Source organism: Scyliorhinus torazame, chromosome 12 (assembly GCF_047496885.1).
Source record: "Scyliorhinus torazame isolate Kashiwa2021f chromosome 12, sScyTor2.1, whole genome shotgun sequence".
In the NCBI taxonomy this organism is placed as follows: Eukaryota; Metazoa; Chordata; class Chondrichthyes; order Carcharhiniformes; family Scyliorhinidae; genus Scyliorhinus; species Scyliorhinus torazame.
In genome coordinates, this window is record NC_092718.1 from 136,607,654 (window position 1) to 137,067,811 (window position 460,158).

Consider the following 460,158-nt stretch of genomic DNA (forward strand, 5'->3'; position numbering starts at 1 on the left):
CCGACCGGCGCAGTACGATTCCCGCCCCCGCCGAATGTCTGGTGGTGGAGAATTCGGGACACGGCGGGGGCGGGATTCACGCCAGCCCCCAGCGATTCTCCGACCCGGTGGGGGGTCGGAGAATCGCGCCCTGTGTGTTTGAGATAGTGGGCGAGGTTCTCCAACCCCCCCGGCCAATGAATGGTAGAATCCTCAAGAGTACTGACAGTCAGAGAGATCTAGGTGTACAGGTCCACAGGTCACTGAAAGGGGCAACACAGGTGGAGAAGGTAGTCAAGAAGGCATACGGCATGCTTGCCTTCATTGGCCGGGGCATTGAGTATAAGAATCGGCAAGTCATGTTGCAGCTGTATAGAACCTTAGTTAGGCCACACTTGGAGTATAGTGTTCAATTCTGGTCGCCACACTACCAGAAGGATATGGAGGCTTTAGAGAGGGTGCAGAAGAGATTTACCAGAATGTTGCCTGGTATGGAGGGCATTAGCTATGAGGAGCGGTTGAATAAACTCGGTTTGTTCTCACTGGAACGAAGGAGGTTGAGGGGCGACCTGATAGAGGTATACAAAATTATGAGGGGCATAGACAGAGTGGATAGTCAGAGGCTTTTCCCCAGGGTAGGGTGGTCAATTACTAGGGGGCATAGGTTTAAGGTGCGAAGGGCAAGGTTTAGAGGAGATGTACGAGGCAAGGGCAGCACGGTAGCACTGTGGATAGCACAATTGCTGCACAGCTCCAGGGTCCCAGGTTCGATTCCGGCTTGGGTCACTGTCTGTGCGGAGTCTGCACATCCTCCCTGTGTATGCGTGGGTTTCCTCCGGGTGCTCCGGTTTCCTCCCACAGTCCAAAGATGTGCAGGTTAGGTGGATTGGCCATGATAAATTGCCCTTAGTGTCCAAAATTGCCCTTAGTGTTGGGTATGGTTACTGGATTATGGGGTTACTGGGTTATGGGGATAGGGTGGAGGGGTTGACCTTGGGTAGGGTGCTCTTTCTAAGAGCTGGTGCAGACTCGATGGGCCGAATGGCCTCCTTCTGCACTGTAAATTCAATGATAAGTTTTTTTACGCAGAGGGTAGTGGGTGCCTGGAACTCGCTACCGGAGGAGGTGGTGGAAGCAGGGACGATAGTGACATTTAAGGGGCATCTTGACAAATACATGAATAGGATGGGAATAGAGGGATACGGACCCAGGAAGTGTAGAAGATTTCGGGCTTGGGGGGCCGAAGGGCCTGTTCCTGTGCTGTACTTTTTTTTGTTCTTTGTTCACACGCTGGCGCTCCCGCGCATGCGCCAACTCGCGCCGGCTGGCGGAGGCCCTTCAGAGCCTTCAACCACTCTGGCGCAGGCCTAGCCCCTGAAGGTGCGGAGGATTGATGGTGTGTGTGAGGGTGTGTGTGAGGGTGTGTTAGGGTGTGTGTGAGTGTGTGGGTGTGTGTGAGGGTGTGGTGTGTGTGTGTGTGTGTGAGGGTGTGTGTGTGTGTGAGTGTGTGTGTGTGTGTGTGAGGGTGTGTGTGTGTGGGTGTGTTAGGGTGTGTGTGAGTGTGTGGGTGTGTGTGAGGGTGTGTGTGTGTGTGTGTGTGTGAGGGTGTGTGTGTGTGTGAGGGTGTGTGTGTGCGTGTGTGCGTGTGTGTGTGAGGGTGTGTGTGTGTGTGTGGGTGTGTGAGAGGGCGTGTGTGTGGGTGTGTGTGAGGGTGTGTGTGTGTGTGAGGGTGTGTGTGTGTGTGTGTGAGGGTGTGGGGGTGTGTGAGAGGGCGTGTGTGTGGGTGTGTGTGAGGGTGTGTGTGTGTATGAGGGTGTGTGTGTGTCGGTGTGTGTGTGTGTGTGTGTGTGTGTGAGGGTGTGTGTGTGAGGGTGTGTGTTTGTGTGAGGGTGTGTGTGAGGATGAGTGTGTGGGTGTGTGTGAGGATGTGTGTGTGTGAGGGTGTGTGTGAGGGTATGTGTGTGGGTGTGTGTGCGAGGGTGTGTGTGAGGGTGTGTGTGAGGACGTGTGTGAGTGTGAGGGTGTGTGTGTGAGGGAGTGTGAGTAAGTGTGTGGGTGTGTGAGAGGGAGTGTGTGTGTAAGTGTGTGGGTCTGTGAGGGTGTGTGTGAGGATGTGTGTGAGGGAGTGTGTGTGTGTGAGTGTGAGGGTGTGTGTGTGAGGGTGTGTGTGTGAGGGAGTGTGTGTGAGTGTGTGGGCGTGTGTGAGGATGTGTGTGAGGGAGTGTGTGTAAGTGTGTGTGTGTGTGTGAGGGTGTGTGTATGTGTGTAAGTGTGTGGGTGTGTGAGAGGGCGTGTGTGTGGGTGTGTTAGGGTGTGTGTGAGTGTGTGGGTGTGTGTGAGGGTGTGTGTGTGTGTGTGTGTGAGGGCGTGTGTGTGTGTGTGGGTGTGTTAGGGTGTGTGTGAGGGTGTGTGTGTGTGTGTGTGAGGGTGTGTGTGTGTGTGAGGGTGTGTGTGTGCGTGTGTGTGTGAGGGTGTGTGTGTGTGTGGGTGTGTGAGAGGGCGTGTGTGTGGGTGTGTTAGGGTGTGTGTGAGTGTGTGTGAGGGTGTGTGTGAGGGTGTGTGTGTGTGTGTGTGTGAGGGTGTGTGTGTGTGTGTGGGTGTGTGAGAGGGCATGTGTGTGGGTGTGTGTGAGGGTGTGTGTGTGTGTGAGGGTGTGTGTGTGTGTGTGGGTGTGTGTGTGTGTGTGTGTGTGAGGGTGTGTGTTTGTGTGAGGGTGTGTGTGTGTGTGTGAGGGTGTGTAAGTGTGTGGGAGTGTGAGGGTGTGTGTGAGGATGAGTGTGTGGGTGTGTGTGAGGATGTGTGTGTGGGTGTGTGTGAGGGTGTGTGTGAGGACGTGTGTGAGTGTGAGGGTGTGTGTGTGAGGGAGTGTGAGTAAGTGTGTGGGTGTGTGAGAGGGAGTGTGTGTGTAAGTGTGTGGGTCTGTGAGGGTGTGTGTGAGGATGTGTGTGAGGGAGTGTGTGTGAGTGTGTGGTGTGTGTGAGGACGTGTGTGAGTGTGAGGACGTGTGTGTGAGGGTGTGTGTGTGAGGGAGTGTGTGTGAGTGTGTGGGTGTGTGTGAGGATGTGTGTGAGGGAGTGTGTGTAAGTGTGTGGGTGTGTGTGAGGGAGTGTGTATGAGTGTGTGGGCGTGTGTGAGGATGTGTGTGAGGGAGTGTGGGTGGGTGTGAGGGTGTGTGTGAGGTGTGTGTGATGGAGTGTGTGTAAGTGTGTGGGTGTGTGTGAGGGTATGTGTGTGGGTGTGTGTGAGGGTGTGTGTGTGTGTGTGAGGGTGTGTGTGTGTGTGTGTGTGAGGGTGTGTGTGTGTGTGAGGGTGTGTGTGTGTGTGTGGGTGTGTGAGAGGGCGTGTGTGTGGGTGTGTTAGGGTGTGTGTGAGTGTGTGGGTGTGTGTGTGTGTGTGTGTGTGTGTGAGGGTGTGTGTGTGTGTGTGGGTGTGTGAGAGGGTGTGTGTGTGGGTGTGTGTGAGGGTGTGTGTGTGTGTGTGAGGGTGTGTGTGTGTGTGGGTGTGTGTGTGTGTGAGGGTGTGTGTTTGTGTGAGGGTGTGTGAGGGTGTGTAAGTGTGTGGGAGTGTGAGGGTGTGTGTGAGGATGAGTGTGTGGGTGTGTGTGAGGATGTGTGTGTGGGTGTGTGTGAGGGTGTGTGTGAGGGTGTGTGTGAGGGTATGTGTGTGGGTGTGTGTGCGAGGGCGTGTGTGAGGGTGTGTGTGAGGACGTGTGTGAGTGTGAGGGTGTGTGTGTGAGGGAGTGTGAGTAAGTGTGTGGGTGTGTGAGAGGGAGTGTGTGTGTAAGTGTGGGTCTGTGAGGGTGTGTGTGAGGATGTGTGTGAGGGAGTGTGTGTGAGTGTGTGGGTGTGTGTGAGGATGTGTGTGAGGGAGTGTGTGTAAGTGTGTGGGTGTGTGTGAGGGAGTGTGTGTGTGAGTGTGTGGGCGTGTGTGAGGATGTTTGTGAGGGAGTGTGGGTGGGTGTGAGGGTGTGTGTGAGGATGTGTGTGAGGATGTGTGTGATGGAGTGTGTGTAAGTGTGTGGGTGTGTGTGAGGGTATGTGTGTGGGTGTGTGTGAGGATGTGTGTGAGGGAGTGTGTGTAAGTGTGTGGGTGTGTGTGAGGGAGTGTGTGTGAGTGTGTGGGCGTGTGTGAGGATGTGTGTGAGGGAGTGTGTGTGAGTGTGAGGGTCTGTGTGAGGGAGTGTGTGTGAGTGTGTGGGCGTGTGTGAGGATGTGTGTGAGAGAGTGTGTGTAAGTGTGTGGGTGTGTGTGAGGGAGTGTGTGTGAGTGTGTGGGCGTGTGTGAGGATGTGTGTGAGGGAGTGTGGGTGGGTGTGAGGGTGTGTGTGAGGATGTGTGTGATGGAGTGTGTGTAAGTGTGTGGGTGTGTGTGAGGGTATGTGTGTGGGTGTGTGTGAGGATGTGTGTGAGGGAGTGTGTGTAAGTGTGTGGGTGTGTGTGAGTGAGTGTGTGTGAGTGTGTGTAAGTGTGTGAGGATGTGTGTGAGGGAGTGTGTGTGGGTGTGAGGGTGTGTGTGAGGGAGTGTGTGTGAGTGTGTGGGCGTGTGTGAGGGTGTGTGTGAGGGAGTGTGTGTGAGTGTGTGGGCGTGTGTGAGGGTGTGTGTGAGGGAGTGTGTGTGGGTGTGGGTGTGTGTGAGGGAGTGTGTGTGAGTGTTTGGGTGTGTGTGAGGGAGTGTGTGTGAGTGTGTGGGTGTGTGTGGGTGTGTGTGGGCGTGTGTGAGGGTGTGTGTGAGTGAGTGTGTGTGGGTGTGAGGGTGTGTGTGAGGGAGTGTGTGTGAGTGTGTGGGTGTGTGTGAGGGAGTGTGTGTGAGTGTGTGGGCGTGTGTGAGGGTGTGTGTGAGGGAGTGTGTGTGGGTGTGTGTGGGGATGTGTGAGGGGGAGTGTGTGTGAGTGTGTGTTGGTGTGTGTGAGGGAGTGTTTGTGAGTGTGTGTTGGTGTGTGTGAGGGAGTGTGTGTGAGTGTGTGTTAGTGTGTGTGAGGGAGTGTGTGTGAGTGTGTGGGCGTGTGTGAGGGTGTGTGTGAGGGAGTGTGTGGGGGTGTGTGAGGGTGTGTGTGAGGGAGTGTGTGTGAGTGTGTGGGCGTGTGTGAGGATGTGTGTGAGGGAGTGTGTGTGGGTGTGTGTGAGGGAGTGTGTGTGAGTGTTTGGGTGTGTGTGAGGGAGTGTGTGTGAGTGTGTGGGCGTGTGTGAGGATGTGTGTGAGTGAGTGTGTGTGGGTGTGAGGGTGTGTGTGAGGGAGTGTGTGGGTGTGTGGGCATGTGTGAGGGTGTGTGTGAGGGAGTGTGTGTGGGTGTGAGGATGTGTGTGAGGGAGTGTGTGTAAGTGTGTGGGTGTGTGTGTGAGTGTGTGGGCGTCTGTGAGGGTGTGTGTGAGGGAGTGTGTGTGAGTGTGTGTGAGTGTGTGGGCATGTGTGAGGGTGTGTGTGAGGGAGTGTGTGTGAGTGTGTGGGTGTGTGTGAGGATGTGTGTGAGGGAGTGTGTGTGAGTGTGTGGGTGTGTGCGAGGGAGTGTGTATGAGTGTGTGGGCGTGTGTGAGGTTGTGTGTGAGGGTGTGGGTGTGTGTGAGGGAGTGTGTGTGAGTGTGAGGGTGTGTGTGAGGGAGTGTGTGTCAGTGTGTGGGCGTGTGTGAGGGAGTGTGTGTGAGTGTGTGGGCGTGTGTGAGGGTGTGTGTGAGGGAGTGTGTGTGAGTGTGTGGGCGTGTGTGAGGGTGTGTGTGAGGGAGTGTGTGTGGGCGTGGGTGTGTGTGAGGGAGTGTGTGTGAGTGTGTGGGTGTGTGTGGGTGTGTGTGGGCGTGTGTGAGGGTGTGTGTGAGTGAGTGTGTGTGGGTGTGAGGGTGTGTGTGAGGGTGTGTGTGAGGGAGTGTGTGTAAGTGTGTGGGTGTGTGTGAGGGAGTGTGTGTGAGTGTGTGGGTGTGCGTGAGGGTGTGTGTGAGGGAGTGTGTGTGAGTGTGTGGGTGTGTGTGGGGATGTGTGAGGGGGAGTGTGTGTGAGTGTGTGTTGGTGTGTGTGAGGGAGTGTGTGTGAGTGTGTGTTGGTGTGTGTGAGGGAGTGTGTGTGAGTGTGTGTTAGTGTGTGTGAGGGAGTGTGTGTGAGTGTGTGGGCGTGTGTGAGGGTGTGTGTGAGGGAGTGTGTGGGTGTGTGTGAGGGTGTGTGTGAGGGAGTGTGTGTGAGTGTGTGGGCGTGTGTGAGGATGTGTGTGAGGGAGTGTGTGTGGGTGTGGGTGTGTGTGAGGGAGTGTGTGTGAGTGTTTGGGTGTGTGTGAGGGAGTGTGTGTGTGTGTGGGCGTGTGTGAGGGTGTGTGTGAGTGAGTGTGTGTGGGTGTGAGGGTGTGTGTGAGGGAGTGTGTGGGCATGTGTGAGGGTGTGTGTGAGGGAGTGTGTGTGGGTGTGAGGATGTGTGTGAGGGAGTGTGTGTAAGTGTGTGGGTGTGTGTGTGAGTGTGTGGGCGTGTGTGAGGGTGTGTGTGAGGGAGTCTGTGTGAGTGTGTGTGAGTGTGTGGGCATGTGTGAGGGTGTGTGTGAGGGAGTGTGTGTGAGTGTGTGGGTGTGTGTGAGGATGTGTGTGAGGGAGTGTGTGTGAGTGTGTGGGTGTGTGCGAGGGAGTGTGTGTGAGTGTGTGGGCGTGTGTGAGGGTGTGTGTGAGGGAGTGTGTGTGAGTGTGTGGGTGTGTGTGAGGGAGTGTGTGTGAGTGTGAGGGTGTGTGTGAGGGAGTGTGTGTCAGTGTGTGGGCGTGTGTGAGGGTGTGTGTGAGGGAGTGTGTGTGGGTGTGAGGGTGTGTGTGAGGGAGTGTGTGCGAGTGTGAGGATGTGTGTGAGGGAGTGTGTGTGAGTGTGTGGGTGTGTGTGAGGGAGTGTGCGTGAGTGTGTTGGCGTGAGTGAGGGAGTGTGTGTAAGTGTGTGGGTGTGTGTGAGGGTGTGTGTAAGGGAGTGTGTGTGAGTGTGTGGGTGTGTGTGAGGGAGTGTGTGTGAGTGTGTGGGTGTGTGTGAGGATGTGTGTGAGGGATGTGTAAGGGAGTGTGTGTAAGTGTGTGGGTGTGTGTGAGGGAGTGTGTGTGAGTGTGTGAGGGAGTGGGTGTGAGTGTGTGTGAGGGTGTGTGTGAGGGAGTGTGTGTAAGTGTGTGGGTGTGTGTGAGGGAGTGTGTGTGAGTGTGTGGGTGTGTGTGAGGGAGTGTGTGTGAGTGTGTGGGTGTGTGTGAGGGAGTGTGTGTGAGTGTGTGAGTGTGTGGGTGTGAGTGAGGGTGTGTGTGAGGGAGTGTGTGAGGGAGTGTGTGAGGGAGTGTGTGTAAGTGTGTGGGTGTGTGTGAGGATGTGTGTGAGGGAGTGTGTGAGGGAGTGTGTGAGGGAGTGTGTGGGTGTGTGTGAGGGAGTGTGTGTGAGTTTGTCGGTGTGTGTGAGGGAGTGTGTGAGGGAGTGTGTGTAAGTGTGTGGGTGTGAGAGAGGGAGTGTGTGTGGGTGTGTTAGGGTGTGTGTGAGTGTATGTGTGTGAGGGTGTGTGTTTGTGTGAGGGTGTGTGTGTGTGTGAGGGTGTGTAAGTGTGTGGGTGTGTGAGGGTGTGTGTGAGGATGTGTGTGTGGGTGTGTGTGAGGATGTGTGTGTGGGTGTGTGAGGGTGTGTGTGAGGGTGTGTGTGTGTGTGTGTGCGAGGGTGTGTGTGAGGGTGTGTGTGAGGACGTGTGTGAGTGTGAGGGTGTGTGTGTGAGGGTGTGTGTGTGAGGGAGTGTGTGTGAGTGTGTGGGCGTGTGTGAGGATGTGTGTGAGGGAGTGTGTGTAAGTGTGTGGGCGTGTGTGAGGGAGTGTGTGTGAGTGTGTGGGCGTGTGTGAGGATGTGTGTGAGGGAGTATGGGTGGGTGTGAGGGTGTGTGTGAGGATGTGTGTGATGGAGTGTGTGTAAGTGTGTGGGTGTGTGTGAGGGTATGTGTGTGGGTGTGTGTGAGGATGTGTGTGAGGGAGTGTGTGTAAGTGTGTGGGTGTGTGTGAGTGAGTGTGTGTGAGTGTGTGTGAGGATGTGTGTGAGGGAGTGTGTGTGGGTGTGAGGGTGTGTGTGAGGGAGTGTGTGTGAGTGTGTGGGTGTGTGTGAGGGAGTGTGTGTGAGTGTGTGGCCGTGTGTGAGGGTGTGTGTGAGGGAGTGTGTGTGAGTGTGTGGGTGTGTGTGAGGGAGTGTGTGTGAGTGTGTGGGCGTGTGTGAGGGTGTGTGTGAGGGAGTGTGTCTGGGTGTGGGTGTGTGTGAGGGAGTGTGTGTGAGTGTGTGGGTGTGTGTGGGTGTGTGTGGGCGTGTGTGAGGGTGTGTGTGAGTGAGTGTGTGTGGGTGTGAGGGTGTGTGTGAGGGAGTGTGTGTGAGTGTGTGGGCATGTGTGAGGGTGTGTGTGAGGGAGTGTGTGTAAGTGTGTGGGTGTGTGTGAGGGAGTGTGTGTGAGTGTGTGGGCGTGTGTGAGGGTGTGTGTGAGGGAGTGTGTGTGAGTGTGTGGGTGTGTGTGGGGATGTGTGAGGGGGAGTGTGTGTGAGTGTGTGTTGGTGTGTGTGAGGGAGTGTGAGTGTGTGTTGGTGTGTGTGAGGGAGTGTGTGTGAGTGTGTGTTAGTGTGTGTGAGGGAGTGTGTGAGAGTGTGTGGGCGTGTGTGAGGGTGTGTGTGAGGGAGTGTGTGGGCGTGTGTGAGGGTGTGTGTGAGGGAGTGTGTGTGAGTGTGTGGGCGTGTGTGAGGATGTGTGTGAGGGAGTGTGTGTGGGTGTGGGTGTGTGTGAGGGAGTGTGTGTGAGTGTTTGGGTGTGTGTGAGGGAGTGTGTGTGAGTGTGTGGGCGTGTGTGAGGGTGTGTGTGAGTGAGTGTGTGTGGGTGTGAGGGTGTGTGTGAGGGAGTGTGTGTGAGTGTGTGGGCATGTGTGAGGGTGTGTGTGAGGGAGTGTGTGTGGGTGTGAGGATGTGTGTGAGGGAGTGTGTGTAAGTGTGTGGGTGTGTGTGTGAGTGTGTGGGCGTGTGTGAGGGTGTGTGTGAGGGAGTGTGTGTGAGTGTGTGTGAGTGTGTGGGCATGTGTGAGGGTGTGTGTGAGGGAGTGTGTGTGAGTGTGTGGGTGTGTGTGAGGATGTGTGTGAGGGAGTGTGTGTGAGTGTGTGGGTGTGTGCGAGGGAGTGTGTGTGAGTGTGTGGGCGTGTGTGAGGGTGTGTGTGAGGGTGTGGGTGTGTGTGAGGGAGTGTGTGTGAGTGTGAGGGTGTGTGTGAGGGAGTGTGTGTCAGTGTGTGGGCGTGTGTGAGGGAGTGTGTGTGAGTGTGTGGGCGTGTGTGAGGGTGTGTGTGAGGGAGTGTGTGTGAGTGTGTGGGCGTGTGTGAGGGTGTGTGTGAGGGAGTGGGTGTGGGTGTGTGTGAGGGAGTGTGTGTGAGTGTGTGGGTGTGTGTGGGTGTGTGTGGGCGTGTGTGAGGGTGTGTGTGAGTGAGTGTGTGTGGGTGTGAGGGTGTGTGTGAGGGTGTGTGTGAGGGAGTGTGTGTAAGTGTGTGGGTGTGTGTGAGGGAGTGTGTGTGAGTGTGTGGGTGTGCGTGAGGGTGTGTGTGAGGGAGTGTGTGTGAGTGTGTGGGTGTGTGTGGGGATGTGTGAGGGGGAGTGTGTGTGAGTGTGTGTTGGTGTGTGTGAGGGAGTGTGTGTGAGTGTGTGTTGGTGTGTGTGAGGGAGTGTGTGTGAGTGTGTGTTAGTGTGTGTGAGGGAGTGTGTGTGAGTGTGTGGGCGTGTGTGAGGGTGTGTGTGAGGGAGTGTGTGGGCGTGTGTGAGGGTGTGTGTGAGGGAGTGTGTGTGAGTGTGTGGGCGTGTGTGAGGATGTGTGTGAGGGAGTGTGTGTGGGTGTGGGTGTGTGTGAGGGAGTGTGTGTGAGTGTTTGGGTGTGTGTGAGGGAGTGTGTGAGAGTGTGTGGGCGTGTGTGAGGGTGTGTGTGAGTGAGTGTGTGTGGGTGTGAGGGTGTGTGTGAGGGAGTGTGTGAGTGTGTGGGCATGTGTGAGGGTGTGTGTGAGGGAGTGTGTGTGGGTGTGAGGATGTGTGTGAGGGAGTGTGTGTAAGTGTGTGGGTGTGTGTGTGAGTGTGTGGGCGTGTGTGAGGGTGTGTGTGAGGGAGTGTGTGTGAGTGTGTGTGAGTGTGTGGGCATGTGTGAGGGTGTGTGTGAGGGAGTGTGTGTGAGTGTGTGGGTGTGTGTGAGGATGTGTGTGAGGGAGTGTGTGTGAGTGTGTGGGTGTGTGCGAGGGAGTGTGTGTGAGTGTGTGGGCGTGTGTGAGTGTGTGTGTGAGGGAGTGTGTGTGAGTGTGTGGGTGTGTGTGAGGGAGTGTGTGTGAGTGTGAGGGTGTGTGTGAGGGAGTGTGTGTCAGTGTGTGGGCGTGTGTGAGGGTGTGTGTGCGAGTGTGAGGATGTGTGTGAGGGAGTGTGTGTGAGTGTGGGTGTGTGTGAGGGAGTGTGCGTGAGTGTGTTGGCGTGTGTGAGGGAGTGTGTGTAAGTGTGTGGGTGTGTGTGAGGGTGTGTGTAAGGGAGTGTGTGTGAGTGTGTGGGTGTGTGTGAGGGAGTGTGTGTGAGTGTGTGGGTGTGTGTGAGGATGTGTGTGAGGGATGTGTGAGGGAGTGTGTGTAAGTGTGTGGGTGTGTGTGAGGGAGTGTGTGAGGGAGTGGGTGTGAGTGTGTGGGTGTGTGAGGGTGTGTGTGAGGGAGTGTGTGTAAGTGTGTGGGTGTGCGTGAGGGAGTGTGTGTGAGTGTGTGGGTGTGTGTGAGGGAGTGTGTGTGAGTGTGTGGGTGTGTGTGAGGGAGTGTGTGTGAGTGTGTGAGTGTGTGGGTGTGAGTGAGGGTGTGTGTGAGGGAGTGTGTGAGGGAGTGTGTGAGGGAGTGTGTGTGAGTGTGTGGGTGTGTGTGGGGATGTGTGAGGGGGAGTGTGTGTGAGTGTGTGTTGGTGTGTGTGAGGGAGTGTGTGTGAGTGTGTGTTGGTGTGTGTGAGGGAGTGTGTGTGAGTGTGTGTTAGTGTGTGTGAGGGAGTGTGTGTGAGTGTGTGGGCGTGTGTGAGGGTGTGTGTGAGGGAGTGTGTGGGCGTGTGTGAGGGTGTGTGTGAGGGAGTGTGTGTGAGTGTGTGGGCGTGTGTGAGGATGTGTGTGAGGGAGTGTGTGTGGGTGTGGGTGTGTGTGAGGGAGTGTGTGTGAGTGTTTGGGTGTGTGTGAGGGAGTGTGTGAGAGTGTGTGGGCGTGTGTGAGGGTGTGTGTGAGTGAGTGTGTGTGGGTGTGAGGGTGTGTGTGAGGGAGTGTGTGAGTGTGTGGGCATGTGTGAGGGTGTGTGTGAGGGAGTGTGTGTGGGTGTGAGGATGTGTGTGAGGGAGTGTGTGTAAGTGTGTGGGTGTGTGTGTGAGTGTGTGGGCGTGTGTGAGGGTGTGTGTGAGGGAGTGTGTGTGAGTGTGTGTGAGTGTGTGGGCATGTGTGAGGGTGTGTGTGAGGGAGTGTGTGTGAGTGTGTGGGTGTGTGTGAGGATGTGTGTGAGGGAGTGTGTGTGAGTGTGTGGGTGTGTGCGAGGGAGTGTGTGTGAGTGTGTGGGCGTGTGTGAGTGTGTGTGTGAGGGAGTGTGTGTGAGTGTGTGGGTGTGTGTGAGGGAGTGTGTGTGAGTGTGAGGGTGTGTGTGAGGGAGTGTGTGTCAGTGTGTGGGCGTGTGTGAGGGTGTGTGTGCGAGTGTGAGGATGTGTGTGAGGGAGTGTGTGTGAGTGTGGGTGTGTGTGAGGGAGTGTGCGTGAGTGTGTTGGCGTGTGTGAGGGAGTGTGTGTAAGTGTGTGGGTGTGTGTGAGGGTGTGTGTAAGGGAGTGTGTGTGAGTGTGTGGGTGTGTGTGAGGGAGTGTGTGTGAGTGTGTGGGTGTGTGTGAGGATGTGTGTGAGGGATGTGTGAGGGAGTGTGTGTAAGTGTGTGGGTGTGTGTGAGGGAGTGTGTGAGGGAGTGGGTGTGAGTGTGTGGGTGTGTGAGGGTGTGTGTGAGGGAGTGTGTGTAAGTGTGTGGGTGTGCGTGAGGGAGTGTGTGTGAGTGTGTGGGTGTGTGTGAGGGAGTGTGTGTGAGTGTGTGGGTGTGTGTGAGGGAGTGTGTGTGAGTGTGTGAGTGTGTGGGTGTGAGTGAGGGTGTGTGTGAGGGAGTGTGTGAGGGAGTGTGTGAGGGAGTGTGTGTAAGTGTGTGGGTGTGTGTGAGGATGTGTGTGAGGGAGTGTGTGGGTGTGTGTGAGGGAGTGTGTGTGAGTTTGTGGGTGTGTGTGAGGGAGTGTGTGAGGGAGTGTGTGTAAGTGTGTGGGTGTGAGAGAGGGAGTGTGTGTGGGTGTGTTAGGGTGTGTGTGAGTGTGTGTGTGTGTGAGGGTGTGAGGGTGTGTGTTTGTGTGAGGGTGTGTGTGTGTGTGAGGGTGTGTAAGTGTGTGGGTGTGTGAGGGTGTGTGTGAGGATGTGTGTGTGGGTGTGTGTGAGGATGTGTGTGTGGGTGTGTGTGAGGGTGTGTGTGAGGGTGTGTGTGTGTGTGTGTGTGCGAGGGTGTGTGTGAGGGTGTGTGTGAGGACGTGTGTGAGTGTGAGGGTGTGTGTGTGAGGGAGTGTGTGTGAGTGTGTGGGTGTGTGTGAGGATGTGTGTGAGGGAGTGTGTGTAAGTGTGTGGGTGTATGTGAGGGAGTGTGTGTGAGTGTGTGGGCGTGTGTGAGGATGTGTGTGAGGGAGTGTGGGTGGGTGTGAGGGTGTGTGTGAGGATGTGTGTGATGGAGTGTGTGTAAGTGTGTGGGTGTGTGTGAGGGTATGTGTGTGGGTGTGTGTGAGGATGTGTGTGAGGGAGTGTGTGTAAGTGTGTGGGTGTGTGTGAGTGAGTGTGTGTGAGTGTGTGTGAGGATGTGTGTGAGGGAGTGTGTGTGGGTGTGAGGGTGTGTGTGAGGGAGTGTGTGTGAGTGTGTGGGTGTGTGTGAGGGAGTGTGTGTGAGTGTGAGGGCGTGTGTGAGGGTGTGTGTGAGGGAGTGTGTGTGAGTGTGTGGGCGTGTGTGAGGATGTGTGTGAGGGAGTGTGTGTGGGTGAAGGTGTGTGTGAGGGAGTGTGTGTGAGTGTGTGGGTGTGTGTGGGCGTGTGTGGGCGTGTGTGAGGGTGTGTGTGAGTGAGTGTGTGTGGGTGTGAGGGTGTGTGTGAGGGAGTGTGTGTGAGTGTGAGGGCATGTGTGAGGGTGTGTGTGAGGGAGTGTGTGTAAGTGTGGGGGCGTGTGTGAGGGTGTGTGTGAGGGAGTGTGTGTGAGTGTGTGGGTGTGTGTGAGGATGTGTGTGAGGGAGTGTGTGTGAGTGTGTGTTGGTGTGTGTGAGGGAGTGTGTGTGAGTGTGTGTTGGTGTGTGTGAGGGAGTGTGTGTGAGTGTGTGGGCGTGTGTGAGGATGTGTGTGAGGGAGTGTGTGTGGGTGTGGGTGTGTGTGAGGGAGTGTGTGTGAGTGTGTGGGTGTGTGTGAGGGAGTGTGTGTGTGTGTGGGCGTGTGTGAGGGTGTGTGTGAGTGAGTGTGTGAGTGAGTGTGTGTGGGTGTGAGGGAGTGTGTGAGTGTGTGGGCATGTGTGAGGGTGTGTGTGAGGGAGTGTGTGTGGGTGTGAGGATGTGTGTGAGGGAGTGTGTGTAAGTGTGTGGGTGTGTGTGTGAGTGTGTGGGCGTGTGTGAGGGTGTGTGTGAGGGAGTGTGTGAGTGTGTGTGGGTGTGTGTGAGGATGTGTGTGAGGGAGTGTGTGTGAGTGTGTGAGTGTGTGTGAGGGAGTGTGTGTGAGTGTGTGGGCGTGTGTGAGGGTGTGTGTGAGGGAGTGTGTGAGGGAGTGTGTGGGTGTGTGTGAGGGAGTGTGTGTGAGTGTGAGGGTGTGTGTGAGGGAGTGTGTGTCAGTGTGTGGGCGTGTGTGAGGGTGTGTGTGAGGGAGTGCGTGTGGGTGTGAGGGTGTGTGTGAGGGAGTGTGTGCGAGTGTGAGGATGTGTGTGAGGGAGTGTGTGTGAGTGTGTGGGTGTGTGGGTGTGTGGGTGTGTGTGAGGGAGTGTGCGTGAGTGTGTGGGCGTGTGTGAGGGAGTGTGTGTGAGTGTGTGGGTGTGTGTGTGAGTGTGTGGGTGTGTGTGAGGGTGTGTGTGAGGGAGTGTGTGAGGGAGTGTGTGAGGGAGTGTGTGTAAGTGTGTGGGTGTGTGTGAGGATGTGTGTGAGGGAGTGTGTGAGGGAGTGTGTGGGTGTGTGTGAGGGAGTGTGTGTGAGTGTGTGGGTGTGTGTGAGGGAGTGTGTGTGAGTGTGTGGGTGTGTGTGACGGTGTGTGTGAGGGAGTGTGTGAGGGAGTGTGTGTAAGTGTGTGGGTGTGTGTGAGGATGTGTGTGAGGGAGTGTGTGAGGGAGTGTGTGAGGGAGTGTGTGAGGGAGTGTGTGGGTGTGTGTGAGGGAGTGTGTGTGAGTGTGTGGGTGTGTGTGAGGGAGTGTGTGAGGGAGTGTGTGTAAATGTGTGGGTGTGAGAGAGGGTGTGTGTGTGTGAGTGTGTGGGTGTGTGTGAGGGAGTGTGTGTGTGAGTGTGTGGGTGTGTGTGAGGGAGTGTGTGAGGGAGTGTGTGAGGGAGTGTGTGAGGGAGTGTGTGTAAGTGTGTGGGTGTGTGTGAGGATGTGTGTGAGGGAGTGTGTGAGGGAGTGTGTGTAAAGTAAGTGTGTGGGTGTGTGTGAGGGTGTGTGTGAGGGTGTGTGTGAGGGAGTGTGTGTGGGTGGGCGTGTGTGGGCGTGTGTGAGGGTGTGTGTGAGTGAGTGTGTGTGGGTGTGAGGGTGTGGGTGTGAGGGTGTGTGTGAGGGAGTGTGTGTGAGTGTGAGGGCATGTGTGAGGGTGTGTGTGAGGGAGTGTGTGTAAGTGTGTGGGTGTGTGTGAGGGAGTGTGTGTGAGTGTGTGGGCGTGTGTGAGGGTGTGTGTGAGGGAGTGTGTGTGAGTGTGTGGGTGTGTGTGAGGATGTGTGTGAGGGAGTGTGTGTGAGTGTGTGTTGGTGTGTGTGAGGGAGTGTGTGTGAGTGTGTGTTGGTGTGTGTGAGGGAGTGTGTGTGAGTGTGTGGGCGTGTGTGAGGATGTGTGTGAGGGAGTGTGTGTGGGTGTGGGTGTGTGTGAGGGAGTGTGTGTGAGTGTGTGGGTGTGTGTGAGGGAGTGTGTGTGTGTGTGGGCGTGTGTGAGGGTGTGTGTTAGTGAGTGTGTGAGTGAGTGTGTGTGGGTGTGAGGGAGTGTGTGAGTGTGTGGGCATGTGTGAGGGTGTGTGTGAGGGAGTGTGTGTGGGTGTGAGGATGTGTGTGAGGGAGTGTGTGTAAGTGTGTGTGTGTGTGTGTGAGTGTGTGGGCGTGTGTGAGGGTGTGTGTGAGGGAGTGTGTGTGAGTGTGTGGGTGTGTGTGAGGATGTGTGTGAGGGAGTGTGTGTGAGTGTGTGAGTGTGTGTGAGGGAGTGTGTGTGAGTGTGTGGGCGTGTGTGAGGGTGTGTGTGAGGGAGTGTGTGTGAGTGTGTGGGTGTGTGTGAGGGAGTGTGTGAGGGAGTGTGTGTCAGTGTGTGGGCGTGTGTGAGGGTGTGTGTGAGGGAGTGTGTGTGGGTGTGAGGGTGTGTGTGAGGGAGTGTGTGCGAGTGTGAGGATGTGTGTGAGGGAGTGTGTGTGTGTGTGGGTGTGTGTGAGGGAGTGTGCGTGAGTGTGTGGGCGTGTGTGAGGGAGTGTGTGTGAGTGTGTGGGTGTGTGTGAGGGAGTGTGTGTGAGTGTGTGGGTGTGTGTGAGGGTGTGTGTGAGGGAGTGTGTGAGGGAGTGTGTGAGGGAGTGTGTGTAAGTGTGTGGGTGTGTGTGAGGATGTGTGTGAGGGAGTGTGTGAGGGAGTGTGTGAGGGAGTGTGTGGGTGTGTGTGAGGGAGTGTGTGTGAGTGTGTGGGTGTGTGTGAGGGAGTGTGTGTGAGTGTGTGGGTGTGTGTGAGGGAGTGTGTGAGGGAGTGTGTGTAAGTGTGTGGGTGTGTGTGAGGATGTGTGTGAGGGAGTGTGTGAGGGAGTGTGTGAGGGAGTGTGTGGGTGTGTGTGAGGGAGTGTGTGTGAGTGTGTGGGTGTGTGTGAGGAGTGTGTGAGGGAGTGTGTGTAAGTGTGTGGGTGTGAGAGAGGGAGTGTGTGTGTGAGTGTGTGTGAGGGAGTGTGTGTGTGAGTGTGTGGGTGTGTGTGAGGGTGTGTGTGAGGATGTGTGTGAGGGAGTGTGTGAGGGAGTGTGTGTAAGTGTGTGGGTGTGTGTGAGGGTGTGTGTGAGGGTGTGTGTGAGGGAGTGTGTGAGGGAGTGTGTGTGAGTGTGTGTGTGAGTGTGTGTGTGTGTGTGAGGGAGTGTGTGGGTGTGTGTGAGGGAGTGTGTGTGAGTGTGTGGGTGTGTGTGTGTGGGTGTGTGTGAGGGAGTGTGTGTAAGTGTGTGGGTGTGTGTGAGGGAGTGTGTGTGGGTGTGTGTGAGGGAGTGTGAGAGGGAGTGTGTGTAAGTGTGTGTGTGAGTGTGTGGGTGTGTGTGAGGGAGTGTGTGTGAGTGTGAGGGAGTGTGTGTGAGTGTGAGGGAGTGTGTGTGAGTGTGTGGGTGTGTGTGAGGGAGTGTGTGTGAGTGTGTGGGTGTGTGTGAGGGAGTGTGTGAGGGAGTGTGTGTGAGTGTGTGTGTGTGTGTGTGTGTGAGGGAGTGTGTGAGGGAGTGTGTGTCGGTGTGTGGGTGTGTGTGAGGGAGTGTGTGTGTGTGGGGTGTGTGTGAGGGAGTGTGTGTGAGTGTGTGGGTGTGTGTGAGGGAGTGTGTGAGGGAGTGTGTGTGAGTGTGTGGGTGTGTGTGAGGGAGTGTGTGTGAGTGTGTGGGTGTGTGTGAGGGAGTGTGTGTGAGTGTGTGTGGGTGTGTGTGAGGGAGTGTGTGTGAGTGTGTGGGTGTGTGTGAGGGAGTGTGTGTGTGTGAGTGTGTGGGTGTGTGTGAGGGAGTGTGTGTGAGTGTGTGGGTGTGTGTGTGAGGGAGTGTGTGTGAGTGTGTGGGTGTGTGTGAGGGAGTGTGTGTGAGTGTGTGAGGGAGTGTGTGAGGGAGTGTGTGTGAGTGTGTGGGTGTGTGTGAGGGAGTGTGTGTGTGTGTGAGGGTGTGTGTGAGGGAGTGTGTGTGAGGGAGTGTGAGTGTGTGGGTGTGTGTGAGGGAGTGTGTGAGTGTGTGGGTGTGTGTGAGGGAGTGTGTGTGTGTGTGTGTGTGAGTGTGTGGGTGTGTGTGAGGGAGTGTGTGTGAGTGTGGGTGTGTGTGAGGGAGTGTGGGTGTGTGTGAGGGTGTGTGTGAGGGAGTGTGTGTGAGAGGGAGTGTGTGTGTGTGTGAGGGAGTGTGTGTGTGTGTGAGGGAGTGTGTGTGTGTGTGAGGGAGTGTGTGTGAGGGAGTGTGTGAGTGTGTGGGTGTGTGTGAGGGAGTGTGTGAGTGTGTGGGTGTGTGTGAGGGAGTGTGTGAGTGTGTGGGTGTTTGTGAGGGAGTGTGTGAGTGTGTGGGTGTGTGTGAGGGAGTGTGTGTGTGTGGGTGTGTGTGAGGGAGTGTGTGAGGGAGTGTGTGAGTGTGTGGGTGTGTGTGAGGGAGTGTGTGAGTGTGTGTGTGAGTGTGTGGGTGTGTGTGAGGGAGTGTGTGAGTGTGTGGGTGTGTGTGAGGGAGTGTGTGGGTGTGTGTGAGGGAGTGTGTGAGTGTGTGGGTGTGTGTGAGGGAGTGTGTGAGTGTGTGGGTGTGTGTGAGGGAGTGTGTGAGTGTGTGGGTGTGTGTGAGGGAGTGTGTGAGTGTGTGGGTGTGTGTGAGGGAGTGTGTGAGTGTGTGGGTGTGTGTGAGGGAGTGTGTGAGTGTGTGGGTGTGTGTGAGGGAGTGTGTGAGTGTGTGGGTGTGTGGGTGTGTGTGAGGGAGTGTGTGAGTGTGTGGGTGTGTGTGAGGGAGTGTGTGAGTGTGTGGGTGTGTGTGAGGGAGTGTGTGAGTGTGTGTGAGGGAGTGTGTGAGTGTGTGGGTGTGTGTGAGGGAGTGTGTGAGTGTGTGGGTGTGTGTGAGGGAGTGTGTGAGTGTGTGGGTGTGTGTGAGGGAGTGTGTGAGTGTGTGGGTGTGTGTGAGGGAGTGTGTGAGTGTGTGTGTGTGTGTGAGGGAGTGTGTGAGTGTGTGGGTGTGTGTGAGGGAGTGTGTGGGTGTGTGTGAGGGAGTGTGTGAGTGTGTGGGTGTGTGTGAGGGAGTGTGTGAGTGTGTGGGCGTGTGTGAGGGAGTGTGTGAGTGTGTGGGCTGGGGAGGTCAGTGATAGTTTGAAGATCGATTGTTGCTCCCAGCCTTGCTCCCGGTTCTCAGCAATGCCCAGACCATGCAGTCGCCCCTCTCCCTCCCGCGGGTCTGCCACTCACACACACACGCTCCCTGTCAACGCTCAGCAGCTCCAGAAAGACCAATAAACATCTGGCATGAACAGAACTCTCACCTTTCACAGAAAGAGTCCGCAATAGCCAGCAAACCACAGCTGTGACAGACTGGCAGCAGTACCTTTCTGAGAAATGTGAGGTGTTACTACTGCCAGCTAGTCTGGGCTGAGAGGAACAGGGCGTCCGCTTGGCTTCACATCCACTCCATGTGTGGCGAGATGGGAGCCGAGGGCAGGCCGGGTGCTGCTGGTGGGTAGGGGCGGGGGCGCCACTCATGTTAACAGCAACCCCTGGCAGGTTACTGAGAGGCTGATTTCCCCACACACACACACACTTCCCCAACCCCACCCCACACACTTCCCCCAGCCCCCCCCCCCACACACACACACTTCCCCAACCCCACCCCACACACTTCCCCAACCCCACCCCACACACTTCCCCCAGCCCCCCCCCCACACACACACACTTCCCCAACCCCACCCCACACACTTCCCCCAGCCCCCCCCCACACACACACACTTCCCCAACCCCACCCCACACACTTCCCCCAGCCCTCCCCCCACACACACACACTTCCCCCACCCCGCACACTTCCCCCAGCCCCCCCCCACACACACACTTCCCCAACCCCACCCCACACACTTCCCCCAGCCCCCCCCCCACACACACACACTTCCCCAACCCCACCCCACACACTTCCCCAACCCCACCCCACACACTTCCCCCAGCCCCCCCCCCCACACACACACACTTCCCCAACCCCACCCCACACACTTCCCCCAGCCCCCCCCCCACACACACACACTTCCCCAACCCCACCCCACACACTTCCCCCAGCCCTCCCCCCACACACACACACTTCCCCCACCCCGCACACTTCCCCCAGCCCCCCCCCCACACACACACTTCCCCAACCCCACCCCACACACTTCCCCCAGCCCCCCCCCCACACACACACACTTCCCCAACCCCACCCCACACACTTCCCCCAGCCCCCCCCCCACACACACACACTTCCCCAACCCCACCCCACACACTTCCCCAACCCCACCCCCCCCACACACACACTTCCCCAACCCCACCCCACACACTTCCCCCAGCACCCCCCCCACACACACACACTTCCCCAACCCCACCCCACACACTTCCCCCAGCCCCCCCCCCACACACACACACTTCCCCAACCCCACCCCACACACTTCCCCAACCCCACCCCACACACTTCCCCCAGCCCCCCCCCCACACACACACACTTCCCCAACTCCACCCCACACTTCCCCCAGCCCCCCCCCACACACACACACTTCCCCAACCCCACCCCACACACTTCCCCCAGCCCCCCCCCACACACACACACTTCCCCAACCCCACCCCACACACTTCCCCCAGCCCCCCCCCCACACACACACACTTCCCCAACCCCACCCCACACACTTCCCCCAGCCCCCCCCCACACACACACCCTTCCCCCAGCCCCCCCCACACACACACTTCCCCCACACACACACTTCCCCCAGCCCCCCCCACACACACACACTTCCCCCAGCCCCCCCCCCCACACACACACACTTCCCCCAGCCCCTCCCACACACACACATTTCCCACCCCCACCCCCCACACTTCCCCCAGCCCCCCCCACACACACACCCTTCCCCCAGCCCCCCCCACACACACACACACTTCCCCCACACACACTTCCCCCAGCCCCCCCCCACACACACACACACTTCCCCCAGCCCCCCCCACACACACACACACTTCCCCCAGCCCCCCCCGCACACACACACTTCCCCCGCCCCCCCCACACACACACACTTCCCTCAGCCCCCCCCCCCCCACACACACTTCCCCCAGCTCCCCCCACACACACTTCCCCCAGCCGCCCACACACACACTTCCCCCAGCCCCCCCCACACACACACACACTTCCCCCAGCTCTCCCCACACACACTTCCCCCAGCTCCCCCCACACACACTTCCCCCAGCCGCCCACACACACACTTCCCCCAACCCCCCCCACACACACACACACTTCCCCCAGCTCCCCCCACACACACTTCCCCCAGCTCCCCCCCACACACACTGATTCCCCCAGCCCCCCCCACACACACAGACTCCCCCAAGTCCCCCCCACACACTCCCCCAGCTCCCCCCACACACACACACTTTCCCCAGCCCCCCCCTCACACACACACACTTCCCTCAGCCCCCCCCCCCACACACACTTCCCCCAGCTCCCCCCACACACACTTCCCCCAGCCGCCCACACACACACTTCCCCCAGCCGCCCACACACACACACACTTCCCCCAGCTCCCCCCACACACACTTCCCCCAGCTCCCCCCACACACACTTCCCCCAGCTCCCCCCACACACACTTCCCCCAGCTCCCCCCACACACACTGATTCCCCCAGTCCCCCGTCACACACTTCCCCCAGCCCCCCCCCACACACACAGACTCCCCCAAGTCCCCCCCCCACACACTCCCCCAGCTCCCCCCACACACACACACTTCCCCCAGCCCCCCCACACACACACTTCCCTCAGCCCCCCCCCACACACACACTCCCCCCCCACACACACTTCCCCCTGCCCCCCCCACACACACACTTCCCCCAGCCCTCCCCACACACACACTTCCCCCAGCCCTCCCCACACACACACTCTCCCCAGCCCCCCCCACACACACTTCCCCCAGTCCCCTCACACACACACTTCCCCCAGCCCCCCCCCCTCACACACACACTTCCCCCAGTCCCCCCACACACACACACTACCCCCAGCCCCCTCCCCCCCCACACACACACTTCCCCCAGTCCCCCCATACACACACTTCACCCAGCCCCCCCCCCCCCCCCACACACCCACAGACTCCCCCAGTCCCCCCACACACACAGACTCCCCCAGTCCCCCCACATACCAGGGGCCAGGAGTATACAAAATAAGGTAGGGGAACTGGCAGCATGGGTTGGTACCTGGGACTTCGATGTTGTGGCCATTTCGGAGACATGGATAGAGCAGGGACAGGAGTGGATGTTGCAGGTTCCGGGGTTTAGGTGTTTTAGTAAGCTCAGAGAAGGAAGCAAAAGAGGGGGAGGTGTGGCGCTGCTAGTCAAGAGCAGTATTACGGTGGCGGAGAGGATGCTAGATGGGAACTCTTCTTCCGAGGTAGTATGGGCTGAGGTTAGAAACAGGAAAGGAGAGGTCACCCTGTTGGGAGTTTTCTATAGGCCTCCAAATAGTTCTTGGGATGTAGAGGAAAGGATGGCGAGGATGATCCTGGATAAGAGCGAAAGTAACAGAGTAGTTATTATGGGAGACTTTAACTTTCCAAATATTGACTGGAAAAGATATAGTTCGAGTACATTAGATGGGTCGTTTTTTTGTACAGTGTGTGTAGGAGGGTTTCCTGACACAATATGACAGGCCAACAAGAGGCGAGGCCACGTTGGATTTGGTTTTGGGTAATGAACCAGGCCAGGTGTTGGATTTGGAGGTAGGAGAGCACTTTGGGGACCGTGACCACAATTCGGTGATGTTTACGTTAATGATGGAAAGGGATAAGTATACACCGCAGGGCAAGAGTTATAGCTGGGGGAAGGGCAATTATGATGCCATTAGACGTGACTTAGGGGGGATAGGTTAGAGAAGTAGGCTGCAAGTGTTGGGCACACTGGATAAGTGGAGCTTGTTCAAGGATCAGCAACTGTGTGTTCTTGATAAGTATGTACCGGTCAGGCAGGGAGGAAGGCGTAGAGCGAGGGAACCGTGGTTTACCAAAGAAGTGGAATCTCTTGTTAAGAGGAAGAAGGAGGCCTATGTGAAGATGAGGTGTGAAGTTTCAGTTGAGGCGATGGATAGTTACAAGATAGCGAGGAAGGATCTAAAGAGAGAGCTAAGACGAGCAAGGAGGGGACATGAGAAGTATTTGGCAGGTAGGATCAAGGAAAACCCAAAAGCTTTCTATAGGTATGTCAGGAATAAGCGAATGACTAGGGTAAGAGTAGGACCAGTCAAGGACAGGGATGGGAAGTTGTGTGTGGAGTCTGAAGAGATAGGCGAGATACTAAATGAATATTTTTCATCAGTATTCACTCAGGAAAAAGATAATGTTGTGGAGGAGAATGCTGAGCCCCAGGCTATTAGAATAGATGGCATGGAGGTACGTAGGGAAGAGGTGTTGGCAATTCTGGACAGGCTGAAAATAGATAAGTCCCCGGGGCCTGATGGGATTTATCCTAGGATTCTCTGGGAGGCCAGGGAAGAGATTGCTGGACCTTTGGCTTTGATTTTTATGTCATCATTGGCTACAGGAATAGTGCCAGAGGGCTGGAGGATAGCAAATGTGGTCCCTTTGTTCAAAAAGGGGAGCAGAGACAACCCCGGCAACTATAGACCGGTGAGCCTCACGTCTGTAGTGGGTAAAGTCTTGGAGGGGATTATAAGAGACAAGATTTATAATCATCTAGATAGGAATAATATGATCAGGGATAGTCAGCATGGCTTTGTGAAGGGTAGGTCATGCCTCACAAAACTTATCGAGTTCTTTGAGAAGGTGACTGAACAGGTAGACGAGGGTAGAGTAGTTGATGTGGTGTATATGGATTTCAGTAAAGCGTTTGATAAGGTTCCCCACGGTAGGCTATTGCAGAAAATACGGAGGCTGGAGATTGAGGGTGAGTTAGAGATGTGGATCAGAAATTGGCTAGCTGAAAGAAGACAGAGGGTGGTGGATGATGGGAAATGTTCAGAATGGAGTTCAGTTACAAGTGGCGTACCACAAGGATCTGTTCTGGGGCCGTTGCTGTTTGTCATTTTTATCAATGACCTAGAGGAAGGCGCAGAAGGGTGGGTGAGTAAATTTGCAGACGACACTAAAGTCGGTGGTGTTGTTGACAGTGTGGAAGGATGTAGCAGGTTACAGAGGGATATAGATAAGCTGCTGAGCTGGGCTGAGAGGTGGCAAATGGAGTTTAATGTCGAGAAGTGTGAGGTGATTAACTTTGGAAGGAATAACAGGAATGCGGAATATTTGGCTAATGGTAAAGTTCTTGGAAGTGTGGATGAGCAGAGGGATCTAGGCGTCCATGTACATAGATCCCTGAAAGTTGCCACCCAGGTTGATAGGGTTGTGAAGAAGGCCTATGGAGTGTTGGCCTTTATTGGTAGAGGGATTGAGTTCCGGAGTCAGGAGGTCATGTTGCAGCTGTACAAAACTCTGGTACGGCCACATTTGGAGTATTGCGTACAGTTCTGGTCACCGCATTATAGGAAGGACGTGGAGGCTTTGGAGCGGGTGCAGAGGAGATTTACCAGGATGTTGCCTGGTATGGAGGGAAAATCTTATGAGGAAAGACTGATGGACTTGAGGTTGTTTTCGTTGGCGAGAAGAAGGTTAAGAGGAGACTTAATAGAGGCATACAAAATGATCAGGGGGTTAGATAGGGTGGACAGTGAGGGCCTTCTCCCGCGGATGGAAATGGCTGGCACGAGGGGACATAGCTTTAAACTGAGGGGTAATAGATATAGGACAGAGGTCAGAGGTAGGTTCTTTAAAAGCACTTGTCTTTGCAGGGGCAGGCCAGTCGATTTCGGCGGGGGAACAGCTGGTGAGTCAGTTTCAGCGGGAGCAGTGCGGAAGTGGTTGCTGGGAGGTAAGTCTGTCCTTTAAAAAGCACTTGTCTTTGCAGGGGCAGGCCAGTCGATTTTGGCGGGAGTGGAGCTGGCTGGTTAGTCAATTTCAGCAGGAGCTGAGAATTTTTTGTTTTTGTTTTGAAATTAGTGTTTTAGGCGGGAACAGGAAGTCGACCCACAGACGTCTGGGAAGACCCTCACCAATAAATTCTGGTGGAGAGGAAACCCGAGACACTACACGTGTAGTGTCTCCCACCCGCCCTCCTCCTCTAACCTAATAATAAAACCCATTGGTCTGAGGTAAGTACCATATTTTATTATATTATTATTATTTTCTATAAAAAATTTGATTTAGTTGTTAGCCAGATCTTGGTAGAAAGTTAGAGGAATGGCAGGGAAGGGAGTGCAATGTTCCTCCTGCAGGATGTTTGAGGTGAGGGATGCAGTTAGTGTCCCTGCTGATTTTACCTGCAGGAAATGCTGCCATCTCCAGCTCCTCCAAGACCGAGTTAGGGAACTGGAGCTGGAGTTGGAAGAACTTCGGATCATTCGGGAGGCAGAAGGGGTCATAGATAGCAGCTTCAGGGAATTAGTTATACCAAAGATTGGAGATAGGTGGGTAACTGTAAGAGGGACTGGGAAAAAGCAGTCAGTGCAGGGATCCCCTGCGGTCGTTCCCCTGAGAAACAAGTATACCGCTTTGGATACTTGTGGGGGGGACGACTTACCAGGGGTAAGCCATGGGGTACGGGCCTCTGGCACGGAGTCTGTCTCTGTTGCTCAGAAGGGAAGGGGGGAGAGGAGCAGAGCATTAGTAATTGGGGACTCGATAGTCAGGGGCACAGATAGGAGATTTTGTGGGAGCGTGAGAGACTCACGTTTGGTATGTTGCCTCCCAGGTGCAAGAGTACGTGATGTCTCGGATCGTGTTTTCCGGGTCCTTAGGGGGGAGGGGGAGCAGCCCCAAGTCGTGGTCCACATTGGCACTAACGACATAGGTAGGAAAGGGGACAAGGATGTCAGGCAGGCTTTCAGGGAGCTAGGATGGAAGCTCAGAACTAGAACAAACAGAGTTGTTATCTCTGGGTTGTTGCCCGTGCCACGTGATAGTGAGATGAGGAATAGGGAGAGAGAGCATTTAAACACGTGGCTACAGGGATGGTGCAGGCGGGAGGGATTCAGATTTCTGGATAACTGGGGCTCTTTCTGGGGAAGGTGGGACCTCTACAGACAGGATGGTCTACATCTGAACCTGAGGGGCACAAATATCCTGGGGGGGGAGATTTGTTAGTGCTCTTTGGGGGGGTTTAAACTAATGCAGCAGGGGCATGGGAACCTGGATTGTAGTTTTAGGGTAAGGGAGAATGAGAGTATAGAGGTCAGGAGCACAGATTTGACGTCGCAGGAGGGGGCCAGTGTTCAGGTAGGTGGTTTGAAGTGTGTCTACTTCAATGCCAGGAGTATACGAAACAAGGTAGGGGAGCTGGCAGCATGGGTTGGTACCTGGGACTTCGATGTTGTGGCCATTTCGGAGACATGGATAGAGCAGGGACAGGAATGGATGTTGCAGGTTCCGGGGTTTAGGTGTTTTAGTAAGCTCAGAGAAGGAGGCAAAAGAGGGGGAGGTGTGGCGCTGCTAGTCAAGAGCAGTATTACGGTGGCGGAGAGGATGCTAGATGGGGACTCTTCTTCCGAGGTAGTATGGGCTGAAGTTAGAAACAGGAAAGGAGAGGTCACCCTGTTGGGAGTTTTTTATAGGCCTCCTAATAGTTCCAGGGATGTAGAGGAAAGGATGGCGAAGATGATTCTGGATAAGAGCGAAAGTAACAGGGTAGTTATTATGGGAGACTTTAACTTTCCAAATATTGACTGGAAAAGATATAGTTCGAGTACAATAGATGGGTCGTTTTTTTGTACAGTGTGTGCAGGAGGGTTTCCTGAAACAATATGTTGACAGGCCAACAAGAGGCGAGGCCACGTTGGATTTGGTTTTGGATAATGAACCAGGCCAGGTGTTGGATTTGGAGGTAGGAGAGCACTTTGGGGACAGTGACCACAATTCGGTGACGTTTACGTTAATGATGGAAAGGGATAAGTATACACCGCAGGGCAAGAGTTATAGCTGGGGGAAGGGCAACTATGATGCCATTAGACGTGACTTGGGGGGGATAAGGTGGAGAAGTAGGCTGCAAGTGTTGGGCACACTGGATAAGTGGGGCTTGTTCAAGGATCAGCTACTGCGTGTTCTTGATAAGTATGTACCGGTCAGACAGGGAGGAAGGCGTCGAGCGAGGGAACCGTGGTTTACCAAGGAAGTGGAATCTCTTGTTAAGAGGAAGAAGGAGGCCTATGTGAAGATGAGGTGTGAAGTTTCGGTTGGGGCGATGGATAGTTACAAGGTAGCGAGGAAGGATCTAAAGAGAGAGCTAAGACGAGCAAGGAGGGGACATGAGAAGTATTTGGCAGGAAGGATCAAGGAAAACCCAAAAGCTTCCTATAGGTATGTCAGGAATAAGCGAATGACTAGGGAAAGAGTAGGACCAGTCAAGGACAGGGATGGGAAATTGTGTGTGGAGTCTGAAGAGATAGGCGAGATACTAAATGAATATTTTTCGTCAGTATTCACTCAGGAAAAAGATAATGTTGTGGAGGAGAATGCTGAGCCCCAGGCTAATAGAATAGATGGCATTGAGGTACGTAGGGAAGAGGTGTTGGCAATTCTGGACAGGCTGAAAATAGATAAGTCCCCGGGACCTGATGGGATTTATCCTAGGATTCTCTGGGAGGCCAGGGAAGAGATTGCTGGACCTTTGGCTTTGATTTTTATGTCATCATTGGCGACAGGAATAGTGCCAAAGGACTGGAGGACAGCAAATGTGGTCCCTTTGTTCAAAAAGGGGAGCAGAGACAACCCCAGCAACTATAGACCAGTGAGCCTCACGTCTGTAGTGGGTAAAGTCTTGGAGGGGATTATAAGAGACAAGATTTATAATCATCTAGATAGGAATAATATGATCAGGGATAGTCAGCATGGCTTTGTGAAGGGTAGGTCATGCCTCACAAACCTTATTGAGTTCTTTGAGAAGGTGACTGAACAGGTAGATGAGGGTAGAGCAGTTGATGTGGTGTATATGGATTTCAGCAAAGCGTTTGATAAGGTTCCCCACGGTAGGCTATTGCAAAAAATACGGAGGCTGGGGATTGAGGGTGATTTAGAGATGTGGATCAGAAATTGGCTAGCTGAAAGAAGACAGAGGGTGGTGGTTGATGGGAAATGTTCAGAATGGAGTACAGTCACAAGTGGAGTACCACAAGGATCTGTTCTGTGGCCATTGCTGTTTGTCATTTTTATCAATGACCTCGAGGAAGGCGCAGAAGGGTGGGTGAGTAAATTTGCAGACGATACTAAAGTCGGTGGTGTTGTCGATAGAATGGAAGGATGTAGCAGGTTACAGAGGGATATAGATAAGCTGCAGAGCTGGGCTGAGAGGTGGCAAATGGAGTTTAATGTAGAGAAGTGTGAGGTGATTCACTTTGGAATGAATAACAGGAATGCGGAATATTTGGCTAATGGTAAAGTTCTTGAAAGTGTGGATGAGCAGAGGGATCTAGGTGTCCATGTACATAGATCCCTGAAAGTTGCCAACCAGGTTGATAGGGTTGTGAAGGCCTATGGAGTGTTGGCCTTTATTGGTAGAGGGATTGAGTTCCGGAGTCGGGAGGTCATGTTGCAGCTGTACAGAACTCTGGTACGGCCGCATTTGGAGTATTGCGTACAGTTATGGTCACCGCATTATAGGAAGGACATGGAGGCTTTGGAGCGGGTGCAGAGGAGATTTACCAGGATGTTGCCTGGTATGGAGGGAAAATCTTATGAGGAAAGGCTGATGGACTTGAGGTTGTTTTCGTTGGCGAGAAGAAGGTTAAGAGGAGACTTAATAGAGGCATACAAAATGATCAGGGGGTTGGATAGGGTGGACAGTGAGAGCCTTTTCCCGCGGATGGAAATGGCTGGCACGAGGGGACATAACTTTAAACTGAGGGGTAATAGATATAGGACAGAGGTCAGAGGTAGGTTCTTTACGCAAAGAGTAGTGAGGCCGTGGAATGCCCTACCTGCTACAGTAGTGAACTCGCCAACATTGAGGGCATTTAAAAGTTTATTGGATAAACATATGGATGATAATGGCATAGTGTAGCTTCGATGGCTTTTGTTTCGGTGCAACATCGTGGGCCGAAGGGCCTGTACTGCGCTGTATTGTTCTCTGTTAGCTCTCTCTCTCTTTACGCAAAGAGTGGTGAGGCCGTGGAATGCCCTACTGCAACAGTAGTACATTGAGGGCATTTAAAAGTTTATTGGATAAGCATATGGATGATAATGGCATAGTGTAGGTTAGATGGCTTTTTTTTTGGTGCAACATTGTGGGCCGAAGGGCCTGTACTGTATCGTTCTGTTCTATACACTCCCCCAGCCCCCCCCCCACACACACAGACTCCCCCAGACCCCCCACACACACTCCCCCAGCCCCCCCCACACACAAAGACTCCCCCAGCACGCCCCCCACACAATCCCCCAGCCCCCACACAGACTCCCCCAGCCCCCCCACACACACTCCCCCAGCCCCCCCCACACACACTCCCCCAGCCCCCCCACACACAGACTCCCCAAGCCCCCCCCCCCAACACACACTCCCCCAGCCCCCCCCACCACACACTCCCCCAGCTCCCCACACACACACTCCCCCAGCCCCCCCCCCCACCACACACACACACATTCCCCCGGCCCACCCCAACCACACACTCTTCCCCCAGCCCCCCCACCCCCACACACACACACTTCCACCAGCCCCCCCCCCCCACACACACACACACACTCCCCCCAGCGCCCCCCCACACTCTCACTTCCCCCAGCCACCCCCCCCTCCACACACACACACACACTTCCCCCAGGGACCCCCCCCCCACACACACACACACACACACTTCCCCAGGGACCCCCCCTCCCCAGGGACCCCCCTCCCCACACACACACACACTCCCCCCAGCAGCCCCCCCCAACACACACACTTCCCCCAGGGACCCCCCCCCACACACACACTCCCCCCGCCCCCCCCCCCCACACACTCATTTCCCCCAGCCACGCCCCCACACACACACTTACCCCAGGGATCCCCCCTAAAGACACACACACTCCCCCCAGCCCCCACACACACACACTTCCCCCAGCCCCCCCACATACACACTACCCCCAGCCCCCCCGACACACACTTCCCCCGTCCCCCACACACAGACTCCCCCAGACCCCTCACACACTCCCCCAGCCCACCCCACACACACAGACTCCCCCCCCACACACACTCCCCTAGCCCCCCCACACTCCCCCAGCCCTCCCACACACACTCCACCCAGCCCCCCCCACATACACACACTCCCCCCAGCCCCCCCACACACACACTCCACCCAGCCCCCCCCACACACACACACTCCCCCCACCCCGCCCACACACACACACACACTCCCCCCACCCCGCCCACAAACACACACACTCCCCCCGCGCCCCCCCCCCACACACACACACTCCCCCCCAGCCCCCCACACACACACTTCCCCCAGCCCCCCCCACACACACACACACACTCCCCCCACCCCGCCCACACACACACACACTCCCCCCGCGCCCCCCCCACACACACACACTCCCCCCCGCCCCCCCCACACACACACACACACTCCCCCCAACCCCCCCCTCCACACACAGACACTCCCCTCAGACCCCCCGACACACACACTTTCCCCAGGTCCCACCACACACAGACTCCCCCAGCCACCCCCACACACAGACAATACCCCCAGTCCCTCACACACACAGAGACTTGTCACAGTCCCCACCCACACATACACACTGCCCCCCAGCCCTCCCCACACACAAACCTCCCCCCACCCACACACACTACCCCCAGCCCCACAACACACGCACTTCCCCCCCACCCACACACAATCCCCCAGCGCCCCCCACGCACTCCCCCAGCCCCACACACACATCCCACCAGCCCCCCACACACACACACATCCCCCAGCCCCCCCACACACTCACTCCCCTCAGCCCTCCCCACACACACACTCCCCCCAGCCCCCACACACACACACTTCCCCCACCCGCCCCACACACATTCCCCAGCCCCCCCCACACACACACCCCCTCAGCCCCTCCCCCCACACACAGACTCCCCCAGACTCCCCACACACACTCCCCCAGAACCCTCACACACACATTCCCCCAGCCCCCCCACACACACTCCCCCAGCCCCCCCACACACAGATTTCCCCCAGCACCCCCCCACACACACTCCCCCAGCCACACACACACACACTTCCACCAGCACCCCCCCACACACGCACTCTTCCCCCAGCCCCCCCACACACACTTCCCCCAGCCCCGCCCCCCCACACACACTCCCCCCCAGCCCCCCCGACACACACTTCCCCCGCCCCCCCACACACAGACTCCCCCAGACCCCCTCCACACACTCCCCCAGCCCCCCCCCACAGACTCCCCCAACCCCCCCCACACACTCCCCCAGCTCCCCCACACACACTCCCCGAGCCCACACACACACAGATTCCCCCAGCCACCACACACACAGATTCCCCCAGCCACCACACACAGATTCTCCAGCTCCCCACACACACTCCCCCAGCCCACACACACACAGATTCCCCAGCCCACACACACACAGATTCCCCCAGCCACCACACACACAGATTCTCCCAGCTCCCCCACACACACTCCCCCAGCCCACCCCCCCACACACACTTCCCCCAGCCCCCCCCCCACACACACACACACTCTTCCCCCAGCCCCCCCACACACACACACACACACACACTCTTCCCCCAGCCCCCCCACACACACACACACTTCCACCAGCACCCCTAAACACACACACTCTTCCCCCAGCCCCTCCACACACACACTCCCCCCAGTCCCCCCACACACACACTTACTCCAGCCCCCCCCACACACACACTTCCCCCGCCCCCCCCCCCACACACACACCCCCCCCCCACACACTCCCCTCAGACCCCCCTACGCACACTTCCCCCGCCCCCCACACACACTCCCCCGGCCTCCCCACACACACACTCCCCCAGCCCCCCCACACACACACTTACCCCAGCCCCCCACACAAACACACTTCCCCCGCCCCCCTCCACACACCATCCCCCCCCACACACTCCCCTCAGACTCCCCTACGCACACTTCCCCCGCCCCCCACACACACTCCCCCGGCCCCCCAACACACACGCCCCCCGGCCCCCCAACACACATGCCCCCCAGCCCCCCCACACACACTCCCCCCAGCCCCCCCACACACACACTCCCCTCAGCCCTCCCACACACACACGCCACCCAGCCCCCCCACACACACACATCCCCCCAGACCCCCCACACACACTCCCCTCAGCCCCCCCACACACACACGCCCCCCAGCCTCCCCCACACACACACTCCCCCCAGCCCTCCCACACACACACACTTCCCCGCCCCCCCCACACACACATCCCCCCAGCTCCCCCCCCACACACATTTCCCTCGCCCACCCCACACACACTCCTCCCAACTCCCCCCCACACACACAGACTCCCCAGCCCCCCCACACACACTCCCCCAGCCCCCCCACACACACTCCCCCAGCCCACCCCAACCACACATTCTTCCCCCAGCCCCCCACCCCCCTCTTCCCCCCCCACCCACCCCCTCTTCCCCCCGCCCACCCTCTTCCCCCCCACCCACCCTCTTTCCGCCCCACCCTCTTTCCCCCTCTTCTCCCTCCCAACCCTCTTTCCCCCACACCCTCTTCCCCACCCCCACCCTCTTACCCCAACCCCACCCTCTTCCCCCCCACCCTCTTACCCCCCACCCTCTTACCCCCCCACCCCCACCCTCTTTCCCCACCCTCTTTCCCCCCACCCACCACCCTCTTTCCCCCCCACCCTCTCCCCCCCCCCCTCTTTCCCCACCCCCACCCTCTTCGCCCACCACCCTCTTTCGCCCACCACCCTCTTCCCCCCACCCACCTCTACCTTCCCCCCACCCTCCTCTTCCCCTCCACCCTCCTCTTCCCCCACCCTCTTCCCCCCCACCCTCATTCCCCCCCACCCTCTTTCCCCCCAACCTCTTCCCTCCCACCCTCTTTCCCCCACCACCCTCTTCCCCCCTCTTCTCCCCCCCACCCTCTTCTCCCCCCACCCTCTTTCACCCCCCCCAACCCTCTTCTCCCCCCCAACCCTCTTTCTCCCCCAACCCCTCTCTCTCCCCCCAACCCTCTCTCTCCCCCCAACCCTCTTTCCCCCCACCCTCTCTTTCCCCCCACACTCTCCCCCCTCTTCTCCCCCCCCACTCCACATACCCCCCACTCCACACTCCCCCCTCCCCCACTCCACACTCCTCCCCCCACACTCCACCCCCACCCCCTCTCCACACTCCCCCCCCTCCACTCCACACTCCCACCCCCCACTCCACACTCCCATCCCCCACTCCACACTCCCCCCCACTCCACACTCCCCCCCCCACTCCACACTCCCCCCCCCACTCCACACTCCCCCCCCCACCCACACTCCCCCCCACTCCACACTCACCCCCCCCCACTCCACACTCACCCCCCCACTCCACACTCACCCCCCACTCCACACTTCCCCCCCCACTCCACACTCCCACCCCCACTCCACACTCCCCCCCCCCCACTCCACACTTCCCCCCCCACACTCCACACTTCCCCCCCCCACACTCCACACTTCCCCCCCCCACACTCCACACTTCCCCCCCCCCACTCCACACTTCCCCCCCCCACACTCCACACTTCCCCCCCCCACACTCCACACTTCCCCCCCCCACTCCACCCCCCCCACACTCCTCCCCCACACTCCACACTCCTCCCCCACACTCCACCCCCACACTCCACACTCCCACCCCCAACTCCACACCCCCCACCACACTCTCCCCCGCCACAACACTGCCTCCCCCTCCCCCACACCACACTCAGCCCAACACTCCCCCCACACCCCCCACACTTCCCCCCCCTCTCCACACTCTCCCCCCCACTCCACACTCCCGCCCCCACTCCACACTCCCCCCCCCACTCCACACTCTCTCCCCCCCCACTCCACACTCTCTCCCCCCCACTCCACACTCTCTCCCCCCCACTCCACACTCTCTCCCCCCCACTCCACTCTCTCTCCCCCCCACCCACACTCTCTCTCCCCCCCCACTCCACACTCTCTCTCCCCCCCACTCCACACACTCTCTCCCCCCTCACACTCCACACTCTCTCCCCCCACCACACTCCCCCCCCCACCACACTCCCCCCCCACCACACTCACCCCCACCACACTCACCCCCCACCACACTCACCCCCACCACACTCACCCCCCACCACACTCCCCCCACGCCACATTCCCCCCCAACCCTCTGTCCCCCGCACCCTCTTTCCCCCTCCGCCACCCTCTTTCCCCTCCGCCACCCTCTGTCCCCCTCTTCTCCCCCCCACTCCACACTCCCCCCCCCCCACTCCACACTCCCCCCCCACTCCACACTTCCCCCCACTCCACACTCCCCCCTCACTCCACACTTCCCCCCCCACACTCCACACTTCCCCCCCCCACACTCCACACTTCCCCCCCCACTCCACACTTCCCCCCCCACACTCCACACTTCCCCCCCCCCACACTCCACACTTCCCCCCCCCCCCCCCCACCCCCCCCACACCCTCCCACCACACCTCCCCCCACACTCCACCCCCACACCCCACACTCCCACCCCCCAACTCCACACCCCCACCCCCCCACCCACACTCCCCCCCCCCCACACCACACTCCCCCCCCCCACCCACACTCCCCCACTCCCCCCCCCACACTCCCCCCTCCCCACACTCCCCCCCCCACCTCCACACTCCCCCCCACTCCACACTCCCCCCCACTCCACTCCCCCACACTCCCCCCCACTCCACACTCCCCCCCCCACTCCACACTCCCCCCCCACTCCACACTCCCCCCCCTCCACCTCCCCACTCCCCCCCCCCCACACTCCCCCCCACTCCACACTCCCCCCCCCCACTCCACACTCCTCCCCCCACTCCACACTCCTCCCCCCACCCACACTCCTCCCCCCACACCTCCCCCCCACTCCACCCCCCCCCCCACTCCACCCTCCCCCCCCCCACTCCACACTCCCCCCCCACCACACTCCTCCCCCCCACTCCACACTCCCCCCCCCCCCACTCCACACTCCCCCCCCCCCACTCCACACTCCCCCCCCCACTCCACACTCCCCCCCCCACCCACACTCCCCCCCACTCCACACTCCCCCCCCCCACTCCACACTCCCACACCACCTCCCCCAACACTCCACTCTCCCCCCCACCACACCACATCCCCCCCCCACACTCCACACTCCTCCCCAACACTCCACACTCCCCCCCCACCACACTCTTCCCCCCCAACACACTCTTCCCCCCCCACCACACTCTTTCCCCCCCCCACCACACTCTTTCCCCCCCCACCACACTCTTCCCCCCCCACTCCACACTCCCCCCCCACACTCCTCCCCAACACTCCACACTCTTCCCCCCCCCCCACTCAACACTCCCCCCCCCCCCACCACACTCTTCCCCCCCACCACACTCTTCCCCCCCACCACACTCTTCCCCCCCCACCACACTCTTTCCCCCCTCCACACTCCTCCCCCCTCCACACTCCTCCCCCCCTCCACACTCCTCCCCCCTCCACACTCCCCACCCCCCCCACCCACCCACACTCCCCCTCACACCCACCCACACTCCCCCCCCACCCACACACCCCCTCACACCCCCCCACACTCCCCCCCCCACCCCCACACACTCCCTCTCCACACTCTCCCCCCCACTCCACACTCTCTCCCCCCCACTCCACACTCTCTCCCCCCCACTCCACACTCTCTCCCCCCCACTCCACACTCTCTCCCCCCACTCCACACTCTCTCCCCCCCACTCCACACTCTCTCCCCCCCACTCCACACTCTCTCCCCCCCACTCCACACTCTCCCCCCCACTCCACACTCTCTCCCCCCCCACTCCACACTCTCTCTCCCCCCCACTCAACACTCTCTCTCCCCCCCACTCCACACTCTCTCTCCCCCCCACTCCACACACTCTCTCCCCCCTCACTCCACACTCTCTCCCCCCTCACTCCACACTCTCTCCCCCACCACACTCCCCCCCCACCACACTCACCCCCCCCCACCACACTCACCCCCCACCACACTCACCCCCCACCACACTCACCCCCCACCACACTCACCCCCCACCACACTCACCCCCCACCACACTCCTCCCCCCCCCCACCCCACTCCCCCCCCAACCCTCTGTCCCCCGCCACCCTCTTTCCCCCTCCGCCACCCTCTTTCCCCTCCGCCACCCTCTGTCCCCCTCTTCTCCCCCCCACTCCACACTCCCCCCCCCCACTCCACACTCCCCCCCCCCCCACTCCACACTTCCCCCCCCACTCCACACTCCCCCCCCACTCCACACTTCCCCCCCCCCACACTCCACACTTCCCCCCCCCCCCACACTCCACACTTCCCCCCCCCACTCCACACTTCCCCCCCCCACACTCCACACTTCCCCCCCCCACACTCCACACTTCCCCCCCCCACTACACCCCCCACACTCCTCCCCCACACTCCACACTCCTCCCCCACACTCCACACTCCCAACCCCAACTCCACACCCCCCACCCCCCACCCCCCACACTCCCCCCCCACTCCACACTCCCCCCCCCCACTCCACACTCCCCCCCCCACTCCACACTCCCCCCCCCCCCACCACACTCCTACCCCCCACTCCACACTCCACACTCCCCCCCCCACACTCCACACTCCTCCCCCAACACTCCACACTCCCCCCCCACCACACTCTTCCCCCCCAACACACTCTTCCCCCCCACCACACTCTTTCCCCCCCCACCACACTCTTCCCCCCCCACTCCACACTCCCCCCCCCACTCCACACTCCCCCCCCCACACTCCTCCCCAACGCTCCACACTCTTCCCCCCCCACTCAACACTCCCCCCCCCACCACACTCTTCCCCCCACCACACTCTTCCCCCCCACCACACTCTTCCCCCCCCACCACACTCTTTCCCCCCCCTCCACACTCCCCCCCTCCACACTCCTCCCCCCTCCACACTCCTCCCCCCCTCCACACTCCCCACCCCCCCACCCACCCACACTCCCCCTCACACACACCCACACTCCCCCCCCCCACCCCACACACCCCCTCAGACTCCCCCCCCCCACCCCCACACACTCCCTCTCAACACTCTCCCCCCCACTCCACACTCTCTCCCCCCCACTCCACACTCTCTCCTCCCCCACTCCACACTCTCTCCCCCCCACTCCACACTCTCTCCCCCCCACTCCACACTCTCTCCCCCCCATTCCACACTCTCTCTCCCCCCCACTCCACACTCTCTCTCCCCCCCACTCCACACTCTCTCTCCCCCCCACTCCACACTCTCTCTCCCCCCCACTCCACACACTCTCTCCCCCCTCACTCCACACACTCTCTCCCCCTCACTCCACACTCTCTCCCCCCTCACTCCACACTCTCTCCCCCCACCACACTCCCCCCCCCACCACACTCCCCCCCCACCACACTCACCCCCCCCACCACACTCACCCCCCCCACCACACTCACCCCCCACCACACTCCCCCCCCCCCACCCCACTCCCCCACGCCACATTCCCCCCCCAACCCTCTGTCCCCCGCCACCCTCTTTCCCCCTCCGCCACCCTCTTTCCCCTCCGCCACCCTCTGTCCCCCTCTTCTCCCCCCCACTCCACACTCCCCCCCCCCCACTCCACACTCCCCCCCCCACTCCACACTCCCCCCCCCCCCACTCCACACTCCCCCCCCCCCCACTCCACACTCCCCCCCCCCCACTCCACACTCCCCCCCCACTCCACACTTCCCCCCCCCACACTCCACACTTCCCCCCCCCCCACTCCACACTTCCCCCCCCACACTCCACACTTCCCCCCCCCACTCCACCCCCCCACACTCCTCCCCCACACTCCACACTCCTCCCCCACACTCCACACTCCTCCCCACACTCCACCCCCACACTCCACACTCTCAACCCCAACTCCACATCCCCACCCCCCACCCCCCACACTTCCCCCCCCTCTCAACACTCCCCCCCCCCCACTCCACACTCCCCCCCCACTCCACACTCCCCCCCCACTCCACACTCCCCCCCACTCCACACTCCCCCCCCCACTCCACACTCCCCCCCCACTCCACACTCCCCCCCCAACACACTCCTCCCCCCCACTCCACACTCCTCCCCCACACTCCACACTCCCCCCCCTCCACACTCCCCCCCACTCCACACTCCCCCCCCACTCCACCCTCCCCCCCCACTCCACACTCCCCCCAACACACTCCTCCCCCCCACTCGACACTCCCCCCCCCCCACTCCACACTCCCCCCCCCCCCCCCCCACACTCCACACTCCTCCCCACCACACTCTTCCCCCCCAACACACTCTTCCCCCCCCACCACACTCTTTCCCCCCCCACCACACTCTTTCCCCCCCCACCACACTCTCCCCCCCCCACTCCACACTCCCCCCCCACACTCCTCCCCAACACTCCACACTCTTCCCCCCCCACTCAACACTCCCCCCCCCACCACACTCTTCCCCCCCACCACACTCTTCCCCCCCACCACACTCTTCCCCCCCCACCACACTCTTCCCCCCCACCACACTCTTTCCCCCCACCACACTCTTTCCCCCCCACCACACTCTTTCCCTGCCCACCACACTCTTTCCCCCCCCACCACACTCTTTCCCCCCCCACCACACTCTTTCCCCCCCCACCACACTCTTTCCCCCCCACCACACTCTTCCCCCCCCCCACCACACTCTTTCCCCCCACCCACTCCCACCCCACTCCACCCCCCCACTCCACACACTCCCCCCCACTCCCCACTCCCACCCCACTCCCCACTCCCCCCCCACTCCCCACTCCCCCCCCCACTCCCCACCCCCCACACCACCCTCCACTCCCCACCCCCACTCCCCCCCACTCCACCCCCCCACTCCACACTCCCCCCCCCACTCCACACACTCCCCCACTCCCCACTCCCCCCCACTCCCCACTCCCCCCCCACTCCCCACTCCCCCCCCACTCCCACTCCCCCCACTCCCCACTCCCCACTCCCCCACTCCCCACTCCCCCCCCCACTCCCCACTCCCCCCCCCACTCCCCACTCCCCCCACTCCACACTCCCCCCCCACTCCAGCCACTCCCCCCCCACTCCACCCAGCCCACTCCACACTCCCCCGCCCCCACTCCACACTCCCCCACCCCCACTCCACACTCCCCCCCCCACTCCCCACTCCCCCCCACTCCCCCCCCACACTCCCCCCCCCACTCCCCACTCCCCCCCCCCACTCCCCCCCCACTCCCCCGCCCTACTCCACACTCCCCCACCCCCCACTCCAGCCACTCCCCCCCCCACCCACACTCCCCCCCCCACCACCCACCCACACTCCCCCCCCACAACCCACACTCCCCCCCCTCCACACTCCCCCCTCCACACTCCTCCCCCCTCCACACTCCTCCCCCCTCCACACTCCCCACCCCCCCACACTCCCCCTCACACCCACCCACACTCCCCCCCCCACCCACACACCCCCCCCCCACCCACACACCCCCCACCCACACTCACTCCCCACCCCCCACCCACACTCCCCACCCGCCCCCCCTCCACACTCCCCCCCACATTCCCCCCCCCACCCACACTCCCCCCCCCCCACCCACACTCCCCCCCCCCACCCACACTCTCCCTCCCCCCACCCACACTCTCCCTCCCCCACCCACACTCCCCCCCCCCACACTCTCCCCCCCACCCACACTCACCCTCCCCCACCCACACTCCCCCCCCACCCACACTCCTCCCTCCCCACCAACACCTCCCCCCCCCACCCACACTCCCCCCCCACCCACACTCCCCCCCCACCCACACTCCCCCCCACTCCACACTCCCCCCCCACTCCACACTCCCCCCCCACTCCACACTCCCCCCCCACTCCACACTCCCACTCCCCCCACCTCCACACACCCCCCACCTCCACACACCCCCCCACTCCACACATCCCCCCCCACTCCACACTCCCCCCCCACCCACACTCCCCCCCACCCACACTCCCCCCCCCACCCACACTCCCCCCCCCCATTCCACACTCCCCCCCCCCCGCCACCACACTCCCCCCCCCGCCACCACACTCCCCCTCCCCCCCACGCCACCACACTCCCCCTCCCCCCCACGCCACCACACTCCCCCTCCCCCCCACAACACTCACCCCCCCCACTCCACACTCACCCCCCCCCACTCCACACTCACCCCCCCCACTCCACACTCACCCCCCCCACTCCACACTCACCCCCCCACTCCACACTCACCCCCCCACTCCACACTCACCCCCCCCACTCCACACTCCACGCTCCCCCCCACTCCACAATCCCCCCCACACCCCCCCCCACCCCCCCCCCACACTCCCCCCCCACACTCCCCCCCCACACTCCCCCCCCACACTCCCCCCCACACTCCCCCTCCCACACTCCCCCTCCCACACTCTCCCCCCCCACTCCCCCTCCCACACTCACCCCCCCCACTCCCCCTCCCACACTCTCCCCCCTCCCACACTCTCCCCCCCCCCACACTCTCCCCCCCCCCCCACACTCTCCCCCCCCCACACTCTCCCCCCCCCCCCACACTCTCCCCCCCCCACACTCTCCCCCCCCCCACACTCTCCCCCCCCCCCACACTCTCCCCCCCCCCCACACTCTCCCCCCCCCCACACTCTCCCCCCCCACACCCCACACTCCCCCCACGCCACATTCTCCCCCAACCCTCTGTCCCCGCCACCCTCTTTCCCCCTCCGCCACCCCCTTTCCCCTCCGCCACCCCCTTTCCCCCTCCGCCACCCCCCTTTCCCCCTCCGCCACCCTCTTTCCCCCCACCCTCTCTTTCCCCACCCTCTGTCCCCCTCTTCTCCCCCCCACTCCACACTCCCCCCCCACACACACACTCCCCCCCCACACACACACTCCCCCCCCACACACACACTCCCCCCCCACACACACACTCCCCCCCCACACACACACTCCCCCCCCACACACACACTCCCCCCCCACACACACACTCCCCCCCCACACACACACTCCCCCCCCACACACACACTCCCCCCCCACACACACACTCCCCCCCCACACACACACTCCCCCCCCACACACACACTCCCCCCCCACACACACACTCCCCCCCCACACACACACTCCCCCCCCACACACACACTCCCCCCCCACACACACACTCCCCCCCCACACACACACTCCCCCCCCACACACACACTCCCCCCCCACACACACACTCCCCCCCCCACACACACACTCCCCCCCCACACACACACTCCCCCCCCCACACACACACTCCCCCCCCCCCACACACTCCCCCCCCCACACACTCCCTCCCCACACACACTCCCCCCCCACACACACTCCCCCCCCACACACACTCCCCCCCCACACACACTCCCCCCCCACACACACTCCCCCCCCCCACACACTCCCCCCCCACACACTCCCCCCCCCACACACTCCCCCCCCCACACACTCCCCCCCCCCACACACTCCCCCCCCCACACACTCCCCCCCCCACACACTCCTCCCCCCCCACACACTCCCCCCCACACACACTCCCCCCCCACACACTCCCCCCCCCACACACAACCCTCCACACACAACCCCCCACACCCCCACACCCCCCACACTCCCACCCACACTCCCCCCACCCACACTCCCCCCCCACCACTCACACTGCTCCCCCCCCCACCACCCACACTCCCCCCCCACCACCCACACTCCCCCCCCCACCACCCACACTCCCCCCCCCCACCACCCACACTCCCCCCCCCCACCACCCACACTCCCCCCCCCCCACCACCCACACTCCCCCCCCCCACCACCCACACTCCCCCCCCCCCCCACCACCCTCACTCCGCCCCCACCACCCACACTCCCCCCCCACCAACCACACACCACCACCCACACTCCCCCCCACCACCCACACTCCCCCCCCCCCCACCACCCACACTCCCCCCCCACCACCCACACTCCCCCCCCCCACCACCCACCACCCACACTCCCCCCCCCCCACCACCACCCACCACCCACACTCCCCCCCCACCACCCACCACCCACACTCCCCCCCCCCACCACCCACACTCTCCCCCCCCCACCACCCACACTCCCCCCCCACCACCCACACTCCCCCCCCACCACCCACACTCCCCCCCCCCACCACCCACCACCCACACTCCCCCCCCCACCACCACCCACCACCCACACTCCCCCCCCACCACCCACCACCCACACTCCCCCCCCCCACCACCCACACTCTCCCCCCCCAACCACCCACACTCTCCCCCACACCACCCACACTCTCCCCCACACCACCCACACAACCACCCACACTCTCCCCCACACCACCCACACAACCCCCCACACCCTCCCCCACACCACCCACACAACCACCCACACTCTCCCCCACACCACCCACACAACCCCCCACACCCCCACCCACACTCCCCCCCCCCACCCACACTCCCCCCCCACACCACCCACACTCCCCCCCACACCACCCACACTCCCCCCCCCACACCACCCACACTCCCCCCCCACACCACCCACACTCCCCCCCCCACCACCCACACTCCCCCCCCCCACCACCCACACTCCCCCCCCCCCCCACCACTCACACTCCCCCCCCCCCCACCACCCACACTCCCCCCCCCCCACCACCCACACTCCCCCCCCCCCCACCACCCACCACCCACACTCCCCCCCCCACCACCCACCACCCACACTCCCCCCCCCACCACCCACACTCTCCCCCCCCCACCACCCACACTCCCCCCCCACCACCCACACTCCCCCCCCACCACCCACACTCCCCCCCCCACCACCCACCACCCACACTCCCCCCCCCACCACCACCCACCACCCACACTCCCCCCCCCACCACCCACCACCCACACTCCCCCCCCCACCACCCACACTCTCCCCCCCCAACCACCCACACTCTCCCCCACACCACCCACACTCTCCCCCACACCACCCACACAACCACCCACACTCTCCCCCACACCACCCACACAACCCCCCACACCCTCCCCCACACCACCCACACAACCACCCACACTCTCCCCCACACCACCCACACAACCCCCCACACCCCCCACCCACACTCCCCCCCCCCCACCCACACTCCCCCCCCCACACCACCCACACTCCCCCCCACACCACCCACACTCCCCCCCCCCACACCACCCACACTCCCCCCCCACCACCCACACTCCCCCCCCCCCCCACCACCCACACTCCCCCCCCCCCCCACCACCCACACTCCCCCCCCCCCCACCACCCACACTCCCCCCCCCCCCACCACCCACACTCCCCCCCCCCCCACCACCCACACTCCCCCCCCCCCCCACCACCCACACTCCCCCCCCCCCCACCACCCACACTCCCCCCCCCCCCACCACCCACACTCCCCCCCCCCCCCCACCACCCACTCCCCCCCCCCCCACCACCCACACTCCCCCCCCCACCACCCACACTCTCCCCCCCCACCCACACTCCCCCCCCCACCCACACTCCCCCCCCCACCCACACTCCCCCCCCCACCCACACCACCCACACTCCCCCCCACACCACCCACACTCCCCCCCCCACCACCCACACTCCCCCCCCCCTCCCCCCACACTCCCCCCCCTCCCCCCCCACCACCCACACTCCCCCCCCTCCCCCCCCACCACCCACACTCCCCCCCCACCACCCCCACTCCCCCCCCCCCACCACCCCCACTCCCCCCCCCCCACCACCCCCACTCCCCCCCCCCCCACCACCCCCACTCCCCCCCCCCCCACCACCCCCACTCCCCCCCCCCCCCCCACCACCCCCCCCCCCCCCCCCCCCCACCACCCCCACTCCCCCCCCCCCCCCCCACCACCCCCACTCCCCCCCCCCCCCACCACCCCCACTCCCCCCCCCCCCCACCACCCCCACTCCCCCCCCCCCCACCACCCCCACTCCCCCCCCACCACCCCCACTCCCCCCCCCACCACCCCCACTCCCCCCCCCCACCACCCCCCCCTCCCCCCCCCCCACCACCCCCACTCCCCCCCCCCCCCACCACCCCCACTCCCCCCCCCCCCCACCACCCCCACTCCCCCCCCCCCCCACACTCCTCCTCCCCCCCCCACACTCCTCCTCCCCCCCCCCACACTCCTCCTCCTCCCCCCCCCACACTCCTCCTCCCCCCCCCCCACACTCCTCCTCCCCCCCCCCCACACTCCTCCTCCCCCCCCCCCACACTCCTCCTCCCCCCCCCACACTCCTCCTCCCCCCCCCCCACACTCCTCCTCCCCCCCCCCACACTCCTCCTCCCCCCCCCCCCACACTCCTCCTCCCCCCCCCCCCACACTCCTCCTCCCCCCCCCACACTCCTCCTCCCCCCCCCCACACTCCTCCTCCCCCCCCCCCACACTCCTCCTCCCCCCCCCCCACACTCCTCCTCCCCCCCCCACACTCCTCCTCCCCCCCCCCCACACTCCTCCTCCCCCCCCCCACACTCCTCCTCCCCCCCCCCCACACTCCTCCTCCCCCCCCACACTCCTCCTCCCCCCCCCCACACTCCTCCTCCCCCCCCCCACACTCCTCCTCCCCCCCCCCCACACTCCTCCTCCCCCCCCCCCACACTCCTCCTCCCCCCCCCCCCACACTCCTCCTCCCCCCCCCCCCCACACTCCTCCTCCCCCCCCCCACACTCCTCCTCCCCCCCCCCACACTCCTCCTCCCCCCCCCCCACACTCCCCCCCCCCCCCACACTCCCCCCCCCCCCACACTCCCCCCCCCCCCACACTTCCCCCCCCCCCACACTTCCCCCCCCCACACACTTCCCCCCCACACACTTCCCCCCCACACACTTCCCCCCCACACACCCCACCACCCACACACCCCCCCCACCACCCCCCCCACCCACACACTCCCCCCCCCCACCCACACTCCCCCCCCCCACCCACACTCCCCCCCACCACCCACACTCCCCCCACCACCCACACACCTCCCCCCCACCACCCACACACCTCCCCCCCACCACCCACACACTCCACCCCCCACCACCCACACACTCCACCCCCCCACCACCCACACCCCCCCCACCACCCACACTCCCCCCCCCACAATCCCCCCCACACTTCCCCCCCACCCTTCCCAACACACCACCCACACCCCCCCCCACCACCCACACCCCCCCCCCCACCACCCACACACTCCCCCCCACCACCCACACACTCCCCCCCACCACCCACACACTCCCCCCCACCACCCACACACTCCCCCCCACCACCCACACACCTCCCCCCCCCCACCACCCACACACTCCCCCCCACCACCCACACACCTCCCCCCCCCCACCACCCACACACTCCACCCCCCCCACCACCCACCCCCCCCCCCACCACCCACACTCCCCCCACCACCCACACTCCCCCCCCCACAATCCACCCCACACTTCCCCCCCACCCTTCCCAACACACCACCCACACCCCCCCCCACCACCCACACCCCCCCCCACCACCCACACCCCCCCCCACCACCCACACACTCCCCCCCACCACCCACACACTCCCCCCCCACCACCCACACTCTCCCCCCCCACCACCCACACTCCCCCCCCACCCTTCCCAACACACCACCCACACCCCTCCCACCACCCACACCCCTCCCACCACCCACACCCCTCCCCACCACCCACACCCCCCCCCACCACCCACACCCGCCCCCACCACCCACACCCCCCCCACCACCCACACCCCCCCCCACCACCCACACACTCCCCCCCCCACCACCCACACTCCCCCCCCCCACAATCCCCCCCACCACCCACACCCCCCCCCACCCCCACCCCACCCCCCACACCCCCCACACCCCCCCCACCACCCACACCCCCCCCCCACCCCCACCCCACCCCCCACACCCCCCACACCCCCCCCACCACCCACACCCCCCCCACCACCCACACACTCCCCCCCCCCCACCACCCACACTCCCCCCCCCACAATCCCCCCCACCACCCACACCCCCCCCCCACCACCCCCACCCCACCCACCCCACCCCCACCCCCCACACACCTCCCCCCACCCCCCACACACTCCCCCCCCCCCCACCACCCACACTCCCCCCCCCACAATCCCCCCCACCACCCACACCCCCCCCCACCACCCCCACCCCACCCCCCACACCCCCCACAGCCCCCCACCCCACCCCCACCCCCCACACACCTCCCCCCCACCCCCCACACACTCCACCCCCCCACCACCCACACCCCCCACCACCCACACCCCCCCCACCACCCACACCCCCCCCACCACCCACACTTCCCCCCCACAATCCCCCCCACACTTCCCAACACACCACCCACACCCCCCCCACCTCCCACACACTCCCCCCCACCACCCACACACTCCCCCCCCACCCCCCACACTCCCCCCCCCACACCCACACCCCCCCCACCACCCACACCCCCCCCACCACCCACACACTCCCCCCCCCACCACCCACACTCCCCCCCCCCACCACCCACACTCCCCCCCGCAATCCCCCCCACACCCCCCCCCACTTCTCCCCCCCCCCCACCACCCACACACTCCCCCCCCACCACCCACACTCCCCCCCCGCAATCCCCCCCACACCCCCCCCCCGCAATCCCCCCCACACCCCCCCCCCACTTCTCCCCCCCACACCCCCCCCCCCCCGCCCCCAGCCAAGGCCTTCACCCCGCTGCCCAGGACGCGGAAGGCGGCGGCAGTGGTAGATGAGCAGCACTTACTGAATGAATGAAGCTGTGCCCAGCAGTGCGGCCTGATGCCTCGAATGGTGCGGACGCTCCCAGGCTTGTCAACGCAGACCGTCTCCCTCCTGCTCAACATAAAGCTGCAGATTGTACAATCCCGGACACAGGCCACAGAGCTGTGAGCGGGGGCGAGGGGGACGCTGGCCGTGCAAGGAGCAATCCTCTTCAAAAAGCCGGCACAACCCAGGAGCCGGGCAGAGACACACAGCACACACGAAAATCCAATTCCAATGGTTCCTTGGCAGCCACCGAGAGAATCATTAATCACACACACAGAATGTAACAGGCTTTGCTTTTCAGCACCAGCTCCTTGGTTTTGCTGGTTGGTGGAGGGGGGGCGCGCGGTGGGAGGGGGTTTGCTGCTCTCTCCCCCTGTCTCTGTGTCTCCCCCTCTCCCTCTCTCCCTCTGTCAGTCCAGCCCTGGTTGAAGCAGCAGCATCTCAGCAGCAACATTCACCTTCCATCGGCAGTCTCCGCTTCATACATCCCAACTCCGGAGGGATAAGGACGGATTGCAGCAGGGGAGAGGGCGATGCAATTCCCACTCCCTCCCCGCCAAAAAGCCCTCCCCGACAATGTCATGGCTTTGCGGAGAACGGAAGAGGGTAGCAGAAAGCAGCGGCCAGCAGCCGAGTGTGTGTGAGGGAATGAGGTGAGGTGAGGTAGGGTAGGGGGGGGGGGGGTGGCCTGTCTCACATATTGCTTGGTGTCGGAGCCTGGTGTGCAGCAGCCGAATACACCGAGCCGCGGGGAATGGGCTTGGAAACCCCTTCCACAGCACTGCTTAAAATGGCAGTCGGACCCACACACACACACACACTGACACACACACACACACATACACTGACACACACACAAACACACACACTGACACAAACACACTGACACACACACTGACACAAACACACACACTGACATACATACACACACACACTGACATACATACACACACAGGCACTGAATCATGCACAAAGACACTGACACACACACACACACTGACACATAGGCACGGACACACATACACATTGACACACAAACTGACACTCACACTGACACGCACACTGACACACACATTGAGACACACAAACGCTGACACACACACTGACACTCACACTGACACACACATTGACACACTCACAGTGACACTGGCACACACACTGACACACTCACACTGACACACATTGACACACTCACAGTGACACTGGCACCCACACTGACACACATTGACACACATACACTGACACACACTCACTGACACACACTCACTGACACACACACAGGCTCATGCACACTGACACACACTCACAGACACACACACACTGACATGGACACACACTGGCACACACACACAAACTCTCACAGGCACACACACACACACACGCACTGACGCACTCATTCACTGACACACACACACTGACACAAAAACACACACTGACACACACAATGACACACTGACATACATACACACACACACTGACTCACACACACGCTGACACACTACACACACACGTTAACACACATACACTGACACACACACTGAATCATGCACAAAGACACTGACACACACAGTCACTGACACACACTCAATGACACACACACACACACTGACACACACACACACTGACATACTGACACACACACTGGCACACACACACTGACACACACACATTAATGCACTGACACACACACACACTCTGACACAGGCATTTACACACTGACACACACACACACTGACACACAAACACACTGACATACACACACACATACACACTGGCACACACACACTGACACACACATACACTGACACACAGGCACGGACACACATACACACACAAGCACACACACACTGACCCACACACAAACTAACACACACTGACACACTCACACTGACATTGACACGCACACTGACACACTCACACTGACATTGACACGCACACTGACACACTCACAGTGACACTGACACATTCACACTGACACACATACTGACACACATACTGACACACACACACTCACAGGCTCATGCACACTGACACACACACATACTGACACACACACACTGACACACACACACATTGATACACTGATACACACACTGACACAAACACACACTGACACAGGCATTCACACACACACTGACACACACGCACACTGACATACACACACACTTACACACACACACATTGACGCACACTGGCACTCTGACACACACTGACAAACACACAGACACACCCGCACACACACTGACACACACACAGACACACACACACATTGATAGACTGGCACACACTCACTGACACACACTCACTGGCACACTCACACGGACATGGCCACACACACACTGACACACACACGCTGAGACACACACTGACAGACTGACATACATACACACACACACACACTGACACACGCACACTGTCATGCACACTGACACACACACATTGATAGACTGACACACGCACTGACACACACACACACACAATGACACAGGCATTCACACACACATACACTGACACACTAGCACACACTGTCACACACACTGATTCACTGACACACTGACACACACAAACTGACACACACACAGACACACACACTCACACAGGCTGACACACACAGATACTCACACACCGATACACTGACACACACCACACTCACAAACAAATGGACACACACACACTGACACACACGCACACTGACACACACACACACACATACTGACACACTCACACACAGACTCACTGACATTCTGACACGCACACTGACACACTCACACCCTGACACACACACTGACATACTGACACACACTCACGCTGACACAGACACTGACACACATACACACACACAGTCACTCACACTGACATGCACACACACTGACACACTCACACGTTGACACACACACTGACACACACTGAGACACACACAGTGACACACACACTGACACACACACACACTGACACACACACACACATTGATAGACTGGCACACACTCACTGACACACTCACACGGACATGGCCACACACACGCTGAGACACACACTGACAGACTGACATACATACACACACACACTGACACACACACACACTGACACACGCACACTGTCATGCACACATTGATAGACTGACACACGCACTGACACACACACACTCTGACACAGGCATTCACACACACACATACACTGACACACTAGCACACACTGTCACACACACTGATTCACTGACATACTGACACACACAAACACTGACACACACACACAGGCTGACACACACAGATACTCACACACCGATACACTGACACACACCACTGTCACACACACTGATTCACTGACATGCTGACACACACACAGGCTGACACACACAGATACTCACACACCGATACACTGACACACACCACACTCACAAACAAATGGACACACACACACTGACACACACGCACACTGACACGCTCACTGACACACACACACACTGACACACACACACTGGCACACACACACTGACTCACTGACATTCTGACACATGCACACTGACACACTCACACCCTGACACACATACTGACACACACTCGCGCTGACACACACACAGACACTGACACACATACACACACTGACACACACAATGACACACACACTGACATGCACACACTGACACACTCACACGCTGACACACACACTGAGACACACACACACACACACTGACACACACACACACTGGCAGACACACACACACTGACACACACACACACTGACACACACATACTGACACATACACACTGACACACACATACACTGACACACAGGCACGGACACACATATACACACACTGACACACAAGAACACTCACACTGACCCACACACACAGGAACACGCACACTGAGACACACACTGACACACGCACACTGCCACACTCACAGTGACACTGGCACACAAACTGACACACAAACACTGACACACAAACATTGACACACACACTGCCACACACTCACTGACACACTGACATGGCCACACACACACTGGCACACACACTGACACACACACACACATTGATAGACAGACACACACTGACTGACACACACAGACTGACTCATGCACACTGACACTGTCACCCACACCCAATGACACACACTCACTGACACAGTCACTCGGACATGGCCACACACAAACTGACACACTGGCACACACATTGACACACACACACACTGACACACTCACACTGACACACACATTGACACACACACACACTGACACACAGTCACTGACGCACACAGACTGACTCATGCACACTGACACTGACACACACACACATTGACACACACACACTGACACGGATACACACACACACTGACACACAGTCACATACACTGACACACACCCAAACTGACACACTCACATGCTGACACACACAGACGCACACACACTAACATACACACACACTCACACACACACTGACACACACACATTGACACACACACATTGACAAACACACGGATGGACACACACACTGACACACACATACTCACACAAACACACTGACACACAATCACACTGACACACAAGCACACACACACTAACACATACTTTGGGACACACGCACTGACACACTCGCACTGCCACTGACACAAAGAACAAAGAACAAAGAAATGTACAGCACAGGAACAGGCCCTCCAAGCCCGTGCCGACCATGCTGCCCGACTAAACTACAATCTTCTACACTTCCTGGGTCCGTATCCCTCTATTCCCATCCTATTCATGTCTTTGTCAAGATGCCCCTTAAATGTCACTATCGTCCCTGCTTCCACCACCTCCTCCGGTAGCGAGTTCCAGGCACCCACTACCCTCTGCGTAAAAAACTTGCCTCGTACATCTACTCTAAACCTTGCCCCTCTCACCTTAAACCTATGCCCCCTAGTAATTGACCCCTCTACCCTGGGGAAAAGCCTCTGACTATCCACTCTGTCTATGCCCCTCATAATTTTGTATACCTCTATCAGGTCGCCCCTCAACCTCCTTCGTTCCAGTGAGAACAAACCGAGTTCATTCAACCGCTCCTCATAGCTAATGCCCTCCATACCAGGCAACATTCTGGTAAATCTCTTCTGCACCCTCTCTAAAGCCTCCACATCCTTCTGGTAGTGTGGCGACCAGAATTGAACACTATACGCCAAGTGTGGCCTAACTAAGTTTCTATACAGCTGCAACATGACTTGCCAATTCTTATACTCAATGCCCCGGCCAATGAAGGCAAGCATGCCGTATGCCTTCTTGACTACCTTCTCCACCTGTGTTGCCCCTTTCAGTGACATGTGGACCTGTACTCCTAGATCTCTTTGACTTTCAATACTCTTGAGGGTTCTACCATTCACTGTATATTCCCTACCTGCATTAGACCTTCCAAAGTGCATTACCTCACATTTGTCCGGATTAAACTCCATCTGCCATCTCTCCGCCAAGTCTCCAAACAATCTAAATCCTGCTGTATCCTCTGACAGTCCTCATCGCTATCCGCAATTCCACCAACCTTTGTGTCGTCTGCAAACTTACTAATCAGACCAGTTACATTTTCTTCCAAATCATTTATATATACTACAAACAGCAAAGATCCCAGCACTGATCCCTGTGGAACACCCTCCAATTAGAAAAGCATCCTTCCATTGCTACTCTCTGCCTTCTATGACCTAGCCAGTTCTGTATCCACCTTGCCAGCTCACCCCTGATCCCGTGTGACTTCACCTTTTGTACTAGTCTACCATGAGGGACCTTGTCAAAGGCCTTACTGAAGTCTATATAGACAACATCCACTGCCCTACCTGCATCAATCATCTTAGTGACCTCCTCGAAAAACTCTATCAAGTTAGTGAGACACGACCTCCCCTTCACAAAACCATGCTGCCTCTCACTAATACGTCCATTTGCTTCCAAATGGGAGTAGATCCTGTCTCAAAGAATTCTCTCCAGTAATTTCCCTACCATTGAAGTAAGGCTCACCGGCCTGTAGTTCCCTGGATTATCCTTGCTACCCTTCTTAAACAGAGGAACAACATTGGCTATTCTCCAGTCCTCCGGGACATCCCCTGAAGACAGTGAGGATCCAAAGATTTCTGTCAAGGCCTCAACAATTTCCTCTCCAGCCTCCTTCAGTATTCTGGGGTAGTTCCCATCAGGCCCTGGGGACTTATCTACCTTAATATTTTTTAAGACACCCAACACCTCGTCTTTTTGGATCTCAATGTGACCCAGGCTATCTACACACCCTTCTCCAGACTCAACATCTACCAATTTCTTCTCTTTGGTGAATACTGATGCAAAGTATTCATTTAGTACCTCGCCCATTTCCTCTGGCTCCACACATAGATTCCCTTGCCTATCCTTCAGTGGGCCAACCCTTTCCCTGGCTACCCTCTTGCTTTTTATGTACGTGTAAAAAGCCTTGGGATTTTCCTTAACCCTATTTGCCAATGACTTTTCGTGACCCCTTCTAGCCCTCCTGACTCCTTGCTTAAGTTCCTTCCTACTTTCCTTATATTCCACACAGGCTTCGTCTGTTCCCAGTCTTTTAGCCCTGACAAATGCCTCCTTTTTCTTTTTGACGAGGCCTACAATATCTCTCGTTATCCAAGGTTCCCGAAAATTGCCGTATTTATCCTTCTTCCTGACAGGAACATGCCGGTCCTGAATTCCTTTCAACTGACACTTGAAAGCCTCCCACATGTCAGATGTTGATTTGCCCTCAAACATCCGCCCCCAATCTATGTTCTTCAGTTCCCACCTAATATTGTTATAATTAGCCTTCCCCCAATTTAGCACATTCATGCTAGGACCACTCTTATCCTTGTCCACCAGCACTTTAAAACTTAGTGAATTGTGGTCACTGTTCCCGAAATGCTCTCCTACTGAAACATCTACCACCTGGCCGGGCCTATTCCCCAATACCAGGTCCAGTACCGCCCCTTCCCTAGTTGGACTGTCCACATATTGTTTTAAGAAGCCCTCCTGGATGCTCCTTACAAACTCTGCCCCGTCTAAGCCCCTGGCACTAAGTGAGTCCCAGTCAATATTGGGGAAGTTGAAGTCTCCCATCACCACAACCCTGTTGTTTTTACTCTTTTCCAAAATCTGTCTACCTTTCTGCTCCTCTATCTCCCGCTGGCTGTTGGGAGGCCTGTAGTAAACCCCCAACATTGTGACTGCATCCTTCTTATTCCTGATCTCTACCCATATAGCCTCACTGCCCTCTGAGGTGTCCTCCCGCAGTACAGCTGTGATATTCTCCCTAACCAGTAGCGCAACTCCGCCTCCCCTTTTACATCCCCCTCTATCCCGCCTGAAACATTTAAATCCTGGAACGTTCAGCTGCCAATCCTGCCCTTCCCTCAACCAGGTCTCTGTAATGGCAACAACATCATAGTTCCAAGTACTAATCCAAGCTCTAAGTTCATCTGCCTTACCCGTAATACTCCTTGCATTAAAACATATGCACTTCAGGCCACCAGACCCGCTGTGTTCAGCAACTTCTCCCTGTTTGCTCTGCCTCAGAGCCCCACTGTCCCTATTCCCTAGTTCTCCCTCAATGCTCTCACCTTCTGACCTATTGCTCCCGTGCCCACCCCCCTGCCATACTAGTTTAAACCCTCCCGTGTGACACTAGCAAACCTCGCGGCCAGAATATTTATGCCTCTCCAGTTTAGATGCAACCCGTCCTTCTTATACAGGTCACACCTGCCCCGGAAGAGCTCCCAGTGGTCCAGATAACGGAAACCCTCCCTCCTACACCAGCTGTTTAGCCACGTGTTTAGCTGCTCTATCTTCCTATTTCTAGCCTCACTGGCACGTGGCACAGGGAGTAATCCCGAGATTACAACCCTAGAGGTCCTGTCTTTTAACTTTCTGCCGAACTCCCTGAACTCCTGCTGCAGGACCTCATGCCCCTTCCTGCCTATGTCGTTAGTACCAATATGTACAACGACCTCTGCCTGTTTGCCCTCCCCCTTCAGGATTCCCTCTACCCGTTCGGAGACATCCTGGACCCTGGCACCAGGGAGGCAACATACCATCCTGGAGTCTCTTTCACGTCCACAGAAGCGCCTATCTGTGCCCCTGACTATAGAGTCCCCTATTACTATTGCTCTTCTGCGCTTTGACCCTCCCTTATGAACATCAGAGCCAGCCGTGGTGCCACTGCTCTGGCTGCTGCTGTTTTCCCCTGATAGGCAATCCCCCCCGACAGTATCCAAAGGGGTATACCTGTTCGAGAGGGGGACAACCACAGGGGATTCCTGCACTGACTGCCTGCCCTTTCTGGTGGTCACCCATTTCTCTGCCTGCACCTTGGGTGTGACCACATTTATATAACTGCGATCTGTGATGCTTTCCGCCACCTGTATGCTCCTAAGTGCATCCAATTGCTGCTCCAACCGAACCATGCGGTCTGTGAGGAGCTCAAGTTGGGTGTACTTTCTGCAGATGAAGCCATCCGGGACGCTGGAAGCCTCCCGGACCTGCCACATCTCACAGTCAGAGCACAGCACCCCTCTAACTGACATTGCGTCAATTAATTAAAATTAAAAGTTTTTAAAACATTTTTAATATAAATTTTATATATATATATTTTATATATATTTTTCTTTTTCTTTTTTAAAGTTACTGTTAACTATCTGTTTCCTAGGACTAGATTTCTACTATAAATGCGAAAGCTAAATATAGTACTCTCCGATCTCTGGCTTAGATACCCCTCTAAATTATAATTAAGACACGCACACTGACACACTCACACTGACACACATACTGACACACACTCACTGACACACACAGACTGACTCATGCACACTGACACTGACACACACACTCACTGACACACACACTCACTGACACACACACTCACTGACACACACACTCACTGACACACACTCATTGACACACACACTGACACAGACACACACACACACTGGCACACACACTGACACACAGAAACAAAGAACAAAGAAATGTACAGCACAGGAACAGGCCCTTTGGCCCTCCAAGCCCGTGCCGACCATGCTGCCCGACTAAACTACAATCTTCTACACTTCCTGGGTCTGTATCCCTCTATTTCCATCCTATTCATGTATTTGTCAAGATGCCCCTTAAATGTCACTATCATCCCTGCTTCCACCACCTCCTCCGGTAGTGAGTTCCAGGCACCCACTACCCTCTGTGTAAAAAAAACTTGCCTCGTACATCTACTCTAAACCTTGCCCCTCTCACATTAAACCTATGCCCCCTAGTAATTGACCCCTCTACCCTGGGGAAAAGCCTCTGACTATCCACTCTGTCTATGTCCCTCATAATTATGTAGACCTCTATCAGGTCGCCCCTCAACCTCCTTCGTTCCAGTGAGAACAAACCGAGTTTATTCAACCGCTCCTCATAGCTAATGCCCTCCATACCAGGCAACATTCTGGTAAATCTCTTCTGTACCCTCTCTAAAGCCTCCACATCCTTCTGGTAGTGTGGCGACCAGAATTGAACACTATACTCCAAGTGTGGCCTAACTAAGGTTCTATACAGCTGCAACATGACTTGCCAACTCTTTTCCTCAATGCCCCGGCCAATGAAGGCAAGCATGCCGTATGCCTTCTTGACTACCTTCTCCACCTGTGTTGCCCCTTTCAGTGACCTGTGGACCTGTATTCCTAGATCTCTCTGACTTTCAATACTCTTGAGGGTTCTACCATTCACTGTATATTCCCTACCTGCATTAGACCTTCCAAAATGCATTACCTCACATTTGTCCGGATTAAACTCCATCTGCCATCTCTCCGCCCAAGCCTCCAAACAATCTAAATCTAAAAGTGAGTTCTCCCAGTGAGCCAGAGAAGACACAGCCAGAGTGAGACAGAACCAAGAGTGAGTTTGGGAATTTGAATCAAGGTGAGAATTCGAAGCTGAGTGGGGAGGAAATGCTTTTTATCCCTGGTAAGTAGTGTTTCTGTTTTTCTGTTTCTTTTCATTGGTATATTTATTTATTTTTTTCTTTGTTGTTTATTTATTTATTTAATTTGGGGGGGGGGGGGAAATTGTAATTGTTGAAGTTAACCAAAGGTTTATGACATGGCAGGAGAGCTCAGACTCGTGTCATGCTCCTCGTGTGCGATGTGGGAGCTCAGGGACACGTCCACTGTCCCTGGCTCCTTCACGTGCAAGAAATGTGTCCAGTTGCAGCTCCTGGTAGACTGCTTGACGGCTCTGGAGCTGCGGATGGACTCACTTTGGAGCATCCACGATGCTGAGAGCGTCGTGGATAGCACGTTTAGCGAGTTGGTCACACCGCAGGTGAAAGGTACTGAGGGAGATAGAAAGTGAGTGACCAAAAGAGAGAGCAAGAGTAGGAAGGCAGTGCAGGTGTCCCCTGCGGTCATCTCCCTGCTAAACAGATATACCGCTTTGGATATTGTTGAGGGAGATGGCTCACCAGGGGAAGGCGGCAGCAGCCAGGTTCATGGCACCGTGGCTGGCTCTGCTGCGCAGCTGGGCAGGAAGAAGAATGGCAGGGCTATAGTGATAGGGGACTCAATTGTAAGGGGAATAGACAGGCGGTTCTGCGGACGCAATCGAGACTGCAGGATGGTATGTTGCCTCCCTGGTGCAAGGGTCAAGGATGTCTCGGAGCGGCTGCAGGACATTCTGGGGAGGGGAGGGTGAACAGCCAGCTGTCATGGTGCACATAGTCACCAATGATATAGGTAAAAAACGGGACGAGGTCCTACAATCTGATTTTAGGGAGTTAGGAGTTAAACTAAAAAGTAGGACCTCAAAGGTAGTAATCTCAGGATTGCTACCAGTGCCACGAGCTAGTCAGAGTAGGAATGTCAGGATAGAGAGGATGAATGCGTGGCTCGAGAGATGGTGCAAGAAGGAGGGATTCAAATTCCTGGGATATTGGAACCGGTTCTGGGGAGGTGGGACCAGTACAAACCGGATGGTCTGCACCTGGGCAGGACTGGAACCGATGTTTGCTAGAGCTGTGGGAAGAGTTTAAACTAATGTGGCAGGGGGGTGGGAACCGATGCAAGAAATTGGAAGGTAATAAAACGGACAGAAACAAAAGGCAGTAAGGGGGAAAGTGTAAGGCAGAGAAGCCATAGTCAAAAATCAAAAAGGGCGACAATACAAGGTACAGTGACTGAGGGGAGCTCAGTGAATAGGACCAGGAATACTAAAAGAAAGAAAACGGGAAGTGAAAACATTAATGGTAAGCGACGCGGCAGGTTGTTACATGAAGATATGGGTTCAACGACAAGGAAAATTAGGAGAAAGGTTAAGAGGAAATATAACTTCAGAGAGGTTACTGATCGAGGTGTTAAGATTCAGACCAGAGGTAAAAAAAGCCAACATAAGTGTACTTTACCTGAATGCTCGTAGTATTCGGAATAAGGTAAATGAGTTGATGGCGCAAATCATCGTGAATGACTATGATTTAGTGGCCATTACTGAAACATGGTTAAAGGATGGTCACGACTGGGAGTTAAATATCCGAGGGTATCAAACTATTCGGAAGGACAGAGTGGATGGTAAGGGAGGTGGTGTAGCTCTGCGACCTGATAGAGGTCTACAAAATTATGAGGGGCATAGACAGAGTGGATAGTCAGAGGCTTTTCCCCGGGGTAGAGGGGTCAATTACTAGGGGGCATAGGTTTAAGGTGAGAGGGGCAAGGTTTAGAGTAGATGTACGAGGCAAGTTTTTTACGCAGAGAGTAGTGGGTGCCTGGAACTCGCTACCGGAGGAGGTGGTGGAAGCAGGGACGATAGTGACATTTAAGGGGCATCTTGACAAATACACGAATTGGATGGGAATAGAGGGATACGGACCCAGGAAGTGTAGAAGATTGTTTAGTCGGGCAGCATGGTCGGCACGGGCTTGGCGGGCCGAAGGGCCTGTTCCTGTGCTGTACATTTCTTTGTTCTTTGTTCTTGTTATTTGAGGGCAACAGTAAGGGATGACATCGGTGCTATGGAGGATAAGGTTGAATCTATTTGGGTGGAAATCAAGAATAGTAAGGTGAAAAAGTCATTGATAGGAGTAGTCTATAGGCCACCAAATAGTAACATTATGGTGGGGCAGGCAATAAACAAAGAAATAACTGATGCATGTAGAAATGCTACAGCAGTTATCATGGGGGATTTTTAATCTACATGTCGATTGGTTTAACCAGGTCGGTCAAGGCAGCCTTGAGGAGGAGTTTATAGAATGTATCCGCGATAGTTTCCTAGAACAGTATGTAATGGAACCTACGAGGGAACAAGCGGTCCTAGATCTGGTCCTGTGTAATGAGACAGGATTGATTCAGGATCTCATAGTTAGGGATCCTCTCGGAAGGAGCGATCACAATATGGTGGAATTTAAAATACAGATGGAGGGTGAGAAGGTAAAATCAAGCACTCGTGTTTTGTGCTTAAACAAAGGAGATTACAATGGGATGAGAGAAGAACTAGCTAAGGTAGACTGGGAGCAAAGACTTTATGGTGAAACAGTTGAGGAACAGTGGAGAACCTTCCAAGTGATTTTTCACAGTGCTCAGCAAAAGTTTATACCAACAAAAAGCAAGGACGGTAAAAAGAGGGAAAATCGACCCTGGATATCTAAGGAAATAAGGGAGAGTATTAAATTGAAGGAAAAAACATACAAAGTAGCAAAGATCAGTGGGAGGCTAGAGGACTGGGAAATCTTTAGGGGGCAACAGAAATCTACTAAAAAAGCTATAAAGAAGAGTAAGATAGATTATGAGAGTAAACTTGCTCAGAATATAAAAACAGATAATAAAACTTTCTACAAATATATAAAACAAAAAAGAGTGGCTAAGGTAAATATTGGTCCTTTAGAGGATAAGAAGGGAGATTTAATAATGGGAGATGAGGAAATGGCTGAGGAACTGAACAGGTTTTTTGGGTCGGTCTTCACAGTGGAAGACACAAATAACATGCCAGTGACTGATGGAAATGAGGCTATGACAGGTGAGGACCTTGAGAGGATTGTTATCACCAAGGAGGTAGTGATGGGCAAGCTAATGGGGCGAAAGGTAGACAAGTCTCCTGGCCCTGATGGAATGCATCCCAGAGTGCTAAAAGAGATGGCGAGAGAAATTGCAAATGCACTAGTGATAATTTACCAAAATTCACTAGACTCTGGGGTGGTCCCGGCGGATTGGAAATTAGCAAACGTGACACCACTGTTTAAAAAAGGAGGTAGGCAGAAAGCGGGTAATTATAGGCCAGTGAGCTTAACTTCGGTAGTAGGGAATATGCTGGAATCTATCACCAAGGAAGAAATAGCGAGGCATCTGGATGGAAACTGTCCCATTGGGCAGACACAGCATCGGTTCATAAAGGGCAGGTCATGCCTAACTAATTTAGTGGAATTTTTTGAGGACATTAACAGTGCGGTAGATAACGGGGAGCCAATGGATGTGGTATATCTGGATTTCCAGAAAGCCTTTGACAAGGTGCCACACAAAAGGTTACTGCACAAGATAAAGATGCATGGCATTAAGGGGAAAGTAGTAGCATGGATAGAGGATTGGTTAATTATTAGAAAGCAAAGAGTGGGGATTAATGGGTGTTTCTCTGGTTGGCAATCAGTAGCTAGTGGTGTCTCTCAGGGATCAGTGTTGGGCCCACAACTGTTCACAATTTACATAGATGATTTGGAGTTGGGGACCAAGGGCAATGTGTCCAAGTTTGCAGACGACACTAAGATAAGTGGTAAAGCAAAAAGTGCAGAGGATACTGGAAGTCTGCAGAGGGATTTGGATAGGCTAAGTGAATGGGCTAGGGTCTGGCAGATGGAATACAATGTTGACAAATGTGAGATTATCCATTTTGGTAGGAATAACAGCAAAAGGGATTATTATTTAAATGATAAAATATTAAAACATGCTGAAGTGCAGAGAAACCTGGGTGTGCTAGTGCATGAGTCGCAAAAAGTTGGTTTGCAGGTGATTAAGAAGGCAAATGGAATTTTGTCCTTCATTGCTAGAGGGATGGAGTTTAAGACTAGGGAGGTTATGCTGCAATTGTATAAGGTGTTAGTGAGGCCACACCTGGAGTATTGTGTTCAGTTTTGGTCTCCTTACTTGAGAAAGGACGTACTGGCACTGGAGGGTGTGCAGAGGAGATTCACTAGGTTAATCCCAGAGCTGAAGGGGTTGGATTACGAGGAGAGGTTGAGTAGACTGGCACTGTACTCGTTGGAATTTAGAAGGATGAGGGGGGATCTTATAGAAACATATAAGATTATGAAGGGAATAGATAGGATAGATGCGAGCAGGTTGTTTCCACTGGCGGGTGAAAGCAGAACTAGGGGGCATAGCCTCAAAATAAGGGGAGTAGATTTAGGACTGAGTTTAGGAGGAACTTCTTCACCCAAAGGGTTGTGAATCTATGGAATTCCTTGCCCAGTGAAGCAGTTGAGGTTCCTTCATTAAATGTTTTTAAGATAAAGATAGTTTTTTGAAGAATAAAGGGATTAAGGGTTATGGTGTTCGAGTCGGAAAGTGGAGCTGAGTCCACAAAAGATCAGCCATGATCTCAGGAATGGTGGAGCAGGCTCGAGGGGCCAGATGGCCTACTCCTGTTCCTAGTTCTTATGTTCTAAATCCTGCTGTATCCTCTGACAGTCCTCATCGCTATCCGCAATTCCACTAACCTTTGTGTCATCTGCAAACTTACTAATCAGACCAGTTACATTTTCCTCCAAATCATTTATATATACGACAAACAGCAAAGGTCCCAGCACTGATCCCTGTGGAACACCACTGGTCACAGCCCTCCAATTAGAAAACCATCCTTCCATTGCTACTCTCTGCCTTCTATGACCTAGCCAGTTCTGTATCCATCTTGCCAGCTCACCCCTGATCCCGTGTGACTTCACCTTTTGTACTAGTCTACCATGAGGGACCTTGTCAAAGGCCTTACTGAAGTCCATATAGACAACATCCACTGCCCTACCTGCATCAATTATCTTAGTGACCTCCTCGAAAAACTCTATCAAGTTAGTGAGACACGACCTCCCCTTCACAAAACCATGCTGCCTCTCACTAATACGTCCATTTGTGTGTCAGTGTGCATGTCAGTGTCAGTGTGTATGTCTCAGTGTGTGTGTTAGTGTGTGTGTGGGTCAGTGTGTGTGTTCTTGTGTGTCAGTGTGTGTATCTGTGCCTGTGTGTCAGTGTATGTGTGTGTCAGTGTGTGTGTGTGTGTCAGTATGTGTGTCTCAGTGTGTGTGTGTGGCAGTGTGTGTCAATTTGTGTGTCAGTGTGTGTGTGAGTCAATGTGTTTGTGTGTCAGTGTGTTTGTGTGTCAGTGTGTTTGTGTGTCAGTGTGTTTGTGTGAAAGTGTGTGTCAGTGTGTTTGTGTCAGTGTGTGTGTGTGTTTGTCAATGTGTGTGTCACTGTGTCAGTGTGTGTGTCAGTGTGTGTCAGTGTGTGCCAGCATGTGTGTGTGTCAGTGTGTGTCATTGTGTGTGTGTGTGTGCCAGTGTGTGTGTGTGTCAGCGTGAGTGTGTGTCAGTATGTCAGTGTGTGTGTCAGTATGTGTGTGTCGGCGTGTCAGTGTGCGTGTGTCAGTGTGTGTGTGTGTGTGTTCGTGTGTCAGCGTGTGTGTGTCAGTGTGCCTGTCAGTGTGTGTGTGTGTGTGTCAGTGTGTGTGTGTGTGTCAGTGTTTGTGTGTGTCAGTGAATCAGTGTGTGTCTCAGTGTGCCAGTGTATGTGTGTGTCAGTGTGTGTGTGTGTATGAATGCCTGTGTCAGTGTGTGCGTGTGTGTCAGTGTGTGTGTCACTGGGTGTGCCAGTGTGTGTGTGTGTCAGTGTGTCTGTGTGTGGCAGTGTGTGTGTGGCAGTGTGTGTGTGGCAGTGTGTGTCAGCGTGTGTGTGTGTGTCAGTGTGTGTGTGTGTCAGTGTGTGTGTGTGTGTCAGTGTGTGTGTGTGTCAGCGTGTGTGTGTGTCAGCGTGTGTGACAGTGTGTGTCAGTGTGTGTGTGTGTGTCTGTATGTTTGTCAATGTGTGCGTGTCACTGTGTCAGTGTGTGTGTCAGCATGTGAGTGTGTCAGTGCGTGTGTGTCAGTGTGTGTGTGTGTGTGTCAGTGTTTGTGTGTGTCAGTGAATCAGTGTGTGTGTCAGTGTGCCAGTGTGTGTGTGCCAGTGTATGTGTGTGTCAGTGTGTGTGTGTGTATGAATGCCTGTGTCAGTGTGTGCGTGTGTCACTGGGTGTGCCAGTGTGTGTGTGTGTCAGTGTGTCTGTCTGTGTCAGTGTGTCTGTCTGTGTCAGTGTGTGGCAGTGTGTGTGTGGTAGTGTGTGTGTGTGTCAGCGTGTGTGTGTGTCAGTGTGTGTGTGTGTGTGTCAGCGTGTGTGTCCGCGTGTGTGTGTGTGTCAGTGTGTGTGTGTCACTGTGTCAGTGTGTGTGTCAGCATGTGAGTGTGTCAGTGTGAGTGTGTCAGTGTGTGTGTGACAGTGTGTGTGTGTCAGTGTGTGTGTCTGTGTGTGTGTGTCAGCGTGTGTCAGTATGTCAGTGTGTGTGTGTGTCAGTGTGTGTGTCAGAATGTCAGTGAGTCAGTGTGTGTCAGTATGTGTGTGTCAGTGTGTGTGTGTGTCAATGTGCGTATCAGTGTGTGTGTGTCAGTGTATGTGTGTGTGTTAGTGTGTCAGCGTGTGAATGTGTCAGTGTGTGCGTCAGTGTGCCTGTCAGTGTGTGTCAGTGCGTGTGTGTGTGTGTGTTAGTGTGTCAGCGTGTGTGTGTCAGTGTGCCTGTCAGTGTGTGTCAGTGTGTGTGTGTGTGTGTCAGTGTGTGTGTCAGTGTGTGTGTGTGTGTCAGTGTTTGTGTGTGTGTGTCAGTGTTTGTGTGTGTCAGTGTGTCAGTGAATCCGTGTGTGCGTGTGTGTCAGTGTGTGTGTCACTGGGTGTGCCAGTGTGTGTGTGTGTCAGTGTGTCTGTGTGTGGCAGTGTGTGTCAGCGTGTGTGTGTGTCAGCGTGTGTGTGTGTCAGCGTGTGTGTCAGTGTGTGTGTCAGTGTGTGTGTGTGTGTCAGTGTGTGTGTGTCAGTGTGTGTGTGTGTCAGCGTGTGTGTGTCAGCGTGTGTGTGTCAGCGTGTGTGTGTCAGTGTGTGTGACAGTGTGTGTGGCAGTGTGTGTGTGTGTCTGTATGTTTGTCAATGTGTGTGTGTCACTGTGTCAGTGTGTGTGTCAGCATGAGTGTGTCAGTGCGTGTGTCAGTGCGTGTGTGTGTCAGTGTTTGTGTGTGTCAGTGAATCAGTGTGTGTGTCAGTGTGCCAGTGTGTGTGTGTGTCAGTGTGTGTGTGTGTATGAATGCCTGTGTCAGTGTGTGCGTGTGTGTCACTGGGTGTGCCAGTGTGTGTGTGTGTCAGTGTGTCTGTCTGTGTCAGTGTGTGGCAGTGTGTGTGCGGCAGTGTGTGTGTGTCAGCGTGTGTGTCAGCGTGTGTGTGTGTCAGTGTGTGTGTGTGTGTGTCAGCGTGTGTGTGTGTCAGTGTGTGTGTGTCACTGTGTCAGTGTGTGTCAGCATGTGAGTGTGTCAGTGTGTGTGTGACAGTGTGTGTGTGTCAGTGTGTGTGTCTGTGTGTGTGTGTCAGCGTGTGTCAGTATGTCAGTGTGTGTGTGTGTCAGTGTGTGTGTGTCAGAATGTCAGTGAGTCAGTGTGTGTCAGTATGTGTGTGTCAGTGTGTGTGTGTGTGTGTTAGTGTGTCAGCGTGTGAATGTGTCAGTGTGTGCGTCAGTGTGCCTGTCAGTGTGTGTCAGTGCGTGTGTGTCTGTGTGTATCAGTGTTTGTGTGTGTCAGTGAATCAGTGTGTGTGTCAGTGTGTGTGTGTGTGAATGCCTGTGTCAGTGTGTTCGTGTGTGTCAGTGTGTGTGTCAGTCTATCAATGTGTGTGTGTGTGTGTCACTGTGTGTGCCAGTGTGTGTGTCAGTATGTGTGTGTCTGTGTCAGTGTGTGTGTGTCAGGCAGTGTGTGTGTGTGTCAGTGTGTGTGTCAGTATGTCAGTGTGTGTGTGTGCCAGTGTGTGTGTCAGTATGTGTGTGTGTCCGTGCGTGTGTGTGTGTGGCAGTGTGTGTGTGTGTGTGTCAATGTGTGTGTATGTCCGTGTGTTTGTCAATGTGCCAGTGTGTGTGTGTCAGTGTGTGTGTCAGTGCGTGTGTGTCAGCGTGTGAGTGTGTCAGTGTGTGCCAGTTCCAATAATTCTGACTGTGTCTCAGGCAAGTTCTAATGCTCAGCTACTGCCGCAATTACACCTTCTTTCCGTACTTTGTCAGGCAATGTTAACTGCAATGTTTTTGTCAATTCTAAATGCCTAGTTTTAGTCTATATTTGTACGGTACCGCACGTGACCTTCTCCACCTCCAAAAACTTCTGAGCCTCTGAAAGAGACATTATCCTATTTAAACTTGACTACAACACCTGAAAAGCAATCACAAATATGCTCACATCTCACTGTCTGTAAATTAACTAAGCCAACCCAATCACGAAAGATAGACTTTTATCCTGGAAAAAAAAACAATTTTGTTATGCGCCAGGGCTTAGAAACTCCAAAGTGTATTATGGAGTTCACGTGACCTTCAACCTTTATGTTGAATTTGGCTAGGATGAGCACAAAAACATTCACCTCAGGTGTGATTCATCAGACTCCCTAGATACTTTAATCAAAGGTTTATTCTAAGAATATAGTTAACATATATATGTATATATATATATATCTATATATATATGTGCCCTACCCACACCCTAGCCAGACCAGCCAGTGTCCGGCCCGGCAGCCCACAGTCGTGCCTCTGTGTCCTACCTCCTCTCTCTCCCTCATCAGCCACGATGCCGGTTTCACGATTTTTAAAAAGACAAGTGAACCGTGCCGTTGGGAACTCAGCCCATTGGAGGCGGAGAATCGCAGAGGCCCTGGTGTTTACTGTCCGTGCATTCCGGACCGCATTGACGTCGCTGTTGAGGTGACGGAGAATTGCGATAGGAGCCCGCTGCAGTTTTGGCATCAGAACCTAAGCTTCGCCCAATCACGTTTCACGATTTTTCTGTCAGCCAACGGAGAATGCCGCCCAGGAACTACCGAATGGACAGGGACTCCGACATCTGCAAGTCAAAATCTTTCTCCGCAAGGAGACGACTATGTACCCAAGGGCCCCGAGAGACACAATTTTGGAGCAGTTACTGGACGCAGAACAGTCTGGGAAAGGGGAACTGCGGGGACATATAAGGGCGACTTTTAGAAAGGGCACGCTCCCCACTGGACGAAACTGAGGAAGAGCTCGGGAAGGAAATGTGGTGGGGACTCTGGAGCAAAGCACTGAACAGGGTCAACTCCACCTCCTCCAGTGCAAGGCTGTTTCTCATGCAGCTAAACGTAGTGCACAGAGCACATCTGAGCAGGTTCTTCCCGGAGGTGCAGGGCAAACGTGAACAGTGCCAAGGTGGCCTGACAAAGTTTCAGTTGGGGCGATGGATAGTTACAAGGTAGCGAGGAAGGATCTAAAGAGAGAGCTAAGACGAGCAAGGAGGGGACATGAGAAGTATTTGGCAGGTAGGATCAAGGAAAACCCAAAAGCTTTGTATAGGTATGTCAGGAATAAAAGAATGACTAGGGTAAGAGTAGGGCCGGTCAAGGACAGGGATGGGAAATTGTGTGTGGAGTCTGAAGAGATAGGCAAGATACTAAATGAATATTTTTCGTCAGTATTCACTCAGGAAAAAGATAATGTTGTGAAGGAGAATGCTGAGGCCCAGGCTATTAGAATAGATGGCATTGAGGTACATAGGGAAGAGGTGTTGCCAATTCTGGACAGGCTGAAAATAGTTAAGTCCCCGGGGCCTGATGAGATTTATCCTAGGATTCTCTGAGAAGCCAGGGAAGAGATTGCTGGGCCTTTGGCTTTGATTTTTATGTCATCATTGGCTACAGGAATAGTGCCAGAGGACTGGAGGATAGCAAATGTGGTCCCTTTGTTCAAGAAGGGGAGCAGAGACAACCCCGGCAACCATAGACACCCGGTGAGCCTCACATCTGTTGTGGGTAAAGTCTTGGAGGGGATTATAAGAGACAAGATTTATAATCATCTAGATAGGAATAATATGATTAGGGATAGTCAGCATGGCTTTGTGAAGGATAGGTCATGCCTCACAAACCTTATCGAGTTCTTTGAGAAGGTGACTGAACAGGTAGACGAGGGTAGAGCAGTTGATGTGGTGTATATAGATTTCAGTAAAGCGTTTGATAAGGTTCCCCATGGTAGGCCATTGCAGAAAATACGGAGTCTGGGGATTGAGGGTGATTTAGAGATGTGGATCAGAAATTGGCTAGCTGAAAGAAGACAGAGGGTGGTGGTTGATGGGAAATGTTCAGAATGGAGTTCAGTTACAAGTGGCGTACCACAAGGATCTGTTCTGGGGCCGTTGCTGTTTGTCATTTTTATAAATGACCTAGAGGAGGGCGCAGAAGGGTGGGTGAGTAAATTTGCAGACGACACTAAAGTCGGTGGTGTTGTCGACAGTGCGGAAGGATGTAGCAGGTTACAGAGGGACATAGATAAGCTGCAGAGCTGGGCTGAGAGGTGGCAAATGGAGTTTAATGTAGAGAAGTGTGAGGTGATTCACTTTGGAAGGAATAACAGGAATGCGGAATATTTGGCTAATGGTAAAGTTCTTGGAAGTGTGGATGAGCAGAGGGATCTAGGTGTCCATGTACATAGATCCCTGAAAGTTGCCACCCAGGTTGATAGGGTTGTGAAGAAGGCCTATGGAGTGTTGGCCTTTATTGGTAGAGGGATTGAGTTCCGGAGTCATGAGGTCATGTTGCAGCTGTACAAAACTCTGGTACGGCCGCATTTGGAGTATTGCGTACAGTTCTGGTCACCGCATTATAGGAAGGACGTGGAAGCTTTGGAGCGGGTGCAGAGGAGATTTACCAGGATGTTGCCTGGTATGGAGGGAAAACCTTATGAGGAAAGGCTGATGGACTTGAGGTTGTTTTCGTTAGAGAGAAGAAGGTTAAGAGGAGACTTAATAGAGGCATACAAAATGATCAGGGGGTTAAATAGGGTGGACAGTGAGAGCCTTCTCCCGCGGATGGAAATGGCTAGGACGAGGGTATAGCCTTAAACTGAGGTGTAATAGATATAGGACAGAGGTCAGAGGTAGGTTCTTTACGTAAAGAGTGGTGAGGCCGTGGAATGCCCTACCTGCAACAGTAGTGAACTCGCCAACATTGAGGGCATTTAAAAGTTTATTGGATAAGCATATGGATGAGAATGGCATAGTGTAGGTTAGATGGCTTTTGTTTTGGTGCAACATCGTGGGCCGAAGGGCCTGTACTGCGCTGTATCATTCTATGTTCTATGTTAAACAACAGGGAGAAGGAAGGGAGAAGGAGGGCACTGCCCACAGACAAACACTGAACAACGATCCACGAATGTGTCTATGTTCTATGGGAATAGTGTAGATGGGCTTTAGAGTGGTTTCACAGGTCGGCGCAACATCGAGGGCCGAAGGGCCTGTACTGCGCTGTAATGTTCTATGTTCTATGAAGGGTGGTGTTTTTTGTGTTGCTTATTCAGGATGGATTGCGTAGTGTTCCACAAAGACCACGGTATAGTTTTACTTAAACAAAGCAATGATTTTATTTACACTACTGAACTGGGTTTCGACACTTAGTCTTTATTAGAATACAGAATTGATCAATAACATCTAACTATACTCACCTACTACTAATCTCACTCACTGGTATAACTTTAATCTAACCTTCTCATACTAATTGCTCTTCTAACTTTCACTTGCTGTCTCCTAGTGGTCCTCCCAGGCCACCCCCCTAGTGACCCTCTCGCCCCAGCTGACCCATCCGTGCTCCAGCACAACCAGTGCAATCTTGTTGGCTGGCATGGTGTGTGTGTGGGGAGTGAAGTGTGTATGTGCGGCTGTCAGCCTCCCGAGTGTCAATCATGGACTCGGCGAATCCCGCACCATTTTTCATTGTATTCCATGAAAGGGGAGTTAGGGTATTAAAGGATGTGTTTCTGGGAGGCCAGTTTACAAAGTCTCCAACCAGGAGGGGTGGGGGGGCTAGATTTGGCAGTACCACTCTTATTCTTGAGGGGTCATGTGTACTTTGTACATTGAGGATCTCCTTTTAGTGCTTCTCACTGGTTTCCACAGATTTCTCCTCTAGCAGGGTGGGTCTGTCCTCCTCAGCCAAGTCCTTTCTCATTTCGACATACTTTGCCTCCCCCACTTCAAAATCTTTACTCCTGCTTTATCTCTGTCCTTTCCCATGGTAATACTGAATCTAACCGAATTGTGATCACTATCCCCGATATGGCCACCAATTGTCACTTCACCCACTTGCCCTTCTTCCTTCCCCAAGACTAGGTCTAGAATTGCATCTCCTTTCATTGATTTGGCACTAATTGGGTGAAATTAATTTCCTGTACACTGCATGAATTTTTCTCCCTCAGTGCCCCTTATATCATTTGATTCCCAGTTGATATTAGGATAGTTAACGTCTCCTATTATTATTGCCCTCGTGTTCTTACAGACAGAGATTTGCTGACATATTTGCTCTTCTATCGCCCTTTTGTTATCCAGGGGTCTGGTGTATACTCCCAGTGGTGTGACTGCTCCTTCTTTATTTCTAAGTTAAACCCATAAAGCCTCGTTTGTTGACCCGTTTAATATATATCATCCCTTGATGTCGTCATGCATCAGTCACAGAAAGTAAGCACGCAGGTGCAACAGACGGTAAAGAAGGCAAATAGTATGTTGGCCTTCATTGCAAAAGGATTTTAGTACAGGAATAGGGATGTTTTACTGCAATTGTATAGGGCCCTGGTGACGCCACACCTCGAGTATTGTGTGCGGTTTTGGTGTCCTTATCTGATGAAGGATAGAATAGAACCGTAGGATCCTATAGTGCAGAAGGATGCCATTCAGCCCATCAAGTCTGCACCGACCCTCTGAAAGGGCACCCTACCTTTGGACACTAAGGGCAATTTAGCATGGCCAATCCACCTAACCTGCACATCTTTGGACTGTGGGAGGAAACCGGAGCACCCGGAGAAAATCCACGCAGACGGGGAGAACGTGCAAACTCCACAGTCACTCAAATCTGGAACAAAACTCTCACTTTGAGGCAGCAGCGCTAACCATTGAGTCAATGTGCCGCTCATATGTTCTTGCTACGGAGGGATGCAGCAAATGTTTACCAGTCTAATTCCTGCGATGGCGGGACTGCCATATGAGGATGATCTAAGTCACTTAGGATTATATTAAATGGAGTTTAGAAGAGTGAGAGGGATCTCAGAGAAACTTATAAAATTCTAATAGCAATAATAGGATAGATCCAGAAAGTATGTTCCCACTGGAGGGGAAGTCCAGAAGTAGGGGTCATAGTTTGAGGGTAAGGGGTAAACCTTTTAGGACTGAGGTAAGGAGCAATTGCTTCATCCACAGAGTGATGAATCTGTGGAATTTGCTACCACACAAAGTAGTTGAGGCCAAATGTGTGATTTCAAGGAGGAATTAGATATAACTCTTGGGGCTAAACGGACCAAGGGATATGGGGGAAGGCGGGATCAGAGGATTGAATTTGATGATCAGCCATGATCCTAATGAATGGCAGAGCAGGTTCGAAGGGCTGAATGGTCCACTCCTGCTTCTATTTTCTATGTACGAGGTCACATGCTGGGAATGCTGCGACGAGCAACTCACCTCCTGATTCCCCAAAGGCTGTCTGCCATCTAGAAGGCACAAGTCAGGAGTGCAATGGAATATTCCCCACTTGCCTGGGTGAGTGCCGCTCCAACAACACTTAAGAAGCTCGACACCATCCAGGACAAAGCAGCCGCTTGATCGTCATCCCTCCACCACCAACACACAGTGGCAGTCATGTGTACCATCTCCAAGATGCATAGCAGGAACTCACCAGCACCTTCCAAATCCACGACCACTACCATCCAGAAGGACAAGGGTAGCAGATACTTGGGAACCCCACCACCTGGAGGTTCCCCATCAAGTCACTCACCACCCTGACTTAGAGTCATAGCTGTTGACAGCATGGAAACAGGCTCTTCGGCCAAGCTTGTCCATGCCGCCCAGTTTCTATCACTAAGCTAGTCCCAGTAGCCCGCATTTGGCATATATCCCTCTATACCCACCCTGCCTTGTGCAGGTTAGGTAGATTGGCTATGCTAAACTGCCCTTAGTGTCCAAAAATGGTTAGATGGGGTTACGGGGATAGGGTGGACGTGTGGCGATAGGGTAGAGGTAGGGGCTTAGGTCGGGTGCTCTTTCCAAGTGCAGGTGCAGACTTGGTGGGCTGAATGGCCTTTTTCTGCACTGTAAATTCTATGATCTATGCCTATGTAACTGTAACTATTTTTTAAAGGAAAAAAATCATACCCGCCTCCATCACTGCCTCTGGCAGCTCGTTCCAGATGCTCACCACCCTCTGTGTGATAACATTTCCCCTCTGGTCTCTTTTGTATCTCTCCCCTCTCACCTTAAACCTCTTCCCTACCTTTGGGAAAAGATGTTGACTATCTACCTTGTCTATGCCATTCATTATTTTATAGACCTCTATAAGATCACCCCTAAGCCTCCTACGCTCCAGGGAATAAAGTCCCAGCCTCTCCAACCTCTCCTTATAACTCAGACCATCAAGTACTGGTAGCATCTTCATAAATCTCTTCTGCACTCTTTCTAGTTTAACAATATCCCCCGTAATCCCGTCCGCCCCGTAATCCCGTCCGCCCCGTAAACCCGTCCGCCCCGTAATCCCGTCCGCCCCGTAATCCCGTCCGCCCCGTAATCCCGTCCGCCCCGTAATCCCGTCCGCCCCGTAATCCCGTCCGCCCCGTAAACCCGTCCGCCCCGTAATCCCGTCCGCCCCGTAATCCCGTCCGCCCCGTAATCCCGTCCGCCCCGTAATCCCGTCCGCCCCAGAATCCCGTCCGCCCCAGAATCCCGTCCGCCCCGTAAACCCGTCCGTCCTGTAAACCCATCCCCCCCGTAAACCCATCCACCCCACAAACCATCAACCCTGTGATCCAAGAATGAGAAATGTCAGGGAGCCTTGAATTGGAAGTGCCCACACACCCCAAAATCCGTCAAACGCACTGCACATGACCGGTGTGACCAGGAAACTAGAAACTGGGGGCAGCATGGTGATCCAGTGGTTAGCACTGGTGCCTCACAGCGGCAGGAACCTGGGTTCAATTCTGGCCATGGGTGACTCTGTGGAGTTTGCATATCCCCGTGTCTGCATGGGTTTCCTCCGGGTGCTCCGGTTTCCTCCCACAGTCCAAAGATGTGCAGGTTAGGTGGATTGAACATGATAAATTTTCCCATTGTGTTTAAATGTTAGGTGGGTTACGGGGTGTGGGTGGGGGAGTACAAATGATCAACTGAGGTTGCTCCCCACGAACCACACAAAATGTGAAGATGGCACAGTTCCTCCTCTGCGACCCAGAACCTCGAGGCTCATGAACAACATGCCTCCATAGCCCAAGACTGCCTGCGTACCCATGGACCGTGCATTCTGCGATCTACGACCCAAACCCAAGACCCTCAAAACCAGAACCTTGTTTTCAACCCAGCTTGGGCAACCGAGATCAGGGCAACTTGCCATGGATTTGCGGCAGAGGATTAGAGGATTATCACAATCCGAATATCCAGATTCCAGAATGCAAATATGGTATGGTAGAGGGGAACGTGTCACCTGTGACCGTGATGTACACCGCCATCTCCCCACCCCTTGTTCCCTTAGCCTCCCAAAGAGGACCTGGGTTGTGTCGCAAGTACACCATCACAACAAGTTTTTAAAAAAAAACCTCCATTTTGATTTATTTAAAATGTTAGACAAATAAAACAACAGCTGTGCAGGGAGTCTGACCAGCAATGAAACCCAGCAAAACCCTGTGTGAAGCCCCAGACACCAAGAGAGACAGGACTGCAATTCCAGAGACACAGGGCCAGGTACCCTCACGCAGCCCAGGCAGAATCACATTGTCATTTCAAGCTCTGTAGGACTCTGTTAGTGCCGCACAGCTCTCCAACTGGGGGGAAAGGGAGGGACGGAGATGGGGAGCGAGGGGAGGTACGGAGGTGGGGAGAGGGAGGGACGGAAGAGGGGAGACGGAGGAACGGAAGAAGGGAGAGGGAGGGACGGAGGAGGGGAGAAGGAGGGACGGTGATGCGGAGAGGGAGAGACACAGAGGGAGGGGCGAGGGAAGATCAGAGACGGAGATGGGGGGGGGACGAGGGGAGGAGGTGGGGAGAGGGTGGGACGGAAGAGGGGAGAGGGAAGGACGGAGGAGGGGAGAGGGAAGGACGGAGGAGGGGAGAAGAAGGGACGGAGGAGGGGAGAAGAAGGGACGGAGATGGGGAGATGGAGGGACGTGATGGGGAGAGGGAGGGATGGGGAGAGGGAAGGATGGAGATGGGGAGGGATGGAGATGGGGAGTGGGAGGGATGGAGATAGAAAGGGAGAGACGCAGATGGAGAGAGGGAGGGCGAGGGAATGTCAGTGATGAGGAGAGGGTCGGAATGACAAGAGGGATGAAGGGGAGGTGTGAGTGGGAGGAAGGGATGGAAGAGGGAAGGGAAAGAGAGTCGAAGCGGTGAAGGACACGAAGAAGGGAGGAGGGCAGAGAATGAGACGGAGGGAGCCAGGGCTGGTGTGAAGAGAGGTGCGAGGGGGAGATGAGGTTGCGAGTTGGATAGGAGGAGGGGCTGGTGCTAAAAGAGGAGGGTGCGGGAAGGGAGTGTAGGGTACGAGGGGTTGGTCTGAATAGGGGAGGGAATAATGCAAGAGTGGGAGGGTTCGTGAGGGGCTGAGGGTGGGGCCAAGAGAGGGGAGAGGAGGAAAGAGGGAGCCGGGGTCGAGGGGGGGGGGGGGGGGGGGAAGAGAAGGACAGGAAGCAGCACGAGGTGGGGGGGGGAAAGCTTTCTGGTGGGGGGCTGATGGGCGGGTGCACGAAGGAAAGTGAAGGGTGCAGGAGGGGGAGCGCGCGAGAGGGGGAGAAGGAAGGGGAGGGAGGGAGAGGAGAGGGCATGGGCGAGGTAAGGTGAGGATGCAGGGAATCGAGGGAAGGGGAGGTTTTAGGCAGTGGGTCAGAGGAGAGGTGGGATGTCACTGTGCGGTGGAATCTCTTGTTTCATGACGAGTTGGTTCCTGAGGCGCCACTTGTTGAAGCCTTGTTATTCTCTGCAGCAGCTCCCTCTTCTACAATGAGAAAAAGAAAATGGTAATAAAATTCCATAATCTGTTGGGGAGGCAGGTTAGCGACAGAGCGAGAGCGGGACGGACAGAGCGAGAGCGGGAGGGACAGAGCGAGAGGGGGAGGGACAGAGCGAGAGCGGGAGGGACAGAGCGAGAGCGGGAGGGACAGAGCGAGAGCGGGAGGGAGAGAGCGAGAGCGGGAGGGACAGAGCGAGAGCGTGAGGGACAGAGGGAGAGCGTGAGGGACAGAGCGAGAGCGGGAGGGACAGAGCGAGAGCGGGACGGAGAGAGCAGGAGGGACAGAGCGAGAGCGGGAGGGACAGAGCGAGAGCGGGAGGGAGAGAGCGAGAGCGGGAGGGACAGAGCGAGAGCGGGAGGGACAGAGCGAGAGCGGGAGGGACAGAGCGAGAGCGGGAGGGACAGAGCGAGAGCGGGAGGGACAGAGCGAGAGCGGGAGGGACAGAGGGAGTGCGGGAGGGACAGAGCGAGAGCGGGAGGGACAGAGCGAGAGCGGGAGGGACAGAGCGAGAGCGGGAGGGACAGAGCGAGAGCGGGAGGGACAGAGCGAGAGCGGGACGGACAGAGCGAGAGCGGGACGGACAGAGCGAGAGCGGGACGGACAGAGCGAGAGCGGGACGGACAGAGCGGGAGGGACAGAGGGAGAGCGGGAGGGACAGAGCGAGAGCGGGAGGGACAGAGCGAGAGCGGGAGGGACAGAGCGAGAGCGGGAGGGACAGAGCGAGAGCGGGAGGGACAGAGCGAGAGCGGGACGGACAGAGCGAGAGCGGGACGGACAGAGCGAGAGCGGGACGGACAGAACGAGAGCGGGACGGACAGAGCGGGAGGGACAGAGCGAGAGCGGGAGGGACAGAGGGAGAGCGGGAGGGACAGAGGGACAGCGGGAGGGACAGAGGGAGAGGGACAGAGCGAGGGCGGGAGGGACAGAGCGAGAGCGGGAGGGACAGAGCGAGAGCGGGAGGGACAGAGCGAGGGCGGGAGGGACAGAGGGAGAGCGGGAGGGACAGAGGGAGGGCGGGAGGGACAGAGCGAGGGCGGGAGGGACAGAGCGAGAGCGGGAGGGACAGAGCGAGAGCAGGTGGAAAAGAGGGAGAGCTCGAAGGACAGATGGAGAGCGGGAGGGACAGAGCGGGAGCGGGAGGGACAGAGGGAGAGCGGGAGGGACAGAGGGAGAGCGGGACGGACAGAGCGGGAGGGACAGAGGGAGAGCGGGAGGGACAGAGGGAGAGCGGGAGGGACAGAGGGACAGCGGGAGGGACAGAGGGACAGAGGGAGGGACAGAGGGAGAGGGACAGAGCGAGGGCGGGAGGGACAGAGCGAGAGCGGGAGGGACAGAGCGAGAGCGGGAGGGACAGAGCGAGGGCGGGAGGGACAGAGCGAGGGCGGGAGGGACAGAGCGAGAGCGGGAGGGACAGAGGGAGGGCGGGAGGGACAGAGCGAGGGCGGGAGGGACAGAGCGAGAGCGGGAGGGACAGAGCGAGAGCAGGTGGAAAAGAGGGAGAGCTCGAAGGACAGATGGAGAGCGGGAGGGACAGAGTGGGAGCGACAGAGGGAGAGCGGGAGGGACAGAGGGAGAGCGGGACGGACAGAGCGGGAGGGACAGAGGGAGAGCGGGAGGGACAGAGGGAGAGAGGGAGGGACTGAGCGAGAGCGGAAGGGGCAGAGGGAGAGCGGGAAGGACAGAGACAGAGCATGAAGGACAGAGCGAGAGCGTGAGGGGCAGAGCGAGAGCGGGAGGGACAAAGCGAGAGCCAGAGGGACAGAGGGACAGAGGGAGAGCTGGTGGAAAAGAGGGAGAGCTCGAAGGACAGAGGGAGAGCGGGAGGGACAGAGCGGGAGGGACAGAGCGGGAGCGGGAGGGGCAGAGGGGGAGCGGGAGGGGGCAGAGGGGGAGTGGGGAGGGATAGAGGGGGAGTGGGAGGGATAGAGGGGGAGTGGGAGGGATAGAGGGGGAGTGGGAGGGATAGAGGGAGAGCGGGAGGACAGAGCGGGAGCAGGAGGGACAGAGGGAGAGGGACAGAGCGATGAGCGGGAGGGACAGAGGGGGAGCAGGAAGGACAGAGGGAGAGCAGGAGGGACAGAGCGAGAGAGGGAGGGACAGAGCGAGAGCGGGAGGGTCAGAGCGAGAGCGGGAGGGACAGAGCGAGAGCGGGAGGGACAGAGCGAGAGCGGGAGGGACAGAGCGAGAGCGGGAGGGAGAGTGGAGGGCAGAGCGACAGCGGGAGGGACAGAGCGAGAGCGGGACGGACAGAGCGGGAGGGACAGAGGGAGAGCGGGAGGGACAGAGCGAGAGCGGGAGGGACAGAGCGAGAGCGGGAGGGACAGAGCGAGAGCGGGAGGGACAGAGCGAGAGCGGGACGGACAGAGCGAGAGCGGGACGGACAGAGCGAGAGCGGGACGGACAGAGCGAGAGCGGGACGGACAGAGCGGGAGGGACAGAGCGAGAGCGGGAGGGACAGAGGGAGAGCGGGAGGGACAGGGCGAGAGCGGGAGGGACAGAGCGAGAGCGGGAGGGACAGAGCGAGAGCGGGAGGGGACAGAGCGAGAGCGGGAGGGACAGAGCGAGAGCGGGAGGGACAGAGCGAGAGCGGGAGGGACAGAGCGAGAGCGGGAGGGACAGAGCGAGAGCGGGAGGGACAGAGCGAGAGCGGGAGGGACAGAGCGAGAGCGGGAGGGACAGAGCGAGAGCGGGAGGGACAGAGCGAGAGCGGGAGGGACAGAGGGAGAGCGGGAGGGACAGAGGGAGAGCGGGAGGGACAGAGGGACAGCGGGAGGGACAGAGGGACAGCGGGAGGGACAGAGGGAGAGGGACAGAGCGAGGGCGGGAGGGACAGAGCGAGAGCGGGAGGGACAGAGCGAGAGCGGGAGGGACAGAGCGAGGGCGGGAGGGACAGAGGGGAGAGCGGGAGGGACAGAGGGAGGGCGGGGAGGGACAGAGCGAGGGCGGGAGGGACAGAGCGAGAGCGGGAGGGGACAGAGCGAGAGCAGGTGGAAAAGAGGGAGAGCTCGAAGGACAGATGGAGAGCGGGAGGGACAGAGCGGGAGCGGGAGGGACAGAGGGAGAGCGGGAGGGACAGAGGGAGAGCGGGACGGACAGAGCGGGAGGGACAGAGGGAGAGCGGGAGGGACAGAGGGAGAGCGGGAGGGACAGAGGGACAGCGGGAGGGACAGAGGGACAGAGGGAGGGACAGAGGGAGAGGGGACAGAGCGAGGGCGGGAGGGACAGAGCGAGAGCGGGAGGGACAGAGCGAGAGCGGGAGGGACAGAGCGAGGGCGGGAGGGACAGAGCGAGAGCGGGAGGGACAGAGGGAGGGCGGGAGGGACAGAGCGAGGGCGGGAGGGACAGAGCGAGAGCGGGAGGGACAGAGCGAGAGCAGGTGGAAAAGAGGGAGAGCTCGAAGGACAGATGGAGAGCGGGAGGGACAGAGTGGGAGCGACAGAGGGAGAGCGGGAGGGACAGAGGGAGAGCGGGACGGACAGAGCGGGAGGGACAGAGGGAGAGCGGGAGGGACAGAGGGAGAGAGGGAGGGACTGAGCGAGAGCGGAAGGGGCAGAGGGAGAGCGGGAAGGACAGAGACAGAGCATGAAGGACAGAGCGAGAGCGTGAGGGGCAGAGCGAGAGCGGGAGGGACAAAGCGAGAGCCAGAGGGACAGAGGGACAGAGGGAGAGCTGGTGGAAAAGAGGGAGAGCTCGAAGGACAGAGGGAGAGCGGGAGGGACAGAGCGGGAGGGACAGAGCGGGAGCGGGAGGGGCAGAGGGGGAGCGGGAGGGGGCAGAGGGGGAGTGGGAGGGATAGAGGGGGAGTGGGAGGGATAGAGGGGGAGTGGGAGGGATAGAGGGGGAGTGGGAGGGATAGAGGGAGAGCGGGAGGGACAGAGCGGGAGCAGGAGGGACAGAGGGAGAGGGACAGAGCGAGAGCGGGAGGGACAGAGGGGGAGCAGGAAGGACAGAGGGAGAGCAGGAGGGACAGAGCGAGAGAGGGAGGGACAGAGCGAGAGCGGGAGGGTCAGAGCGAGAGCGGGAGGGACAGAGCGAGAGCGGGAGGGACAGAGCGAGAGCGGGAGGGACAGAGCGAGAGCGGGAGGGAGAGTGGGAGGGCAGAGCGACAGCGGGAGGGACAGAGGGAGAGTGGGAGGGACAGAGGGAAAGCGGGAGGGACAGAGGGAGAGCGGGAGGGACAGAAGGAGAGTGGGAGGGACAGAGGGAGAGCAGGAGGGTCAGAGCGAGAGCGGGACGGACAGAGCGAGAGCGGGACGGACAGAGCGAGAGCGGGACGGACAGAGCGGGAGGGACAGAGGGAGAGCGGGAGGGACAGAGCGAGAGCGGGACGGACAGAGCGAGAGCGGGAGGGACAGAGCGAGAGCGGGAGGGACAGAGCGAGAGCGGGAGGGACAGAGGGAGAGCGGGAGGGACAGAGCGAGAGCGGGAGGGACAGAGCGAGAGCGGGACGGACAGAGCGAGAGCGGGACGGACAGAGCGAGAGCGGGACGGACAGAGCGGGAGGGACAGAGCGAGAGCGGGAGGGACAGAGGGAGAGCGGGAGGGACTGAGGGAGAGCGGGAGGGACAGAGGGAGAGCGGGAGGGACAGAGCGAGAGCGGGAGGGACAGAGCGAGAGCGGGAGGGACAGAGCGACAGCGGGAGGGACAGAGCGACAGCGGGAGGGACAGAGCGAGAGCGGGAGGGACAGAGCGAGAGCGGGAGGGACAGAGCGAGAGCGGGAGGGACAGAGCGAGAGCGGGAGGGACAGAGCGAGAGCGGGAGGGACAGAGCGAGAGCGGGAGGGACAGAGGGACAGCGGGAGGGACAGAGGGACAGCGGGAGGGACAGAGGGAGAGGGACAGAGCGAGGGCGGGAGGGACAGAGCGAGAGCGGGAGGGACAGAGCGAGGGCGGGAGGGACAGAGCGAGAGCGGGAGGAACAGAGGGAGAGCGGGAGGGACAGAGGGAGGGCGGGAGGGGGCAGAGGGGGAGTGGGAGGGATAGAGGGGGAGTGGGAGGGATAGAGGGGGAGTGGGAGGGATAGAGGGGGAGTGGGAGGGATAGAGGGAGAGCGGGAGGGACAGAGCGGGAGCAGGAGGGACAGAGGGAGAGGGACAGAGCGAGAGCGGGAGGGACAGAGGGGGAGCAGGAGGGACAGAGCGAGAGAGGGAGGGACAGAGCGAGAGCGGGAGGGACAGAGCGAGGACGGGGGGGACAGAGCGAGAGCGGGAGGGACAGAGCGAGAGCGGGAGGGACAGAGCGAGAGCGGGAGGGAGAGTGGGAGGGACAGAGGGAAAGCGGGAGGGACAGAGGGAGAGCGGGAGGGACAGAGGGAGAGTGGGAGGGACAGAGGGAGAGCAGGAGGGACAGAGGGAGAGCTCGAATGACAGAGGGACAGAGGGAGCGCAGGTGGGAAAGAGGGAGAGCTCGAAGGACAGAGGGAGAGCGGGAGAGACAGAGCGGGAGCGGGACGGACAGAGGGAGAGGGGGAGGGACAGAGGGAGAGCGGGACGGACAGAGGGAGAGGGTGAGGGACAGAAGGAGAGGGGGTGGGACAGAGGGAGAGCGGGAGGGACAGAGGGAGAGGGGGAGGGACAGAGGGAGAGCGGGAGGGACAGAGGGAGAGCGGGACGGACAGAGGGAGAGCGGGACGGACAGAGGGAGAGCGGGACGGACAGAGGGAGAGCGGGACGGACAGAGCGGGAGGGACAGACGCACAGCGGGAGGGACAGAGTGAGAGCGGGAGGACAGATCGAGAGCGGGAGGGACAGAGGGAGAGCGGGAGGGACAGAGGGAGAGCGGGAGGGAGAGCGGATGGGACAGAGGGAGAGCGGATGGGACAGAGGGAGAGCGGATGGGATAGAGGGAGAGCGGGAGGGACAGAGGGAGAGCGGGAGGGACAGAGCGAGAGCGGGAGGGACAGAGGGAGAGCGGGAGGGACAGAGGGAGAGCGGGAGGGAGAGCGGGAGGGACAGAGGGAGAGCGGAAGGGACAGAGCGAGGGCGGGAGGGACAGAGCGAGAGCGGGAGGGACAGAGCGACAGCAGGTGGAAAAGAGGGAGAGCTCGAAGGACAGATGGAGAGCGGGAGGGACAGAGCGGGAGCGGGAGGGACAGAGGGAGAGCGGGAGGGAGAGCGGGACAGACAGAGCGGGAGGGACAGAGGGAGAGCGGGAGGGACAGAGGGAGAGCGGGAGGGAGAGCGGGAGGGACAGAGGGAGAGCGGGAGGGACAGAGGGAGAGCGGGAGGGACAGAGGGAGAGCGGGAGGGACAGAGGGAGAGAGGGAGGGACTGAGCGAGAGCGGAAGGGGCAGAGGGAGAGCGGGAAGGACAGAGACAGAGCATGAAGGACAGAGCGAGAGCGTGAGGGACAGAGCGAGAGCGTGAGGGACAGAGCGAGAGCGGGAGGGACAGAGCGAGAGCGGGAGGTACAGAGCGAGAGCGGGAGGGACAGAGCGAGAGCGGGAGGGACAGAGCGAGAGCGGGAGGGACAGAGCGAGAGCGGGAGGGACAGAGCGAGAGCGGGAGGGACAGAGGGACAGCGGGAGGGACAGAGGGAGAGGGACAGAGCGAGGGCGGGAGGGACAGAGCGAGAGCGGGAGGGACAGAGCGAGGGCGGGAGGGACAGGGCGAGAGCGTGAGGGACAGAGCGAGAGCGGGAGGGACAAAGCGAGAGCCAGAGGGACAGAGGGAGAGCTGGTGGAAAAGAGGGAGAGCTCGAAGGACAGAGGGAGAGCGGGAGGGACAGAGCGGGAGGGACAGAGGGAGAGCGGGAGGGACAAAGGGAGAGCGGGAGGGGGCAGAGGGGGAGTGGGAGGGATAGAGGGGGAGTGGGAGGGATAGAGGGGGAGTGGGAGGGATAGAGGGGGAGTGGGAGGGATAGAGGGAGAGCGGGAGGGACAGAGCGGGAGCAGGAGGGACAGAGGGAGAGGGACAGAGCGAGAGCGGGAGGGACAGAGGGGGAGCAGGAGGGACAGAGCGAGAGAGGGAGGGACAGAGCGAGAGCGGGAGGGACAGAGCGAGGACGGGGGGGACAGAGCTAGAGCGGGAGGGACAGAGCGAGAGCGGGAGGGACAGAGCGAGAGCGGGAGGGAGAGTGGGAGGGACAGAGGGAAAGCGGGAGGGACAGAGGGAGAGCGGGAGGGACAGAGGGAGAGTGGGAGGGACAGAGGGAGAGCAGGAGGGACAGAGGGAGAGCTCGAATGACAGAGGGACAGAGGGAGCGCAGGTGGGAAAGAGGGAGAGCTCGAAGGACAGAGGGAGAGCGGGAGGGATAGAGCGAGAGCGGGAGGGACAGAGCGAGAGCGGGAGGGACAGAGGGAGAGCGGGACGGACAGAGCGGGAGGACAGATCGAGAGCGGGAGGGACAGAGGGAGAGCGGGAGGGACAGAGGGAGAGCGGATGCGACAGAGGGAGAGCAGGAGGGACAGAGGGAGAGCGGGAGGGACAGAGCGAAAGCGGGAGGGACAGAGCGAGAGCGGGAGGGACAGAGCGAGAGCGGGAGTGACAGAGGGAGAGCGGGAGGGACAGAGCGAGAGCGGGAGGGACAGAGCGAGAGCGGAAGGGACAGAGCGAGAGCGGGAGGGACAGAGCGAGAGCGGGAGGGACAGAGCGAGAGCGGGAGGGACAGAGCGAGAGCGGGAGGGACAGAGGGAGTGCGGGAGGGACAGAGCGAGAGCGGGAGGTACAGAGCGAGAGCGGGAGGGACAGAGCGAGAGCGGGAGGGACAGAGCGAGAGCGGGAGGGACAGAGCGAGAGCGGGAGGGACAGAGCGAGAGCGGGAGGGACAGAGCGAGAGCGGGACGGACAGAGCGAGAGCGGGACGGACAGAGCGAGAGCGGGACGGACAGAGCGAGAGCGGGACGGACAGAGCGAGAGCGGGACGGACAGAGCGAGAGCGGGACGGACAGAGCGAGAGCGGGAGGGACAGAGCGAGAGCGGGAGGGACAGAGCGAGAGCGGGAGGGACAGAGCGAGAGCGGGAGGGACAGAGCGAGAGCGGGACGGACAGAGCGAGAGCGGGACGGACAGAGCGAGAGCGGGACGGACAGAGCGAGAGCGGGACGGACAGAGCGAGAGCGGGACGGACAGAGCGAGAGCGGGACGGACAGAGCGAGAGCGGGACGGACAGAGCGAGAGCGGGACGGACAGAGCGGGAGGGACAGAGGGAGAGCGGGAGGGACAGAGCGAGAGCGGGACGGACAGAGCGAGAGCGGGAGGGACAGAGCGAGAGCGGGAGGGACAGAGCGAGAGCGGGAGGGACAGAGGGAGAGTGGGAGGGACAGAGCGAGAGCGGGAGGGACAGAGCGAGAGCGGGACGGACAGAGCGAGAGCGGGACGGACAGAGCGAGAGCGGGACGGACAGAGCGGGAGGGACAGAGCGAGAGCGGGAGGGACAGAGGGAGAGCGGGAGGGACAGAGGGAGAGCGGGAGGGACAGAGCGAGAGCGGGAGGGACAGAGCGAGAGCGGGAGGGACAGAGCGACAGCGGGAGGGACAGAGCGAGAGCGGGAGGGACAGAGCGAGAGCGGGAGGGACAGAGCGAGAGCGGGAGGGACAGAGCGAGAGCGGGAGGGACAGAGGGAGAGCGGGAGGGACAGAGCGAGAGCGGGAGGGACAGAGCGAGAGCGGGAGGGACAGAGCGACAGCGGGAGGGACAGAGCGAGAGCGGGAGGGACAGAGCGAGAGCGGGAGGGACAGAGCGAGAGCGGGAGGGACAGAGCGAGAGCGGGAGGTACAGAGCGAGAGCGGGAGGGACAGAGCGAGAGCGGGAGGGACAGAGCGAGAGCGGGAGGGACAGAGCGAGAGCGGGAGGGACAGAGGGACAGCGGGAGGGACAGAGGGACAGCGGGAGGGACAGAGGGAGAGGGACAGAGCGAGGGCGGGAGGGACAGAGCGAGAGCGGGAGGGACAGAGCGAGGGCGGGAGGGACAGAGCGAGAGCGGGAGGAACAGAGGGAGAGCGGGAGGGACAGAGGGAGGGCGGGAGGGACAGAGCGAGGGCGGGAGGGACAGAGCGAGAGCGGGAGGGACAGAGCGAGAGCAGGTGGAAAAGAGGGACAGCTCGAAGGACAGATGGAGAGCGGGAGGGACAGAGCGGGAGCGGGAGGGACAGAGGGAGAGCGGGAGGGACAGAGGGAGAGCGGGACGGACAGAGCGGGAGGGACAGAGGGAGAGCGGGAGGGACAGAGGGAGAGCGCGAGGGACAGCGGGAGGGACAGAGGGAGAGGGACAGAGCGAGGGCGGGAGGGACAGAGCGAGAGCGGGAGGGACAGAGCGAGAGCGGGAGGGACAGAGCGAGAGCGGGAGGGACAGAGCGAGGGCGGGAGGGACAGAGGGAGAGCGGGAGGGACAGAGGGAGGGCGGGAGGGACAGAGCGAGGGCGGGAGGGACAGAGCGAGAGCGGGAGGGACAGAGCGACAGCAGGTGGAAAAGAGGGAGAGCTCGAAGGACAGATGGAGAGCGGGAGGGACAGAGCGGGAGCGGGAGGGACAGACGCACAGCGGGAGGGAGAGCGGGACAGACAGAGCGGGAGGGACAGAGGGAGAGCGGGAGGGACAGAGGGAGAGAGGGAGGGACTGAGCGAGAGCGGAAGGGGCAGAGGGAGAGCGGGAAGGACAGAGACAGAGCATGAAGGACAGAGCGAGAGCGTGAGGGACAGAGCGAGAGCGTGAGGGACAGAGCGAGAGCGGGAGGGACAGAGCGAGAGCGGGAGGTACAGAGCGAGAGCGGGAGGGACAGAGCGAGAGCGGGAGGGACAGAGCGAGAGCGGGAGGGACAGAGCGAGAGCGGGAGGGACAGAGGGACAGCGGGAGGGACAGAGGGACAGCGGGAGGGACAGAGGGAGAGGGACAGAGCGAGGGCGGGAGGGACAGAGCGAGAGCTGGAGGGACAGAGCGAGGGCGGGAGGGACAGAGCGAGAGCGTGAGGGACAGAGCGAGAGCGGGAGGGACAAAGCGAGAGCCAGAGGGACAGAGGGAGAGCTGGTGGAAAAGAGGGAGAGCTCGAAGGACAGAGGGAGAGCGGGAGGGACAGAGCGGGAGGGACAGAGGGAGAGCGGGAGGGACAAAGGGAGAGCGGGAGGGGGCAGAGGGGGAGTGGGAGGGATAGAGGGGGAGTGGGAGGGATAGAGGGGGAGTGGGAGGGATAGAGGGGGAGTGGGAGGGATAGAGGGAGAGCGGGAGGGACAGAGCGGGAGCAGGAGGGACAGAGGGAGAGGGACAGAGCGAGAGCGGGAGGGACAGAGGGGGAGCAGGAGGGACAGAGCGAGAGAGGGAGGGACAGAGCGAGAGCGGGAGGGACAGAGCGAGGACGGGGGGGACAGAGCGAGAGCGGGAGGGACAGAGCGAGGACGGGGGGGACAGAGCGAGAGCGGGAGGGACAGAGCGAGAGCGGGAGGGACAGAGCGAGAGCGGGAGGGAGAGTGGGAGGGACAGAGGGAAAGCGGGAGGGACAGACGGAGAGCGGGAGGGACAGAGGGAGAGTGGGAGGGACAGAGGGAGAGCAGGAGGGACAGAGGGAGAGCTCGAATGACAGAGGGACAGAGGGAGCGCAGGTGGGAAAGAGGGAGAGCGGGAGGGACAGAGCGAGAGCGGGAGGGACAGAGCGAGAGCGGGAGGGACAGAGCGACAGCGGGAGGGACAGAGCGAGAGCGGGAGGGACAGAGCGAGAGCGGGAGGGACAGAGCGAGGGCGGGAGGGACAGAGCGAGAGCGGGAGGAACAGAGGGAGAGCGGGAGGGACAGAGGGAGGGCGGGAGGGACAGAGCGAGGGCGGGAGGGACAGAGCGAGAGCGGGAGGGACAGAGCGAGAGCAGGTGGAAAAGAGGGACAGCTCGAAGGACAGATGGAGAGCGGGAGGGACAGAGCGGGAGCGGGAGGGACAGAGGGAGAGCGGGAGGGACAGAGGGAGAGCGGGACGGACAGAGCGGGAGGGACAGAGGGAGAGCGGGAGGGACAGATGGAGAGCGCGAGGGACAGCGGGAGGGACAGAGGGAGAGGGACAGAGCGAGGGCGGGAGGGACAGAGCGAGAGCGGGAGGGACAGAGCGAGAGCGGGAGGGACAGAGCGAGAGCGGGAGGGACAGAGCGAGGGCGGGAGGGACAGAGGGAGGGCGGGAGGGACAGAGGGAGGGCGGGAGGGACAGAGCGAGGGCGGGAGGGACAGAGCGAGAGCGGGAGGGACAGAGCGACAGCAGGTGGAAAAGAGGGAGAGCTCGAAGGACAGATGGAGAGCGGGAGGGACAGAGCGGGAGCGGGAGGGACAGAGGGAGAGCGGGAGGGAGAGCGGGACAGACAGAGCGGGAGGGACAGAGGGAGAGCGGGAGGGACAGAGGGAGAGCGGGAGGGACAGAGGGAGAGAGGGAGGGACTGAGCGAGAGCGGAAGGGGCAGAGGGAGAGCGGGAAGGACAGAGACAGAGCATGAAGGACAGAGCGAGAGCGTGAGGGACAGAGCGAGAGCGTGAGGGACAGAGCGAGAGCGGGAGGGACAGAGCGAGAGCGGGAGGTACAGAGCGAGAGCGGGAGGGACAGAGCGAGAGCGGGAGGGACAGAGCGAGAGCGGGAGGGACAGAGCGAGAGCGGGAGGGACAGAGCGAGAGCGGGAGGGACAGAGGGACAGCGGGAGGGACAGAGGGACAGCGGGAGGGACAGAGGGAGAGGGACAGAGCGAGGGCGGGAGGGACAGAGCGAGAGCGGGAGGGACAGAGCGAGGGCGGGAGGGACAGAGCGAGAGCGTGAGGGACAGAGCGAGAGCGGGAGGGACAAAGCGAGAGCCAGAGGGACAGAGGGAGAGCTGGTGGAAAAGAGGGAGAGCTCGAAGGACAGAGGGAGAGCGGGAGGGACAGAGCGGGAGGGACAGAGGGAGAGCGGGAGGGACAAAGGGAGAGCGGGAGGGGGCAGAGGGGGAGTGGGAGGGATAGAGGGGGAGTGGGAGGATAGAGGGGGAGTGGGAGGGATAGAGGGGGAGTGGGAGGGATAGAGGGAGAGCGGGAGGGACAGAGCGGGAGCAGGAGGGACAGAGGGAGAGGGACAGAGCGAGAGCGGGAGGGACAGAGGGGGAGCAGGAGGGACAGAGCGAGAGAGGGAGGGACAGAGCGAGAGCGGGAGGGACAGAGCGAGGACGGGGGGGACAGAGCGAGAGCGGGAGGGACAGAGCGAGAGCGGGAGGGACAGAGCGAGAGCGGGAGGGACAGAGCGAGAGCGGGAGGGAGAGTGGGAGGGACAGAGGGAAAGCGGGAGGGACAGAGGGAGAGCGGGAGGGACAGAGGGAGAGTGGGAGGGACAGAGGGAGAGCAGGAGGGACAGAGGGAGAGCTCGAATGACAGAGGGACAGAGGGAGCGCAGGTGGGAAAGAGGGAGAGCTCGAAGGACAGAGGGAGAGCGGGAGAGACAGAGCGGGAGCGGGACGGACAGAGGGAGAGGGGGAGGGACAGAGGGAGAGCGGGACGGACAGAGGGAGAGGGTGAGGGACAGAAGGAGAGGGGGTGGGACAGAGGGAGAGCGGGAGGGACAGAGGGAGAGGGGGAGGGACAGAGGGAGAGCGGGAGGGACAGAGGGAGAGCGGGACGGACAGAGGGAGAGCGGGACGGACAGAGCGGGAGGGACAGACGCACAGCGGGAGGGACAGAGTGAGAGCGGGACGGACAGAGCGGGAGGACAGATCGAGAGCGGGAGGGACAGAGGGAGAGCGGGAGGGAGAGCGGATGGGACAGAGGGAGAGCGGATGGGATAGAGGGAGAGCGGGAGGGACAGAGGGAGAGCGGGAGGGACAGAGCGAGAGCGGGAGGGACAGAGCGAGAGCGGGAGGGACAGAGGGAGAGCGGGAGGGACAGAGGGAGAGCGGGAGGGACAGAGGGAGAGCGGGACGGACAGAGCGGGAGGACAGATCGAGAGCGGGAGGGACAGAGGCAGAGCAGGAGGGACAGAGAGAGAGCGGATGGGACAGAGGGAGAGCGGGAGGGACAGAGGGAGAGTGGGAGGGACAGAGCGAGAGCGGGAGGGACAGAGCGAGAGCGGGAGGGATGAAGGAGAGCCGGAGGGACAGAGCGACAGCAGGAGGGACAGAGGGAGAGCGTGAGGGACAGGGGGAGAGCGGGAGGGACGGGGAGAGCGGGAGGGACAGAGGGTTCATAGAATTTACAGTGCAGAAGGAGGCCATTCGGCCCATCGAGTCTGCACCGGCTCTTAGAAAGAGCACCCTACCCAAGGTCAACACCGCCACCCTATCCCCATAACCAAGTAACCCCATAATCCAGTAACCCCACCCAACACTAAGGGCAATTTTGGACACTAAGGACACAATTTACCATGGCCAATCCACCTAACCTGCACATCTTTGGACTGTGGGAGGAAACCGGAGCACCCGGAGGAAACCCACGCACACACGGGGAGGATGTGCAGACTCCGCACAGACAGTGACCCAAGCTGGAATCGAACCTGGGACCCTGGAGCTGTGAAGCAATTGTGCTATCCACAAGGCTACTGTGCTGCCCGTGAGCGGGAGGGACAGAGGGAGAGCGGGAGGGACAGAGGGAGGGACAGAGGGAGAGCGGGAGGGACAGAGCGAGGGCGGGAGGGAGAGAGCCGGAGGGACAGAGCAACAGCGGGAGGGACAGAGGGAGAGTGGGAGGGACAGAGGGAGAGCTCGAAGGACAGGGGGAGTACGGGAGGGCCAGAGCGGGAGCGGAACGGACAGAGGGAGAGCGGGAGGGACAGAGCAAGAGCGGGAGGGACAGAGGAAGAGTGGCAGGGACAGAGGGAGAGCGGACCGGACAGAGGTAGAGCGGGACGGACAGAGGGAGAGCGGGACGGACAGAGGGAGAGCGGGAGGGACAGAGGGAGTGCGGGAGGGAGAGCGGGAGGGACAGAGCGAGAGTGGGAGGGACAGAGGGAGAGCGGGAGGGACAGAGCGGGAGGGACAGAGCGAGAGCGGGAGGGACAGAGGGAGAGCGGAAGGGGCAGAGGGAGAACGGGACGGACAGAGCATGAGGGACAGAGCGAGACCGTGAGGGACAGGGGGAGAGCGGGAGGGACAGAGGGTGAGCGGGAGGGACAGAGGGAGAGCTTGAGGGACAGAGGGAGAGCTTGAGGGACAGAGGGAGAGCTTGAAGGACAGAGGGACAGAGCGAGAGCAGGTGGAAAAGAGGGAGAGCTCGAAGGACAGATGGAGAGCGGGAGGGACAGAGGGCGAGCGGGAGGGACAGAGGGAGAGAGGGAGGGACAGAGGGAGAGAGGGAGGGACTGAGCGAGAGCGGAAGGGGCAGAGTGAGAGCGGGAAGGACAGAGACAGAGCGGGAGGGACAGAGGGAGAGCGGGAGGGACAGAGCAAGAGCGGGAGGGACAGAGCGAGGGCGGGAGGGAGAGGGAGAGCCGGAGGGACAGAGCGACAGCGGGAGGGACAGAGGGAGAGTGGGAGGGACAGAGGGAGAGTGGGAGGGACAGAGGGAGAGTGGGAGGGACAGAGGGAGAGCTCGAAGGACAGAGGGACAGAGGGAGAGCAGGTGGGAAAGAGGGAGAACTCGAAGGACAGGGGGAGTACGGGAGGGCCAGAGCGGGAGCGGGAGGGACAGAGGGAGGGACAGAGCAAGAGCGGGAGGGACAGAGGGAGAGCGGGACGGACAGAGGGAGAGCGGGACGGACAGAGGGAGAGCGGGAGGCACAGAGGGAGTGCGGTAGGGAGAGCGGGAGGGACAGAGCGAGAGTGGGAGGGACAGAGGGAGAACGGGAGGGACAGAGGGAGAGCGGGAGGGACAGAGGGAGAGCGGGAGGGACAGAGGGAGAGCGGGAGGGACAGAGGGAGAGAGGGAGGGACAGAGAGAGAGGGAGGGACAGAGCGAGAGCGGGAGGGACAGAGGGAGAGCGGGAGGGGCAGAGGGAGAATGGGACGGACAGAGCATGAGGGACAGAGCGAGAGCGTGAGGGACAGGGGGAGAGCGGGAGGGACAGGGGGAGAGCGGGAGGGACAGAGGGAGAGCTTGAAGGACAGAGGGAGAGCTCGAAGGACAGAGGGACAGAGGGAGAGCAGGTGGAAAAGAGGGAGAGCTCGAAGGACAGATGGAGAGCGGGAGGGACAGAGCGGGAGGGACAGAGGGAGAGCGGGAGGGACAGAGGGAGAGAGGGAGGGACAGAGGGAGAGAGGGAGGGACTGAGCGAGAGCGGAAGGGGCAGAGGGAGAGTGGGAAGGACAGAGACAGAGCGGGAGGGACAGAGGGAGAGCGGGAGGGACAGAGCAAGAGCGGGAGGGACAGAGCGAGGGCGTGAGGGACAGAGGGAGAGCGGGAGGAACAGAGGGAGAGCGGGACGGACAGAGGGAGAGAGGGAGGGACTGAGCGAGAGCGGAAAGGGGCAGAGGGAGAGCGGGAAGGACAGAGACAGAGCGGGAGGGACAGAGGGAGAGCGGGAGGGACAGAGCAAGAGCGGGAGGGACAGAGCGAGGGCGTGAGGGACAGAGGGAGAGTGGGAGGGACAGAGGGATAGCAGGAGGGTCAGAGGGAGAGCTCGAAGGACAGAGGGACAGAGGGAACGCAGGTAGGAAAGAGGGAGAGCTCGAAGGACAGAGGGAGAGCGGGAGAGACAGAGCGGGTGCGGGACGGAGAGAGGAGGAGGGACAGAGGGAGAGCGGGACGGACAGAGGGAGAGGGGGAGGGACAGAGGGAGAGCGGGAGGGACAGAGGGAGAGCGGGAGGGACAGAGGGAGAGCTCGTAGGACAGAGGGACAGAGGGAGAGCAGGTGGAAAAGAGGGAGAGCTCGAAGGACAGAGCGGGAGCGGGAGGGACAGAGGGAGAGCGGGAGGGGGCAGAGGGGGAGTGGGAGGGATAGAGGGGGAGTGGGAGGGATAGAGGGGGAGTGGGAGGGATAGAGGGGGAGTGGGAGGGATAGAGGGAGAGCGGGAGGGACAGAGCGGGAGCAGGAGGGACAGAGGGAGAGGGACAGAGCGAGAGCGGGAGGGACAGAGGGGGAGCGGGAGGGACAGAGGGGGAGCGGGAGGGACAGAGGGGGAGCAGGAGGGACAGAGGGAGAGCAGGAGGGACAGAGCGAGAGAGGGAGGGACAGAGCGAGAGCGGGAGGGTCAGAGCGAGAGCGGGAGGGACAGAGCGAGAGCGGGAGGGACAGAGGGAGAGCGGGAGGGACTGAGCGAGAGCGGGAGGGACAGAGCGAGAGCGGGAGGTAGAGTGGGAGGGCAGAGCGACAGCGGGAGGGACAGAGGGAGAGTGGGAGGGACAGAGGGAAAGCGGGAGGGACAGAGGGAGAGCGGGAGGGACAGAGGGAGAGTTGGAGGGACAGAGGGAGAGTGGGAGGGACAGAGGGAGAGCAGGAGGGTCAGAGGGAGAGCTCGAAGGACAGAGGGACAGAGGGAGCGCAGGTAGGAAAGAGGGAGAGCTCGAAGGACAGAGGGAGAGTGGGAGAGACAGAGCGGGACGGACAGAGGGGGAGGGACAGAGGGAGAGCGGGACGGACAGAGGGAGAGGGGGAGGGACAGAGGGAGAGCGGGAGGGACAGAGGGAGAGCGGGAGGGACAGAGGGAGAGCGGGACGGACAGAGCGGGAGGGACAGAGGCAGAGCGGGAGGGACAGAGTGAGAGCGGGACGGACAGAGCGGGAGGACAGATCGAGAGCGGGAGGGACAGAGGGAGAGCGGGAGGGAGAGCGGATGGGACAGAGGGAGAGCGGATGGGACAGAGGGAGAGCGGGAGGGACAGAGGGAGAGTGGGAGGGATAGAGCGAGAGCGGGAGGGACAGAGCGAGAGCGGGAGGGACAGAGGGAGAGCGGGACGGACAGAGCGGGAGGACAGATCGAGAGCGGGAGGGACAGAGGGAGAGCGGGAGGGACAGAGGGAGAGCGGGAGGGACAGAGGGAGAGCGGATGGGACAGAGGGAGAGCGGATGGGACAGAGGGAGAGCGGGAGGGAGAGAGGGAGAGTGGGAGGGACAGAGCGAGAGCGGGAGGGACAGAGCGAGAGCGGGAGGGACAGAGGGAGAGCCGGAGGGACAGAGCGACAGCAGGAGGGACAGAGGGAGAGTGGGAGGGACAGGGCGAGAGCGGGAACGACAGAGGGAGAGCGGGAGGGAGAGCAGGACGGACAGAGCGGCAGCGGGAAGGACAGAGGGAGAGTCGGAGGGACAGAGGGAGAGCTCGAAGGACAGAGGGACAGAGGGAGAGCAGGTGGGAAAGAGGGAGAACTCGAAGGACAGGGGGAGTACGGGAGGGCCAGAGCGGGAGCGGGAGGGACAGAGGGAGAGCGGGAGGGACAGAGCAAGAGCGGGAGGGACAGAGCAAGAGCGGGAGGGACAGAGGAAGAGTGGGAGGGACAGAGGGAGAGCGGGACGGACAGAGGGAGAGCGGGAGGGATAGAGGGAGTGCGGGAGGGAGAGCGGGAGGGACAGAGCGAGAGTGGGAGGGACAGAGGGAGAGCGGGAGGGACAGGGGGACAGCGGGAGGGCCAGAGGGAGAGAGGGAGGGACAGAGGGAGAGAGGGAGGGACAGAGCGAGAGCGGGAGGGACAGAGGGAGAGCGGGAGGGGCAGAGGGAGAGCGGGACGGACAGAGCAGGAGGGACAGAGGGAGAGCGGGAGGGACAGCGCGAGAGCAGAGGGAGAGCGGGAGGGACAGATGGAGAGCGGGAGGGACAGAGGGAGAGCGGGAGGGACAGAGGGAGAGCGGGAGGGACAGAGGGAGAGCGGGAGGGACAGAGGGAGAGCGGAAGGGACAGAGCGAGTGCGGGAGGGACAGAGCAGGAGGGACAGAGGGAGAGCGGGAGGGACAGCGGGAGAGCGGGAGGACAGAGCAGGAGGGACAGAGGGAGAGCAGGAGGGACAGAGGGAGAGCGGGAGGGACAGCAGGAGAGCGGGAGGACAGAGCGAGAGCGGGAGGGACAGAGGTAGAGTGGGAGGGACAGAGGGAGAGCGGGAGGGACAGAGCGAGAGCGGGAGGGACAGAGCGAGAGCGGGAGGGAGAGGGAGAGCCGGAGGGACAGAGCGACAGCGGGAGGGACAGAGGGAGAGTGGGAGGGACAGAGGGAGAGCGGGACGGACAGAGGGAGAGCGGGACGGACAGAGGGAGAGCGGGAGGGACAGAGGGAGTGCGGGAGCGAGAGCGGGAGGGACAGAGCGAGATCGGGAGGGACAGAGGGAGAGAGGGAGGGACAGAGCGAGAGCGGGAGGGACAGAGGGAGAACGGGAGGGGCAGAGGGAGAACGGGACGGACAGAGCATGAGGGACAGAGCGAGAGCGTGAGGGACAGGGGGAGAGCGGGAGGGACAGAGGGTGAGCGGGAGGGACAGAGGGAGAGCTCGAGGGACAGAGGGAGAGCAGGTGGAAAAGAGGGAGAGCTCGAAGGACAGATGGAGAGCGGGAGGGACAGAGCGGGAGCGGGAGGGACAGAGGGAGAGCGGGAGGGACAGAGGGAGAGCGGGAGGGACAGAGGGAGAGCGGGAGGGACAGAGGGAGAGCGGGACGGACAGAGCGGGAGGGACAGAGGGAGAGCGGGAGGGACAGACGGAGAGCGGGAGGGACAGCGGGAGAGAGGGAGGGACTGAGCGAGAGCGGAAGGGGCAGAGGGAGAGCGGGAAGGACAGAGACAGAGCATGAAGGACAGAGCGAGAGCGTGAGGGACAGAGCGAGAGCGGGAGGGACAAAGCGAGAGTGAGAGGGACAGAGGGAGAGCTCGAAGGACAGAGGGAGAGCTGGTGGAAAAGAGGGAGTGCTCGAAGGACAGAGGGAGAGCGGGAGGGACAGAGCGGGAGGGACAGAGGGAGAGCGGGAGGGACAAAGGGAGAGTGGGAGGGGGCAGAGGGGGAGTGGGTGGGATAGAGGGGGAGTGGGAGGGATAGAGGGGGAGTGTGAGGGAGAGAGGGGGAGTGGGAGGGATAGAGGGAGAGCGGGAGGGACAGAGCGGGAGCAGGAGGGACAGAGGGAGAGGGACAGAGCGAGAGCGGGAGGGACAGAGGGGGAGCAGGAGGGACAGAGGGAGAGCGGGAGGGACAGAGGGAGAGTGGAAGGGACAGAGGGAGAGCAGGAGGGACAGAGGGAGAGCTCGAATGACAGAGGGACAGAGGGAGCGCAGGTGGGAAAGAGGGAGAGCTCGAAGGACAGAGGGAGAGCGGGAGAGACAGAGCGGGAGCGGGACGGACAGAGGGAGAGGGGGAGGGACAGAGGGAGAGCGGGACGGACAGAGGGAGAGGGGGAGGGACAGAGGGAGAGCGGGAGGGACAGACGCACAGCGGGAGGGACAGAGTGAGAGCGGGACGGACAGAGCGGGAGGACAGATCGAGAGCGGGAGGGACAGAGGGAGAGCGGGAGGGAGAGCGGATGGGACAGAGGGAGAGCGGATGGGACAGAGGGAGAGCGGGAGGGACAGAGGGAGAGCGGGAGGGACAGAGGGAGAGCGGGAGGGACAGAGGGAGAGCGGGAGGGACAGAGCGAGAGCGGGAGGGACAGAGCGAGAGCGGGAGGGACAGAGCGAGAGCGGGAGGGACAGAGCGAGAGCGGGAGGGACAGAGGGAGAGCGGGACAGACAGAGCGGGAGGACAGATCGAGAGCGGGAGGGACAGAGGCAGAGCGGGAGGGACAGAGGGAGAGCGGATGGGACAGAGGGAGAGCGGGAGGGACAGAGGGAGAGTGGGAGGGACAGAGCGAGAGCGGGAGGGACAGAGGGAGAGCGGGACGGACAGAGCAGGAGGGACAGAGGGAGAGCGGGAGGGAGAGAGGGAGGGACAGAGGGAGAGAGGGAGGGACTGAGCGTGAGCGGAAGGGGCAGAGGGAGAGTGGGAAGGACAGAGACAGAGCGGGAGGGACAGAGGGAGAGCGGGAGGGACAGAGGGAGAGCGGGAGGGACAGAGCGAGGGCGGGAGGGAGAGAGAGCCGGAGGGACAGAGCGACAGCGGGAGGGACAGAGGGAGAGTGGGAGGGACAGAGGGAGAGCTCGAAGGACAGGGGGAGTACGGGAGGGCCAGAGCGGGAGCGGGACGGACAGAGGGAGAGCGGGAGGGGCGAGAGGTAGGAAAGGGGACAAGGATGTCAGGCAGGCTTTCAGGGAGCTAGGATAAAGCTCAGAACTAGAACAAACAGAGTTGTTATCTCTGGGTTGTTGCCCGTGCCACGTGATAGTGAGATGAGGAATAAGGAGAGAGAGCATTTAAACACGTGGCTACAGGGATGGTGCAGGCGGGAGGGATTCAGATTTTTGGATAACTGGGGCTCTTTCTGGGGAAGGTGGGACCTCTACAGACAGGATGGTCTACATCTGAACCTGAGGGGCACAAATATCCTGGGGGGGAGATTTGTTAGTGCTCTTTGGGGGGGTTTAAACTAATGCAGCAGGGGCATGGGAACCTGGATTGTAGTTTTAGGGTAAGGGAGAATGTGAGTATAGAGGTCAGGAGCACAGATTTGACATCGCAGGAGGGGGCCAGTGTTCAGGTAGGTGGTTTGAAGTGTGTCTACTTCAATGCCAGGAGTATACGAAACAAGGTAGGGGAACTGGCAGCGTGGGTTGGTACCTGGGACTTCGATGTTGTGGCCATTTCGGAGACATGGATAGAGCAGGGACAGGAATGGATGTTGCAGGTTCCGGGATTTAGGTGTTTTAGTAAGCTCAGAGAAGGAGGCAAAAGAGGGGGAGGTGTGGCGCTGCTAGTCAAGAGCAGTATTACGGTGGCGGAGAGGATGCTAGATGGGGACTCTTCTGCCGAGGTAGTATGGGCGGAAGTTAGAAACAGGAAAGGAGAGGTCACCCTGTTGGGAGTTTTTTATAGGCCTCCTAATAGTTCTAGGGATGTAGAGGAAAGGATGGCGAAGATGATTCTGGATATGAGCGAAAGTAACAGGGTAGTTATTATGGGAGATTTTAACTTTCCAAATATTGACTGGAAAAGATATAGTTCGAGTACAATAGATGGGTCGTTTTTTGTACAGTGTGTGCAGGAGGGTTTCCTGAAACAATATGTTGACAGGCCAACAAGAGGCGAGGCCACGTTGGATTTGGTTTTGGGTCATGAACCAGGCCAGGTGTTGGATTTGGAGGTAGGAGAGCACTTTGGGGACAGTGACCACAATTCGGTGACGTTTACGTTAATGATGGAAAGGGATAAGTATACACCGCAGGGCAAGAGTTATAGCTGGGGGAAGGGCAATTATGATGCCATTAGACGTGACTTGGGGGGGATAAGGTGGAGAAGTAGGCTGCAAGTGTTGGGCACACTGGATAAGTGGGGCTTGTTCAAGGATCAGCTACTGCGTGTTCTTGATAAGTATGTACCGGTCAGACAGGGAGGAAGGCGTCGAGCGAGGGAACCGTGGTTTACCAAGGAAGTGGAATCTCTTGTTAAGAGGAAGAAGGAGGCCTATGTGAAGATGAAGTGTGAAGTTTCGGTTGGGGCGATGGATAGTTACAAGGTAGCGAGGAAGGATCTAAAGAGAGAGCTAAGACGAGCAAGGAGGGGACATGAGAAGTATTTGGCAGGAAGGATCAAGGAAAACCCAAAAGCTTTCTATAGGTATGTCAGGAATAAGCGAATGACTAGGGAAAGAGTAGGACCAGTCAAGGACAGGGATGGGAAATTGTGTGTGGAGTCTGAAGAGATAGGCGAGATACTAAATGAATATTTTTCGTCAGTATTCACTCAGGAAAAAGATAATGTTGTGGAGGAGAATGCTGAGCCCCAGGCTAATAGAATAGATGGCATTGAGGTACGTAGGGAAGAGGTGTTGGCAATTCTGGACAGGCTGAAAATAGATAAGTCCCCGGGACCTGATGGGATTTATCCTAGGATTCTATGGGAGGCCAGGGAAGAGATTGCTGGACCTTTGGCTTTGATTTTTATGTCATCATTGGCTACAGGAATAGTGCCAGAGGACTGGAGGACAGCAAATGTGGTCCCTTTGTTCAAAAAGGGGAGCAGAGACAACCCCGGCAACTATAGGCCGGTGAGCCTCACGTCTGTAGTGGGTAAAGTCTTGGAGGGGATTATAAGAGACAAGATTTATAATCATCTAGATAGGAATAATATGATCAGGGATAGTCAGCATGGCTTTGTGAAAGGTAGGTCATGCCTCACAAACCTTATTGAGTTCTTTGAGAAGGTGACTGAACAGGTAGACGAGGGTAGAGCAGTTGATGTGGTGTATATGGATTTCAGCAAAGCGTTTGATAAGGTTCCCCACGGTAGGCTATTGCAAAAAATACGGAGGCTGGGGATTGAGGGTGATTTAGAGATGTGGATCAGAAATTGGCTAGCTGAAAGAAGACAGAGGGTGGTGGTTGATGGGAAATGTTCAGAATGGAGTACAGTCACAAGTGGAGTACCACAAGGATCTGTTCTGGGGCCGTTGCTGTTTGTTATTTTTATCAATGACCTAGAGGAAGGCGCAGAAGGGTGGGTGAGTAAATTTGCAGACGATACTAAAGTCGGTGGTGTTGTCGATAGTGTGGAAGGATGTAGCAGATTGCAGAGGCATATAGATAAGCTGCAGAGCTGGGCCGAGAGGTGGCAAATGGAGTTTAATGTAGAGAAGTGTGAGGTGATTCACTTTGGAAGGAATAACAGGAATGCGGAATATTTGGCTAATGGTAAAGTTCTTGAAAGTGTGGATGAGCAGAGGGATCTAGGTGTCCATGTACATAGATCCCTGAAAGTTGCCACCCAGGTTGATAGGGTTGTGAAGAAGGCCTATGGAGTGTTGGCCTTTATTGGTAGAGGGATTGAGTTCCGGAGTCGGGAGGTCATGTTGCAGCTGTACAGAACTCTGGTACGGCCGCATTTGGAGTCTTGCGTATTGTTCTGGTCACCGCATTATAGGAAGGACGTGGAGGCTTTGGAGCGGGTGCAGAGGAGATTTACCAGGATGTTGCCTGGTATGGAGGGAAAATCTTATGAGGAAAGGCTGACGGACTTGAGGTTGTTTTCGTTGGAGAGAAGAAGGTTAAGAGGAGACTTAATAGAGGCATACAAAATGATCAGGGGGTTGGATAGGGTGGACAGTGAGAGCCTTCTCCCGCGGATGGATATGGCTGGCACGAGGGGACATAACTTTAAACTGAGGGGTAATAGATATAGGACAGAGGTCAGAGGTAGGTTCTTTACGCAAAGAGTAGTGAGGCCGTGGAATGCCCTACCTGCTACAGTGGTGAACTCGCCAACATTGAGGGCATTTAAAAGTTTATTGGATAAACATATGGATGATAATGGCATAGTGTAGGTTGGATGGCTTTTGTTTTGGTGCAACATCGTGGGCCGAAGGGCCTGTACTGCGCTGTATTGTTCTATGTTCTATGTCCTAGAGCAAGAGCGGGAGGGACAGAGGAAGAGTGGCAGGGACAGAGGGAGAGCGGACCGGACAGAGGTAGAGCGGGACGGACAGAGGGAGAGCGGGACGGACAGAGGGAGAGCGGGAGGGACAGAGGGAGTGCGGGAGGGAGAGCGGGAGGGACAGAGCGAGAGTGGGAGGGACAGAGGGAGAGCGGGAGGGACAGAGGGAGAGCGGGAGGGACAGAGCGAGAGCGGGAGGGACAGAGCGAGAGCGGGAGGGACAGAGGGAGAGCGGAAGGGGCAGAGGGAGAACGGGACGGACAGAGCATGAGGGACAGAGCGAGAGCGTGAGGGACAGGGGGAGAGCGGCAGGGACAGAGGGTGAGCGGGAGGGACAGAGGGTGAGCGGGAGGGACAGAGGGAGAGCTTGAAGGACAGAGGGACAGAGGGAGAGCAGGTGGAAAAGAGGGAGAGCTCGAAGGACAGATGGAGAGCGGGAGGGACAGAGCGGGATCGGGAGGGACAGAGGGCGAGCGGGAGGGACAGAGGGAGAGAGGGAGGGACAGAGGGAGAGAGGGAGGGACTGAGCGAGAGCAGAAGGGGCAGAGTGAGAGCGGGAAGGACAGAGACAGAGCGGGAGGGACAGAGGGAGAGCGGGAGGGACAGAGCAAGAGCGGGAGGGACAGAGCGAGGGCGGGAGGGACAGGGGGAGAGCGGGAGGGACAGAGGGTGAGCGGGAGGGACAGAGGGAGAGTGGGAGGGACAGAGGGAGTGCTCGAAGGACAGAGGGACAGTGGGAGAGCAGGTGGGAAAGAGGGACAACTCGAAGACAGGGGGAGTACGGGAGGGCCAGAGCGGGAGCGGGAGGGACACAGGGAGAGCGGGAGGGACAGAGCAAGAGTGGGAGGGACAGAGGGAGAGCGGGACGGACAGAGGGAGAGCGGGAGGGACAGAGGGAGAGCGGGAGGGACAGAGGGAGAGCGGGAGGGACAGAGGGAGAGAGGGAGGGACAGAGGGAGAGAGGGAGGGACAGAGCGAGAGCGGGAGGGACACAGGGAGAGCGGGAGGGACAGCGGGACAGCGGGACGACAAAGCGGGAGGGACAGAGCGAGAGGGACAGTGTGAGAGCGGGAGGGACAGAGGGAGAGCGGGAGGGACAGATCGAGAGCGGGAGGGACAGAGGGAGAGCTCGAAGGACAGAGGGACAGAGGGAGGGCAGGTGGGAAAGAGGGAGAGCTCAAAGGAGAGAGGGAGAGTGGGAGGGACAGAGCGGGAGCGGGAGGGACAGAGGGAGAGCGGGAGTGACAGAGGGAGAGCGGGACGGACAGAGCGAGAGGGGGAGGGACAGAGGGAGAGCGGGAGGGTCAGAGGGAGAGCGGGAGGGACAGAGGGAGAGCGGGAGGGACAGAGGGAGAGCGGGAGGGACAGAGGGAGAGCGGGAGGGACAGAGGGAGAGCGGGAGGGACAGAGGGAGAGCGGGAGGGACAGAGGGAGAGCGGGAAGGACAGAGGGAGAGCGGGACGGACAGAGCAGGAGGGACAGAGGGAGAGCGGGAGGGACAGAGGGAGAGCGGGAGGGACAGAGGGAGAGCGGGAGGGACAACGGGAGAGCGGGAGGACAGAGCGAGAGCGTAAGGGACAGAGGGAGAGCGTGAGGGACAGAGGGGGAGGGACAGAGGGGGAGCCGGAGGGACAGAGCGACAGCGGGAGGGACAGAGGGAGAGTGGGAGGGACAGAGGGAGAGCTCGAAGGACAGAAGGACAGAGGGAGAGCAGGTGGGAAAGAGGGAGAACTCGAAGGACAGGGGGAGTACGGGAGGGCCAGAGCGGGAGCGGGAGGGACAGAGGGAGAGCGGGAGGGACAGAGGAAGAGCGGGAGGGACAGAGGGAGAGCGGGACGGACTGAGCGGGAGGGACAGAGCGAGAGCGGGAGGGACAGAGCGAGAGCGGGAGGGACAGAGCGAGAGCGGGAGGGACAGAGCGAGAGCGGGAGGGACAGAGGGCGAGCCGGAGGGACAGAGCGACAGCGGGAGGGACAGAAGGAGAGTGGGAGGGACAGGGCGAGAGCGGGAACGACAGAGGGAGAGCGGGACGGACAGAGCGGGAGGGACAGAGGGAGAACGGGACGGACAGAGCATGAGGGACAGAGTGAGAGCGTGAGGGACAGAGTGAGAGCGTGAGGGACAGAGGGAGAGCGGGAGGGAGGGAGGGTGAGCGGGAGGGACAGAGGGTATGCGGGACGGACAGAGCGGGAGGGACAGAGGGAGAGCGGGAGGGACAGAGGGAGTGCGGGAGGGACAGCGGGAGAGCGGGACGACAAAGCGGGAGGGACAGAGCGAGAGCGGGAGGGACAGTGCGAGAGCGGGAGGGACAGAGGGAGAGTGGGAGGGACAGAGCGGGAGCGGGAGGGACAGAGGGAGAGCGGGAGGGACAGAGGGAGAGCGGGAGGGACAGAGGGAGAGCGGGAGGGACAGAGGGAGAGCGGAAGGGACAGAGGGAGAGCGGAAGGGACAGAGTGAGAGCGGGAGGGACAGAGTGAGAGCGGGAGGGACAGAGGGAGAGCGGGAGGTACAGAGGGAGAGCGGGACGGACAGAGCAGGAGGGACAGAGGGAGAGCGGGAGGGACAGCAGGAGAGCGGGCGGACAGAGCGAGAGCGGGAGGGACAGAGGGAGAGCGGGAGGGACAGAGGGAGAGCGGCAGGGACCGAGGGAGAGCGGGAGGGACAGAGGGAGAGCGGGAGGGACAGAGGGAGAGCGGGAGGGACAGAGGGAGAGCGGGAGGGACAGAGGGAGAGCGGGAGGGACAGAGGGAGAGCGGGAGGGACAGAGGGAGAGCGGGACGGACAGAGCAGGAGGGACAGAGGGAGAGCGGGAGGGACAGCGGGAGCACAGCGGGAGAGCGGGAGGGCAGAAGGAGAGCGGGAGGGACAGATTGAGAGCGGGAGGGACAGAGGGAGAGCGCGAGGGACAGAGGGAGAGCGGGAGGGACAGAAGGAGAGCGGGAGGGACAGAGGGAGAGCGGGAGAGACAGAGGGAGAGCGGAAGGGACAGAGCGAGAGCGGGAGGGACAGAGCGAGAGCGGGAGGGACAGAGGGAGAGCGGGACGGACAGAGCAGGAGGGACAGAGGGAGAGCGGGAGGGACAGAGGGAGAGCGGGAGGGACAGAGGGAGAGCGGGAGGGACAGAGGGAGAGCGGGAGGACAGAGCGAGAGCGGGAGGGACAGAGGGAGAGCGTGAGGGACAGAGGGGGAGGGACAGAGGGGGAGGGATAGAGGGAGAGCCGGAAGGACAGAGCGACAGCGGGAGGGACAGAGGGAGAGTGGGAGGGACAGAGGGAGAGCTCGAAGGACAGAGGGACAGAGGGACAGAGGGAGAGCAGGTGGGAAAGAGGGAGAACTCGAAGGACAGGGGGAGTACGGGAGGGCCAGAGCGGGAGCGGGAGGGACAGAGGGAGAGCGGGAGGGACAGAGGAAGAGCGGGAGGGACAGAGGGAGAGCGGGACGGACAGAGGGAGAGCGGGACGGACCGAGCGGGAGGGACAGAGGGAGAGCGGGAGGGGCAGAGGGAGAGCGGGAGGGGCAGAGGGAGAGAGGGAGGAACAGAGCGAGCGGGAGGGACAGAGGGAGAGCGAGAGGGGCAGAGGGAGAACGGGACGGACAGGGCATGAGGGACAGAGCGAGAGCGTGAGGGACAGGGGGAGAGCGGGAGGGACAGAGGGAGAGCGGAAGGGACAGAGCGAGAGCGGGAGGGACAGAGCGAGAGCGGGAGGGACAGAGCGAGAGAGGGAGGGACAGAGCGAGAGCGGGACGGACAGAGCAGGAGGGACAGAGGGAGAGCGGGAGGGACAGAGGGAGAGCGGGCGGGACAGAGGGAGAGCGGGAGGGACAGACGGAGAGCAGGACGGACAGAGCAGGAGGGACAGAGGGAGAGCGGGAGGGACAGCGGGAGAGCAGAGGGAGAGCGGGAGGGACAGATGGAAAGCGGGTGGGACAGAGGGAGAGCGGGAGGGACAGAGGGAGAGCGGGTGGGACAGAGGGAGAGAGGGAGGGACAGAGCGAGAGCGGGAGGGACAGAGCGGGAGGGACAGAGCGAGAACGGGAGGGACAGAGGGAGAGCGGGAGGTACAGAGGGAAAGCGGGACGGACAGAGCAGGAGGGACACAGGGAGAGCGGGAGGGACAGCGGGAGAGCGGGAGGGACAGAGGGAGAGCGGGAGGGACAGAGGGAGAGCGGGACGGTCAGAGCAGGAGGGACAGAGGGAGAGCGGGAGGGACAGCGCGAGAGCAGAGGGAGAGCGGGAGGGACAGATGGAGAGCGGGAGGGACAGAGGGAGAGCGGGAGGGACAGAGGGAGAGCGGGAGGGACAGAGGGAGAGCGGGAGGGACAGAGGGAGAGCGGGAGGGACAGAGGGAGAGCGGGAGGGACAGAGGGAGAGCGGGAGGGACAGAGCGAGAGCGGGAGGGACAGAGGGCGAGCCGGAGGGACAGAGCGACAGCGGGAGGGACAGAAGGAGAGTGGGAGGGACAGGGCGAGAGCGGGAACGACAGAGGGAGAGCGGGACGGACAGAGCGGGAGGGACAGAGGGAGAACGGGACGGACAGAGCATGAGGGACAGAGTGAGAGCGTGAGGGACAGAGTGAGAGCGTGAGGGACAGAGGGAGAGCGGGAGGGAGGGAGGGTGTGCGGGAGGGACAGAGGGTATGCGGGACGGAAAGAGCGGGAGGGACAGAGGGAGAGCGGGAGGGACAGAGGGAGTGCGGGAGGGACAGCGGGAGAGCGGGACGACAAAGCGGGAGGGACAGAGCGAGAGCGGGAGGGACAGTGTGAGAGCGGGAGGGACAGAGGGAGAGTGGGAGGGACAGAGCGGGAGCGGGAGGGACAGAGGGAGAGCGGGAGGGACAGAGGGAGAGCGGGAGGGACAGAGGGAGAGCGGGAGGGATAGAGGGAGAGCGGGAGGGACAGAGGGAGAGCGGAAGGGACAGAGGGAGAGCGGAAGGGACAGAGTGAGAGCGGGAGGGACAGAGTGAGAGCGGGAGGGACAGAGGGAGAGCGGGAGGTACAGAGGGAGAGCGGGACGGACAGAGCAGGAGGGACAGAGGGAGAGCGGGAGGGACAGCAGGAGAGCGGGCGGACAGAGCGAGAGCGGGAGGGACAGAGGGAGAGCGGGAGGGACAGAGGGAGAGCGGCAGGGACCGAGGGAGAGCGGGAGGGACAGAGGGAGAGCGGGAGGGACAGAGGGAGAGCGGGAGGGACAGAGGGAGAGCGGGAGGGACAGAGGGAGAGCGGGAAGGACAGAGGGAGAGCGGGACGGACAGAGCAGGAGGGACAGAGGGAGAGCGGGAGGGACAGCGGGAGCACAGCGGGAGAGCGGGAGGGCAGAAGGAGAGCGGGAGGGACAGATTGAGAGCGGGAGGGACAGAGGGAGAGCGCGAGGGACAGAGGGAGAGCGGGAGGGACAGAGGGAGAGCGGGAGGGACAGAGGGAGAGCGGGAGAGACAGAGGGAGAGCGGAAGGGACAGAGCGAGAGCGGGAGGGACAGAGGGAGAGCGGGAAGGACAGAGGGAGAGCGGGACGGACAGAGCAGGAGGGACAGAGGGAGAGCGGGAGGGACAGATGGAGAGCGGGAGGGACAGAGGGAGAGCGGGAGGGACAGAGGGAGAGCGGGAGGACAGAGCGAGAGCGGGAGGGACAGAGGGAGAGCGTGAGGGACAGAGGGGGAGGGACAGAGGGGGAGGGATAGAGGGAGAGCCGGAAGGACAGAGCGACAGCGGGAGGGACAGAGGGAGAGTGGGAGGGACAGAGGGAGAGCTCGAAGGACAGAGGGACAGAGGGAGAGCAGGTGGGAAAGAGGGAGAACTCGAAGGACAGGGGGAGTACGGGAGGGCCAGAGCGGGAGGGACAGAGGGAGAGCGGGAGGGACAGAGGAAGAGCGGGAGGGACAGAGGGAGAGCGGGACGGACAGAGGGAGAGCGGGACGGACCGAGCGGGAGGGACAGAGGGAGAGCGGGAGGGGCAGAGGGAGAGCGGGAGGGACAGAGGGAGAGAGGGAGGAACAGAGCGAGAGCGGGAGGGACAGAGGGAGAGCGAGAGGGGCAGAGGGAGAACGGGACGGACAGGGCATGAGGGACAGAGCGAGAGCGTGAGGGACAGGGGGAGAGCGGGAGGGACAGAGGGAGAGCGGAAGGGACAGAGCGAGAGCGGGAGGGACAGAGCGAGAGCGGGAGGGACAGAGCGAGAGCGGGAGGGACAGAGCGAGAGCGGGACGGACAGAGCAGGAGGGACAGAGGGAGAGCGGGAGGGACAGAGGGAGAGCGGGCGGGACAGAGGGAGAGCGGGAGGGACAGACGGAGAGCAGGACGGACAGAGCAGGAGGGACAGAGGGAGAGCGGGAGGGACAGCGGGAGAGCGGGAGGGACAGATGGAGAGCGGGTGGGACAGAGGGAGAGCGGGAGGGACAGAGGGAGAGCGGGTGGGACAGAGGGAGAGAGGGAGGGACAGAGCGAGAGCGGGAGGGACAGAGCGGGAGGGACAGAGCGAGAACGGTAGGGACAGAGGGAGAGCGGGAGGTACAGAGGGAAAGCGGGACGGACAGAGCAGGAGGGACACAGGGAGAGCGGGAGGGACAGCGGGAGAGCGGGAGGGACAGAGGGAGAGCGGGAGGGACAGAGGGAGAGCGGGAGGGACAGAGGGAGAGCGGGACGGTCAGAGCAGGAGGGACAGAGGGAGAGCGGGAGGGACAGATGGAGAGCGGGAGGGACAGAGGGAGAGCGGGAGGGACAGAGGGAGAGCGGGAGGGACAGAGGGAGAGCGGGAGGGACAGAGGGAGAGCGGGAGGGACAGAGCCAGTGCGGGAGGGACAGAGCAGGAGGGACAGAGGGAGAGCGGGAGGGACAGCGGGAGAGCGGGAGGACAGAGCAGGAGGGACAGAGGGAGAGCGGGAGGGACAGCGGGAGAGCGGGAGGACAGAGCGAGAGCGGGAGGGACAGAGGGAGAGCGGGAGGGACAGAGGGAGAGCGGGAGGGACAGAGCGAGAGCGGGAGGGACAGAGCGAGAGCGGGATGGAGAGGGAGAGCCCGAGGGACAGAGCGACAGCGGGAGGGACAGAGGGAGAGTGGGAGGGACAGAGGGAGAGCTCGAAGGACAGAGGGACAGAGGGAGAGCAGGTGGGAAAGAGGGAGAACTCGAAGGACAGGGGGAGTACGGGAGGGCCAGAGCGGGAGGGACAGAGCAAGAGTGGGAGGGACAGAGGGAGAGCGGGACGGACAGAGGGAGAGCGGGACGGACAGAGGGAGAGCGGGACGGACAGAGGGAGAGCGGGAGGGACAGAGGGAGTGCGGGAGCGAGAGCGGGAGGGACAGAGCGAGATCGGGAGGGACAGAGGGAGAGAGGGAGGGACAGAGCGAGAGCGGGAGGGACAGAGGGAGAACGGGAGGGGCAGAGGGAGAACGGGACGGACAGAGCATGAGGGACAGAGCGAGAGCGTGAGGGACAGGGGGAGAGCGGGAGGGACAGAGGGTGAGCGGGAGGGACAGAGGGAGAGCTCGAAGGACAGAGGGACAGAGGGAGAGCAGGTGGAAAAGAGGGAGAGCTCGAAGGACAGATGGAGAGCGGGAGGGACAGAGGGAGAGCGGGAGGGACAGAGGGAGAGCGGGAGGGACAGAGGGAGAGAGGGAGGGACTGAGCGAGAGCGGAAGGGGCAGAGGGAGAGCGGGAAGGACAGAGACAGAGCATGAAGGACAGAGCGAGAGCGTGAGGGACAGAGCGAGAGCGGGAGGGACAAAGCGAGAGCGAGAGGGACAGAGGGAGAGCTCGAAGGACAGAGGGAGAGCTGGTGGAAAAGAGTCAGAGCTCGAAGGACAGAGGGAGAGCGGGAGGGACAGAGCGGGAGGGACAGAGGGAGAGCGGAAGGGACAAAGGGAGAGCGGGAGGGGGCAGAGGGGGAGTGGGAGGGATAGAGGGGGAGTGGGAGGGATAGAGGGGGAGTGGGAGGGATAGAGGGGGAGTGGGAGGGATAGAGGGAGAGCGGGAGGGACAGAGCGGGAGCAGGAGGGACAGAGGGAGAGGGACAGAGCGAGAGCGGGAGGGACAGAGGGGGAGCAGGAGGGACAGAGGGAGAGCAGGAGGGACAGAGCGAGAGCGGGAGGGACAGAGCGAGGACGGGGGGGACAGAGCGAGGACGGGGGGGACAGAGCGAGGACGGGGGGGACAGAGCGAGCACGGGAGGGACAGAGCGAGAGCGGGAGGGACAGAGCGAGAGCGGGAGGGAGAGTGGGAGGGACAGAGGGAAAGCGGGAGGGACAGAGGGAGAGCGGGAGGGACAGAGGGAGAGCTCGAATGACAGAGGGACAGAGGGAGCGCAGGTGGGAAAGAGGGAGAGCTCGAAGGACAGAGGGAGAGCGGGAGAGGGAGAGCGGGAGCGGGACGGACAGAGGGAGAGGGGGAGGGACAGAGGGAGAGCGGGACGGACAGAGGGAGAGGGGGAGGGACAGAGGGAGAGGGGGAGGGACAGAGGGAGAGCGGGAGGGACAGATGGAGAGCGGGACAGACAGAGCGGCAGGACAGATCGAGAGCGGGAGGGACAGAGGGAGAGCGGGAGGGAGAGCGGATGGGACAGAGGGAGAGCGGATGGGACAGAGGGAGAGCGGGAGGGACAGAGGGAGAGCGGGAGGGACAGAGCGAGAGTGGGAGGGACAGAGCGAGAGCGGGAGGGACAGAGGGAGAGCGGGACGGACAGAGCGGGAGGACAGATCGAGAGCGGGAGGGACAGAGGCAGAGCAGGAGGGACAGAGGGAGAGCGGATGGGACAGAGGGAGAGCGGGAGGGACAGAGGGAGAGTGGGAGGGACAGAGCGAGAGCGGGAGGGACAGAGCGAGAGCGGGAGGGATGAAGGAGAGCCGGAGGGACAGAGCGACAGCAGGAGGGACAGAGGGAGAGCGTGAGGGACCGGGGGAGAGCGCGAGGGACGGGGAGAGCGGGAGGGACAGAGGGTTCATAGAATTTACAGTGCAGAAGGAGGCCATTCGGCCCATCGAGTCTGCACCGGCTCTTAGAAAGAGCACCCTACCCAAGGTCAACACCGCCACCCTATCCCCATAACCAAGGAACCCCATAATCCAGTAACCCCACCCAACACTAAGGGCAATTTTGGACACTAAGGACACAATTTACCATGGCCAATCCACCTAACCTGCACATCTTTGGACTGTGGGAGGAAACCGGAGCACCCGGAGGAAACCCACGCACACACGGGGAGGATGCGCAGACTCCGCACAGCCAGTGACCCAAGCTGGAATCGAACCTGGGACCCTGGAGCTGTGAAGCAATTGTGCTATCCACAAGGCTACTGTGCTGCCCGTGAGCGGGAGGGACAGACGGACAGCGGGAGGGACAGAGGGAGAGCGGGACGGACAGAGGGAGAGAGGGACGGACAGAGCAGGAGGGACAGAGGGAGAGCGGGAGGGAGAGAGGGAGGGACAGAGGGAGAGAGGGAGGGACTGAGCGAGAGCGGAAGGGGCAGAGGGAGAGCGGGAAGGACAGAGACAGAGCGGGAGGGACAGAGGGAGAGCGGGAGGGACAGAGGGAGAGCGGGAGGGACAGAGCGAGGGCGGGAGGGAGAGAGAGCCGGAGGGACAGAGCGACAGCGGGAGGGACAGAGGGAGAGTGGGAGGGGCAGAGGGAGAGCTCGAAGGACACGGGGAGTACGGGAAGGCCAGAGCGGGAGCGGGACGGACAGAGGGAGAGCGGGAGGGACAGAGCAAGAGCGGGAGGGACAGAGGAAGAGTGGCAGGGACAGAGGGAGAGCGGACCGGACAGAGGTAGAGCGGGACGGACAGAGGGAGAGCGGGACGGACAGAGGGAGAGCGGGAGGGACAGAGGGAGTGCGGGAGGGAGAGCGGGAGGGACAGAGCGAGAGTGGGAGGGACAGAGGGAGAGCGGGAGGGACAGAGCGAGAGCGGGAGGGACAGAGCGATAGCGGGAGGGACAGAGGGAGAGCTTGAAGGACAGAGGGACAGAGGGAGAGCAGGTGGAAAAGAGGGAGAGCTCGAAGGACAGAGGGAGAGCGGGAGGGAAAGAGGGAGTGCGGGAAGGACAGAGCGAGAGTGGGAGGGACAGAGGGAGAGCGGGAGGGACAGAGGGAGAGCGGGAGGGACAGAGGGAGAGCGGGAGGGACAGAGGGAGAGCGGGAGGGACAGAGGGAGAGCGGGAGGGACAGAGGGAGAGAGGGAGGGACAGAGGGAGAGAGGGAGGGACAGAGCGAGAGCGGGAGGGACAGAGGGAGAGAGGGAGGGAGAGAGGGAGGGACTGAGCGAGAGCGGAAGGGGCAGAGGGAGAGCGGGAAGGAGAGAGACAGAGCGGGAGGGACAGAGGGAGAGCGGGAGGGACAGAGCAAGAGCGGGAGGGACAGAGCGAGGGCGTGAGGGACAGAGGGAGAGCAGGAGGAACAGAGGGAGAGTGGGACGGACAGAGGGAGAGAGGGAGGGACTGAGCGAGAGCGGAAGGGGCAGAGGAAGAGCGGGAAGGACAGAGACAGAGCGGGAGGGACAGAGGGAGAGCGGAGGGACAGAGCAAGAGCGGGAGGGACAGAGCGAGGGCGTGAGGGACAGAGCGTGAGCGGGAGGGACAAAGCGAGAGCGAGAGGGACAGAGGGAGAGCTCGTCGGACAGAGGGACAGAGGGAGAGCAGGTGGAAAAGAGGGAGAGCTCGAAGGACAGAGCTGGAGCGGGAGGGACAGAGGGAGAGCGGGAGGGGGCAGAGGGGGAGTGGGAGGGATAGAGGGGGAGTGGGAGGGATAGAGGGGGAGTGGGAGGGATAGAGGGGGAGTGGGAGGGATAGAGGGAGAGCGGGAGGGACAGAGGGAGAGCGGGAGGGACAGAGCGGGAGCAGGAGGGACAGAGGGAGAGGGACAGAGCGAGAGCGGGAGGGACAGAGGGGGAGCGGGAGGGACAGTGGGGGAGCAGGAGGGACAGAGGGAGAGCAGGAGGGACAGAGCGAGAGAGGGAGGGACAGAGCGAGAGCGGGAGGGTCAGAGCGAGAGCGGGAGGGACAGAGCGAGAGCGGGAGGGACAGAGCGAGAGCGGGAGGGACAGAGCGAGAGCGGGAGGGAGAGTGGGAGGGCAGAGCGACAGGGGGAGGGACAGAGGGAGAGTGGGAGGGACAGAGGGAAAGCGGGATGGACAGAGGGAGGAGGGGGAGGGACAGAGGGAGAGCGGGAGGGACAGAGGGAGAGCGGGACGGACAGAGCGGGAGGGACAGAGGCAGAGCGGGAGGGACAGAGTGAGAGCGGGACGGACAGAGCGGGAGGACAGATCGAGAGCGGGAGGGACAGAGGGAGAGCGGGAGGGAGAGCGGATGGGACAGAGGGAGAGCGGATGGGACAGAGGGAGAGCGGGAGGGACAGAGGGAGAGTGGGAGGGACAGAGTGAGAGCGGGAGGGATAGAGCAAGAGCGGGAGGGACAGAGCGAGAGCGGGAGGGACAGAGGGAGAGCGGGACGGACAGAGCGGGAGGACAGATCGAGAGCGGGAGGGACAGAGGGAGAGCGGGAGGGACAGAGGGAGAGCGGATGGGACAGAGGGAGAGCGGGAGGGACAGAGGGAGAGTGGGAGGGACAGAGCGAGAGCGGGAGGGACAGAGCGAGAGCGGGAGGGACAGAGGGAGAGCCGGAGGGACAGAGCGACAGCAGGAGGGACAGAGGGAGAGTGGGAGGGACAGGGCGAGAGCGGGAACGACAGAGGGAGAGCGGGAGGGAGAGCGGATGGGACAGAGGGAGAGCGGATGGGACAGAGGGAGAGCGGGAGGGACAGAGGGAGAGTGGGAGGGACAGAGCGAGAGCGGGAGGGATTGAGCAAGAGCGGGAGGGACAGAGCGAGAGCGGAAGGGACAGAGGGAGAGCGGGAGGGACAGAGCGGGAGGACAGATCGAGAGTGGGAGCGACAGAGGGAGAGCTCGAAGGACAGAGGGACAGAGGGAGAGCAGGTGGGAAAGAGGGAGAACTCGAAGGACAGGGGGAGTACGGGAGGGCCAGAGCGGGAGCGGGAGGGACAGAGGGAGAGCGGGAGGGACAGAGCAAGAGCGGGAGGGACAGAGGAAGAGCGGGAGGGACAGAGGGAGAGCGGGACGGACAGAGGGAGAGCGGGACGGACAGAGGGAGAGCGGGACGGACAGAGGGAGAGCGGGAGGGACAGAGGGAGAGCGGGAGGGACAGAGGGAGTGCGGGAGGGAGAGCGGGAGGGACAGAGCGAGAGTGGGAGGGACAGAGGGAGAGCGGGAGGGACAGAGGGAGAGCGGGAGGGACAGAGGGAGAGAGGGAGGGACAGAGGGAGAGAGGGAGGGACAGAGCGAGAGCGGGAGGGACAGAGGGAGAGCGGGAGGGGCAGAGGGAGAGCGGGACGGACAGAGCAGGAGGGACAGAGGGAGAGCGGGAGGGACAGCGCGAGAGCAGAGGGAGAGCGGGAGGGACAGATGGAGAGCGGGAGGGACAGAGGGAGAGCGGGAGGGACAGAGGGAGAGCGGGAGGGACAGAGGGAGAGCGGGAGGGACAGAGGGAGAGCGGGAGGGACAGAGGGAGAGCGGAAGGGACAGAGCGATTGCGGGAGGGACAGAGCAGGAGGGACAGAGGGAGAGCGGGAGGGACAGCGGGAGAGCGGGAGGACAGAGCAGGAGGGACAGAGGGAGAGCGGGAGGGACAGCGGGAGAGCGGGAGGACAGAGCGAGAGCGGGAGGGACAGAGCGAGGGCGTGAGGGACAGAGGGAGAGCAGGAGGAACAGAGGGAGAGTGGGACGGACAGAGGGAGAGAGGGAGGGACTGAGCGAGAGCGGAAGGGGCAGAGGAAGAGCGGGAAGGACAGAGACAGAGCGGGAGGGACAGAGCAAGAGCGGGAGGGACAGAGCGAGGGCGTGAGGGACAGAGCGTGAGCGGGAGGGACAAAGCGAGAGCGAGAGGGACAGAGGGAGAGCTCGTCGGACAGAGGGACAGAGGGAGAGCAGGTGGAAAAGAGGGAGAGCTCGAAGGACAGAGCTGGAGCGGGAGGGACAGAGGGAGAGCGGGAGGGGGCAGAGGGGGAGTGGGAGGGATAGAGGGGGAGTGGGAGGGATAGAGGGGGAGTGGGAGGGATAGAGGGGGAGTGGGAGGGATAGAGGGAGAGCGGGAGGGACAGAGGGAGAGCGGGAGGGACAGAGCGGGAGCAGGAGGGACAGAGGGAGAGGGACAGAGCGAGAGCGGGAGGGACAGAGGGGGAGCGGGAGGGACAGTGGGGGAGCAGGAGGGACAGAGGGAGAGCAGGAGGGACAGAGCGAGAGAGGGAGGGACAGAGCGAGAGCGGGAGGGTCAGAGCGAGAGCGGGAGGGACAGAGCGAGAGCGGGAGGGACAGAGCGAGAGCGGGAGGGACAGAGCGAGAGCGGGAGGGACAGAGCGAGAGCGGGAGGGACAGAGCGAGAGCGGGAGGGAGAGTGGGAGGGCAGAGCGACAGGGGGAGGGACAGAGGGAGAGTGGGAGGGACAGAGGGAAAGCGGGATGGACAGAGGGAGGAGGGGGAGGGACAGAGGGAGAGCGGGAGGGACAGAGGGAGAGCGGGACGGACAGAGCGGGAGGGACAGAGGCAGAGCGGGAGGGACAGAGTGAGAGCGGGACGGACAGAGCGGGAGGACAGATCGAGAGCGGGAGGGACAGAGGGAGAGCGGGAGGGAGAGCGGATGGGACAGAGGGAGAGCGGATGGGACAGAGGGAGAGCGGGAGGGACAGAGGGAGAGTGGGAGGGACAGAGTGAGAGCGGGAGGGATAGAGCAAGAGCGGGAGGGACAGAGCGAGAGCGGGAGGGACAGAGGGAGAGCGGGACGGACAGAGCGGGAGGACAGATCGAGAGCGGGAGGGACAGAGGGAGAGCGGGAGGGACAGAGGGAGAGCGGATGGGACAGAGGGAGAGCGGGAGGGACAGAGGGAGAGTGGGAGGGACAGAGCGAGAGCGGGAGGGACAGAGCGAGAGCGGGAGGGACAGAGGGAGAGCCGGAGGGACAGAGCGACAGCAGGAGGGACAGAGGGAGAGTGGGAGGGACAGGGCGAGAGCGGGAACGACAGAGGGAGAGCGGGAGGGAGAGCGGATGGGACAGAGGGAGAGCGGATGGGACAGAGGGAGAGCGGGAGGGACAGAGGGAGAGTGGGAGGGACAGAGCGAGAGCGGGAGGGATTGAGCAAGAGCGGGAGGGACAGAGCGAGAGCGGAAGGGACAGAGGGAGAGCGGGAGGGACAGAGCGGGAGGACAGATCGAGAGTGGGAGCGACAGAGGGAGAGCTCGAAGGACAGAGGGACAGAGGGAGAGCAGGTGGGAAAGAGGGAGAACTCGAAGGACAGGGGGAGTACGGGAGGGCCAGAGCGGGAGCGGGAGGGACAGAGGGAGAGCGGGAGGGACAGAGCAAGAGCGGGAGGGACAGAGGAAGAGCGGGAGGGACAGAGGGAGAGCGGGACGGGCAGAGGGAGAGCGGGACGGACAGAGGGAGAGCGGGACGGACAGAGGGAGAGCGGGAGGGACAGAGGGAGAGCGGGAGGGACAGAGGGAGTGCGGGAGGGAGAGCGGGAGGGACAGAGCGAGAGTGGGAGGGACAGAGGGAGAGCGGGAGGGACAGAGGGAGAGCGGGAGGGACAGAGGGAGAGAGGGAGGGACAGAGGGAGAGAGGGAGGGACAGAGCGAGAGCGGGAGGGACAGAGGGAGAGCGGGAGGGGCAGAGGGAGAGCGGGACGGACAGAGCAGGAGGGACAGAGGGAGAGCGGGAGGGACAGCGCGAGAGCAGAGGGAGAGCGGGAGGGACAGATGGAGAGCGGGAGGGACAGAGGGAGAGCGGGAGGGACAGAGGGAGAGCGGGAGGGACAGAGGGAGAGCGGGAGGGACAGAGGGAGAGCGGGAGGGACAGAGGGAGAGCGGGAGGGACAGAGGGAGAGCGGAAGGGACAGAGCGATTGCGGGAGGGACAGAGCAGGAGGGACAGAGGGAGAGCGGGAGGGACAGCGGGAGAGCGGGAGGACAGAGCAGGAGGGACAGAGGGAGAGCGGGAGGGACAGCGGGAGAGCGGGAGGACAGAGCGAGAGCAGGAGGGACAGAGGGAGAGCGGGAGGGACAGAGGGAGAGCGGGAGGGAGAGGGAGAGCCGGAGGGACAGAGCGACAGCGGGAGGGACAGAGGGAGAGTGGGAGGGACAGAGGGAGAGCGGGACAGACAGAGGGAGAGCGGGACGGACAGAGGGAGAGCGGGAGGGACAGAGGGAGTGCGGGAGCGAGAGCGGGAGGGACAGAGCGAGATCGGGAGGGACAGAGGGAGAGAGGGAGGGACAGAGCGAGAGCGGGAGGGACAGAGGGAGAACGGGAGGGGCAGAGGGAGAACGGGACGGACAGAGCATGAGGGACAGAGCGAGAGCGTGAGGGACAGGGGGAGTGCGGGAGGGACAGAGGGTGAGCGGGAGGGACAGAGGGAGAGCTCAAAGGACAGAGGGAGAGCAGGTGGAAAAGAGGGAGAGCTCGAAGGACAGATGGAGAGCGGGAGTGACAGAGCGGGAGCGGGCGGGACAGAGGGAGAGCGGGAGGGACAGAGGGAGAGTGGGAGGGACAGAGGGAGAGCGGGAGGGACAGAGGGAGAGCGGGACGGACAGAGCGGGAGGGACAGAGGGAGAGCGGCAGGGACAGAGGGAGAGCGGCAGGGACAGAGGGAGAGCGGGAGGGACAGAGGGAGAGAGGGAGGGACTGAGCGAGAGCGGAAGGGGCAGAAGGAGAGCGGGAAGGACAGAGAGAGAGCATGAAGGACAGAGCGAGAGCGTGAGGGACAGAGCGAGAGCGGGAGGGACAAAGCGAGAGCGAGAGGGACAGAGGGAGAGCTCGAAGGACAGAGGGACAGAGGGAGAGCTGGTGGAAGAAAGGGTGTGCTCGAAGGACAGAGGGTGAGCGGGAGGGACAGAGGGAGAGCGGGAGGGACAGAGGGTGAGCGGGAGGGACAGAGGGAGAGCTCGAAGGACAGAGGGACAGAGGGAGAGCAGGTGGAAAAGAGGGAGAGCTCGAAGGACAGATGGAGAGCGGGAGGGACAGAGCGGGAGCGGGAGGGACAGAGGGAGAGCGGGAGGGACAGAGGGAGAGCGGGAGGGACAGAGGGAGAGCGAGAGGGACAGAGCAAGAGCGGGAGGGACAGAGGAAGAGTGGGAGGGACAGAGGGAGAGCGGGACAGACAGAGGGAGAGCGGGACGGACAGAGGGAGAGCGGGACGGACAGAGGGAGAGCGGGAGGGACAGAGGGAGAGCGGGAGGGACAGAGGGAGTGCGGGAGGGAGAGCGGGAGGGACAGAGCGAGAGTGGGAGGGACAGAGGGAGAGCGGGAGGGACAGAGGGAGAGAGGGAGGGACAGAGCGAGAGCGGGAGGGACAGAGGGAGAGCGGGAGGGGCAGAGGGAGAGCGGGACGGACAGAGCAGGAGGGACAGAGGGAGAGCGGGAGGGACAGCGCGAGAGCAGAGGGAGAGCGGGAGGGACAGATGGAGAGCGGGAGGGACAGAGGGAGAGCGGGAGGGACAGAGGGAGAGCGGGAGGGACAGAGGGAGAGCGGGAGGGACAGAGGGAGAGCGGGAGGGACAGAGCGAGAGCGGGAGGGACAGAGCGAGAGCGGGAGGGACAGAGCGAGAGCGGGAGGGAGAGGGAGAGCCGGAGGGACAGAGCGACAGCGGGAGGGACAGAGGGAGAGTGGGAGGGACAGAGGGAGAGCGGGACAGACAGAGGGAGAGCGGGACGGACAGAGGGAGAGCGGGAGGGACAGAGGGAGTGCGGGAGCGAGAGCGGGAGGGACAGAGCGAGATCGGGAGGGACAGAGGGAGAGAGGGAGGGACAGAGCGAGAGCGGGTGGGACAGAGGGAGAACGGGAGGGGCAGAGGGAGAACGGGACGGACAGAGCATGAGGGACAGAGCGAGAGCGTGAGGGACAGGGGGAGTGCGGGAGGGACAGAGGGTGAGCGGGAGGGACAGAGGGAGAGCTCGAAGGACAGAGGGACAGAGGGAGAGCAGGTGGAAAAGAGGGAGAGCTCGAAGGACAGATGGAGAGCGGGAGTGACAGAGCGGGAGGGACAGAGGGAGAGCGGGAGGGACAGAGGGAGAGCGGGAGGGACAGAGGGAGAGCGGGACGGACAGAGCGGGAGGGACAGAGGGAGTGCGGCAGGGACAGAGGGAGAGCGGGAGGGACAGAGGGAGAGAGGGAGGGACTGAGCGAGAGCGGAAGGGGCAGAAGGAGAGCGGGAAGGACAGAGAGAGAGCATGAAGGACAGAGCGAGAGCGTGAGGGACAGAGCGAGAGCGGGAGGGACAAAGCGAGAGCGAGAGGGACAGAGGGAGAGCTCGAAGGACAGAGGGACAGAGGGAGAGCTGGTGGAAGAAAGGGTGTGCTCGAAGGACAGAGGGAGAGCGGGAGGGACAGAGGGAGAGCGGGAGGGACAGAGGGTGAGCGGGAGGGACAGAGGGAGAGCTCGAAGGACAGAGGGACAGAGGGAGAGCAGGTGGAAAAGAGGGAGAGCTCGAAGGACAGATGGAGAGCGGGAGGGACAGGGCGGGAGCGGGAGGGACAGAGGGAGAGCGGGAGGGACAGAGGGAGAGCGGGAGGGACAGAGGGAGAGCGGGAGGGACAGAGCAAGAGCGGGAGGGACAGAGGAAGAGTGGGAGGGACAGAGGGAGAGCGGGACAGACAGAGGGAGAGCGGGACGGACAGAGGGAGAGCGGGACGGACAGAGGGAGAGCGGGAGGGACAGAGGGAGAGCGGGAGGGACAGAGGGAGTGCGGGAGGGAGAGCGGGAGGGACAGAGCGAGAGTGGGAGGGACAGAGGGAGAGCGGGAGGGACAGAGGGAGAGCGGGAGGGACAGAGGGAGAGAGGGAGGGACAGAGGGAGAGAGGGAGGGACAGAGCGAGAGCGGGAGGGACAGAGGGAGAGCGGGAGGGGCAGAGGGAGAGCGGGACGGACAGAGCAGGAGGGACAGAGGGAGAGCGGGAGGGACAGCGCGAGAGCAGAGGGAGAGCGGGAGGGACAGATGGAGAGCGGGAGGGACAGAGGGAGAGCGGGAGGGACAGAGGGAGAGCGGGAGGGACAGAGGGAGAGCGGAAGGGACAGAGCGATTGCGGGAGGGACAGAGCAGGAGGGACAGAGGGAGAGCGGGAGGGACAGCGGGAGAGCGGGAGGACAGAGCAGGAGGGACAGAGGGAGAGCGGGAGGGACAGCGGGAGAGCGGGAGGACAGAGCGAGAGCGGGAGGGACAGAGCGAGAGCGGGAGGGAGAGGGAGAGCCGGAGGGACAGAGCGACAGCGGGAGGGACAGAGGGAGAGTGGGAGGGACAGAGGGAGAGCGGGACAGACAGAGGGAGAGCGGGACGGACAGAGGGAGAGCGGGAGGGACAGAGGGAGTGCGGGAGCGAGAGCGGAAGGGACAGAGCGAGATCGGGAGGGACAGAGGGAGAGAGGGAGGGACAGAGCGAGAGCGGGAGGGACAGAGGGAGAGCTCGAAGGACAGAGGGACAGAGGGAGAGCAGGTGGAAAAGAGGGAGAGCTCGAAGGACAGATGGAGAGCGGGAGTGACAGAGCGGGAGCGGGAGGGAGAGCGGGAGGGACAGAGGGAGAGCGGGAGGGACAGAGGGAGAGCGGGACGGACAGAGCGGGAGGGACAGAGGGAGAGCGGCAGGGACAGAGGGAGAGCGGGAGGGACAGAGGGAGAGAGGGAGGGACTGAGCGAGAGTGGAAGGGGCAGAAGGAGAGCGGGAAGGACAGAGAGAGAGCATGAAGGACAGAGCGAGAGCGTGAGGGACAGAGCGAGAGCGGGAGGGACAAAGCGAGAGCGAGAGGGACAGAGGGAGAGCTCGAAGGACAGAGGGACAGAGGGAGAGCTGGTGGAAGAAAGGGTGTGCTCGAAGGACAGAGGGAGAGCGGGAGGGACAGAGGGAGAGCGGGAGGGACAGAGGGTGAGCGGGAGGGACAGAGGGAGAGCTCGAAGGACAGAGGGACAGAGGGAGAGCAGGTGGAAAAGAGGGAGAGCTCGAAGGACAGATGGAGAGCGGGAGGGACAGAGCGGGAGCGGGAGGGACAGAGGGAGAGCGGGAGGGACAGAGGGAGAGCGGGAGGGACAGAGGGAGAGCGGGACGGACAGAGCGGGAGGGACAGAGGGAGAGCGGGAGGGACAGAGGGAGGGACTGAGCGAGAGCGGAAGGGGCAGAGGGAGAGCGGGAAGGACAGAGACAGAGCATGAAGGACAGAGCGAGAGCGTGAGGGACAGAGCGAGAGCGGGAGGGACAAAGCGAGAGCGAGAGGGACAGAGGGAGAGCTCGAAGGACAGAGGGACAGAGGGGGAGCTGGTGGAAAAAAGGGAGTGCTCGAAGGACAGAGGGAGAGCGGGAGGGACAGAGCGGGAGGGACAGAGGGAGAGCGGGAGGGACAAAGGGAGAGCGGGAGGGGGCAGAGGGGGAGTGGGAGGGATAGAGGGGGAGTGGGAGGGATAGAGGGGGAGTGGGAGGGATAGAGGGGGAGTGGGAGGGATAGAGGGAGAGCGGGAGGGACAGAGCGGGAGCAGGACGGACAGAGGGAGAGGGACAGAGCGAGAGCGGGAGGGACAGAGGGGGAGCAGGAGGGACAGAGGGAGAGCAGGAGGGACAGAGCGAGAGAGGGAGGGACAGAGCGAGAGCGGGAGGGACAGAGCGAGGACGGGGGGGACAGAGCGAGAGCGGGAGGGACAGAGCGAGAGCGGGAGGGACAGAGCGAGAGCGGGAGGGAGAGTGGGAGGGACAGAGGGAGAGCGGGAGGGACAGAGGGAGAGTGGGAGGGACAGAGGGAGAGCAGGAGGGACAGAGGGAGAGCTCGAATGACAGAGGGACAGAGGGAGCACAGGTGGGAAAGAGGGAGAGCTCGAAGGACAGAGGGAGAGCGGGAGAGACAGAGCGGGAGCGGGACGGACAGAGGGAGAGGGGGAGGGACAGAGGGAGAGCGGGACGGACAGAGGGAGAGGGGGAGGGACAGAGGGAGAGGGGGAGGGACAGAGGGAGAGCGGGAGGGACAGAGAGAGAGCGGGACGGACAGAGCGGGACGGACAGAGCGGGAGGGACAGACGCACAGCGGGAGGGACAGAGTGAGAGCGGGACGGACAGAGCGGGAGGACAGATCGAGAGCGGGAGGGACAGAGGGAGAGCGGGAGGGAGAGCGGATGGGACAGAGGGAGAGCGGATGGGACAGAGGGAGAGCGAGAGGGACAGAGGGAGAGCGGGAGGGACAGAGGGAGAGTGGGAGGGACAGAGGGAGAGCGGCAGGGACAGAGGGAGAGCGGGAGGGACAGAGGGAGAGAGGAAGGGACTGAGCGAGAGTGGAAGGGGCAGAAGGAGAGCGGGAAGGACAGAGAGAGAGCATGAAGGACAGAGCGAGAGCGTGAGGGACAGAGCGAGAGCGGGAGGGACAAAGCGAGAGCGAGAGGGACAAAGCGAGAGCGAGAGGGACAGGGGGAGAGCTCGAAGGACAGAGGGACAGAGGGAGAGCTGGTGGAAGAAAGGGTGTGCTCGAAGGACAGAGGGAGAGCGGGAGGGACAGAGGGAGAGCGGGAGGGACAGAGGGTGAGCGGGAGGGACAGAGGGAGAGCTCAAAGGACAGAGGGACAGAGGGAGAGCAGGTGGAAAAGAGGGAGAGCTCGAAGGACAGATGGAGAGCGGGAGGGACAGAGCGGGAGCGGGAGGGACAGAGGGAGAGCGGGAGGGACAGAGGGAGAGCGGGAGGGACAGAGGGAGAGCGGGAGGGACAGAGGGAGGGACTGAGCGAGAGCGGAAGGGGCAGAGGGAGAGCGGTAAGGACAGAGACAGAGCATGAAGGACAGAGCGAGAGCGTGAGGGACAGAGCGAGAGCGGGAGGGACAAAGCGAGAGCGAGAGGGACAGAGGGAGAGCTCGAAGGACAGAGGGACAGAGGGAGAGCTGGTGGAAAAAAGGGAGTGCTCGAAGGACAGAGGGAGAGCGGGAGGGACAGAGCGGGAGGGACAGAGGGAGAGCGGGAGGGACAAAGGGAGAGCGGGAGGGGGCAGAGGGGGAGTGGGAGGGATAGAGGGGGAGTGGGAGGGATAGAGGGGGAGTGGGAGGGATAGAGGGGGAGTGGGAGGGATAGAGGGAGAGCGGGAGGGACAGAGCGGGAGCAGGACGGACAGAGGGAGAGGGACAGAGCGAGAGCGGGAGGGACAGAGGGGGAGCAGGAGGGACAGAGGGAGAGCAGGAGGGACAGAGCGAGAGAGGGACAGAGCGAGGACGGGGGGGGACAGAGCGAGAGCGGGAGGGACAGAGCGAGAGCGGGAGGGACAGAGCGAGAGCGGGAGGGAGAGTGGGAGGGACAGAGGGAAAGCGGGAGGGACAGAGGGAGAGCGGGAGGGACAGAGGGAGAGTGGGAGGGACAGAGGGAGAGCAGGAGGGACAGAGGGAGAGCTAGAATGACAGAGGGAGCGCAGGTGGGAAAGAGGGAGAGCTCGAAGGACAGAGGGAGAGGGGAGAGACAGAGCGGGAGCGGGACGGGGAGAGGGAGAGGGGGAGGGACAGAGGGAGAGCGGGACGGACAGAGCGGGAGGGACAGACGCACAGCGGGAGGGACAGAGTGAGAGCGGGACGGACAGAGCGGGAGGACAGATCGAGAGCGGGAGGGACAGAGGGAGAGCGGGAGGGAGAGCGGATGGGACAGAGGGAGAGCGGATGGGACAGAGGGAGAGCGAGAGGGACAGAGGGAGAGCGGGAGGGACAGAGGGAGAGCGGGAGGGACAGAGCGAGAGCGGGAGGGACAGAGCGAGAGCGGGAGGGACAGAGCGAGAGCGGGAGGGACAGAGGGAGAGCGGGACGGACAGAGGGAGAGAGGGACGGACAGAGGGAGAGAGGGACGGACAGAGCGGGAGGACAGATCGAGAGCGGGAGGGACAGAGGGAGAGCTCGAAGGACAGAGGGACAGAGGGAGAGCAGGTGGAAAAGAGGGAGAGCTCGAAGAACAGATGGAGAGCGGGAGGGACAGAGCGGGAGCGGGAGGGACAGAGGGAGAGCGGGAGGGACAGAGGGAGAGCGGGAGGGACAGAGGGAGAGCGGGACGGACAGAGCGGGAGGGACAGAGGGAGAGCGGGAGGGACAGAGGGAGGGACTGAGCGAGAGCGGAAGGGGCAGAGGGAGAGCGGGAAGGACAGAGACAGAGCATGAAGGACAGAGCGAGAGCGTGAGGGACAGAGCGAGAGCGGGAGGGACAAAGCGAGAGCGAGAGGGACAGAGGGAGAGCTCGAAGGACAGAGGGACAGAGGGAGAGCTGGTGGAAAAAAGGGAGTGCTCGAAGGACAGAGGGAGAGCGGGAGGGACAGAGCGGGAGGGACAGAGGGAGAGCGGGAGGGACAAAGGGAGAGCGGGAGGGGGCAGAGGGGAGTGGGAGGGATAGAGGGGGAGTGGGAGGGATAGAGGGGGAGTGGGAGGGATAGAGGGGGAGTGGGAGGGATAGAGGGAGAGCGGGAGGGACAGAGCGGGAGCAGGACGGACAGAGGGAGAGGCACAGAGCGAGAGCGGGAGGGACAGAGGGGGAGCAGGAGGGACAGAGGGAGAGCAGGAGGGACAGAGCGAGAGAGGGAGGGACAGAGCGAGAGCGGGAGGGACAGAGCGAGGACGGGGGGGACAGAGCGAGAGCGGGAGGGACAGAGCGAGAGCGGGAGGGACAGAGCGAGAGCGGGAGGGAGAGTGGGAGGGACAGAGGGAAAGCGGGAGGGACAGAGGGAGAGCGGGAGGGACAGAGGGAGAGTGGGAGGGACAGAGGGAGAGCAGGAGGGACAGAGGGAGAGCTCGAATGACAGAGGGACAGAGGGAGCGCAGGTGGGAAAGAGGGAGAGCTCGAAGGACAGAGGGAGAGCGGGAGAGACAGAGCGGGAGCGGGACGGACAGAGGGAGACGGGGAGGGACAGAGGGAGAGCGGGACGGACAGAGGGAGAGGGGGAGGGACAGAGGGAGAGGGGGAGGGACAGAGGGAGAGCGGGAGGGACAGAGGGAGAGCGGGACGGACAGAGGGAGAGCGGGACGGACAGAGGGAGAGCGGGACGGACAGAGCGGGAGGGACAGACGCACAGCGGGAGGGACAGAGTGAGAGCGGGACGGACAGAGCGGGAGGACAGATCGAGAGCGGGAGGGACAGAGGGAGAGCGGGAGGGAGAGCGGATGGGACAGAGGGAGAGCGGATGGGACAGAGGGAGAGCTGGAGGGACAGAGGGAGAGCGGGAGGGACAGAGGGAGAGCGGGAGGGACAGAGCGAAAGGGGGAGGGACAGAGGGAGAGCGGGACGGACAGAGGGAGAGAGGGACGGACAGAGCGGGAGGACAGATCGAGAGCAGGAGGGACAGAGGCAGAGCGGGAGGGACAGAGGGAGAGCGGATGGGACAGAGGGAGAGCGGGAGGGACAGAGGGGGAGTGGGAGGGACAGAGCGAGAGCGGGAGGGACAGAGCGAGAGCGGGAGGGATGAAGGAGAGCCGGAGGGACAGAGCGACAGCAGGAGGGACAGAGGGAGAGCGTGAGGGACAGGGGGAGAGCGGGAGGGACGGGGAGAGCGGGAGGGACAGAGGGTTCATAGAATTTACAGTGCAGAAGGAGGCCATTCGGCCCATCGAGTCTGCACCGGCTCTTAGAAAGAGCACCCTACCCAAGGTCAACACCGCCACCCTATCCCCATAACCAAGTAACCCCATAATCCAGTAACCCCACCCAACACTAAGGGCAATTTTGGACACTAAGGACACAATTTACCATGGCCAATCCACCTAACCTGCACATCTTTGGACTGTGGGAGGAAACCGGAGCACCCGGAGGAAACCCACGCACACACGGGGAGGATGTGCAGACTCCGCACAGACAGTGACCCAAGCTGGAATCGAACCTGGGACCCTGGAGCTGTGAAGCAATTGTGCTATCCACAAGGCTACTGTGCTGCCCGTGAGCGGGAGGGACAGAGGGAGAGCGGGAGGGACAGAGGGAGAGCGGGACGGACAGAGGGAGAGAGGGACGGACAGAGCAGGAGGGACAGAGTGAGAGCGGGAGGGAGAGAGGGAGGGACAGAGGGAGAGAGGGAGGGACTGAGCGAGAGCGGAAGGGGCAGAGGGAGAGCGGGAAGGACAGAGACAGAGCGGGAGGGACAGAGGGAGAGCGGGAGGGACAGAGGGAGAGCGGGAGGGACAGAGCGAGGGCGGTAGTGAGAGAGAGCCGGAGGGACAGAGCGACAGCGGGAGGGACAGAGGGAGTGTGGGAGGGACAGAGGGAGAGCTCGAAGGACAGGGGGAGTACGGGAGGGCCAGAGCGGGAGCGGGACGGACAGAGGGAGAGCGGGAGGGACAGAGCAAGAGCGGGAGGGACAGAGGAAGAGTGGCAGGGACAGAGGGAGAGCGGACCGGACAGAGGTAGAGCGGGACGGACAGAGGGAGAGCGGGACGGACAGAGGGAGAGCGGGACGGACAGAGGGAGAGCGGGAGGGACAGAGGGAGTGCGGGAGGGAGAGCGGGAGGGACAGAGCGAGAGTGGGAGGGACAGAGGGAGAGCGGGAGGGACAGAGGGAGAGCGGGAGGGACAGAGCGAGAGCGGGAGGGACAGAGCGAGAGCGGGAGGGACAGAGCGAGAGCGGGAGGGACAGAGGGAGAGCGGAAGGGGCAGAGGGAGAACGGGACGGACAGAGCATGAGGGACAGAGCGAGAGCGTGAGGGACAGGGGGAGAGCGGGAGGGACAGAGGGTGAGCGGGAGGGACAGAGGGAGAGCTTGAAGGACAGAGGGAAAGAGGGAGAGCAGGTGGAAAAGAGGGAGAGCTCGAAGGACAGATGGAGAGCGGGAGGGACAGAGCGGGATCGGGAGGGACAGAGGGCGAGCGGGAGGGACAGAGGGAGAGAGGGAGGGACAGAGGGAGAGCAGGAGGGACAGAGCGAGAGAGGGAGGGACAGAGCGAGAGCGGGAGGGACAGAGCGAGGACGGGGGGGACAGAGCGAGAGCGGGAGGGACAGAGCGAGAGCGGGAGGGACAGAGCGAGAGCGGGAGGGAGAGTGGGAGGGACAGAGGGAAAGCGGGGGGGACAGAGGGAGAGCGGGAGGGACAGAGGGAGAGTGGGAGGGACAGAGGGAGAGCAGGAGGGACAGAGGGAGAGCTCGAATGACAGAGGGACAGAGGGAGCGCAGGTGGGAAAGAGGGAGAGCTCGAAGGACAGAGGGAGAGCGGGAGAGACAGAGCGGGAGCGGGACGGACAGAGGGAGAGGGGGAGGGACAGAGGGAGAGCGGGACGGACAGAGGGAGAGGGGGAGGGACAGAGGGAGAGGGGGAGGGACAGAGGGAGAGCGGGAGGGACAGAGGGAGAGCGGGACGGACAGACGCACAGCGGGAGGGACAGAGTGAGAGCGGGACGGACAGAGCGGGAGGACAGATCGAGAGCGGGAGGTACAGAGGGAGAGCGGGGAGGGAGAGCGGATGGGACAGAGGGAGAGCGGATGGGACAGAGGGAGAGCGGGAGGGACAGAGGGAGAGCGGGAGGGACAGAGGGAGAGCGGGAGGGACAGAGCGAGAGCGGGAGGGACAGAGCGAGAGCGGGAGGGAGAGTGGGTGGGAAAGAGGGAGAGCTCGAAGGACAGAGGGAGAGCGGGAGAGACAGAGCGGGAGCGGGACGGACAGAGGGAGGGACAGAGGGAGAGCGGGACGGACAGAGGGAGAGGGGGAGGGACAGAGGGAGAGGGGGAGGGACAGAGGGAGAGCGGGAGGGACAGAGGGAGAGCGGGACGGACAGAGCGGGAGGGACAGACGCACAGCGGGAGGGACAGAGTGAGAGCGGGACGGACAGAGCGGGAGGACAGATCGAGAGCGGGAGGGACAGAGGGAGAGCGGGAGGGAGAGCGGATGGGACAGAGGGAGAGCGGATGGGACAGAGGGAGAGCGGGAGGGACAGAGGGAGAGCGGGAGGGACAGAGGGAGAGCGGGAGGGACAGAGCGAGAGCGGGAGGGACAGAGCGAGAGCGGGAGGGACAGAGCGAGAGCGGGAGGGACAGAGGGAGAGCGGGACGGACAGAGGGAGAGAGGGACGGACAGAGCGGGAGGACAGATCGAGAGCAGGAGGGACAGAGGCAGAGCGGGAGGGACAGAGGGAGAGCGGATGGGACAGAGGGAGAGCGGGAGGGACAGAGGGAGAGTGGGAGGGACAGAGCGAGAGCGGGAGGGACAGAGCGAGAGCGGGAGGGATGAAGGAGAGCCGGAGGGACAGAGCGACAGCAGGAGGGACAGAGGGAGAGCGTGAGGGACATGGGGAGAGCGGGAGGGACGGGGAGAGCGTGAGGGAAAGAGGGTTCATAGAATTTACAGTGCAGAACGAGGCCATTCGGCCCATCGAGTCTGCACCGGCTCTTAGAAAGAGCACCCTACCCAAGGTCAACACCGCCACCCTATCCCATAACCAAGTAACCCCATAATCCAGTAACCCCACCCAACACTAAGGGCAATTTTGGACACTAAGGTCACAATTTACCATGGCCAATCCACCTAACCTGCACATCTTTGGACTGTGGGAGGAAACCGGAGCACCCGGAGGAAACCCACGCACACACGGGGAGGATGTGCAGACTCCGCACAGACAGTGACCCAAGCTGGAATCGAACCTGGGACCCTGGAGCTGTGAAGCAATTGTGCTATCCACAAGGCTACTGTGCTGCCCGTGAGCAGGAGGGACAGAGGGAGAGCGGGAGGGACAGAGGGAGAGCGGGACGGACAGAGGGAGAGAGGGACGGACAGAGCAGGAGGGACAGAGTGAGAGCGGGAGGGAGAGAGGGAGGGACAGAGGGAGAGAGGGAGGGACTGAGCGAGAGCGGAAGGGGCAGAGGGAGAGCGGGAAGGACAGAGACAGAGCGGGAGGAACAGAGGGAGAGCGGGAGGGACAGAGGGAGAGCGGGAGGGACAGAGCGAGGGCGGTAGTGAGAGAGAGCCGGAGGGACAGAGCGACAGCGGGAGGGACAGAGGGAGTGTGGGAGGGACAGAGGGAGAGCTCGAAGGACAGGGGGAGTACGGGAGGGCCAGAGCGGGAGCGGGACGGACAGAGGGAGAGCGGGAGGGACAGAGCAAGAGCGGGAGGGACAGAGGAAGAGTGGCAGGGACAGAGGGAGAGCGGACCGGACAGAGGTAGAGCGGGATGGACAGAGGGAGAGCGGGACGGACAGAGGGAGAGCGGGACGGACAGAGGGAGAGCGGGAGGGACAGAGGGAGTGCGGGAGGGAGAGCGGGAGGGACAGAGCGAGAGTGGGAGGGACAGAGGGAGAGCGGGAGGGACAGAGGGAGAGAGGGAGGGACAGAGCGAGAGCGGGAGGGACAGAGCGAGAGCGGGAGGGACAGTGCGAGAGCGGTAGGGACAGAGCGAGAGCGGGAGGGACAGAGGGAGAGCGGAAGGGGCAGAGGGAGAACGGAACGGACAGAGCATGAGGGACAGAGCGAGAGCGTGAGGGACAGGGGGAGAGCGGGAGGGACAGAGGGTGAGCGGGAGGGACAGAGGGAGAGAGGGAGGGACTGAGGGCGAGCGGGAGGGACAGAGGGAGAGAGGGAGGGACAGAGGGAGAGAGGGAGGGACTGAGCTGGACCGGAAGGGGCCGAGTGAGAGCGGGAAGGACAGAGACAGAGCGGGAGGGACAGAGGGAGAGCGGGAGGGACAGAGCAAGAGCGGGAGGGACAGAGCGAGGGCGAGAGGGAGAGGGAGAGCCGGAGGGACAGAGGGAGAGCGGGAGGGACAGAGGGAGTGCGGGAGGGAGAGCGGGAGGGACAGAGCGAGAGTGGGAGGGACAGAGGGAGAGCGGGAGGGACAGAGGGAGAGCGGGAGGGACAGTGGGAGAGCGGGAGGGACAGAGGGAGAGCGGGAGGGACAGAGGGAGAGAGGGAGGGAGAGAGGGAGGTACAGAGCGAGAGCGGGAGGGACAGAGGGAGAGCGGGAGGGGCAGAGGGAGAACGGGACGGACAGAGCATGAGGGACAGAGCGAGAGCGTGAGGGACAGAGCGAGAGCGTGAGGGACAGGGGGAGAGCGGGAGGGACAGGGGGAGAGCGGGAGGGACAGAGGGTGAGCGGGAGGGACAGAGGGAGAGCTCGAAGGACAGAGGGACAGAGGGAGAGCAGGTGGAAAAGAGGGAGAGCTCGAAGGACAGATGGAGAGCGGGAGGGACAGAGCGGGAGGGACAGAGGGAGAGCGGGAGGGACAGAGGGAGAGAGGGAGGGACAGAGGGAGAGAGGGAGGGACTGAGCGAGAGCGGAAGGGGCAGAGGGAGAGCGGGAAGGACAGAGACAGAGCGGGAGGGACAGAGGGAGAGCGGGAGGGACAGAGCAAGAGCGGGAGGGACAGAGCGAGGGCGTGAGGGACAGAGGGAGAGCGGGAGGAACAGAGGGAGAGCGGGACGGACAGAGGGAGAGAGGGAGGGACTGAGCGAGAGCGGAAGGGGCAGAGGGAGAGCGGGAAGGACAGAGACAGAGCGGGAGGGACAGAGGGAGAAAGGGAGGGACAGAGCAAGAGCGGGAGGGACAGAGCGAGGGCGTGAGGGACAGAGCGTGAGCGGGAGGGACAAAGCGAGAGCGAGAGGGACAGAGGGAGAGCTCGTAGGACAGAGGGACAGAGGGAGAGCAGCTGGAAAAGAGGGAGAGCTCGAAGGACAGAGCGGGAGCGGGAGGGACAGAGGGAGAGCGGGAGGGGGCAGAGGGGGAGTGGGAGGGATAGAGGGGGAGTGGGAGGGATAGAGGGGGAGTGGGAGGGATAGAGGGGGAGTGGGAGGGATAGAGGGGGAGTGGGAGGGATAGAGGGAGAGCGGGAGGGATAGAGGGAGAGCGGGAGGGACAGAGCAGGAGCAGGAGGGACAGAGGGAGAGGGACAGAGCGAGAGCGGGAGGGACAGAGGGGGAGCAGGAGGGACAGAGGGAGAGCAGGAGGGACAGAGCGAGAGAGGGAGGGACAGAGCGAGAGCGGGAGGGTCAGAGCGAGAGCGGGAGGGACAGAGCGAGAGCGGGAGGGACAGAGCGAGAGCAGGAGGGACAGAGCGAGAGCGGGAGGGAGAGTGGGAGGGCAGAGCGACAGCGGTAGGGACAGAGGGAGAGTGGGAGGGACAGAGGAAAAGCAGGAGGGACAGAGGGAGAGCGGGAGGGACAGAGGGAGAGTGGGAGGGACAGAGGGAGAGTGGGAGGGACAGAGGGAGAGCAGGAGGGTCAGAGGGAGAGCTCGAAGAACAGAGGGACAGAGGGAGCGCAGGTAGGAAAGAGGGAGAGCTCGAAGGACAGAGGGAGAGCGGGAGAGACAGAGCGGGAGCGGGACGGACAGAGGGGGAGGGATAGAGGGAGAGCGGGACGGACAGAGGGAGAGGGGGAGGGACAGAGGGAGAGCGGGAGGGACAGAGGGAGAGCGGGACGGACAGAGCGGGAGGGACAGAGGCAGAGCGGGAGGGACAGAGTGAGAGCGGGACGGACAGAGCGTGAGGACAGATCGAGAGCGGGAGGGACAGAGGGAGAGCGGGAGGGAGAGCGGATGGGACAGAGGGAGAGCGGATGGGACAAAGGGAGAGCGGGAGGGACAGAGGGAGAGTGGGAGGGACAGAGCGAGAGCGGAGGGATAGAGCGAGAACGGGAGGGACAGAGCGAGAGCGGGAGGGACAGAGGGAGAGCGGGACGGACAGAGTGGGAGGACAGATCGAGAGCGGGAGGGACAGAGGGAGAGAGGGAGGGACTGAGCGAGTGCGGGAGGGACAGAGCAGGAGGGACAGAGGGAGAGCGGGAGGGACAGCGGGAGAGCGGGAGGACAGAGCAGGAGGGACAGAGGGAGAGCGGGAGGGACAGAGGGAGAGAGGGAGGGACAGAGCGAAGTGCGCGAGGGGACAGAGCAGGAGGGACAGAGGGAGAGCGGGAGGGGCAGAGGGAGAGCGGGACGGACAGAGCAGGAGGGACAGAGGGAGAGCGGGAGGGACAGCGCGAGAGCAGAGGGAGAGCGGGAGGGACAGATGGAGAGCGGGAGGGACAGAGGGAGAGCGGGAGGGACAGAGGGAGAGCGGGAGGGACAGAGGGAGAGCGGGAGGGACAGAGGGAGTGCGGGAGGGACAGAGCAGGAGAGACAGAGGGAGAGCGGGAGGGACAGCGGGAGAGCGGGAGTACAGAGCAGGAGGGACAGAGGGAGAGCGGGAGGGACAGCGGGAGAGCGGGAGGACAGAGCGAGAGCGGGAGGGACAGAGGGAGAGCGGGAGTGACAGAGGGAAAGCGGGAGGGACAGAGCGAGAGCGGGAGGGACAGAGCGAGAGCGGGAGGGAGAGGAAGAGCCGGAGGGACAGAGCGACAGCGGGAGGGACAGAGGGAGAGCGGGACGGACAGCGGGAGAGCGGGAGGACAGAGCAGGAGGGACAGAGGGAGAGCGGGAGGGACAGAGGGAGAGAGGGAGGGACAGAGCGAGTGCGGGAGGGACAGAGCAGGAGGGACAGAGGGAGAGCGGGAGGGGCAGAGGGAGAGCGGGACGGACAGAGCAGGAGGGACAGAGGGAGAGCGGGAGGGACAGCGCGAGAGCAGAGGGAGAGCGGGAGGGACAGATGGAGAGCGGGAGGGACAGAGGGAGAGCGGGAGGGACAGAGGGAGAGCGGGAGGGACAGAGGGAGAGCGGAAGGGACAGAGCGAGTGCGGGAGGGACAGAGCAGGAGAGACAGAGGGAGAGCGGGAGGGACAGCGGGAGAGCGGGAGTACAGAGCAGGAGGGACAGAGGGAGAGCGGGAGGGACAGCGGGAGAGCGGGAGGACAGAGCGAGAGCGGGAGGGACAGAGGGAGAGCGGGAGGGACAGAGGGAGAGCGGGAGGGACAGAGGGAGAGCGGGAGGGACAGAGCGAGAGCGGGAGGGACAGAGCGAGAGCGGGAGGGAGAGGGAGAGCCGGAGGGACAGAGCGACAGCGGGAGGGACAGAGGGAGAGCGGGACGGACAGAGGGAGAGCGGGAGGGACAGAGGGAGTGCGGGAGCGAGAGCGGGAGGGACAGAGCGAGATCGGGAGGGACAGAGGGAGAGAGGGAGGGACAGAGCGAGAGCGGGAGGGACAGAGGGAGAACGGGAGGGGCAGAGGGAGAACGGGACGGACAGAGCATAAGGGACAGAGCGAGAGCCTGAGGGACAGGGGGAGAGCGGGAGGGACAGAGGGTGAGCGGGAGGGACAGAGGGTGAGCGGGAGGGACAGAGGGAGAGCTCGAAGGACAGAGGGACAGAGGGAGAGCAGGTGGAAAAGAGGGAGAGCTCGAAGGACAGAGCGGGGAGCGGGAGGGACAGAGGGAGAGTGGGAGGGACAGAGGGAGAGCGGGAGGGACAGAGGGAGAGCGGGACGGACAGAGCGTGAGGGACAGAGGGAGAGCGGGGGGGAGGGAGGGTGAGCGGGAGGGACAGAGGGTATGCGGGACGGACAGAGCGGGAGGGACAGAGCGAGAGCGGGAGGAACAGAGCGAGAGCGGGAGGGACAGAGCGAGAGCGGGAGGGACAGCGGGAGAGCTCGTAGGACAGAGGGAGAGCAGGTGGAAAAGAGGGAGAGCTCGAAGGACAGATGGAGAGCGGGAGGGACAGAGCGGGAGCGACAGAGGGAGAGCGGGAGGGAGAGCGGGAGGGACAGAGCGAGAGCGGTAGGGACAGAGCGAGAGCGGGAGGGACAGAGCGAGAGCGGGAGGGACAGCGGGAGAGCTCGTAGGACAGAGGGAGAGCAGGTGGAAAAGAGGGAGTGCTCGAAGTACAGAGGGAGAGCGGGAGGGACAGAGCGGGAGGGACAGAGGGAGAGCGGGAGGGACAAAGGGAGAGCGGGAGGGGGCAGAGGGGGAGTGGGAGGGATAGAGGGGGAGTGGGAGGGATAGAGGGGGAGTGGGAGGGATAGAGGGAGAGCGGGAGGGACAGAGCGGGAGCAGGAGGGACAGAGGGAGAGGGACAGAGCGAGAGCGGGAGGGAGAGAGGGGGAGCAGGAGGGACAGAGGGAGAGCGGGAGGGAGAGTGGGAGGGCAGAGCGCCAGCGGTAGGGACAGAGGGAGAGTGGGAGGGACAGAGGAAAAGCAGGAGGGACAGAGGGAGAGCGGGAGGGACAGAGGGAGAGTGGGAGGGACAGAGGGAGAGCAGGAGGGTCAGAGGGAGAGCTCGAAGAACAGAGGGACAGAGGGAGCGCAGGTAGGAAAGAGGGAGAGCTCGAAGGACAGAGGGAGAGCGGGAGAGACAGAGCGGGAGCGGGACGGACAGAGGGGGAGGGATAGAGGGAGAGCGGGACGGACAGAGGGAGAGGGGGAGGGACAGAGGGAGAGCGGGAGGTACAGAGGGAGAGCGGGACGGACAGAGCGGGAGGGACAGAGGCAGAGCGGGAGGGACAGAGTGAGAGCGGGACGGACAGAGCGTGAGGACAGATCGAGAGCGGGAGGGACAGAGGGAGAGCGGGAGGGAGAGCGGATGGGACAGAGGGAGAGCGGATGGGACAAAGGGAGAGCGGGAGGGACAGAGGGAGAGTGGGAGGGACAGAGCGAGAGCGGAGGGATAGAGCGAGAACGGGAGGGACAGAGCGAGAGCGGGAGGGACAGAGGGAGAGCGGGACGGACAGAGTGGGAGGACAGATCGAGAGCGGGAGGGACAGAGGGAGAGAGGGAGGGACTGAGCGAGTGCGGGAGGGACAGAGCAGGAGGGACAGAGGGAGAGCGGGAGGGACAGCGGGAGAGCGGGAGGACAGAGCAGGAGGGACAGAGGGAGAGCGGGAGGGACAGAGGGAGAGAGGGAGGGACAGAGCGAGTGCGGGAGGGACAGAGCAGGAGGGACAGAGGGAGAGCGGGAGGGGCAGAGGGAGAGCGGGACGGACAGAGCAGGAGGGACAGAGGGAGAGCGGGAGGGACAGCGCGAGAGCAGAGGGAGAGCGGGAGGGACAGATGGAGAGCGGGAGGGACAGAGGGAGAGCGGGAGGGACAGAGGGAGAGCGGGAGGGACAGAGGGAGAGCGGAAGGGACAGAGCGAGTGCGGGAGGGACAGAGCAGGAGAGACAGAGGGAGAGCGGGAGGGACAGCGGGAGAGCGGGAGTACAGAGCAGGAGGGACAGAGGGAGAGCGGGAGGGACAGCGGGAGAGCGGGAGGACAGAGCGAGAGCGGGAGGGACAGAGGGAGAGCGGGAGGGACAGAGGGAGAGCGGGAGGGACAGAGCGAGAGCGGGAGGGACAGAGCGAGAGCGGGAGGGAGAGGGAGAGCCGGAGGGACAGAGCGACAGCGGGAGGGACAGAGGGAGAGCGGGACGGACAGCGGGAGAGCGGGAGGACAGAGCAGGAGGGACAGAGGGAGAGCGGGAGGGACAGAGGGAGAGAGGGAGGGACAGAGCGAGTGCGGGAGGGACAGAGCAGGAGGGACAGAGGGAGAGCGGGAGGGGCAGAGGGAGAGCGGGACGGACAGAGCAGGAGGGACAGAGGGAGAGCGGGAGGGACAGCGCGAGAGCAGAGGGAGAGCGGGAGGGACAGATGGAGAGCGGGAGGGACAGAGGGAGAGCGGGAGGGACAGAGGGAGAGCGGGAGGGACAGAGGGAGAGCGGAAGGGACAGAGCGAGTGCGGGAGGGACAGAGCAGGAGAGACAGAGGGAGAGCGGGAGGGACAGCGGGAGAGCGGGAGTACAGAGCAGGAGGGACAGAGGGAGAGCGGGAGGGACAGCGGGAGAGCGGGAGGACAGAGCGAGAGCGGGAGGGACAGAGGGAGAGCGGGAGGGACAGAGGGAGAGCGGGAGGGACAGAGCGAGAGCGGGAGGGGACAGAGCGAGAGCGGGAGGGAGAGGGAGAGCCGGAGGGACAGAGCGACAGCGGGAGGGACAGAGGGAGAGCGGGACGGACAGAGGGAGAGCGGGAGGGACAGAGGGAGTGCGGGAGCGAGAGCGGGAGGGACAGAGCGAGATCGGGAGGGACAGAGGGAGAGAGGGAGGGACAGAGCGAGAGCGGGAGGGACAGAGGGAGAACGGGAGGGGCAGAGGGAGAACGGGACGGACAGAGCATGAGGGACAGAGCGAGAGCGTGAGGGACAGGGGGAGAGCGGGAGGGACAGAGGGTGAGCGGGAGGGACAGAGGGTGAGCGGGAGGGACAGAGGGAGAGCTCGAAGGACAGAGGGACAGAGGGAGAGCAGGTGGAAAAGAGGGAGAGCTCGAAGGACAGAGCGGGAGCGGGAGGGACAGAGGGAGAGTGGGAGGGACAGAGGGAGAGCGGGAGGGACAGAGGGAGAGCGGGACGGACAGAGCGTGAGGGACAGAGGGAGAGCGGGGGGGAGGGAGGGTGAGCGGGAGGGACAGAGGGTATGCGGGACGGACAGAGCGGGAGGGACAGAGCGAGAGCGGGAGGAACAGAGCGAGAGCGGGAGGGACAGAGCGAGAGCGGGAGGGACAGCGGGAGAGCTCGTAGGACAGAGGGAGAGCAGGTGGAAAAGAGGGAGAGCTCGAAGGACAGATGGAGAGCGGGAGGGACAGAGCGGGAGCGACAGAGGGAGAGCGGGAGGGAGAGCGGGAGGGACAGAGCGAGAGCGGTAGGGACAGAGCGAGAGCGGGAGGGACAGAGCGAGAGCGGGAGGGACAGCGGGAGAGCTCGTAGGACAGAGGGAGAGCAGGTGGAAAAGAGGGAGTGCTCGAAGGACAGAGGGAGAGCGGGAGGGACAGAGCGGGAGGGACAGCGGGAGAGCGGGAGGGACAAAGGGAGAGCGGGAGGGGGCAGAGGGGGAGTGGGAGGGATAGAGGGGGAGTGGGAGGGATAGAGGGGGAGTGGGAGGGATAGAGGGAGAGCGGGAGGGACAGAGCGGGAGCAGGAGGGACAGAGGGAGAGGGACAGAGCGAGAGCGGGAGGGAGAGAGGGGGAGCAGGAGGGACAGAGGGAGAGCAGGAGGGACAGAGCGAGAGAGGGAGGGACAGAGCGAGAGCGGGAGGGACAGAGCGAGGACGGGGGGGACAGAGCAGGAGGGACAGAGGGAGAGCGGGAGGGACAGCGGGAGAGCGGGAGGACAGAGCAGGAGGGACAGAGGGAGAGCGGGAGGGACAGAGGGAGAGAGGGAGGGACAGAGCGAGTGCGGGAGGGACAGAGCAGGAGGGACAGAGGGAGAGCGGGAGGGGCAGAGGGAGAGCGGGACGGACAGAGCAGGAGGGACAGAGGGAGAGCGGGAGGGACAGCGCGAGAGCAGAGGGAGAGCGGGAGGGACAGATGGAGAGCGGGAGGGACAGAGGGAGAGCGGGAGGGACAGAGGGAGAGCGGGAGGGACAGAGGGAGAGCGGAAGGGACAGAGCGAGTGCGGGAGAGACAGAGCAGGAGGGACAGAGGGAGAGCGGGAGGGACAGCGGGAGAGCGGGAGGACAGAGCAGGAGGGACAGAGGGAGAGCGGGAGGGACAGCGGGAGAGCGGGAGGACAGAGCGAGAGCGGGAGGGACAGAGGGAGAGCGGGAGGGACAGAGGGAGAGCGGGAGGGACAGAGCGAGAGCGGGAGGGACAGAGCGAGAGCGGGAGGGAGAGGGAGAGCCGGAGGGACAGAGCGACAGCGGGAGGGACAGAGGGAGAGTGGGAGGGACAGAGGGAGAGCGGGAGGGACAGAGGGAGAGCGGGAGGGACAGAGGGAGAGCGGGACGGACAGAGGGAGAGCGGGAGGGACAGAGGGAGTGCGGGAGCGAGAGCGGGAGGGACAGAGCGAGATCGGGAGGGACAGAGGGAGAGAGGGTGGGACAGAGCGAGAGCGGGAGGGACAGAGGGAGAACGGGAGGGGCAGAGGGAGAACGGGACGGACAGAGCATGAGGGACAGAGCGAGAGCGTGAGGGACAGGGGGAGAGCGGGAGGGACAGAGGGTGAGCGGGAGGGACAGAGGGAGAGCTCGAAGGACAGAGGGACAGAGGGAGAGCAGGTGGAAAAGAGGGAGAGCTCGAAGGACAGATGGAGAGCGGGAGGGACAGAGCGGGAGCGGGAGGGACAGAGGGAGAGTGGGAGGGACAGAGGGAGAGCGGGAGGGACAGAGGGAGAGCTTGAAGGACAGAGGGAAAGAGGGAGAGCAGGTGGAAAAGAGGGAGAGCTCGAAGGACAGATGGAGAGCGGGAGGGACAGAGCGGGATCGGGAGGGACAGAGGGCGAGCGGGAGGGACAGAGGGAGAGAGGGAGGGACAGAGGGAGAGAGGGAGGGACTGAGCTAGAGCGGAAGGGGCAGAGTGAGAGCGGGAAGGACAGAGACAGAGCGGGAGGGACAGAGGGAGAGCGGGAGGGAGAGAGCAAGAGCGGGAGGGACAGAGCGAGGGCGAGAGGGAGAGGGAGAGCCGGAGGGAAAGAGGGAGAGCGGGAGGGACAGAGGGAGTGCGGGAGGGAGAGCGGGAGGGACAGAGCGAGAGTGGGAGGGACAGAGGGAGAGCGGGAGGGACAGAGGGAGAGCGGGAGGGACAGTGGGAGAGCGGGAGGGACAGAGGGAGAGCGGGAGGGACAGAGGGAGAGAGGGAGGGAGAGAGGGAGGGACAGAGCGAGAGCGGCAGGGACAGAGGGAGAGCGGGAGGGGCAGAGGGAGAACGGGACGGACAGAGCATGAGGGACAGAGCGAGAGCGTGAGGGACAGAGCGAGAGCGTGAGGGACAGAGCGAGAGCGTGAGGGACAGGGGGAGAGCGTGAGGGACAGGGGGAGAGCGGGAGGGACAGGGGGAGAGCGGGAGGGACAGAGGGTGAGCGGGAGGGACAGAGGGAGAGCTCGAAGGACAGAGGGACAGAGGGAGAGCAGGTGGAAAAGAGGGAGAGCTCGAAGGACAGATGGAGAGCGGGAGGGACAGAGCGGGAGGGACAGAGGGAGAGCGGGAGGGACAGAGGGAGAGAGGGAGGGACAGAGGGAGAGAGGGAGGGACTGAGCGAGAGCGGAAGGGGCAGAGGGAGAGCGGGAAGGACAGAGACAGAGCGGGAGGGACAGAGGGAGAGCGGGAGGGACAGAGCAAGAGCGGGAGGGACAGAGCAAGGGCGTGAGGGACAGAGGGAGAGCGGGAGGAACAGAGGGAGAGCGGGACGGACAGAGGGAGAGAGGGAGGGACTGAGCGAGAGCGGAAGGGGCAGAGGGAGAGCGGGAAGGACAGAGACAGAGCGGGAGGGACAGAGGGAGAAAGGGAGGGACAGAGCAAGAGCGGGAGGGACAGAGCGAGGTGGTGAGGGACAGAGCGTGAGCGGGAGGGACAAAGCGAGAGCGAGAGGGACAGAGGGAGAGCTCGTAGGACAGAGGAACAGAGGGAGAGCAGGTGGAAAAGAGGGAGAGCTCGAAGGACAGAGCGGGAGCGGGAGGGACAGAGGGAGAGCGGGAGGGGGCAGAGGGGGAGTGGGAGGGATAGAGGGGGAGTGGGAGGGATAGAGGGGGAGTGGGAGGGATAGAGGGGGAGTGGGAGGGATAGAGGGAGAGCGGGAGGGACAGAGGGAGAGCGGGAGGGACAGAGCGAGGGCGGTAGTGAGAGAGAGCCGGAGGGACAGAGCGACAGCGGGAGGGACAGAGGGAGTGTGGGAGGGACAGAGGGAGAGCTCGAAGGACAGGGGGAGCACGGGAGGGCCAGAGCGGGAGCGGGACGGACAGAGGGAGAGCGGGAGGGACAGAGCAAGAGCGGGAGGGACAGAGGAAGAGTGGCAGGGACAGAGGGAGAGCGGACCGGACAGAGGTAGAGCGGGATGGACAGAGGGAGAGCGGGACGGACAGAGGGAGAGCGGGACGGACAGAGGGAGAGCGGGAGGGACAGAGGGAGTGCGGGAGGGAGAGCGGGAGGGACAGAGCGAGAGTGGGAGGGACAGAGGGAGAGCGGGAGGGACAGAGGGAGAGAGGGAGGGACAGAGCGAGAGCGGGAGGGACAGAGCGAGAGCGGGAGGGACAGTGCGAGAGCGGTAGGGACAGAGCGAGAGCGGGAGGGACAGAGGGAGAGCGGAAGGGGCAGAGGGAGAACGGAACGGACAGAGCATGAGGGACAGAGCGAGAGCGTGAGGGACAGGGGGAGAGCGGGAGGGACAGAGGGTGAGCGGGAGGGACAGAGGGAGAGCTTGAAGGACAGAGGGAAAGAGGGAGAGCAGGTGGAAAAGAGGGAGAGCTCGAAGGACAGATGGAGAGCGGGAGGGACAGAGGGGGATCGGGAGGGACAGAGGGCGAGCGGGAGGGACAGAGGGAGAGAGGGAGGGACAGAGGGAGAGAGGGAGGGACTGAGCTGGACCGGAAGGGGCCGAGTGAGAGCGGGAAGGACAGAGACAGAGCGGGAGGGACAGAGGGAGAGCGGGAGGGACAGAGCAAGAGCGGGAGGGACAGAGCGAGGGCGAGAGGGAGAGGGAGAGCCGGAGGGACAGAGGGAGAGCGGGAGGGACAGAGGGAGTGCGGGAGGGAGAGCGGGAGGGACAGAGCGAGAGTGGGAGGGACAGAGGGAGAGCGGGAGGGACAGAGGGAGAGCGGGAGGGACAGTGGGAGAGCGGGAGGGACAGAGGGAGAGCGGGAGGGACAGAGGGAGAGAGGGAGGGAGAGAGGGAGGGACAGAGCGAGAGCGGGAGGGACAGAGGGAGAGCGGGAGGGGCAGAGGGAGAACGGGACGGACAGAGCATGAGGGACAGAGCGAGAGCGTGAGGGACAGAGCGAGAGCGTGAGGGACAGGGGGAGAGCGGGAGGGACAGGGGGAGAGCGGGAGGGACAGAGGGTGAGCGGGAGGGACAGAGGGAGAGCTCGAAGGACAGAGGGACAGAGGGAGAGCAGGTGGAAAAGAGGGAGAGCTCGAAGGACAGATGGAGAGCGGGAGGGACAGAGCGGGAGGGACAGAGGGAGAGCGGGAGGGACAGAGGGAGAGAGGGAGGGACAGAGGGAGAGAGGGAGGGACTGAGCGAGAGCGGAAGGGGCAGAGGGAGAGCGGGAAGGACAGAGACAGAGCGGGAGGGACAGAGGGAGAGCGGGAGGGACAGAGCAAGAGCGGGAGGGACAGAGCGAGGGCGTGAGGGACAGAGGGAGAGCGGGAGGAACAGAGGGAGAGCGGGACGGACAGAGGGAGAGAGGGAGGGACTGAGCGAGAGCGGAAGGGGCAGAGGGAGAGCGGGAAGGACAGAGACAGAGCGGGAGGGACAGAGGGAGAAAGGGAGGGACAGAGCAAGAGCGGGAGGGACAGAGCGAGGGCGTGAGGGACAGAGCGTGAGCGGGAGGGACAAAGCGAGAGCGAGAGGGACAGAGGGAGAGCTCGTAGGACAGAGGGACAGAGGGAGAGCAGGTGGAAAAGAGGGAGAGCTCGAAGGACAGAGCGGGAGCGGGAGGGACAGAGGGAGAGCGGGAGGGGGCAGAGGGGGAGTGGGAGGGATAGAGGGGGAGTGGGAGGGATAGAGGGGGAGTGGGAGGGATAGAGGGGGAGTGGGAGGGATAGAGGGGGAGTGGGAGGGATAGAGGGAGAGCGGGAGGGATAGAGGGAGAGCGGGAGGGACAGAGCAGGAGCAGGAGGGACAGAGGGAGAGGGACAGAGCGAGAGCGGGAGGGACAGAGGGGGAGCAGGAGGGACAGAGGGAGAGCAGGAGGGACAGAGCGAGAGAGGGAGGGACAGAGCGAGAGCGGGAGGGTCAGAGCGAGAGCGGGAGGGACAGAGCGAGAGCGGGAGGGACAGAGCGAGAGCGGGAGGGACAGAGCGAGAGCGGGAGGGAGAGTGGGAGGGCAGAGCGACAGCAGTAGGGACAGAGGGAGAGTGGGAGGGACAGAGGAAAAGCAGGAGGGACAGAGGGAGAGCGGGAGGGACAGAGGGAGAGTGGGAGGGACAGAGGGAGAGTGGGAGGGACAGAGGGAGAGCAGGAGGGTCAGAGGGAGAGCTCGAAGAACAGAGGGACAGAGGGAGCGCAGGTAGGAAAGAGGGAGAGCTCGAAGGACAGAGGGAGAGCGGGAGAGACAGAGCGGGAGCGGGACGGACAGAGGGGGAGGGATAGAGGGAGAGCGGGACGGACAGAGGGAGAGGGGGAGGGACAGAGGGAGAGCGGGAGGGACAGAGGGAGAGCGGGACGGACAGAGCGGGAGGGACAGAGGCAGAGCGGGAGGGACAGAGTGAGAGCGGGACGGACAGAGCGTGAGGACAGATCGAGAGCGGGAGGGACAGAGGGAGAGCGGGAGGGAGAGCGGATGGGACAGAGGGAGAGCGGATGGGACAATGGGAGAGCGGGAGGGACAGAGGGAGAGTGGGAGGGACAGAGCGAGAGCGGAGGGATAGAGCGAGAACGGGAGGGACAGAGCGAGAGCGGGAGGGACAGAGGGAGAGCGGGACGGACAGAGTGGGAGGACAGATCGAGAGCGGGAGGGACAGAGGGAGAGAGGGAGGGACTGAGCGAGTGCGGGAGGGACAGAGCAGGAGGGACAGAGGGAGAGCGGGAGGGACAGCGGGAGAGCGGGAGGACAGAGCAGGAGGGACAGAGGGAGAGCGGGAGGGACAGAGGGAGAGAGGGAGGGACAGAGCGAGTGCGCGAGGGACAGAGCAGGAGGGACAGAGGGAGAGCGGGAGGGGCAGAGGGAGAGCGGGACGGACAGAGCAGGAGGGACAGAGGGAGAGCGGGAGGGACAGCGCGAGAGCAGAGGGAGAGCGGGAGGGACAGATGGAGAGCGGGAGGGACAGAGGGAGAGCGGGAGGGACAGAGGGAGAGCGGGAGGGACAGAGGGAGAGCGGAAGGGACAGAGCGAGTGCGGGAGGGACAGAGCAGGATAGACAGAGGGAGAGCGGGAGGGACAGCGGGAGAGCGGGAGTACAGAGCAGGAGGGACAGAGGGAGAGCGGGAGGGACAGCGGGAGAGCGGGAGGACAGAGCGAGAGCGGGAGGGACAGAGGGAGAGCGGGAGGGACAGAGGGAGAGCGGGAGGGACAGAGCGAGAGCGGGAGGGACAGAGCGAGAGCGGGAGGGAGAGGGAGAGCCGGAGGGACAGAGCGACAGCGGGAGGGACATAGGGAGAGCGGGACGGACAGAGGGAGAGCGGGAGGGACAGAGGGAGTGCGGGAGCGAGAGCGGGAGGGACAGAGCGAGATCGGGAGGGACAGAGGGAGAGAGGGAGGGACAGAGCGAGAGCGGGAGGGACAGAGGGAGAACGGGAGGGGCAGAGGGAGAACGGGACGGACAGAGCATGAGGGACAGAGCGAGAGCGTGAGGGACAGGGGGAGAGCGGGAGGGACAGAGGGTGAGCGGGAGGGACAGAGGGTGAGCGGGAGGGACAGAGGGAGAGCTCGAAGGACAGAGGGACAGAGGGAGAGCAGGTGGAAAAGAGGGAGAGCTCGAAGGACAGAGCGGGAGCGGGAGGGACAGAGGGAGAGTGGGAGGGACAGAGGGAGAGCGGGAGGGACAGAGGGAGAGCGGGACGGACAGAGCGTGAGGGACAGAGGGAGAGCGGGGGGGAGGGAGGGTGAGCGGGAGGGACAGAGGGTATGCGGGACGGACAGAGCGGGAGGGACAGAGCGAGAGCGGGAGGAACAGAGCGAGAGCGGGAGGGACAGAGCGAGAGCGGGAGGGACAGCGGGAGAGCTCGTAGGACAGAGGGAGAGCAGGTGGAAAAGAGGGAGAGCTCGAAGGACAGATGGAGAGCGGGAGGGACAGAGCGGGAGCGACAGAGGGAGAGCGGGAGGGAGAGCGGGAGGGACAGAGCGAGAGCGGTAGGGACAGAGCGAGAGCGGGAGGGACAGAGCGAGAGCGGGAGGGACAGCGGGAGAGCTCGTAGGACAGAGGGAGAGCAGGTGGAAAAGAGGGAGTGCTCGAAGGACAGAGGGAGAGCGGGAGGGACAGAGCGGGAGGGACAGAGGGAGAGCGGGAGGGACAAAGGGAGAGCGGGAGGGGGCAGAGGGGGAGTGGGAGGGATAGAGGGGGAGTGGGAGGGATAGAGGGGGAGTGGGAGGGATAGAGGGAGAGCGGGAGGGACAGAGCGGGAGCAGGAGGGACAGAGGGAGAGGGACAGAGCGAGAGCGGGAGGGAGAGAGGGGGAGCAGGAGGGACAGAGGGAGAGCAGGAGGGACAGAGCGAGAGAGGGAGGGACAGAGCGAGAGCGGGAGGGACAGAGCGAGGACGGGGGGGACAGAGCAGGAGGGACAGAGGGAGAGCGGGAGGGACAGCGGGAGGGCGGGAGGACAGAGCAGGAGGGACAGAGGGAGAGCGGGAGGGACAGAGGGAGAGAGGGAGGGACAGAGCGAGTGCGGGAGGGACAGAGCAGGAGGGACAGAGGGAGAGCGGGAGGGGCAGAGGGAGAGCGGGACGGACAGAGCAGGAGGGACAGAGGGAGAGCGGGAGGGACAGCGCGAGAGCAGAGGGAGAGCGGGAGGGACAGATGGAGAGCGGGAGGGACAGAGGGAGAGCGGGAGGGACAGAGGGAGAGCGGGAGGGACAGAGGGAGAGCGGAAGGGACAGAGCGAGTGCGGGAGAGACAGAGCAGGAGGGACAGAGGGAGAGCGGGAGGGACAGCGGGAGAGCGGGAGGACAGAGCAGGAGGGACAGAGGGAGAGCGGGAGGGACAGCGGGAGAGCGGGAGGACAGAGCGAGAGCGGGAGGGACAGAGGGAGAGCGGGAGGGACAGAGGGAGAGCGGGAGGGACAGAGCGAGAGCGGGAGGGACAGAGCGAGAGCGGGAGGGAGAGGGAGAGCCGGAGGGACAGAGCGACAGCGGGAGGGACAGAGGGAGAGTGGGAGGGACAGAGGGAGAGCGGGAGGGACAGAGGGAGAGCGGGAGGGACAGAGGGAGAGCGGGACGGACAGAGGGAGAGCGGGAGGGACAGAGGGAGTGCGGGAGCGAGAGCGGGAGGGACAGAGCGAGATCGGGAGGGACAGAGGGAGAGAGGGTGGGACAGAGCGAGAGCGGGAGGGACAGAGGGAGAACGGGAGGGGCAGAGGGAGAACGGGACGGACAGAGCATGAGGGACAGAGCGAGAGCGTGAGGGACAGGGGGAGAGCGGGAGGGACAGAGGGTGAGCGGGAGGGACAGAGGGAGAGCTCGAAGGACAGAGGGACAGAGGGAGAGCAGGTGGAAAAGAGGGAGAGCTCGAAGGACAGATGGAGAGCGGGAGGGACAGAGCGGGAGCGGGAGGGACAGAGGGAGAGTGGGAGGGACAGAGGGAGAGCGGGAGGGACAGAGGGAGAGCTTGAAGGACAGAGGGAAAGAGGGAGAGCAGGTGGAAAAGAGGGAGAGCTCGAAGGACAGATGGAGAGCGGGAGGGACAGAGCGGGATCGGGAGGGACAGAGGGCGAGCGGGAGGGACAGAGGGAGAGAGGGAGGGAGAGAGGGAGGGACTGAGCTAGAGCGGAAGGGGCAGAGTGAGAGCGGGAAGGACAGAGACAGAGCGGGAGGGACAGAGGGAGAGCGGGAGGGAGAGAGCAAGAGCGGGAGGGACAGAGCGAGGGCGAGAGGGAGAGGGAGAGCCGGAGGGAAAGAGGGAGAGCGGGAGGGACAGAGGGAGTGCGGGAGGGAGAGCGGGAGGGACAGAGCGAGAGTGGGAGGGACAGAGGGAGAGCGGGAGGGACAGAGGGAGAGCGGGAGGGACAGTGGGAGAGCGGGAGGGACAGAGGGAGAGCGGGAGGGACAGAGGGAGAGAGGGAGGGAGAGAGGGAGGGACAGAGCGAGAGCGGGAGGGACAGAGGGAGAGCGGGAGGGGCAGAGGGAGAACGGGACGGACAGAGCATGAGGGACAGAGCGAGAGCGTGAGGGACAGAGCGAGAGCGTGAGGGACAGAGCGAGAGCGTGAGGGACAGAGCGAGAGCGTGAGGGACAGGGGGAGAGCGTGAGGGACAGGGGGAGAGCGGGAGGGACAGGGGGAGAGCGGGAGGGACAGAGGGTGAGCGGGAGGGACAGAGGGAGAGCTCGAAGGACAGAGGGACAGAGGGAGAGCAGGTGGAAAAGAGGGAGAGCTCGAAGGACAGATGGAGAGCGGGAGGGACAGAGCGGGAGGGACAGAGGGAGAGCGGGAGGGACAGAGGGAGAGAGGGAGGGACAGAGGGAGAGAGGGAGGGACTGAGCGAGAGCGGAAGGGGCAGAGGGAGAGCGGGAAGGACAGAGACAGAGCGGGAGGGACAGAGGGAGAGCGGGAGGGACAGAGCAAGAGCGGGAGGGACAGAGCAAGGGCGTGAGGGACAGAGGGAGAGCGGGAGGAACAGAGGGAGAGCGGGACGGACAGAGGGAGAGAGGGAGGGACTGAGCGAGAGCGGAAGGGGCAGAGGGAGAGCGGGAAGGACAGAGACAGAGCGGGAGGGACAGAGGGAGAAAGGGAGGGACAGAGCAAGAGCGGGAGGGACAGAGCGAGGTGGTGAGGGACAGAGCGTGAGCGGGAGGGACAAAGCGAGAGCGAGAGGGACAGAGGGAGAGCTCGTAGGACAGAGGAACAGAGGGAGAGCAGGTGGAAAAGAGGGAGAGCTCGAAGGACAGAGCGGGAGCGGGAGGGACAGAGGGAGAGCGGGAGGGGGCAGAGGGGGAGTGGGAGGGATAGAGGGGGAGTGGGAGGGATAGAGGGGGAGTGGGAGGGATAGAGGGGGAGTGGGAGGGATAGAGGGAGAGCGGGAGGGATAGAGGGAGAGCGGGAGGGACAGAGCAGGAGCAGGAGGGACAGAGAGAGAGGGACAGAGCGAGAGCGGGAGGGACAGAGGGGGAGCAGGAGGGACAGAGGGAGAGCAGGAGGGACAGAGCGAGAGAGGGAGGGACAGAGCGAGAGCGGGAGGGTCAGAGCGAGAGCGGGAGGGACAGAGCGAGAGCGGGAGGGACAGAGCGAGAGCGGGAGGGACAGAGCGAGAGCGGGAGGGAGAGTGGGAGGGCAGAGCGACAGCGGTAGGGACAGAGGGAGAGTGGGAGGGACAGAGGAAAAGCAGGAGGGACAGAGGGAGAGCGGGAGGGACAGAGGGAGAGTGGGAGGGACAGAGGGAGAGTGGGAGGGACAGAGGGAGAGCAGGAGGGTCAGAGGGAGAGCTCGAAGAACAGAGGGACAGAGGGAGCGCAGGTAGGAAAGAGGGAGAGCTCGAAGGACAGAGGGAGAGCGGGAGAGACAGAGCGGGAGCGGGACGGACAGAGGGGGAGGGATAGAGGGAGAGCGGGACGGACAGAGGGAGAGGGGGAGGGACAGAGGGAGAGCGGGAGGGACAGAGGGAGAGCGGGACGGACAGAGCGGGAGGGACAGAGGCAGAGCGGGAGGGACAGAGTGAGAGCGGGACGGACAGAGCGGGAGGACAGATCGAGAGCGGGAGGGACAGAGGGAGAGCGGGAGGGAGAGCGGATGGGACAGAGGGAGAGCGGATGGGACAGAGGGAGAGCGGGAGGGACAGAGGGAGAGTGGGAGGGACAGAGCGAGAGCGGAGGGATAGAGCGAGAGCGGGAGGGACAGAGCGAGAGCGGGAGGGACAGAGGGAGAGCGGGACGGACAGAGTGGGAGGACAGATCGAGAGCGGGAGGGACAGAGGGAGAGGGAGGGACTGAGCGAGTGCGGGAGGGACAGAGAAGGAGGGACAGAGGGAGAGCGGGAGGGACAGCGGGAGAGCGGGAGGACAGAGCAGGAGGAACAGAGGGAGAGCGGGAGGGACAGAGGGAGAGAGGGAGGGACAGAGCGAGTGCGGGAGGGACAGAGCAGGAGGGACAGAGGGAGAGCGGGAGGGGCAGAGGGAGAGCGGGACGGACAGAGCAGGAGGGACAGAGGGAGAGCGGGAGGGACAGCGCGAGAGCAGAGGGAGAGCGGGAGGGACAGATGGAGAGCGGGAGGGACAGAGGGAGAGCGGGAGGGACAGAGGGAGAGCGGCAGGGACAGAGGGAGAGCGGAAGGGACAGAGCGAGTGCGGGAGGGACAGAGCAGGAGGGACAGAGGGAGAGCGGGAGGGACAGCGGGAGAGCGGGAGTACAGAGCAGGAGGGACAGAGGGAGAGCGGGAGGGACAGCGGGAGAGCGGGAGGACAGAGCGAGAGCGGGAGGGACAGAGGGAGAGCGGGAGGGACAGAGGGAGAGCGGGAGGGACAGAGCGAGAGCGGGAGGGACAGAGCGAGAGCGGGAGGGAGAGGGAGAGCCGGAGGGACAGAGCGACAGCGTGAGGGACAGAGGGAGAGTGGGAGGGACAGAGGGAGAGCGGGAGGGACAGAGGGAGAGCGGGACGGACAGAGGGAGAGCGGGAGGGACAGAGGGAGTGCGGGAGCGAGAGCGGGAGGGACAGAGCGAGATCGGGAGGGACAGAGGGAGAGAGGGAGGGACAGAGCGAGAGCGGGAGGGACAGAGGGAGAACGGGAGGGGCAGAGGGAGAACGGGACGGACAGAGCATGAGGGACAGAGCGAGAGCGTGAGGGACAGGGGGAGAGCGGGAGGGACAGAGGGTGAGCGGGAGGGACAGAGGGAGAGCTCGAAGGACAGAGGGACAGGGGGAGAGCAGGTGGAAAAGAGGGAGAGCTCGAAGGACAGAGCGGGAGCGGGAGGGACAGAGGGAGAGCGGGAGGGACAGAGGGAGAGCGGGACGGACAGAGCGTGAGGGACAGAGGGAGAGCGGGGGGGAGGGAGGGTGAGCGGGAGGGACAGAGGGTATGCGGGACGGACAGAGCGGGAGGGACAGAGCGAGAGCGGGAGGGACAGAGCGAGAGCGGGAGGGACAGAGCGAGAGCGGGAGGGACAGCGGGAGAGCTCGTAGGACAGAAGGAGAGCAGGTGGAAAAGAGGGAGAGCTCGAAGGACAGATGGAGAGCGGGAGGGACAGAGCGGGAGCGACAGAGGGAGAGCGGGAGGGACCGAGGGAGAGCGGGAGGGACAGAGCGAGAGCGGGAGGGACAGAGCGAGAGCGGGAGGGACAGAGCGAGAGCGGGAGGGACAAAGCGAGAGCGAGAGGGACAAAGCGAGAGCGAGAGGGACAGAGGGAGAGCTGGTGGAAAAGAGGGAGTGCTCGAAGGACAGCGGGAGAGCGGGAGGGACAGAGCGGGAGGGACAGAGGGAGAGCGGAGGGACAAAGGGAGAGCGGGAGGGGGCAGAGGGGGAGTGGGAGGGATAGAGGGGGAGTGGGAGGGATAGAGGGGGAGTGGGAGGGATAGAGGGAGAGCGGGAGGGACAGAGCGGGAGCAGGAGGGACAGAGGGAGAGGGACAGAGCGAGAGCGGGAGGGAGAGAGGGGGAGCAGGAGGGACAGAGGGAGAGCAGGAGGGACAGAGCGAGAGAGGGAGGGACAGAGCGAGAGCGGGAGGGACAGAGCGAGGACGGGGGGGACAGAGCAGGAGGGACAGAGGGAGAGCGGGAGGACAGAGCAGGAGGGACAGAGGGAGAGCGGGAGGGACAGAGGGAGAGAGGGAGGGACAGAGCGAGTGCGGGAGGGACAGAGCAGGAGGGACAGAGGTTGAGCGGGAGGGGCAGAGGGAGAGCTGGACGGACAGAGCGGGAGGGACAGAGGGAGAGCGGGAGGGACAGCGCGAGAGCAGAGGGAGAGCGGGAGGGACAGATGGAGAGCGGGAGGGACAGAGGGAGAGCGGGAGGGACAGAGGGAGAGCGGGAGGGACAGAGGGAGAGCGGAAGGGACAGAGCGAGTGCGGGAGAGACAGAGCAGGAGGGACAGAGGGAGAGCGGGAGGGACAGCGGGAGAGCGGGAGGACAGAGCAGGAGGGACAGAGGGAGAGCGGGAGGGACAGCGGGAGAGCGGGAGGACAGAGCGAGAGCGGGAGGGACAGAGGGAGAGCGGGAGGGACAGAGGGAGAGCGGGAGGGACAGAGCGAGAGCGGGAGGGACAGAGCGAGAGCGGGAGGGAGAGGGAGAGCCGGAGGGACAGAGCGACAGCGGGAGGGACAGAGGGAGAGTGGGAGGGACAGAGGGAGAGCGGGAGGGACAGAGGGAGAGCGGGACGGACAGAGGGAGAGCGGGAGGGACAGAGGGAGTGCGGGAGCGAGAGCGGGAGGGACAGAGCGAGATCGGGAGGGACAGAGGGAGAGAGGGTGGGACAGAGCGAGAGCGGGAGGGACAGAGGGAGAACGGGAGGGGCAGAGGGAGAACGGGACGGACAGAGCATGAGGGACAGAGCGAGAGCGTGAGGGACAGGGGGAGAGCGGGAGGGACAGAGGGTGAGCGGGAGGGACAGAGGGAGAGCTCGAAGGACAGAGGGACAGAGGGAGAGCAGGTGGAAAAGAGGGAGAGCTCGAAGGACAGATGGAGAGCGGGAGGGACAGAGCGGGAGCGGGAGGGACAGAGGGAGAGTGGGAGGGACAGAGGGAGAGCGGGACGGACAGAGCGTGAGGGACAGAGGGAGAGCGGGAGGGAGGGAGGGTGAGCGGGAGGGACAGAGGGTATGCGGGACGGACAGAGCGGGAGGGACAGAGCGGGAGGGACAGAGCGAGAGCGGGAGGGACAGAGCGAGAGCGGGAGGGACAGAGCGAGAGCGGGAGGGACAGCGGGAGAGCTCGTAGGACAGAGGGAGAGCAGGTGGAAAAGAGGGAGAGCTCGAAGGACAGATGGAGAGCGGGAGGGACAGAGCGGGAGCGACAGAGGGAGAGCGGGAGGGAGAGCGGGAGGGACAGAGCGAGAGCGGGAGGGACAGAGCGAGAGCGTGAGGGACAGAGCGAGAGCGGGAGGGACAAAGCGAGAGCGAGAGGGACAGAGGGAGAGCTCGAAGGACAGAGGGACAGAGGGAGAGCTGGTGGAAAAGAGGGAGTGCTCGAAGGACAGAGGGAGAGCGCGAGGGACAGAGCGGGAGGGACAGAGGGAGAGCGGGAGGGACAAAGGGAGAGCGGGACGGGGCAGAGGGGGAGTGGGAGGGATAGAGGGGGAGTGGGAGGGATAGAGGGGGAGTGGGAGGGATAGAGGGGGAGTGGGAGGGATAGAGGGAGAGCGGGAGGGACAGAGCGGGAGCAGGAGGGACAGAGGGAGAGGGACAGAGCGAGAGCGGGAGGGAGAGAGGAGGAGCAGGAGGGACAGAGGGAGAGCAGGAGGGACAGAGCGAGAGAGGGAGGGACAGAGCGAGAGCGGGAGGGACAGAGCGAGGACGGGGGGGGACAGAGCGAGAGCGGGAGGGACAGAGCGAGAGCGGGAGGGACAGAGCGAGAGCGGGAGGGAGAGTGGGAGGGACAGAGGGAAAGCGGGAGGGACAGAGGGAGAGCGGGAGGGACAGAGGGAGAGTGGGAGGGACAGAGGGAGAGCAGGAGGGACAGAGGGAGAGCTCGAATGACAGAGGGACAGAGGGAGCGCAGGTGGGAAAGAGGGAGAGCTCGAAGGACAGAGGGAGAGCGGGAGAGACAGAGCGGGAGCGGGACGGACAGAGGGAGAGGGGGAGGGACAGAGGGAGAGCGGGACGGACAGAGGGAGAGGGGGAGGGACAGAGGGAGAGGGGGAGGGACAGAGGGAGAGGGGGAGGGACAGAGGGAGAGGGGGAGGGACAGAGGGAGAGCGGGAGGGACAGAGGGAGAGCGGGACGGACAGAGGGAGAGCGGGAGGGACAGAGGGAGTGCGGGAGCGAGAGCGGGAGGGACAGAGCGAGATCGGGAGGGACAGAGGGAGAGAGGGTGGGACAGAGCGAGAGCGGGAGGGACAGAGGGAGAACGGGAGGGGCAGAGGGAGAACGGGACGGACAGAGCATGAGGGACAGAGCGAGAGCGTGAGGGACAGGGGGAGAGCGGGAGGGACAGAGGGTGAGCGGGAGGGACAGAGGGAGAGCTCGAAGGACAGAGGGACAGAGGGAGAGCAGGTGGAAAAGAGGGAGAGCTCGAAGGACAGATGGAGAGCGGGAGGGACAGAGCGGGAGCGGGAGGGACAGAGGGAGAGTGGGAGGGACAGAGGGAGAGCGAGAGGGACAGAGGGAGAGCGGGACGGACAGAGCGTGAGGGACAGAGGGAGAGCGGGAGGGAGGGAGGGTGAGCGGGAGGGACAGAGGGTATGCGGGACGGACAGAGCGGGAGGGACAGAGCGGGAGGGACAGAGCGAGAGCGGGAGGGACAGAGCGAGAGCGGGAGGGACAGCGGGAGAGCTCGTAGGACAGAGGGAGAGCAGGTGGAAAAGAGGGAGAGCTCGAAGGACAGATGGAGAGCGGGAGGGACAGAGCGGGAGCGACAGAGGGAGAGCGGGAGGGAGAGCGGGAGGGACAGAGGGAGAGCGGGAGGGACAGAGCGAGAGCGGGAGGGACAGAGCGAGAGCGTGAGGGACAGAGCGAGAGCGTGAGGGACAGAGCGAGAGCGGGAGGGACAAAGCGAGAGCGAGAGGGACAGAGGGAGAGCTCGAAGGACAGAGGGACAGAGGGAGAGCTGGTGGAAAAGAGGGAGTGCTCGAAGGACAGAGGGAGAGCGCGAGGGACAGAGCGGGAGGGACAGAGGGAGAGCGGGAGGGACAAAGGGAGAGCGGGACGGGGCAGAGGGGGAGTGGGAGGGATAGAGGGGGAGTGGGAGGGATAGAGGGGGAGTGGGAGGGATAGAGGGAGAGCGGGAGGGACAGAGCGGGAGCAGGAGGGACAGAGGGAGAGGGACAGAGCGAGAGCGGGAGGGAGAGAGGGGGAGCAGGAGGGACAGAGGGAGAGCAGGAGGGACAGAGCGAGAGAGGGAGGGACAGAGCGAGAGCGGGAGGGACAGAGCGAGGACGGGGGGGACAGAGCGAGAGCGGGAGGGACAGAGCGAGAGCGGGAGGGACAGAGCGAGAGCGGGAGGGAGAGTGCGAGGGACAGAGGGAAAGCGGGAGGGACAGAGGGAGAGCGGGAGGGACAGAGGGAGAGTGGGAGGGACAGAGGGAGAGCAGGAGGGACAGAGGGAGAGCTCGAATGACAGAGGGACAGAGGGAGCGCAGGTGGGAAAGAGGGAGAGCTCGAAGGACAGAGGGAGAGCTGGAGAGACAGAGCGGGAGCGGGACGGACAGAGGGAGAGGGGGAGGGACAGAGGGAGAGCGGGACGGACAGAGGGAGAGGGGGAGGGACAGAGGGAGAGGGGGAGGGACAGAGGGAGAGGGGGAGGGTCAGAGGGAGAGGGGGAGGGACAGAGGGAGAGGGGGAGGGACAGAGGGAGAGCGGGAGGGACAGAGGGAGTGCGGGACGGACAGAGCGGGAGGGACAGAGTGAGAGCGGGACGAACAGAGCGGGAGGACAGATCGAGAGCGGGAGGGACAGAGGGAGAGCGGGAGGGAGAGCGGATGGGACAGAGGGAGAGCGGATGGGACAGAGGGAGAGCGGGAGGGACAGAGGGAGAGCGGGAGGGACAGAGGGAGAGCGGGAGGGACAGAGGGAGAGGGGGAGGGACAGAGGGAGAGGGGGAGGGACAGAGGGAGAGCGGGAGGGACAGAGGGAGTGCGGGACGGACAGAGCGGGAGGGACAGACGCACAGCGGGAGGGACAGAGTGAGAGCGGGATGGACAGAGCGGGAGGACAGATCGAGAGCGGGAGGGACAGAGGGAGAGCGGGAGGGAGAGCGGATGGGACAGAGGGAGAGCGGATGGGACAGAGGGAGAGCGGGAGGGACAGAGGGAGTGTGGGACAGAGGGAGAGCGGGACGGACAGAGCGGGAGGGACAGAGCGAGAGCGGGAGGGACAGAGGGAGAGCGGGAGGGACAGAGCGGGAGGACAGATCGAGAGCGGGAGGGACAGAGGCAGAGCGGGAGGGACAGAGGGAGAGAGGATGGGACAGAGGGAGAGCGGGAGGGACAGAGCGAGAGCGGGAGGGATGAAGGAGAGCCGGAGGGACAGAGCGACAGCAGGAGGGACAGAGGGAGAGCGTGAGGGACAGGGGGAGAGCGGGAGGGACGGGGAGAGCGGGAGGGACAGAGGGTTCATAGAATTTACAGTGCAGAAGGAGGCCATTCGGCCCATCGAGTCTTCACCGGCTCTTAGAAAGAGCACCCTACCCAAGGTCAACACCGCCACCCTATCCCCATAACCAAGTAACCCCATAATCCAGTAACCCCACCCAACACTAAGGCCAATTTTGGACACTAAGGACACAATTTACCATGGCCAATCTACCTAACCTGCACATCTTTGGACTGTTGGAGGAAACCGGAGCACCCGGAGGAAACCCACGCACACACGGGGAGGATGTGCAGACTCCGCACAGACAGTGACCCAAGCTGGAATCGAACCTGGGACCCTGGAGCTGTGAAGCAATTGTGCTATCCACAAGGCTACTGTGCTGTCCGTGAGCGGGAGGGACAGAGGGAGAGCGGGAGGGACAGAGGGGGAGCGGGACGGACAGAGGGAGAGAGGGACGGACAGAGGGAGAGAGGGACGGACAGAGCAGGAGGGACAGAGGGAGAGCGGGAGGGACAGAGGGAGAGAGGGAGGGACAGAGGGAGAGAGGGAGGGACTGAGCGAGAGCGGAAGGGGCAGAGGGAGAGCGGGAAGGACAGAGACAGAGCGGGAGGGACAGAGGGAGAGCGGAAGGGACAGAGGGAGAGCGGGAGGGACAGAGCGAGGGCGGGAGTGAGAGAGAGCCGGAGGGACAGAGCGACAGCGGGAGGGACAGAGGGAGAGTGGGAGGGACAGAGGGAGAGCTCGAAGGACAGGGGGAGTACGGGAGGGCCAGAGCGGGAGCGGGACGGACAGAGGGAGAGCGGGAGGGACAGAGCAAGAGCGGGAGGGACAGAGGGAGAGTGGGAGGGACAGAGGGAGAGCGGACCGGACAGAGGTAGAGCGGGACGGACAGAGGGAGAGCGGGACGGACAGAGGGAGAGCGGGAGGGACAGAGGGAGAGCGGGAGGGAGAGCGGGAGGGACAGAGCGAGAGTGGGAGGGACAGAGGGAGAGCGGGAGGGACAGAGGGAGAGCGGGAGGGACAGAGCGAGAGCGGGAGGGACAGAGCGAGAGCGGGAGGGACAGAGGGAGAGCGGAAGGGGCAGAGGGAGAACGGGACGGACAGAGCATGAGGGACAGAGCGAGAGCGTGAGGGACAGGGGGAGAGCGGGAGGGAAAGAGGGTGAGCGGGAGGGACAGAGGGAGAGCTTGAAGGACAGAGGGAGAGCAGGTGGAAAAGAGGGAGAGCTCGAAGGACAGATGGAGAGCGGGAGGGACAGAGCGGGATCGGGAGGGACAGAGGGCGAGCGGGAGGGACAGAGGGAGAGAGGGAGGGACTGAGCGAGAGCGGAAGGGGCAGAGTGAGAGCGGGAAGGACAGAGACAGAGCGGGAGGGACAGAGGGAGAGCGGGAGGGGCAGAGCGAGGGCGGGAGGGAGAGGGAGAGCCGGAGGGACAGAGAGACAGAGGGAGAGCAGGTGGGAAAGAGGGAGAACTCGAAGGACAGGGGGAGTACGGGAGGGCCAGAGCGGGAGCGGGAGGGACAGAGGGAGAGCGGGAGGGACAGAGCAAGAGTGGGAGGGACAGAGGGAGAGCGGGACAGACAGAGGGAGAGCGGGACGGACAGAGGGAGAGCGGGACGGACAGAGGGAGAGCGGGACGGACAGAGGGAGAGCGGGAGGGACAGAGGGAGTGCGGGAGGGGCAGAGGGAGAACGGGACGGACAGAGCATGAGGGACAGAGCGAGAGCGTGTGGGACAGGGGGAGAGCGGGAGGGACAGGGGGAGAGTGGGAGGGACAGAGGGTGAGCGGGAGGGACAGAGGGAGAGCTCGAAGGACAGAGGGACAGAGGGAGAGCAGGTGGAAAAGAGGGAGAGCTCGAAGGACAGATGGAGAGCGGGAGGGACAGAGCGGGTGGGACAGAGGGAGAGCGGGAGGGACAGAGGGAGAGAGGGAGGGACTGAGCGCGAGCGGAAGGGGCAGAGGGAGAGCGGGAAGGACAGAGACAGAGCGGGAGGGACAGAGGGAGAGCGGGAGGGACAGAGGGAGAGCGGGAGGGACAGAGCAAGAGCGGGAGGGACAGAGCAAGGGCGTGAGGGACAGACGGAGAGCGGGAGGAACAGAGGGAGAGCGGGACGGACAGAGGGAGAGAGGGAGGGACTGAGCGAGAGCGGAAGGGGCAGAGGGAGAGCGGGAAGGACAGAGACAGAGCGGGAGGGACAGAGGGAGAGCAGGAGGGACAGAGCGGAAGCGGGAGGGACAGAGGGAGAGCGGGAGGGACAGAGGGAGAGCGGGACGGACAGAGCGGGAGGGACAGAGGCAGAGCGGGAGGGACAGAGGGAGAGCGGGAGGGACAGTGGGAGAGCGGGAGGGACAGGCGGAGAGCGGGAGGGACAGAGGGAGAGCGGGACGGACAGAGCGGGAGGGACAGAGGCAGAGCGGGAGGGACAGAGGCAGAGCGGGAGGGACAAAGGGAGAGCGGGAGGGACAGAGGGAGAGCGGGAGGGACAGTGGGAGAGCGGGAGGGACAGTGGGAGAGCGGGAGGGACAGTGGGAGAGCGGATGGGACAGAGGGAGAGCGGGAGGGACAGAGGGAGAGCGGGAGGGACAGAGCGAGAGCGGGAGGGACAGAGCGAGAGCGGGAGGGACAGAGCGAGAGCGGGAGGGACAGAGCGAGAGCGGGAGGGACAGAGCGAGAGCGGGAGGGACAGAGGGCGAGCCGGAGGGACAGAGCGACAGCGGGAGGGACAGAGGGAGAGTGGGAGGGACAGGGCGAGAGCGGGAACGACAGAGGGAGAGCGGGACGGACAGAGCGGGAGGGACAGAGGGAGAGCGGGAGGGACAGCGGGAGAGCGGACGACAAAGCGGGAGGGACAGAGCGAGAGCGGGAGGGACAGAGCGAGAGCGGGAGGGACAGCGGGAGAGCTCGTAGGACAGAGGGAGAGCAGGTGGAAAAGAGGGAGAGCTCGAAGGACAGATGGAGAGCGGGAGGGACAGAGCGGGAGCGACAGAGGGAGAGCGGGAGGGACAGAGCGAGAGCGGGAGGGACAGAGCGAGAGCGGGAGGGACAGAGGGAGAGCACGAGGGACAGAGGGAGAGCCCGAAGGACAGAGGGACAGGGGGAGGGCAGGTGGGAAAGAGGGAGAGCTCGAAGGACAGAGGGAGAGTGGGATGGACAGAGCGGGAGCGGGAGGGACAGAGGGAGAGCGGGAGGGACAGAGGGAGAGCGGGACGGACAGAGCGAGAGGGGGAGGGACAGACGGAGAGCGGGAGGGACAGAGGGAGAGCGGGAGGGACAGAGGGAGAGCGGGACGGACAGACTGGGAGGGACAGAGGCAGAGCGGGAGGGACAGAGCGAGAGCGGGAGGGACAGAGCGAGAGCGGGAGGGACAGTGGGAGAGCGGATGGGACAGAGGGAGAGCGGGAAGGACAGAGGGAGAGCGGGAGGGACAGAGCGAGAGCGGGAGGGACAGAGCGAGAGCGACAGAGCGAGAGCGGGAGGGACAGAGCGAGAGCGGGAGGGACAGAGGGAGAACGGGAGGGACAGAGGGAGAACGGGACGTACAGAAGGAGAACGGGACGGACAGAGCATGAGGGTCAGAGCGAGAGCGTGAGGTACAGAGGGAGAGCGGGAGGGAGGGAGGGTGAGCGGGAGGGACAGAGGGACAGAGTGAGAGCGGGAGGGACAGAGGGAGAGCGGGACGGACAGAGCGGGAGGGACAGAGGGAGAGCGGGAGGGACAGAGGGAGAGCGGGAGGGACAGAGGGAGAGAGGGAGGGACAGAGGGAGAGCGGGAGGGACAGAGGGAGAGCGGAAGGGGCAGAGGGAGAGCGGAAGGGGCAGAGGGAGAGCGGGAAGGACAGAGACAGAGCGGGAGGACAGAGGGAGAGCGGGAGGGACGGAGCAAGAGCGGGAGGGACAGAGCGTGGGCGGGAGGGACAGAGCGAGGGCGGGAGGGACAGAGCGAGGGCGGGAGGGACAGAGCGAGGGCGGGAGGGACAGAGCGAGGGCGGGAGGGACAGAGCGAGAGCGGGAGGGACAGAGCGAGAGCGGGAGGGACAGAGCGAGAGCGGGAGGGACAGAGGGAGAGCTCGTAGGACAGAGGGAGAGCAGGTGGAAAAGAGGGAGAGCTCGAAGGACAGATGGAGAGCGGGAGGGACAGAGCGGGAGCGGGAGGGACAGAGGGAGAGTGGGAGGGACAGAGGGAGAGCGGGAGGGACAGAGCGGGAGGACAGATCGAGAGCGGGAGGGACAGAGGGAGAGCGGATGGGACAGAGGGAGAGCGGATGGGACAGAGGGAGAGCGGATGGGACAGAGGGAGAGCGGGAGGGACAGAGGGAGAGTGGGAGGGACAGAGGGAGAGTGGGAGGGACAGAGGGAGAGTGGGAGGGACAGAGCGAGAGCGGGAGGGACAGAGCGAGAGCGGGAGGGACAGAGCGAGAGCGGGAGGGACAGAGCGAGAGCGGGACGGACAGAGCGGGAGGACAGATCGAGATCGGGAGGGACAGAGGGAGAGCGGGAGGGACAGGGGGAGAGCGGATGGGACAGAGGGAGAGCGGATGGGACAGAGGGAGAGTGGAAGGGACAGAGCGAGAGCGGGAGGGACAGAGGGAGAGCCGGAGGGACAGAGCGACAGCAGGAGGGACAGAGGGAGAGTGGGAGGGACAGGGCGAGAGCGGGAACGACAGAGGGAGAGCGGGAGGGAGAGCGGGACGGACAGAGCGGGAGGGACAGAGGGAGAGGGGGAGGGACAGAGGGAGTGCGGGGGGGACAGCGGGAGAGCGGGACGTCAAAGCGGGAGGGACAGAGCGAGAGCGGGAGGGATAGCGGGAGGGACAGAGGGAGAGCGGGAGGGACAGAGGAAGAACGGGAGGGACAGAGGGAGAACGGGACGGACAGAGCATGAGGGACAGAGCGGGAGCGTGAGGGACAGAGGGAGAGCGGGAGGGTGGGCGGGAGGGACAGAGGGAGTGCGGGAGGGACAGCGGGAGAGCGGGACGACAAAGCGGTAGGGTCAGAGCGAGAGCGGGAGGGACAGACGGAGAGCGGGAGGGGCAGAGGGAGAACGGGATGGACAGAGCATGAGGGACAGAGCAAGAGCGTGAGGGACAGGGGGAGAGCGGGAGCGACAGGGGGAGAGCGGGAGGGACAGGGGGAGAGCGGGAGGGACAGAGGGAGAGAGGGAGGGACAGAGGGAGAGAGGGAGGGACTGAGCGAGAGCGGAAGGGGCAGAGGGAGAGAGGGAGGGACAGAGGGAGAGAGGGAGGGACTGAGCGAGAGCGGAAGGGGCAGAGGGAGAGCGGGAAGGACAGAGACAGAGCGGGAGGGACAGAGGGAGAGCGGAAGGGACAGAGGGAGAGCGGGAGGGACAGAGCGAGGGCGGGAGTGAGAGAGAGCCGGAGGGACAGAGCGACAGCGGGAGGGACAGAGGGAGTGTGGGAGGGACAGAGGGAGAGCTCGAAGGACAGGGGGAGTACGGGAGGGCCAGAGCGGGAGCGGGACGGACAGAGGGAGAGCGGGAGGGACAGAGCAAGAGCGGGAGGGACAGAGGGAGAGTGGGAGGGACAGAGGGAGAGCGGACCGGACAGAGGTAGAGCGGGACGGACAGAGGGAGAGCGGGACGGACAGAGGGAGAGCGGGAGGGACAGAGGGAGTGCAGGAGGGAGAGCGGGAGGGACAGAGCGAGAGTGGGAGGGACAGAGGGAGAGCGGGAGGGACAGAGGGAGAGCGGGAGGGACAGAGGGAGAGCGGGAGGGACAGAGCGAGAGCGGGAGGGACAGAGCGAGAGCGGGAGGGACAGAGGGAGAGCGGAAGGGGCAGAGGGAGAACGGGACGGACAGAGCATGAGGGACAGAGCGAGAGCGTGAGCGACAGGGGGAGAGCGGGAGGGAAAGAGGGTGAGCGGGAGGGACAGAGGGAGAGCTTGAAGGACAGAGGGACAGAGGGAGAGCAGGTGGAAAAGAGGGAGAGCTCGAAGGACAGATGGAGAGCGGGAGGGACAGAGCGGGATCGGGAGGGACAAAGGGCGAGCGGGAGGGACAGAGGGAGAGAGGGAGGGACTGAGCGAGAGCGGAAGGGGCAGAGTGAGAGCGGGAAGGACAGAGACAGAGCGGGAGGGACAGAGGGAGAGCGGGAGGGGCAGAGCGAGGGCGGGAGGGAGAGGGAGAGCCGGAGGGACAGAGAGACAGAGGGAGAGCAGGTGGGAAAGAGGGAGAACTCGAAGGACAGGGGGAGTACGGGAGGGCCAGAGCGGGAGCGGGAGGGACAGAGGGAGAGCGGGAGGGACAGAGCAAGAGTGGGAGGGACAGAGGGAGAGCGGGACAGACAGAGGGAGAGCGGGACGGACAGAGGGAGAGCGGGACGGACAGAGGGAGAGCGGGAGGGACAGAGGGAGAGCGGGAGGGACAGAGGGAGTGCGGGAGGGAGAGCGGGAGGGACAGAGCGAGAGTGGGAGGGACAGAGGGAGAGCGGGAGGGACAGAGGGAGAGCGGGAGGGACAGAGGGAGAGCGGGAGGGGCAGAGGGAGAGCGGGAGGGGCAGAGGGAGAGCGGGAGGGACAGAGGGAGAGAGGGAGGGACAGAGCGAGAGCGGGAGGGACAGAGGGAGAGCGGGAGGGGCAGAGGGAGAACGGGACGGACAGAGCATGAGGGACAGAGCGAGAGCGTGTGGGACAGGGGGAGAGCGGGAGGGACAGGGGGAGAGTGGGAGGGACAGAGGGTGAGCGGGAGGGACAGAGGGAGAGCTCGAAGGACAGAGGGACAGAGGGAGAGCAGGTGGAAAAGAGGGAGAGCTCGAAGGACAGATGGAGAGCGGGAGGGACAGAGCGGGTGGGACAGAGGGAGAGCGGGAGGGACAGAGGGAGAGACAGAGGGAGAGAGGGAGGGACTGAGCGCGAGCGGAAGGGGCAGAGGGAGAGCGGGAAGGACAGAGACAGAGCGGGAGGGACAGAGGGAGAGCGGGAGGGACAGAGGGAGAGCGGGAGGGACAGAGCAAGAGCGGGAGGGACAGAGCGAGGGCGTGAGGGACAGACGGAGAGCGGGAGGAACAGAGGGAGAGCGGGACGGACAGAGGGAGAGAGGGAGGGACTGAGCGAGAGCGGAAGGGGCAGAGGGAGAGCGGGAAGGACAGAGACAGAGCGGGAGGGACAGAGGGAGAGCAGGAGGGACAGAGCGGAAGCGGGAGGGACAGAGGGAGAGCGGGAGGGACAGAGGGAGTGCGGGACGGACAGAGCGGGAGGGACAGAGGCAGAGCGGGAGGGACAGAGGGAGAGCGGGAGGGACAGAGGGAGAGCGGGAGGGACAGGCGGAGAGCGGGAGGGACAGAGGGAGAGCGGGACGGACAGAGCGGGAGGGACAGAGGCAGAGCGGGAGGGACAGAGGCAGAGCGGGAGGGACAAAGGGAGAGCGGGAGGGACAGAGGGAGAGCGGGAGGGACAGTGGGAGAGCGGGAGGGACAGTGGGAGAGCGGATGGGACAGAGGGAGAGCGGGAGGGACAGAGGGAGAGCGGGAGGGACAGAGCGAGAGCGGGAGGGACAGAGCGAGAGCGGGAGGGACAGAGCGAGAGCGGGAGGGACAGAGCGAGAGCGGGAGGGACAGAGCGAGAGCGGGAGGGACAGAGGGGGAGCCGGAGGGACAGAGCGACAGCGGGAGGGACAGAGGGAGAGTGGGAGGGACAGGGCGAGAGCGGGAACGACAGAGGGAGAGCGGGACGGACAGAGCGGGAGGGACAGAGGGAGAGCGGGAGGGACAGCGGGAGAGAGGGAGGGACTGAGCGAGAGCGGAAGGGGCAGAGGGAGAGCGGGAAGGACAGAGACAGAGCGGGAGGGACAGAGGGAGAGCGGAAGGGACAGAGGGAGAGCGGGAGGGACAGAGCGAGGGCGGGAGTGAGAGAGAGCCGGAGGGACAGAGCGACAGCGGGAGGGACAGAGGGAGAGTGGGAGGGACAGAGGGAGAGCTCGAAGGACAGGGGGAGTACGGGAGGGCCAGAGCGGGAGCGGGACGGACAGAGGGAGAGCGGGAGGGACAGAGCAAGAGCGGGAGGGACAGAGGGAGAGTGGGAGGGACAGAGGGAGAGCGGACCGGACAGAGGTAGAGCGGGACGGACAGAGGGAGAGCGGGACGGACAGAGGGAGAGCGGGAGGGACAGAGGGAGTGCGGGAGGGAGAGCGGGAGGGACAGAGCGAGAGTGGGAGGGACAGAGGGAGAGCGGGAGGGACAGAGGGAGAGCGGGAGGGACAGAGCGAGAGCGGGAGGGACAGAGCGAGAGCGGGAGGGACAGAGGGAGAGCGGAAGGGGCAGAGGGAGAACGGGACGGACAGAGCATGAGGGACAGAGCGAGAGCGTGAGGGACAGGGGGAGAGCGGGAGGGAAAGAGGGTGAGCGGGAGGGACAGAGGGAGAGCTTGAAGGACAGAGGGACAGAGGGAGAGCAGGTGGAAAAGAGGGAGAGCTCGAAGGACAGATGGAGAGCGGGAGGGACAGAGCGGGATCGGGAGGGACAGAGGGCGAGCGGGAGGGACAGAGGGAGAGCGGGAGGGGCTGAGCGAGGGCGGGAGGGAGAGGGAGAGCCGGAGGGACAGAGAGACAGAGGGAGAGCAGGTGGGAAAGAGGGAGAACTCGAAGGACAGGGGGAGTACGGGAGGGCCAGAGCGGGAGCGGGAGGGACAGAGGGAGAGCGGGAGGGACAGAGCAAGAGTGGGAGGGACAGAGGGAGAGCGGGACAGACAGAGGGAGAGCGGGACGGACAGAGGGAGAGCGGGACGGACAGAGGGAGAGCGGGACGGACAGAGGGAGAGCGGGAGGGACAGAGGGAGTGCGGGAGGGAGAGCGGGAGGTACAGAGCGAGTGTGGGAGGGACAGAGGGAGAGCGGGAGGGACAGAGGGAGAGCGGGAGGGACAGAGGGAGAGCGGGAGGGGCAGAGGGAGAGCGGGAGGGACAGAGGGAGAGAGGGAGGGACAGAGGGAGAGAGGGAGGGACAGAGCGAGAGCAGGAGGGACAGAGGGAGAGCGGGAGGGGCAGAGGGAGAACGGGACGGACAGAGCATGAGGGACAGAGCGAGAGCGTGTGGGACAGGGGGAGAGCGGGAGGGACAGGGGGAGAGTGGGAGGGACAGAGGGTGAGCTCGAAGGACAGAGGGACAGAGGGAGAGCAGGTGGAAAAGAGGGAGAGCTCGAAGGACAGATGGAGAGCGGGAGGGACAGAGCGGGTGGGACAGAGGGAGAGCGGGAGGGACAGAGGGAGAGAGGGAGGGACTGAGCGCGAGCGGAAGGGGCAGAGGGAGAGCGGGAAGGACAGAGACAGAGCGGGAGGGACAGAGGGAGAGCGGGAGGGACAGAGGGAGAGCGGGAGGGACAGAGCAAGAGCGGGAGGGACAGAGCAAGGGCGTGAGGGACAGACGGAGAGCGGGAGGAACAGAGGGAGAGCGGGACGGACAGAGGGAGAGAGGGAGGGACTGAGCGAGAGCGGAAGGGGCAGAGGGAGAGCGGGAAGGACAGAGACAGAGCGGGAGGGACAGAGACAGAGCGGGAGGGACAGAGGGAGAGCAGGAGGGACAGAGCGGAAGCGGGAGGGACAGAGGGAGAGCGGGAGGGACAGAGGGAGAGCGGGACGGACAGAGCGGGAGGGACAGAGGCAGAGCGGGAGGGACAGAGGGAGAGCGGGAGGGACAGTGGGAGAGCGGGAGGGACAGGCGGAGAGCGGGAGGGACAGAGGGAGAGCGGGACGGACAGAGCGGGAGGGACAGAGGCAGAGCGGGAGGGACAGAGGCAGAGCGGGAGGGACAAAGGGACAGCGGGAGGGACAGAGGGAGAGCGGGAGGGACAGTGGGAGAGCGGGAGGGACAGTGGGAGAGCGGGAGGGACAGTGGGAGAGCGGATGGGACAGAGGGAGAGCGGGAGGGACAGAGGGAGAGCGGGAGGGACAGAGCGAGAGCGGGAGGGACAGAGCGAGAGCGGGAGGGACAGAGCGAGAGCGGGAGGGACAGAGCGAGAGCGGGAGGGACAGAGCGAGAGCGGGAGGGACAGAGCGAGAGCGGGAGGGACAGAGGGCGAGCCGGAGGGACAGAGCGACAGCGGGAGGGACAGAGGGAGAGTGGGAGGGACAGGGCGAGAGCGGGAACGACAGAGGGAGAGCGGGACGGACAGAGCGGGAGGGACAGAGGGAGAGCGGGAGGGACAGCGGGAGAGCGGACGACAAAGCGGGAGGGACAGAGCGAGAGCGGGAGGGACAGAGCGAGAGCGGGAGGGACAGCGGGAGAGCTCGTAGGACAGAGGGAGAGCAGGTGGAAAAGAGGGAGAGCTCGAAGGACAGATGGAGAGCGGGAGGGACAGAGCGGGAGCGACAGAGGGAGAGCGGGAGGGAGAGCGGGAGGGACAGAGCGAGAGCGGGAGGGACAGAGCGAGAGCGGGAGGGACAGAGGGAGAGCACGAGGGACAGAGGGAGAGCCCGAAGGACAGAGGGACAGGGGGAGGGCAGGTGGGAAAGAGGGAGAGCTCGAAGGACAGAGGGAGAGTGGGATGGACAGAGCGGGAGCGGGAGGGACAGAGGGAGAGCGGGAGGGACAGAGGGAGAGCGGGACGGACAGAGCGAGAGGGGGAGGGACAGACGGAGAGCGGGAGGGACAGAGGGAGAGCGGGAGGGACAGAGGGAGAGCGGGACGGACAGACTGGGAGGGACAGAGGCAGAGCGGGAGGGACAGAGCGAGAGCGGGAGGGACAGAGCGAGAGCGGGAGGGACAGTGGGAGAGCGGATGGGACAGAGGGAGAGCGGGAAGGACAGAGGGAGAGCGGGAGGGACAGAGCGAGAGCGGGAGGGACAGAGCGAGAGCGACAGAGCGAGAGCGGGAGGGACAGAGCGAGAGCGGGAGGGACAGAGGGAGAACGGGAGGGACAGAGGGAGAACGGGACGTACAGAAGGAGAACGGGACGGACAGAGCATGAGGGTCAGAGCGAGAGCGTGAGGTACAGAGGGAGAGCGGGAGGGAGGGAGGGTGAGCGGGAGGGACAGAGGGACAGAGTGAGAGCGGGAGGGACAGAGGGAGAGCGGGACGGACAGAGCGGGAGGGACAGAGGGAGAGCGGGAGGGACAGAGGGAGAGCGGGAGGGACAGAGGGAGAGAGGGAGGGACAGAGGGAGAGAGGGAGGGACTGAGCGAGAGCGGAAGGGGCAGAGGGAGAGCGGGAAGGACAGAGACAGAGCGGGAGGACAGAGGGAGAGCGGGAGGGACGGAGCAAGAGCGGGAGGGACAGAGCGTGGGCGGGAGGGACAGAGCGAGGGCGGGAGGGACAGAGCGAGGGCGGGAGGGACAGAGCGAGGGCGGGAGGGACAGAGCGAGGGCGGGAGGGACAGAGCGAGAGCGGGAGGGACAGAGCGAGAGCGGGAGGGACAGAGCGAGAGCGGGAGGGACAGAGGGAGAGCTCGTAGGACAGAGGGAGAGCAGGTGGAAAAGAGGGAGAGCTCGAAGGACAGATGGAGAGCGGGAGGGACAGAGCGGGAGCGGGAGGGACAGAGGGAGAGTGGGAGGGACAGAGGGAGAGCGGGAGGGACAGAGCGGGAGGACAGATCGAGAGCGGGAGGGACAGAGGGAGAGCGGATGGGACAGAGGGAGAGCGGATGGGACAGAGGGAGAGCGGGAGGGACAGAGGGAGAGCGGGAGGGACAGAGGGAGAGTGGGAGGGACAGAGGGAGAGTGGGAGGGACAGAGGGAGAGTGGGAGGGACAGAGCGAGAGCGGGAGGGACAGAGCGAGAGCGGGAGGGACAGAGCGAGAGCGGGAGGGACAGAGCGAGAGCGGGACGGACAGAGCGGGAGGACAGATCGAGATCGGGAGGGACAGAGGGAGAGCGGGAGGGACAGGGGGAGAGCGGATGGGACAGAGGGAGAGCGGATGGGACAGAGGGAGAGTGGAAGGGACAGAGCGAGAGCGGGAGGGACAGAGGGAGAGCCGGAGGGACAGAGCGACAGCAGGAGGGACAGAGGGAGAGTGGGAGGGACAGGGCGAGAGCGGGAACGACAGAGGGAGAGCGGGAGGGAGAGCGGGACGGACAGAGCGGGAGGGACAGAGGGAGAGGGGGAGGGACAGAGGGAGTGCGGGGGGGACAGCGGGAGAGCGGGACGTCAAAGCGGGAGGGACAGAGCGAGAGCGGGAGGGATAGCGGGAGGGACAGAGGGAGAGCGGGAGGGACAGAGGAAGAACGGGAGGGACAGAGGGAGAACGGGACGGACAGAGCATGAGGGACAGAGCGGGAGCGTGAGGGACAGAGCGGGAGCGTGAGGGACAGAGGGAGAGCGGGAGGGTGGGAGGGTGAGCGGGAGGGACAGAGGGAGTGCGGGAGGGACAGCGGGAGAGCGGGACGACAAAGCGGTAGGGTCAGAGCGAGAGCGGGAGGGACAGACGGAGAGCGGGAGGGGCAGAGGGAGAACGGGATGGACAGAGCATGAGGGACAGAGCAAGAGCGTGAGGGACAGGGGGAGAGCGGGAGCGACAGGGGGAGAGCGGGAGGGACAGGGGGAGAGCGGGAGGGACAGGGGGAGAGCGGGAGGGACAGAGGGAGAGAGGGAGGGACAGAGGGAGAGAGGGAGGGACTGAGCGAGAGCGGAAGGGGCAGAGGGAGAGAGGGAGGGACAGAGGGAGAGAGGGAGGGACTGAGCGAGAGCGGAAGGGGCAGAGGGAGAGCGGGAAGGACAGAGACAGAGCGGGAGGGACAGAGGGAGAGCGGAAGGGACAGAGGGAGAGCGGGAGGGACAGAGCGAGGGTGGGAGTGAGAGAGAGCCGGAGGGACAGAGCGACAGCGGGAGGGACAGAGGGAGTGTGGGAGGGACAGAGGGAGAGCTCGAAGGACAGGGGGAGTACGGGAGGGCCAGAGCGGGAGCGGGACGGACAGAGGGAGAGCGGGAGGGACAGAGCAAGAGCGGGAGGGACAGAGGGAGAGTGGGAGGGACAGAGGGAGAGCGGACCGGACAGAGGTAGAGCGGGACGGACAGAGGGAGAGCGGGACGGACAGAGGGAGAGCGGGAGGGACAGAGGGAGTGCAGGAGGGAGAGCGGGAGGGACAGAGCGAGAGTGGGAGGGACAGAGGGAGAGCGGGAGGGACAGAGGGAGAGCGGGAGGGACAGAGCGAGAGCGGGAGGGACAGAGCGAGAGCGGGAGGGACAGAGGGAGAGCGGAAGGGGCAGAGGGAGAACGGGACGGACAGAGCATGAGGGACAGAGCGAGAGCGTGAGGGACAGGGGGAGAGCGGGAGGGAAAGAGGGTGAGCGGGAGGACAGAGGGAGAGCTTGAAGGACAGAGGGACAGAGGGAGAGCAGGTGGAAAAGAGGGAGAGCTCGAAGGACAGATGGAGAGCGGGAGGGACAGAGCGGGATCGGGAGGGACAAAGGGCGAGCGGGAGGGACAGAGGGAGAGAGGGAGGGACTGAGCGAGAGCGGAAGGGGCAGAGTGAGAGCGGGAAGGACAGAGACAGAGCGGGAGGGACAGAGGGAGAGCGGGAGGGGCAGAGCGAGGGCGGGAGGGAGAGGGAGAGCCGGAGGGACAGAGAGAGAGCAGGTGGGAAAGAGGGAGAACTCGAAGGACAGGGGGAGTACGGGAGGGCCAGAGCGGGAGCGGGAGGGACAGAGGGAGAGCGGGAGGGACAGAGCAAGAGTGGGAGGGACAGAGGGAGAGCGGGACAGACAGAGGGAGAGCGGGACGGACAGAGGGAGAGCGGGACGGACAGAGGGAGAGCGGGAGGGACAGAGGGAGAGCGGGAGGGACAGAGGGAGTGCGGGAGGGAGAGCGGGAGGGACAGAGCGAGAGTGGGAGGGACAGAGGGAGAGCGGGAGGGACAGAGGGAGAGCGGGAGGGACAGAGGGAGAGCGGGAGGGGCAGAGGGAGAGCGGGAGGGGCAGAGGGAGAGCGGGAGGGACAGAGGGAGAGAGGGAGGGACAGAGCGAGAGCGGGAGGGACAGAGGGAGAGCGGGAGGGGCAGAGGGAGAACGGGACGGACAGAGCATGAGGGACAGAGCGAGAGCGTGTGGGACAGGGGGAGAGCGGGAGGGACAGGGGGAGAGTGGGAGGGACAGAGGGTGAGCGGGAGGGACAGAGGGAGAGCTCGAAGGACAGAGGGACAGAGGGAGAGCAGGTGGAAAAGAGGGAGAGCTCGAAGGACAGATGGAGAGCGGGAGGGACAGAGCGGGTGGGACAGAGGGAGAGCGGGAGGGACAGAGGGAGAGACAGAGGGAGAGAGGGAGGGACTGAGCGCGAGCGGAAGGGGCAGAGGGAGAGCGGGAAGGACAGAGACAGAGCGGGAGGGACAGAGGGAGAGCGGGAGGGACAGAGGGAGAGCGGGAGGGACAGAGCAAGAGCGGGAGGGACAGAGCGAGGGCGTGAGGGACAGACGGAGAGCGGGAGGAACAGAGGGAGAGCGGGACGGACAGAGGGAGAGAGGGAGGGACTGAGCGAGAGCGGAAGGGGCAGAGGGAGAGCGGGAAGGACAGAGACAGAGCGGGAGGGGCAGAGGGAGAGCAGGAGGGACAGAGCGGAAGCGGGAGGGACAGAGGGAGAGCGGGAGGGACAGAGGGAGTGCGGGACGGACAGAGCGGGAGGGACAGAGGCAGAGCGGGAGGGACAGAGGGAGAGCGGGAGGGACAGAGGGAGAGCGGGAGGGACAGGCGGAGAGCGGGAGGGACAGAGGGAGAGCGGGACGGACAGAGCGGGAGGGACAGAGGCAGAGCGGGAGGGACAGAGGCAGAGCGGGAGGGACAAAGGGAGAGCGGGAGGGACAGAGGGAGAGCGGGAGGGACAGTGGGAGAGCGGGAGGGACAGTGGGAGAGCGGGAGGGACAGTGGGAGAGCGGATGGGACAGCGGGAGAGCTCGTAGGACAGAGGGAGAGCAGGTGGAAAAGAGGGAGAGCTCGAAGGACAGATGGAGAGCGGGAGGGCCAGAGCGGGAGCGGGACGGACAGAGGGAGAGCGGGAGGGACAGAGCAAGAGCGGGAGGGACAGAGGGAGAGTGGGAGGGACAGAGGGAGAGCGGACCGGACAGAGGTAGAGCGGGACGGACAGAGGGAGAGCGGGACGGACAGAGGGAGAGCGGGAGGGACAGAGGGAGTGCAGGAGGGAGAGCGGGAGGGACAGAGCGAGAGTGGGAGGGACAGAGGGAGAGCGGGAGGGACAGAGGGAGAGCGGGAGGGACAGAGCGAGAGCGGGAGGGACAGAGCGAGAGCGGGAGGGACAGAGGGAGAGCGGAAGGGGCAGAGGGAGAACGGGACGGACAGAGCATGAGGGACAGAGCGAGAGCGTGAGGGACAGGGGGAGAGCGGGAGGGAAAGAGGGTGAGCGGGAGGACAGAGGGAGAGCTTGAAGGACAGAGGGACAGAGGGAGAGCAGGTGGAAAAGAGGGAGAGCTCGAAGGACAGATGGAGAGCGGGAGGGACAGAGCGGGATCGGGAGGGACAAAGGGCGAGCGGGAGGGACAGAGGGAGAGAGGGAGGGACTGAGCGAGAGCGGAAGGGGCAGAGTGAGAGCGGGAAGGACAGAGACAGAGCGGGAGGGACAGAGGGAGAGCGGGAGGGGCAGAGCGAGGGCGGGAGGGAGAGGGAGAGCCGGAGGGACAGAGAGACAGAGGGAGAGCAGGTGGGAAAGAGGGAGAACTCGAAGGACAGGGGGAGTACGGGAGGGCCAGAGCGGGAGCGGGAGGGACAGAGGGAGAGCGGGAGGGACAGAGCAAGAGTGGGAGGGACAGAGGGAGAGCGGGACAGACAGAGGGAGAGCGGGACGGACAGAGGGAGAGCGGGACGGACAGAGGGAGAGCGGGAGGGACAGAGGGAGAGCGGGAGGGACAGAGGGAGTGCGGGAGGGAGAGCGGGAGGGACAGAGCGAGAGTGGGAGGGACAGAGGGAGAGCGGGAGGGACAGAGGGAGAGCGGGAGGGACAGAGGGAGAGCGGGAGGGGCAGAGGGAGAGCGGGAGGGGCAGAGGGAGAGCGGGAGGGACAGAGGGAGAGAGGGAGGGACAGAGCGAGAGCGGGAGGGACAGAGGGAGAGCGGGAGGGGCAGAGGGAGAACGGGACGGACAGAGCATGAGGGACAGAGCGAGAGCGTGTGGGACAGGGGGAGAGCGGGAGGGACAGGGGGAGAGTGGGAGGGACAGAGGGTGAGCGGGAGGGACAGAGGGAGAGCTCGAAGGACAGAGGGACAGAGGGAGAGCAGGTGGAAAAGAGGGAGAGCTCGAAGGACAGATGGAGAGCGGGAGGGACAGAGCGGGTGGGACAGAGGGAGAGCGGGAGGGACAGAGGGAGAGACAGAGGGAGAGAGGGAGGGACTGAGCGCGAGCGGAAGGGGCAGAGGGAGAGCGGGAAGGACAGAGACAGAGCGGGAGGGACAGAGGGAGAGCGGGAGGGACAGAGGGAGAGCGGGAGGGACAGAGCAAGAGCGGGAGGGACAGAGCGAGGGCGTGAGGGACAGACGGAGAGCGGGAGGAACAGAGGGAGAGCGGGACGGACAGAGGGAGAGAGGGAGGGACTGAGCGAGAGCGGAAGGGGCAGAGGGAGAGCGGGAAGGACAGAGACAGAGCGGGAGGGGCAGAGGGAGAGCAGGAGGGACAGAGCGGAAGCGGGAGGGACAGAGGGAGAGCGGGAGGGACAGAGGGAGTGCGGGACGGACAGAGCGGGAGGGACAGAGGCAGAGCGGGAGGGACAGAGGGAGAGCGGGAGGGACAGAGGGAGAGCGGGAGGGACAGGCGGAGAGCGGGAGGGACAGAGGGAGAGCGGGACGGACAGAGCGGGAGGGACAGAGGCAGAGCGGGAGGGACAGAGGCAGAGCGGGAGGGACAAAGGGAGAGCGGGAGGGACAGAGGGAGAGCGGGAGGGACAGTGGGAGAGCGGGAGGGACAGTGGGAGAGCGGGAGGGACAGTGGGAGAGCGGATGGGACAGAGGGAGAGCGGGAGGGACAGAGGGAGAGCGGGAGGGACAGAGCGAGAGCGGGAGGGACAGAGCGAGAGCGGGAGGGACAGAGCGAGAGCGGGAGGGACAGAGCGAGAGCGGGAGGGACAGAGCGAGAGCGGGAGGGACAGAGGGCGAGCCGGAGGGACAGAGCGACAGCGGGAGGGACAGAGGGAGAGTGGGAGGGACAGGGCGAGAGCGGGAACGACAGAGGGAGAGCGGGACGGACAGAGCGGGAGGGACAGAGGGAGAGCGGGAGGGACAGCGGGAGAGCGGACGACAAAGCGGGAGGGACAGAGCGAGAGCGGGAGGGACAGAGCGAGAGCGGGAGGGACAGCGGGAGAGCTCGTAGGACAGAGGGAGAGCAGGTGGAAAAGAGGGAGAGCTCGAAGGACAGATGGAGAGCGGGAGGGACAGAGCGGGAGCGACAGAGGGAGAGCGGGAGGGAGAGCGGGAGGGACAGAGCGAGAGCGGGAGGGACAGAGCGAGAGCGGGAGGGACAGAGGGAGAGCGGGAGGGACAGAGGGAGAGCACGAGGGACAGAGGGAGAGCCCGAAGGACAGAGGGACAGGGGGAGGGCAGGTGGGAAAGAGGGAGAGCTCGAAGGACAGAGGGAGAGTGGGATGGACAGAGCGGGAGCGGGAGGGACAGAGGGAGAGCGGGAGGGACAGAGGGAGAGCGGGACGGACAGAGCGAGAGGGGGAGGGACAGACGGAGAGCGGGAGGGACAGAGGGAGAGAGGGAGGGACAGAGGGAGAGCGGGACGGACAGACTGGGAGGGACAGAGGCAGAGCGGGAGGGACAGAGCGAGAGCGGGAGGGACAGAGCGAGAGCGGGAGGGACAGTGGGAGAGCGGATGGGACAGAGGGAGAGCGGGAAGGACAGAGGGAGAGCGGGAGGGACAGAGCGAGAGCGGGAGGGACAGAGCGAGAGCGACAGAGCGAGAGCGGGAGGGACAGAGCGAGAGCGGGAGGGACAGAGGGAGAACTGGAGGGACAGAGGGAGAACGGGACGTACAGAAGGAGAACGGGACGGACAGAGCATGAGGGTCAGAGCGAGAGCGTGAGGTACAGAGGGAGAGCGGGAGGGAGGGAGGGTGAGCGGGAGGGACAGAGGGACAGAGTGAGAGCGGGAGGGACAGAGGGAGAGCGGGACGGACAGAGCGGGAGGGACAGAGGGAGAGCGGGAGGGACAGAGGGAGAGCGGGAGGGACAGAGGGAGAGCGGGAGGGACAGAGGGAGAGAGGGAGGGACAGGGGGAGAGAGGGAGGGACTGAGCGAGAGCGGAAGGGGCAGAGGGAGAGCGGGAAGGACAGAGACAGAGCGGGAGGACAGAGGGAGAGCGGGAGGGACGGAGCAAGAGCGGGAGGGACAGAGCGTGGACGGGAGGGACAGAGCGAGGGCGGGAGGGACAGAGCGAGGGCGGGAGGGACAGAGCGAGGGCGGGAGGGACAGAGCGAGGGCGGGAGGGACAGAGCGAGAGCGGGAGGGACAGAGCGAGAGCGGGAGGGACAGAGGGAGAGCTCGTAGGACAGAGGGAGAGCAGGTGGAAAAGAGGGAGAGCTCGAAGGACAGATGGAGAGCGGGAGGGACAGAGCGGGAGCGGGAGGGACATAGGGAGAGCGGGAGGGAGAGCGGCAGGGACAGAGGGAGAGCTGGAGGGACAGAGGGAGAGCGGGAGGGACAGAGGGAGAGCGGGAGGGACAGAGCGAGAGCGGGAGGGACAGAGGGAGAGCACGAGGGACAGAGGGAGAGCCCGAAGGACAGAGGGAGGGCAGGTGGGAAAGAGGGAGAGCTCGAAGGACAGAGGGAGAGCGGGATGGACAGAGCGGGAGCGGGAGGGACAGAGGGATAGCGGGAGGGACAGAGGGAGAGCGGGACGGACAGAGCGAGAGGGGGAGGGAGAGACGGAGAGCGGGAGGGACAGAGGGAGAGCGGGACGGACAGAGTGGGAGGGACAGAGGCAGAGCGGGAGGGACAGAGCGAGAGCGGGAGGGACAGTGGGAGAGCGGATGGGACAGAGGGAGAGCGGGAAGGACAGAGGGAGAGCAGGAGGGACAGAGCGAGAGCGGGAGGGACAGAGAGAGAGCGGGAGGGACAGAGCGAGAGCGGGAGAGACAGAGCGAGAGCGGGAGGGACAGAGGGAGAGCCGGAGGGACAGAGCAACAGCGGGAGGGACAGAGGGAGAGCGGGAGGGACAAAGGGAGAGCGGGAGGGACAGAGGGAGAGCTGGAGGGACAGAGGGAGAGCGGGAGGGACAGAGGGTATGCGGGAGGGACAGAGGGAGAGCGGGAGGGACAGAGGGTGTGCGGGAGGGACAGCGGGAGAGCGGGACGACAAAGCGGGAGGGACAGAGCGAGAGCGGGAGGGGCAGAGGGAGAACGGGACGGACAGAGCATGAGGGATAGAGCAAGAGCGTGAGGGACAGGGGGAGAGCGGGAGGGACAGAGGGTTCATAGAATTTACAGTGCATAAGGAGGCCATTCGGCCCATCGAGTCTGCACCGGCTCTTAGAAAGAGCACCCTACCCAAGGTCAACACCGCCACCCTATCCCCATAACCCAGTAACCCCATAATCCAGTAACCCCACCCAACCCCACCCTGTATAGTACCTTAGTTAGGCCACACTTGGAGTATACTGTTCAATTCTGGTCGCCACACTACCAGAAGGATGTGGAGGCTTTAGAGAGGGTGCAGAAGAGATTTACCAGAATGTTGCCTGGTATGGAGGGCATTAGCTATGAGGAGCGATTGAATAAACTCGGTTTATTCTCACTGGAACGAAGGAGGTTGAGGGGAGACCTGATAGAGGTATACAAAATTATGAGGGGCATAGACAGAGTGGATAGTCAGAGGCTTTTCCCCAGGGTAGAGGGGTCAATTACTAGGGGGCATAGGTTTAAGGTGAGAGGGGCAAGGTTTACAGTAGATGTACGAGGCAAGTTTTTTACGCAGAGGGTAGTGGGTGCCTGGAACTCGCTACCGGAGGAGGTAGTGGAAGCAGGGACGATAGGGACATTTAAGGGGCATCTTGACAAATATATGAATAGGATGGGAATAGAAGGATACGGACCCAGGAAGTGTAGAAGATTGTAGTTTCGTCGGGCAGCATGGTCGGCACGGGCTTGGAGGGCCGAAGGGCCTGTTCCTGTGCTGTACATTTCTTTGTTCTTTGTTCTAACACTAAGGGCAATTTTGGACACTAAGGTCACAATTTACCATGGCCAATCCACCTAACCTGCACATCTTTGGACTGTGGGAGGAAACCGGAGCACCCGGAGGAAACCCACGCACACACGGTGAGGATGTGCAGACTCCGCACAGACAGTGACCCAAGCTGGAATCGAACCTGGGACCCTGGAGCTGTGAAGCAATGGTGCTATCCACAAGGCTACTGTGCTGCCCGTGAGCGGGAGGGACAGACGGAGAGCGGGAGGGACAGAGGGAGAGCGGGACGGACAGACGGAGAGAGGGAGAGCGAGAGGGACAGAGGGAGAGTGGGAGGGACAGAGGGACAGAGGGAGGGACTGAGCGAGAGCGGAAGGGGCAGAGGGAGAGCGGGAAGGACAGAGACAGAGCGGGAGGGACAGAGGGAGAGCGGGAGGGACAGAGCAAGAGCGGGAGGGACAGAGCGAGAGCGGGAGGGACAGAGGCAGAGCGGGAGGGACAGAGTGAGAGCGGGACGGACAGAGCGAGAGGACAGATCGAGAGCGGGAGGGACAGAGGGAGAGCGGATGGGACAGAGGGAGAGCGGATGGGACAGAGGGAGAGCGGGAGGGACAGAGGGAGAGTGGGAGGGACAGAGGGAGAGTGGGAGGGACAGAGCGAGAGCGGGAGGGACAGAGCGAGAGCGGGAGGGACAGAGCGAGAGCGGGAGGGACAGAGCGAGAGCGGGACGGACAGAGCGGGAGGACAGATCGAGAGCGGGAGGGACAGAGGGAGAGCGGGAGTGACAGGGGGAGAGCGGATGGGACAGAGGGAGAGCGGATGGGACAGAGGGAGAGTGGAAGGGACAGAGCGAGAGCGGGAGGGACAGAGGGAGAGCCGGAGGGACAGAGCGACAGCAGGAGGGACAGAGGGAGAGTGGGAGGGACAGGGCGAGAGCGGGAACGACAGAGGGAGAGCGGGAGGGAGAGCGGGACGGACAGAGCGGGAGGGACAGAGGAAGTGCGGGGGGGACAGCGGGAGAGCGGGACGTCAAAGCGGGAGGGACAGAGCGAGAGCGGGAGGGATAGCGGGAGGGACAGAGGGAGAGCGGGAGGGACAGAGGAAGAACGGGAGGGACAGAGGGAGAACGGGACGGACAGAGCATGAGGGACAGAGCGGGAGCGTGAGGGACAGAGGGAGAGCGGGAGGGTGGGAGGGTGAGCGGGAGGGACAGAGGGAGTGCGGGAGGGACAGCGGGAGAGCGGGACGACAAAGCGGGAGGGACAGAGCGAGAGCGGGAGGGACAGAGGGAGAGCGGGAGGGGCAGAGGGAGAACGGGATGGACAGAGCATGAGGGACAGAGCAAGAGCGTGAGGGACAGGGGGAGAGCGGGAGCGACAGGGGGAGAGCGGGAGGGACAGGGGGAGAGCGGGAGGGACAGAGGGAGAGAGGGAGGGACAGAGGGAGAGAGGGAGGGACTGAGCGAGAGCGGAAGGGGCAGAGGGAGAGCGGGAAGGACAGAGACAGAGCGGGAGGGACAGAGGGAGAGCGGAAGGGACAGAGGGAGAGCGGGAGGGACAGAGCGAGGGCGGGAGTGAGAGAGAGCCGGAGGGACAGAGCGACAGCGGGAGGGACAGAGGGAGTGTGGGAGGGACAGAGGGAGAGCTCGAAGGACAGGGGGAGTACGGGAGGGCCAGAGCGGGAGCGGGACGGACAGAGGGAGAGCGGGAGGGACAGAGCAAGAGCGGGAGGGACAGAGGGAGAGTGGGAGGGACAGAGGGAGAGCGGACCGGACAGAGGTAGAGCGGGACGGACAGAGGGAGAGCGGGACGGACAGAGGGAGAGCGGGAGGGACAGAGGGAGTGCGGGAGGGAGAGCGAGAGGGACAGAGCGAGAGTGGGAGGGACAGAGGGAGAGCGGGAGGGACAGAGGGAGAGCGGGAGGGACAGAGCGAGAGCGGGAGGGACAGAGCGAGAGCGGGAGGGACAGAGGGAGAGCGGAAGGGGCAGAGGGAGAACGGGACGGACAGAGCATGAGGGACAGAGCGAGAGCGTGAGGGACAGGGGGAGGGCGGGAGGGAAAGAGGGTGAGCGGGAGGGACAGAGGGAGAGCTTGAAGGACAGAGGGACAGAGGGAGAGCAGGTGGAAAAGAGGGAGAGCTCGAAGGACAGATGGAGAGCGGGAGGGACAGAGCGGGATCGGGAGGGACAGAGGGCGAGCGGGAGGGACAGAGGGAGAGAGGGAGGGACTGAGCGAGAGCGGAAGGGGCAGAGTGAGAGCGGGAAGGACAGAGAGAGAGCGGGAGGGACAGAGGGAGAGCGGGAGGGGCAGAGCGAGGGCGGGAGGGAGAGGGAGAGCCGGAGGGACAGAGAGACAGAGGGAGAGCAGGTGGGAAAGAGGGAGAATTCGAAGGACAGGGGGAGTACGGGAGGGCCAGAGCGGGAGCGGGAGGGACAGAGGGAGAGCGGGAGGGACAGAGCAAGAGTGGGAGGGACAGAGGGAGAGCGGGACAGAAAGAGGGAGAGCGGGACGGACAGAGGGAGAGCGGGACGGACAGAGGGAGAGCGGGAGGGACAGAGGGAGAGCGGGAGGGACAGAGGGAGTGCGGGAGGGAGAGCGGGAGGGACAGAGCAAGAGTGGGAGGGACAGAGGGAGAGCGGGAGGGACAGAGGGAGAGCGGGAGGGACAGAGGGAGAGCTCGAAGGACGGGGGAGTACGGGAGGGCCAGAGCGGGAGCGGGACGGACAGAGGGAGAGCGGGAGGGACAGAGCAAGAGCGGGAGGGACAGAGGGAGAGTGGGAGGGACAGAGGGAGAGCGGACCGGACAGAGGTAGAGCGGGACGGACAGAGGGAGAGCGGGACGGACAGAGGGAGAGCGGGAGGGACAGAGGGAGTGCGGGAGGGAGAGCGGGAGGGACAGAGCGAGAGTGGGAGGGACAGAGGGAGAGCGGGAGGGACAGAGGGAGAGCGGGAGGGACAGAGCGAGAGCGGGAGGGACAGAGCGAGAGCGGGAGGGACAGAGGGAGAGCGGAAGGGGCAGAGGGAGAACGGGACGGACAGAGCATAAGGGACAGAGCGAGAGCGTGAGGGACAGGGGGAGAGCGGGAGGGAAAGAGGGTGAGCGGGAGGGACAGAGGGAGAGCTTGAAGGACAGAGGGACAGAGGGAGAGCAGGTGGAAAAGAGGGAGAGCTCGAAGGACAGATGGAGAGCGGGAGGGACAGAGCGGGATCGGGAGGGACAGAGGGCGAGCGGGAGGGACAGAGGGAGAGAGGGAGGGACTGAGCGAGAGCGGAAGGGGCAGAGTGAGAGCGGGAAGGACAGAGACAGAGCGGGAGGGACAGAGGGAGAGCGGGAGGGGCAGAGCGAGGGCGGGAGGGAGAGGGAGAGCGGGAGGGACAGAGGGAGAGCGGGACGGACAGAGCGGGAGGGACAGAGGCAGAGCGGGAGGGACAGAGGGAGAGCGGGAGGGACAGAGGGAGAGCGGGAGGGACAGGCGGAGAGCGGGAGGGACAGGCGGAGAGCGGGAGGGACAGAGGGAGAGCGGGACGGACAGAGCGGGAGGGACAGAGGCAGAGCGGGAGGGACAGAGGCAGAGCGGGAAGGACAAAGGGAGAGCGGGAGGGACAGAGGGAGAGCGGGAGGGACAGTGGGAGAGCGGGAGGGACAGTGGGAGAGCGGGAGGGACAGTGGGAGAGCGGATGGGACAGAGGGAGAGCGGGAGGGACAGAGGGAGAGCGGGAGGGACAGAGCGAGAGCGGGAGGGACAGAGCGAGAGCGGGAGGGACAGAGCGAGAGCGGGAGGGACAGAGCGAGAGCGGGAGGGACAGAGCGAGAGCGGGAGGGACAGAGCGAGAGCGGGAGGGACAGAGGGCGAGCCGGAGGGACAGAGCGACAGCGGGAGGGACAGAGGGAGAGTGGGAGGGACAGGGCGAGAGCGGGAACGACAGAGGGAGAGCGGGACGGACAGAGCGGGAGGGACAGAGGGAGAGCGGGAGGGACAGCGGGAGAGCGGACGACAAAGCGGGAGGGACAGAGCGAGAGCGGGAGGGACAGAGCGAGAGCGGGAGGGACAGCGGGAGAGCTCGTAGGACAGAGGGAGAGCAGGTGGAAAAGAGGGAGAGCTCGAAGGACAGATGGAGAGCGGGAGGGACAGAGCGGGAGCGACAGAGGGAGAGCGGGAGGGAGAGCGGGAGGGACAGAGCGAGAGCGGGAGGGACAGAGGGAGAGCACGAGGGACAGCGGGAGAGCCCGAAGGACAGAGGGACAGGGGGAGGGCAGGTGGGAAAGAGGGAGAGCTCGAAGGACAGAGGGAGAGTGGGATGGACAGAGCGGGAGCGGGAGGGACAGAGGGAGAGCGGGAGGGACAGAGGGAGAGCGGGACGGACAGAGCGAGAGGGGGAGGGACAGACGGAGAGCGGGAGGGACAGAGGGAGAGAGGGAGGGACAGAGGGAGAGCGGGACGGACAGACTGGGAGGGACAGAGGCAGAGCGGGAGGGACAGAGCGAGAGCGGGAGGGACAGAGCGAGAGCGGGAGGGACAGTGGGAGAGCGGATGGGACAGAGGGAGAGCGGGAAGGACAGAGGGAGAGCGGGAGGGACAGAGCGAGAGCGGGAGGGACAGAGCGAGAGCGACAGAGCGAGAGCGGGAGGGACAGAGCGAGAACGGGACGTACAGAAGGAGAACGGGACGGACAGAGCATGAGGGTCAGAGCGAGAGCGTGAGGTACAGAGGGAGAGCGGGAGGGAGGGAGGGTGAGCGGGAGGGACAGAGGGACAGAGTGAGAGCGGGAGGGACAGAGGGAGAGCGGGACGGACAGAGCGGGAGGGACAGAGGGAGAGCGGGAGGGACAGAGGGAGAGCGGGAGGGACAAAGGGAGAGCGGGAGGGACAGAGGGAGAGAGGGAGGGACAGAGGGAGAGAGGGAGGGACTGAGCGAGAGCGGAAGGGGCAGAGGGAGAGCGGGAAGGACAGAGACAGAGCGGGAGGACAGAGGGAGAGCGGGAGGGACGGAGCAAGAGCGGGAGGGACAGAGCGTGGGCGGGAGGGACAGAGCGAGGGCGGGAGGGACAGAGCGAGGGCGGGAGGGACAGAGCGAGGGCGGGAGGGACAGAGCGAGGGCGGGAGGGACAGAGCGAGAGCGGGAGGGACAGAGCGAGAGCGGGAGGGACAGAGGGAGAGCTCGTAGGACAGAGGGAGAGCAGGTGGAAAAGAGGGAGAGCTCGAAGGACAAATGGAGAGCGGGAGGGACAGAGCGGGAGCGGGAGGGACATAGGGAGAGCGGGAGGGAGAGCGGCAGGGACAGAGGGAGAGCTGGTAGGGACAGAGGGAGAGCGGGAGGGACAGAGCGACAGCGGGAGGGACAGAGCGAGAGCGGGAGGGACAGAGGGAGAGCACGAGGGACAGAGGGAGAGCCCGAAGGACAGAGGGACAGGGGGAGGGCAGGTGGGAAAGAGGGAGAGCTCGAAGGACAGAGGGAGAGCGGGATGGACAGAGCGGGAGCGGGAGGGACAGAGGGAGAGCGGGAGGGACAGAGGGAGAGCGGGACGGACAGAGCGAGAGGGGGAGGGAGAGACGGAGAGCGGGAGGGACAGAGGGAGAGCGGGACGGACAGAGTGGGAGGGACAGAGGCAGAGCGGGAGGGACAGAGCGAGAGCGGGAGGGACAGTGGGAGAGCGGATGGGACAGAGGGAGAGCGGGAAGGACAGAGGGAGAGCAGGAGGGACAGAGCGAGAGCGGGAGGGACAGAGAGAGAGCGGGAGGGACAGAGCGAGAGCGGGAGGGACAGAGCGAGAGCGGGAGGGACAGAGGGAGAGCCGGAGGGACAGAGCAACAGCGGGAGGGACAGAGGGAGAGCGGGAGGGACAGAGGGAGAGCGGGAGGGACAGAGGGAGAGCTGGAGGGACAGAGGGAGAGCGGGAGGGACAGAGGGTATGCGGGAGGGACAGAGGGAGAGCGGGAGGGACAGAGGGTGTGCGGGAGGGACAGCGGGAGAGCGGGACGACAAAGCGGGAGGGACAGAGCGAGAGCGGGAGGGGCAGAGGGAGAACGGGACGGACAGAGCATGAGGGATAGAGCAAGAGCGGGAGGGACAGGGGGAGAGCGGGAGGGACAGAGGGTTCATAGAATTTACAGTGCATAAGGAGGCCATTCGGCCCATCGAGTCTGCACCGGCTCTTAGAAAGAGCACCCTACCCAAGGTCAACACCGCCACCCTATCCCCATAACCCAGTAACCCCATAATCCAGTAACCCCACCCAACCCCACCCTGTATAGAACCTTAGTTAGGCCACACTTGGAGTATACTGTTCAATTCTGGTCGCCACACTACCAGAAGGATGTGGAGGCTTTAGAGAGGGTGCAGAAGAGATTTACCAGAATGTTGCTTGGTATGGAGGGCATTAGCTATGAGGAGCGATTGAATAAACTCGGTTTATTCTCACTGGAACGAAGGAGGTTGAGGGGAGACCTGATAGAGGTATACAAAATTATGAGGGGCATAGACAGAGTGGATAGTCAGAGGCTTTTCCCCAGGGTAGAGGGGTCAATTACTAGGGGGCATAGGTTTAAGGTGAGAGGGGCAAGGTTTACAGTAGATGTACGAGGCAAGTTTTTTACGCAGAGGGTAGTGGGTGCCTGGAACTCGCTACCGGAGGAGGTAGTGGAAGCAGGGACGATAGGGACATTTAAGGGGCATCTTGACAAATATATGAATAGGATGGGAATAGAAGGATACGGACCCAGGAAGTGTAGAAGATTGTAGTTTCGTCGGGCAGCATGGTCGGCACGGGCTTGGAGGGCCGAAGGGCCTGTTCCTGTGCTGTACATTTCTTTGTTCTTTGTTCTAACACTAAGGGCAATTTTGGACACTAAGGTCACAATTTACCATGGCCAATCCACCTAACCTGCACATCTTTGGACTGTGGGAGGAAACCGGAGCACCCGGAGGAAACCCACGCACACACGGTGAGGATGTGCAGACTCCGCACAGACAGTGACCCAAGCTGGAATCGAACCTGGGACCCTGGAGCTGTGAAGCAATTGTGCTATCCACAAGGCTACTGTGCTGCCCGTGAGCGGGAGGGACAGACGGAGAGCGGGAGGGACAGAGGGAGAGCGGGACGGACAGACGGAGAGAGGGAGAGCGAGAGGGACAGAGGGAGAGCGGGAGGGACAGAGGGACAGAGGGAGGGACTGAGCGAGAGCGGAAGGGGCAGAGGGAGAGCGGGAAGGACAGAGACAGAGCGGGAGGGACAGAGGGAGAGCGGGAGGGACAGAGCAAGAGCGGGAGGGACAGAGCGAGGGCGGGAGGGGCAGAGCGAGAGCGGGAGGGACAGAGCGAGAGCGGGAGAGACAGAGGCAGAGCGGGAGGGACAGAGTGAGAGCGGGACGGACAGAGCGGGAGGACAGATCGAGAGCGGGAGGGACAGAGGGAGAGCGGATGGGACAGAGGGAGAGCGGATGGGACAGAGGGAGAGCGGGAGGGACAGAGGGAGAGCGGGAGGGACAGAGGGAGAGTGGGAGGGACAGAGGGAGAGTGGGAGGGACAGAGGGAGAGTGGGAGGGACAGAGCGAGAGCGGGAGGGACAGAGCGAGAGCGGGAGGGACAGAGCGAGAGCGGGAGGGACAGAGCGAGAGCGGGACGGACAGAGCGGGAGGACAGATCGAGATCGGGAGGGACAGAGGGAGAGCGGGAGGGACAGGGGGAGAGCGGATGGGACAGAGGGAGAGCGGATGGGACAGAGGGAGAGTGGAAGGGACAGAGCGAGAGCGGGAGGGACAGAGGGAGAGCCGGAGGGACAGAGCGACAGCAGGAGGGACAGAGGGAGAGTGGGAGGGACAGGGCGAGAGCGGGAACGACAGAGGGAGAGCGGGACGGACAGAGCGGGAGGGACAGAGGGAGAGGGGGAGGGACAGAGGGAGTGCGGGGGGGACAGCGGGAGAGCGGGACGTCAAAGCGGGAGGGACAGAGCGAGAGCGGGAGGGATAGCGGGAGGGACAGAGGGAGAGCGGGAGGGACAGAGGAAGAACGGGAGGGACAGAGGGAGAACGGGACGGACAGAGCATGAGGGACAGAGCGGGAGCGTGAGGGACAGAGGGAGAGCGGGAGGGTGGGAGGGTGAGCGGGAGGGACAGAGGGAGTGCGGGAGGGACAGCGGGAGAGCGGAACGACAAAGCGGGAGGGACAGAGCGAGAGCGGGAGGGACAGAGGGAGAGCGGGAGGGGCAGAGGGAGAACGGGATGGACAGAGCATGAGGGACAGAGCAAGAGCGTGAGGGACAGGGGGAGAGCGGGAGCGACAGGGGGAGAGCGGGAAGGACAGGGGGAGAGCGGGAGGGACTGAGGGTTCATAGCATTTACAGTGCAGAAGGAGGCCATTCGGCCCATCGAGTCTGCACCGGCTCTTAGAAAGAGCACCCTACCCAAGGTCAACACCGCCACCCTATCCCCATAACCCAGTAACCCCATAATCCAGTAAGCCCACCCAACACTAAGGGCATTTTTGGACACTAAGGACACAATTTACCATGGCCAATTCACCTAACCTGCACATCTTTGGACTGTGGGAGGAAACCGGAGCACCCGGAGGAAACCCACGCGCACACGGGGAGGATGTGCAGACTCCGCACAGACAGTGACCCAAGCTGGAATCGAACCTGGGACCCTGGAGCTGTGAAGCAATTGTGCTATCCACAAGGCTACTGTGCTGCCCGTGAGCGGGAGGGACAGAGGGAGAGCGGGAGGGACAGAGGGAGAGCGGGACGGCCAGAGGGAGAGAGGGACGGACAGAGCAGGAGGGACAGAGGGAGAGCGGGAGGGACAGAGGGAGAGAGGGAGGGACTGAGCGAGAGCGGAAGGGGCAGAGGAAGAGCGGGAAGGACAGAGACAGAGCGGATGGGACAGAGGGAAAGCGGGAAGGACAGAGGGAGAGCAGGAGGGACAGAGCGAGAGCGGGAGGGACAGAGAGAGAGCGGGAGGGACAGAGCGAGAGCGGGAGGGACAGAGCGAGAGCGGGAGGGACAGAGGGCGAGCCCGAGGGACAGAGCGACAGCGGGAGGGACAGAGGGAGAGTGGGAGGGACAGGGCGAGAGCGGGAACGACAGAGGGAGGGCGGGACGGACAGAGCGGGAGGGACAGAGGGAGAGCGGGAGGGACAGCGGGAGAGCGGACGACAAAGCGGGAGGGACAGAGCGAGAGAGGGAGGGACAGAGGGAGAACGGGAGGGACAGAGGGAGAACGGAACGGACAGAGCATGAGGGACAGAGCGAGAGCGTGAGGGACAGAGGGAGAGCGGGAGGGAGGGAGGGTGAGCAGGAGGGACAGAGGGTATGCGGGACGGACAGAGCGGGAGGGACAGAGCGGGAGGGACAGAGCGAGAGCGGGAGGGACAGAGCGAGAGCGGGAGGGACAGAGGGAGAGCTCGTAGGACAGAGGGAGAGCAGGTGGAAAAGAGGGAGAGCTCGAAGGACAGATGGAGAGCGGGAGGGACAGAGCGGGAGCGGGAGGGACAGAGGGAGAGCGGGAGGGAGAGCGGGAGGGACAGAGGGAGAGCAGGAGGGACAGAGGGAGAGCGGGAGGGACAGAGGGAGAGCGGGAGGGACAGAGGGAGAGCGGGAGGGACAGAGGGAGAGCGGAAGGGACAGAGCGAGTGCGGGAGGGACAGCGCAGGAGGGACAGAGGGAGAGCGGGAGGGACAGAGGGAGAGCGGGAGGGACAGCGGGAGAGCGGGAGGACAGAGCAGGAGGGACAGAGGGAGAGCGGGAGGGACAGCGGGAGAGCGGGAGGACAGAGCGAGAGCGGGAGGGACAGAGGGAGAGCGGGAGGGACAGAGGGAGAGCGGGAGGGACAGAGCGAGAGCGGGAGGGACAGAGCGAGAGCGGGAGGGAGAGGGAGAGCCGGAGGGACAGAGCGACAGCGGGAGGGACAGAGGGAGAGTGGGAGGGACAGAGGGAGAGCGGGAGGGACAGAGGGAGAGCGGGACGGACAGAGGGAGAGCGGGAGGGACAGAGGGAGTGCGGGAGCGAGAGCGGGAGGGACAGAGGGAGAGAGGGAGGGACAGAGCGAGAGCGGGACGGACAGAGGGAGAACGGGAGGGGCAGAGGGAGAACGGGACGGACAGAGCATGAGGGACAGAGCGAGAGCGTGAGGGACAGGGGGAGAGCAGGGAGGGACAGAGGGTGAGCGGGAGGGACAGAGGGAGAGCTCGAAGGACAGAGGGACAGAGGGAGAGCAGGTGGAAAAGAGGGAGAGCTCGAAGGACAGATGGAGAGCGGGAGGGACAGAGGGAGAGTGGGAGGGACAGAGGGAGAGCGGGAGGGACAGAGCGAGAGTGGGAGGGACAGAGAGAGAGCGGGAGGGACAGAGCGAGAGCGGGAGGGACAGAGCGAGAGCGGGAGGTGCAGAGGGAGAGCCGGAGGGACAGAGCAACAGCGGGAGGGACAGAGGGAGAGCGGGAGGGACAGAGGGAGAGCGGGAGGGACAGAGGGAGAGCTGGAGGGACAGAGGGAGAGCTGGAGGGACAGAGGGAGAGCGGGAGGGACAGAGGGTATGCGGGAGGGACAGAGGGAGAGCGGGAGGGACAGAGGGTGTGCGGGAGGGACAGCGGGAGAGCGGGACGACAAAGCGGGAGGGACAGAGCGAGAGCGGGAGGGGCAGAGGGAGAACGGGACGGACAGAGCATGAGGGATAGAGCAAGAGCGTGAGGGACAGGGGGAGTGCGGGAGGGACAGAGGGTTCATAGAATTTACAGTGCATAAGGAGGCCATTCGGCCCATCGAGTCTGCACCGGCTCTTAGAAAGAGCACCCTACCCAAGGTCAACACCGCCACCCTATCCCCATAACCCAGTAACCCCATAATCCAGTAACCCCACCCAACCCCACCCTGTATAGAACCTTAGTTAGGCCACACTTGGAGTATACTGTTCAATTCTGGTCGCCACACTACCAGAAGGATGTGGAGGCTTTAGAGAGGGTGCAGAAGAGATTTACCAGAATGTTGCCTGGTATGGAGGGCATTAGCTATGAGGAGCGATTGAATAAACTCGGTTTATTCTCACTGGAACGAAGGAGGTTGAGGGGAGACCTGATAGAGGTATACAAAATTATGAGGGGCATAGACAGAGTGGATAGTCAGAGGCTTTTCCCCAGGGTAGAGGGGTCAATTACTAGGGGGCATAGGTTTAAGGTGAGAGGGGCAAGGTTTACAGTAGATGTACGAGGCAAGTTTTTTACGCAGAGGGTAGTGGGTGCCTGGAACTCGCTACCGGAGGAGGTAGTGGAAGCAGGGACGATAGGGACATTTAAGGGGCATCTTGACAAATATATGAATAGGATGGGAATAGAAGGATACGGACCCAGGAAGTGTAGAAGATTGTAGTTTCGTCGGGCAGCATGGTCGGCACGGGCTTGGAGGGCCGAAGGGCCTGTTCCTGTGCTGTACATTTCTTTGTTCTTTGTTCTAACACTAAGGGCAATTTTGGACACTAAGGTCACAATTTACCATGGCCAATCCACCTAACCTGCACATCTTTGGACTGTGGGAGGAAACCGGAGCACCCGGAGGAAACCCACGCACACACGGTGAGGATGTGCAGACTCCGCACAGACAGTGACCCAAGCTGGAATCGAACCTGGGACCCTGGAGCTGTGAAGCAATTGTGCTATCCACAAGGCTACTGTGCTGCCCGTGAGCGGGAGGGACAGACGGAGAGCGGGAGGGACAGAGGGAGAGCGGGACGGACAGACGGAGAGAGGGAGAGCGAGAGGGACAGAGGGAGAGCGGGAGGGACAGAGGGAGGGACTGAGCGAGAGCGGAAGGGGCAGAGGGAGAGCGGGAAGGACAGAGACAGAGCGGGAGGGACAGAGGGAGAGCGGGAGGGACAGAGCAAGAGCGGGAGGGACAGAGCGAGGGCGGGAGGGACAGAGCGAGAGCGGGAGGGACAGAGCGAGAGCGGGAGGGACAGAGGCAGAGCGGGAGGGACAGAGTGAGAGCGGGACGGACAGAGCGGGAGGACAGATCGAGAGCGGGAGGGACAGAGGGAGAGCGGATGGGACAGAGGGAGAGCGGATGGGACAGAGGGAGAGCGGGAGGGACAGAGGGAGAGTGGGAGGGACAGAGGGAGAGTGGGAGGGACAGAGCGAGAGCGGGAGGGACAGAGCGAGAGCGGGAGGGACAGAGCGAGAGCGGGAGGGACAGAGCGAGAGCGGGACGGACAGAGCGGGAGGACAGATCGAGAGCGGGAGGGACAGAGGGAGAGCGGGAGGGACAGGGGGAGAGCGGATGGGACAGAGGGAGAGCGGATGGGACAGAGGGAGAGTGGAAGGGACAGAGCGAGAGCGGGAGGGACAGAGGGAGAGCCGGAGGGACAGAGCGACAGCAGGAGGGACAGAGGGAGAGTGGGAGGGACAGGGCGAGAGCGGGAACGACAGAGGGAGAGCGGGAGGGAGAGCGGGACGGACAGAGCGGGAGGGACAGAGGGAGAGGGGGAGGGACAGAGGGAGTGCGGGGGGGACAGCGGGAGAGCGGGACGTCAAAGCGGGAGGGACAGAGCGAGAGCGGGAGGGACAGAGGGAGAGCGGGAGGGACAGAGGAAGAACGGGAGGGACAGAGGGAGAACGGGACGGACAGAGCATGAGGGACAGAGCGGGAGCGTGAGGGACAGAGGGAGAGCGGGAGGGTGGGAGGGTGAGCGGGAGGGACAGAGGGAGTGCGGGAGGGACAGCGGGAGAGCGGGACGACAAAGCGGGAGGGACAGAGCGAGAGCGGGAGGGACAGAGGGAGAGCGGGAGGGGCAGAGGGAGAACGGGATGGACAGAGCATGAGGGACAGAGCAAGAGCGTGAGGGACAGGGGGAGAGCGGGAGCGACAGGGGGAGAGCGGGAGGGACAGGGGGAGAGCGGGAGGGACAGAGGGTTCATAGCATTTACAGTGCAGAAGGAGGCCATTCGGCCCATCGAGTCTGCACCGGCTCTTAGAAAGAGCACCCTACCCAAGGTCAACACCGCCACCCTATCCCCATAACCCAGTAACCCCATAATCCAGTAAGCCCACCCAACACTAAGGGCATTTTTGGACACTAAGGACACAATTTACCATGGCCAATTCACCTAACCTGCACATCTTTGGACTGTGGGAGGAAACCGGAGCACCCGGAGGAAACCCACGCGCACACGGGGAGGATGTGCAGACTCCGCACAGACAGTGACCCAAGCTGGAATCGAACCTGGGACCCTGGAGCTGTTAAGCAATTGTGCTATCCACAAGGCTACTGTGCTGCCCGTGAGCGAGAGGGACAGAGGGAGAGCGGGAGGGACAGAGGGAGAGCGGGACGGCCAGAGGGAGAGAGGGACGGACAGAGCAGGAGGGACAGAGGGAGAGCGGGAGGGAGAGAGGGAGGGACTGAGCGAGAGCGGAAGGGGCAGAGGAAGAGCGGGAAGGACAGAGACAGAGCGGGAGGGACAGAGCGAGAGCGGGAGGGACAGAGCGAGGGCGGGAGGGACAGAGCGAGGGCGGGAGGGACAGAGCGAGAGCGGGAGGGACAGAGGGAGAGCTCGAAGGACAGAGGGACAGAGGGAGGGCAGGTGGGAAAGAGGGAGAGCTCAAAGGACAGAGGGAGAGTGGGAGGGACAGAGCGGGAGCGGGAGGGACAGAGGGAGAGCGGGAGTGACAGAGGGAGAGCGGGGCGGACAGAGCGAGAGGGGGAGGGACAGAGGGAGAGCGGGAGGGACAGTGGGAGAGCAGGATGGACAGAGCGGGAGGGACAGAGGCAGAGCGGGAGGGACAGAGGCACAACGGGAGGGACAGAGGCAGAGCGGGAGGGACAGAGGCAGAGCGGGAGGGACAGAGGCAGAGCGGGAGGGACAGAGGCAGAGCGGGAGGGACAGAGGGAGAGCGGGAGGGACAGAGGGAGAGTGGGAGGGACAGAGCGGGAGGGACAGAGCGACAGCGGGAGGGACAGAGGGAGAGTGGGAGGGACAGAGCGGGAGGGACAGAGCGACAGCGGGAGGGACAGAGGGAGAGTGGGAGGGACAGGGCGTGAGCAGGAACGACAGAGGGAGAGCGGGAGGGAGAGCAGGACGGACAGAGCGGGAGGAACAGAGGGAGAGCGGGAGGGACAGAGGGAGAACGAGAGGGACAGAGCGAGAGCGGGAGGGACAGAGGGAGAACGGGAGGGACAGAGGGAGAACGGGACGGACAGAGCATGAGGGACAGAGCGAGAGCGTGAGGTACAGAGGGAGAGCGGGAGGGAGGGAGGGTGAGCGGGAGGGCCAGAGGGACAGAGTGAGAGCGGGAGGGACAGAGGGAGAGCGGGACGGACAGAGCGGGAGGGACAGAGGGAGAGCGGGAGGGACAGAGGGAGAGCTAGAGGGACAGAGGGAGAGCGGGAGGGACTGAGCGAGAGCGGAAGGGGCAGAGGGAGAGCGGGAAGGACAGGGCGTGAGCAGGAACGACAGAGGTAGAGCGGGAGGGAGAGCAGGACGGACAGAGCGGGAGGAACAGAGGGAGAGCGGGAGGGACAGAGGGAGAACGGGAGGGACAGAGGGAGAACGGGAGGGACAGAGCGAGAGCGGGAGGGACAGAGGGAGAGCGGGAGGGACAGAAGGAGAACGGGAGGGACAGAGGGAGAACGGGAGGGACAGAGCGAGAGCGGGAGGGACAGAGCGAGGGCGGGAGGGACAGAGCGAGGGCGGGAGGGACAGAGCGAGAGCGGGAGGGACAGAGGGAGAACGGGAGGGACAGAGGGAGAACGGGACGGACAGAGGGAGAACGGGAGGGACAGAGCGAGAGCGGGAGGGACAGAGCGAGAGCGGGAGGGACAGAGGGAGAACGGGACGGACAGAGGGAGAACGGGACGGACAGAGGGAGAACGGGACGGACAGAGCATGAGGGACAGAGCGAGAGCGTGAGGTACAGAGGGAGAGCGGGAGGGAGGGAGGGAGGGAGGGTGAGCGGGAGGGCCAGAGGGACAGAGTGAGAGCGGGAGGGACAGAGGGAGAGCGGGACGGACAGAGCGGGAGGGACAGAGGGAGAGCGGGAGGGACTGAGCGAGAGCGGAAGGGGCAGAGGGAGAGCGGGAAGGACAGAGACAGAGCGGGAGGACAGAGGGAGAGCGGGAGGGACAGAGCAAGAGCGGGAGGGACAGAGCGAGGGCGGGAGGGACAGACGAGAGCGGGAGGGACAGAGGGAGAGCTCGAAGGACAGAGGGAGAGCGGGAGGGACAGAGCGGGAGCGGGAGGGAAAGAGGGAGAGCGGGAGGGACAGAGGGAGAGCGGGAGGGACAGAGGGAGAGCGGGAGGGACAGAGGGAGAGCGGGACGGACAGAGCGAGAGCAGGAGGGACAGAGCGAGAGCGGGAGGGACAGAGGGAGAGCAGGAGGGAGACCCCGAAGGACAGAGGGAGAGCGGGAGGGCAGGTGGGAAAGAGGGAGAGCTCGAAGGACAGAGGGAGAGCGGGAGGGACAGAGCGGGAGCGGGAGGGACAGAGGGAGAGCGGGAGGGACAGAGGGAGAGCGGGACGGACAGAGCGGGAGGGACAGAGGCAGAGCGGGAGGGACAGAGGGAGAGCGTGAGGGACAGAGGGAGAGCGGGAGGGACAGACGGCGAGCGGGAGGGACAGACGGCGAGCGGGAGGGACAGAGGGAGAGCGGGACGGACAGAGCGGGAGGGACAGAGGCAGAGCGGGAGGGACAGCGGGAGAGCAGGAGGGACAGAGGGAGAACGGGAGGGACAGAGGGAGAGCGGGACGGACAGACGGAGAGAGGGAGAGCGAGAGGGACAGAGGGAGAGCGGGAGGGACAGAGGGAGGGACTGAGCGAGAGCGGAAGGGGCAGAGGGAGAGCGGGAAGGACAGAGACAGAGCGGGAGGGACAGAGGGAGAGCGGGAGGGACAGAGCAAGAGCGGGAGGGACAGAGCGAGGGCGGGAGGGACAGAGCGAGGGCGGGAGGGACAGAGCGAGAGCGGGAGGGACAGAGGCAGAGCGGGAGGGACAGAGTGAGAGCGGGACGGACAGAGCGGGAGGACAGATCGAGAGCGGGAGGGACAGAGGGAGAGCGGATGGGACAGAGGGAGAGCGGATGGGACAGAGGGAGAGCGGGAGGGACAGAGGGAGAGTGGGAGGGACAGAGGGAGAGTGGGAGGGACAGAGCGAGAGCGGGAGGGACAGAGCGAGAGCGGGAGGGACAGAGCGAGAGCGGGAGGGACAGAGCGAGAGCGGGACGGACAGAGCGGGAGGACAGATCGAGAGCGGGAGGGACAGAGGGAGAGCGGGAGGGACAGGGGGAGAGCGGATGGGACAGAGGGAGAGCGGATGGGACAGAGGGAGAGTGGAAGGGACAGAGCGAGAGCGGGAGGGACAGAGGGAGAGCCGGAGGGACAGAGCGACGGCAGGAGGGACAGAGGGAGAGTGGGAGGGACAGGGCGAGAGCGGGAACGACAGAGGGAGAGCGGGAGGGAGAGCGGGACGGACAGAGCGGGAGGGACAGAGGGAGAGGGGGAGGGACAGAGGGAGTGCGGGGGGGACAGCGGGAGAGCGGGACGTCAAAGCGGGAGGGACAGAGCGAGAGCGGGAGGGATAGCGGGAGGGACAGAGGGAGAGCGGGAGGGACAGAGGAAGAACGGGAGGGACAGAGGGAGAACGGGACGGACAGAGCATGAGGGACAGAGCGGGAGCGTGAGGGACAGAGGGAGAGCGGGAGGGTGGGAGGGTGAGCGGGAGGGACAGAGGGAGTGCGGGAGGGACAGCGGGAGAGCGGGACGACAAAGCGGGAGGGACAGAGCGAGAGCGGGAGGGACAGAGGGAGAGCGGGAGGGGCAGAGGGAGAACGGGATGGACAGAGCATGAGGGACAGAGCAAGAGCGTGAGGGACAGGGGGAGAGCGGGAGCGACAGGGGGAGAGCGGGAGGGACAGGGGGAGAGCGGGAGGGACAGAGGGTTCATAGCATTTACAGTGCAGAAGGAGGCCATTCGGCCCATCGAGTCTGCACCGGCTCTTAGAAAGAGCACCCTACCCAAGGTCAACACCGCCACCCTATCCCCATAACCCAGTAACCCCATAATCCAGTAAGCCCACCCAACACTAAGGGCATTTTTGGACACTAAGGACACAATTTACCATGGCCAATTCACCTAACCTGCACATCTTTGGACTGTGGGAGGAAACCGGAGCACCCGGAGGAAATCCACGCGCACACGGGGAGGATGTGCAGACTCCGCACAGACAGTGACCCAAGCTGGAATCGAACCTGGGACCCTGGAGCTGTTAAGCAATTGTGCTATCCACAAGGCTACTGTGCTGCCCGTGAGCGAGAGGGACAGAGGGAGAGCGGGAGGGACAGAGGGAGAGCGGGACGGCCAGAGGGAGAGAGGGACGGACAGAGCAGGAGGGACAGAGGGAGAGCGGGAGGGAGAGAGGGAGGGACTGAGCGAGAGCGGAAGGGGCAGAGGAAGAGCGGGAAGGACAGAGACAGAGCGGGAGGGACAGAGCGAGAGCGGGAGGGACAGAGCGAGGGCGGGAGGGACAGAGCGAGGGCGGGAGGGACAGAGCGAGAGCGGGAGGGACAGAGGGAGAACGGGAGGGACAGAGGGAGAACGGGACGGACAGAGGGAGAACGGGAGGGACAGAGCGAGAGCGGGAGGGACAGAGCGAGAGCGGGAGGGACAGAGGGAGAACGGGACGGACAGAGGGAGAACGGGACGGACAGAGGGAGAACGGGACGGACAGAGCATGAGGGACAGAGCGAGAGCGTGAGGTACAGAGGGAGAGCGGGAGGGAGGGAGGGTGAGCGGGAGGGCCAGAGGGACAGAGTGAGAGCGGGAGGGACAGAGGGAGAGCGGGACGGACAGAGCGGGAGGGACAGAGGGAGAGCGGGAGGGACTGAGCGAGAGCGGAAGGGGCAGAGGGAGAGCGGGAAGGACAGAGACAGAGCGGGAGGACAGAGGGAGAGCGGGAGGGACAGAGCAAGAGCGGGAGGGACAGAGCGAGGGCGGGAGGGACAGACGAGAGCGGGAGGGACAGAGGGAGAGCTCGAAGGACAGAGGGAGAGCGGGAGGGACAGAGCGGGAGCGGGAGGGAAAGAGGGAGAGCGGGAGGGACAGAGGGAGAGCGGGAGGGACAGAGGGAGAGCGGGAGGGACAGAGGGAGAGCGGGAGGGACAGAGGGAGAGCGGGACGGACAGAGCGAGAGCGGGAGGGACAGAGCGAGAGCGGGAGGGACAGAGGGAGAGCAGGAGGGAGACCCCGAAGGACAGAGGGAGAGCGGGAGGGCAGGTGGGAAAGAGGGAGAGCTCGAAGGACAGAGGGAGAGCGGGAGGGACAGAGCGGGAGCGGGAGGGACAGAGGGAGAGCGGGAGGGACAGAGGGAGAGCGGGACGGACAGAGCGGGAGGGACAGAGGCAGAGCGGGAGGGACAGAGGGAGAGCGTGAGGGACAGAGGGAGAGCGGGAGGGACAGACGGCGAGCGGGAGGGACAGACGGCGAGCGGGAGGGACAGAGGGAGAGCGGGACGGACAGAGCGGGAGGGACAGAGGCAGAGCGGGAGGGACAGCGGGAGAGCAGGAGGGACAGAGGGAGAACGGGACGGACAGAGCATGAGGGACAGAGCGAAAGCGTGAGGGACAAAGGGAGAGCGGGAGGGTGAGCGGGAGGGACACAGGGACAGATGAGAGCGGGTGAGACAGAGGGAGAGCGGGACGGACAGAGCGGGAGGGACAGAGGGAGAGACAGAGGGAGAGCGGGAGGGACAGAGGGAGGGACTAAGCGAGAGCGGAAGGGGCAGAGGGAGAGCGGGAAGGACAGAGACAGAGCGGGAGGGACAGAGGGAGAGCGGGAGGGACAGAGGGACAGAGGGAGAACGGGACGGACAGAGCATGAGGGACAGAGCGAGAACGTGAGGGACAGAGGGAGAGCGGGAGGGTGAGCGGGAGGGACAGAGGGACAGATGAGAGCGGGAGAGACAGAGGGAGAGCGGGACGGCAGAGGGAGAGCGGGATGGACAGAGCGGGAGGGACAGAGGGAGAGACAGAGGGAGAGCAGGAGGGACAGAGGGAGGGACTGAGCGAGAGCGGGAAGGACAGAGACAGAGCGGGAGGGAGAAAGGGAGAGAGGGAGGGTAAGAGCGAGAGCGGGAGGGACAGAGCGAGAGCGGGACGGACAGAGCGAGAGCGAGAGCGGGACAGACAGAGCGAGAGCGGGACAGACAGAGCGCGAGCGGGACAGACAGAGCGCGAGCGGGACAGACAGAGCGAGAGCGGGACAGACAGAGCGAGAGCGGGACAGACAGAGCGGGAGGGACAGAGCGAGAGCGAGAGGGACAGAGTGAGAGGGACAGAGCGAGAGCGGAAGGGGCAGAGCGAGAGCGGGAGGGACAGAGCGAGAGCGGGAGGGACAGAGGGAGAGCGGGAAGGACAGAGGGAGAGCGGGACGGACAGAGGGAGAGCAGGAGGGACAGAGGGAGAGCGGAAGGGACAGAGGGAGAGCGGCAAGGACAGAGGGAGAGCGGGAAGGACAGAGGGAGAGCGGTAGGGGCAGAGCAACAGCGGGAGGGACAGAGCGAGAGCCGGAGGGATAGAGCGACAGCGGGAGGGAAAGAGGGAGAGCGGGAGGGACAGAGCATGAGTAGGAGGGACAGAGGGAGAGCGGGAGGGACAGAGGGAGAGCTGGAGGGACAGGGAGAGCGGGAGGGACAGAGGGAGAGCGGGAGGGACAGAGGGAGAGCAGGTGGGATAGAGGGAGAGCACGAAGGACAGTGTGAGACCGGGAGTGACAGAGGGAGAGTGGGAGGGACAGAGCGAGAGCGGGAGGGACAGAGCGAGAGCCGGAGGGATAGAGCGACAGCGGGAGGGACAGAGGGAGAGCCGGAGGGACAGAGCGACAGCGGGAGGGACAGAGGGAGAGTGGGAGGGACAGTGGGAGAGCTCGAAGGACAGAGGGAGAGCAGGTGGGAAAGAGGGAGAACTCGAAGGACAGAGGGAGTACGGGAGGGATAGAGCGGGAGCGGGAGGGACAGAGGGAGAGCCGGAGGGACAGAGCGACAGCGGGAGGGACAGAGGGAGAGTGGGAGGGACAGGGCGAGAGCGGGAACGACAGAGGGAGAGTGGGAGGGACAGAGGGAGAGCTCGAAGGACAGAGGGAGAGCAGGTGGGAAGAAGGGAGAACTCGAAGGACAGAGGGAGTACGGGAGGGATAGAGCGGGAGCGGGAGGGACAGAGCGAGAGCTTGAGGGACAGAGCGAGAGCGGGAGGGACAGAGGGAGAGCGGGAGGGACAGAGGGAGTGCGGGAGGGACAGCGGGAGAGCGGGACGACAAAGCAGGAGCGACAGAGCGAGAGCGGGAGGGACAGAGGGAGAGCGGGAGCGACAGAGCGAGAGCGGGAGGGACAGAGGGAGAGCAGGAGGGACAGAGGGAGAACGGGACGGACAGAGCATGAGGGACAGAGCGAAAGCGTGAGGGACAGAGGGAGAGCGGGAGGGACAGAGGGACAGATGAGAGTGGGCGAGACAGAGGGAGAGCGGGCCGGACAGAGAGAGAGCGGGACGGACAGAGCGGGAGGGACAGAGGGAGAGACAGAGGGAGAGCGGGAGGGACAGAGGGAGGGACTAAGCGAGAGCGGAAGGGGCAGAGGGAGAGCAGGAAGGACAGAGACAGAGCGGGAGGGACATAGCGAGAGCGGGAGGGACAGAGGGAGAACGGGACGGACAGAGCATGAGGGACAGAGCGAGAGCGTGAGGGACAGAGGGAGAGCGGGAGAGTGAGCGGTAGGGACAGAGGGACAGATGAGAGCGGGAGAGACAGAGGGAGAGCGGGACGGACAGAGGGAGAGCGGGACGGACAGAGCGGGAGGGACAGAGGGAGAGCGGGAGGGACAGAGGGAGGGACTGAGCGAGAGCGGGAAGGACAGAGACAGAGCGGGAGGGAGAGAGCGAGAGCGGAGAGCGGGACGGACTGAGCGAGAGCGGGACAGACAGAGCGAGAGCGGGACAGACAGAGCGGGAGGGACAGAGCGAGAGCGGCAGGGACAGAGGGAGAACGGGAGGGACAGAGGGAGAGCGAGAGGGACAGAGTGAGAGGGACAGAGCGAGAGCGGAATGGGCAGAGCGAGAGCGGGAGGGACAGAGCGAGAGCGGGAGGGACAGAGCGAGAGCGGGAGGGACAGAGCGAGAGCGGGAGGGACAGAGGGAGAGCGGGACGGACAGAGGGAGAGCAGGAGGGACAGAGGGAGAGCGGAAGGGACAGAGGGAGAGCGGGAAGGACAGAGGGAGAGCGGTAGGGACAGAGGGAGAGCGTGATGTACAGAGCGAGAGTGACAGAGCGAGAGCGGGAGGGACAGAGGGAGAGTGGGAGAGGCAGAGCGAGAGGGACAGAGGGAGAGCAGGAGGGACAGAGGGAGAGCGGTAGGGACAGAGGGAGAGCGGGAGGGACAGAGCGAGAGCGGGAGGGACACAGGTAGAGCGGGAGGGACACAGGGAGAGCGGAAGGGAAAGAGGGAGAGCAGAAGGGAAAGCGGGAGAGCGGAAGGGAAAGCGGGAGAGCGGGAGGGACAGAGGGAGAGCGGGAGGGGCAGAGGGAGAGCGGGAGGGGCAGAGGGAGAACGGGTGGGACAGAGGGAGAGCGGGTGGGACAGAGGGAGAGCGGGAGGGACAGAGGGAGAGCGGGAGGGACAGAGGGAGAGCGGGAGGGACAGAGGGAGAGCAGGAGGGAGAGAGGTAGAGCAGGAGGGGCAGAGCGAGAGCGGGAGGGGCAGAGCGAGAGCGGGAGGGGCAGAGCGAGAGCGGGAGGGGCAGAGCGAGAGCGGGAGGGACAGAGCGAGAGCGGGAGGGACAGAGCGAGAGCGGGAGGGACAGAGCGAGAGCGGGAGGGACAGGGCGAGAGCGGGAGGGACAGGGCGAGAGCGGGAGGGACAGGGCGAGAGCGGGAGGGACAGGGCGAGAGCGGGAGGGTGAGCGGGAGGGACAGAGGGACAGATGAGAGCGGGAGAGAGAGGGAGAGCGGGAGGGGCAGAGGGAGAACGGGTGGGACAGAGGGAGAGCGGGTGGGACAGGGGGAGAGCGGGAGGGACAGAGGGAGAGCGGGAGGGACAGAGGGAGAGCGGGAGGGACAGAGGGAGAGCAGGAGGGAGAGAGCGAGAGCGGGAGGGAGAGAGCGAGAGCGGGAGGGGCAGAGCGAGAGCGGGAGGAACAGAGCGAGAGCGGGAGGGACAGAGCGAGAGCGGGAGGGACAGAGCGAGAGCGGGAGGGACAGAGCGAGAGCGGGAGGGTGAGCGGGAGGGACAGAGGGACAGATGAGAGCGGGAGAGACAGAGGGAGAGCGGGACGGACAGAGGGAGAGACAGAGGGAGAGCGGGAGGGACAGAGGGAGGGACTGAGCGAGAGCGGAAGGGGCAGAGGGAGAGCGGGAAGGACAGAGACAGAGCTAAAGGGACAGAGGGAGAGCGGGAGGGACAGAGGGCCAGAGGGAGAACGGGACGGACAGAGCATGAGGGACAGAGCGAGAGCGTGAGGGACAGAGGGAGAGCGGGAGGGTGAGCGGGGACAGAGGGACAGATGAGAGCGGGAGAGACAGAGGGAGAGCGGGACGGATAGAGGGAGAGCGGGACGGACAGAGCGGGAGGGATAGAGGGAGAGACAGAGGGAGAGCGGGAGGGACAGAGGGAGAGCGGTAGGGACAGAGGGAGAGCGGGAGGTACAGAGCGAGAGCGGGATGGGCAGAGGGAGAGTGGGAGGGACAGGGCGAGAGCGGGAACGACAGAGGGAGAGTGGGAGGGACAGAGGGAGAGCTCGAAGGACAGAGGGACAGAGGGAGAGCAGGTGGGAAAGAGGGAGAACTCAAAGGACAGAGGGAGTACGGGAGGGATAGAGCGGGAGCGGGAGGGACAGAGCGAGAGCGGGAGGGACAGAGCGAGAGCGGGAGGGACAGAGGGAGAGCGGGAGGGACAGAGGGAGTGCGGGAGGGACAGCGGGAGAGCGGGACGACAAAGCAGGAGTGACAGAGCGAGAGCGGGAGGGACAGAGGGAGAGCGGGAGCGACAGAGCGAGAGCGGGAGGGACAGAGGGAGTGCAGGAGGGACAGAGGGAGAACGCGACGGACAGAGCATGAGGGACAGAGCGAAAGCGTGAGGGACAGAGGGAGAGCGGGAGCGTGAGCGGGAGGGACAGAGGGACAGATGAGAGTGGGCGAGACAGAGGGAGAGCGGGCCGGACAGAGGGAGAGCGGGACGGACAGAGCGGGAGGGACAGAGGGAGAGACAGAGGGAGAGCGGGAGGGACAGAGGGAGGGACTAAGCGAGAGCGGAAGGGGCAGAGGGAGAGCGGGAAGGACAGAGACAGAGCGGGAGGGACAGAGGGAGAGCGGGAGGGACAGAGGGAGAATGGGACGGACAGAGCATGAGGGACAGAGCGAGAGCGTGAGGGACAGAGGGAGAGCGGGAGGGTGAGCGGGAGGGACAGAGGGACAGATGAGAGCGGGAGAGACAGAGGGAGAGCGGGACGGCAGAGGGAGAGCGGGACGGACAGAGCGGGAGGGACAGAGGGAGAGACAGAGGGAGAGCGGGAGGGACAGAGGGAGGGACTGAGCGAGAGCGGGAAGGACAGAGACAGAGCGGGAGGGACAAAGGGAGAGAGGGAGGGAGAGAGCGAGAGCGGGACGGACAGAGCGAGAGCGGGACAGACAGAGCGAGAGCGGGACAGACAGAGCGAGAGAGGGACAGACAGAGCGAGAGCGGGACAGACAGAGCGAGACCGGGACAGACAGAGCGAGAGCGGGACAGACAGAGCGAGAGCGGGACAGACAGAGCGAGAGCGGGACAGACAGAGCGAGAGCGGGACAGACAGAGCGAGAGCGGGACAGACAGAGCGAGAGCGGGACAGAAAGAGCGAGAGCGGGACAGACAGAGCGAGAGCGGGACAGACAGAGCGAGAGCGGGACAGACAGAGCGAGAGCGGGACAGACAGAGCGAGAGCGGGACAGACAGAGCGAGAGCGGGACAGACAGAGCGAGAGCGGGACAGACAGAGCGAGAGCGGGACAGACAGAGCGAGAGCGGGACAGACAGAGCGAGAGCGGGACAGACAGAGCGAGAGGGGGACAGACAGAGCGAGAGCGGGACAGACAGAGCGAGAGCGGGACAGACAGAGCGGGAGGGACAGAGGGAGAGCAGGAGGGACAGAGGGAGAGCGGAAGGGACAGAGGGAGAGCGGGAAGGACAGAGGGAGAGCGGTAGGGGCAGAGCGACAGCGGGAGGGACAGTGCGAGAGCCGGAGGGATAGAGCGACAGCGGGAGGGACAGAGGGAGAGCGGGAGGGACAGAGCATGAGTAGGAGGGACAGAGGGAGAGCGGGAGGGAGGGAGAGCGGGAGGGACAGAGGGCGGGCTGGAGGGACAGGGAGAGCGGGAGGGACAGAGGGAGAGCGGGAGGGACAGATGGAGAGCAGGTGGGATAGAGGGAGAGCACGAAGGACAGTGTGAGACCGGGATGGACAGAGGGAGAGTGGGAGGGACAGAGCGAGAGCGGGAGGGACAGAGCGAGAGCCGGAGGGATAGAGCGACAGAGCGAGAGCCGGAGGGACAGAGCGACAGCGGGAGGGACAGAGGGAGAGTGGGAGGGACAGGGAGAGCTCGAAGGACAGAGGGAGAGTGGGAGGGACAGAGGGAGAGCTCGAAGGACAGAGGGAGAGCAGGTGGGAAAGAGGGAGAACTCGAAGGACAGAGGGAGTACGGGAGGGATAGAGCGGGAGCGGGAGGGACAGAGGGAGAGCCGGAGGGACAGAGCGACAGAGGGAGAGTGGGAGGGACAGGGCGAGAGCGGGAACGACAGAGGGAGAGTGGGAGGGACAGAGGGAGAGCTCGAAGGACAGAGGGAGAGCAGGTGGGAAAGAGGGAGAACTCGAAGGACAGAGGGAGTACGGGAGGGATAGAGCGGGAGCGGGAGGGACAGAGCAAGAGCGGGAGAGACAGAGCGAGAGCGGGAGGGACAGAGGGAGAGCGGGAGGGACAGAGGGAGAGCGGGAGGGACAGAGGGAGAACGGGACGGACAGAGCATGAGGGACAGAGCGAAAGCGTGAGGGACAGATGGAGAGCGGGAGGGTGAGCGGGAGGGACAGATGGACAGATGAGAGCGGGCGAGACAGAGGGAGAGCGGGACGGACAGAGGGAGAGCGGGACGGACAGAGCGGGAGGGACAGAGGAAGAGAGGGAGAGCTGGAGGGACAGAGGGAGGGACTAAGCGAGAGCGGAAGGGGCAGAGGGAGAGCGGGAAGGACAGAGACAGAGCGGCAGGGACAGAGGGAGAGCGGGAGGGACAGAAGGACAGAGGGAGAACGGGACGGACAGAGCATGAGGGACAGAGCGAGAGCGTGAGGGACAGAGGAAGAGCGGGAGGGTGAGCGGTAGGGACAGAGGGACAGATGAGAGCGGGAGAGACAGAGGGAGAGCGGGACGGACAGAGGGAGAGCGGGACGGACAGAGCGGGAGGGACAGAGGGAGAGACAGAGGGAGAGCGGGAGGGACAGAGGGAGGGACTGAGCGAGAGCGGGAAGGACAGAGACAGAGCGGGAGGGAGAGAGCGAGAGCGGAGAGCGGGATGGACAGAGCGAGAGCGGGACAGACAGAGCGAGAGCGGGACAGACAGAGCGGGAGGGACAGAGCGAGAGCGGCAGGGACAGAGGGAGAACGGGAGGGACAGAGGGAGAGCGAGAGGGACAGAGTGAGAGGGACAGAGCGAGAGCGGAAGGGGCAGAGCGAGAGCGGGAGGGACAGAGCGAGAGCGGGAGGGACAGAGCGAGAGCGGGAGGGACAGAGCGAGAGCGGGAGGGACAGAGGAAGAGCGGGACGGACAGAAGGAGAGCAGGAGGGACAGAGGGAGAGCGGTAGGGACAGAGGGAGAGCGTGAGGTACAGAGCGAGAGTGACAGAGCGAGAGCGGGAGGGACAGAAGGAGAGCGGGAGGGACAGAGGGAGAGTGGGAGAGGCAGAGCGAGAGGGACAGAGGGAGAGCAGGAGGGACAGAGGGAGAGCGGTAGGGACAGAGGGAGAGCGGGAGGGACAGAGCGAGAGCGGGAGGGACAAAGGGAGAGCGGGAGGGACACAGGGAGAGCGGAAGGGAAAGAGGGAGAGCGGAAGGGAAAGCGGGAGAGCGGAAGGGAAAGCGGGAGAGCGGGAGGGACAGAGGGAGAGCGGGAGGGGCAGAGGGAGAACGGGTGGGACAGAGGGAGAGCGGGAGGGACAGAGGGAGAGCGGGAGGGACAGAGGGAGAGCGGGAGGGGCAGAGCGAGAGCGGGATGGACAGAGGGAGAGTGGGAGGGACAGAGCGAGAGCGGGAGGGACAGAGCGAGAGCCGGAGGGATAGAGCGACAGAGCGAGAGCCGGAGGGACAGAGCGACAGCGGGAGGGACAGAGGGAGAGTGGGAGGGACAGGGAGAGCTCGAAGGACAGAGGGCGAGTGGGAGGGACAGAGGGAGAGCTCGAAGGACAGAGGGAGAGCAGGTGGGAAAGAGGGAGAACTCGAAGGACAGAGGGAGTACGGGAGGGATAGAGCGGGAGCGGGAGGGACAGAGGGAGAGCCGGAGGGACAGAGCGACAGAGGGAGAGTGGGAGGGACAGGGCGAGAGCGGGAACGACAGAGGGAGAGTGGGAGGGACAGAGGGAGAGCTCGAAGGACAGAGGGAGAGCAGGTGGGAAAGAGGGAGAACTCGAAGGACAGAGGGAGAACGGGAGGGACAGAGGGAGAGCGAGAGGGACAGAGTGAGAGGGACAGAGCGAGAGCGGAAGGGGCAGAGCGAGAGCGGGAGGGACAGAGCGAGAGCGGGAGGGACAGAGCGAGAGCGGGAGGGACAGAGCGAGAGCGGGAGGGACAGAGCGAGAGCGGGAGGGACAGAGGGAGAGCGGGACGGACAGAGGGAGAGCAGGAGGGACAGAGGGAGAGTGGGAGAGGCAGAGCGAGAGGGACAGAGGGAGAGCAGGAGGGACAGAGGGAGAGCGGGAGGGACAGAGGGAGAGCGGGAGGGACAGAGCGAGAGCGGGAGGGACAAAGGGAGAGCGGGAGGGACACAGGGAGAGCGGAAGGGAAAGAGGGAGAGCGGAAGGGAAAGCGGGAGAGCGGAAGGGAAAGCGGGAGAGCGGGAGGGACAGAGGGAGAGCCGGAGGGGCAGAGGGAGAACGGGTGGGACAGAGGGAGAGCGGGAGGGACAGAGGGAGAGCGGGAGGGACAGAGGGAGAGCGGGAGGGGCAGAGCGAGAGCGGGGGGGGCAAAGCGAGAGCGGGAGGGGCAGAGCGAGAGCGGGAGGGGCAGAGCGAGAGCGGGAGGGGCAGAGCGAGAGCGGGAGGGGCAGAGCGAGAGCGGGAGGGACAGAGCGAGAGCGGGAGGGACAGAGCGAGAGCGGGAGGGACAGAGCGAGAGCGGGAGGGACAGGGCGAGAGCGGGAGGGACAGGGCGAGAGCGGGAGGGACAGGGCGAGAGCGGGAGGGACAGAGCGAGAGCGGGAGGGACAGAGCGAGAGCGGGAGGGACAGGGCGAGAGCGGGAGGGACAGGGCGAGAGCGGGAAGGTGAGCGGGAGGGACAGAGGGACAGATGAGAGCGGGAGAGAGAGGGAGAGCGGGAGGGGCAGAGGGAGAACGGGTGGGACAGAGGGAGAGCGGGTGGGACAGGGGGAGAGCGGGAGGGACAGAGGGAGAACGGGAGGGACAGAGGGAGAGCGGGAGGGACAGAGGGAGAGCGGGAGGGACAGAGGGAGAGCGGGAGGGACAGAGGGAGAGCGGGAGGGACAGAGGGAGAGCGGGAGGGACAGAGGGAGAGCGGGAGGGAGAGAGCGAGAGCGGGAGGGAGAGAGCGAGAGCGGGAGGGGCAGAGCGAGAGCGGGAGGGACAGAGCGAGCGCGGGAGGGACAGAGCGAGAGCGGGAGGGACAGAGCGAGAGCGGGAGGGACAGAGCGAGAGCGGGAGAGACAGAGGGAGAGCGGGACGGACAGAGCGGGAGGGACAGAGGGAGAGACAGAGGGAGAGCGGGAGGGACAGAGGGAGGGACTGAGCGAGAGCGGAAGGGGCAGAGGGAGAGCGGGAAGGACAGAGACAGAGCGGGAGGGAGAGAGGGAGAGCGGGAGGGACAGAGGGCCAGAGGGAGAACGGGACGGACAGAGCATGAGGGACAGAGCGAGAGCGTGAGGGACAGAGGGAGAGCGGGAGGGTGAGCGGGAGGGACAGAGGGACAGATGAGAGCGGGAGAGACAGAGGGAGAGCGGGACGGACAGAGGGAGAGCGGGACGGACAGAGGGAGAGCGGGACGGACAGAGCGGGAGGGATAGAGGGAGAGACAGAGGGAGAGCGGGAGGGACAGAGGGAGGGACTGAGCGAGAGCGGGAGGGGCAGAGCGAGAGCGGGAGGGGCAGAGCGAGAGCGGGAGGGACAGAGCGAGAGCGGGAGGGACAGAGCAAGAGCGGGAGGGACAGAGGGACAGATGAGAGCGGGAGAGACAGAGGGAGAGCGGGACGGACAGAGGGAGAGCGGGACGGACAGAGGGAGAGCGGGACGGACAGAGCGGGAGGGATAGAGGGAGAGACAGAGCGAGAGCGGGAGGGGCAGAGCGAGAGCGGGAGGGGCAGAGCGAGAGCGGGAGGGACAGAGCGAGAGCGGGAGGGACAGAGCAAGAGCGGGAGGGACAGAGGGAGAGCGGGAGGGACAGAGGGAGAGCGGGAGGGACAGAGGGAGAGCGCGAATGACGGACAGAGATGGAGACATAGGGAGAGAGAGAGAGAGAGAGGGAGGCAGAGAGAGAGTGGGGATAGAGAGAGGGAAGGGAGACAGAGAGAGAGTGGGGACAGAGAGATGGAGGGAGACAGAGAGGGAGTGGGTATAGAGAGAGGGAGAGGGAGACAGAGACAGAGTGGGGACAGAGAGATGGAGGGAGACAGAGAGAGAGTGGGGACAGAGAGAGGGAGGGAGACAGAGAGAGAGTGGGTACAGAGAGAGGGAGAGGGAGACAGAGAGAGAGGGGGTAGCGAGAGAGGGGGTAGCGAGAGAGGGAGGAGAGGGTGGAAAGAAGAGGTGAATGGGGAGAGAAAAAGAGAGGGGGGAGAGAGAGGGGGGAGGAGGGGAGAAGGGGTGAGAGAAAGAGGGGGGATGAATGAAAGAGCGTGGGAGACAGAGAGAGAGGGGGTGACAGAGAGAAGGAGAGACAGACAGAGAGAGACAGAGAGTTAGAGACACACACAGGGAGACAGAAAGTAAGGGAGACACACTGAGAGACCGAGACAGAGACCCGTATCTGTCACCTCCTCCAGCCCCTTTAAACCTCCAGCCCCGTAACCTCCTTCAGCACTTATAAGCCTCCCAGTTTGTGGAACCCCCTCCTCCCTGTAACCCTCTATCTCTGTAACCTTCTTTCCTCCTACACTGCCTACGACACAACCCATCGCTGTAAGCTTCTCCAGGGAGAGCGGGAGGGGCAGAGGGAGAGCGGGAGGGGCAGAAGGAGAAAGGGAGGGGCAGAGGGAGAACAGGTGGGACAGAGGGAGAGCGGCAGGGACAGAGGGAGAGCGGGAGGGACAGAGGGAGAGCGGGAGGGACAGAGCGAGAGCGGGAGGGACAGAAGGAGAGCGGGAGGGACAGAAGGAGAGCGGGAGGGACAGAGGGAGAGTGGGAGAGGCAGAGCGAGAGGGACAGAGGGAGAGCAGGAGGGACAGAGGGAGAGCGGTAGGGACAGAGCGAGAGCGGGAGGGACAGAGGGAGAGCGGGATGGACAGAGCGAGACCGGGAGGGACAGACCGAGAGCGGGAGGGACAGAGGGAGAGCTGGAGGGACAGAGGAAGAGCGAGAGGGACAGAGCGAGAGCGGGAGCGACAGAGCGAGAGCGGGAGGGACAGAGCGAGAGCGGGAGGGACAGAGCGAGAGCGGGAGGGACAGAGCGAGAGCGGGAAGGACAGAGGGAGAGCGGGAGGGGCAGAGGGAGAGCGGGAAGGACAGAGACAGAGCGGGAGGTACAGAGCGAGAGCGGGAGGGACAGAGCGAGAGCAGGAGGGACAGAGCGAGAGCGCGAAGGACAGACAGAGATGGAGCCATAGGGAAAGAGAGAGAGAGGGAGGGACAGAGCGAGTGCGGGAGGGACAGAGCGGGAGGGACAGAGCGAGAGCGGGTGGGACAGAGGGAGAGCGCGAAGGACGGACAGAGATGGAGACATAGGGAGAGAGAGAGAGAGGGAGGCAGAGAGAGAGTGGGGATAGAGAGAGGGAGAGGGAGAGGGAGACAGAGAGAGAGTGGCGACAGAGAGAGGGAGAGGGAGACAGAGAGAGAGTGGGGACAGAGAGAGGGAGGCAGGAGAGAAAGAGGGAGAGAGTAGGGGAGAGACAATGGGAGAGAGACAGAGGGGGGAATGAGAGGGGGAGAGACAGAGAGGGGGAGAGAGAGAGGGGGGGAGAGAGAGAGGGGGGGTCAGAGAAGGGAGTGAGAGAGGGGGGCTGCAAGAGAGGGGGTAGCGAGAGAGGGGGAAGAGGGTGGAAAGAAGGGGTGAAGGGGTAGAGGGGGGCAGAGAGGGGGAGAGAAAAAGAGAGGGGAGAGAAAAAGAGAGGGGGAAGAAGGGGTGAGAGAAAGAGGGGGATGAAAGAAAGAGCGGTGGTGACAGAGAGAGGGAGAGACAGACAGAGAGAGACAGAGAGTTAGAGACACACACAGGGAGACAGAGAGTTAGGGAGACACACTCAGAGACAGAGACCCATATCTGTCACCTCCTCCAGCCCCTTTACACCTCCCAGCCCCGTAACCTCCTCCAGCACTTATAAGCCTCCCAGTTTGTGTAACCCCCTCCTGCCCCTGTAACCCTCTATCTCTGTAACCTTCTTTCCTCCGACACTGCCTACGACACAACCCATCTCTGTAACCTCCTCCAGCCCCTATAATTCTTCCAATCTCTGTAATCCCCTCCAGCCCCTACAACTCTCCCTATTTCTGTAACCTGCTCCAGCCCCTGCCTCCCTCCCCGTCCCTGGAGGGATGGGAGGTGGAGAGGACAGGTGAGGATCCGAGAGGCTGGTGTGAGGATATTGGCACTCCTTCATTCTAGCCTTTTGACCATCCCCGGATCTGAATAACCCCGCCATAGGTGGCTGTGCCCGCATGGCCCATGGAATGCCCTCGAGCTCCCCTCCCCAAACCTCCGTGCCTCTCTACCTTGTTTTCTCCGCTTAAGGCACCCCTTAACATGAATGCGTAAAAGTGTTGTCTTGATGTTGGTTCGATGAAGCCGCTCTGTGAAGAACCCGAGGCTTACGCAAGCTGATGGGCAGGAATTGTGTTGAAGTAAATTGGCACGGGACATGCGGCTTTGGACGCACTCACCCTCTTACTGCCGTTGCTTTTGAAACTTACCAACTGGGGTGAAGGTGAAGAGCTCCGGAAGCTCTCGGCCATTCGGCAGCCGTGTCAAAGGGTCCCGTAGTTCATCGAAGAACGGGTGTGAACAGGATTCAAGTGGTGAGAGGCGCAGCGCAGGCGTATATTCAAGGAGTCGGCTACATAGGGCAACAGCTTCGGGAGGTGTCCGCGTTTTGAAAACCTGCACAGGAAGAAATCGAGATGGAAATAAATAGGTTCAACGCTGAGAACACAACAGGAACGCCGGCGAAGCAGGAGGTGACAAGGAGAGAGATCGAGTGGTGAGAGTGAGCAGCAAATAGGCTAGAGTGTGATGGGGAGGTTGTGGGGATACAGTGTGTGTTAACTGGGACAGTGATCGGGAGATTGAGGGGTTATAGCGTGGGTTAACTGGGACAGTGATCGGGAGATTGAGGGGTTATAGTGTGTGTTAACTGGGACAGTGATCGGGAGATTGAGGGGTTATAGCGTGGGTTAAATGGATCAACGATCATGAGATTGAGGGGTTATAGCATGGGTTAAATGGATCAACGATCATGAGATTGAGAAGTTATAGTGTGTGTTAACTGGGACAGTGATCGGGAGATTGAGGGGTTATAGCGTGGCTTAATTGGGACAATGATCGGGAGATTGAGGGGTTATAGCGTGGGTTAATTGGGACAATGATCGGGAGATTGAGGGGTTATAGCGTAGGTTAAATGGATCACCGATCAGGAAATTGAGGTGTTCTACTGTGTGTTAAATGGATCAACGATCATGAGATTGAGGGGTTATAGTGTGTGTTAACTGGGACAGTGATCGGGACATTGAGGGGTTATAGCGTGGGTCAATTGGGACAATCATCGGGAGTTTGAGGGCTTATAGCGTGGTTTAATTGGGACAATGATCGGGAGATTGAGGGGTTATAGCGTGGGTTAAATGGGACAGTGATCGGGAGATTGAGGGGTTATAGCGTGGGATACTTGGGACAGTGATCGGGAGATTGAGGGGTTATAGCGTGGGTTAATTGGGACAGTGATCGGGAGATTGAGGGGTTATAGCGTGGGTTAATTGGGACAGTGATCAGGAGATTGAGGGGTTATAGTGTGGGTTAAATGGGACAGTGATCGGGAGATTGAGGGGTTATAGCGTGGGTTAATTGGGGCAGTGATTGGGATGTTGAATGGTGAAAGTATGAGTTAAATGGGACAGTGATCGGGGAATTGAGGGGTTATAGTGTGTCTTAAACAGGATAGTGATCAGGAGATTGAGGAGATTGACGAGTTAGTGCGTGTGTTAAATGGGACAGTGATGAGGAGATTGACGGCCTGTAATGTTTGTTAAATGACACAGTGATCAGGAGATTGATGGGATTCAATGCAAATTAAGTCGGACAGTGATCAGTAGAGTACGGTGTGTTAAATGGGACAGTGATCGGGAGGTTACGGTGTGTTAAATGGGACAGTGATCGGGAGATTACGGTGTGTTGATCAGGAGATTACGGCGTGTTAAATGGGACAGTGATCGGGAGATTACGGTGTGTTAAATGGGACAGTGATCGGGAGATTACGGTGTGTTAAATGGGACAGTGATCGGGAGATTACGGTGTGTTAAATGGGACTGTGATCGGGAGATTACGGTGTGTTAAATGGGACAGTGATTGGGAGATTACGGTGTGTTAAATGGGAGAGTGAACGGGAGATTACGGTGTGTTGATCAGGAGATTACGGCGTGTTAAATGGGACAGTGATCGGGAGATTACTGTGTGTTCAATGGGACAGTGATCGGGAGATTACGGTGTGTTAAATGGGACAGTGATCGGGAGATTACGGTGTGTTGATCAGGAGATTACGGCGTGTTAAACGGGACAGTGATCGGGAGATTACGGTGTGTTAAATGGGACTGTGATCGGGAGATTACGGTGTGTTAAATGGGACAGTGATCGGGAGATTACGGCGTGTTAAATGGGACAGTGATTGGGAGATTACGATGTGTGGATCGGGAGATTACAGTGTGTTAAATGGGACAGTGATCGGGAGATTACGGTGTGTTAAATGGGAAAGTGATGGGGAGATTACGGTGTGTTAAATGGGACAGTGATCGGGAAATTACAGTGTGTTAAATGGGACAGTGATCGGGAGATTACGGTGTGTTAAATGGGACAGTGATCATGAGATTACGGTGTGTTAAATGGGACAGTGATCGTGAGATTACGGGGCGTTAAATGGGACAGTGATCGGGAGATTACGGTGTGTTAAATGGGACAGTGATCGGGAGATTACGTTGTGTTAAATGGGACAGTGATCGGGAGATTACGTTGTGTTAAATGGGACAGTGATCGGGAGATTACTGTGTGTTAAATGGGACAGTGATCGGGAGATTACGATGTGTTGATCGGGAAATTACGGTGTGTGAAATGGGACAGTGATCAGGAGATTACGGTGTGTTAAATGGGACAGTGATCGGGAGATTACGGTGTGTTAAATGGGACAGTGATCGGGAGATTACGTAGTGTTAAATGGGACAGAGATCGGGAGATTACGGTGTGTTAAATGGGACAGTGATCGGGAGATTACGGTGTGTTAAATGGGACAGTGATCGGGAGATTACGGTGTGTTGATCGGGAGATTACGGTGTGTTAAATGGGACAGTGATCGGGAGATTACGGTGTGTTAAATGGGACAGTGATCGGGAGATTACAGCGTGTTAAATGGGACAGTGATCGGGAGATTCCGGTGTGTTAAATGGGACAGTGATCGGGAGATTACGGTGTGTTAAATGAGACAGTGCTCGGGAGATTACGGTGTGTTAAATGGGACAGTGATTGGGAAATTACGGTGTGTTAAATGGGACAGTGATCGGGAGATTACGGTGTGATAAATGGGACAGTGATCAGGAGATTACAGTGTGTTAAATGGGACAGTGATCGGGAGATTACGGTGTGTTAAATGGGACAGTGATCGTGAGATTACGGTGTGTTAATTGAGACAGTGATCAGGAGATTACGGTGTGTTAAATGGAACAGTGATCAGGAGATTACGGTGTGTTAAATGGGACAGTGATCGGGAGATTACGGTGTGTTAAATGGGACAGTGATTGGGAGATTACGGTGTGTTGATCAGGAGATTACGGCGTGTTAAATGGGACAGTGATCGGGAGATTACGGTGTGTTGATCGGGAGATTACGGTGTGTTAAATGGGACAGTGATCGGGAGATTACGGTGTGTTAAATGGGACAGTGCTCGGGAGATTACGGCGTGTTAAATGGGGCAGTGATCGGGAGATTACAGAGCGTTAAATGGGACAGTGATCGGGAGATTACGGTGTGTTAAATGTGACAGTGATCAGGAGATTACGGTGTGTTAAATGGGACAGTGATCAGGAGATTACGGTGTGTTAAATGGGACAGTGATCGGGAGATTACGGTGTGTAAAATGGGACAGTGATCAGGAGATTACGGTGTGTTCAATGTGACAGTGATCAGGAGATTAATGTGTGTTAAATGGGACAGTGATCGGGAGATTACGGCATGTTAAATGGGACTGTGATCGGGAAATTACGGTGTGTTAAATGGGACAGTGATCGGGAGATTACGGTGTGTTAAATGGGACTGTGAACGGGAAATTACAGTGTGTTAAATGGGACAGGGATCGGGAGATTACGGTGTGTTAAATGGGACAGTGATCGGGAGATTACGGTGTGTTAAATGGGACAGTGATCAGGAGATTACGGTGTGTTAAATGGGACAGTGATCAGGAGATTACGGTGTGTTAAATGGGACAGTGATCAGGAGATTACGGTGTGTTAAATGGGACAGTGATTGGGAGATTCCGGTGTGTTAAATTGGACAGTGATCGGGAGATTACGGTGTGTTAAATGGGACAGTGATCAGGAGATTACGGTGTATTAAATGGGACAGTGATCAGGAGATTACGGTGTGTTAAATGGGACAGTGATCGGGAGATTCCGGTGTGTTAAATGGGACAGTGATCGGGAGATTACGGTGTGTTAAATGGGACAATGATCGGGAGATTACGGTGTGTTAAATGAGACAGTGCTCGCGAGATTACGGTGTGTTAAATGGGACAGTGATCGGGAGATTACGGTGTGTTAAATGGGACAGTGATTGGGAGATTACGGTGTGTTAAATGGGACAGGGATCGGGAGATTACGGTGTGTTAAATGGGACAGTGATCGGGAGATTCCGGTGTGTTGAATGGGACAGTGATCGGGAGATTACGGTGTGTTAAATGAGACAGTGCTCCGGAGACTACGGTGTGTTAAATGGGACAGTGATTGGGAAATTACGGTGTGTTAAATGGGACAGTGATCGGGAGATTACGGTGTGTTAAATGGGACAGTGATTGGGAAATTACGGTGTGTAAAATGGGAGAGTGAACGGGAGATTACGGTGTGTTAAATGGGACAGTGATCGGGAGATTACGTAGTGTTAAATGGGACAGAGATCGGGAGATTACGGTGTGTTAAATGGGACAGTGATCGGGAGATTACGGTGTGTTAAATGGGACAGTGATCGGGAGATTACGGTGTGTTAAATGGGACAGTGCTCGGGAGATTACGGCGTGTTAAATGGGGCAGTGATCGGGAGATTACGGTGTGTTAAATGGGACAGTGCTCGGGAGATTACGGCGTGTTAAATGGGGCAGTGATCGGGAGATTACAGAGCGTTAAATGGGACAGTGATCGGGAGATTACGGTGTGTTAAATGTGACAGTGATCAGGAGATTACGGTGTGTTAAATGGGACAGTGATCAGGAGATTACGGTGTGTTAAATGGGACAGTGATCGGGAGATTACGGTGTGTAAAATGGGACAGTGATCAGGAGATTACGGTGTGTTCAATGTGACAGTGATCAGGAGATTAATGTGTGTTAAATGGGACAGTGATCGGGAGATTACGGCATGTTAAATGGGACTGTGATCGGGAAATTACGGTGTGTTAAATGGGACAGTGATCGGGAGATTCCGGTGTGTTAAATGGGACAGTGATCGGGAGATTACGGTGTGTTAAATGGGACAGTGATCGGGAGATTACGGTGTGTTAAATGAGACAGTGCTCGCGAGATTACGGTGTGTTAAATGGGACAGTGATCGGGAGATTACGGTGTGTTAAATGGGACAGTGATTGGGAGATTACGGTGTGTTAAATGGGACAGGGATCGGGAGATTACGGTGTGTTAAATGGGACAGTGATCGGGAGATTCCGGTGTGTTAAATGGGACAGTGATCGGGAGATTACGGTGTGTTAAATGAGACAGTGCTCCGGAGACTACGGTGTGTTAAATGGGACAGTGATTGGGAAATTACGGTGTGTTAAATGGGACAGTGATCGGGAGATTACGGTGTGTTAAATGGGACAGTGATTGGGAAATTACGGTGTGTAAAATGGGAGAGTGAACGGGAGATTACGGTGTGTTGATCAGGAGATTACTGTGTGTTCAATGGGACAGTGATCGGGAGATTACGGTGTGTTAAATGGGACAGTGATCGGGAGATTACGGTGTGTTGATCAGGAGATTACGGCGTGTTAAACGGGACAGTGATCGGGAGATTACGGTGTGTTGATCGGGAGATTACTGTGTGTTCAATGGGACAGTGATCGGGAGATTACGGTGTGTTAAATGGGACAGTGATCGGGAGATTACGGTGTGTTGATCAGGAGATTTCGGCGTGTTAAACGGGACAGTGATCGGGAGATTACGGTGTGTTAAATGGGACTGTGATCGGGAGATTACGGTGTGTTAAATGGGACAGTGATCGGGAGAATACGGCGTGTTAAATGGGACAGTGATTGGGAGATTACGATGTGTTGATCGGGAGATTACAGTGTGTTAAATGGGACAGTGATCGGGAGATTACGGTGTGTTAAATGGGACAGTGATGGGGAGATTACGGTGTGTTAAATGGGACAGTGATCGGGAGATTACGGTGTGTTAAATGGGACAGTGATCATGAGATTACGGTGTGTTAAATGGGACAGAGATCGGGAGATTACGGTGTGTTAAATGGGACAGTGATCGGGAGATTACGGTGTGTTAAATGGGACAGTGATCGGGAGATTACGGTGTGTGAAGTGGGACAGTGATCAGGAGATTACGGTGTGTTAAATGGGACAGTGATCGGGAGATTACGCTGTGTTAAATGGGACAGTGATCGGGAGATTACGTAGTGTTAAATGGGACAGAGATCGGGAGATTACGGTGTGTTAAATGGGACAGTGATCGGGAGATTACGGTGTGTTAAATGGGACAGTGATCGGGAGATTACGGTGTGTTGATCGGGAGATTACGGTGTGTTAAATGGGACAGTGATCGGGAGATTACGGTGTGTTAAATGGGACAGTGATCGGGAGATTACAGCGTGTTAAATGGGACAGTGATCGGGAGATTACAGAGTGTTAAATGGGACAGTGATCGGGAGATTACGGTGTGTTAAATGGCACAGTGATCAGGAGATTACGGTGTGTTAAATGGGACAGTGATCAGGAGATTACGGTGTGTTAAATGGGACAGTGATCGGGAGATTACGGTGTGTAAAATGGGACAGTGATCAGGAGATTACGGTGTGTTCAATGTGACAGTGATCGGGAGATAACGGTATGTTAAATGGGACAGTGATCGGGAGGTTACGGCATGTTAAATGGGACTGTGATCGGGAAATTACGGTGTGTTAAATGGGACAGTGATCGGGAGATTACGGTGTGATAAATGGGACAGTGATCGGGAGATTACGGTGTGTTAAATGGGACTGTGATCGGGAAATTACGGTGTGTTAAATGGGACAGTGATCAGGAGGTTACGGTGTGTTGATCGGGAAATTACGGTGTGTGAAATGGGACAGTGATCAGGAGATTACGGTGTGTTAAATGGGACAGTGATCGGGAGATTACGGTGTGTTAAATGGGACAGTGATCGGGAGATTACGTAGTGTTAAATGGGACAGAGATCGGGAGATTACGGTGTGTTAAATGGGACAGTGATCGGGAGATTACGGTGTGTTAAATGGGACAGTGATCGGGAGATTACGGTGTGTTGATCGGGAGATTACGGTGTGTTGATCGGGAGATTACGGTGTGTTAAATGGGACAGTGATCGGGAGATTACGGTGTGTTAAATGGCACAGTGATCAGGAGATTACGGTGTGTTAAATGGGACAGTGATCAGGAGATTACGGTGTGTTAAATGGGACAGTGATCGGGAGATTACGGTGTGTAAAATGGGACAGTGATCAGGAGATTACGGTGTGTTCAATGTGACAGTGATCAGGAGATTACGGTATGTTAAATGGGACAGTGATCGGGAGGTTACGGCATGTTAAATGGGACTGTGATCGGGAAATTACGGTGTGTTAAATGGGACAGGGATCGGGAGATTACGGTGTGTTAAATGGGACAGTGATCGGGAGATTACGGTGTGTTAAATGGGACAGCGATCGGGAGATTACGGTGTGTTAGATGGGACAGTAATCGGGAGATTACGGTGTGTTAAATGGGACAGTGATCGGGAGATTACCGTGTGTTAAATGGGACAGTGATCGGGAGATTACGGTGTGTTAAATGGGACAGTGATCGGGAGATTACGGTGTGTTAAATGGGACAGTGATCGGGAGATTACGGTGTGTTAAATGGGACAGTGATCGGGAGATTACGGTGTGTTAAATGGGACAGTGATCGGGAGATTACGGCGTGTAAAATGCGACAGTGATCGGGAGATTACGGTGTGTTAAATGGGACAGTGATCAGGAGATTACGGTGTTTTAAATGGGACAGTGATCGGGAGATTACGGGGTGTTAAATGGGACAGTGATCAGGAGATTACGGTGTATTAAATGGGACAGTGATCAGGAGATTACGGTGTGTTAAATGGGACAGTGATTGGGAGATTCCGGTGTGATAAATGGGACAGTGATCGGGAGATTACGGTGTGTTAAATGGGACTGTGATCGGGAAATTACAGTGTGTTAAATGGGACAGGGATCGGGAGATTACGGTGTGTTAAATGGGACAGTGATCGGGAGATTACGGTGTGTTAAATGGGACAGTGATCGGGAGATTACGGTGTGTTAGATGGGACAGTAATCGGGAGATTACGGTGTGTTAAATGGGACAGTGATCAGGAGATTACCGTGTGTTAAATGGGACAGTGATCGGGTGTTTACGGCGTGTTAAATGGGACAGTGATCGGGAGATTACCGTGTGTTAAATGGGACAGTGATCGGGAGATTACGGTGTGTTAAATGGGACAGTGATCGGGAGATTACGGTGTGTTAAATGGGACAGTGATCGGGAGATTACGGTGTGTTAAATGGGACAGTGATCGGGAGATTACGGTGTGTTAAATGGGACAGTGATCGGGAGATTACGGCGTGTTAAATGCGACAGTGATCGGGAGATTACGGTGTGTTAAATGGGACAGTGATCAGGAGATTACGGTGTTTTAAATGGGACAGTGATCGGGAGATTACGGTGTGTTAAATTGGACAGTGATCAGGAGATTACGGTGTATTAAATGGGACAGTGATCAGGAGATTACGGTGTGTTAAATGGGACAGTGATTGGGAGATTCCGGTGTGATAAATGGGACAGTGATCGGGAGATTACGGTGTGTTAAATGGGACTGTGATCGGGAAATTACAGTGTGTTAAATGGGACAGGGATCGGGAGATTACGGTGTGTTAAATGGGACAGTGATCGGGAGATTACGGTGTGTTAAATGGGACAGTGATAGGGAGATTACGGTGTGTTAGATGGGACAGTAATCGGGAGATTACGGTGTGTTAAATGGGACAGTGATCAGGAGATTACCGTGTGTTAAATGAAACAGTGATCGGGAGATTACGGTGTGTTAAATGGGACAGTGATCGGGAGATTACGGGGCGTTAAATGGGACAGTGATCGGGAGATTACGGTGTGTTAAATGGGACAGTGATCGGGAGATTACGTTGTGTTAAATGGGACAGTGATCGGGAGATTACGTTGTGTTAAATGGGACAGAGATCGGGAGATTACTGTGTGTTAAATGGGACAGTGATCGGGAGATTACGGTGTGTTAAATGGGACAGTGATCAGGAGATTACGGTGTGTTGATCGGGAAATTACGGTGTGTGAAATGGGACAGTGATCAGGAGATTACGGTGTGTTAAATGGGACAGTGATCGGGAGATTACGGTGTGTTAAATGGGACAGTGATCGGGAGATTACGTAGTGTTAAATGGGACAGAGATCGGGAGATTACGGTGTGTTAAATGGGACAGTGATCGGGAGATTACGGTGTGTTAAATGGGACAGTGATCGGGAGATTACGGTATGTTGATCGGGAGATTACGGTGTGTTAAATGGGACAGTGATCGGGAGATTACGGTGTGTTAAATGGCACAGTGATCAGGAGATTACGGTGTGTTAAATGGGACAGTGATCAGGAGATTACGGTGTGTTAAATGGGACAGTGATCGGGAGATTACGGTGTGTAAAATGGGACAGTGATCAGGAGATTACGGTGTGTTCAATGTGACAGTGATCAGGAGATTACGGTATGTTAAATGGGACAGTGATCGGGAGGTTACGGCATGTTAAATGGGACTGTGATCGGGAAATTACGGTGTGTTAAATGGGACAGGGATCGGGAGATTACGGTGTGTTAAATGGGACAGTGATCGGGAGATTACGGTGTGTTAAATGGGACAGTGATCGGGAGATTACGGTGTGTTAGATGGGACAGTAATCGGGAGATTACGGTGTGTTAAATGGGACAGTGATCGGGAGATTACCGTGTGTTAAATGGGACAGTGATCGGGAGATTACGGTGTGTTAAATGGGACAGTGATCGGGAGATTACGGTGTGTTAAATGGGACAGTGATCGGGAGATTACGGTGTGTTAAATGGGACAGTGATCGGGAGATTACGGTGTGTTAAATGGGACAGTGATCGGGAGATTACGGCGTGTAAAATGCGACAGTGATCGGGAGATTACGGTGTGTTAAATGGGACAGTGATCAGGAGATTACGGTGTTTTAAATGGGACAGTGATCGGGAGATTACGGTGTGTTAAATGGGACAGTGATCAGGAGATTACGGTGTATTAAATGGGACAGTGATCAGGAGATTACGGTGTGTTAAATGGGACAGTGATTGGGAGATTCCGGTGTGATAAATGGGACAGTGATCGGGAGATTACGGTGTGTTAAATGGGACTGTGATCGGGAAATTACAGTGTGTTAAATGGGACAGGGATCGGGAGATTACGGTGTGTTAAATGGGACAGTGATCGGGAGATTACGGTGTGTTAAATGGGACAGTGATCGGGAGATTACGGTGTGTTAGATGGGACAGTAATCGGGAGATTACGGTGTGTTAAATGGGACAGTGATCAGGAGATTACCGTGTGTTAAATGGAACAGTGATTGGGAGATTACGGCGTGTTAAATGGGACAGTGATCGGGAGATTACCGTGTGTTAAATGGGACAGTGATCGGGAGATTACCGTGTGTTAAATGGGACAGTGATCGGGAGATTACGGTGTGTTAAATGGGACAGTGATCGGGAGATTACGGTGTGCTAAATGGGACAGTGATCAGGAGATTACGGTGTATTAAATGGGACAGTGATCAGGAGATTACGGTGTGTTAAATGGGACAGTGATTGGGAGATTCCGGTGTGTTAAATGGGACAGTGATGGGGAGATTACGGTGTGTTAAATGGGACAGTGATCAGGAGATTACGGTGTATTAAATGGGACAGTGATCAGGAGATTACGGTGTGTTAAATGGGACAGTGATTGGGAGATTCCGGTGTGTTAAATGGGACAGTGATCGGGAGATTCCGGTGTGTTAAATGGGACAGTGATCGGGAGATTCCGGTGTGTTAAATGGGACAGTGATCGGGTGATTACGGTGTGTTAAATGAGACAGTGCTCGGGAGATTACGGTGTGTTAAATGGGACAGTGATTGGGAAATTACAGTGTGTTAAATGGGACAGTGATCGGGAGATTACGGTGTGATAAATGGGACAGTGATCAGGAGATTACAGTGTGTTAAATGGGACAGTGATCGGGAGATTACGGTGTGTTAAATGGGACAGTGTTTGGGAAATTGCGGTGTGTTAAATGGGACAGTGATCGAGAGATTACGGTGTGTTAAATGAGACAGTGATCAGGAGATTACGTTGTGTTAAATGGAACAGTGATCAGGAGATTACGGTGTGTTAAATGGGACAGTGATCGGGAGATTACGGTGTGTTAAATGGGACAGTGATTGCGAGATTACGGTGTGTTGATCAGGAGATTACGGCGTGTTAAATGGGACAGTGATCGGGAGATTAAAGTGTGTTGATCGGGAGATTACGGTGTGTTAAATGGGACAGTGATCGGGAGATTACGGTGTGTTAAATGGGACAGTGATCGGGAGATTACGGCGTGTTAAATGGGGCAGTGATCGGGAGATTACAGAGTGTTAAATGGGACACTGATCGGGAGATTACGGTGTGTTAAATGTGACAGTGATCAGGAGATTACGGTGTGTTAAATGGGACAGTGATCAGGAGATTACGGTGTGTTAAATGGGACTGTGATCGGGAAATTACGGTGTGTTAAATGGGACAGTGATCGGGAGATTACGGTGTGATAAATGGGACAGTGATCGGGAGATTACGGTGTGATAAATGGGACTGTGAACGGGAAATTACAGTGCGTTAAATGGGACAGGGATCGGGATATTACGGTGTGTTAAATGGGACAGTGATCGGGAGATTACGGTGTGTTAAATGGGACAGTGATCGTGAGATTACGGTGTGATAAATGGGACAGTAATCGGGAGATTACGGTGTGTTAAATGGGACAGTGATCAGGAGATTACCGTGTGTCAAATGGAACAGTGATCGGGAGATTACGGTGTGTTAAATGGGACAGTGATCAGGAGATTACGGTGTATTAAATGGGACAGTGATCGGGAGATTACGGTGTGTTAAATGGGACAGTGATCAGGAGATTACGGTGTATTAAATGAGACAGTGATCAGGAGATTACGGTGTGTTAAATGGGACAGTGATTGGGAGATTCCGGTGTGTTAAATTGGACAGTGATCGGGAGATTACGGTGTGTTAAATGGGACAGTGATCAGGAGATTACGGTGTATTAAATGGGACAGTGATCGGGAGATTACGGTGTGTTAAATGGGACAGTGATCTGGAGATTACGGTGTGTTAAATGGGACAGTGATCGGGAGATTCCGGTGTGTTAAATGGGACAGTGATCGGGAGATTACGGTGTGTTAAATGGGACAGTGATTGGGAGATTACGGTGTGTAAAATGGGACAGGGATCGGGAGATTACGGTGTGTTAAATGGGACAGTGATCGGGAGATTCCGGTGTGTTAAATGGGACAGTGATCGGGAGATTACAGCATGTTAAATGGGACTGTGATTGGGAGATTACGGTGTGTTGATCGGGAGACTACGGTGTGTTAAATGGGACAGTGATTGGGAAATTACGGTGTGTTAAATGGGACAGTGATCGGGAGATTACGGTGTGTTAAATGGCACAGTGATCGGGAGATTACGTAGTGTTAAATGGGACAGAGATCGGGAGATTACGGTGTGTTAAATGGGACAGTGATCGGGAGATTACTGTGTGTTGATCGGGAGATTACGGTGTGTTAAATGGGACAGTGATCGGGAGATTACGGCGTGTTAAATGGGACAGTGATCGGGAGATTACAGCGTGTTAAATGGGACAGTGATCGGGAGATTACAGAGTGTTAAATGGGACAGTGATCGGGAGATTACGGTGTGTTAAATGTGACAGTGATCAGGAGATTACGGTGTGTTAAATGGGACAGTGATCAGGAGATTACGGTGTGTTAAATGGGACTGTGATCGGGAACTTACAGTGTGTTAAATGGGACAGGGATCGGGAGATTACGGTGTGTTAAATGGGACAGTGATCGGGAGATTACGGTGTGTTAAATGGGACAGTGATCGGGAGATTACGGTGTGGTAGATGGGACAGTAATCGGGAGATTACGGTGTGTTACATGGGACAGTGATCAGGAGATTACCGTGTGTTAAATGGGACAGTGAGCGGGAGATTACCGTGTGTTAAATGGGACAGTGATCGGGAGATTACGGTGTGTTAAATGGGACAGTGATCGGGAGATTACGGTGTGTTAAATGGGACAGTGATCGGGAGATTACGGTGTGTTAAATGGGACAGTGATCGGGAGATTACGGTGTGTTAAATGGGACAGTGATCGGGAGATTACGGTGTGTTAAATGGGACAGTGATCGGGAGATTACGGCGTGTTAAATGCGACAGTGATCGGGAGATTACGGTGTGTTAAATGGGACAGTGATCAGGAGATTACGGTGTATTAAATGGGACAGTGATCGGGAGATTACGGTGTGTTAAATGGGACAGTGATCAGGAGATTACGGTGTATTAAATGGGACAGTGATCAGGAGATTACGGTGTGTTAAATGGGACAGTGATTGGGAGATTCCGGTGTGATGAATGGGACAGTGATCAGGAGATTACGGTGTGTTAAATGGGACTGTGATCGGGAAATTACAGTGTGTTAAATGGGACAGTGATCAGGAGATTACCGTGTGTTAAATGGAAGAGTGATCGGGAGATTGCGGCGTGTTAAATGGGACAGTGATCGGGAGATTACCGTGTGTTAAATGCGACAGTGATCGGGAGATTACCGTGTGTTAAATGGGACAGTGATCGGGAGATTACCGTGTGTTAAATGGGACAGTGACCGGGAGATTACGGTGTGTTAAATGGGACAGTGATCGGCAGATTACGGCGTGTTAAATGCGACAGTGATCGGGAGATTACGGTGTGTTAAATGGGACAGTGATCAGGAGATTACGGTGTATTAAATGGGACAGTGATCGGGAGATTACGGTGTGTTAAATGGGACAGTGATCAGGAGATTACGGTGTATTAAATGGGACAGTGATAAGGAGATTACGGTGTGTTAAATGGGACAGTGATTGGGAGATTCCGGTGTGTTAAACGGGACAGTGATCGGGAGATTACGGTGTGTTAAATGGGACAGTGATCAGGAGATTACGGTGTATTAAATGGGACAGTGATCAGGAGATTACGGTGTGTTAAATGGGACAGTGATTGGGAGATTCCGGTGTGTTAAATGGGACAGTGATCGGGAGATTCCGGTGTGTTAAATGGGACTGTGATCGGGAGATTACGGTGTGTTAAATGGGACAGTGATTGGGAGATTACGGTGTGTCAAATGGGACAGTGATCGGGAGATTACGGTGTGTTAAATGGAACAGTGATCGGGAGATTACGGTGTGTTAAATGGGACAGTGATCGGGAGATTACGGTGTGTTAAATGGGACAGTGATCGGAAGATTACGACGCGTTAAATGGGACAGTGATTGGGAGATTACGGTGTGTTAAATGGGACAGTGATGGGGAGATTACGGTGTGTAAAATGGGACAGTGATCGGGAGATTACGGTGTGTTAAATGGGACAGTGATCGGGAGATTACGGTGTGTTAAATGGGACAGTGATCGGGAGAGTACGGTGTGTTGATCGGGAGATTACGGTGTGTTGATCGGGAGATTACGGTGTGTTAAATGGGACAGTGATCGGGAGATTACGGTGTGTTGATCGGGAGATTACGGTGTGTTAAATGGGACAGTGATCGGGAGATTACGGTGTGTTTCATGGGACAGTGATCGGGAAATTACGGTGTGTTAAATTGGACAGTGATCGAGAGATTACGGTGTGTTAAATGAGACAGTGATCAGGAGATTACGGTGTGTTAAATGGAACAGTGATCAGGAGATTACGGTGTGTTAAATGGGACAGTGATCGGGAGATTACGGTGTGTTAAATGGGACAGTGATTGCGAGATTACGGTGTGTTGATCAGGAGATTACGGCGTGTTAAATGGGACAGTGATCGGGAGATTACGGTGTGTTGATCGGGAGATTACGGTGTGTTAAATGGGACAGTGATTGCGAGATTACGGTGTGTTGATCAGGAGATTACGGCGTGTTAAATGGGACAGTGATCGGGAGATTACGGTGTGTTGATCGGGAGATTACGGTGTGTTAAATGGGACAGTGATCGGGAGATTACGGTGTGTTAAATGGGACAGTGATCGGGAGATTACGGTGTGTTAAATGGGACAGTGATCGGGAGATTACGGTGTGTTAAATGGGACAGTGATCGGGAGATTACGGTGTGTTAAATGAGACAGTGCTCGCGAGATTACGGTGTGTTAAATGGGACAGTGATCGGGAGATTACGGTGTGTTAAATGGGACAGTGATTGGGAGATTACGGTGTGTTAAATGGGACAGGGATCGGGAGATTACGGTGTGTTAAATGAGACAGTGCTCGCGAGATTACGGTGTGTTAAATGGGACAGTGATCGGGAGATTACGGTGTGTTAAATGGGACAGTGATTGGGAGATTACGGTGTGTTAAATGGGACAGGGATCGGGAGATTACGGTGTGTTAAATGGGACTGTGATCGGGAAATTACGGTGTGTTAAATGGGACAGTGATCGGGAGATTACGGTGTGTTAAATGGCACAGTGATCGGGAGATTACGTAGTGTTAAATGGGACAGAGATCGGGAGATTACGGTGTGTTAAATGGGACAGTGATCGGGAGATTACGGTGTGTTAAATGGGACAGTGATCGGGAGATTACTGTGTGTTGATCGGGAGATTACGGTGTGTTAAATGGGACAGTGATCGGGAGATTACGGCGTGTTAAATGGGACAGTGATCGGGAGATTACAGCGTGTTAAATGGGACAGTGATCGGGAGATTACGGTGTGTTAAATGTGACAGTGATCAGGAGATTACGGTGTGTTAAATGGGACAGTGATCAGGAGATTACGGTGTGTTAAATGGGACTGTGATCGGGAACTTAGTGTGTTAAATGGGACAGGGATCGGGAGATTACGGTGTGTTAAATGGGACAGTGATCGGGAGATTACGGTGTGTTAAATGGGACAGTGTTCGGGAGATTACGGTGTGGTAGATGGGACAGTAATCGGGAGATTACGGTGTGTTAAATGGGACAGTGATCAGGAGATTACCGTGTGTTAAATGGGACAGTGAGCGGGAGATTACCGTGTGTTAAATGGGACAGTGATCGGGAGATTACGGTGTGTTAAATGGGACAGTGATCGGGAGATTACGGCGTGTTAAATGCGACAGTGATCGGGAGATTACGGTGTGTTAAATGGGACAGTGATCAGGAGATTACGGTGTATTAAATGGGACAGTGATCGGGAGATTACGGTGTGTGAAATGGGACACTGATCAGGAGATTACGGTGTATTAAATGGGACAGTGATCAGGAGATTACGGTGTGTTAAATGGGACAGAGATTGGGAGATTCCGGTGTGATGAATGGGACAGTGATCGGGAGATTACGGTGTGTTAAATGGGACTGTGATCGGGAAATTACAGTGTGTTAAATGGGACAGTGATCAGGAGATTACCGTGTGTTAAATGGAACAGTGATCGGGAGATTGCGGCGTGTTAAATGGGACAGTGATCGGGAGATTACCGTGTGTTAAATGGGACAGTGATCGGGAGATTACCGTGTGTTAAATGGGACAGTGATCGGGAGATTACGGTGTGTTAAATGGGACAGTGACCGGGAGATTACGGTGTGTTAAATGGGACAGTGATCGGCAGATTACGGCGTGTTAAATGCGACAGTGATCGGGAGATTACGGTGTGTTAAATGGGACAGTGATCAGGAGATTACGGTGTATTAAATGGGACAGTGATCGGGAGATTACGGTGTGTTAAATGGGACAGTGATCAGGAGATTACGGTGTATTAAATGGGACAGTGATCAGGAGATTACGGTGTGTTAAATGGGACAGTGATTGGGAGATTCCGGTGTGTTAAACGGGACAGTGATCGGGAGATTACGGTGTGTTAAATGGGACAGAGATCAGGAGATTACGGTGTATTAAATGGGACAGTGATCAGGAGATTACGGTGTGTTAAATGGGACAGTGATTGGGAGATTCCGGTGTGTTAAATGGGACAGTGATCGGGAGATTCCGGTGTGTTAAATGGGACTGTGATCGGGAGATTACGGTGTGTTAAATGGGACAGTGATTGGGAGATTACGGTGTGTCAAATGGGACAGTGATCGGGAGATTACGGTGTGTTAAATGGAACAGTGATCGGGAGATTACGGTGTGTTAAATGGGAGAGTGATTGGGAGATTACGGTGTGTTAAATGGGACAGTGATCGGGAGATTACGGTGTGTTAAATGGGACAGTGATCGGGAGATTAAGGTGTGTTAAATGGGACAGTGATTGGGAGATTACGGTGTGTTAAATGGGACAGTGATCGGGACATTACGGTGTGTTAAATGGGACAGTGATCGGGAGATTACGACGCGTTAAATGGGACAGTGATTGGGAGATTACGGTGTGTTAAATGGGACAGTGATGGGGAGATTACGGTGTGTAAAATGGGACAGTGATCGGGAGATTACGGTGTGTTAAATGGGACAGTGATCGGGAGATTACGGTGTGTTAAATGGGACAGTGATCGGGAGAGTACGGTGTGTTGATCGGGAGATTACGGTGTGTTGATCGGGAGATTACGGTGTGTTAAATGGGACAGTGATCGGGAGATTACGGTGTGTTGATCGGGAGATTACGGTGTGTTAAATGGGACAGTGATCGGGAGATTACGGTGTGTTTCATGGGACAGTGATCGGGAAATTACGGTGTGTTAAATTGGACAGTGATCGAGAGATTACGGTGTGTTAAATGAGACAGTGATCAGGAGATTACGGTGTGTTAAATGGAACAGTGATCAGGAGATTACGGTGTGTTAAATGGGACAGTGATCGGGAGATTACGGTGTGTTAAATGGGACAGTGATTGCGAGATTACGGTGTGTTGATCAGGAGATTACGGCGTGTTAAATGGGACAGTGATCGGGAGATTACGGTGTGTTGATCGGGAGATTACGGTGTGTTAAATGGGACAGTGATTGCGAGATTCCGGTGTGTTGATCAGGAGATTACGGCGTGTTAAATGGGACAGTGATCGGGAGATTACGGTGTGTTGATCGGGAGATTACGGTGTGTTAAATGGGACAGTGATCGGGAGATTACGGTGTGTTAAATGGGACAGTGATCGGGAGATTACGGTGTGTTAAATGGGACAGTGATCGGGAGATTACGGTGTGTTAAATGGGACAGTGATCGGGAGATTACGGTGTGTTAAATGAGACAGTGCTCGCGAGATTACGGTGTGTTAAATGGGACAGTGATCGGGAGATTACGGTGTGTTAAATGGGACAGTGATTGGGAGATTACGGTGTGTTAAATGGGACAGGGATCGGGAGATTACGGTGTGTTAAATGAGACAGTGCTCGCGAGATTACGGTGTGTTAAATGGGACAGTGATCGGGAGATTACGGTGTGTTAAATGGGACAGTGATTGGGAGATTACGGTGTGTTAAATGGGACAGGGATCGGGAGATTACGGTGTGTTAAATGGGACTGTGATCGGGAAATTACGGTGTGTTAAATGGGACAGTGATCGGGAGATTACGGTGTGTTAAATGGCACAGTGATCGGGAGATTACGTAGTGTTAAATGGGACAGAGATCGGGAGATTACGGTGTGTTAAATGGGACAGTGATCGGGAGATTACGGTGTGTTAAATGGGACAGTGATCGGGAGATTACTGTGTGTTGATCGGGAGATTACGGTGTGTTAAATGGGACAGTGATCGGGAGATTACGGCGTGTTAAATGGGACAGTGATCGGGAGATTACAGCGTGTTAAATGGGACAGTGATCGGGAGATTACGGTGTGTTAAATGTGACAGTGATCAGGAGATTACGGTGTGTTAAATGGGACAGTGATCAGGAGATTACGGTGTGTTAAATGGGACTGTGATCGGGAACTTAGTGTGTTAAATGGGACAGGGATCGGGAGATTACGGTGTGTTAAATGGGACAGTGATCGGGAGATTACGGTGTGTTAAATGGGACAGTGTTCGGGAGATTACGGTGTGGTAGATGGGACAGTAATCGGGAGATTACGGTGTGTTAAATGGGACAGTGATCAGGAGATTACCGTGTGTTAAATGGGACAGTGAGCGGGAGATTACCGTGTGTTAAATGGGACAGTGATCGGGAGATTACGGTGTGTTAAATGGGACAGTGATCGGGAGATTACGGCGTGTTAAATGCGACAGTGATCGGGAGATTACGGTGTGTTAAATGGGACAGTGATCAGGAGATTACGGTGTATTAAATGGGACAGTGATCGGGAGATTACGGTGTGTGAAATGGGACACTGATCAGGAGATTACGGTGTATTAAATGGGACAGTGATCAGGAGATTACGGTGTGTTAAATGGGACAGAGATTGGGAGATTCCGGTGTGATGAATGGGACAGTGATCGGGAGATTACGGTGTGTTAAATGGGACTGTGATCGGGAAATTACAGTGTGTTAAATGGGACAGTGATCAGGAGATTACCGTGTGTTAAATGGAACAGTGATCGGGAGATTGCGGCGTGTTAAATGGGACAGTGATCGGGAGATTACCGTGTGTTAAATGGGACAGTGATCGGGAGATTACCGTGTGTTAAATGGGACAGTGATCGGGAGATTACGGTGTGTTAAATGGGACAGTGACCGGGAGATTACGGTGTGTTAAATGGGACAGTGATCGGCAGATTACGGCGTGTTAAATGCGACAGTGATCGGGAGATTACGGTGTGTTAAATGGGACAGTGATCAGGAGATTACGGTGTATTAAATGGGACAGTGATCGGGAGATTACGGTGTGTTAAATGGGACAGTGATCAGGAGATTACGGTGTATTAAATGGGACAGTGATCAGGAGATTACGGTGTGTTAAATGGGACAGTGATTGGGAGATTCCGGTGTGTTAAACGGGACAGTGATCGGGAGATTACGGTGTGTTAAATGGGACAGAGATCAGGAGATTACGGTGTATTAAATGGGACAGTGATCAGGAGATTACGGTGTGTTAAATGGGACAGTGATTGGGAGATTCCGGTGTGTTAAATGGGACAGTGATCGGGAGATTCCGGTGTGTTAAATGGGACTGTGATCGGGAGATTACGGTGTGTTAAATGGGACAGTGATTGGGAGATTACGGTGTGTCAAATGGGACAGTGATCGGGAGATTACGGTGTGTTAAATGGAACAGTGATCGGGAGATTACGGTGTGTTAAATGGGAGAGTGATTGGGAGATTACGGTGTGTTAAATGGGACAGTGATCGGGAGATTACGGTGTGTTAAATGGGACAGTGATCGGGAGATTAAGGTGTGTTAAATGGGACAGTGATTGGGAGATTACGGTGTGTTAAATGGGACAGTGATCGGGACATTACGGTGTGTTAAATGGGACAGTGATCGGGAGATTACGGTGTGTTAAATGGGACAGTGATCGGGAGATTACGGTGTGTTAAATGGGACAGTGATCGGAAGATTACGACGCGTTAAATGGGACAGTGATTGGGAGATTACGGTGTGTTAAATGGGACAGTGATCGGGAGATTACGGTGTGTTAAATGGGACAGTGATCGGGAGATTACGGTGTGTTAAATGGGACAGTGATCGGGAGATTACGGTGTGTTAAATGGGACAGTGATCGGGAGAGTACGGTGTGTTGATCGGGAGATTACGGTGTGTTGATCGGGAGATTACGGTGTGTTAAATGGGACAGTGATCGGGAGATTACGGTGTGTTGATCGGGAGATTACGGTGTGTTAAATGGGACAGTGATCGGGAGATTACGGTGTGTTTCATGGGACAGTGATCGGGAGATTACGGTGTGATACATGGGACAGTGATCGGGAGATTACGGTGTGTTAAATGGGACAGTGATCGGGAGATTACGGCGTGTTAAATGCGACAGTGATCGGGAGATTACGGTGTGTTAAATGGGACAGTGATCAGGAGATTACGGTGTTTTAAATGGGACAGTGATCGGGAGATTACGGTGTGTTAAATGGGACAGTGATCAGGAGATTACGGTGCATTAAATGGGACAGTGATCAGGAGATTACGGTGTGTTCAATGGGACAGTGATTGGGAGATTCCGGTGTGATAAATGGGACAGTGATCGGGAGATTACGGTGTGTTAAATGGGACTGTGATCGGGAAATTACAGTGTGTTAAATGGGACAGGGATCGGGAGATTACGGTGTGTTAAATGGGACAGTGATCGGGAGATTACGGTGTGTTAAATGGGACAGTGATCGGGAGATTACGGTGTGTTAGATGGGACAGTAATCGGGAGATTACGGTGTGTTAAATGGGACAGTGATCAGGAGATTACCGTGTGTTAAATGGAACAGTGATCGGGAGATTACGGCGTGTTAAATGGGACAGTGATCGGGAGATTACCGTGTGTTAAATGGGACAGTGATCGGGAGATTACCGTGTGTTAAATGGGACAGTGATCGGGAGATTACGGTGTGTTAAATGGGGCAGTGATCGGGAGATTACGGTGTGTTAAATGGGACAGTGATCAGGAGATTACGGTGTATTATATGGGACAGTGATCAGGAGATTACGGTGTGTTAAATGGGACAGTGATTGGGAGATTCCGGTGTGTTAAATGGGACAGTGATCGGGAGATTACGGTGTGTTAAATGGGACAGTGATCAGGAGATTACAGTTTATTAAATGGGACAGTGATCAGGAGATTACGGTGTGTTAAATGGGACAGTGATTGGGAGATTCCGGTGTGTTAAATGGGACAGTGATCGGGAGATTCCGGTGTGTTAAATGGGACAGTGATCGGGAGATTCCGGTGTGTTAAATGGGACAGTGATCGGGTGATTACGGTGTGTTAAATGAGACAGTGCTCGGGAGATTACGGTGTGTTAAATGGGACAGTGATTGGGAAATTACAGTGTGTTAAATGGGACAGTGATCGGGAGATTACGGTGTGATAAATGGGACAGTGATCAGGAGATTACAGTGTGTTAAATGGGACAGTGATCGGGAGATTACGGTGTGTTAAATGGGACAGTGTATGGGAAATTACGGTGTGTTAAATGGGACAGTGATCGAGAGATTACGGTGTGTTAAATGAGACAGTGATCAGGAGATTACGGTGTGTTAAATGGAACAGTGATCAGGAGATTACGGTGTGTTAAATGGGACAGTGATCGGGAGATTACGGTGTGTTAAATGGGACAGTGATTGCGAGATTACGGTGTGTTGATCAGGAGATTACGGCGTGTTAAATGGGACAGTGATCGGGAGATTACGGTGTGTTGATCGGGAGATTACGGTGTGTTAAATGGGACAGTGATCGGGAGATTACGGTGTGTTAAATGGGACAGTGATCGGGAGATTACGGCGTGTTAAATGGGGCAGTGATCGGGAGATTACAGAGTGTTAAATGGGACAGTGATCGGGAGATTACGGTGTGTTAAATGTGACAGTGATCGGGAGATTACGGTGTGTTAAATGGGACTGTGAACGGGAAATTACAGTGTGTTAAATGGGACAGGGATCGGGAGATTACGGTGTGTTAAATGGGACAGTGATCGGGAGATTACGGTGTGTTAAATGGGACAGTGATCGGGAGATTACGGTGTGATAAATGGGACAGTAATCGGGAGATTACGGTGTGTTAAATGGGACAGTGATCAGGAGATTACCGTGTGTTAAATGGAACAGTGATCGGGAGATTACGGTGTGTTAAATGGGACAGTGATCAGGAGATTACGGTGTATTAAATGGGACAGTGATCGGGAGATTACGGTGTGTTAAATGGGACAGTGATCAGGAGATTATGGTGTATTAAATGAGACAGTGATCAGGAGATTACGGTGTGTTAAATGGGACAGTGATTGGGAGATTCCGGTGTGTTAAATTGGACAGTGATCGGGAGATTACGGTGTGTTAAATGGGACAGTGATCAGGAGATTACGGTGTATTAAATGGGACAGTGATCAGGAGATTACGGTGTGTTAAATGGGACAGTGATCGGGAGATTCCGGTGTGTTAAATGGGACAGTGATCGGGAGATTACGGTGTGTTAAATGGGACAGTGATCGGGAGATTCCGGTGTGTTAAATGGGACAGTGATTGGGAAATTACGGTGTGTTAAATGGGACAATGATCGGGAGACTACGGTGTGTTAAATGGGACAGTGATTGGGAAATTACGGTGTGTTAAATGGGACAGTGATCGGGAGATTACGGTGTGTTAATTGGGACAGAGATCGGGAGATTACGGTGTGTTAAATGGGACAGTGATCGGGAGACTACGGTGTGTTAAATGGGACAGTGATTGGGAAATTACGGTGTGTTAAATGGGACAGTGATCGGGAGATTACGGTGTGTTAAATGGGACAGAGATCGGGAGATTACGGTGTGTTAAATGGGACAGTGATCGGGAGATTACGGTGTGTTAAATGGGACAGTGATCGGGAGATTACGGTGTGTTAAATGGGACAGAGATCGGGAGATTACGTAGTGTTAAATGGGACAGAGATCGGGAGATTACGGTGTGTTAAATGGGACAGTGATCGGGAGATTACGGTGTGTTAAATGGGACAGTGATCGGGAGATTACGGTGTGTTGATCGGGAGATTACGGTGTGTTAAATGGGACAGTGATCGGGAGATTACGGCGTGTTAAATGGGACAGTGATCGGGAGATTACAGCGTGTTAAATGGGACAGTGATCGGGAGATTACAGAGTGTTAAATGGGACAGTGATCGGGAGATTACGGTGTGTTAAATGGGACAGTGATCAGGAGATTACGGTGTGTTAAATGGGACAGTGATCGGGAGATTACGGTGTGTAAAATGGGACAGTGATCAGGAGATTACGGTGTGTTCAATGTGACAGTGATCAGGAGATTACGGTATGTTAAATGGGACAGTGATTGGGAGGTTACGGCATGTTAAATGGGACTGTGATCGGGAAATTACAGTGTGTTAAATGGGACAGTGATCGGGAGATTACGGTGTGATAAATGGGACAGTGATCGGGAGATTACGGTGTGTTCAATGGGACTGAGATCGGGAACTTACAGTGTGTTAAATGGGACAGGGATCGGGAGATTACGGTGTGTTAAATGGGACAGTGATCGGGAGATTACGGTGTGTTAAATGGGACAGTGATCGGGAGATTACGGTGTGGTAGATGGGACAGTAATCGGGAGATTACGGTGTGTTAAATGGGACAGTGATCAGGAGATTACCGTGTGTTAAATGGGACAGTGAGCGGGAGATTACCGTGTGTTAAATGGGACAGTGATCGGGAGATTACGGTGTGTTAAATGGGACAGTGATCGGGAGATTACGGTGTGTTAAATGGGACAGTGATCGGGAGATTACGGTGTGTTAAATGGGACAGTGATCGGGAGATTACGGTGTGTTAAATGGGACAGTGATCGGGAGATTACGGCGTGTTAAATGCGACAGTGATCGGGAGATTACGTTGTGTTAAATGGGACAGTGATCAGGAGATTACGGTGTATTAAATGGGACAGTGATCGGGAGATTACGGTGTGTTAAATGGGACAGTGATCAGGAGATTACGTGTATTAAATGGGACAGTGATCAGGAGATTACGGTGTGTTAAATGGGACAGTGATTGGGAGATTCCGGTGTGATAAATGGGACAGTGATCGGGAGATTACGGTGTGTTAAATGGGACTGTGATCGGGAAATTACAGTGTGTTAAATGGGACAGGGATCGGGAGATTACGGTGTGTTAAATGGGACAGTGATCGGGAGATTACGGTGTGTTAAATGGGACAGTGATCGGGAGATTACGGTGTGTTAGATGGGACAGTAATCGGGAGATTACGGTGTGTTAAATGGGACAGTGATCAGGAGATTACCGGGTGTTAAATGGAACAGTGATCGGGAGATTACGGCGTGTTAAATGGGACAGTGATCGGGAGATTACCGTGTGTTAAATGGGACAGTGATCGGGAGATTACCGTGTGTTAAATGGGACAGTGATCGGGAGATTACCGTGTGTCAAATGGGACAGTGATCGGGAGATTACGGTTGGTTAAATGGGACAGTGATCGGGAGATTACGGTGTGTTAAATGGGACAGTGATCGGGAGATTACGGTGTGTTAAATGGGACAGTGATCGGGAGATTACGGCGTGTTAAATGCGACAGTGATCGGGAGATTGCGGTGTGTAAAATGGAACAGTGATCGGGAGATTACGGTGTGTTAAATGGGACAGTGATCGGGAGATTACGGTGTGTTAAATGGAACAGTGATCGGGAGATTACGGTGTGTTAGATGGGACAGTGATCGGGAGATTACGGTGTGTTAAATGGGACAGTGATCAGGAGATTACGGTGTATTAAATGGGACAGTGATCGGGAGATTACGGTGTGTTAAATGGGACAGTGATCAGGAGATTACGGTGTATTAAATGGGACAGTGATCATGAGATTACGGTGTATTAAATGGGACAGTGATCGGGAGATTACGGTGTGTTAAATGGGACAGTGATCAGGAGATTACGTGTATTAAATGGGACAGTGATCAGGAGATTACGGTGTGTTAAATGGGACAGTGATTGGTAGATTCCGGTGTGATAAATGGGACAGTGATCGGGAGATTACGGTGTGTTAAATGGGACTGTGATCGGGAAATTACAGTGTGTTAAATGGGACAGGGATCGGGAGATTACGGTGTGTTAAATGGGACAGTGATCGGGAGATTACGGTGTGTTAAATGGGACAGTGATCGGGAGATTACGGTGTGTTAGATGGGACAGTAATCGGGAGATTACGGTGTGTTAAATGGGACAGTGATCAGGAGATTACCGGGTGTTAAATGGAACAGTGATCGGGAGATTACGGCGTGTTAAATGGGACAGTGATCGGGAGATTACCGTGTGTTAAATGGGACAGTGATCAGGAGATTACGGTGTATTAAATGGGACAGTGATCGGGAGATTACGGTGTGTTAAATGGGACAGTGATCAGGAGATTACGGTGTATTAAATGGGACAGTGATCAGGAGATTACGGTGTGTTAAATGGGACAGTGATTGGGAGATTCCGGTGTGTTAAACGGGACAGTGATCGGGAGATTACGGTGTGTTAAATGGGACAGTGATCAGGAGATAACGGTGTATTAAATGGGACAGTGATCAGGAGATTACGGTGTGTTAAATGGGACAGTGATTGGGAGATTCCGGTGTGTTAAATGGGACAGTGATCGGGAGATTCCGGTGTGTTAAATGGGACAGTGATCGGGAGATTACGGTGTGTTAAATGGGACAGGGATCGGGAGATTACGGTGTGTTAAATGGGACAGTGATCGGTAGATTACGGTGTGTTAAATGGGACAGTGATCGGTAGATTGCGGTGTGTTAAATGGGACAGTGATCGGGAGATTACGGTGTGTTAAATGGGACAGTGATCGGGAGATTACGGTGTGTTAAATGGGTCAGTGATCGGGAGATTACGACGCGTTACATGGGACAGTGATTGGGAGATTACGGTGTGTTAAATGGGACAGTGATCGGGAGATTACGGTGTGTTAAATGGGACAGTGATCGGGAGATTACGGTGTGTTAAATGGAACAGTGATCGGGAGATTACGGTGTGTTAAATGGGAGAGTGATTGGGAGATTACGGTGTGTTAAATGGGACAGTGATCGGGAGATTACGGTGTGTTAAATGGGACAGTGATCGGGAGATTACGGTGTGTTAAATGGGTCAGTGATCGGGAGATTACGACGCGTTACATGGGACAGTGATTGGGAGATTACGGTGTGTTAAATGGGACAGTGATCGGGAGATTACGGTGTGTTAAATGGGACAGTGATCGGGAGATTACGGTGTGTTAAATGGAACAGTGATCGGGAGATTACGGTGTGTTAAATGGGAGAGTGATTGGGAGATTACGGTGTGTTAAATGGGACAGTGATCGGGAGATTACAGTGTGTTAAATGGGACAGTGATCGGAAGATTAAGGTGTGTTAAATGGGACAGTGATTGGGAGATTACGGTGTGTTAAATGGGACAGTGATCGGGACATTACGGTGTGTTAAATGGGACAGTGATTGGGAGATTACGGTGTGTTAAATGGGACAGGGATCGGGAGATTACGGTGTGTTAAATGGGACAGTGATCGGGAGATTCCGGTGTGTTAAATGGGACAGTGATTGGGAGATTACGGTGTGTTAAATGGGACAGTGATCGGGAGATTACGGTGTGTTAAATGGGACAGTGATTGGGAGATTACGGTGTGTTAAATGGGACAGGGATCGGGAGATTACGGTGTGTTAAATGGGACAGTGATCGGGAGATTCCGGTGTGTTAAATGGGACAGTGATTGGGAAATTACGGTGTGTTAAATGGGACAGTGATCGGGAGATTACGGTGTGTTAAATGGGACAGTGATCGGGAGATTACGGTGTGTTGATCGGGAGATTACAGTGTGTTAAATGGGACAGTGATCGGGAGATTACGGCGTGTTAAATGGGACAGTGATCGGGAGATTACAGCGTGTTAAATGGGACAGTGATCGGGAGATTACAGAGTGTTAAATGGGACAGTGATCGGGAGATTACGGTGTGTTAAATGGGACAGTGATCAGGAGATTACGGTGTGTTAAATGGGACAGTGATCGGGAGATTCCGGTGTGTTAAATGGGACAGTGATTGGGAGATTACGGTGTGTTAAATGGGACAGTGATCGGGAGATTACGGTGTGTTAAATGGGACAGTGATTGGGAGATTACGGTGTGTTAAATGGGACAGGGATCGGGAGATTACGGTGTGTTAAATGGGACAGTGATCGGGAGATTCCGGTGTGTTAAATGGGACAGTGATTGGGAAATTACGGTGTGTTAAATGGGACAGTGATCGGGAGATTACGGTGTGTTAAATGGGACAGTGATCGGGAGATTACGGTGTGTTGATCGGGAGATTACAGTGTGTTAAATGGGACAGTGATCGGGAGATTACGGCGTGTTAAATGGGACAGTGATCGGGAGATTACAGCGTGTTAAATGGGACAGTGATCGGGAGATTACAGAGTGTTAAATGGGACAGTGATCGGGAGATTACGGTGTGTTAAATGGGACAGTGATCAGGAGATTACGGTGTGTTAAATGGGACAGTGATCGGGAGATTACGGTGTGTAAAATGGGACAGTGATCAGGAGATTACGGTGTGTTCAATGTGACAGTGATCAGGAGATTACGGTATGTTAAATGGGACAGTGATCGGGAGGTTACGGCATGTAAAATGGGACTGTGATCGGGAAATTACAGTGTGTTAAATGGGACAGTGATCGGGAGATTACGGTGTGATAAATGGGACAGTGATCGGGAGATTACGGTGTGTTAAATGGGACTGAGATCGGGAACTTACAGTGTGTTAAATGGGACAGGGATCGGGAGATTACGGTGTGTTAAATGGGACAGTGATCGGGAGATTACGGTGTGTTAAATGGGACAGTGATCGGGAGATTACGGTGTGGTAGATGGGACAGTAATCGGGAGATTACGGTGTGTTAAATGGGACAGTGATCAGGAGATTACCGTGTGTTAAATGGGACAGTGAGCGGGAGATTACCGTGTGTTAAATGGGACAGTGATCGGGAGATTACGGTGTGTTAAATGGGACAGTGATCGGGAGATTACGGTGTGTTAAATGGGACAGTGATCGGGAGATTACGGTGTGTTAAATGGGACAGTGATCGGGAGATTACGGTGTGTTAAATGGGACAGTGATCGGCAGATTACGGCGTGTTAAATGCGACAGTGATCGGGAGATTACGGTGTGTTAAATGGGACAGTGATCAGGAGATTACGGTGTATTAAATGGGACAGTGATCGGGAGATTACGGTGTGTTAAATGGGACAGTGATCAGGAGATTACGTGTATTAAATGGGACAGTGATCAGGAGATTACGGTGTGTTAAATGGGACAGTGATTGGGAGATTCCGGTGTGATAAATGGGACAGTGATCGGGAGATTACGGTGTGTTAAATGGGACTGTGATCGGGAAATTACAGTGTGTTAAATGGGACAGGGATCGGGAGATTACGGTGTGTTAAATGGGACAGTGATCGGGAGATTACGGTGTGTTAAATGGGACAGTGATCGGGAGATTACGGTGTGTTAGATGGGACAGTAATCGGGAGATTACGGTGTGTTAAATGGGACAGTGATCAGGAGATTACCGGGTGTTAAATAGAACAGTGATCGGGAGATTACGGCGTGTTAAATGGGACAGTGATCGGGAGATTACCGTGTGTTAAATGGGACAGTGATCGGGAGATTACCGTGTGTTAAATGGGACAGTGATCGGGAGATTACCGTGTGTCAAATGGGACAGTGATCGGGAGATTACGGTTGGTTAAATGGGACAGTGATCGGGAGATTACGGTGTGTTAAATGGGACAGTGATCGGGAGATTACGGTGTGTTAAATGGGACAGTGATCGGGAGATTACGGCGTGTTAAATGCGACAGTGATCGGGAGATTGCGGTGTGTTAAATGGGACAGTGATCAGGAGATTACGGTGTATTAAATGGGACAGTGATCGGGAGATTACGGTGTGTTAAATGGGACAGTGATCAGGAGATTACGGTGTATTAAATGGGACAGTGATCAGGAGATTACGGTGTGTTAAATGGGACAGTGATTGGGAGATTCCGGTGTGTTAAACGGGACAGTGATCGGGAGATTACGGTGTGTTAAATGGGACAGTGATCAGGAGATAACGGTGTATTAAATGGGACAGTGATCAGGAGATTACGGTGTGTTAAATGGGACAGTGATTGGGAGATTCCGGTGTGTTAAATGGGACAGTGATCGGGAGATTCCGGTGTGTTAAATGGGACAGTGATCGGGAGATTACGGTGTGTTAAATGGGACAGGGATCGGGAGATTACGGTGTGTTAAATGGGACAGTGATCGGTAGATTGCGGTGTGTTAAATGGGACAGTGATCGGGAGATTACGGTGTGTTAAATGGGACAGTGATCGGGAGATTACGGTGTGTTAAATGGGTCAGTGATCGGGAGATTACGACGCGTTACATGGGACAGTGATTGGGAGATTACGGTGTGTTAAATGGGACAGTGATCGGGAGATTACGGTGTGTTAAATGGGACAGTGATCAGGAGATAACGGTGTATTAAATGGGACAGTGATCAGGAGATTACGGTGTGTTAAATGGAACAGTGATCGGGAGATTACGGTGTGTTAAATGGGAGAGTGATTGGGAGATTACGGTGTGTTAAATGGGACAGTGATCGGGAGATTACGGTGTGTTAAATGGGACAGTGATCGGAAGATTAAGGTGTGTTAAATGGGACAGTGATTGGGAGATTACGGTGAGTTAAATGGGACAGTGATCGGGACATTACGGTGTGTTAAATGGGACAGTGATCGGGAGATTACGGTGTGTTAAATGGGACAGTGATCGGGAGATTACGGTGTGTTAAATGGGACAGTGATCGGAAGATTACGGCGTGTTAAATGGGACAGTGATCGGGACATTACGGTGTGTTAAATGGGACAGTGATCGGGAGATTACGGTGTGTTAAATGGGACAGTGATGGGGAGATTACGGTGTGTTAAATGGGACAGTGATCGGAAGATTACGACGCGTTAAATGGGACAGTGATTGGGAGATTACGGTGTGTTAAATGGGACAGTGATCGGGAGATGACGGTGTGTTAAATCGGACAGTGATCGGGAGATTACGGTGTGTTGAATGGGACAGTGATCGGGAGATTACGGTGTGTTAAATGGGACAGTGATCGGGAGATTACGGTGTGTTAAATGGGACAGTGATCGGGAGATTACGGCGTGTTAAATGCGACAGTGATCGGGAGATTACGGTGTGTTAAATGGGACAGTGATCAGGAGATTACGGTGTATTAAATGGGACAGTGATCGGGAGATTACGGTGTGTTAAATGGGACAGTGATCAGGAGATTACGTGTATTAAATGGGACAGTGATCAGGAGATTACGGTGTGTTAAATGGGACAGTGATTGGTAGATTCCGGTGTGATAAATGGGACAGTGATCGGGAGATTACGGTGTGTTAAATGGGACTGTGATCGGGAAATTACAGTGTGTTAAATGGGACAGGGATCGGGAGATTACGGTGTGTTAAATGGGACAGTGATCGGGAGATTACGGTGTGTTAAATGGGACAGTGATCGGGAGATTACGGTGTGTTAGATGGGACAGTAATCGGGAGATTACGGTGTGTTAAATGGGACAGTGATCAGGAGATTACCGGGTGTTAAATGGAACAGTGATCGGGAGATTACGGCGTGTTAAATGGGACAGTGATCGGGAGATTACCGTGTGTTAAATGGGACAGTGATCAGGAGATTACGGTGTATTAAATGGGACAGTGATCGGGAGATTACGGTGTGTTAAATGGGACAGTGATCAGGAGATTACGGTGTATTAAATGGGACAGTGATCAGGAGATTACGGTGTGTTAAATGGGACAGTGATTGGGAGATTCCGGTGTGTTAAACGGGACAGTGATCGGGAGATTACGGTGTGTTAAATGGGACAGTGATCAGGAGATAACGGTGTATTAAATGGGACAGTGATCAGGAGATTACGGTGTGTTCAATGGGACAGTGATTGGGAGATTCCGGTGTGTTAAATGGGACAGTGATCGGGAGATTCCGGTGTGTTAAATGGGACAGTGATCGGGAGATTACGGTGTGTTAAATGGGACAGGGATCGGGAGATTACGGTGTGTTAAATGGGACAGTGATCGGTAGATTACGGTGTGTTAAATGGGACAGTGATCGGTAGATTGCGGTGTGTTAAATGGGACAGTGATCGGGAGATTACGGTGTGTTAAATGGGACAGTGATCGGGAGATTACGGTGTGTTAAATGGGTCAGTGATCGGGAGATTACGACGCGTTACATGGGACAGTGATTGGGAGATTACGGTGTGTTAAATGGGACAGTGATCGGGAGATTACGGTGTGTTAAATGGGACAGTGATCGGGAGATTACGGTGTGTTAAATGGAACAGTGATCGGGAGATTACGGTGTGTTAAATGGGAGAGTGATTGGGAGATTACGGTGTGTTAAATGGGACAGTGATCGGGAGATTACGGTGTGTTAAATGGGACAGTGATCGGAAGATTAAGGTGTGTTAAATGGGACAGTGATTGGGAGATTACGGTGAGTTAAATGGGACAGTGATCGGGACATTACGGTGTGTTAAATGGGACAGTGATCGGGAGATTACGGTGTGTTAAATGGGACAGTGATCGGGAGATTACGGTGTGTTAAATGGGACAGTGATCGGAAGATTACGGCGTGTTAAATGGGACAGTGATCGGGACATTACGGTGTGTTAAATGGGACAGTGATCGGGAGATTACGGTGTGTTAAATGGGACAGTGATGGGGAGATTACGGTGTGTTAAATGGGACAGTGATCGGAAGATTACGACGCGTTAAATGGGACAGTGATTGGGAGATTACGGTGTGTTAAATGGGACAGTGATCGGGAGATGACGGTGTGTTAAATCGGACAGTGATCGGGAGATTACGGTGTGTTGAATGGGACAGTGATCGGGAGATTACGGTGTGTTAAATGGGACAGTGATCGGGAGATTACGGTGTGTTAAATGGGACAGTGATCGGGAGATTACGGCGTGTTAAATGCGACAGTGATCGGGAGATTACGGTGTGTTAAATGGGACAGTGATCAGGAGATTACGGTGTATTAAATGGGACAGTGATCGGGAGATTACGGTGTGTTAAATGGGACAGTGATCAGGAGATTACGTGTATTAAATGGGACAGTGATCAGGAGATTACGGTGTGTTAAATGGGACAGTGATTGGTAGATTCCGGTGTGATAAATGGGACAGTGATCGGGAGATTACGGTGTGTTAAATGGGACTGTGATCGGGAAATTACAGTGTGTTAAATGGGACAGGGATCGGGAGATTACGGTGTGTTAAATGGGACAGTGATCGGGAGATTACGGTGTGTTAAATGGGACAGTGATCGGGAGATTACGGTGTGTTAGATGGGACAGTAATCGGGAGATTACGGTGTGTTAAATGGGACAGTGATCAGGAGATTACCGGGTGTTAAATGGAACAGTGATCGGGAGATTACGGCGTGTTAAATGGGACAGTGATCGGGAGATTACCGTGTGTTAAATGGGACAGTGATCGGGAGATTACCGTGTGTTAAATGGGACAGTGATCGGGAGATTACCGTGTGTCAAATGGGACAGTGATCGGGAGATTACGGTTGGTTAAATGGGACAGTGATCGGGAGATTACGGTGTGTTAAATGGGACAGTGATCGGGAGATTACGGTGTGTTAAATGGGACAGTGATCGGGAGATTACGGTGTGTTAAATGGGACAGTGATTGGGAGATTCCGGTGTGTTAAACGGGACAGTGATCGGGAGATTACGGTGTGTTAAATGGGACAGTGATCAGGAGATAACGGTGTGTTAAATGGGACAGTGATTGGGAGATTCCGGTGTGTTAAACGGGACAGTGATCGGGAGATTACGGTGTGTTAAATGGGACAGTGATCAGGAGATAACGGTGTATTAAATGGGACAGTGATCAGGAGATTACGGTGTGTTAAATGGGACAGTGATTGGGAGATTCCGGTGTGTTAAATGGGACAGTGATCGGGAGATTCCGGTGTGTTAAATGGGACAGTGATCGGGAGATTACGGTGTTAAATGGGACAGGGATCGGGAGATTACGGTGTGTTAAATGGGACAGTGATCGGTAGATTACGGTGTGTTAAATGGGACAGTGATCGGTAGATTGCGGTGTGTTAAATGGGACAGTGATCGGGAGATTACGGTGTGTTAAATGGGACAGTGATCGGGAGATTACGGTGTGTTAAATGGGTCAGTGATCGGGAGATTACGACGCGTTACATGGGACAGTGATTGGGAGATTACGGTGTGTTAAATGGGACAGTGATCGGGAGATTACGGTGTGTTAAATGGGACTGTGATCGGGAGATTACGGTGTGTTAAATGGGACAGTGATTGGGAGATTACGGTGTGTCAAATGGGACAGTGATCGGGAGATTACGGTGTGTTAAATGGAACAGTGATCGGGAGATTACGGTGTGTTAAATGGGAGAGTGATTGGGAGATTACGGTGTGTTAAATGGGACAGTGATCGGGAGATTACGGTGTGTTAAATGGGACAGTGATCGGGAGATTAAGGTGTGTTAAATGGGACAGTGATTGGGAGATTACGGTGTGTTAAATGGGACAGTGATCGGGACATTACGGTGTGTTAAATGGGACAGTGATCGGGAGATTACGGTGTGTTAAATGGGACAGTGATCGGGAGATTACGGTGTGTTAAATGGGACAGTGATCGGAAGATTACGACGCGTTAAATGGGACAGTGATTGGGAGATTACGGTGTGTTAAATGGGACAGTGATCGGGAGATGACGGTGTGTTAAATGGGACAGTGATCGGGAGATTACGGTGTGTTAAATGGGACAGTGATCGGGAGATTACGGTGTGTTAAATGGGACAGTGATCGGGAGAGTACGGTGTGTTGATCGGGAGATTACGGTGTGTTGATCGGGAGATTACGGTGTGTTAAATGGGACAGTGATCGGGAGATTACGGTGTGTTGATCGGGAGATTACGGTGTGTTAAATGGGACAGTGATCGGGAGATTACGGTGTGTTTCATGGGACAGTGATCGGGAGATTACGGTGTGATACATGGGACAGTGATCGGGAGATTACGGTGTGTTAAATGGGACAGTGATCGGGTGATTACGGCGTGTTAAACGGGACAGCGATCGTGAGATTACGGTGTGTTAAATGGGACAGTGATCGGGAGATTACGGTGTGTTAAATGGGACAGTGATCGTGAGATTACGGTGTGATAAATGGGACAGTGATCAGGAGATTACGGTGTGTTAAATGGGACTGTGATCGGGAAATTACAGTGTGTTAAATGGGACAGGGATCGGGAGATTACGGTGTCTTAAATGGAACAGTGATCGGGAGATTACAGTGTGTTAAAAGGGACAGTGATCGGGAGATTACGGTGTGTTAAATGGGACAGTAATCGGGAGATTGCGGTGTGTTAAATGGGACAGTGATCGGGAGATTACGGTGTGTTAAATGGGACAGTGATCGGGAGATTACGGTGTGTTAAATGGGACTGTGATCGGGAGATTACGGTGTGTTAAATGGGACAGTGATCGGGAGATTACGGTGTGTTAAATGGGACAGTGATTGGGAGATTACGGTGTGTCAAATGGGACAGTGATCGGGAGATTACGGTGTGTTAAATGGAACAGTGATCGGGAGATTACGGTGTGTTAAATGGGAGAGTGATTGGGAGATTACGGTGTGTTAAATGGGACAGTGATCGGGAGATTACGGTGTGTTAAATGGGACAGTGATCGGGAGATTACGGTGTGTTAAATGGGACAGTGATCGGGAGATTACGGTGTGTTAAATGGGTCAGTGATCGGGAGATTACGACGCGTTACATGGGACAGTGATTGGGAGATTACGGTGTGTTAAATGGGACAGTGATCGGGAGATTACGTTGTGTTAAATGGAACAGTGATCGGGAGATTACGGTGTGTTAAATGGGAGAGTGATTGGGAGATTACGGTGTGTTAAATGGGACAGTGATCGGGAGATTACGGTGTGTTAAATGGGACAGTGATCGGGAGATTAAGGTGTGTTAAATGGGACAGTGATTGGGAGATTACGGTGTGTTAAATGGGACAGTGATCGGGACATTACGGTGTGATAAATGGGACAGTGATCGGGAGATTACGGTGTGTTAAATGGGACAGTGATCGGGAGATTACGGTGTGTTAAATGGGACAGTGATCGGGAGATTACGACGCGTTAAATGGGACAGTGATTGGGAGATTACGGTGTGTTAAATGGGACAGTGATCGGGACATTACGGTGTGATAAATGGGACAGTGATCGGGAGATTACGGTGTGTTAAATGGGACAGTGATCGGGAGATTACGGTGTGTTAAATGGGACAGTGATCGGGAGATTACGGTGTGTTAAATGGGACAGTGATCGGGAGATTACGGTGTGTTAAATGGGACAGTGATCGGGAGAGTACGGTGTGTTGATCGGGAGATTACGGTGTGTTAAATGGGACAGTGATCGGGAGATTACGGTGTGTTGATCGGGAGATTACGGTGTGTTAAATGGGACAGTGATCGGGAGATTACGGTGTGTTTCATGGGACAGTGATCGGGAGATTACGGTGTGATAAATGGGACAGTGATCGGGAGATTACGGTGTGTTAAATGGGACAGCGATCGTGAGATTACGGTGTGTTAAATGGGACAGTGATCGTGAGATTACGGTGTGTTAAATGGGACAGTGATCGTGAGATTACGGTGTGATAAATGGGACATTGATCAGGAGATTACAGTGTGTTAAATGGGACAGTGATCGGGAGATTACGGTGTGTTGATCGGGAAATTACGGTGTGTGAAATGGGACAGTGATCATGAGATTACGGTATGATAAATGGGACATTGATCAGGAGATTACAGTGTGTTAAATGGGACAGTGATCGGGAGATTACGGTGTGTTAAATGGGACAGTGATCGGGAGATTACGGTGTGTTAAATGGGACAGTGATCGGGAGATTACGGTGTGTTAAATGGGACAGTGATCGGGAGATTACGGTGTGTTAAATGGGACAGTGATCGGGAGAGTACGGTGTGTTGATCGGAAGATTGCGGTGTGTTAAATGGGACAGTGATCGGGAGATTACGGTGTGTTAAATGGGACAGTGATCATGAGATTACGGTGTGTTAAATGGGACAGTGATCGGGAGATTACGGGGCGTTAAATGGGACAGTGATCGGGAGATTACGGTGTGTTAAATGGGACAGTGATCGGGAGATTACGTTGTGTTAAATGGGACAGTGATCGGGAGATTACGTTGTGTTAAATGGGACAGTGTTCGGGAGATTACTGTGTGTTAAATGGGACAGTGATCGGGAGATTACGATGTGTTAAATGGGACAGTGATCGGGAGATTACGGTGTGTTGATCGGGAAATTACGGTGTGTGAAATGGGACAGTGATCAGGAGATTACGGTGTGTTAAATGGGACAGTGATCGGGAGATTACGGTGTGTTGATCGGGAGATTACGGTGTGTTAAATGGGACAGTGAACGGGAGATTACGGTGTGTTAAATGGGACAGTGATCGGTAGATTACAGCTTGTTAAATGGGACAGTGATCGGGAGATTACAGAGTGTTAAATGGGACAGTGATCGGGAGATTACGGTGTGTTAAATGGCACAGTGATCAGGAGATTACGGTGTGTTAAATGGGACAGTGATCAGGAGATTACGGTGTGTTAAATGGGACAGTGATCGGGAGATTACGGTGTGTAAACTGGGACAGCGATCAGGAGATTACGGTGTGTTCAATGTGACAGTGATCAGGAGATTACGGTATGTTAAATGGGACAGTGATCGGGAGGTTACGGCAAGTTAAATGGGACTGTGATCGGGAAATTACGGTGTGTTAAATGGGACAGTGATCGGGAGATTACGGTGTGATAAATGGGACAGTGATCGGGAGATTACGGTGTGTTAAATGGGACTGTGATCGGGAAATTACAGTGTGTTAAATGGGACAGGGATCGGGAGATAACGGTGTGTTAAATTGGACAGTGATCGGGAGATTACGGTGTGTTAAATGGGACAGTGATCGGGAGATTACGGTGTGTTAGATGGGACAGTAATCGGGAGATTACGGTGTGTTAAATGGGACAGTGATCAGGAGATTACCGTGTGTTAAATGGGACAGTGATTGGGAGATTACCGTGTGTTAAATGGGACAGTGATCGGGAGATTACGTTGTGTTAAATGGGACAGTGATCGGGAGATTACGTTGTGTTAAATGGGACAGTGTTCGGGCGATTACTGTGTGTTAAATGGGACAGTGATCGGGAGATTACGATGTGTTAAATGGGACAGTGATCGGGAGATTACGGTGTGTTGATCGGGAAATTACGGTGTGTGAAATGGGACAGTGATCAGGAGATTACGGTGTGTTAAATGGGACAGTGATCGGGAGATTACGGTGTGTTAAATGGGACAGTGATCGGGAGATTACGTAGTGTTAAATGGGACAGAGATCGGGAGATTACGGTGTGTTAAATGGGACAGTGATCGGGAGATTACGGTGTGTTGATCGGGAGATTACGGAGTGTTAAATGGGACAGTGAACGGGAGATTACGGTGTGTTAAATAGGACAGTGATCGTTAGATTACAGCTTGTTAAATGGGACAGTGATCGGGAGATTACAGAGTGTTAAATGGGACAGTGATCGGGAGATTACGGTGTGTTAAATGGGACAGTGATCAGGAGATTACGGTGTGTTAAATGGGACAGTGATCAGGAGATTACGGTGTGTTAAATGGGACAGTGATCGGGAGATTACGGTGTGTAAAATGGGACAGTGATCAGGAAATTACGGTGTGTTCAATGTGACAGTGATCAGGAGATTACGGTATGTTAAATGGGACAGTGATCGGGAGGTTACGGCATGTTAAATGGGACTGTGATCGGGAAATTACGGTGTGTTAAATGGGACAGTGATCGGGAGATTACGGTGTGATAAATGGGACAGTGATCGGGAGATTACGGTGTGTTAAATGGGACTGTGATCGGGAAATTACAGTGTGTTAAATGGGACAGGGATCGGGAGATTACGGTGTGTTAAATTGGACAGTGATCGGGAGATTACGGTGTGTTAAATGGGACAGTGATCGGGAGATTACGGTGTGTTAGATGGGACAGTAATCGGGAGTTTACGGCGTGTTAAATGGGACAGTGATAGGGAGATTACCGTGTGTTAAATGGGACAGTGATCGGGAGATTACCGTGTGTTAAATGGGACAGTGATCGGGAGATTACGGTGTGTTAAATGGGACAGTGATCGGGAGATTACGGTGTGTTAAATGGGACAGTGATCGGGAGATTACGGTGTGTTAAATGGGACAGTGATCGGGAGATTACGGTGTGTTAAATGGGACAGTGATCGGGAGATTACGGCGTGTTAAATGCGACAGTGATCGGGAGATTACGGTGTGTTAAATGGGACAGTGATCAGGAGATTACGGTGTTTTAAATGGGACAGTGATCGGGAGATTACGGTGTGTTAAATGGGACAGTGATCAGGAGATTACGGTGTATTAAATGGGACAGTGATCAGGAGATTACAGTGTGTTAAATGGGACAGTGATTGGGAGATTCCGGTGTGATAAATGGGACAGTGATCGGGAGATTACGGTGTGTTAAATGGGACTGTGATCGGGAAATTACAGTGTGTTAAATGGGACAGGGATCGGGAGATTACGGTGTGTTAAATGGGACAGTGATCGGGAGATTACGGTGTGTTAAATGGGACAGTGATCGGGAGATTACGGCGTGTTAAATGGGACAGTGATCGGGAAATTACGGTGTGTTAAATGGGACAGTGATCGGGAGATTACGGTGTATTAAATGGGACAGTGATCGGGAGATTACGGTGTGTTAAATGGGACAGGGATCGGGAGATTACGGTGCATTAAATGGGACAGTGATCGGGAGATTCCGGTGTGTTAAATGGGACAGTGATCGGGAGATTACGGTGTGTTAAATGAGACAGTGCTCGGGAGATTACGGTGTGTTAAATGGGACAGTGATTGGGAAATTACAGTGTGTTAAATGGGACAGTGATCGGGAGCTAACGGTGTGATCAATGGGACAGTGATCAGGAGATTACAGTGTGTTAAATGGGACAGTGATCGGGAGATTACGTTGTGTTAAATGGGACAGTGTTTGGGAAATTACGGTGTGTTAAATGGGACAGTGATCGAGAGATTACGGTGTGTTAAATGAGACAGTGATCAGGAGATTACGGTGTGTTAAATGGAACAGTGATCAGGAGATTACGGTGTGTTAAATGGGACAGTGATCAGGAGATTACGGTGTGTTGATCAGGAGATTACGGCGTGTTAAATGGGACAGTGATCGGGAGATTACGGTGTGTTGATCGGGAGATTACGGTGTGTTAAATGGGACAGTGATCGGGAGATTACGGTGTGTTAAATGGGCCAGTACTCGGGAGATTACGGTGTGTTAAATGGGACTGTGATCGGGAAATTACAGTGTGTTAAATGGGACAGGGATCGGGAGATTACGGTGTGTTAAATGGGACAGTGATCGGGAGATTACGGTGTGTTAAATGGGACAGTGATCGGGAGATTACGGCGTGTTAAATGGGACAGTGATCGGGAAATTACGGTGTGTTAAATGGGACAGTGATCGGGAGATTACCGTGTGTTAAATGGGACAGTGATCGGGAGATTACGGTGTGTTAAATGGGACAGTGATCGGGAGATTACGGTGTGTTAAATGGGACAGTGATCGGGAGATTACGGTGTGTTAAATGGGACAGTGATCGGGAGATTACGGCGTGTTAAATGGGACAGTGATCGGGAGATTACGGTGTGTTAAATGAGACAGTGCTCGGGAGATTACGGTGTGTTAAATGGGACAGTGATTGGGAAATTACAGTGTGTTAAATGGGACAGTGATCGGGAGATTACGGTGTGATCAATGGGACAGTGATCAGGAGATTACAGTGTGTTAAATGGGACAGTGATCGGGAGATTACGGTGTGTTAAATGGGACAGTGTTTGGGAAATTACGGTGTGTTAAATGGGACAGTGATCGAGAGATTACGGTGTGTTAAATGAGACAGTGATCAGGAGATTACGGTGTGTTAAATGGAACAGTGATCAGGAGATTACGGTGTGTTAAATGGGACAGTGATCGGGAGATTACGGTGTGTTGATCAGGAGATTACGGCGTGTTAAATGGGACAGTGATCGGGAGATTACGGTGTGTTGATCGGGAGATTACGGTGTGTTAAATGGGACAGTGATCGGGAGATTACGGTGTGTTAAATGGGACAGTGATCGGGAGATTACGGCGTGTTAAATGGGGCAGTGATCGGGAGATTACAGAGTGTTAAATGGGACAGTGATCGGGAGATTACGGTGTGTTAAATGTGACAGTGATCAGGAGATTACGGTGTGTTAAATGGGACAGTGATCAGGAGATTACGGTGTGTTAAATGGGACAGTGATCGGGAGATTACGGTGTGTAAAATGGGACAGTGATCAGGAGATTACGGTGTGTTCAATGTGACAGTGATCAGGAGATTAATGTGTGTTAAATGGGACAGTGATCGGGAGATTACGGCATGTTAAATGGGACTGTGATCGGGAAATTACGGTGTGATAAATGGGACAGTGATCGGGAGATTACGGTGTGATAAATGGGACAGTGATCGGGAGATTACGGTGTGTTAAATGGGACTGTGAACGGGAAATTACAGTGTGTTAAATGGGACAGGGATCGGGAGATTACGGTGTGTTAAATGGGACAGGGATCGGGAGATTACGGTGTGTTAAATGGGACAGTGATCGGGAGATTCCGGTGTGTTAAATGGGACAGTGATCGGGAGATTACGGTGTGTTAAATGGGACAGTGATTGGGAGATTACGGTGTGTTAAATGGGACAGTGATCGGGAGATTACGGTGTGTTGATCGGGAGATTACGGTGTGTTAAATGGGACAGTAATCGGGAGATTACGGTGTGTTAAATGGGACAGTGATCGGGAGATTACAGCGTGTTAAATGGGACAGTGATCGGGAGATTACAGAGTGTTAAATGGGACAGTGATCGGGAGATTACGGTGTGTTAAATGTGACAGTGATCAGGAGATTACGGTGTGTTAAATGGGACAGTGATCAGGAGATTACGGTGTGTTAAATGGGACAGTGATCGGGAGATTACGGTGTGTAAAATGGGACAGTGATCAGGAGATTACGGTGTGTTCAATGTGACAGTGATCAGGAGATTACGGTCTGTTAAATGGGACAGTGATCGGGAGGTTACGGCATGTTAAATGGGACTGTGATCGGGAAATTACGGTGTGTTAAATGGGACAGTGATCGGGAGATTACGGTGTGATAAATGGGACAGTGATCGGGAGATTACGGTGTGTTAAATGGGACTGTGAACGGGAAATTACAGTGTGTTAAATGGGACAGGGATCGGGAGATTACGGTGTGTTAAATGGGACAGGGATCGGGAGATTACGGTGTGTTAAATGGGACAGTGATCGGGAGATTCCGGTGTGTTAAATGGGACAGTGATCGGGAGATTACGGTGTGTTAAATGGGACAGTGATTGGGAGATTACGGTGTGTTAAATGGGACAGTGATCGGGAGATTACGGTGTGTTGATCGGGAGATTACGGTGTGTTAAATGGGACAGTGATCGGGAGATTACGGTGTGTTAAATGGGACAGTGATCGGGAGATTACAGCGTGTTAAATGGGACAGTGATCGGGAGATTACAGAGTGTTAAATGGGACAGTGATCGGGAGATTACGGTGTGTTAAATGTGACAGTGATCAGGAGATTACGGTATGTTAAATGGGACAGTGATCGGGAGGTTACGGCATGTTAAATGGGACTGTGATCGGGAAATTACGGTGTGTTAAATGGGACAGTGATCGGGAGATTACGGTGTGATAAATGGGACAGTGATCGGGAGATTACGGTGTGTTAAATGGGACTGTGATCGGGAAATTACGGTGTGTTAAATGGGACAGTGATCAGGAGATTACCGTGTGTTAAATGGGACAGTGAGCGGGAGATTACCGTGTGTTAAATGGGACAGTGATCGGGAGATTACGGTGTGTTAAATGGGACAGTGATCGGGAGATTACGGTGTGTTAAATGGGACAGTGATCGGGAGATTACGGTGTGTTAAATGGGACAGTGATCGGGAGATTACGGTGTGTTAAATGGGATAGTGATCGGGAGATTACGGCGTGTTAAATGCGACAGTGATCGGTAGATTACGGTGTGTTAAATGGGACAGTGATCAGGAGATTACGGTGTATTAAATGGGACAGTGATCGGGAGATTACGGTGTGTTAAATGGGACAGTGATCAGGAGATTACGGTGTATTAAATGGGACAGTGATCAGGAGATTACGGTGTGTTAAATGGGACAGTGATCGGGAGATTCCGGTGTGATAAATGGGACAGTGATCGGGAGATTACGGTGTGTTAAATGGGACTGTGATCGGGAAATTACAGTGTGTTAAATAGGACAGGGATCGGGAGATTACGGTGTGTTAAATGGGACAGTGATCGGGAGATTACGGTGTGTTAAATGGGACAGTGATCGGGAGATTACGGTGTGTTAGATGGGACAGTAATCGGGAGATTACGGTGTGTTAAATGGGACAGTGATCAGGAGATTACCGTGTGTTAAATGCAACAGTGATCGGGAGATTACGGCGTGTTAAATGGGACAGTGATCGGGAGATTACCGTGTGTTAAATGGGACAGTGATCGGGAGATTACCGTGTGTTAAATGGGACAGTGATCGGGAGATTACGGTGTGTTAAATGGGACAGTGATCGGGAGATTACGGTGTGTTAAATGGGACAGTGATCGGGAGATTACGGTGTGTTAAATGGGACAGTGATCGGGAGATTACGGTGGGTTAAATGGGACAGTGATCGGAAGATTACGACGCGTTAAATGGGACAGTGATTGGGAGATTACGGTGTGTTAAATGGGACAGTGATCGGGAGATTACGGTGTGTTAAATGGGACAGTGATCGGGAGATTACGGTGTGTTAAATGGGACAGTGATCGGGAGAGTACGGTGTGTTGATCGGGAGATTACGGTGTGTTAAATGGGACAGTGATCGGGAGATTACGGTGTGTTGATCGGGATATTACGGTGTGTTAAATGGGACAGTGATCGGGAGATTACGGTGTGTTTCATGGGACAGTGATCGGGAGATTACGGTGTGATAAATGGGACAGTGATCGGGAGATTACGGTGTGTTAAATGGGACAGTGATCGGGTGATTACGGCGTGTTAAACGGGACAGCGATCGTGAGATCACTGTGTGTTAAATGGGACAGTGATCGGGAGATTACGGTGTGTTAAATGGGACAGTGATCGTGAGATCACGGTGTGATAAATGGGACAGTGATCAGGGGATTACGGTGTGTTAAATGGGACTGTGATCGGGAAATTACAGTGTGTTAAATGGGACAGGGATCGGGAGATTACGGTGTCTTAAATGGGACAGTGATCGGGAGATTACGGTGTGTTAAAAGGGACAGTGATCGGGAGATTACGGTGTGTTAAATGGGACAGTAATCGGGAGATTGCGGTGTGTTAAATGGGACAGTGACCGGGAGATTACGGTGTGTTAAATGGGACAGTGATCGGGAGATTATGGCGTGTAAAATGGGACAGTGATCGGGAGATTACCGTGTGTTAAATGGGACAGCGATCGGGAGATAACGGTGTGTTAAATGGGACAGTGGTCGGTAGATTACGGTGTGTTAAATGGGAGTGATCGGTAGATTACGGTGTGTTAAATGGGTCAGTGATCGGGAGATTACGATGCGTTACATGGGACAGTGATTGGGAGATTACGGTGTGTTAAATGGGACTGTGATCGGGAGATTACGGTGTGTTAAATGGGACTGTGATCGGGAGATTACGGTGTGTTAAATGGGACAGTGATTGGGAGATTACGGTGTGTCAAATGGGACAGTGATCGGGAGATTACGGTGTGTTAAATGGAACAGTGATCAGGAGATTACGGTGTGTTCAATGGGACAGTGATCAGGAGATTACGGTGTGTTAAATGGGACAGTGATCGGGAGATTACAGCATGTTAAATGGGTCTGTGATCGGGAAATTACGGTGTGTTAAATGGGACAGTGATCGGGAGATTACGGTGTGTTAAATAGGACAGTGATCGGGAGATTACGGTGTGTTAAATGGGACTGTGATCGGGAAATTACAGTGTGTCAAATGGGACAGGGATCGGGAGATTACGGTGTGTTAAATGGGACAGTGATCGGGAGATTACGATGTGTTAAAAGGGAAAGTGATCGGGAGATTACGGTGTGTTAAATGGGACAGTAATCGGGAGATTGCGGTGTGTTAAATGGGACAGTGATCGGGAGATTACGGTGTGTTAAATGGGACAGTGATCGGGAGATTATGGCGTGTAAAATGGGACAGTGATCGGGAGATTACCTTTTGTGAAATGGGACAGCGATCGGGAGATTACGGTGTGTTAAATGGGACAGTGATCGGTAGATTACGGTGTGTTAAATGGGACAGTGATCGGTAGATTACGGTGTGTTAAATGGGACAGTGATCGGGAGATTACGGTGTGTTAAATGGGACAGTGATCGGGAGATTACGGTGTGTTAAATGGGTCAGTGATCGGGAGATTACGACGCGTTACATGGGACAGTGATTAGGAGATTACGGTGTGTTAAATGGGACAGTGATCGGGAGATTACGGTGTGTTAAATGGAACAGTGATCGGGAGATTACGGTGTGTTAAATGGGAGAGTGATTGGGAGATTACGGTGTGTTAAATGGGACAGTGATCGGGAGATTACGGTGTGTTAAATGGGACAGTGATCGGGAGATTAAGGTGTGTTAAATGGGACAGTGATTGGGAGATTACGGTGTGTTAAATGGGACAGTGATCGGGACATTACGGTGTGTTAAATGGGACAGTGATCGGGAGATTACGGTGTGTTAAATGGGACAGTGATCGGGAGATTACGGTGTGTTAAATGGGACAGTGATCGGGAGATTACGACGCGTTAAATGGGACAGTGATCGGGAGATTACGGTGTGTTAAATGGGACAGTGATCGGGAGATTACGGTGTGTTAAATGGGACAGTGATCGGGAGAGTACGGTGTGTTGATCGGGAGATTACGGTGTGTTAAATGGGACAGTGATCGGGAGATTACGGTGTGTTGATCGGGAGATTACGGTGTGTTAAATGGGACAGTGATCGGGAGATTACGGTGTGATAAATGGGACAGTGATCGGGAGATTACGGTGTGTTAAATGGGACAGTGATCGGGTGATTACGGCGTGTTAAACGGGACAGCGATCGTGAGATTACGGTGTGTTAAATGGGACAGTGATCGGGAGATTACGGTGTGTTAAATGGGACAGTGATCGTGAGATTACGGTGTGATAAATGGGACATTGATCAGGAGATTACAGTGTGTTAAATGGGACAGTGATCGGGAGATTACGGTGTGTTACATGGGACAGTGATCGGGAGATTACGGTGTGTTAAATGGGACAGTGATCGGGAGATTACGGTGTGTTAAATGGGACAGTGATCGGGAGATTACGGTGTGTTAAATGGGACAGTGATCGGGAGAGTACGGTGTGTTGATCGGAAGATTACGGTGTGTTAAATGGGACAGTGATCGGGAGATTACGGTGTGTTAAATGGGACAGTGATCGGGAGATTACGGTGTGTTTCATGGGACAGTGATCGGGAGATTACGTTGTGTTAAATGGGACAGTGATCGGCAGATTACCGTGTGTTAAATGGGACAGCGATCGGGAGATTACGGTGTGTTAAATGGGACAGTGATCGGTAGATTACGGTGTGTTAAATGGGACAGTGATCGGTAGATTACGGTGTGTTAAATGGGACAGTGATCGGGAGATTACGGTGTGTTAAATGGGACAGTGATCGGGAGATTACGGTGTGTTAAATGGGACAGTGATCGGGAGATTATGGTGTGTTAAATGGGTCAGTGATCGGGAGATTACGGTGTGTTGATCGGGAGATTACGGTGTGTTAAATGGGACAGTGATCTGGAGATTACGGTGTGTTTCATGGGACAGTGATCGGGAGATTACGGTGTGTTAAATGGGACAGTGATAGGGAGATTACGGTGTGTTACATGGGACAGTGATTGGGAGATTACGGTGTGTTAAATGGGACAGTGATCGGGAGATTACGGTGTGTTGATCGGGAGATTACGGTGTGTTAAATGGGACAGTGATCGGGAGATTACGGTGTGTTTCATGGGACAGTGATCGGGAGATTACGGTGTGTTAAATGGGACAGTGATAGGGAGATTACGGTGTGTTAAATGGGACAGTGATCGGGAGATTACGGTGTGTTAAATGGGACAGTGATCGGGAGATTACGGTGTGTTAAATGGGACAGTGATCGGGAGATTACGGTGTGTTAAATGGGACAGTGATCGGGAGATTACGGTGTGTTAAATGGGACAGTGATCGGGAGATTACGATGTGTTAAATGGGACAGTGATCGGGAGATTACGTTGTGTTAAATGGGACAGTGATCGGGAGATTACGGTGTGTTAAATGGGACAGTGATCGGGTGATTTCGGTGTGTTAAATGGGACAGTGATCGGGAGATTACGGTGTGTTGATCGGGAGATTACGGTGTGTTAAATGGGACAGTGATCGGGAGATTACGGTGTGTTAAATGGGACAGTGATCGGGAGATTACGGCGTGTTAAATGGGACAGTGATCGGGAGATTACAGTGTGTGAAATGGGACAGTGATCGGGAGATTATGGTGTGTTAAATGTGACAGTGATCGGGAGATTACGGTGTGTTAAATGGGACAGTGATAAGTAGATTACGGTGTGTTAAATGGGACAGTGATCGGGGGATTACGGTGTGTAAAATGGGACAGTGATCAGGAGATTACGGTGTGTTCAATGGGACAGTGATCAGGAGATTACGGTGTGTTAAATGGGACAGTGATCGGGAGATTACGGCATGTTAAATGGAACAGTGATCTGGAGATTACGGTGTGTTAAATGGGACTGTGATCGGGAAATTACGGTGTGTTAAATGGGACAGTGATCGGGAGATTACGGTGTGTTAAATGGGACAGTGATCGGGAGATTACGGTGTGTTAAATGGGACTGTGATCGGGAAATTACAGTGTGTTAAATGGGTCAGGGATCGGGAGATTACGGTATCTTACATGGGACAGTGATCGGGAGATTACGGTGTGTTAAAAGGGACAGTGATCGGGAGATTACGGTGTGTTAAATGGGACAGATATCGGGAGATTGCGGTGTGTTAAATGGGACAGTGATCGGGAGATTACGGCGTGTTAAATGGGAGAGTGATCGGGAGATTATGGCGTGTAAAATAGGACAGTGATCGGGAGATTACCGTGTGTTAAATGGGACAGTGATCGGGAGATTACGGTGTGTTAAATGGGACTGTGATCGGAAAATTACAGTCTGTTAAATGGGACAGGGATCGGGAGATTACGGTGTGTTAAATGGGACAGTGATCGGGAGATTACGGTGTGTTAAAAGGGACAGAGATCGGGAGATTACGGTGTGTTAAATGGGATAGTAATCGGGAGATTGCGGTGTGTTAAATGGGACAGTGATCGGGAGATTATGGCGTGTAAAATGGGACAGTGATCGGGAGATTACGGTGTGTTAAATGGGACAGCGATCGGGAGATTACGGTGTGTTAAATGGGACAGTGATCGGTAGATTACGGTGTGTTAAATGGGACAGTGATCGGGAGATTACGGTGTGTTAAATGGGACAGTGATTGGGAGATTACGGTGTGTCAAATGGGACAGTGATCGGGAGATTGCGGTGTGTTAAATGGGACAGTGATCGGGAGATTACGGTGTGTTAAATGGGACAGTGATCGGGAGATTATGGCGTGTAAAATGGGACAGTGATCGGGAGATTACCGTGTGTGAAATGGGACAGCGATCGGGAGATTACGGTGTGTTAAATGGGACAGTGATCGGTAGATTACGGTGTGTTAAATGGGACAGTGATCGGTAGATTACGGTGTGTTAAATGGGACAGTGATCGGGAGATTACGGTGTGTTAAATGGGACAGTGATCGGGAGATTACGGTGTGTTAAATGGGTCAGTGATCGGGAGATTACGACGCGTTACATGGGACAGTGATTGGGAGATTACGGTGTGTTAAATGGGACAGTGATCGGGAGATTACGGTGTGTTAAATGGAACAGTGATCGGGAGATTACGGTGTGTTAAATGGGAGAGTGATTGGGAGATTACGGTGTGTTAAATGGGACAGTGATCGGGAGATTACGGTGTGTTAAATGGGACAGTGATCGGGAGATTAAGGTGTGTTAAATGGGACAGTGATTGGGAGATTACGGTGTGTTAAATGGGACAGTGATCGGGACATTACGGTGTGTTAAATGGGACAGTGATCGGGAGATTACGGTGTGTTAAATGGGACAGTGATCGGGAGATTACGGTGTGTTAAATGGGACAGTGATCTGGAGATTACGACGCGTTAAATGGGACAGTGATCGGGAGATTACGGTGTGTTAAATGGGACAGTGATCGGGAGATTACGGTGTGTTAAATGGGACAGTGATCGGGAGAGTACGGTGTGTTGATCGGGAGATTACGGTGTGTTAAATGGGACAGTGATCGGGAGATTACGGTGTGTTGATCGGGAGATTACGGTGTGATAAATGGGACAGTGATCGGGAGATTACGGTGTGTTAAATGGGACAGTGATCGGGTGATTACGGCGTGTTAAACGGGACAGCGATCGTGAGATTACGGTGTGTTAAATGGGACAGTGATCGGGAGATTACGGTGTGTTAAATGGGACAGTGATCGTGAGATTACGGTGTGATAAATGGGACATTGATCAGGAGATTACAGTGTGTTAAATGGGACAGTGATCGGGAGATTACGGTGTGTTACATGGGACAGTGATCGGGAGATTACGGTGTGTTAAATGGGACAGTGATCGGGAGATTACGGTGTGTTAAATGGGACAGTGATCGGGAGATTACGGTGTGTTAAATGGGACAGTGATCGGGAGAGTACGGTGTGTTGATCGGAAGATTACGGTGTGTTAAATGGGACAGTGATCGGGAGATTACGGTGTGTTAAATGGGACAGTGATCGGGAGATTACGGTGTGTTTCATGGGACAGTGATCGGGAGATTACGGTGTGTTAAATGGGACAGTGATCGGGAGCTTACCGTGTGTTAAATGGGACAGCGATCGGGAGATTACGGTGTGTTAAATGGGACAGTGATTGGTAGATTACGGTGTGTTAAATGGGACAGTGATCGGTAGATTACGGTGTGTTAAATGGGACAGTGAGCGGGAGATTACGGTGTGTTAAATGGGACAGTGATCGGGAGATTACGGTGTGTTAAATGGGTCAGTGATCAGGAGATTACGACGCGTTACATGGGACAGTGATTGGGAGATTACGGTGTGTTAAATGGGACAGTGATCGGGAGATTACGGTGTGTTTCATGGGACAGTGATCGGGAGATTACGGTGTGTTAAATGGGACAGTGATAGGGAGATTACGGTGTGTTAAATGGGACAGTGATCGGGAGATTACGGTGTGTTAAATGGGACAGTGATCGGGAGATTACGGTGTGTTAAATGGGACAGTGATCGGGAGATTACGTTGTGTTAAATGGGACAGTGATCGGGAGATTACGGTGTGTTAAATGGGACAGTGATCGGGTGATTTCGGTGTGTGAAATGGGACAGTGATCGGGAGATTACGGTGTGTTGATCGGGAGATTACGGTGTGTTAAATGGGACAGTGATCGGGAGATTACGGTGTGTTTCATGGGACAGTGATCGGGAGATTACGGTGTGTTAAATGGGACAGTGATAGGGAGATTACGGTGTGTTAAATGGGACAGTGATCGGGAGATTACGGTGTGTTAAATGGGACAGTGATCGGGAGATTACGGTGTGTTAAATGGGACAGTGATCGGGAGATTACGTTGTGTTAAATGGGACAGTGATCGGGAGATTACGGTGTGTTAAATGGGACAGTGATCGGGTGATTTCGGTGTGTTAAATGGGACAGTGATCGGGAGATTACGGTGTGTTGATCGGGAGATTACGGTGTGTTAAATGGGACAGTGATCGGGAGATTACGGTGTGTTAAATGGGACAGTGATCGGGAGATTACGGCGTGTTAAATGGGACAGTGATCGGGAGATTACAGTGTGTGAAATGGGACAGTGATCGGGAGATTATGGTGTGTTAAATGTGACAGTGATCGGGAGATTACGGTGTGTTAAATGGGACAGTGATAAGTAGATTACGGTGTGTTAAATGGGACAGTGATCGGGGGATTACGGTGTGTAAAATGGGACAGTGATCAGGAGATTACGGTGTGTTCAATGGGACAGTGATCAGGAGATTATGGTGTGTTAAATGGGACAGTGATCGGGAGATTACGACGCGTTAAATGGGACAGTGATTGGGAGATTACGGTGTGTTAAATGGGACAGTGATCGGGAGATTACGGTGTGTTAAATGGGACAGTGATCGGGATATTACGGTGTGTTAAATGGGACAGTGATCGGGAGAGTACGGTGTGTTGATCGGGAGATTACGGTGTGTTAAATGGGACAGTGATCGGGAGATTACGGTGTGTTGATCGGGAGATTACGGTGTGTTAAATGGGACAGTGATCGGGAGATTACGGTGTGTTTCATGGGACAGTGATCGGGAGATTACGGTGTGATAAATGGGACAGTGATCGGGAGATTACGGTGTGTTAAATGGGACAGTGATCTGGTGATTACGGCGTGTTAAACGGGACAGCGATCGTGAGATTACGGTGTGTTAAATGGGACAGTGATCGGGAGATTACGGTGTGTTAAATGGGACAGTGATCGTGAGATTACGGTGTGATAAATGGGACAGTGATCAGGAGATTACAGTGTGTTAAATGGGACAGCGATCGGGAGATTACGGTGTGTTAAATGGGACAGTGAACGGGAGATTACGGTGTGTTAAATGGGTCAGTGATCGGGAGATTACGACGCGTTACATGGGACAGTGATTGGGAGATTACGGTGTGTTAAATGGGACAGTGATCGGGAGATTACGGTGTGTTAAATGGAACAGTGATCGGGAGATTACGGTGTGTTAAATGGGAGAGTGATTGGGAGATTACGGTGTGTTAAATGGGACAGTGATCGGGAGATTACGGTGTGTTAAATGGGACAGTGATCGGGAGATTAAGGTGTGTTAAATGGGACAGTGATTGGGAGATTACGGTGTGTTAAATGGGACAGTGATCGGGACATTACGGTGTGTTAAATGGGACAGTGATCGGGAGATTACGGTGTGTTAAATGGGACAGTGATCGGGAGATTACGGTGTGTTAAATGGGACAGTGATCGGGAGATTACGACGCGTTAAATGGGACAGTGATCGGGAGATTACGGTGTGTTAAATGGGACAGTGATCGGGAGATTACGGTGTGTTAAATGGGACAGTGATCGGGAGAGTACGGTGTGTTGATCGGGAGATTACGGTGTGTTAAATGGGACAGTGATCGGGAGATTACGGTGTGTTGATCGGGAGATTACGGTGTGTTAAATGGGACAGTGATCGGGAGATTACGGTGTGTTTCATGGGACAGTGATCGGGAGATTAAGGTGTGATAAATGGGACAGTGATCGGGAGATTACGGTGTGTTAAATGGGACAGTGATCGGGTGATTACGGCGTGTTAAGCGGGACAGCGATCGTGAGATTACGGTGTGTTAAATGGGACAGTGATCGGGAGATTACGGTGTGTTAAATGGGACAGTGATCGTGAGATTACGGTGTGATGAATGGGACATTGATCAGGAGATTACAGTGTGTTAAATGGGACAGTGATCGGGAGATTACGGTGTGTTAAATGGGACAGTGATCGGGAGATTACGGTGTGTTAAATGGGACAGTGATCGGGAGATTACGGTGTGTTAAATGGGACAGTGATCGGGAGATTACGGTGTGTTAAATGGGACAGTGATCGGGAGAATACGGTGTGTTGATCGGAAGATTACGGTGTGTTAAATGGGACAGTGATCGGGAGATTACGGTGTGTTAAATGGGACAGTGATCGGGAGATTACGGTGTGTTTCATGGGACAGTGATCGGGAGATTACGGTGTGTTAAATGGGACAGTGATCGGGAGATTACGGTGTGTTAAATGGGACAGTGATTGGGTGATTACAGTGTGTTGATCGGGAGATTACGGTGTGTTAAATGGGACAGTGATCGGGAGATTACGGTGTGTTTCATGGGACAGTGATCGGGAGATTACGGTGTGTTAAATGGGACAGTGATAGGGAGATTACGGTGTGTTAAACGGGACAGTGATCGGGAGATTACGGTGTGTTAAATGGGACAGTGATCGGGAGAGTACGGTGTGTTGATCGGGAGATTACGGTGTGTTAAATGGGACAGTGATCGGGAGATTACGGTGTGTTGATCGGGAGATTACGGTGTGTTAAATGGGACAGTGATCGGGAGATTACGGTGTGTTTCATGGGACAGTGATCGGGAGATTAAGGTGTGATAAATGGGACAGTGATCGGGAGATTACGGTGTGTTAAATGGGACAGTGATCGGGTGATTACGGCGTGTTAAACGGGACAGCGATCGTGAGATTACGGTGTGTTAAATGGGACAGTGATCGGGAGATTACGGTGTGTTAAATGGGACAGTGATCGTGAGATTACGGTGTGATGAATGGGACATTGATCAGGAGATTACAGTGTGTTAAATGGGACAGTGATCGGGAGATTACGGTGTGTTAAATGGGACAGTGATCGGGAGATTACGGTGTGTTAAATGGGACAGTGATCGGGAGATTACGGTGTGTTAAATGGGACAGTGATCGGGAGATTACGGTGTGTTAAATGGGACAGTGATCGGGAGAGTATGGTGTGTTGATCGGAAGATTACGGTGTGTTAAATGGGACAGTGATCGGGAGATTACGGTGTGTTAAATGGGACAGTGATCGGGAGATTACGGTGTGTTTCATGGGACAGTGATCGGGAGATTACGGTGTGTTAAATGGGACAGTGATCGGGAGATTACGGTGTGTTAAATGGGACAGTGATTGGGTGATTACAGTGTGTTGATCGGGAGATTACGGTGTGTTATATGGGACAGTGATCGGGAGATTACGGTGTGTTTCATGGGACAGTGATCGGGAGATTACGGTGTGTTAAATGGGACAGTGATAGGGAGATTACGGTGTGTTAAATGGGACAGTGATCGGGAGATTACGGTGTGTTGATCGGGAAATTACGGTGTGTGAAATGGGACAGTGATCAGGAGATTACGGTGGGTTAAATGGGACAGTGATCGGGAGATTACGGTGTGTTAAATGGGACAGTGATCGGGAGATTACGTAGTGTTAAATGGGACAGAGATCGGGAGATTACGGTGTGTTAAATGGGACAGTGATCGGGAGATTACGGTGTGTTGATCGGGAGATTACGGAGTGTTAAATGGGACAGTGAACGGGAGATTACGGTGTGTTAAATAGGACAGTGATCGTTAGATTACAGCTTGTTAAATGGGACAGTGATCGGGAGATTACAGAGTGTTAAATGGGACAGTGATCGGGAGATTACGGTGTGTTAAATGGGACAGTGATCAGGAGATTACGGTGTGTTAAATGGGACAGTGATCAGGAGATTACGGTGTGTTAAATGGGACAGTGATCGGGAGATTACGGTGTGTAAAATGGGACAGTGATCAGGAAATTACGGTGTGTTCAATGTGACAGTGATCAGGAGATTACGGTATGTTAAATGGGACAGTGATCGGGAGGTTACGGCATGTTAAATGGGACTGTGATCGGGAAATTACGGTGTGTTAAATGGGACAGTGATCGGGAGATTACGGTGTGATAAATGGGACAGTGATCGGGAGATTACGGTGTGTTAAATGGGACTGTGATCGGGAAATTACAGTGTGTTAAATGGGACAGGGATCGGGAGATTACGGTGTGTTAAATTGGACAGTGATCGGGAGATTACGGTGTGTTAAATGGGACAGTGATCGGGAGATTACGGTGTGTTAGATGGGACAGTAATCGGGAGTTTACGGCGTGTTAAATGGGACAGTGATAGGGAGATTACCGTGTGTTAAATGGGACAGTGATCGGGAGATTACCGTGTGTTAAATGGGACAGTGATCGGGAGATTACGGTGTGTTAAATGGGACAGTGATCGGGAGATTACGGTGTGTTAAATGGGACAGTGATCGGGAGATTACGGTGTGTTAAATGGGACAGTGATCGGGAGATTACGGTGTGTTAAATGGGACAGTGATCGGGAGATTACGGCGTGTTAAATGCGACAGTGATCGGGAGATTACGGTGTGTGAAATGGGACAGTGATCAGGAGATTACGGTGTTTTAAATGGGACAGTGATCGGGAGATTACGGTGTGTTAAATGGGACAGTGATCAGGAGATTACGGTGTATTAAATGGGACAGTGATCAGGAGATTACAGTGTGTTAAATGGGACAGTGATTGGGAGATTCCGGTGTGATAAATGGGACAGTGATCGGGAGATTACGGTGTGTTAAATGGGACTGTGATCGGGAAATTACAGTGTGTTAAATGGGACAGGGATCGGGAGATTACGGTGTGTTAAATGGGACAGTGATCGGGAGATTACGGTGTGTTAAATGGGACAGTGATCGGGAGATTACGGCGTGTTAAATGGGACAGTGATCGGGAAATTACGGTGTGTTAAATGGGACAGTGATCGGGAGATTACGGTGTATTAAATGGGACAGTGATCGGGAGATTACGGTGTGTTAAATGGGACAGGGATCGGGAGATTACGGTGCATTAAATGGGACAGTGATCGGGAGATTCCGGTGTGTTAAATGGGACAGTGATCGGGAGATTACGGTGTGTTAAATGAGACAGTGAACGGGAGATTACGGTGTGTTAAATGGGTCAGTGATCGGGAGATTACGACGCGTTACATGGGACAGTGATTGGGAGATTACGGTGTGTTAAATGGGACAGTGATCGGGAGATTACGGTGTGTTAAATGGAACAGTGATCGGGAGATTACGGTGTGTTAAATGGGAGAGTGATTGGGAGATTACGGTGTGTTAAATGGGACAGTGATCGGGAGATTACGGTGTGTTAAATGGGACAGTGATCGGGAGATTAAGGTGTGTTAAATGGGACAGTGATTGGGAGATTACGGTGTGTTAAATGGGACAGTGATCGGGACATTACGGTGTGTTAAATGGGACAGTGATCGGGAGATTACGGTGTGTTAAATGGGACAGTGATCGGGAGATTACGGTGTGTTAAATGGGACAGTGATCGGGAGATTACGACGCGTTAAATGGGACAGTGATCGGGAGATTACGGTGTGTTAAATGGGACAGTGATCGGGAGATTACGGTGTGTTAAATGGGACAGTGATCGGGAGAGTACGGTGTGTTGATCGGGAGATTACGGTGTGTTAAATGGGACAGTGATCGGGAGATTACGGTGTGTTGATCGGGAGATTACGGTGTGTTAAATGGGACAGTGATCGGGAGATTACGGTGTGTTTCATGGGACAGTGATCGGGAGATTAAGGTGTGATAAATGGGACAGTGATCGGGAGATTACGGTGTGTTAAATGGGACAGTGATCGGGTGATTACGGCGTGTTAAGCGGGACAGCGATCGTGAGATTACGGTGTGTTAAATGGGACAGTGATCGGGAGATTACGGTGTGTTAAATGGGACAGTGATCGTGAGATTACGGTGTGATGAATGGGACATTGATCAGGAGATTACAGTGTGTTAAATGGGACAGTGATCGGGAGATTACGGTGTGTTAAATGGGACAGTGATCGGGAGATTACGGTGTGTTAAATGGGACAGTGATCGGGAGATTACGGTGTGTTAAATGGGACAGTGATCGGGAGATTACGGTGTGTTAAATGGGACAGTGATCGGGAGAATACGGTGTGTTGATCGGAAGATTACGGTGTGTTAAATGGGACAGTGATCGGGAGATTACGGTGTGTTAAATGGGACAGTGATCGGGAGATTACGGTGTGTTTCATGGGACAGTGATCGGGAGATTACGGTGTGTTAAATGGGACAGTGATCGGGAGATTACGGTGTGTTAAATGGGACAGTGATTGGGTGATTACAGTGTGTTGATCGGGAGATTACGGTGTGTTAAATGGGACAGTGATCGGGAGATTACGGTGTGTTTCATGGGACAGTGATCGGGAGATTACGGTGTGTTAAATGGGACAGTGATAGGGAGATTACGGTGTGTTAAACGGGACAGTGATCGGGAGATTACGGTGTGTTAAATGGGACAGTGATCGGGAGAGTACGGTGTGTTGATCGGGAGATTACGGTGTGTTAAATGGGACAGTGATCGGGAGATTACGGTGTGTTGATCGGGAGATTACGGTGTGTTAAATGGGACAGTGATCGGGAGATTACGGTGTGTTTCATGGGACAGTGATCGGGAGATTAAGGTGTGATAAATGGGACAGTGATCGGGAGATTACGGTGTGTTAAATGGGACAGTGATCGGGTGATTACGGCGTGTTAAACGGGACAGCGATCGTGAGATTACGGTGTGTTAAATGGGACAGTGATCGGGAGATTACGGTGTGTTAAATGGGACAGTGATCGTGAGATTACGGTGTGATGAATGGGACATTGATCAGGAGATTACAGTGTGTTAAATGGGACAGTGATCGGGAGATTACGGTGTGTTAAATGGGACAGTGATCGGGAGATTACGGTGTGTTAAATGGGACAGTGATCGGGAGATTACGGTGTGTTAAATGGGACAGTGATCGGGAGATTACGGTGTGTTAAATGGGACAGTGATCGGGAGAGTATGGTGTGTTGATCGGAAGATTACGGTGTGTTAAATGGGACAGTGATCGGGAGATTACGGTGTGTTAAATGGGACAGTGATCGGGAGATTACGGTGTGTTTCATGGGACAGTGATCGGGAGATTACGGTGTGTTAAATGGGACAGTGATCGGGAGATTACGGTGTGTTAAATGGGACAGTGATTGGGTGATTACAGTGTGTTGATCGGGAGATTACGGTGTGTTATATGGGACAGTGATCGGGAGATTACGGTGTGTTTCATGGGACAGTGATCGGGAGATTACGGTGTGTTAAATGGGACAGTGATAGGGAGATTACGGTGTGTTAAATGGGACAGTGATCGGGAGATTACGGTGTGTTGATCGGGAAATTACGGTGTGTGAAATGGGACAGTGATCAGGAGATTACGGTGGGTTAAATGGGACAGTGATCGGGAGATTACGGTGTGTTAAATGGGACAGTGATCGGGAGATTACGTAGTGTTAAATGGGACAGAGATCGGGAGATTACGGTGTGTTAAATGGGACAGTGATCGGGAGATTACGGTGTGTTGATCGGGAGATTACGGAGTGTTAAATGGGACAGTGAACGGGAGATTACGGTGTGTTAAATAGGACAGTGATCGTTAGATTACAGCTTGTTAAATGGGACAGTGATCGGGAGATTACAGAGTGTTAAATGGGACAGTGATCGGGAGATTACGGTGTGTTAAATGGGACAGTGATCAGGAGATTACGGTGTGTTAAATGGGACAGTGATCAGGAGATTACGGTGTGTTAAATGGGACAGTGATCGGGAGATTACGGTGTGTAAAATGGGACAGTGATCAGGAAATTACGGTGTGTTCAATGTGACAGTGATCAGGAGATTACGGTATGTTAAATGGGACAGTGATCGGGAGGTTACGGCATGTTAAATGGGACTGTGATCGGGAAATTACGGTGTGTTAAATGGGACAGTGATCGGGAGATTACGGTGTGATAAATGGGACAGTGATCGGGAGATTACGGTGTGTTAAATGGGACTGTGATCGGGAAATTACAGTGTGTTAAATGGGACAGGGATCGGGAGATTACGGTGTGTTAAATTGGACAGTGATCGGGAGATTACGGTGTGTTAAATGGGACAGTGATCGGGAGATTACGGTGTGTTAGATGGGACAGTAATCGGGAGTTTACGGCGTGTTAAATGGGACAGTGATAGGGAGATTACCGTGTGTTAAATGGGACAGTGATCGGGAGATTACCGTGTGTTAAATGGGACAGTGATCGGGAGATTACGGTGTGTTAAATGGGACAGTGATCGGGAGATTACGGTGTGTTAAATGGGACAGTGATCGGGAGATTACGGTGTGTTAAATGGGACAGTGATCGGGAGATTACGGTGTGTTAAATGGGACAGTGATCGGGAGATTACGGCGTGTTAAATGCGACAGTGATCGGGAGATTACGGTGTGTGAAATGGGACAGTGATCAGGAGATTACGGTGTTTTAAATGGGACAGTGATCGGGAGATTACGGTGTGTTAAATGGGACAGTGATCAGGAGATTACGGTGTATTAAATGGGACAGTGATCAGGAGATTACAGTGTGTTAAATGGGACAGTGATTGGGAGATTCCGGTGTGATAAATGGGACAGTGATCGGGAGATTACGGTGTGTTAAATGGGACTGTGATCGGGAAATTACAGTGTGTTAAATGGGACAGGGATCGGGAGATTACGGTGTGTTAAATGGGACAGTGATCGGGAGATTACGGTGTGTTAAATGGGACAGTGATCGGGAGATTACGGCGTGTTAAATGGGACAGTGATCGGGAAATTACGGTGTGTTAAATGGGACAGTGATCGGGAGATTACGGTGTATTAAATGGGACAGTGATCGGGAGATTACGGTGTGTTAAATGGGACAGGGATCGGGAGATTACGGTGCATTAAATGGGACAGTGATCGGGAGATTCCGGTGTGTTAAATGGGACAGTGATCGGGAGATTACGGTGTGTTAAATGAGACAGTGCTCGGGAGATTACGGTGTGTTAAATGGGACAGTGATTGGGAAATTACAGTGTGTTAAATGGGACAGTGATCGGGAGCTAACGGTGTGATCAATGGGACAGTGATCAGGAGATTACAGTGTGTTAAATGGGACAGTGATCGGGAGATTACGTTGTGTTAAATGGGACAGTGTTTGGGAAATTACGGTGTGTTAAATGGGACAGTGATCGAGAGATTACGGTGTGTTAAATGAGACAGTGATCAGGAGATTACGGTGTGTTAAATGGAACAGTGATCAGGAGATTACGGTGTGTTAAATGGGACAGTGATCAGGAGATTACGGTGTGTTGATCAGGAGATTACGGCGTGTTAAATGGGACAGTGATCGGGAGATTACGGTGTGTTGATCGGGAGATTACGGTGTGTTAAATGGGACAGTGATCGGGAGATTACGGTGTGTTAAATGGGCCAGTACTCGGGAGATTACGGTGTGTTAAATGGGACTGTGATCGGGAAATTACAGTGTGTTAAATGGGACAGGGATCGGGAGATTACGGTGTGTTAAATGGGACAGTGATCGGGAGATTACGGTGTGTTAAATGGGACAGTGATCGGGAGATTACGGCGTGTTAAATGGGACAGTGATCGGGAAATTACGGTGTGTTAAATGGGACAGTGATCGGGAGATTACCGTGTGTTAAATGGGACAGTGATCGGGAGATTACGGTGTGTTAAATGGGACAGTGATCGGGAGATTACGGTGTGTTAAATGGGACAGTGATCGGGAGATTACGGTGTGTTAAATGGGACAGTGAGCGGGAGATTACGGCGTGTTAAATGGGACAGTGATCGGGAGATTACGGTGTGTTAAATGAGACAGTGCTCGGGAGATTACGGTGTGTTAAATGGGACAGTGATTGGGAAATTACAGTGTGTTAAATGGGACAGTGATCGGGAGATTACGGTGTGATCAATGGGACAGTGATCAGGAGATTACAGTGTGTTAAATGGGACAGTGATCGGGAGATTACGGTGTGTTAAATGGGACAGTGTTTGGGAAATTACGGTGTGTTAAATGGGACAGTGATCGAGAGATTACGGTGTGTTAAATGAGACAGTGATCAGGAGATTACGGTGTGTTAAATGGAACAGTGATCAGGAGATTACGGTGTGTTAAATGGGACAGTGATCGGGAGATTACGGTGTGTTGATCAGGAGATTACGGCGTGTTAAATGGGACAGTGATCGGGAGATTACGGTGTGTTGATCGGGAGATTACGGTGTGTTAAATGGGACAGTGATCGGGAGATTACGGTGTGTTAAATGGGACAGTGATCGGGAGATTACGGCGTGTTAAATGGGGCAGTGATCGGGAGATTACAGAGTGTTAAATGGGACAGTGATCGGGAGATTACGGTGTGTTAAATGTGACAGTGATCAGGAGATTACGGTGTGTTAAATGGGACAGTGATCAGGAGATTACGGTGTGTTAAATGGGACAGTGATCGGGAGATTACGGTGTGTAAAATGGGACAGTGATCAGGAGATTACGGTGTGTTCAATGTGACAGTGATCAGGAGATTAATGTGTGTTAAATGGGACAGTGATCGGGAGATTACGGCATGTTAAATGGGACTGTGATCGGGAAATTACGGTGTGTTAAATGGGACAGTGATCGGGAGATTACGGTGTGATAAATGGGACAGTGATCGGGAGATTACGGTGTGTTAAATGGGACTGTGAACGGGAAATTACAGTGTGTTAAATGGGACAGGGATCGGGAGATTACGGTGTGTTAAATGGGACAGGGATCGGGAGATTACGGTGTGTTAAATGGGACAGTGATCGGGAGATTCCGGTGTGTTAAATGGGACAGTGATCGGGAGATTACGGTGTGTTAAATGGGACAGTGATTGGGAGATTACGGTGTGTTAAATGGGACAGTGATCGGGAGATTACGGTGTGTTGATCGGGAGATTACGGTGTGTTAAATGGGACAGTAATCGGGAGATTACGGTGTGTTAAATGGGACAGTGATCGGGAGATTACAGCGTGTTAAATGGGACAGTGATCGGGAGATTACAGAGTGTTAAATGGGACAGTGATCGGGAGATTACGGTGTGTTAAATGTGACAGTGATCAGGAGATTACGGTGTGTTAAATGGGACAGTGATCAGGAGATTACGGTGTGTTAAATGGGACAGTGATCGGGAGATTACGGTGTGTAAAATGGGACAGTGATCAGGAGATTACGGTGTGTTCAATGTGACAGTGATCAGGAGATTACGGTATGTTAAATGGGACAGTGATCGGGAGGTTACGGCATGTTAAATGGGACTGTGATCGGGAAATTACGGTGTGTTAAATGGGACAGTGATCGGGAGATTACGGTGTGATAAATGGGACAGTGATCGGGAGATTACGGTGTGTTAAATGGGACTGTGAACGGGAAATTACAGTGTGTTAAATGGGACAGGGATCGGGAGATTACGGTGTGTTAAATGGGACAGGGATCGGGAGATTACGGTGTGTTAAATGGGACAGTGATCGGGAGATTCCGGTGTGTTAAATGGGACAGTGATCGGGAGATTACGGTGTGTTAAATGGGACAGTGATTGGGAGATTACGGTGTGTTAAATGGGACAGTGATCGGGAGATTACGGTGTGTTGATCGGGAGATTACGGTGTGTTAAATGGGACAGTGATCGGGAGATTACGGTGTGTTAAATGGGACAGTGATCGGGAGATTACAGCGTGTTAAATGGGACAGTGATCGGGAGATTACAGAGTGTTAAATGGGACAGTGATCGGGAGATTACGGTGTGTTAAATGTGACAGTGATCAGGAGATTACGGTATGTTAAATGGGACAGTGATCGGGAGGTTACGGCATGTTAAATGGGACTGTGATCGGGAAATTACGGTGTGTTAAATGGGACAGTGATCGGGAGATTACGGTGTGATAAATGGGACAGTGATCGGGAGATTACGGTGTGTTAAATGGGACTGTGATCGGGAAATTACGGTGTGTTAAATGGGACAGTGATCAGGAGATTACCGTGTGTTAAATGGGACAGTGAGCGGGAGATTACCGTGTGTTAAATGGGACAGTGATCGGGAGATTACGGTGTGTTAAATGGGACAGTGATCGGGAGATTACGGTGTGTTAAATGGGACAGTGATCGGGAGATTACGGTGTGTTAAATGGGACAGTGATCGGGAGATTACGGTGTGTTAAATGGGATAGTGATCGGGAGATTACGGCGTGTTAAATGCGACAGTGATCGGTAGATTACGGTGTGTTAAATGGGACAGTGATCAGGAGATTACGGTGTATTAAATGGGACAGTGATCGGGAGATTACGGTGTGTTAAATGGGACAGTGATCAGGAGATTACGGTGTATTAAATGGGACAGTGATCAGGAGATTACGGTGTGTTAAATGGGACAGTGATCGGGAGATTCCGGTGTGATAAATGGGACAGTGATCGGGAGATTACGGTGTGTTAAATGGGACTGTGATCGGGAAATTACAGTGTGTTAAATAGGACAGGGATCGGGAGATTACGGTGTGTTAAATGGGACAGTGATCGGGAGATTACGGTGTGTTAAATGGGACAGTGATCGGGAGATTACGGTGTGTTAGATGGGACAGTAATCGGGAGATTACGGTGTGTTAAATGGGACAGTGATCAGGAGATTACCGTGTGTTAAATGCAACAGTGATCGGGAGATTACGGCGTGTTAAATGGGACAGTGATCGGGAGATTACCGTGTGTTAAATGGGACAGTGATCGGGAGATTACCGTGTGTTAAATGGGACAGTGATCGGGAGATTACGGTGTGTTAAATGGGACAGTGATCGGGAGATTACGGTGTGTTAAATGGGACAGTGATCGGGAGATTACGGTGTGTTAAATGGGACAGTGATCGGGAGATTACGGTGGGTTAAATGGGACAGTGATCGGAAGATTACGACGCGTTAAATGGGACAGTGATTGGGAGATTACGGTGTGTTAAATGGGACAGTGATCGGGAGATTACGGTGTGTTAAATGGGACAGTGATCGGGAGATTACGGTGTGTTAAATGGGACAGTGATCGGGAGAGTACGGTGTGTTGATCGGGAGATTACGGTGTGTTAAATGGGACAGTGATCGGGAGATTACGGTGTGTTGATCGGGATATTACGGTGTGTTAAATGGGACAGTGATCGGGAGATTACGGTGTGTTTCATGGGACAGTGATCGGGAGATTACGGTGTGATAAATGGGACAGTGATCGGGAGATTACGGTGTGTTAAATGGGACAGTGATCGGGTGATTACGGCGTGTTAAACGGGACAGCGATCGTGAGATCACTGTGTGTTAAATGGGACAGTGATCGGGAGATTACGGTGTGTTAAATGGGACAGTGATCGTGAGATCACGGTGTGATAAATGGGACAGTGATCAGGGGATTACGGTGTGTTAAATGGGACTGTGATCGGGAAATTACAGTGTGTTAAATGGGACAGGGATCGGGAGATTACGGTGTCTTAAATGGGACAGTGATCGGGAGATTACGGTGTGTTAAAAGGGACAGTGATCGGGAGATTACGGTGTGTTAAATGGGACAGTAATCGGGAGATTGCGGTGTGTTAAATGGGACAGTGATTGGGAGATTACGGTGTGTTAAATGGGACAGTGATCGGGAGATTATGGCGTGTAAAATGGGACAGTGATCGGGAGATTACCGTGTGTTAAATGGGACAGCGATCGGGAGATAACGGTGTGTTAAATGGGACAGTGGTCGGTAGATTACGGTGTGTTAAATGGGAGTGATCGGTAGATTACGGTGTGTTAAATGGGTCAGTGATCGGGAGATTACGATGCGTTACATGGGACAGTGATTGGGAGATTACGGTGTGTTAAATGGGACTGTGATCGGGAGATTACGGTGTGTTAAATGGGACTGTGATCGGGAGATTACGGTGTGTTAAATGGGACAGTGATTGGGAGATTACGGTGTGTCAAATGGGACAGTGATCGGGAGATTACGGTGTGTTAAATGGAACAGTGATCGGGAGATTACGGTGTGTTAAATGGGAGAGTGATTGGGAGATTACGGTGTGTTAAATGGGACAGTGATCGGGAGATTACGGTGTGTTAAATGGGACAGTGATCGGGAGATTAAGGTGTGTTAAATGGGACAGTGATTGGGAGATTACGGTGTGTTAAATGGGACAGTGATCGGGAGATTACGGTGTGTAAAATGGGACAGTGATCAGGAGATTACGGTGTGTTCAATGGGACAGTGATCAGGAGATTACGGTGTGTTAAATGGGACAGTGATCGGGAGATTACAGCATGTTAAATGGGTCTGTGATCGGGAAATTACGGTGTGTTAAATGGGACAGTGATCGGGAGATTACGGTGTGTTAAATAGGACAGTGATCGGGAGATTACGGTGTGTTAAATGGGACTGTGATCGGGAAATTACAGTGTGTCAAATGGGACAGGGATCGGGAGATTACGGTGTGTTAAATGGGACAGTGATCGGGAGATTACGATGTGTTAAAAGGGAAAGTGATCGGGAGATTACGGTGTGTTAAATGGGACAGTAATCGGGAGATTGCGGTGTGTTAAATGGGACAGTGATCGGGAGATTACGGTGTGTTAAATGGGACAGTGATCGGGAGATTATGGCGTGTAAAATGGGACAGTGATCGGGAGATTACCTTTTGTGAAATGGGACAGCGATCGGGAGATTACGGTGTGTTAAATGGGACAGTGATCGGTAGATTACGGTGTGTTAAATGGGACAGTGATCGGTAGATTACGGTGTGTTAAATGGGACAGTGATCGGGAGATTACGGTGTGTTAAATGGGACAGTGATCGGGAGATTACGGTGTGTTAAATGGGTCAGTGATCGGGAGATTACGACGCGTTACATGGGACAGTGATTAGGAGATTACGGTGTGTTAAATGGGACAGTGATCGGGAGATTACGGTGTGTTAAATGGAACAGTGATCGGGAGATTACGGTGTGTTAAATGGGAGAGTGATTGGGAGATTACGGTGTGTTAAATGGGACAGTGATCGGGAGATTACGGTGTGTTAAATGGGACAGTGATCGGGAGATTAAGGTGTGTTAAATGGGACAGTGATTGGGAGATTACGGTGTGTTAAATGGGACAGTGATCGGGACATTACGGTGTGTTAAATGGGACAGTGATCGGGAGATTACGGTGTGTTAAATGGGACAGTGATCGGGAGATTACGGTGTGTTAAATGGGACAGTGATCGGGAGATTACGACGCGTTAAATGGGACAGTGATCGGGAGATTACGGTGTGTTAAATGGGACAGTGATCGGGAGATTACGGTGTGTTAAATGGGACAGTGATCGGGAGAGTACGGTGTGTTGATCGGGAGATTACGGTGTGTTAAATGGGACAGTGATCGGGAGATTACGGTGTGTTGATCGGGAGATTACGGTGTGTTAAATGGGACAGTGATCGGGAGATTACGGTGTGATAAATGGGACAGTGATCGGGAGATTACGGTGTGTTAAATGGGACAGTGATCGGGTGATTACGGCGTGTTAAACGGGACAGCGATCGTGAGATTACGGTGTGTTAAATGGGACAGTGATCGGGAGATTACGGTGTGTTAAATGGGACAGTGATCGTGAGATTACGGTGTGATAAATGGGACATTGATCAGGAGATTACAGTGTGTTAAATGGGACAGTGATCGGGAGATTACGGTGTGTTACATGGGACAGTGATCGGGAGATTACGGTGTGTTAAATGGGACAGTGATCGGGAGATTACGGTGTGTTAAATGGGACAGTGATCGGGAGATTACGGTGTGTTAAATGGGACAGTGATCGGGAGAGTACGGTGTGTTGATCGGAAGATTACGGTGTGTTAAATGGGACAGTGATCGGGAGATTACGGTGTGTTAAATGGGACAGTGATCGGGAGATTACGGTGTGTTTCATGGGACAGTGATCGGGAGATTACGTTGTGTTAAATGGGACAGTGATCGGCAGATTACCGTGTGTTAAATGGGACAGCGATCGGGAGATTACGGTGTGTTAAATGGGACAGTGATCGGTAGATTACGGTGTGTTAAATGGGACAGTGATCGGTAGATTACGGTGTGTTAAATGGGACAGTGATCGGGAGATTACGGTGTGTTAAATGGGACAGTGATCGGGAGATTACGGTGTGTTAAATGGGACAGTGATCGGGAGATTATGGTGTGTTAAATGGGTCAGTGATCGGGAGATTACGGTGTGTTGATCGGGAGATTACGGTGTGTTAAATGGGACAGTGATCTGGAGATTACGGTGTGTTTCATGGGACAGTGATCGGGAGATTACGGTGTGTTAAATGGGACAGTGATAGGGAGATTACGGTGTGTTACATGGGACAGTGATTGGGAGATTACGGTGTGTTAAATGGGACAGTGATCGGGAGATTACGGTGTGTTGATCGGGAGATTACGGTGTGTTAAATGGGACAGTGATCGGGAGATTACGGTGTGTTTCATGGGACAGTGATCGGGAGATTACGGTGTGTTAAATGGGACAGTGATAGGGAGATTACGGTGTGTTAAATGGGACAGTGATCGGGAGATTACGGTGTGTTAAATGGGACAGTGATCGGGAGATTACGGTGTGTTAAATGGGACAGTGATCGGGAGATTACGGTGTGTTAAATGGGACAGTGATCGGGAGATTACGGTGTGTTAAATGGGACAGTGATCGGGAGATTACGATGTGTTAAATGGGACAGTGATCGGGAGATTACGTTGTGTTAAATGGGACAGTGATCGGGAGATTACGGTGTGTTAAATGGGACAGTGATCGGGTGATTTCGGTGTGTTAAATGGGACAGTGATCGGGAGATTACGGTGTGTTGATCGGGAGATTACGGTGTGTTAAATGGGACAGTGATCGGGAGATTACGGTGTGTTAAATGGGACAGTGATCGGGAGATTACGGCGTGTTAAATGGGACAGTGATCGGGAGATTACAGTGTGTGAAATGGGACAGTGATCGGGAGATTATGGTGTGTTAAATGTGACAGTGATCGGGAGATTACGGTGTGTTAAATGGGACAGTGATAAGTAGATTACGGTGTGTTAAATGGGACAGTGATCGGGGGATTACGGTGTGTAAAATGGGACAGTGATCAGGAGATTACGGTGTGTTCAATGGGACAGTGATCAGGAGATTACGGTGTGTTAAATGGGACAGTGATCGGGAGATTACGGCATGTTAAATGGAACAGTGATCTGGAGATTACGGTGTGTTAAATGGGACTGTGATCGGGAAATTACGGTGTGTTAAATGGGACAGTGATCGGGAGATTACGGTGTGTTAAATGGGACAGTGATCGGGAGATTACGGTGTGTTAAATGGGACTGTGATCGGGAAATTACAGTGTGTTAAATGGGTCAGGGATCGGGAGATTACGGTATCTTACATGGGACAGTGATCGGGAGATTACGGTGTGTTAAAAGGGACAGTGATCGGGAGATTACGGTGTGTTAAATGGGACAGATATCGGGAGATTGCGGTGTGTTAAATGGGACAGTGATCGGGAGATTACGGCGTGTTAAATGGGAGAGTGATCGGGAGATTATGGCGTGTAAAATAGGACAGTGATCGGGAGATTACCGTGTGTTAAATGGGACAGTGATCGGGAGATTACGGTGTGTTAAATGGGACTGTGATCGGAAAATTACAGTCTGTTAAATGGGACAGGGATCGGGAGATTACGGTGTGTTAAATGGGACAGTGATCGGGAGATTACGGTGTGTTAAAAGGGACAGAGATCGGGAGATTACGGTGTGTTAAATGGGATAGTAATCGGGAGATTGCGGTGTGTTAAATGGGACAGTGATCGGGAGATTATGGCGTGTAAAATGGGACAGTGATCGGGAGATTACGGTGTGTTAAATGGGACAGCGATCGGGAGATTACGGTGTGTTAAATGGGACAGTGATCGGTAGATTACGGTGTGTTAAATGGGACAGTGATCGGGAGATTACGGTGTGTTAAATGGGACAGTGATTGGGAGATTACGGTGTGTCAAATGGGACAGTGATCGGGAGATTGCGGTGTGTTAAATGGGACAGTGATCGGGAGATTACGGTGTGTTAAATGGGACAGTGATCGGGAGATTATGGCGTGTAAAATGGGACAGTGATCGGGAGATTACCGTGTGTGAAATGGGACAGCGATCGGGAGATTACGGTGTGTTAAATGGGACAGTGATCGGTAGATTACGGTGTGTTAAATGGGACAGTGATCGGTAGATTACGGTGTGTTAAATGGGACAGTGATCGGGAGATTACGGTGTGTTAAATGGGACAGTGATCGGGAGATTACGGTGTGTTAAATGGGTCAGTGATCGGGAGATTACGACGCGTTACATGGGACAGTGATTGGGAGATTACGGTGTGTTAAATGGGACAGTGATCGGGAGATTACGGTGTGTTAAATGGAACAGTGATCGGGAGATTACGGTGTGTTAAATGGGAGAGTGATTGGGAGATTACGGTGTGTTAAATGGGACAGTGATCGGGAGATTACGGTGTGTTAAATGGGACAGTGATCGGGAGATTAAGGTGTGTTAAATGGGACAGTGATTGGGAGATTACGGTGTGTTAAATGGGACAGTGATCGGGACATTACGGTGTGTTAAATGGGACAGTGATCGGGAGATTACGGTGTGTTAAATGGGACAGTGATCGGGAGATTACGGTGTGTTAAATGGGACAGTGATCTGGAGATTACGACGCGTTAAATGGGACAGTGATCGGGAGATTACGGTGTGTTAAATGGGACAGTGATCGGGAGATTACGGTGTGTTAAATGGGACAGTGATCGGGAGAGTACGGTGTGTTGATCGGGAGATTACGGTGTGTTAAATGGGACAGTGATCGGGAGATTACGGTGTGTTGATCGGGAGATTACGGTGTGATAAATGGGACAGTGATCGGGAGATTACGGTGTGTTAAATGGGACAGTGATCGGGTGATTACGGCGTGTTAAACGGGACAGCGATCGTGAGATTACGGTGTGTTAAATGGGACAGTGATCGGGAGATTACGGTGTGTTAAATGGGACAGTGATCGTGAGATTACGGTGTGATAAATGGGACATTGATCAGGAGATTACAGTGTGTTAAATGGGACAGTGATCGGGAGATTACGGTGTGTTACATGGGACAGTGATCGGGAGATTACGGTGTGTTAAATGGGACAGTGATCGGGAGATTACGGTGTGTTAAATGGGACAGTGATCGGGAGATTACGGTGTGTTAAATGGGACAGTGATCGGGAGAGTACGGTGTGTTGATCGGAAGATTACGGTGTGTTAAATGGGACAGTGATCGGGAGATTACGGTGTGTTAAATGGGACAGTGATCGGGAGATTACGGTGTGTTTCATGGGACAGTGATCGGGAGATTACGGTGTGTTAAATGGGACAGTGATCGGGAGCTTACCGTGTGTTAAATGGGACAGCGATCGGGAGATTACGGTGTGTTAAATGGGACAGTGATTGGTAGATTACGGTGTGTTAAATGGGACAGTGATCGGTAGATTACGGTGTGTTAAATGGGACAGTGAGCGGGAGATTACGGTGTGTTAAATGGGACAGTGATCGGGAGATTACGGTGTGTTAAATGGGTCAGTGATCAGGAGATTACGACGCGTTACATGGGACAGTGATTGGGAGATTACGGTGTGTTAAATGGGACAGTGATCGGGAGATTACGGTGTGTTTCATGGGACAGTGATCGGGAGATTACGGTGTGTTAAATGGGACAGTGATAGGGAGATTACGGTGTGTTAAATGGGACAGTGATCGGGAGATTACGGTGTGTTAAATGGGACAGTGATCGGGAGATTACGGTGTGTTAAATGGGACAGTGATCGGGAGATTACGTTGTGTTAAATGGGACAGTGATCGGGAGATTACGGTGTGTTAAATGGGACAGTGATCGGGTGATTTCGGTGTGTGAAATGGGACAGTGATCGGGAGATTACGGTGTGTTGATCGGGAGATTACGGTGTGTTAAATGGGACAGTGATCGGGAGATTACGGTGTGTTTCATGGGACAGTGATCGGGAGATTACGGTGTGTTAAATGGGACAGTGATAGGGAGATTACGGTGTGTTAAATGGGACAGTGATCGGGAGATTACGGTGTGTTAAATGGGACAGTGATCGGGAGATTACGGTGTGTTAAATGGGACAGTGATCGGGAGATTACGTTGTGTTAAATGGGACAGTGATCGGGAGATTACGGTGTGTTAAATGGGACAGTGATCGGGTGATTTCGGTGTGTTAAATGGGACAGTGATCGGGAGATTACGGTGTGTTGATCGGGAGATTACGGTGTGTTAAATGGGACAGTGATCGGGAGATTACGGTGTGTTAAATGGGACAGTGATCGGGAGATTACGGCGTGTTAAATGGGACAGTGATCGGGAGATTACAGTGTGTGAAATGGGACAGTGATCGGGAGATTATGGTGTGTTAAATGTGACAGTGATCGGGAGATTACGGTGTGTTAAATGGGACAGTGATAAGTAGATTACGGTGTGTTAAATGGGACAGTGATCGGGGGATTACGGTGTGTAAAATGGGACAGTGATCAGGAGATTACGGTGTGTTCAATGGGACAGTGATCAGGAGATTATGGTGTGTTAAATGGGACAGTGATCGGGAGATTACGACGCGTTAAATGGGACAGTGATTGGGAGATTACGGTGTGTTAAATGGGACAGTGATCGGGAGATTACGGTGTGTTAAATGGGACAGTGATCGGGATATTACGGTGTGTTAAATGGGACAGTGATCGGGAGAGTACGGTGTGTTGATCGGGAGATTACGGTGTGTTAAATGGGACAGTGATCGGGAGATTACGGTGTGTTGATCGGGAGATTACGGTGTGTTAAATGGGACAGTGATCGGGAGATTACGGTGTGTTTCATGGGACAGTGATCGGGAGATTACGGTGTGATAAATGGGACAGTGATCGGGAGATTACGGTGTGTTAAATGGGACAGTGATCTGGTGATTACGGCGTGTTAAACGGGACAGCGATCGTGAGATTACGGTGTGTTAAATGGGACAGTGATCGGGAGATTACGGTGTGTTAAATGGGACAGTGATCGTGAGATTACGGTGTGATAAATGGGACAGTGATCAGGAGATTACAGTGTGTTAAATGGGACAGCGATGGGGAGATTACGGTGTGTTAAATGGGACAGTGAACGGGAGATTACGGTGTGTTAAATGGGTCAGTGATCGGGAGATTACGACGCGTTACATGGGACAGTGATTGGGAGATTACGGTGTGTTAAATGGGACAGTGATCGGGAGATTACGGTGTGTTAAATGGAACAGTGATCGGGAGATTACGGTGTGTTAAATGGGAGAGTGATTGGGAGATTACGGTGTGTTAAATGGGACAGTGATCGGGAGATTACGGTGTGTTAAATGGGACAGTGATCGGGAGATTAAGGTGTGTTAAATGGGACAGTGATTGGGAGATTACGGTGTGTTAAATGGGACAGTGATCGGGACATTACGGTGTGTTAAATGGGACAGTGATCGGGAGATTACGGTGTGTTAAATGGGACAGTGATCGGGAGATTACGGTGTGTTAAATGGGACAGTGATCGGGAGATTACGACGCGTTAAATGGGACAGTGATCGGGAGATTACGGTGTGTTAAATGGGACAGTGATCGGGAGATTACGGTGTGTTAAATGGGACAGTGATCGGGAGAGTACGGTGTGTTGATCGGGAGATTACGGTGTGTTAAATGGGACAGTGATCGGGAGATTACGGTGTGTTGATCGGGAGATTACGGTGTGTTAAATGGGACAGTGATCGGGAGATTACGGTGTGTTTCATGGGACAGTGATCGGGAGATTAAGGTGTGATAAATGGGACAGTGATCGGGAGATTACGGTGTGTTAAATGGGACAGTGATCGGGTGATTACGGCGTGTTAAGCGGGACAGCGATCGTGAGATTACGGTGTGTTAAATGGGACAGTGATCGGGAGATTACGGTGTGTTAAATGGGACAGTGATCGTGAGATTACGGTGTGATGAATGGGACATTGATCAGGAGATTACAGTGTGTTAAATGGGACAGTGATCGGGAGATTACGGTGTGTTAAATGGGACAGTGATCGGGAGATTACGGTGTGTTAAATGGGACAGTGATCGGGAGATTACGGTGTGTTAAATGGGACAGTGATCGGGAGATTACGGTGTGTTAAATGGGACAGTGATCGGGAGAATACGGTGTGTTGATCGGAAGATTACGGTGTGTTAAATGGGACAGTGATCGGGAGATTACGGTGTGTTAAATGGGACAGTGATCGGGAGATTACGGTGTGTTTCATGGGACAGTGATCGGGAGATTACGGTGTGTTAAATGGGACAGTGATCGGGAGATTACGGTGTGTTAAATGGGACAGTGATTGGGTGATTACAGTGTGTTGATCGGGAGATTACGGTGTGTTAAATGGAACAGTGATCGGGAGATTACGGTGTGTTTCATGGGACAGTGATCGGGAGATTACGGTGTGTTAAATGGGACAGTGATAGGGAGATTACGGTGTGTTAAACGGGACAGTGATCGGGAGATTACGGTGTGTTAAATGGGACAGTGATCGGGAGAGTACGGTGTGTTGATCGGGAGATTACGGTGTGTTAAATGGGACAGTGATCGGGAGATTACGGTGTGTTGATCGGGAGATTACGGTGTGTTAAATGGGACAGTGATCGGGAGATTACGGTGTGTTTCATGGGACAGTGATCGGGAGATTAAGGTGTGATAAATGGGAGAGTGATCGGGAGATTACGGTGTGTTAAATGGGACAGTGATCGGGTGATTACGGCGTGTTAAACGGGACAGCGATCGTGAGATTACGGTGTGTTAAATGGGACAGTGATCGGGAGATTACGGTGTGTTAAATGGGACAGTGATCGTGAGATTACGGTGTGATGAATGGGACATTGATCAGGAGATTACAGTGTGTTAAATGGGACAGTGATCGGGAGATTACGGTGTGTTAAATGGGACAGTGATCGGGAGATTACGGTGTGTTAAATGGGACAGTGATCGGGAGATTACGGTGTGTTAAATGGGACAGTGATCGGGAGATTACGGTGTGTTAAATGGGACAGTGATCGGGAGAGTATGGTGTGTTGATCGGAAGATTACGGTGTGTTAAATGGGACAGTGATCGGGAGATTACGGTGTGTTAAATGGGACAGTGATCGGGAGATTACGGTGTGTTTCATGGGACAGTGATCGGGAGATTACGGTGTGTTAAATGGGACAGTGATCGGGAGATTACGGTGTGTTAAATGGGACAGTGATTGGGTGATTACAGTGTGTTGATCGGGAGATTACGGTGTGTTAAATGGGAAAGTGATCGGGAGATTACGGTGTGTTTCATGGGACAGTGATCGGGAGATTACGGTGTGTTAAATGGGACAGTGATAGGGAGATTACGGTGTGTTAAATGGGACAGTGATCGGGAGATTACGGTGTGTTAAATGGGACAGTGATCGGGAGATTACGGTGTGTTAAATGGGACAGTGATCGGGAGTTTACGTTGTGTTAAATGGGACAGTGATCGGGAGATTACGGTGTGTTAAATGGGATAGTGATCGGGTGATTTCGGTGTGTTAAATGGGACAGTGATCGGGAGATTACGGTGTGTTGATCGGGAGATTACGGTGTGTTAAATGGGACAGTGATCGGGAGATTACGGTGTGTTAAATGGGACAGTGATCGGGAGATTACGGCGTGTTAAATGGGACAGTGATTGGGAGATTACAGTGTGTGAAATGGGACAGTGATCGGGAGATTATGGTGTGTTAAATGTGACAGTGATCGGGAGATTACGGTGTGTTAAATGGGACAGTGATCAGTAGATTACGGTGTGTTAAATGGGACAGTGATCGGGGGATTACGGTGTGTAAAATGGGACAGTGATCAGGAGATTACGGTGTGTTCAATGGGACAGTGATCAGGAGATTACGGTGTTTTAAATGGGACAGTGATCGGGAGATTACGGCATGTTAAATGGGTCTGTGATCGGGAAATTACGGTGTGTTAAATGGGACAGTGATCGGGAGATTACGGTGTGTTAAATGGGACAGTGATCGGGAGATTACGGTGTGTTAAATGGGACTGTGATCGGGAAATTACAGTGTGTTAAATGGGACAGGGATCGGGAGATTACGGTGTCTTACATGGGACAGTGATCGGGAGATTACTGTGTGTTAAATGGGACAGTGATCGGGAGATTACGGTGTGTTAAATGGGACAGTTATCGGGAGATTGCGGTGTGTTAAATGGGACAGTGATCGGGAGATTACGGTGTGTTAAATGGGACAGTGATCGGGAGATTATGGCGTGTAAAATGGGACAGTGATCGGGAGATTACCGTGTGTTAAATGGGACAGCGATCGGGAGATTACGGTGTGTTAAAAGGGACAGTGATCGGGAGATTACGGTGTGTTAAATGGGTCAGTGATCGGGAGATTACGACGCGTTACATGGGACAGTGATTGGGAGATTACGGTGTGTTAAATGGGACAGTGATCGGGAGATTACGACGCGTTAAATGGGACAGTGATCGGGAGATTACGGTGTGTTAAATGGGACAGTGATCGGGAGATTACGGTGTGTTGATCGGGAGATTACGGTGTGTTAAATGGGACAGTGATCGGGAGATTACGACGCGTTACATGGGACAGTGATTGGGAGATTACGGTGTGTTAAATGGGACAGTGATCGGGAGATTACGACGCGTTAAATGGGACAGTGATCGGGAGATTAAGGCGTGTTAAATGGGACAGTGATTGGGAGATTACAGTGTGTGAAATGTGACAGTGATCGGGAGATTACGGTGTGTTAAATGGGACAGTGATCAGTAGATTACGGTGTGTTAAATGGGACAGTGATCGGGGGATTACGGTGTGTAAAATGGGACAGTGATCAGGAGATTACGGTGTGTTCAATGGGACAGTGATCAGGAGATTACGGTGTTTTAAATGGGACAGTGATCGGGAGATTACGGCATGTTAAATGGGTCTGTGATCGGGAAATTACGGTGTGTTAAATGGGACAGTGATCGGGAGATTACGGTGTGTTAAATGGGACAGTGATCGGGAGATTACGGTGTGTTAAATGGGACTGTGATCGGGAAATTACAGTGTGTTAAATGGGACAGGGATCGGGAGATTACGGTGTCTTACATGGGACAGTGATCGGGAGATTACGGTGTGTTAAATGGGACAGTGATCGGGAGATTACGGTGTGTTAAATGGGACAGTTATCGGGAGATTGCGGTGTGTTAAATGGGACAGTGATCGGGAGATTACGGTGTGTTAAATGGGACAGTGATCGTGAGATTACGATGTGATGAATGGGACATTGATCAGGAGATTACAGTGTGTTAAATGGGACAGTGATCGGGAGATTACGGTGTGTTAAATGGGACAGTGATCGGGAGATTGCGGTGTGTTAAATGGGTCAGTGATCGGGAGATTACGGTGTGTTAAATGGGACAGTGAACGGGAGATTACGGTGTGTTAAATGGGACAGTGATCGGGAGATTACGGTGTGTTAAATGGGACAGTGATCGGGAGAGTACGGTGTGTTGATCGGAAGATTACGGTGTGTTAAATGGGACAGTGATCGGGAGATTACGGTGTGTTAAATGGGACAGTGATCGGGAGATTACGGTGTGTTTCATGGGACAGTGATCGGGAGATTACGGTGTGTTAAATGGGACAGTGATCGGGAGATTACGGTGTGTTAAATGGGACAGTGATCGCGACATTACGGTGTGTTGATCGGGAGATTACGGTGTGTTAAATGGGACAGTGATCGGGAGATTACGGTGTGTTTCATGGGACAGTGATCGGGAGATTACGGTGTGTTAAATGGGACAGTGATCGGGACATTACGGTGTGTTAAATGGGACAGTGATCGGGACATTACGGTGTGTTAAATGGGACCGTGATCGGGAGATTACGTTGTGTTAAATGGGAGTGATCGGGAGATTACGGTGTGTTAAATGGGACAGTGATCGGGAGATTTCGGTGTGTTAAATGGGACAGTGATCGGGAGATTACGGTGTGTTGATCGGGAGATTACGGTGTGTTAAATGGGACAGTGATCGGGAGATTACGGTGTGTTAAATGGGACAGTGATCGGGAGATTACGGCGTGTTAAATGGGACAGTGATTGGGAGATTACAGTGTGTTAAATGGGACAGTGATCGGGAGATTACGGTGTGTTAAATGTGACAGTGATCGGGAGATTACGGTGTGTTAAATGGGACAGTGATAAGTAGATTACGGTGTGTTAAATGGGACAGTGATCGGGGGATTACGGTGTGTAAAATGGGACAGTGATCAGGAGATTACGGTGTGTTCAATGGGACAGTGATCAGGAGATTACGGTGTGTTAAATGGGACAGTGATCGGGAGATTACAGCATGTTAAATGGGTCTGTGATCGGGAAATTACGGTGTGTTAAATGGGACAGTGATCGAGAGATTACGGTGTGTTAAATGGGACAGTGATCGGGAGATTACGGTGTGTTAAATGGGACTGTGATCGGGAAATTACAGTGTGTTAAATGGGACAGGGATCGGGTGATTACGGTGTCTTACATGGGACAGTGATCGGGAAATTACGGTGTGTTAAAAGGGACAGTGATCGGGAGATTACGGTGTGTTAAATGGGACAGTAATCGGGAGATTGCGGTGTGTTAAATGGGACAGTGATCGGGAGATTACGGTGTGTTAAATGGGACAGTGATCGGGAGATTATGGCGTGTAAAATGGGACAGTGATCGGGAGATTACCGTGTGTTAAATGGGACAGCGATCGGGAGATTACGGTGTGTTAAATGGGACAGTGATCGGTAGATTTCGGTGTGTTAAATGGGACAGTGATCGGGAGATTACGGTGTGTTAAATGGGACAGTGATCGGGAGATTACGGTGTGTTAAATGGGTCAGTGATCGGGAGATTCGGGTGTGTTAAATGGGACAGTGATCGGGAGATTACGGTGTGTTAAATGGGACAGTGATCGGGAGATTACGGTGTGTTGATCGGGAGATTACGGTGTGTTAAATGGGACAGTGATCGGGAGATTACGGTGTGTTAAATGGGACAGTGATCGGGAGATTACGGTGTGTTAAATGGGTCAGTGATCGGGAGATTACGACGCGTTACATGGGACAGTGATTGGGAGATTACGGTGTGTTAAATGGGACTGTGATCGGGAGATTACGGTGTGTTAAATGGGACAGTGATCGGGAGATTACGGTGTGTTAAATGGGACAGTGATTGGGAGATTACGGCGTGTCAAATGGGACAGTGATCGGGAGATTACGGTGTGTTAAATGGAACAGTGATCGGGAGATAACGGTGTGTTAAATGGGACAGTGATCGGGAGATTACGGTGTGTTAAATGGGACAGTGATCGGGAGATTACGGTGTGTTAAATGGGACAGTGATCGGGAGAGTACGGTGTGTTGATCGGGAGATTACGGTGTGTTAAATGGGACAGCGATCGGGAGATTACGGTGTGCTGATCAGGAGATTACGGTGTGTTAAATGGGACAGTGATCGGGAGATTACGGTGTGTTTCATGGGACAGTGATCGGGAGATTACGGTGTGATAAATGGGACAGTGATCGGGAGATTACGGTGTGTAAAATGGGACTGTGATCGGGAGATTACGGTGTGTTAAATGGGACAGTGATCGGGAGATTACGGTGTGTTAAATGGGACAGTGATTGGGAGATTACGGCGTGTCAAATGGGACAGTGATCGGGAGATTACGGTGTGTTAAATGGAACAGTGATCGGGAGATAACGGTGTGTTAAATGGGACAGTGATCGGGAGATTACGGTGTGTTAAATGGGACAGTGATCGGGAGATTACGACGCGTTAAATGGGACAGTGATTGGGAGATTACGGTGTGTTAAATGGGACAGTGATCGGGAGATTACGGTGTGTTAAATGGGACAGTGATCGGGAGAGTACGGTGTGTTGATCGGGAGATTACGGTGTGTTAAATGGGACAGTGATCGGGAGATTACGGTGTGCTGATCGGGAGATTACGGTGTGTTAAATGGGACAGTGATCGGGAGATTACGGTGTGTTTCATGGGACAGTGATCGGGAGATTACGGTGTGATAAATGGGACAGTGATCGGGAGATTACGGTGTGTTAAATGAGACAGTGATCGGGTGATTACGGCGTGTTAAATGGGACAGCGATCGTGAGATGACGGTGTGTTAAATGGGACAGTGATCGGGAGATTACGGTGTGTTAAATGGGACAGTGATCGTGAGATTACGGTGTGATAAATGGGACAGTGATCAGGAGATTACAGTGTGTTAAATGGGACAGTGATCGGGAGATTACGGTGTGTTAAATGGGACAGCGTATACGGAAATTACGGTGTGTTAAATGGGACAGTGATCGAGGGATTACGGTGTGTTAAATGAGACAGTGATCAGGAGATTACGGTGTGTTAAATGGAACAGTGATCAGGAGATTACGGTGTGTTAAATGGGACAGTGATCGGGAGATTACGGTGTGTTAAATGGGACAGTGATTGGGAGATTACGGTGTGTTGATCAGGAGATTACGGCGTGTTCAATGGGACAGTGATCGGGAGATTACGGTGTGTTGATCGGGAGATTACGGTGTGTTAAATGGGACAGTGATCGGGAGATTACGGTTTGTTAAATGAGACAGTGATCGGGAGATTAAGGCGTGTTAAATGGGACAGTGATCAGGAGATGACAGAGTGTTAAATGGGACCGTGATCGGGAGATTACGGTGTGTTAAATGTGACAGTGATCAGGAGATTACGGTGTGTTAAATGGGACAGTGATCAGGAGATTACGGTGTGTTAAATGGGACAGTGATCGGGAGATTACGGTGTGTTAAATGGGACAGTGATCGGGAGATTACGGTGTGATAAATGGGACTGTGATCGGGAAATTACGGTGTGTTAAATGGGACAGTGATCGGGGGATTACGGTGTGTTAAATGGGACAGGGATCGGGAGATTACGGTGTGTTAAATGGGACTGTGAACGGGAAATTACAGTGTGTTAAATGGGACAGGGATCGGGAGATTACGGTGTGTTAAATGGGACAGTGATCGGGAGATTACGGTGTGTTAAATGGGACAGTGATCGGGAGATTACGGTGTGTTAAATGGGACAGTAATCGGGAGATTACGGTGTGTTAAATGGGACAGTGATCAGGAGATTACCGTGTGTTAAATGGGACAGTGATCGGGAGATTACGGCGTGTTAAATGGGACAGTGATCGGGAGATTACCGTGTGTTAAATGGGACAGTGATCGGGAGTTTACGGTGTGTTAAATGGGACAGTGCTCGGGAGATTACGGTGTGTTAAATGGGACAGTGATCGAGAGATTACGGTGTGTTAAATGGGACAGTGATCAGGAGATTACGGTGTGTTAAATGGAACAGTGATCAGGAGATTACGGTGTGTTAAATGGGACAATGATCGGGACATTACGTTGTGTTTAATGGGACAGTGATTGGGAGATTACTGTGTGTTGATCAGGAGATTACGGCGTGTTAAATGGGACAGTGATCGGGAGATTACGGTGTGTTAAATGGGACAGTGATCGGGAGATTACGGTGTGTTAAATGGGACAGTGATCGGGAGATTACGGTGTGTTAAATGGGACAGTGATCGGGAGATTACGGTGTGTTAAATGGGACAGTGATCGGGAGATTACGGTGTGTTAAATGGGACAGTGATCGGGAGAGTACGGTGTGTTGATCGGGAGATTACGGTGTGTTAAATGGGACAGTGATCGGGAGATTACGGTGTGCTGATCGGGAGATTACGGTGTGTTAAATGGGACAGTGATCGGGAGATTACGGTGTGTTTCATGGGACAGTGATCGGGAGATTACGGTGTGATAAATGGGACAGTGATCGGGAGATTACGGTGTGTTAAATGAGACAGTGATCGGGTGATTACGGCGTGTTAAATGGGACAGCGATCGTGAGATGACGGTGTGTTAAATGGGACAGTGATCGGGAGATTACGGTGTGTTAAATGGGACAGTGATCGTGAGATTACGGTGTGATAAATGGGACAGTGATCAGGAGATTACAGTGTGTTAAATGGGACAGTGATCGGGAGATTACGGTGTGTTAAATGGGACAGCGTATACGGAAATTACGGTGTGTTAAATGGGACAGTGATGGAGAGATTACGGTGTGTTAAATGAGACAGTGATCAGGAGATTACGGTGTGTTAAATGGAACAGTGATCAGGAGATTACGGTGTGTTAAATGGGACAGTGATCGGGAGAGTACGGTGTGTTAAATGGGACAGTGATTGGGAGATTACGGTGTGTTGATCAGGAGATTACGGCGTGTTAAATGGGACAGTGATCGGGAGATTACGGTGTGTTGATCGGGAGATTACGGTGTGTTAAATGGGACAGTGATCGGGAGATTACGGTTTGTTAAATGAGACAGTGATCGGGAGATTAAGGCGTGTTAAATGGGACACTGATCAGGAGATGACAGAGTGTTAAATGGGACCGTGATCGGGAGATTACGGTGTGTTAAATGTGACAGTGATCAGGAGATTACGGTGTGTTAAATGGGACAGTGATCAGGAGATTACGGTGTGTTAAATGGGACAGTGATCGGGAGATTACGGTGTGTAAAATGGGACAGTGATCAGGAGATTACGGTGTGTTCAATGTGACAGTGATCGGGAGATTACGGTGTGTTAAATGGGACAGTGATCGGGAGATTACGGCATGTTAAATGGGACTGTGATCGGGAAATTACGGTGTGTTAAATGGGACAGTGATCGGGAGATTACGGTGTGATAAATGGGACAGTGATCGGGAGATTACGGTGTGTTAAATGGGACTGTGAACGGGAAATTACAGTGTGTTAAATGGGACAGGGATCGGGAGATTACGGTGTGTTAAATGGGACAGTGATCGGGAGATTGCGGTGTGTTAAATGGGACAGTGATCGGGAGATTACGGTGTGTTAAATGGGACAGTGATCGGGAGATTATGGCGTGTAAAATGGGACAGTGATCGGGAGATTACCGTGTGTTAAATGGGACAGCGATCGGGAGATTACGGTGTGTTAAATGGGACAGTGATCGGTAGATTTCGGTGTGTTAAATGGGACAGTGATCGGGAGATTACGGTGTGTTAAATGGGACAGTGATCGGGAGATTACGGTGTGTTAAATGGGTCAGTGATCGGGAGATTCGGGTGTGTTAAATGGGACAGTGATCGGGAGATTACGGTGTGTTAAATGGGACAGTGATCGGGAGATTACGGTGTGTTGATCGGGAGATTACGGTGTGTTAAATGGGACAGTGATCGGGAGATTACGGTGTGTTAAATGGGACAGTGATCGGGAGATTACGGTGTGTTAAATGGGTCAGTGATCGGGAGATTACGACGCGTTACATGGGACAGTGATTGGGAGGTTACGGTGTGTTAAATGGGACTGTGATCGGGAGATTACGGTGTGTTAAATGGGACAGTGATCGGGAGATTACGGTGTGTTAAATGGGACAGTGATTGGGAGATTACGGCGTGTCAAATGTGACAGTGATCGGGAGATTACGGTGTGTTAAATGGAACAGTGATCGGGAGATAACGGTGTGTTAAATGGGACAGTGATCGGGAGATTACGGTGTGTTAAATGGGACAGTGATCGGGAGATTACGGTGTGTTAAATGGGACAGTGATCGGGAGAGTACGGTGTGTTGATCGGGAGATTACGGTGTGTTAAATGGGACAGTGATCGGGAGATTACGGTGTGCTGATCAGGAGATTACGGTGTGTTAAATGGGACAGTGATCGGGAGATTACGGTGTGTTTCATGGGACAGTGATCGGGAGATTACGGTGTGATAAATGGGACAGTGATCGGGAGATTACGGTGTGTTAAATGGGACTGTGATCGGGAGATTACGGTGTGTTAAATGGGACAGTGATCGGGAGATTACGGTGTGTTAAATGGGACAGTGATTGGGAGATTACGGCGTGTCAAATGGGACAGTGATCGGGAGATTACGGTGTGTTAAATGGAACAGTGATCGGGAGATAACGGTGTGTTAAATGGGACAGTGATCGGGAGATTACGGTGTGTTAAATGGGACAGTGATCGGGAGATTACGACGCGTTAAATGGGACAGTGATTGGGAGATTACGGTGTGTTAAATGGGACAGTGATCGGGAGATAACGGTGTGTTAAATGGGACAGTGATCGGGAGATTACGGTGTGTTAAATGGGACAGTGATCGGGAGAGTACGGTGTGTTGATCGGGAGATTACGGTGTGTTAAATGGGACAGTGATCGGGAGATTACGGTGTGCTGATCGGGAGATTACGGTGTGTTAAATGGGACAGTGATCGGGAGATTACGGTGTGTTTCATGGGACAGTGATCGGGAGATTACGGTGTGATAAATGGGACAGTGATCGGGAGATTACGGTGTGTTAAATGAGACAGTGATCGGGTGATTACGGCGTGTTAAATGGGACAGCGATCGTGAGATGACGGTGTATTAAATGGGACAGTGATCAGGAGATTACAGTGTGTTAAATGGGACAGTGATCGGGAGATTACGGTGTGTTAAATGGGACAGCGTATACGGAAATTACGGTGTGTTAAATGGGACAGTGATCGAGGGATTACGGTGTGTTAAATGAGACAGTGATCAGGAGATTACGGTGTGTTAAATGGAACAGTGATCAGGAGATTACGGTGTGTTAAATGGGACAGTGATCGGGAGATTACGGTGTGTTAAATGGGACAGTGATTGGGAGATTACGGTGTGTTGATCAGGAGATTACGGCGTGTTAAATGGGACAGTCGGGAGATTACGGTGTGTTAAATGGGACAGTGATTGGGAGATTACGGCGTGTCAAATGGGACAGTGATCGGGAGATTACGGTGTGTTAAATGGAACAGTGATCGGGAGATAACGGTGTGTTAAATGGGACAGTGATCGGGAGATTACGGTGTGTTAAATGGGACAGTGATCGGGAGATTACGACGCGTTAAATGGGACAGTGATTGGGAGATTACGGTGTGTTAAATGGGACAGTGATCGGGAGATTACGGTGTGTTAAATGGGACAGTGATCGGGAGATTACGGTGTGTTAAATGGGACAGTGATCGGGAGATTACGGTGTGTTAAATGGGACAGTGATCGGGAGAGTACGGTGTGTTGATCGGGAGATTACGGTGTGTTAAATGGGACAGTGATCGGGAGATTACGGTGTGCTGATCAGGAGATTACGGTGTGTTAAATGGGACAGTGATCGGGAGATTACGGTGTGCTGATCAGGAGATTACGGTGTGTTAAATGGGACAGTGATCGGGAGATTACGGTGTGTTTCATGGGACAGTGATCGGGAGATTACGGTGTGATAAATGGGACAGTGATCGGGAGATTACAGTGTGTTAAATGGGACTGTGATCGGGAGATTACGGTGTGTTAAATGGGACAGTGATCGGGAGATTACGGTGTGTTAAATGGGACAGTGATTGGGAGATTACGGCGTGTCAAATGGGACAGTGATCGGGAGATTACGGTGTGTTAAATGGAACAGTGATCGGGAGATAACGGTGTGTTAAATGGGACAGTGATCGGGAGATTACGGTGTGTTAAATGGGACAGTGATCGGGAGATTACGACGCGTTAAATGGGACAGTGATTGGGAGATTACGGTGTGTTAAATGGGACAGTGATCGGGAGATTACGGTGTGTTAAATGGGACAGTGATCGGGAGATTACGGTGTGTTAAATGGGACAGTGATCTGGAGATTACGGTGTGTTAAATGGGACAGTGATCGGGAGAGTACGGTGTGTTGATCGGGAGATTACGGTGTGTTAAATGGGACAGTGATCGGGAGATTACGGTGTGCTGATCGGGAGATTACGGTGTGTTAAATGGGACAGTGATCGGGAGATTACGGTGTGTTTCATGGGACAGTGATCGGGAGATTACGGTGTGATAAATGGGACAGTGATCGGGAGATTACGGTGTGTTAAATGAGACAGTGATCGGGTGATTACGGCGTGTTAAATGGGACAGCGATCGTGAGATGACGGTGTGTTAAATGGGACAGTGATCGGGAGATTACGGTGTGTTAAATGGGACAGTGATCGTGAGATTACGGTGTGATAAATGGGACAGTGATCAGGAGATTACAGTGTGTTAAATGGGACAGTGATCGGGAGATTACGGTGTGTTAAATGGGACAGCGTATACGGAAATTACGGTGTGTTAAATGGGACAGTGATCGAGGGATTACGGTGTGTTAAATGAGACAGTGATCAGGAGATTACGGTGTGTTAAATGGAACAGTGATCAGGAGATTACGGTGTGTTAAATGGGACAGTGATCGGGAGATTACGGTGTGTTAAATGGGACAGTGATTGGGAGATTACGGTGTGTTGATCAGGAGATTACGGCGTGTTAAATGGGACAGTGATCGGGAGATTACGGTGTGTTAAATGGGACAGTGATCGGGAGATTACGGTTTGTTAAATGAGACAGTGATCGGGAGATTAAGGCGTGTTAAATGGGACAGTGATCAGGAGATGACAGAGTGTTAAATGGGACCGTGATCGGGAGATTACGGTGTGTTAAATGTGACAGTGATCAGGAGATTACGGTGTGTTAAATGGGACAGTGATCAGGAGATTACGGTGTGTTAAATGGGACAGTGATCGGGAGATTACGGTGTGTTAAATGGGACAGTGATCGGGAGATTACGGTGTGATAAATGGGACTGTGATCGGGAAATTACGGTGTGTTAAATGGGACAGTGATTGGGGGATTACGGTGTGTTAAATGGGACAGGGATCGGGAGATTACGGTGTGTTAAATGGGACTGTGAACGGGAAATTACAGTGTGTTAAATGGGACAGGGATCGGGAGATTACGGTGTGTTAAATGGGACAGTGATCGGGAGATTACGGTGTGTTAAATGGGACAGTGATCGGGAGATTACGGTGTGTTAAAAGGGAGAGTAATCGGGAGATTACGGTGTGTTAAATGGGACAGTGATCAGGAGATTACCGTGTGTTAAATGGGACAGTGATCGGGAGATTACGGCGTGTTAAATGGGACAGTGATCGGGAGATTACCGTGTGTTAAATGGGACAGTGATCGGGAGTTTACGGTGTGTTAAATGGGACAGTGCTCGGGAGATTACGGTGTGTTAAATGGGACAGTGATCGAGAGATTACGGTGTGTTAAATGGGACAGTGATCAGGAGATTACGGTGTGTTAAATGGAACAGTGATCAGGAGATTACGGTGTGTTAAATGGGACAATGATCGGGAGATTACGGTGTGTTTAATGGGACAGTGATTGGGAGATTACTGTGTGTTGATCAGGAGATTACGGCGTGTTAAATGGGACAGTGATCGGGAGATTACGGTGTGTTAAATGGGACAGTGATCGGGAGATTACGGTGTGTTAAATGGGACAGTGATCGGGAGATTACGGTGTGTTAAATGGGACAGTGATCGGGAGATTACGGTGTGTTAAATGGGACAGTGATCGGGAGATTACGGTGTGTTAAATGGGACAGTGATCGGGAGAGTACGGTGTGTTGATCGGGAGATTACGGTGTGTTAAATGGGACAGTGATCGGGAGATTACGGTGTGCTGATCGGGAGATTACGGTGTGTTAAATGGGACAGTGATCGGGAGATTACGGTGTGTTTCATGGGACAGTGATCGGGAGATTACGGTGTGATAAATGGGACAGTGATCGGGAGATTACGGTGTGTTAAATGAGACAGTGATCGGGTGATTACGGCGTGTTAAATGGGACAGCGATCGTGAGATGACGGTGTGTTAAATGGGACAGTGATCGGGATATTACGGTGTGTTAAATGGGACAGTGATCGTGAGATTACGGTGTGATAAATGGGACAGTGATCAGGAGATTACAGTGTGTTAAATGGGACAGTGATCGGGAGATTACGGTGTGTTAAATGGGACAGCGTATACGGAAATTACGGTGTGTTAAATGGGACAGTGATGGAGAGATTACGGTGTGTTAAATGAGACAGTGATCAGGAGATTACGGTGTGTTAAATGGAACAGTGATCAGGAGATTACGGTGTGTTAAATGGGACAGTGATCGGGAGAGTACGGTGTGTTAAATGGGACAGTGATTGGGAGATTACGGTGTGTTGATCAGGAGATTACGGCGTGTTAAATGGGACAGTGATCGGGAGATTACGGTGTGTTGATCGGGAGATTACGGTGTGTTAAATGGGACAGTGATCGGGAGATTACGGTTTGTTAAATGAGACAGTGATCGGGAGATTAAGGCGTGTTAAATGGGACAGTGATCAGGAGATGACAGAGTGTTAAATGGGACCGTGATCGGGAGATTACGGTGTGTTAAATGTGACAGTGATCAGGAGATTACGGTGTGTTAAATGGGACAGTGATCAGGAGATTACGGTGTGTTAAATGGGACAGTGATCGGGAGATTACGGTGTGTAAAATGGGACAGTGATCAGGAGATTACGGTGTGTTCAATGTGACAGTGATCGGGAGATTACGGTGTGTTAAATGGGACAGTGATCGGGAGATTACGGCATGTTAAATGGGACTGTGATCGGGAAATTACGGTGTGTTAAATGGGACAGTGATCGGGAGATTACGGTGTGATAAATGGGACAGTGATCGGGAGATTACGGTGTGTTAAATGGGACTGTGAACGGGAAATTACAGTGTGTTAAATGGGACAGGGATCGGGAGATTACGGTGTGTTAAATGGGACAGTGATCGGGAGATTACGGTGTGTTAAATGGGACAGTGATCGGGAGATTACGGTGTGTTAAATGGGACAGTAATCTGGAGATTACGGTGTGTTAAATGGGACAGTGATCAGGAGATTACCGTGTGTTAAATGGGACAGTGAGCGGGAGATTACGGCGTGTTAAATGGGACAGTGATCGGGAGATTACCGTGTGTTAAATGGGACAGTGATCGGGAGATGACGGTGTGTTAAATGGGACAGTGCTCGGGAGATTACGGTGTGTAAAATGGGACAGTGATCGAGAGATTACGGTGTGTTAAATGGGACAGTGATCAGGAGATTACCATGTGTTAAATGGAACAGTGATCAGGAGATTACGGTGTGTTAAATGGGACAATGATCGGGAGATTACGGTGTGTTTAATGGGACAGTGATTGGGAGATTACTGTGTGTTAAATGGGACAGTGATCGGGAGATTACGGTGTGTTAAATGGGACAGTGCTCAGGAGATTATGGTGTGTTAAATGGGACAGCGATCAGGAGATTACGGTGTGTTAAATGGGACAGTGATTGGGAGATTACGGTGTGTTAAATGGGACAGTGATCGGGAGATTACGGTGTGTTAAATGGGACAGTGCTCAGGAGATTATGGTGTGTTAAATGGGACAGCGATCAGGAGATTACGGTGTGTTAAATGGGACAGTGATTGGGAGATTACGGTGTGTTAAATGGGACAGTGATCGGGAGATTACGGTGTGTTAAATGGGACAGTGATCGGGAGAGTACGGTGTGTTGATCGGGAGATTACGGTGTGTTAAATGGGACAGTGATCGGGAGATTACGGTGTGCAGATCGGGAGATTACGGTGTGTTAAATGGGACAGTGATCGGGAGATTACGGTGTGTTTCATGGGACAGTGATCGGGAGATTACGGTGTGATAAATGGGACAGTGATCGGGAGATTACGGTGTGTTAAATGGGACTGTGATCGGGAGATTACGGTGTGTTAAATGGGACAGTGATCGGGAGATTACGGTGTGTTAAATGGGACAGTGATTGGGAGATTACGGCGTGTCAAATGGGACACTGATCGGGAGATTACGGTGTGTTAAATGTAACAGTGATCGGGAGATAACGGTGTGTTAAATGGGACAGTGATCGGGAGATTACGGTGTGTTAAATGGGACAGTGATCGGGAGATTACGACGCGTTAAATGGGACAGTGATTGGGAGATTACGGTGTGTTAAATGGGACAGTGATCGGGAGATTACGGTGTGTTAAATGGGACAGTGATCGGGAGATTACGGTGTGTTAAATGGGACAGTGATCTGGAGATTACGGTGTGTTAAATGGGACAGTGATCGGGAGAGTACGGTGTGTTGATCGGGAGATTACGGTGTGTTAAATGGGACAGTGATCGGGAGATTACGGTGTGCTGATCGGGAGATTACGGTGTGTTAAATGGGACAGTGATCGGGAGATTACGGTGTGTTTCATGGGACAGTGATCGGGAGATTACGGTGTGATAAATGGGACAGTGATCGGGAGATTACGGTGTGTTAAATGAGACAGTGATCGGGTGATTACGGCGTTTTAAATGGGACAGCGATCGTGAGATGACGGTGTGTTAAATGGGACAGTGATCGGGAGATTACGGTGTGTTAAATGGGACAGTGATCGTGAGATTACGGTGTGATAAATGGGACAGTGATCAGGAGATTACAGTGTGTTAAATGGGACAGTGATCGGGAGATTACGGTGTGTTAAATGGGACAGCGTATACGGAAATTACGGTGTGTTAAATGGGACAGTGATCGAGGGATTACGGTGTGTTAAATGAGACAGTGATCAGGAGATTACGGTGTGTTAAATGGGACAGTGATCGGGAGATTACGGTGTGTTAAATGGGACAGTGATTGGGAGATTACGGTGTGTTGATCAGGAGATTACGGCGTGTTAAATGGGACAGTGATCGGGAGATTACGGTGTGTTGATCGGGAGATTACGGTGTGTTAAATGGGACAGTGATCGGGAGATTACGGTTTGTTAAATGAGACAGTGATCGGGAGATTAAGGCGTGTTAAATGGGACAGTGATCAGGAGATGACAGAGTGTTAAATGGGACCGTGATCGGGAGATTACGGTGTGTTAAATGTGACAGTGATCAGGAGATTACGGTGTGTTAAATGGGACAGTGATCAGGAGATTACGGTGTGTTAAATGGGACAGTGATCGGGAGATTACGGTGTGTAAAATGGGACAGTGATCAGGAGATTACGGTGTGTTCAATGTGACAGTGATCGGGCGATTACGGTGTGTTAAATGGGACAGTGATCGGGAGATTACGGCATGTTAAATGGGACTGTGATCGGGAAATTACGGTGTGTTAAATGGGACAGTGATCGGGAGATTACGGTGTGATAAATGGGACTGTGATCGGGAAATTACGGTGTGTTAAATGGGACAGTGATCGGGGGATTACGGTGTGTTAAATGGGACAGGGATCGGGAGATTACGGTGTGTTAAATGGGACTGTGAACGGGAAATTACGGTGTGTTAAATGGGACAGGGATCGGGAGATTACGGTGTGTTAAATGGGACAGTCATCGGGAGATTACGGTGTGTTAAATGGGACAGTGATCGGGAGATTACGGTGTGTTAAATGGGTCAGTGATCGGGAGATTACGACGCGTTACATGGGACAGTGATTGGGAGATTACGGTGTGTTAAATGGGACAGTGATCGGGAGATTACGGTGTGTTAAATGGGACTGTGATCGGGAGATTACGGTGTGTTAAATGGGACAGTGATTGGGAGATTACGGCGTGTCAAATGGGACAGTGATCGGGAGATTACGGTGTGTTAAATGGAACAGTGATCGGGAGATAACGGTGTGTTAAATGGGACAGTGATCGGGAGATTACGGTGTGTTAAATGGGACATTGATCGGGAGATTACGACGCGTTAAATGGGACAGTGATTGGGAGATTACGGTGTGTTAAATGGGACAGTGATCGGTAGATTTCGGTGTGTTAAATGGGACAGTGATCGGGAGATTACGGTGTGTTAAATGGGACAGTGATCGGGAGATTACGGTGTGTTAAATGGGTCAGTGATCGGGAGATTCGGGTGTGTTAAATGGGACAGTGATCGGGAGATTACGGTGTGTTAAATGGGACAGTGATCGGGAGATTACGGTGTGTTGATCGGGAGATTACGGTGTGTTAAATGGGACAGTGATCGGGAGATTACGGTGTGTTAAATGGGACAGTGATCGGGAGATTACGGTGTGTTAAATGGGTCAGTGATCGGGAGATTACGACGCGTTACATGGGACAGTGATTGGGAGGTTACGGTGTGTTAAATGGGACTGTGATCGGGAGATTACGGTGTGTTAAATGGGACAGTGATCGGGAGATTACGGTGTGTTAAATGGGACAGTGATTGGGAGATTACGGCGTGTCAAATGTGACAGTGATCGGGAGATTACGGTGTGTTAAATGGAACAGTGATCGGGAGATAACGGTGTGTTAAATGGGACAGTGATCGGGAGATTACGGTGTGTTAAATGGGACAGTGATCGGGAGATTACGGTGTGTTAAATGGGACAGTGATCGGGAGAGTACGGTGTGTTGATCGGGAGATTACGGTGTGTTAAATGGGACAGTGATCGGGAGATTACGGTGTGCTGATCAGGAGATTACGGTGTGTTAAATGGGACAGTGATCGGGAGATTACGGTGTGTTTCATGGGACAGTGATCGGGAGATTACGGTGTGATAAATGGGACAGTGATCGGGAGATTACGGTGTGTTAAATGGGACTGTGATCGGGAGATTACGGTGTGTTAAATGGGACAGTGATCGGGAGATTACGGTGTGTTAAATGGGACAGTGATTGGGAGATTACGGCGTGTCAAATGGGACAGTGATCGGGAGATTACGGTGTGTTAAATGGAACAGTGATCGGGAGATAACGGTGTGTTAAATGGGACAGTGATCGGGAGATTACGGTGTGTTAAATGGGACAGTGATCGGGAGATTACGACGCGTTAAATGGGACAGTGATTGGGAGATTACGGTGTGTTAAATGGGACAGTGATCGGGAGATAACGGTGTGTTAAATGGGACAGTGATCGGGAGATTACGGTGTGTTAAATGGGACAGTGATCGGGAGAGTACGGTGTGTTGATCGGGAGATTACGGTGTGTTAAATGGGACAGTGATCGGGAGATTACGGTGTGCTGATCGGGAGATTACGGTGTGTTAAATGGGACAGTGATCGGGAGATTACGGTGTGTTTCATGGGACAGTGATCGGGAGATTACGGTGTGATAAATGGGACAGTGATCGGGAGATTACGGTGTGTTAAATGAGACAGTGATCGGGTGATTACGGCGTGTTAAATGGGACAGCGATCGTGAGATGACGGTGTATTAAATGGGACAGTGATCAGGAGATTACAGTGTGTTAAATGGGACAGTGATCGGGAGATTACGGTGTGTTAAATGGGACAGCGTATACGGAAATTACGGTGTGTTAAATGGGACAGTGATCGAGGGATTACGGTGTGTTAAATGAGACAGTGATCAGGAGATTACGGTGTGTTAAATGGAACAGTGATCAGGAGATTACGGTGTGTTAAATGGGACAGTGATCGGGAGATTACGGTGTGTTAAATGGGACAGTGATTGGGAGATTACGGTGTGTTGATCAGGAGATTACGGCGTGTTAAATGGGACAGTCGGGAGATTACGGTGTGTTAAATGGGACAGTGATTGGGAGATTACGGCGTGTCAAATGGGACAGTGATCGGGAGATTACGGTGTGTTAAATGGAACAGTGATCGGGAGATAACGGTGTGTTAAATGGGACAGTGATCGGGAGATTACGGTGTGTTAAATGGGACAGTGATCGGGAGATTACGACGCGTTAAATGGGACAGTGATTGGGAGATTACGGTGTGTTAAATGGGACAGTGATCGGGAGATTACGGTGTGTTAAATGGGACAGTGATCGGGAGATTACGGTGTGTTAAATGGGACAGTGATCGGGAGATTACGGTGTGTTAAATGGGACAGTGATCGGGAGAGTACGGTGTGTTGATCGGGAGATTACGGTGTGTTAAATGGGACAGTGATCGGGAGATTACGGTGTGCTGATCAGGAGATTACGGTGTGTTAAATGGGACAGTGATCGGGAGATTACGGTGTGCTGATCAGGAGATTACGGTGTGTTAAATGGGACAGTGATCGGGAGATTACGGTGTGTTTCATGGGACAGTGATCGGGAGATTACGGTGTGATAAATGGGACAGTGATCGGGAGATTACAGTGTGTTAAATGGGACTGTGATCGGGAGATTACGGTGTGTTAAATGGGACAGTGATCGGGAGATTACGGTGTGTTAAATGGGACAGTGATTGGGAGATTACGGCGTGTCAAATGGGACAGTGATCGGGAGATTACGGTGTGTTAAATGGAACAGTGATCGGGAGATAACGGTGTGTTAAATGGGACAGTGATCGGGAGATTACGGTGTGTTAAATGGGACAGTGATCGGGAGATTACGACGCGTTAAATGGGACAGTGATTGGGAGATTACGGTGTGTTAAATGGGACAGTGATCGGGAGATTACGGTGTGTTAAATGGGACAGTGATCGGGAGATTACGGTGTGTTAAATGGGACAGTGATCTGGAGATTACGGTGTGTTAAATGGGACAGTGATCGGGAGAGTACGGTGTGTTGATCGGGAGATTACGGTGTGTTAAATGGGACAGTGATCGGGAGATTACGGTGTGCTGATCGGGAGATTACGGTGTGTTAAATGGGACAGTGATCGGGAGATTACGGTGTGTTTCATGGGACAGTGATCGGGAGATTACGGTGTGATAAATGGGACAGTGATCGGGAGATTACGGTGTGTTAAATGAGACAGTGATCGGGTGATTACGGCGTGTTAAATGGGACAGCGATCGTGAGATGACGGTGTGTTAAATGGGACAGTGATCGGGAGATTACGGTGTGTTAAATGGGACAGTGATCGTGAGATTACGGTGTGATAAATGGGACAGTGATCAGGAGATTACAGTGTGTTAAATGGGACAGTGATCGGGAGATTACGGTGTGTTAAATGGGACAGCGTATACGGAAATTACGGTGTGTTAAATGGGACAGTGATCGAGGGATTACGGTGTGTTAAATGAGACAGTGATCAGGAGATTACGGTGTGTTAAATGGAACAGTGATCAGGAGATTACGGTGTGTTAAATGGGACAGTGATCGGGAGATTACGGTGTGTTAAATGGGACAGTGATTGGGAGATTACGGTGTGTTGATCAGGAGATTACGGCGTGTTAAATGGGACAGTGATCGGGAGATTACGGTGTGTTAAATGGGACAGTGATCGGGAGATTACGGTTTGTTAAATGAGACAGTGATCGGGAGATTAAGGCGTGTTAAATGGGACAGTGATCAGGAGATGACAGAGTGTTAAATGGGACCGTGATCGGGAGATTACGGTGTGTTAAATGTGACAGTGATCAGGAGATTACGGTGTGTTAAATGGGACAGTGATCAGGAGATTACGGTGTGTTAAATGGGACAGTGATCGGGAGATTACGGTGTGTTAAATGGGACAGTGATCGGGAGATTACGGTGTGATAAATGGGACTGTGATCGGGAAATTACGGTGTGTTAAATGGGACAGTGATTGGGGGATTACGGTGTGTTAAATGGGACAGGGATCGGGAGATTACGGTGTGTTAAATGGGACTGTGAACGGGAAATTACAGTGTGTTAAATGGGACAGGGATCGGGAGATTACGGTGTGTTAAATGGGACAGTGATCGGGAGATTACGGTGTGTTAAATGGGACAGTGATCGGGAGATTACGGTGTGTTAAAAGGGAGAGTAATCGGGAGATTACGGTGTGTTAAATGGGACAGTGATCAGGAGATTACCGTGTGTTAAATGGGACAGTGATCGGGAGATTACGGCGTGTTAAATGGGACAGTGATCGGGAGATTACCGTGTGTTAAATGGGACAGTGATCGGGAGTTTACGGTGTGTTAAATGGGACAGTGCTCGGGAGATTACGGTGTGTTAAATGGGACAGTGATCGAGAGATTACGGTGTGTTAAATGGGACAGTGATCAGGAGATTACGGTGTGTTAAATGGAACAGTGATCAGGAGATTACGGTGTGTTAAATGGGACAATGATCGGGAGATTACGGTGTGTTTAATGGGACAGTGATTGGGAGATTACTGTGTGTTGATCAGGAGATTACGGCGTGTTAAATGGGACAGTGATCGGGAGATTACGGTGTGTTAAATGGGACAGTGATCGGGAGATTACGGTGTGTTAAATGGGACAGTGATCGGGAGATTACGGTGTGTTAAATGGGACAGTGATCGGGAGATTACGGTGTGTTAAATGGGACAGTGATCGGGAGATTACGGTGTGTTAAATGGGACAGTGATCGGGAGAGTACGGTGTGTTGATCGGGAGATTACGGTGTGTTAAATGGGACAGTGATCGGGAGATTACGGTGTGCTGATCGGGAGATTACGGTGTGTTAAATGGGACAGTGATCGGGAGATTACGGTGTGTTTCATGGGACAGTGATCGGGAGATTACGGTGTGATAAATGGGACAGTGATCGGGAGATTACGGTGTGTTAAATGAGACAGTGATCGGGTGATTACGGCGTGTTAAATGGGACAGCGATCGTGAGATGACGGTGTGTTAAATGGGACAGTGATCGGGATATTACGGTGTGTTAAATGGGACAGTGATCGTGAGATTACGGTGTGATAAATGGGACAGTGATCAGGAGATTACAGTGTGTTAAATGGGACAGTGATCGGGAGATTACGGTGTGTTAAATGGGACAGCGTATACGGAAATTACGGTGTGTTAAATGGGACAGTGATGGAGAGATTACGGTGTGTTAAATGAGACAGTGATCAGGAGATTACGGTGTGTTAAATGGAACAGTGATCAGGAGATTACGGTGTGTTAAATGGGACAGTGATCGGGAGAGTACGGTGTGTTAAATGGGACAGTGATTGGGAGATTACGGTGTGTTGATCAGGAGATTACGGCGTGTTAAATGGGACAGTGATCGGGAGATTACGGTGTGTTGATCGGGAGATTACGGTGTGTTAAATGGGACAGTGATCGGGAGATTACGGTTTGTTAAATGAGACAGTGATCGGGAGATTAAGGCGTGTTAAATGGGACAGTGATCAGGAGATGACAGAGTGTTAAATGGGACCGTGATCGGGAGATTACGGTGTGTTAAATGTGACAGTGATCAGGAGATTACGGTGTGTTAAATGGGACAGTGATCAGGAGATTACGGTGTGTTAAATGGGACAGTGATCGGGAGATTACGGTGTGTAAAATGGGACAGTGATCAGGAGATTACGGTGTGTTCAATGTGACAGTGATCGGGAGATTACGGTGTGTTAAATGGGACAGTGATCGGGAGATTACGGCATGTTAAATGGGACTGTGATCGGGAAATTACGGTGTGTTAAATGGGACAGTGATCGGGAGATTACGGTGTGATAAATGGGACAGTGATCGGGAGATTACGGTGTGTTAAATGGGACTGTGAACGGGAAATTACAGTGTGTTAAATGGGACAGGGATCGGGAGATTACGGTGTGTTAAATGGGACAGTGATCGGGAGATTACGGTGTGTTAAATGGGACAGTGATCGGGAGATTACGGTGTGTTAAATGGGACAGTAATCTGGAGATTACGGTGTGTTAAATGGGACAGTGATCAGGAGATTACCGTGTGTTAAATGGGACAGTGAGCGGGAGATTACGGCGTGTTAAATGGGACAGTGATCGGGAGATTACCGTGTGTTAAATGGGACAGTGATCGGGAGATGACGGTGTGTTAAATGGGACAGTGCTCGGGAGATTACGGTGTGTAAAATGGGACAGTGATCGAGAGATTACGGTGTGTTAAATGGGACAGTGATCAGGAGATTACCATGTGTTAAATGGAACAGTGATCAGGAGATTACGGTGTGTTAAATGGGACAATGATCGGGAGATTACGGTGTGTTTAATGGGACAGTGATTGGGAGATTACTGTGTGTTAAATGGGACAGTGATCGGGAGATTACGGTGTGTTAAATGGGACAGTGCTCAGGAGATTATGGTGTGTTAAATGGGACAGCGATCAGGAGATTACGGTGTGTTAAATGGGACAGTGATTGGGAGATTACGGTGTGTTAAATGGGACAGTGATCGGGAGATTACGGTGTGTTAAATGGGACAGTGCTCAGGAGATTATGGTGTGTTAAATGGGACAGCGATCAGGAGATTACGGTGTGTTAAATGGGACAGTGATTGGGAGATTACGGTGTGTTAAATGGGACAGTGATCGGGAGATTACGGTGTGTTAAATGGGACAGTGATCGGGAGAGTACGGTGTGTTGATCGGGAGATTACGGTGTGTTAAATGGGACAGTGATCGGGAGATTACGGTGTGCAGATCGGGAGATTACGGTGTGTTAAATGGGACAGTGATCGGGAGATTACGGTGTGTTTCATGGGACAGTGATCGGGAGATTACGGTGTGATAAATGGGACAGTGATCGGGAGATTACGGTGTGTTAAATGGGACTGTGATCGGGAGATTACGGTGTGTTAAATGGGACAGTGATCGGGAGATTACGGTGTGTTAAATGGGACAGTGATTGGGAGATTACGGCGTGTCAAATGGGACACTGATCGGGAGATTACGGTGTGTTAAATGTAACAGTGATCGGGAGATAACGGTGTGTTAAATGGGACAGTGATCGGGAGATTACGGTGTGTTAAATGGGACAGTGATCGGGAGATTACGACGCGTTAAATGGGACAGTGATTGGGAGATTACGGTGTGTTAAATGGGACAGTGATCGGGAGATTACGGTGTGTTAAATGGGACAGTGATCGGGAGATTACGGTGTGTTAAATGGGACAGTGATCTGGAGATTACGGTGTGTTAAATGGGACAGTGATCGGGAGAGTACGGTGTGTTGATCGGGAGATTACGGTGTGTTAAATGGGACAGTGATCGGGAGATTACGGTGTGCTGATCGGGAGATTACGGTGTGTTAAATGGGACAGTGATCGGGAGATTACGGTGTGTTTCATGGGACAGTGATCGGGAGATTACGGTGTGATAAATGGGACAGTGATCGGGAGATTACGGTGTGTTAAATGAGACAGTGATCGGGTGATTACGGCGTTTTAAATGGGACAGCGATCGTGAGATGACGGTGTGTTAAATGGGACAGTGATCGGGAGATTACGGTGTGTTAAATGGGACAGTGATCGTGAGATTACGGTGTGATAAATGGGACAGTGATCAGGAGATTACAGTGTGTTAAATGGGACAGTGATCGGGAGATTACGGTGTGTTAAATGGGACAGCGTATACGGAAATTACGGTGTGTTAAATGGGACAGTGATCGAGGGATTACGGTGTGTTAAATGAGACAGTGATCAGGAGATTACGGTGTGTTAAATGGGACAGTGATCGGGAGATTACGGTGTGTTAAATGGGACAGTGATTGGGAGATTACGGTGTGTTGATCAGGAGATTACGGCGTGTTAAATGGGACAGTGATCGGGAGATTACGGTGTGTTGATCGGGAGATTACGGTGTGTTAAATGGGACAGTGATCGGGAGATTACGGTTTGTTAAATGAGACAGTGATCGGGAGATTAAGGCGTGTTAAATGGGACAGTGATCAGGAGATGACAGAGTGTTAAATGGGACCGTGATCGGGAGATTACGGTGTGTTAAATGTGACAGTGATCAGGAGATTACGGTGTGTTAAATGGGACAGTGATCAGGAGATTACGGTGTGTTAAATGGGACAGTGATCGGGAGATTACGGTGTGTAAAATGGGACAGTGATCAGGAGATTACGGTGTGTTCAATGTGACAGTGATCGGGCGATTACGGTGTGTTAAATGGGACAGTGATCGGGAGATTACGGCATGTTAAATGGGACTGTGATCGGGAAATTACGGTGTGTTAAATGGGACAGTGATCGGGAGATTACGGTGTGATAAATGGGACTGTGATCGGGAAATTACGGTGTGTTAAATGGGACAGTGATCGGGGGATTACGGTGTGTTAAATGGGACAGGGATCGGGAGATTACGGTGTGTTAAATGGGACTGTGAACGGGAAATTACGGTGTGTTAAATGGGACAGGGATCGGGAGATTACGGTGTGTTAAATGGGACAGTCATCGGGAGATTACGGTGTGTTAAATGGGACAGTGATCGGGAGATTACGGTGTGTTAAATGGGTCAGTGATCGGGAGATTACGACGCGTTACATGGGACAGTGATTGGGAGATTACGGTGTGTTAAATGGGACAGTGATCGGGAGATTACGGTGTGTTAAATGGGACTGTGATCGGGAGATTACGGTGTGTTAAATGGGACAGTGATTGGGAGATTACGGCGTGTCAAATGGGACAGTGATCGGGAGATTACGGTGTGTTAAATGGAACAGTGATCGGGAGATAACGGTGTGTTAAATGGGACAGTGATCGGGAGATTACGGTGTGTTAAATGGGACATTGATCGGGAGATTACGACGCGTTAAATGGGACAGTGATTGGGAGATTACGGTGTGTTAAATGGGACAGTGATCGGGAGATTACGGTGTGTTAAATGGGACAGTGATCTGGAGATTACGGTGTGTTAAATGGGACAGTGATCGGGAGAGTACGGTGTGTTGATCGGGAGATTACGGTGTGTTAAATGGGACAGTGATCGGGAGATTACGGTGTGCTGATCGGGAGATTACGGTGTGTTAAATGGGACAGTGATCGGGAGATTACGGTGTGTTTCATGGGACAGTGATCGGTAGATTACGGTGTGATAAATGGGACAGTGATCGGGAGATTACGGTGTGTTAAATGGGACTGTGATCGGGAGATTACGGTGTGTTAAATGGGACAGTGATCGGGAGATTACGGTGTGTTAAATGGGACAGTGATTGGGAGATAACGGCGTGTCAAATGGGACAGTGATCGGGAGATTACGGTGTGTTAAATGGAACAGTGATCGGGAGATAACGGTGTGTTAAATGGGACAGTGATCGGGAGATTACGGTGTGTTAAATGGGACAGTGATCGGGAGATTACGACGCGTTAAATGGGACAGTGATTGGGAGATTACGGTGTGTTAAATGGGACAGTGATCGGGAGATTACGGTGTGTTAAATGGGACAGTGATCGGGAGATTACGGTGTGTTAAATGGGACAGTGATCTGGAGATTACGGTGTGTTAAATGGGACAGTGATCGGGAGAGTACGGTGTGTTGATCGGGAGATTACGGTGTGTTAAATGGGACAGTGATCGGGAGATTACGGTGTGCTGATCGGGAGATTACGGTGTGTTAAATGGGACAGTGATCGGGAGATTACGGTGTGTTTCATGGGACAGTGATCGGGAGATTACGGTGTGATAAATGGGACAGTGATCGGGAGATTACGGTGTGTTAAATGAGACAGTGATCGAGTGATTACGGCGTGTTAAATGGGACAGCGATCGTGAGATGACGGTGTGTTAAATGGGACAGTGATCGGGAGATTACGGTGTGTTAAATGGGACAGTGATCGTGAGATTACGGTGTGATAAATGGGACAGTGATCAGGAGATTACAGTGTGTTAAATGGGACAGTGATCGGGAGATTACGGTGTGTTAAATGGGACAGCGTATACGGAAATTACGGTGTGTTAAATGGGACAGTGATCGAGGGATTACGGTGTGTTAAATGAGACAGTGATCAGGAGATTACGGTGTGTTAAATGGAACAGTGATCAGGAGATTACGGTGTGTTAAATGGGACAGTGATCGGGAGATTACGGTGTGTTAAATGGGACAGTGATTGGGAGATTACGGTGTGTTGATCAGGAGATTACGGCGTGTTAAATGGGACAGTGATCGGGAGATTACGGTGTGTTGATCGGGAGATTACGGTGTGTTAAATGGGACAGTGATCGGGAGATTACGGTTTGTTAAATGAGACAGTGATCGGGAGATTAAGGCGTGTTAAATGGGACAGTGATCAGGAGATGACAGAGTGTTAAATGGGACCGTGATCGGGAGATTACGGTGTGTTAAATGTGACAGTGATCAGGAGATTACGGTGTGTTAAATGGGACAGTGATCAGGAGATTACGGTGTGTTAAATGGGACAGTGATCGGGAGATTACGGTGTGTTAAATGGGACAGTGATCGGGAGATTACGGTGTGATAAATGGGACTGTGATCGGGAAATTACGGTGTGTTAAATGGGACAGTGATCGGGGGATTACGGTGTGTTAAATGGGACAGGGATCGGGAGATTACGGTGTGTTAAATGGGACTGTGAACGGGAAATTACAGTGTGTTAAATGGGACAGGGATCGGGAGATTACGGTGTGTTAAATGGGACAGTGATCGGGAGATTACGGTGTGTTAAATGGGACAGTGATCGGGAGATTACGGTGTGTTAAATGGGACAGTAATCGGGAGATTACGGTGTGTTAAATGGGACAGTGATCAGGAGATTACCGTGTGTTAAATGGGACAGTGATCGGGAGATTACGGCGTGTTAAATGGGACAGTGATCGGGAGATTACCGTGTGTTAAATGGGACAGTGATCGGGAGTTTACGGTGTGTTAAATGGGACAGTGCTCGGGAGATTACGGTGTGTTAAATGAGACAGTGATCGAGAGATTACGGTGTGTTAAATGGGACAGTGATCAGGAGATTACGGTGTGTTAAATGGAACAGTGAACAGAAGATTACGGTGTGTTAAATGGGACAATGATCGGGAGATTACGGTGTGTTTAATGGGACAGTGATTGGGAGATTACTGTGTGTTGATCAGGAGATTACGGCGTGTTAAATGGGACAGTGATCGGGAGATTACGGTGTGTTAAATGGGACAGTGATCGGGAGATTACGGTGTGTTAAATGGGACAGTGATCGGGAGATTACGGTGTGTTAAATGGGACAGTGATCGGGAGAGTACGGTGTGTTGATCGGGAGATTACGGTGTGTTAAATGGGACAGTGATCGGGAGATTACGGTGTGCTGATCGGGAGATTACGGTGTGTTAAATGGGACAGTGATCGGGAGATTACGGTGTGTTTCATGGGACAGTGATCGGGAGATTACGGTGTGATAAATGGGACAGTGATCGGGAGATTACGGTGTGTTAAATGAGACAGTGATCGGGTGATTACGGCGTGTTAAATGGGACAGCGATCGTGAGATGACGGTGTGTTAAATGGGACAGTGATCGGGAGATTACGGTGTGTTAAATGGGACAGTGATCGTGAGATTACGGTGTTATAAATGGGACAGTGATCAGGAGATTACAGTGTGTTAAATGGGACAGTGATCGGGAGATTACGGTGTGTTAAATGGGACAGCGTATACGGAAATTACGGTGTGTTAAATGGGACAGTGATGGAGAGATTACGGTGTGTCAAATGAGACAGTGATCAGGAGATTACGGTGTGTTAAATGGAACAGTGATCAGGAGATTACGGTGTGTTAAATGGGACAGTGATCGGGAGATTACGGTGTGTTAAATAGGACAGTGATTGGGAGATTACGGTGTGTTGATCAGGAGATTACGGCGTGTTAAATGGGACAGTGATCGGGAGATTACGGTGTGTTGATCGGGAGATTACGGTGTGTTAAATGGGACAGTGATCGGGAGATTACGGTTTGTTAAATGAGACAGTGATCGGGAGATTAAGGCGTGTTAAATGGGACAGTGATCGGGAGATGACAGAGTGTTAAATGGGACCGTGATCGGGAGATTACGGTGTGTTAAATGTGACAGTGATCAGGAGATTACGGTGTGTTAAATGGGACAGTGATCAGGAGATTAGGGTGTGTAAAATGGGACAGTGATCAGGAGATTACGGTGTGTAAAATGGGACAGTGATCAGGAGATTACGGTGTGTTAAATGAGACAGTGATCGGGAGATTAAGGCGTGTTAAATGGGACAGTGATCAGGAGATGACAGAGTGTTAAATGGGACCGTGATCGGGAGATTACGGTGTGTTAAATGTGACAGTGATCAGGAGATTACGGTGTGTTAAATGGGACAGTGATAAGGAGATTAGGGTGTGTTAAATGGGACAGTGATCGGGAGATTACGGTGTGTAAAATGGGACAGTGATCAGGAGATTACGGTGTGTTCAATGTGACAGTGATCGGGAGATTACGGTGTGTTAAATGGGACAGTGATCGGGAGATTACGGCATGTTAAATGGGACTGTGATCGGGAAATTACGGTGTGTTAAATGGGACAGTGATCGGGAGATTACGGTGTGATAAATGGGACAGTGATCGGGAGATTACGGTGTGTTAAATGGGACTGTGAACGGGAAATTACAGTGTGTTAAATGGGACAGGGATCGGGAGATTACGGTGTGTTAAATGGGACAGTGATCGGGAGATTACGGTGTGTTAAATGGGACAGTGATCGGGAGATTACGACGCGTTAAATGGGACAGTGATCGGGAGATTACGGTGTGTTAAATGGGACAGTGATCGGGAGATTACGGTGTGTTAAATGGGACAGTGATCGGGAGATTACGGTGTGTTAAATGGGACAGTGATCTGGAGATTACGGTGTGTTAAATGGGACAGTGATCGGGAGAGTACGGTGTGTTGATCGGGAGATTACGGTGTGTTAAATGGGACAGTGATCGGGAGATTACGGTGTGCTGATCGGGAGATTACGGTGTGTTAAATGGGACAGTGATCGGGAGATTACGGTGTGTTTCATGGGACAGTGATCGGGAGATTACGGTGTGATAAATGGGACAGTGATCGGGAGATTACGGTGTGTTAAATGAGACAGTGATCGGGTGATTACGGCGTGTTAAATGGGACAGCGATCGTGAGATGACGGTGTGTTAAATGGGACAGTGATCGGGAGATTACGGTGTGTTAAATGGGACAGTGATCGTGAGATTACGGTGTGATAAATGGGACAGTGATCAGGAGATTACAGTGTGTTAAATGGGACAGTGATCGGGAGATTACGGTGTGTTAAATGGGACAGCGTATACGGAAATTACGGTGTGTTAAATGGGACAGTGATCGAGGGATTACGGTGTGTTAAATGAGACAGTGATCAGGAGATTACGGTGTGTTAAATGGAACAGTGATCAGGAGATTACGGTGTGTTAAATGGGACAGTGATCGGGAGATTACGGTGTGTTAAATGGGACAGTGATTGGGAGATTACGGTGTGTTGATCAGGAGATTACGGCGTGTTAAATGGGACAGTGATCGGGAGATTACGGTGTGTTGATCGGGAGATTACGGTGTGTTAAATGGGACAGTGATCGGGAGATTACGGTTTGTTAAATGAGACAGTGATCAGGAGATGACAGAGTGTTAAATGGGACCGTGATCGGGAGATTACGGTGTGTTAAATGTGACAGTGATCAGGAGATTACGGTGTGTTAAATGGGACAGTGATCAGGAGATTACGGTGTGTAAAATGGGACAGTGATCAGGAGATTACGGTGTGTTCAATGTGACAGTGATCGGGAGATTACGGTGTGTTAAATGGGACAGTGATCGGGAGATTACGGCATGTTAAATGGGACTGTGATCGGGAAATTACGGTGTGTTAAATGGGACAGTGATCGGGAGATTACGGTGTGATAAATGGGACTGTGATCGGGAAATTACGGTGTGTTAAATGGGACAGTGATCGGGGGATTACGGTGTGTTAAATGGGACAGGGATCGGGAGATTACGGTGTGTTAAATGGGACTGTGAACGGGAAATTACAGTGTGTTAAATGGGACAGGGATCGGGAGATTACGGTGTGTCAAATGGGACAGTGATCGGGAGATTACGGTGTGTTAAATGGGACAGTGATCGGGAGATTACGGTGTGTTAAATGGGACAGTAATCGGGAGATTACGGTGTGTTAAATGGGACAGTGATCAGGAGATTACCGTGTGTTAAATGGGACAGTGATCGGGAGATTACGGCGTGTTAAATGGGACAGTGATCGGGAGATTACCGTGTGTTAAATGGGACAGTGATCGGGAGTTTACGGTGTGTTAAATGGGACAGTGCTCGGGAGATTACGGTGTGTTAAATGGGACAGTGATCGAGAGATTACGGTGTGTTAAATGGAACAGTGATCAGGAGATTAAGGTGTGTTAAATGGGACAGTGATCGGGAGATTACGGTGTGTTAAATGGGACAGCGTATACGGAAATTACGATGTGTTAAATGGGACAGTGATCGAGGGATTACGGTGTGTTAAATGAGACAGTGATCAGGAGATTACGGTGTGTTAAATGGAACAGTGATCAGGAGATTACGGTGTGTTAAATGGGACAGTGATCGGGAGATTACGGTGTGTTAAATGGGACAGTGATTGGGAGATTACGGTGTGTTGATCAGGAGATTACGGCGTGTTAAATGGGACAGTGATCGGGAGATTACGGTGTGTTGATCGGGAGATTACGGTGTGTTAAATGGGACAGTGATCGGGAGATTACGGTGTGTTAAATGGGACAGCGTATACGGAAATTACGGTATGTTAAATGGGACAGTGATCGAGGGATTACGGTGTGTTAAATGAGACAGTGATCAGGAGATTACGGTGTGTTAAATGGAACAGTGATCAGGAGATTACGGTGTGTTAAATGGGACAGTGATCGGGAGATTACGGTGTGTTAAATGGGACAGTGATTGGGAGATTACGGTGTGTTGATCAGGAGATTACGGCGTGTTAAATGGGACAGTGATCGGGAGATTACGGTGTGTTGATCGGGAGATTACGGTGTGTTAAATGGGACAGTGATCGGGAGATTACGGTTTGTTAAATGAGACAGTGATCAGGAGATGACAGAGTGTTAAATGGGACCGTGATCGGGAGATTACGGTGTGTTAAATGTGACAGTGATCAGGAGATTACGGTGTGTTAAATGGGACAGTGATCAGGAGATTACGGTGTGTAAAATGGGACAGTGATCAGGAGATTACGGTGTGTTCAATGTGACAGTGATCGGGAGATTACGGTGTGTTAAATGGGACAGTGATCGGGAGATTACGGCATGTTAAATGGGACTGTGATCGGGAAATTACGGTGTGTTAAATGGGACAGTGATCGGGAGATTACGGTGTGATAAATGGGACTGTGATCGGGAAATTACGGTGTGTTAAATGGGACAGTGATCGGGGGATTACGGTGTGTTAAATGGGACAGGGATCGGGAGATTACGGTGTGTTAAATGGGACTGTGAACGGGAAATTACAGTGTGTTAAATGGGACAGGGATCGGGAGATTACGGTGTGTCAAATGGGACAGTGATCGGGAGATTACGGTGTGTTAAATGGGACAGTGATCGGGAGATTACGGTGTGTTAAATGGGACAGTAATCGGGAGATTACGGTGTGTTAAATGGGACAGTGATCAGGAGATTACCGTGTGTTAAATGGGACAGTGATCGGGAGATTACCGTGTGTTAAATGGGACAGTGATCGGGAGTTTACCGTGTGTTAAATGGGACAGTGATCGGGAGATTACGGTGTGTTAAATGGGACAGTGATCGGGAGATTACGGTGTGTTAAATGGAACAGTGATCAGGAGATTACGGTGTGTTAAATGGGACAATGATCGGGAGATTACGGTGTGTTTAATGGGACAGTGATCGGGAGATTACGGTGTGTTTAATGGGACAGTGATTGGGAGATTACTGTGTGTTGATCAGGAGATTACGGTGTGTTAAATGGGACAGTGATCGGGAGATTACGGTGTGTTAAATGGGACAGTGATCGGGAGATTACGGTGTGTTAAATGGGACAGTGATCGGGAGAGTACGGTGTGTTGATCGGGAGATTACGGTGTGTTAAATGGGACAGTGATCGGGAGATTACGGTGTGCTGATCGGGAGATTACGGTGTGTTAAATGGGACAGTGATCGGGAGATTACGGTGTGTTTCATGGGACAGTGATCGGGAGATTACGGTGTGATAAATGGGACAGTGATCGGGAGATTACGGTGTGTTAAATGAGACAGTGATCGGCTGATTACGGCGTGTTAAATGGGACAGCGATCGTGAGATGACGGTGTGTTAAATGGGACAGTGATCGGGAGATTACGGTGTGTTAAATGGGACAGTGATCGTGAGATTACGGTGTGATAAATGGGACAGTGATCAGGAGATTACAGTGTGTTAAATGGGACAGTGATCGGGAGATTACGGTGTGTTAAATGGGACAGCGTATACGGAAATTACGGTGTGTTAAATGGGACAGTGATGGAGAGATTACGGTGTGTTAAATGAGACAGTGATCAGGAGATTACGGTGTGTTAAATGGAACAGTGATCAGGAGATTACGGTGTGTTAAATGGGACAGTGATCGGGAGATTACGGTGTGTTAAATGGGACAGTGATTGGGAGATTACGGTGTGTTGATCAGGAGATTACGGCGTGTTAAATGGGACAGTGATCGGGAGATTACGGTGTGTTGATCGGGAGATTACGGTGTGTTAAATGGGACAGTGATCGGGAGATTACGGTTTGTTAAATGAGACAGTGATCGGGAGATTAAGGCGTGTTAAATGGGACAGTGATCAGGAGATGACAGAGTGTTAAATGGGACCGTGATCGGGAGATTACGGTGTGTTAAATGTGACAGTGATCAGGAGATTACGGTGTGTTAAATGGGACAGTGATCAGGAGATTACGGTGTGTTAAATGGGACAGTGATCGGGAGATTACGGTGTGTAAAATGGGACAGTGATCAGGAGATTACGGTGTGTTCAATGTGACAGTGATCGGGAGATTACGGTGTGTTAAATGGGACAGTGATCGGGAGATTACGGCATGTTAAATGGGACTGTGATCGGGAAATTACGGTGTGTTAAATGGGACAGTGATCGGGAGATTACGGTGTGATAAATGGGACAGTGATCGGGAGATTACGGTGTGTTAAAAGGGACTGTGAACGGGACATTACAGTGTGTTAAATGGGACAGGGATCGGGAGATTACGGTGTGTTAAATGGGACAGTGATCGGGAGATTATGGTGTGTTAAATGGGACAGTGATCGGGAGATTACGGTGTGTTAAATGGGACAGTAATCTGGAGATTACGGTGTGTTAAATGGGACAGTGATCAGGAGATTACCGTGTGTTAAATGGGACAGTGAGCGGGAGATTACGGCGTGTTAAATGGGACAGTGATCGGGAGATTACCGTGTGTTAAATGGGACAGTGATCAGGAGATCACGGTGTGTTAAATGGGACAGTGCTCGGGAGATTACGCTGTGTAAAATGGGACAGTGATCGAGAGATTACGGTGTGTTAAATGGGACAGTGATCAGGAGATTACCGTGTGTTAAATGGAACAGTGATCAGGAGATTACGGTGTGTTCAATGGGACAATGATCGGGAGATTACGGTGTGTTTAATGGGACAGTGATTGGGAGATTACTGTGTGTTGATCAGGAGATTACGGCGTGTTAAATGGGACAGTGATCGGGAGATTACGGTGTGTTAAATGGGACAGTGCTCAGGAGATTATGGTGTGTTAAATGGGACAGCGATCAGGAGATTACGGTGTGTTAAATGGGACAGTGATTGGGAGATTACGGTGTGTTAAATGGGACAGTGATCGGGAGATTACGGTGTGTTAAATGGGACAGTGATCTGGAGATTACGGTGTGTTAAATGGGACAGTGATCGGGAGAGTACGGTGTGTTGATCGGGAGATTACGGTGTGTTAAATGGGACAGTGATCGGGAGATTACGGTGTCCTGATCGGGAGATTACGGTGTGTTAAATGGGACAGTGATCGGGAGATTACGGTGTGTTTCATGGGACAGTGATCGGGAGATTACGGTGTGATAAATGGGACAGTGATCGGGAGATTACGGTGTGTTAAATGAGACAGTGATCGGGTGATTACGGCGTGTTAAATGGGACAGCGATCGTGAGATGACGGTGTGTTAAATGGGACAGTGATCGGGAGATTACGGTGTGTTAAATGGGACAGTGATCGTGAGATTACGGTGTGATAAATGGGACAGTGATCAGGAGATTACAGTGTGTTAAATGGGACAGTGATCGGGAGATTACGGTGTGTTAAATGGGACAGCGTATACGGAAATTACGGTGTGTTAAATGGGACAGTGATCGAGGGATTACGGTGTGTTAAATGAGACAGTGATCAGGAGATTACGGTGTGTTAAATGGAACAGTGATCAGGAGATTACGGTGTGTTAAATGGGACAGTGATCGGGAGATTACGGTGTGTTAAATGGGACAGTGATTGGGAGATTACGGTGTGTTGATCAGGAGATTACGGCGTGTTAAATGGGACAGTGATCGGGAGATTACGGTGTGTTGATCGGGAGATTACGGTGTGTTAAATGGGACAGTGATCGGGAGATTACGGTTTGTTAAATGAGACAGTGATCAGGAGATGACAGAGTGTTAAATGGGACCGTGATCGGGAGATTACGGTGTGTTAAATGTGACAGTGATCAGGAGATTACGGTGTGTTAAATGGGACAGTGATCAGGAGATTACGGTGTGTAAAATGGGACAGTGATCAGGAGATTACGGTGTGTTCAATGTGACAGTGATCGGGAGATTACGGTGTGTTAAATGGGACAGTGATCGGGAGATTACGGCATGTTAAATGGGACTGTGATCGGGAAATTACGGTGTGTTAAATGGGACAGTGATCGGGAGATTACGGTGTGATAAATGGGACTGTGATCGGGAAATTACGGTGTGTTAAATGGGACAGTGATCGGGGGATTACGGTGTGTTAAATGGGACAGGGATCGGGAGATTACGGTGTGTTAAATGGGACTGTGAACGGGAAATTACAGTGTGTTAAATGGGACAGGGATCGGGAGATTACGGTGTGTCAAATGGGACAGTGATCGGGAGATTACGGTGTGTTAAATGGGACAGTGATCGGGAGATTACGGTGTGTTAAATGGGACAGTAATCGGGAGATTACGGTGTGTTAAATGGGACAGTGATCAGGAGATTACCGTGTGTTAAATGGGACAGTGATCGGGAGATTACGGCGTGTTAAATGGGACAGTGATCGGGAGATTACCGTGTGTTAAATGGGACAGTGATCGGGAGTTTACGGTGTGTTAAATGGGACAGTGCTCGGGAGATTACGGTGTGTTAAATGGGACAGTGATCGAGAGATTACGGTGTGTTAAATGGAACAGTGATCAGGAGATTAAGGTGTGTTAAATGGGACAGTGATCGGGAGATTACGGTGTGTTAAATGGGACAGCGTATACGGAAATTACGGTGTGTTAAATGGGACAGTGATCGAGGGATTACGGTGTGTTAAATGAGACAGTGATCAGGAGATTACGGTGTGTTAAATGGAACAGTGATCAGGAGATTACGGTGTGTTAAATGGGACAGTGATCGGGAGATTACGGTGTGTTAAATGGGACAGTGATTGGGAGATTACGGTGTGTTGATCAGGAGATTACGGCGTGTTAAATGGGACAGTGATCGGGAGATTACGGTGTGTTGATCGGGAGATTACGGTGTGTTAAATGGGACAGTGATCGGGAGATTACGGTGTGTTAAATGGGACAGCGTATACGGAAATTACGGTGTGTTAAATGGGACAGTGATCGAGGGATTACGGTGTGTTAAATGAGACAGTGATCAGGAGATTACGGTGTGTTAAATGGAACAGTGATCAGGAGATTACGGTGTGTTAAATGGGACAGTGATCGGGAGATTACGGTGTGTTAAATGGGACAGTGATTGGGAGATTACGGTGTGTTGATCAGGAGATTACGGCGTGTTAAATGGGACAGTGATCGGGAGATTACGGTGTGTTGATCGGGAGATTACGGTGTGTTAAATGGGACAGTGATCGGGAGATTACGGTTTGTTAAATGAGACAGTGATCAGGAGATGACAGAGTGTTAAATGGGACCGTGATCGGGAGATTACGGTGTGTTAAATGTGACAGTGATCAGGAGATTACGGTGTGTTAAATGGGACAGTGATCAGGAGATTACGGTGTGTAAAATGGGACAGTGATCAGGAGATTACGGTGTGTTCAATGTGACAGTGATCGGGAGATTACGGTGTGTTAAATGGGACAGTGATCGGGAGATTACGGCATGTTAAATGGGACTGTGATCGGGAAATTACGGTGTGTTAAATGGGACAGTGATCGGGAGATTACGGTGTGATAAATGGGACTGTGATCGGGAAATTACGGTGTGTTAAATGGGACAGTGATCGGGGGATTACGGTGTGTTAAATGGGACAGGGATCGGGAGATTACGGTGTGTTAAATGGGACTGTGAACGGGAAATTACAGTGTGTTAAATGGGACAGGGATCGGGAGATTACGGTGTGTCAAATGGGACAGTGATCGGGAGATTACGGTGTGTTAAATGGGACAGTGATCGGGAGATTACGGTGTGTTAAATGGGACAGTAATCGGGAGATTACGGTGTGTTAAATGGGACAGTGATCAGGAGATTACCGTGTGTTAAATGGGACAGTGATCGGGAGATTACCGTGTGTTAAATGGGACAGTGATCGGGAGTTTACCGTGTGTTAAATGGGACAGTGATCGGGAGATTACGGTGTGTTAAATGGGACAGTGATCGGGAGATTACGGTGTGTTAAATGGAACAGTGATCAGGAGATTACGGTGTGTTAAATGGGACAATGATCGGGAGATTACGGTGTGTTTAATGGGACAGTGATCGGGAGATTACGGTGTGTTTAATGGGACAGTGATTGGGAGATTACTGTGTGTTGATCAGGAGATTACGGTGTGTTAAATGGGACAGTGATCGGGAGATTACGGTGTGTTAAATGGGACAGTGATCGGGAGATTACGGTGTGTTAAATGGGACAGTGATCGGGAGAGTACGGTGTGTTGATCGGGAGATTACGGTGCGTTAAATGGGACAGTGATCGGGAGATTACGGTGTGCTGATCGGGAGATTACGGTGTGTTAAATGGGACAGTGATCGGGAGATTACGGTGTGTTTCATGGGACAGTGATCGGGAGATTACGGTGTGATAAATGGGACAGTGATCGGGAGATTACGGTGTGTTAAATGAGACAGTGATCGGCTGATTACGGCGTGTTAAATGGGACAGCGATCGTGAGATGACGGTGTGTTAAATGGGACAGTGATCGGGAGATTACGGTGTATTAAATGGGACAGTGATCGTGAGATTACGGTGTGATAAATGGGACAGTGATCAGGAGATTACAGTGTGTTAAATGGGACAGTGATCGGGAGATTACGGTGTGTTAAATGGGACAGCGTATACGGAAATTACGGTGTGTTAAATGGGACAGTGATGGAGAGATTACGGTGTGTTAAATGAGACAGTGATCAGGAGATTACGGTGTGTTAAATGGAACAGTGATCAGGAGATTACGGTGTGTTAAATGGGACAGTGATCGGGAGATTACGGTGTGTTAAATGGGACAGTGATTGGGAGATTACGGTGTGTTGATCAGGAGATTACGGCGTGTTAAATGGGACAGTGATCGGGAGATTACGGTGTGTTGATCGGGAGATTACGGTGTGTTAAATGGGACAGTGATCGGGAGATTACGGTTTGTTAAATGAGACAGTGATCGGGAGATTAAGGCGTGTTAAATGGGACAGTGATCAGGAGATGACAGAGTGTTAAATGGGACCGTGATCGGGAGATTACGGTGTGTTAAATGTGACAGTGATCAGGAGATTACGGTGTGTTAAATGGGACAGTGATCAGGAGATTACGGTGTGTTAAATGGGACAGTGATCGGGAGATTACGGTGTGTAAAATGGGACAGTGATCAGGAGATTACGGTGTGTTCAATGTGACAGTGATCGGGAGATTACGGTGTGTTAAATGGGACAGTGATCGGGAGATTACGGCATGTTAAATGGGACTGTGATCGGGAAATTACGGTGTGTTAAATGGGACAGTGATCGGGAGATTACGGTGTGATAAATGGGACAGTGATCGGGAGATTACGGTGTGTTAAAAGGGACTGTGAACGGGACATTACAGTGTGTTAAATGGGACAGGGATCGGGAGATTACGGTGTGTTAAATGGGACAGTGATCGGGAGATTATGGTGTGTTAAATGGGACAGTGATCGGGAGATTACGGTGTGTTAAATGGGACAGTAATCTGGAGATTACGGTGTGTTAAATGGGACAGTGATCAGGAGATTACCGTGTGTTAAATGGGACAGTGAGCGGGAGATTACGGCGTGTTAAATGGGACAGTGATCGGGAGATTACCGTGTGTTAAATGGGACAGTGATCAGGAGATCACGGTGTGTTAAATGGGACAGTGCTCGGGAGATTACGCTGTGTAAAATGGGACAGTGATCGAGAGATTACGGTGTGTTAAATGGGACAGTGATCAGGAGATTACCGTGTGTTAAATGGAACAGTGATCAGGAGATTACGGTGTGTTCAATGGGACAATGATCGGGAGATTACGGTGTGTTTAATGGGACAGTGATTGGGAGATTACTGTGTGTTGATCAGGAGATTACGGCGTGTTAAATGGGACAGTGATCGGGAGATTACGGTGTGTTAAATGGGACAGTGCTCAGGAGATTATGGTGTGTTAAATGGGACAGCGATCAGGAGATTACGGTGTGTTAAATGGGACAGTGATTGGGAGATTACGGTGTGTTAAATGGGACAGTGATCGGGAGATTACGGTGTGTTAAATGGGACAGTGATCAGGAGATTACGATGTGTTAACTGGGACAGTGATCAGGAGATTACGGTGTGTTAAATGGAACAGTGACCGGGAGATTACGGTGTGTTAAATGGGACAGTGATCTGGAGATTACGGTGTGTTAAATGGGACAGAGATTGGGAGATTACGGTGTGTTAAATGGGACAGTGATCGGGAGATTACGGTGTGTTAAATGGGACAGTGATCGGGAGATTACGGTGTGTCAAATGGGACAGTGATCGGGAGATTACGGTGTGTTGATCGGGAGATTACGGTGTGTGAAATGGGACAGTGATCGGGAGATTACGGTGTGTTAAGAGGGACAGTGATCGGGACATTACGGTGTGTTAAATGGGACAGTGATCGGGAGATTACGGTGTGTTAAATGGGACAGTGATCGGGAGATTACGGTGTGTTAAATGGGACAGTGATCGGGAGATTACGACGCGTTAAATGGGACAGTGATTGGGAGATTACGGTGTGTTAATTGGGACAGTGATCGGGAGATTACGGTGTGTTAAATGGGACAGTGATCGGGAGAATACGGTGTGTTAAATGGGACAGTGATCGGGAGATTACGGTGTGATAAATGGGACAGTGATCGGGAGAGTACGGTGTGTTGATCGGGAGATTACGGTGTGTTTCATGGGACAGTAATCGGGAGATTACGGTGTGATAAATGGGACAGTGATCGGGAGATTACGGTGTGTTAAATGAGACAGTGATCGGGTGATTACGGCGTTTTAAATGGGACAGCGATCGTGAGATGACGGTGTGTTAAATGGGACAGTGATCGGGAGATTACGGTGTGTTAAATGGGACAGTGATCGTGAGATTACGGTGTGATAAATGGGACAGTGATCAGGAGATTACTGTGTGTTAAATGGGACAGTGATCGGGAGATTACGGTGTGTTAAATGGGACAGCGTATACGGAAATTACGGTGTGTTAAATGGGACAGTGATCGAGAGATTACGGTGTGTTAAATGAGACAGTGATCAGGAGATTACGGTGTGTTAAATGGAACAGTGATCAGGAGATTACGGTGTGTTAAATGGGACAGTGATCGGGAGATTACGGTGTGTTAAATGGGACACTGATTGGGAGATTACGGTGTGTTGATCAGGAGATTACGGCGTGTTAAATGGGACAGTGATCGGGAGATTACGGTGTGTTAAATGGGACAGTGATCGGGAGATTACGGTTTGTTAAATGAGACAGTGATCGGGAGATTAAGGCGTGTTAAATGGGACAGTGATCAGGAGATGACAGAGTGTTAAATGGGACAGTGATCGGGAGATTACGGTGTGTAAAATGGGACAGTGATCAGGGGATTACGGTGTGTTCAATGTGACAGTGATCGGGAGATTACGGTGTGTTAAATAGGACAGTGATCGGGAGATTACGGCATGTTAAATGGGACTGTGATCGGGAAATTACGGTGTGTTAAATGGGACAGTGATCGGGAGATTACGGTGTGATAAATGGGACAGTTATCGGGAGATTACGGTGTGTTAAATGGGACTGTGAACGGGAAATTACAGTGTGTTAAATGGGACAGGGATCGGGAGATTACGGTGTGTTAAATGGGACAGTGATCGGGAGATTACGGTGTGTTAAATGGGACAGTGATCGGGAGATTACGGTGTGTTAAATGGGACAGTAATCGGGAGATTACGGTGTGTTAAATGGGACAGTGATCAGGAGATTACCGTGTGTTAAATGGGACAGTGATCGGGAGATTACGGCGTGTTAAATGGGACAGTGATCGGGAGATTACCGTGTGTTAAATGGGACAGTGATCGGGAGTTTACGGTGTGTTAAATGGGACAGTGCTCGGGAGATTACGGTGTGTTAAATGGGACAGTGATCGAGAGATTACGGTGTGTTAAATGGGACAGTGATCGGGAGTTTACGGTGTGTTAAATGGGACAGTGATCAGGAGATTACTGTGTGTTAAATGGGACAGTGATCGGGAGATTACGGTGTGTTAAATGGGACAGCGTATACGGAAATTACGGTGTGTTAAATGGGACAGTGATCGAGAGATTACGGTGTGTTAAATGAGACAGTGATCAGGAGATTACGGTGTGTTAAATGGAACAGTGATCAGGAGATTACGGTGTGTTAAATGGGACAGTGATCGGGAGATTACGGTGTGTTAAATGGGACACTGATTGGGAGATTACGGTGTGTTGATCAGGAGATTACGGCGTGTTAAATGGGACAGTGATCGGGAGATTACGGTGTGTTAAATGGGACAGTGATCGGGAGATTACGGTTTGTTAAATGAGACAGTGATCGGGAGATTAAGGCGTGTTAAATGGGACAGTGATCAGGAGATGACAGAGTGTTAAATGGGACCGTGATCGGGAGATTACGGTGTGTTAAATGTGACAGTGATCAGGAGATTACGGTGTGTTAAATGGGACAGTGATCAGGAGATTACGGTGTGTTAAATGGGATAGTGATCGGGAGATTACGGTGTGTAAAATGGGACAGGGATCAGGAGATTACGGTGTGTTCAATGTGACAGTGATCGGGAGATTACGGTGTGTTAAATGGGACAGTGATCGGGAGATTACGGCATGTTAAATGGGACTGTGATCGGGAAATTACGGTGTGTTAAATGGGACAGTGATCGGGAGATTACGGTGTGATAAATGGGACAGTGATTGGGAGATTACGGTGTGTTAAATGGGACTGTGAACGGGAAATTACAGTGTGTTAAATGGGACAGGGATCGGGAGATTACGGTGTGTTAAATGGGACAGTGATCGGGAGATTACGGTGTGTTAAATGGGACAGTGATCGGGAGATTACGGTGTGTTAAATGGGACAGTAATCGGGAGATTACGGTGTGTTAAATGGGACAGTGATCAGGAGATTACCGTGTGTTAAATGGGACAGTGATCGGGAGATTACGGCGTGTTAAATGGGACAGTGATCGGGAGATTACCGTGTGTTAAATGGGACAGTGATCGGGAGTTTACGGTGTGTTAAATGGGACAGTGCTCGGGAGATTACGGTGTGTTAAATGGGACAGTGATCGAGAGATTACGGTGTGTTAAATGGAACAGTGATCAGGAGATTACGGTGTGTTAAATGGGACAATGATCGGGAGATTACGGTGTGTTTAATGGGACAGTGATTGGGAGATTACTGTGTGTTGATCAGGAGATTACGGCGTGTTAAATGGGACAGTGATCGGGAGATTACCGTGTGTTAAATGGGACAGTGATCGGGAGATTACGGTGTGTTAAATGGGACAGTGATCGGGAGATTACGGTGTGTTAAATGGGACAGTGATCGGGAGAGTACGGTGTGTTGATCGGGAGATTACGGTGTGTTTAATGGGACAGTGATCGGGAGATTACGGTGTGCTGATCGGGAGATTACGGTGTGTTAAATGGGACAGTGATCGGGAGATTACAGTGTGTTTCATGGGACAGTGATCGGGAGATTACGGTGTGATAAATGGGACAGTGATCGGGAGATTACGGTGTGTTAAATGAGACAGTGATCGGGTGATTACGGCGTGTTAAATGGGACAGCGATCGTGAGATGACGGTGTGTTAAATGGGACAGTGATCGGGAGATTACGGTGTGTTAAATGGGACAGTGATCGTGAGATTACGGTGTGTTAAATGGGACAGCGTATACGGAAATTACGGTGTGTTAAATGGGACAGTGATCGAGAGATTACGGTGTGTTAAATGAGACAGTGATCAGGAGATTACGGTGTGTTAAATGGAACAGTGATCAGGAGATTACGGTGTGTTAAATGGGACAGTGATCGGGAGATTACGGTGTGTTAAATGGGACAGTGATTGGGAGATTACGGTGTGTTGATCAGGAGATTACGGCGTGTTAAATGGGACAGTGATCGGGAGATTACGGTGTGTTGATCGGGAGATTACGGTGTGTTAAATGGGACAGTGATCGGGAGATTACGGTTTGTTAACTGAGACAGTGATCGGGAGATTACGGTGTGTTAAATGGGACAGTGATCGTGAGATTACGGTGTGATAAATGGGACAGTGATCAGGAGATTACTGTGTGTTAAATGGGACAGTGATCGGGAGATTACGGTGTGTTAAATGGGACAGCGTATACGGAAATTACGGTGTGTTAAATGGGACAGTGATCGAGAGATTACGGTGTGTTAAATGAGACAGTGATCAGGAGATTACGGTGTGTTAAATGGAACAGTGATCAGGAGATTACGGTGTGTTAAATGGGACAGTGATCGGGAGATTACGGTGTGTTAAATGGGACACTGATTGGGAGATTACGGTGTGTTGATCAGGAGATTACGGCGTGTTAAATGGGACAGTGATCGGGAGATTACGGTGTGTTAAATGGGACAGTAATCGGGAGATTACGGTGTGTTAAATGGGACAGTGATCAGGAGATTACCGTGTGTTAAATGGGACAGTGATCGGGAGATTACGGCGTGTTAAATGGGACAGTGATCGGGAGATTACGGCATGTTAAATGGGACTGTGATCGGGAAATTACGGTGTGTTAAATGGGACAGTGATCGGGAGATTACGGTGTGATAAATGGGACAGTTATCGGGAGATTACGGTGTGTTAAATGGGACTGTGAACGGGAAATTACAGTGTGTTAAATGGGACAGGGATCGGGAGATTACGGTGTGTTAAATGGGACAGTGATCGGGAGATTACGGTGTGTTAAATGGGACAGTGATCGGGAGATTACGGTGTGTTAAATGGGACAGTAATCGGGAGATTACGGTGTGTTAAATGGGACAGTGATCAGGAGATTACCGTGTGTTAAATGGGACAGTGATCGGGAGATTACGGCGTGTTAAATGGGACAGTGATCGGGAGATTACCGTGTGTTAAATGGGACAGTGATCGGGAGTTTACGGTGTGTTAAATGGGACAGTGCTCGGGAGATTACGGTGTGTTAAATGGGACAGTGATCGAGAGATTACGGTGTGTTAAATGGGACAGTGATCGGGAGTTTACGGTGTGTTAAATGGGACAGTGATCAGGAGATTACTGTGTGTTAAATGGGACAGTGATCGGGAGATTACGGTGTGTTAAATGGGACAGCGTATACGGAAATTACGGTGTGTTAAATGGGACAGTGATCGAGAGATTACGGTGTGTTAAATGAGACAGTGATCAGGAGATTACGGTGTGTTAAATGGAACAGTGATCAGGAGATTACGGTGTGTTAAATGGGACAGTGATCGGGAGATTACGGTGTGTTAAATGGGACACTGATTGGGAGATTACGGTGTGTTGATCAGGAGATTACGGCGTGTTAAATGGGACAGTGATCGGGAGATTACGGTGTGTTAAATGGGACAGTGATCGGGAGATTACGGTTTGTTAAATGAGACAGTGATCGGGAGATTAAGGCGTGTTAAATGGGACAGTGATCAGGAGATGACAGAGTGTTAAATGGGACCGTGATCGGGAGATTACGGTGTGTTAAATGTGACAGTGATCAGGAGATTACGGTGTGTTAAATGGGACAGTGATCAGGAGATTACGGTGTGTTAAATGGGATAGTGATCGGGAGATTACGGTGTGTAAAATGGGACAGGGATCAGGAGATTACGGTGTGTTCAATGTGACAGTGATCGGGAGATTACGGTGTGTTAAATGGGACAGTGATCGGGAGATTACGGCATGTTAAATGGGACTGTGATCGGGAAATTACGGTGTGTTAAATGGGACAGTGATCGGGAGATTACGGTGTGATAAATGGGACAGTGATTGGGAGATTACGGTGTGTTAAATGGGACTGTGAACGGGAAATTACAGTGTGTTAAATGGGACAGGGATCGGGAGATTACGGTGTGTTAAATGGGACAGTGATCGGGAGATTACGGTGTGTTAAATGGGACAGTGATCGGGAGATTACGGTGTGTTAAATGGGACAGTAATCGGGAGATTACGGTGTGTTAAATGGGACAGTGATCAGGAGATTACCGTGTGTTAAATGGGACAGTGATCGGGAGATTACGGCGTGTTAAATGGGACAGTGATCGGGAGATTACCGTGTGTTAAATGGGACAGTGATCGGGAGTTTACGGTGTGTTAAATGGGACAGTGCTCGGGAGATTACGGTGTGTTAAATGGGACAGTGATCGAGAGATTACGGTGTGTTAAATGGAACAGTGATCAGGAGATTACGGTGTGTTAAATGGGACAATGATCGGGAGATTACGGTGTGTTTAATGGGACAGTGATTGGGAGATTACTGTGTGTTGATCAGGAGATTACGGCGTGTTAAATGGGACAGTGATCGGGAGATTACCGTGTGTTAAATGGGACAGTGATCGGGAGATTACGGTGTGTTAAATGGGACAGTGATCGGGAGATTACGGTGTGTTAAATGGGACAGTGATCGGGAGAGTACGGTGTGTTGATCGGGAGATTACGGTGTGTTTAATGGGACAGTGATCGGGAGATTACGGTGTGCTGATCGGGAGATTACGGTGTGTTAAATGGGACAGTGATCGGGAGATTACAGTGTGTTTCATGGGACAGTGATCGGGAGATTACGGTGTGATAAATGGGACAGTGATCGGGAGATTACGGTGTGTTAAATGAGACAGTGATCGGGTGATTACGGCGTGTTAAATGGGACAGCGATCGTGAGATGACGGTGTGTTAAATGGGACAGTGATCGGGAGATTACGGTGTGTTAAATGGGACAGTGATCGTGAGATTACGGTGTGTTAAATGGGACAGCGTATACGGAAATTACGGTGTGTTAAATGGGACAGTGATCGAGAGATTACGGTGTGTTAAATGAGACAGTGATCAGGAGATTACGGTGTGTTAAATGGAACAGTGATCAGGAGATTACGGTGTGTTAAATGGGACAGTGATCGGGAGATTACGGTGTGTTAAATGGGACAGTGATTGGGAGATTACGGTGTGTTGATCAGGAGATTACGGCGTGTTAAATGGGACAGTGATCGGGAGATTACGGTGTGTTGATCGGGAGATTACGGTGTGTTAAATGGGACAGTGATCGGGAGATTACGGTTTGTTAACTGAGACAGTGATCGGGAGATTACGGTGTGTTAAATGGGACAGTGATCGTGAGATTACGGTGTGATAAATGGGACAGTGATCAGGAGATTACTGTGTGTTAAATGGGACAGTGATCGGGAGATTACGGTGTGTTAAATGGGACAGCGTATACGGAAATTACGGTGTGTTAAATGGGACAGTGATCGAGAGATTACGGTGTGTTAAATGAGACAGTGATCAGGAGATTACGGTGTGTTAAATGGAACAGTGATCAGGAGATTACGGTGTGTTAAATGGGACAGTGATCGGGAGATTACGGTGTGTTAAATGGGACACTGATTGGGAGATTACGGTGTGTTGATCAGGAGATTACGGCGTGTTAAATGGGACAGTGATCGGGAGATTACGGTGTGTTAAATGGGACAGTAATCGGGAGATTACGGTGTGTTAAATGGGACAGTGATCAGGAGATTACCGTGTGTTAAATGGGACAGTGATCGGGAGATTACGGCGTGTTAAATGGGACAGTGATCGGGAGATTACCGTGTGTTAAATGGGACAGTGATCGGGAGTTTACGGTGTGTTAAATGGGACAGTGCTCGGGAGATTACGGTGTGTTAAATGGGACAGTGATCGAGAGATTACGGTGTGTTAAATGGAACAGTGATCAGGAGATTACGGTGTGTTAAATGGGACAATGATCGGGAGATTACGGTGTGTTTAATGGGACAGTGATTGGGAGATTACTGTGTGTTGATCAGGAAATTACGGCGTGTTAAATGGGACAGTGATCGGGAGATTACCGTGTGTTAAATGGGACAGTGATCGGGAGATTACGGTGTGTTAAATGGGACAGTGATCGGGAGATTACGGTGTGCTGATCGGGAGATTACGGTGTGTTAAATGGGACAGTGATCGGGAGATTACAGTGTGTTTCATGGGACAGTGATCGGGAGATTACGGTGTGATAAATGGGACAGTGATCGGGAGATTACGGTGTGTTAAATGAGACAGTGATCGGGTGATTACGGCGTGTTAAATGGGACAGCGATCGTGAGATGACGGTGTGTTAAATGGGACAGTGATCGGGAGATTACGGTGTGTTAAATGGGACAGTGATCGTGAGATTACGGTGTGATAAATGGGACAGTGATCAGGAGATTACAGTGTGTTAAATGGGACAGTGATCGGGAGATTACGGTGTGTTAAATGGGACAGCGTATACGGAAATTACGGTGTGTTAAATGGGACAGTGATCGAGAGATTACGGTGTGTTAAATGAGACAGTGATCAGGAGATTACGGTGTGTTAAATGGAACAGTGATCAGGAGATTACGGTGTGTTAAATGGGACAGTGATCGGGAGATTACGGTGTGTTAAATGGGACAGTGATTGGGAGATTACGGTGTGTTGATCAGGAGATTACGGCGTGTTAAATGGGACAGTGATCGGGAGATTACGGTGTGTTGATCGGGAGATTACGGTGTGTTAAATGGGACAGTGATCGGGAGATTACGGTTTGTTAAATGAGACAGTGATCGGGAGATTACGGTGTGTTAAATGGGACAGTGATCGTGAGATTACGGTGTGATAAATGGGACAGTGATCAGGAGATTACTGTGTGTTAAATGGGACAGTGATCGGGAGATTACGGTGTGTTAAATGGGACAGCGTATACGGAAATTACGGTGTGTTAAATGGGACAGTGATCGAGAGATTACGGTGTGTTAAATGAGACAGTGATCAGGAGATTACGGTGTGTTAAATGGAACAGTGATCAGGAGATTACGGTGTGTTAAATGGGACAGTGATCGGGAGATTACGGTGTGTTAAATGGGACACTGATTGGGAGATTACGGTGTGTTGATCAGGAGATTACGGCGTGTTAAATGGGACAGTGATCGGGAGATTACGGTGTGTTGATCGGGAGATTACGGTGTGTTAAATGGGACAGTGATCGGGAGATTACGGTTTGTTAAATGAGACAGTGATCGGGAGATTAAGGCGTGTTAAATGGGACAGTGATCAGGAGATGACAGAGTGTTAAATGGGACCGTGATCGGGAGATTACGGTGTGTTAAATGTGACAGTGATCAGGAGATTACGGTGTGTTAAATGGGACAGTGATCAGGAGATTACGGTGTGTTAAATGGGACAGTGATCGGGAGATTACGGTGTGTAAAATGGGACAGTGATCAGGAGATTACGGTGTGTTCAATGTGACAGTGATCGGGAGATTACGGTGTGTTAAATGGGACAGTGATCGGGAGATTACGGCATGTTAAATGGGACTGTGATCGGGAAATTACGGTGTGTTAAATGGGACAGTGATCGGGAGATTACGGTGTGATAAATGGGACAGTTATCGGGAGATTACGGTGTGTTAAATGGGACTGTGAACGGGAAATTACAGTGTGTTAAATGGGACAGGGATCGGGAGATTACGGTGTGTTAAATGGGACAGTGATCGGGAGATTACGGTGTGTTAAATGGGACAGTGATCGGGAGATTACGGTGTGTTAAATGGGACAGTGATCGGGAGATTACGGTGTGTTAAATGGGACAGTGATCAGGAGATTACCGTGTGTTAAATGGGACAGTGATCGGGAGATTACGGTGTGTTTCATGGGACAGTGATCGGGAGATTACGGTGTGATAAATGGGACAGTGATCGGGAGATTACGGTGTGTTAAATGAGACAGTGATCGGGTGATTACGGCGTGTTAAATGGGACAGCGATCGTGAGATGACGGTGTGTTAAATGGGACAGTGATCGGGAGTTTACGGTGTGTTAAATGGGACAGTGATCGTGAGATTACGGTGTGATAAATGGGACAGTGATCAGGAGATTACAGTGTGTTAAATGGGACAGTGATCGGGAGATTACGGTGTGTTAAATGGGACAGCGTATACGGAAATTACGGTGTGTTAAATGGGACAGTGATCGAGAGATTACGGTGTGTTAAATGAGACAGTGATCAGGAGATTACGGTGTGTTAAATGGAACAGTGATCAGGAGATTACGGTGTGTTAAATGGGACAGTGATCGGGAGATTACGGTGTGTTAAATGGGACAGTGATTGGGAGATTACGGTGTGTTGATCAGGAGATTACGGCGTGTTAAATGGGACAGTGATCGGGAGATTACGGTGTGTTGATCGGGAGATTACGGTGTGTTAAATGGGACAGTGATCGGGAGATTACGGTTTGTTAAATGAGACAGTGATCGGGAGATTACGGTGTGTTAAATGGGACAGTGATCGTGAGATTACGGTGTGATAAATGGGACAGTGATCAGGAGATTACTGTGTGTTAAATGGGACAGTGATCGGGAGATTACGGTGTGTTAAATGGGACAGCGTATACGGAAATTACGGTGTGTTAAATGGGACAGTGATCGAGAGATTACGGTGTGTTAAATGAGACAGTGATCAGGAGATTACGGTGTGTTAAATGGAACAGTGATCAGGAGATTACGGTGTGTTAAATGGGACAGTGATCGGGAGATTACGGTGTGTTAAATGGGACACTGATTGGGAGATTACGGTGTGTTGATCAGGAGATTACGGCGTGTTAAATGGGACAGTGATCGGGAGATTACGGTGTGTTGATCGGGAGATTACGGTGTGTTAAATGGGACAGTGATCGGGAGATTACGGTTTGTTAAATGAGACAGTGATCGGGAGATTAAGGCGTGTTAAATGGGACAGTGATCAGGAGATGACAGAGTGTTAAATGGGACCGTGATCGGGAGATTACGGTGTGTTAAATGTGACAGTGATCAGGAGATTACGGTGTGTTAAATGGGACAGTGATCAGGAGATTACGGTGTGTTAAATGGGACAGTGATCGGGAGATTACGGTGTGTAAAATGGGACAGTGATCAGGAGATTACGGTGTGTTCAATGTGACAGTGATCGGGAGATTACGGTGTGTTAAATGGGACAGTGATCGGGAGATTACGGCATGTTAAATGGGACTGTGATCGGGAAATTACGGTGTGTTAAATGGGACAGTGATCGGGAGATTACGGTGTGATAAATGGGACAGTTATCGGGAGATTACGGTGTGTTAAATGGGACTGTGAACGGGAAATTACAGTGTGTTAAATGGGACAGGGATCGGGAGATTACGGTGTGTTAAATGGGACAGTGATCGGGAGATTACGGTGTGTTAAATGGGACAGTGATCGGGAGATTACGGTGTGTTAAATGGGACAGTGATCGGGAGATTACGGTGTGTTAAATGGGACAGTGATCAGGAGATTACCGTGTGTTAAATGGGACAGTGATCGGGAGATTACGGCGTGTTAAATGGGACAGTGATCGGGAGATTACCGTGTGTTAAATGGGACAGTGATCGGGAGTTTACGGTGTGTTAAATGGGACAGTGCTCGGGAGATTACGGTGTGTTAAATGGGACAGTGATCGAGAGATTACGGTGTGTTAAATGGGACAGTGATCGGGAGTTTACGGTGTGTTAAATGGGACAGTGATCAGGAGATTACTGTGTGTTAAATGGGACAGTGATCGGGAGATTACGGTGTGTTAAATGGGACAGCGTATACGGAAATTACGGTGTGTTAAATGGGACAGTGATCGAGAGATTACGGTGTGTTAAATGAGACAGTGATCAGGAGATTACGGTGTGTTAAATGGAACAGTGATCAGGAGATTACGGTGTGTTAAATGGGACAGTGATCGGGAGATTACGGTGTGTTAAATGGGACACTGATTGGGAGATTACGGTGTGTTGATCAGGAGATTACGGCGTGTTAAATGGGACAGTGATCGGGAGATTACGGTGTGTTGATCGGGAGATTACGGTGTGTTAAATGGGACAGTGATCGGGAGATTACGGTTTGTTAAATGAAACAGTGATCGGGAGATTAAGGCGTGTTAAATGGGACAGTGATCAGGAGATGACAGAGTGTTAAATGGGACCGTGATCGGGAGATTACGGTGTGTTAAATGTGACAGTGATCAGGAGGTTACGGTGTGTTAAATGGGACAGTGATCAGGAGATTACGGTGTGTTAAATGGGACAGTGATCGGGAGATTACGGTGTGTAAAATGGGACAGTGATCAGGAGATTACGGTGTGTTCAATGTGACAGTGATCGGGAGATTACGGTGTGTTAAATGGGACAGTGATCGGGAGATTACGGCATGTTAAATGGGACTGTGATCGGGAAATTACGGTGTGTTAAATGGGACAGTGATCGGGAGATTACGGTGTGATAAATGGGACAGTGATCGGGAGATTACGGTGTGTTAAATGGGACTGTGAACGGGAAATTATAGTGTGTTAAATGGGACAGGGATCGGGAGATTACGGTGTGATAAATGGGACAGTGATCGGGAGATTACGGTGTGTTAAATGGGACAGTGATCGGGAGATTACGGTGTGTTAAATGGGACAGTAATCGGGAGATTACGGTGTGTTAAATGGGACAGTGATCAGGAGATTACCGTGTGTTAAATGGGACAGTGATCGGGAGATTACGGCGTGTTAAATGGGACAGTGATCGGGAGATTACCGTGTGTTAAATGGGACAGTGATCGGGAGTTTACGGTGTGTTAAATGGGACAGTGCTCGGGAGATTACGGTGTGTTAAATGGGACAGTGATCGAGAGATTACGGTGTGTTAAATGGAACAGTGATCAGGAGATTACGGTGTGTTAAATGGGACAATGATCGGGAGATTACGGTGTGTTTAATGGGACAGTGATTGGGAGATTACTGTGTGTTGATCAGGAGATTACGGCGTGTTAAATGGGACAGTGATCGGGAGATTACCGTGTGTTAAATGGGACAGTGATCGGGAGATTACGGTGTGTTAAATGGGACAGTGATCGGGAGATTACGGTGTGTTAAATGGGACAGTGATCGGGAGAGTACGGTGTGTTGATCGGGAGATTACGGTGTGTTTAATGGGACAGTGATCGGGAGATTACGGTGTGCTGATCGGGAGATTACGGTGTGTTAAATGGGACAGTGATCGGGAGATTACGGTGTGTTTCATGGGACAGTGATCGGGAGATTACGGTGTGATAAATGGGACAGTGATCGGGAGATTACGGTGTGTTAAATGAGACAGTGATCGGGTGATTACGGCGTGTTAAATGGGACAGCGATCGTGAGATGACGGTGTGTTAAATGGGACAGTGCTCAGGAGATTATGGTGTGTTAAATGGGACAGCGATCAGGAGATTACGGTGTGTTAAATGGGACAGTGATTGGGAGATTACGGTGTGTTAAATGGGACAGTGATCGGGAGATTACGGTGTGTTAAATGGGACAGTGATCAGGAGATTACGATGTGTTAACTGGGACAGTGATCAGGAGATTACGGTGTGTTAAATGGAACAGTGACCGGGAGATTACGGTGTGTTAAATGGGACAGTGATCTGGAGATTACGGTGTGTTAAATGGGACAGAGATTGGGAGATTACGGTGTGTTAAATGGGACAGTGATCGGGAGATTACGGTGTGTTAAATGGGACAGTGATCGGGAGATTACGGTGTGTCAAATGGGACAGTGATCGGGAGATTACGGTGTGTTGATCGGGAGATTACGGTGTGTGAAATGGGACAGTGATCGGGAGATTACGGTGTGTTAAGAGGGACAGTGATCGGGACATTACGGTGTGTTAAATGGGACAGTGATCGGGAGATTACGGTGTGTTAAATGGGACAGTGATCGGGAGATTACGGTGTGTTAAATGGGACAGTGATCGGGAGATTACGACGCGTTAAATGGGACAGTGATTGGGAGATTACGGTGTGTTAATTGGGACAGTGATCGGGAGATTACGGTGTGTTAAATGGGACAGTGATCGGGAGATTACGGTGTGTTAAATGGGACAGTGATCGGGAGATTACGGTGTGATAAATGGGACAGTGATCGGGAGAGTACGGTGTGTTGATCGGGAGATTACGGTGTGTTTCATGGGACAGTAATCGGGAGATTACGGTGTGATAAATGGGACAGTGATCGGGAGATTACGGTGTGTTAAATGAGACAGTGATCGGGAGATTAAGGCGTGTTAAATGGGACAGTGATCAGGAGATGACAGAGTGTTAAATGGGACCGTGATCGGGAGATTACGGTGTGTTAAATGTGACAGTGATCAGGAGATTACGGTGTGTTAAATGGGACAGTGATCAGGAGATTACTGTGTGTTAAATGGGACAGTGATCGGGAGATTACGGTGTGTAAAATGGGACAGGGATCAGGAGATTACGGTGTGTTCAATGTGACAGTGATCGGGAGATTACGGTGTGTTAAATGGGACAGTGATCGGGAGATTACGGCATGTTAAATGGGACTGTGATCGGGAAATTACGGTGTGTTAAATGGGACAGTGATCGGGAGATTACGGTGTGATAAATGGGACAGTGATCGGGAGATTACGGTGTGTTAAATGGGACTGTGAACGGGAAATTACAGTGTGTTAAATGGGACAGGGATCGGGAGATTACGGTGTGTTAAATGGGACAGTGATCGGGAGATTACGGTGTGTTAAATGGGACAGTGATCGGGAGATTACGGTTTGTTAAATGAGACAGTGATCGGGAGATTAAGGCGTGTTAAATGGGACAGTGATCAGGAGATGACAGAGTGTTAAATGGGACCGTGATCGGGAGATTACGGTGTGTTAAATGTGACAGTGATCAGGAGATTACGGTGTGTTAAATGGGACAGTGATCAGGAGATTACGGTGTGTTAAATGGGACAGTGATCGGGAGATTACGGTGTGTAAAATGGGACAGGGATCAGGAGATTACGGTGTGTTCAATGTGACAGTGATCGGGAGATTACGGTGTGTTAAATGGGACAGTGATCGGGAGATTACGGCATGTTAAATGGGACTGTGATCGGGAAATTACGGTGTGTTAAATGGGACAGTGATCGGGAGATTACGGTGTGATAAATGGGACAGTGATCGGGAGATTACGGTGTGTTAAATGGGACTGTGAACGGGAAATTACAGTGTGTTAAATGGGACAGGGATCGGGAGATTACGGTGTGTTAAATGGGACAGTGATCGGGAGATTACGGTGTGTTAAATGGGACAGTGATCGGGAGATTACGGTGTGTTAAATGGGACAGTAATCGGGAGATTACGGTGTGTTAAATGGGACAGTGATCAGGAGATTACCGTGTGTTAAATGGGACAGTGATCGGGAGATTACGGCGTGTTAAATGGGACAGTGATCGGGAGATTACCGTGTGTTAAATGGGACAGTGATCGGGAGTTTACGGTGTGTTAAATGGGACAGTGCTCGGGAGATTACGGTGTGTTAAATGGGACAGTGATCGAGAGATTACGGTGTGTTAAATGGAACAGTGATCAGGAGATTACGGTGTGTTAAATGGGACAATGATCGGGAGATTACGGTGTGTTTAATGGGACAGTGATTGGGAGATTACTGTGTGTTGATCAGGAGATTACGGCGTGTTAAATGGGACAGTGATCGGGAGATTACCGTGTGTTAAATGGGACAGTGATCGGGAGATTACGGTGTGTTAAATGGGACAGTGATCGGGAGATTACGGTGTGTTAAATGGGACAGTGATCGGGAGAGTACGGTGTGTTGATCGGGAGATTACGGTGTGTTTAATGGCACAGTGATCGGGAGATTACGGTGTGCTGATCGGGAGATTACGGTATGTTAAATGGGACAGTGATCGGGAGATTACAGTGTGTTTCATGGGACAGTGATCGGGAGATTACGGTGTGATAAATGGGACAGTGATCGGGAGATTACGGTGTGTTAAATGAGACAGTGATCGGGTGATTATGGCGTGTTAAATGGGACAGCGATCGTGAGATGACGGTGTGTTAAATGGGACAGTGATCGGGAGATTACGGTGTGTTAAATGGGACAGTGATCGTGAGATTACGGTGTGATAAATGGGACAGTGATCAGGAGATTACAGTGTGTTAAATGGGACAGTGATCGGGAGATTACGGTGTGTTAAATGGGACAGCGTATACGGAAATTACGGTGTGTTAAATGGGACAGTGATCGAGAGATTACGGTGTGTTAAATGAGACAGTGATCAGGAGATTACGGTGTGTTAAATGGAACAGTGATCAGGAGATTACGGTGTGTTAAATGGGACAGTGATCGGGAGATTACGGTGTGTTAAATGGGACAGTGATTGGGAGATTACGGTGTGTTGATCAGGAGATTACGGCGTGTTAAATGGGACAGTGATCGGGAGATTACGGTGTGTTGATCGGGAGATTACGGTGTGTTAAATGGGACAGTGATCGGGAGATTACGGTTTGTTAAATGAGACAGTGATCGGGAGATTACGGTGTGTTAAATGGGACAGTGATCGTGAGATTACGGTGTGATAAATGGGACAGTGATCAGGAGATTACTGTGTGTTAAATGGGACAGTGATCGGGAGATTACGGTGTGTTAAATGGGACAGCGTATACGGAAATTACGGTGTGTTAAATGGGAGAGTGATCGAGAGATTACGGTGTGTTAAATGAGACAGTGATCAGGAGATTACGGTGTGTTAAATGGAACAGTGATCAGGAGATTACGGTGTGTTAAATGGGACAGTGATCGGGAGATTACGGTGTGTTAAATGGGACACTGATTGGGAGATTACGGTGTGTTGATCAGGAGATTACGGCGTGTTAAATGGGACAGTGATCGGGAGATTACGGTGTGTTGATCGGGAGATTACGGTGTGTTAAATGGGACAGTGATCGGGAGATTACGGTTTGTTAAATGAGACAGTGATCGGGAGATTAAGGCGTGTTAAATGTGACAGTGATCAGGAGATTACGGTGTGTTAAATGGGACAGTGATCAGGAGATTACGGTGTGTTAAATGGGACAGTGATCGGGAGATTACGGTGTGTAAAATGGGACAGTGATCAGGAGATTACGGTGTGTTCAATGTGACAGTGATCAGGAGATTACGGTGTGTTAAATGGGACAGTGATCGGGAGATTACGGCATGTTAAATGGGACTGTGATCGGGAAATTACGGTGTGTTAAATGGGACAGTGATCGGGAGATTACGGTGTGATAAATGGGACAGTTATCGGGAGATTACGGTGTGTTAAATGGGACTGTGAACGGGAAATTACAGTGTGTTAAATGGGACAGGGATCGGGAGATTACGGTGTGTTAAATGGGACAGTGATCGGGAGATTACGGTGTGTTAAATGGGACAGTGATCGGGAGATTACGGTGTGTTAAATGGGACAGTGATCGGGAGATTACGGTGTGTTAAATGGGACAGTGATCAGGAGATTACCGTGTGTTAAATGGGACAGTGATCGGGAGATTACGGCGTGTTAAATGGGACAGTGATCGGGAGATTACCGTGTGTTAAATGGGACAGTGATCGGGAGTTTACGGTGTGTTAAATGGGACAGTGCTCGGGAGATTACAGTGTGTTAAATGGGACAGTGATCGAGAGATTACGGTGTGTTAAATGGGACAGTGATCGGGAGTTTACGGTGTGTTAAATGGGACAGTGATCAGGAGATTACTGTGTGTTAAATGGGACAGTGATCGGGAGATTACGGTGTGTTAAATGGGACAGCGTATACGGAAATTACGGTGTGTTAAATGGGACAGTGATCGAGAGATTACGGTGTGTTAAATGAGACAGTGATCAGGAGATTACGGTGTGTTAAATGGAACAGTGATCAGGAGATTACGGTGTGTTAAATGGGACAGTGATCGGGAGATTACGGTGTGTTAAATGGGACACTGATTGGGAGATTACGGTGTGTTGATCAGGAGATTACGGCGTGTTAAATGGGACAGTGATCGGGAGATTACGGTGTGTTGATCGGGAGATTACGGTGTGTTAAATGGGACAGTGATCGGGAGATTACGGTTTGTTAAATGAAACAGTGATCGGGAGATTAAGGCGTGTTAAATGGGACAGTGATCAGGAGATGACAGAGTGTTAAATGGGACCGTGATCGGGAGATTACGGTGTGTTAAATGTGACAGTGATCAGGAGATTACGGTGTGTTAAATGGGACAGTGATCAGGAGATTACGGTGTGTTAAATGGGACAGTGATCGGGAGATTACGGTGTGTAAAATGGGACAGTGATCAGGAGATTACGGTGTGTTCAATGTGACAGTGATCGGGAGATTACGGTGTGTTAAATGGGACAGTGATCGGGAGATTACGGCATGTTAAATGGGACTGTGATCGGGAAATTACGGTGTGTTAAATGGGACAGTGATCGGGAGATTACGGTGTGATAAATGGGACAGTGATCGGGAGATTACGGTGTGTTAAATGGGACTGTGAACGGGAAATTACAGTGTGTTAAATGGGACAGGGATCGGGAGATTACGGTGTGATAAATGGGACAGTGATCGGGAGATTACGGTGTGTTAAATGGGACAGTGATCGGGAGATTACGGTGTGTTAAATGGGACAGTAATCGGGAGATTACGGTGTGTTAAATGGGACAGTGATCAGGAGATTACCGTGTGTTAAATGGGACAGTGATCGGGAGATTACGGCGTGTTAAATGGGACAGTGATCGGGAGATTACCGTGTGTTAAATGGGACAGTGATCGGGAGTTTACGGTGTGTTAAATGGGACAGTGCTCGGGAGATTACGGTGTGTTAAATGGGACAGTGATCGAGAGATTACGGTGTGTTAAATGGAACAGTGATCAGGAGATTACGGTGTGTTAAATGGGACAATGATCGGGAGATTACGGTGTGTTTAATGGGACAGTGATTGGGAGATTACTGTGTGTTGATCAGGAGATTACGGCGTGTTAAATGGGACAGTGATCGGGAGATTACCGTGTGTTAAATGGGACAGTGATCGGGAGATTACGGTGTGTTAAATGGGACAGTGATCGGGAGATTACGGTGTGTTAAATGGGACAGTGATCGGGAGAGTACGGTGTGTTGATCGGGAGATTACGGTGTGTTTAATGGGACAGTGATCGGGAGATTACGGTGTGCTGATCGGGAGATTACGGTGTGTTTCATGGGACAGTGATCGGGAGATTACGGTGTGATAAATGGGACAGTGATCGGGAGATTACGGTGTGTTAAATGAGACAGTGATCGGGTGATTACGGCGTGTTAAATGGGACAGCGATCGTGAGATGACGGTGTGTTAAATGGGACAGTGATCGGGAGATTACGGTGTGTTAAATGGGACAGTGATCGGGAGATTACGGTGTGTTAAATGGAACAGTGATCAGGAGATTACGGTGTGTTAAATGGGACAGTGATCGGGAGATTACGGTGTGTTAAATGGGACAGTGATTGGGAGATTACGGTGTGTTGATCAGGAGATTACGGCGTGTTAAATGGGACAGTGATCGGGAGATTACGGTGTGTTGATCGGGAGATTACGGTGTGTTAAATGGGACAGTGATCGGGAGATTACAGTGTGTTAAATGGGACAGCATATACGGAAATTACGGTGTGTTAAATGGGACAGTGATCGAGAGATTACGGTGTGTTAAATGAGACAGTGATCAGGAGATTACGGTGTGTTAAATGGAACAGTGATCAGGAGATTACGGTGTGTTAAATGGGACAGTGATCGGGAGATTACGGTGTGTTAAATGGGACAGTGATTGGGAGATTACGGTGTGTTGATCAGGAGATTACGGCGTGTTAAATGGGACAGTGATCGGGAGATTACGGTGTGTTGATCGGGAGATTACGGTGTGTTAAATGGGACAGTGATCGGGAGATTACGGTTTGTTAAATGAGACAGTGATCGGGAGATTAAGGCGTGTTAAATGGGACAGTGATCAGGAGATGACAGAGTGTTAAATGGGACCGTGATCGGGAGATTACGGTGTGTTAAATGTGACAGTGATCAGGAGATTACGGTGTGTTAAATGGGAGAGTGATCGGGAGATTACGGTGTGTTAAATGGGACAGTGATCGGGAGATTACGGTGTGTAAAACGGGACAGTGATCAGGAGATTACGGTGTGTTCAATGTGACAGTGATCGGGAGATTACGGTGTGTTAAATGGGACAGTGATCTGGAGATTACGGCATGTTAAATGGGACTGTGATCGGGAAATTACGGTGTGTTAAATGGGACAGTGATCGGAGGATTACGGTGTGATAAATGGGACAGTGATCGGGAGATTACGGTGTGTTAAATGTGACAGTGATCGGGAGATTACGGTGTGTTAAATGGGACAGTGATCGGGAGATTACGGCATGTTAAATGGCACTGTGATCGGGAAATTACGGTGTGTTAAATGGGACAGTGATCGGAGGATTACGGTGTGTTAAATGGGACAGTGATCGGGAAAATACGGTGTGTTAAATGGGACAGGGATCGGGAGATTACGGTGTGTTAAATGGGACAGTGATCGGGAGATTACGGTGTGTTAAATGGGACAGTGATCGGGAGATTACGGTGTGTTAAATGGGACAGTAATCGGGAGATTACGGTGTGTTAAATGGGACAGTGATCAGGAGATTACGGTGTGTTAAATGGGACAGTGATCGGGAGATTACGGCGTGTTAAATGGGACAGTGATCGGGAGATTACCGTGTCTTAAATGGGACAGTGATCGGGAGATTACGGTGTGTTAAATGGGACAGTGATCGGGAGATTACGGTTTGTTAAATGAGACAGTGATCGGGAGATTAAGGCGTGTTAAATGGGACAGAGATCAGGAGATGACAGAGTGTTAAATGGGACCGTGATCGGGAGATTACGGTGTGTTAAATGTGACAGTGATCAGGAGATTACGGTGTGTTAAATGGGACAGTGATCGGGAGATTACGGTGTGTTAAATGGGACAGGGATCGGGAGATTACGGTGTGTAAAACGGGACAGTGATCAGGAGATTACGGTGTGTTCAATGTGACAGTGATCGGGAGATTACGGTGTGTTAAATGGGACAGTGATCTGGAGATTACGGCATGTTAAATGGGACTGTGATCGGGAAATTACGGTGTGTTAAATGGGACAGTGATCGGAGGATTACGGTGTGATAAATGGGACAGTGATCGGGAGATTACGGTGTGTTAAATGTGACAGTGATCGGGAGATTACGGTGTGTTAAATGGGACAGTGATCGGGAGATTACGGCATGTTAAATGGGACTGTGATCGGGAAATTACGGTGTGTTAAATGGGACAGTGATCGGAGGATTACGGTGTGTTAAATGGGACAGTGATCGGGAAATTACAGTGTGTTAAATGGGACAAGGATCGGGAGATTACGGTGTGTTAAATGGGACAGTGATCGGGAGATTACGGTGTGTTAAATGGGACAGTGATCGGGAGATTACGGTGTGTTAAATGGGACAGTAATCGGGAGATTACGGTGTGTTAAATGGGACAGTGATCAGGAGATTACGGTGTGTTAAATGGGACAGTGATCGGGAGATTACGGCGTGTTAAATGGGACAGTGATCGGGAGATTACCGTGTCTTAAATGGGACAGTGATCGGGAGATTACGGTGTGTTAAATGGGACAGTGCTCGGGAGATTACGGTGTGTTAAATGGGACAGTGATCGAGAGATTACGGTGTGTTAAATGGGACAGTGATCAGGAGATTACGGTGTGTTAAATGGAACAGTGATCAGGAGATTACGGTGTGTTAAATGGGACAGTGATTGGGAGATTACTGTGTGTTGATCAGGAGATTACGGCGTGTTAAATGGGACAGTGATCGGGAGATTACGGTGTGTTAAATGGGACAGTGCTCAGGAGATTATGGTGTGTTAAATGGGACAGCGATCAGGAGATTACGATGTGTTAAATGGGACAGTGATCGGGAGATTACGGTGTGTTAAATGGGACAGTGATTGGGAGATTACGGTGTGTTAAATGGGACAGTGATTGGGAGATTACGGTGTGTTAACTGGGACAGTGATCAGGAGATTACGGTGTGTTAAATGGAACAGTGACCGGGAGATTACGGTGTGTTAAATGGGACAGTGATCTGGAGATTACGGTGTGTTAAATGGGACAGAGATTGGGAGATTACGGTGTGTTAAATGGGACAGTGATCGGGAGATTACGGTGTGTTAAATGGGACAGTGATCGGGAGATTACGGTGTGTTAAATGGGACTGTGATCGGGAGAGTACGGTGTGTTGATCGGGAGATTACGGTGTGTCAAATGGGACAGTGATCGGGAGATTACGGTGCGTTGATCGGGAGATTACGGTGTGTGAAATGGGACAGTGATCGGGAGATTACGGTGTGTTAAATGGGACAGTGATGGGGAGATTACGGTGTGTTAAATGGGACAGTGATCGGGAAATTACAGTGTGTTAAATGGGACAGTGATCGGGAGATTACGGTGTGTTAAATGGGACAGTGATCAGGAGATTACGGTGTGATGAATGGGAAAGTGATCAGGAGATTACGGTGTGTTAAATGGGACAGTGATCAGGAGATTACGGTGTGTTAAATGGGACAGAGATTGGGAGATTACGGTGTGTTAAATGGGACAGTGATCGGGAGATTACGGTGTGTTAAATGGGACAGTGATCGGGAGATTACGGTGTGTTAAATGGGACTGTGATCGGGAGAGTACGGTGTGTTGATCGGGAGATTACGGTGTGTCAAATGGGACAGTGATCGGGAGATTACGGTGCGTTGATCGGGAGATTACGGTGTGTGAAATGGGACAGTGATCGGGAGATTACGGTGTGTTAAATGGGACAGTGATGGGGAGATTACGGTGTGTTAAATGGGACAGTGATCGGGAAATTACAGTGTGTTAAATGGGACAGTGATCGGGAGATTACGGTGTGTTAAATGGGACAGTGATCAGGAGATTACGGTGTGATAAATGGGAAAGTGATCAGGAGATTACGGTGTGTTAAATGGGACAGTGATCAGGAGATTACGGTGTGTTAAATGGATCAGTGATCAGGAGATTACGGTGTGTTAAATGGGACAGTGATCCGGAGATTACGGTGTGTTAAATGGGACAGTGATTGGGAGATTACGGTGTGTTGATCAGGAGATTACGGCGTGTTAAATGGGACAGTGATCGGGAGATTACGGTGTGTTGATCGGGAGATTACGGTGTGTTAAATGGGACAGTGATCGGGAGATTGCGGTGTGTTAAATGGGACAGTGATCGGGAGATTACGGCGTGTTAAATGGGGCAGTGATCGGGAGATTACAGAGTGTTAAATGGGACAGTGATCGCGAGATTACGGTGTGTTAAATGTGACAGTGATCAGGAGATTACGGTGTGTTAAATGGGACAGTGATCAGGAGATTACGGTGTGTTAAATGGGACAGTGATCGGGAGATTACGGTGTGTAAAATGGGACAGTGATCAGGAGATTACGGTGTGTTCTATGTGACAGTGATCAGGAGATTAATGTGTGTTAAATGGGACAGTGATCGGGAGATTACGGCATGTTAAATGGGACTGTGATCGGGAGATTACGGTGTGTTGATCGGGAGATTACGGTGTGTTAAATGGGACAGTGATCGGGAGATTACGGCGTGTTAAATGGGACTGTGATCGGGAGATTACGGTGTGTTGATCGGGAGATTACGGTGTGTTAAATGGGACAGTGATCGGGAGATTACGGTTTGTTAAATGGGACAGTGATCGGGAGATTACGGCGTGTTAAATGGGACCGTGATCGGGAGATTACGGTGTGTTAAATGTGACAGTGATCAGGAGATTACGGTGTGTTAAATGGGAGAGTGATCAGGAGATTACGGTGTGTTAAATGGGACAGTGATCAGGAGATTACGGTGTGCAAAATGGGACAGTGATCAGGAGATTACGGTGTGTTCAATGTGACAGTGATCGGGAGATTACAGTGTGTTAAATGGGACAGTGATCGGGAGATTACGGCATGTTAAATGGGACTGTGATCGGGAAATTACGGTGTGTTAAATGGGACAGAGATCGGGAGATTACGGTGTGATAAATGGGACAGTGATCGGGAGATTACGGTGTGTTAAATGGGACAGTGATCGGGAGATTACGGTATGTTAAATGGGACTGTGATCGGGAAATTACGGTGTGTTAAATGGGACAGTGATCGGAGGATTACGGTGTGTTAAATGGGACAGTGATCGGGAAATTACAGTGTGTTAAATGGGACAGGGATCGAGAGATTACGGTGTGTTAAATGGGACAGTGATCGGGAGATTACGGTGTGTTAAATGGGATAGTGATCGGGAGATTACGGTGTGTTAAATGGGACAGTTATCGGGAGATTACGGTGTGTTAAATGGGACAGTGATCAGGAGATTACCGTGTGTTAAATGGGACAGTGATCGGGAGATTACGGCGTGTTAAATGGGACAGTGATCGGGAGATTACCGTGTCTTAAATGGGACAATGATCGGGAGATTACGGTGTGTTAAATGGGACAGTGCTCGGGAGATTACGGTGTGTTAAATGGGACAGTGATCGAGAGATTACGGTGTGTTAAATGGGACAGTGATCAGGAGATTACGGTGTGTTAAATGGAACAGTGATCAGGAAATTACGGTGTGTTAAATGGGACAGTGATTGGGAGATTACTGTGTGTTGATCAGGAGATTACGGCGTGTTAAATGGGACAGTGATCGGGAGATTACGGTGTGTTAAATGGGACAGTGCTCAGGAGATTATGGTGTGTTAAATGGGACAGCGATCAGGAGATTACGGTGTGTTAAATGGGACAGTGATTGGGAGATTACGGTGTGTTAAATGGGACAGTGATCGGGAGATTACGGTGTGTTAAATGGGACAGTGATCAGGAGATTACGATGTGTTAAATGGGACAGTGATCGGGAGATTACGGTGTGTTGAATGGGACAGTGATCAGGAGATTACGGTGTGTTAAATGGGACAGTGATCGGGAGATTACGGTGTGTTAAATGGGACAGTGATTGGGAGATTACGGTGTGTTAAATGGGACAGTGATTGGGAGATTACGGCGTGTTAAATGGGACAGTGATCGGGAGATTACGGTGTGTTAAATGGGACAGTGATCTGGAGATTACGGTGTGTTAACTGGGACAGTGATCAGGAGATTACGGTGTGTTAAATGGAACAGTGACCGGGAGATTACGGTGTGTTAAATGGGACAGTGATCTGGAGATTACGGTGTGTTAAATGGGACAGAGATTGGGAGATTACGGTGTGTTAAATGGGACAGTGATCGGGAGATTACGGTGTGTTAAATGGGACAGTGATCGGGAGATTACGGTGTGTCAAATGGGACAGTGATCGGGAGATTACGGTGTGTTGATCGGGAGATTACGGTGTGTGAAATGGGACAGTGATCGGGAGATTACGGTGTGTTAAATGGGACAGTGATGGGGAGATTACGGTGTGTTAAATGGGACAGTGATCGGGAAATTACAGTGTGTTAAATGGGACAGTGATCGGGAGATTACGGTGTGTTAAATGGGACAGTGATCAGGAGATTACGGTGTGATAAATGGGAAAGTGATCAGGAGATTACGGTGTGTTAAATGGGACAGTGATCAGGAGATTACGGTGTGTTAAATGGATCAGTGATCAGGAGATTACGGTGTGTTAAATGGGACAGTGATCCGGAGATTACGGTGTGTTAAATGGGACAGTGATTGGGAGATTACGGTGTGTTGATCAGGAGATTACGGCGTGTTAAATGGGACAGTGATCGGGAGATTACGGTGTGTTGATCGGGAGATTACGGTGTGTTAAATGGGACAGTGATCGGGAGATTACGGTGTGTTAAATGGGACAGTGATCGGGAGATTACGGTGTGATAAATGGGACAGTGATCGGGAGATTACGGTGTGTTAAATGAGACAGTGATCGGGTGATTACGGCGTGTTAAATGGGACAGCGATCGTGAGATGACGGTGTGTTAAATGGGACAGTGATCGGGAGATTACGGTGTGTTAAATGGGACAGTGATCGTGAGATTACGGTGTGATAAATGGGACAGTGATCAGGAGATTACAGTGTGTTAAATGGGACAGTAATCGGGAGATTACGGTGTGTTAAATGGGACAGCGTATACGGAAATTACGGTGTGTTAAATGGGACAGTGATGGAGAGATTACGGTGTGTTAAATGAGACAGTGATCAGGAGATTACGGTGTGTTAAATGGAACAGTGATCAGGAGATTACGGTGTGTTAAATGGGACAGTGATCGGGAGATTACGGTGTGTTAAATGGGACAGTGATTGGGAGATTACGGTGTGTTGATCAGGAGATTACGGCGTGTTAAATGGGACAGTGATCGGGAGATTACGGTGTGTTGATCGGGAGATTACGGTGTGTTAAATGGGACAGTGATCGGGAGATTACGGTTTGTTAAATGAGACAGTGATCGGGAGATTAAGGCGTGTTAAATGGGACAGTGATCAGGAGATGACAGAGTGTTAAATGGGACCGTGATCGGGAGATTACGGTGTGTTAAATGTGACAGTGATCAGGAGATTTCGGTGTGTTAAATGGGACAGTGATCAGGAGATTACGGTGTGTTAAATGGGACAGTGATCGGGAGATTACGGTGTGTAAAATGGGACAGTGATCAGGAGATTACGGTGTGTTCAATGTGACAGTGATCGGGAGATTACGGTGTGTTAAATGGGACAGTGATCGGGAGATTACGGCATGTTAAATGGGACTGTGATCGGGAAATTACGGTGTGTTAAATGGGACTGTGATCGGGAGATTACGGTGTGATAAATGGGACAGTAATCGGGAGATTACGGTGTGTTAAATGGGACTGTGAACGGGAAATTACAGTGTGTTAAATGGGACAGGGATCGGGAGATTACGGTGTGTTAAATGGGACAGTGATCGGGAGATTACGGTGTGTTAAATGGGACAGTGATCGGGAGATTACGGTGTGTTAAATGGGACAGTAATCTGGAGATTACGGTGTGTTAAATGGGACAGTGATCAGGAGATTACCGTGTGTTAAATGGGACAGTGAGCGGGAGTTTACGGCGTGTTAAATGGGACAGTGATCGGGAGATTACGGTGTGTAAAATGGGACAGTGATCGAGAGATTACGGTGTGTTAAATGGGACAGTGATCAGGAGATTACCGTGTGTTAAATGGAACAGTGATCAGGAGATTACGGTGTGTTAAATGGGACAATGATCGGGAGATTACGGTGTGTTTAATGGGACAGTGATTGGGAGATTACTGTGTGTTGATCAGGAGATTACGGCGTGTTAAATGGGACAGTGATCGGGAGATTACGGTGTGTTAAATGGGACAGTGCTCAGGAGATTATGGTGTGTTAAATGGGACAGCGATCAGGAGATTACGGTGTGTTAAATGGGACAGTGATTGGGAGATTACGGTGTGTTAAATGGGACAGTGATCGGGAGATTACGGTGTGTTAAATGGGACAGTGATCAGGAGATTACGATGTGTTAACTGGGACAGTGATCAGGAGATTACGGTGTGTTAAATGGAACAGTGACCGGGAGATTACGGTGTGTTAAATGGGACAGTGATCTGGAGATTACGGTGTGTTAAATGGGACAGAGATTGGGAGATTACGGTGTGTTAAATGGGACAGTGATCGGGAGATTACGGTGTGTTAAATGTGACAGTGATCAGGAGATTACGGTGTGTTAAATGGGACAGTGATCAGGAGATTACGGTGTGTTAAATGGGACAGTGATCGGGAGATTACGGTGTGTAAAATGGGACAGTGATCAGGAGATTACGGTGTGTTCAATGTGACAGTGATCGGGAGATTACGGTGTGTTAAATGGGACAGTGATAGGGAGATTACGGCATGTTAAATGGGACTGTGATCGGGAAATTACGGTGTGTTAAATGGGACTGTGATCGGGAGATTACGGTGTGATAAATGGGACAGTGATCGGGAGATTACGGTGTGTTAAATGGGACTGTGAACGGGAAATTACAGTGTGTTAAATGGGACAGGGATCGGGAGATTACGGTGTGTTAAATGGGACAGTGATCGGGAGATTACGGTGTGTTAAATGGGACAGTGATCGGGAGATTACGGTGTGTTAAATGGGACAGCAATCTGGAGATTACGGTGTGTTAAATGGGACAGTGATCAGGAGATTACCGTGTGTTAAATGGGACAGTGAGCGGGAGTTTACGGCGTGTTAAATGGGACAGTGATCGGGAGATTACCGTGTGTTAAATGGGACAGTGATCGGGAGATCACGGTGTGTTAAATGGGACAGTGCTCGGGAGATTACGGTGTGTAAAATGGGACAGTGATCGAGAGATTACGGTGTGTTAAATGGGACAGTGATCAGGAGATTACCGTGTGTTAAATGGAACAGTGATCAGGAGATTACGGTGTGTTAAATGGGACAATGATCGGGAGATTACGGTGTGTTTAATGGGACAGTGATTGGGAGATTACTGTGTGTTGATCAGGAGATTACGGCGTGTTAAATGGGACAGTGATCGGGAGATTACGGTGTGTTAAATGGGACAGTGCTCAGGAGATTATGGTGTGTTAAATGGGACAGCGATCAGGAGATTACGGTGTGTTAAATGGGACAGTGATTGGGAGATTACGGTGTGTTAAATGGGACAGTGATCGGGAGATTACGGTGTGTTAAATGGGACAGTGATCAGGAGATTACGATGTGTTAACTGGGACAGTGATCAGGAGATTACGGTGTGTTAAATGGAACAGTGACCGGGAGATTACGGTGTGTTAAATGGGACAGTGATCTGGAGATTACGGTGTGTTAAATGGGACAGAGATTGGGAGATTACGGTGTGTTAAATGGGACAGTGATCGGGAGATTACGGTGTGTTAAATGGGACAGTGATCGGGAGATTACGGTGTGTCAAATGGGACAGTGATCGGGAGATTACGGTGTGTCAAATGGGACAGTGATCGGGAGATTACGGTGTGTTGATCGGGAGATTACGGTGTGTGAAATGGGACAGTGATCGGGAGATTACGGTGTGTTAAGAGGGACAGTGATCGGGACATTACGGTGTGTTAAATGGGACAGTGATCGGGAGATTACGGTGTGTTAAATGGGACAGTGATCGGGAGATTACGGTGTGTTAAATGGGACAGTGATCGGGAGATTACGACGCGTTAAATGGGACAGTGATTGGGAGATTACGGTGTGTTAATTGGGACAGTGATCGGGAGATTACGGTGTGTTAAATGGGACAGTGATCGGGAGATTACGGTGTGTTAAATGGGACAGTGATCGGGAGATTACGGTGTGATAAATGGGACAGTGATCGGGAGAGTACGGTGTGTTGATCGGGAGATTACGGTGTGTTTCATGGGACAGTAATCGGGAGATTACGGTGTGATCAATGGGACAGTGATCGGGAGATTACGGTGTGTTAAATGAGACAGTGATCGGGTGATTACGGCGTTTTAAATGGGACAGCGATCGTGAGATGACGGTGTGTTAAATGGGACAGTGATCGGGAGATTACGGTGTGTTAAATGGGACAGTGATCGTGAGATTACGATGTGATAAATGGGACAGTGATCAGGAGATTACTGTGTGTTAAATGGGACAGTGATCGGGAGATTACGGTGTGTTAAATGGGACAGCGTATACGGAAATTACGGTGTGTTAAATGGGACAGTGATCGAGAGATTACGGTGTGTTAAATGAGACAGTGATCAGGAGATTACGGTGTGTTAAATGGAACAGTGATCAGGAGATTACGGTGTGTTAAATGGGACAGTGATCGGGAGATTACGGTGTGTTAAATGGGACAGTGATCGGGAGATTACGGTGTGTTGATCGGGAGATTACGGTGTGTTAAATGGGACAGTGATCGGGAGATTACGGTTTGTTAAATGAGACAGTGATCGGGAGATTAAGGCGTGTTAAATGGGACAGTGATCAGGAGATGACAGTGTTAAATGGGACCGTGATCGGGAGATTACGGTGTGTTAAATGTGACAGTGATCAGGAGATTACGGTGTGTTAAATGGGACAGTGATCAGGAGATTACGGTGTGTTAAATGGGACAATGATCGGGAGATTACGGTGTGTAAAATGGGACAGTGATCAGGAGATTACGGTGTGTTCAATGTGACAGTGATCGGGAGATTACGGTGTGTTAAATGGGACAGTGATCGGGAGATTACGGCGTGTTAAATGGGACTGTGATCGGGAAATTACGGTGTGTTAAATGGGACAGTGATCGGGAGATTACGGTGTGATAAATGGGACAGTGATCGGGAGATTACGGTGTGTTAAATGGGACTGTGAACGGGAAATTACAGTGTGTTAAATGGGACAGGGATCGGGAGATTACGGTGTGTTAAATGGGACAGTGATCGGGAGATTACGGTGTGTTAAATGGGACAGTGATCGGGAGATTACGGTGTGTTAAATGGGACAGTAATCGGGAGATTACGGTGTGTTAAATGGGACAGTGATCAGGAGATTACCGTGTGTTAAATGGGACAGTGATCGGGAGATTACGGCGTGTTAAATGGGACAGTGATTGGGAGATTACTGTGTGTTGATCAGGAGATTACGGCGTGTTAAATGGGACAGTGATCGGGAGATTACCGTGTGTTAAATGGGACAGTGATCGGGAGATTACGGTGTGTTAAATGGGACAGTGATCGGGAGATTACGGTGTGTTAAATGGGACAGTGATCGGGAGAGTACGGTGTGTTGATCGGGAGATTACGGTGTGTTTAATGGGACAGTGATCGGGAGATTACGGTGTGCTGATCGGGAGATTACGGTGTGTTAAATGGGACAGTGATCGGGAGATTACGGTGTGTTTCATGGGACAGTGATCGGGAGATTACGGTGTGATAAATGGGACAGTGATCGGGAGATTACGGTGTGTTAAATGAGACAGTGATCGGGTGATTACGGCGTGTTAAATGGGACAGCGATCGTGAGATGACGGTGTGTTAAATGGGACAGTGATCGGGAGATTACGGTGTGTTAAATGGGACAGTGATCGTGAGATTACGGTGTGATAAATGGGACAGTGATCAGGAGATTACAGTGTGTTAAATGGGACAGTGATCGGGAGATTACGGTGTGTTAAATGGGACAGCGTATACGGAAATTACGGTGTGTTAAATGGAACAGTGATCGAGAGATTACGGTGTGTTAAATGAGACAGTGATCAGGAGATTACGGTGTGTTAAATGGAACAGTGATCAGGAGATTACGGTGTGTTAAATGGGACAGTGATCGGGAGATTACGGTGTGTTAAATGGGACAGTGATCGGGAGATTACGGCATGTTAAATGGGACTGTGATCGGGAAATTACGGTGTGTTAAATGGGACAGTGATCGGAGGATTACGGTGTGATAAATGGGACAGTGATCGGGAGATTACGGTGTGTTAAATGTGACAGTGATCGGGAGATTACGGTGTGTTAAATGGGACAGTGATCGGGAGATTACGGCATGTTAAATGGGACTGTGATCGGGAAATTACGGTGTGTTAAATGGGACAGTGATCGGGAGATTACGGTGTGTTAAATGGGACAGTGATCGGGAGATTACGGTGTGTTAAATGGGACAGTAATCGGGAGATTACGGTGTGTTAAATGGGACAGTGATCAGGAGATTACCGTGTGTTAAATGGGACAGTGATCGGGAGATTACGGCGTGTTAAATGGGACAGTGATCGGGAGATTACCGTGTCTTAAATGGGACAGTGATCGGGAGATTACGGTGTGTTAAATGGGACAGTGCTCGGGAGATTACGGTGTGTTAAATGGGACAGTGATCGAGAGATTACGGTGTGTTAAATGGGACAGTGATCAGGAGATTACGGTGTGTTAAATGGAACAGTGATCAGGAGATTACGGTGTGTTAAATGGGACAGTGATTGGGAGATTACTGTGTGTTGATCAGGAGATTACGGCGTGTTAAATGGGACAGTGATCGGGAGATTACGGTGTGTTAAATGGGACAGTGCTCAGGAGATTATGGTGTGTTAAATGGGACAGCGATCAGGAGATTACGGTGTGTTAAATGGGACAGTGATTGGGAGATTACGGTGTGTTTAATGGGACAGTGATTGGGAGATTACTGTGTGTTGATCAGGAGATTACGGCATGTTAAATGGGACTGTGATCGGGAAATTACGGTGTGTTAAATGGGACAGTGATCGGAGGATTACGGTGTGATAAATGGGACAGTGATCGGGAGATTACGGTGTGTTAAATGTGACAGTGATCGGTAGATTACGGTGTGTTAAATGGGACAGTGATCGGGAGATTACGGCATGTTAAATGGGACTGTGATCGGGAAATTACGGTGTGTTAAATGGGACAGTGATCGGAGGATTACGGTGTGTTAAATGGGACAGTGATCGGGAAATTACAGTGGGTTAAATGGGACAGGGATCGGGAGATTACGGTGTGTTAAATGGGACAGTGATCGGGAGATTACGGTGTGTTAAATGGGACAGTGATCGGGAGATTACGGTGTGTTAAATGGGACAGTAATCGGGAGATTACGGTGTGTTAAATGGGACAGTGATCAGGAGATTACCGTGTGTTAAATGGGACAGTGATCAGGAGATTACGGTGTGTTAAATGGAACAGTGATCAGGAGATTACGGTGTGTTAAATGGGACAGTGATTGGGAGATTACTGTGTGTTGATCAGGAGATTACGGCGTGTTAAATGGGACAGTGATCGGGAGATTACGGTGTGTTAAATGGGACAGTGCTCAGGAGATTATGGTGTGTTAAATGGGACAGCGATCAGGAGATTACGGTGTGTTAAATGGGACAGTGATTGGGAGATTACGGTGTGTTTAATGGGACAGTGATTGGGAGATTACTGTGTGTTGATCAGGAGATTCCGGCATGTTAAATGGGGCTGTGATCGGGAAATTACGGTGTGTTAAATGGGACAGTGATCGGAGGATTACGGTGTGATAAATGGGACAGTGATCGGGAGATTACGGTGTGTTAAATGTGACAGTGATCGGGAGATTACGGTGTGTTAAATGGGACAGTGATCGGGAGATTACGGCATGTTAAATGGGACTGTGATCGGGAAATTACGGTGTGTTAAATGGGACAGTGATCGGAGGATTACGGTGTGTTAAATGGGACAGTGATCGGGAAATTACAGTGTGTTAAATGGGACAGGGATCGGGAGATTACGGTGTGTTAAATGGGACAGTGATCGGGAGATTACGGTGTGTTAAATGGGACAGTGATCGGGAGATTACGGTGTGTTAAATGGGACAGTAATCGGGAGATTACGGTGTGTTAAATGGGACAGTGATCAGGAGATTACCGTGTGTTAAATGGGACAGTGATCGGGAGATTACGGCGTGTTAAATGGGACAGTGATCGGGAGATTACCGTGTCTTAAATGGGACAGTGATCGGGAGATTACGGTGTGTTAAATGGGACAGTGCTCGGGAGATTACGGTGTGTTAAATGGGACAGTGATCGAGAGATTACGGTGTGTTAAATGGGACAGTGATCAGGAGATTACGGTGTGTTAAATGGAACAGTGATCAGGAGATTACGGTGTGTTAAATGGGACAGTGATTGGGAGATTACTGTGTGTTGATCAGGAGATTACGGCGTGTTAAATGGGACAGTGATCGGGAGATTACGGTGTGTTAAATGGGACAGTGCTCAGGAGATTATGGTGTGTTAAATGGGACAGCGATCAGGAGATTACGGTGTGTTAAATGGGACAGTGATTGGGAGATTACGGTGTGTTAAATGGGACAGTGATCGGGAGATTACGGTGTGTTAAATGGGACAGTGATCAGGAGATTACGATCTGTTAAATGGGACAGTGATCGGGAGATTACGGTGTGTTAAATGGGACAGTGATCAGGAGATTACGGTGTGTTAAATGGGACAGTGATCGGGAGATTACGGTGTGTTAAATGGGACAGTGATTGGGAGATTACGGTGTGTTAAATGGGACAGTGATTGGGAGATTACGGTGTGTTAACTGGGACAGTGATCAGGAGATTACGGTGTGTTAAATGGAACAGTGACCGGGAGATTACGGTGTGTTAAATGGGACAGTGATCTGGAGATTACGGTGTGTTAAATGGGACAGAGATTGGGAGATTACGGTGTGTTAAATGGGACAGTGATCGGGAGATTACGGTGTGTTAAATGGGGCAGTGATCGGGAGATTACGGTGTGTCAAATGGGACAGTGATCGGGAGATTACGGTGTGTTGATCGGGAGATTACGGTGTGTGAAATGGGACAGTGATCGGGAGATTACGGTGTGTTAAATGGGACAGTGATGGGGAGATTACGGTGTGTTAAATGGGACAGTGATCGGGAAATTACAGTGTGTTAAATGGGACAGTGATCGGGAGATTACGGTGTGTTAAATGGGACAGTGATCAGGAGATTACGGTGTGATAAATGGGAAAGTGATCAGGAGATTACGGTGTGTTAAATGGGACAGTGATCAGGAGATTACGGTGTGTTAAATGGATCAGTGATCAGGAGATAACGGTGTGTTAAATGGGACAGTGATCCGGAGATTACGGTGTGTTAAATGGGACAGTGATTGGGAGATTACGGTGTGTTGATCAGGAGATTACGGCGTGTTAAATGGGACAGTGATCGGGAGATTACGGTGTGTTGATCGGGAGATTACGGTGTGTTAAATGGGACAGTGATCGGGAGATTACGGTGTGTTAAATGGGACAGTGATCGGGAGATTACGGCGTGTTAAATGGGGCAGTGATCGGGAGATTACAGAGTGTTCAATGGGACAGTGATCGGGAGATTACGGTGTGTTAAATGTGACAGTGATCAGGAGATTACGGTGTGTAAAATGGGACAGTGATCGGGAGATTACGGTGTGTAAAATGGGACAGTGATCAGGAGATTACGGTGTGTAAAATGGGACAGTGATCAGGAGATTACGGTGTGTTCTATGTGACAGTGATCAGGAGATTAATGTGTGTTAAATGGGACAGTGATCGGGAGATTACGGCATGTTAAATGGGACTGTGATCGGGAGATTACGGTGTGTTGATCGGGAGATTACGGTGTGTTAAATGGGACAGTGATCGGGAGATTACGGTTTGTTAAATGGGACAGTGATCGGGAGATTACGGCGTGTTAAATGGGACCGTGATCGGGAGATTACGGTGTGTTAAATGTGACAGTGATCAGGAGATTACGGTGTGTTAAATGGGAGAGTGATCAGGAGATTACGGTGTGTTAAATGGGACAGTGATCGGGAGATTACGGCATGTTAAATGGGACTGTGATCGGGAAATTACGGTGTGTTAAATGGGACAGTGATCGGGAGATTACGGTGTGATAAATGGGACAGTGATCGGGAGATTACGGTGTGTTAAATGGGACAGTGATCGGGAGATTACGGCATGTTAAATGGGACTGTGATCGGGAAATTACGGTGTGTTAAATGGGACAGTGATCGGAGGATTACGGTGTGTTAAATGGGACAGTGATCGGGAAATTACAGTGTGTTAAATGGGACAGGGATCGGGAGATTACGGTGTGTTAAATGGGACAGTGATCGGGAGATTACGGTGTGTTAAATGGGACAGTGATCGGGAGATTACGGTGTGTTAAATGGGACAGTAATCGGGAGATTACGGTGTGTTAAATGGGACAGTGATCAGGCGATTACCGTGTGTTAAATGGGACAGTGATCGGGAGATTACGGCATGTTAAATGGGACAGTGATCGGGAGATTACCGTGTCTTAAATGGGACAGTGATCGGGAGATTACGGTGTGTTAAATGGGACAGTGCTCGGGAGATTACGGTGTGTTAAATGGGACAGTGATCGAGAGATTACGGTGTGTTACCTGGGACAGTGATCAGGAGATTACGGTGTGTTAAATGGAACAGTGATCGGGAGATTACGGTGTGTTAAATGGGACAGTGATCGGGAGATTACGGTGTGTTGATCGGGAGATTACGGTGTGTGAAATGGGACAGTGATCGGGAGATCACGGTGTGTTAAATGGGACAGTGATGGGGAGATTACGGTGTGTTAAATGGGACAGTGATCGGGAAATTACAGTGTGTTAAATGGGACAGTGATCGGGAGATTACGGTGTGTTAAATGGGACAGTGATCAGGAGATTACGGTGTGATAAATGGGAAAGTGATCAGGAGATTACGGTGTGTTAAATGTGACAGTGATCAGGAGATTACGGTGTGTTAAATGGAACAGTGATCAGGAGATTACGGTGTGTTAAATGGGACAGTGATCGGGAGATTACGGTGTGTTAAATGGGACAGTGATTGGGAGATTACGGTGTGTTGATCAGGAGATTACGGCGTGTTAAATGGGACAGTGATCGGGAGATTACGGTGTGTTGATCGGGAGATTACGGTGTGTTAAATGGGACAGTGATCGGGAGATTACGGTTTGTTAAATGGGACAGTGATCGGGAGATTACGGCGTGTTAAATGGGACAGTGATCAGGAGATGACAGAGTGTTAAATGGGACCGTGATCGGGAGATTACGGTGTGTTAAATGTGACAGTGATCAGGAGATTACGGTGTGTTAAATGGGAGAGTGATCAGGAGATTACGGTGTGTTAAATGGGACAGTGATCGGGAGATTACGGTGTGTAAAATGGGACAGTGATCAGGAGATTACGGAGTGTTCAATGTGACAGTGATCGGGAGATTACGGTGTGTTAAATGGGACAGTGATCGGGAGATTACGGCATGTTAAATGGGACTGTGATCGGGAAATTACGGTGTGTTAAATGGGACAGTGATCGGGAGATTACGGTGTGTTAAATGCGACTGTGAACGGGAAATTACAGTGTGTTAAATGGGACAGGGATCGGGAGATTACGGTGTGTTAAATGGGACAGTGATCGGGAGATTACGGTGTGTTAAATGGGACAGAGAATGGGAGATTACGGTGTGTTAAATGGGACAGTGATCGGGAGATTACGGTGTGTTAAATGGGACAGTGATCGGGAGATTACGGTGTGTTAAATGGGACAGTGATCGGGAGATTACGGTGTGTTGATCGGGAGATTACGGTGTGTTAAATGGGACAGTGAACGGGAGATTACGGTGTGTTAAATGGGACAGTGTTGGGGAGATTACGGTGTGCTAAATGGGACAGTGATCGGGAAATTACAGTGTGTTAAATGGGACAGTGATCAGGAGATTACGGTGTGTTAAATGGGACAGTGATCGGGAGATTACGGTGTGTTAAATGGGACAGTGATCGGGAGATTACGGTGTGTTAAATGGGACAGTGATCGGGAGATTACGTTGTGTTAAATGGGACAGTGATCGGGAGATTACGGTGTGGTAAATGGGACAGTGATCGGGAGATTTCGGTGTGTTAAATGGGACAGTCATCGGGAGATTACGGTGTGTTAAATGGGACAGTGATCGGGAGATTACGGTGTGTTAAATGGGACAGTAATCGGGAGATTACGGCGTGTTAAATGGGACAGTGATTGGGAGATTACAGTGTATTAAATGGGACAGTGATCGGGAGATTACGGTGTGTTAAATGTGACAGTGATCGGGAGATTACGGTGTGTTAAATGGGACAGTGATAAGGAGATTACGGTGTGTTAAATGGGACAGTGATCGGGGGATTACGGTGTTTAAAATGGGACAGTGATCAGGAGATTACGGTGTGTTAAATGGGACAGTAATCGGGAGATTACGGCGTGTTAAATGGGACAGTGATTGGGAGATTACCGTGTATTAAATGGGACAGTGATCGGGAGATTACGGTGTGTTAAAAGTGACAGTGATCGGGAGATTACGGTGTGTTAAATGGGACAGTGATAAGGAGATTACGGTGTGTTAAATGGGACAGTGATCGGGGGATTACGGTGTGTAAAATGGGACAGTGATCAGGAGATTACGGTGTGTTAAATGGGACAGGGATCGGGAGATTATGGCGTATAAAATGGGACAGTGATCGGGAGATTACCGTGTGTTAAATGGGACAGCGATCGGGAGATTACGGTGTGTTAAATGGGACAGTGATCAGTAGATTACGGTGTGTCAAATGGGACAGTGATTGGTAGATTAGGGTGTGTTAAATGGGACAGTGATCGGGAGATTACGGTGTGTTAAATGGGACAGCGATCGGGAGATTACGGTGTGTTAAATGGGACAGTGATCGGGAGATTACGACGCGTTAAATGGGACAGTGATTGAGAGATTACGGCGTGTGAAATGGGACAGTGATCGGGAGATTACGGTGTGTTAAATGGGACAGTGATCGGGAGATTACAGTGTGTTAAATGGGACAGTGATCGGGAGATTACGGTGTGTTAAATGGGACAGTGATCGGGAGATTACGGTGTGTAAAATGGGACAGTGATCAGGAGATTACGGTGTGTTCAATGTGACAGTGATCGGGAGATTACGGTGTGTTAAATGGGACAGTGATCGGGAGATTACGGCATGTTAAATGGGACTGTGATCGGGAAATTACGGTGTGTTAAATGGGACAGTGATCGGGAGATTACGGTGTGATAAATGGGACAGTGATCGGGAGATTACGGTGTGTTAAATGGGACAGGGATCGGGAGATTACGGTGTGTTAAATGGGACAGTGATCGGGAGATTACGGTGTGTTAAATGGGACAGTGATCGGGAGATTACGGTGTGTTAAATGGGACAGTAATCGGGAGATTACCGTGTGTTAAATGGGACAGTGATCGGGAGATTACGGTGTGTTAAATGGGGCAGTGATCAGGAGATTACCGTGTGTTAAATGGGACAGTGATCGGGAGATTACGGCGTGTTAAATGGGACAGTGATCGGGAGATTACCGTGTGTTAAATGGGACAGTGATCGGGAGATTACGGTGTGTTAAATGGGACAGTGCTCGGGAGATTACGGTGTGATAAATGGGACAGTGATCGGGAGATTACGGTGTGTTAAATGGGACAGTGATCAGGAGATTACGGTGTGTTAAATGGAACAGTGATCAGGAGATTACGGTGTGTTAAATGGGACAATGATCGGGAGATTACGGTGTGTTTAATGGGACAGTGATTGGGAGATTACTGTGTGTTGATCAGGAGATTACGGCGTGTTAAATGGGACAGTGATCGGGAGATTACGGTGTGTTAAATGGGACAGTGCTCAGGAGATTATGGTGTGTTAAATGGGACAGCGATCAGGAGATTACGGTGTGTTAAATGGGACAGTGATTGGGAGATTACGGTGTGTTAAATGGGACAGTGATCGGGAGATTACGGTGTGTTAAATGGGACAGTGATCAGGAGATTACGATGTGTTAAATGGGACAGTGATCGGGAGATTACGGTGTGTTAAATGGGACAGTGATCAGGAGATTACGGTGTGTTAAATGGGACAGTGATCAGGAGATTACGGTGTGTTAAATGGGACAGTGATTGGGAGATTACGGTGTGTTAAATGGGACAGTGATTGGGAGATTACGGTGTGTTAACTGGGACAGTGATCAGGAGATTACGGTGTGTTAAATGGAACAGTGATCGGGAGATTACGGTGTGTTAAATGGGACAGTGATCGGGAGATTACGGTGTGTTGATCGGGAGATTACGGTGTGTGAAATGGGACAGTGATCGGGAGATTACGGTGTGTTAAATGGGACAGTGTTTGGGAAATTACGGTGTGTTAAATGGGACAGTGATCGAGAGATTACGGTGTGTTAAATGGGACAGTGATCAGGAGATTACGGTGTGTTAAATGGAACAGTGATCAGGAGATTACGGTGTGTTAGATGGGACAGTGATCGGGAGATTACGGTGTGTTAAATGGGACAGTGATTGGGAGATTACGGTGTGTTGATCAGGAGATTACAGCGTGTTAAATGGGACAGTGATCGGGAGATTACGGTGTGATAAATGGGACAGTGATCGGGAGAGTACGGTGTGTTGATCGGAAGATTACGGTGTGTTAAATGGGACAGTGATCGGGAGATTACGGTGTGTTGATCGGGAGATTACGGTGTGTTAAATGGGACAGTGATCGGGAGATTACTGTGTGTTTCATGGCACAGTGATCGGGAGATTACGGTGTGTTAAATGGGACAGTGATCAGTAGATTACGGTGTGTTAAATGGGACAGTGATTGGTAGATTACGGTGTGTTAAATGGGACAGTGATCGGGAGATTACGGTGTGTTAAATGGGACAGTGATCGGGAGATTACGGTGTGTTAAATGGGACAGTGATCGGGAGATTACGGTGTGTTAAATGGGACAGTGATCAGGAGATTACGGTGTGTTAAATGGGACAGTGATCGGGAGATTACGGTGTGTTAAATGGGACAGTGATTGGGAGATTACGGTGTGTTAAATGGGACAGTGATTGGGAGATTACGGTGTGTTAACTGGGACAGTGATCAGGAGATTACGGTGTGTTAAATGGAACAGTGATCGGGAGATTACGGTGTGTTAAATGGGACAGTGATCTGGAGATTACGGTGTGTTAAATGGGACAGAGATTGGGAGATTACGGTGTGTTAAATGGGACAGTGATCGGGAGATTACGGTGTGTTAAATGGGACAGTGATCGGGAGATTACGGTGTGTTAAATGGGACAGTGATCGGGAGATTACGGTGTGTTGATCGGGAGATTACGGTGTGTTAAATGGGACAGTGATCGGGAGATTACGGTGTGTTAAATGGGACAGTGATGGGTAGATTACGGTGTGTTAAATGGGACAGTGATCGGGAAATTACAGTGTGTTAAATGGGACAGTGATCGGGAGATTACGGTGTGTTAAATGGGACAGTGATCAAGAGATTACGGTGTGATGAATGGGAAAGTGATCAGGAGATTACGGTGTGTTAAATGGGACAGTGATCAGGAGATTACGGTGTGATAAATGGGAAAGTGATCAGGAGATTACGGTGTGTTAAATGGGACAGTGATCGGGAGATTACGGTGTGTTAAATGTGACAGTGATCGGGAGATTACGGTGTGTTAAATGGGACAGTGATAAGGAGATTAGGGTGTGTTAAATGGGACAGTGAACGGGGGATTACGGTGTGTAAAATGGGACAGTGATCAGGAGATTACAGAGTGTTAAATGGGACAGTGATCGGGAGATTACGGTGTGTTAAATGGGACAGTGATCGGGAGATTACGGCATGTTAAATGGGACTGTGATCGGGAAATTACAGTGTGTTAAATGGGACAGGGATCGGGAGATTACGGTGTGTTAAATGGGACAGTGATCGGGAGATTACGGTGTGTTAAATGGGACAGTGATCGGGAGATTACGGCATGTTAAATGGGACTGTGATCGGGAAATTACAGTGTGTTAAATGGGACAGGGATCGGGAGATTACGGTGTGTTAAATGGGACAGGGATCGGGAGATTACGGTGTGTTAAATGGGACAGTGATCGGGAGATTATGGAGTGTAAAATGGGACAGTGATCGGGAGATTACCGTGTGTTAAATGGGACAGCGATCGGGAGATTACGGTGTGTTAAATGGGACAGTGATCAGTAGATTACGGTGTGTTAAATGGGACAGTGATTGGGAGATTACGGCGTGTGAAATGGGACAGTGATCGGGAGATTACGGCGTGTAAAATGGGACAGGGATCGGGAGATTACGGTGTGTTAAATGGGACAGTGATCGGGAGATTACGGTGTGTTAAATGGGACAGTGATCGGGAGATTACGGTGTGTTAAATGGGACAGTGATCGGGAGATTACGGTGTGTTAAATGGGCCAGTGCTCGGGAGATTACGGTGTGTTAAATGGGACAGTGATCGGGAGATTACGGTGTGTTAAATGGGACAGTGTTTGGGAAATTACGGTGTGTTAAATGGGACAGTGATCGAGAGATTACGGTGTGTTAAATGGGACAGTGATCAGGAGATTACGGTGTGTTAAATGGGACAGTGATTGGGAGATTACGGTGTGTTGATCAGGAGATTACAGCGTGTTAAATGGGACAGTGATCGGGAGATTACGGTGTGATAAATGGGACAGTGATCGGGAGAGTACGGTGTGTTGATCGGAAGATTACGGTGTGTTAAATGGGACAGTGATCGGGAGATTACGGTGTGTTGACCGGGAGATTACGGTGTGTTAAATGGGACAGTGATCGGGAGATTACGGTGTGTTAAATGGGACAGTGATCGGGAGATTACGGTGTGTTAAATGGGACAGTGATCAGGAGATTACGACGCGTTAAATGGGACAGTGATTGGGAGATTACGGCGTGTGAAATGGGACAGTGATCGGGAGATTAGGGTGTGTTAAATGGGACAGTGATCGGGGGATTACGGTGTGTTAAATGGGACAGTGATCGGGAGATTACGGTGTGTAAAATGGGACAGTGATCGGGAGATTACGGTGTGTTAAATGGGACAGTGATTGGGAGATTACGGTGTGTTAAATGGGACAGTGATCGGGAGATTACGGTGTGTTAAATGGGACAGTGATCGGGAGATTACGGTGTGTTAAATGGGACAGTGATCGGGAGATTACGGTGTGTTAAATGGGCCAGTGCTCGGGAGATTACGGTGTGTTAAATGTGACAGTGATCGGGAGATTACGGTGTGTTAAATGGGACAGTGATTGGGAGAGTACGGTGTGTTGATCAGGAGATTACAGCGTGTTAAATGGGACAGTGATCGGGAGATTACGGTGTGTTGATCGGGAGATTACGGTGTGTTAAATGGGACAGTGATCGGGAGATTACGGTGTGTTTCATGGGACAGTGATCGGGAGATTACGGTGTGTTAAATGGGACAGTGATCAGTAGATTACGGTGTGTTAAATGGGACAGTGATTGGTAGATTACGGTGTGTTAAATGGGACAGTGATCGGGAGATTACGGTGTGTTAAATGGGACAGTGATCGGGAGATTACGGTGTGTTAAATGGGACAGTGATCGGGAGATTACGGTGTGTTAAATGGGACAGTGATCAGGAGATTACGGTGTGTTAAATGGGACAGTGATCGGGAGATTACGGTGTGTTAAATGGGACAGTGATTGGGAGATTACGGTGTGTTAAATGGGACAGTGATTGGGAGATTACGGTGTGTTAACTGGGACAGTGATCAGGAGATTACGGTGTGTTAAATGGAACAGTGATCGGGAGATTACGGTGTGTTAAATGGGACAGTGATCTGGAGATTACGGTGTGTTAAATGGGACAGAGATTGGGAGATTACGGTGTGTTAAATGGGACAGTGATCGGGAGATTACGGTGTGTTAAATGGGACAGTGATCGGGAGATTACGGTGTGTTAAATGGGACAGTGATCGGGAGATTACGGTGTGTTGATCGGGAGATTACGGTGTGTTAAATGGGACAGTGATCGGGAGATTACGGTGTGTTAAATGGGACAGTGATGGGTAGATTACGGTGTGTTAAATGGGACAGTGATCGGGAAATTACAGTGTGTTAAATGGGACAGTGATCGGGAGATTACGGTGTGTTAAATGGGACAGTGATCAGGAGATTACGGTGTGATAAATGGGAAAGTGATCAGGAGATTACGGTGTGTTAAATGGGACAGTGATCGGGAGATTACGGTGTGTTAAATGGGACAGTGATCGGGAGATTACGGTGTGTTAAATGGGACAGTGATCGGGAGATTACGGTGTGTTAAATGGGACAGTGATCAGGAGATTACGGTGTGATAAATGGGAAAGTGATCAGGAGATTACGGTGTGTTAAATGGGACAGTGATCGGGAGATTACGGTGTGTTAAATGTGACAGTGATCGGGAGATTACGGTGTGTTAAATGGGACAGTGATAAGGAGATTAGGGTGTGTTAAATGGGACAGTGAACGGGGGATTACGGTGTGTAAAATGGGACAGTGATCAGGAGATTACGGTGTGTTAAATGGGACAGTGATCGGGAGATTACGGCATGTTAAATGGGACTGTCATCGGGAAATTACAGTGTGTTAAATGGGACAGTGATCGGGAGATTACGGTGTGTTAAATGGGACAGTGATCGGGAGATTACGGAGTGTTAAATGGGACAGTGATCGGGAGATTACGGTGTGTAAAATGGGACAGTGATCGGGAGATTACGGTGTGTTAAATGGGACAGTGATCGGGAGATTACGGTGTGTTAAATGGGACAGTGATCGGGAGATTACGGTGTGTTAAATGGGACAGTGATCGGGACATTACGGTGTGTTAAATGGGCCAGTGCTCGGGAGATTACGGTGTGTTAAATGGGACAGTGATCGGGAGATTACGGTGTGTTAAATGGGACAGTGTTTGGGAAATTACGGTGTGTTAAATGGGACAGTGATCGACAGATTACGGTGTGTTAAATGGGACAGTGATCAGGAGATTACGGTGTGTTAAATGGAACAGTGATCAGGAGATTACGGTGTGTTAAATGGGACAGTGATCGGGAGATTACGGTGTGTTAAATGGGACAGTGATTGGGAGATTACGGTGTGTTGATCAGGAGATTACAGCGTGTTAAATGGGACAGTGATCGGGAGATTACGGTGTGATAAATGGGACAGTGATCAGGAGAGTACGGTGAGTTGATCGGAAGATTACGGTGTGTTAAATGGGACAGTGATCGGGAGATTACGGTGTGTTGATCGAGAGATTACGGTGTGTTAAATGGGACAGTGATCGGGAGATTACGGTGTGTTGATCGGGAGATTACGGTGTGTTTCATGGGACAGTGATCGGGAGATTACGGTGTGTTAAATGGGACAGTGATCAGTAGATTACGGTGTGTTAAATGGGACAGTGATGGGTAGATTACGGTGTGTTAAATGGGACAGTGATCGGGAGATTACGGTGTGTTAAATGGGACAGTGATCGGGAGATTACGGTGTGTTAAATGGGACAGTGATCGGGAGATTACGACGCGTTAAATGGGACAGTGATTGGGAGATTACGGCGTGTGAAATGGGACAGTGATCGGGAGATTACGGTGTGTTAAATGGGACAGTGATCGGGAGATTACGGTGTGTTAAATGGGACAGTGATCGGGAGATTACGGTGTGTAAAATGGGACAGTGATCGGGAGATTACGGTGTGTTAAATGGGACAGTGATCGGGAGATTACGGTGTGTTAAATGGGACAGTGATCTGGAGATTACGGTGTGTTAAATGGGACAGTGATCGGGAGATTACGGTGTGTTAAATGGGACAGTGATCAGGAGATTACGGTGTGTTAAATGGGCCACTGCTCGGGAGATTACGGTGTGTTAAATGGGACAGTGATCGGGAGATTACGGTGTGTTGATCGGGAGATTACGGTGTGTTAAATGGGACAGTGATCGGGAGATTACGGTGTGTTAAATGGGACAGTGATCGGGAGATTACGGCGTGTGAAATGGGACAGTGATTGGGACATTACAGTGTGTTCAATGGGACAGTGATCGGGAGATTACGGTGTGTTAAATGTGACAGTGATCGGGAGATTACGGTGTGTTAAATGGGACAGTGATAAGGAAATTACGGTGTGTTAAACGGGGCAGTGATCGGGGGATTACGGTGTGTAAAATGGGACAGTGATCAGGAGATTACGGTGTGTTCAATGGGACAGTGATCAGGAGATTACGGTGTGTTAAATGGGACAGTGATCGGGAGATTACAGCATGTTAAATGGGTCTGTGATCGGGAAATTACGGTGTGTTAAATGGGACAGTGATCGGGAGATTACGGTGTGTTAAATGGGACAGTGATTGGGAGATTACGGTGTGTTGATCAGGAGATTACGGCGTGTTAAATTGGACAGTGATCGGGAGATTACGGTGTGTTAAATTGGAGAGTGATTGGGAGATTACGGTGTGTTAAATGGGACAGTGATCGGGAGATTACGGTGTGTTAAATGGGACCGTGATCGGGAGATTAGGGTGTGTTAAATGGGACAGTGATTGGGAGATTACGGTGTGTTGAATGGGACAGTGATCGGGAGATTACGGTGTGATAAATGGGACAGTAATCGGGAGATTACGGTGTGTTAAATGGGACAGTGATCGGGAGATTACGGTGTGTTAAATGGGACAGTGATCGAGAGATTACGGTGTGTTGATCGGGAGAGTACGGTGTGTTAAATGGGAAAGTGATCGGGAAATTACGGTGTGTTAAATGGGACAGTGATGGGGCGATTACGGTGTGTTAAATGGGACAGTGATCGGGAAATTACAGTGTGTTAAATGGGACAGTGATCGGGAGATTACGATGTGTTAAATGGGACAGTGATCAGGAGATTACGGTGTGTTAAATGGGACAGTGATCAGGAGATTACGGTGCGTTAAATGGGACAGTGATCGTGAGATTACGGTGTGTTAAATGGGACAGTGATCGGGAGATTCCGGTGTGTTAAATGGGACAGTGATCGGGAGACTACGGTGTGTTAAATGGGACAGGGATCGGGAGATTGTGGTGTGTTAAATGGGACAGTGATCGGGAGATTACGGTGTGTTAAATGGGACAGTGATTGGGAGATTACGGTGTTTTAAATGGGACTGTGATCGGGAGATTACGGTGTGTTAAATGGGACAGTGATCGGGAGATTATGGTGTGTTAAATGGGACAGTGATCGGGAGATTACGGTGTGTTAAATGGGACAGTGATTGGGAGATTACGGTGTTTTAAATGGGACAGTGATCGGGAGATTACGGTGTGTTAAATGGGACAGCGATCGGGAGATTACGGTGTGTTAAATGGGACAGTGATCGGGAGAGTACGGTGTGTTGATCGGGAGATTACGGTGTGTTAAATGGGACAGTGATCGGGAGATTACGGTGTGTTGATCGGGAGATTACGGTGTGTTAAATGGGACAGTGATCGGGAGATTACGGTGTGTTTCATGGGACAGTGATCGGGAGATTACGGTGTGATAAATGGGACAGAGATCGGGAGATTACGGTGTGTTAAATGGGACAGTGATCGGGTGATTACGGCGTGTTAAATGGGACAGCGATCGTGAGATTACGGTGTGTTAAATGGGACAGTGATCGGGAGATTACGGTGTGTTAAATGGGACAGTGATTGGGAGATTACGGTGTGTTAAATGGGACAGTGATCGGGAGATTACGGTGTGTTGATCGGGAGATTACGGTGTGTTAAATGGGACAGTGATCGGGAGATTACGGTGTGTTGATCGGGAGATTCCGGTGTGTTAAATGGGACAGTGATCGGGAGATTACGGTGTGTTAAATGGGACAGTGATCGGGAGATTACGGTGTGTTAAATGGGACAGTGATCGGGAGATTACGGTGTGTTAAATGGGACAGTGATCGGGAGATTACGGTCTGTTAAATGGGACAGTGATCGGGTGATTACGGCGTGTTAAATGGGACAGCAATCGTGAGATTACGGTGTGTTAAATGGGACAGTGATCGGGAGATTACGGTGTGTTAAATGGGATAGTGATCGGGAGATTACAGTGTGTTAAATGGGACAGTGATCGGGAGATTACGGTGTGTTAAATGGGACTGTGATCGAGAGATTACGGTGTATTAAATGGGACAGTGATCGGGAGATTACGGTGTGTTAAATGGGACAGTGATCGGGAGATTACGGTGTGCGAAATGGGACAGTGATCGGGAGATTACGGTGTGTTAAATGGGACAGTGATCGGGAGATTACGGTGTGTTGATCAGGAGAATACGGCGTGTTAAACGGGACAGTGATCGGGAGATTACGGTGTGTTCAATGGGACAGTGATCAGGAGATTACGGTGTGTTAAATGGGACAGTGATCGGGAGATTACGGTGTGTTAAATGGGACAGTGATCGGGAGATTACGGTGTGTTAAATGGGACAGTGATCGGGAGATTACGGTGTGTTAAATGGGACAGTGATCGGGAGATTACGGTGTGTTAAATGGGACAGTGATCGGGAGATTACGGTGTGTTGATCGGGAGATTATGGTGTGTTAAATGGGACAGTGATCGGGAGATTACGGTGTGTTAAATGGGACAGTGATCGGGAGATTACGGTGTATTAAATGGGACAGTGATCGGGAGATTACGGTGTGTTAAATGGGACTATGATCAGGAGATTACGCTGTGTTGATCGGGAGATTACGGTGTGTTAAATGGGACAGTGATCGGGAGATTACGGTGTGTTAAATGGGACAGTGATCGGGAGATTACGGTGTGTTAAATGGGACAGTGATCGGGAGATTACGGTGTGTTGATCGGGAGATTATGGTGTGTTAAATGGGACAGTGATCGGGAGATTACGGTGTGTTAAATGGGACAGTGATCGGGAGATTACGGTGTATTAAATGGGACAGTGATCGGGAGATTACGGTGTGTTAAATGGGACTATGATCAGGAGATTACGCTGTGTTGATCGGGAGATTACGGTGTGTTAAATGGGACAGTGATCGGGAGATTACGGTGTGTTAAATGGGACAGTGATCGGCAGATTACGGTGTGTTAAATGGGACAGTGATCGGGAGATTACGGTGTGTTAAATGGGACTGTGATCGGGACATAACGCTGTGTTGATCGGGAGATTATGGCGTGTTAAATGGGACAGTGATCGGGAGATTACGGCGTGTTAAATGGGACAGTGATCGGAAGATTACGGTGTGTTAAATGGGACTGTGATCGGGAGATTACGCTGTGTTGATCGGGAGATTACGGCGTGTTAAATGGGACAATGATCGGGAGATTACGGTGTGTTAAATGGGACAGTGATCGGGAGATTACGGTGTGTTAAACGGGACAGTGATCGGGAGATTACGGTGTGTTAAATTGGACTGTGATCGGGAGATTACGGTGTGTTGATCGGGAGATTACGGTGTGTTAAATGGGACAGTGATCGGGAGATTACGGTGTGTTAAATGGGACAGTGATCGGGAGGTTACGGTGTGTTAAATGGGACAGTGATCGAGAGATTACGGTGTGTTAAATGGGACAGTGATCAGGAGATTACGGTGTGTTAAATGGGACAGTGAGCGGGAGATTACGGTGTGTTAAATGGGACAGTGATCGGGAGATTACGGTGTGTTAAATGGGACAGTGATCAGGAGATTACGGTGTGTTAAATGGGACAGTGATCGGGAGATTACGGTGTGTTCAATGGGACTGTGATCGGGAGATTACGGTGTGTTGATCGGGAGGTTACGGTGTGTTAAATGGGACAGTGATCGGGAGATTACGGTGTGTTAAATGGGACAGTGATCGGGAGATTACGGCGTGTTAAATGGGACTGTGATCGGGAGATTACGCTGTGTTGATCGGGAGATTACGGCGTGTTAAATGGGACAGTGATCGGGAGATTACGGTGTGTTAAATGGGACAGTGATCGGGAGATTACGGCGTGTTAAATGGGACAGTGATCGGGAGATTACGATGTTTTAAATGGGACAGTGATCGGGAGATTACGGTGTGTTAAATGGGACAGTGATCGGGAGATTACGGTGTGTTAAATGGGACAGTGATAGGGAGATTACGGCGTGTTAAATGGGACAGTGATCGGGAGATTACGGTGTGTTAAATGGGACAGTGATCAGGAGATTACGGTGTGTTAAATGGGACTGTGATCGGGAGATTACGGTGTGTTGATCGGGAGATCACGGTGTGTTAAATAGGACAGTGATCGGGAGATTACGGTGTGTTAAATAGGACAGTGATCGGGAGATTACGGTGTGTTAAATGGGACAGTGATCGGGAGATTACGGTGTGTTAAATGGGACAGTGATCAGGAGATTACGGTGTGTTAAATGGGACAGTGATCAGGAGATTACGGTGTGTTAAATGGGACTGTGATCGGGAGATTACGGTGTGTTAAATGGGACAGTGATCGGGAGATTACGGTGTGTTAAATGGGACAGTGATCGGGAGATTACGGTGTGTTAAATGGGACTGTGATCGAGAGATTACGCTGTGTTGATCGTGAGATTACGGTGTATTAAATGGGACAGTGATCTGGAGATTACGGTGTGTTAAATGGGACTGTGATCGGGAGATTACGGTGTGTTGATCGGGAGATTACGGTGTGTTAAATAGGACAATGATCGGGAGATTACGGTGTGTTAAATGGGACAGTGATCGGGAGATTACGGTGTGTTAAATGGGACAGTGATAGGGAGATTACGGTGTGTTAAATGGGACAGTGATCAGGAGATTACGGTGTGTTAAATGGGACAGTGATCGGGAGATTACGGTGTGTTAAATAGGACAATGATCGGGAGATTACGGTGTGTTAAATGGGACAGTGATCGTGAGATTACAGTGTGTTAAATGGGACAGTGATCGGGAGATTACGGTGTGTTAAATGGGACAGTGATCAGGAGATTACGGTGTGTTAAATGGGACAGTGATCGGGAGATTACGGTGTGTTAAATGGGACAGTGATCGGGAGATTACGGTGTGTTAAATGGGACAGTGATCGGGAGATTACGGTGTGTTAAATGGGACAGTGATCGGGAGATTACGGTGTGTTAAATGGGACAGTGATCGGGAGATTACGGTGTGTTAAATGGGACAGTGATCGGGAGATTACGGTGTGTTGATCGGGAGATTACGGTGTGTTGATCGGGAGATTATGGTGTGTTAAATGGGACAGTGATCGGGAGATTATGGTGTGTTAAATGGGACAGTGATCGGGAGATTACGGTGTGTTAAATGGGACAGTGATCGGGAGATTACGGTGTGTTAAATGGGACTATGATCAGGAGATTACGCTGTGTTGATCGGGAGATTACGGTGTGTTAAATGGGACAGTGATCGGTAGATTACGGTGTGTTAAATGGGACAGTGATCGGCAGATTACGGTGTGTTAAATGGGACAGTGATCGGGAGATTACGGTGTGTTAAATGGGACAGTGATTGGGAGATTACGGTGTGTTAAATGGGACAGTGATCGGGAGATTACGGTGTGTTGATCGGGAGATTACGGTGTGTTAAATGGGACAGTGATCGGGAGATTACGGTGTGTTGATCGGGAGATTCCGGTGTGTTAAATGGGACAGTGATCGGGAGATTACGGTGTGTTAAATGGGACAGTGATCGGGAGATTACGGTGTGTTAAATGGGACAGTGATCGGGAAATTACGGTGTGTTAAATGGGACAGTGATCGGGAGATTACGGTCTGTTAAATGGGACAGTGATCGGGTGATTACGGCGTGTTAAATGGGACAGCAATCGTGAGATTACGGTGTGTTAAATGGGACAGTGATCGGGAGATTACGGTGTGTTAAATGGGATAGTGATCGGGAGATTACAGTGTGTTAAATGGGACAGTGATCGGGAGATTACGGTGTGTTAAATGGGACTGTGATCGAGAGATTACGGTGTATTAAATGGGACAGTGATCGGGAGATTACGGTGTGTTAAATGGGACAGTGATCGGGAGATTACGGTGTGCGAAATGGGACAGTGATCGGGAGATTACGGTGTGTTAAATGGGACAGTGATCGGGAGATTACGGTGTGTTGATCAGGAGAATACGGCGTGTTAAACGGGACAGTGATCGGGAGATTACGGTGTGTTCAATGGGACAGTGATCAGGAGATTACGGTGTGTTAAATGGGACAGTAATCAGGAGATTACGGTGTGTTAAATGGGACAGTGATCGGGAGATTACGGTGTGTTAAATGGGACAGTGATCGGGAGATTACGGTGTGTTAAATGGGACAGTGATCGGGAGATTACGGTGTGTTAAATGGGACAGTGATCGGGAGATTACGGTGTGTTGATCGGGAGATTATGGTGTGTTAAATGGGACAGTGATCGGGAGATTACGGTGTGTTAAATGGGACAGTGATCGGGAGATTACGGTGTATTAAATGGGACAGTGATCGGGAGATTACGGTGTGTTAAATGGGACTATGATCAGGAGATTACGCTGTGTTGATCGGGAGATTACGGTGTGTTAAATGGGACAGTGATCGGGAGATTACGGTGTGTTAAATGGGACAGTGATCGGGAGATTACGGTGTGTTAAATGGGACAGTGATCGGGAGATTACGGTGTGTTGATCGGGAGATTATGGTGTGTTAAATGGGACAGTGATCGGGAGATTACGGTGTGTTAAATGGGACAGTGATCGGGAGATTACGGTGTATTAAATGGGACAGTGATCGGGAGATTACGGTGTGTTAAATGGGACTATGATCAGGAGATTACGCTGTGTTGATCGGGAGATTACGGTGTGTTAAATGGGACAGTGATCGGGAGATTACGGTGTGTTAAATGGGACAGTGATCGGCAGATTACGGTGTGTTAAATGGGACAGTGATCGGGAGATTACGGTGTGTTAAATGGGACTGTGATCGGGAGATAACGCTGTGTTGATCGGGAGATTATGGCGTGTTAAATGGGACAGTGATCGGGAGATTACGGCGTGTTAAATGGGACAGTGATCGGGAGATTACGGTGTGTTAAATGGGACTGTGATCGGGAGATTACGCTGTGTTGATCGGGAGATTACGGCGTGTTAAATGGGACAATGATCGGGAGATTACGGTGTGTTAAATGGGACAGTGATCGGGAGATTACGGTGTGTTAAACGGGACAGTGATCGGGAGATTACGGTGTGTTAAATTGGACTGTGATCGGGAGATTACGGTGTGTTGATCGGGAGATTACGGTGTGTTAAATGGGACAGTGATCGGGAGATTACGGTGTGTTAAATGGGACAGTGATCGGGAGGTTACGGTGTGTTAAATGGGACAGTGATCGAGAGATTACGGTGTGTTAAATGGGACAGTGATCAGGAGATTACGGTGTGTTAAATGGGACAGTGAGCGGGAGATTACGGTGTGTTAAATGGGACAGTGATCGGGAGATTACGGTGTGTTAAATGGGACAGTGATCAGGAGATTACGGTGTGTTAAATGGGACAGTGATCGGGAGATTACGGTGTGTTCAATGGGACTGTGATCGGGAGATTACGGTGTGTTGATCGGGAGGTTACGGTGTGTTAAATGGGACAGTGATCGGGAGATTACGATGTGTTAAATGGGACAGTGATCGGGAGATTACGGCGTGTTAAATGGGACTGTGATCGGGAGATTACGGTGTGTTGATCGGGAAATTACGGTGTGTTAAATGGGACAGTGATCGGGAGATTACGGTGTGTTAAATGGGACAGTGATCGGGAGATTACGGCGTGTTAAATGGGACAGTGATCGGGAGATTACGATGTTTTAAATGGGACAGTGATCGGGAGATTACGGTGTGTTAAATGGGACAGTGATCGGGAGATTACGGTGTGTTAAATGGGACAGTGATAGGGAGATTACGGCGTGTTAAATGGGACAGTGATCGGGAGATTACGGTGTGTTAAATGGGACAGTGATCAGGAGATTACGGTGTGTTAAATGGGACTGTGATCGGGAGATTACGGTGTGTTGATCGGGAGATCACGGTGTGTTAAATAGGACAGTGATCGGGAGATTACGGTGTGTTAAATAGGACAGTGATCGGGAGATTACGGTGTGTTAAATGGGACAGTGATCGGGAGATTACGGTGTGTTAAATGGGACAGTGATCAGGAGATTACGGTGTGTTAAATGGGACAGCGATCAGGAGATTACGGTGTGTTAAATGGGACTGTGATCGGGAGATTACGGTGTGTTAAATGGGACAGTGATCGGGAGATTACGGTGTGTTAAATGGGACAGTGATCGGGAGATTACGGTGTGTTAAATGGGACTGTGATCGAGAGATTACGCTGTGTTGATCGTGAGATTACGGTGTATTAAATGGGACAGTGATCTGGAGATTACGGTGTGTTAAATGGGACTGTGATCGGGAGATTACGGTGTGTTGATCGGGAGATTACGGTGTGTTAAATAGGACAATGATCGGGAGATTACGGTGTGTTAAATGGGACAGTGATCGGGAGATTACGGTGTGTTAAATGGGACAGTGATAGGGAGATTACGGTGTGTTAAATGGGACAGTGATCAGGAGATTACGGTGTGTTAAATGGGACAGTGATCGGGAGATTACGGTGTGTTAAATAGGACAATGATCGGGAGATTACGGTGTGTTAAATGGGACAGTGATCGTGAGATTACAGTGTGTTAAATGGGACAGTGATCGGGAGATTACGGTGTGTTAAATGGGACAGTGATCAGGAGATTACGGTGTGTTAAATGGGACAGTGATCGGGAGATTACGGTGTGTTAAATGGGACAGTGATCGGGAGATTACGGTGTGTTAAATGGGACAGTGATCGGGAGATTACGGTGTGTTAAATGGGACAGTGATCGGGAGATTACGGTGTGTTAAATGGGACAGTGATCGGGAGATTACGGTGTGTTAAATGGGACAGTGATCGGGAGATTACGGTGTGTTGATCGGGAGATTACGGTGTGTTGATCGGGAGATTATGGTGTGTTAAATGGGACAGTGATCGGGAGATTACGGTGTGTTAAATGGGACAGTGATCGGGAGATTACGGTGTGTTAAATGGGACAGTGATCGGGAGATTACGGTGTGTTAAATGGGACTATGATCAGGAGATTACGCTGTGTTGATCGGGAGATTACGGTGTGTTAAATGGGACAGTGATCGGTAGATTACGGTGTGTTAAATGGGACAGTGATCGGCAGATTACGGTGTGTTAAATGGGACAGTGATCGGGAGATTACGGTGTGTTAAATGGGACTGTGATCGGGAGATTACGCTGTGTTGATCGGGAGATTACGGCGTGTTAAATGGGAAAGTGATCGGGAGTTTACGGCGTGTTAAATGGGACAGTGATCGGGAGATTACGGTGTGTTAAATGGGACTGTGATCGGGAGATTACGCTGTGTTGATCGGGAGATTACGGCGTGTTAAATGGGACAATGATCGGGAGATTACGGTGTGTTAAATGGGACAGTGATCGGGAGATTACGGTGTGTTAAACGGGACAGTGATCGGGAGATTACGGTGTGTTAAATGGGACTGTGATCGGGAGATTACGGTGTGTTAAATGGGACAGTGATCAGGAGATTACGGTGTGTTAAATGGGACAGTGAGCGGGAGATTACGGTGTGTTAAATGGGACAGTGATCGGGAGATTACGGTGTGTTAAATGGGACAGTGATCAGGAGATTACGGTGTGTTAAATGGGACAGTGATCGGGAGATTACGGTGTGTTCAATGGGACTGTGATCGGGAGATTACGGTGTGTTGATCGGGAGGTTACGGTGTGTTAAATGGGACAGTGATCGGGAGATTACGGTGTGTTAAATGGGACAGTGATCGGGAGATTACGGCGTGTTAAATGGGACTGTGATCGGGAGATTACGGTGTGTTGATCGGGAAATTACGGTGTGTTAAATGGGACAGTGATCGGGAGATTACGGTGTGTTAAATGGGACAGTGATCGGGAGATTACGGTGTGTTAAATGGGGCAGTGATAGGGAGATTACGGCGTGTTAAATGGGACAGTGATCGGGAGATTACGGTGTGTTAAATGGGACAGTGATCAGGAGATTACGGTGTGTTAAATGGGACTGTGATCGGGAGATTACGGTGTGTTGATCGGGAGATCACGGTGTGTTAAATAGGACAGTGATCGGGAGATTACGGTGTGTTAAATGGGACAGTGATCGGGAGATTACGGTGTGTTAAATGGGACAGTGATCAGGAGATTACGGTGTGTTAAATGGGACTGTGATCGGGAGATTACGGTGCGTTAAATGGGACAGTGATCGGGAGATTACGGTGTGTTAAATGGGACAGTGATCAGGAGATTACGGTGTGTTAAATGGGACTGTGATCGGGAGATTACGGTGTGTTAAATGGGACAGTGATCGGGAGATTACGGTGTATTAAATGGGACAGTGATCTGGAGATTACGGTGTGTTAAATGGGACTGTGATCGGGAGATTACGGTGTGTTGATCGGGAGATTACGGTGTGTTAAATAGGACAATGATCGGGAGATTACGGTGTGTTAAATGGGACAGTGATCGGGAGATTACGGTGTGTTGATCGGGAAATTACGCTGTGTTAAATGGGACAGTGATCGGGAGATTACGGTGTGTTGATCGGGAGATTACAGTGTGTTAAATGGGACAGTGATCGGGAGATTACGGTGTGTTTCATGGGACAGTGATCGGGAGTTTACGGTGTGATAAATGGGACAGTGATCGGGAGATTACGGTGTGTTAAATGGGACAGTGATGGGGTGATTACGGCGTGTTAAATGGGACAGCGATCGTGAGATTACGGTGTGTTAAATGGGACAGTGATCCGGAGATTACGGTGTGTTAAATGGGACAGTGATCCGGAGATTACGGTGTGTTAAATGGGACAGTGATCGGGAGATTACGGTGTGTTAAATGGGACTGTGATCGGGAGATTACGCTGTGTTGATCGGGAGATTACGGCGTGTTAAATAGGACAGTGATCGGGAGATTACGGTGTGTTAAATGGGACTGTGATCGGGAGATTACGCTGTGTTGATCGGGAGATTACGGCGTGTTAAATGGGACAATGATCGGGAGATTACGGTGTGTTAAATGGGACAGTGATCGGGAGATTACGGTGTGTTAAATGGGACAGTGATCGGGAGATTACGGTGCGTTGATCGGGAGATTACGGTGTGTTGATCGGGAGATTACGGTGTGTTAAATGGGACAGTGATCGGGAGATTACGGTGTGTTAAATGGGACAGTGATCGGGAGATTACGGTGTGTTAAATGGGACAGTGATCGAGAGATTACGGTGTGTTAAATGGGACAGTGATCAGGAGATTACGGTGTGTTAAATGGGACAGTGAGCGGGAGATTACGGTGTGTTAAATGGGACAGTGATCGGGAGATTACGGTGTATTAAATGGGACAGTGATCGGGAGATTACGGTGTGTTAAATGGGACTATGATCAGGAGATTACGCTGTGTTGATCGGGAGATTACGGTGTGTTAAATGGGACAGTGATCGGGAGATTACGGTGTGTTAAATGGGACAGTGATCGGGAGATTACGGTGTGTTAAATGGGACAGTGATCGGGAGATTACGGTGTGTTGATCGGGAGATTATGGTGTGTTAAATGGGACAGTGATCGGGAGATTACGGTGTGTTAAATGGGACAGTGATCGGGAGATTACGGTGTATTAAATGGGACAGTGATCGGGAGATTACGGTGTGTTAAATGGGACTATGATCAGGAGATTACGCTGTGTTGATCGGGAGATTACGGTGTGTTAAATGGGACAGTGATCGGGAGATTACGGTGTGTTAAATGGGACAGTGATCGGCAGATTACGGTGTGTTAAATGGGACAGTGATCGGGAGATTACGGTGTGTTAAATGGGACTGTGATCGGGAGATAACGCTGTGTTGATCGGGAGATTATGGCGTGTTAAATGGGACAGTGATCGGGAGATTACGGCGTGTTAAATGGGACAGTGATCGGGAGATTACGGTGTGTTAAATGGGACTGTGATCGGGAGATTACGCTGTGTTGATCGGGAGATTACGGCGTGTTAAATGGGACAATGATCGGGAGATTACGGTGTGTTAAATGGGACAGTGATCGGGAGATTACGGTGTGTTAAACGGGACAGTGATCGGGAGATTACGGTGTGTTAAATTGGACTGTGATCGGGAGATTACGGTGTGTTGATCGGGAGATTACGGTGTGTTAAATGGGACAGTGATCGGGAGATTACGGTGTGTTAAATGGGACAGTGATCGGGAGGTTACGGTGTGTTAAATGGGACAGTGATCGAGAGATTACGGTGTGTTAAATGGGACAGTGATCAGGAGATTACGGTGTGTTAAATGGGACAGTGAGCGGGAGATTACGGTGTGTTAAATGGGACAGTGATCGGGAGATTACGGTGTGTTAAATGGGACAGTGATCAGGAGATTACGGTGTGTTAAATGGGACAGTGATCGGGAGATTACGGTGTGTTCAATCGGACTGTGATCGGGAGATTACGGTGTGTTGATCGGGAGGTTACGGTGTGTTAAATGGGACAGTGATCGGGAGATTACGGTGTGTTAAATGGGACAGTGATCGGGAGATTACGGCGTGTTAAATGGGACTGTGATCGGGAGATTACGGTGTGTTGATCGGGAAATTACGGTGTGTTAAATGGGACAGTGATCGGGAGATTACGGTGTGTTAAATGGGACAGTGATCGGGAGATTACGGCGTGTTAAATGGGACAGTGATCGGGAGATTACGATGTTTTAAATGGGACAGTGATCGGGAGATTACGGTGTGTTAAATGGGACAGTGATCGGGAGATTACGGTGTGTTAAATGGGACAGTGATAGGGAGATTACGGCGTGTTAAATGGGACAGTGATCGGGAGATTACGGTGTGTTAAATGGGACAGTGATCAGGAGATTACGGTGTGTTAAATGGGACTGTGATCGGGAGATTACGGTGTGTTGATCGGGAGATCACGGTGTGTTAAATAGGACAGTGATCGGGAGATTACGGTGTGTTAAATAGGACAGTGATCGGGAGATTACGGTGTGTTAAATGGGACAGTGATCGGGAGATTACGGTGTGTTAAATGGGACAGTGATCAGGAGATTACGGTGTGTTAAATGGGACAGCGATCAGGAGATTACGGTGTGTTAAATGGGACTGTGATCGGGAGATTACGGTGTGTTAAATGGGACAGTGATCGGGAGATTACGGTGTGTTAAATGGGACAGTGATCGGGAGATTACGGTGTGTTAAATGGGACTGTGATCGAGAGATTACGCTGTGTTGATCGTGAGATTACGGTGTATTAAATGGGACAGTGATCTGGAGATTACGGTGTGTTAAATGGGACTGTGATCGGGAGATTACGGTGTGTTGATCGGGAGATTACGGTGTGTTAAATAGGACAATGATCGGGAGATTACGGTGTGTTAAATGGGACAGTGATCGGGAGATTACGGTGTGTTAAATGGGACAGTGATAGGGAGATTACGGTGTGTTAAATGGGACAGTGATCAGGAGATTACGGTGTGTTAAATGGGACAGTGATCGGGAGATTACGGTGTGTTAAATAGGACAATGATCGGGAGATTACGGTGTGTTAAATGGGACAGTGATCGTGAGATTACAGTGTGTTAAATGGGACAGTGATCGGGAGATTACGGTGTGTTAAATGGGACAGTGATCAGGAGATTACGGTGTGTTAAATGGGACAGTGATCGGGAGATTACGGTGTGTTAAATGGGACAGTGATCGGGAGATTACGGTGTGTTAAATGGGACAGTGATCGGGAGATTACGGTGTGTTAAATGGGACAGTGATCGGGAGATTACGGTGTGTTAAATGGGACAGTGATCGGGAGATTACGGTGTGTTAAATGGGACAGTGATCGGGAGATTACGGTGTGTTGATCGGGAGATTACGGTGTGTTGATCGGGAGATTATGGTGTGTTAAATGGGACAGTGATCGGGAGATTACGGTGTGTTAAATGGGACAGTGATCGGGAGATTACGGTGTGTTAAATGGGACAGTGATCGGGAGATTACGGTGTGTTAAATGGGACTATGATCAGGAGATTACGCTGTGTTGATCGGGAGATTACGGTGTGTTAAATGGGACAGTGATCGGTAGATTACGGTGTGTTAAATGGGACAGTGATCGGCAGATTACGGTGTGTTAAATGGGACAGTGATCGGGAGATTACGGTGTGTTAAATGGGACTGTGATCGGGAGATTACGCTGTGTTGATCGGGAGATTACGGCGTGTTAAATGGGAAAGTGATCGGGAGTTTACGGCGTGTTAAATGGGACAGTGATCGGGAGATTACGGTGTGTTAAATGGGACTGTGATCGGGAGATTACGCTGTGTTGATCGGGAGATTACGGCGTGTTAAATGGGACAATGATCGGGAGATTACGGTGTGTTAAATGGGACAGTGATCGGGAGATTACGGTGTGTTAAACGGGACAGTGATCGGGAGATTACGGTGTGTTAAATGGGACTGTGATCGGGAGATTACGGTGTGTTAAATGGGACAGTGATCAGGAGATTACGGTGTGTTAAATGGGACAGTGAGCGGGAGATTACGGTGTGTTAAATGGGACAGTGATCGGGAGATTACGGTGTGTTAAATGGGACAGTGATCAGGAGATTACGGTGTGTTAAATGGGACAGTGATCGGGAGATTACGGTGTGTTCAATGGGACAGTGATCGGGAGATTACGGCGTGTTAAATGGGACTGTGATCGGGAGATTACGGTGTGTTGATCGGGAAATTACGGTGTGTTAAATGGGACAGTGATCGGGAGATTACGGTGTGTTAAATGGGACAGTGATCGGGAGATTACGGCGTGTTAAATGGGACAGTGATAGGGAGATTACGATGTTTTAAATGGGACAGTGATCGGGAGATTACGGTGTGTTAAATGGGGCAGTGATAGGGAGATTACGGCGTGTTAAATGGGACAGTGATCGGGAGATTACGGTGTGTTAAATGGGACAGTGATCGGGAGATTACGGCGTGTTAAATGGGACTGTGATCGGGAGATTACGGTGTGTTGATCGGGAAATTACGGTGTGTTAAATGGGACAGTGATCGGGAGATTACGGTGTGTTAAATGGGACAGTGATCGGGAGATTACGGCGTGTTAAATGGGACAGTGATAGGGAGATTACGATGTTTTAAATGGGACAGTGATCGGGAGATTACGGTGTGTTAAATGGGGCAGTGATAGGGAGATTACGGCGTGTTAAATGGGACAGTGATCGGGAGATTACGGTGTGTTAAATGGGACAGTGATCAGGAGATTACGGTGTGTTAAATGGGACTGTGATCGGGAGATTACGGTGTGTTGATCGGGAGATCACGGTGTGTTAAATAGGACAGTGATCGGGAGATTACGGTGTGTTAAATGGGACAGTGATCGGGAGATTACGGTGTGTTAAATGGGACAGTGATCAGGAGATTACGGTGTGTTAAATGGGACTGTGATCGGGAGATTACGGTGCGTTAAATGGGACAGTGATCGGGAGATTACGGTGTGTTAAATGGGACAGTGATCAGGAGATTACGGTGTGTTAAATGGGACTGTGATCGGGAGATTACGGTGTGTTAAATGGGACAGTGATCGGGAGATTACGGTGTATTAAATGGGACAGTGATCTGGAGATTACGGTGTGTTAAATGGGACTGTGATCGGGAGATTACGGTGTGTTGATCGGGAGATTACGGTGTGTTAAATAGGACAATGATCGGGAGATTACGGTGTGTTAAATGGGACAGTGATCGGGAGATTACGGTGTGTTGATCGGGAAATTACGCTGTGTTAAATGGGACAGTGATCGGGAGATTACGGTGTGTTGATCGGGAGATTACAGTGTGTTAAATGGGACAGTGATCGGGAGATTACGGTGTGTTTCATGGGACAGTGATCGGGAGTTTACGGTGTGATAAATGGGACAGTGATCGGGAGATTACGGTGTGTTAAATGGGACAGTGATGGGGTGATTACGGCGTGTTAAATGGGACAGCGATCGTGAGATTACGGTGTGTTAAATGGGACAGTGATCCGGAGATTACGGTGTGTTAAATGGGACAGTGATCCGGAGATTACGGTGTGTTAAATGGGACAGTGATCGGGAGATTACGGTGTGTTAAATGGGACTGTGATCGGGAGATTACGCTGTGTTGATCGGGAGATTACGGCGTGTTAAATAGGACAGTGATCGGGAGATTACGGTGTGTTAAATGGGACTGTGATCGGGAGATTACGCTGTGTTGATCGGGAGATTACGGCGTGTTAAATGGGACAATGATCGGGAGATTACGGTGTGTTAAATGGGACAGTGATCGGGAGATTACGGTGTGTTAAATGGGACAGTGATCGGGAGATTACGGTGTGTTGATCGGGAGATTACGGTGTGTTGATCGGGAGATTACGGTGTGTTAAATGGGACAGTGATCGGGAGATTACGGTGTGTTAAATGGGACAGTGATCGGGAGATTACGGTGTGTTAAATGGGACAGTGATCGAGAGATTACGGTGTGTTAAATGGGACAGTGATCAGGAGATTACGGTGTGTTAAATGGGACAGTGAGCGGGAGATTACGGTGTGTTAAATGGGACAGTGATCGGGAGATTACGGTGTGTTAAATGGGACAGTGATCAGGAGATTACGGTGTGTTAAATGGGACAGTGATCGGGAGATTACGGTGTGTTCAATGGGACAGTGATCGGGAGATTACGGTGTGTTAAATGGGACAGTGATCGGGAGATTACGGCGTGTTAAATGGGACTGTGATCGGGAGATTACGGTGTGTTGATCGGGAAATTACGGTGTGTTAAATAGGACAGTGATCGGGAGATTACGGTGTGTTAAATAGGACAGTGATCGGGAGATTACGGTGTGTTAAATGGGACAGTGATCGGGAGATTACGGTGTGTTAAATGGGACAGTGATCAGGAGATTACGGCGTGTTAAATGGGACTGTGATCGGGAGATTATGGTGTGTTAAATGGGACAGTGATCAGGAGATTACGGTGTGTTAAGTGGGACTGTGATCGGGAGATTACGGTGTGTTAAATGGGACAGTGATCGGGAGATTACGGTGTATTAAATGGGACAGTGATCTGGAGATTACGGTGTGTTAAATGGGACTGTGATCGGGAGATTACGGTGTGTTGATCGGGAGATTACGGTGTGTTAAATAGGACAATGATCGGAAGATTACGGTGTGTTAAATGGGACAGTGATCGGGAGATTACGGTGTGTTAAATGGGACAGTGATAGGGAGATTACGGCGTGTTAAATGGGACAGTGATCGGGAGATTACGGTGTGTTAAATGGGACAGTGATCAGGAGATTACGGTGTGTTAAATGGGACTGTGATCGGGAGATTATGGTGTGTTGATCGGGATATCACGGTGTGTTAAATAGGACAGTGATCGGGAGATTACGGTGTGTTAAATAGGACAGCGATCGGGAGATTACGGTGTGTTAAATGGGACAGTGATCGGGAGATTACGGTGTGTTAAATGGGACAGTGATCGGGGGATTACGGTGTGTTAAACGGGACAGTGATCGGGAGATTACGGTGTGTTAAATGGGACAGTGATCAGGAGATTACGGTGTGTTAAATGGGACTGTGATCGGGAGATTACGGTGCGTTAAATGGGACAGTGATCGGGAGATTACGGTGTGTTAAATGGGACAGTGATCAGGAGATTACGGTGTGTTAAATGGGACTGTGATCGGGAGATTACGGTGTGTTAAATGAGACAGTGATCGGGAGATTACGGTGTATTAAATGGGACAGTGATCTGGAGATTACGGTGTGTTAAATGGGACTGTGATCGGGAGATTACGGTGTGTTGATCGGGAGATTACGGTGTGTTAAATAGGACAATGATCGGGAGATTACGGTGTGTTAAATTGGACTGTGATTGGGAGATTACGGTGTGTTGATCGGGAAATTACGGTGTGTTAAATGGGACAGTGATCGGGAGATTACGGTGTGTTAAATGGGACAGTGATCGGGAGATTACGGTGTGTTAAATGGGACAGTGATCGGGAGATTACGGCGTGTTAAATAGGACAGTGATCAGGAGATTACGGTGTGTTAAATGGGACTGTGATCGGGAGATTACGGTGTGTTAAATGAGACAGTGATCGGGAGATTACGGTGTATTAAATGGGACAGTGATCTGGAGATTACGGTGTGTTAAATGGGACTGTGATCGGGAGATTACGGTGTGTTGATCGGGAGATTACGGTGTGTTAAATAGGACAATGATCGGGAGATTACGGTGTGTTAAATGGGACTGTGATTGGGAGATTACGGTGTGTTGATCGGGAAATTACGGTGTGTTAAATGGGACAGTGATCGGGAGATTACGGTGTGTTAAATGGGACAGTGATCGGGAGATTACGGTGTGTTAAATGGGACAGTGATCGGGAGATTACGGCGTGTTAAATAGGACAGTGATCAGGAGATTACGGTGTGTTAAATGGGACAGTGATCGGGAGATTACGGTGTGTTAAATGGGACAGTGATAGGGAGATTACGGCGTGTTAAATGGGACAGTGATCGGGAGATTACGGTGTGTTAAATGGGACCGTGATCAGGAGATTACGGTGTGTTAAATGGGACAGTGATCGGGAGATTACGGCGTGTTAAATAGGACAGTGATCAGGAGATTACGGTGTGTTAAATGGGACAGTGATCGGGAGATTACGGTGTGTTAAATGGGACAGTGATCGGGAGATTACGGTGTGTTAAATGGGACAGTAATCGGGAGATTACGGTGTATTAAATGGGACAGTGATCTGGAGATTACGGTGTGTTAAATGGGACTGTGATCGGGAGATTACGGTGTGTTGATCGGGAGATTACGGTGTGTTAAATAGGACAATGATCGTGAGATTACGGTGTGTTAAATGGGACAGTGATCGGGAGAGTACGGTGTGTTGATCGGGAGATTACGGTGTGTTAAATGGGACAGTGATCGGGAGATTACGGTGTGTTTCATGGGACAGTGATCGGGAGATTACGGTGTGATAAATGGGACAGAGATCGGGAGATTACGGTGTGTTAAATGGGACAGTGATCGGGTGATTACGGCGTGTTAAATGGGACAGCGATCGTGAGATTACGGTGTGTTAAATGGGACAGTGATCGGGAGATAACGGTGTGTTAAATGGGACAGTGATTGGGAGATTACGGTGTGTTAAATGGGACAGTGATCGGGAGATTACGGTGTGTTGATCGGGAGATTACGGTGTGTTAAATGGGACAGTGATCGGGAGATTACGGTGTGTTGATCGGGAGATTCCGGTGTGTTAAATGGGACAGTGATCGGGAGATTACGGTGTGTTAAATGGGACAGTGATCGGGAGATTACGGTGTGTTAAATGGGACAGTGATCGGGAGATTACGGTGTGTTAAATGGGACAGTGATCGGGAGATTACGGTCTGTTAAATGGGACAGTGATCGGGTGATTACGGCGTGTTAAATGGGACAGCAATCGTGAGATTACGGTGTGTTAAATGGGACAGTGATCGGGAGATTACGGTGTGTTAAATGGGATAGTGATCGGGAGATTACAGTGTGTTAAATGGGACAGTGATCGGGAGATTACGGTGTGTTAAATGGGACTGTGATCGAGAGATTACGGTGTATTAAATGGGACAGTGATCGGGAGATTACGGTGTGTTAAATGGGACAGTGATCGGGAGATTACGGTGTGCGAAATGGGACAGTGATCGGCAGATTACGGTGTGTTAAATGGGACAGTGATCGGGAGATTACGGTGTGTTAAATGGGACTGTGATCGGGAGATAACGCTGTGTTGATCAGGAGAATACGGCGTGTTAAACGGGACAGTGATCGGGAGATTACGGTGTGTTCAATGGGACAGTGATCAGGAGATTACGGTCTGTTAAATGGGACAGTGATCGGGAGATTACGGTGTGTTAAATGGGACAGTGATCGGGAGATTACGGTGTGTTAAATGGGACAGTGATCGGGAGATTACGGTGTGTTAAATGGGACAGTGATCGGGAGATTACGGTGTGTTAAATGGGACAGTGATCGGGAGATTACGGTGTGTTGATCGGGAGATTATGGTGTGTTAAATGGGACAGTGATCGGGAGATTACGGTGTGTTAAATGGGACAGTGATCGGGAGATTACGGTGTATTAAATGGGACAGTGATCGGGAGATTACGGTGTGTTAAATGGGACTATGATCAGGAGATTACGCTGTGTTGATCGGGAGATTACGGTGTGTTAAATGGGACAGTGATCGGGAGATTACGGTGTGTTAAATGGGACAGTGATCGGCAGATTACGGTGTGTTAAATGGGACAGTGATCGGGAGATTACGGTGTGTTAAATGGGACTGTGATCGGGAGATAACGCTGTGTTGATCGGGAGATTATGGCGTGTTAAATGGGACAGTGATCGGGAGATTACGGCGTGTTAAATGGGACAGTGATCGGGAGATTACGGTGTGTTAAATGGGACTGTGATCGGGAGATTACGCTGTGTTGATCGGGAGATTACGGCGTGTTAAATGGGACAATGATCGGGAGATTACGGTGTGTTAAATGGGACAGTGATCGGGAGATTACGGTGTGTTAAACGGGACAGTGATCGGGAGATTACGGTGTGTTAAATTGGACTGTGATCGGGAGATTACGGTGTGTTGATCGGGAGATTACGGTGTGTTAAATGGGACAGTGATCGGGAGATTACGGTGTGTTAAATGGGACAGTGATCGGGAGGTTACGGTGTGTTCAATGGGACAGTGATCGAGAGATTACGGTGTGTTAAATGGGACAGTGATCAGGAGATTACGGTGTGTTAAATGGGACAGTGAGCGGGAGATTACGGTGTGTTAAATGGGACAGTGATCGGGAGATTACGGTGTGTTAAATGGGACAGTGATCAGGAGATTACGGTGTGTTAAATGGGACAGTGATCGGGAGATTACGGTGTGTTCAATGGGACTGTGATCGGGAGATTACGGTGTGTTGATCGGGAGGTTACGGTGTGTTAAATGGGACAGTGATCGGGAGATTACGGTGTGTTAAATGGGACAGTGATCGGGAGATTACGGCGTGTTAAATGGGACTGTGATCGGGAGATTACGGTGTGTTGATCGGGAAATTACGGTGTGTTAAATGGGACAGTGATCGGGAGATTACGGTGTGTTAAATGGGACAGTGATCGGGAGATTACGGCGTGTTAAATGGGACAGTGATCGGGAGATTACGATGTGTTAAATGGGACAGTGATCAGGAGATTACGGTGTGTTAAATGGGACTGTGATCGGGAGATTACGGTGTGTTGATCGGGAGATCACGGTGTGTTAAATAGGACAGTGATCGGGAGATTACGATGTGTTAAATGGGACAGTGATAGGGAGATTACGGCGTGTTAAATGGGACAGTGATCGGGAGATTACGGTGTGTTAAATGGGACAGTGATCAGGAGATTACGGTGTGTTAAATGGGACTGTGATCGGGAGATTACGGTGTGTTGATCGGGAGATCACGGTGTGTTAAATAGGACAGTGATCGGGAGATTACGGTGTGTTAAATAGGACAGTGATCGGGAGATTACGGTGTGTTAAATGGGACAGTGATCGGGAGATTACGGTGTGTTAAATGGGACAGTGATCAGGAGATTACGGTGTGTTAAATGGGACTGTGATCGGGAGATTACGGTGCGTTAAATGGGACAGTGATCGGGAGATTACGGTGTGTTAAATGGGACAGTGATCAGGAGATTACGGTGTGTTAAATGGGACTGTGATCGGGAGATTACGGTGTGTTAAATGGGACAGTGATCGGGAGATTACGGTGTGTTAAATGGGACAGTGATCGGGAGATTACGGTGTGTTAAATGGGACTGTGATCGAGAGATTACGCTGTGTTGATCGTGAGATTACGGTGTATTAAATGGGACAGTGATCTGGAGATTACGGTGTGTTAAATGGGACTGTGATCGGGAGATTACGGTGTGTTGATCGGGAGATTACGGAGTGTTAAATAGGACAATGATCGGGAGATTACGGTGTGTTAAATGGGACAGTGATCGGGAGATTACGGTGTGTTAAATGGGACAGTGATAGGGAGATTACGGTGTGTTAAATGGGACAGTGATCAGGAGATTACGATGTGTTAAATGGGACAGTGATCGGGAGATTACGGTGTGTTAAATAGGACAATGATCGGGAGATTACGGTGTGTTAAATGGGACAGTGATCGGGAGATTACAGTGTGTTAAATGGGACAGTGATCGGGAGATTACGGTGTGTTAAATGGGACAGTGATCAGGAGATTACGGTGTGTTAAATGGGACAGTGATCGGGAGATTACGGTGTGTTAAATGGGACAGTGATCGGGAGATTACGGTGTGTTAAATGGGACAGTGATCGGGAGATTACGGTGTGTTAAATGGGACAGTGATCGGGAGATTACGGTGTGTTAAATGGGACAGTGATCGGGAGATTACGGTGTGTTGATCGGGAGATTACGGTGTGTTGATCGGGAGATTATGGTGTGTTAAATGGGACAGTGATCGGGAGATTACGGTGTGTTAAATGGGACAGTGATCGGGAGATTACGGTGTGTTAAATGGGACAGTGATCGGGAGATTACGGTGTGTTAAATGGGACTATGATCAGGAGATTACGCTGTGTTGATCGGGAGATTACGGTGTGTTAAATGGGACAGTGATCGGTAGATTACGGTGTGTTAAATGGGACAGTGATCGGCAGATTACGGTGTGTTAAATGGGACAGTGATCGGGAGATTACGGTGTGTTAAATGGGACTGTGATCGGGAGATTACGCTGTGTTGATCGGGAGATTACGGCGTGTTAAATGGGACAGTGATCGGGAGTTTACGGCGTGTTAAATGGGACAGTGATCGGGAGATTACGGTGTGTTAAATGGGACTGTGATCGGGAGATTACGCTGTGTTGATCGGGAGATTACGGCGTGTTAAATGGGACAATGATCGGGAGATTACGGTGTGTTAAATGGGACAGTGATCGGGAGATTACGGTGTGTTAAACGGGACAGTGATCGGGAGATTACGGTGTGTTAAATTGGACTGTGATCGGGAGATTACGGTGTGTTAAATGGGACAGTGATCAGGAGATTACGGTGTGTTAAATGGGACAGTGAGCGGGAGATTACGGTGTGTTAAATGGGACAGTGATCGGGAGATTACGGTGTGTTAAATGGGACAGTGATCAGGAGATTACGGTGTGTTAAATGGGACAGTGATCGGGAGATTACGGTGTGTTCAATGGGACTGTGATCGGGAGATTACGGTGTGTTGATCGGGAGGTTACGGTGTGTTAAATGGGACAGTGATCGGGAGATTACGGTGTGTTAAATGGGACAGTGATCGGGAGATTACGGCGTGTTAAATGGGACTGTGATCGGGAGATTACGGTGTGTTGATCGGGAAATTACGGTGTGTTAAATGGGACAGTGATCGGGAGATTACGGTGTGTTAAATGGGACAGTGATCGGGAGATTACGGCGTGTTAAATGGGACAGTGATAGGGAGATTACGATGTTTTAAATGGGACAGTGATCGGGAGATTACGGTGTGTTAAATGGGACAGTGATAGGGAGATTACGGCGTGTTAAATGGGACAGTGATCGGGAGATTACGGTGTGTTAAATGGGACAGTGATCAGGAGATTACGGTGTGTTAAATGGGACTGTGATCGGGAGATTACGGTGTGTTGATCGGGAGATCACGGTGTGTTAAATAGGACAGTGATCGGGAGATTACGGTGTGTTAAATGGGACAGTGATCGGGAGATTACGGTGTGTTAAATGGGACAGTGATCAGGAGATTACGGTGTGTTAAATGGGACTGTGATCGGGAGATTACGGTGCGTTAAATGGGACAGTGATCGGGAGATTACGGTGTGTTAAATGGGACAGTGATCAGGAGATTACGGTGTGTTAAATGGGACTGTGATCGGGAGATTACGGTGTGTTAAATGGGACAGTGATCGGGAGATTACGGTGTATTAAATGGGACAGTGATCTGGAGATTACGGTGTGTTAAATGGGACTGTGATCGGGAGATTACGGTGTGTTGATCGGGAGATTACGGTGTGTTAAATAGGACAATGATCGGGAGATTACGGTGTGTTAAATGGGACAGTGATCGGGAGATTACGGTGTGTTGATCGGGAAATTACGCTGTGTTAAATGGGACAGTGATCGGGAGATTACGGTGTGTTGATCGGGAGATTACAGTGTGTTAAATGGGACAGTGATCGGGAGATTACGGTGTGTTTCATGGGACAGTGATCGGGAGTTTACGGTGTGATAAATGGGACAGTGATCGGGAGATTACGGTGTGTTAAATGGGACAGTGATGGGGTGATTACGGCGTGTTAAATGGGACAGCGATCGTGAGATTACGGTGTGTTAAATGGGACAGTGATCCGGAGATTACGGTGTGTTAAATGGGACAGTGATCCGGAGATTACGGTGTGTTAAATGGGACAGTGATCGGGAGATTACGGTGTGTTAAATGGGACTGTGATCGGGAGATTACGCTGTGTTGATCGGGAGATTACGGCGTGTTAAATAGGACAGTGATCGGGAGATTACGGTGTGTTAAATGGGACTGTGATCGGGAGATTACGCTGTGTTGATCGGGAGATTACGGCGTGTTAAATGGGACAATGATCGGGAGATTACGGTGTGTTAAATGGGACAGTGATCGGGAGATTACGGTGTGTTAAATGGGACAGTGATCGGGAGATTACGGTGTGTTAAATGGGACTGTGATCGGGAGATTACGGTGTGTTGATCGGGAGATTACGGTGTGTTAAATGGGACAGTGATCGGGAGATTACGGTGTGTTAAATGGGACAGTGATCGGGAGATTACGGTGTGTTAAATGGGACAGTGATCGAGAGATTACGGTGTGTTAAATGGGACAGTGATCAGGAGATTACGGTGTGTTAAATGGGACAGTGAGCGGGAGATTACGGTGTGTTAAATGGGACAGTGATCGGGAGATTACCGTGTGTTAAATGGGACAGTGATCAGGAGATTACGGTGTGTTAAATGGGACAGTGATCGGGAGATTACGGTGTGTTCAATGGGACAGTGATCGGGAGATTACGGTGTGTTAAATGGGACAGTGATCGGGAGATTACGGCGTGTTAAATGGGACTGTGATCGGGAGATTACGGTGTGTTGATCGGGAAATTACGGTGTGTTAAATAGGACAGTGATCGGGAGATTACGGTGTGTTAAATAGGACAGTGATCGGGAGATTACGGTGTGTTAAATGGGACAGTGATCGGGAGATTACGGTGTGTTAAATGGGACAGTGATCAGGAGATTACGGCGTGTTAAATGGGACTGTGATCGGGAGATTACGGTGTGTTGATCGGGAGATTACGGTGTGTTAAATAGGACAATGATCGGAAGATTACGGTGTGTTAAATGGGACAGTGATCGGGAGATTACGGTGTGTTAAATGGGACAGTGATAGGGAGATTACGGCGTGTTAAATGGGACAGTGATCGGGAGATTACGGTGTGTTAAATGGGACAGTGATCAGGAGATTACGGTGTGTTAAATGGGACTGTGATCGGGAGATTATGGTGTGTTGATCGGGATATCACGGTGTGTTAAATAGGACAGTGATCGGGAGATTACGGTGTGTTAAATAGGACAGTGATCGGGAGATTACGGTGTGTTAAATGGGACAGTGATCGGGGGATTACGGTGTGTTAAATGGGACAGTGATCGGGAGATTACGGTGTGTTAAATGGGACAGTGATCAGGAGATTACGGTGTGTTAAATGGGACTGTGATCGGGAGATTACGGTGCGTTAAATGGGACAGTGATCGGGAGATTACGGTGTGTTAAATGGGACAGTGATCAGGAGATTACGGTGTGTTAAATGGGACTGTGATCGGGAGATTACGGTGTGTTAAATGAGACAGTGATCGGGAGATTACGGTGTATTAAATGGGACAGTGATCTGGAGATTACGGTGTGTTAAATGGGACTGTGATCGGGAGATTACGGTGTGTTGATCGGGAGATTACGGTGTGTTAAATAGGACAATGATCGGGAGATTACGGTGTGTTAAATGGGACTGTGATTGGGAGATTACGGTGTGTTGATCGGGAAATTACGGTGTGTTAAATGGGACAGTGATCGGGAGATTACGGTGTGTTAAATGGGACAGTGATCGGGAGATTACGGTGTGTTAAATGGGACAGTGATCGGGAGATTACGGCGTGTTAAATAGGACAGTGATCAGGAGATTACGGTGTGTTAAATGGGACTGTGATCGGGAGATTACGGTGTGTTAAATGAGACAGTGATCGGGAGATTACGGTGTATTAAATGGGACAGTGATCTGGAGATTACGGTGTGTTAAATGGGGCTGTGATCGGGAGATTACGGTGTGTTGATCGGGAGATTACGGTGTGTTAAATAGGACAATGATCGGGAGATTACGGTGTGTTAAATGGGACTGTGATTGGGAGATTACGGTGTGTTGATCGGGAAATTACGGTGTGTTAAATGGGACAGTGATCGGGAGATTACGGTGTGTTAAATGGGACAGTGATCGGGAGATTACGGTGTGTTAAATGGGACAGTGATCGGGAGATTACGGCGTGTTAAATAGGACAGTGATCAGGAGATTACGGTGTGTTAAATGGGACAGTGATCGGGAGATTACGGTGTGTTAAATGGGACAGTGATAGGGAGATTACGGCGTGTTAAATGGGACAGTGATCGGGAGATTACGGTGTGTTAAATGGGACAGTGATCGGGAGATTACGGTGTGTTAAATGGGACAGTGATCAGGAGATTACGGTGTGTTAAATGGGACTGTGATCGGGAGATTACGGTGCGTTAAATGGGACAGTGATCGGGAGATTACGGTGTGTTGATCGGGAGATCACGGTGTGTTAAATAGGACAGTGATCGGGAGATTACGGTGTGTTAAATGGGACAGTGATCGGGAGATTACGGTGTGTTAAATGGGACAGTGATCAGGAGATTACGGTGTGTTAAATGGGACTGTGATCGGGAGATTACGGTGCGTTAAATGGGACAGTGATCGGGAGATTACGGTGTGTTAAATGGGACAGTGATCAGGAGATTACGGTGTGTTAAATGGGACTGTGATCGGGAGATTACGGTGTGTTAAATGGGACAGTGATCGGGAGATTACGGTGTATTAAATGGGACAGTGATCTGGAGATTACGGTGTGTTAAATGGGACTGTGATCGGGAGATTACGATGTGTTGATCGGGAGATTACGGTGTGTTAAATAGGACAATGATCGGGAGATTACGGTGTGTTAAATGGGACAGTGATCGGGAGATTACGGTGTGTTGATCGGGAAATTACGCTGTGTTAAATGGGACAGTGATCGGGAGATTACGGTGTGTTGATCGGGAGATTACAGTGTGTTAAATGGGACAGTGATCGGGAGATTACGGTGTGTTTCATGGGACAGTGATCGGGAGTTTACGGTGTGATAAATGGGACAGTGATCGGGAGATTACGCTGTGTTAAATGGGACAGTGATGGGGTGATTACGGCGTGTTAAATGGGACAGCGATCGTGAGATTACGGTGTGTTAAATGGGACAGTGATCCGGAGATTACGGTGTGTTAAATGGGACAGTGATCCGGAGATTACGGTGTGTTAAATGGGACAGTGATCGGGAGATTACGGTGTGTTAAATGGGACTGTGATCGGGAGATTACGCTGTGTTGATCGGGAGATTACGGCGTGTTAAATAGGACAGTGATCGGGAGATTACGGTGTGTTAAATGGGACTGTGATCGGGAGATTACGCTGTGTTGATCGGGAGATTACGGCGTGTTAAATGGGACAATGATCGGGAGATTACGGTGTGTTAAATGGGACAGTGATCGGGAGATTACGGTGTGTTAAATGGGACAGTGATCGGGAGATTACGGTGTGTTAAATGGGACTGTGATCGGGAGATTACGGTGTGTTGATCGGGAGATTACGGTGTGTTAAATGGGACAGTGATCGGGAGATTACGGTGTGTTAAATGGGACAGTGATCGGGAGATTACGGTGTGTTAAATGGGACAGTGATCGAGAGATTACGGTGTGTTAAATGGGACAGTGATCAGGAGATTACGGTGTGTTAAATGGGACAGTGAGCGGGAGATTACGGTGTGTTAAATGGGACAGTGATCGGGAGATTACGGTGTGTTAAATGGGACAGTGATCAGGAGATTACGGTGTGTTAAATGGGACAGTGATCGGGAGATTACGGTGTGTTCAATGGGACAGTGATCGGGAGATTACGGTGTGTTAAATGGGACAGTGATCGGGAGATTACGGCGTGTTAAATGGGACTGTGATCGGGAGATTACGGTGTGTTGATCGGGAAATTACGGTGTGTTAAATAGGACAGTGATCGGGAGATTACGGTGTGTTAAATAGGACAGTGATCGGGAGATTACGGTGTGTTAAATGGGACAGTGATCGGGAGATTACGGTGTGTTAAATGGGACAGTGATCAGGAGATTACGGCGTGTTAAATGGGACTGTGATCGGGAGATTATGGTGTGTTAAATGGGACAGTGATCAGGAGATTACGGTGTGTTAAATGGGACTGTGATCGGGAGATTACGGTGTGTTAAATGGGACAGTGATCGGGAGATTACGGTGTATTAAATGGGACAGTGATCTGGAGATTACGGTGTGTTAAATGGGACTGTGATCGGGAGATTACGGTGTGTTGATCGGGAGATTACGGTGTGTTAAATAGGACAATGATCGGAAGATTACGGTGTGTTAAATGGGACAGTGATCGGGAGATTACGGTGTGTTAAATGGGACAGTGATAGGGAGATTACGGCGTGTTAAATGGGACAGTGATCGGGAGATTACGGTGTGTTAAATGGGACAGTGATCAGGAGATTACGGTGTGTTAAATGGGACTGTGATCGGGAGATTATGGTGTGTTGATCGGGATATCACGGTGTGTTAAATAGGACAGTGATCGGGAGATTACGGTGTGTTAAATAGGACAGTGATCGGGAGATTACGGTGTGTTAAATGGGACAGTGATCGGGAGATTACGGTGTGTTAAATGGGACAGTGATCGGGGGATTACGGTGTGTTAAATGGGACAGTGATCGGGAGATTACGGTGTGTTAAATGGGACAGTGATCAGGAGATTACGGTGTGTTAAATGGGACTGTGATCGGGAGATTACGGTGCGTTAAATGGGACAGTGATCGGGAGATTACGGTGTGTTAAATGGGACAGTGATCAGGAGATTACGGTGTGTTAAATGGGACTGTGATCGGGAGATTACGGTGTGTTAAATGAGACAGTGATCGGGAGATTACGGTGTGTTAAATGGGACAGTGATCTGGAGATTACGGTGTGTTAAATGGGACTGTGATCGGGAGATTACGGTGTGTTGATCGGGAGATTACGGTGTGTTAAATAGGACAATGATCGGGAGATTACGGTGTGTTAAATGGGACTGTGATTGGGAGATTACGGTGTGTTGATCGGGAAATTACGGTGTGTTAAATGGGACAGTGATCGGGAGATTACGGTGTGTTAAATGGGACAGTGATCGGGAGATTACGGTGTGTTAAATGGGACAGTGATCGGGAGATTACGGTGTGTTAAATGGGACAGTGATCGGGAGATTACGGCGTGTTAAATAGGACAGTGATCAGGAGATTACGGTGTGTTAAATGGGACTGTGATCGGGAGATTACGGTGTGTTAAATGAGACAGTGATCGGGAGATTACGGTGTATTAAATGGGACAGTGATCTGGAGATTACGGTGTGTTAAATGGGACTGTGATCGGGAGATTACGGTGTGTTGATCGGGAGATTACGGTGTGTTAAATAGGACAATGATCGGGAGATTACGGTGTGTTAAATGGGACTGTGATTGGGAGATTACGGTGTGTTGATCGGGAAATTACGGTGTGTTAAATGGGACAGTGATCGGGAGATTACGGTGTGTTAAATGGGACAGTGATCGGGAGATTACGGTGTGTTAAATGGGACAGTGATCGGGAGATTACGGCGTGTTAAATAGGACAGTGATCAGGAGATTACGGTGTGTTAAATGGGACAGTGATCGGGAGATTACGGTGTGTTAAATGGGACAGTGATAGGGAGATTACGGCGTGTTAAATGGGACAGTGATCGGGAGATTACGGTGTGTTAAATGGGACCGTGATCAGGAGATTACGGTGTGTTAAATGGGACAGTGATCGGGAGATTACGGCGTGTTAAATAGGACAGTGATCAGAAGATTACGGTGTGTTAAATGGGACAGTGATCGGGAGATTACGGTGTGTTAAATGGGACAGTGATCGGGAGATTACGGCGTGTTAAATGGGACAGTGATCGGGAGATTACGGTGTGTTAAATGGGACAGTGATCGGGAGATTACGGTGTGTTAAATGGGACTGTGATCGGGAGATTACGGTGTGTTAAATGGGACAGTGATCAGGAGATTACGGTGTGTTAAATGGGACTGTGATCGGGAGATTACGGTGTGTTAAATGGGACAGTGATCGGGAGATTACGGTGTATTAAATGGGACAGTGATCTGGAGATTACGGTGTGTTAAATGGGACTGTGATCGGGAGATTACGGTGTGTTGATCGGGAGATTACGGTGTGTTAAATAGGACAATGATCGTGAGATTACGGTGTGTTAAATGGGACAGTGATCGGGAGATTGACAGGATACAGTGTGCGTTAAATGACAATAATTAATAATAATAATAATCTAGATTGTCACAAGTAGGCTTAAATTAACACTGCAATGAAATTACTGTGAAAAGCCCCTCGTCGCCTGTTCGGGTACACAGAGGAAGAATTCAGAATGACCAAATTATCTAACAGCACATCTTTCGGGACTTGTGGGAGGAAACCGGAGCACACGGAGGAAACTCACGCAGACACAGGGAGAACGTGCATACTCCGCACAGACAGTGACCCAGCCGGGAATCGTACCTGGGACACTGCCGTTGTGAAGCCACAGTGCTAACCACTGTGCTACCGTGCTGTTAAATGGGACAGTGATCGGGAGATTGAGGGATTATAGTGTCTGTTAAATAGTCATGGAGAGGGATAGGAACACACAGTATGGGAAGGTATTTAATTGGGGGAGGGGATATTATACTTCGATTAGACAGGAGCTGAGGAGCATAAAGTGGGAACAGTTGTTCTTGGGGAAATGCACAACAGTAATGTGGGGGTTGTTCAAGGAGCACTTGCTGCAAGTGCTGGATAGGTTTGTCCCACTGAGATGAGGAAGGAATGGAAAGGTGAAGGAGCCTTGGATGACAAGAGAAGTGGAGCTTCTGGTCAAGAGGAAGAAGGAAGCTTACGTAAGGTTGCGGAAGCAAGGATCTGACTCGGCTCCAGAGGGTTACAAGGTGGCCAGGAAGGAACTCAAAAAAGGACTCAGGAGAGCTAGAAGGGGGCATGAAAAAGCACTGGCGGGATAGATTAGGGAAAACCTCAAGGCGTTCCAAACTTACTTGAGAAATAAGAGGATGATCAGAGTGAGAGTAGGGCCGATCAGGGATAGTGGAGGGAACTTGTGCCTTGAGTCTGAAGACGTAGGGGAGGCCCTACATGAATATTTTGCTTCAGTATTCACTAGAGAGAGGGACCTTGTTGCTCGTGAGAACAGCGTGAACCAGGTTAATAGGGTTGATATTAAGAAAGAGGTTGTGCTGGAAATTTTGAAAAGCAAAAGGATAGATACGTCCCCTGGACCTGACGGGATATACCCAAGGTTACTACGGGAAGCAAAGGAGGAGATTGCTGCGCCGTCGGCAATGATCTTTGCATCCTCACTCTCCACTGGAGTAGTACCGGATGATTGGAGGGAGGCGAATGTTGTTCCCCTGATCAAGAAAGGGAATAGGGAAATCCCTGGGAATTACAGACCAGTCAGTCTTATGTCTGTAGTGAGCAAAATATTGGAAAGGATTCTGAGAGATAGAATTCATGATTATTTAGAAAAACATAGTTTGATTAAAGATAGTCAGCATGGCTTTGTGAGGGGCAGGTCATGCCTCACAAGCCTCATTGAATTCTTTGAGGATGTGACGAGACACATTGATGAAGATCGGGCAGTGGATGTGGTGTATATGGATTTCAGTGAGTCATTTGATAAGGTTCCCCATGGTAGGCTCATTCAGAAAGTTAGGGGGCATGGGATACAGGGAAATTTGGCTATCTGGATACAGAATTGACTGGCCGAAAGAAGACAGCGAGTGGTAGTGGATCGAAAGTATTCCGCCTGGAGGTCGGTAACCAGTGGTGTCCTGCAGGGATCTGTTCTGGGACCTCCGCTAGAACATAGAACATACAGTGCAGAAGGCCATTCGGCCCATCGAGTCTGCACCGACCCACTTAAGCCCTCACTTCCCCCCTATCCCCCCGTAACCCAATAATCCCTCCTAACCTTTTTGGTCACCAAGGGCAATTTATCATGGCCAATCCACCTAACCTGCACGTCTTTGGACTGTGGGAGGAAACCAGAGCACCCGGAGGAAACCCACGCAGACACGGGGAGAATGTGCAGACTCCGCACAGACAGTGACCCAGCGGGGAATCGAACCTGGGACCCTGGCGCTGTGAAGCCACAGTGTTATCCACTTGTGCTACCGCGCTCTTTGTGATTTTTATAAATAACTTGTATGAGGAGGTGGAAGGGTGGGTTAGTAAGTTTGCCGATGACACAAAGGTTGGTGGAGTTGTAGATAGTGTTGAGGGCTGTTGCAGGTTACAACAGAACATTAACAGGATGCAGAACTGGGCTGAGAAGTGCCAGATGGAGTTCAACCTTGATAAATGTGAAGTGATTCATTTTGGAAGGTCGAATTTGAATGCTGAATACAGGGTTCAAGGAAGGATTCTTGGAAGTGTGGAGGAACAGAGGGATCTTGGGGTCCATGTACATAGATCCCTCAAAGTTGCTACCCAGATCAATCGGGTTGTTAAGAAGACGTATGGTGTGTTGGCTTTCCTAAACCGGGGAATTGAGTTTAAGAGCCGCGAGGTTTTGCTGCAGCTTTATAGAACCCTGGTTAGACCACATTTGGAATATTTAGTTCTTGTTGCCTCATTATAGGAAGGATGCGGATGCTTTGGAGAGGGTGCAGAGGAGATTTACCAGGATGCTGCCTGTGCTGGAGGGCATGTCTTATGAAGAAAGGTTGAGGGAGCTAGGGCTTTTCTCACTGGAGTGAAGAAGGCAGAGAGGTGACTTGATAGAGGTGTACAAGGTGATGAGAGGCATGGATAGAGTGGATAGCCAGAGACTTTTCCCCAGGGCGGAAATGGCTGTCACGAGGGGATATAATTTTAAGGTGATTGGAGGAAGGTATAGGGGAGGTGTCAGAGGTCGGTTCTTTACACAGTGGTTGGTGCGTGGAATGCACTGCCAGCAGAGGTGGTGGAGTCAGAGTCATTCGGGATATTTAAGCGACTCTTAGACAGGCACATGGACAGGTGTAGGTTAGGTTGATCTTAGATTGATAGTTGATCTGCTATTTGTGATTTCTATCAATGACTTGGAGGAGGAGGCTGAAGGGTGGGTCAGTAAATTTGCTGATGACAACAAGATTGGTGGAGTAGTGGAGGAGGAGGAGGAGGGCTGCTGTAGGCTGCAAAGAGACATTGATTGGATGCAGAGCTGGGCCGAAAAATGGCAGATGGAGTTTAACCCTGATAAGTGTGAGGTGATTCATTTTGGTGGGACAAATTTGAATGCGGATTACAGGGTTAATGGCAGGGTTCTGAGGAATGTGGAGGAACAGAGAGATCTTGGGGTTCATGTCCACAGATCTCTGAAGGTTGCCACTCAAGTGGATAGAGCCGTGAAGAAGGCCTATAGTGTGTTAGCGTTTATTAACAGGGGGCTTGAGTTTAAGAGCCGTGGGGTTATGCTGCAACTGTACATAACCCTGGTGAGACCACATTAGTATTGTGTGCAGTTCTAGTCACCTCACTATAGGAAGGATGTGGAAGCATTGGAAAGGGTGCAAAGGAGATTTACCAGGATGCTGCCTGGTTTGGAGGATAGGTCTTATGAGGAAAGGTTGAGGGAGCTCGGGCTTTTCTCTTTGGAGCGGTGGAGGATGAGAGGCGACAAAATAGAGGTTTATAAGATGAGGGGGATAGATAGAGTGGACGTTCAGAGATTATTTCCTCGGGTGGATGCAGAGGTTACAAGGGGGCATAACTATAAGGTTCAGGGTGGGAGAGATAGGAGGGATGTCCGAGGTAGGTTCTTTATTCAGAGAGTGGTCAGGGTGTGGAATGGACTGCCTGCTGTGATAGTGGAGTCGGACACTTTAGGAACTTTCAAGCGGTTATTGGATAGGCACATGGGGCACACCAGAATGACAGGGAGTGGGATAGGTTTCGGACAATGCTCGGCACAACATCGAGGGCCGAAGGGCCTGTTCTGTGCTGTACTGTTCTTTGTTCTATGTAGATTAGGATAAATGGTCGGCACAACATCGTGGACCGAAGGGTCTGTACTGTGCTGTACTGTTCTATGATCGGGAGATTGAGGGGTTATAGTGTGTGTTAAATGGGACAGTGATCGGGTGTTTGAGGGGTTATAGTGTGTGTTAAATGGGACACTGATCGGTAGATTGAGGGGTTATAGTGTGTTAAATGGGACAGTGACCGGGAGATGGAGGGGTTATAGAGTGTGTTAAATGGGACTGTGATTGGGAGATTGAGGGGTTATAGTGTGTGTTAAATGGGACAGTGATCGGGTGTTTGAGGGGTTATAGAGTGTGTTAAATGGGACTGTGATTGGGAGATTGAGGGGTTATAGTGTGTGTTAAATGGGACTGTGATCGGTAGATTGAGGGGTTATAGCGTGGGTTAAATGGGCCAGTGATCGGGTGTTTGAGGGATTATAGTGTGTGTTAAATGGGACACTGATCGGTAGATTGAGGGGTTATAGTGTGTGTTAAATGGGACACTGATCGGTAGATTGAGGGGTTATAGTGTGTGTTAAATGGGAGAGATCGGGAGATTGAGGGTTTATAATGTGTGAAATGGGATAGTGACCGGGAGATTGAGGGTTTATAATGTGTGAAATGGGAGAGATCAGGAGGATTGAGGGTTTATAATGTGTGAAATGGGAGAGATCGGGAGATTGAGGGTTTATAATGTGTGAAATGGGACAGTGATCGGGAGACTGAAGGTTTGTAATGTGTGAAATGGGAGTGATCGGGAGATTGAGGGTTTATAATGTGTGAAATGGGAGAGATCGGGAGATTGAGGGTTTATAATGTGTGAAATGGGACAGTGATCGGGAGTTTGAGGGTTTATAATGTGTGAAATGGGAGAGATCGGGAGATTGAGGGTTTATAATGTGTGAAATGGGACAGTGATCGGGAGATTGAGGGGTTATAGTGTGTGAAATGGGAGAGATCGGGAGATTGAGGGTTTATAATGTGTGAAATGGGATAGTGATCGGGAGATTGAGGGTTTATAATGTGTGAAATGGGAGTGATCGGGAGATTGAGGGTTTATAATGTGTGAAATGGGAGAGATCGGGAGATTGAGGGTTTATAATGTGTGAAATGGGAGTGATCGGGAGATTGAGGGTTTATAATGTGTGAAATGGGAGAGATCGGGAGATTGAGGGTTTATAATGTGTGAAATGGGACAGTGATCGGGAGTTTGAGGGTTTATAATGTGTGAAATGGGAGAGATCAGGAGATTGAGGGTTTATAATGTGTGAAATGGGAGTGATCGGGAGATTGAGGGTTTATAATGTGTGATATGGGACAGTGATCGGGAGATTGAGGGTTTATAATGTGTGAAATGGGAGAGATCAGGAGATTGAGGGTTTATAATGTGTGAAATGGGAGTGATCGGGAGATTGAGGGTTTATAATGTGTGATATGGGACAGTGATCGGGAGATTGAGGGTTTATAATGTGTGAAATGGGACAGTGATCGGGAGTTTGAGGGTTTATAATGTGTGAAATGGGAGAGATCGGGAGATTGAGGGTTTATAATGTGTGAAATGGGACAGTGATCGGGAGATTGAGGGTTTATAATGTGTGAAATGGGACAGTGATCGGGAGACTGAAGGTTTGTAATGTGTGAAATGGGAGTGATCGGGAGATTGAGGGTTTATAATGTGTGAAATGGGAGAGATCGGGAGATTGAGGGTTTATAATGTGTGAAATGGGAGTGATCGGGAGTTTGAGGGTTTATAATGTGTGAAATGGGAGAGATCGGGAGATTGAGGGTTTATAATGTGTGAAATGGGAGAGATCGGGAGATTGAGGGTTTATAATGTGTGAAATGGGACAGTGATCGGGAGTTTGAGGGTTTATAATGTGTGAAATGGGAGAGATCGGGAGATTGAGGGTTTATAATGTGTGAAATGGGACAGTGATCGGGAGTTTGAGGGTTTATAATGTGTGAAATGGGAGAGATCGGGAGATTGAGGGTTTATAATGTGTGAAATGGGAGAGATCGGGAGATTGAGGGTTTATAATGTGTGGAATGGGAGAGATCGGGAGATTGAGGGTTTATAATGTGTGAAATGGGACAGTGATCGGGAGATTGAGGGTTTATAATGTGTGATATGGGACAGTGATCGGGAGATTGAGGGTTTATAATGTGTGATATGGGACAGTGATCGGGAGTTTGAGGGTTTATAATGTGTGAAATGGGAGAGATCGGGAGATTGAGGGTTTATAATGTGTGAAATGGGACAGTGATCGGGAGTTTGAGGGTTTATAATGTGTGAAATGGGAGAGATCGGGAGATTGAGGGTTTATAATGTGTGAAATGGGAGTGATCGGGAGATTGAGGGTTTATAATGTGTGAAATGGGAGTGATCGGGAGATTGAGGGTTTATAATGTGTGATATGGGACAGTGATCGGGAGATTGAGGGTTTATAATGTGTGATATGGGACAGTGATCGGGAGATTGAGGGTTTATAATGTGTGAAATGGGAGAGATCGGGAGATTGAGGGTTTATAATGTGTGATATGGGACAGTGATCGGGAGATTGAGGGTTTATAATGTGTGAAATGGGAGTGATCGGGAGATTGAGGGTTTATAATGTGTGAAATGGGAGTGATCAGGAGATTGAGGGTTTATAATGTGTGAAATGGGACAGTGATCGGGAGTTTGAGGGTTTATAATGTGTGAAATGGGAGAGATCGGGAGATTGAGGGTTTATAATGTGTGAAATGGGAGTGATCGGGAGATTGAGGGTTTATAATGTGTGAAATGGGAGTGATCGGGAGATTGAGGGTTTATAATGTGTGAAATGGGACAGTGATCGGGAGATTGAGGGGTTATAGTGTGTGAAATGGGAGAGATCGGGAGATTGAGGGTTTATAATGTGTGAAATGGGAGAGATCGGGAGATTGAGGGTTTATAATGTGTGAAATGGGACAGTGATCGGGAGATTGAGGGTTTATAATGTGTGAAATGGGAGTGATCGGGAGATTGAGGGTTTATAATGTGTGAAATGGGAGAGATCGGGAGATTGAGGGTTTATAATGTGTGAAATGGGAGAGATCGGGAGATTGAGGGTTTATAATGTGTGAAATGGGACAGTGATCGGGAGATTGAGGGTTTATAATGTGTGAAATGGGAGAGATCGGGAGATTCAGGGTTTATAATGTGTGATATGGGACAGTGATCGGGAGATTGAGGGTTTATAATGTGTGAAATGGGAGTGATCGGGAGATTGAGGGTTTATAATGTGTGAAATGGGAGAGATCGGGAGATTGAGGGTTTATAATGTGTGAAATGGGAGAGATCGGGAGATTGAGGGTTTATAATGTGTGAAATGGGACAGTGATCGGGAGATTGAGGGTTTATAATGTGTGAAATGGGAGAGATCGGGAGATTCAGGGTTTATAATGTGTGATATGGGACAGTGATCGGGAGATTGAGGGTTTATAATGTGTGAAATGGGAGAGATCGGGAGATTGAGGGTTTATAATGTGTGAAATGGGAGAGATCGGGAGATTGAGGGTTTATAATGTGTGAAATGGGAGAGATCGGGAGATTGAGGGTTTATAATGTGTGAAATGGGACAGTGATCGGGAGTTTGAGGGTTTATAATGTGTGATATGGGACAGTGATCGGGAGATTGAGGGTTTATAATGTGTGAAATGGGATAGTGATCGGGAGATTGAGGGTTTATAATGTGTGAAATGGGAGAGATCGGGAGATTGAGGGTTTATAATGTGTGAAATGGGAGAGATCGGGAGATTGAGGGTTTATAATGTGTTAAATGGGACAGTGATCGGGAGATTGAGGGGTTATAGTGTGTGAAATGGGAGAGATCGGGAGATTGAGGGTTTATAATGTGTGAAATGGGAGAGATCGGGAGATTGAGCGTTTATAATGTGTGAAATGGGACAGTGATCGGGAGATTGAGGGTTTATAATGTGTGATATGGGACAGTGATCGGGAGATTGAGGGTTTATAATGTGTGAAATGGGACAGTGATCGGGAGATTGAGGGTTTATAATGTGTGAAATGGGAGAGATCAGGAGGATTGAGGGTTTGTAATGTGTGAAATGGGAGAGATCGGGAGATTGAGGGTTTATAATGTGTGAAATGGGACAGTGATCGGGAGATTGAGGGTTTATAATGTGTGAAATGGGAGAGATCGGGAGATTGAGGGTTTATAATGTGTGAAATGGGAGAGATCGGGAGATTGAGGGTTTATAATGTGTGAAATGGGAGAGATCGGGAGATTGAGGGTTTATAATGTGTGAAATGGGAGAGATCGGGAGAATGAGGGTTTATAATGTGTGAAATGGGACAGTGATCGGGAGATTGAGGGTTTATAATGTGTTAAATGGGACAGTGATCGGGAGATTGAGGGGTTATAGTGTGTGAAATGGGAGTGATCGGGAGATTGAGGGTTTATAATGTGTGAAATGGGAGAGATCGGGAGATTGAGGGTTTATAATGTGTGATATGGGACAGTGATCGGGAGATTGAGGGTTTATAATGTGTGAAATGGGAGTGATCGGGAGATTGAGGGTTTATAATGTGTGAAATGGGAGAGATCGGGAGATTGAGGGTTTATAATGTGTTAAATGGGACAGTGATCGGGAGATTGAGGGGTTATAGTGTGTGAAATGGGAGTGATCGGGAGATTGAGGGTTTATAATGTGTGAAATGGGAGAGATCGGGAGATTGAGGGTTTATAATGTGTGATATGGGACAGTGATCGGGAGATTGAGGGTTTATAATGTGTGAAATGGGAGTGATCGGGAGATTGAGGGTTTATAATGTGTGAAATGGGAGAGATCGGGAGATTGAGGGTTTATAATGTGTGATATGGGACAGTGATCGGGAGATTGAGGGTTTATAATGTGTGAAATGGGAGTGATCGGGAGATTGAGGGTTTATAATGTGTGAAATGGGAGAGATCGGGAGATTGAGGGTTTATAATGTGTGAAATGGGATAGTGATCGGGAGATTGAGGGTTTATAATGTGTGAAATGGGAGTGATCGGGAGACTGAAGGTTTGTAATGTGTGAAATGGGACAGTGATTGGGAGTTTGAGGGTTTATAATGTGTGAAGTGGGAGAGATCGGGAGATTGAGGGTTTATAATGTGTGAAATGGGATAGTGATCAGAGGATCGAGGGATGAGTGTCCGTTGTAGTGTGTGTTAAATGGGGCAGTGATCGGAAGATTGAGGGGCTAAAGTTTGTGTGTTAAATGGAACGGTGATTGGGAGATTAAGGGGGTGGAGGAGTTACAGGGGAGCAGATAGTCTCCCCGAGGATAACGCATGTTAAATCATTCTCAGGCAATTCCGCTCCCTACTGAAACTCACCTTTGACCAGGGATGTGCTTTAATTTGGGGGAATTTGAACTCTGTATAGTTGGGATTCATTTCACGGATCTGCTCCCGTGTGGGTGTTCCCAGTACCTGCACAAATAAGAGGGCGGTAGTAAATACTCAAGAGAGGATACAGAAGGAATCAGGTGCAGAAAGAGAGCAAGCAAGAGAGCGCCAGAGGTCAAAGAAGGGGAGCGGCAGAGGTCAGAGAGGGGGAGTGGCAGGTCAAAGAAGGGGAGCGCCAGAGCTCAAAGAGACGGTGTCCCAGAGGTCAGAGAGAGAGGAAGAGTAGTGGGCATGGGGAAGCGAGTGGGTACGGGGGGGGGGGGGCGAGGCGTTCCAGGGTGGGGCGGGAGGGGAAGCGAGGGGGTCCGGGGGGGGGGGAAGAGAGGGCGTCCGGGGGGGGGGGGAAGAGAGGGAGTCCGGGGGGGGAAGAGTGGGAGTCCAGGGGGGGAAGAGAGGGAGTCCGGGGGGGGAAGAGAGGGTGTCCGGGGGGGGAAGAGAGGGAGTCCAGGGGGGGAAGAGAGGGTGTCCAGGGGGGGAAGAGAGGGTGTCCAGGGGGGGAAGAGAGGGTGTCCAGGGGGGGAAGAGAGGGTGTCCAGGGGGGGAAGAGAGGGTGTCCAGGGGGGGGAAGAGAGGGCGTCCAGGGGGGGAAGCAAGCACGTGCCAGAGGTCAAAGAGGGGGAGAGGCAGAGATCAGAGAGGGAGAGCGCCAGAGGTCAAAGAGGGGCAGTGGCAGGTCCATGGGGGGAAGCGATGGGGCATGGGGGGAAGCGATGGGGCCCGGGGGGAAGCGATGGGGCCCGGGGGGAAGAGAAGGGGTCCGGGGAGGAAGCGATGTGAGAACGACGGGGCCCGAGGGGGGAATGACAGGGTCCGGGGGGGAAGCGAGGGGGTCCGGGGGGGGGAGAAAGCGAGGGGGTCCGGGGGGGGGAGAAAGTGAGGGGGGGGGGGGGGGGGGGAAAGTGAGGGGGTCCGGGGGGGGGGGGGGGGGGGAAAGTGAGGGGGTCCGGGGGGGGGGGGGGGAAGTGAGGGGGTCCGGGGGGGGGGGGGAAGCGAGGGGGTCCGGGGGGGGAAGAGAGGGTGTCCAGGGGGGGAAGAGAGGGTGTCCAGGGGGGGAAGAGAGGGTGTCCAGGGGGGGAAGAGAGGGTGTCCAGGGGGGGGAAGAGAGGGCGTCCAGGGGGGGAAGCAAGCACGTGCCAGAGGTCAAAGAGGGGGAGAGGCAGAGATCAGAGAGGGAGAGCGCCAGAGGTCAAAGAGGGGCAGTGGCAGGTCCATGGGGGGAAGCGATGGGGCATGGGGGGAAGCGATGGGGCCCGGGGGGAAGCGATGGGGCCCGGGGGGAAGAGAAGGGGTCCGGGGAGGAAGCGATGTGAGAACGACGGGGCCCGAGGGGGGAATGACAGGGTCCGGGGGGGAAGCGAGGGGGTCCGGGGGGGGGAGAAAGCGAGGGGGTCCGGGGGGGGGAGAAAGTGAGGGGGGGGGGGGGGGGGGAGAAAGTGAGGGGGTCCGGGGGGGGGGGGGGGGGAAAGTGAGGGGGTCCGGGGGGGGGGGGGGGAAGTGAGGGGGTCCGGGGGGGGGGGGAAGCGAGGGGGTCCGGGGGGGGGGAAGCGAGGGGGTCCGGGGGGGGGGGGAAGCGAGGGGGTCCGGGGGGGGGGGGAAGCGAGGGGGTCCGGGGGGGGGGGGAAGCGAGGGGGTCCGGGGGGAGAAGCGAGGGGGTCCGGGGGGGGGGAAGCGAGGGGGTCCGGGGGAGAAGCGAGGGGGTCCAGGGGGGGGAAGCGAGGGGGTCCAGGGGGGGGGGAAGAGAGGGCGTCCAGGGGGGGGGGAAAGAGAGGGCATCCAGGGGGGGAAGAGAGGGCGTCCAGGGGGGGAAGAGAGGGCGTCCAGGGGTGGAAGAGAGAGGGTCCAGGGGGGGAAGAGAGGGCGTCCAGGGGGGGAAGCAAGCACGTGCCAGAGGTCAAAGAGGGGGAGAGGCAGAGATCAGAGAGGGAGAGCGCCAGAGGTCCAAGAGGGGCAGTGGCAGGTCCATGGGGGGAAGCGATGGGGCCCGGGGGGAAGCAAAGGGGTCCGGGGAGGAAGCGATGTGAGAGCGACGGGGTCCGACGGGGGAATGACGGGGTCCGGGGGGGGAAGCGAGGGGGTCCGGGGGGGAAGCGACGGGGTCCGGGGGGGAAGCGACGGGGTCCGGGGGGGAAGCGACGGGGTCCGGGGGGAAGCGACGGGGTCCGGGGGGGGGGGGAAGCGACGGGGTCCGGGGGGGGGGGAAGCGAGGGGGTCCGGGGGGGGGGGGGAAGCGAGGGGGTCCGGGGGGGGGGGGGAAGCGAGGGGGTCCGGGGGGGGAAGCGAGGGGGTCCAGGGGGGGAAGCGAGGGGGTCCAGGGGGGGAAGCGAGGGGGTCCAGGGGGGGGAAGCGAGGCGGTCCAGGGGGGGGGAAGCGAGGCGGTCCGGGGGGGAAGCGAGGGGGTCCAGGGGGGGAAGCGAGGGGGTCCAGGGGGGGAAGCGAGGGGGTCCAGGGGGGGGGGAAGCGAGGCGGTCCGGGGGGGAAGCGAGGGGGTCCAGGGGGGGAAGCGAGGGGGTCCAGGGGGGGGAAGAGAGGGCATCCAGGGGGGGAAGAGAGGGCGTCCAGGGGGGGAAGAGAGGGCGTCCAGGGGGGGAAGCAAGCACGTGCCAGAGGTCAAAGAGGGGGAGAGGCAGAGATCAGAAAGGGAGAGCGCCAGAGGTCAAAGAGGGGCAGTAGCCGGTCCATGGGGGGAAGCGATGGGGCCCGGGGGGAAGCGAAGGGGTCCGGGGAGGAAGCGATGTGAGAGCGACGGGGTCCGAGGGGGGAATGACATGGTCCGGGGGGGAAGCGACGGGGTCCGGGGGGGAAGCGAGGGGGTCCGGGGGGGAAGCGAGGGGGTCCGGGGGGGGGGGAAGCGAGGGGGTCCGGGGGGGGGGGAAGCGAGGGGGTCCGGGGGGGGGGGGAAGCGAGGGGGTCCGGGGGGGGGGAAGCGAGGGGGTCCGGGGGGGGGGAAGCGAGGGGGTCCGGGGGGGGGGGAAGCGAGGGGGTCCGGGGGGGGGGGAAGCGAGGGGGTCCGGGGGGGGGGGAAGCGAGGGGGTCCGGGGGGGGGGGAAACGAGGGGGTCCGGGGGGGGGGGGAAGCGAGGGGGTCCGGGGGGGGGGGGGGGAAGCGAGGGGGTCCGGGGGAGGGGGGGGGAAGCGAGGGGGTCCGGGGGAGGGGGGGGGAAGCGAGGGGGTCCGGGGGAGTGGGGGGGAAGCGAGGGGGTCCGGGGGGGGGGAAGCGAGGGGATCCAGGGGGGGAAGCGAGGGGGTCCAGGGGGGGAAGCGAGGGGGTCCAGGGGGGGAAGCGAGGGGGTCCAGGGGGGGAAGCGAGGGGGTCCAGGGGGGGGGGGGGGAAGAGAGAGGGTCCAGGGGGGGAAGAGAGGGGGGAAAGAGAGGGGGGGAAGAGAGAGGGTCCAGGGGGGGAAGAGAGGGGGGGAAGAGAGGGGGGGAAGAGGGGGGGGAAGAGAGGGGGGGAAGCGGGGGGGAAGCGGGGGGGGAAGAGAGGGGGGGAAGAGAGGGCGTCCAGGGGGGGGGAAGAGAGGGCGTCCAGGGGGGGGGGAAGAGAGGGCGTCCAGGGGGGGGGGAAGAGAGGGCGTCCAGGGGGGGGGGAAGAGAGGGCGTCCAGGGGGGGGGAAGAGAGGGGGTCCAGGGGGGGGGAAGAGAGGGGGTCCAGGGGGGGGGAAGAGAGGGGGTCCAGGGGGGGGGAAGAGAGGGGGTCCGGGGGGGGAAGAGAGGGAGTCCGGGGGGGGAAAGAGAGGGCGTCCGGGGGGGGGGGGGGGAGAGAGGGCGTCCGGGGGGGGGGGGGGAGAGAGGGCGTCCGGGGGGGGGGGGGGAGAGAGGGCGTCCGGGGGGGGGGGGGAAGAGAGGGCGTCCGGGGGGGGGGGGGAAAGAGAGGGCGTCCGGGGGGGGGGGGGAAAGAGAGGGCGTCCGGGGGGGGGGGGGGGGGAAAGAGAGGGCGTCCGGGGGGGGGGGGGGGGGGAAAGAGAGGGCGTCCGGGGGGGGGGGGGAGAGAGGGAGTCCGGGGGGGGAAGAGAGGGCGTCCGGGGGGGGAAGAGAGGGAGTCCGGGGGGGGAAGAGAGGGCGTCCGGGGGGGGAAGAGAGGGAGTCCGGGGGGGGAAGAGAGGGTGTCCAGGGGGGGAAGAGAGGGCGTCCAGGGGGGGAAGCAAGCACGTGCCAGAGGTCAAAGAGGGGGAGAGGCAGAGATCAGAGAGGGAGAGCGCCAGAGGTCAAAGAGGGGCAGTGGCAGGTCCATGGGGGGAAGCGATGGGGCCCGGGGGGAAGCAAAGGGGTCCGGGGAGGAAGCGATGTGAGAGCGACGGGGTCCGAGGGGGGAGCGACGGGGTCCGAGGGGGGAATGACAGGTTCCGGGGGGGAAGCGAGGGGGTCCGGGGGGGGGGGGGGAAGCGAGGGGGTCCGGGGGGGGGGGGGGGAAGCGAGGGGGTCCGGGGGGGGGGGGGAAGCGAGGGGGTCCGGGGGGGTGGGGAAGCGAGGGGGTCCGGGGGGGGAAGCGAGGGGGTCCGGGGGGGGAAGCGAGGGGGTTCGGGGGGGGGAAGCGAGGGGGTTCGGGGGGGGGGAAGCGAGGGGGTTCAGGGGGGGGGAAGCGAGGGGCTTCGGGGGGGGGAAGCGAGGGGCTTCGGGGGGGGGGAAGCGAGGAGGTCTACGGGGGGGAAGCGAGGGGGTCTACGGGGGGGAAGCGAGGGGGCCTAGGGGGGGAAGCGGGGGGGTTCGGGGGGGGGAAGCGGGGGGGTTCGGGGGGGGGAAGCGGGGGGGTTCGGGGGGGGGAAGCGGGGGGGTTCGGGGGGGGAAGCGGGGGGGTTCGGGGGGGGAAGCGGGGGGGTTCGGGGGGGGAAGCGGGGGGGTTCGGGGGGGGAAGCGGGGGGGTTCGGGGGGGGAAGCGGGGGGGTTCGGTGGGGGGAAGCGGGGGGGTTCGGTGGGGGGAAGCGGGGGGGTTCGGGGGGGGGAAGCGGGGGGGTTCGGGGGGGGGTTCGGGGGGGTTCGGGGGAGGGTTCGGGGGGGTTCGGGGGGGGGTTCGGGGGGGTTCGGGGGGGGGTTCGGGGGGGGAAGGGGGGGGGTTCGGGGGGGGAAGGGGGGGGGGTTCGGGGGGGGAAGGGGGGGGGGTTCGGGGGGGGAAGGGGGGGGGTTCGGGGGGGGAAGGGGGGGGGGTTCGGGGGGGGTTCGGGGGGGGGTTCGGGGGGGGGTTCGGGGGGGGAAGGGGGGGGGTTCGGGGGGGGAAGGGGGGGGGTTCGGGGGGGGTTCGGGGGGGGAAGGGGGGGGGTTCGGGGGGGGGTTCGGGGGGGGGTTCGGGGGGGGGAAGTGGGGGGGAAGTGGGGGGGTTCGGGGGGGGGAAGTGGGGGGGTTCGGGGGGGGGAAGTGGGGGGGTTCGGGGGGGGGAAGTGGGGGGGTTCGGGGGGGGGTTCGGGGGGGGGGAAGTGGGGGGGTTCGGGGGGGGGTTCGGGGGGGGGAAGTGGGGGGGTTCGGGGGGGGGAAGTGGGGGGGTTCGGGGGAGGGGGAAGTGGGGGGGTTCGGGGGAGGGGGAAGTGGGGGGGGTTCGGGGGAGGGGGAAGTGGGGGGGTTCGGGGGAGGGGGAAGTGGGGTGGTTCGGGGGAGGGGGAAGTGGGGGGGTTCGGGAGGGGGGAGCGAGGGGGTTCGGGGCGGGGAGCGAGGGGGTTCGGGGCGGGAAGCGAGGGGGTTCGGGGGGGGAGTGAAGGGGGTCTGGGGGGGGGAAGCGAGGGGGTCCGAATGGAGGCGAGGGAGACGGGGGGGGGGGGGGGGGGGGGGGGAGAGAGAGAGAGAGGGAGGCCGGGGGGAGGGGGGAGCGAGAGTCTCCGTGGGGGGGGGGGGGGGGGGGGAGGGGACAGCGAGGGGGTCCGGGGGGGGGGGAAGCGACGGGGTCCGGGAGGGAAGCGAAGGAGATCCGGGGGAAACAAGAGCGCGGCGGAAGGCGAAGCGGCGGGGAAGGCAAGGGGTTTGCGGGTAGGGGTTGCAAGTGGGCTGGGTAGTGAGCCAGAGGAACTGTGCTGCTGGGGGGGTGGGTGCAGAGGGTGGGTGGAGAGGGTGGGTGGAGAGGGTGGGTGGAGAGGGTGGGTGGGGTGGGGAGAGGGAGGGTGGGTGGGGAGAGGGTGGGTGGGGAGGGTGGTGGAGAGGGTGGGTGGGGAGAGGGTGGGTGGGGTGGGTGGAGTGGGTGGGTGTGGTGGGTGGAGGGGGTGGGTGGGGAGAGAGTGGGTGGAGAGGGTGGGTGGAGAGGGTGGGTAGGGAGAGGGTGGGTGGGGGGGGAGAGGGATGGTGGACAGGGGGGCAGTGGGAACAAAGGGGGGCAGGGTGAATTGAGAAGGGAGAGAGGGAGGAGTGGAAGAGGGGAAGGGGGGATGTGAGAGAGGGGGGAAAGCAGTCGTGCAACAGGAGAGGGTTTTAGATTTATATGACCGATTGCTCCCCCCCATCTCTTCATCCCTGCTTTAAATGGGTGACCCTATATTTTTAAACAATAAGCCCCGAGATCTTTGAAGCCCCTGGAGCTCTGACAAAGAGTCAGCGGACTCAAAACGTTAGCTCTCTTCTCTCCCGACAGATGCTGTCAGACCTGCTGAGATTTTCCAGCATTTTCTCTTTGGTTTCAGATTCCAGCATTTGCAGTAATTTGATTTTAGCCCTCAGTTCTAGATTCCCCAACAAGAGGAAACATCCTCTGCATATCCACCCGGTCAAAAATCCCCCGCAGAATCTTCAACGTTTTGTTCAAGTTCCCACTTAATCTTCTAAACTCCAGTGGATAGAAATCTAACCTGCCCATAAGGCAGCCCCTCCAACCAACCGGACTACCGACCCTCATTAGAAGGTAAAATAAGAGTCCCAACAATTTAGGAGCCAGCCAGGAGTGCGAGAAGGAAGAGACCAAACACCGAGGCATCGGGCAGCGGGTTGACAGAACCGAGTAAAGAGACCCGCCGTTAGAGTCGGGTGACCTCCGACATACCCCTTACGAAAAGGCCTGGGTTGAAATTGCCCCAAGTCCCAGTAACAGACAGGCATCTAACGATAATCTATATGTATTATACAGCGTTATGGATATACATGTGTTGCGATTCCCCCTACTAAAGAATAGTCTACGACTTGAGGCCCGGGGTTAGAAAATACTATTTCAGAGTGGAAATGGCGACCGAAGGTTTGCCTACAACTTTCAGATAACAGAGGGTTATACAGAACAGCAATTTGACTTGACTGAAACCAGTATAGAGATCGAACAGAAATTTTTAAAGTGCAATACTTCCAAAGGACAATGGTCCTTTGATGATATGAGGAGAGTTTGGGGAAAAACTACCCGTATGAGAGATAAAACGGCCCAAATGGTCCCTGATTGTAATGAACCAGCTCCAAAAGTGAAACGAGACTACAGCAAGTACCAACTACGATCGCAAAATAAAAAAACAGAAGGAGCTACTATGGGCAGTCTGTGAGGAGCTAGAGGGAAAGAAACCCAAAATTGAAAAGTTGCAAAGTTCCGAAGAAGTTGCGAGATTCAGACGTGAACTGTCGGAGCTGAAATCGGAAAAAGACGAGCTCCAATTAGTAAATAGCGAGTTAGTATCAGAAAATACAACGCTTAAAGCGGAAGTATCAGGACTTCAATTGGGAGTACAAGGTCTACTTCCCCAGAATAGGGAACTTAAAGAGAAGTTACTGGATAAATGCCTGATCTGGGGGAAAAGTCTTTCCAACGGGCCCTCGACACCCATACAACCTAGGCCCATCCCAGAAACAGTAGATCCAACTCCAGGAGTCTAGCCTCCGCCGGGCCGCGAGGTTATTAAGGCCATTCTCCACGTAAAACGTACCGTCCCAATGAAAAAAAGCCAGCAGCAACCACAAGCTCCTCCGCGGCAGTTTCATTTCATCCCAAAGTAAAAGTAATTAACGAGAGCATTCGAAAAAGAAACCACCAGAGGTGGAGACAGAAGCCGATTCTGTAACTGATTGGGAATCCTCAGGATAGCGACTCTGATTGGGAATCCTCAGGATAGGGACTCAGATTGGGAATCCTCAGGATAGCGACTCTGATTGGGAATCCTCAGGATAGCGACTCAGATTGGGAATCCTCAGGATAGCGACTCTGATTGGGAATCCTCAGGATAGCGACTCTGATTGGGAATCCTCAGGATAGCGACTCTGATTGGGAAACCTCAGGATAGTGACTCAGATTGGGAATCCTCAGGATAGCGACTCTGATTGGGAATCCTCAGGATAGCGACTCTGATTGGGAAACCTCGGGATAGTGACTCAGATTGGGATTCCTCAGGATAGCGACTCTGATGCAGAATCCTCAGGATAGCGACTCTGATTGGGAATCCTCAGGATAGCGAGTCAGATTGAGAATCTTCAGGATAGCGACTCAGATTGGGATTCCTCAGGATAGCGACTCTGACTGGGAATCCTCAGGATAGCGACTCTGATTGGGAATCCTCAGGATAGCCACTCTGATTGGGAATTCTCAGAATAGCGACTCAGATTGGGAATCCTCAGGATAGCGACTCTGATTGGGAATCCTCAGGATAGCGACTCTGATTGGGAATCCTCAGGATAACGACTCTGATTGGGAATCCTCAGGATAGCGACTCTGATGGATAATCCTCAGGATCCTAGAGCGACTCATATTGGGAATCCTCAGGATAGCGACTCTCATTGGGAATCCTCAGGATAGCGACTCTGATTGGGAATCCTCAGGATAGCGACTCTGATGGAGAATTCTCAGGATAGCGACTCTGATTGGGAATCCTCAGGATAGCGACTCTGATGGAGAATCCTCAGGATCCTACAGCGACTCAGATTGGGAATCCTCAGGATAGCGACTCTGATTGGGAATCCTCAGGATAGCGACTCTGATTGGGAATCCTCAGGATAGCGACTCAGATTGGGAATCCTCAGGATAGCGACTCTAATTGGGAATCTTCAGGATAGCGACTCTGATTGGGAATCCTCAGGATAGCGACGCAGATTGAGAATCCTCAGGATAGCGACTCTGATGGAGAATCCTCAGGATAGCGACTCTGATTGGGAATCCTCAGGATAGCGACTCTGATTGGGAATCCTCAGGATAGCGACTCTGATAGAGAATCCTCAGGATAGCGACTCTGATGGAGAATCCTCAGGATAGCGACTCTGATTGGAAATCCTCAGGATAGCGACTCTGATTGGGAATCCTCAGGATAGCGACTCTGATTGGGAATCCTCAGGATCGCGACTCTGATTGGGAATCCTCAGGATCGCGACTCTGATTGGGAATCCTCAGGATAGCGACTCTGATGGAGAATCCTCAGGATCCTAGAGCGACTCATATTGGGAATCCTCAGGATAGCGACTCTCATTGGGAATCCTCAGGATAGCGACTCTGATTGGGAATCCTCAGGATAGCGACTCTGATGGAGAATTCTCAGGATAGCGACTCATATTGGGAATCCTCAGGATAGCGACTCTGATGGAGAATCCTCAGGATCCTATAGCGACTCAGATTGGGAATCCTCAGGATAGCGACTCTGATTGGGAATCCTCAGGATAGCGACTCTGATTGGGAATCCTCAGGGTAGCGACTCAAATTGGGAATCCTCAGGATAGCGACGCAGATTGGGAATCTTCAGGATAGCGACTCTGGTGGAGAATCCTCAGGATAGCGACACTGATTGGGAATCCTCAGGATAGCGACGCAGATTGGGAATCCTCAGGATAGCGACTCTGATGGACAATTCTCAGGATAGCGACACTGATTGGGAATCCTCAGAATAGCGACTCTGATGGGAGAATCCTTAGGATAGTGACTCTGATGGAGAATCCTCAGGATAGCGCCTCTGATAGAGAATCCTCAGGATAGCGACTCTGATTGGGAATCCTCAGGATAGCGACTCTGATTGGGAATCCTCAGGATAGCGACTCAGATTGGGAATCCTCAGGATAGCGACTCTGATTGGGAATCCTCAGGATAGCGACTCTGATTTGGAATCCTCAGGATAGCGACTCAGATTGGGAATCCACAGGATAGCGACGCAGATTGAGAATCCTCAGGATAGCGACTCTGATGGAGAATCCTCAGGATAGCGACTCTGATTGGGAATCCTCAGGATAGCGACTCTGATTGGGAATCCTCAGGATAGCGACTCAGATTGGGAATCCTCAGGATAGCGACTCTGATTGGGAATCCTCAGGATAGCGACTCTGATTGTGAATCCTCATGATAGCGACTCTGATTGGGAATACTCAGGATAGCGACTCTGATTGGGAATCTTCAGGATAGAGACTCTGATAGAGAATCCTCAGGATAGCGACTCTGATGGAGAATCCTCAGGATAGCGACTCTGATGGAGAATCCTCAGGATAGCGACTCAGATTGAGAATCCTCAGGATAGCGACTCTGATTGGGATTCCTCAGGATAGCGACTCTGATAGAGAATCCTCAGGATAGCGACTCTGATTGGGAATCCTCAGGATAGCGACTCAGATTGGGAATCCTCAGGATAGCGACTCTGTTTGGGAATCCTCAGGATAGCGACACTGATTGGGAATCCTCAGGATAGCGACGCAGATTGAGAATCCTCAGGATAGCGACTCTGATGGAGAATCCTCAGGATAGCGACTCTGATTGGGAATCCCCAGGATAGCGACTCTGATTGGGAATCCTCAAGATAGCGACTCTGATAGAGAATCCTCAGGATAGCGACTCAGATTGAGAATCCTCAGGATAGCGACTCTGATGGAGAATATCTCAGGGTAGCGACTCTGATTGGGAATCCTCAGGATAGCGACTCTGATGGAGAATCCTCAGGATAGCGACACTGATTGGAAATCCTCAGGATAGCGACTCTGATAGAGAATCCTCAGGATAGCGACTCTGATTGGGAATCCTCAGGATAGCGACCCAGATTGGGAATCCCCAGGATAGCGACTCAGATTGGGAATCCTCAGGATAGCGACTCTGATTGGGAATCCTCAGGATAGCGACTCTGATAGAGAATCCTCAGGATAGCGACTCAGATTGAGAATCCTCAGGATAGCGACTCTGATGGAGAATCCTCAGGATAGCGACTCTGATGGGGAATCCTCAGGATAGCGACTCTGATGCAGAATCCTCAGGATAGCGACTCTGATTGGGAATCCTCAGGATAGCGAGACAGATTGAGAATCCTCAGGATAGCGACTCAGATTGGGATTCCTCAGGATAGCGACTCTGACTGGGAATCCTCAGGATAGCGACTCTGATTGGGAATCCTCAGGATAGCCACTCTGATTGGGAATTCTCAGGATAGCGACTCAGATTGGGAATCCTCAGGATAGCGACTCTGATTGGGAATCCTCAGGATAGCGACTCTGATTGGGAATCCTCAGGATAACGACTCTGATTGGGAATCCTCAGGATAGCGACTCTGATTGGGAATCCTCAGGATAGCGACTCTGATTGGGAATCCTCAGGATAACGACTCTGATTGGGAATCCTCAGGATAGCGACTCTGATGGATAATCCTCAGGATCCTAGAGCGACTCAGATTCGGAATCCTCAGGATAGCGACGCAGATTGAGAATCCTCAGGATAGCGACTCTGATGGAGAATCCTCAGGATAGCGACTCTGATTGGGAATCCTCAGGATAGCGACTCTGATAGACAATCCTCAGGATAGCGACTCAGATTGAGAATCCTCAGGATAGCGACTCTGATGGAGAATCCTCAGGATAGCGACTCTGATTGGGAATCCTCAGAATAGCGACTCTAATGGAGAATCCTCAGGATAGCGACTCTTATTGGAAATCCTCAGGATAGCGACTCTGATTGGGAATCCTCAGGATTGCGACTCTGATAGAGAATCCTCAGGATAGCGACTCTGATTGGGAATCCTCAGGTTAGCGACTCTGATGGAGAATCCTCAGGATAGCGACTCTGATTGGAAATCCTCAGGATAGCGACTCTGATAGAGAATCCTCAGGATAGCGGCTCAGATTGAGAATCCTCAGGATAGCGACTCTGATGGAGAATCCTCAGGATAGCGACTCTGATTGGGAATCCTCAGGATAGCGACTCTGATGGAGAATCCTCAGGATAGCGACTCTGATTGGAAATCCTCAGGATAGCGACTCTGATTGGGAATCCTCAGGATTGCGACTCTGATAGAGAATCCTCAGGATAGCGACTCTGATAGGGAATCCTCAGGTTAGCGACTCTGATGGAGAATCCTCAGGATAGCGACTCTGATTGGAAATCCTCAGGATAGCGACTCTGATTGGGAATCCTCAGGATAGCGACTCTGATTGGGAATCCTCAGGATAGCGACTCAGAATGGGAATCCTGAGGATTGCGACTCTGATTGGGAATCCTCAGGATAGCGACTCTGATTGGGAATCCTTAGGATAGCGACTCTGATTGGGAATCCTCAGGATTGCGACTCTGATAGAGAATCCTCAGGATAGCGACTCTGATAGGGAATCCTCAGGTTAGCGACTCTGATGGAGAATCCTCAGGATAGCGACTCTGATTGGAAATCCTCAGGATAGCGACTCTGATTGGGAATCCTCAGGATAGCGACTCTGATTGGGAATCCTCAGGATAGCGACTCAGAATGGGAATCCTGAGGATAGCGACTCTGATTGGGAATCCTCAGGATAGCGACTCTGATTGGGAATCCTTAGGATAGCGACTCTGATAGAGAATCCTCAGGATAGCGGCTCAGATTGAGAATCCTCAGGATAGCGACTCTGATGGAGAATCCTCAGGACAGCGACTCTGATGGGGAATCCTCAGGATAACGACTCTGATGGAGAATCCTCAGGATAGCGACTCTGATTGGGAATCCTCAGGATAACGACTCTGATTGTGAATCCTCAGGATAGCAGCTCTGATTGGGAATACTCAGGATAGCGACTCTGATTGGGAATCTTCAGGATAGCGATTCTGATAGAGAATCCTCAGGATAGCGACTCTGATGCAGAATCCTCAGGATAGCGACTCTGATTGGGAATCCTCAGGCTAGCGACTCAGATTGGGAATCCTCAGGATAGCGACTCTGATGGAGAATCCTCAGGATAGCGACTCTGATTGGGAATCCTCAGGATAGCGACTCTGATTGGGAATCCTCAGGATAGCGACTCAGATTGAGAATCCTCAGGATAGGGACTCAGATTGGGAATCCTCAGGATAGCCACTCTGATTGGGAATTCTCAGGATAGCGACTCAGATTGGGAATCTTCAGGAAAGCGACTCTGATGGAGAATCCTCAGGATAGCGACTCTGATTGGGAATCCTCAGGATAGCGACTCTGATTGGGAATCCTCAGGATAGCGACTCTGATGGAGAATCCTCAGGATCCTAGAGCGACTCTCATTGGGAATCCTCAGGATAGCGAATCTGATTGGGAATCCTCAGGATAGCGACTCTGATGGAGAATTCTCAGGATAGCGACTCTGATGGAGAATTCTCAGGATAGCGACTCTGATTGGGAATCCTCAGGATAGCGACTCTGATGGAGAATCCTCAGGATCCTATAGCGACTCTGATGGAGAATTCTCAGGATCCTATAGCGACTCTGATTGGGAATCCTCAGGATAGGGACTCAGATTGGGAATCCACAGGATAGCGACTCTGATTGGGAATCCTCAGGATAGCGACTCTGATTGGGAATCCTCAGAATAGCGACTCTGATAGAGAATAAACAGGATAGCGACTCTGATGGAGAATCCTCAGGATAGCGACTCTGATGGAGAATCCTCAGGATAGCGACTCTGATGGGGAATCCTCAGGATAGCGAGTCAGATTGAGAATCTTCAGGATAGCGACTCAGATTGGGATTCCTCAGGATAGCGACTCTGACTGGGAATCCTCAGGATAGCGACTCTGATTGGGAATCCTCAGGATAGCCACTCTGATTGGGAATTCTCAGGATAGCGACTCAGATTGGGAATCCTCAGGATAGCGACTCTGATTGGGAATCCTCAGGATAACGACTCTGATTGGGAATCCTCAGGATAGCGACTCTGATGGATAATCCTCAGGATCCTAGAGCGACTCATATTGGGAATCCTCAGGATAGCGCCTCAGATTGGGAATCCTCAGGATAGCGACTCTGATTGGGAATCCTCAGGATAGCGACTCAGATTGGGAATCCTCAGGATAGCGACTCTGATTGGGAATCCTCAGGATAGCGACTCTGATTGTGAATCCTCATGATAGCGACTCTGATTGGGAATACTCAGGATAGCGACTCTGATTGGGAATCTTCAGGATAGAGACTCTGATAGAGAATCCTCAGGATAGCGACTCTGATGGAGAATCCTCAGGATAGCGACTCTGATGGAGAATCCTCAGGATAGCGACTCAGATTGAGAATCCTCAGGATAGCGACTCTGATTGGGATTCCTCAGGATAGCGACTCTGATAGAGAATCCTCAGGATAGCGACTCTGATAGGGAATCCTCAGGTTAGCGACTCTGATTGGAAATCCTCAGGATAGCAACTCTGATTGGGAATCCTCAGGATAGCGACTCTGATTGGGAATCCTCAGGATAGCGACCCAGAATGGGAATCCTGAGGATAGCGACTCTGATTGGGAATCCTCAGGATAGCGACTCTGATTGGGAATCCTTAGGATAGCGACTCTGATAGAGAATCCTCAGGATAGCGGCTCAGATTGAGAATCCTCAGGATAGCGACTCTGATGGAGAATCCTCAGGATAGCGACTCTGATGGGGAATCCTCAGGATAACGACTCTGATGGAGAATCCTCAGGATAGCGATTCTGATTGGGAATCCTCTGGATAACGACTCTGATTGTGAATCCTCAGGATAGCAGCTCTGATTGGGAATACTCAGGATAGCGACTCTGATTGGGAATCTTCAGGATAGCGATTCTGATAGAGAATCCTCAGGATAGCGACTCTGATGCAGAATCCTCAGGATAGCGACTCTGATTGGGAATCCTCAGGCTAGCGACTCAGATTGGGAATCCTCAGGATAGCGACTCTGATGGAGAATCCTCAGGATAGCGACTCTGATTGGGAATCCTCAGGATAGCGACTCTGATTGGGAATCCTCAGGATAGCGACTCAGATTGAGAATCCTCAGGATAGGGACTCAGATTGGGAATCCTCAGGATAGCCACTCTGATTGGGAATTCTCAGGATAGCGACTCAGATTGGGAATCTTCAGGAAAGCGACTCTGATGGAGAATCCTCAGGATAGCGACTCTGATTGGGAATCCTCAGGATAGCGACTCTGATTGGGAATCCTCAGGATAACGACTCTGGTGGAGAATCCTCAGGATAGCGACTCTGATTGGGAATCCGCAGGATAGCGACTCTGATGGAGAATCCTCAGGATCCTAGAGCGACTCTCATTGGGAATCCTCAGGATAGCGAATCTGATTGGGAATCCTCAGGATAGCGACTCTGATGGAGAATTCTCAGGATAGCGACTCTGATGGAGAATTCTCAGGATAGCGACTCTGATTGGGAATCCTCAGGATAGCGACTCTGATGGAGAATCCTCAGGATCCTATAGCGACTCTGATGGAGAATCCTCAGGATCCTATAGCGACTCTGATTGGGAATCCTCAGGATAGCGACTCAGATTGGGAATCCACAGGATAGCGACTCTGATTGGGAATCCTCAGGATAGCGACTCTGATTGGGAATCCTCAGAATAGCGACTCTGATAGAGAATCCACAGGATAGCGACTCTGATGGAGAATCCTCAGGATAGCGACTCTGATGGAGAATCCTCAGGATAGCGACTCTGATGGGGAATCCTCAGGATAGCGAGTCAGATTGAGAATCTTCAGGATAGCAACTCAGATTGGGATTCCTCAGGATAGCGACTCTGACTGGGAATCCTCAGGATAGCTACTCTGATTGGGAATCCTCAGGATAGCGACTCTGATTGGGAATTCTCAGGATAGCGACTCAGATTGGGAATCCTCAGGATAGCGACTCTGATTGGGAATCCTCAGGATAGCGACTCTGATTGGGAATCCTCAGGATAACGACTCTGATTGGGAATCCTCAGGATAGCGACTCTGATGGATAATCCTCAGGATCCTAGAGCGACTCATATTGGGAATCCTCAGGATAGCGCCTCAGATTGGGAATCCTCAGGATAGCGACTCATATTGGGAATCCTCAGGATAGCGACTCAGATTGGGAATCCTCAGGATAGCGACTCTGATTGGGAATCCTCAGGATAGCGACTCTGATTGGGAATCCTCAGGATAGCGACTCTGATTGGGAATACTCAGGATAGCGACTCTGATTGGGAATCTTCAGGATAGAGACTCTGATAGAGAATCCTCAGGATAGCGACTCTGATGGAGAATCCTCAGGATAGCGACTCTGATGGAGAATCCTCAGGATAGCGACTCAGATTGAGAATCCTCAGGATAGCGACTCTGATTGGGATTCCTCAGGATAGCGACTCTGATAGAGAATCCTCAGGATAGCGACTCTGATTGGGAATCCTCAGGATAGCGACTCAGATTGGGAATCCTCAGGATAGCGACTCTGTTTGGGAATCCTCAGGATAGCGACACTGATTGGGAATCCTCAGGATAGCGACGCCGATTGAGAATCCTCAGGATAGCGACTCTGATGGAGAATCCTCAGGATAGCGACTCTGATTGGGAATCCCCAGGATAGCGACTCTGATTGGGAATCCTCAAGATAGCGACTCTGATAGAGAATCCTCAGGATAGCGACTCAGATTGAGAATCCTCAGGATAGCGACTCTGATGGAGAATATCTCAGGGTAGCGACTCTGATTGGGAATCCTCAGGATAGCGACTCTGATGGAGAATCCTCAGGATAGCGATTCTGATAGAGAATCCTCAGGATAGCGACTCTGATTGGGAATCCTCAGGATAGCGACTCTGATGGAGAATCCTCAGGATAGCGACACTGATTGGAAATCCTCAGGATAGCGACTCTGATAGAGAATCCTCAGGATAGCGACTCTGATTGGGAATCCTCAGGATAGCGACTCAGATTGGGAATCCCCAGGATAGCGACTCAGATTGGGAATCCTCAGGATAGCGACTCTGATTGGGAATCCTCAGGATAGCGACTCTGATAGAGAATCCTCAGGATAGCGACTCAGATTGAGAATCCTCAGGATAGCGACTCTGATGGAGAATCCTCAGGATAGCGACTCTGATGGGGAATCCTCAGGATAGCGACTCTGATGCAGAATCCTCAGGATAGCGACTCTGATTGGGAATCCTCAGGATAGCGAGTCAGATTGAGAATCCTCAGGATAGCGACTCAGATTGGGATTCCTCAGGATAGCGACTCTGACTGGGAATCCTCAGGATAGCGACTCTGATTGGGAATCCTCAGGATAGCCACTCTGATTGGGAATTCTCAGGATAGCGACTCAGATTGGGAATCCTCAGGATAGCAACTCTGATTGGGAATCCTCAGGATAGCGACTCTGATTGGGAATCCTCAGGATAGCGACTCTGATTGGGAATCCTCAGGATAATGACTCTGATTGGAAATCCTCAGGATAGCGACTCTGATTGGGAATCCTCAGGATAGCAACTCTGACAGAGAATCCTCAGGATAGCGACTCTGATAGAGAATCCTCAGGATAGCGGCTCAGATTGAGAATCCTCAGGATAGCGACTCTGATGGAGAATCCTCAGGATAGCGACTCTGATTGGGAATCCTCAGGATAGCGACTCTAATGGAGAATCCTCAGGATAGCGACTCTTATTGGAAATCCTCAGGATAGCGACTCTGATTGGGAATCCTCAGGATTGCGACTCTGATAGAGAATCCTCAGGATAGCGACTCTGATTGGGAATCCTCAGGTTAGCGACTCTGATGGAGAATCCTCAGGATAGCGACTCTGATTGGAAATCCTCAGGATAGCGACTCTGATTGGGAATCCTCAGGATAGCAACTCTGACAGAGAATCCTCAGGATAGCGACTCTGATAGAGAATCCTCAGGATAGCGGCTCAGATTGAGAATCCTCAGGATAGCGACTCTGATGGAGAATCCTCAGGATAGCGACTCTGATTGGGAATCCTCAGGATAGCGACTCTGATGGAGAATCCTCAGGATAGCGACTCTGATTGGAAATCCTCAGGATAGCGACTCTGATTGGGAATCCTCAGGATTGCGACTCTGATAGAGAATCCTCAGGATAGCGACTCTGATAGGGAATCCTCAGGTTAGCGACTCTGATGGAGAATCCTCAGGATAGCGACTCTGATTGGAAATCCTCAGGATAGCGACTCTGATTGGAAATCCTCAGGATAGCGACTCTGATTGGGAATCCTCAGGATAGCGACTCAGAATGGGAATCCTGAGGATAGCGACTCTGATTGGGAATCCTCAGGATAGCGACTCTGATTGGGAATCCTTAGGATAGCGACTCTGATTGGGAATCCTCAGGATTGCGACTCTGATAGAGAATCCTCAGGATAGCGACTCTGATAGGGAATCCTCAGGTTAGCGACTCTGATGGAGAATCCTCAGGATAGCGACTCTGATTGGAAATCCTCAGGATAGCGACTCTGATTGGGAATCCTCAAGATAGCGACTCTGATTGGGAATCCTCAGGATAGCGACTCAGAATGGGAATCCTGAGGATAGCGACTCTGATTGGGAATCCTCAGGATAGCGACTCTGATTGGGAATCCTTAGGATAGCGACTCTGATAGAGAATCCTCAGGATAGCGGCTCAGATTGAGAATCCTCAGGATAGCGACTCTGATGGAGAATCCTCAGGATAGCGACTCTGATGGGGAATCCTCAGGATAACGACTCTGATGGAGAATCCTCAGGATAGCGACTCTGATTGGGAATCCTCAGGATAACGACTCTGATTGGGAATCCTCAGGATAGCAGCTCTGATTGGGAATACTCAGGATAGCGACTCTGATTGGGAATCTTCAGGATAGCGATTCTGATAGAGAATCCTCAGGATAGCGACTCTGATGCAGAATCCTCAGGATAGCGACTCTGATTGGGAATCCTCAGGATAGCGACTCAGATTGGGAATCCTCAGGATAGCGACTCTGATGGAGAATACTCAGGATAGCGACTCTGATTGGGAATCCTCAGGATAGCGACTCTGATTGGGAATCCTCAGGATAGCGACTCAGATTGAGAATCCTCAGGATAGGGACTCAGATTGGGAATCCTCAGGATAGCCACTCTGATTGGGAATTCTCAGGATAGCGACTCAGATTGGGAATCTTCAGGAAAGCGACTCTGATGGAGAATCCTCAGGATAGCGACTCTGATTGGGAATCCTCAGGATAGTGACTCTGATTGGGAATCCTCAGGATAACGACTCTGATGGAGAATCCTCAGGATAGCGACTCTGATTGGGAATCCGCAGGATAGCGACTCTGATGGAGAATCCTCAGGATCCTAGAGCGACTCTCATTGGGAATCCTCAGGATAGCGAATCTGATTGGGAATCCTCAGGATAGCGACTCTGATGGAGAATTCTCAGGATAGCGACTCTGATGGAGAATTCTCAGGATAGCGACTCTGATTGGGAATCCTCAGGATAGCGACTCTGATGGAGAATCCTCAGGATCCTATAGCGACTCTGATGGAGAATCCTCAGGATCCTATAGCGACTCTGATTGGGAATCCTCAGGATAGCGACTCAGATTGGGAATCCACAGGATAGCGACTCTGATTGGGAATCCTCAGGATAGCGACTCTGATTGGGAATCCTCAGAATAGCGACTCTGATAGAGAATCCACAGGATAGCGACTCTGATGGAGAATCCTCAGGATAGCGACTCTGATGGAGAATCCTCAGGATAGCGACTCTGATGGGGAATCCTCAGGATAGCGAGTCAGATTGAGAATCTTCAGGATAGCGACTCAGATTGGGATTCCTCAGGATAGCGACTCTGACTGGGAATCCTCAGGATAGCGACTCTGATTGGGAATCCTCAGGATAGCCACTCTGATTGGGAATTCTCAGGATAGCGACTCAGATTGGGAATCCTCAGGATAGCGACTCTGATTGGGAATCCTCAGGATAGCGACTCTGATTGGGAATCCTCAGGATAACGACTCTGATTGGGAATCCTCAGGATAGCGACTCTGATGGATAATCCTCAGGATCCTAGAGCGACTCATATTGGGAATCCTCAGGATAGCGACTCTCATTGGGAATCCTCAGGATAGCGACTCTGATTGGGAATCCTCAGGATAGCGACTCTGATGGAGAATTCTCAGGATAGCGACTCTGATTGGGAATCCTCAGGATAGCGACTCTGATGGAGAATCCTCAGGATCCTACAGCGACTCAGATTGGGAATCCTCAGGATAGCGACTCTGATTGGGAATCCTCAGGATAGCGACTCTGATTGGGAATCCTCAGGATAGCGACTCAGATTGGGAATCCTCAGGATAGCGACTCTAATTGGGAATCCTCAGGATAGCGACTCTGATTGGGAATCCTCAGGATAGCGACGCAGATTGAGAATCCTCAGGATAGCGACTCTGATGGAGAATCCTCAGGATAGCGACTCTGATTGGGAATCCTCAGGATAGCGACTCTGATTGGGAATCCTCAGGATAGCGACTCTGATAGAGAATCCTCAGGATAGCGACTCTGATGGGGAATCCTCAGGATAGCGACTCTGATGGAGAATCCTCAGGATAGCGACTCTGATTGGGAATCCTCAGGATAGCGACTCTGATTGGGAATCCTCAGGATAGCGACTCTGATTGGGAATCCTCAGGATAGCGACTCTGATGGAGAATCCTCAGGATCCTAGACTCTGATTGGGAATCCTCAGGATAGCGACTCTGATTGGGAATCCTCAGGATAGCGACTCTGATTGGGAATCCTCAGGATAGCGACTCTGATGGAGAATCCTCAGGATCCTAGAGCGACTCATATTGGGAATCCTCAGGATAGCGACTCTCATTGGGAATCCTCAGGATAGCGACTCTGATTGGGAATCCTCAGGATAGCGACTCTGATGGAGAATTCTCAGGATAGCGACTCATATTGGGAATCCTCAGGATAGCGACTCTGATGGAGAATCCTCAGGATCCTATAGCGACTCAGATTGGGAATCCTCAGGATAGCGACTCTGATTGGGAATCCTCAGGATAGCGACTCTGATTGGGAATCCTCAGGGTAGCGACTCAAATTGGGAATCCTCAGGATAGCGACGCAGATTGGGAATCTTCAGGATAGCGACTCTGGTGGAGAATCCTCAGGATAGCGACACTGATTGGGAATCCTCAGGATAGCGACGCAGATTGGGAATCCTCAGGATAGCGACTCTGATGGACAATTCTCAGGATAGCGACACTGATTGGGAATCCTCAGAATAGCGACTCTGATGGGAGAATCCTTAGGATAGTGACTCTGATGGAGAATCCTCAGGATAGCGCCTCTGATTGGGAATCCTCAGGATAGCGACTCTGATTGGAAATCCTCAGGATAGCGACTCTGATTGGGAATCCTCAGCAAAACGACTCTGATAGAGAATCCTCAGGCTAGCGACTCTGATTGGGAATCCTTAGGATAGCGACTCTGATGGAGAATCCTCAGGATAGCGCCTCTGATTGGGAATCCTCAGGATAGCGACTCTGATTGGAAATCTTCAGGATAGCGACTCTGATTGGGAATCCTCAGCAAAACGACTCTGATAGAGAATCCTCAGGATAGCGACTCTGATTGGGAATCCTCAGGATAGCGACTCTGATTGGGAATCCTCAGGATAGCGACTCTGATTGGGAATCCTCAGGATAGCGACTCTGATTGGGAATCCTCAGGATAGCGACTCTGATAGAGAATCCTCAGGATAGCGACTCTGATGGAGAATCCTCAGGATAGCGACTCTGATTGGGAATCCTCAGGATAGCGCCTCAGATTGGGAATCCTCAGGATAGCGACTCTGATTGGGAATCCTCAGGATAGCGACTCAGATTGGGAATCCTCAGGATAGCGACTCTGATTGGGAATCCTCAGGATAGCGACTCTGATTGGGAATCCTCATGATAGCGACTCTGATTGGGAATACTCAGGATAGCGACTCTGATTGGGAATCTTCAGGATAGAGACTCTGATCGAGAATCCTCAGGATAGCGACTCTGATGGAGAATCCTCAGGATAGCGACTCTGATGGAGAATCCTCAGGATAGCGACTCAGATTGAGAATCCTCAGGATAGCGACTCTGATTGGGATTCCTCAGGATAGCGACTCTGATAGAGAATCCTCAGGATAGCGACTCTGATTGGGAATCCTCAGGATAGCGACTCAGATTGGGAATCCTCAGGATAGCGACTGTGTTTGGGAATCCTCAGGATAGCGACACTGATTGGGAATCCTCAGGATAGCGACGCAGATTGAGAATCCTCAGGATAGCGACTCTGATGGAGAATCCTCAGGATAGCGACTCTGATTGGGAATCCCCAGGATAGCGACTCTGGTTGGGAATCCTCAGGATAGCGACTCTGATAGAGAATCCTCAGGATAGCGACTCAGATTGAGAATCCTCAGGATAGCGACTCTGATGGAGAATATCTCAGGGTAGCGACTCTGATTGGGAATCCTCAGGTTAGCGACTCTGATGGAGAATCCTCAGGATAGCGATTCTGATAGAGAATCCTCAGGATAGCGACTCTGATTGGGAATCCTCAGGATAGCGACTCTGATGGAGAATCCTCAGGATAGCGACACTGATTGGAAATCCTCAGGATAGCGACTCTGATAGAGAATCCTCAGGATAGCGACTCTGATTGGGAATCCTCAGGATAGCGACTCAGATTGGGAATCCCCACGATAGCGACTCAGATTGGGAATCCTCAGGATAGCGACTCTGATTGGGAATCCTCAGGATAGCGACTCTGAGAGAGAATCCTCAGGATAGCGACTCAGATTGAGAATCCTCAGGATAGCGACTCTGATGGAGAATCCTCAGGATTGCGACTCTGATGGGGAATCCTCAGGATAGCGACTCTGATGCAGAATCCTCAGGATAGCGACTCTGATTGGGAATCCTCAGGATAGCGAGTCAGATTGAGAATCCTCAGGATAGCGACTCAGATTGGGATTCCTCAGGATAGCGACTCTGACTGGGAATCCTCAGGATAGCGACTCTGATTGGGAATTCTCAGGATAGCGACTCAGATTGGGAATCCTCAGGATAGCGACTCTGATTGGGAATCCTCAGGATAGCGACTCTGATTGGGAATCCTCAGGATAACGACTCTGATTGGGAATCCTCAGGATAGCGACTCTGATGGATAATCCTCAGGATCCTAGAGCGACTCAGATTGGGAATCCTCAGGATAGCGACGCAGATTGAGAATCCTCAGGATAGCGACTCTGATGGAGAATCCTCAGGATAGCGACTCTGATTGGGAATCCTCAGGATAGCGACTCTGATAGAGAATCCTCAGGATAGCGACTCAGATTGAGAATCCTCAGGATAGCGACTCTGATGGAGAATCCTCAGGATAGCGACTCTGATTGGGAATCCTCAGAATAGCGACTCTAATGGAGAATCCTCAGGATAGCGACTCTTATTGGAAATCCTCTGGATAGCGACTCTGATTGGGAATCCTCAGGATTGCGACTCTGATAGAGAATCCTCAGGATAGCGACTCTGATTGGGAATCCTCAGGTTAGCGACTCTGATGGAGAATCCTCAGGATAGCGACTCTGATTGGAAATCCTCAGGATAGCGACTCTGATTGGGAATCCTCAGGATAGCAACTCTGACAGAGAATCCTCAGGATAGCGACTCTGATAGAGAATCCTCAGGATAGCGGCTCAGATTGAGAATCCTCAGGATAGCGACTCTGATGGAGAATCCTCAGGATAGCGACTCTGATTGGGAATCCTCAGGATAGCGACTCTGATGGAGAATCCTCAGGATAGCGACTCTGATTGGAAATCCTCAGGATAGCGACTCTGATTGGGAATCCTCAGGATTGCGACTCTGATAGAGAATCCTCAGGATAGCGACTCTGATAGGGAATCCTCAGGTTAGCGACTCTGATGGAGAATCCTCAGGATAGCGACTCTGATTGGAAATCCTCAGGATAGCGACTCTGATTGGGAATCCTCAGGATAGCGACTCTGATTGGGAATCCTCAGGATAGCGACTCAGAATGGGAATCCTCAGGATAGCGACTCTGATTGGGAATCCTCAGGATAGCGACTCAAAATAGGAATCCTCAGGATAGCGACTCTGATTGGGAATCCTTAGGATAGCGACTCGGATAGAGAATCCTCAGTATAGCGGCTCAGATTGAGAATCCTCAGGATAGCGACTCTGATGGAGAATCCTCAGGATAGCGACTCTGATGGGGAATCCTCAGGATAACGACTCTGATGGAGAATCCTCAGGATAGCGACTCTGATTGGGAATCCTCAGGATAACGACTCTGATTGTGAATCCTCAGGATAGCGGCTCTGATTGGGAATACTCAGGATAGCGACTCTGATTGGGAATCTTCAGGATAGCGATTCTGATAGAGAATCCTCAGGATAGCGACTCTGATGCAGAATCCTCAGGATAGCGACTCTGATTGGGAATCCTCAGGATAGCGACTCAGATTGGGAATCCTCAGGATAGCGACTCTGATGGAGAATCCTCAGGATAGCGACTCTGATTGGGAATCCTCAGGATAGCGACTCTGATTGGGAATCCTCAGGATAGCGACTCAGATTGAGAATCCTCAGGATAGGGACTCAGATTGGGAATCCTCAGGATAGCCACTCTGATTGGGAATTCTCAGGATAGCGACTCAGATTGGGAATCTTCAGGATAGCGACTCTGATGGAGAATCCTCAGGATAGCGACTCTGATTGGGAATCCTCAGGATAGCGACTCTGATTGGGAATCCTCAGGATAGCGACTCTGATTGGGAATCCTCAGGATAACGACTCTGATGGAGAATCCTCAGGATAGCGACTCTGATTGGGAATCCGCAGGATAGCGACTCTGATGGAGAATCCTCAGGATCCTAGAGCGACTCTCATTGGGAATCCTCAGGATATCGAATCTGATTGGGAATCCTCAGGATAGCGACTCTGATGGAGAATTCTCAGGATAGCGACTCTGATGGAGAATTCTCAGGATAGCGACTCTGATTGGGAATCCTCAGGATAGCGACTCTGATGGAGAATCCTCAGGATCCTATAGCGACTCTGATGGAGAATCCTCAGGATCCTATAGCGACTCTGATTGGGAATCCTCAGGATAGCGACTCAGATTGGGAATCCTCAGGATAGCGACTCTGATTGGGAATCCTCAGGATAGCGACTCTGATTGGGAATCCTCAGAATAGCGACTCTGATAGAGAATCCACAGGATAGCGACTCTGATGGAGAATCCTCAGGATAGCGACTCTGATGGAGAATCCTCAGGATAGCGACTCTGATGGGGAATCCTCAGGATAGCGACTCTGATGGGCAATCCTCAGGATAGCGACTCTGATTGGGAATCCTCAGGATAGCGACTCTGATGGAGAATCCTCAGAATAGCGACTCAGATTGGGAATCCTCAGGATAGCGACTCTGATGGAGAATCCTCAGGATAGCGACTCTGATTGGGAATCCTCAGGATTGCGACTCTGATAGAGAATCCTCAGGATAGCGACTCTGATTGGGAATCCTCAGGTTAGCGACTCTGATGGAGAATCCTCAGGATAGCGACTCTGATTGGAAATCCTCAGGATAGCGACTCTGATTGGGAATCCTCAGGATAGCAACTCTGACAGAGAATCCTCAGGATAGCGACTCTGATGGGGAATCCTCAGGATAGCGACTCTGATGGGCAATCCTCAGGATAGCGACTCTGATTGGGAATCCTCAGGATAGCGACTCTGATGGAGAATCCTCAGAATAGCGACTCAGATTGGGAATCCTCAGGATAGCGACTCTGATGGAGAATCCTCAGGATAGCGACTCTGATTGGGAATCCTCAGGATTGCGACTCTGATAGAGAATCCTCAGGATAGCGACTCTGATTGGGAATCCTCAGGTTAGCGACTCTGATGGAGAATCCTCAGGATAGCGACTCTGATTGGAAATCCTCAGGATAGCGACTCTGATTGGGAATCCTCAGGATAGCAACTCTGACAGAGAATCCTCACGATAGCGACTCTTATCGAGAATCCTCAGGATAGCGGCTCAGATTGAGAATCCTCAGGATAGCGACTCTGATGGAGAATCCTCAGGATAGCGACTCTGATGGAGAATCCTCAGGATAGCGACTCTGATTGGGAATCCTCAGGATAGCGACTCTGATGGAGAATCCTCAGGATAGCGACTCTGATTGGAAATCCTCAGGATAGCGACTCTGATTGGGAATCCTCAGGATTGCGACTCTGATAGAGAATCCTCAGGATAGCGACTCTGATAGGGAATCCTCAGGTTAGCGACTCTGATGGAGAATCCTCAGGATAGCGACTCTGATTGGAAATCCTCAGGATAGCGACTCTGATTGGGAATCCTCAGGATAGCGACTCTGATTGGGAATCCTCAGGATAGCGACTCTGATTGGGAATCCTCAGGATAGCGACTCAGAATGGGAATCCTGAGGATAGCGACTCTGATTGGGAATCCTCAGGATAGCGACTCAGATTGGGAATCCTCAGGATAGCGACTCTGATTGGGAATCCTTAGGATAGCGACTCTGATAGAGAATCCTCAGGATAGCGGCTCAGATTGAGAATCCTCAGGATAGCGACTCTGATGGAGAATCCTCAGGATAGCGACTCTGATGGGGAATCCTCAGGATAACGACTCTGATGGAGAATCCTCAGGATAGCGACTCTGATTGGGAATCCTCAGGGTAACGACTCTGATTGTGAATCCTCAGGATAGCGGCTCTGATTGGGAATACTCAGGATAGCGACTCTGATTGGGAATCTTCAGGATAGCGATTCTGATAGAGAATCCTCAGGATAGCGACTCTGATGCAGAATCCTCAGGATAGCGACTCTGATTGGGAATCCTCAGGATAGCGACTCAGATTGGGAATCCTCAGGATAGCGACTCTGATGGAGAATCCTCAGGATAGCGACTCTGATTGGGAATCCTCAGGATAGCGACTCTGATTGGGAATCCTCAGGATAGCGACTCAGATTGAGAATCCTCAGGATAGGGACTCAGATTGGGAATCCTCAGGATAGCCACTCTGATTGGGAATTCTCAGGATAGCGACTCAGATTGGGAATCTTCAGGATAGCGACTCTGATGGAGAATCCTCAGGATAGCGACTCTGATTGGGAATCCTCAGGATAGCGACTCTGATTGGGAATCCTCAGGATAGCGACTCTGATTGGGAATCCTCAGGATAACGACTCTGATGGAGAATCCTCAGGATAGCGACTCTGATTGGGAATCCGCAGGATAGCGACTCTGATGGAGAATCCTCAGGATCCTAGAGCGACTCTCATTGGGAATCCTCAGGATAGCGAATCTGATTGGGAATCCTCAGGATAGCGACTCTGATGGAGAATTCTCAGGATAGCGACTCTGATGGAGAATTCTCAGGATAGCGACTCTGATTGGGAATCCTCAGGATAGCGACTCTGACTGGGAATCCTCAGGATAGCGACTCAGATTGGGAATCCTCAGGATAGCGACTCAGATTGGGAATCCTCAGGATAGCGACTCTGATTGGGAATCCTCAGGATAGCGACTCAGATTGGGAATCCTCAGGATAGCGACTCTGATTGGGAATCCTCAGGATAGCGACTCTGATAGAGAATCCTCAGGATAGCGACTCAGATTGAGAATCCTCAGGATAGCGACTCTGATGGAGAATCCTCAGGATAGCGACTCTGATGGGGAATCCTCAGGATAACGACTCTGATGGAGAATCCTCAGGATAGCGACTCTGATTGGGAATCCTCAGGATAACGACTCTGATTGTGAATCCTCAGGATAGCGACTCTGATTGGGAATACTCAGGATAGCGACTCTGATTGGGAATCTTCAGGATAGCGATTCTGATAGAGAATCCTCAGGATAGCGACTCTGATGCAGAATCCTCAGGATAGCGAATCTGATTGGGAATCCTCAGGATAACGACTCTGATGGGGAATCCTCAGGATAACGACTCTGATGGAGAATCCTCAGGATAGCGACTCTGATTGGGAATCCTCAGGATAACGACTCAGATTGTGAATCCTCAGGATAGCGACTCTCATTGGGAATCCTCAGGATAGCGACTCTGATTGGGAATCCTCAGGATAGCGACTCTGATGGAGAATCCTCAGGATAGCGACTCTGATGGAGAATCCTCAGGATAGCGACTCTGATTGGGAATCCTCAGGATAAACTAATGCAGCAGGGGCATGGGAACCTGGATTGTAGTTTCAGGGTAAGGGAGAATGAGAGTATAGATGTCAGGAGCACAGATTTGACGTCGCAGGAGGGGGCCAGTGTTCAGGTAGGTGGTTTGAAGTGTGTCTACTTCAATGCCAGGAGTATACGAAACAAGGTAGGGGAACTGGCAGCATGGGTTGGTACCTGGGACTTCGATGTTGTGGCCATTTCGGAGACATGGATAGAGCAGGGACAGGAATGGATGTTGCAGGTTCCGGGGTTTAGGTGTTTTAGTAAGCTCAGAGAAGGAGGCAAAAGAGGGGGAGGTGTGGCGCTGCTAGTCAAGAGCAGTATTACGGTGGCGGAGAGGATGCTAGATGGGGACTCTTCTTCCGAGGTAGTATGGGCTGAAGTTAGAAACAGGAAAGGAGAGGTCACCCTGTTGGGAGTTTTTTATAGGCCTCCTAATAGTTCTAGGGATGTAGAGGAAAGGATGGCGAAGATGATTCTGGATATGAGCGAAAGTAACAGGGTAGTTATTATGGGAGACTTTAACTTTCCAAATATTGACTGGAAAAATATAGTTCGAGTACAATAGATGGGTCGTTTTTTGTACAGTGTATGCAGGAGGGTTTCCTGAAACAATATGTTGACAGGCCAACAAGAGGCGAGGCCACGTTGGATTTGGTTTTGGGTAATGAACCAGGCCAGGTGCTGGATTTGGAGGTCGGAGAGCACTTTGGGGACAGTGGCCACAATTCGGTGACGTTTACGTTAATGATGGAAAGGGATAAGTATACACCGCAGGGCAAGAGTCATAGCTGGGGGAAGGGCAATTATGATGCCATTAGATGTGACTTGGGGGGGATAAGGTGGAGAAGTAGGCTGCAAGTGTTGGGCACACTGGATAAGTGGGGCTTGTTCAAGGATCAAGGATCAGCTACTGCGTGTTCTTGATAAGTATGTACCGGTCAGACAGGGAGGAAGGCGTCGAGCGAGGGAACCGTGGTTTACCAAGGAAATGGAATCTCTTGTTAAGAGGAAGAAGGAGGCCTATGTGAAGATGAAGTGTGAAGTTTCGGTTGGGGCGATGGATAGTTACAAGGTAGCGAGGAAGGATCTAAAGAGAGAGCTAAGACGAGCAAGGAGGGGACATGAGAAGTATTTGGCAGGAAGGATCAAGGAAAACCCAAAAGCTTTCTATAGGTATGTCAGGAATAAGCGAATGACTAGGGAAAGAGTAGGACCAGTCAAGGACAGGGATGGGAAATTGTGTGTGGAGTCTGAAGAGATAGGCGAGATACTAAATGAATATTTTTCATCAGTATTCACTCAGGAAAAAGATAATGTTGTGGAGGAGAATGCTGAGCCCCAGGCTAATAGAATAGATGGCATTGAGGTACGTAGGGAAGAGGTGTTGGCAATTCTGGACAGGCTGAAAATAGATAAGTCCCCGGGACCTGATGGGATTTATCCTAGGATTCTCTGGGAGGCCAGGGAAGAGATTGCTGGACCTTTGGCTTTGATTTTTATGTCATCATTGGCTACAGGAATAGTGCCAGAGGACTGGAGGACAGCAAATGTGGTCCCTTTGTTCAAAAAGGGGAGCAGAGACAACCCCGGCAACTATAGACCGGTGAGCCTCACGTCTGTAGTGGGTAAAGTCTTGGAGGGGATTATAAGAGACAAGATTTATAATCATCTAGATAGGAATAATATGATCAGGGATAGTCAGCATGGCTTTGTGAAGGGTAGGTCATGCCTCACAAACCTTATTGAGTTCTTTGAGAAGGTGACTGAACAGGTAGACGAGGGTAGAGCAGTTGATGTGGTGTATATGGATTTCAGCAAAGCGTTTGATAAGGTTCCCCACGGTAGGCTATTGCAAAAAATACGGAGGCTGGGGATTGAGGGCGATTTAGAGATGTGGATCAGAAATTGGCTAGCTGAAAGAAGACAGAGGGTGGTGGTTGATGGGAAATGTTCAGAATGGAGTACAGTCACAAGTGGAGTACCACAAGGATCTGTTCTGGGGCCGTTGCTGTTTGTCATTTTTATCAATGACCTAGAGGAAGGTGCAGAAGGGTGGGTGAGTAAATTTGCAGACAAAACTAAAGTCGGTGGTGTTGTCGATAGTGTGGAAGGATGTAGCAGGTTACAGAGGGATATAGATAAGCTGCAGAGCTGGGCTGAGAGGTGGCAAATGGAGTTTAATGTAGAGAAGTGTGAGGTGATTCACTTTGGAAGGAATAACAGGAATGCGGAATATTTGGCTAATGGTAAAGTTCTTGAAAGTGTGGATGAGCAGAGGGATCTAGGTGTCCATGTACATAGATCCCTGAAAGTTGCCACCCAGGTTGATAGGGTTGTGAAGAAGGCCTATGGAGTGTTGGCCTTTATTGGTAGAGGGATTGAGTTCCGGAGTCGGGAGGTCATGTTGCAGCTGCACAGAACTCTGGTACGGCCGCATTTGGAGTATTGCGTACAGTTATGGTCACCGCATTATAGGAAGGACGTGGAGGCTTTGGAGCGGGTACAGAGGAGATTTACCAGGATGTTGCCTGGTATGGAGGGAAAATCTTATGAGGAAAGGCTGATGGACTTGAGGTTGTTTTCGTTGGAGAGAAGAAGGTTAAGAGGAGACTTAATAGAGGCATACAAAATGATCAGGGGGTTGGATAGGGTGGACAGTGAGAGCCTTCTCCCGCGGATGGATATGGCTGGCACGAGGGGACACAACTTTAAACTGAGGGGTAATAGATATAGGACAGAGGTCAGAGGTAGGTTCTTTACGCAAAGAGTAGTGAGGCCGTGGAATGCCCTACCTGCTACAGTAGTGAACTCGCCAACATTGAGGGCATTTAAAAGTTTATTGGATAAACATATGGATGATAATGGCATAGTGTAGGTTAGATGGCTTTTGTTTCGGTGCAACATCGTGGGCCGAAGGGCCTGTACTGCACTGTATTGTTCTATGTTCTATGTTCTATAGCGACTCTGATTGGGAATCCTCAGGATAGCGACTCTGATTGGGAATCCTCAGGATAGCGACAAAGATTGAGAATCCTCAGGATAGGGACTCAGATTGGGATTCCTCAGGATAGCGACTCTGACTGGGAATCCTCAGGATAGCGACTCTGATTGGGAATCCTCAGGATAGCCACTCTGATTGGGAATTCTCAGGATAGCGACTCAGATTGGGAATCCTCAGGATAGCGACTCTGATGGAGAATCCGCAGGATAGCGACTCTGATTGGGAATCCTCAGGATAGCGACTCTGATTGGGAATCCTCAGGATAGCGACTCTGATTGGGAATCCTCAGGATAACGACTCTGATGGAGAATCCTCAGGATAGCGACTCTGCTTGGGAATCCTCAGGATAGCGACTCTGATTGGAAATCCTCAGGATAGCAACTCTGATTGGAAATCCTAAGGATAGCGACTCTGATTGGAAATCCTCAGGATAGCGACTCTGATTGGGAATCCTCAGGATAGCGACTCTGATTGGGAATCCTCAGGATAGCGACTCTGATTGGGAATCCTCAGGATAGCGACTCAGATTGGGAATCCTCAGGATAGCGATTCAGATTGGGAATCCTCAGGATAGCGACGCAGATTGAGAATCCTCAGGATAGCGACTCTGATGGAGAATCCTCAGGATAGCGACTCTGATGGAGAATCCTCAGGATAGCGACTCTGATGGAGAATCCTCAGGATAGCGACTCTGATTGGGAATCCTCAGGATAGCGACTCTGATGGAGAATCCTCAGGATAGCGACTCTGATTGGGAATCCTCAGGATAGCGACTCTGATTGGAAATCCTCAGGATAGCGACTCTGATTGGGAATCCTCAGGATTGCGACTCTGATAGAGAATCCTCAGGATAGCGACTCTGATTGGGAATCCTCAGGATAGCGACTCTGATGGAGAATCCTCAGGATAGCGACGCTGATAGAGAATCCTCAGGATAGCGACTCTTATGGAGAATCCTCAGGATAGCGACTCTGATGGGGAATCCTCAGGATAACGACTCTGATGGAGAATCTTCAGGATAGCGATTCTGATAGAGAATCCGCAGGATAGCGACTCTGATGCAGAATTCTCAGGACAGCGACTCTGATTGGGAATCCTCAGGATAGCGACTCAGATTGGGAATCCTCAGGATAGCGACTCTGATCGAGAATCCTCAGGATAGCAACTCTGATTGGGAATTCTCAGGATAGCGACTCTGATTGGGAATCCTCAGGATAGCGACTCAGATTGAGAATCCTCAGGATTGGGACTCAGATTGGGATTCCTCAGGATAGCGACTCTGACTGGGAATCCTCAGGCTAGCGACTCTGTTTGGGAATACTCAGGATAGCGACTCAGATTGGTAACCCTCGGGATAGCGACTCTGATGGAGAATCCTCAGGATAGCGACTCTGATTGGGAATCCTCAGGATAGCGACTCTGATTGGGAATCCTCAGGATAACGACTCTGATTGGGAATCCTCAGGATAGCGACTATGATGGAGAATCCTCAGGATCCTAGAGCGACTCATATTGGAAATCCTCAGGATAGCGACTCTGATTGGGAATCCTCAGGATAGCGACTCTGATGGAGAATCCTCAGGATAGCGACTCTGATTGGGAATCCTCAGGATAGCGACTCTGATGGAGAATCCTCAGGATAGCGAGTCTGATTGGGAATCCTCAGGATAGCGACTCAGATATAGAATCATCAGGATAGCGACTCTGATTGGGAATCCTCAGGATAGCGACTCAGATTGGGAATCATCAGGATAGCGACTCTGATGGAGAATCCTCAGGATAGCGACTCTGATTGGGAATCCTCAGGATAGCGACTCGGATTGGAAATCCTCAGGATAGCGACTCTGATTGGGAATCCTCAGGATTGCGACTCTGATAGAGAATCCTCAGGATAGCGACTCTGATTGGGAATCCTCAGGATAGCGACTCTGATGGAGAATCCTCAGGATAGCGACTCTGATTGGAAATCCTCAGGATAGCGACTCTGATTGGGAATCCTCAGGATAGCGACTCTGATTGGGAATCCTCAGGATAGCGACTCAGATTGGGAATCCTCAGGATAGCGACTCTGATTGGGAATCATCAGGATCCTAGAGCGACTCTGATTGGGAATCCTCAGGATACCGACTCTCATTGGGAATCCTCAGGATAGCGACTCTGATTGGGAATCCTCAGGATAGCGATTCTGATGGAGAATTCTCAGGATAGCGACTCTGATGGAGAATTTTCAGGATAGCGACTCTGATTGGGAATCCTCAGGATAGCGACTCTAATGGAGAATCCTCAGGATCCTATAGCGACTCAGATTGGGAATCCTCAGGATAACGACTCTGATGGAGAATCCTCAGGATAGCGACTCTGATTGGGAATCCTCAGGATAGCGACTCTGATAGAGAATCCTCAGGATAGCGACTCTGATTGGGAATCCTCAGGATAGCGACTCAGATTGGGAATCCTCAGGATAACGACTCTGATGGAGAATCCTCAGGATAGCGACTCTGATTCGGAATCCTCAGGATAGCGGCTCTGATGGAGAATCCTCAGGATAGCGAGTCTGATTGGGAATCCTCAGGATAGCGACTCAGATATAGAATCATCAGGATAGCGACTCTGATTGGGAATCCTCAGGATAGCGACTCAGATTGGGAATCCTCAGGATAGCGACTCTGATGGAGAATCCTCAGGATAGCGACTCTGATTGGGAATCCTCAGGATAGCGACTCGGATTGGAAATCCTCAGGATAGCGACTCTGATTGGGAATCCTCAGGATTGCGACTCTGATAGAGAATCCTCAGGATAGCGACTCTGATTGGGAATCCTCAGGATAGCGACTCTGATGGAGAATCCTCAGGATAGCGACTCTGATTGGAAATCCTCAGGATAGCGACTCTGATTGGAAATCCTCAGGATAGCGACTCTGATTGGAAATCCTCAGGATAGCGACTCAGATTGGGAATCCTCAGGATAGCGACTCTGATTGGGAATCATCAGGATCCTAGAGCGACTCTGATTGGGAATCCTCAGGATACCGACTCTCATTGGGAATCCTCAGGATAGCGACTCTGATTGGGAATCCTCAGGATAGCGTTTCTGATGGAGAATTCTCAGGATAGCGACTCTGATGGAGAATTTTCAGGATAGCGACTCTGATTGGGAATCCTCAGGATAGCGACTCTAATGGAGAATCCTCAGGATCCTATAGCGACTCAGATTGGGAATCCTCAGGATAGCGACTCTGATTGGGAATCCTCAGGATAGCGACTCAGATTGGGAATCCTCAGGATAGCGACTCTGATTGGGAATCCTCAGGATAACGACTCTGATGGAGAATCCTCAGGATAGCGACTCTGATTGGGAATCCTCAGGATAGCGACTCTGATAGAGAATCCTCAGGATAGCGACTCTGATTGGGAATCCTCAGGATAGCGACTCAGATTGGGAATCCTCAGGATAACGACTCTGATGGAGAATCCTCAGGATAGCGACTCTGATTCGGAATCCTCAGGATAGCGACTCTGATGCAGAATCCTCAGGATGCTGTACAGTTCTATATGTTCTATATATATATGCGAATCTGATTGGGAATCCTCAGGATAGCGACTCAGATTGGGAATCCTCAGGATAGCGACTCTGATGGAGAATCCTCAGGATAGCGACTCTGATGGAGAATCCTCAGGATAGCGACTCTGATAGAGAATCCTCAGGATAGCGACTCTGATTGGGAATCCTCAGGATAGCGACTCTGATGGAGAATCCTCAGGATAGCGACTCTGATAGAGAATCCTCAGGATTGCGACTCTGATTGGGAATCCTCAGGATAGCGACTCTGATTGGGAATCCTCAGGATAGCGACTCTGATGGAGAATCCTCAGGATAGCGACTCTGATAGAGAATCCTCAGGATTGCGACTCTGATTGGGAATCCTCAGGATAGCGACTCTGATAGAGAATCCTCAGGATAGCGACTCAGATTGAGAATCCTCAGGATAGCGACTCTGATGGAGAATCCTCAGCATAGCGACCCTGATTGGGAATCCTCAGGATAGCGACTCTGATGGAGAATCCTCAGGATAGCGACTCTGATTGGGAATCCTCAGGATAGCGACTCTGATGGAGAATCCTCAGAATAGCGACTCTGATTGGGAATCCTCAGGATAGCGACTCTGATGGGCAATCCTCAGGATAGCGACTCTGATTGGGAATCCTCAGGACAGCGACTCTGATGGTGAATCCTCAGAATAGCGACTCTGATTGTGAATCCTCAGGATAGCGACTCAGGTTGGGAATCCTCAGGATAGCGACTCTGATTGGGAATCCTCAGGATAGCGACTCAGATTGGGAATCCTCAGGATAGCGACTCTGATGGAGAATCCTCAGGATAGCGACTCTGATAGAGAGTCTTCAGGATAGCAACTCTGATGCAGAATCCTCAGGATGCTGTACAGTTCGATATGTTCTATATACATATAGCGACTCTGATTGGGAATCCTCAGGATAGCGACTCAGATTGGGAATCCTCAGGCTAGTACTCTGATGGAGAATCCTCAGGATAGCGACTCTGATTGGGAATCCTCAGGATAGCGACTCAGATTGAGATTCCTCAGGATAGCGACTCTGACTGGGAATCCTCAGGATAGCGACTCTGATTGGGAATCCTCAGGATAGCCACTCTGATTGGGAATTCTCAGGATAGCGACTCAGATTGGGTATCCACAGGATAGCGACTCTGATGGAGAATCCTCAGGATAGCGACTCTGATTGGGAATCCTCAGGATAGCGACTCTAATTGGGAATCCTCAGGATAGCTACTCTGATGGAGAATCCTCAGGATAGCGACTCTGATTGGGAATCCTCAGGATAGCGACTCTGATGGAGAATCCTCAGGATCCTAGAGCGACTCACATTGGGAATCCTCAGGATAGCGACTCTCATTGGGAATCCTCAGGATAGCGACTCTGATTGGGAATCCTCAGGATAGCGACTCTGATGGAGAATTCTCAGGATAGCGACTCTGATGGAGAATTCTCAGGATAGCGACTCTGATTGGGAATCCTCAGGATCGCGATTCTGATGGACAATCCTCAGGATCCTATAGCGACTCTGATTGGGAATGCTCAGGATAGCTACTCTGATTGGGAATCCTCAGGATAGCGACACTGATTGGGAATCCTCAGGATAGCGACTCTGATGGGAGAATCATTAGGCTAGCGACTCTGATGGAGAATCCTCAGGATAGCAACTCTGATTGGGAATACTCAGGATAGCGACTCAGATTGGGAATCCTCAGGATAGCGACTCTGATTGGGAATCCTCAGGATAGCGACTCTGATGGGAATCCTCAGGATAGCGACTCTGATGGAGAATCCTCAGGATAGCGACACTGATTGGGAATCCTCAGGATAGCAACTCTGATGGGAGAATCCTTAGGCTAGCGACTCTGATGGAGAATCCTCAGGATAGCGACTCTGATTGGGAATCCTCAGGATAGCGACTCAGATTGGGAATCGTCAGGATAGCGACTCTGATTGGGAATCCTCAGGATAGCGACTCTGATGGAGAATCCTCAGGATAGCGACTCTGATTGGGAATCCTCAGGATAGCGACTCTGATGGAGAATGCTCAGGATAGCGACTCTGATTGGAAATCCTCAGGATAGCGACTCTGATTGGGAATCTTCAGGATAGCGACTCTGATTGGGAATCCTCAGGATAGCGACTCTGATGGAGAATTCTCAGAATAGCGACTCTGATTGGGAATCCTCAGGATAGCGACTCTGATGGGCAATCCTCAGGATAGCGACTCTGATTGGGAATCCTCAGGACAGCGACTCTGATGGTGAATCCTCAGAATAGCGACTCTGATTGTGAATCCTCAGGATAGCGACTCAGGTTGGGAATCCTCAGGATAGCGACTCTGATTGGGAATCCTCAGGATAGCGACTCAGATTGGGAATCCTCAGGATAGCGACTCTGATGGAGAATCCTCAGGATAGCGACTCTGATAGAGAGTCTTCAGGATAGCAACTCTGATGGAGAATCCTCAGGATGCTGTACAGTTCGATATGTTCTATATACATATAGCGACTCTGATTGGGAATCCTCAGGATAGCGACTCAGATTGGGAATCCTCAAGCTAGTACTCTGATGGAGAATCCTCAGGATAGCGACTCTGATTGGGTATCCTCAGGATAGCGACTCAGAGTGAGAATACTCAGGATAGCGACTCAGATTGAGATTCCTCAGGATAGCGACTCTGACTGGGAATCCTCAGGATAGCGACTCTGATTGGGAATCCTCAGGATAGCCACTCTGATTGGGAATTCTCAGGATAGCGACTCAGATTGGGTATCCACAGGATAGCGACTCTGATGGAGAATCCTCAGGATAGCGACTCTGATTGGGAATCCTCAGGATAGCTACTCTGATGGAGAATCCTCAGGATAGCGACTCTGATTGGGAATCCTCAGGATAGCGACTCTGATGGAGAATCCTCAGGATCCTAGAGCGACTCATATTGGGAATCCTCAGGATAGCGACTCGCATTGGGAATCCTCAGGATAGCGACTCTGATTGGGAATCCTCAGGATAGCGACTCTGATGGAGAATTCTCAGGATAGCGACTCTGATGGAGAATTCTCAGGATAGCGACTCTGATTGGGAATCCTCAGGATCGCGATTCTGATTGACAATCCTCAGGATCCTATAGCGACTCTGATTGGGAATGCTCAGGATAGCTACTCTGATTGGGAATCCTCAGGATAGCGACACTGATTGGGAATCCTCAGGATAGCGACTCTGATGGAGAATCCTCAGGATAGCGACACTGATTGGGAATCCTCAGGATAGCGACTCTGATGGGAGAATCATTAGGCTAGCGACTCTGATGGAGAATCCTCAGGATAGCAACTCTGATTGGGAATCCTCAGGATAGCGACTCAGATTGGGAATCCTCAGGATAGCGACTCTGATTGGGAATCCTCAGGATAGCGACTCTGATGGGAATCCTCAGGATAGCGACTCTGATGGAGAATCCTCAGGATAGCGACACTGATTGGGAATCCTCAGGATAGCGACTCTGATGGGAGAATCCTTAGGCTAGCGACTCTGATGGAGAATCCTCAGGATAGCGACTCTGATTGGGAATCCTCAGGATAGCGACTCAGATTGGGAATCGTCAGGATAGCGACTCTGATTGGGAATCCTCAGGATAGCGACTCTGATGGAGAATCCTCAGGATAGCGACTCTGATTGGGAATCCTCAGGATAGCGACTCTGATGGAGAATGCTCAGGATAGCGACTCTGATTGGAAATCCTCAGGATAGCGACTCTGATTGGGAATCTTCAGGATAGCGACTCTGAAAGAGAATCCTCAGGATAGCGACTCTGATTGGGAATCCTCAGGATAGCGACTCAGATTGGGAATCCTCAGGATAGCGACTCTGATTGGGAATCCTCAGGATAGCGACTCTGATTGGGAATCCTCAGGATAGCGACTTTAATAGAGAATCCTCAGGATAGCGACTCTGTTTGGGAATCCTCAGGATATCGACTCTGATTGGGAATCCTCAGGATAGCCACTCTGATTGGGATTTCTCAGGATAGCGACTCTGATTGGGAATCCTCAGGATAGCGACTCTGATGGAGAATCGTCAGGATAGCGACTCTGATTGGGAATCTTCAGGATAGCGACTCTGATGGAGAATCCTCAGGATCCTAGAGCGACTCATATTGGGAATCTTCAGGATAGCGACTCTCATTGGGAATCCTCAGTATAGCGACTCTGATGGAGAATTCTCAGGATAGCGACTCTGATTGGGAATCCTCACGATAGGGACTCTGATGGAGAATCCTCAGGATCCTATAGCGACTCAGATTGGGAATCCTCAGGATAGCGACTCTTGATTGGGAATCCTCAGGATAGCGACTCAGATTGGGAATCCTCAGGATAGCGACTCTGATAGTGAATCCTCAGGATAGCGACTCTGATTGGGAATCCTCAGGATAGCGACTCAGATTGGGAATCCTCAGGATAGCGACTCTGATTGGGAATCCTCACGATAGCGACTCAGATTGGGAATCCTCAGGATTGCGACTCAGACTGGGAGTCCTCAGGATAGCGACTCTGATGGAGAATCCTCAGGATAGCGACTCTGATGGAGAGTCCTCAGGATAGCGACTCTGATTGGGAATCCTCAGGATAGCGACTCTGATTGGGAATCCTCAGGATAGCGACTCTGATAGAGAATCCTCAGGATTGCGACTCTGATTGGGAATCCTCAGGATAGCGACTCTGATTGGGAATCCTCAGGATAGCGACTCTGATAGAGAATCCTCAGGATAGCGACTCAGATTGAGAATCCTCAGGATAGCGACTCTGATGGAGAATCCTCAGTATAGCGACTCTGATTGGGAATCCTCAGGATAGCGACTCTGATGGAGAATCCTCAGGATAGCGACTCTGATTGGGAATCCTCAGGATAGCGACTCTGATGGAGAATCCTCAGAATAGCGACTCTGATTGGGAATCCTCAGGATAGCGACTCTGATGGGCAATCCTCAGGATAGCGACTCTGATTGGGAATCCTCAGGACAGCGACTCTGATGGTGAATCCTCAGAATAGCGACTCTGATTGTGAATCCTCAGGATAGCGACTCAGGTTGGGAATCCTCAGGATAGCGACACTGATTGGGAATCCTCAGGATAGCGACTCAGATTGGGAATCCTCAGGATAGCGACTCTGATGGAGAATCCTCAGGATAGCCACTCTGATAGAGAGTCTTCAGGATAGCAACTCTGATGCAGAATCCTCAGGATGCTGTACAGTTCTATATGTTCTATATACATATAGCGACTCTGATTGGGAATCCTCAGGATAGCGACTCAGATTGGGAATCCTCAGGCTAGGACTCTGATGGAGAATCCTCAGGATAGCGACTCTGATTGGGAATCCTCAGGATAGCCACTCTGATTGGGAATTCTCAGGATAGCGACTCAGATTGGGTATCCACAGGATAGCGACTCTGATGGAGAATCCTCAGGATAGCGACTCTGATTGGGAATCCTCAGGATAGCGACTCAGATTGGGAATCCTCAGGATAGCGACTCTGATGGAGAATCCTCAGGATCCTAGAGCGACTCATATTAGGAATCCTCAGGATAGCGACTCTCATTGGGAATCCTCAGGATAGCGACTCTGATTGGGAATCCTCAGGATAGCGACTCTGATGGAGAATTCTCAGGATAGCGACTCTGATGGAGAATTCTCAGGATAGCGACTCTGATTGGGAATCCTCAGGACCGCGATTCTGATGGACAATCCTCAGGATCCTATAGCGACTCTGATTGGGAATGCTCAGGATAGCTACTCTGATTGGTAATCCTCAGGATAGCGACACTGATTGGGAATCCTCAGGATAGCGACTCTGATGGAGAATCCTCAGGATAGCGACACTGATTGGGAATCCTCAGGATAGCGACTCTGATGGGAGAATCATTAGGCTAGCGACTCTGATGGAGAATCCTCAGGATAGCAACTCTGATTGGGAATCCTCAGGATAGAGACTCAGATTGGGAATCCTCAGGATAGCGACTCTGATGGGAATCCTCAGGATAGCGACTCTGATGGAGAATCCTCAGGATAGCGACACTGATTGGGAATCCTCAGGATAGCGACTCTGAAGGGAGAATCCTTAGGCTAGCGACTCTGATGGAGAATCCTCAGGATAGCGACTCTGATTGGGAATCCTCAGGATAGCGACTCAGATTGGGAATCGTCAGGATAGCGACTCTGATTGGGAATCCTCAGGATATCGACTCTGATGGAGAATCCTCAGGATAGCGACTCTGATTGGGAATCCTCAGGATAGCGACTCTGATGGAGAATGCTCAGGATAGCGACTCTGATTGGAAATCCTCAGGATAGCGACTCTGATTGGGAATCTTCAGGATAGAGACTCTGATAGAGAATCCTCAGGATAGCGACTCAGATTGGGAATCCTCAGGATAGCGACTCTGATTGGGAATCCTCAGGATAGCGACTCTGATTGGGAATCCTCAGGATAGCGACTTTAATAGAGAATCCTCAGGATAGCGACTCTGTTTGGGAATCCTAAGGATAGCGACTCTGATTGGGAATCCTCAGGATAGCCACTCTGATTGGGATTTCTCAGGATAGCGACTCTGATTGGGAATCCTCAGGATAGCGACTCTGATGGAGAATCGTCAGGATAGCGACTCTGATTGGGAATCTTCAGGATAGCGACTCTGATGGAGAATCCTCAGGATCCTAGAGCGACTCATATTGGGAATCTTCAGGATAGCGACTCTCATTGGGAATCCTCAGGATAGCGACTCTGATTGGGAATCCTCAGTATAGCGACTCTGATGGAGAATTCTCAGGATAGCGACTCTGATTGGGAATCCTCACGATAGGGACTCTGATGGAGAATCCTCAGGATCCTATAGCGACTCAGATTGGGAATCCTCAGGATAGCGACTCTGATTGGGAATCCTCAGGATAGCGACTCTTGATTGGGAATCCTCAGGATAGCGACTCAAATTGGGAATCCTCAGGATAGCGACTCTGATAGAGAATCCTCAGGATAGCGACTCTGATTGGGAATCCTCAGGATAGCGACTCAGATTGGGAATCCTCAGGAAAGCGACTCTGATTGGGAATCCTCACGATAGCGACTCAGATTGGGAATCCTCAGGATTGCGACTCAGACTGGGAGTCCTCAGGATAGCGACTCTGATGGAGAGTCCTCAGGATAGCGACTCTGATTGGGAATCCTCAGGATAGCGACTCTGATTGGGAATCCTCAGGATAGCGACTCTGATAGAGAATTCTCAGGATAGCGACTCAGATTGAGAATCCTCAGGATAGCGACTCTGATGGAGAATCCTCAGGATAGCGACTCTGATTGGGAATCCTCAGGATAGCGACTCTGATGGAGAATCCTCAGGATAGCGACTCTGATTGGTAATCCTCAGGATAGCGACTCGGATGGAGAATCCTCAGGATAGCGACTCTGATTGGAAATCCTCAGGATAGCTACTCTGATTAGGAATTCTCAGGATAGCGACTCTGATTGGGAATCCTCAGGATAGCGACTCTTGATTGGGAATCCTCAGGATTGCGACTCAGACTGGGAGTCCTCAGGATAGCGACTCTGATGGAGAATCCTCAGGATAGCGACTCTGATTGAGAGTCCTCAGGATAGCGACTCTGATTGGGAATCCTCAGGATAGCGACTCTGATTGGGAATCCTCAGGATAGCGACTCTGATAGAGAATCCTCAGGATAGCGACTCAGATTGAGAATCCTCAGGATAGCGACTCTGATGGAGAATCCTCAGGATAGCGACTCTGATTGGGAATCCTCAGGATAGCGACTCTGATGGAGAATCCTCAGGATAGCGACTCTGATTGGGAATCCTCAGGATAGCGACTCTGATAGAGAATCCTCAGGATAGCGACTCAGATTGAGAGTCCTCAGGATAGCGACTCTGATGGAGAATCCTCAGGATAGCGACTCTGATTGGGAATCCTCAGGATAGCGACTCAGATTGGGAATCCTCAGGATAGCGACTCAGACTGGGAGTCCTCAGGATAGCGACTCTGATGGAGAATCCTCAGGATAGCGACTCTGATGGAGAATCCTCAAGATAGCGACTGTGATGGGGAATCCTCAGGATAGCGACTCTGATTCGGAATCCTCAGGAAAGCGACTCTGATTGGGAATCCTCAGGATAGCGACTCTGATGGAGAATCCTCAGGATAGCGACTCTGATTGGGAATCCTCAGGATAGCGGCTCAGATTGGGAATCCTCAGGATAGCGACTCTGATTGGAAATCCTCAAGATAGCGACTCAGATTGGGAATCCTCAGGATAGCAACTCTGATGGAGAATCCTCAGGATAGCGACTCTGATTGGGAATCTTCAGGATAGCGACTCTGATAGTGAATCCTCAGGATAGCAACTCTGATGCAGAATCCTCAGGATAGCGACTCTGATGCAGAATCCTCAGGATAGCGACTCTGATTGGGAATCCTCAGGATAGCGACTCAGATTGGGAATCCTCAGGATAGCGACTCTGGTGGAGAATACTCAGGATAGCGACTCTGATTGGGAATCCTCAGGATAGCGACTCTGATTGGGAATCCTCAGGATAGCGACTCTGATTGAGAATCCTCAGGATAGCGACTCAGATTGGGATTCCTCAGGATAGCGACTCTGACTGGGAATCCTCAGGATAGCGACTCTGATTGGGAATCCTCAGGATAGCGACTCTGATTGGGAATCCTCAGGATAGCGACTCTGATGGAGAATCCTCAGGATCCTAGAGCGACTCATATTGGGAACCCTCAGGATAGCGACTCTGATTGGGAATCCTCAGGATAGCGACTCTGATGGAGAATCCTCAGGATCCTATAGCGACTCTGATTGGGAATCCTCAGGATAGCGACACTGATTGGGAATCCTCAGGATAGCGACTCAAATTGGGAATCCTCAGGATAGCGACGCAGATTGGGAATCCTCAGGATAGCGACTCAGATTGGTAATCCTCAGGATAGCGGCTCTGATTGGGAATGCTCAGGATAGCGACTCTGATTGGGAATCTTCAGGATAGCGACTCTGATAGAGAATCCTCAGGATAGCGACTCTGATACAGAATCCTCAGGATAGCGACTCTGATTGGGAATCCTCAGGATTGCGACTCAGATTGGGAATTCTCAGCATAGCGACTCTGATGGAGAATCCTCAGGATAGCGACTCCGATTGGGAATCCTCAGGATAGCGACTCAGATTGAGAATCGTCAGGATAGCGACTCAGATTGGGATTCCTCAGGATAGCGACTCTGACTGGGAATGCTCAGGATAGCAACTCTGATTGGGAATCCTCAGGATAGCGACTCTGATGGAGAATCCTCAGGATCGAAGAGCGACTCATATTGGGAATCCTCAGGATAGCGACTCTGATGGAGAATCCTCAGGATCCAATAGCGACTCTGATTGGGAATCCTCAGGATCCTAGAGCGACTCTGATTGGGAGTCCTCAGGATAGCGACTCAAATTGGGAATCCTCAGGATAGTGACGCAGATTGGGAATCCTCAGGATAGCGACTCTGATGGAGAATCCTCAAGATAGCGACACTGATTGGGAATCCTCAGGATAGCGACTCTGATGGGAGAATCCTTAGGATAGCGACTCTGATGGAGAATCCTCAGGATAGCAACTCTGATTGGGAATCCTCAGGATAGCGACTCAGATTGGGAATCCTCAGGATAGCGACTCTGATTGGGAATCCTCAGGATAGCGACTCTGATGGAGAATCCTCAGGATAGCGACTCTGATGGGGAATCCTCAGGATAGCGACTCTGATTGGGAATCCTCAGGATAGCGACTCTGATTGGGAATCCTCAGGATGGCGACTCAGATTGGGAATCCTCAGGATAGCGACTCTGATTGGGATTCCTCAGGATAGCGACTCTGACTGGGAATCCTCAGGATAGCGACTCTGATTGGGAATCCTCAGGATAGCCACTCTGATTGGGAATTCTCAGGATAGCGACTCTGATCGAGAATCCTCAGGATAGCGACTCTGATGGAGAATCCTCAGGATCCTAGAGCGACTCATATCGGGAATCCTCAGGATAGCGACTCTCATTGGGAATCCTCAGGATAGCGACTCTGATTGGGAATCCTCAGGATAGCGACTCTGATGGAGAATTCTCAGGATAGCGACTCTGATGGAGAATTCTCAGGATAGCGACTCTGATTGGGAATCCTCAGGATAGCGATTCTGATGGAGAATCCTCAGGATAGCGACTCAGATTGGGATTCCTCAGGATAGCGACTCTGATTGGGAATCCTCAGGATAGCGACTCTGATGGAGAATCCTCAGGATAGCGACTCTGATTGGAAATCCTCAGGATAGCGACTCTGATTGGGAATCCTCAGGATAGCGACTCTGATTGGGAATCCTCAGGATAGCGCCTCTGATGGAGAATCCTCAGGATAGCGACTCTGATTGGAAATCCTCAGGATAGCGACTCTGATTGGGAATCCTCAGGATAGCGACTCTGATAGAGAATCCTCAGGATAACGACTCTGATAGAGAATCCTCAGGATAGCGACTCAGATTGGGAATCCTCAGGATAGCGACTCTGATTGGGAATCCTCAGGATAGCGACTCAGATTGGGAATCCTCAGGATAGCGACTCTGATTGGGAATCCTCAGGATAGCGACTCTAATAGAGAATCCTCAGGATAGCGACTCTGTTTGGGAATCCTCAGGATAGCGACTCTGATTGGGAATCCTCAGGATAGCGACTCTGATAGAGAATCCTCAGGATAGCGACTCTGATTGGGCATCCTCAGGATAGCGACTCAGATTGGGAATCCTCAGGATAGCGACTCAGATTGGGAATCCTCAGGATAGCGACTCTGATTGGGAATCCTCAGAATAGAGACTCTGATAGAGAATCCTCAGGATAGCGACTCGGATTGAGAATCCTCAGGATAGCGACTCTGATGGAGAATCCTCAGGATAGCGACTCTGATTGGAAATCCTCAAGATAGCGACTCAGATTGGGAATCCTCAGGATAGCAACTCTGATGGAGAATCCTCAGGATAGTGACTCTTATTGGGAATCCTCAGGATAGCGACTCTGATTGGGAATCCTCAGGATAGCGACTGATTGGGAATCTTCAGGATAGCGACTCTGATAGAGAATCCTCAGGATAGCGACTCTGATGCAGAATCCTCAGGATAGCGACTCTGATTGGGAATCCTCAGGATAGCGACTCTGGTGGAGAATACTCAGGGTAGCGACTCTGATTGGGAATCCTCAGGATAGCGACTCTGATTGGGAATCCTCAGGATAGCGACTCTGGTGGAGAATACTCAGGGTAGCGACTCTGATTGGGAATCCTCAGGATAGCGACTCTGATTGGGAATCCTCAGGATAGCGACTCAGATTGAGAATCCTCAGGATAGCGACTCAGATTGGGATTCCTCAGGATAGCGACTCTGACTGGGAATCCTCAGGATAGCGACTCTGATGGAGAATCCTCAGGATCCTAGAGCGACTCATATTGGGAATCCTCAGGATAGCGATTCTGATTGGGAATCCTCAGGATAGCGACTCTGATGGAGAATCCTCAGGATCCTATAGCGACTCTGATTGGGAATCCTCAGGATAGCGACACTGATTGGGAATCCTCAGGATAGCGACTCAAATTGGGAATCCTCAGGATAGCGACGCAGATTGGGAATCCTCAGGATAGCGACTCTGATGCAGAATCCTCAGGATAGCGACTCTGATTGGGAATCCTCAGGATAGCGACTCAGATTGGGAATCCTCAGGATAGCGACTCAGATTGGGAATCCTCAGGATAGCGACTCAGATTGGGAATCCTCAGGATAACGACCCTGATGGAGAATCCTCAGGATAGCGACTCTGATTGGGAATCCTCAGGGTAGCGACTCTGATGGAGAATCCTCAGGATAGCGACTCTGATTGGAAATCCTCAGGATAGCGACTCAGATTGGGAATCCTCAGGATAGCGACTCTGATTGGGAATCCTCAGGATAGCGACTCTGATTGGGAATCTTCAGGATAGCGACTCTGATGGAGAATCCTCAGGACAGCGACTCTGATGGAGAATCCTCAGATAGCGACTCGGATTGGGAATCCTCAGGATAGCGACTCTGATGGAGAATCCTCAAGATAGCGACGCTGATTGGGAATCCTCAGGATAGCGACGCTGATGGAGAATCCTCAGGATAGCGACGCTGATTGGGAATCCTCAGGATAGCGACGCTGATGGAGAATCCTCAGTATAGCGACTGTGATTGGGAATCCTCAGGATAGCGACTCTGGTGGAGAATCCTCAGGATAGCGACTCTGATGGAGAATTCTCAGGATAGCGACGGTGATTCGGAATCCTCAGGATCGCGACTCTGATGGAGAATCCTCAGAATAGCGACTCTGATGGAGAATTCTCAGGATAGCGACGCTGATTGGGAATCCTCAGGATAGCGACTCTGATGGAGAATCCTCAGGAGGAGGAGACACCCCAAAAAAAAAAAAAAGTCCCGAAGGACTCACGGCGTACGGTTAGCTCCTTTAAAGTCAAAACGGTTAAAAAAGAACGGTGGACAAAGAACTACCCGAGCCAAGTATGCCCAATGGTGATCCATGAACCAGCTGATCCGGAAAAGATTGATCCAAGCAGCTATTGGATAGGTACATGGATTACGGTAAAATGATATAGTGTAGATTTATTTGTTCTTATGGGCAGCACGGTAGCATTGTGGATAGCACAATTGCTTCACAGCTCCATGGTCCCAGGTTCGATTCCGGCTTGGGTCATTGTCTGTGCGGAGTCTGCACATCCTCCCAGTGTCTGCGTGGGTTTCCTCCGGGTGCTCCGGTTTCCTTCCACAGTCCAAAGATGTGCGGGTTAGGTGAATTGGCCAATGATAAATTGCCCTTAATGTCCAAATTGCCCTTGGTGTTGGGTGGAGGTGTTGGGTTTGGGTGGGGTGCTCCTTCCGGGAGCCGGTGCAGACTCAAAGGGCCGAATGGCCTCCTTCTGCACTGTAGATTCAATGATAATCTATGATTAATCTAGGACAAAGGTTCGGCACAACATCGTGGGCCGAAGGGCCTGTTCTGTGCTATATTTTCTATGTTCTAGATGGTCTAAAGGATGACTTAATCCCAAGATGTGGAGATGCCGGCATTGGACTGGGGTGAGCACAGTAAGAAGGAGCACAGTAAGCTTCCTCAGGAAGGAGCAGTGCCCCAAAAGCTAGTGACATCGAAACAAATCTGTTGGACTTTAACCTGGTGTTGTAAGACTTCTTACTTAATCCCAAGAAAGAGGGAATGGGAATATGGGAATGACTTGAGCGATTACAATACATTTACCGTTGGACGGAGTCCAGGTTTTGTCAATAATAATTCCTACACGGGATAGTGGACAGCTTTGCAGATATGTTAAAGAAGCACTCAGGGCTGACAAACAACAGCTAGAAGAGGTGTGGACTGTAGTTCAGCAGTGGCTGCTAAAATACAACCCAACAAAAACTGATCAGGCAAAGGTCAACACTTGGATTCAGAAGGGGACAGAGGAAGTATCAGAATATGAAGAAAGGTTTAGAGCAATATGGAATGAGCACTCAGGAATGGAAATGCCTTGGGCAGCACGGTGGCACAGTGGTTAGCATTGCTGCCTCATGGTACCAAGGTCCCAGGTTCGATCACGGCTCTGGGTCACTGTTCGTGTGGAGTTTGCACATTCTCCCCATGTTTGCGTGGGTCTCACCCCCACAACCCAAAGATGTGCAAGGTAGGTTAATTGGCCACGTTAAATTGCCCCTTAATTGGAAAGAAAAGAACTGGGTACTCTAAATTTATTTTTTTTAAAAAGGAATGGAAATGCCGGAGGGGCAGGAGACGTGGGACACAAGTACTTTTGGGCCATTGAAGGCTGCCTTTGTTGTTGGTTTGAAAAGGGAGTTGTCTAATGCAGTAAAATTGGTATTTCCTGATTGGGATCGAGTATCAACGACATATTAATAGATCGATGTATCCAAATTGACCAGGATATGGAAGCTAGGATTCGTGCTGTCCAGACCGGGTTAAAGCCTACAGATTTACCATTTCAGTCAACAATTAATGCTCTATCTAATTCAAATGCTCCACGGGAGCTGAAGCCAATACGGGAAAAATGCCACAATTGTGGAAAGGATGGACACTGGGCCAGAGTGTGCTGAGCTAAACCACAGGGGTGCCCAGTGTCTCCGTACAGGGAGCCACACAGGCCCCGCCCACTGTCACCGCCCAGAAAAATGTATCACAGAGAGCCATAGAGAGAAATGTATGAGAGAACCGTACGGAGAAATGTATCACAGAGTCAGCCAGAGAAATGTATTACAGAAAGCCGTACAGAGAGATGTACATGGGCCTGCCCATCGTCACCATACAAAGTCCATATACAGGTCTGATGAGGAACCTGATCTGGTGGATGTATTCAGGAAATTGTCACCACACCATCAGGCTGCACTGGTAGGGATGACATGAACATAGAGCATACAGTGCAGAAGGAGGCCATTCGGCCAATCGAGTCTGCACCGACCCACATAAGCCCTCACTTCCACCCTCTCCCCGTAACCCAATAACCCCTCCTAACGTTTTTGGTCACTAAGGGCAATTTATCATGGCAAATCCACCTAACCTGCACGTCTTTGGACTGTGGGAGGAAACCGGAGAACCCAGAGGAAACCCACGCACACACAGGAAGAACGTGCAGATTGCGCACAGACAGTGACCCAGCGGGGAATCGAACCTGGGACCCTGGCACTGTGAAGCCACAGTGCTATCTACTTGTTCTACCGTGCTACCCACCTTCAGTCTCCCTGTCCTCCCTCTCACCTTGATTGACAACAGGAGGGATGGATTGTATGTATCATTGAGGGTGGGCGGTAAAGAAATAGACTGTCTTTTTCATAGTGTGGCGGAGTTAACATGCCTTTCTTTTGGAGAGGCAAATTTATTTCCTTTGGATCACAAAGTAACGGTAGCCCATGGTATAGAAGGTGATGCACTGGTTATCAAAAGAACTCAACCCATGCTAATAGAATTTGGCCCACATGAATTGATTTCTCCAGTTTGGAGAGGCCCAGTGGACCAGGCCATTCTGGGTCTGGATGTGCTAGCCCAATCAAATTCTTCTTTGAACTTTGGAAAAATAACATAGTCATTAGAGCCTTCAAGAAGGATCAGCTCGATGAACATCCAATTTGGGCTAAAGATAAGAATGATTTTGGCCTACTACACATGGAACCGGCATTATTCACTGGAATTGCCCCACCATGCATCAGACAATATCCCATGAGCCCGTCCTCGATTGAGGGAATACTATCTGTCGTAAAGCAACTGGAGAAATGGGGTGTATTCATTAAAACACACAGCTCATCGAATAGCCCAGTTTGGCCTGTAAAAAAGGCAAATGGCACATGGTGCCTGACTGTCAACTACAGAAAGGCGAACCTACGAATTGCTAAGAAAGCTTCTTTGGTGGTTGACCCTTCCACCATTTGTGATGCCCTAACACCAGAATTTGAGTGTTTTTCAGTCATAGACATGGCCACTGGCTTTTGGTTGTGGGAGGAAACCGGAGCACAGGAGATGCAACCATGGTTTGCCATTGCCATTCAACAGCAACAGTACACTTGGATAAGACTATCGAAGGGTTTTCATTCCAGCCCGACTGTGTTTCACATGGCTTTACAGAACCATCTGAGGGAACAGCCTGAGTTGCCCTCCACCTTAATACAGCATGTTGATGACATTCTGTTGGCCACCACTGAAGAGGATCATGACAGAGACTTACCATAAGACCAGAATTAGGCCACTTGGCCCATCGAGTCTGCTCCGCCATTCAATCATGGCTGATATTTTCTCATCCCCATTCTCCTGCCTTCTCCCCATAGCCCCTGATCCCCTTATTAATCAAGAACCTATCTATCTCTGGCTTAAAGACAATCAGTGAATTGGCCTCCACAGCCTTCAGCGGCAACGAGTTCCACAGATTCACCACCCACTAGCTGAAAAAATTCCTCCTCACCTCTGTTTTCGAGGATCATCCCTTTAATCTGAGATGGTGTCCTCTGGTTGTAGTTTTTCCTACAAGTGGAAATATCCTCTCCACGTCCACTCTATCCAGACCTCGCAGTATCTTGCACGTTTCAATAAGATGCCCTCTCATCCTTCTAACTCCAACGAGTACAGACCCAGAGTCCTCAATCGTTCCTCATACGACAAGTTCTTCATTCCAGGGATCATTCTTGTGAACCTCCTCTGGACCCTTTCCAAGGCCAGCCCTCCTTCCTTAGATATGGGGCCCAAAACTGCTCACAATACTCCAAATGGGGTCTGACCAGAGCCTTATATAACCTCAGAAGTACATCCCTGGTCTTGTATTCTGGCCCTCTGGACATGAATGCTAACATTGCATTTGCCTTAACTGCCGACTGAACCTGCACGTTAACCTTAAGAGAATCGTGAACAAGGACTCCCAAGTCCGTTTGTGCTTCTGATTTCCTAAGCATTTCCCTATTTAGAAAATAGTCTATGCCTAAATTCCTCCTTCCAAAGTGCATAACCTCACACTTTTCCACATTGTATTTCATTTGCCACTTCATTACCCACTCTCCTAGATGTCCAAGTCCTTCTGCAGCCCCCTTGCTTCTTCAATACTACCTGTCCCTCTACAGATCTTTGTATCATCTGCAAACTTAGCAACCGTGCCTTCAGTTCCTTCTTCCAGATCATTAATGTATATTGTGAAATGTTGTGGTCCCAGCACCGACCCCTGAGGCACACCACTAGTCACTGGCTGCCATCCTTAAAAAGACCCCTTTAGCCCCACTTACGTGTTGTTCTGGACCATCTCAGCCAGAAAGGACATGAAACCAGCATGGCCAATGCATAAATTGCCCAACATGAGGTTGTCTACTTAGGCCAGATTTCGAAGGGTAAACAGAACTTACCCAGGAGGCAATTTATTACAGAGGCAATTTGGCTGCCAAATAGCCCACCACTATCCAAGAATTGAGATTTTTGGGGGGTGTGTGTAACTTTAACAGAAATTGGATTGATTCATACACACAGTTGGTTCAACCATTGAATGACCTTTTGAAGGGAAATCGAAAATCAAAAGAGGAGGTTGTCCTTACAACAGAACAAGAGGACACCTTTGTGAACCTGAAACAGGTCTTGTGCTCAGCAGCAGCTCCAGGAATTCCAAACAACAGGGAACCATTCATCTTATTTGTCCATGAGAGACGATACATGACAGCAATTCTAGCCCAGGAACATGGGGATTAACAGAGGCCAATTGGGTACTATTCAGGAAAACTGGACACAGTAGCCTTCGGATGGAGAAGTTGCCTGAGAGCCACAGAGGTCACATGTCAGGCTGTAACGGCTACTACAAGCATTGTCCTGGACCAAAAACTGACCATTAAATGCCCTCATACAGTTCATGCGTTACTCTCAATGATTGGAGTTGCACAAGTCACCACAGCCAGATGGACCAGGCGGACAGCGGTTTTGGAAGCCCCTAACCTCCATTTCCATTGGGGAGGTCCGGTAAACCCATCATTCCCGTACCGGCTTCCCCAAACAGGCGCAGGAATGTGGCGACTAGGGGCTTTTCACAGCCCCTGTGACCTATAACATTTTCACAGTAACTTCATTGAAGCCTACTTGTGACAATAAGCGATTATTATAATAATTATTATTATTTATGCTCCCACTTCCCGAGGAGCAAAGAAAGGGGGGGGGGGGGAAGAGAAGGGCATGACTGTGTTGAAATCACGGAGGAAATGGAGGAGGCTCCCCTGATAAAAGATGCATTATAAAATGGGTCATCCTTTGTTGAAAATGTTTATGTAGTTACATTGTGTACCTTGTGTTGCCCTATTTTGTATTTTCTTTTATTTCCTTTTATTTTCATGGACTTGACGATCTGTTGAGCTGCTCGTAGGAAAATACTTTTCACTGTACCTCGGTACACGTGACAATAAACAAATCCAAAATGGCATTTGGAAAGCGGGATGGGCAGTCACAAGCCTGTACACCATCATGGTAAAGAGAAGTTTGCTCCCAGGGACATCAGCCCAATAAGCTGAGTTAAGGGCCATAGCCGAAGCATGTTGTGCGGCAAAAGGCCAGACAGCTAACATCTATACAGACTCAGGGTATGGATTTGGAATAGCTCATGACTTTGACCAATTATGGAAGAAAAGAGGATTTTTCACCACCACAGGAACACCTATTCGAAATGGGATCGAGGCACGGGATCTACTTGAAGCCTCAAAACTGCCAAAAAAAGTGTCCATTCTGAAATGTAATGCCCACACTAAAGAGGACACTGCAGAAGCTCAAGAAAATGCCTTTGCAGACCAGACAGCGAAAGAAGCCGCCTCACAATGCAAATCTCCAGAGGAACCAAAACAAACCTACAGACTGGAAGTGCGCAGCCTGTTACAAGACCTACGTAAAATGCAAAGTGAGTATTCACAAGAAAGAAAATGGACATGGATGGAAGCAGATATCAAGTTCTGTGAAGATGGTATTTGGAGACAAGTAGGGACTGACAGACCAGTGACGACACCACAGTCACTAACACCCTATTTGGCCCAACAGATCCACTCATGGGGGCACCTGGCCCCACAACAGATGACGGCTCGATTCCTGAAATGCTGATGGGGTCGAGGATTCAAGAAACATGCCCAGGTGGTGGCAGACCACTGCGTCACCTGTCAGAAGAACAATTCAGGACCTGTAACATCAATGTCTCAGTTAAGAGCTCCTGCCCCTGCAGGGCCATTCCTGCACATACAAGTCGAGTACATTACCCTTCTGCCATGTCAAAGGAACACAGATGCCCTGGTAATAGTGGACAACTTCGCCAGATGGGTAGAGGCTGTCTCGGCCAGAAGAGCTACAGCTAACCACATGGCTAAGGTTCTGTGCAAAGACTTTATTCCCAGATGGGGAGTACCAACCAAAATAGACTCAGACAACGGAACCCACTTTACAGATGCTATTTGCAAAGAAGTTTATAAGCTATTGAACATCCAGTGGGAGCTACATTGCCCTTTTCACGCACAATAGTAAGGACAAGTGGATCGTATGAACCCGACTCTGAAAGAGCGATTATCTAAGTATCACCCAAGAGGGAATGCCATGGCCTCAAGCCTTACCACTAGTCCTGTGCAGCGTCAGGGCAACACCAAACAGAACCACGGGCTTGAATCCATTCAAAGTAATTACTGGCAGGCCCATGTCCTTGCCAGGGACTACTGACTTACGAAAAGCTGATTGTCATTTGATGAGTGATGCATTACTCAAATATTGTCAGAACCAAACAAATGCTGTCAGTTCTGTTTCCTTACAGATATCGGCAGCTTGAGGTGACCCTCCCGAAGGCGGGCATGACCTTGTGCCAGGAGTTAAAGTCTGCATGAAGAAACTGCAGTAGGAGCTGTTCGGGTCCAAGTGGGAGGGACCCTGTCAGATGCTGCTCACAATCCAAGCAGCTGTGAAGGTCCAAGGAAAGACGTCCTGGATCCATGCCTCACATGTTAAAGGAGCTCATTGTGATTGTAGCTCATTTCTGTAAAATGTTTGCCGCCATTTTGATTTTTGGTTGTCTTTTCAGTTTAACAGACCATGGCCAACCCACAAAGATTCAAGGACTTAAATGATAACACTTTTCTGTATATGTCCAAGGTGTATGCCAAAGATTTCAATGTCTCCAATTGTTGGGTGTGCACTGCTACTCCCACCCACTCAGGAGGGGGTATTCCCTTTTTGTCTATTCCTTTTAGTATTTCTGAAACAGCAGAATTGTCCATTTTCCAAAGCACCGCCTGTTCTTCCCAAGCTCATGAAGGAGCCGCCACATGTAGGGGAACCAAATCCCTTGTCTTCCCGAGAAAGAGAGCTCAGTTGTGGAGGTCTGCGGGTTCCCCGCTGACGACCTTTTCAGGGTGGCACCAGCCCAACTGTCATGTGAGAGTACGTTTAAGAAATGGGTGTTTATAAATGGATGTGTATATAAATATCTGCAGTGACGGTACCTTTAAGAAATGGGTGTTTACTACTGCAGTGATGTCAGAGAGTGGGTGGAGCTGGGCTGTCTGTCAGCCTTTTACTTACGTTTTAGGCTGTTTGCTGCAGGGTGCATTTTAGTTTCGTTTTCAGAGCTGGATAGCTGCAGTCACAGCCAGAAGGCGTATGAATCTCTCTCTGTAATCTAAAGGCTGTAAATCAATCCTGGTGCTTTAAAACTAATAACAGTAGTGACTTCAACCTGATGTGCTTCTGGTAAAAGGAGTTTTAAGTCTTCTGGATGTTAAAAGGAAAGCTTAAATGATTACTTGGTGTATTCTTTGGGGGTTGTATTTGAATTAATGGTTGCTAAGATGTTCACTGTATGTTTTAAAAAGGTTAACTTGAATTCATAGAATAAACATTGTTTTGCTTTGAAAAATACTTTACCATTTCTGTTGTACCACACCTGTGGCGTGGGCCTTGTGCTCCCCATACCACAATCTATAAGAAGTTGTAGGTCAGGTGAACTCCATGATACACTTTGGGGTTCTCTAAACCCTGGCCCATAACAAATTGGGGGCTCGTTCGGTATAAAAGTCTATCTATTGGATTGGCTTAGTGAACTTAACGACAGTGTCATGTGAGAGTACCTTTAAGAAATGGTTGTTTATAAATGGATGCGTATATAAATATCTATATTGAAAGTACCTTTAAGAAATGGTTGTTTATAAATGGATGCGTATATAAATATCTATATTGAGAGTACCATTAAGAAATGGGTGTTTACTACTGCAGTGATGTCAGAGTGGGTGGAGCTGGGCTGTCTGTCAGCTTTTTACTTTCGTTTGTGAGCTGGCTGCAGGGTGTGTTTTAGTTTCGTTTTCAATGTTGGAGCTGAAGCCAGACCAAGCAGGTGTACTGTTGTTCTCTCTGCCATCAAAAGACTATCTCTTGATCATTTGGTGAATTCAGAATTATAAATGTTTTCAGTAGTGACTTTAGCCTGATGTGCTTCTGATAAAGATTTTGTTTTTAAGTCGTATGGATGTTAAATAGGAAAGCTTAAGGTTTAGTGTTGTAGTCTTTGGGGGTTGTATCTGAATTAATGGTTGCTGAGATGCTCATTGCATGTTTCAAAAAGGTTAACTTAAGTTCATAGAATAAACATTGTTTTGCTTTAAAAAATACTTTTCCATTTCTGCTATACCACACCTGTAGAGTGGGCCGTTTGCTCCCCATACCACAATCTATTAAAAGTTGTGGGTCAGGTGAACTCCATGATACACTTTGGGGTTCTCTAAACCCTGGCCCATAACAAATTGGGGGCTAGTCCGGGATGAAAGTCTATCTATTGGATTGGCTTTGTGAACTTACCACAGTGAGGGGTGAGCATATTGTGGTTATTTTTCAGGTGTGGTATTTTAGTTTAAGTAGGGAGTATGTTGTGGACAATGACTCTTTCAGAGGCTCTGAAGTTTTTGGGGGTGGAGACGGTCATACTCAGTACCTTACGGACAGAGACTAAAAGCGGACAGTTAGATTTGGCAAAAACATTGCAGTTAACATTACCTGACAAAATGCGAAAAGATGAGGTCATTATGGCGGTGGCTAAGCATTTAATGTTGCCTGAGATACAGTTTGACTCATTGGAAATGGCAAAAATTCAGTTACAAATTAAACAAATGGAACAGGAGGAAGAATTAAAGCAGCTTGAAGATGAAAGAGAGAGAGAGGAAACAGAAAGAGAAAGAGAGGAAAAAGAGAAAGAGCGAGAGAGGAAAAAGAGAGAGAAGAAAGGAAAACAGAAAGAATAGCCCTCACAGAACAAAAAGAAAGAGAAAGGGAGGTACAGATCAAGGAAAAAGATAAAGAGAGAGAGTTTGAACTTCAGAAAATGGCCATGAAACATGACAGTCAGTTAAAATTGGCAGATGTAAAGGTTGATAGTGATGAGAATAGTGAGAAAGAGCATCATAATCAAAGGCTTGGTGGGAATCTATTTAAATATGTCTAAGCATTGCCAAGGTTTGATGAGAAGGAGGTAGAAGCCTTTTTTATTTCATTTGATAATGTGGCTAAACAAATGAAATGGCCACAGGACACGTGGTTATTACTGATTCAAACAAAGCTGGTGTGAAGTGGTTGCATCACTATCTGGGGAGGTATCTGGGACGTATGAGGTGAAAAAATCCATCTTAGGTGCATCTGAACTAGTGCCTGAAGCCTACAGACAAAGGTTTAGAAATTTAAGGAAAGAGCCTAGTCAAATATACATGGAGTTTGAAAGGATCAAACAGAGTAATTTTTATAGGTGGATAAGGACTTTGAAAATAGACCAAACGTATGAAGCTCTCAGAGAAATTACACTTTTGGAGGAGTTTAAAAATTCAATTCCTGATGTAGTGAGAACTCATGTGGAAGAGCAGAGGGTTGAAGCTGTGAGGTTAGCAGCAGAAATGGCAGATGATTATGAATTAGTTCATAAATCAAATCTTGGTTTCCAACATCAGTTTCAGCCTGTGAGGGATAGAAACTGGGGACATGAGAAATACTCACGTGGTAGAGGCAAAGGTGATCTGATGGGAGATAATAAGGAGAGTGTACCTCAGATTAAAAAAGAAATCCAGGAGGGTCGAAAAGAAATGAAAAGTTTCAAATGTTTTCACTGTACTAAACTAGGCCATGTAAAGTCACAGTGTTGGTGGTTGAAGAAAAGCACTGGGAAGGCTGATGTGGTAAACCAGGATAAGACAGTGGGGTTTGTTAAAGTGGTGAAGGAAATCCCAAGTGAAGCGAAGGAGGTGCAAAAGATGAGACAGCCTGATCAGGAGGTGACTGATAAGAAGGTGCCAGATGTATTTAAAGAATTTACTTGTGTGGGTAAAGTTTACTCATGTGTATCAGGAGGAGCAGGTAAAGAAGTCACAATTTTAAGAGATACGGGAGCTAGTCAATCTTTAATGGTAAGAGATGAGGAGTTATGTAGTTTGGGAAGAATTTTGCCAGAAAAGGTGGTAATATGTGGAATTCAGGGTGAGAGGAGTAGTGTTCCATTATATAAGGTAAGGTTGGAAAGTCCAGTGAAGAGTGGTGAAGTGGTAGTAGGAGTAATAGAGAAACTATCTTGTCCAGGAATGCAGTTTATCTTGGGTAATGATATAGCTGGCTCGCAGGTGGGAGTGATGCCTACTGAGGTTGGTAAGCCAGTGAAAAATCAGACAACTGAAGTGTTGCAGGATGAATATCCTGGGATTTTTCTGGATTGTGTAGTAACAAGGTCGCAAAGTCACAGGTTAAGACAAGAGGATAAATCAAAGATTGAAGATGAAGTTGAAGTGCAATTATCAGAAACGATTTTTGATCAGGTGGTTGAAAAAGAACAAGAACAGGTGGAGGATGAGGCGGATATTTTTAGCTCAGGAAAATTGGCAGAGTTACAACAAAACGGTATAGGAATAAAACGGATGTATAAGAAAGCATACACGGAAGAGGAATCTGAGAGTATACCAGAGTGTTATTACCGTAAAAGTGATGTCTTGATGAGAAAATGGAGACCTTTACATATGCAGGCGGGTGAAATGTGGGCAGAGGTTCATCAAGTAGTATTGCCGGTAGGGTACAGAAAGGAGGTGTTGCGAGTTGCACATGAGGTACCAGTGGGAGGTCATTTGGGAATAAGGAAAAGTCAAGCTAAAATCCAGAAACATTTTTGTTGGCCTGGACTACATAAAGATGTAGTTAAATTTTGTCAATCATGTCACACATGTCAAGTAATAGGGAAACCTCAAGCAGTGATAAAACCAGCGTCCTTAATACCCATTCCAGCATTTGAGGAACCTTTAACATGGGTCCTAATTGATTGCGTAGGACCGCTTCCTAAAACGAAAAGTGGGAATCAATATCTTTTGACGATACTGGATGTGTCTACTAGGTTTCCAGAGGCCATTCCAGTACGTAATATTACAGCTAAAAAGATTGCGGAGGAGCAACTTCAAATCTTTACTAGATGTGGACAACCCACATAAATACAATCGGATCAAGGATCGAATTTTACCTCAAGGTTATTCAAAGAAGTTATGGATAGCTTAGGAATAAAACAATTTAAATCAACTGCATACCATCCAGAATTGCAGGGAGGGTTAGAAAGTGGCATCAGACACTAAAGACAATGTTGAGGGCTTATTGTCCAGAGGATTGGGATAAAGGAATTCCATTCATACTGTTTGCAATTAGGGATGCATCAAATGAGTCAACCAAATTTAATCCTTTTGAACTAATTTTTGGTCATGAGGTAAGAGGAACACTTAAATTGATTCAGGAGAAATTGGTGAGTGAGAAATCGGAAATTACATTATTGGATTATGTGCCAAATTTTAGGGAATGATTAAATAGAGCAGGTGAATTGGCTAGATAACATTTAAAAGTTGCACAAAATGTGATGAAACGGGTAGCGGACAAGAAATCCAAAGTTCGTAGTTTTGTCTGTTGACATAAAGTTTTGGTGTTGTTACCAGTGGTAGGTGAACCTTTAAAAACTAGGTTTTGTGGACCGTATCAGATTGAAAGGAAATTACGTGAGGTGAATTATGTGGTAAAAACACCAGATAGATGGAAGACTCACCGAGTGTGTCATGTGAATATGCTTAAAAGGTACTTTGAAAGGAAGGAGAAAAAAACGAGGTTGTAATGATTCCAACTCAAAGTGACGAACCAAATCCAGATGACTGTGAATTTGACATACCTCAAATTAAATTGGAAAATGAGGATGTTCTTAAAAATTGGAAAAATTGTTGAGTTACCTTCCAGAGGAAAAACGGACTGACCTGAAAGAGTTATTGATATCACGTGAGCAAGTTTGTAGAGATAAATTAGGAAGTACTAAAATGGCAACACATGATGTAGATGTGGGAAATGCTGTTCCAATCAAACAACAGCCATATAGACTTAACCCTTTAAAATTGGCACAGGTTAACAAAGAGATTGAGAGTATGCTTAAAAATGACATAATTGAAGTGGGTTGCAACGGAGCTCACCCATAATGATGGTATCAAAACCAGACGGTATCCAACTATAGAAAGGTTAATGCAGTTACAAGAACGGACTCTTATCCTATCCCACGTTTGGAGGATTGCATTGAGAAAGTGGGACAATCAGCTTTTATTTCCAAATTGGATTTACTTAAAGGTTACTGGCAGGTACCTTTATCCGAAAGGGCGAAGGAGATTTTGGCTTTTGTGACTCCAGATGGTATATACCAATTCAAAGTTATGCCATTTGGCATGAAAAACGCCCCAGCCACATTTCAACGGTTAATTAACAAAGATGTTTCAGGATTACCCAATTGTGTGGTATACATCGACGATCTGGTAATTTTCAGCCTGACATGGAAAGAACATCCAAAACATCTGATGGAGTTATTCGATCGACTTCAGGAGGTGGGTTTGGTGATAAACCTAGCCAAAAGTGAATTTGGAAAAGCCCAAGTCACTTTCCTTTGCCATACAATCGTATGGGGTCGAATGGTCCCACGGGATGTGAAAACAAAAGTTATTGGGGAGTTTCCGATACTCTCAAGACAAAGAGGAATAATGCGATTTCTTGGCATGAGTGGATTTGATCAAACATTTGTGTAAACGTTTTGTCGCATGATTACTCCACTGATGGACTTGCTGAAGAAGCATAACAAATTCCAGTGGACAGCGGAATGTCAACAGGCATTTGACGGCTTTAAAGCTGTGATAACCAATGCTCGTGTTGGAGAATTCCAAGGGACTCTGTGATCAGATTGAACTAAAGTATCTGACTTTAAAGAGAAATGCTGAGGCGTAGAGAAATGGACGGATCGTGCAGAGACCTTCTTGTTCAAAGAGATTGTCAATCGAGAAGGATTTCAGTTGGAGGAAGAACGAAAAAAAATGGACTATATTATTATACCTGTTTGCGTGTGTTGTTTTTTGAAACAAAAAAGTATATTTACTGTGTGCATTTCTTAAAGGATAGTGAAAAGGAGAAAAATGAAACCACCTTGAAGCTTTTGGAGTTTTTTTTCTTGGGGGGAGGTGTCATGTGAGAGTACCTTTAAGAAATTGGTGTTTATAAATGCGTGAGTATATAAATATCTGTGGTGAGAGTACCTTTAAGAAATGGGTGTTTACTACTGCAGTGATGTCAGAGAGTGGGTGTATGAATCTCTCTCTGTAATCTAAAGATTGTAAATCGATCCTGATGATTTAAAACTAATAAAAGTGGTGACTTCTTCTGGTAAAAGGTGTTTTAAGTCTTATGGATGTCAAAAGGAAAGCTTAAAGGATTACTTAGTGTTGTATTCTTTGAGGGTTGTATTTGAATTAATGGTTGCTAAGATATTCACTGTATGTTTTAAAAAGGTTAACTTGAGTTCATAGAATAAACATTGTTTTGCTTTGAAAAATACTTTTCCATTTCTGCTGTACCACACCTGTAGAGTGGGCCGTGTGCTCCCCATACCACAATCTATTAAAAGTTGTGGGTCAGGTGAACTCCGTGATACACTTTGGGGTTCTCTAAACACTGGACCAGAACACAACTACAACAGGCACCAGAATCCTCCAGATATAAACCTCCCAGCCACCTTCATTCAGAAGGGATCCCTATGTTTGACAAGTCATCACCCAAGGGACTGGAAATGGGTTATAGTAATTGCACCCACTATTTTACATTAAGTAGGGCTTACAAATGTGCTCCAACAATAAGAGGTGATTCTCGGTTCTTCCCCACTGACAAGCCGATACAATTCCACCGGCGGTGGGAATTTCTCAGACCACAGGTACCCAGAAGATGTTACTTCCTACAATGGTACTTATTTTGTTTGTGACCAGAGCCTATCCTTGGCTCCCATATTTTTGGTCAGGATCCTGCTATTCATCATTTTCCTTCTCTATTAGAGGTAGCAGGGGGAAGAAGTAAACGTGCCATTACTGCACGTGACAGGTTGACACTTTCTTTGTTCCTTTTTATGGTGATGCCAAGGTAGCCAAAGGGTTTAATAAAATGGCAGTCATCATAGAAAAGGTAGCTAATGATATCTCTGCTGCCCTGCCAAAGATTTGCACCGAAATGCTAGCTATCCGTACTGTGGTTTTGC

At 53.9% G+C, this 460,158-nt stretch overlaps 2 protein-coding genes and 1 long non-coding RNA gene across 3 annotated transcripts in view; all 3 read right to left on the minus strand.

Annotated features, from left to right (window-relative positions):
• LOC140386612 (uncharacterized) overlaps window positions 1-46,599 on the minus strand; it is a 244,569-nt gene extending 197,970 nt beyond the window's left edge. Inside the window, exon 1 of the long non-coding RNA XR_011933638.1 lies at window positions 45,937-46,599. This is a non-coding gene — a long non-coding RNA (uncharacterized lncRNA). The remainder of the gene's footprint in view (window positions 1-45,936) is intronic.
• A 25,194-nt stretch (window positions 46,600-71,793) lies between these two features.
• LOC140386613 (glycogen synthase kinase-3 beta-like) lies at window positions 71,794-398,136 on the minus strand. Its single transcript, XM_072469090.1, has 3 exons — window positions 398,016-398,136; window positions 199,442-199,628; window positions 71,794-73,202 (listed from the first exon to the last, which is right to left on the minus strand). The coding sequence occupies exons 1-3, from the start codon at window positions 398,073-398,075 to the stop codon at window positions 73,135-73,137; spliced, it is 315 nt and encodes a 104-aa protein (XP_072325191.1). The 5' UTR covers window positions 398,076-398,136; the 3' UTR covers window positions 71,794-73,134.
• A 53,492-nt stretch (window positions 398,137-451,628) lies between these two features.
• LOC140387104 (glycogen synthase kinase-3 beta-like) overlaps window positions 451,629-460,158 on the minus strand; it is a 79,579-nt gene continuing 71,049 nt past the window's right edge. Inside the window, exon 8 of the mRNA XM_072470113.1 lies at window positions 451,629-451,735. Coding sequence (XP_072326214.1) covers window positions 451,629-451,735 — 107 coding nt within the window. The remainder of the gene's footprint in view (window positions 451,736-460,158) is intronic.

Bases quoted from the DNA above. Each gene is read 5' to 3' on its own strand.
- LOC140386613 (XM_072469090.1), bottom strand. From the start codon at position 398,075: ATGAATCCCAACTATACAGAGTTCAAATTCCCCCAAATTAAAGCACAT. The intron at 199,629-398,015 runs GTGAGTTTCAGT...CTTCCTGTGCAG, and splicing joins AAGCACATCCCTGGTCAAAG to GTTTTCAAAACGCGGACACC. The intron at 73,203-199,441 runs GTAAGTTTCAAA...TTCTCATTGTAG, and splicing joins CTTCACCTTCACCCCAGTTG to AAGAGGGAGCTGCTGCAGAG.